The sequence below is a fragment of the Lactuca virosa genome, chromosome 5 (assembly GCF_052849685.1).
Source record: "Lactuca virosa cultivar CGN04683 chromosome 5, Lactuca_virosa_CGN04683_v6, whole genome shotgun sequence".
Taxonomy (NCBI): Eukaryota; Viridiplantae; Streptophyta; class Magnoliopsida; order Asterales; family Asteraceae; genus Lactuca; species Lactuca virosa.
Genome location: NC_136430.1, coordinates 112,008,139 through 112,584,854, shown reverse-complemented (window position 1 = coordinate 112,584,854; position 576,716 = coordinate 112,008,139). Strand labels below are relative to the sequence as shown.

The 576,716-nt window shown below is 37.9% G+C and overlaps 2 protein-coding genes across 4 annotated transcripts; one reads left to right on the top strand and one right to left on the bottom strand.

Annotated features, from left to right (window-relative positions):
* Positions 1-136,583: 136,583 nt before the first annotated feature.
* On the bottom strand, positions 136,584-141,089 carry LOC145110828 (ATP synthase subunit B). Of its 3 annotated transcripts, XM_079047138.1 has the most exons (13): positions 140,846-141,089; positions 139,872-139,937; positions 139,732-139,780; positions 139,486-139,625; positions 139,296-139,397; positions 138,362-138,525; positions 138,168-138,249; positions 137,986-138,078; positions 137,812-137,876; positions 137,249-137,261; positions 137,078-137,158; positions 136,857-136,965; positions 136,584-136,768 (listed from the first exon to the last, which is right to left on the bottom strand). In XM_079047138.1, exons 1-13 carry the CDS (start codon positions 140,975-140,977, stop codon positions 136,680-136,682), a joined length of 1,185 nt encoding a protein of 394 aa, XP_078903264.1. In that variant the 5' UTR covers positions 140,978-141,089; the 3' UTR covers positions 136,584-136,679. The 3 variants fall into 3 exon arrangements, 2 of the variants coding, with proteins under 2 accessions (XP_078903264.1, XP_078903265.1); XR_013710074.1 differs by lacking the exon at positions 137,249-137,261 and having other exon boundaries at positions 136,632-136,768; XM_079047139.1 differs by lacking the exons at positions 137,249-137,261; positions 137,812-137,876.
* A 356,492-nt stretch (positions 141,090-497,581) lies between these two features.
* Positions 497,582-500,233, top strand: LOC145116370 (uncharacterized). The gene is made up of 5 exons (XM_079052711.1): positions 497,582-497,975; positions 498,092-498,596; positions 498,681-498,882; positions 498,962-499,444; positions 499,605-500,233. Exons 1-5 carry the CDS (start codon positions 497,636-497,638, stop codon positions 500,046-500,048), a joined length of 1,974 nt encoding a protein of 657 aa, XP_078908837.1. The 5' UTR covers positions 497,582-497,635; the 3' UTR covers positions 500,049-500,233.
* The last annotated feature ends 76,483 nt before the right edge of the window (positions 500,234-576,716 follow it).

The following is a 576,716-nucleotide window of genomic DNA, read 5'->3' as shown; positions in this document are numbered from 1 at the left end:
AAATGACTTCATCTTGAGCACTTGGGCTTTTCTTCAGAATTTGGCTTTGAACGCACGTTGGGTGAGGAGACTTCTTGAAAAGATTCTTGAAAGATGGCGCTTTCAGCTTGTGAATCTTCAGAGAGAACAATAAAGAGATCTAATCTTCTGGACCACTTCAGCAGGTACAAGAATAACAGCAAATTGATTAAGGAGGCTTCAATGCAATCTGTCACATAATCTTTAAGTCAGCTTCACCTTGCTTCTGGGGTAGAAAAATTGAATGTTGAAAGAATAGTCTTCATTTCTTGCTCCTTCGAATGAGAATTCTTCGATGATCACGGATGAAGCCTTGGCTTAGAAAATATCGATACAGTTGGGCTAGGCTGCCTGTTGTTTCAATCCTTCCCAATTTAATTCAAAAGGATTCAATATCTTCGATTCCAATTTCGCATTTTTTACACTTTAATCCCAAAAATCAATTTCTTTTATTTTTAAATTCCATTTTCAACCCAAAATTTTTGGTTTTTTAATTTTTGACTTTCTAAATTGTCTTTTGACTTTGACTTTCAAGTTTGTCCTTTGACTTTAAACTTTGACTTTCTTGTTTAACTTTCAAATTTTCAAATTTAGTTTTTCGGTTTGACTTTTTAAATTTGACTTTTAAGGTTGACTTTCTCGGTTTATAGTAAAAGGGCATATTTTTTTAAAACAATGAGTTCCTCAATAATTCCGGTCAATGAAGTTTCATGCTCTCAAACTTGCATTAAAACTGTTAAATTTTTACTTGAACAAATTGAATTGATAAAGAGAGAGAACGAGGACCTAAAATATGAGAAGTATGAACTGAAGAAAGACCAAAGACCATTAAAAGAGAAATTAGAGGCCAAAATCAAGGACTTTAGAATACTTCAAGAAGAATATAACAACAAGTGTGAAAATTACAATTTCATTAAGAAACAACTTGCTGTTGTAATTCAAGAACTTGACACTTCGAAAATTAAGTCTGAAAAAACAGATGTTGGTTTCAAAAATTATACTATGTCAAGTAAGACAGTCGAGTCCTTTGTTGAAAAACAATTGAGTTTTAAAGATAATCAAAACAAGGGTCTAGGGTATCACAGTGTACCACCTCCCTTTAATGACAACTATAACCCACCCCTTGAAACCAATGAGGAAGAGACACCTGCTCAGTTTGGACCACTCCCTGAACCAGCTCCAGTCAAGACTGAACATTCAGGGCCAACTGAGGGTGTTGAGGTGAAGAATACTACTTCCTGTGCAGGTAAAGTAGCGGAAGATGACAACAAGGAGAACACTATTGAACAAACCAATGACTCCTTGAACTCTGAATCAGTTGCTTCTAATTCTGTTACTCTTAACAAACCTGCTCTTGGTAAATACAGGCCACCAAAACAAGCAAATCAGAGTGCCTGCTGCAACTGTGCTTGTGGGAACAATAACAGACAAGGCAAGGGCACGCCACCAGGGGCAAGCAGAAACAAATCCTACGTGAAAAAAAAAACATGTTTTCACTGTGGAACACCTGGACACATTGCCAGAAACTGTCCTAATCGCACATACATTCCCTATTACGCACAAGGCTGGCAAAACGCGCCAAGAGGGAGATACTCCAAAAGGAACCATTCAAAGTCACATTCGCGCAATGGTGACTGGAACGTACAAAAGGCTAAGAATCAAAATCCCAAGAGCAAGAAGGGAATTCCAGACAAGAAGCCAAATTCAAGAGATGCTCTAGTGAAACAAAGACCGCCTAGGTGAAAGCCATCTCGACGATCGACTTCAAGTTCAAAAGCAAGTACCGAGGCACCCATCCGATCCAACAAGAAATGGGTTAAACCCAACTACAGATGGGTACCAAAGTTTCAATCTCCCAAATCATCTAATGCGTCTAATATTTCTTCATTTTCTAGGATATGTCATGGGAGATGGTACCTTGCGTTGATGATAAAGGTCAACCCAGTTTCAAAATGGACTGGGTTCCAAAGACCAACTGATTCCTCTCTGTGTTGGAGCAGCTATGGAGGCATATCATCAGACTTCGGTTTGTTGGTAATGGCTGTTCCAGGCACCTGATAGGAGGCATCTCTCAACTGTACAAGATTCAGAATTTTGTTTGAGAGTATGTGTCCTTTGCGGGAAAGAAAGAAAGGAAGGCATCACTCATGGGGTTTGTGCTTAACGATGTGAAGAATTTTCGGATCTGTTATGACATTATGTGTGCTGTTCTCAAACCTTCTGGATGCAAATTCAATCGGTGACTTACGGTTTAAGTTTTCTTCTCGATACTCCTGAGTTTATCTTAAACTGATTCGTTTTGAAGACAATTTTTTATTTTTATTTTCTTATATTTCTGTTGGTAAGTCATATCAAGAAAGTCATAACGGGCAGTCTAAACATGTGTAAGGGACTGAATCTGAATTGTCTAGACTCTGTGTTCAATGGACTGATACGACGCTCGGGTAGTTTGAGCAGTGAGATAAACATGGGAACCCACGGGATACACTAAATTAATGCGCATCTAGAACTTTGGCTTAACTTTTCCTTGATGTACAGACTTATGTCCTTAATTCTGGTTCTGATAGGGCGACTGGGGGGTTCTGATAAAGTAGGTCTGTAGGAAATTATTTTCTTGCTTTCTATCTGTCAGTCATATGTTGCTTCCTCTGCGTGATTAGAAGGGTTCCGACCTGGATTGCAACATATGCAACCCTAATTCTACGCACCTCCTTATCTATGAAATTATTTCTATCTGTTAGCCATATGCTGTCCCCTCTACGTGATCGGAAGATCCGACCTGGGACACAGCATATGCAACATTCTACCTCTCAATCCCTATATCTCTATTAGTCATATGTTGTCCCCTCTGTGTGATTGAAAGAGATCCGACCTGGGACACAACATATACACCGATTTCTAAATCTGACTTCCTCCTTAATAATTGTTTACTCACCTAAAGTAAGAAGTTCTTTGGAAGTTCTTGATAACCAGGGTATATCGGGAAGTGGGGAACACGTTCTAGTGCAACTAAAATTGAACCATTTAGAGGTTGTCTGTATATCCCGCTTCTTAATTTAAGTGGACAATAATACCCGTGGTCGTCGTCATCTAAATGGTATATTTGAAAAAATTTGTCGATATCCTTCGTGTTTAAGTGGACCACAATACCGGCAATTGACCAGATCTATTCATGAAGGTAAAGGTACCGATAAACAAGTTAAGACTGTCTCACAACTTTGATCCCAAATATTTTTTGTTTTTTGTTAAATTTGTTCATAGTTTTCCTCTCTGCACAAATTTAGGGGGAGAATTAAAAAAATTCAAAAATAAAAAAAAAATCAAAAAAATCAAAAATCCAAAAATAGTGTTGTTTCTGTTTTATTTGTTTGTTAGAAAAAAAAATCCAAAAATATTTTTGTTCTGTTTTATTTTTCAGAAAATATGAAAATTCCAAAAATATTGTGTGCTAAGTTTTTCTTTTGGTTTAGTTTTGTCTTGAAAAGTGAATTCAGATGTTGATGAGACTAATGGAGATTGTATCGAGATTTTCTAAGCCAAGGCTTCATCTGTGATCATCGAAGAATTCTCATTCGAAGGAGCAAGAAATGAAGACTATTCTTTCAACTTTCAATCTTTCAACCCCAGAAGCAAGGTGAAGCTGACTTGAAGATTATGTGACAAGTTGCATTGAAGCCTCCTCAATCAATTTGCTGCTATCTTGTACCTGCTGAAGTGATCCAAAAATTCGTTCTCTGTTCTCTCTGAAGATTCTCAAGCTGAAAGCCCTATCTTTCAAGAATCAGTACACCAAGCCACCTCACCCAACGTTCGTTCAAAGTCAAATTTTGAAGAAAAGCCCAACTGCTCAAGATGAAGTCATTTATTGAAGATTCATCAAGTTCATCTTGAAGCTGTGAAGAAATCGAAGATTAAAGCTGAAGCCAAGCTCAAACTGAAGATTGACAAAGAAAAGCCAGCTACTTTTTAGGGGGAGTTTGTTAGGTCAATTAGAAAAGAAAGCTATAAACCAAGGGGGAGATTGTTGGGTCTAATATTTGGTTTATACTTTGCTTTTCTAAGAAATTGTAGTTTTTGGTCTAGAACCGAAACCAGCCTTGTGTTTACAGTTGTAAACGTGTTTACGGTTGTAAACACGTTTACGGTTGTAAACGCGTTTACGGTTGTAAACACGTTTGCAGCCTCTTTTTCCTATATATAGTGTCAGTAGGTGTCAGAGTATATGAGAGAAAAGAGTCTATGGCCAAGAGAGAGAGAAAGGAGAATAAGTGTGTGTAAGCGTGTGAATATTGTGTAAGGGAACTTCATTCTAATCAAATCATACAAGATTCATATTATTCTTTTTCTCCTTCTTCTCTATTTTGATCCAATTGATTGTGATTCCGCACCATCAATTGGATCTGATTGATACACAAGCAAATTTGGGACTTACACATGTCGTGGCAAATCAAAATATACCTGCGACCAGAAAATGTCTCGCCACGCAGTGGTGATCCTTCCCCATGTTGTGGAGACTCCCAAAATCAAATTTTAAATTAAAATAAAATATACCTCAAAAATGGATGTTACAACTCTCCCCCACTTGAATCAGACTTTATACTCGAAGCCCGTTGTTGCAAATTGCTCAGGGTAGTGCTCCTTCATTTCCTCGTCGGGTTCCTAAGTCCATTATGATCCTCTCCAGCGCCGCCATTGCACCTTCACCGGGTTCACCACCTTGTTTCTTAGGGCCTTGATCTTACTGTCGAGGACCACAACCAATCTCTCTATGTAATTATGGCGCTCGTCCACTTGAATATCCTCCAAAGGCACCACTGCAGAATCATCGACCAAACACTTCCTTAGTTGAGAGACGTGAAAAGTGTTGTGAATCTGACTGAGCTCCTCGGGTAGCTACAAACGATAAGTTATTCTACCCACACGGGCGATAACCCTGAAAGGACCAATATCTCTGGGACCCAACTTTCCCTGCTTCCTGAACCAGATGACACATTTTCAAGGTGACACCTTCAAGATTACCATGTCCCCGACCTAAAACTCCAGATCCGATTAGTGCCTAACATCATAATTCTTATGTCGGCTCTGTGCAGTCTGCTGATAACGTATATTTTATACATATAATTATGATGTTTTCTTATTATTTTATAATATGTTTTTATGTTATTTAGAACTAAAAGATACTTAATATGCATTGAAATATTCAATTACAGTTAAAATGGGAGTTGGAATGCAAAAGGAAGAGAATGGAGCTGAAAAGATGCAAAAAGGATATTGCTGGCAGATTGACCCCTCTTCAGTGTTTCGGGTATATCTGATGACTCATAAGTCCAATTGACAAGATTTAACATGTTTTGAAAACTAGACGAAATTTTCTACGACTTATGTGAGAGTACCTTTTTGCTAATTTCGCATTTATCTTATCCAAAATCGGCCTTGAAGATGAAGCATAAAAGTTGGACGGAAATTCCCTCCAAGTTACTTATTCCCCAAGCACCACTTACCTTATTTTTATTTGCTTAATCCCTAAGCCATCATTAGTTTCCTTATTCCAATCCAACTCTAATATTCCATATTAATTCCATCTCCATTCAACTATAAATAGCCCATATTATTCCATCATTTGCACCATCTATGATATTCCACTTCGACTTGTGCAACAAGAAAACTTCATAGCTGCCGTTTTGAGGGTCTAGAAGGCGGCCGGAAGGTCGTTAAGCTAATATGGAGCGAAGATCTGAAGAATTGGAGAGTTGATTCATGTTGGTAATCATGTAGTTTGTTAACGTGAACATGTTTTGCATTCCATTATGATTCTATATGCAGTTACTTTCTGATTTGGGTGTTAAAACCCTTTGCTTTGTGTTTATGGTTAGATGAACCCTTGAATTTGTGGATTAATTGTTATTTGGATTGTTTTATTCGTGTTTAATTTATCTTGTTAAGCTTGTTAAAAGATCCTTATGTGTTAATGATAATTATTTTCTTTTAATAATCAAGTTTATTGAGTTGTATGAACATCTTCTTAATTGCTTGAATCATATAGTTTTGTGAAAACAAGATTGTATGCCTAGTATTAGTGAACATGAACCTAGGGTTAACTAGAAAATAAGTAAGTTAATGTGTGAGCATGTGTGATGAACAACCACGTATAAGTTGATTGAATTGACAAATTTAATAAACTAATATTACAAGTCTTGCTTGATACGAACTGAACACTAGGAAACTTGTTAGTTTAATGAACTGATCATTGTTTCAATTGACTTGTTTGCTAAACGATTAGTAATAGTGAACATGAACCTAATCATTTTAGATATCGGTGAATATGAATAAATAAATTTGTGTGTGCAATTGTCTATGATTTTAAGATGTAATTTGTCTAAACCAAAGTACCTAAAGAGTTTTGTTTTCCAATCAGTTTATCGAGATTTGCTAATTAGTCATTTGTTGAGATTTAATAAAACCTTTCTCTTTTTATTCCTTTTGTTTGTTTTTTGTAACCTATAATCAAACATTATAAATTAATTCACTACCGTTCCCCTTGAGTTCGACACCCTTGCTTATAAAAACTATACTATACTCGATCTGGTTCACTGCTTGTAAGGTGTGGTTTAGATGCGATAAACTAGGAATTATAAATAAAAAACTAGTGCATTAAAAATACACATCAAGTTTTTGGCGCCGTTGCCGGGGAACGGTTTTCAATTAATTTAGTTTATTTGATTATTTGTTATTTTTTTTTTTCGTTTTTAGTCTTATTTTTATTTTATTTTCGTTGATATCATGTCACTTGTCGGGAAGGTTTTTGTTGTTATGTGCAGGAATTCGTGATCATACGCATTGCTTGGTTTTACTTTTTGCATGGGTTTCGAGATTGCAAGCGATTAGGGAATTCTTGACTTGTTTAGTCTACTACTTTGGTGATTTTTCCAACTCAATCCACGAGGCGTAGTATAGCGAGGCGTATCGTGGTGGTTAAGTGGAAGACCCAACTCTTGCTACTCTTGACTAGTTGGGCCAACTCTTGTTCTACTTATTAGTTAATGGTGCAAAGAAAATAAAGGAAATAGTCTAACAGGTCCCGAAAGTTTTTGTTTTCACAAACCACTTCTTGCATGCAAGGGGTTTAATCAACAATTGTAGCTTGATTTCGACGAAGACGAGTAATCGTGATATCCTTTTTAGTTATTTTGGTTTGCTATTTTTTTAGTTATTTTATTTTTATTTTTAGTTTGTTTAAAATTTTGTTTTCCATGTTGATGCTCTTGATGTTTCAGATCTGTGCAGAATTTTTTGCTCTTCGGATGCTTTTAGAAATTTCAACAATTGGGGTCTAATGTTGATTTATCACGCAAAAAAAGTCGTATGATAATTTGAAGTTGACAATCGAGAGACACAGCTTTCAATAAGTTTGGGGTGCGCGTCGATTTCATGAGAGATTATTATTTCGAAGAGTGGCATTTCTAACTATACATTGATTCCTGTGGCATGGAAGAGTTGTTCCCATGCCATGGAGTTTTATTTAGACGCGAAGCAGAATTATTGTCCCGGCTGCCACGACATGGTTGACACTTTCCTATGTCGTGGGGAAGTTTTTCATTGCAAGAAGGAAGCGGTAATTCTAGATATCACGTCGTGGTTATCACTTACCACGTCGTGACCATACTATTATTCGTATTCTCCCTCTTTTGCACCACATTTTAGAAGTCAACGTTCTTGATTTTATTTTCCTGCACATTCAAAAGAAACAATCCAGTTTCCAGTCTTCCAGCAATTTTCGGAGCAACTTTTAGCAGCCGCATTTGATCTCTCCACTACCACCCCAGGGGAGTCTGTTCCAATTCTCTTTATTTAATTGTATGTTCTTTAATTGTTTTAGCATGCAATGAGGACATTGCATCAAATAAGTGTGGGGTAGGGGTCGAAAAAAGAATTTAAATTGGAAAATTAAAAATTGCTAGACTAGGAAAATTTAAAAATTTATAAACTTGAAATAATAGTTTAATTTAGGAAAATCCAGTGATAATTTAAATTTTTGCTAATATTGTATGGGATGATCCGATGAGAAGCTAAATGTTTACCTGAGCCTACACATGTTATAGTGTATTTGTGGCTTCTCATTTCCTAGTGAAAAGTCATGAGATATGAAAGGTAATCTGGTAGTTTATATGGCATAATACGTTTTGCATCCTACACCAGAAATCTATCCAGGAGAGCTTATGTAGTCATTGTACTTAGACTAATACATTAACCAATAAAGGTTGAAGTTAAGCTCCTTGCTTAAGCATGTAGGGTATGAGCGAAAAAAGCGAGATATAAAAAAAAGAGAAATTACCAAAAAGTTGAAAGAATTTTGGAGCAGTCAAGTATGAAATCTAAAGATCAAAATTCTAAAGAAATCAAAAAGTTGAAGATACCAAAAATCAAACAAAAAGGTGGTGAATTCAAAGAAATCAAAGTAAATATCAAAGAAGAGATGAATTCCAAGAGCTCCATTGTGGTATAAAAGTGTAATTCTTTGTAGAGTTTATGTATGCTTGGTAGTTTAACCAAAAATACCTTGAGGTTAAGAAAGATTTATGAGGATTGATTCGGAGGTTGCAAAAATGAATGTCGTATAAGCTAAGGGGTGAAGGTTCATAAAGATTATGAGTATTTAGGAGTGGGAAGTTCTTAGGAATTGTAGACACAAATACATGCATTGCGGTTTTGGGATAATGGATGGGTTTGAAATGGATTACTCTATGCGATATTGGTGAGATAATAAAATCAGTTTTGCTTGAGGGCAAGCAAAAAGCTAGTGTGGGGTAGTTTGATAACGTTTATTTTATAATATGTTTTTATGTTATTTAGAACTAAAAGATACTTAATACGCTTTGAAATTTTCAATTACAGTTAAAATGGGAGTTGGAATGCAAAAGGAAGAGAATGAAGCTGAAAAGATGCAAAAAGGATATTGCTGGCAGATTGACCCCTCTTCAGTGTTTCGGGTATATATGAGGACTCATAAGTCCAATTGACAAGATTCAAAATGTTCTAAAAACTAGAAAAAAATTTCTACGACTTATGTGAGAGTTCCTTTTTGCTAATTCCGCATTTATCTTATCCAAAATCGGCCTTGAAGATGAAGCATAAAAGCTGGACGGAAATTCCCTCCAAGTTACTTATTCCCCAAGCACCACTTACTTTATTTTTATTTGCTTAATCCCTAAGCCATCATTAGTTTCCTTATTCCAATCCAACTCTAATATTCCATATTAATTCCATCTCCATTTAACTACAAATACCCCATATTATTCCACCATTTTCATCATCTATGATATTCCACTTCGACTTGTGCAACAAGAAAACTTCATAGCTGCCGTTTTGAGGGTCTAGAAGGCAGCCGGAAGGCCGTTAAGCTGATATGGAGCGAAGATCTGAAGGATTGGAGAGCTGATTCATGTTGGTAGTCATGTATTTTGTTAACGTGAACATGTTTAGCATTCCATTATGATTCTATATGCAATTACTTTCTGATTTGGGTGTTAAAACCCTTTGCTTTGTGTTTATGATTAGATGAACCCTTGAATTTGTGGATTAATTCTTATTTGGATTGTTTTATTCGTGTTTAATTTATCTTGTTAAGCTTGTTAAAAGATCCTTATGTGTTAATGATAATTATTTTCTGTTAATAATCAAGTTTATTGAGTTGTATGAACATCTTCTTAATTGCTTGAATCATATAGTGTTGTGAAAACAAGATTGTATGCCTAGTATTAGTGAACATGAACCTAGGGTTAACTAGAAAATAAGTAAGTTAATGTGTGAGCATGTGTGATGAACAACCACGTATAAGTTGATTGAATTGACAAATTTAATAAACTAATATTACAAGTCTTGCTTGATACGAACTAAACACTAGGAAACTTGTTAGTTTAATGAACTGATCATTGTTTCAATTGACTTGTTTGCTAAACGATTAGTAATAGTGAACATGAACCTAATCATTTTAGATATCGGTGAATATGAATAAATAAATTTGTGTGTGCAATTGTATATGATTTTAAGATGTAATTTGTCTAAACCAAAGTACCTAAAGAGATTTGTTTTCCAATCAGTTTATCGAGATTTGCTAATTAGTCATTTGTTGAGATTTAATAAATCCTTTCTCTTTTTATTGCTTTTGCTTGTTTTATGTAACCTATAATCAAACATTATAAATTAATTCACTACCGTTCCCCTTGAGTTCGACACCCTTGCTTATCAAAACTATACTATACTCGATCGGGTTCACTGCGTGTAAGGTGTGGTTTAGATGCGATAAAGTAGGAATTATAAATAAAAAACTAGTGCATTAAAAATACACATCATATGCAACCTCCCGCGTAACTGCTGGATCAACTTGGTAGTTCGGAGCACCACCTCCGTTCTACCCATGACTCGCTGACCGACCTCACTCCCACAAATCGAGGTACGACACTTCCTCCCATAGAGAATATCAAAAGGTGTTCAATCAATACTGGTGTGATAACTGTTGTTGTAAGAATACTCAGTCAATAGGAGATACGTATCCCAGCTACGACCAAAATCCAATACACATGACCTCAGCATATCTTCCAAGGTATGAATATTCCACTCACTTTTCCCATCAGTCTGCGGATGAAAATTTATGCTGAAGTGTAGTCGCTTACCCAACTCCTCATGAAATCTCTTCCAAAATCTGGAAGTAAACCGAACATCCCGATCAGAAACAACAGAGAATGGGACTTCATGTCATGTCACGACCTCATAGATATATACATCTGCTAATTACTTTGCATAGATGCTGTCGTAGATAGGAACGAAATATGCACTCTTGTTCAATCGATCCACGATGACCCAAATCGAATCTACCCCTCGCGTGGTCCGTGATAGCTTCGTGATAAAATCCATCGTAATCTCCTCCCATTTACAAATAGGAACTCCCAACGGCTCCATCTTTCTGTGAGGTCATTGATGCTCGGACTTGACTTTCCTGCAAGTCAAGCACCTCTCCACATACCAGGACACACATTCAGGACCACCAATAATCAAGCCAGAGTTGTCTATACATCTTTGTCGCACCCGGAAGAATAGGAATTTCGACTTATGCGCCTCCTCCATCAAAATATGTCACGCACCTCCGAAATATGGAACCTACACTCTCCGATGAAGGTTCAATAATCCTTGGCTATCATAATCAAAAGAGGACACTTGGCCCACTATATGCTCACTCTTCCCGTGCTCCTCTTTCATAGCTTTAACTAAGCCTCAAGCATCTGCTCCAAGAGTGGGATAATCATTGTCATCCTCGGACATACATCCCTGATTGAAGAACTATTCGCCTTACGGATAGGAGAATCGGCCACCAAGTTGGAGTTCTAGGGTTATATAGGATCTCATAATCATAATCCTTCACCACATCAAGCCACCGGCGCTGCCTCATGTTCAGATTTGGCTATTCTATCAAATATCTCAAACTCTTGTAGTCCGTGTAGAGAATACAACAAACCCCATACAAGCGATGACGCCAATATCGAGGGCAAAAACCACCACCCCAAACTCCAAATCATGTGTGGGATAGTTCACTTCATAAGGCTTCAGCTGCCTCAAAGCATAAGCGATCATATGACCCCTCTGTATCAGTACCACACCCAGACCTGTGATTGACGCATCATAGTATACCATGAAAACATCCACACCATCCTGTAGGGTCAAAATCAAAGCCTCACATAACTTCTGTCTCAAAGTCTCAAACGCCGCTTGCTGCTCAGGCCCCCAACAGAAAGTAACAGAAGTTTTCGTTAACCTGGTCAACGGAACTACAATCTTGGAGAAATTCTCAATAAATCCAATAATACCCAGCTAGACCAAGGAAACTTCGAATCTCAGATGTAGACATCGGAACCTCCCACTGCATTACGGCCTCGATCTTGTCTGAATCAACCAATATCCCCTTCTGATTGACATGGTGCCCTAGAAACTGCACCCGTGCAACCAAAACTCATACCTGGAGAATTTGGCATATAGTCTCTCCCTCCTCAGAGTCTCCAAAACCTCCTGCAGATGATCCTCATGTTGCTCCTTGGTCTTAGAATACACCAAGATATCATCAATAAACATAATGACTGACCAATCCAGCATCGGTCTGCTAACCCTGTTCATGAGTTCCACGAAGGCCACTGGTGCATTGGTGAGCCATAACAACATACTTATCAATTAACATATAGAACTTCCGAGTATAACTCTGGAACTATATCGCACACAACATACATATAGAACTCCCAAGTATAACTCAGGGTCTACATGAGTATAATATTATGCTAACAAGTTTACGATAGTTGTATGTTTTTCAAAATATCAGATTCAAAACAACTATAACCCGGTTAATATAACTATCTACGTTGACAGTTTCTATCTGAAAATGTTCAATGGTTTGACAGTTTCTATCTGAAAATGTTTCTATAACATATAGAACTCCCAAGTATAACTCAGCGTGCTTTGACAGTTTCTATCTGAAAATGTTCAATGGTTCGCGATCACTGGGCTCGGGATGCAAGAGGGCTTCAGCAAAGGAGAGAAAGAGAAGAGATTCAGGGGTAAGAAGAGAAGAGGCCGGACTTGCTATTTATAGGCTGTCCAAGACAAGTTCATGTCGTGAATCTAAGCTGCACCATCTCGTAGACTTGCCATTTGCGTCCTAGCTTCGGAAGGTGTCACGATTCTAGTTTCATGTCCTGTTCTTTATGTTCACGTCGTGGGGATTCAACACCTCACTCCCGTAGACTTCGCACGTGTTTTATAGCTATGAAATGTGTCCTGGACTACTTTCACGTCGTGAATTTAATGTTCACGTCGTGAATCCAGACAGCTAGCTCCGAAATGTGTCCTGGACTACTTGCCACGTGTCATGCTCTAAGACAGCTGTAACTTCGGAAGGTCGTAACGTTTGCATACGAACTCCGTTTTTGACATTCTTTATATCCACGCGTAGGTAATTCCGAGTACTAAAACTATCTTTTAGATTCCAATAGCTAATTCTAAGCCTATTTTAAATTCCTCTTGTTATATAGATTTTATAGTGTTCGATTTATCATAACTTCTTCACGCGAAGTCAGATTTAGATGTTCTCTATATTTTTGGAATCGTATGGACGTATACTTTGATTTATACTATAAAGTATGTATGAAAGTTCATATTTATATTAGAATTATCATGAAATACATAGTGAGTTTACTACATTACCTGTTTTGACAAAATCACATTACATGATTGGTATAATCACATGTGATTGTTATTGACCTAATTTTGACGGGTGTTACAAAAGGCATCACCAAGAACTCGTAATGACCATAACGAGTCTTGAAATTCATTTTATAAACATCCTCATCCCTAACTCTCATCTGATGATAGCCTGAACACAGATCGATCTTGGAGAACCAAGAGGCACCCTGTAACTGGTCAAATAAATCATCAATCCTTGGAAGAGGATAACGGTTATTCACTATTAATTTGTTCAGCTCCTGATAATTGATGCAAATCCTGTGGGAGCTATCCTTCTTCTTCACAAACAAAATCGGTCCTCCCTATGGTGAACTACTCGGTCTGATAAACCCCTTGTCTAACAGCTCTTGCAGTCGCGTAGACAACTCTTACATCTCTGGCAGTGCTAATCGATAATGTGCCTTGGCTATGGAGCCGCTCCTTGAACCAAATCAATACGGAACCCCACCTGCCTCTCCTGAGGAACTCTAGAAAAGTCCTCCGGAAACACGTATGAATACTCTCGGACGATCAGCACATCCTCAATAATCCTCTTCCTCTCCTCTCTGGCATCCAATAGATAAGCCACAAAACCCGAACAACCCTACTGTAGATATCTCCTAGCTCTCACATCCGAACAGAGATCCAGTCCGCTCTGAGCACCCTCCCAATGAATTGATGGGTTTTGAGCATTACAAGCAATCCTATGTGAGCATGCAATCCAAATTTAGATCTACATTTTCTCTAAATGGACACACAATATGAACAAAAACTGATAAACCCTAAATCTCTAGTAAATAATCGAAAATGACATAATAACGATTATAATACATACCTTCGATTGTTATGTGGTAATAAAAATCTTAATCCAAGCTTGAAAACCTTTGGTAGCAAGCGCCACAAGTGTTGTGCCTCTAATGGTTCACACCTAAACCCTAGCGACCAAAGAAAAACTATATAAAGAGAGGGGGAAGGAGCCAAAATTTCGTCCAAAGCTCTTAGAAGGAAGGCATGGCCGAAATTCAACCTTAAGGAGGGTTTATATAGGTGATGGGAAAGTGTTGGATAAGGCAGATATCTCCAAGATAACTCTAATCCCTTAGCTTCCTCCCTAAGGCATCCAAGGCACCCTTAGAGCCCAAGTAAACCCTAGAAAGCATCTAGAATTCGTCCACCCCATATTGGAGGTTCTAGAATTGCTTAATGCTTAATTATTGAACATTGTCGCCTTTAGTCCTCCTACTTTTAATTAATCCAATTAATCCCAAAATTAATCCAATTAACTTATGATTATTAATTAAATGTTACAATTTCTAATTAATATATTATTCTCATAATATATTAACAAATCATATATTTTGATTTCTAATTAATTTATTAACCAAATAATAAATTGATAAATCAATCTTCTCTCTCTAAAAGTCATCATATTCAACTGCCAGGTTTGAGGGCAACCTAAAAGGACTGTGCTATCATCAATTCAAGCTTATACCAATTATAGTTAATGGCTTAGACATCTAATCCAACAGTCTCCCACTTGGATAAGCCTAATAACTATAACTGTCGGTATAACTACCAAATTGACTAGCAAATTGTAGTTACCAAAAGCCGTTGTCGAACTCTGGCCCATGAGACATGGATTATAATCAACCTCATTGTCCAATTTTTTGTTTCCCGATTTCTGATTTATGACGACTGAGATCTGACTACTAATTGAACACATCAATTTAGTCCAGGCTTGGACAAGTGCTTTAGATATCGACATCAAATCATTGAGGGGCCCACAAAGATTGTTTTTCCCATTAGGGCAAAAGGAACGGATAAACTTCGACTTATATGCTTGCACTATTTACTCATCAAAGCATGCACAACAATATGTTTTATAAAATCAAGTTACTGATGCGTTTACATATTATCAATGAACAACTGACTCGTAAACAACAACTCATATATGTGACAACCCGAAATTTTTATCTTGTACAGTCATTCAATTCAATCACAATCAGACTCGTTTCTGCTACCTTTTAGCATTGTTTAGGGTCTGTTTGAGTGTTCTAATCCTAGTACATTCAAGGTTTAGGTTTAGGGATGAGATAACTTAAGTTCATCGTATTGAATTCGGGCCAAACACTCCATCAAAAGGAGTGTACGGCCGTACACCCATAGTGGCCGTGAACCCAAACATATATATATATATATATATATATATATATATATATATATATATATATATATATATATATATGTTTTTCCTTCATTCTTTCACACTTTCTCACACTTTTACCTCAAGAAATCCGATTCTCTCTCAACTATCATCAAGTTTTACACTTTAATATTCAAAGATATCTTCAAGTCTTCTTCACTTTCACCAAGAACAGCAAGAACACCTACTTGTTCTTGGGCCGTGAACTCATTAGAAGCCTTCAAATGTGTGAGTATCTCTTCTATTTGCTAGTTAGGCTTGAGAAACACTCGATTCATAGCCTTAAAACATCATCAAACTCAAGATCATCAAGGGTGTACGGCCGTACACACTTGGTGTGGCTGTACACACCTCAAGTCCTTCCAAATCGAGTGTTTTGCCCATCTTCTTGTTGAACATTAGACCCACTAGCTTCCCCATGGATCAAACATCCCTTTTAGCAGTTTTTCCTATGAGTGTACGGCCGTACACTCCATGGCCGTACACCCTTTGACCGTACACTCCCTTGCATGGCCATAAACCCTCTTTAGTTAATCACATGTGATTGTAACACTTAGTTCAAGTGTTTCCTAGTCCCTAAGGTGGTTCCCTATCGAAATTAGTTGTTATATACACTACTTATACACATATATATGCCAATTAGGATCCAATTGTGCTCGGGACTTCATTTGGCATACCAAATATCCTATATCATATCTTCAATCAAATCTCCAACATAAGGTGAGTTCATACCCCCATATTTTCAAGCTTTTTTTAAAATGTTTTAGGGGGGAATACAAGTAAAACACGAGAATTCTTGTGTTTAAAAACATAACTTATTTATTATGTTTTCTTGTCGTTTAATTGTATTTGAACTTGAAACTTATTAAAACAGGGAAATCAACTTATAAACTATTATAGGTATAGTTTATGGATCGTAGGAACTATTTTACGAAAATCCCGGTTAAAACATGGAAATGAATTTATAAACTATAATAAGTATAGTTTATGAAATAAAAGGAAATCTTTCACGAAATTACTTATTAATTATAAAAAGGTTTTACATTTTATGTAAATAATTAATATAGGATTGTGAATCACTCGAAGTACCACTCATGGTACCCGTTCGAATCTTAATTATAACCAAAGTCTTCATAAGGAAGTGCGCGAGTTGGTGTATGTCACACCCCCAAACCAGAACGGCGGAAACGTTCGGGGGCGGAGGACTTCAGGTAAGTATCACAACACATGCAATTTAGTAAATCAAAGTACAAACAACCATTGCATTAATAAGTATAAGTTTTACATAAGTGTTTAAACATTACATATTCAAACACCAAAGTAGGTACAGTAGAAGACAAGACTCGCGGTACGGTACCAGGTAGTCTTCTCAAAAGCTTCAGGAGTGTACATGTCTACTGGATTCCTGAGAATACAAGTTATTTGGAAAGAGTAGATCAGCATTTAAGCTGGTGAGTTCATAAGTATTTTAGTTTTGTTAAGTATACCCTAAGTTCTTTGGATAAGTTCACTGGTTCCTCCAAAAAATCCTATATTTCCTGAGGTGATAGACTGATAACCTCAATAGTTTCCCTCTTTATTTACTTAGTTTATACTAATTATATATAACCCAATATCGAATGGACAGTTAAATGGGTGTATCTTCCCTAAGCCCACAACCAAACAAGGAACATGAAGTAAGGCGGAAGTCACACATTTCACTGTCAATCGGATATTACTTATGTATAACTCTGATGTAAAAACTAAGGAATTATACAATTAACCACTAAAGGTCCTTTATGTTATACTAGTTAACAGAAAGTGAATGACTAAGTTCCTATTTGTAAAAGTGGTTTAATCCCATAAACCGTTTCATTTGTAAAAGTGGTTTAATCCCATAAACCGTTTCCTTTGTAAAAGTGGTTTAATTCCATAAACCGTTTCCTTTGTAAAAGTGGTCTAATTCCATAAACCGTTTCCTTTGTAAAAGTATTCTTAGTTATATCCGTTCTATAGTAAAAACCTTAGTATTAATCCTGGAAAATATTATATTATCCATAATACTGCCTTGTGGTTTTAAATGTTCCAAAACCAGAAGTACAAGTATATTTACCATACTTGATTTCATGATACGTAGCTTTTACTGTAAGTAAAAACTAAGAGAAGGTATACTTGGTCGGGATGTAATTATCTTTTCTTACTGTTTTAAGAGAAGTATATTACTTCGTAATTTACTCGTTGTTTTATCCATGTGAGTTCTATTAACCATACTAATATGACTGATATGCCTGTTGCAACGTTCTTCAGACGTCGGAAACGATATGATATTTGACACCCTAGGCCTGCCGGCCAAACTGTAGCGAACAGTAAAGGTGTGGGATTGTCAGTCCCATATAGATCTATAAACAAATTCACGCCCTCCCTATAGGAGATTCTGGTTAATAAGTCAAGACTTAAGGTCGTACTTAGATAAGTACACCATGAAGAGTCTCACAAATTTATTGTTTCAACAAGATTTACGATGTATTATTACCCCGTGATTGTTAACCCTAGTACTCTGTATCGTACCCTTGTTAATGCAAACTCGATATGATATATTATTACCCCGTGATTGCTAACCCTGTTACTCTGTATTGTACCTTTGTTAATGCAAACTCGGTATGATGTATTATTACCCCGTGATTGCTAACCCTGGTACTCTGTATTGTATCTTTGTTAATGCAAACCCGTTATGATGTATTATTACTTCTTTAATATATTATCCTTATATTAAAAGTATTATACATATCTTGGTATAGATAAATGAATTGTTGGTAATTTCCTTGGAAAGTATACAATCGTGAATCATACTTGTATATTTAGTTTTGAATCATAAATTATACATATTATAATTTATATGTTCTATCTGATTAGCATGATTTCTAATGGATGAACACCTTTGCTTAGCATGATACAAAGGTAATGATACCGGATGAAGTAACCTTTTATATTCATATATGTATAATATATATATATATATATATATATATATATATATATATATATATATATATATATATATTCCACATCCAAACAAGGAAAAGGAAATAAGATAATTAATTAGTCCTAAGCCCTTTAAATCTTATTTATATATTTATACATATATAAACATGATTTTGGCGATTATAATTTGAAATAGTTTATAAAACCTTTTCAAAGAATTTAACGGAGTTTACATGACTTTAAAGATTTAACATGGCTTTAAGGTCATTTTGGAAATATTTGGTAATCCTTAAAAGCATAAGGAAACCCTTTGTGTGATTATTATCACATACAGTTATTAACACAATTTAATATTGTGTTAAACTTGTATTCCCCCCCTAAAAAGTATTTAAAAACCATTAAAAAGGTAAATTATAGGGGTATGAACTCACTTGATAAATGGTGATTTGGGCAGCGTTTCGTTTCTATAGATGATCTTTCTCGAAGAAACCGCGAGTTTTTGATTAAAAACCGGGCTTTACGCGGGCAGCATTTAGACTGGAAAGAGGTTAGCTTCTCGATAATTCCGGGGCTTCGGGGCTTGCTTCGGGTTGTAGATACGATACCGGGGCCCTGGGGGTTGTTTGTGAGGTTATGGAAGTGAAAGGGGTGAAAAAGGATCAAAAATGGTGAAGGAAATGTTTTAAATCCGAGAAATCTCGCACCCTTTATATAGGGTGCGAGGGTGCGGTCTGAAGGGTGAGTCAGCAGCCACGCGTCATCAGCTGCGAAGGCCACGAGGCCAAAGTTCGGATGCGAGACAGAGATGCAAGGCGCGTGTCGGATCCGGGTGTGGCGGCTACTGTTCATGCGAAGGATGTCGGATGGCCATTGGACCGCGGCTTCGGTCCAATCAGAAGATGACACGGGCAACTTCGGTCCAATCAGCAGTGAACACGTGTCCGACACGGGGAGGCCTCGCATGCGAGGTGACGTGGCCAAAGGGTGACCATGCGATTTTTCCCGGTTTTCTAGATTTTCTTGATTTTCGTGCCAAAAACTTGCGAAATTCATAACTCTCGCATACGGGCTCCATTTTTGTCGTTCTTTCTATGCACGCGTAGGTAAAATTATACTCTATGACTTTCGTTTAGACTTCGTCGGCTAATTTTGAATTTTATTTTTAAAATTTTTATTTTTAACAGACCGGGACAGGAAATCCGTTAAAAATTCATAACTTCTTCATCTGACGTCCGTTTTCGTCTGTCTTTTTACCGTTGTACTACTTTTGACGAGACCTTCGATTCTCGTTTAAGTTGCGTCGGCTAAATATCGATCGATTTATATTTCGAATTTTTAGCTGTCTACTGCTAAACCGAAACTTAGAAAAATCATAACTTCCTCATACGAAGTCAGATATTTACGTTCTTTTTATGAACGTTCTCGGTTTAACATGTTCTACAACTTTCATTTTAGATTGTTAAGGCTAAAAATCCTTTTATTGAAAATTCACTTTTTACACTGAACAGTGTTTTGCCGGTTTTGTCGCGGATTTTCGATTGGTCATAACTTCTTCGTTATAACTCGGATTTCAGTGTTCTTTATATTTTTGGAAACCTTGTTACAATCTCTACCACTTTTTTCATCCCAATTATGATTATTTATTAATTTATTTTTGACCTAAATTTGACTGGTGTCACATTATCCCCCCGTTAAAGGGAATTTCGTCCCGAAATTAAGTCTAAAGTGATACTCATGGACTAGGTCTAATATTCCCTTTCCCAAGTGAATTCAGGTCCCCGGTTTGTAATCCAGCGAACTTTCACTAACGGGACAAGACTTTGCTTGAATCTTTTGATTTCCCTATCCATGGTTTTCATTTGGTTCTTCTACAAAGTGTAGACTTTTATTTAACTTGATTTCATCGAGTGAAATAACAAGTGTTTCATCGGATAGACACCTCTTTAGATTAGATATGTGAAAGGTGGGATGAATGTTGTTAAGTTTTTGTGGTAGTCTAAGTTTATAAGCTACAAGACCGATTCTAGTAAGAATATCGAATGGTCCTATGTACCTTGAATTTAGTATTCCATGCTTTCTCAAGCGTATCTTGTCCTTCCGGGGTGAGACCTTCATATGACAAGGTCATCAACCTGGAATTCCAAGGGTTTTCTTTTATCGAAGTTGTATCTTCTCTGATTAACTCTGGAAGCTTTATGTCGCTTCTTGATTCGTATTTTGTTTTTGGTAGTTTCTCGGATGAATTCCAGATCAGTGAAGGTGCTGTGTGGAAATTGGATCTCTAGCTAGTTGCGTATTACCTAATTTAGTCCAGTGCAGATAGGATCTGCACTTGTGACCACAAAAGGTTTTGAATGGAGCAACTTGAATGCTAGCATGATAAAATACTCAACTAATTGGTAGATGGGTATCCCATACTTTACCATAGTCGATCAAATAGGCTCATGACTACTCTATTTCCCAGAGATTTTTAAAGTGACTGCCTGAACTGGGAGATGATTCTATTATCTCAGCGGAGATAACATATATTGGAATACTGTGCACTCACACGTTCTAGTTATCTTCTATACTTGCCACATTTTCAGGTTTCAAGGATTCCTCTTGAGCCTCCTTACTTTGTGTGGACAGATTTGAATGGGTTATCATAGTCAATGATTGGATCTATGACCTGAATACTCTTTCCGACTTAGGGTGTCAGCTACTATATTGGCTTTGTCGGGATGATAACGAATTTCAAATTCGTAGTCATTTAGTAGCTCGACCCACTGTCGTGGTCTCACGTTGAATTCCACCTGGTAGAATATATGATGAAGGTTTTTGCTCTAAATTTCATGATAAGACTCATACTTGGCCCATCTACCATCACCTCGTGTATACAAGTCGTATATAATTTAGATTTCACAAAACGTTCGGATGGGTGACTCTGCCCCAGGTCCACAACCAAACAAGGAACAGGAGATAGGGCGGAATTACACATTCTTAATCTTGTTAAGTCTAAATTATATACCACTCTCGTGTATACACTTAGCAGCGATAGATTAACTTAATGAGTTCTTAGTCTCTATTCTTGAACTTGACCTACGGTACAACGATTTTCCTATGAGATCTATTGGTGTACTTCGGTGGTTACTGACTTCTAAGACTACTTCGATGCTTTTCGTTTGAAGTTTCCTGTCTACTGAGTAGGCTAAAAGGGCGTGGTACCCTTCGTATGGGTACTTCTGAAGTTTTGAAACGAGAGACAACCTAAGGGTTTGCGTTATGGATTGGAGGAATTTCATCTTACTGCTAATTAAGGAAAAATTTCTCTTACACAGCATAAGAATTTTCACATGGTAAGGGTCATGCCAAACCATGTCGAATGAGGATGTTGGAATTTTCTCGACGAAATAGATATTAAGTCGTTCTGGGAGGAATGATTACTAGGATGATATCCTATGTACCTAAGTTTTCAGTGCTTCTGGTTTTATTTTGTTATTACTGTTACGAATCCCCTTTTTGATTTGAAATTGGCGGGTACTACCAAAATACGAGGGTTCTGATAATTATGAACTTTCATGAAATGATCCTTACTAGGTCTCTCTATAACCGCTTGGTGTATACAAGTCATGTATAATTAAGATTGGTAGAACCTTTGACTAAGCAACCCTGCCCTAAATCCACAACCAAACAAGGAACAGGAAATGAGGCGGGATTACTCACTCTAAGTTTACAAATCTTAATTATAAATGACCCTTATGTATACACTAAGTCATCATAGCTTACCTGTTAGGGTTTCAAATTTTATATAAATGTTGTGATTTAATTTGAACGGGAGATTACTCATAATTATAGATAATTATCGGGGTTTGGAAGCGTACCAAAATATAGCAGGGTTCTTTGATGCCTTCCCATGCATTGGGGTCAAACTTCTCCTGCTCCCCCGTCGTTCTTCTCTGTTGGACAGTCCCTCTTGTAATGTCCTATTTCACCACAAAGGTTACATATGGGAATGGTTCCAACATTGGTAGTTGAAGTGATGAACTCAACCGGAGTTCTACAGATGCGGGCGGTATGCCCCTTCAGGTTGCATCTATTGCAATGCAGCTCTCGGCAAACTCCATGATGATGGTAGTTGCACTTTCTGCAGTGTGGGAGGTTTCCTAAGTACGGTGTGGTCGGTGCTAGAATAACAGGGCTAATGGAGGTAATGACTGCCCCAGTTCGTTGCCCTCCGTTAGGTTCTTGAGTTGAACAACTCCCTTTCTTGTTTTCGCACTTTTGTTTCAGGATATTAGGCTTAAGGTTCGAAGTGTCCTTACAAATAGGTACTCGTTGCTGTACTTGGCCATCACCACGATCAGGGTTACCGATAGCATTACTACTAACATTTGTATTGTTAGCATTAAGGTGTGCCATGACAGCTGCTACAGCTGCTGTGACCGCAGCTTGAAACGTAGCCGCATCTATTTGAAGGATTGGTGTTTTGCTGGTGGGTTGGTTACGTTCTTTCGGAGGCATGATTTCTGTTTCATGATAAGAAAGTGAGCTCGTGAGCGACTATCGTTGTCTCTCTAGATGTATTCTAACCATTTGTATCTATGTATAAATCTTTCGTTTTGTTATATTGTTCTCAATGATTCGACCTGCATCCCTATGATGCAGTCCTGGTAAGGAACAAAAATAAGTTTCTAGAATGGTTCTGAACCGAGTATCATCTGAACTAAGTTACCTTCGATTGGTGGATATCGTTTTCCAACTTTCAAAAATATTCGAAAACAATTCATAATAGTGTCTACATAAAATAGACTTATGAATTTCAGAAGTAATCACTATCAATTGAGATTTCGTGATTTGATTTATTGTTATTAGCCGTGACAGGAAAAGAGGATAAGCTCAAAACCTAATGTGAGTAATGTAATCACTAACTCACTAGGTTGAATCGATTTACTAGTTATTACTTAGATGAAAAGGTGCTCAAACACTTCACATGAATCACACGTGGTTTTCCTTTGTTCTCTGTTCTATTCTGGGTGGTAATAATTTGTTCTCTCCTGGAATCACACGTGGTTTTCCTTTGTTCTCTGTTCTATTCTGGGTGGTAATAATTTGTTCTCTCCAGAGCTGTCTTACTTCCGATTCTGACACTGATCCCCATTACTTCGAAATGAAGATTTTGAATCTCGAAAGTTCATGTAAATCTCTCATTGGTGTCCTTAATAGGGTAAGGGCTCTAATTGATATCTATAGTTTATTTACTTATCATTTGTTTCTTTCTCGGAATTCTCCTAATGAAATTATGTTGAATCCTCCTTGACTCTTCTATTGATTGTTGGAGTAACTACATTTATCTAAGGGGTTTACACGAGAATGGGAATGTCTAAAGAATCTATGAGAAAATTTAAATTTTTACGAAGGTGATTCTTTCTGGTCCTTCTATAATCACATGGTGTGTACGGATTATATATAATCCATATCAAATAGACCTTCGAATAAGTAATCCTACTCTAAAACCACATCCAAACAAGGAAAAGGAAGTAGAGTGAAAATCACATATTCTAAGTCTATAAAATCTCGGCTATATATAACCTTAACGTATCCACTTAGTAATTTTAGACTTATCAGAAAAGATCTTTTTAACATTTCCCCAAAGGTATCTAAAATACCTCCATGGTATTTTAATTATAAGTTTGATTTTTGGACTTCTAGATATAAGAACTTGACAAGTTTTCAGTTTTCTTGTTATGGTATCCTAAAATACTCCCATAGTATTTTAATCTTTATGTTTGGTTCTAGAATTCTTCAGGTACTTAGGTAAGTTTTAGACCTGTTGCAACACTACAATCACTCCCCAAACACATGTCGGTCATATCTCATATGAATATAGTTGATCAGGCTATATTGATCCCAAATATGATTACGTCACTGTCTAGGTTTAACTGTAATGTCCAACATCCAAATACTTTTGTTTTGTTCTTCTTGTGATACTCATTCTAGTATATATATTCTGCATGTACTTATACTTTTATAAAATATTGTTATATTTTTAAAGTATAACTCTTGGTCAGATTGTTTTTATCCAAATGGGTTTATAGTTGTATATCTTTTATTACTGATATAATGAGTTCACTATAAACACTGCTCTGATACCAATCTGTCACACCCCCAAACCAGAACGGCGGAAACGTTCGGGGGCGGAGGACTTCAGGTAAGTATCACAACACATGAAATATAGTAATCAAAGTACAAACAACCATTGCATTAATAAGTATAAGTTTTACATAAGTGTTTAAACATTACATATTCAAACACCAAAGTAGGTACAGCAGAAGACAAGACTCGCGGTACGGTACTAGGTAGTCTTCTCAATAGCTTCAGGAGTGTACCTGTCTACTGGATTCCTGAGAATACAAGTTATTTGGAAAGAGTAGATCAGCATTTAAGCTGGTGAGTTCATAAGTATTTTAGTTATGTTAAGTAAACCCTAAGTTCTTTGGATAAGTTCACTGGTTCCTCCAGAAAATCCTATATTTCCTGAGGTGATAGACTGATAACCTCAATAGTTTCCCTCTGTAATTACTTAGTTTATACTAATTATCTATTACCCAATATCGAATGGACAGTTAAATGGGTGTATCTGCCCTAAGCCCACAACTAAACAAGGAACAGGAAGTAAGGCGGAAGTCGCACATTTCACTGTCAATCGGATATTACTTATGTATAACTCTGATGTAAAAACTAAGGAACTATAGAATTAACCACTAAAGGTCCTTTATGTTATACTAGTTTACAGAAAGTGAATGACTAAGTTCCCATTTGTAAAACTGGTTTAATCCTATAAACCGTTTCATTTGTAAAAGTGGTTTAATCCCATAAACCGTTTCCTTTGTAAAAGTGGTTTAATTCCATAAACCGTTTCCTTTGTAAAAGTGGTTTAATTCCATAAACCGTTTCCTTTGTAAAAGTATTCTTAGTTATATCCGTTCTACAGTAAAAACCTTAGTATTAATCCTGGAAAATATTATATTATCCATAATACTGCCTTGTGGTTTTAAATGTTCCAAAACCAGAAGTACAAGTATATTTACCATACGTGATTTCATGATACGTAGCTTTTACTGTAAGTAAAAACTAACAGAAGGTATACTTGGTCAGGATGTAATTATCTTTTCTTACTGTTTTAAGAGAAGTATATTACTTAGTAATTTACTCGTTGTTTTATCCATGTGAGTTCTATTAACCATACTAATATAACTTATATGCCTGTTGCGACGTTTTTCAGGCATCGGAAACGATATGATATTTGACACCCTAGGCCTGCCGGTCAAACTGTAGCGAACAGTAAAGGTGCGGGATTGTCAGTCCCATATAGATCTATACACAAATTCACGCCCTCCCTACAGGAGATTCTGGTTAATAAGTCAGGACTTAAGGTCGTACTTAGATAAGTACACCATGAAGAGTCTCACAAATTTATTGTTTCAACGAGATTTACGATGTATTATTACCCCGTGATTGCTAACCCTGGTACTCTGTATCGTACCCTTGTTAATGAAAACTTGGTATGATGTATTATTACCCCATGATTTCTAACTGTCACACCCCAAAACCGGAACGGCAGAAACGTTCGGGGGTGGAGGACGTCTTGTTCAGTATCACAACAATGCAAAGTTGTAAACAAGCAACAACATCATCCATTGCATTAATAATATAATTTCATACAAGTGTGTTCTGTCAAGTTATATAGACACCAAAAATATACATCAAAAATAAAAGATGAGTCTTGAACGAGCTCCATCTTCTCAAAACCTGGCACCGGTACCTGTCTACTGGTGACCTGAGAATACAAGTTATTTTGAAAGAGTTTATCAGCTTTAAAGCTGGTGAGTTCATAAGTATATTAGTGTCTGTATTTGTATGAAAGTGTTTGTAAGTCTGTAATGTATAAGTTTTGTAAAAGTTTGTAATTGTTTGAACTCTCCTAGAAAACCCTATGTTTCCTACTAAAAGTAGCCTTCTACCAAGGCATCTAGTATCTGTATGTGTGTCTCTTGTAAGAGTGTGTATTTTCCCAAATCTGACTATCATTAACCAAAAATATAGTTTTTACATTATTGTTTATTGTGTGAATTTCACAAAGTAAATGTAAAGGGAAAATGAAATAGTACTGTAGTGTTGTATTAAGTAACTACTACTATACTAATTACTTTAAACCAATTGTTATTTAAAGTACCATGTGATTGGCCTGTATCCTGCTACCGACTCTATAGAAAAACGACGATGTAAGACGTCGTAAGAAATGATGTTTGGCACCCGTAGACTTGCAAGTCCCACTGTAGCGAGCAGCAAGGTGTAGGATAGTCAATCCAGTATAGATCTATACACAAACTCATACGCTCTCCACTTAAGGAGATTCTGGATACAAAACGGGTCATGGCAGGTAGTGCCATGCCCCCGTTAAGTGGCTCACATAACTGTAAGTAATGTATATGTATATGTATATGTATATGTATGTGCTAGCTGTATTGTGTGTTCTTTCTCTGTCTAGCCTGTATGTTTTGTTTCTCATCACTGTGTATTATGTTTGTTTCTCATCACTATGTATTATGTTTGTTTCTCATCACTATGTATTATGTTTGTTTCTCATCACTATGTATTATGTTTGTTTCTCATCACTATGTATTACTCATGAATGAACTGACTCATTGTATGTTTCATTGTTCTAGTAAAAGTATCTTCCTAAACTATACCTATTATAGTTTACTAGTAATGTTGTTTGTGTATATGAACATGTTTGTATACCTTTTCTACCCAAAGGAATTGAACTGAATGAAAGAAGTAACCTTTTATATCTATACACATATACATGATATATAACTAGGATTCAAACGACCTTCAGACAAATAACCCGAATACCCTAAGTCCACAACCAAACAAGGAACAGGAAGTAAGGTGAGCTATCAGTCCTAAGTCCTTTCAATCCTACTTATATAATTATATCCATATAGATACACAGAATATAAGTTAAAAGAGTTTAATAAAAGTATTTGATATGTAAAAGAGTTTGTAAAACAGTTTGAAGTAAAACAGTTTGATAACACAGTTTGAAAAGTAAGAAATCCACTTGTTTGGTAGTTATTAATCACATGTGATTGATATAATAACTATAATAGTTCAACTTGTATCCCCCCATAAAAGCATTTAAAAACATTTAAAAGGTTAATTAAGGGGTATGAACTCACCTGTAGTGACTGGTTTGGATGAACGGAATGTATAGGATGCTAGGTGTCAAGTGAAGACTTGTACACACACAATGATCCTAGTTTAACATATAATATCACATATATGTATCCAATTAGTCTTTAAATACCTAATTAACAAAGTTAAGACATCCTAGGACATGTAAAACACCTTATTTAAGTGCTATAAGTCCTAAGGATTGCATCTAAGTGTTGTAGGACATTGCTATTGAGTTTAGGGTTCAAGGGGACCCTTTATTTGAGTTTACGGTTTTGTGACCATAACTCATTGAGTTTACGGTCGTAAACCCATGAGTTTACGGCTGTAAACTCATGTTTCTTTGACCATTTTGTGTTTTGAAGCCTTAAAGATCACAAGAAGCATTCCTACTTCATGTTTAAGCCTTAGGAAGAGATTAGGGCACCATTTCACTCCTTTAGGAGTTTACAGTCCTTGGACCATTTCCCTTTCGGTTTACGGCCGTAAACCCAAATGGTTTATGGTCTTTTGATGTTTTCAAGTACTAAGCACATCAAGGAATGGATCTAGGCTAGTTTCCAAGGCTTAGAAGGGACTAGGGCACACTTTGGCACCCTTTTTGGGGTTTACGGTCCAAGAACATCTTGGACCGTAAACACCTTTGATCCTTGGTTTCTTGGGTGTTTTCTTGATGTTTAGAAGTGTAAGAAGCTCTATAATACTCTAGGATAGAAGTACTTACTAGGTAGAAGCTTGAAAAGGTGCTAAAAGTCCAAGAACATTAGTATGTGTTCTTGGTATTCTTGGTTAAACTTGAAGATCTACACTTTTGGAATGATTTCACGGATGGAATCATGTTAGATCACTAGATTAAGTAAGATATCAACTTTTTAGGGCTAGAAACACTTACAATGTTGAAGATCAAGAAGAAAAGTCGATGATACTTGAGAGAGAATTGAGTTTTGGATCTTGAAATTGTGAAAAGTGATAAATAATAACTAAGTGTCATATTTATACCCTCTTTTAGGGTTTATGGCCGTAAACACCTTTGTTTAGGCCGTAAACTCCAAACTCTTGGAGTTTTGGGGCATTATTGTTGCACAATAAACCCTAGGGCATCCTCTCTCCTGTTATCTCCTGGAGTACTAATATTAAAATACTCAAACTTATTCCAAAAAGCTTGAAAATTAGCAGAAATAGGTTTGACTCCTATTGAAGTGAATGGTTGTACATAATAGAAATTCCGGGTTCTCACATCATCCCCTCGTTAGAAGGAATTTCGTCCCGAAATTAGAGTTTAAGCAAATAATTAGTTACAAATAACTAAGTAAAAAGAAGAGGATATTTCAGTTTCATCTGATCCTCTCGCTCCCAAGTGAATTCAGGTCCTCGCTTGGCGTTCCAGCAAACCTTCACTATCGGGATACGGCTTTGGTTCGTTTGCTTGACCTCCCGGTCCATGATCTCTACTGGTTCTTCCACGAAGTTGAGGCTCTCGTTGATCTCGATCTCGTCGAGTGGGATTACAAGAGTCTCGTCGGACAGACACTTTTTCCAGTTCGAGACGTGGAAAGTAGAATGTACGTTACTGAGTTCGCGTGGTAAGTTAAGTTTGTAAGCTACAAGGTCGATTCTTGCGAGAATCTCGAAAGGCCCTATGTACCTTGGATTTAGCTTTCCACGCTTTCCGAAGCGTATCAAGCCCTTCCAGGGTGAGACCTTCAATAGAACACGGTCGCCCACCTGAATTCCAACGGTTTCCTTCGTTTATCAGCGTAGCTTTTCTGTCGGTCTCTAGAGGCTTTCAATCGTTCATGAATCTGAACGATCTTCTCTGTCGTTTCCCAAATGATCTCCGGACCTGTAAGAGTGCTGTCAGGAACTCGTCCTTTAGCTAACTGGGTATCACCCACCTCAGCCCAGCACAGAGGGGATTTGCACTTTCGGCCATAGAGGGCCTCGAATGGAGCAGCCTTTATGCTTGTGTGATAACTGTTGTTGTAGGAAAATTCGACAAGGGGTAAATGAGTATCCCATGCTTTCCCAAAGTCGATCACACAGGCTCACAACATATCTTCCAAGGTTTGGATAGTCCTCTCACTTTGCCCGTCTGTCTATGGATGGTAGGCTGTACTCATGTCCAGCCTAGTTCCTAGGGAACTTTGTAGCGACTGCCAGAACCTCGAAGTGAATCTACTATCTCTGTCCGAGATAATGGATATGGGAACACCGTGCAGTCGTATAATCTCCCTAATGTAAGTTCTTGTAAGCTTCCCCATCTTGTCTGTTTCCTTGATAGGCAGGAAGTGTGCAGACTTGGTCAATCTATCAACGATGACCCATATGGTATCAAGTCCACCCGTTGTCTTGGGCAACTTGGTTATGAAATCCGTAGGGATCCGCTCCCACTTCCATTCCGGTATCTCTGGCTGTTGTAGTAGACCGGAGTGTTTCTGGTATTCGACCTTGACCTTGGCGCAAGTAAGGCATTTACTCACGAAGGTAGCAATCTTTGCTTTCATGTTAGGCCACCAGTATAGCTTTTTAAGATCCAGATACAACTTATCTGAACCTGGGTGGACGGAGTAACGAGTGTTGTGCGCCTCGTTCATGACCAAGTCTCTGAAACCACCAAGTTTCGGGGTCTAGATCCGATCCATGAGAAAATAAGCTCTGCCACCCTTAACCTCCAAGTTCTTATCCATCCCTCTCAGGGATTCACCCGCCACATTTTCAGGTTTCAAAGCGTCGAGCTGAGCCTCCTTAATTTGCGTGGACAAGTGTGAATGGATAGTCATAGTCAATGATTTGACTCTACGACCAAAATATTCTTTCCGACTTAGGGCGTCAGCTACTACGTTGGCTTTACCCGGATGATAACGAATTTCGCATTCGTAATCACTGAGTAGCTCGACCCACCGTCGTTGTCTCATGTTGTGCTCCTTCTGGTCGAATATGTGTTGCAGGCTTTTGTGGTCTGTAAAGATTGTGCTCTTTGTACCGTACAGGTAGTGTCTCTAGATCTTCAGAGCAAACACAACTGCTCCTAGCTCAAGATCGTGGGTAGTGTAGTTGACCTCATGTGTCTTTAGCTGTCTCGAGGCATAGGCGATGACCTTACCTCGTTGCATCAAAACACATCCGAGTCCTTGATTCGACGCATCGCAACAGAGAGCGAAGTCTTATATCCCTTCGGGGAGGGATAGTATTGGTGCGGTACACAAGGCTCGCTTGAGCGTTTGGAACGCTCTCTCCTGCTTCTCTTCCCAGTCAAAGGCCACGCCTTTCTGGGTCAGTGTCGTAAGAGGTTTCGCAATGCGGGAGAAGTTCTGAATGAACCTGCGATAGTAGCCAACGAGACCTAGAAATTGACGAATTTCTGTAGGCGTCTTCGGTGCTGACCAATTCTCAATGGCTTTAATTTTGGAAGGGTCCGCGTGTATTCCCTCTTCGCTAACCACGTGCCCTAAGAATTCGACTCGTCGGATCCAAAATTCGCATTTCGAGAACCTCGCATAGAGCTTCTCCGAACGAAGGGTTTCTAAGACTAGTCGCAGATGTTGACTATGCTCCTCCTCACTACGAGAGTAGATAAGTATGTCATCGATGAAGACGATGACGAACTGATCCAAGTAAGGACGACACACCCTATTCATTAAGTCCATGAATACAACAGGTGCGTTTGTTAATCCGAACGGCATCACTACGAATTCGTAGTGCCCATAACGAGTTCGGAAAGCTGTCTTCGGAACATCCTCCCCTAGCACTCGTAGTTGGTGATATCCGGACCTTAAGTCGATTTTTTAAAAGAAGTTCGCCCCTTGAAGTTGATCGAATAAATTGTCAATCCGAGGCAAAGGTTACGATTTTTGATGGTCAGTTTGTTGAGCTCCCTGTAGTCGATGCACATACGAAACGATCCGTCTTTCTTCTTGACGAACAAGACTGGAGCTCCCCAGGGTGAGAAGCTTGGTCTTATAAAGCCCTTGCTGAGCAGTTCGTTAAGTTGATAGGACAGTTCTTGCATCTCTGCAGGTGCTAGACGATAGGGCGATTTGGCTACGGGGGTAGCCCCTGGAACTAAGTCGATTCTAAACTCGACTTGACGTTGCGGAGGTAATCCTAGGAGTTCTTCTAGAAAGATGTCGGGAAAGTCGCGTACTACTGGAATGTTCTGAATGTCTTTCGTTTCTTGGCTCACATCGACCACATGAGCAAGGAATGCGCGACATTCCTTTCGCAAGAATTTCTGAGCTTGAATGCTCGAGATGATACGAAGGTTCGTGTCGGGTTTGTCGCCATAAACTACTAGAGTTTCGCCAGACGGCAGATTAAGGCGTACAGCCTTTTCGTAACACATGATGTCGGCACGATGAAGACTCAACCAATCCATGCCGATAATGACGTCGAAACTTTTAATGGAGACCGGCATGAGGTCGATCGAAAATGAATGGCTATCTAGTGTTAGGGTACACCCTATGAATATACTGCTAGTGCTATCTGTCTTTCCATTAGCCATTTCTACCGTGAACGGTTCTTTAAGTGCTCGTGATTTTTGCTTAAGTAAATGAGCAAATTTTTGATTCACGAAACTCCTCTCCGCTCCACTATCAAACAATATGCATGCATAAGATTTATCGAGGAGAAACGTACCAGTGACCACTGTGGGGTTGGCAACTGCTTCCTCGTGGCCTATGGCCAGAACTCTTCCCACTCCACCGGCATTCCCTGCCTTCGGACAGTTTCTTTTGTAGTGGCCTACCTCGCCACAACCGTAGCAAGCTTGGCCCACTCCTGTGCCGGGGACTTGGTTGATTGGCCTAGCCGGAGCTTTGCAGAAACGAGCAGTGTGCCCCTTCCTGTTGTAGTTCAAACACTGCATTTCCCGGCAGGCTCCTACGTGGTGGAAATTGCACTTGTTGCACTTGGGAAAACTTCCAGCGTACTCCTTTACTGGAGCAGCAGCAGTGGCAGGTGCTATCGCACTATGAACTGCCACGATCTGCTGCTTTTTGGCAGCCTTCTTCTTTTTCTTGTCATCCCAAAATTTCCGCTTGGAATCAGCGGTTCTGGCGGGTTCTGAGATGGACAGGGTTGTTGTTGCGGCCGGGGTACGAACCCCATGGTCTATGAGCCGCTGTGCCAATCGCTTGGCACTATCAAATGTAGTGGGGTTTGAAGCCAAAACATTTCCCTGGAATGGAGGCACCAACCCCCATATGTATCTTTCAATCTTCTTCCCCTCTGTACGAACCATGTTGGGACAGAGGGCCACCAGTTCACAGAACATGCCGGTGTAGGAGACTATGTTGGAGCCCTTCATGGTTAGGCTCCACAGTTCTTCCTCCACTTTTTGGATTTCGCCCCTCGGGCAGTACTCTTCAACCATTACTTCTCTCAGGGCTTCCCAGCCCATAGCATTTGCCACTATTAGGGATAGTGACTTGACATGGCTATTCCACCATGTCAGGGCTCTGTCTTCAAAGGTGCAAGCAGTGAACTTGACCTTGCTCCCCTCTGGACAGGAGCAGATTTCGAAAACCGATTCGGTTTTCTCGAACCATTGCGAAAGGGCAATGACTCCGTCAGTCCCTCTAAAGGACTTGGGCTTGCAGTTTGTGAAGTCCTTGTAGGAGCACTCTCTCAAGCGCACAGGGATTTCACCATGAGTAGATAGGACAGGGGTTCCTCCTCCAGTGGAACCAGAAGAATGATATTGTGATCGCGTCTTGTCGATCGACGTGGAGGCATCTTTCAACTATAAGTTTAAAAAGACGAAGATATTGATAAGAATTTAAAAGTGAAATTGATGAAAATGACTCATGGACTAACTCTCCATAGCCCAACAGCACAATTGAATAGCACGATTTAATAGTATGATTGAATGAAGATCTAGTACTAACAGATGATAGCAATTGGATATTGATTTCCATAAGATTAGATATCTGTCAATAATACTGGAATTACAGATGTAATGATTTCGGGAAAAATGACCTAGAAGTAGGTCTTACATCAACCAAGATGGAAACTTTTTGACAGACTACTACCTAATCAAGACCTAACGGGTCTAAGATTTACAAAGATAGGAAATTAGACTAGAGTTTTTACACTAACTAGGTTACATCCAAAAGAGAAGTCGATGAGACTCTAACGGCGACGAGAACTACTAGAGTGAGTTCTTGAATCCGACAGTAGACGTTATATGTCCCTCATACGCCTTTCAGACCTTGCCTACTGAGCTCGAAGTTCCCTGACTTCAGTTTGGGTTTCAGCAAGTTCCCTCTGTAGAACTGCATTGCGGACCTGAGTCCTTTCATGAGCAGACTCTAGTTGGTGAATGCGGACAGTGTTAATGCCAGAGTTGGCGTCAATCTCCACGACTCGGTCGATAGTTGCTCGACATTGCTCGGTGTTCCGAGCAATCCTACGGACCATTAGGGGTAGGACCCTGTCAGCTGAACCTCCCTCGGTGAGGTTGTAGAAGCTTCTGTCTCCATTGTAGGGTATGGTTTGACCCTGTTCCTGACTCCATCTGTTCAAGTTTGTGGCCCACAGAGGTGTGGGTCCTTGAAATGCTGGACAAGGATTCAGGTTTGGGTCTTGAGCAGCTGGGGGTAGGTTGTTGACTTCAGGCTCTGAGTCAGAACCATCAGAAAAGCCTTCAGCTTCGTGATCATCCAAAGGGATTGGGTGATCATCTTCTAGCTCTTCTCCCAGCCATCCTGCATTGTCGTTGTTGGGGTAGTACGGGTCTCCGGGGATATGGAATCCAGCCATGAAATCTACGCGAGAAAAGGGATAAAGAAATAACTAAATAGACGAACTAATTAGATAATTATAAGATGATCTTTATCAGTTACTCCAACATTTGCGTAGTGCATACCAGTCATATGTAACCTAGACAGGATAGACCTTCGAATAAGTGACCCTAACTCTAAGCCCACAACCAAACAAGGAACAGGAAGTAGAGCAAAGATCACAGATTCTAAGTCTATGCCATCCTAGTTACCTATAACCTTAATGTATCCACCCCGCAACTATTGACATACTAATAAAGACCTTTAGTTCTCAGATAGGTAATTAATAGCAACACAAAATACTCCTATGGTATTTTAAGTTTATGTTCTGTTCTACTGTTCTCGTTGTAGTAGTGTTGGTAAGTTTTTAGACTTGTTGCAACCTCACAACCATACTTAGGCACATGCTAATCACTCCTCGGATAATGTAGTTGATCAGGCTACTTCTTCCCAGGGTTGACCATATGTCTCTAAGTCTACTTGTGCTGCCCAACAATCGTAATACTTGTGACAACCCGATATTTTCATTTGTATAATCTCTACCGTTAAACACTTCATATAATATTCAAAAACATTTCAGTACATTTTGGCCGGTTTTAAGTCTGTTTGGGTGTTTTATTTTATTATTCGTCAAACGATTAAATAAAAGGAAGTGCGTTATTAGTGCGGTGTAGCAAACAAAACAATCAACACCTTAGCTAGGTGTTTACGGCCAAACAAGTGGTGTTTGGGCCGTAAACACCAATTTCCCAAGAACTCATGCATATAGCATGAGTTTACACACTTTTCCTCATTTTCCACTTCCCACCTCAAGAACACCAAGTTTTTCTCTCAAGTATCATAAGTTCATTCTTCCAAATCCGCCAAAAGTGTAAGTTTTCCTTCCTAGATTCGTTCATACAGCACTTAATCAAGTGTTTATACATCATTTCATCCATGGATTCTAAGTTTTTACTTAGATCTTCAAGTATTCTTCAAAACACCAAGAACACCAAGAACACAAACTAGTGTTCTTTGGTCCTAAACACTCTTACAAGCTTCATATAAGTAAGTACACTCCTCCTAGCTAGTTATTTGCTTAGTATACATGTTAATCCATTGGAAAATCATCAAAACCGTCAAGAACATATGGGTTTACGGTTTGGGGATCTCCCAAAACCGTAAACACCCCTAAAGGGTGTTTTGATGCCCCTAACACCTTCTAATGCTTGAGCAAGAGGCTAGAAACTGTCATGCATGAACTAAGAACCACAAAACACAAAAAGATTGAGGCATACATGAGTTTACGGCCGTAAACTCATGGGTTTACGACCGTAAACTCTCAAGGATGGTCCAAGGACCGTAAACTCCAATGAGGGGTCCTTTTGTGCCCTAACCACCTCCTAGGCCTTTGATTCAACCCTAGGACACTTCTTTGTGAAGCATGAGACCCTAAAACACACAAATGCACCATTCCCATGAGTTTACGGCCGTAAACTCATGGGGGAAATGGTCCAGAAACCGTAAACACACATAGGGGCTACCATTTGAGGTGTAAACTCCATAGTGAGGCCATACTCTCCTTAGATGCAACCCTTAGCACTCCTAGCACTTGAAGCAAAGTGTTTTCATGCACTAGAGTGTCTTTACTTACTTAATTAGTGATTAAATAACTAATTAGATACATTTATGTATCACTACATGTTACATAGGATCCGTGTGTGTGTTCAAGTCCTCACTTGACACCTAGCATCCTACCCGGCACTTCCATCCACTCCACTCACTGTAGGTGAGTTCATACCCCTAAATCAACCTTTTAAATGATTTTAAATGCTCTTATGGGGGGAATACAAGTTGAACTGTTATAGTTATTGTATCAATCACATGTGATTAATAACTAGAACAGACTACACAATTTATTGATACTTTCAGATTTCCATCAAACTTTGGGTTTTCAAGTGTTTCAAACCTTTTATCAAATTCTTTAAATGCTAAAACTGTTTTCAAACTCTTTTAAACTTGTTTTATCTTCAAAACCATATCTATACTAATATATTTATATAAGTAAGACTTGAAGGACTTAGGACTGATAGCTCACCTTATTTCATGTTCCTTGTTTGGTTGTGGACTTAGGGTATTCTGTTATTTGTCGGACTGTCATTGAATTCTTAGTTATATATCATATATATTTGTGTTGGATATAAAATTCTTCACTTCAGTTCAGTACCTTTGTGTAACAAAGGCATGCAACCAACATTACTATTTAACTATCATAGGTATAGTTAAGGAATATTACTCATTACTCCTATTACAATGACATCCACCAGAGTCGGTACAGTTATGAGTCAATACATGATAAATACTATACAAAGAGAATACTATATGCTATCCAAGAGAACACTCTATACATTATACCAGAAAATACATTATACAATATACAAGAGAATATACTAAAACAGAATGTGACATACTACTCCTCGATACGACACTTCATTGTGCTATCACCGTGTAACCAGAGTCTCCTGGAGGGAGAGCAGGCATTATGTGTATAGATCTATACGAGACAGACACTCCCACATCCCGACTGCTAGCTACAGTCCGAGCCGACTAGGCCCAGGGGTGACAAATATCACCATACTACGTGTGACCTGGAGGGTCATCAGTTATTCGATCGTCAATCAGCATGGTTACATACGAGTTCACATTCAGACCTTTAATTAACACTTTAAGAATTAAAGGCAAAACAGACTCCCCAAGGAGTATTGTACATTTCATACCACCTCGAGTCTGCATTTTCATTACATTCAGCCGGCAGTAATGCTGCTGGGGTAAAACACTATTTTCCCATTTCTTTACATTCATGAGGTCAAAAACTATATTTTCATAATAATAGTTTCACTGGGAAAATCTCTACATTTATGAAAGAACAAATATACAAACAATTGAGTCTTGGTAGAAGGCCACTTTTTACTGGAAAACATAGGGTTTTCTAGGGAGTATACTATTTTCAAACATTGAAACCAGTTATTATACCACATTGTTGTAAACATTTTTATACAAGCAATGACACTAAATACTTATGAACTCACCAGCTTTATGCTGATACTCGCTTTCAAAATAACTTGTATTCTCAGGTCATCAGTAGACAGGTACAGATGCAGCTTTTGAGAAGATGGAGCATATACAAGACTCCTATTTATTTTGATTATACTTTTGGTGTCTAACAAACTGTACAGAACACGCTTGTATTACAATTATTATATTAATGCAATGGATGTTGTTGCTTGTCTTTACTATTATGCATTGTTATGATACTGTACATGACGTCCTCCACCCCAGAACGTATTCCGCCGTTCTCGTTTTGGGGTGTGACAGATTGGTATCAGAGCATTGTTTATAGTGAATCAAGTATATCAACCCATAAAAGATATACGAACTATAAACACATCGGGATTAAAACACTCTGACCAAGAATATATACTTTTAAATAATAAAGTATTTAACTAAGTATATATATACATCTATTTATACCAAGGTCAGTATCATACTAGAACAGAACAGAAGTATTAAGATTGTTGGACACCACGATTAGGCTTAGAGACATATGGTCAAATCTGGGGGGATGTAGCCTGATCAACTACATTTCCCGAGGAGTGACTAGCATGTGCCTAAGAATGGTTGTGGTGTTGCAACAAGTCTAAAAACTTACCCACACTACTAGAAGAACATTAGAACAAGAATACTATAGGAGTATTCTGCATTACTATGAATTACATATGTGAGAACTAAAAAGGTCGTTACTAGTAGGACAATAGTTGCTAAGTGGGTACGCCAGGGTTACATGAGACTAAGGCGCTATAGACTTAGAATCTTTGATCTTTGCTTTACTTCCTGTTCCTTGTTTGGTTGTGGATTTAGAGTTAGGGTCACTTATTCGAAGGTCTATCCTGTTTCGGTTGCATGTAATTGGTATGCACTATGCAAGTATTGAATCAACTAATAACGATCATCTTATAAGTATCTTAGATTAGTACGTCTATTAACTATTCTTTCCCCATTCTCGCGTAGATAGCATGGCTGGCTTTCATCTCCCTGGCGATCCGTACTATCCCAACCAAGGCATTGGAGGATGGCTTGATGAAGAGCCAGAAGATGATCACCCGATCCCTTTGGATGATCACCGTGCAGAAGGTTTTTCGGATAGCTCCGACTCTGAACCAGAAGTCAACAACCTACCCCCAGTAGCTCCAAACCCCAACCCCCGTCCGACATTTCAAGGTCCCACTCCCATGTGGGCAACAACCTTGAATCGATGGAGTGATGAACAGGGTCAGCCTTTACCTTTCAACGGAGACCGAAGCTTTTACAACATAAGCGAGGGAGGTTCAGCTGACCGAGTCTTGCCCATCATGGTCCGTAGGGTTGCTAGGAACGTCGAACAAAGTCATGCAGCCATCAGCAGAGTTGTGGAAATTGACGCCAACTCTAACCTTAACGCTGTCCGTATCCGCCAACTCTAAGAAGCTATGGATAGGACTAGGAGGACCAATGAGGCTCTGCAGCAACAACTAGCTGCATCCCGAGCTGAAGTCATGGAACTCCGAGTGCGGCAGAGGGCGCATGAGCGACATCTTCAGGAAGTTGTACGCTAATTGGCTGATCTTAGGGTTCGCCCAAGGGATACCCGTCGCCAGTAGGAGATGTCAACTCATCCTTCTCTTTTGATTAAGGAATAGCCTTTTCTTTTCTATGCTCGGTAGAGCACTTGTCTGTAAACATTCCAAACTTTGAAAATACTCTAACTAGGCTTCTAAACTGCCAACATTTTCCCTTATGGTTTGATGTAAGACCTATTGTTAGGTCATTTTTCCCGAACTCATTTTACATCATTAATACCAGTAACATTGGCAGTTGACTGCTCTATGGGAAAGTCTATACTCTTATGTTTCCCTACTCTATTTGTTATGACTCTATCTGACAGTTGGACTATGGCGATTTAGTCCATGAAACACTCTCATCATACTTACAATTGATTCTCACTGTTGTCATCATCTTTTAAAATTTTCAGTAAAAGATGCCTCCCCGCAAGTGTCCGACCAGACGCACGCCTGTGAATCAAACTCCACCACCACCACCTCCTCCTCCGCAGTTCGATGCGGTGATGTTTCAGGCAGCTGTAACTATAGTTGTGACCGCAGCTATGGCCCAAGTAAATTCTGGCGACGCAAGCGGAGCCGGAATGGGCACCAACTCTAGACATGGTGAAATCCACCCACATACACAAGGGTGTACCTATAAGGATTTCATGAGCTGCAAACCAACATTCTTCAATGGGACCGGAAGGATCATTGCACTATCCCAATGGATCGAAAGAACTGAAGCCATCTTCGAGATGTGCTCGTGCCCCGAAGAGAGCAAGATAAAGTTCGCAGCTTGCACTTTCACCGAAAGGTCCTTGACGTGGTGGAACGGCCATGTCAAATCACTCTCGTTAGTAACAGCCAACGCCATGGGTTGGGACACACTGAAAGACCTTCTAACAAGGGAGTACTACCCTAGGGGTGAAATTCAGAAACTCGATGAGGAACTCTGGAACCTCAAGATGAAGGGGACCGACGTAGGGGCTTATACAGCCAGGTTCTGCGACCTGGTAACTCTATGTCCTAACATGGTCCCCACTGAGGGCAAGAAAATTGCATCACACCCTATAACCTTTGACAGTGCCAAGGAATTGGCCCAAAGGTTGATTGATCATGAAGTTCCTTACACTCCATCAACAACCACAACGGTTGCCACTGCACCGACCAAGACATCCGACAACAAGAGGAAGCGGTGGGACCGAAAGAAGGGCAAGTCAACCCAATCCTCTTCCAAGAACCAACAAACGGTGGCTGTCCATGCTGCCACTACTCCTGCTGCCCCTATACCAGCCAAAACATATGCAGGGAGTCTACCCAAGTACACCAAGTGCTCTTTCCATCACAACGGCCCCTGTCGGGAAATGCACTGAACTAACTGTGACCGGAAGGTCCATACCGCCCGGTTTTGCCGAACACCACCCAAACCCATTTCCCAGGTCCCCCGCTCGGGAGTAAGCCAGGCCTGTTACGGCTGTGGCGAGGTAGGACATTTCAAAAGAAACTGTCCAAAGGCTGGGAATGCGGGAGGAGCAGGCAGACTACTTGCTATTGGCTACAATGAAGCAGTAGCAGATCCCACAGTAGTCACGGGTACGTTCCTTCTCGATAACTCTTATGCTTGTATCCTATTTGATAGTGGGGCAGAAAGGAGTTTCGTAAACCAAAACTTTAAACACTTACTTAAACAATCACCGCAACCACTAAAAGAAACCTTCGTCGTAGAAATGGCTAACGGAAAGACAGAGAGTTCTAATGAAATCTACATAGGTTGTACCCTCACACTAGATAACCATTCGTTTCCAATCGACCTCATACCAGTAGCAATCAAGAGCTTCGATGTCATTGTGGGCATGGACTGGTTGAGTCTCCATCGTACCGATATTCTGTGTTTCGAAAAAGCAATCCGTCTGAACCTACCAAATAACGAAACCTTGTTGATCTACGGACACAAACCCAGTACGAGCCTTCGTATCATCTCAAGTATTCAAGCCCAGAAATATTTGCGTAAGGAATATCGCGCGTTCCTTGCACACGTCGTCGATACGAGCCAGAAAACAAAAGACCTAAAAGACTTCCCCGTAGTGCGCGACTTCCCCGACGTCTTTCCGGAAGAACTACCGGGCTTACCTCCGCAACGTCAAGTCGAGTTCCGAATCGACTTAATTCCAGGAGCTACCCCCGTAGCCAAATCTCCCTATCGTCTAGCGCCTGCTGAGATGCAAGAACTGTCCGGTCAACTTAACGAACTGCTCAGCAACGGCTTTATAAGACCAAGCTTCTCACCCTGGGGAGCACCGGTCTTGTTCGTGAAGAAGAAAGACGGATCGTTCCGTATGTGCATCGATTACAGAGAACTCAACAAGCTGACGCTCAAGAATCGTTACCCTCTTCCTCGCATAGACGATTTATTTGACCAACTGCAAGGGGCGAGTTACTTTTCCAAGATTGATCTGAGGTCCGGGTATCACCAGTTGCGAGTGCTTGAGGAGGATATTCCGAAGACAGCCTTCTGAACTCGTTACGGACACTACGAGTTCGTAGTAATGCCGTTCGGACTGACCAATACGCCCGCAGTATTCATGGACTTGATGAATAGGGTATGCCGTCCTTACTTGGATCAGTTTGTCATCGTCTTCATTGACGACATACTTATCTACTCTCGAAGTAAAGAGGAGCATAGCAATCATCTACGACAAGTCCTGGAAACCTTACGATTGGAGAAGCTATACGCGAAGTTCTCTAAGTGCGAATTTTGGATCCGAAGAGTCGAATTCTTAGGGCATGTGGTGAGCGAAGAAGGAATCCACGTGGACCCTTCCAAAATTAAAGCCATTGAGAACTGGTCAGTACCAAAGATGCCTACAGAAATTCGTTAATTTCTAGGCGTCGCTGGCTACTACCGCAGGTTCATTCAAAACTTCTCTCGAATCGCGAAACCCCTGACTACATTGACCCAGAAAGGCGTGGCCTTTGACTGGGAAGAGAAACAAGAGAAGGCATTCCAAACTCTGAAGCGAGCCTTATGCACCGCACCGATACTGTCCCCCCCCCCCCCCCCGAAGGGATAGAAGACTTTGTGGTGTACTGCGATGCATCCAACCAAGGGCTCGGCTGTGTTCTGATGCAACGAGGTAAGGTCATCGCCTACGCCTCAAGACAGCTGAAGACACATGAGGTCAACTACACCATGCACGACCTCGAATTAGGAGTGGTTGTGTTCGCCCTAAAAATCTAGAGACACTATCTGTATGGTACGAAGAGCACCATCTATACCGACCACAAAAGCCTCCAACACATCTTCAACCAGAAAGAGCTCAACATGAGACAACGACGGTGGGTCGAGCTACTCAATGACTACGAATGCGAAATTCGTTATCATCCGGGTAAAGCCAACATAGTAGCAGACGCCCTAAGTCGGAAAAAATATTCTGGTCGAAGAGTCAAGTCACTAACAATGACTATCCATTCGCATCTATCCGCACAAATTAAGGAGGCTCAGCTCGAAGCTTTGAAACCTGAAAATGTAGCGGAATAATCCCTGCGAGGAATGGATAAGAACCTGGAAGCCAAGGGTGACGGAGCCTTATATCTCATGGACCGGATCTGGACATCGAAGCACGGTGGCTTCAGAGACTTGGTCATGAAGGAAGCGCACAATACTCGATATTCCGTCCACCCAGGTTCATATCAGATGTATCTGGATCTCAAGAAATCATATTGGTGGCCTAACATGAAAGCGGAGATCGCTACCTTCGTGAGTAAATGCCTTACTTGCGCTAAGGTCAAGGTCGAATACCAGAAACCATCAGGCCTACTTCAGCAACAGGAGATACCTGAGTGGAAGTGGGAGCGGATCACTATGGACTTCATAACCAAGTTACCCAAGACAGCGGGTGGACTTGATACCATATGGGTCATCGTCGACAGATTGACCAAGTCCGCACACTTCCTACCCATCAAAGAAACCGACAAGAAGGAGAAGCTCACGAGAACATACATTAGGGAGATCGTACGGTTGCATGGTGTTCCTATATCTATTATCTCAGATAGAGATAGTAGATTCACTTCGAGGTTCTGACAGTCATTACAAAGCTCCTTAGGAACGAGGTTGGACATGAGTACAGCCTACCATCCACAGACCGACGGACAAAGTTAGAGGACTATCCAAACTTTGGAAGATATGCTGCGAGCCTGTGTGATCGACTTTGGTAAGGCGTGGGATACCCACTTACCACTTGTCGAATTCTCGTACAACAACAGTTATCACACGAGCATCAAAGATGCTCCATTCGAAGCCCTCTATGGCCGGAAGTGCAGATCCCCTCTGTGTTGGGCTGAGGTGGGTGACACTCAATTAGCTAAAGGACGAGTTCCTGACAGCACTCTCACGGGTCGGGAAATCATTCGGGAAACAACAGAGAAGATCGTTCAGATTCGTGAACAATTGAAAGCCTCTAGAGACCGACAGAAAAGCTACGCAGACAAACAAAGGAAACCTTTGGAATTCCAGGTGGGAGACCGAGTCCTTTTGAAAGTCTCACCCTGGAAAGGCTTGATACACTTCGGAAAGCGTGGAAAGCTGAATCCAAGATACATAGGGCCTTTCGAGATCCTCGCTAGGATCGGCCCCGTAGCTTACAAACTCAACCTACCCCGCGAACTTGGTAATGTACATCCTACCATCCACGTCTCAAACTTGAAAAAGAGCCTATCCGAAGAGACTCTTGTAATCCCACTCGACGAGATCGAGATCGACGAGAGCCTCAATTTCGTGGAAGAACCTGTGGAGATTATGGACTGTGAGGTCAAACGAACGAAACAAAGCCGCATCCCAATCGTGAAGGTTTGCTGGAACGCCAAGCGAGGACCGGAATTCACATGGGAGCGCAAGGATCAAATGAGACTTAAATATCCTCATCTTTCTTTTACTTAGTTATTGTGTGATAACTTAGTTGCTTGAACTCTAATTTCGGGACGAAATTCCTTCTAACGGGGGGATGATGTGACAACCCGAAATTTTCATTTGTATAATCTCTACCGTTAAACACTTCATTTGTATAATCTCTACCGTTAAACACTTCATATAATATTCAAAAACATTTCAGTACATTTTGGCCTGTTTTAAGTCCGTTTGGGTGTTTTATTTTATTTTTCGTCAAACGATTAAATAAAAGGAAGTGACGTTATTAGTGCGGTGTAGCAAACAAAACAATCAACACCTTAGCTAGGTGTTTACGGCCAAACAAGTGGTGTTTGGGCCGTAAACACCAATTTCCCAAGAACTCATGCATATAGCATGAGTTTACACACTTTTCCTCATTTTCCACTTCCCACCTCAAGAACACCAAGTTTTTCTCTCAAGTATCATAAGTTCATTCTTCCAAATCCGCCAAAAGTGTAAGTTTTACTTCCTAGATTCGTTCATACAACACTTAATCTAGTGTTTATACATCATTTCATCCATGGATTCTTGGTTTTTACTTAGATCTTCAAGTATTCTTCAAAACACCAAGAACACCAAGAACACACACTAGTGTTCTTGAGTCCTAAACACTCTTACAAGCTTCATATAAGTAAGTACACTCCTCCTAGCTAGGTATTTGCTTAGTATAAATGTTAATCCATTGGAAAATCATCAAAACCCTCAAGAACATACGGGTTTACGGTTTGGGGATCTCCCAAAACCGTAAACACCCCTAAAGGGTGTTTTGATGCCCCTAACACCTTCTAATGCTTGAGCAAGAGGCTAGAAACTGTCATGCATGAACTAAGAACCACAAAACACGAAAAGATTGAGGCATACATGAGTTTACGGCCATAAACTCATGGGTTTACGACCGTAAACCCAAGTGTTTACGACCGTAAACTCTCAAGGATGGTCCAAGGACCGTAAACTCCAATGAGGGGTCCTTTTGTGCCCTAACCACTTCCTAGGCCTTTGATTCAACCCTAGGACACTTCTTTGTGAAGCATGAGACCCTAAAACACACAAATGCACCATTCCCATGAGTTTACAGCCGTAAAATCATGGGGGAAATGGTCCAGAAACCATAAACACACATAGGGGCTACCATTTGAGGTGTAAACTCCATAGTGAGGCCATACTCTCCTTAGATGCAACCCTTAGCACTCCTAGCACTTGAAGCAAAGTGTTTTCATGCACTAGAGTGTCTTTACTTACTTAATTAGTGATTAAATAACTAATTAGATACATTTATGTATCACTACATGTTACATAGGATCCGTGTGTGTGTTCAAGTCCTCACTTGACACCTAGCATCCTACCCGGCACTTCCATCCACTCCACTCACTGTAGGTGAGTTCATACCCCTAAATCAACCTTTTAAATGATTTTAAATGCTCTTATGGGGGGAATACAAGTTGAACTGTTATAGTTATTGTATCAATCACATGTGATTAATAACTAGAACAGACTACACAATTTATTGATACTTTCAGATTTCCATCAAACTTTGGGTTTTCAAGTGTTTCAAACCTTTTATCAAATTCTTTAAATGCTAAAATTGTTTTCAAACTCTTTTAAACTTGTTTTATCTTCAAAACCATATCTATACTAATATATTTATATAAGTAAGACTTGAAGGACTTAGGACTGATAGCTCACCTTATTTCATGTTCCTTGTTTGGTTATGGACTTAGGGTATTCTGTTATTTGTCGGACTGTCATTGAATTCTTAGTTATATATCATATATATTTGTGTTGGATATAAAATTCTTCACTTCAGTTCAGTACCTTTGTGTAACAAAGGCATGCAACCAACATTACTATTTAACTATCATAGGTATAGTTAAGGAATATTACTCATTACTCCTATTACAATGACATCCACCAGAGTCGGTACAGTTATGAGTCAATACATGATAAATACTATACAAAGAGAATACTATATGCTATCCAAGAGAACACTCTATACATTATACCAGAAAATACATTATACAATATACAAGAGAATATACTAAAACAGAATGTGACATACTACTCCTCGATACGACACTTCATTGTGCTATCACCGTGTAACCAGAGTCTCCTGGAGGGAGAGCGGGCATTATGTGTATAGATCTATACGGGACAGACACTCCCACATCCCGACTGCTAGCTACAGTCCGAGCCGACTAGGCCCAGGGGTGACAAATATCACCATACTACGTGTGACCTGGAGGGTCATCAGTTATTCGATCGTCAATCAGCATGGTTACATACGAGTTCACATTCAGACCTTTAATTAACACTTTAAGAATTAAAGGCAAAACAGACTCCCCAAGGAGTATTGTACATTTCATACCACCTCGAGTCTGCATTTTCATTACATTCAGCCGGCAGTAATGTTGCTGGGGTAAAACACTATTTTCCCATTTCTTTACATTCATGAGGTCAAAAACTATATTTTCATAATAATAGTTTCACTGGGAAAATCTCTACATTTATGAAAGAACAAATATACAAACAATTGAGTCTTGGTAGAAGGCCACTTTTTACTTGAAAACATAGGGTTTTCTAGGGAGTATACTATTTTCAAACATTGAAACCAGTTATTATACCACATTGTTGTAAACATTTTTATACAAGCAATGACACTAAATACTTATGAACTCACCAGCTTTATGCTGATACTCGCTTTCAAAATAACTTGTATTCTCAGGTCATCAGTAGACAGGTACAGATGCAGCTTTTGAGAAGATGGAGCATATACAAGACTCCTATTTATTTTGATTATACTTTTGGTGTCTAACAAACTGTACAGAACATGCTTGTTTTACAATTATTATATTAATGCAATGGATGTTGTTGCTTGTCTTTACTATTATGCATTGTTATGATACTGTACATGACGTCCTCCACCCCAGAACGTATTCCGCCGTTCTCGGTTTTGGATGTTGTTGTTGCTTGTCTTTATTTACTTATCATTTGTTTCTTTCTCGGAATTCTCCTAATGAAATTATGTTGAATCCTCCTTGACTCTTCTATTGATTGTTGGAGTAACTACATTTATCTAAGGGGTTTACACGAGAATGGGAATGTCTAAAGAATCTATGAGAAAATTTAAATTTTTACGAAGGTGATTCTTTCTGGTCCTTCTATAATCACATGGTGTGTACGGATTATATATAATCCATATCAAATAGACCTTCGAATAAGTAATCCTACTCTAAAACCACATCTAAACAAGGAAAAGGAAGTAGAGTGAAAATCACATATTCTAAGTCTATAAAATCTCGGCTATATATAACCTTAACGTATCCACTTAGTAATTTTAGACTTATCAGAAAAGATCTTTTTAACATTTCCCCAAAGGTATCTAAAATACCTCCATGGTATTTTAATTATAAGTTTGATTCTTGGACTTCTAGATATAAGAACTTTACAAGTTTTCAGTTTTCTTGTTATGGTATCCTAAAATACTCCCATAGTATTTTAATCTTTATGTTTGGTTCTAGAATTCTTCTGGTACTTAGGTAAGTTTTAGACCTGTTGCAACACTACAATCACTCCCCAAACACATGTCGGTCATATCTCATATGAATATAGTTGATCAGGCTATATTGATCCCAGATATGATTACATCACTGTCTAGGTTTAACTGTAATGTCCAACATCCAAATACTTTTGTTTTGTTCTTCTTGTGATACTCATTCTAGTATATATATTCTGCATGTACTTATACTTTTATAAAATATTTTTATATTTTTAAAGTATAACTCTTGGTCAGATTGTTTTTATCCAAATGGGTTTATAGTTGTATATCTTTTATTACTGATATAATGAGTTCACTATAAACACTGCTCTGATACCAATCTGTCACACCCCCAAACCAGAACGGCGGAAACGTTCAGGGGCGGAGGACTTCAGGTAACTATCACAACACATGCAATATAGTAATCAAAGTACAAACAACCATTGCATTAATAAGTATAAGTTTTACATAAGTGTTTAAACATTACATATTCAAACACCAAAGTAGGTACAGTAGAAGACAAGACTCGCGGTACGGTACTAGGTAGTCTTCTCAATAGCTTCAGGAGTGTACCTGTCTACTGGATTCCTGAGAATACAAGTTATTTGGAAAGAGTAGATCAGCATTTAAGCTGGTGAGTTCATAAGTATTTTAGTTCTGTTAAGTAAACCCTAAGTTCTTTGGATAAGTTCACTGGTTCCTCCAGAAAATCCTATATTTCCTGAGGTGATAGACTGTTAACCTCAATAGTTTCCCTCTGTAATTACTTAGTTTATACTAATTATATATTACCCAATATCGAATGAACAGTTAAATGGGTATATCTGCCCTAAGCCCACAACCAAACAAGGAACAGGAAGTAAGGCGGAAGTCGCACATTTCACTGTCAATCGGATATTACTTATGTATAACTCTGATGTAAAAACTAAGGAACTATAGAATTAACCACTAAAGGTCCTTTATGTTATACTAGTTTACAGAAAGTGAATGACTAAGTTCCTATTTGTAAAAGTGGTTTAATCCCATAAACCGTTTCATTTGTAAAAGTGGTTTAATCCCATAAACTGTTTCCTTTGTAAAAGTGGTTTAATTCCACAAACCGTTTCCTTTGTAAAAGTGGTTTAATTCCATAAACCGTTTCCTTTGTAAAAGTATTCTTAGTTATATCCGTTCTATAGTAAAAACCTTAGTATTAATCCTGGAAAATATTATATTATCCATAATACTGCCTTGTGGTTTTAAATGTTCCAAAACCAGAAGTACAAGTATATTTACCATACTTGATTTCATGATACGTAGCTTTTACTGTAAGTAAAAACTAACAGAAGGTATACTTGGTCAGGATGTAATTATCTTTTCTTACTGTTTTAAGAGAAGTATATTACTTAGTAATTTACTCGTTGTTTTATCCATGTGAGTTCTATTAACCATACTAATATGACTTATATGCCTGTTGCGACGTTCTTCAAGCGTCGGAAACGATATGATATTTGACACCCTAGGCCTGCCGGTCAAACTGTAGCGAACAGTAAAGGTGCGGGATTGTCATTCCCATATAGATCTATACACAAATTCACGCCCTCCCTACAGGAGATTCTGGTTAATAAGTCAGGACTTAAGGTCGTACTTAGATAAGTACACCATGAAGAGTCTGACAAATTTATTGTTTCAACGAGATTTACGATGTATTATTACCCCGTGATTGCTAACCCTGGTACTCTGTATCGTACCCTTGTTAATGAAAACTTGGTATGATGTATTATTACCCCGTGATTGCTAGCTGTCACACCCCAAAACCGGAACGGCAGAAACGTTCGGGGGTGGAGGACGTCATGTTCAGTATCACAACAATGTAAAGTTGTAAACAAGCAACAACATCATCCATTGCATTAATAATATAATTTCATACAAGTGTGTTCTGTCAAGTTATATAGACACCAAAAATATATATCAAAAATAAAAGATGAGTCTTGAACGAGCTCCATCTTCTCAAAACCTGGCACCGGTACCTGTCTACTGGTGACCTGAGAATACAAGTTATTTTGAAAGAGTTTATCAGCTTTAAAGCTGGTGAGTTCATAAGTATATTAGTGTCTGTATTTGTATGAAAGTGTTTGTAAGTCTGTAATGTATAAGTTTTGTAAAAGTTTGTAATTGTTTGAACTCTCCTAGAAAACCCTATGTTTCCTACTAAAAGTAGCCTTCTACCAAGGCATCTAGTATCTGTGTGTGTGTCTCTTGTAAGAGTGTGTGTTTTCCCAAATCTGACTATCATTAACCAAAAATATAGTTTTTACATTATTGTTTATTGTGTGAATATCACAAAGTAAATGTAAAGGGAAAATGAAATAGTACTGTAGTGTTGTATTAAGTAACTACTACTGTACTAATTACTTTAAACCAATTGTTATTTAAAGTACCATGTGATCGGCCTGTATCCTGCTACCGACTCTATAGAAAAACGACGATGTAAGACGTCGTAAGAAATAACGTTTGGCACCCGTAGACTTGCAAGTCCCACTGTAGCGAGCAGCAAGGTGTAGGATAGTCAATCCAGTATAGATCTATACACAAACTCATACGCTCTCCACTTAAGGAGATTCTGGATACAAAACGGGTCATGGCAGGTAGTGCCATGCCCCCGTTAAGTGGCTCACATAACTGTAAGTAATGTATATGTATATGTATATGTATATGTATATGTATGTGCTAGCTGTATTGTGTGTTCTTTCTCTGTCTAGCCTGTATGTTTTGTTTCTCATCACTGTGTATTATGTTTGTTTCTCATCACTATGTATTATGTTTGTTTCTCATCACTATGTATTATGTTTGTTTCTCATCACTATGTATTATGTTTGTTTCTCATCACTATGTATTATGTTTGTTTCTCATCACTATGTATTACTCATGAATGAACTGACTCATTGTATATTTCATTGTTCTAGTAAAAGTATCTTCCTAAACTATACCTATTATAGTTTACTAGTAATGTTGTTTGTGTATATGAACATGTTTGTATACCTTTTCTACCCAAAGGCATTGAACTGAAAGAAGTAACCTTTTATATCTATACACATATACATGATATATAACTAGGATTCAAACGACCTTCGGACAAATAACCCGAATACCCTAAGCCCACAACCAAACAAGGAACAGGAAGTAAGGTGAGCTATCAGTCCTAAGTCCTTTCAATCCTACTTATATAATTATATCCATATAGATACACAGAATATAAGTTAAAAGAGTTTAATAAAAGTATTTGATATGTAAAAGAGTTTGTAAAACAGTTTGAAGTAAAACAATTTGATAACACAGTTTGAAAAGTAAGAAATCCACTTGTTTGGTAGTTATTAATCACATATGATTGATATAATAACTATAATAGTTCAACTTGTATCCCCCCATAAAAGCATTTAAAAACATTTAAAAGGTTAATTAAGGGGTATGAACTCACCTGTAGTGAGTGGTTTGGATGAACAGAATGTATAGGATGCTAGGTGTCAAGTGAAGACTTGTACACACACAATGATCCTAGTTTAACATATAATATCACATATATGTATCCAATTAGTCTTTAAACAACTAATTAACAAAGTTAAGACATCCTAGGACATGTAAAACACCTTATTTAAGTGTTATAAGTCCTAAGGATTGCATCTAAGTGTTGTAGGACATTGCTATTGAGTTTAGGGTTCAAGGGGACCCTTTATTTGAGTTTACGGTTTTGTGACCATAACTCATTGAGTTTACGGTCGTAAACCCATGAGTTTACGGCTGTAAACTCATGTTTCTTTGACCATTTTGTGTTTTGAAGCCTTAAAGATCACAAGAAGCATTCCTACTTCATGTTTAAGCCTTAGGAAGATATTAGGGCACCATTTCACTCCTTTTAGGAGTTTACGGTCCTTGGACCATTTCCCTTTGGGTTTACGGCCGTAAACCCAAATGGTTTATGGTCTTTTGATGTTTTCAAGTACTAAGCACATCAAGGAATGGATCTAGGCTAGTTTCCAAGGCTTAGAAGGGACTAGGGCACATTTTGGCACCCTTTTTGGGGTTTACGGTCCAAGAACATCTTGGACCGTAAACACCTTTGATCCTTGGTTTCTTGGGTGTTTTCTTGACGTTTAGAAGTGTAAGAAGCTCTATAATACTCTAGGATAGAAGTACTTACTAGGTAGAAGCTTGAAAAGGTGCTAAAAGTCCAAGAACACTAGTGTGTGTTCTTGGTGTTCTTGGTGAAACTTGAAGATCTACACTTTTGGAATGATTTCACGGATGGAATCATGTTAGATCACTAGATTAAGTAAGATATCAACTTTTTAGGGCTAGAAACACTTACAATGTTGAAGATCAAGAAGAAAAGTCGATGATACTTGAGAGAGAATTGAGTTTTGGATCTTGAAATTGTGAAAAGTGATAAATAATGACTAAGTGTCATATTTATACCCTCTTTTAGGGTTTACGGCCGTAAACACCTTTGTTTAGGCCGTAAACTCCAAACTCTTGGAGTTTTGGGACATTATTGTTGCACAATAAACCCTAGGGCATCCTCTCTCCGGTTATCTCCTGGAGTACTAATCTTAAAATACTCAAACTTATTCCAAAAAGCTTGAAAATTAGCAGAAACAGTTTTGACTCCTATTGAAGTGAATGGTTGTACAGAATAGAAATTTCGGGTTGTCACACTAATCCTGGTACTCTGTATTGTACCTATGTTAATGCAAACTTGGTATGATGTATTATTACCCCGTGATTGCTAACCCTGGTACTCTGTATTGTACTTTTGTTAATACAAACCCGGTATGATGTATTATTACTTCTTTAATATATTATCCTTATATTAAAAGTATTAAACATATCTTGGTATAGATAAATGAATCGTTGGTAATTTCCTTGGAAAGTATACAATCGTGAATCATACTTGTATATTTAGTTTTGAATCATAAATTATACCTATTATAATTTATATGTTCTATCTGATTAGCATGATTTCTCATGGATGAGCACCTTTGCTCAGCATGATACAAAGGTAATGATACCGGATGAAGTAACCTTTTATATTCATATATGTATAATATATATATATAATTAAGAAGGAAACGACCTTCGGACAAATAACACCACCTTAATTCCACATCCAAACAAGGAAAAGGAAATAAGATAATTCACTAGTCCTAAGCCCTTCAAATCTTATTTATATATTTATACATATATAAACATGATTTTGGTGATTATAATTTGAAATAGTTTATAAAACCTTTTTCAAAGAATTTAACGGAGTTTACATGACTTTAAAGATTTAACATGGCTTTAAGGTCATTTTGGAAATATTTGGTAATCCTTAAAAGCATAAGGAAACCCTTTGTGTGATTATTATCACATACAGTTATTAACACAATTTAATATTGTGTTAAACATGTATTCCCCCCCCCCCCTAAAAAGTATTTAAAAACCATTAAAAAGGTAAATTATAGGGGTATGAACTCACTTGATAAGTGGTGATTTGGGCAGCGTTTCGTTTCTATAGATGATCTTTCTCGAAGAAATCGCGAGTTTTTGATTAAAATCGGGCTTTACGTGGGCAGCACTTACACTGGAAAGAGGTTAGCTTCTCAAGAATTCTGGGGCTTCGGGGCTTGCTTCGGGTTTTAGATATGATACCGGGGCCTTGGGGGTTGTTTGTGAGGTTATGGAAGTGAAAGGGGTGAAAAGGGATCAAAAATGGTGAAGGAAATGTCTTAAATCCGAGAAATCTCGCACCCTTTATATAGGGTGCGAGGGTGCGGTCCGAAGGATGAGTCAGCAGCCACGCGTCATCAGCTACGAAGGCCACGAGGCCGAAGTTTGGATGCGAGACAGAGAGGCAAGGCGCGTGTCGGATCCGGGTGTGGCGGCTACTGTTCATGCGAAGGATGTCGGATCGCCATTGGACCGCGGCTTCGGTCCAATCAGAAGATGACACGGGAAACTTCGGTCCAATCAGCAGTGAACACGTGTCCGACACGGGGAGGCCTCGCATGCGAGGTGACGTGGCCGAAGGGTGACCATGCGATTTTTCCCGGTTTTCTAGATTTTCTTGATTTTCGTGCCAAAAACTTGCGAAATTCATAACTTTCGCATATGGGCTCCGTTTTTGTCGTTCTTTATATGCACGCGTAGGTAAAATTATACTCTATGACTTTCGTTTAGACTTCGTCGTCTAATTTTGAATTTATTTTTAATATTATTATTTTTAACAGACCGGGACAGGAAATCCGTTAAAAATTCATAACTTCTTCATCCGACGTCCGTTTTCGTCTGTCTTTTTACCGTTGTACTACTTTTGATGAGACCTTCGATTCTCGTTTAAGTTGCGTTGGCTAAATATCGATCGATTTTTATTTCGAATTTTTAGATGTCTACTGCTAAACCGAAACTTAGAAAAATCATAACTTCCTCATACGAAGTCAGATTTTTACGTTCTTTTTATGAACGTTCTCGGTGTAACATGTTCTACAACTTTCATTTTAGATTGTTAAGGCTAAAAAGCCTTTTATTGAAAATTCACTTTTTACACTGAACAGTGTTTTGCCGGTTTTGTCGCGGATTTTCGATTGGTCATAACTTCTTCGTTATAACTCGGATTTCAGTGTTCTTTATATTTTTGGAAACCTTGTTACAATATCTACTACTTTGTTCATCCCAATTACGATTAGTGATCAATTTATTTTTGACCTAAATTTGACTGGTGTCACAGTGTATAGATCTATACGGGAGTAACTTTGTATTAGTATGGTTATAATGAATATTCACAATAGTATTAACTAATTATTTACATAAATATATACTTTTCCCAAACTTTCCCAAGGAATACTAACTATATGATTTCTCAGTATATACAATAGGGTTAGATAAAATTGAAGTCCGATAGACAGTGGAATGTGTGACTTCCGCTTCATCTCCTGTTCCTTGTTTGGTTGTAGGTTTAGGGCAGATTCACCCATTCAAATGTCTATTCGATCTCGGTATTATACAACTCGTGTGTACTAAGTGATCATAGGAGGGTAGTATCGTCACATCGAACTTTCAGGGTAATTACATGTTCAGATGGGATTACTGATAAACAAAATTGGGTATCATTAAATTAAGTATGGTAATTATACTTGTGCTTCTCGGTCTTGGAGCGTTTAAGACTACAAATCGATTTTATAGAAAATATAGAATTTTCTATAGTTTACATCGTTATTTTGGAGGATAAACAGTTTTTGATAGAACTTTCCGAAATCAATGTTTCACAATAGAGTTAGTGAAACTAGAAACTTATTTACAAAAGGTTTAATACTTCTTATTAAACTATTATTATTACATAAAGGACCTTTATGGTTAATTCTATAATTCCTTAGTTTATACATTCAAATTATATATAAATAATATCCGATTGACAGTGGAATGTATGGCTTCCGCCTCATTTCCTGTTCCTTGTTTGGTTGTGGACTTAGGGCAGATCCACACATTCAACTGTCCGTTCGATATTAAGTTATATATAGTTAGTATAAACTAATGAATTATAGAAGGAACTATCGTGGTTACCATTTTACCGGAGATTCATAATTGTTAATTATGTAATTACTTGATGAATACATTAGGATTATATATAATAAAGATCTGGTAGCCAGTGGAATGTGTGATTTCCGCCTCATTTCTTGTTCCTTGTTTGGTTGTGGGCTTAGGGCAGATTCACCCATTCAACTGTCTAATCGATCTGTATTATATATAATTAGTATTCACTGAATGATTATAGATGGATTAACTACAGTCATATTACTTATTAAGAAAATATAGGATTTTCTTAAGGGAACGTTTTCAAACTAAAGGATCATTAAACTTAACGTACTTAGTAAATATATCCGGGTTAAATTCATGAAGATCCGACAGATAGTGGGATGTGTGGATTCCGCCTTATTTCCTGTTCCTTGTTTGGTTGTGGACTTAGGGCAGAACCACACAATCGACTATCTGTTCGATCTAAATGTATATGACTTGTATTCACTAAGTACTCGTAGAAGGGAAAATCACGAGTTGTTTTACTTTTCATTCATATACAGTAGAAAATATAGGATTTTCTGGAGGAACTGGCGAACTTTTCAAAAGAATAAAGGATATACTTTCTATAACAAAAATACTTATGAACTCACCAGCTTTAATGTTGACACTTTTTCAAACCACTTCTATTCTCAGGTTCGTAAGTAGACATGTACTCTCTCCCAGGAGTTGCGAAAACGGAGCTTTACGTCTTATCTTTTGTTATACTTTTCATGTATTTCAAGTAATGTTTTAAATATAATGTAAATATTATATTATCAATACAATGGTTGTTGTTACTTTGATTACTAGAATGCATGTGTTGTGATACTTGACATGACGTCCTCCACCTCCGAACGTTTCCGCCGTTCCGGTTTGGGGGTGTGACAGATTGGTATCAAATCATTGTTTATAGTGAACTAAGTATATCAACCTATAAAAGATATACAACTATAAATATAATGGGACTAAAACACTCTGACCAAGAATTATACTTTAAAATATAACAATATTTTATAAAAGTATATATACTAGAACAAGTATCACAAGAAGAACAAAACAAAAGTATTTGGTTGCTGGACACTACAATCAAACCTGGACAGTTATGTAATCATATATGGGATCAATATAACCTGATCAACTATATTTATTTGAGATATGACCAACATGTGTTTGGGAGTGATAGTAGTGTTGCAACAAGTCTAAAACTTACCAACCCTATACACAAAGGAATCCTAGAATCAAACATAAAATACTATAGGAGTATTTTAGGTACTATAAATAACTTATGTGCAAACTAAAAGATCTTTACTGGTAAGGTTATAATTACTAAGTACATACATAAGGTTATATATAATTGAGATTTTATAGACTTAGAATCGGTGATTTTCACTCTATTTCCTTTTCCTTGTTTGGATGTGGTTTTAGAGTAGGATTACTTATCCGAAGGTCTATTTGATTTGGAATATATATAATCTGTATACACTAAGTGATTATAGAAAAACCTTGTAAGGATCGTTCTCGTAAGAATCTATTTTTAATAAAAAGTGTTTTATTAATCTCATAGATTCTTTAGACATTTCTATTCTCGTACAACCGATACACCTAGACCTCGCAATCAGTCAACAGAGGAGTCGAGACAGAACCAAAAGAGGGTTTTCAGGGAGAATTCCAAGAAAGGATCGAACGAAGAGAAAAGTCCTAGAGAAATCATTATCAAACCTTACCTTATTAGGAATAAACTAAAAAGTACCGTATACAACATACTAATAAGTAACAAAACTAATTTAACTTTGTGAGTTAGTGATTACACTGCTCACATCAAGTGTTAAGTTTATCACGTATTTCATCCCAACTAGTACTTGCAAATCCAGTCACGAAACTTCAGTAAGGTTATTCATTATTGAAAAATTCATAAGTTTATGTTCACATAGAATTCTATTATGAATTGATTTCAAAACACTCTCGGAAACATGATACACTCAATATTCTGGTATTATATCATTCGATTTATACTACCAATATTTCACCAACCTTTCATCTTTAAAATTTATGTCAGAAAGATGTCGCCTCGTAGAAATATCGGGCATAATAACAACACAACCACCAATCCTCCGCCACCACCTCCACAGTATGATCCTGTTATGTTCCAGGCTGCGGTGACAGCCGCCGTAACAGCTGCCATGTCTCATATCGACGCAAGTGGTGCCAATGGAACTGGAAGTGGTGCTAACCCGTCTAACTACGGAAATATCCACAGACTCCCTAGGGAGTGTACGTATAAAGACTTCATGAATTTCAAACCCAAATCCTTTAGTGGAATTGGAGGAGTCATTGCTTTGATGCGATGGTTCGAGAAAATGGAGTTAGTTTTCGAAATTTGCATGTGCCTAGAAGGGAGCAAAGTCAAATTTGATGTCTGCACTTTCTCCGATAGGGCTCTGACATGGTGGAATGGCCATGTTAAGTCACTGACCCTTGCAGTGGCTAATTCGATGGGCTGGGAGAACTTAAAGACAATAATGATGAAGGAATACTACCCGAGAGGCGAAATACAAAAGCTAGAGGGAGAGCTTTGGGGTCTCACCATGACGGGCTCAGACATAGTGGCCTACACTAATAGATTTAGTGACCTAGCGGCACTATGCCCTGAAATGGTTACCCCGGAAAGCAAGAAGATAGAAAGGTACATCTGGGGATTATCTCCCCAGATTCAAGCAAGTGTCTTAGCCTCCAAATCAACTACTTTTGATAGCGCCAAACAATTGGCACAGAGTCTCGTGGACCATGGGCTTTACCAAGGAATAATTACCCCTGTTCCCGAGCCAACAAAAGAGCGCAACAGTAAGAGGAAATCTGGGAATAAGAAGAAAGGACAGTCAACACAAGAGGCCTCGAAAAGACAACAAATTGTAACTGCTCATGTTGTTACAATACCTGACATGCCAACGCCAGCACGACAATATGCGGGGAATCGGCCGAAATGCAATAAGTGTAACTTCCATCATTATGGAGCCTGCCGAGAGTTACACTGTAAAAATTATAACAGGAAGGGACACACTGCCCGTTTCTGCAGGGCACCAGCACAACCCCTTAACCAAGTCCCCGATATGGGAGTAAACCCGGCTTGTTACCAGTGCGGTGAAATTGGAGATTTCAAGAGGGATTGTCCAATAATTAAGAATGCTGGCAGGGATGGAAGAGTGCTGATGATTACCGCAGGAGAGACTGTCCCGGAACCCCTGTGAACAGTGGTACGTTTTCCCAGTGAAAACATTTTAAAACTTAAGACTTTTTATAATAATTATAATTAATTGAACAAAATACGTCATTCATAAAAGAAACCAAGAACCTTTTGCAGATAAGCTGTGATGGATTAGTGTATACATTAGGGTCATTTATAATTAAGATTTGTAGGGTTAGAGTAAGTAATTCCGCCTTAGTTTTGTTCCTTGTTTGGTTGTGGATTTAGGGCAGAATTGCTCAGTCAACCGTCTTTCCAATCTTAATTATACATGACTTGTATACACCAAATGATTATAGAAAGATCTGCTAGGGATTATCTTATGAAAATTAATCAGTCTTGAATATCAGAACACTCATACTGCTAGTACTCGCTTAATGCGGTACAAATTGTTCGCAGTAATAATAGCGAGGATAAAACCGGAGAACACTGAAAACACATACATAGAATAGTACGTCGTTTTATTCGACTTAACAGTCGTCACGATAAGAAGTTTCGATGTTGTCTTTCGAAATATATTGGTTTGGTCCTTACTATACCAATTTCTTATTACATAAAGACTCTTCGCCTTAATCAGCCGTCTAACGAAACCCTTTCAATCTATAACAACAAACTTGACCCGAACCTTCGTATCGTTTCTCGTTTCAAAACTTAGAAGTACCCATGCGAGGGGCATCATGTCTTTCCAGTTTACTCCGTAGACAAGGAACTTGAAGGGAGACATCGAGTGTATTCTGAAAGTCTATGTTGCTTCCGAAGTATTTCCAATAGATCTGCTAGGAACGTCACTTATACAACAAGTCAAGTTCAAGCATAGAGACTAAGGACAAATACGATTAACCTATCAATGTTAAGTGTATACGCAAGAGTGGTATATAATTAAGATTCTATAGACCTAGGATGTATGTTTCCGCCCTATCTCCTGTTCCTTTTTTGGTTGTGGACCTAGGGCAGAGTCGCACATCCGACCATCTTACTAATCTTAATTATATACGACTTGTATACATGAATGATGATGGGTGAACCAAGTATGAGTCTTACCATGAACTTCAGGACAAAGCTGTTCAGAACTACGAGTGGACATCCTACCAGTTGGGAAAATCACGAGTTGTTTTACTTTCCATTCATATACAATAGAAAATGTAGGATTTTCTGGAGGAACTAGCGAACTTTTCAAAAGAATAAAGGATATACTTTCTATAACAAAAATACTTATGAACTCACCAACTTTAATGTTGACACTTTTTCAAACCACTTGTATTCTCAAGTTCGTAAGTAGACAGGTACTCTTTCCCAGGAGTTGCGAAAACGGAGCTTTACGTCTTATGTTTTGTTATACTTTTCATGTATTTCAAGTAATGTTTTAAATATAATGTAAATATTATATTATCAATAAAATGGTTGTTGTTACTTTGATTACTATAATGCATGTGTTGTGATACTTGACATGACGTCCTCCACCTCCGAACGTTTCCGTCGTTCCGGTTTTGGGGTGTGACAGATTGGTATCAGAGCATCGTTTATAGTGAACTAAGTATATCAACCTATAAAAGATATACAACTATAAATATAATGGGACTAAAACACTCTGACCAAGAATTATACTTTAAAATCTAACAATATTTTATAAAAGTATATATATATATACTATAACAAGTATCACAAGAAGAACAAAACAAATGTATTTGGATGCTGGACACTACAGTTAAACCTGGACAGTTATGTAATCATATCTGGGATCAATATAACCTGATCAACTATATTTATTTGAGATATGACCAACATGTGTTTGGGAGTGATAATAGTGTTGCAACAAGTCTAAAACTTACCAACCCTATACACAAAGGAATCCTAGAATCAAACATAAAATACTATAGGAGTATTTTAGGTACTATAAATAACTTATGTGCAAACTGAAAGATCTCTACTGGTAAGGTTATAATTACTAAGTATATACATAAGGTTATATATAATTGAGATTTTATACACTTAGAATCGGTGATTTTCACTCTATTTCCTTTTCCTTGTTTGGATGTGGTTTTAGAGTAGGATTACTTATTCGAAGGTCTATTTGATTTGGAATATATATAATCTGTATACACTAAGTGATTATAGAAAAACCTTGTAAGGATCGTTCTCGTAAGAATCTATTTTTAATAAAAAAGTGTTTTATTAATCTCATAGATTCTTTAGACATTTCTATTTTCGTACAACCGATACACCTAGACCTCGCAATCAGTCAACAGAGGAGTCGAGACAGAACCAAAAGAGGGTTTTCAGGGAGAATTCCAAGAAAGGATCGAACGAAGAGAAAAGTCCTAGAGAAATCATTATCAAACCTTACCTTATTAGGAACAAACTAAAAAGTATCGTATACATCATACTAATAAGTAAGAAACTAATTTAACTTAGTGAGTTAGTGATTACACTGCTCACATCAGGTGTTAAGTTTATCACGTATTTCATCCCAACTAGTACTTGCAAATCCAGTCACAAAACTTCAGTAAGGGTATTCATAATTGAAAAATTCATAAGTTTATGTTCACATAGACTTCTATTATGAATTGATTTCAAAACACTCTCGAAAACATGATACACTCAATATTCTGGTATTATATCATTCGATTTATACTACCAATATCTCACCAACCTTTCATCTTTATACTTTATGTCAGAAAGATGTCGCCTCGTAGAAATATCAGGCGTAATAACAACGCAACCATAAATCCTCCGCCGCCACCTCCACAGTATGATCCTGTTATGTTCCAGGCTGCGGTGATTGCCGCCGTAACAGCCGCCATGTCTCATATCCACACATGTGGTGCCAATGGAACTGGAAGTGGTGCTAACCCGTCTAACGACGGAAATATCCATGGACTCCCTAGGGAGTGTACGTATAAAGACTTCATGAATTGCAAACCCAAATCCTTTAGTGGAATTGGAGGAGTCATTGCTTTGATGCGATGGTTCGAGAAAATGGAGTCAGTTTTCAAAATTTGCGTGTGCCCAAAAGGGAGCAAAGTCAAATTTGTTGTCTGTACTTTCTCCGATAGGGCTCTGACATGGTGGAAATGCCATGTTAAGTCACTGACCCTTGCAGTGGCTAATTCGATGGGCTGGGAGAACTTAAAGACAAAAATGATGAAGGAACATGGGGTCTGCCAAGCAATTGGCACAGAGTCTCGTGGAACATGGGGTTTGCCAAGGAATAATTACCCCTGTTCCCGAGCCAACAAAAGAGGCCAACAAAAGAGGGCACCAATAAGAGGAAACCATGGGGTTTGCCAAGGAATAATTACCCCTGTTGACGATAAATTTAGGTTTTCCGAGATACTTCAGCACCAATACCTGCCCGTCGGATGTTTTGCCTTTTATCAGTGCTTTTTACCTTCATCATTTCCAAACATTTAAGGGGAGATTGTTGGAGCATGAAATGCTCTACAATGATGAGTGATTTATTAGGTTAGAATATTCCTTTGTACGAGAGTATATTCCCTCCACTAGTATATAAACTGGAGGTGAGTGGTTTGTGTTGATTGAATAATTCTTGATTTGATAGAAGTGAAGTAGTTTTCAAGTTGCTTGCAATTTACAAAGGTTGACACTCCTTTATATCCAAGGAGTTATAAAATACAAATTATAGTAAAGTGTGCATGGACTGAAGATCAACAGCCTGACACCTCCGTTGTTGTTGATCTTGTTGATTATATGAAAAAAGATAACAAACACTAAACAACGAAATGTATTATTACTCCTGACATTTCACTTTTAACTAAACTTTGGAAACATCTTGAACTATGATCTCTATTCTACTCGGAAACTTTTCTCATCTCAAAACAATCATCAAATTTGTATATGATTACGACACCGTTTTCATAGTTCGAATTGTGAGAAATGGCAACAAATAGTTTGAACGTTCAAGACATATTTCTATAAGTTCTGAAAGGGTTTAAACACACACATATGCTCTCTAATGAAAGGTTTATGAGCTTGAGAAGTCTGGTTGAAGACTTATCGAAGCATCACGTATCAAAAATCTGCATTGTAGTAAGAAAGTAATGATATTGATTTCTGAAAGTCCAGTTGATTTTAGGATACATGGCAAGGCTAGTGGGAGCATAGTCGTTATGCAAGTGAGAGAATAATTGTTATGCTAGTGGGAGCATAATTGTTATGCTAAGTATTTGTTGGGTCAAAAATATGGTTTATAGAATTAGACAAGAGAGTGAAACATGTGCTAGAGATGTAAAGGTGAGGAGTAGAGGTTGGTCATAGAATTAGACAAGGGAGTGGAACATGTGCTAGAGAGAGAAACTCGAGAGAACTAGTGTGTATTTTTTGGATCTGGTATGTTGGAGCTTCATTCTTAACATATAAACATTGAAGATTCATCAACTTCATCTTCTTCTTCTTCTCCTTCTTCTTCATTTTGATCTTGCATCATCTACTTGATTGAGATTCCGCACCATCAGTTGGATCTGATTGATACATCAAGCAAAATTTGGGACTTACAGTTGGTATCAGAGCTTGGATTGTATCAATCATTTTTGCAAGATCTGGAGCGTTTTTGCACTTTTTCTTGAGGGATTTTGCGTTTTTGGATAGTTTTTGACAAAATAGTGGGGGTTTGTTCTTCGTGTTTTTCATAAAAAGGAGTTTTTGGCTTAAAAAGGTGAAAAACGTTGTTTTTTTTATGTAATCTGCGAGGGGTTTACGGCCGAAGAAGCGTTTACTTCCCGAAGAAGCGTTTACTGCCCGAAGTCGTGTATACGGCTAGGGTTTCACACTGTAATTCCCGAATTCGCTTGTGTATCAATCAGATCCAATTGATCGTGCGGAATCCCAATCAATTGGATCAAAATAGAGAAGAAGGAGAAGAAGAATAATATGAATCTTGTATGATTTGATTAGAATGAAGTTCCCTTACACAAGATTCACACACTTACACACACTTATGCTCCTTTCTCTCTCTGTTGGTCGTACACTATCCTCTCCTTATGACCTCACCACTAACACTTAGATATATGGCACAAGGGCCGTGATCTGGTTCACGGCCGTGAACCAGTTCACGGCCGTAAACACAACCGCAAACACCTATTACATGACTGAAAAATACATTTTGCTAGAAAAGTAAAGTATAAACCAATATTTTTGACCCAACAATCTCCTCCTTGTTTTATAGCTTTCTTTTCTAATTGACCCAACATGCTCCCACTAAAAAGTAGCTGGCTTTTCTTGTCAATCTTCATTTGGAGCTTGGCTTCAGCATTTATCTTCGATTTCTTCACAGCTTCAAGATGAACATGATGAATCTTCAATAAATGACTTCATCCTCAGCACTTGGGCTTTCTTCAAAATTTGGCTTTGAACGCACGTTGGGTGAGGAGGCTTCTTGAAAAGATTCTTGAAAGATGGCGCTTCCAGCTTGAGAATCTTCAGAGAGAAAAATAAAGAGATCTAATCTTCTGGACCACTTCAGCAGGTACAAGAATAGCAGCAAATTGATTGAGGAGGCTTCAATGCAATCTGTCACATAATCTTCAAGTCAGCTTCACCTTGCTTCTGGGGTAGAAAAATTGAATGTTGAAAGAATAGTCTTAATTTCTTGCTCCTTCGAATGACAATTCTTCGATGATCAAGGATGAAGCCTTGGATCAGAAAATATCGATACAGTCTCCATGAGTCTCATCTACATCTGAATTCACTTTTCAAGACAAAACAAAACTAAAAGAAAACTTAGCACACAATGTTTTTGGATTTTTTCAATTTTTTTGAACAAGAAATAAAACAGAAATAACACTATTTTTGGATTTTTAATTTTCTGATTTTTTTTTGATTTTTGAGTTTTTTTTTGTTAATTCTCCCCTTAATTTGTGCATAGAGGAAAACTATGAACAAATTTAAGAAAAACAAAAATAATTAGGATCAAAGTTGTGAGACAGTCTTAACTTTGTTTATCAGTACCTTCACCTTCATGAATAGATCTGGTCAATTGCTGGTATTGTGGTCCACTTAAACACGAAGGATATCGACAAATTTTTTCAAATATACCATTTAACTGACGACGACCACGGGTATTGTTGTCCACTTAAATTAAGCAGCGAGATCTACAGATAACCTCTTAAATGGTTCATTTTTAGTTGCACTACAACGTGTTCCCCAGTTCCCGATATACCCTGGTTATCAAGAACTTCCAAAGAACTCCTTACTTTAGGTGAGTAAACAATTATTAAGGAGGAAGTCAGATTTAGAAATAGGTGCATATGTTGTGTCACAGGTCGGGTCTCTTTCAATCACGCAGAGGGGACAACATATGACTAATAGAGATAGAGGGATTGAAAGGTAGAATGTTGCATATGCTGTGTCCAGGTCGGATATTCCGATCACACAGAGGGGACAACATATGGCTAACAGATAGAAATAATTTCATAGATAAGGAGGTGCGTAGAATTAGAGTTGCATATGTTGCAATCCAGGTCGGAACCCTTCCAATCACGCAGAGGAAGCAACATATGACTGACAGATAGAAAGCAAGAAAATAATTTCCTACAGACCTACTTTATCAAAACCCCCCAATCGCCCTATCAGAACCAGAATTAAGGACATAAGTCTGTACATCAAGGAAAAGTTAAGCCACAGTTCTAGATGCGTATTAATTTAGTGTATCCCGTGGGTTCCCATGTTTATCTCACTGCTCAATCTACCCGAGCGTCGTATCAGTCCAAACGATCCTATCTAAATCCACACTGCCAAATCCTTCGTGCCTACCAGCATATTAAACACAGAGTCTAGACAATTCAAATTCAGTCCCTTACAGATGTTTTAGACTGCCCATTATCACTTTATCTTGATATCACTTCCCGAAAAATACCTACTAAAGAAAAACTATAAGAAAGAAAATAATTGTCTTCAATACGAATCAGTGTAAGATAAACTCAGGAGTATCGAAAAGAAAACTCAACCCGTAAGTCACCGATTAAATTTGCATCCAGAAGGTCTGAGAACAACACGCATAGTCTTAGAACAGGCCCGGAATTTCTTCACATCGTTAAGCACAAACCCAATGAGTGACCCCTTCCTTTCTTCCTTTCCCGCAAAGGACACATACTCTCACTTAAAGTTCTGAGTGTTGCATAGTTGAGAGATGTCCCTTATCATGTGCCTGGAACAGCCACTACCAACAAACCGAAGTCTAATGATATGCCTCCATAGCTGCTCCAGCACAGAGCGGGATCGGTTGGTCTTTGGAACCCAGTCCATTTTGAAACTGGGTTGACCTTTGTCATCCTTGCAACGTACTCTCTCCCATGACATATCCTGCTTATCACAAACAGAAGATGTAGAAATATTAGAATCATTAGAAGATTTAGGAGATTGAACCTTTAGTACCCATCTGTAGTTGGGTTTAACCATTCCTTTTTCGAGCGGATGGGTTCCCCGGCACTTGTTTCAGAACTTGAAACCGATCTTCGAGATGACTTTGACCTAGCCGGTCTTTGTTTCACTGGAGCATCTCTTGAATTTGGCTTCTTGTCCGGCATTCCCTTCTTGCTCTTGGGATTTAGATTCTTGGCCTTTTGCGCGTTCCAGTCACCATTGCGCGAATGTGACTTTGAACGGTTCCTTTTGGAGTATCTCCCTCCTGGCACGTTTTGCCAGCCTTGTGCATAATAAGGAACGTATGAGCGATTAGGACAGTTTATGGCAATGTTTCCAGGTGTTCCACTGTGAAAACATGTCTTTTGCTTCACTGGGAAGTTGTTTCTTCCTGCCCCTGGTGGCGTGCCTTTTCCTCGCTTCTAGTTGTTCCCACATGCACACATACAGCAAGCCGTCGGTTTCGCTTGTTTTGGTGGCCTGTATTCTCAACAGCGGGTTTTTTAGGAGTAACAGAATTAGAAGCAACGAATTCAGAGTTCAAGGAGTCATTGGTTTGTTCAATAGTGTTCTCCTTGTTCTCATCTTCTGCTACTTTACCTGCACGGGAAGTAGAAACATCAGTATTCTTCACCTCAACACCCTCAGTTGGCCCTAATTGTTCAGTCTTGACTGGAGCTGGTTCAGGGAGTGGGCCAAACCGAGCAGGTGTCTCTTCCTCATTGGTTTCAAGGGGTGGGTTATAGTTGTCATTAAAGGGAGGTGGTACACTGTGATACCCTAGACCATTGTTTTGATTATCTTTGAATTTTAGTTGCTTCTCACTCATCGAGGCAACTACCTCACTTGACACATCATATTTTCCAAAATTAAAATCTGCATTTTCAAATTTGTTTTTCAATGTGTCAAGCTCGACAGTCACAGAGGCAAGTTGTCTCTTAATATAGTTATAATTTTCACATTTGTTTCTATATTCTTCTTGAAATGTTCTAAAGTCCTTGATTTTGGCCTCTAATTTCTCTTTTAATGGTCTCTGGTCTTTCTTAAGTTCATACTTCTCATATTTTAGGTCCTCGTTCTCTCTCTTTATCAATTCAATTTGTTCACGTAAAAATTTAATAGTTTTAATGCAAGTTTGAGAACATGAAACTTCATTGACTAGAATTTTTAAGGAACTCATTGTTTTAAAAATATGCCATTTGACTATAAACCAAGAAAGTCAATCTTAAAAGTCAAATTTAAAAAGTCAAACTTGAAAAGTCAAACCGAAAAACTAAATTTGAAAATTTGAAAGTTAAACGAGAAAGTCAAAGTTGAAAGTCAAGGGACAAACTTGAAAGTCAAAGTCAAAATTTTAAGTCAAAAGACAATTTAGAAAGTCAAAAATTAAAAACAAAAATTTTGCGTTGAAAATAGAATTTAAAAATAAAAGAAATTGATTTTTGGGCTGAAAGTGTAAAAAGTGCGAAATTGGAATCGAAGATATTGAATCCTTTTGAATTAAATTGGGAATGATTGAAACAAGAGGCAGCCTAGCCCAACTGGTAAGACGCGTGCGATGTTGAAGCGAGGCACCCGGGTTCGATTCCTAGCAACTCCCAATTTTTTTTAAATGAACGCAGTGCGAACCCTCGCATAAGCTGGCTGAGAACACGAAGCGAGGACGAGGATCAACCGCAAATGAGGCTGACCGTGAACCTGCGAGACGAGGACCGTGAACGTGCGAACACCGGCTGTGAACCTCGAACCGCAAACCCCCGACTAAACACGTGCGAGGCTGGCCGTAAACCTCGGAGGAACCGCTAGTCGCAAACACTTCTTCGGCCGCAAAAGCTTCAATGGTCGTGAACCCTTCGCATATTACGTGAAAAATAGCGTTTTTCACCTCTTTTTGCTCCAAAACTCGATCAAAGACTCGTTTTTTATGAAAAACGCGAAGAACAAACCCCCTATTTTGCCAAGATCTATCCAAAAACGCAAAAATCCTTCAAAAATAAGATCAAATACGCTTCAGATCTGCAAAAATTGAATGATACCATCCAAGCTCTGATACCAACTGTAAGTCCCAAATTTGCTTGTGTATCAATCAGATCCAATTGATGGTGCGGAATCCCAATCAATTGAATCAAAATAGAGAAGAAGGAGAAGAAGAATAACATGAATCCTGTATGATTTGATTAGAATGAAGTTCCCTTACACAAGATTCACACACTTACACACACTTATGCTCCTTTCTCTCTCTCTTGTCCGTACACTCACTTCTCTCATATACTCTGACACCTACTGACACTATATATATATATATATATATATATATATATATATATATATATATATATATATATATATATATATATATATATATATATATATATATATATATATATATATATATATATATATATATATATATATATATATATATATATGAAACAGAGGCTGCAAACGCGTTTACAACCGTAAACGTGTTTACAATCGTAAACGCGTTTACAACCATAAACATGTTTACAACCGTAAACACGTTTACAACCGTAAACCCAAGGCTGTTTTCGGTTCTAGACCAAAAACTACAATTTCCTAGAAAAGCAAAGTATAAACCAAATTTAAGACTACACTTACACACACTTATGCTCCTTTCTCTCTCTCTTGGCCTTACACTATCCTCTCCTTATGACCTCACCACTAACACTTATATATCTGGCACATGGGCCGTGAATGGGTTCACGGCCGTAAACACAACCGCAAACACCTACTAAATGACTGAAAAATACATTTTGCTACAAAAAGAAAGTATAAACCAATATTTTTGACCCAACAATCTCCCCCTGGGTTTATAGATTTCTTTTCTAATTGACCCAACAAGCTCCCCCTAAAAAGTAGCTGGCTTTTCTTGTCAATCTTCATTTGGAGGTTGGCTTCAGCGTTTATCTTCGATTTCTTCACATCTTCAAGATGAACATGATGAATCTTCAATAAATGACTTCATCTTGAGCACTTGGGCTTTTCTTCAGAATTTGGCTTTGAACGCACGTTGGGTGAGGAGGCTTCTTGAAAAGATTCTTGAAAGATGGTGCTTTCAGCTTGAGAATCTTCAGAGAGAACAATAGAGAGATCTAATCTTCTGGATCACTTCAGCAGATACAAGAATAGCAGCAAATTGATTGAGGAGGCTTCAATGCAATATGTCACGTAATCTTCAAGTCAGCTTCACCTTGCTTCTGGGGTAGAAAAATTGAATGTTGAAAGAATAGTCTTCATTTCTTGCTCCTTCGAATGAGAATTCTTCGATGATCGCGGATGAAGCCTTGGCTTAGAAAATATCGATACAGTTGGGCTAGGCTGCCTCTTGTTTCAATCCTTCCCAATTTAATTCAAAAGGATTCAATATCTTCGATTCCAATTTCGCATTTTTTACAGTTTCAGCACAAAAATCAATTTCTTTTATTTTTAAATTCCATTTTCAACCCAAAATTTTTGGTTTTTTAATTTTTTACTTTCTAAATTGTCTTTTGACTTTGACTTTCAAGTTTGTCCTTTGACTTTCTCGTTTAACTTTCAAATTTTCAAATTTAGTTTTTCGGTTTGACTTTTAAGTTTGAATTTTTAAATTTGACTTTTAAGGTTGACTTTCTTGGTTTATAGTCAAAGGGCATATTTTTTTAAAACAATGAGTCCTCAAAAATTCCGGTCAATGAAGTTTCATGCTCTCAAACTTGCATTAAAACTGTTAAATTTTTACTTGAACAAATTGAATTGATAAAGAGAGAGAACGAGGACATAAAATATGATAAGTATGAACTTAAGAAAGACTAGAGACCATTAAAAGAGAAATTAGAGGCCAAAATCAAGGATTTTAGAACACTTCAAGGAGAATATAGCAACAAGTGTGAAAATTACAATTTCATTAAGAAACAACTTGCTGCTGTAACTGAAGAACTTAACACTTTGAAAATTAAGTGTGAAAAAATAGATGTTAGTTTCAAAAATTATACTATGTCAAGTAAGACAGTCGAGTCCTTAGTTGAAAAACAATTGAGTTTTAAAGATAATCAAAACAAGGGTCTAGGGTATCACAGTGTACCACCTCCCTTTAATGACAACTATAACCCACCCCTTGAAAACAATGAGGAAGAGACACCTGCTCAGTTTGGCCCACTCCCTGAACCAGCTCCATTCAAGACTGAACAATCAGGGCCAACTGAGGGTGTTGAGGTGAAGAATACTACTTCCTGTGCAAGTAAAGTAGCAGAAGACGACAACAAGGAGAACACTATTGAACAAACCAATGACTCCTTGAACTCTGAATCTGTTGCTTCTAATTCTGTTACTCTTAACAAACCTGTTGTTGGTAAATACAGGCCACCAAAACAAGCAAATCAGAGTGCCTGCTACAACTGTGCTTGTGGGAACAATAAGAGACAAGGCAAGGGCACGCCACTAGTGGCAAGCAGAAACAATTCGTACGTGAAAAAAAACATGTTTTCACTGTGGAACACATTGACACATTGTCAGAAACTGTCCTAATCACGCTTACATTCCCTATTACGCACAAGGCTGGAAAAACGTGATAAGAGGGAGATACTCCAAAAGGAACCATTCAAAGTCACATTCACGCAATGGTGACTGGAACGCGCAAAAGGCCAAGAATCAAAATCCCAAGAGCAAGAAGGGAATTCCGGACAAGAAGCCAAATTCAAGAGATGCTCTAGTGAAACAAAGACCAGCTAGGTCAAAGCCATATCGACGACCGACTTCAAGTTCAAAAGCAAGTATAGAGCCACCCATCTGAACCAACAAGAAATGGGTTAAACCCAACTACAGATGGGTACCAAAGTTTCAATCTCCCAAATCATCTAATGCGTCTAGTATTTCTTCATCTTCTGTTTGTGATAAACAGGATATGTCATGGGAGAGGGTACCTTGCGTTGATGATAAAGATCAACCCTGTTTCAAAATGGATTGGGTTCCAAAGACCAACTGATTCCTCTCTGTGCTGGAGCAGCTATGGAGGCATATCATCAGACTTCGGTTTGTTGGTAGTGGCTGTTCCAGGCACATGATAGGAGGCATCTCTCAACTGTACAACATTCAGAATTTTGTTTGAGGGTATGTGTCCTTTGCGGGAAAGAAAGAAAGGAATGGATCACTCATGGGGTTTGCGCTTAACGATGTGAAGAATTTTCGGATCTGTTCTGAGATTATGTGTGCTGTTCTCAGACCTTCTGGATGCAAATTCAATCGGTGACTTAAGGTTTGAGTTTTCTTCTCGATACTCCTGAGTTTATCTTAAACTGCTTTGTTTTGAAGACAATTTTTTATTTTTATTTTCTTATATGTCTGTTGGGAAGTGATATCAATAAAGTGATAACGGGCAGTCTAAACATGTGTAAGGGAATGAATCTGAATTGTCTAGACTCTGTGTTCAATGTACTGGTAGGCACGAAGGATTTGAAAGTGTGAATTTCAATAGGATTGTTTGGACTGACCATACGACGCTCGGGTAGATTGAGCAGTGAGATGAACACGGGAACCTATAGGATACACTAAATTAATACGCATATAGAACAGTGGTTCAACTTTTCCTTGATGTACGGACTTATGTCCTTAATTCTGGTTCTGATAGGGCAACCAGGGGGTTCTGATAAAGTAGGTCTGTAGGAAATTATTTTCTTGCTTTCTATCTATCAGTCATATGTTGCTTCCTCTGCGTGATTGGAAGAGATCCGACCTGGAATGCAACATATGCAACTTTATTTCTACGCACCTCCTTATCTATGAAACTATTTCTATCTGTTAGCCATATGATGTCCCCTCTGCGTGATCGGAAGATCCGACCTGGGACACAGCATATGTTGGGTTTTGAGCATTCCAACACTCCTATGGTGTACATGCAACCCTATAAACCTTGGATCTATGTTTTCTCTATTATACATGCAAATATTAACTATTCCAAGGTTTCATCCTAACTAGCATATTATGAAGCACCTATACTACAAAGTTCTAGTTAGATGACATACCTTTTGATGTAGCTTGATGTCTTCAAGCTTTAAGAGCTTAGCCCCAATAGTGTGGAAGCCTCAAATGGAATCACAAATCACCAAAACACCTTGGAAGAACTTGAGAGAATATGTATGCACACTAAAATCGGCCCACTCTTATTTTCACACACTTGTGCCAATTTTGTGAGCCAAGGACCCCTTTATATATTATGGAGGATTAGGGTTACATCCATGTAAACCCTAATACCCATGACCTTTCATTTACATAGGATCCATGGGTTAAAAGCTCCATGGACCATCCATGAAAGCTTAGCCCAACCTAAATGAACTTGGCCCATTCCATATATATAAGAGTCCATATTTAATTAGTTCTTTTTGATCACTTAATTAATTCTAAATTAATTCTTGATCAATACTAATTAAATAATATGATTCCATATTAATATATTAGAACTTATAATATATTAATATAAATCATAAATATACTATTCTCAAAAGACAATCCATATAAATTGTGTCGTTGAAGTGCAACCCAAATGGACCATGCCGGGTCGGGTCAAGTACATACCAAATATAGTTATGGACTTAGACATTAATCCAACAGTCTCCCACTTGGATAAGTCTAAAACTATTATTGAGTATGACTTCAAAACCTAACTAGCAATCGTAGCTCTTAAAGCTGCTGTCGAACTCTGACCTTGTCAATGACTTGTCCATTAGATAAGGGATCATATATTCCTCCATTCTAGATATCATATGGACTGAGACATGGATTATAATCATTCTCTCTGTCCATTTGTTGTTTCCCGATTTTTGATTTATGATGACTGACTAATTGAACAAATCAAATCAGTCCTGGCTTGGCCAAGCACTCACATGTGTCATCGCTAAATCATCGAGGGGCCCAGAGATATCGCTTTTATCCCGAAGGTAAAAGGAATGGATAAACTTCGACTCATATGGCTTGTTCTACTACTTGTTGAATCATACACAAAGGCACATTTTATAACATCGAGTTACCAAATGCGTTTTCGTGCAATCAATGTATAACCAACTCATAGTAACAACTGATATCTCTAGGTTTGAAGAATATAAGATATTATCGTCTCATGATCACTCGTGATAAAATCCATGAAGTGATTCAAATGAGCGCGGCTTGAATCCAATACTCCGAACTTATGAGCACTCATGAGTGTTGTAGCACCACTTTGTCCACCAACTTGGACCTCTACAAACCAACCCATGACAGTCTTGATTCATATCTACTTCCAACATATGACCGACTGTGGATGGTTTGAATAACTTAATCATTCAGGAAGAGCGACTTAGTTATTCTGGAAGTCAAAACATGCAAAGTGAAACACAAGAATAAATGAATCAAATATGGTACCAAACCCTATGAATATAAATAAACACTTTTATTTATCACCATACTGATTACTCATTATTCATTGTTTCGGTTTTATCAACTTTATACTTGAATTAAAAACACTAGTTGTCCCATGCTCCAAGCATGTACACTATGTTTTTCTTAAACAATAGCTTTGCCATACACCAAGTATGCACTCTATGTTTGTCTATGATCCTTACTTTGTGAAATAAACCAATTGAACATAATTTCAATGATTCTAATTTCACACTCCCAAATCCTTATCAAAAATGTGAGAATTTCAAATTCCTATCATTTATCGAAATCTGTTTAGATTTTAAACTTATATGCACTGACCCTCCTGTAATGAATATGCACAAAGTCACAAAGACTTGTCAACAGTCATTATAAGGTATTCCAATGGAGATCAACTCCATGGAAACTAAGTCTCATATTCAAAGTACATTGCTTTGGACATGCTTCTTGCATTAAGTTTTCTAATCTTACACAGATAACTTCCACCTATGGAGACAACTCCATATTATCATTTTGACTATCACTTTTGAATAAGAGATGCCTCTTTTCAGAATATGTCAATATGGTCCTTCCAAAATTAGTACTATACTTCCAACTGTCCCTGAGCAACCAATCTTTGGTAAACCTCACATTGTCCTCGATAATTGCTTAATCATTTTAGTCATATCCAATTCTAGACCTTTTCCCTTCTTAATGCCTCTGGGCATTAGGAAAAATTTAGAAATGACAAATATTATAGCACATGCAATCGATCCTGTACCCAAAGCAAATGGTACACGATTCATGATGTCTCACATAAAGACATGATTCTAGACCAGTCTTTTGCTACAATATTTTTATTTGCCATGTTTTCAAAATTTGACTATGAAGAGGGATGCCGTAATCATAATCGAATTTTGAGAACGCAATACATAGAATTTCCTTAAGTTGAACCAATCCAACATGAAATTCATATATATATTCTTGACTAAAGATGATTAAGGTCTCAATCTAAGCCTTTAGAACTGAAATGAAGTATATCCTCTCCCTTAATTATAGCAAAACAACTTTTTCAATCCCTGCAGCCTCACGAATTGAAACTTTTGTTTTCTATAATTAACATTGCTAACTTGCAACACTAACAATAATTATCATGCTCCCACTAACATGATGATTATTAGCATAACACTTATGCTCCCACTAGCTTTGACATGTACTCAGAAATCAGCTGGACTTCTAGAAATCAATACTTTATTGACTTTCTTACCAAAGTTCAGATTTCTGATACGAGATCCTTTGATAAAACTTTATCAAAATCATACACCTTTCCTTAGATAGCATGTATGTGTGTCTAAACAATTTCAGAACTATGAAAAGGGATGCCATAATCATAGTCTCAATTGTTTAGACCTTTTGCCATCTGCTTCAAATCTACTTGGTGGAAGTGTTTCCTCACCATCATTTTCATGAATCGGAGAGAAACCTTATGACCCTTAGATTTTATGGTGTATGTGTTCTTATCCATGTGAATCGTCAAAACCATAGTCACAAGACAAGGATAATGACAAATCCAAACTTATATGGACTGAACTTATGCAATCTTAACTTCTTGCCACCTGGCAGTACAGGGTCTGTCATTGCTTCCAAGTTGTTATGCAACCAATTGAGAACTTTCAGAACTCCTATGCAAAGCCAACTTTAACTGGAATGGGCACAAAATATGTCAACACGATAGGTTATAAACCTCAAGTCGTGTGCTAGTGAAGAACCTTAGGTTTTATTCTTGATTAGTTCTTGAAATTCTTTTTAGGATCTTTAAGACTCCCACTATCCTCTTGACATATAAGACTATCTTGCCAAATATTCAAGAGATAGTGCGGATTCTTTATCAAGACAAACACTTCACACAATTGGCCTTAGTTGGTCTTTGTTTTATCCAAAACATCACAACTTACCAATTTCAAATGTACAAGAGTAGGACACTTTTACTCTTACATTTGACAAGTGTTTTAAACCTTTCTTTAAGATATGTCACTCAAGTTACAATCTTGGAGTATGACTCTAAGAATTGTTTTGGAACGAAGTATGACTCATCTTCCTGATCTAACCATTTCAACAATTCATGACTCCTCTTCTTAGTCATAAGAATGCACTAAGATGACCTTTAGAGGACTAATTGTGATATGATTTCTAAATCATTAAGATGATCACAAACATGATACTAAAGTACTCTCCCATCTTTTCAGATTTGAGAAACTTTTATCTTTCTGCCTAATTTGATTTTTCCCATTCGTTCTGCCATACATTGAGACTTTTCCAATGTTTCAGAATTATACTTAAACTTGTAAGTATAACCATATTTACTAAACTTTAGTAAATCAAATAGTCTTAACGAGCTTTGTGGTGGACATGACCAGTGCACAAGAATGTGTACTCGATCCCTTTAGTCCTTCACTTGACTCACACATCCATGTGAACAAGTAATTAGTCTTGATTTTCCAATGCTTGAAAGTTCTCATTCATCATACTATTCAACTTGCATGATTCCAAGTTTCGGTCCAATTGAAACTTGGGCGATGAGGAACTTTCCTGATTTGGTAAATTTAGACACAACCACAAATGAAAGAATCAAATCCATTTTCCAATATTGTTGTCAGTGGAATCATATAAGCAACAATTTTCCACAAATGACATTGTAAGGATACTTCAAATAAATAAAATTAAACAATTTTCTTTTATTTTAAAACTTTGTGGAAAAAATTATCCTTACAATCCACATGGAAAATTGTTGTTATCTATTCCTTAGCAATATATCATAACTTCTTAAGCAACTGCTCAAAATTCTGATGCGATCGAAATCCACCTTCGCGATCAGAATCAGCATATACTTCCTTTAAGATTTCTCTCTATTATTTGATTGTTAAAACATCAACATGTGACCCAGTCACATCATGTAATGTGGATCTCAGAATAGAACTTAACAGAGTTAGATAATGGGCTCTACCTGATGTAGAGTCAAACTTATTGACTTTAACATCCTTAGGTAAATTTGGCAGCTTTGCAATCAACGCCCCTTCCTTTGGAAAAATAAACATATGGACCCTTTCGTAATGGGACTATCTCAGACTTAGCCTTTCTCTTTACCATTTGGTCAACCGGGTTGACTATGACCAATCCCTTTCCATTGGGAAGAGAATGCTTTTTCTGGATTTCCAATGTTACCATTGTCACTGTCCATAAAGTTTTTGGGAAGTTGATCTTCTAATCAAATTTGCTTTACTATCGTTCCAAATCATTGCTGATTCAGCAGCACCAAGCAAATAGATATGATCATTAAGGTTCATGTCATAGTCTGTTTCATAGTAGTCCCAAAGGAACTCACTATGTGACTTAGAAAGTGATTGAACATCCAACTTTCTCAAGACTTTGACACCCAACTCTCCCGGCTTGTCAATATGTGACTTCATCTCTAAGATGTGATCACACATAGACCTTGCTTGCCATTAGGGCTTGAGTGACCTTGAACTTGTGGGTTAGGGGGAATAATTGGAGGAGGTGGAGGAAGAGAAGTATGACTTCCATGAGCCAAACTCGGGAAGTCATATTCATTACGAAAGCTTGGTTTGGGAAGATCATTGTTGTCTAAACCAGACATCAACAATGGGAGAAATTCACGTAAAGTTGATTTAAGTCCTTAATATAACACCCAATATGATATATTAAGGCTAGGCCCCAACAAACTATTTTATAACTTGGAAGAGGGATGCAGTAATCCAAGCTATAAAATATTTGAAGGTAGGTGAATGACGATTCACCAATTTCCACCAAGATAAACGAAATGTATTATTAGGTTTTAATTGGTTTTGAAACTCCTAGATTCTTTTGAGATTCATTGAACTTTTCAATGACATGTTTCAATCTCGAGTGTGCCCTTCAGGTTTTGTGACTGGGATGCCGAGGATTACAAAACAAGGTGTGAAGTAACCATGAAAATATACTTGGTACCCTTAATATTTACCCCTCAATCGATGTGCCGGTTAACCACACACGCTCCAACGATACTATGATAAACATTAAGTTACCCTTTGCCTACCTTGTTAAGTCCAGGTTAGTGTGCCGGTTAACCACACACGCTCCACTAATAGCTTAAACAAAGTGTAAAGTGTAATTTCATGGATTAGCACCTTATTCACATTTTCCTAAGTAACTAAGATTGGGAATTTATAAGTGTTTAGTTACTTAGTATTTATCATTATACTTATAATGAAGGGAGAATTATAGTCCTTGTCCTACCTGTTCGGCTAACGACCCTCCACCGGTCAAGGAAGCGGTGAGTGAGAGTGGACACCCATTAAACTGCCATTTTATAGGCAGTAACCTTATACCCCCCTTATAGACCGGCTTCGTGAATGAGGCCTACTAATGGTAAGACGACTTGCTCTTATACATATAATATATTAAACTTTTAATATTATAATAGTATAACGGTGTATTTTAGACATTTAAAATACTTGGTGGTTTAATCTATTAATTAAACTAGACTTTTAATTTAATTAAACTCAAACCATATATTTATGGATTTAATAATACTCTTTTAATTAAACGCTTTAATTAACTATTAATAAAGTCCATAAGAGTTAATTTAAACTATTCAACAAAACATCATAATTCCAATTATTAAACTCAAAATTAAAACCATTTAATTAATTATTTAAGTTATGAACCCAAGAGTTTTAGAATTCAATTCTTTTTTTCATAAAAAACTTTTCTCAAATTCCAAAACTTGAGGGCAAGTTTTGTAATTCTTGAAAACCTTTGGATTCCATAACTTATGGAATTAATGGTGTTTTATGATGAAACTTTCCATGTTCCATAACTTAAGAACAAGTTATGGAATTCTTTAAAACATTAACACCAAATTTTGTAACTCCATAAAAACTTTGAATCAAATTTTTTTTTAAAAAAAAAAAACTTTCATATCCATAACTTATGGAAGTTTCAAAACCCCTTAAGATCACAACTTTAAAAAAAACTTTTGAGCTCCAAAATTTTATGACAAAATATGTAACTCCTTAAAACATTTAGATCAAACTTTTAAAACTAATAAAATAATCATATCATTTTATCTTTTACTAAATTTGACCTAATTCAACTCATATAACAAATGATTCAAATTTTACAAATAATTCGTTTTTCACAAAACAAGTAATTATCTTAAAATTTGACAAACATCATGTTTTTTTTTCCTTTTTTTCCAACTTGAAAATAAAACATTTGCATCAATATAACAGAAAACAACTCATGGCTCTGATACCACTGTTGGGTTTTGAGCATTCTAACACTCCTATGGTGTACATGCAACCCTATAAACCTTGGATCTATGTTTTCTCTATTATACATGCAAATATTAACTATTCCAAGGTTTCATCCTAACTAGCATATTATGAAGCACCTATACTACAAAGTTCTAGTTAGATGACATACCTTTTGATGTAGCTTGATGTCTTCAAGCTTTAAGAGCTTAGCCCCAATAGTGTGGAAGCCTCAAATGGAATCACAAATCACCAAAACACCTTGGAAGAACTTGAGAGAATATGTATGCACACTAAAATCGGTCCACTCTTATTTTCACACACTTGTGCCAATTTTGTGAGCCAATGACCCCTTTATATATTATGGAGGATTAGGGTTACATCCATGTAAACCCTAATACCCATGACCATTCATTTACATAGGATCTATGGGTTAAAAGCTCCATGGACCATCCATGAAATCTTAGCCCAACCTAAATGAACTTGGCCCATTCCATATATATAAGAGTCCATATTTAATTAGTTCTTTTTGATCACTTAATTAATTCTAAATTAATTCTTGATCAATACTAATTAAATAATATGATTCCATATTAATATATTAGAACTTATAATATATTAATATAAATCATAAATATACTATTCTCAAAAGACTATCCATATAAATTGTGCCGGTGAAGTGCAACCCAAATGGACCATGCCGGGTCGGGTCAAGTACATACCAAATATAGTTATGGACTTAGACATTAATCCAACAGCATATGCACCCTACTATCTCTATAACCCTCTATCTCTGTTAGTCATATGTTGTCCCCTCTGTGTGATTGAAAGAGATCCGACCTGGGACCCAACATATGCATCTATCTCTAAATCTAACTTCCTCCTTAATAATTGTTTGCTCACCTAAAGTAAGGAGTCCTTAGGAAGTTCTTGATAACCAGGGTATATCGGGAAGTGGGGAACACGTTCTAGTGCAACTAAAATTGAACCATTTAGAGGTTGTCTGTAGATCTCGCTGCTTAATTTAAGCGGACAACAATACCCGTGGTCGTCGTCAGCTAAATGGTATATTTGAAAAAATTTGTCGATATCCTTCGTGTTTAAGTGGACCACAATACCGGCAATTGACCAGATCTATTCATGAAGGTGAAGGTACCGATAAACAAGTTAAGACTGTCTCACAACTTTGATCCCAAATATTTTTTGTTTTTTGTTAAATTTGTTCAAAGTTTTCCTCTATGCACAAATTTAGGGGGAGAATTAAAAAAATGCAAAAATCAAACAAAAATCAGAAAAATCAAACATCCAAAAATAGTGTTATTTCTGTTTTATTTCTTGTTCAGAAAAAAAAATCCAAAAATATTTTTGTTTCTGTTTTATTTTTCAGAAAATATGAAAATTCCAAAAATATTGTGTGCTAAGTTTTTCTTTTGGTTTAGTTTTGTATTGAAAAGTGAATTCAGATGTATATGAGACTCATGGAGATTGTATCGAGATTTTCTAAGCCAAGGCTTCATCCGTGATCATCGAAGAATTCTCATTCAAATGAGCAAGAAATGAAGACTATTCTTTCAACTTTCAATCTTTAAACCCCAGAAGCAAGGTGAAGTTGACTTGAAGATTATGTGACAAGTTGCATTGAAGCCTCCTCAATCAATTTGCTGCTATCTTGTATCTGCTGAAGCGAACCAAAAATTCGTTCTCTGTTCTCTTTGAAGATTCTCAAGCTGAAAGCCCTATCTTTCAAGAATCAGTAAACCAAGCCTCCTCACCCAACGTTCGTTCAAAGTCAAATTTTGAAGAAAAGCCCAACTGCTCAAGATGAAGTCATTTATTGAAGATTCATCAAGTTCATCTTGAGGCTGTGAAGAAATCGAAGATTAAAGCTGAAGCCAAGCTCAAACTGAAGATTGACAAAGAAAAGCCAGCTACTTTTTAGGGGGAGTTTGTTAGGTCAATTAGAAAAGAAAGCTATAAACCAGGGGGGAGATTGTTGGGTCTAAAATTTGGTTTATACTTTGCTTTTCTAGGAAATTGTAGTTTTTGGTCTAGAACCGAAACCAGCCTTGTGTTTATGGTTGTAAACGTGTTTACCGTTGTAAACGCGTTTACGGTTGTAAACGTGTTTGCAGCCTCTGTTTCCTATATATAGTGTCAGTAGGTGTCAGAGTATATGAGAGAAGAGAGTGTACGGCCAAGAGAGAGAGAATCATACAAGATTCATATTATTCTTCTTCTCCTTCTTCTCTATTTTGATCCAATTGATTGGGATTCCGCACCATCAATTGGATCTGATTGATACACAAGCAAATTTGGGACTTACACAAGTCGTGGCAAATAAAAATATACCTGCGACCAGAAAATGTCTCACCACGTAGTGGTGATCCTTCCCCATGCTGTGAAGACTCCCAAAATCAAATTTTAAATTAAAATAAAATATACCTCAAAAATGGATGTTACAACTCTCCCCCACTTAAATCAGACTTTATCCTCGAAGCCCGTTGTTGCAAATAGCTCAGGGTAGTGCTCCTTCATTTCCTCCTCGGATTCCTAAGTCCATTATGAGCCTCTCCAACGCCGCCATTGCACCTTCACCGAGTTCACCACCTTGTTTCTTAGGGCCTTGATCTTCCTGTCGAGGATCACAACCAGTCTCTCTATGTAATTATGGCGATCGTCCACTTGAATATCCTCCAAAGGCACCACTGCAAAATCATCGACCAAACACTTCCTTAGTTGAGAGACGTGAAAAGTGTTGTGAATCTAACTGAGCTCCCCGAGTAGCTACAAACGATAAGCTATTCTACCCACACGGGCGATAACCCTGAAAGGACCAATATCTCGGGGACCCAACTTTCCCTGCTTCCCGAACCAGATGACACATTTTCAAGATGACACTTTCAGGATTACCATGTCCCCGACCTGAAACTCCAGATCCGATTAGTGCTTAACATCATAATTCTTATGTCGGCACTGTGCAGTCTTCTAATAACGTATATTATATATATATATAATTATGATTTTTTTCTTATTATGTTATAATATGTTTTTATGTTATTTAGACCTAAAAGATACTTAATATGCTTTGAAATATTCAATTATAGTTAAAATGGGAGTTGGAATGCAAAAGGAAGAGAATGGAGCTGAAAAGATGCACAAAGGATATTGCTGGCAGATTGACCCCTCTTTAGTTTTTAGGGTATATCTGATGACTCATAAGTCCAATTGACAAGATGCAAAATGTTCTGACAACTAGACGAAATTTTCTACGACTTATGTGAGAGTGCCTTTTTGCTAATTCCGCATTTATCTTATCCAAAATCGGCCTTGAAGATGAAGCATAAAAGCTGGACGGAAATTCCCTCCAAGTTACTTATTCCCCAAGCACCACTTACCTTATTTTTATTTGCTTAATCCCTAAGCCCTCATTAGTTTCATTATTCAAATCCAACTCTAATATTCCATATTAATTCCATCTCCATTCAACTATAAATACCCCATATTATTCCACCATTTTCATCATCTATGATATTCCACTTCGACTTGTGCAACAAGAAAACTTCATAGCTGCCGTTTTGAAGGTCTAGAAGGTGGTCGGAAGGCCGTTAAGCTGATATGGAGCGAAGATCTGAAGGATTGGAGAGCTGATTCATGTTGGTAATCATGTAGTTTGTTAACGTGAACATGTTTAGCATTCCATTATGATTCTCTGTGCAATTACTTTCTGATTTGGGTGTTAAAACCCTTTGCTTTGTGTTTATGATTAGATGAACCCTTGAATTTGTGGATTATTGTTATTTGGATTGTTTTATTCGTGTTTAATTTATCTTGTTAAGCTTGTTAAAAGATCCTTATGTGTTAATGATAATTATTTTCTGTTAATAATCAAGTTTATTGAGTTGTATGAACATCTTCTTAATTGCTTGAATCATATAGTATTGTGAAAACAAGATTGTATGCCTAGTATTAGTGAACATGAACCTAGGGTTAACTAGAAAATAAGTAAGTTAATGTGTGAGCATGTGTGATGAACAACCACATATAAGTTGATTGAATTGACAAATTTAATAAGCTAATATTAAAAGTCTTGCTTGTTACGAACTGAACACTAGGAAACTTGTTAGTTTAATGAACTGATCACTGTTTCAATTGACTTGTTTGCTAAAGGATTAGTAATAGTGAACATGAACCTAATCATTTTAGAAATCGGTGAATATGATTAAATAAATTTGTGTGTGCAATTGTCTATGATTTTAAGATGTAATTTGTCTAAACCAAAGTACCTAAAGACATTTGTTTTCCAATCAGTTTATCGTGATTTGCTAATTAGTCATTTGTTAAGATTTAATAAAACCTTTCTCTTTTTATTTCTTTTGGTTGTTTTGTGTAACCTATAATCAAACATTATAAATTAATTCACTACCGTTCCCCTTGAGTTCGACACCCTTGCTTATAAAAACTATACTATAGTCGATCGGGTTCACTGCCTGTAAGGTGTGGTTTAGATGCGATAAACTAGGAATTATAAACAAAAAACTATTGCATTAAAAATACACTTCAAGTTTTTGGCGTCGTTGCCGGGGAACGGTTTTCAATTAATTTAGTTTATTTGATTATTTTTTATGTTTTTTTCGTTTTTAGTCTTATTTTTATTTTATTTTCGTTGATATCATGTCACTTGTCGGGAAGGTTTTTGTTGTTATGTGCAGGAATTCGTGATCATACGCATTGTTTGGTTTTACTTTTTGCATGGGTTTCGAGATTGCAAGCGATTAGGGAATTCTTGACTTGTTTAGTCTACTACTTTGGTGATTTGTCCAACTCAATCCACGAGACGTATTATAGCGAGGCGTATCGTGGTGGTTAAGTGAAAGACCCAACTCTTGCTACTCTTGACTAGTTGGGTCAACTCTTGTTCTACTTATTAGTTAATGGTGCAAAGAAAACAAAGGAAATAGTCTAACAGGTCGCGAAAGTTTTTGTTTTCACAAACCACTTCTTGCATGCAAGGGGTTTAATCAATAATTGTAGCTTGATTTCGACGAAGACGAGTAATCGTGATATCCTTTTTAGTTATTTTGGTTTGCTATTTTTTTTAGTTATTTTATTTTTATTTTTAGTTTGTTTAAACTTTTGTTTTCCATGTTGATGCTCTTGATGTTTCAGATCTTTGCAGAATTTTTTGCTCTTCGGATGCTTTTAGAAATTTCAACAATTGGGGTCCAATGTTGATTTATCACGCAAAAAAAGCCGTATGAGAATTTGAAGTTGACAATCGAGAGACACGGCTTTCAATAAGTTTGGGGTGCGCGTCGATTTCATGAGAGATTATTATATCGAAGAGTGGCATTTCTAACTATACATTGATTCCTGTGGCATGGAAGAGTTGTTCTCATCCCATGAAGTTTTATTTAGATGCGACGCATAATTATTTTCCCGGCTGCCACGACATGGTTGACACTTTCCTATGTCGTGGGGAGTTTTTCATCGCAAGAAGGAAGCTGTCATTATAGATATCACGTCGTGGTTATCACTTACCACGTCGTGACCATACTATTATTCGTATTCTCCCTTGTTCGATGACACAGTGTGTTTGACACTTCCCACGCCGTGGTCACTATACATTGCATTAGCTTGCAATCTTTTGCACCACATTTTAGAAGTCGATGTTCTTGATTTTATTTTCCTGTACATTCAGAAGCAACAATCCAGTTTCCAGTCTTCCAGCAATTTTCGGAGCAACTTTTAGCAGCCGCATTCGATCTCGCCACTACCACCCCAAGGGAGTCTGTTCCAATTCTCTTTATTTAATTGTATGTTCTTTAATTGTTTTAGCATGCAATGAGGACATTGCATCAAATAAGTGTGGGGTAAGGGGTCGAAAAAGGAATTTAAATTGGAAAATTAAAAATTGCTAGACTAGGAAAATTTAAAATTTTATAAACTTGAAATAATAGTTTAATTTAGGAAAATCTAGTGATAATTTAAATTTTTGCTAATATTGTAAGGGATGAGCCGATGAGAAGCTAAATGTTTACCTGAGCCTACACATGTTATAGTGTATTTGTGGCTTCTCATTTCCTAGTGAAAAATCATGAGATATGAAAGGTAATCTGGTAGTTTATATGGCATAATACGTTTTGAAGCCTACACCAGAAATCTATCCAGGAGAGCTTATGTAGTCATTGCACTTAGACTAATACATTAACCAATAAAGGTTGAAGTTAAGCTCCTTGCTTAAGCATGTAGGGTATGAGCGAAAAAAATGAGATATAAAAAAAAGAGAAATTACCAAAAAGTTGAAAGAATTTTGGAGCAGTCAAGTATAAAATCTAAAGATCAAAATTCTAAAGAAATCAAAAAGTTGAAGATACCAAAAATCAAACAAAAAGGTGGTGAATTCAAAGAAATCAAAGTAAATATCAAAGAAGAGATGAATTCCAAGAGCTCCATCGTGTTATCAAAGTGTAATTCTTTCTAGAGTTTATGTATGCTTGGTAGTTTAACCAATAATACCTTGAGGTTAAGAAAGATTTCTGAGGATTGATTCGGAGGTTGCAAAAATGAATGTCGTATAAGCTAAGAGGTGAAGGTTCATAAAGATTATGAGTATTTAGGAGTGGGAAGTTCTTAGGAATTGTAGACACAAATACATGCATTGCGGTTTTGGGATAATGGATGGGTTTGAAATGGATTATTCTATGCGATATTGGTGAGATAATAAAATATGTTTTGCTTGAGGGCAAGCAAAAGGCTAGTGTGGGGTAGTTTGATAACGTCTATTTTATACATATAATTATGATGTTTTCTTATTATTTTATAATATGTTTTTATGTTATATAGAGCTAAAAGATACTTAATATGCTTTGAAATATTCAATTACAGTTAAAATGGGAGTTGGAATGCAAAAGGAAGAGAACGGAGCTGAAAAGATGCAAAAAGGATATTGCTGGCAGATTGACCCCTCTTTAGTGTTTCGGGTATATCTGATGACTCATAAGTCTAATTTACAATATTCAAAATGTTCTAAAAACTAGACGAAATTGTCTACGACTTATGTGAGAGTGCCGTTTTGCTAATTCCGCATTTATCTTATCCAAAATCGGCCTTGAAGATGAAGCATAAAAGCTGGACGGAAATTCCCTCCAAGTTACTTATTCGCCAAGCACCACTTACCTTATTTTTATTTTCTTAATCCCTAAGTCATCATTAGTTTCCTTATTCCAATCCAACTCTAATATTCCATATTAATTCCATCTCCATTCAACTATAAATACCCCATATTATTCCACCATTTTCATCATCTATGATATTCCACTTCGACTTGTGCAACAAGAAAACTTCATAGCTGCCATTTTGAAGGTCTAGAAGGCGGTCGGAAGGCCGTTAAGCTGATATGGAGCGAAGATCTGAAGGATTGGAGAGCTGATTCATGTTGGTAATCATGTAGTTTGTTAACGTGAACATGTTTAGCATTCCATTATGATTCTACATGCAATTACTTTCTGATTTGGGTGTTAAAACCCTTTGCTTTATGTTTATGATTAGATGAACCCTTGAATTTGTGGATTAATTGTTATTTGTATTGTTTTATTTGTGTTTAATTTATCTTGTTAAGCTTGTTAAAAGATCCTTATGTGTTAATGATAATTATTTTCTGTTAATAATCAACTTTCTTGAGTTGTATGAACATCTTCTTAATTGCTTGAATCATATAGTATTTGAAAACAAGATTGTATGCCTAGTATTAGTGAACATGAACCTAGGGTTAACTAGAAAATAAGTAAGTTAATGTGTGAGCATGTGTGATGAACAACCACATATAAGTTGATTGAATTGGCAAATTTAATAAACTGATATTACAAGTCTTGTTTGATACGAACTGAACACTAAGAAACTTGTTAGTTTAACCAACTGATCATTGTTTCAATTGACTTGTTTGCTAAAAGATTAGTAATAGTGAACATGAACCTAATCATTTTAGAAATCGGTGAATATGATTAAATAAATCTATGTGTGCAATTGTCTATGATTTTAAGATGTAATTTGTCTAAACCAAAGTACCTAAAGAGATTTGTTTTCCAATAAGTTTATCGAGATTTGCTAATTAGTCATTTGTTGAGATTTAATAAAACCTTTCTCTTTTTATTGCTTTTGTTTGTTTTATGTAACCTATAATCAAACATTATAAATTAATTCACCATCGTTCCCCTTGAGTTCAACACCCTTGCTTATCAAAACTATACTATACTCGATCGGGTTCACTGCCTGTAAGGTGTGATTTAGATGCAATAAACTAGGAATTATAAATAAAAAACTAGTGCATTAAAACTACACATCATCTGCAACCTCCCGCGTAACTGCTGGATCAACTTGGTAGTCCGGAGCACCACCTCCGTTCTACCCATGACCGGCTGACCGACCTCACTCCCACAAATCGAGGTACGACACTTCCTCCCATAGAGAATATCAAAAGGTGTTCAATCAATACTTGTGTAATAACTGTTGTTGTAAGAAAACTCAGTCAATATGAGATACGTATCCCAGCTACAGCCAAAATCCAATACACATGACCTCAACATATCTTCCAAGGTATGAATATTCCACTCAATTTTCCCATCAGTCTGCGGATGAAAATTTATGCTAAAGTGTAGTCGCTTACCCAACTCGTCATGAAATCTCTTCCAAAATCTGGAAGTAAACCGAACATCCCGATCAGAAACTACAGATAATGGGACCCCATGTCATGTCACGACCTCATAAATATATACATCTGCTAATTACTTTGCATAGATGCTCTCGTAGATAGGAACGAAATATGCACTCTTGGTCAATCGATCCACGATGACCCAAATCGAATCTACCCCTCGCGGGGTCCGCGATAGCTTCGTGATAAAATCCATCGTAATCACCTCCCATTTACAAATAGGAACACCCAACGGCTCCATCTTTCCGTGAGGCCATTGATGCTCGGACTTGATTTTCCTGCAAGTCAAGCACCTCTCTACATACCGGGCCACACATTCAGGACCACCAATAATCAAGCCAGAGGTCTCTATACATCTTTGTTGCACCCGGAAGAATAGGAATTTCGACTTATGCGCCTCCTCCATCAAAATCTGCCACGCACCTCCGAAATATGGAACCCACACTCTCCGATGAAGGTTCAATAATCCTTGGCTAACATAATCAAAAGAGGACACTTGGCCCACTATATTCTCACTCTTCCGGTGCTCCTCTTTTATAGCTTTAACTGAGCCTCAAGCATCTGCTCCAAGAGTGGGATAATCATTGTCATCCTCAGACATAGATGCCTGATTGAAGTACTATCCGTCTTACGGATAGGAGAATCGACCACCACGTTGGCCTTCTAGGGTTATAAAGGATCTCATAATCATAATCCTTCACCACATCAATCCACCGCTGCTTCCTCGTGTACAGATTTGGCTATTCTATCAAATATCTCAAACTCTTGTGGTCCGTGTAGACAATACAACAAACCCCATACAAGTGATGACGCCAAATATCGAGGGCAAAAACCACCACCCCAAGCTCCAAATCATGGGTGGGATAGTTCACCTCATAAGGCTTCAGCTGCCTCAAAGCATAAGCAATCATATGATCCCTCTGTATCAGTACCACACCCAGACTTGTGATTGACGCATCATAGTATACCATGAAAACATCCACACCCTCCTCTAGGGTCAAAATCAAAGCCTCACATAACTTCTGTCTCAAAGTCTCAAACGTCGCCTGCTGCTCAGGCCCCCAACGGAAAGTAACATAATTTTTCGTCAACCTGGTCAACGGAACTACAATCTTGGAGAAATTATCAATAAATCCAATAATACCCAGCTAGACCAAGGAAACTCCGAATCTCAGATGTAGACATCGGAAACTCCCACTGCATCACGGCCTCGATCTTGTCTGATTCAACCAATATCCCCTTCTGATTGACATGGTGCCCTAGAAACTGCACCCGTGCAACCAAAACTCATACCTGGAGAATTTGGCATATAGTCTCTCCCTCCTCAGAGTCTCCAAAACCTCCCGCAGATGATCCTCATGTTGCTCCTTGGTCTTAGAATACACCAAGATATCATCAATAAACATAATGACTGACCAATCCAGCATCGGTCTGCTAACCCTGTTCATGAGATCCACGAAGGCCACTGGTGCATTGGTGAGCCCAAAAGGTGTCACACCCCGGCCGTCGGTGGAAACACCGGGCGGTGTAACGTCATTTCTCGTATCATAGTTATCAACTTCCTGAAAACACATGCATTTTGAAAATATGTCAACATAAAGTTGGTGAGTTCACAGGTTTTGACTCCATATGAAAATAATACTTTTTCTAAGTTCAAAAGTTTAGTTTTGAAAGTATCATTTTGACTCTCCAACATTTAGTATATATATTAGGTATAATGGTTTACTTATTAAATAAGTGATATACCTATAAGTTTCACATATTATGAATAAATGAATGTAATCCCATACAAACTAAGGTTGCTACATATAAATCTTATTTCAATTCTATACAAGTAAAATCGCTACATATAAATCTATTTCAATTCTATACGAGTAAAACCGCTACGTATAAATCTATTTCAATTCTATACGAGTAAAACCGCTACGTATAAATCTATTTCAACTCTATACGAGTAAGACCACTACGTATAAATCTATTTCAATTCTATACGAGTAAGTGTGCTAGGTATAATTGTCTACTTAATGAGCAAGTAGTATACTTACAAGTTCCTTGTACTTACAGTATAAGTCTTTGGGAAACTTATACTTAACATTCATACTTGTATATCGACAAACTATAATGCTTCTAAAGTTCTACTACCATGAGTCCGTAACCACTGCTAGACATACAAACCTCTGATTAAAAGATATCCCACCAATGGTTCCTCCATTGGTGCCACAATAAAACCGACATTGGTGCCATAAAGGATTCCACCAAGGTAAATACTTCCCCCGTACGCTTCATCGACGCCGGGTCCATAACAATCAATAGGACAGTTCGTCACCCGCAGACCGTTGGGTTGTAGCTACCAACCACGGGTAGGGTCGTCAACCCGTATAGATCTATAGCCCACCGTAAAACCGGTTGGGTTGTAGCCAACAACCACGGATGGGGCGTTAACCCACATAGATCCATACATAACTTCCTCGCTCACACGGGATTAACGGTTACAGGTTAGAGGATTTCCACTAAGATTCCCAATCTTAGTTGATGAATGAGGTAGCTCATGTACCTTTTTTCGGCTTCCTATAACTCTAACAACAAAAGCATTTTCATGTCTAAAACCCTAAGTTACTAGACAATGCTTTTAAACATTACTCCTAATTTCATAATATTTAGGCAGTATAACAGCTATAACTTGAAGTAAAACCAGGTTTTATCTTGACATAAAACTAATAATAACAACATATAACATATCAGGTTTTATCTTAACATAAAACCAACCATAACAACATACTTATCAATTAACATATAGAACTTCCGAGTATAACTCTGGAACTATATCGCACATAATATATATATAGAACTCCCAACTATAACTCAGGGTCTACATTAGTATAATATTATGCTAACAAGTTTACGATAGTTGTATGTTTTTCAAAATATCAGATTCAAAACAGCTATATCCCGGTTAATATAATTATCTACGTTGATACGAACATACTATCATATAGACATAATATTAACTTAAATACAATATTTAGCATGCGTTTTCCCCCCGAAAACATTTAAAAAGTGGGGCCATGAAACTCACTTTAGCAGCGTGCTTTGACAGTATCTATCTAAAAACGTTCAGCGGTTCGCGATCACTGGACTCGGGATGCAAGAAGGCTTCAGCAAAGGAGAGAAAGAGAAGAGATTTAGGGGTAAGAAGAGAAGAGGCCGGACTTGCTATTTATAGGCTGTCCAAGACAAGTTCATGTCGTGAACATAAGGTTCACGTCGTGAATCTAAGCTGCATCATCTCGTAGACTTGCCATTTGCGTCCTAGCTTCGGAAGGTGTCACGATTCTAGTTTCACGTCGTGTCCTTTATGTTCACGTCGTGGGGATTCAACAGCTCACTCCCGTAGAATTCGCACGTGTTTTCTAGCTCCAAAATGTGTCCTGGACTACTTTCACGTCGTGAATTTAATGTTCACGTGGTGAATCCAAACAGCTAGCTCCGAAATTTGTCCTGGACTACTTGCCATGTGTCATGCTCTAAGATAGCTGTAACTTCGGAAGGGCGTAACCTTTGCATACGAACTTCGTTTTTGACGTTCTTTATATCCACGCGTAGGTAATTCCGAGTACTACAACTCTCTTTTAGATTCCAATAGCTAATTCTAAGCCTATTTTAAATTCCTCTTGTTATAGAGATTTTATAGTGTTCGATTTATCATAACTTCTTCACGCGAAGTCAGATTTAGATGTTCTCTATATTTTTGGAATCGTATGGACGTATACTTTGATTTATACTATAAAGTATGTATGAAAGTTCATATTTATATTAGAATTATCATGAAATACATAGTGAGTTTACTCCATTACCTGTTTTGAATAAATCACATTACATGATTGGTATAATCACATGTGATTGTTATTGACCTAATTTTGACGGGTGTTACAAAAGGCATCACCAAGAACTCGTAATGACCATAACGAGTCTTGAAAGTCATTTTATGAACATCCTCATCCCTAACTCTCATCTGATGATAGCCTGAACAAAGATCGATCTTGGAGAACCAAGAGGCACCCTGTAACTGGTCAAATAAATCATCAATCCTTGGAAGAGGGTAACAGTTATTCACTGTTAATTTGTTCAGCTCCTGATAATTGATGCACATCCTGTGAGAGCTATCCTTCTTCTTCATAAACAAAATCGGCGCTCCCTAAGGTGAACTACTCGGTCTGATAAACCCCTTGTCTAACAGCTCTGGCAGTCGCGTAGACAACTCTTACATCTCTGGCAATGCTAATCGATAATGTGCCTTGGCTATGGAGCCGCTCCTTGAACCAAATCAATACAGAACCCCACCTGCCTCTCCTAAGGAACTCTAGCAAAGTCCTCCGAAAACACGTATGAATACTCTCGGACGATCATCACATCCTCAATAATCCTCTTCCTCTCCTCTCTGGCATCCAATAGATAAGCCACAAAACCCGAACAACCCTACTGTAGATATCTCCTAGCTCTCACATCCGAACAGAGAGCCAGTCCGCTCTGAGCACCCTCCCAATGAATTGATGGGTTTTAAGCATTACAAACAATTCTATGTGTGCATGCAATCCAAATTTAGATATATATTTTCTCTAAATGAACACACAATATGAACAACAACTGATAAACCCTAAATCTCTGGTAAATAATCGAAAATGACAGAATAAGGATTATAATACATACCTTCGATTGTTATGTGGTAATAAAAATCTTAATCTAAGCTTAAAAACCTTTGGTAGCAAGCGCCACAAGTGTCGTGCCTCTAATGGTTCACACCCAAACCCTAGCGACCAAAGAAAAACTATATAAATAGAGGGGGAAGGAGCCAAAATTTCATCCAAAGCTCTTAGAAGGAAGGCATGGATGAAATTCAACCTTAAGGAGGGTTTATATAGGTGATGGGAAGGTGTTGGATAAGGCAGATATCTCCAAGATAACCCTAATCCCTTAGCTTCCTCCCTAAGGCATCCAAGGCACCCTTAGAGCCCAAGTAAACCCTAGAAAGCATCTAGAATTCGTCCACCCCATATTGGAGGTTCTAGAATTGCTTAATGCTCAATTATTGAACATTGTCGCCTTTAGTCCTCCTACTTTTAATTAATCCAATTAATCCCAAAATTAATCCAATTAACTTATGATTATTAATTAAATGTTGCAATTTCTAATTAATATATTATTCTCATAATATATTAACAAATCATATATTTTGATTTCTAATTAATTTATTAACCAAATAGTAAATTGATAAATCAATCTTCTCTCTCTAAAAGTCATCTTATTCAACTGCCACGTTTGAGGCAACCTAAAAGGACTGTGCTACCATCAATTCAAGTTTATACCAATTATAGTTAATGGCTTAGACATCTAATCCAACAGTCTCCCACTTGGATAAGCCTAATAACTATAATTGTCGGTATAACTACAAAATTGACTAGCAAATTATAGCTACCAAAAGCCGTTGTTGAACTCTGACCCTGTCAGTTACATGTCCTAAAATAAGAGATCAAATATTCCTCCGTTCTACAAGATATAATATAGACATGAGACATGGATTATAATCAACCCCATTGTCCAATTTGTTGTTTCCCGATTTCTGATTTATGACGACTGAGATCTGACTACTAATTGAACACATCAAATTAGGCCAGGCTTGGCCAAGCGCTTTAGATATCGACATCAAATCATCGAGGGGCCCACAAATATTGTTTTCCCCATTAGGGCAAAAGGAACGGATAAACTTCGACATATATGCTTGCACTATTCACTCATCAAATCATGCACAACAATACATTTTATAAAATCAAGTTACTGATGTGTTTACATATTATCAATGGACAACTTACTCTTAAACAACAACTCATATATGTGACAACCCGAAATTTTTATCTTGTACAGTCATTCAATTCAATCACAGTCAGACTCGTTTCTGCTACCTTTTAGCATTGTTTAGGGTCTGTTTGAGTGTTCTAAGTCTAGTACATTCAAGGTTTGGGCTTAGGGATGAGATAACTTAAGTTCATCGTATTGAATTCGGGCCAAACAATCCATCAAAAGGAGTTTACGGTCGTACACATGAATGTATGACCGTACACGTGAGTGTACGGCCGTACACCCATAGTGGTCGTGAACCCAAACATATATATATATATTTTTCCTTCATTCTTTCACAGTTTCTCACACTTTCACCTCAAGAAATCCGATTCTCTCTCAACTATCATCAAGTTTTACACTTTAATCTTCAAAGATATCTTCAAGTCTTCTTCACATTCACCAAGAACACCAAGAACACCTACTTGTTCTTGAGCCGTGAACTCATTAGAAGCCTTCAAAAGTGTGAGTATCTCTTCTATTTGCTATTTAGGCTTGAGAAACACTCGATTCATAGCCTTAAAACATCATCAAACTCAAGATCATCAAGGGTGTACGGCCGTACACACTTGGTGTGGTCGTACACACCTCAAGTCCTTCCAAATCGAGTGTTTTGCCCATCTTCTTGTTGAACAGTAGACCCACTGGCTTCCCCATGGATCAAACATCCCTTTTAGCATGTTTTTCCTATGAGTGTACGGCCGTACACTCCATGGCCGTACACCCTTTGACCGTACACTCCCTTGCATGACCATAAACCCTCTTTAGTTACTCACATGTGATTGTAACACTTAGTTCAAGTGTTTCCTAGTCCCTAAGGTGGTTCCGTATCATAATTAGTTGTTATATACACTAATTATACACATATATATGCCAATTAGGATCCAATTGTGCTTGGGACTTCATTTGGCATACCAAATATCCGATATCATATCTTCAATCAAATCTCCAACATAAGGTGAGTTCATACCCCCCCCCCTTATTTTCAAGCTTTTTAAAATGTTTTAGGGGGGGGGGGGGAATACAAGTAAAACACAAGCATGCTTGTGTTTAAAAACATAACATATTTATTATGTTTTCTTGTCGTTTAATTGTATTTGAACTTGAAACTTGTTAAAACAGGGAAATCAACTTATAAACTATTATAGGTATAGTTTATGGATGGTAGGAACTATTTTACAAAAATCCAGGTTAAAACATGGAAATGAACTTATAAACTATAATAAGTATAGTTTATGAAACAAAAGGAAATCTTTCACGAAATTACTTATTAATTATAAAAAGGTTTTACATTTTATGTAAATAATTAATACATGATTGTGAACCATTCGATGTACCACTCAGGGTACCCGTTCGAATCTTAATTATAACCAGAGTCTTCATAAGGGAGAGCGCGAGTTGGTGTATAGATCTATACGGGACTAACTTTGTATTAGTATGGTTATAATGAATATTCACAATAGTGTTAACTAATTATTTACATATAGATATACTTTTCCCAAACTTTCCCAAGGAATACTAACTATATGATTTCTCAGTATATACAATAGGGTTAGATAAAATTGAAGTCCGGCAGACAGTGGAATGTGTGACTTCCGCCTCATCTCCTTTTCCTTGTTTGGTTGTGGGCTTAGGGCAGATTCACCCATTCAACTGTCTATTCGATCTCGGTATTATACAACTCGTGTGTACTAAGTGATCATCGGAGGGTAGTATCGTCACGTCGAACTTTCAGGGTAATTACATGTTCAGATGGGATTACTGATAAACAAAATTGGGTATCATTAAATTAAGTATGGTAATTATACTTGTGCTTCTCGGTCTTGGAGCGTTTAAGACTATAAATCGATTTTATAGAAAATATAGAATTTTCTATGGTTTACATCGTTATTTTGGAGGATAAACAGTTTTTGATAGAACTTTCCGAAATCAATGCTTCACAATAGAGTTAGTGAAACTAGAAACTTATTTACAAAAGGTTCAATACTTCTTATTAAACTATTCTTATTACATAAAGGACCTTTATGGTTAATTCTATAATTCCTTAGTTTATACATTCAAATTATATATAAATAATATCCGATTGACAGTGGAATGTGTGGCTTCCGCCTCATTTCCTGTTCCTTGTTTGGTTGTGGACTTAGGGCAGATCCACACATTCAACTGTCTGTTCGATATTAAGTTATATATAGTTAGTATAAACTAATAAATTATAGAAGGAACTATTGTGGTTACCATTTTACCGGAGATTCATAATTGTTAATTATGTAATTAATTGATGAATACATTAGGATTATATATAATAAAGATCCGGTAGACAGTGGAATGTGTGATTTCCGCCTCATTTCCTGTTCCTTGTTTGGTTGTGGGCTTAGGGCAGATTCACCCATTCAACTGTCTAAGCGATCTGTATTATATATAATTAGTATTCACTGAATGATTACAGAGGGATTAACTACAGTCATATTACTTATTAAGAAAATATGGGATTTTCTTAAGGGAACGTTTTCAAACTAAAGGATCATTAAACTTAACGTACTTAGTAAATACATCAGGGTTAGATACATGAAGATCCGACAGATAGTGGGATGTGTGGATTCCGCCTCATTTCATGTTCCTTGTTTGGTTGTGGACTTAGGGCAGAACCACACAATCGACTATCTGTTCGATCTAAATGTATATGACTTGTATTCACTAAGTACTCGTAGAAGGGAAAATCACAAGTTGTTTTACTTTTCATTCATATACAGTAGAAAATATAGGATTTTCTGGAGGAACTGGCGAACTTTTCAAAATAATAAAGGATATACTTTCTATAACAAAAATACTTATGAACTCACCAGCTTTAATGTTGACACTTTTTCAAACCACTTCTATTCTCAGGTTCGTAAGTAGACATGTACTCTCTCCCAGGAGTTGCGAAAACGGAGCTTTACGTCTTATCTTTTGTTATACTTTTCATGTATTTCAAGTAATGTTTTAAATATAATGTAAATATTATATTATCAATACAATGGTTGTTGTTACTTTGATTACTAGAATGCATGTGTTGTGATACTTGACATGACGTCCTCCACCTCCGAACGTTTCCGCCGTTCCGGTTTGGGGGTGTGACAGATTGGTATCAAATCATTGTTTATAGTGAACTAAGTATATCAACCTATAAAAGATATACAACTATAAATATAATGGGACTAAAACACTCTGACCAAGAATTATACTTTAAAATATAACAATATTTTATAAAAGTATATATATATATATATATATATATATATATATATATACTAGAACAAGTATCACAAGAAGAACAAAACAAAAGTATTTGGTTGCTGGACACTACAATCAAACCTGGACAGTTATGTAATCATATATGGGATCAATATAACCTGATCAACTATATTTATTTGAGATATGACCAACATGTGTTTGGGAGTGATAGTAGTGTTGCAACAAGTCTAAAACTTACCAACCCTATACACAAAGGAATCCTAGAATCAAACATAAAATACTATAGGAGTATTTTAGGTACTATAAATAACTTATGTGCAAACTAAAAGATCTTTACTGGTAAGGTTATAATTACTAAGTACATACATAAGGTTATATATAATTGAGATTTTATAGACTTAGAATCGGTGATTTTCACTCTATTTCCTTTTCCTTGTTTGGATGTGGTTTTAGAGTAGGATTACTTATTCAAAGGTCTATTTGATTTGGAATATATATAATCTGTATACACTAAGTGATTATAGAAAAACCTTGTAAGGATCGTTCTCGTAAGAATCTATTTTAATAAAAAGTGTTTTATTAATCTCATAGATTCTTTAGACATTTCTATTCTCGTACAACCGATACACCTAGACCTCGCAATCAGTCAACAGAGGAGTCGAGACAGAACCAAAAGAGGGTTTTCAGGGAGAATTCCAAGAAAGGATCGAACGAAGAGAAAAGTCCTAAAGAAATCATTATCAAACCTTACCTTATTAGGAATAAACTAAAAAGTACCGTATACATCATACTAATAAGTAACAAAACTAATTTAACTTAGTGAGTTAGTGATTACACTGCTCACATCAAGTGTTAAGTTTATCACGTATTTCATCCCAACTAGTACTTGCAAATCCAGTCACGAAACTTCAGTAAGGCTATTCATTATTGAAAAATTCATAAGTTTATGTTCACATAGAATTCTATTATGAATTGATTTCAAAACACTCTCGGAAACATGATACACTCAATATTTTGGTATTATATCATTCGATTTATACTACCAATATTTTACCAACCTTTCATCTTTAAAATTTATGTCAGAAAGATGTCGCCTCGTAGAAATATCAGGCGTAATAACAACACAACCACAAATCCTCCGCCACCACCTCCACAGTATGATCCTGTTATGTTCCAGGCTGCGGTGACAACCGCTGTAACAGCTGCCATGTCTCATATCGACGCAAGTGGTGCCAATGGAACTAGAAGTGGTGCTAACCCGTCTAACTACGGAAATATCCACAAACTCCCTAGGGAGTGTACGTATAAAGACTTCATGAATTGCAAACCCAAATCCTTTAGTGGAATTGGAGGAGTCATTGCTTTGATGCGATGGTTCGAGAAAATGGAGTTAGTTTTCGAAATTTGCATGTGCCCAGAAGGGAGCAAAGTCAAATTTGATGTCTGCACTTTCTTCGATAGGGCTCTAACATGGTGGAATGGCCATGTTAAGTCACTGACCCTTGCAGTGGCTAATTCGATGGGCTGGGAGAACTTAAAGACAATAATGATGAAGGAATACTACCCGAGAGGCGAAATACAAAAGCTAGAGGAAGAGCTTTGGGGTCTCACCATGACGGGCTCAAACATAGTGGCCTACACTAATAGATTTAGTGACCTAGCGGCACTATGCCCTGAAATGGTTACCCCGGAAAGCAAGAAGATAGAAAGGTACATCTGGGGATTATCTCCCCAGATTCAAGCAAGTGTCTTAGCCTCCAAATCAACTACTTTTGATAGCGCCAAACAATTGGCATAGAGTCTCGTGGACCATGGGCTTTACCAAGGAATAATTACCCCTGTTCCCGAGCCAACAAAAGAGCGCAACAGTAAGAGGAAATCTGGGAATAAGAAGAAAGGACAGTCAACACAAGAGGCCTCGAAAAGACAACAAATTGTAACTGCTCATGTTGTTACAATACCTGACATGTCAACGCCAGCACGACAATATGCGGGGAATCGGCCGAAATGCAATAAGTGTAACTTCCATCATTATGGAGCCTGCCGAGAGTTACACTGTAAAAATTGTAACAGGAAGGGACACACTGCCCGTTTCTGCAGGGCACCAGCACAACCCCTTAACCAAGTCCCCGATATGGGAGTAAACCCGACTTGTTACCAGTGCGGTGAAATTGGACATTTCAAGAGGGATTGTCCAATAATTAAGAATGCTGGCAGGGATGGAAGATTGCTGATGATTACCGCAGGAGAGACTGTCCCGGAACCCCTGTGAACAGTGGTACGTTTTCCCAGTGAAAACATTTTAAAACCTAAGACTTTTTATAATAATTATAATTAATTGAACAAAATACGTCATTCATAAAAGAAACCAAGAACCTTTTGCAGATAAGTTGTGATGGATTAGTGTATACATTAGGGTCATTTATAATTAAGATTTGTAGGCTTAGAGTGAGTAATTCCGCCTTAGTTTTGTTCCTTGTTTGGTTGTGGATTTAGGGCAGAATTGCTCAGTCAACCGTCTTTCCAATCTTAATTATACATGACTTGTATACACCAAATGATTATAGAAAGATCTGCTAGGGATTATCTTATGAAAATTAATCAGTCTTGAATATCAGAACACTCATACTGCTAGTACTCGCTTAATGCGGTACAAATTGTTCGCAGTAATAATAGCGAGGATAAAACCGGAGAACACTGAAAACACATACATAGAATAGTACGTCGTTTTATTCGACTTAACAGTCGTCACGATAAGAAGTTTCGATGTTGTCTTTCGAAATATATTGGTTTGGTCCTTACTATACCAATTTCTTATTACATAAAGACTTTTCGCCTTAATCAGCCGTCTAACGAAACCCTTTCAATCTATAACGACAAACTTGACCTGAACCTTCGTATCGTTTCTCGTTTCAAAACTTAGAAGTACCCATGCGAGGGGCATCACGTCTTTCCAGTTTACTCCGTAGACAAGGAACTTGAAGGGAGACACCGAGTGTATTCTGAAAGTCTATGTTGCTTCCGAAGTATTTCCAATAGATCTGCTAGGAACGTCACTTATACAACAAGTCAAGTTCAAGCATAGAGACTAAGGACAAATACGATTAACCTATCAATGTTAAGTGTATACGCAAGAGTGGTATATAATTAAGATTCTATAGACCTAGGATGTGTGTTTCCGCCCTATCTCCTGTTCCTTTTTTGGTTGTGGACCTAGGGCAGAGTCGCACATCCGACCATCTTACTAATCTTAATTATATACGACTTGTATACATGAATGATGATGGGTGAACCAAGTATGAGTCTTACCATGAACTTCAGGACAAAGCTGTTCAGAACTACGAGTGGACATCCTACCAGTTGGATAAATGTAGTCAAGTAAGCCAAACTCGGATACTCTCTACCATTTAGAACAGAAGATCAGATAGAACCAAGGTACCCATCCTTTTTACCAAATTCACAAGTAAACACTTAAAATTCTGAATTTCGGGACGAAATTCTCTCTAACGGGGGATAATGTGACAACCCGGAATTTTATCTTGTACAGTCCCTCAATTCAATCACAGTCAGACTCGTTTCTGCTACCTTTTAGCATTGTTTAGGGTCTGTTTGAGTGTTCTAAGCCTAGTACATTCAAGGTTTGGGTTTAGGGATGAGATAACTTAAGTTCATCGTATTGCATTCGGGCCAAACACTCCATCAAAAGGAGTGTACGGTCGTACACATGAGTGTACGACCGTACACATGAGTGTACGACCGTACACCCATAGTGGTCGTGAACCCAAACATATATATATATATATATATATATATATATATATATATATATATATATATATATATGTTTTTCCTTTATTCTTTCACACTTTCTCACACTTTCACCTCAAGAAATCCGATTCTCTCTCAACTATCATCAAGTTTTACACTTTAATCTTCAAAGATATCTTCAAGTCTTCTTCACTTTCACTAAGAACACCAAGAACACCGACTTGTTCTTGGGCCGTGAACTCATTAGAAGCCTTCAAAAGTGTGAGTATCTCTTCTATTTGCTAGTTAGGCTTGAGAAACACTCAATTCATAGCCTTAAAACATCATCAAACTCAAGATCATCAAGGGTGTACGGTCGTACACACTTGGTGTGGCCGTACATACCTCAAGTCCTTCCAAATCGAGTGTTTTTCCCATCTTCTTGTTGAACATTAGACCCACTAGCTTCCCCATGGATCAAACATCCCTTTTATTATGTTTTTCCTATGAGTGTACGGCCGTACACTCCATGGCCGTACACCCTTTGACCGTACACTCCCTTGCATGACCATAAACCCTCATTAGTTAATCACATGTGATTGTAACACTTAGTTCAAGTGTTTCCTAGTCCCTCAGGTGGTTCCGTATCATAATTAGTTGTTATATACACTAATTATACACATATATATATGCCAATTAGGATCCAATTATGCTCAGGACTTCGTTTGGCATACCAAATATCCGATATCATATCTTCAATCAAATCTCCAACATAAGGTGAGTTCATACCCCCCTATTTTCAAGCTTTTTAAAATGTTTTCGGGGGGAATACAAGTAAAACACAAGAATGTTTGTGTTTAAAAACGTAACTTATTTATTATGTTTTCTTGTCGTTTAATTGTATTTGAACTTGAAACTTGTTAAAACAGGGAAATCAACTTATAAACTATTATAGGTATAGTTTATGGATCGTAGGAACTATTTTACAAAAATCCAGGTTAAAACATGGAAATGAACTTATAAACTATAATAAGTATAGTTTATGAAACAAAAGGAAATCTTTCACGAAATTACTTATTAATTATAAAAAGGTTTTACATTTTATGTAAATAATTAATACATGATTATGAACCACTCGATGTACCACTCAGGGTACCCGTTCGAATCTTAATTATAACCAGAGTCTTCATAAGGGAGAGCGCGAGTTGGTGTATAGATCTATACGGGACTAACTTTGTATTAGTATGGTTATAATGAATATTCACAATAGTATTAACTAATTATTTACATAAAGATATACTTTTCCCAAACTTTCCCAAGGATTACTAACTATATGATTTCTCAGTATATACAATAGGGTTAGATAAAATTGAAGTCTGACAGACAGTGGAATGTGTGACTTCCGCCTCATCTCATGTTCCTTGTTTGGTCGTGGGTTTAGGGCAGATTCACCCATTCAACTGTCTATTTGATCTCGTTATTATACAACTCGTGTGTACTAAGTGATCATAGGAGGGTAGTATCGTCACGTCGAACTTTCAGGGTAATTACATGTTCAGATGGGATTACTGATAAACAAAACTGGGTATCATTAAATTAAGTATGGTAATTATACTTGTGCTTCTCGGTCTTGGAGCGTTTAAGACTACAAATCGATTTTATAGAAAATATAGAATTTTCTATGGTTTACATCGTTATTTTGGAGGATAAACAGTTTTTGATAGAACATTCTGAAATCAATGTTTCACAATAGAGTTAGTGAAACTAGAAACTTATTTACAAAAGGTTTAATACTTCTTATTAAACTATTATTATTACATAAAGGACCTTTATGGTTAATTCTATAATTCCTTAGTTTATACATTCAAATTATATATAAATAATATCCGATTGACAGTGGAATGTGTGGCTTCCGCCTCATTTCCTGTTCCTTGTTTGGTTGTGGACTTAGGGCAGATCCACACATTCAACTGTCCGTTCGATATTAAGTTATATATAGTTAGTATAAACTAATAAATTATAGAAGGAACTATTGTGGTTACCATTTTACCGGAGATTCATAATTGTTAATTATATAATTACTTGATGAATACATTAGGATTATATATAATAAAGATCCGGTAGACAGTGGAATGTGTGATTTCTGCCTCATTTCCTGTTCCTTGTTTGGTTGTGGGCTTAGGGCAGATTCACCCATTCAACTGTCTAAGCGATCTGTATTATATATAATTAGTATTCACTGAATGATTACAGAGGGATTAACTACAGTCATATTACTTATTAAGAAAATATGGGATTTTCTTAAGGGAACGTTTTCAAACTAAAGGATCATTAAACTTAACGTACTTAGTAAATACATCAGGGTTAGATACATGAAGATCCGACAGATAGTGGGATGTGTGGATTCCGCCTCATTTCATGTTCCTTGTTTGGTTGTGGACTTAGGGCAGAACCACACAATCGACTATCTGTTCGATCTAAATGTATATGACTTGTATTCACTAAGTACTCGTAGAAGGGAAAATCACGAGTTGTTTTACTTTTCATTCATATACAGTAGAAAATATATGATTTTCTTGAGGAACTGGCGAACTTTTCAAAAGAATAAAGGATATACTTTCTATAACAAAAATACTTATGAACTCACCAACTTTAATGTTGACACTTTTTCAAACCACTTCTATTCTCAGGTTCGTAAGTAGACATGTACTCTCTCCTAGGAGTTGCGAAAACGGAGCTTTACGTCTTATCTTTTGTTATACTTTTCATGTATTTCAAGTAATGTTTTAAAGATAATGTAAATATTATATCATCAATACAATGGTTGTTGTTACTTTGATTACTATAATGCATGTGTTGTGATACTTGACATGACGTCCTCCACCTCCGAACGTTTCCGCCGTTCCGGTTTGGGGGTGTGACAATATATCTCTGTTTCAATAATATAAGATATTATCGTTTCAAAATTACTCGTGATAAAATCCTTGAAATAATTCTCTGAGCATGGGTTTATCCAATACTTAAAATCCCCATTTTCCAAGTACTCATGAACATTGTATCAAAGCCATTTCTATGTCTAATCTCCATAGACAATCTACAATTCAATTCATGAGAATCTTAATTCGCTACTTACTTCCAAAAGTACAATCGACTATGGAGTTTTGAATAATCCAATTGTTCGGGAAGTAACCTAATTAACTATGGTCTCAAGACTATTGAATATAAATAAAACTCTTATTATTTAATCACAATATTAATTAGACTTTATTCATTGTATAATGTTTCAAGTAATCAACTAAACACTTGAATTAAAAATCAGTCATGCCATGTTATAAACATGCATACTATGTCTCTCTATGGTCCTTCATTTGTAAATAGATCGATTGGACACTATTCCAATGATGTTTATTTTGCAATTACAAATTCTTGTTACTACTGAATGTGTTAGACTTCAATCTTACATGCAATGTTCCTTTTGTGATGTCGAGGCTTCAAAGTCATAGAGACTTTGTTAACGATATCACAAATACGTTCCATTGAAACTTTGTTACTTAAAACAATTTCATGGTAACGAAGTCTCAAATTCACGATACACTCCTTGAACACCTTCCTTGCATTAAAGTTTCTAACTCATATGTAGATTTTAATCATCAACTCCTATTATGGAAACATTTCCATATTCCCATATGACTATCAATTCTGAACAAGATTCACCTCCACTCAGAATTATGTTAATATGGTCCGTTCAAATACTATATTATACTTCCAACTGTCCACAAGCAACCAATCTTCTGTAAACCTCACACTGTTCTTGACAGTTGTTTAAGAACTTTAGTCACACCAAGTTCTAGTCATTTTTCCTTCTCAATACCCAAGGCATTTGAAAAAATCAGAACAAGTGAATATTATAGCATATGTAAACGACCCTATATCCGAAGCATATGGGACTCGATACATAATGTCTTACATAAAGGCATGATATCTGATCATCCTCTTGCTATAATATTTTTATATTTTGAATTTTCTATGTTGTACCATTTTAACACGACATTCATATATGTCCAAGACTAAGTACCATTAAAATCCTTCAATCTAAACGTTTAGATTTCAAATGAAGTATGAGTTCCCTCTCCCTTAAGTCTAACTATAGCGAAACAATTTGCAAACTTTGCAACTTGCAACACTTAGCATAACAATTATTCTCTAGTATAACAATTATGCTCATACCTGCATAACGATTATGCTCCCACTACTTTTTACATGTACCTAGAAATCAACTGGACTTCTAGAAGTCAAAACTCTTTGACTTTCTAAAGTGCAGATTTCTGATATGTGATGCTTTGATAAGTCTTAAACCAGACTTCTCAAGCTTACACCTTTCATTAGATAGCATGTGTGTGTGTGTGTGTTCAAACCCTTTCAGAACTTATAGCTATAAGTCCTGAACGTTCAAACAGTTCCTTGCCATTTCTCATAATTCGAACTATGAAAAGGGATGTTGTAATCATATTGCGAATTTGAGAACGCAATTATCACAACTGCTGACCATAATGATATTAATTAGATTTAAAATCTACTAGCAAAGATGTTTCCTCATAATCATTTTCATGAATTAGAGCGAAACTTTTTGCCACCCAAATTTTCTGGTGTATGCTTTCCTATCCATGTGAATTTGTCATTTCTAACCTACAATCATAAGGTAAGGTTTGTGAAAAAAACCAAAATCAAATTTAGTTTTTTCCTTTCATGGACTGAACTTTGCTTATTCTAAATTTCTTGCCCTCTAGTAGCTCAAGGGCCTACCAGTGCTTCTGTGGTGTCAAGCAGCTCACCCATATTGACCAATATACCATTACTGACCAACGTGCTCCACCTTTTGCAGTTAAATGAGAACCATAGAGCTCATAAGCATTGCCAACTCAACTGGAAGGTGCACAGAAACAGGAATGTGTCAACTTAACACGATAGGTTACCAACCTCAGGTCGTGTGCTAGTGATAACTAAAAGGTTTATTCTCAATTGACTCTTGAAACTTTTCAAGGTCAATAAGACTCCCACTGATTTTTGACATATATGTTTCTTTCTCAAGGAACATTCCTTGACGAGCTAAAAACAAATATTCAAAAGTTAGTGTGGATTCCTGACAAGAAAACATCTCATGGAATTGGTCTTAGTTCATCTTTTGTTTTAACCAAAAATCACAACTACCAATTCTAAATGTGCCAGAGTAAGAAAACATTATTACACCACATTTCATGAGATGTTAGAAACCTACTTAGTATGGAATAATCTCCAAGATACGATTTGTAGTTACTAGAGTATGACTCTAAAACTTGATTGGAAATGAAGTATGACTCATTTCTCGATTGAACCATTTAAACAATATCGGATTACTCTTCTTAGTCAAACAATTGCACTAAGATGTTCTTCGGGGATCAATTGATACATAGTTCCAGAATCATTAAGTGACACCCGGAATCTAGAGGGCTAATTAAGGAAAGGTAATCTTCATTTCTAAAGGGCAACTCGTCGAGTTTGGGCAAGACACTCGACGTGTTGGAAAGTTGGTCTGCGTGTTTTTGGAAGACCAACTCGATGAGTTGGACTAGGTTTGGGAAACCCTAAAATCAGGACTTTGCACCCTATTTAAACAACTTAAGCTCTAGGGTTTGGCCTCATTTCCAGCCTCCAGGTCTCTAACCCTAAACCTCGAAACCCTAAAGCATATTTGAGTGATTGTGAGGAAGGGAAGCTTGAAGGAACAGGGAGGAGTTGCTAGATCCAGAAACCTCACTCCATAATCTACACTTTCTGGTAATCAAGTCTCAAACTTTCCAAGTAGTTTATTAGATCTCCATTTAGCGTCCTTTTTGCTTGTTTTGGTCCAAAGGAGATGATTAGTGAGGACTTGGATGTCCCAAGTGGAGAACACTTCAAATCTAGGACCTTGAGAGGCTCTCATGACATAAAGGTGCCAAATCTGTGGCCCTAGAAGTCCCATGCAACCTCTAAGATCTTGTTTTGGCCTTTCAAGCCCCAAATGGCCATGCATGTGGACAAAGTTTAGGACTTTACATGATATCCTGGTTCTTATGGTCCAGATCTATGACCTCATGGTCTACCTCGTAGTTTTGGCGGTTTTGGACTAAGACTTTGACCCTTTTGGGTTAGGATTTGAGCTTATTCTCCTTAGGAAGGGATTAATGGGTAAAGTTGGAAACTTTACCCTTCTAAAAGGTATTTACAGTCTAGATCTGAAGAATAAAGGCTTAATGCATTAAGTAGGAGTAAACAGACTGAAGAACTCGACGAGTTCATGAAGGAACTCGGTGAGTTGATGTGTATATGACTCGATTCTGTTAAAACGGAAAGAACTCGATGAGTTAAGGGAGGACTCAAAGAGTTGATACGTAGTGTCACGATTTTGTGGTTTATGGGAACTCGTAGAGTTGAAGGAATAACTTGACGAGTTAAGTTAACTCGGAGAGATGACTTTGACTTTGACTTGGATGTTGACTTTGACCATGAGTTGACTTTGACCAAGGTTGACCCTGTAGGGTTATGAAGTACAGAATGGGTCTAAAGGATAGTTTTTTTGTAAGGGTTTAGGCCCAATTTGGAAAATTACGCCATTTATGGGCTTTCATGGATTTTATAGTTGGGCCTTGATGCGTCGGGGGTGAAATGGTCATTTCACCCCAAGTAAGGATTATGGATCATGGTTGGGAACCCAATTTCTAATTGGGTGATATTTTGGTATTGATAGCTCGAGGAGTTTCCAGGGCAGCAGCTAAGGAATTCTTGCAGTGAGCTTCAGCAGTGTGAGGTGGGTTACCTTCCAGTAGGAGTGGGTCGAAGGCACCAATGTCGGCCCACTAGTAGCTGACTACAGTAGAGATGATTGTGTTTGTGATAATTTTCTGGTATGACACTATCTATTATGCTTTATGTGCTAGTATGTTATGATATTATGTGATTATTGTAGGAAGGGTGAAATTGTACCCGGAACCGGTTGAAAAAAACCGGAGGGTAGGTTGGGCACCCAGATATGCCTGACAGTATGTTTATGATATGTATTATGTGATAGTGGTAGGGGGTGAAATAGTCCCCGTAATTGATTGAAATAACCGGAGGGTAGGTCGGGCACCCATATATGCATGACAGTATGTTTATTATATGTATTATGTGGTAGTGGTAGGGGTGATATAGTCCCTGTAACCGGTTGAGATAAACAGGAGGGTAGGTCGGGCATCCAGATATGCCTAGCAGGGTAGGTCGAGCACCCAGATATGCTTGATAGGGTAGGTTGGGCACCCAGATATGCCTGATAGGGTAGGTCGGGCAACCAGATATGCCTGACAGGGTAGGCCGGCCACCCAGATATGCCTGGCAGTATGTGATTATGTGGTATGATGGGGGAACTCACTAAGCTTCGTGCTTACGGTTTTCAGTTTTGGTTTCAGGTACTTCTTCTTCAAAAGGAAAGGAGTCGACATGATCGTAGCGCATCACACTATGTTTTCCGCATATGAGATCTTTGGGATTATACTCTAATGATGTTTCATTATGGATTGTTTTGATTATTGACATGTTGGTTTTGATATGGGCTGACACTATGGATGTTTTTATACTATCGGTTTTTATATTAACTTAATTAAAATGAAATTTTTGGCCTCGAAGTTTGGGATGTTACAAATTGGTATCAGAGCCTTGGTTTAAGGGATTCGGACACACCTTCGGTGGTGTATGGACTCAAATCGAGGTTTTGAGAAATTTTTAAAATGAAAACAAATTTTCTAAAAATTAAAATCAAGGATTTTGAGAAAGAACAAGGAGTGTGATGCATGCAATCGGTCGAGCTCAAGTAAGTTTCCCCGAGATACCATACATGTTTGTTATAATTATATGATATGATTCGTATGATAGATTAGAGCTAATGATCTAGGAAAGATGCCTTTGTATGCTTGTATGAGCTTGTAGATTTCATGCTAGAACTGATCAGTCAGTGGTAGGGTGGCCTGTTTAGGTTATGCCTGATTGTATGAGCCTTAGAACTGCTTGATAGTACAGATTTCTGATAAGAGGGTTGAATGGCTTGATTGGATTATGTTTGTTAGTTCTTCCGTTGTCCGAATCCTGCTTGCTTTGTGCTTTGTGGGACTCTTAGCAATGTGAGTTAGCTACTAAGTGAATATGCTAAGTCACATGTGGCACAGGTTGGATAATCTCATAGTGATGGACTTGACTCTATTGTGCAGCTCTCGTTTGAGTCCAACTGTTCTAATATTGAGTCTTTTACTCGAAGGATTATCTGATCTCTGTTGCATGTGGTTATATTCATGAGGTAGCTAGTTAACATTACTGTGAATCTTTCAGCAGCTAAGGACTGGGTGGGTTTGGGAACCTAGGAAAGCCTACGATATGCTTCAGTAGGTTAGTAGTGCGGTTTAGTGAGTCTTGGGTGCATCAGTTTGAGAAAGTGACTTAGAGGATTTGGGAGGATTGCTGAGGAAAGTATGGGTAGGTATGGAAGGTAGTATTGGGACCGTACTACTGAAAGCACAGGATCCAAACTCGAATCGGTGAGAGTCTTGGAGAATCTAAGAAGCTTAGGGAGGAGAATCCTTGAGTATGTTTTGATCAGTGGTTTTGTGGTTTCTCAGTTTGGAGATGAGCACTCAGGGAGGCGGTTCTGGTACAGGATTAGGTCTCGGCTCAGGTGGTGAGCCAGTCGAGGGAAGGGCTGCCAAGATTTTGAGTTCACGTTGGATTGAGGAGATGGAAGGTGTTTTTTGCACTAGTCCCTACCCCATAAGAGCCAAGGTTCGGTTCGCCTTTGATTTCCTGAATCGGGTGGCAAGGAGCTGCTGGGAATTGATTGTGCGATCTATTGCGCTTTCTGAATTGGAGACTATGTCTTGGGAGGCGTTTGTGACCCGGGTTGGGACAGAGGATGTTCCAGCTGTTGCAGTTCAGTCGTTGGCAAGTGAGCTAGTGAGCGTGACAGGGTGTCAGACCCTGAAGGATATGACTTCCAGAGTCCGAGGATGCGAGATCGATTTGGAGCACACTGGGAAGAGAGGTGTGTGCCAGGTACGTATAGTAGAGGGTCCCGGGAAGAGACCCAAGACTTCCGATCATCGGTTGAAAGGCCAGCAGGGCCGGAGTCAGTGCAGTACGTGCGGGAAATTGCACAAGGGAATTTGTCGTTCCAAGGGTTTAGGCTGCTATAAGTGTGGCGGGGTTGGTCATGTTAGCAGAGAATGTTCTCAGGGGGCAAGCCCATTATTTTTTCACTGCGATCAAGTGGGCCACAAGAAGGCCAACTGTCCGAGGAGGAGGGGAGGAGCAGTGAAGGTGACTGCTCTGGCTATTTTGCAAATCTCTGATGGTAGAGAGGATGGGGGAGGAGCCCCAGCAGATAGGAGTCAGACCCTGTAGTGTCAGACAGGAGAAGTCAGGACTCCAGCAGGCGATATTGCGGGTATAAATCTTTTCCTTCTTTCAGTTTTATCTGCACATTATTGTGGGAATTTTTCTTTGGTTTGGAATATTGTAGCGGGTTGGGTAAGTGTATCCCTGGTTTATTTCTTTGCTCCTGTTGGGTTATATCTTCAAATATTGTCATATGCCATTTGCATACCGTGAATTACTAAGTAGTTAGTGAAAGGTCGTTTCTCTTTTGCAGGATCGGGGTGTTCAGTGTTCTCTCGGTTCGTAGTAGAGATCGGTCAGGGGTATTATGTGGAAGGCTTGTGGTTAGCTTCATCGAGCTAGTCCACCCGTATCGATGGGATATAGTGGTTTCATCATTTGTTCTGGTATGATCGGAGGTGGCCTATGGGATAACTTCTGGGTTCTAGCACTACCATCACTAGGAGAGGAGCGGTAGTAGAAAGGTAAGGGTGTTAGGATTTTATTGGTAATTGATTGCTAACATTGGTAAGCACAGGTTGTCAACGATGGATTATTAGAAAGTATGAAGGACGGGGAATCCTTTCATTCTCATGTGTTGTGAAGACTTAGTCGAATCTAATTGGGGGAGAATCGATCAGGTATTCAGAAGCAGAAATAGGTGTGAAACTAGGATGAGTGTCACATCCCCGTTAGGGAGGAAGGCGGTCGAGCAACCGTCTTGGTGGAGGATTTTGTGTGTTGGGAGTTTGGAAAACGTTCCAACATTTGGTTCACACTTTTCCTTGGCATTGGATAACAGGTTTCAGGGACCAGGTTAGAGGTCCAGTTAGGAGTCAAGTTCAGTTGAGTGTTAGGTCGAGTGCGTGTTCGACCCAGGATGGGTATAGTTCGATTGGCGGTAGAACCTAGGTTGGCAGATAGTGCTAGAGTGTTGTAGGTCGGCGGGTGTAACCGTAGCATTCACAAGGTTGGCATATAGTGTTAGAGTGTTGTAAGTCTGCGGGTGTAGCCGTAGCATTCACAAGGTTGGCAGATAGTGTTAGAGTGTTGTAAGTCTGTGGGTGTAGCCGTAGCATTCACAAGGTTGGAAGATAGTGTTAGAGTGTTGTAAGTCTGCGGGTGTAGCCGTAGCATTCACAAGGTTGGCTGATAGTGTTAGAGTGTTGTAAGTCTGTGGGTGTAGCTGTAGCATTCACAAGGTTGTCAGATAGTGTTAGAGTGTTATAAGTCTGCGGGTGTAGCCGTAGCATTCACAAGGTTGGCAGATAGTGTTAGAGTGTTGTAAGTCTAAGGGTGTATCTGTAGCATTCACAAGGTTGGCAGATAGCGTTAGAGTGTTGTAAGTCTGTGGGTGTAGCCGTAGCATTAACAAAGTTGGAAGATAGTGCTAGAGTGTTGTAAGTCTACGGGTATAGCCGTAGCATTCACTAGGTTGGTAGATAGCATGGAGTGTTGTTAGATCGAGGAAGGAACAGTAGTACCCACCAGTTCGGGTGCAGCAGTGAAGGCGTGGCAAATCCACGGATTGTTTACGGGTTTCCCCAGATGAATTAGACCAGGTTGAGCCAGTGATAAGACCGTAGGAACACACTGTAGTCATAATAGGATCAAGGAAGCGATGGACCGTTTAAGGATACCTTTGGTCATGTAGCAATCACTTTTAGCCTTGGATTTGGTGATGTCAGGATTTGACATATGGACCCGATCGGTTGGATCAGAAGGTCGTTAGGGCCACAATGGCAAGATAACTGATGGCAACTATTGACAGATTAGGATTTCGTTCGGAAGTCGTGTGGGGCAACTGTGTGGGAGTCTTTTTGGCTCAGCAACCGGGCCGGAACCCGGTATTCCCAATGACTGGAAAACAAACTGAAACCAGGGAGGTCTCGGTGGATTTTGAAAAGCAGCCAGGAGGCAGCATGCTGTTTGGGCAGTTCAGTGATTTGGGCATTTCAGTGTTTCGGGCAGTTTCAATGTTTTGAGCAGTATTAGTGTTTCAGGATTTCATGAACGGACAGAGTAGCTGATTGATTGGGAAGTGATATGTCACTCGCAGTAGGATTAAATAATCTCACATAGTTGGTTTGACCCTGTTGCGTAGCTCTCGTCTGAGTCTAACCGTTGCAGGAATGAATCCGCTACTCGAAGGATTATCTGAGCCTTCTGTCAAGTATAAGTATTTTGTAGCCGTTTATGGACAGTGACTTTGTTTCCCTTTTTAGCAGCAATGTGATTGGTGGCAATTCAGTGTGAGGGGTCTGACAGGGAGTGAGACCATTGAGACCTTAGGTTTCGGATTCCAGGTGAAATAGGATTGGTTTTATTTGACAGATCGAGGAGTCGTCCTTCGCCGAGCTTCAAGCATTACTCTAAGGATGGTTTTAGTAGATCGGGATAGGCCGTTGTATGATCAAAGTTGGAAGGGTTATGATTGTTTTGCTATCAGTTGAGAGATTAGCAGGGAGTTGTTTCAACACGGGCGAGCTGTCAGGAAGCCAGGTTATGGTAGATTTCAGGTCTCAGAAGGTAGAAGTGGCTTGCAAGGGTTGAAGGTTTGGGTGTTATTTCAAGGATAGAAGTTTCGGTTACCTTGGGAAGGCCATTGATGGTGCGGGGTGATGGTTGTACCCGCAGGATGGCAGGTGTCAGTACTCATAGACAACACCAGTTGGTTCATGGCAAATAGTGGGAGTCGCGAGCTTAGCGCGTGAACTTTTTTAGGGTTAGGTGATTGTAGTGGACTTCGAGGACGAAATCTAGTTTAAGTGGGGGAGAGTTGTAACACCCGGAATCTAGAAGGCCAATTAAGGAAAGGTAATCTTCATTTCTAAAGGGCAACTCGTCGAGTTTGGGCAAGAAACTCAACGTGTTGGAAAGTTGGGCCGCGTGTTTTTGGAGGACCAACTCGATGAGTTGGGGAGGATCAACTTGACGATTTGGACTGGGTTTGGCAAACCCTAAAATTGGGACTTTGCACCCTATTTAAACAACTTAAGCTCTAGGGTTTGGCCTCATTTCCACCCTCCAGGTCTCTAACCCTAACCCTAAAAACCCTAAAGCATATTTGAGTGATTTTGAGCCATTTTGAGTGTTTTTGTGGGTGCTTGAAGCTCTTGGGAGGAAGGGAAGCTTGAAGGAACAAGGAGGAGTTGCTAGATCCAGAAACCTCACTCCATTATCGACACTTTCTGGTAATCAAGTCTCAAACTTGCCAAGTAGTTGATTAGATCTCCATTTAGTGTCCTTTTTGCTTGTTTTGGTCCAAAGGAGACGATTAGTGGGGAGTTGGACGTCCCAAGTGGAGAACACTTCAGATCTAGGACTTTGAGAGGCTCTCAAGGCATAAAGGTGCCAACTTTGTGGCCCTAGAAGTCCCACGCAACCTCTAAGCTCTTTTTTTGGCCTTTCAAGCCCCAAATGGCCATGCATGTGGACAAAGTTTAGGACTTTACGTGATATCCTGGTTCTTATGGTTCAGATCTATGACCTCATGGTCTACCTCGTAGTTTTGGTGGTTTTGGACTAAGACTTTGACACTTTTGGGTTTGGGTTTGAGCTTATTATCCTTAAGAAGGGATTAATGGGTAAAGTTGGAAACTTTACCCTTCTAAAAGGTATTTCCAGTCTAGATCTAGAGTGTTGGGTTCAGATCTGAAGAATAAAGGCTTAATGCATTAAGGAGGAGTAAACAGACTGAAGAACTCAACGAGTTCACAAAGGAACTCGGCGAGTTGATGTGAGTATGACCCGATTCTGTTAAAAAGGAAAGAACTCGACGAGTTAAGGGAGAACTCGACAAGTTCATACGCAGTGTCACGATTCCGTGGTTTATGGGAACTCGCCGAGTTGAAGGAATAACTCAACGAGTTGAGTCAACTCGCAGCGTTGACTTTGACTTTGACTTGGATGTTGACTTTGACCTTAACTTGACTTTGACCAAGGTTGACCCTGTAGGGTTATGAAGTACGGAATGGGTCTAAAGGATAGTTTTTTGTAAGGGTTTAGGCCTACTTTGGAAAATTGGGCCATTGATGGGCTTTCATGGATTTTATAGGTGGGCCTTGATGGGTCGGGGGTGAAATGGTCATTTCACCCCAAGTAAGGATTATGGCTCATGGTTCGGAACCCAATTGCTAATTGGGTGATATTTTGGTACTGATAGCTCGAGGAGTTTCCAGGGCAGCAGCTAAGGAATTCTTGCAGTGAGCTTCAACAGTGTGAGGTGAGTTACCTTCCAGTAGGAGTGGGTCGAAGGCACTAATGTTGGCCCACTAGTAGCTGATTAGAGTAGAGATGATTTTCTTTGTGATAATTATCTGGTATGCCACTATCTATTATGCTTTATGTGCTAGTATGTTATGATATTATGTGATAGTGGTAGGAGGAGTGAAATAGTCCCCGGAACCGGTTGAAATAAACCGGAGGGTAGGTCGGGCACCTAGATATGCCTGACAGTATGTTTATGATATGTATTATGTGATAGTGGTAGGGGTGAAATAGTCCTCGTAACCGGTTGAAATAAACCAGAGAGTAGGTCGGGCACCCAGATATGCCAGATAGTATGTTTATGATATGTATTATGTGGTAGTGGTAGGGGTGAAATAGTCCCCGTAACCGGTTGAGATAAACTGGAGGGTAGGCCGGGCACCCAGATATGTCTGGCAGGGTAAGTCGAGCACCCATATATGCTTGACAGGGTAGGCTGGGCACCCAGATATGCTTGACAGGGTAGGCCGGGCACCCAAATATGCCTTCCAGTATGTGATATGCCTGACAGGGTAGGCCGGGAACCCAGATATGCCTGCCAGTATGTGATTATGTGGTATGATGGGGGAACTCACTAAGCTTCGTGCTTACGGTTTTTAGTTTTGGTTTCAGGTACTTCTTCTTTAAAAGGAAAGGAGCCGACATGATCGCAACGCATCACACTATGCTTTCCGCATTTGAGATCTTTGGGATTATACTCTGATGATGTTTCATTATGACATGTTTTGATTATTGACATATTGGTTTTGATATGGGATGACACTATGGATGTTTTTATACTATCGGTTTTTATATTAACTTAATTAAAATACAATTTTTTGCCTCGAAGTTTGGGATGTTTCACATTAAGATGATCACAAAACACGATACTAAAGTACTCTCCTTTCCTTTCAAATTGGAGAAACTTTTATCTTTCTACCTAACAGGTTCTTCTTATTCGTTCTACTACTCTTTGAGAACATTTTCAAAGTGTTAGAACTATGTTTAATCTTATAAACACAACCATATTTACTGAACCATCATTAAATCATGACGAATAGACTTATCATTCTTTGTGGTGGATCTAAAGAGTTCATATCAATATGTACAAGATCCAATAGCCCTTCACTTTGACTCAAATAAGCATGTGATTAATGAATTAGTCATAATCATCCAAAGATCAAGATTCTTATACATCACACAATACGAATTGTATGACTCCAAGTTTCTATCCAATTGAAACTTCGGTGATGAGAATTCTTTATCACTTGGTTAACTATGACACTACCACGAATGATATAATTAAGAATCAAATCCATATTTAACATTGCTAATAATAGAAATGTAGCCACAAATTTTCATAAACGCCATTGCAAGGAAATATAAAGTAAACTGACAAGATATATCAAAAAATCACTTTTATTAATAATAAACGAGAAATTTTGGAACTTGTCCTTACAATGCATAAAATGAAAACTATGTTTCTAGACGTTCCCTAAGCAATCTATTAAGTTATCATAACTCCCAAGTAGTAGCTTCCAAAATCTGATCATCGAGCCATGTGACCGAAATCCATATCTCATAATCAGATTCAGCTCACTCTTCTTAAGCTTCCTTCTTTCGCTTAGATCCTGCAAAACATCAAAATGTGATCATCACATCATGTATTAAGAATCTATGAATAGGAACTTATAGGGTTAGATAATAGATGTACCTGAAGTAGAGTCACACGGCTTGACTTTACCATCTCTAAAATTTTTTAGGTAGTCAGGGTAGCTTCGCAACCAATACCCCTCGAATTGGCAGTAGAAACATATGGACCTTTTAGGATTAGCGCATGGAACTATCTTAGAACTAGCCTTTCTCTTTACCATATGTTCAAATGGTTTGACCTTGGCCAATCCCTTTCCATTAGGAAGATAAACCTTTTCTGGACTACCATTGTTGCCATCGTCAATATCCATGGAAATTTGGGAGACATATCCTTCAAACACTTTTGCTTGACTTATGCTCTTAAGCATTTCTGCTTCAGCAACAATCAACATATATATGTCAGATCAATTAGGTTCACGTCGTGATCCCTCATGTAGTAGTCTGTAATGAAATGACTACATGACCCAGGAAGCGAAAGTAGAACCAAGTCAATGGCTAGCTCCCTTGGGAAAGTGACACCCAACATATCCAATCTATCAATGTACAATTTCATTTTCAGAACATGCGCACACACAAAATTTCCATCTTGATGTTTACATGCCAACAGGGCTTGATTAACTTTGTATTTTTTCAGCTTGAAGAAAACATGAATTAAGGAGAGTCACCGGAGGAGTAGGAGGAGGATGAAGAGTTGAAGAAGCATGACCTCTGTTTCCACCATTGCTCGAAGAAGGGAACAAACTTTCACCTTGAACAGAATGTGGAAGATCATCTTCAAAAGGAATAGGAAAACCACTTCCCAAAGAACGAGGAAGACCATTGTTGTCTGAACTTGACATCTATAGTAGTAGGAGAAAAGAGAATTCAAGTTAGTTGATTTTAATCCCTAATTATTAACCTAAAAATTTTAAATTAAGGCTAGGATCCATATTTTCGATTCGAACTTTGAAGAGGGATGTCGTAAACAAATTTGAATCTATTTTAGGTAGGTAAAGCATTTACCAATTTCAATCTTATGAAACTCCTAGATCTTTTGAGATTCTTTGAACTATTCAATGGCATGTTTAATCTCGATTATGCTCTTCCATTTGTGACTGGGATACCGAGGATCACAAACAAGATGTGAATAACCATGCAAATTAGCTTGGTACTCTCGATGTCATTTATCATCTAATCAATGTGCCGGTTAGCCACACGCACTCCATTAATCAACGATAATTTACGAGACACCCATTTCCACCCTTTATTAGTCCATATTAGTGTGTCGGTTAGCCACACACGCTCCACTAACGACTTATATAAAGTGCAATGTGTAATTTCATGGAATAGCATCAATTTCACATTTTTCCTAAAGTAACTAAGAGTGAGATTTTAAAACATAGTTTAGTTACTTTTCATCATTATACTTTTAATGAGGTTATGTCCTATCAAACCCGTTCAGCTAACGACCTTCCACCAATCAAGGGAGCGGTGGGTAACAGTGAATACCCAAAGGCGATCATTTTCTAGGCCGCTTCTTTAAACTCCCCTTATAGACCGGCTTCGTGAATGAGGCGTACTAGCGGTTCGGCTGACTTGTCTTATATATATATATATATATATATATATATATATATATATATATATATATATATATATATATATATATATATATATATATATATATATATAGTAATATTAAACTTTTAATGTTACATATAATATAAAAGGGTGTATTTTAAAATATTTTAAAATAACAAGAGTTTAATCTTTTAATAAATTAAACTTTTAATTTAATTAAATTTAAACCAATTATGGATTTATTAATTATCCTTTAATTAATAAATCAATTAAATTAATAATAACATCCACAAAAATAATTATAATCAAATAAATTCATCATTATCTAATCTATAATTATCTCCTAACATTTAGGTCTTATTTTGTTATCTAATATTACCAAAATCATATTATGGCAGATTTAATAAAAGATAATTACCAAATAATAACCAAATAAATCAAGTTAGGCAAGAAAATCTGAAAATAAGGATCTGACAGCACAACACGCTGTGTTAGAATCAACATGTCGTGTTGCAGGCCAACACTCTGTGGTGCAGGCCAACACTCCGTGTTGGAAGAACACCACGGTGTGTTAGAAGAACAGAATGACAATTTTGATTTCTCCTCTTTGTTCAAGCTCATATTATTATCAATTCAATAGAAAACTAAACCTAGGCTCTGATACCACTGATGGGTTTTAAGCATTACAAAAAATCATATGTGTGCATGCAACCTTAATTTAGATCTACGTTTTCTCTAAGTGAACATACAATATGAACAACAATTTATAAACCCTAGATCTCTAGTAAATAATCGAAAATCACATAATAAGGATTATAATACATACCTTCGATTGTTATGTGGTAATAACAATCTTAATCCAAGCTTGAAAACCTTTGGTAGCAATCGCCACAAGTGTGCGCCTCTAATGGTTCACACCCAAACCCAAGTAACCAAGGAAAACTATAGAGAGAGAGAGAGAGGGGGAAGGAGCCAAAATTGCATCCAAAGCTCTTAGAAGGAAGGCATAGCCGAAATTTAACCTTAAGGAGGGTTTATATAGGTGATGGGAAGGTGTTGGATAAGGCAGGTATCTCCAAGATAACCCTAATCCCTTTGTTTCCTCCCTAAGGCATCCAAGGCACCCTTAGAGCCCAAGGAATCCCTAGAAAGCATATAGAATTCATCCACCCCATATGGGAGGTTCTAGAATTGCTCAATGCTCAATTATTGAACATGGTCACCTTTAGTCCTCCTACTTTTAATTAATCCAATTAATCCAATTAATTTATCATTAATAATTAATTAAATATTATAATTTGTAATTAATATATTGTTCTCATAATATATTAAAAAATCATATATTTTGATTACTAATTAACTTATTAACCAAATAATTAATTGATAAATCAATCTTCTCTCTCTAAAATTCATCATATTCAATTACCAGGTTTGAGGGCAACCCAAAAGGACTGTGCTACCATCAATTCAAGCTTATACCAATTATAGTTAATGGCTTAGATACTTAATCCAACATGAATAACTAGTTCTCCCCCACTTGGGGTTCGAACCCGAACTAACTGGTGATCACAATCAGTCATCGCCTCATTATGGCTCAACCAATCCATCCTCATGATCACCTTGTTCTTGGGCAAAGGAATAGGAACCAAATCAATCGGATATCGCTCGCTAAATAGCTCCAGTATACAACCCCGATGAACCTTCGATACCCGTACTGGATGATCATCGGTGATCTCTATCTCTAATGTATAAGCAAGCTCCACTAGAGCGTCACCAAATCTGTTGTTGAACGCAAGATATATAAACGATCGGGTGGCGCCCGAATCAAATAGAACTAAAGTTGGAAAACCATACACTAGGAACGTCCCTAATAACATCATAAAATATAATAAGCATAAGCATCAAAGCAATAAATGACATAGGAAGAAAATATATACCTGTAAGCACATATGGTGTTGCACAAGCCTCCTCGACTAACATCTAGAAATCTCGGCTCCTCACAACTGGCGCATCTGCCTTGCCCTAGCGGCCATCGATGATCCTCAATGTCGCTGGAGCGGGTGCTGCAACCGCTCCTCCTGCCAAACTCGGAAAACTAGCCTTCTTGTGGCCCCTCAGATTGCAATGGAAGTAAATCAGATCAGATACCTAGATGGTGGGACAATCCCTGCTAAAGTGGTCGTTCTTCCCTCACTTGTAGCAGCCGCACTCACCTATCCTACAAACCCCATCATGCGCCTTGTCGTGCTTACCACAGTGGCACCGACCATACATTCCTCTCGAACGCAAAAACAACCTTGTGCTTCTTGCCTGAACTCTCCGATACATGCGCCTGAACCGACTTCCTCTTCCTTACTAACTCTAGATCAATCTATCACTCGCGAGCCCGAGTTATCATGTCCTCCAATGTCTTGCAGCTAGACATGCTCACAAACTCCCGTATCTCATCCTTCAACATATCATGGTACCTATCCTTCTTCATCTCCCCGTCCGCCACATATTGCAGAACTAGCAAAGCCCTCTCTCGAAACATGGCGGTAATCTCCGCCACTGACTTAGTAGTCTGGCGAAGGTCCTGGAACTCCCTCTCTAGCTGTTGGACCTCAATAAAAAGTTCAAAATCAGCTCTAAATCTAGTAACAAAATCATCCCAAGTCATCGCCTCAACAACCTCACCTCCCAAGGCATGGGCTACGTCCTCCCACCAATCATGGGCTCTGTCTTTCAGAAGACAGGATGCAAGTCTGACCTTCTCCTCCTCAAGACAGAGGCTGGATTGGAAGGTATTCCCGATGTACCCCAACCAATGTCTACTATGGAGTCCTTCTTCCTGAAGAACTCAGGAGCCCCACATGCACAAAGCTCTAGAAAAATCAAAGAGCGTGCTCCTACCATAACCACCATCTCCGTACGGAATATACCCAGACCCTCATCTTGCTTGATCGAACCAAAGATCACATGAGTATGCTCCAAAATGCTACGAGTAATCTCATACGAAATAAACTCTCGTAGCTGATCATCCATGTGTCCGGCTCCAAAGCCCGAACCTAATCCCTCACTAGGACATGAACCACCTCGAGTGACCATCATACTGAAAATAAACAATACAATTATCAGAAAAACACTTGAAAATTCTTCCACGCATAGCGAGTTCCTTAGTATCCTCGTGACTTTTCTTGCATCGAATTGGATCCTATACTTTTAGTAGTACGGGCCTAATACTACCTTCCATACATATTTGTACTTTCCTTAAGAGTCATCCCAATTCCCCTAAGTGACTCCCTTTCTACCCAAACATTCTACACTCCTGCTAACCAATGCATCCACTAAGCTAGCATACTTCCTAGATTCTCGTAGGATTCCCTTCCCGCCACTCTCCGCCATCAATTGCAGAAGAAACTCCCACTAACACCTGCTAACTAACCTATAAATATAATTACATGCAATAGATCCAAGATAATTCTTTGACTGCAAGGTCTCACACTACAACGGTTGGACTCAAATAAGAGTTGTGCAATAGAGTTAAACCAAACCTTCTAAAATGATCTAATTTATGTAACATGTAACCTAACATACTCGCTTGATAGGTAACTATTGTTAGCAGTGGTTCCTAAAAACATAAAGCAAGCAGCATTCGAGCGTCGAGTTCTACTCAGAGTACTGCCTAACAGGACATCCTATCACATCATCTATAATCCATACTAGCATCCAGTTCTAGAGGGTTTACTCAGTAAGCATATAAAGGCCTCTCTCTCCTAACATACAATTCTGAACAGATCCTTAGCCCTAATCTAGCATTCTATTCACATACTTAATCAAATAAATATGCATGGGTATTTGTGAATACTTACTTGAGCTCAGCCGATTGTATGCATCACACCCCATTTCATAAAAATATTTTTTTTTAAATATTTTTCTTTTTACTAATTCCTCAGTTTGAGTTCAGACACACCCGAGAATGTGCCCAAATCCCACAAACCAAGGCTCTGATACCAACTCATAACATCCCAAAATCACTAAGTAATTTTTTTCTCTTTTTTAAGTCAACCAAAACCATCATTCAATCATTTCAACCATCAAAAACATGTCGGTGTAAAAATAATTATCAGAGTACAATCCCAAAATCATCAAAAGTTAAATAATGGTGGATGCGATGTGATCAAGTCGGACCCTTCCCTTTTGAACCGGAAGTATCTGAAAAAATTTAACCATAGACCGAAAGCACAAAGCTTAGTGAGTTCCCCAAAATACCACATACCATACATACATATCAGCCTAAACATGTAATGGGTCTATTTCACCCCTAAGTCCATTCTGAATCTCTAAGTCCATTCTGAATCCATGAGTCCCTCCCGACACCCTGAGTCACTTCAGAATCCCTGAGTCCCTTCCGACTCTCTGAGTCCCTTCTGACTCCTTCGGTATCTTTCAACCGGTACAGGTTTATTTCACCCCCTACATCTAAGCATCATACTAGCAAGAGTCACAAAGACAGCAAGCGCATACAGGCATATACGTAGTGTCACGAAGATGACTATTACCCTATAACATAATCTAGTGGGCCGATATTGGTGCCTTTGTGTCACACCCCCAAACCGGAACGACGGAAACGTTCGGGGGTGGATGACGCCATGTACAGTATCACAACAAATTTATAGTAGTAATCAAATGATAACATAGTATTTACATTGTATTTAAAACATTGTCTGTTTAACACTAAAACTATAGCAAAAGATAAGACGTGATGCTACTATGCTCCGTCTTCGTAACGCCTGAGAGGGTACCTGTCTACTAATTTTCCTGAGAATACAAGTGGTTTGAAAAAGTGTCAACATTAAAGTTGGTGAGTTCATAAGCATGTTTTTGGTGATGGAAAGCTTGACATTGTTCTTTGAAAGACGTTAGTGTGTTTCTCTAGAAAATCCAATATTTTCTATAGTAAACGAAATGTAGTATTAGGTCTTAATACCAAAATGTATGTTTGTTACTGTACTCTGTAATAGTATATTGTAGTCTTATTAATAAATAAAACATATTATGAATGTTACTCTAGGTTGTATGTTGTACTAGTGTGCTCTGTACTAGAAAAGTAGTGCATCATAGTAGTGTTTGTATGAAAACCCTTTGTACGAGTGCCTAGAATTCACCATTTGTAGTGTAAAATAGTGTATTGTAGTTTCATTACTTAAAATAAAACCTTTGAAATAATGTAAATCCCGTAAACAATGTTTTAGTTGATATTATTGTGAGTTTCATATAACCATGCTAAAATGACTAGTGGCCTCTACGATGTTCTTCAAGCGTCGGAATGTTATGACATTTTTCACCCCAGGCCTAACGGCCTAGCCGTTGCAAGCAGCCAGGTGCGGGATTGTCAGTCCCGTATAGATCTATACACAAATTCACGCTCTCCCTCCAGGAGACTCTGGTTATAATTTATAGAACTTGAACCTGTACCCTGATGGGTACAATGAAGTGGTGCCTCATAAACCTGTATTAACTAGTTTACGTGTAGTGTTATAGTGTTCTCTTGTACTTGAAACTGTATGTATTACCTTGTAGTAGTGTACTTTGTAATGTAAAATAATTATACTTAATAATTATTTAGTAGTGTATCCTTAAAACCGTGAAATAGAGTAGTGTTCCATAAACTATACCTATTATAGTTTATATACTTGTTTCTGTATAGTGTTCTAGAACTTCTAAAATAGTGTAGTGTTCCCCAAACTATACCTATTATAGTTTAAATGTATGTTCTTGTTCCGTTTGTTGTGCTTATCAAAATAGTGTAGTGGTTCACAAACTATACCTATTATAGTTTAAATGTATGCTCTGGATTGAACTGAAACCTTTGAAATTTAACAGTGTGTATAAAACGGTAGTAAGCGATTCGTGAAAAATACCCTTTTGCTCGACATGTTACAAAAGGGTTAATAATGTATATAAATATTATGATAAAATGCGGCGATCAATTGGTTTGAAACAATTGCAAATGGTTTGAAACGGTTTGAAATTGTTTGGATATTAACACAAAAGTCCTTGTATTTTACTTGTATCCCCCCCCCCCTAAAAACATAGAAAAATGGTGAAAACGTAGGGGTATGAACTCACCTCCAATGTAAGTTCGTGTTTGGATGCGAAGTGGTAACGATGATCCTCGGGTTAGACCCCGTGTGCGTAGTCGCGTCCTAATAATAATTATGCACGATATCGTATTTAAATTAATATAATATTAATTCAAATAATAATTTAAAGTTTTTAGACAACACTAAATTATGTAAGAAATACTTACAAAAATCCTTAGGAATTATTTGGAGATATCCTAAGTGTTTTCGGTCTAGCCCTCACCGAAATCCCTTGATTTCGGTCTAAAACATCAACCGAGAACCAAGTCCTCGGTCTTAAGGGGGTTCTCGGTCTGAGTGAGTTCTCAGTCCATGTGGTTTTCGGTCAGGCTTGAAGATTTGAAGATTGTTCTTGGTGTTCTTGGTGAATTTTATGAAGATTTGAAGGACTTCGCTTGAAGATTTGAAGATTCTTGGATGATACTTGAGAGCAAAAGGAGTGTGTTTTCGGTTTGAAAAGTGAGAAATGACTTATGTTTTCGGGTGAAAATATATATATAGAGAGAGGGCTTTCGGTCTAAGGGAAATTTTCGGTCATGGGGAGTTCTCGGTAGGGTTTGCGGTCTGAGAATGGGGTTTGCGTTCTGAGTTTTCGGTCCGAAGAGTAGGACCCTTTACATGTTCTCGGTTCCTATTTGGCCCCAAAATTGTGTTTTGGTCTAAGTGTTTTTAAATTCTAAAGTTTTAAAAACTCATATATAATAAAGAAATTTCCATTATTAAACCCAAATCTCTAATTAATTGACTTTTGTTTGGACGTAAATGACTTGAAAACAACAGGTTGTTACATTATCCCACCGTTAGAGGGAATTTCATCCCGAAATTCTTTCTATAGAGAGTACATCATGGACTAGGGAAAAGATGCGGGTACTTTTGTTTCATTTGATCTTCTCGCTCCCAAGTGAATTCAGGTCCCCGATTGGCATTCTAGCGAACCTTCACTATTGGTATGTGCCTTTGTTTTGTTCGTTTGACTTCCCTATCCATGATTTCTACTGGTTCTTCCACAAAGTTTAGACTCTTGTTTATCTCGATTTCATCAAGTGGAATCACAAGAGTTTCGTCGGATAGGTATTTCTTTAGGTTTGACACGTGGAAGATAGGGTGTACGTTATTAAGTTCTTGTGGTAGACGGAGTTGATAAGCTACTGGGCCGATTCTAGCGAGAATCTCGAACGGCCCATTGTACCTTGGATTTAGTTTTCCATGCTTTCTGAAGCATATCAATCCCTTCCAGGGTGAGACCTTCAACAGAACGCGGTCACCCACCTGGAATTCCAAGGGTTTTCGTCTCTTGTCTGCGTAACTCTTTTGTCTATCTCTAGAGGCTTTCAGTCGTTCTCAGGTTTGTACGATCTTTTCTGTGGTTTCTCAAATGATTTCTAGACCAGTGAGAGTGTTGTCAGGAGCTTGGCCTTTAGCTAGTTGTGTGTCACTCACTTCAGCCCAGCACAGAGGGGATCTACACTTACGGCCATAGAGGGCTTCGAACGGGGCAACCTTGATGCTAGTGTGATAGCTATTGTTGTATGAAAACTCGACAAGTGTCAAATGGGTATCCCATGCCTTACCGAAGTCGATCACACATGCTCTCAGCATGTTTTCTAGAATTTGGATAGTTCTCCCACTCTACTCTTCGGTTTGTGGTGGTAGGCTGTACTCATGTCCAGCCTAGTTCCCAGAGATTTCTGTAGTGACTGCCAGAACCGCGAGGTGAATCTACTGTCTCTATCCGAGATAATAGATATTGGCACACCATGCAGTCGTACTATCTCTCTAATGTAAGTTCTGGTCAATTTCTCCATCTTGTCTGTTTCTTTTATAGGTAGGAAGTGAGCGGATTTGGTAAATCTATCGGCGATTACCCAAATGGTGTCATGACCATCCTTAGTTTTGGGAAACTTGGTTATGAAATCCTTTGTAATCCACTCCCACTTCCACTCAGATATCTCTGGTTGTTGTAATAAACCTAAGGGTTTCTGGTATTCTACCTTGACTTTGGCACAAGTTAGGCACTTGCCCACATAGGTAGCGATCTTAGCTTTCATGTTCGGCCACCAATAAAGTTTCTTGAGATCCAGATACATCTTATCTGAACCTAGATTAACGGAGTATCGAGTTTTGTGGGCTTCGTTCATGACAACATCTCTGTAGCCACGAAACTTCAGTGTCCAGATCTAATTCATGAAGTAACGAACTTCGTCACTCTTGATTTCTAAGTTCTTCTCCATTCCTCTTAAGGCTTCATTTGCCACATTATCCGGCTTCAAGGCTTCTAACTGAGCCTCTTTGATCTGTGTGGACAGATGTGAATGGATCGTCATGGTTAGTGCCTTCACTCTACGACTTGAGTACTCCTTTCGACTAAGGGCATCTGCTACTACATTGGCTTTGCCGGGATGATAGCGAATTTCACATTCATAATCATTGAGTAGTTCTACCCATCGTCGTTGGCTCATGTTAAGTTCAAGATATGTTGGATGCTTTTGTGGTCGGTAAAGATGGTGCACTTGGTACCGTAAAGGTAATGCCTCTAGATCTTCAGAGCAAATACTATTGCTCCCAACTCAAGATCATGAGTAGTGTAGTTGACCTCATGTGCCTTTAGCTGTCTCGAGGCATAGGCAATAACCTTTCCTCGCTACATAAGCACACAGCCTAGCCCCTTATTGGATGCATCGCAGTATACAACGAAGTCTTATGTCCCTTCTGGAAGAGACAAGATAGGTGCGTTGCACAGGGCTTGCTTCAGTGTTTGGAACGTAGTGTCTTGTTTCTCTCCCTAGCTAAAAGTTACACCCTTCTGAGTTAGGGCGGTAAGTGGTTTAGCGATTCTAGAGAAATTCTATATGAACATGGGGTAGTAGCCAGCAAGTCCTAAAAATTGACGGATCTCTGTTGGCGTTCTAGGTGCTGACCAGTTCTCGATTGCCTTTATTTTGGAAGGGTCCACGTGTATTCCTTCTTCGCTGACCACATGACCAAGGAAATTTACCTTCCTAATCCAAAACTCGCACTTTGAGAATTTCGCATAAAGCTTTTCCGCCTTTAGTGTTTCTAAGACTTGTCTCAGATGCTGGCTACGATCTTCCTTACTTCGCGAGTAGATGAGTATATCATCTATGAATACTATCACGAATTTGTCTAGGAAGGGACGGCACACCCGATTCATTAGATCCATGAATACCGCGAGTGCATTTGATAGACCGAAGGGCATTACTACAAGCTCGTAGTGACCATAACGAGTTCAGAATGTTGTTCTAGGAACATCATTCTCATGGACCCGTAATTGGTGATACCCCGATCTTAGGTCAATCTTTGAAAAGTAGCTGGCTTCTTGGAGTTGGTCGAAGAGGTCGTCTATTTGCGGAAGAGGGTATCGGTTCTTAATGGTAAGCTTGTTTAGTTTGCGGTAATCTATGCACATTCAGAAAGATCCATCCTTCTTTTTCATGAACAGGACCGGTGCTCCCTAGGGTGAGAAGCTTGGTCGAATGAATCCCTTATTGAGCAGTTCATTTAATTGGCTGGATAATTCTTGCATCTCTGCTGGTGCTAGGCGATAAGGGGATTTGGCTATGGGGGTAGCTCTAGGAATCAAGTCGATTCGAAACTCGACTTGGCGTTCAAGAGGAAATCCTGGAAGATCTTCGGGGAAATATCAGGAAAATTACAGACTTCGAGAATTCTCTCGAGGTCTTTTACTTCTTGTTTTTCATTGACAACATGGGCTAAAAATGCGTGACACTCTTTGCGCAGGTATTTTTGGGCTTCGATACAAGAGATGATGCGAAGGTTCGTACTGGGTTTGTCGTCGTAGATAACGAGGGTTTCGCCACTTGGTAGATTGAGGCGAATGGCTTTTTTGTAGCATAGAATATCAGCACGGTGAGGACTTAACCAGTCCATGCCGATGATGACGTCGAAGCTTTTTATAGAGACCGGCATAAGGTCGATTGGGAAAGAATAGTCGTTTAGAGTGAGGGTACAGCCTATGAATATGTTGTTAGTGCTCTCTTTCTTCCCATTAGCCATCTCGGAAGTGAATGTTTCGTTTAGTGATTGTGGTTTTTGTTTGAGTAGGTGCTTAAATTTATGGCTAACGAAACTCCTCTCCACACCACTATCAAAGAGTATGCATGCATAAGAGTTATCGAGAAGGAACGTACACGTGACTACGGTTGGATACGATACTGCCTCCTCCTGACCCATTGCTAGCACTCTTCCTGTATTGCCAGCGTTCCTTGCTTTCGGGAAATCCTTCTTGTAGTGCCCTGTTTCACCACACCTATAGCAGGCCTGGCCTACTCCAGCTCCGGGGGCCTGGGCATTAGGTTTCGTCGGTGTCTTACAGAAGCGGGCAGTATGCCCCTTCCTGTTGCAGTTAGTGCATTGCAATTCCCGAAAAAGCCTGTGGTGGTGGAAGTTGAATTTGTTGCACTTCGATAGGTTACCAGCGTATCGACTGGGAGGTGCTGGAGCAACAGGAGTAACAGTAGGAATGGTAGCAGCGTGGACTGCCATTGTTTGTTGTTTCTTTGAGGGCTCCTGCGACGATTGTCCCTTTCTTTTGTTTCAGAATTTCTTTTTGCTGCCACCCTCTTTGGGTTGTTCAGAAATGGCTGTCATGGAGCCTTGACGGTCTCTATGATCCACTAGTGTATGTGCCAGACACTTGGCACTGTCAAAAGTAAGTGGATTGGTAGCTATAACGTTTCCTTGAGTCGGGGGAGTTAATCCCCATATATACCTTTCCACCTTGTTACTCTCCGGGGTGACCATCCCGGGACACAAAAGAGTCAGGTCGTTGAATCAGGCAGTGTAAGCAGCGACATTGGAGTCCTTCATCTTTAGACTCCAGAGCTCCTGTTCTAACTTTTGTATCTCTCCTCGGGGACAATATTCTGTTAGCATTAGTTCTTTTAAGTCATCCCAGCTCATGGCATTGGCTATTGGGAGAGTCAATGACTTGACTTGGCTGTTCCACCAAGAGAGGGCTCTGTCTATGAAAGTGCATGCTGCAAATTTCCCCTTGCTAGATTCGGGGCACGCACAGATTTCAAATATTGATTCGGTTTTCTCGAACCAGCACGTTACGGCAATAACACCTTCAGTGTCATTGAAGGATTTGGGTTTAGCGTTCGTGAAATCCTTATAGGAACACTCCCTTGGGTGTCCATTACTATCTCCATGATTAGAAGGGTTGGCACCACTACCCGCCCCGCTAGTGCCACTTGCATTGATCTGTGTCATGGCGGCTGCCACGGCGGCGGTCACTGCTGCTTGGAAGAGCAGGGTCATACTGAGGAGGTGGTGGCGATGGTGGATTTGTTGGAGGGTTTTTTTTTGTTCCGGTTGGACTTCTTTGGAGGCATCTTTCTCTATAATGATTAAAGAGAAAGTAATTATAAGTCCTCTATAGTGGTCATGAGTCAGGTGATAATGAACAAGATATATCTTATCCTGACTGTTATATTATTCTATTAAGCGATTTACAGTGGAAGTCTACTAATATAAGTAAACAATCGCCAACTTCATTTATAGCAACACTTGTAAAGAATTTGTATAGTGTGGCTCACACTGGATCCCCCTATAATCATTTAGTGTATACAAATTATATATAACTATCGAGGTCTAAATGTTCTTGTTCTAGTGTTGTAGGATCATAAAATACTCCTATAGTATTTTATCTTTGTGTTTGATTCTAGAGTTTCTCTTGTATGTATTGTTGGTAAGTTTTAGTCTCGTTGCAACACCACAATCACTCTCAAACACATGTTGGTCGTATCTCAAATAAATATAGTTGATCAGGCTATATTTATTCCAGATATGATTACATAACTGTCTAGGTTTAACTGCAGTGTCAAACATCTAAATACTTTTGTGTAGTTCTTACTGTGATATTGTTTCTGGTATGTATGTATGTTTGTATACTTCTTATAAAATACTTATATTTTAAAAGTATACTTTTAGTTAGAGCACTTCGGCCCCATTGTATTTATAGTTGTATATCATACATGGTTTGATATACTTATTTCACTATAAACAATGCTCTAATACCAATCTGTCACACCCCCCAACCGGAACAGCGGAAACGTTCGGGGTGGATGACGTCATGTACAGTATCACAACAAATGTATAATAGTAATAAAAGTAACAACAACCATTATATTAATAACATAGTATTTACATTGTGTTTAAAACATTGCTTGTTTAACATTAAAACTATAGCAAAAGATAAGACGTAATGCTACTATGCTCCGTCTTCGTAACGCCTGAGAGGGTACCTGTCTACTAATTTTCCTGAGAATACAGGTGGTTTGAAAAAGTGTCAACATTAAATTTGGTGAATTCATAAGAATGTTTTTGGTGATGGAAAGCTTGACATTGTTCTTTGAAAGACGTTAGTGTGTTTCTCTAGAAAATCCAATATTTTCTACAGTAAACGAAATGTAGTCTTAGGCCTTAAGACCAAAATGTATGTTTGTTACTGTACTCTGTAATAGTATACTGTAGTCTTATTAATAAATAAAACATATCATGAATGTTACTCTAGGTTGTATGTTGTACTAGTGTGCTCTGTACTAGAAAAGTAGTGCATCATAGTAGTGTTTGTATGAAAACCTTTTGTATGAGTGCCTGGAATTCATCATTTCTAGTGTAAAATAGTGTACTATAGTTTAATTATTTAAAATAAAACCTTTGAAGTAATGTAAATCCCGTAAACAATGTTTTAGTTGATATTATTGTGAGTTTCATATAACCATGCTAAAATGACTAGTGGCCTCTACGACGTTCTTCAAGCGTCGGAATGTTATGACATTTGTCACCCCAGGCCTGCCGGCCTAGCTGTTGCAAGCAGCCAGGTGCAGGATTGTCAGTCCCGTATAGATCTATACACAAATTCACGCTCTCCCTCCAGGAGACTCTGGTTATAATTTATAGAACTTGAACCTCTACCCTGATGGGTACAATGAAGTGGTGCCTCATAACCCTGTATTAACTAGTTTACGTGTAGTGTTATAGTGTTCTCTTGTACTTGAAATTGTATGTATTACCTTGTAGTAGTGTACTTTGTAATGTAAAATAATTATACTTAATAATTATTTAGTAGTGTATCCTTAAAACCGTGAAATAGAGTAGTGTTCCATAAACTATACCTATTATAGTTTATATACTTGTTTCTGTATAGTGTTCTAGAACTTCTAAAATAGTGTAGTGTTCCCCAAACTATACCTATTATAGTTTAAACGTATGTTCTTGTTCCGTTTGTTGCGCTTAACAAAATAGTGTAGTGGTTCACAAACTATATCTATTATAGTTTAAATGTATGCTCTGGATTGAACTGAAACCTTTGAAATTTAACAATGTGTATAAAACGGTAGTAAGCGATTCGTGAAAAATACCCTTTTGCTCGACATGTTACAAAAGGGTTAATAATGTATATAAATATTATGATAAAATGCGGCGATCAATTGGTTTGAAACAATTGCAAATGGTTTGAAACGGTTTGAAATTGTTTGGATATTAACACAAAAGTCCTTGTATTTTACTTGTATCCCCCCCCCCCTAAAAACATAGAAAAATGGTAAAAACGTAGGGGTATGAACTCACCTCCAATGTAAGTTCGTGTTTGGATGCGAAGTGGTAGCGATGATCCTCGGGTTAGACCCCGTGTGCGTAGTCGCGTCCTAATAATAATTATGCACGATATCGTATTTAAATTAATATAATATTAATTCAAATAATAATTTAAAGTTTTTAGACAACACTAAATTATGTAAGAAATACTTACAAAAATCCTTAGGAATTATTTGGAGATATCCTAAGTGTTTTCGGTCTAGCCCTCACCGAAATCCCTTGATTTCGGTCTAAAACATCAACCGAGAACCAAGTCCTCGGTCTTAAGGGGGTTCTCGGTCTGAGTGAGTTCTTGGTCCATGTGGTTTTCGGTCAAGCTTGAAGATTTGAAGATTGTTCTTGGTGTTCTTGGTGTTCTTGGTGAATTTTATGAAGATTTGAAGGACTTCGCTTGAAGATTTGAAGATTCTTGGATGATACTTGAGAGCAAAAGGAGTGTGTTTTTGGTTTGAAAAGTGAGAAATGACTTATGTTTTCGGATGAAACTATATATATAGAGAGAGGGTTTTCGGTCTAAGGGAAGTTTTCCGTCATGGGGAGTTCTTGGTGGGGTTTGCGGTCCGAGAGTGGGGTTTGCGGTCTAAATTTTCGACCCGAAGAGTAGGACCCTTCGCATGTTCTCGGTTCCTATTTGGCCCCAAAATTGTGTTTTGGTCTAAGTGTTTTTAAATTCTAAAGTTTTAAAAACTCATATATAATAAAGAAATTTCCATTATTAAACCAAAATCTCTAATTAATTGACTTTTGTTTTGACGTAAATGACTTGAAAATAACAGCTTGTTACATTTTGACCCAAAAATACAATGAGGGGACTCACCTAAAAATGATCTTCAACTGCTACTACTCCTACTACCGCAAATACAGATGCTACAAACCACATATACAACCATACAAAGTACACTCTTAGCTTTCCTTCCAAAGCTAGGGGTTTGACCAAAAGTCAATGCAAGTCAAAAGTCAAATTCAATGGTCAAAGTTGACTCTCCACGTCGTGGCCATCCTTGGTCACGTCGTGGCCCTCAAACGACAAAACATATGCGTTTCCCCTAGTCGTCACACCATGGCAACCTAGGCCACACCATGGCCATTGGGTTCAAATTGTCTTAATGGGTTAAGCAGAATCCTCCGATCCCAAAGGTTTCAAAGTCCAGATCTGATAATTTTTATTGTCTAAATGGATAAAGTTTCCAACGTTATCCCTTGAGAGTCTCCAAAAGGTCAAGATCTCAAGTCTTAGGTCCATAAAGGCTTAAACATGGCATGGGCTCAACCAAGAAGCACTTAATCCCTTAAGTCTCATATCCATTTGCTCCAAAAGAGCTTATAATACTAAAATCAACTTAAAGGTTGGTTATTTTTAGACATGCATGTCCAATGCATGTCTTGGACTCAAATTAGGTCAAAATGGGGATTATGACCAAAATATTATGCATGGATCAAACAACCAACCAAACTTCAGATCCAAACCATGAATTCCTCTAAATTATCCAGAGATTCGTAAAGTTGCAACCTTTATGAACTCTCACCACCCCAACTAACAAGATCAAGAAGAAAATGGGACAAAACTCAAGATCTAGCAACCTATTATCAAAAAGGTGGATCCTTGAACACTTACAAGGGTCTAGAATCGAGCTAGGAAGGGAGATGGGAACTTTCTTGTTGATTATTTGTTTACTCCTTCTTGCTTCTTCCTTCAAAATCACTCAAGAAGGCTTCAATAATGGAGGAAAAGGAACTAGGGTTTCTTCTGAGTTAAAGAGGGTGGTGGAGGCTAGGTGAGCAAACCCTAGCCTCCTCATTCCTTAAAATATGGTGCAAAACCCGGAAAATCAGGGTTTAAGACGTCTGTGGCGGCGACGTCATGGCCTTTCTTGCCACGTCGTAGCGAGTCAAAAGAGACTCGCGACCAGAAAATTCCTCGCCACACCGTGACGATCCTTCCCGACGCCATGATGACTCCCAAAATGAAACTTTAAATTAAAATAAAATATACCTCCAAACTGGATGTTAAAACTTTGACATCAAACACTTCTTTCTGTCACCTTTCCATTGTTGCAGCAGTTCGAGGATTAAAAAGCTAGAATTTTACAGAGAGAAAGAGTTTTGAAGAGAGATAAACCCAAAATATGAATGAACAAGGAATGAGGGAGGCTCGACTCTCTATTTATAGACTTTTGGACATAGGATACGCCGCGCATGAAGAGTGGGGGACCAAGTTTTGCTCATATCATTTGTATACGAGCTTCGTTCTCGACGTTCTTTATACTATAACTTTATATCGACAAGTAATACAACTTTTATTTAGACTCCACTGGCTAACTCTCATTCTATTTCAAATTTACAAATTTGTACTGATTTCGCCGCACCTAAAGAGTAGGGACCGAGTTTCACTCATATCTTTCGCATACGAGCTCCGTTCTCGACGTTCTTTATATCCCTGACTTTGTATCGACAAGTACTTCAACTTTCGTTAAGATTATTTATCCTAAATAATCTTTTATTTTTACACTTACTTTATCGTTCAACGATAAAATTATAAATAAATCGATTTTCTTTAAATATTATATTCCTTATAATATTCGTCTACATAACGTGTATATAAATATTTATATTATTTGTAACGTGTACAAAGAACAATTATCTTATTTTTGACGCTTGCGATTGACGATCGTTGACCAATTTTTGACGGTTATCACGCTAAAGAACCCAAGGACCATGGTAACTCAAGACATATACTCAAGAAATACCACTACGTAAGGAAGTGATTCGAGGATGGAGACATTGTCGTGAACAGAGTGTCTTCAGATGAGAATCCAGCTGATATGTTCACGAATCCATTATCAATGATCAAAAATGATAATCATACTAGATCTATAGACATTATATTTGATGATGATATGGTGTAATTGTTTGTTGTTAGTTTGATAAAGTGTTGAAACATTACTGCGTAAGGAAGTGATTCGAGGATGGAGACATTGTCGTGAACAGAGTGTCTTCAGATGAGAATCCAACTGATATGTTCACGAATCCATTATCAATGATCAAAAATGATAATCATACTAGATCTATAGACATTATATTTGATGATGATATGGTGTAATTGTTTGTTGTTAGTTTGATAAAGTGTTGAAACATTTAGCAGTATGAATTGTAACCAAATTGATGTTTATTTTGTAGAGACTTAATAAAGTGCTAGTGATGCTATCATTTCTATTAATTTATTATTGTGTTTCGCTTTTGCATGTTTAGAACCCATTTTTCGAGTATTAGTTTACTCAAACCTCCACAGTCGGTCATACTCTTGGAAGTAAGTAATGATTTAAGACTATCATGAGTATTAGTAGATTGAGCATAGTTATTGGGCATAGCATAGAGATTGCACTAACACTCATTAGTACTTAATATAGATTTAAGTATTGGAACAACCTATGCTTAGAGATTACTTCATGGATACAGTCACGAGTAATTCTAAGACGATAATATCGTCTATTCTTCAAACCTACATACATATGTGGTTTTGCTTTATGATTCTATTGTGCATTGGCTTACTCTAACGTTATCTGTAACTGGTAGCAATAAAGGGTATGTCCATGTATGACATGATGAAATAGACAAAAATTATATAGTCAAATTTTATTCGTTCCTTCTGTCTTAACTAGAGAAACGATATTTATGGTCCCCTCGATGATTTGGTGTTGGAATCTTAAATATTTGGTCAGGTCCTAACTGGAATTGATGTGTTTGATTCAGTAGTCAGATGCAGTCGTCATAAGTCTTTATCGGAAAACATAATCTTGAATCCTAAGATTGACCATTATCCATGTCTCAAATTCATAATGATAACTTGTAGAACGAAAGAATAGTTGATCACTTATATGAGAGTTGAAGTTGATTAGATCAGAATTTGGCAGATGCATTGGATGACATTCTCTCTGTTTATTATTAGAGAAGTATTGGACCTTATATAGTTGATGACTTGTCCAAGCGAGAGATTGTTGGAAAAAATGTCTAATATCATTAACTATTGTTGATATTTCTAATAAACCTGACAATTTGAGACACAAATACACGAATTCGTGAGAGACACGATGTATGACACGTGAAAATAACACGAATACAGGAATTATCAGATCCAATTTTTAATAATAACAAGATTTTTTTAGGTTGGTTTGCCTACGAACTCAAATTGTTACAATAGTAACATTCGTTTTAACATCGATACGAACCAATCCATTATCCATGTCCAACTCTTGTGACAGTATTTTGATGTAGAAAGCATTTAATAGATGAAGTCTCGGTCTATGTTTTGACTGGCATAGTATTGTGATTGGTAGGTGTAGGTGTAGGTGTAGGTGTAGGATAGGCCTAGTGTGGGTTTGGTGCATTCATGTCAGTATAGACATCATAATGAAGCAAATGGTATTGACTTTTTGCAGTACAACTCAGAGACCATATCATATGCAACTCTTAAACAAACCGTAAGCCCCAGTGTCCTTCCATCGTCTCTGTTATATCAAGTTCATTTTTAAATAAATTAGTAATATTATATCTTGACTCTTGAGTGAATTAAATACTTCGATAATTTAGATTTACTGTCTTTAATTGGCTTTAAATGAAGAAAAACAAAAGTTACTTATTAAACCAAAATAATAAGGGATGCCGTATCCCAATAACATATTTTTGTGGATGTTAGGTAATGAACATAATTCTTGAAATTTCGGTCGTTCATTTGCGGATAGTTTTTTTTTTCTTTTTCTTTTTTTTTTTTGTATGGCCTTTATTGTTTCGTAAGATATTAAATATTATCAATTTTTTTCATGCAACAAACATTAAGGACCCTCTCTTTCGTCGTGGAAAAGCATTTGTATTTCGACAGGATTTAATTTACCATCTTCTGTATACAACTGTGATGAATTTCATATTTAAGAACCTCGCTATAGACTTATGCTCTGAACTTTTTATCTGCGAGGATTTATCTAACTAACATCTATTTAAGATAATTGTGATGATAATCGATGAGTTATCATTATTAAAAAATGATGCGTATATTTAAACATCTAGTAAATCTATCATTGCAAGTGAAGGTGGGTCATTTGACACACTTAAAAAAAAAAAAAAAAGTTACAAGTAATTTATAATTTTTTTTGACCTACCTTAAAATTTCTAGATGACCTACTTAATTTATTTGGCAAAATAATTAATATGAATCACAACTTTTCTAGCATGGTCCAGTTTTTAGATTTCTTCTTCACATCAAGTTTTAACTTTGAAGGTTCTCAATTGTGAATTTATGATTGATAATAACTTTAACCTTCTTCTAATCTTCTTCATAGTGAAAGAATAAATACAATGAAATTAGAAGTTCATGACATAATCAATTTAATGTGTAATCTCTACTCTTGACGCCAATGATAAAGAACATGTATTTTGACTTCTTCACAGGAGGTTTTGTGTGGTAGGTTTATCACTTCATGTGGTATGTTTTATGTGGTATATTTTAATATGGAACTATGCTTTGATTCCATCAATGATGGAATCAATATAATTTTATTTGATTTTTTTATTTCTCAAATCAATGGATAGTTTAGTGCTATATATTGAAAAAAAATATTTTAGATAGTATTAGTAATGATACCATTGTGGAGATGGTCTTAAATCAACTAATAGATATGTTTATCATAATTTTCTCTATTTTTGGCCATGGTCTTAAGAAGGCTATGAGAATATGTTTGGAATAATTTTTGGGTGTACAAAATGGATGTTGTGTTATCTACATGGATAACGTTTGCCCATAATGCTCTACCAATTATTCATGTCGTTCATCATTAATTGTTTGGCCACCAATAATATAATGATGTAACATAAACTTATTTCATATTATCTATAGCATCACGTAAAATGCACATCTAAATATAACTTTTTTTTTGTTAGTTAAACAAGTATATAAGAAAATTATGTTTCAAAAATCATTTTACACATTTTAAGCACTAAATTAATTGTCGGATTCGACTTTAAATATTAAAATAAGTAAGTCCATTTTAATATGTACCTAAACAGAACTAGTTCTATATAAATCTTCATCTTCGATAATTGGTGGTATACTCCATGTCCCAAGGGGAGGACCAAATACCTTCCCACCTGAAAACATTAATGTAATTTATTTAATAAAATAAACCAAATTTCGTAACTTAATATGATTTGTTTAATTGAGTATTTATTATTTAACCTTCTTTTGTTGCTTCTTCACATCTTTTTTGATATTTAAAAGAGAGTTGAGGATCCAAAGTATTTAGTAAGGAGTTGTATTTCTTCTCAGCCTCAATTATTGATTTTGCCTGTTTACATAATTTTCTAAATTAAATATATGGAAATTTAGATACTTGAAAAGTAATTATATTCTTCATTTTTATTCAAAGACAAAAATACCCTTGTAATACAAAAACTCACAAGGAAAACCGGTGCTGAGGAAGCTCCATGTATTCTAACAAACATGCGCAAGATATTAAAATTGTTCTCCAACACATCCTCCTAAATAAATAAATAAATAAATAAATATTTATTTTCAAAAAGAAAATTGGAATAAAAGTTTTTGAAAGAAATTAGAACAGATGGACTCACCTCATAGTCAAACCTACAACATGTTTCAGAGTTAATAATAATAATAATAATAATTTAAAAAAAAAACAGATTAAAAATAGTTGGAGTGAGATAAATAATTTTAGAGTAAATTACCTGAATGGTCCCTGTGGTTTGGGGTAATTTGCACGATTGGTCCCTAAAATATTTTTTTAACTCGGAAGGTCCCTACAGTTTGTTTTTGTTGCACGCTTGGTCCCTGTCTTACCTAAAAAGACTATTTTGCCCTTTATTTTTAAATTTTTTTTAAATAAACTGAGGTAGGTAAAGTAATGTAAGGTGAGGTGGAAGTGGGATTGAGGGTATGTTTATTTAAATAAATTAAAAAATCAAGGGCAAAATAGTCTTTTTAGCTAAGACAGGGACCAAGTGCACGACGAAAACAAACTGTAGGGACCTTCCGAGTTAAAAAAATAAGTTAGAGCCAAACATGCAAATTACCCCAAACCATAGGGACCATTCATGTAATTTACTCAATAATTTAATATTCCGAAATTAAAGAAAAAAAAAAGACAAAAGTTTAGATTACAAGGAACAATACTAACAAGTCATCAGATACTTCCACAAGGAACTCTGATACTGATAAAAACTCCATATGTGTTTCATTGATCTTCACATTGCTTCAAAGGAATTTAAAAAAAAAATTAAAATTAAAATAGCGGATTAATAATTTTGCAATATAATATTTAATTAAATGAAAGAAATAACAATTTGTTTACATCTTTTCCATTCAACTGATACAAGAGTAGATTCAGCACTCGATAGTCAAAGGACTTGAGATGAATTGCTTTCATAACATCTTCCATTTGAATCTGTATCACAAAATTATTTAATACTTTCTATTTTCAAAACCATGGAATGGAATCATGAATTCCAATTCCATCGGAATCACACAACATACCTCCTGTTTGTTTGTTAATGCAGAACAAAGTTTTCTTTCTAGAGCCCAGTATTCTTCCCCACATTTCAACTCATCTCTTATCCTGAAATTGTTATAAAAAAAAATTTACACAACAAATGTCAAATGAAGAATTTTCCATAAAACTTTCCAAAAAAGGAAATATAAAGATGTATTTAACATTTTAAGTTTTTAACCTATCTGTATATATTCCATAGCTTTCTAGAAGAACAGCAAGTGGTTTGAAGGTATCAGTTTTGAAAGACTTTATAAATCTTAGAATCCAATCAGGTGTCAACATGTCAGAATCTGGAATTCCATTGGATGGAAGTTGCAGGAGTTTCTCATTTATGGTGTCCAGCTGTATAAAATTAGTTTATTGAGGGACTAAAAGTGTTAATAATAGAATCATATTGACCAAAAAGAAATCTTTGTGCCATTTTTCCATAGGGACCAAAAAAGCAAACAGATTACTTTTTAGACAAAAAAATATAAACACAAGAAAAATGTAATTCACTCAAAACAGTTTTCATTTAGCCTCGTGACCACATCAAATGAGAAAAAAATATTCCTTTTTGGTCCCTATGGTACTATTATTTTTACCGTTTTGGTCCCTGAGAGATATTTCATAACTGAGGGACCAGAAGGGTTAAAAGTAATACAGTAGGGACCAAAAAGTAAAAAAAAAAATTTCTTTTTTGATCAAATTCAAAAAATAACTATAGAAATGGGACAAGAAAAGTAATTTACACCAAAAGTAATTAACATTTTAGCAAATATTGTACAAAAACCTCTTCACATGACAAAATGATTCATTTTTGGTCCTTAAGGTACTATTATTTTTACCCTTTTGGTCCCTGAGAAAGACTCTGTTTATTGAGAAACCAAAAGGGTTAAAAATAGTATGATAGGGACAAAAAAGGCAAAAAACTTGTTTTTTGGATAAAAAAATTAAAAGAAATCACTTCTATATCACATGGACTAAAAATGTAATTTACTCTAATATCACTGGTGAATTTTATCAATATCATACATCTGATCTAATTTTTACAATGTCATTAAACCATTATAAAATGGAGGATTTCTAGAAATATTATAATAATTTAAATTCATTCTTTAATGATAGGGTACCTGATAGATGTAACTTTCTGTAAATGAAAGCAGTGGTAAGTATTTGAATATTGATTCTGCATTATTAGCATCCATTTCATGAAACATGAAGTAAGATCTGCACTGTTTATATACAACAGATTATTAATTTATTATACCACAGTTGTTGATGTAAGCAAAGTAAATTCAGAGCATGTGATGTTTTTTTTACAAAATCTTGTAAAGTAGAATTTGCCCTTTGCATCGAATCAAGTGTAACCATTGCCACATCAGCACAATCAGTTTGTAATAATCCAACACTCATGTCATCATCACAATGATGTGATAGAGAAGCTTCGATGCCAATATTTCCTGGAAAAACAAAAAGAAAAACCACCAATTTGTTACTTTGTTATCTTAAATTCTCAATAAATAGTAAAGATAACAGGATAAAGAATATTGTACTAAAAAAAGAGACCTTTGTCACAAAGCTGGGGTGATGATTCCTTATTAAATGCAGAAGAAATCTGTAGATCAAATATCATAAGTATGTTTATTGCATTATCCAGAATATACTAAATTGGATTTTGAAGAAATATAGAATATATATATACAGACCTTTGGGAAATGGTTAGAGATCAATTTGCACTTTTGATTCATATCAAGTTCACCACATGGTTGCATCTTCAATATCACATTCATAAACAAATAAAAGATTAGAATTAAGAATATGTTTTTAATTGGTTCAAAATCATTGAAACTCATGATGTCTAATATTGGGAAAGAAAGAGATATTTGATAATTTAATAATAGGATGTAAGATTTTCTTAATTAACATGTTATAATCCATTAATCATATTGATTCTATAGGTCATTCCCCTCATATATTCCTCCTTCAAAATCTTCTACTGATTAATCCAGATCAAGAAACTATTCATGTGTTGTTGGATTGAAATAAGGAATCTCAATCTCAAGCTCAAGCATTAACTTTTCTAGTAAGAGATCAACATCTTGGAGCTGATGTGGGATACTGAAAAGGGGAACCATTCTATAAAACATCCTCTTTTTTATTCAATCACACACATAGACTTTAACCCCTCATCCAATAAGGCGATAATTTTGAGGTATTTATAAAGACAATTCAATCAATCTATGTCACAGCTTGCCTCAATATTAAGCCATCGGATATGAACAAGAAATACATTGTTTCTATAAAAGCCAAGAAACAAAACACTTGCTAAGGAACATGCAATAATCAGGGATGCTTCGTCTTTTGTGATTACAATTAGTCCAATCACTATAACAAACTCACATTTGGTCTTACTTCCAAATATCTAGTGAGCTTCATCAAAGGCAAGGTCAAGAAATTCTAAAACATCATCAATAATAAATTAAACGAAAAACAAAACAGGTTATTATCGAAGTTGATTCGTTTCCTAGAATTTCCTAACACAATCGACAACAACATGATAAAAGTCATGTATCGGAAAGTTTCAAGTACCGAATTCACTGTAACTTGAAATTTCAATTACAGTTGGCATATAGTGCTTCAAAGTTGAGGAAGCGAAATTGAAAAAGGAAGAAAGAAGTACCATGAAGAGGATGAAATTAGCAAGGAAACGATTCGAATCAGCATTTGTGTTGTTGGAAGAATCAATTGCGCCAGCTGATTGGATCATCAACATTATATTTTGCACTTGTTCAAGCTCCTTTAATTGCTCCATCTGGTAGCGGTTTGGTTTGCTTATTTCAAGACTTCAATGAACTCTCACGTATAAACCCTGTTGCCCTGTAGTAGAATTATGCACCCAGTCCCAGGGTTTTGAGAAAGTCTCAGGTTTTTGTTGGTTTTAGCAAGAGTTAGATTTTATTTTCATTTATGCCTGAAACTTACAATCTTTTCCGAATTTGCCCTTTTTTACAGGTTAAGCCGGTCATCCTAGGCCACATGTGCGCTGGCCAGGCGTGATTAGCTGATGTGGATGCCCACATCAACGTCCTCCTTTTAACCGAAAAAATTAATCAGGAAATAGGAAAGCCGGGATTCGAACCCGGAGGGAAAACCCATTGTGTTTCCACTGGGCTAACATGCGAATTTATGAATATCTCCTTGCGTTTAATATATAATCTAATCGGACAACTTAATTTTTTTTCTTTTCAATAACTCTATTATTCATGTATTGAATATGTATATCTTTCAATTTTCAGTAAAAATATTTATTTTTTTATTACCAATATAACTATTTTTTTGTATTTTTAATAAATATGGATTTTTTTCGTGTTATTAATACAAATACGTATTTTTCGTATTTTTTAAGTAGAAATACGCTTGTAAATGTATTTATATATTTAAAAGCATATTTGTACACTTAAAAACAGTTTACAACCGAAACCATATTTATATATTTGAAAGAGAATTTTGTAGATTCAATAACATATTTATATATTTAATTGTAAAAATATTTTATAAGTGTATACACAAATAAATTACGTTTTAAAAGTATAAATATCTTTTAAAATTTACATCAAGTAGATATTTTTACATTTTTTTAAATTTTAAAAGATATGTATATCATATCTTTTATACTTCCAAAATCGTAAAAGATATTTTTATGTATTTAAAAATATTTTTTTAAATTTTAAATGATATGTATATCATATCTTTTATACTTTCAAAATCGTAAAAGATATTTTTATGTATTTAAAAATATTTGTATGCTTATTATATATAAATCAATAAATTTTTACTCTATAAATGAGGTTTTTCATTATAAAAGTACATTTCAAAAGATCTACATACACTTTCAAAAAATATTTATACATTTTAATATAGGTATTTATATTGAAAATACAAAATGTATGTATTTAACTGTTTATATTAAATATGAAAAAAAAATTAGACTCCTAATACAAAAATACCGATTTATATTGAAAATACGAAATAATAATAATAATAATAATAATAATAACAATAATCAAAATAAATATCTATTTAAATTGTTTCAATGATATAAATTATATTTATTTGTTCAAATGATAAGCTCAATATTCATTTTAGCCCGGTGGTAAACTTATGTGTTTGTCAGCTGGAGGTGGTAGGTTCGATTCCTTCCCACCCTATTTCCTTCTTGATAAATTGTTATAATAAAGCTTTACATATAAACACAGTCAATTCATACGTGACTGACATGTCAGCAAAAGCAACCTACTCACTGCACACGTGGCTGCCACATGCACAAGTAATCGGCTTTACCTATAAAAAGGGCAAAACCGAAAAAAAAATGCAAGTTTGCAGCATAAATGAATATAAAATTCAACTTTTGGCAAAACCGACAAAAACCTGAAAACTTGAGGGTTTATGACATTAACCATTTTTTTAAGATTTTTTTTTAGAAACAGAAGATCAAATTTTCACATTTAAAAATTGTAATTTGAAATATTATATATATATATATATATATATATATATATATATATATATATAACTTTCAAAATCATGTTTTTTTCATATATTTTTTCATATTTTAATATTTATTTTCTGTAATTTAAAATCATTAAAATATAATAAACTCTAAAATGTCTAAAATACACTTGTTGCTAATTTATAGAAATACTTTCAATTTTCAACACCAAAAGGCGGACACAAGAATGTTTAGCAGTAGTAGCACCCCCACCAAAAAATTCGACCTGTAGACTATAGTAGTTATACATAATTTTTTTAGTAGTTGCATCCTAACACAAAAATAAAATTTAAATTTTTTTACCCTTATAAGATGAAGGTAATTGTCCGCACCACCCCGAGAACCCTTTATGTCCTCCCCTGCTCGGCGTTTCCACCAAAGGCTAGGCAGGGGGTGTGACACATCGCTAACTGTTGTACCTCGATCACCGGTGCAAACTCTCTCTGAAATCTCGTAACGAACTCCTCCCAAGACATGACTGCCACAACCACAGTCCTCGCAGCTCTACCAACCTCATCCCACCAGTCGCGTGCTTGATCCCTCAATAAGCAGGCTACAAACCCTACCTTTGCCCCCTCAAGGCAAAAGCTCGTCTGTTGAGCAATCTCCATGTCAGCGATCCATCGTCGGCTAGCGATGGGGTCCTTAGCCCCAAAGAACTCAGGAGCTCCACAAGATTTGAACTCCCGAAATGAAGGACTTCGCGCCCCAATCTGACCCGCAACAATCTCGACTCTGAAGGCTCTGAGTTACTCATCCATGAGCTCCATAATCCCCTCCTTCATCGTACCAAATAGGGGTGTAAGTGAGACAAGCCAACTCGTGAGAAACTCGAGACCGACTCGGAAAATACTCGAAATCGACTCGACCTTAATCGATCCGAGCTTGGGCTCGAGCTACTCGAGTACCTTATCGAGCCGAGCTCGAGTACTAAAATACTCAGCTTTTAAGGCTCGCGAGCTTAGTCGAGCTTAGTGTAATTTACATATATGTCATTTCTTTATAATTGTTCATTTATAGCATATATGTCATTTCTTTATAATTATTCATTTATGACATATATGGTTGAGGTTATATTGATATTAGGTGATGAATAGTGGTTTTTTGGTAGTTTGGACATTTGCATGTGGAATGTTTAATATTTCTTACTCAATTTAGTGATTTTGATTTTTTTTTAAATATTAGTCGAGTCGAGCCTAGCCGAGCTCGAGACTGTCGAGTATTTCATGAGCCCGAGCTCGAGCTTAAAATCAAGGCTCGAGTCGAGTTCGAGCCGAGTTTCGAGCTCGAGTATTTTAGTCGAGTCGAGCTTCGAGATTGGTAGTATTCGGCTCGACTCGGCTCGTTTACACCCCTAGTACCAAACATCACAGGGGTACCATTCAAAATGCCACGAGTAACCTTGGCCGCAATAAGCTCTCGCAGCCTCTCATCATTCGGTTCTGTGCCCGAGCCAGAGCCACAAACTGAACCAGAACTTGAATCTAAACCTCCTCCTTGAGTAGTCATCACCATCCTCAAACTGAAACACAACATAGAAACAATCAGCATAAGACTCGAGGGAATTCTAACTATATAGGTCTCCTTAGATTCTCCAGGTCTATCCTTGTTTCAAGTACAGATCATGTGCTTCCAGTAATATGGGTCCAATACTACGTTCCACACCAATTTATACCTTCCTCAAGAATCGTCCTGACTCCTCTAAGTCACCGCACTAGGACTATATACCAATCCTATGCTAGACAACATACATATCCTAGGCTCTCCTAAGGAATCCTCAACTCCCACCACTTTTAATACTGAGAACCTCAATCAACACCAGTTGTTGCCTTATGCATGCAAGTTGAAACATCCCGAAAATTATAAGGTAAAAAAATCATTTTTAATTCAACCAGAAACACCAATTATCCTTTTTCCAATCATTCAAAAGTAATTCAGAATAAAAACAGTTATCAGAGTACAATCCCAAAATCATATAGTTATGGAAACATGGGTGGATGCGTTGCGATCAAGTCGGGCCCTTCCCTTTTGAACAGGAAGTACCTGAAATCATAACCATAAAATTGTAAGCACAAAGCTTAGTGAGATCCCCAAAGTACCACATACCAAACATATGTATATGGGCCCCTCCCTTGGGTGTATTTCAACCCAATTAACAAATATGGGCCCTACCCTGGGTATGTTTCAACCCAATAAACAAATATGGGCTCCACCCTGGGGTATGTTTCAACCCAATAACATGATACTTGGAATGTTGAGGGCCAAATCCCGGTCTTGCATACAATTGCCATGGGTTACCCCCATGGTCTTTCCTGGTAATGTCGAGGGACAAATCTCGGTCTTACATACGAGGGCCATGGGCCACCCCCATCGTCTTTCATGCAAGTATCACAAAGACAACTAGCATGTTATAATACAATTCATCGTGGGCCGGCATTGGTGCCTTCGACCCACGGGTATAATGAGGAGACTCACCTCAATCAGTCGATAACCAACTATGCTCATGAGCGATGCTAAGAAAGCTCCATCTACACTAATCAAACTAAAACCATTATCCTAATTAATAATTAAGATAATACCCATCGAACGAGTCAACACCTCAACAATTCCAAGAATAGGAAAAAGACCATTCCCCCTCCCTCCAATAAGTCCAATCCACTCAACAGTTTACCAAAAGTTAACAGGTCTACAAAAGCCAACGTAAGTCAATAGCTGTTGAGTACGCCTAACGTACTCAGACTTACGCACATCGTACGCATGTTTAGCCCAGTACGCGTAGCGTACTCTGGAGTATGCCCAACGTACTGGTCAGTCCCCATTTCTCAATCCAAACGACTTAATCCATTAAGCTCAAAATGTCCAAAGCTCATATCTACTACTAAACAAAGTCTTAATACGTAAAGTTGGCAACTTTACTCCTTTGCATGCCTTATTGGGACCCAATACCCGTTTTTATTCATAATATGGACACCAACTCTTGCATGGTTCATCAAAACCCATCAAGATGACATTTTTATGCCCTAATAACATTAGAAATGCTAAGATCTAACATTCTAAGCTTCCAAGAGTAGCTTATACTCACAAGGATGACTCAAGAGACCATATTAAGCTCAAAACTTGATCTAATACTTAGAGTCATCAAGATAAGAGATTTATACCTTCAAATACTAGCGAAGCTGATGAAGACTCTGGATCTTTAAGCTCTAATCCCAGCAAAGCTTCACCACCAAGATCTTCCTTCTTCAAAGAGTACCAAAATTCCAAAAGATTACTACCAAGGCTCAAAAACGCACAAGAACAAGTTATGGTTTCGTGGGGAGTCTTTATAGGGAAGGAGGCTAATGATAAGAAGGTCCAAGAGAAAGATAAAGTGTTTAAATAGGGTCCAAACCCTAAAAATTAGGGTTTGTCCTAGGAGTCCGTACGCCCAGCGTACGCCATGTACACCCAGCGTACACCACATAAGCCCAGCGTACGTGGTTGCCTTACGCCCATTGTACTCCTTGTACGCCCAGCGTACTCGGCTTAGCCCAAAATCCTCATAACTTCAAATGGCTATAACTTCTTCGTTCCAACTCCATTTTCGACATTCTTTATATCCACGGAAAGGTCTTGGAGAATCCTATCTAATTACTTTTGAATTTTAATACCTCAAACTAAAAATCCTTAATTTGTGAAAGGACCAAACCATCACTTTTACCATTATACCCTTGGCCTCCAAAGCATAACCCGAACTCTTGGATCATATAATCTACATTAACCAGATCCAAATGGGTCTAAACCTCTCTTTCCCCAAAGTCTGAAGCCTTAATATAATTGATCTTCGGGTCACGACCCCGAATTATGAAACAACTCGAAACATGGTGTTAAAACTCTCCCCCTACTTAAAGTAGATTTCATCCTCGAAATCACTCCTTACTACCTTCCAGGTAATCAGGCAATCTGACCAATCCCTCTCGAACCCTGCTTTGGCGAAAAGCTTAACTCATACTCACGACGACTCTCCATCGCTAACATCGAAACCCAATCATAGCGGTACCCATACGCCCGGATGGAGATCGAATTATCAATTTACTAACTCTTATAATACGGATTAACCAACACTTATCTGCTATAGGTCCGAGACCCCCAAAACTTCTCCTGACCTCCTCACAGGCAGAACCACTCTGAAACACAAATAATAGGTCCTCTATCTGGTACCCTTGGAAGACAAAATCCTTGACCATACCTTGCTGATGAAAGTGATGGGTTTTAGACATTACAAAACAAACTTAAAACTCTTAAGTGTCCATGCAACCTAAAACAAGATCTATGTTTTCACTATTAAACCTATAAATTTGAACATCAAAATAAGAACCCTAGAAACCCTAGGTTATTTTCTAAAATCACATAAAAGGGTTTAGGATTACATACCTTATTGTTATTATAGCAAATAACAGTGATCCTTGTGTTGTTGAAGCGTTGTAAGCAAGCACCACAAGCGTTGTGCTTCTCATGGTTCACACCCAAGCTAGCAAGAAGGATAATGAAGTGAAAGGAGGTGAGAATTTTGGTTAACCCATGAGGAAGAAGAGATGGTCGAAAATCAAAGGCCTAGGATCTTTATATAATGCAACAAGGAAACCCTACATAACCCTAACTTGAATTAAATTATATTAATTCAAATTTGGTAATTATCTACTTCCCTATTATCCACATGGGATATTCTAGAAACGCTAGAATATCCCCTCCAAAACCTTCCATGCCTTTACCAGGAAGGTTCTGGAGCCTTTTGTTCAACTATTGAACAATTACACTTTAGACCCTGCACTTTTAATTAATTCTTTTAATCCCAAAATTAATTCCAATTAATTTCTGATTAAATATTACTATTTCTAATTAATATATTATTCTCATAATATATTAATAAATTATTTATTTCAATTTATTAATCAAATAATAAATCAACCTCTCTCTCCAAAAATCATCCTGTCTAATTACTAGGTTTGAGGACAACCCAAAAGGATTATCCTACTATCAATTTAAGTTTATACCAATTATAGTTATGGGCTTAGACACCAAATCCAACAGTATCCCACTTGGATAAGTCTGTAACTATAATTGCTAGTATAACTTCTAAACTGATCTGTAAATTGTAGCTTCTAAAAGCCGTTGTCGAACTCTAACCCAATCAGTTTTGTGTCCTAAGATAAGTGATCATATAATCCTCCGTTCTGCAAGATATCATTCGGACATGATACATGGAACACAATGAATCTCATTGTCCAATACTTTGTTTTCTTATTTCTGATTTGTAATGACATAGAACTTCTAATCGTACACATGAATTTAGTCCCGGTCGGGCCCCACACTATAAGTCAACACCAAATCACCAAGGGGCCCAAAGATATCGCTTTTCCCGTTAAGCCAAAAGGAACAAATAAACTTTGACTTATATAATTGCACCATTTACTCATCAAATTATGCACAACAACACGTTTTATAACATCAAGTTACTGATGCGTTTACGTATCATCAATGCATAACTGACTTGTAAACCACAACTCATATATCTCTATTTCAAGATTATAAGATGTTATCATCTCAGAATTACTCGTGATAAATTCCATGAAGTAATTTTCTGAGCATGGTTAATCCAATAATTAAATCTCCATTTCAAAGTACTCATGAACATTGCAGCAATACTATTGCTATGTCTAAAACTCTTTAGACAATCTACAATTTAATTAATGACAGTCTTAATTCACTACTTACTTCCAAAAGTAAGATCGAATGTGGACTTTTGAATAATCGAATTATTCGGGAAGTAAAACATGCAAAATGAAACACAATAATAAACAATTAACAAAAGGTAGTAAACAAACTCATAAATAATTCTCTATTATTTAATCACAAAAAGTCAATTATATTTACTTTGTTACAATTTTCAACTAACTATCTAACTACTAAAACTAATATCATCTCTCAGACTAATGCTCTTAGCATGCTGAATGTGTTTAACCCTACTCAAACTGAAACGTCCCAAAAATAATGACATAAAATTTTTATATTTAAATTAATAAATCGTTAATACATATCACTTCCACAAAACCAGGTTAGTCGAGATTTATCAAAACATCATTAAATCAGAGTAATTCACGAAATGCGGAAACATGTGGTGTGTGCCCTGCAATCATCCCGGGCTCTTCCATTTGGAAACCGAAGTAACTGAAACATAAACCGAAAACCGTAAGCACAAAGCTTAGTAAGTTCCCCAACATACCACACACCATACATATACAAATAAACACATAATGGGCCCCGCCCTGTCATCGGGCCCCGCTCGGTATATGTAACACCGTAAATTTTCAAACAAAATTTTTCATTTTTAAATCACATAATCCTCATAACACATTTTATAAAAATCTCATTTATTTAATTTACAAACGCAACTCCATGCTTGTTTGATTAATAATCCAGGATCCTCGAAACATAACTCTTTCTCTGGTGTGTACAATCAAGTCGGTGCCTTCCCGCGATCCTGAGAAAAACCTGAAACACATAACACGGTAAGCACGAAGCTTAGTGAGTTCCCCAAAATACCACACACATATAATTAGCCACTCGAGGCTAATTCTCTACGAGACCTTCCGGTCAATGTGTCTCAGTGGGACCTTCCGGTCCCACAACTATGGTAGACCTTCCGGTCCTACCCATGATAACCTTCCGGTCCTAACTCTGTAGACCTTCCGGTCCTACTCTGTTGACCTTCCGGTCCAAACCATGCAAACTCAGGATATAGCATATACATATCACATAAAAACATATATCACATAACCCTTATAAGCACATAAGAGCTTCCGGTCACACATAAATACCACTCAAGGTAAAGTATAGTGAGAAGACTCACCTCGGATGATGAACAGCCCCTATAAACGCTGCTGTTACGCACCGGCCTCTAACTCTGTGCCAAAGCCACAATTATCCCAATTAGGAACTAAGTCCCAACTCTCACTCATTAGGTCTAAAGGTAGTCCGCCAACCAGCCCATCAATGACCTAAAACCCATTGGGCCCACCAAGGCCCAATAATAAATGGGCTCTCCCGAGGCCCAACTCCCTCACATCTAATGGCAAGCCCAACTCAAGGGCCCAAAGCACATATATATAATCCTCTGGTCCAAGACTCTATTGCAACAAGTCCAAACTCCTGGCCCAACACTTAAGGCCCAAAATGAGACTTAGCCCAAAAGTCCACAGTGAGGTTATGCAGGGCGTACCACTCTTGGTACGCTCAGCGTACTCACGAATCCATATTGGCCATCGGGGACACTGGGGCAGTACGCGAGGCGTACAGGAATTACGCTCAGCGTACTCCCCAGATTCACTCTTTCTACTCCTTTGGTCTTAAACAGTTAAGACATTACCCCAAACCCCAGATCTGGACTCCCTAATGGCACTTACTCCATAAAGTCAGTGACTTTAAGCCTTTGCATGGCTGGGAAGGTCACAAACACCCAAAACACTCACTTCCTTATCTCAAAAAACTCCTATCTCATGCATGGCTTGATTCCAACGACCAAGATTGGATTTTTATGACATAACACCACTAAATATACTCAAAGGGACATATATTAGGCTCTGGAGTTCAATCAACTCATAAAGCTTCAAGCTTTGGGACCAAAAACCCTAAAATGGACCCAAAACAAAAAATAGCACAATAATAAGCAAGTTCAAAACTTGATACCTCTGGAAGATGCACCAACAAGAGAAGAATATAGATCCAAAAGCTAGGTTCTCAAGCTATTCTCTTTCAAAGCTCCTTCTTCTTCAAAGGCCAAACATAACAAGTGATCACCCCGCTAGATCCACATGAGAAAGCCACCAAGATTCAAACTTTATGCTTTCTGGAGCTAGATCAACATGATTAGGACTTGGATCCACAAGCTCCAAGCCAAGCAATGCTTCCTCAAGGAACTCCTTCTTCCACAATATGCACCAAAAACTCACTAAATCACCAAAATGCTCAAGAATCACTCAAATGGAGGCTTAGGATCGATTTCTAGGGTTTAGAGGGATGGAGGATGAAGATATTAGGGTTAGGTTATGAGATAAGGAGCTTAAATAGGGTCCAAGACCCTAAAATAGGGTTCATGTCTGATCAGCGTACGCCCAGCGTACTCCAAAGAACATTCACGATCACCCCTGGTCAGTACGCCCAGCGTACTCCAAAGTACGCCCAGCGTACGCTTTGTGTACGCCTAGCGTACTCGGCTAAGCCTGCAACCACAAAACTTCTGAAGGTCATAACTTCTTTATTATAAATCCGTTTCCGACGATCCTTATATCCACGAAAAGGTAACGAGAAGCCCTACACTTCTATCAACTTTATTCCTCCTAAAGATCACTCGAACTCAGATCCAAAATCCATGAAAAGCCCGCACCAAGCACCTTTAACAATACATTTGGGCTCTAAAGCACAAACCAAACTCTTTTATCACACAACCTACCTTACCCATATCCCAAAAAGGCCTAAACCTTTATCCTTCAGAGCCTCAAAGCCTTCTCATACTCGGATTAAGGCCCACGGGCCTTAAATCACAAAACAATCTGGAACAGGATGTTACAATTCTCCCCGCTTAAATTAGATTTCGCCCTCGAAATCGTTCTTTTTCTTCGCATAGATCGAAACAAATAACCCGAGAAGCACAACCGGAAAATCTCTTAACATTCAACGATCCTTCTCCCAAGACATCCGAAACTAAATAGAAATTCCCAGGCCGAAGAAGGACGAACCCCTTTTTCCCGTGGAGGTATCTGCTCTAACTCTCCAGAACTGGAAAACTATAGTGGTCTGTCTCCCCGTCAGACCGCCCATGCAGAATATCACCCTGATACTCGCTCATCGAATAACAGACTCGGATAAAACACTCTCAACTCTGAGTACCAGGTCAGCTCCCGTCCTAACGGTTGAACCTCCAACGGCTACCCCTTGCACACCCAATAAAATGACTTTACAACCCCCCTGTTCACAATAGCTATCTCAGCTCATCACGACACACAAGTCACGTAGTTCGCTTTTACCCCAAGCGAATACTACAACTTATCTGAAATCGTCTCGCCTTCGACCTCTGTCGTCTACCAACCATTGATTCCATGCGTTCTGTGGTCCTTCCCATACTGACAAACTTATTCACTCTGGTCTAATACATCTGATGGAGAACAATACTTCTCAAAATGAACCCATCTACGAATCTGAAACCTCATCTTGCCTACTAAACACACGAACGAATCCAGACTCAAGCTCTAGAGTAGGGTTCAACAACAAAATTGGAACCACTCAATTCCAATCTGGTACTCAACTCATGTCCCAAGATTCGCAATCCACACGTACACCACTTCTCCAATTCCCTTCGGTTGCGATAACCACGACTCAACTCAGAATATAACGATTCCTGACAAATATGGAGACCTCGGTCTCTCCCTTAGTTCAACCACCAAGAGCCTACAGACTCAATTGATGAGGCTACGCAAGCCTAGGAACTCCCCTGTGTCATGGCCTGACTAGTGAATACTACGGCTCCCCGCAGATTCACAACGCTTCTCGTTCGCTGCTTGGTGAATACTATGGCTCCGCGCAGTATTACCACACCCTCTCGCTGACTGGTGAATACTACGGCTCCCCGCAGTATCACAACACCCTCTCACTGACTGGTGAATACTATGGCTCCCCACAGTATCACAACACCCTCTTATCACCCCACAATCTCATCCTCAAGTCAACACCACACTCATTCACTAACTCATGCTCCGCGGTCCCATATAGATAGGTGCACACACCTACCCAAATTATGCATCACTACTCCTGACGACAACCTCCATGTCCAACACTTTCCCTTGCTACAATTCACATTCTTAGATAATCTCGCTTAAAGTCAATTAGCTGAAAAGGCTCCCACTGGGACCGTAGACACCTGATACGCCACTCACCATCTCATAACTAATCTTCATTTCACACAACATGTAACTTCGGAATATTCCAACTCTCAATTGAAACACGGAAGAATTCGTCATTGACTGAAAATATGCTGACGAAAATCCAAGCCTCCACCATCTACTGATCACCATCCATACGTAACTACTCATACCGACTCTGCAATTGGTTGACCATTCAACTGCTGCCCCTCCTAGAGTATAGATCACAATCTATACCTATACCCGCCAATCTTAGCTGTTACATCCTGACTCAGCGACCCAACCGCCTCGAACCCAACAATTGCAAACATCATCTTGCCTCATCACTAATAACCCTGGCCTCACGTGTCCGCACCACAGATCTCCATAACCAGTTTTCTAACATCACCTGAACAAATCTTGGATCTTCATTATAAAATACTCAGTCCTCCCCCACTCAGGGTTCGAACCATCACCAATTGGCATACCCACAGTCTCCTCCACAGACTGTTTTACCGGGTATATCACACTTAACTCTTGGAACGTACCACATACTCTCTTCAATGATCTTCCCGATGGAACCAAGCAACTCCAAATATCCCTCAACTCAGACAAAAATCTCAAAATCTTCCCAGCGCGACTGCCTCTAGTCATCTCGAAGCCTCATACCGATACACCGCTAGATACCTCAACTGTTCTGAAATAGTCCTGACTCTTGGTCCGGAAAATAATGCACTATCACGCACTTCGTCTCTGACTCCTCAACCAGCCTACCATCGCAGGAATCATCATAAAAGCAAGATACCTCACTCTAACAGTCGATACACAACGTAGACAACGAGGGCCACCGCCCCGATGTACTTCTCCTAACCACCTGAAACTACCGCTAAAAGTATGCCTCCCACAATAAGGCACCTCATTGTTCTCTTCCATCTTAGTCCCACTAATGACTTTCTCATGGTATAAGAAATACCTCGTCACAAACATACTACCCAAATACTCTGGTGAAAAGGTTGCAACCCTATGCTACCCCACGGGCTTTACCTCCAAACTCTGAAACCGGAATTTCGTCATCTCTTTTGCTTATCCTAGGAAATGGGGACATCGCAACTCTTGCCACAGAAGGTGACGCCTCATTTATCGGTCGATTGCTCAAATCAGACTGCGATCCTCCAATAAGCATCTCACCATAAATCTCTCGGAAACTAACTTGTTTTCCCTCTCAAGGTATGCTCTATTGAAACTCGCTCAACATGGCCCTCTGGCCCCACATTCTATCACAATGGGATAATTGGTAAAACCAAAAGCACTAACCGCCACGAATCATGGTACTCGAACCTTGTTATCACCTCTCGATCTGCTATGAATCATGGTACCCGAACCATGTTATCTCCTCTCAATCTGCTACGAATCATGGTACTCGAACCATGTTATCACCTCTCAGTCTGCTACTTAGAACCTCTGGAATGCTCCCTGTATCGAGTATGGGTCCTCTGCTTTCAGTAGTACGGGCACATACTACCTGCCACATCTACCCATACCTTCCACACGGACCATCCCAGATTTCCTAAGTAGCTGCTCAACCTTCTTGATCACCAATCCCGACACACCTGGTCGCTCCCCAGCGAATACTCCCCTCTATCAACGTACTCATATGACTAAGGTCACTCCTTAGGCTCTTCCTAAGTTCTCTCACTTCTCTACCATCAGCTGCTGAATAACCCCTTATGATGCCAGCCATCTACCTCCTGAATATCGTCATATTCACTTAGTAGCTGACTCCCATCATCAAGAGTTCCACAAAGCACGAAGCAAGCAGCATTCGGGCATCGAATAATCTCTACCAACACGTACAACCACTCTAGGTTACAACTCTACTTGCTATACTCATACTCAAGAGGTATCACCGAACTCAAGCAACTCTACCCCTCGCGGGTATCTAACTAGTCTCTCAGTACGCTCCTCCAATGCTCATCTAGGTATCTCTCCTAGATTACTCCTCTACTCAAAGTTCTCTCTAAAAGATTCCTGCTGGATACTCTTACTCAGCACACACTCAAAGCATATCACAGATAGCAAAATTCCTAGGCTAAGGCATCACAAATCAGGCAACTCTAGCCCTAAAATATGAAATACCTAGCCTATCTTCTGGCATGCATTACTAATATGTAACATCCCGAACTTTGTCGGTATATTTCGAATCCCTTCTCTTTATTTAATTGCCATTGTAGTCCCTGGAGTTGGTTGAGTTGGGCCATTAGGGGTAAAGGTACTAAAGTTGCAACTTTAAGTCAGGAAGGAGTACGCTGAGCGTACATAAGGGTACGCTGAGCGTACTAGGCGCGCCCTAGTACGCTGGGCGTACACTCATGTACGTTGGGCGTACTCATGCCAGCAGAAACCTTAATATTTAGGGTTTAGGGACTATATAAACATCCTTATGGATCATTTCCTCTGCTTATCCTCAGCCTCCACTGCCTACATTCGTCCTTCCCAAAACCCTAGCTCTTCCTTGTGAGTATAAGCTTATTTGGTGTGTTATAGAGTGTTTCAAGAGGAAGGCATTGCATTCAAGTGTTGGAGAAGAAGATCAAGTTCATAGATATGAAGATAGTTTGTGCTCAAGAAGCTCAAGAAGGTATAAAGTTCCAAACTTTATGCATATATGCTTAGATCTCATCATTTTACTTTATTAGAAGCATTCCTTGTCCCAAAAGCCATAATGTGGTGGATTTTGTGATTTAGGACGTAAAGAGCTGTCCTTCCAGGCTCTTGAAAGGACTTTAAGTAATAAAAATGAGGTCCCATAGGCTGTAGGTGTCCCATGCAAGAGAAATAAGGTCTTAATGGATTAAGACCAAGCATTTGGGACTTTATGGACGTCCAAAGTGATAAAGTTTGTGACTTTATGGACCCTGGACATGTTAGGCCTCTGGATCTGAGATTAGGACTTAAGTGCTTAATCCATTAAGCACTTAATAAGGTTTTGGCCAGTTATGGGGTACGCCCAACGTAAATCCAGTACGACCAGCGTACTGGGTCAACCACCCCGATGGTGGTCAACATCTGGTCGCGTACGCCCGCGTAACAGAGGAGTACGCCCCGCGTACGTCCTCTGTTGGGTCATTGACAATTGGGCTTCGGGTATTGGGCTGCTTATGGACTAAAGGGGCTTGGGCCTTTGCTGGACTTAGTGAATAAGATGTTTTGGGCCAGTTAGTGGTAGTGGATCATGGGTTTAGGCCCAATAAGGAGTTTGGGCCCAATTTAGTAAATTGGGCCAATAATGGATTTATGTAAATGGACTTCCAAGTTAAGGGCTTCGTGTGACATTTTGGCCAACAAAAGGGAATGGACTTAATGAGTTATGAGGACACTTAGTCAAGGGAGTAATGCTGGGTAGTAATCTAGTATTTATTATTATGTGACAGTTCGGGATTCCCGGTGAGACAGCAGGCAGAGAATTACAGTATTTCAGCACTACTTGCAAGGTGAGTTATCCTCACTATATCAACAGGGTCTAAGGCACCAAGGCCGGCCCTTATGTATTTGTATATGGATTATGGCATGATATGTTTATTGATTACATCCTGGTAGTTAGGATGGTGATATGCTTATGCTTGGTGACCTGGTTAGGTCGGTTTCCTGGTTATAGGATGATGATGTGATAGTGACCGGTTAGGCCTGTATCCTGGTTATTGGGATGTTACAATGATTAGTGATATGTTAGATCGGTTTGACTGTTATATGATATGAGCTAGCGTATGATATTTAGGTGCACATGTTTGTTTGGTTGGGGGTTGGGTTTAGGCGGTACTGCTTTGTGTTGTAGTCCAACATACTCGGCGAGCGGACCGGATAGGCTGTAGGCCCTGCGAGGCGGTCCAGTCATGCCGAAGGCTCGGGAGCGGTCCAGTCAGGTTGAAGGCTCACGATGCATGCTAGTATATATTGGTTGACATGATATGATTATGGTTTATGAGGTTGGTATTTTTGGGGTAGCTCACTAAGCTTTCGGGCTTACAGTTTCAGTTTGTTGTTTCAGGTACTTCTGGTGATCGTGGGAAGGTGAAGGCATGATCGTACCGCTCCTCCTGCTGTTATGATTTTATGATTTGATGCTGGGATACTCTGATAATTATTATTTTGAAAACAAACTATGTAATTTTAAATGGTTTTAAGTGCTTGAAAAAGTTAAAATTTTGCTTGAAATTTTTGGGTGTTACAAGTTGGTATCAGAGCCTTGGTTTGAGTGAATTGGAGGAACACTCGTGTAACTCCAGTCTCAAATCAAGGAAAGAATTTTCAAAATGATTTTTTTAAATGGTTTTCAAAATAAGTAAAGGAGGATGCAGGGTGTATGATCAGCCGGAGCCAGTAAGTAGACCCCAAAATACCATATAGTATTTGATTATGTGATATGTTAGAACAACATGCTAGTGTTAGGATAGGGATCTTCAGGAATTGCATGATAGAATTGCCTGATTACATGATGCTTGCTAGTCTAGGGTTTGCTTTATATGAGATTGACATCATTACTGTAGTTGCTTAGTGTATGCATCACGGTTGTACATAATTAAGATCTTATAGCCTGAGAATGTTTGATTTGGCCTTATGTATGTTCTTGTTTGATTGGGAGCTTGGGGTAGGATTGGATATTCAAAATTCTATAGGGTCCGGCGTTATGTATGGCTAGCATACACTATTGCTGCAGGGTTGGTGGAAGTTTCATGGATGGATGGGTTGTGTGAGGTCGGGAGGCCAGTTATGAGATATTTAGCATTCCTCTAGGAGTGAGGATTGAGCGCTCGCTATGTTATGTATATTGTTAGGGTGTTGTGGTGATACTTGAGACAAATATGGGTAGGTGTGGAAGGTAGTATGGGCCCGTACTACTGAAAGCACAGGACCCATACGCGTAGCAAGGAAGTCACAACCCCTAGGGTTAGTCGGGAGTTGGTTCCCAGTTATTTATGTGGATTATCTGATATTTTGTGGTATGTTTCATAATGGTGATGACGAGACGCATTGTGACTGGATCCGGTTCAGGATCAGGATCAGGAGATAGGGGCCAGGAGGGGCCAACAGCACCTGAGCCCGTGGTGCAGATGGGTACAGAGGAGTTTGATGCCAGGATCCGAGAGATCATGCATGATGAGGTTGCTGCTGCTTTCCGGGCACAGCTGTCGGAGATATTTGGGTCTATTAAGACCGCCATGGTTGAGTACTTCGACGAGCGATACGCAGCCCTTATAGAAACGGCTGCCGCTGCAGCTGCATCGACTGTAACAGCGGCAGGGGGAGGAGGAGGAGCCACTCGGGGTTTCCAGTACAGGGACTTCGATAACACGAAGCCCCCTACTTTTGATAGGACACAGGATCCCATCAAGGCGATGAGGTGGATTTCAGATGTGGAGGGGTGTTTCTTTACCTGCTCGTGTCCTACTGACCAAAAGGTCAGGTGTGCTCTGAACCTGCTAAGGTCCGGGGCTAAGGACTGGTGGAGATTGGCGACTGGTTCGTACACTGATGATCAGAGAGTTGCTGTTACTTGGGAGCAGTTCCGGGATATGTTCTGCACCCGATACATTCCGCGGGTCGAGCGGGAACATTTGTCACAGGAGTTTTTGAGTTTGAGACAGGAGGGGGAGTCGGTGACGGAGATCACCTGCATGTTCACAGAGAGGGCGATGTTCTGCCCAGAGTTTGCTTCTGAGCAGGCTCAGATGACCCATTATCTGAGCATGCTCAAGACTGACATCCGTCAGTTTGTGTCTACCCAGCGATGTGATACTCTTTTGGAGTTGCAGGAGGCCGCTAGGCGGCGTGAGTTGGAGATTGAGCTGCAGATGAGGGAGCAGCAGCAGGCCCCGGCGCAGTCACAGCCGGCGCCTAAGCGGTCTAAGACCGCTGATGCTAGGAGCGGGGACCAGCAGAGCCGTACTTGTGGAAAGTGCGGCAAGAGTCATCCTGGGGTTTGTCGGACGGGTGGTGGGTGCCACAAGTGTGGCAAGGAGGGACACTATGCTAGGGATTGTCGCCAGACAGCCCCTGCATCAGATATGAGGTTATGTTATCACTGTCATCAGGTTGGTCACGTGAAGACCAACTGTCCACAGCTCGCAGCCAGGCCGACGCAGGTGTTGGATTAGTGTCTAAGTCCATAACTATAATTGGTATATTCTTGACCCGACCCGGCATGGTCCATTTGGGTTGAATGGCATCATGCATTTGGATATACTAAAATGAGAGAAATAACACTTAAGGTTTATTAATATATTATAAGTTCTAATATATTAATAAGATTATTTAATTAGTATTGATCAAGAATTAATCTAGAGTTAATTAAGTGATCAAAAGAAGACTGATTAAATATATGGGTTAATTGTGTAAATCATCCATACTTATATAGTGGGCTAATGCTCCATGGATTATCAAGTTGGGATAAAACCCATAGGATGCTCCATGGATGCTCCATGGTGTATTTGAACCCATGGATCCAAGGAAATGGAAAGCCATGACAATTAGGTTTTACCCTAATTGTGACAAACTATATAAGCATCTTATTCTTGTAAAAATCGGACACCATGTATGCATGAAGAGGGCTAGGAAATTTCATGAAGTGTTCTTTTTTCTCTCAAGTTATTCCAAGTGTTTATGATGTTGTGTGAACCATTTGAGGTGTTACACTTGGGGCACTAGGCTCTTGAGCTCCATGGAATCAAGCACCAAACAAGAGGTATGTAATTCTACTAGAATTTATATTATGTGTACTTTATATTATGCTAGTTAGAACAATACCTTGAAACTTTGATATTTGCATGTATAATAGAGAAAACATAGATCCAAGGTATTTAGGGTTGCATGTACACCATAGGAGTGTTAGAATGCTCAAAACCCAACAGTGGTATCAGAGCCTAGGCTTGTTTTCTTGTTATACTTGCTTATACTGCTTGAAAATCAAAGTTTTGTGCTGTCAGGACAGGGGACTCGACGAGTCCATGAAGGGAATCGACGAGTCCAAGGCAAAATGCATCCAACTCGCCGAGTTGGTTCATGCACTCGACGAGTTGGACCCCCAAACAGCATATCTTCGACTTTTGGTGCTGGAATTGGTCTAGAATCATTATCCCAAACTGTTTTGGACTTATAAAACCTATTTTTTAAGTGGTCATGATTATGCTAAACCAATTTCAATGCTATAATCAAAGTTTCAAGTTTTATATGTGTTTATGTAATTCTTGAAAAATGTTGATTATGAATGTTCATGCTTATGAGTTTTGATAGATCATAGGAATTATGTGCAAATTGTTTTGTTAGTATAATTCTTGATCTTAATGAAATTGTATGGACTCCATAACTTGTCCTCAAGTTATGGATTACCAAGAGTTTTATGTTTCCTTGATTTATGAGTTAGTTTAGATTAATAAAAAAAATTGTGTTTTAGTGTTTTCAATCCATATTGATCTAAAAGAAGTTCATAAAATATGTTTTTGTAACTTGTTCTCAAGTTATATGAAAAGTCATATTTATGAATCTTAAAAATCATAAAAGTGCCATAGGTTACATAAAAATGAAGAGACTTTTTCATTTAATTATTTTATGACTCCATAACTTGTCTTCAAGTTATGGATGTTTAAGAGTCACTTCTTTAAAAGTGTTATTAAAGAATAAGAGGTTACATAAAAATGAAGAGTCTTCATTTTAATGAACCATTAAACTCATAAGTTATGAAATGAAAGGTTTTGAATAGTTTCAAAACTTGCCCTCAAGTTTTGGAATTTGTAAAGTCTCACACACATTAATGCTTTAATTCCAAACTCTACAATTTTAAAAGTTAAAATTCAAACTTTATGGACTTCATTAAATTAATTAAAGTGTTTAATTAAAAGAGTTAATAATTCCATAAAAACACGGTTTAAGTTTAATTAAATTAAGAGTATAGTTTAATTAATAGATTAAACCACCAAGTATTTTAAATGTTTAAAATACACCCTTATACTATTATTATAATTTTAATTATATAGATATGTATAAGATAAAGTCAATCTTACCGTTAGTAGGCCTCATTCACGAAGCCAGCCTATAAGGGGGGTATAAGTTTACTGCCTATAAAATGGCAGTTTAATGGGTGTCCACTCTCACCCACCGCTTCCTTGACTGGTGGAGGGTCGTTAGCTGAACGGGTAGGAAAGGACTATAATTCTCCCTTCATTAAAAGTATAATGATAAATACTAAGTAACTAAACACTTATTAATTCCCAATCTTAGTTACTTAGGAAAATGTGAAATAGGTGCTAACCCATGAAATTACACTTTGTACCTTACCAAGTCGTTAGTGGAGCGTGTGTGGTTAACCGACACACTAATAAGGACTAGTAAGAGTGGCAAAGGGTAACTTGACTTTATTATAGATCGGTGGAGCGTGTGTGGTTAACCGGCACATCGATTAGGTGATAAAGTTAAGGGTACCAAGCCAATTTGCATGGTTATTCACACCTTGTTTGTGATCCTCGGCATCCCAGTCACAAACTTGAGAGGGCACAATCGAGATTCAAACATGCCATTGAAAGTTCAATGTATCTCAAAAGATCTAGGAGTTTGAAATCCAATTAAAACTTAATTATATTTCGTTTTTCATGGTGGAAATTGGTAAATCGTCATTTACCTACCTTCAACTATTTTATAACTCGGATTACGGCCTCCCTCTTCCAGTTATAAATAGGTTATTGGGTCCTAGCCTTAATATTTCATATTGGGTGTTATATTAAGGACTTTAAATCAACTAACTTGAATTTCTCCCATTATAGATGTCTAGTTTAGATAGCTATGGTCTTCCCAAATCTTTAGGGACAAGCTTCCTAATGAAGATGATATCCCAAATGGCAATCAAGGTGAAAGATCAATCCCTTTGTTGTGCATTAGTGGGACTGGAAATCATACTTCATTTCTTCCACCTCCTCTAATAATTCTCCCTATCCCACAAGTTTTAAGACTTGATAAGTTCTAAGTCACTCAATCCCTATTGGCAAGCAAGTCTATATGTGCTTAGGTCTTGGAGATTAAGTCACATATTGACAAGCCGGGAGAGTCGGGTGTCGAAGTCTCGAGGTAGCTGGCTGTTGACTTGGTTCTTCAGTCACTCCCTGATGACAGATCACGACATGACCCTTTAATGATCTTATCTATTTGCTTGGTGCTGCTGAATCAGCAATGATTTGGAACACTGGTAAAGCAAATTTGATTAGAAGATCAACTTCCCAAAACTTCATGGACATTGACAATGGTGACACTGGAAATCCAGAAAAACTTTCTCTTCCCAATGGAAAAGGATCGGTCATAGTCAACTCGGTTGACCAAATAGCAAAGAGAAAGGCCAAGTCTGAGATAGTCCCATGTACCATTCCCAAAGAGTCCATATGTGCCTATTGCCAAGGGAAGGGGGCATTGGTTGCGAAGCTGCCAAATTTACCTAAAAGATCATAAGGATGGTAAAGTCAATAAGTTTGAATCTACTTCAGGTTAAAGTCCGTTATCTAACTCTATTAAGTCTCTTTTGGAGATTCTTAATACATGATGTAATGTAATTACATTTTGATGTTTTTGAAGAATCAAAGGAAGCTTAAAGAAAAAGGTGTGCTGATTCTGATCGCATGGTTCGATGACTAGAATTTTGAGCCACTGCATAAGAGTTATGAGATATTGCTTAGGAATAGATAACAACAAAGTTTTCATATGAATTTGCATTGTAAGGATAAGTTTTTCCGCAAGTTTTAAAATAAAAGAAAAGGTTTTGATTTTATTTATTTTAAGTATCCTTACAAAGGCATTTGTGAAAAATTGTTGTTTATATGTTTCCATTGATAAGCAATATTGGAAAATGAATTTGATTCTTTCGTTTGTGGTAGTGTCATAATTTATCAAATAAGGAAAGATTCTCATCACCCAAGTTTCAATTGGATAGAAACTTGGAATCATGCAAGTTGTATTGTATGATGAATGAGAATTTTCATCTTTGGGAAATTAAGACTAATTACTTGTTCACATGTATATGTGAGTCAAGTGAAGGACTAACGGATCGAGTACATTAGGTTGTGTGCTGGTCAGGTCCATCACAAAGGTTGAGAAGATTATTCGTTATGATTTACTAAAGTTTAGTAAATATGGTTATGCTTACAAGTTTAAGTGTAATTCTGAAACATTGGAAACGTTTCAATGTATGGCAGGACGGATAAGAAGAATCAAATAAGGCAGAAAGATAAAAGTTTCTCCAATATGAAGAGATGGGAGAGTACTTGAGTATCTTGTTTTATGATTATCTTAGTGATTATGAAACCTTATCACAATTGATCCTCTAAGGACACCTTAGTGTATCTGTTTGACTAAGGAGAGGAATTGTGAATTGTGAATTTGGTTAAATCAAAAGATAAATCATACTTCGTTCCAAAATAAAATCTTAGAGTCATACTCCAAGATTGAGCCTTGAGTGACATAATCTTAAGAAAGGTTTAAAACACTTGTCGAATGTAGAGTAAAATGTTTTTTACTCTTGTACATTTGAAATTGGTAAGTTGTGATGTCTTGGAAAAGACAAAGACCAACTAAGACCAATTGTGTGAAGTGTTTAACTTGATAAGAATCCGCACTAACTCTTAAATATTTGTTTTTGTCAAGGAATGGTTCTTGACAAAGAGAATCTTATATGTCAAGAGGTCAGTGGGAGTCTTAAAAGATCTTGAGATAGTTTCAAGAACTAATCAAGAGCATTGTTAATCACTAGCCCACGATTTGAGGTTTGTAACCTATCGCGTTGACTTATTCTTGTTTCTGTGCCATTCCAGTTAAAGTTGGCTATGCTTGTGAGTTCTATGAGTTCTCAATTGTTTGCATAACAACTTGGAAGCAATGGTAGGCCCTTGTGCTACCGGGTGGCAAGAAAACCAGATTGAATAAGTTCAGTCCATAAGAGTTTGGATTTTCCACTGACCTTGTCTTGTGATTGTGGTTATGACAAATTCACATTGATGGGAACACTGACACCATAAAAATCTAAGTGTCATAAGGTTTCTCTTCGATTCATGAAAATGATGGTGAGGAAACGCTTTCACTAAATGGATTTTAAGTAGATAGCAGTTGTGATATTTGCATTCTCATGTCGTTAGTGGAGCGCGTGTGGTTAACCGGCACACTAACTAGTGAGAATGGCAAAAGGTCTAGAAAAACATGTGAGCTATCTAAGGAAAGGTGTATGATTTTGATAAAGTCTTATCAAAGCATCTCGTATCAGAAATCTGAACTTTGGTAAGAAAGTCAATAAAGTATTGATTTCTAAAAGTCCAGCTGATCTCTGGATACATGTCAAAGCTAGTGGGAGCATAAGTGTTATGCTAGTAAGATAATAATCATTATGCTAGTGGGAGCATGATGATTATGTTGCAAGTTAGCAATGTTAATTATAAAAAACAAAAGTTTCAATTCGCTTTGAAAAGTTGTTTTGCTATAATTAAGGGAGAGGATTTTATACTTCATTCCAATTCTACAAGCTTAGATTGAGATTTTAATCAACTTTAGTCAAGGATATATATGAATGTTATGTTGGAATGGTTCAACATAAGGAAATTCTATATACGTTGTGTTCTCAAAATTCGATTATGATTACGGCATACCTCTTCATAGTTCGAATTGTGAGAACATGGCAAATAAAAATTTTATAGCATGAATCATGTCCCATATGCTTTGGGTATAGGTTTGATTACATGTGCTATAATATTTATCCATTCTAAATTTTCCAAATGCCTAGGACATTAGGAGGGAAAAAGGAATAGAACTGGATATGACTAAAATGATTAAGCAATTTTCGAGGACAATCTGAGGTTTACCAAAGATTGGTTGCTCATGGACAATTGGAAGTATATAGTTAGGACCATATTGACATATTCTAAAAGGAGGCAACTCTTGTTCAGAAGTGATAGTCAAAATGGTAACATGGAATTGTTTCCATAGGTGGAAGTTATTCTTTGAATCTGTGTAAGATTAGAAAACTTAATACAAAGAAGGATGTTCAAAGGAAAGTACTTTGAATTTGAGACTTCATTTCCATGGAATTGATCTCCATTGGAATTCTTTGTAATGTTTGTTGCTAAGTCTTTGTGACTTTTGGGTATAGTCATTACAAGAGGATCATTGCATATAAGTTTAGAATCTAACATATTACAGCAAATGACAAGAGGATTGGGATTGTGAAATGAGCATCATTGAAATATTGTCAATCTATCTATTTCACAAAGAGAGGACTACATGTAAACATAGTGTGCATACTTGGAGTATGGCATAGCTAGTGTTTGGACGAACATATTGTGCATGCTTGGAGCATGGCATGACTATTGTTTCAATTCAAGTATTAAGTTGATTAATCGAAACATGAATAATGAGTAATCAATATGGTGCTTAGATAAAAGGTGTTTTTATTTACACTCAAAGTGTTGGGGCCATACAGGATTAGTATTATTTTGTGTTTCACTTTGCATGTTTTGACTTCCAGAATAACTAGGTCATTCTTCCCGAATGACTAAGTTATTCAAACCATCCACAGTCGGTCATATGTTGGAAGTAGATATGAATCAAGACTGTCATGAATTTGGCTTGTATAATTTGTCTAATGTGCATTAGACATAGCAATGGTTGCTACAACATTCATGAGTGCTCATAAGTTCTGAGTATTGGATTCAACCCACGCTCATTTGAATCACTTCATGGATTTTATCACGAGTGAATCATGAGACGATAATATCTTATATTCTTCAAACCTAGAGATATGAGTTGTTGACTATGACTTGGTTATCATTGATTGCACGAAAACGCATTGGTAACTCGATGTTATAAAACGTGCCTTTGTGTATGATTCAACAAGTAGTCAGTACAAGCATATGAGTCGAAGTTTATCCATTCCTTTTACCCTCAAAGGGATAAAAGCGATATATGTGGGCCCCTCGATGATTTAGTGATGACAAAACGTAAGTGCTCGGCCGGGCCTGGACTGATTTGATTTGTTTAATTAGTCAGTCGTCATAAATCGGAAATCGGGAAACAACAAATGGACAGAGATAATGATTATAATCCATGTCTCAGTCCATATGATATCTAGAATGGAGGAACATATGATCACTTATCTAATGGACGCATCATTGATTTGTTCAGAGTTCGGCAGTAGCTTTTAAGAGCTACGATTGCTGGTCAGGTTGTGAAGGCGTACTTGCAATAATAGTTATTAGACTTATCCAAGTGGGAGACTGTTGGATTAGTGTCTAAGTCCATAACTATAATTGGTATATTCTTGACCCGACCCGGCATGGTCCATTTGGGTTGCATGGCATCATGCATTTGGATAGATTAAAATGAGAGAAATAACACTTAAGGTTTATTAATATATTATAAGTTCTAATATATTAATAAGATTATTTAATTAGTATTAATCAAGAATTAATCTAGAGTTAATTAAGTGATCAAAAGAAGACTGATTAAATATATGGGTTGATTGTGTAAATCATCCATACTTATATAGTGGGCTAATGCTCCATGGATTATCAAGTTGGGCTAAAACCCATAGGATGCTCCATGGTGTATTTGAACCCATGGATCCAAGGAAATGGAAAGCCATGACAATTAGGTTTTACCCTAATTGTGACAAACTATATAAGTATCTTATTCTTGTAAAAATCGGACACCATGTATGCATGAAGAGGGCTAGGCGATTTCATGAAGTGTTCTTTTTTCTCTCAAGTTATTCCAAGTGTTTATGATGTTGTGTGAACCATTTGAGGTGTCACACTTGGGGCACTAGGCTCTTGAGCTCCATGGAATCAAGCACCAAACAAGAGGTATGTAATTCTACTAGAATTTATATTATTTGTACTTTATATTATGCTAGTTAGAACAATACCTTGAAACTTTGATATTTGCATGTATAATAGAGAAAACATAGATCCAAGGTATTTAGGGTTGCATGTACACCGTAGGAGTGTTAGAATGCTCAAAACCCAACATCAGGCTCCAGCGCCGGCTACATTGAGGATACCGGATGGGAGGCCAGTCAAGACAGAGCCTACGAAGGCTCAGGGGCGTGCTTTCCAGTTGACCGCAGAGGAGGCCAGGGCAGCACCAGATGTGGTTGCTGGTATGTTTCTCTCCTTATTTCATTTATTATAATTGTTTTATGCTTATCTGTCTATACCTGTGTTTAGGTACGTTTTTAGTGAACTCCTTGCGTGCATTGGTTTTATTTGACTCGGGGGCGAGTCGGTCATTTGTATCACAATCACTCAGTAGGGAGTTCAGTATGCCAGTGGGCGAGATAGAGTGTCCGTTGCGAGTCTCTATCGACAACGAACACGAAATTTCTGTTTCCTCGGTTTATCGAGGGTGCGAGCTAGAGATCTTCGGAGTGTCCTTTCCGATATATTTGATACCGATTCCCATGGGGGAGGTGTGTGTGATCGTAGGGATGGATTGGCTTAGCCGTTTTGGTGCCATGATAGATTGCGAGGGTCAGAGAGTGGTAGTTCGAACCCCAAGTGGGGGAGAACTAATTGTTTATGGCGAGGGCACCAGAGTGGGTTCGGGGTTTTGTTCAGTTGCCAGGGCTCGACAGTACATTCATCATGGGTGTGCAGGTTATTTAGCATATGTGGTGGATACGCGGGTCAGGGATCAGACTCCAGTTTCAGAGGTTCCAGTGGTTAGAGAGTTTGTTGATGTGTTTCCGGAGGAATTACCCGGAGTGCCTCCGGAGAGGCAGGTCGAGTTCAGGATCGATCTAGTGCCAGGTGTGGCCCTTATCGCCAAGACGCTGTACCGGTTGGCACCACCAGAGATGCAGGAGTTGTCATCACAGCTGCAGGAACTGCTGGGGAAGCAGTTCATTCGTCCGAGCAGTTCTCCATGGGGAGCACCGATCCCCTTCTTCAGGAAGAAGGACGGCTCGCACCGGATGTGCATTGACTACCGGGAGTTGAACAAGTTAATGGTGAAAAACCGTTATCCACTCCCGAGGATAGATGATCTTTTCGATCAATTGTAGGGTGCATCTTGGTTCTCCAAGATAGATTTGAGGTTGGGATATCATCAGGTCAGGGTCAGAGAGGAGGACGTGGAGAAGACCACGTTCCGAACTCGTTACGGACATTACGGACATTACGAGTTCGGTCATAGTGTTTATCGACGATATCTTGGTGTATTTCAAGACCCGAGAGCAGCATGAGGAGCATCTCAGGGAGTTGTTGGGAGTTCTAAGAAGAGAGCGGCTATATGCCAAGTTCTCGAAGTGCGAGTTTTGGTTACGGGAGGTCCAGTTCCTCGGGAACCTTGTTAACCAGGATGGGATTTTGGTTGATCCGGCCAAGATCGAGGCAGTCATGCAGTGGGAGGTTCCGAAATCTCCCTCAGATATCAGGATTTTTCTGGGATTGGCAGGGTACTACCGGAGATTCATACAGGATTTCTCCAAGATTGCAGTACCCCTCACTCGTCTGACGAGGAAGGGGGTGGATTTCCGGTGGGACCCTGAGCAGCAGAGGGCGTTTGAGACCACCCGTCAGTGTTTGTGTGAGGCTCCAGTTTTGACTCTTCCAGAGGGAGTCGGGGATTTTGTGGTATTCTGTGATGCGTCCATCACAGGTTTAGGGGTGGTCCTCATGCAGAGGGGACGAGTGATAGCCTACGCATCGCGACAGCTGAAGCCGCATGAGACGAGATACCCTACGCATGATCTAGAGTTGGGAGCGGTGGTGTTCGCTCTCAAGATATGGAGACACTCCCTGTATAGGGTCCGTTGTACCATTAACACGGATCACAAGAGCTTGAGACATATCATGGATCAGCCGAACCTGAACATGAGGCAGTGCAGGTGGCTGGATGTAGTCAAGGACTACGATTGAGAGATCCTTTACCACCCTGGTAAGGCGAATGTGGTTGCGGATGCCTTGAGCCGCAAGTCAGCTGGATCTTCCACCCCAGCGAGATGTATGAAGATAGCGGTGGATTCTCCGCTTGTGGGTTTGATCAGAGATGCTCAGGCCGAGGGCATGCGGCCAGAGAACTGGAAGCTGGAGAGGATCAGGGGTGAAAACACCCGGTTTGTGCAGGATAGCCAGGGATTATTAACCCGATGCGGTCGGGTGTGGGTTCCGATGTCTGGTGGGGTCAGACAGACAGCCATGGAGGAGGCTCATAAGTCTCACTTCTCTATTCACCCGGGGGCCACCAAAATGTATTGGGATTTGAGTTTGAGCTATTGGTGGCCGTGCATGAAGCGAGAAATCGCTTGGTACGTCGAGAGGTGCTTGACCTGTAGGATGGTCAAGGTCGAGCATCAGAGGCCGCATGGCAAGCTGCAACCCCTGGAGATCCCCATGTGTAAATGGGAACAAATCACGATGGATTTTATTACCAAGTTGTCGAGAACGGCGAAGGGGTTTGATGCTATATGGGTCATCATGGATCGATTGACCAAGAGTGCCCATTTCTTTGCCATACGGGAGAGTTCGCCGGCCGAGAAGTTGGCCTACATGTACGTCCGCGAGATCGTGGCTCACCATGGGGTTCCGGTCTCCATCGTCTCTGACTGGGATTTTAGGTTTACCTCCCGTTTCTGGCTGAAGTTCCACGAGGAACTGGGCACGCGGCTGCACTTTAGTACAACATTCCATCCGTAGACCGACGGTCAGAGCGAGCGGACCATACAGACCCTCGAGGACATGTTGAGGGCTTGTGTTATTGACTTCGGTGGGAGTTGGGATTCCCATCTACCCCTTGCAGAGTTCGCCTACAACAACAGCTACCATTCCAGCATTGGCGCTCCGCCTTTCGAGCTGTTGTACGGGCGGAGATGTCGCACCCCGGTTTGTTGGGGAGAGGTTGGCCACAGAGTGATGGGACGGACAGAGGTAGTTTTGCAGACTACTGAAAAGATTCAGCAGATTAGGCAGCATCTACAGACCGCTCAGAGTCGGCAGAAGAGTTACGCCGACAGACGCCGATCTGAGTTAGAGTTCCAGGTGGGTGATATGGTGCTCCTGAAGGTCTCACCCTGGAAAGGGGTGATTCGCTTCAGGAAGAGGGGGAAGTTAGGTCCCAACTACATTGGACAATTTCGGTTTATTTCCAGGGTTGGCAATGTTGCATACAGATTAGATCTTCCGTAGGAACTCCGTCAGATACACAACACATTTCACGTTTCGCAGTTGCGAAAATGCATTATGGATCAGGAGGCAGTAGTACCGTTGGATGATATCCAGGTCGACGAGCGCCTGAACAATGTGGAGAGGCCCGTGGCCATTCTGGAGAGAAAGATGAAGGTTCTACGGAACAAGGAGATACCTTTGGTAAAAGTACAGTGGGACACATTGGAGAGGATCCGAGTGGACTTGGGAACCCGAGTCCGAGATGCGGGAGCATTACCCGGATCTATTTACTGCAGCAAACTTCGGGGACGAAGTATAATTTAAGTGGGGGAGAATTGTAACATCCTGAACTTTGCCGGTATATTTCGAATCCCTTCTCTTTATTTAATTGCCATTGTAGTCCCTAGAGTTGGTTGAGTTGGGCCATGAGGGGTAAAGGTACTAAAGTTGCAACTTTAAGTCAGGAAGGAGTATGTTGAGCGTACATAAGGGTACGCTGAGCGTACTAGGAGCGCCCTAGTACGTTGGGCGTACACTCATGTACGTTGGGCGTACTCATGCCAGCAGAAAACCCTAATATTTAGGGTTTGGGGACTATATAAACATCCTTATGGATCATTTCCTCTGCTTATCCTCAGCCTCCACTGCCTACATTCATCCTTCCCAAAACCCTAGCTCTTCCTTGTGAGTATAAGCTTATTTGGTGTGTTATAGAGTGTTTCAAGAGGAAGGCATTGCATTCAAGTGTTGGAGAAGAATATCAAGTTCATAGATCTGAAGATAGTTTGTGCTCAAGAAGCTCCAGAAGGTATAAAGTTCCAAACTTTATGCATATATGCTTAGATCTCATCATTTTACTTTATTAGAAGCATTCCTTGTCCCAAAAGCCATAATGTGGTGGATTTTGTGATTTAGGACGTAAAGAGCTGTCCTTCCAGGCTCTTGAAAGGACTTTAAGTAATAAAAATGAGGTCCCATAGGCTGTAGGTGTCCCATGCAAGAGAAATAAGGTCTTAATGGATTAAGACCAAGCATTTGGGACTTTATGGACGTCCAAAGTGATAAAGTTCGTGACTTTATGGACCCTGGACATGTTAGGCCTCTGGATCTGAGATTAGGACTTAAGTGCTTAAGCCATTAAGCACTTAATAAGGTTTTGGCCAGTTATGGGGTACGCCCAACGTAAATCCAGTACGACCAGCGTACTGGGTCAACCACCCCGATGGTGGTCAACATCTGGTCGCGTACGCCCCGTGTAGCAGAGGAGTACGCCCCGTGTACGTCCTCTGTTGGGTCATTGACAATTGGGCTTCGGGTATTGGGCTGCTTATGGACTAAAGGGGCTTGGGCCTTTGATGGACTTAGTGAATAAGATGTTTTGGGCCAGTTAGTGGTAGTGGATCATGGGTTTAGGCCCAATAAGGAGTTTGGGCCCAATTTAGTAAATTGGGCCAATAATGGATTTATGTAAATGGACTTCCAAGTTAAGGGCTTCGTGTGACATTTTGGCCAACAAAAGGGAATGGACTTAATGAGTTATGAGGACACTTAGTCAAGGGAGTAATGTTGGGTAGTAATCTAGTATTTATTATTATGTGACAGTTCGGGATTCCCGGTGAGACAGCAGGCAGAGAATTACAGTATTTCAGCACTACTTGCAAGGTGAGTTATCCTCACTATATCAACAGGGTCTAAGGCACCAAGGCCGGCCCTTATGTATTTGTATATGGATTATGGCATGATATGTTTATTGATTACATCCTGGTAGTTAGGATGGTGATATGCTTATGCTTGGTGACCTGGTTAGGTCGGTGTCCTGGTTATAGGATGATGTTGTGATAGTGACCGGTTAGGCCTGTATCCTGGTTATTGGGATGTTACAATGATTAGTGATCTGTTAGATCGGTTTGACTGTTATATGATATGAGCTAGCGTATGATATTTATGTGCACATGTTTGTTTGGTTGGGGGTTGAGTTGAGGCGGTCCTGCTTTGTGTTGTAGGCCAACATACTCGGCGAGCGGTCTGGATAGACTGTAGGCCCTGCGAGGCGGTCCAGTCATGTCGAAGGCTCAGGAGCGGTCCAGTCGGGCTGAAGGCTCACGATGCATACTAGTATATATTGGTTGACATGATATGATTATGGTTTTATGAGGTTGGTATTTTGGGGGTAGCTCACTAAGCTTTCGGGCTTACAGTTTCAGTTTGTTGTTTCAGGTACTTCAGGTGATCGTGGGAAGGCGAAGGCATGATCGTACCGCTCCTCCTGCTGTTATGATTTTATGATTTGATACTGGGATACTCTGATAATTATTATTTTGAAAACAAACTATGTAATTTTAAATGGTTTTAAGTGCTTGAAAAAGTTAAAATTTTGCTTGAAATTTTTGGGTGTTACATAATATCTCAATAATAACTCATAACACAAATAAGTAAGGGTATTTTGGGAAATCACCGTTGGGGCTCTGGTTGATTGTACACACTGCTCCTTCTCGTTTTTCTCTTAGAAATTCTTGCTCGTTTTAGAAAAATCATTTCTTTGGAAAAAATTTCTCAAATCCTCAGTTTGAGTCCAGATATACCCGAAGGTGCATCCGAATCCCTCAAACCAAGGCTCTAATACCAACTTGTAACACCGTAAATTTTCAAACAAAATTTTTCATTTTTAAATCACATAATCCTCATAACACATTTTATAAAAATATCATTTATTTAATTTACAAACGCAACTCCATGTTTGTTTGATTAATAATCCAGGATCCTCGAAACATAACTCTTTCTCTGGTGTGTACAATCAAGCCGGTGCCTTCCCGCGATCCTGAGAAAAACCTGAAACACATAACACGGTAAGCACGAAGCTTAGTGAGTTCCCCAAAATACCACGCACATATAATTGGCCACTCGAGGCTAATTCTCTACGAGACCTTCCGGTCAATCTGTCTCAGTGGGACCTTCTGGTCCCACAACTCTGCTAGACCTTCCGGTCCTACCCATGATGACCTTCCGGTCCTAACTTTGTAGACCTTCCGGTCCTACTCTGTTGACCTTCCGGTCCAAACCATGTTGACCTTCCGGTCCAAACCATGCAAACTCAGGATATAACATATACATATCACATAAAAACATATATCACATAACCCTTATAAGCACATAAGACCTTCCGGTCACACATAAATACTACTCAAGGTAAAGTATAGTGAGAAGACTCATCTCGGATGATGAACAGCTGATATGTGCATATTTAGTCATATATTTTGTATAAGAATATTAATACTTTTTGACTATTTAATGCAATTATGGAACAAAAGATGCTTAATTACGTTTAAATTATATTTTCAGTTCAGAAGAAGTGCTCGGATGGAAAAGGAAGCAGAACTAGCGATTGGAGGCTTGGATCTTGGATTTTGAAGAAAGAAGGATGTTGCTGGACAACTTGACCCATCGTCAGTGTTTTGGCCATATCTCATGAACCGTAACTCCGATTGACGATATTCAAAATGTTCTGAAAACTAGACACAATTTCGGACGACTTTCGTGTTTTGAGAAAATGCTGATTCCAAACGGACTCGACGAGTTGGGCCTCAACTCGACGAGTCATGTCGAACTTTCGCGATTCTGGACGCTGACTTGCCGTGCACGGGTTTTAAGTGACGGACTCGCCGAGTCGGTAACTGGACTCGACGAGTCACCTCTGTTTTGTGAAAATCTATATAAAGGGCGTTCCTGCCCGATACCCTAGGATATAGAAGAAACCCTGGGAGGAAAAGCTGCGATTAGAAGACCTGCTAAGGTGCTGGAAGCCAGAGAATCAACCCTAGATCCAATTTTGAGAAGAATCAAGGCAAATTCAAGTCCATTCTTACTTATTCTTTTACTTGAACTATGTTTGAGTTACTTGACTTCGTTTTTGATCTTAGTTTTACTGTAATCATGAGCTAAGACTATTTTCTTCTGTTTAGGAAAGACAAATTTTGTGATTATGTGTTGATTTTATGATTTGGATTATTCTTATTTGGTGATTTGTTTTGCTAAGCTTGTTAAAGACTCTTATGTGTTAATTATGACTATTTTCTGTTAATTAACCTGTAATTAAGTTGCATGACCATCTCTTAATTGCTAATCTCATATGATTTATGTGAAAACATTGTTATATGCCTAGGAATAGCGAACGTGAAACTAGGGTTAATAGAGAATAGGAAAATTATTGTGTGAGCTTGTGTGACGAACCATCAGCAAGAGGTTAATTGAAGGACCAATTTAGTTAACCACTACAAGTCTTACTTAACCCGAATAAATAAACTAGGAAATTCATTAATTTAGACAACTGGCCACTACTTAGATTAATTTGTTTTCTAAGAATTAGTAATAGCAAACGCGAACCTAATCACCTTAATCGGTAGCCACAGAAGAATTAATTCATTGCACTTTTCATAAAATCAACCATAGGATCAAATGAGTCAAACCTAAATAGAAGTCTCCTTTACCATTGAATTTGGTTGATTTTTACTCTCTAGCTGTTATTTGTTTTGGTTGAGTTTTAGTTAGATATTTAAGTTTTCTAGTCTTGCAAAACTAGAGAAAACCCTTCCTTTTATTATTTGCTTTTTAGATAATTCTAGTAGTTAGTTTAATTTGTCGTTCCCTGTGTTCGATACCCTGCTTGCTTAATTATACCACCAATTGACAGGTACACTGCCTATTATGTGTCAAATTTACATTAGAAAAGTAGGATTAAAACTAGTTGGTTTTACACACATCAACAGCCCCTATAAACGCTGCTGCTACACACCGGCCTCTAACTCTGTGCCGAACCCACAATTATCCCAATTAGGAACTAAGTCCCAACTCTCACTCATTAGGTCTAAAGGTAGTCTGCCAACCAGCCCATCAATGACCTAAAACCCATTGGGCCCACCAAGGCCCAATAATAAATGGGCTCTCCCGAGGCCCAACTCCCTCACATCTAATGGCAAGCCCAACTCAAGGGCCCAAAGCACATATATATAATCCTCTGGTCCAAGACTCTATTGCAACAAGTCCAAACTCCTGGCCCAACACTCAAGGCCCAAAATGAGACTTAGCCCAAAAGTCCACAATGAGGTTACGCGGGGCGTACCTCTCTTGGTACGCTCAGCATACTCACAAATCCATACTGGCCATCGGGGACACTGGGGCAGTACGCGGGGCGCACAAGAATTACGCTCAGCGTACTCCCCAAATTCACTCTTTCTACTCCTTTGGTCTTAAAAAGTTAAAACATTACCCCAAACCCCATATCTGGACTCCCTAATGGCACTTACTGTAACACCCATAAAATCATGCCAAAATTTAATCTTTTAAAAACATTTAAAATACCAATAGTTATTACAAAAAGGTTTCCAACAGAGTTTCATATCAGAGTTCCCAGAAATCATAATCATAAATCAAGGAAAGTGTACGATCACGCCTTCGCCTTCCCGCGGTCATCCGTCGAACCTAAAACAATAATCGATAAATGTAAGCTCGAAGGCTTAGTGAGTTACCCCCAAAATACCAACCTCATATAACCATAAATGTATCATATAACAAACACAGAATAGCCATGCATCTCGAGTCTACAGAGTGACTGGTCCGCCCGTACCGGGCCTTCAGTCCACCTGGTCAACTCTCTGAGTCTATAGTATGACTGGACCGCCCGCACCGGGCCTTCAGTCTATCTAGCCCACTCTCCGAGCCTCGACACGTCTGGACCGCCCTCGTGGGGCCTTCAGCCTATCCGGACCGCTCGCCGGGCCTTCGGCCTGACTATGTGCCCTCTCCGGTCTGCAGTCCATCCGGTCCGCCCTGGGTATGTTGGCCTACAGCACGAAGCAGGACCCGCATCAACCCAACCCCCATACCAAACAATCATGTGCACATAAACAGATAATCAGATAACAGTCCATATATAAACAAACCGATCTAACAGATCATATAGCATAGCAACATCCTAACCAGGATACCGACCTAAACCAGGTCACTAAACATAACAACATCCTATATACCAGGATACCGACCTAACCAGGTCACTAAACACAATACCGTCCTAACTACCGGGACGTAGATCTAAAAGATCAATAAGCATATCAAGCAAATACCAGTATACAACCCGAGAAAGGACCGGCCTTGGTGCCTTAGACCCTGTTGATAAAGTGAGGATAACTCACCTCGAAATGCCGATCTGAACCGAAGAAGCAGATTCCCGAACCACCGTCTCACCGAGAATCCCGAACTATCCAAAGTAGCGAATAATAAATCAACAAACGGGAATATAAATTTTTTACCAAGAATCCCTTATAACAATAGCCCAATTTGCCTTCCCTCTAATTTGGGCCATTGCCCAATACCAAACCCATGATCCATAAGTCCATATAACAAGGCCCATCATTGGCCCAACTTTCCAAATTGGGCCCAACTACCTAATTGGGCCTAAATCCAAGATCCATTACCAAGACTTGGCCCAAAACACCATATCCATAATGTCCAGCCAAGGCCTAAGCCCAGCTAGCCCATAAACAACCCAAAACTCAAAGCCCAAAGTCAAAAGCCCAACAGAGGACGTACGTTGGGCGTACTCCTCTGGTACGCGGGGCGTACCCCGACTCATGTTGACTTGAAAATGGGGTCGTTGACCCTGTACACTGGGCGTACAGCTTCCTACGAGGGGCATACGCGAACTGAACAAAAACCCTCATAAGTGCTTAATGGCTTAAGCATTAAGCCCAAACTTCAGATCCATCGACCAAATATGCCTAGGACTCATAAAGTCTCGAACTTTATCACTTTGGACGTCCAGAATGTTCTTAATCCAAGGTCTTAATCCATTAAGACCTTTCTACTACTTGCATGGGACCTCATAAGCCATTGGGACCTCGTTTTTAACACTCAACACCCCTCCAAGAGTCTAGAAGGACAGATTATTTCGTCCAAAACACAACATACATCATCTTGGAACTTTTGGGACAAGAAATGATTCCAAAATGCTAGAATGGCTAGATCTATGTTATACAAACATAAAGATTGAAGCCTTTTTCCTTCTGGAGCTTCTAGGGTACAACACAACTTCAGATCTACAAGCTAAACTTCTTCTCCAACTCCTTGATGCAATAACTCCACCTTCAAGAGCTCAAAATACCCACCAACTCACACTCTCTCACAAGGACTAGGGTTTTGGAACGTTTCTGAAAGATGGAGGCTGAGAGTGATGAGAGGGAATGAACCATAAGAATGTTTATATAGCCCCCAACTCCAATTATTAGGGTTTCCATCTTTTATGAGTACGCCCAGCGTACCCTTATGTACGCGCAGTGTACCCCTCCTGGTCCCAAAAATTACAACTTAGCCCTTGGGCTTTTATGGCTTTACCCTTCCACCCCCAGGGACTACCAATGACAAAATTGGGATGTTACAACTCTCCCCCACTTAAACTAGGCTTCGTCCTCGAAGCCTGCTGCGGCGAACAATTCCAGATAATGCTCTCGCCTCCCGGACTCCGGCTCCCACGCTGCTCGGATCCTTCCCGATGCAGCCACTGGTCTCCCTACATAGAATCAAGTGCCCTCCAATCTGAACATCAACCAGAGATACAACCGCCTCCTCATCCACTTGAGTCTGACTGAGCTTCCTTTCTTACTATTCTTGGCATGCTCGACATCCTGGAATGGCACCACCACCACTCGAAACTTACAATGACTTCCCAAGGCGAGCAACCCGACATAATTCACTACTTTGGAGATCCTCAATTCACAACTTCACGTAACAACCAATCCCACCTCTCTTGAACCCTAAAATCTGAAATCCCAAAACCGGTCTGTCTTCCTGACAGGCCTTATCTACTGATTCGTTGTTACTTCCATTCCACTGATCCCTTAGACTGATTAATCAACTCCTGATAATTCGAGGTTTCCCATCATAATTAGAACCGCAGATTACCCACTGCTATGTCAATTAATGCTTCCATAGATTACCAAACTAGGGTACACCGAGCCTTCGGCATGACTAGACCGCCTCCCAGTGCCTACAGCCTCCCCGGACCGCTCGTCAGGCATTGACCTGACTGGAACACCTTACCAGGCCTTCAGTCTAACCGGACCATCCTGGGCTGCCAACCCTCTGCCCCAATTCTGCTTTTTCTCCTGAACCTTTCGTGCCTATGACTCTCCGTCGGTCCGTACTGGGTATCTTGGCCTACTGCATCGAGCAGGACCGCCTTAACCTCCCCAACACGAAGTGTTGCCATATATAATATGGAGCAAGACCTAACCAAGTTCTTAGAACCTGTCGAATCGGGACGCCCTATCTTAGCAACCCTTCGCTATCTTGGGTGAAAAGATTTTTCCACGTACTGCTGAGACCACCAGTCTCCCATCTGGTCCAGCCCCAGGTACCCAGAACCTAAAAGGCAGGACATTCTAATTCCAAACATTCCTATAGCTTATGCATATCCATTCGGATCTACTCCCAGTCCCCAACTGGAGCATTACCAGATCCAAGAAGATGAAACCTCGGAGACACTCTAAACTGAAGAGATCACCAAGATCCTCTGCACTCTGTCTGATCTCAATAACAAATTCCAATCAAACCAGAAATACACCGGAGTCTTCAGCATACCCAACAGCATAATCAACACCATGAGACAAACTTACTGATTGCTATAGCATAGCAGCATACTCAATACCCGAACATAGATCTACAAACGCCTATAGAGCCTTCAACATGGCTGGGCCGCCTCACCAGGCCTTCAGCCTGTCTGGACCGCTCTCTGAACCTTCAGCGTGTCTGGACCGCCTCTCTGGACCTTCAACCTGTCTGGAGCGTTCTCCGAGCCTTCGGCCTGACTGGTACGCCCCACCGGCCTTCAGTCTATCCGGACCGCTCTGCACTATTGAGCATCACCCTGGGCCACCCCCTCCTGATGCTCTCTCTCCCAAGCGGCCTATACTCTCCCACTTGGGGCTTCGAACTCCTGATCCATCCTGCAGACTATAACACCGGCCTAAACCTAGGCCTCATGCCGATCGCCCACCCTTTCGACAACCCGTGGTCTGATCCCTAACCCGCGTATCTACCACATACGCTAAAATCCCGCATACGCATGCTGAGGTACTGCCTGACCATGGCAGTTAATCGAACCCTCAATGATTGATGCTCCATCTGAGAATTTCCAATTCTCCCCCACTTAGGACACTAAACATCGTCTACTGGCGGCAAAAACAAAACACAACTCAACCATCTTTGTTGGGTATTATCATCCTTAACTATGGATCAGTTAACCTTGGAGCGAACAACCTCCGCAGAACAACCTTCCCGGCATGGATCCACCGAACTTCGAAAGAACCCAAATCCGAGCTGAACACTTCTGCATCTCTGATTCACAGCTACTAGCCCTGGAATAGCGATCCTATATCCTAACTTTTGATCACCAACACTCCTGGACACTAACCGTCTACAACCCTTTGATACTAAATTCCTCAAGCTCTCCTATGTCCCTAGGTCATATGCAGAAAAGGGATGGAACTTACAGAATACTCATAAACAGTAAGATAGGGGATAGAAACATACCAGAAACTGCATCTGGCGCTATCCTGGTCTCCTCTGTTGTAAGCTGGAACGCACGTCTTTGATCCCTCGGAGGCTCTGCTCCACCCTGACCCCCGCCAGTAATCCTCAATGTAGCCGGCGCTGGAGCCTGCACCGGTCTTGCAACAAGCTGTGGACAGTTGGTCTTCATGTGACCAACCTGATGGCAATGATAACAAATCCTCATGTCCTGAACTGGGGCCAACTGGCGACAATCCCTCGCATAATGCCCCTCTTTTCCGCACTTGCGGCACGCACCACTGGACCTACAAACTCCGGAATGATCCTTCCCACACTTCTCACAAGTACGGCCGCTCTGTCCTCCAACCCTAGAATCAACGATCTTGGACCACTTTGGCGCCGGCTGCGACTGCACCGGGGCCTGCCTCTGCTCTCTCAACTGTAACTCAATCTCCAGCTCACGCCGCCTAGTGGCCTCCTGTAACTCCAGCAATGTATCACAGCGCCGGGTAGCAACAAACTGTCTGATGTCAGTATTGAGCATGCTCAGATAACGCGTCATCTGAGCCTGCTCGGAAGCGAACTCTGGGCAAAACATCACCCTCTCAGTGAACATGCGGGTGATCTCCGTCACCGACTCCGTACCCTGTCTCAACTCCAAGAACTCCTGAGCTAGCCGCTCAAGCTCGACCCGAGGAATGTAGCGGGAGCAGAACATCTCCCTAAACCGATCCCAAGAAACTGCAGCTCTCTGCTCATCCGAATAAGACCTCGTCATCAACCTCCACCAGTCCTTCGCCCCAGACCTCAGCATGTTCAGGGCACACCTGACCTTCTGGTCAGTCGGGCAGGAACATGTGAAAATGCATCCCTCGATGTCCGATAGCCACCTCATGGCTATGATCGGGTCCTGAATCCCATCGAAAGTCGGGGGCTTCGTATTATCGAAGTCCCGATACTGAAAAGCCCAACTGGCTCCTACCCCTGTCGCCGATACAGTTGCACTAGCTGCTGCGGAAGCCGCCTCCGCAAGGGCTACATAGTGCTCGTCAAAGTACTCAACCATGGCGGTCTTGATAGGCCCAAACATCTCCGGCAGCTGCGCCCGGAACAGTGTAGCCACCTCATCTTGCAGGATCTCCCGAATCCCGACGTCCAACTCATCCATCCCCATCTGAATAACGGTCTCGGGCACTGGTGCATCCTAATCTCCCTTTCCTGATCCTGACCCGGATCCGGTCACGAAGCGCCTCGTAACTACCATGTTGAAACATAACAGGAAGACATCAAATACTCCATATAACAATACGGGAGCCAACTCCCAAACAAAACCCTAGGGGTTATGACTTCCTTGCTACGCGTATGGGTCTTGTGCTTTCAGTAGTACGGGCCCATACTACCTTCCACACCTACCCATATTTGTCTCAAGTATCACCACAACACCCTAACATTATACATAACTATATCGAGCACTCAATCCTCACTCCTGGAGGAAACTAATATCTCATACTGGCCAACTGACCCTCACACAATCCATCCATGAAACTTCCACCAACCCCTGCAGCGCTAGTGTATGCTAGCCATACATAATGCTGGACCCTATAGACTTTCGAATATCTGACTCTACCCTAAGCCCCTAATCAGAAAAGAACAGAACAAAAGGCTGAACCAAACATTCTCAGGCTATAAGATCTTAATTATGTACAACCGCGATGCATACACTAAGCAACTACAGTAATGATGTCAATCTCATATAAGGAAACCCTAGGCTAGCAGGCATCATACAATCAGGCAATTCTATCATGCAATTCCTGAAGATCCCTATCCTATCTCTAGCATGCTGTTCTAACAAATTATAGTATCAGATAACAGTATAGTATTTTGGGGTCTACTTACCGGCTCCGGATGATCGTACACTCTGCATCCTCCTTTATTTACTTTGAAAACCATTTTGAAAATCATTTTTTTTATATATTTTTCCTTGATTTGAGATTGGATTCACACGAGTGGTCCTCCAATTCACTCAAACCAAGACTCTGATACTAACTTGTAACACCCAAAAAATCATGCCAAAATTTAAACTTTTAAAAACATTTAAAATACCAATAGTTATTACAAAAAAGTTTCCAACACAGTTTCATATCAGAGTTCCCAGAAATCATAATCATAAATCGAGGAAAGTGTACGGTCACGCCTTCGCCTTCCCGCGGTCATCCGCCGAACCTGAAACAATAATCGATAAATGTAAGCTCGAAGGCTTAGTGAGTTACCCCCAAAATACCAACCTCATACAACCATAAATGTATCATATAACAAACACAGAACAGCCATGCATCTCGAGTCTACAGAGTGACTGGTCCGCCCGCACCGGGCCTTCAGTCCACCTGGTCCACTCTCTGAGTCTGCAGTATGACTGGACCGCCCGCAGCGGGCCTTCAGTCTATCTGGCCCACTCTCCGAGCCTCGACACGTCTGGACCGCCCTCGCGGGGCCTTCAGCCTATCCGGACCGCTCGTCGGGCCTTCGGCCTGACTATGTGCCCTTCCGGATCTGCAGTCCATCCGGTCCGCCCTGGGTATGTTGGCCTACAGCACGAAGCAGGACCCGCCTCAACCCAACCCCCATACCAAACAATCACGTGCACATAAACAGATAATCACATAACAGTCCATATATAAACAAACCGATCTAACAGATCATATAGCATAACAACATCCTAACTAGGATACCGACCTAAACCAGGTCACTAAACATAGCATCATCCTATATACCAGGATACCGACCTAACCAGCTCACTAAACACAATATCGTCCTAAATACCATGACGCAGATCTAAAAGATCAATAAGCATATCAAGAAAATACTAGTATACAACCCGAGAAAGGGCCGACCTTGGTGCCTTAGACCCTGTTGATAAAGTGAGGATAACTCACCTCGAAATGCCGATCTGAACCGAAGAAGCAGATTCCCGAACCACCGTCTCACCGACAATCCCGAACTATCCAAAATAGCGAATAATAAATCAATAAATGGGAATATAAATTTTTGACCAAGAATCCCTTATAACAATAGCCCAATTTGCCTTCCCTCTAATTTGGGCCATGGCCCAATACCAAACCCATGATCCATAAGTCCATATAACAAGGCCCATCATTGGCCCAACTTTCCAAATTGGGCCCAACTACCTAATTGGGCCTAAATCCAAGATCCATTACCAAGACTTGGCCCAAAACACCATATCCATAATGTCCAGCCAAGGCCCAAGTCCACCTAGCCCATAAACAACCCAAAACTCAAAGCCCAAAGTCAAAAGCCCAACAGAGGACGTACGCTGGGCGTACTCCTCTGGTACGCGGGGCGTACCTCGACTCATGTTGACTGGAAAACGGGGCCGTTGACCCTGTACGCTGGGCGTACAGCTTCCTACGCGGGGCATACCCGAACTGAACAAAAACCCTCATAAGTGCTTAATGGCTTAAGCACTTAAGCCCAAACTTCAGATCCATCGACCAAATATGCCTAGGACTCATAAAGTCTCAAACTTTATCACTTTGGACGTCCAAAATGTTAGTAATCCAAGGTCTTAATCCATTAAGACCTTTCTACTACTTGCATGGGACCTCATAAGCCATTGGGACCTCATTTTTAACACTCAACACCCCTCCAAGAGTCTAGAAGGACATATTATTTCGTCCAAAACACAACATACATCATCTTGGAACTTTTGGGACAAGAAATGATTCCAAAATGCTATAATGGCTAGATCGATGTTATACAAACATAAAGATTGAAGCTTTTTACCTTCTGGAGCTTCTAGGGTACAACACAACTTCAGATCTACAAGCCAAACTTCTTCTCCAACTCCTTGATGCAATAACTCCACCTTCAAGAGCTCAAAATACCCACCAACTCACACTCTCTCACAAGGACTAGGGTTTTGGAACATTTCTGAAAGATGGAGGCTGAGAGTGATGAGAGGGAATGAACCATAAGGATGTTTATATAGCCCCCAACTCTAATTATTAGGGTTTCCATCTTTTATGAGTACGCCCAGCGTACCCTTATGTATGCGCAGCGTACCCCTCTTGGTCCCAAAAGTTAAAACTTAGCCCTTGGGCTCTTATGGCTTTACCCTTCCACCCCCAGGGACTACCAATGACAAAATTGGGATGTTACACTTACTCCATAAAGTCAGTGACTTTAAGCCTTTGCATGGCTGGGAAGGTCACAAACACCCAAAACACTCACTTCCTTATCTCAAAAACCTCCTATCTCATGCATGGCTTGATTCCAAAGACCAAGATTGGATTTTTATGACATAACACCACTAAATATACTCAAAGGGACATATATTAGGCTCTGGAGTTCAATCAACTCATAAAGCTTCAAGCTTTGGGACCAAAAACCCTAAAATGGACCCAAAACAAAAAATAGCACAATAATAAGCAAGTTCAAAACTTGATACCTCTGGAAGATGCACCAACAAGAGAAGAATATAGATCCAAAACCTAGGTGCTCAAGCTATTCTCTTTCAAAGCTCCTTCTTCTTCAAAGGCCAAACATAACAAGTGATCACCCCACTAGATCCACATGAGAAAGCACCAAGATTCAAACTTTATGCTTTCTGGAGCTAGATCAACATGATTAGGGCTTGGATCCACAAGCTCCAAGCCAAGCAATGCTTCCTCAAGGAACTCCTTCTTCCACAATATGCACCAAAAACTCATTAAATCACCAAAATGCTCAAGAATTACTCAAATGGAGGCTTAGGATCGATTTCTAGGGTTTAGAGGGATGGAGGCTGAAGATATTAGGGTTAGGTTATGAGATAAGGAGCTTAAATAGGGTCCAAGACCCTAAAATAGGGTTCAGGTCTGATCAGCGTACGCCCAGCGTACTCCAAAGAACATTCGCGATCACCCCTGGTCAGTACGCCCAGCATACTCCAAAGTACGCCCCGCGTACTAGTACGCCCAACGTACGCTTTGTGTACGCCCAACGTACTCGGCTAAGCCTGCAACCACAAAACTTCTGAAGGTCATAACTTCTTCGTTATAAATCTGTTTCCGACGATCCTTATATCCACGAAAAGGTAACGAGAAGCCCTACACTTTTATCAACTTTATTCCTCCTGAAGCCCACTAGAACTCAGATCCAAAATTCACGAAAAGCCGGCACCAACGCCTTTAACAATACATTTGGGTTCTAAAGCACAAACCGAACTCTTTTATCACACAACCTACCTTACCCATATCCCAAAAAGGCCTAAACCTTTATCCTTCAGAGCCTCAAAGCCTTCTCATACTCGGATTAAGGCCCACGGGCCTTAAATCACAAAACAATCTGGAACAGGATGTTACAGTATACAGATCTGTAAGTCATTAGGCCCCGTCTGGCATTGGGCCCCGCCCGGTATACATGTAAACATATAACACACAACACCTGCCATAATAACAGAGATTAATAGCATACATACCAGTCATTGGGCCTCGCCCGACATCGGGTCGTACTCAGTAATCATAAAACACATACAGATAACTAGCATACAATATACTCCTCAGGCCCCACCTAGCATCGGGCAACGCCCGGCATCGAGCATGGCTCGGTAAACATAACTCATAACACATGAAAGAGTCACACAGACAACAAACATATAAAGCATAACAAACCATGGGCCAGCATTGGTGTCTTCGACTCGCTAAACATAGTGAGGAAACTCACCCGAAACAACATAACACGAAGTAAAACCACTAATGTGGCTAATATGGATTCTCAAGCTTCTGAATACCTACAACCATAATAATAATACTACTTAGTTCATACTCCAAATATTACTTGTTAATATGTCATAATATACTTTTTATTCACTTTCATTATTATAACAGGGATGATCGACTCCTAAATTCATTCTCGTTGAGGTAGTATTTGCAAATGTCGTTATTATTATATTTTTTATTTTGTCACACAATTTAGTAACTCGGACATCAAAAATCCAAACAAATTTGTCAATACATATAATTCATACTAAATTAATTACCTTTAACTAATTTGACCGAACCATATTCACATAAATATTGTCGTCCCCTAGATAGATTAAACGAGTTTAATTAATCGATTTCGATACAATTATAATTAATAAGAGTTCACCTTATATGATGTTATCTTTCAATTAAACTCATTAATACCTAGCCCAAACGTTAATTTGATCCATATGGTTTTAGCCCAATGATTTAAAGCCCAACCCAATCAAAAGATATGGCTAATTAGGTCACACAGCATCTCCAAGATCAGGTGGCCGGCGGACACAGGACACTTCTTCTCCGGCGAAGTTTCTTTCCCCGGCAGAGCTTCCATCTCCAGCAAAGCTTCAACATTCGAACAACCATTCAACCATTCTTCATCAATGGACTCCATCCTAGAGTTAAGCTCGCCTGAAAACGCATTACTGCCTCCTAGAATTAATATTCACTTGTTTGTTCCTGCTATCCTCAGCTTGAATTCCTATCTCCTTCTTTCCTTCTTATTTTCGACATCTAAACCCCATCAGAGAGAGATTTGTTTCTCTTTTCCCTTATCACCGGCGACACACAAGGCATACCCACCTGGCCTTCTAAAGGAAATCCGACCCTCACTCTAACTGTTGTCTTTCTCGGCTCCTCTCATCATCTCTTTCCAACCATTTTCAACTCATACACTCATAGCTTCAAGAAGTAATAACCACTCATATCATACTCTCCTTATGACGACGATGAAATTCGGCGCTACAACAGCTCTGACGATGGCAACCTCCTCTTTCTCTCTCTCTCTCTCTCTCTCTCTCTCAATCCTTCTTCCTACTCTCTCTCTCTCTTTCCAGCTGCACAACGCACACATACACTCACTAACCTAGGGTTTGGGTTGATTACATACGTGATAAGCCGCAGGAGCAATAAGACACGATGAAGGTCTCCTCCCCCACACGCCCTGTCGATTACAGGGGACAAGACGACTGATTTTTGAAGATGGGCCTAGGTAGTCCTTAAGGATTGGTCACATTAAATGTATGACCCCTCATCCTAAATCCTATTCAAGCCAAGTTTCGAAAGTATACCAATAGACCCTCGAAATTCATTTTCTTTCAATATGGACATAATAAATACGTTCTTATTCTTATTAAAACTTATTTATTTTCTTTAAATAATTACCTGACCTTTAAAATGGGAAGAATCTTATAAATACTTATTCAAATTAATTAAATTGCTAATGGTTATATATACATATATATATATATATATATATATATATATATATATATATATATATATATATATATATATATATATATATATCGAAGTAATTAGACGGAAACAGGATGCTACAATTCTTCCCCACTTAAATTAGATTTCGTCGTCAAAATCTGACTCGGTTGGAATTTCTGAAAACTGTAATAACACGATCCATATGCTCCATTCGACCACTCAATAAATTCAACGCATCCAAATTTGAAAATTTCAAAGACTAGTCGTCACCAACCCGCTGCTTCCACGAGCATAATGATGGTCAATCCAAGATCTTGCAAGGCATCGAAACTCCCAGTCCACTTAGGTGTACACCCATCAGGTAAATCATCCGAGATACCTACCACGAACTCCATCATTAGCAACTTAACTCACATGAAGCTATTCTCACAAAAATGAACAAGGGCCCACTAAGAAGAAACCTAATAATGAACTACTCACCCTAAAAAATAATCCCTCGCAAAAACAACTACGTCTACTCACCCTGAAATCTGAAGTCTCGAGATTGTCTGACTCCCTGATGAACGCCCAAACAGAGCCGTTGCTAAATCCTTTCCACTTATCTCCCCACTGATTACTCAACTCCTGATTACTCGAGGTTCCCGCTAGAAAACAGAATCACAAATCAATTATTGGTGTAGAACACTTATACTTGACAGAAGGCTCAAATAATCCTTCGAGTAGAAGGCTTGCCCCTATAACGGTTAGACTCAGACGAGAGTTGCATGACAGAATCAAATCATCTACTCTGAGATTATCTAATCCCACTACAAGTGACCCAATATTTCCTCCGAATAACAAGCTACTCCATACACATAAGTTCCAATTCAATAATACTGCCTTGACTTATCTTGATGCCCTTCACCAGTACAACCAATCCAAGACACAATCACAAAGGCTGATCTACCATCCAAACTGAATCCATCCATTACCCTTGAACTCTTCGATCGATGCCCTCAACATGTAGATACCTCGATCCTCCACCCATGGAAACAAAAATTCTGCATAAAACACTCGCGATACCCGACTCGAGATCTTACTCAAAAACCAACCCAATATTCAACTCATAACCCGAGATCCACAGATCTGCACTTGCATTTCACCCAAGACTTTTTGATAACGACAACCCCTTGCTAGACCGAGATATAAAGGTTCCCAAACCATCGTTGAGACTACCCATCTCGCACATGGTCCAATTACCAAGTTCCCAAGGGTCCAAATAACAAGGCTACCCAGCCCATAAACTCCTCTACATCCCACATGGACCACCCACTTAATCCTATCACTCAAGATCCAATACCTTGACCCGACGGTCTGTACCAAGTCCCACCTGTATTGCTATAATCATACGGGACTTGCCCATGGGCCCCATCCATCTGTACCACGAAGCAGCCTCGCCTACGGGTCCCACCTATCAAGAGCTACACAGGCCCGACTCCGCCTCGGACTCCAACGATCCTCAACCCAAAACAGATAAATATTCCTCGACAATTACGACCGGCCTGCCCAAGGCACGAACTGATTCCCCCTTTGCGCTCGTGACCACCTCCAACAATAGTCTACCTTGAACTGGTTAATGCTACGATCCCATCGTAGTCTTACAACACTTCTAACCAACCATGGTTACCACCCATGGCCCTTCCACACCTACACCATCACAATCCCACTCAGGTGTTCAGGTCATACTTCGAATACAAAACCCTCAACCAGAACTCAACTACAAGCCTGCTATGCATAAATGAAGACGCCGACCAACGGTGGGAAGTTTCCTGAACTCCCACTTACACCACCTCAATATAAACGGCCACTCGAGTCGTCTCTCCTCCCGACCAAGATGTGAAACTTGCCCTAGTTCACACCCTTCCTATCTTCCCAAAAACCTGATCAATTCTTCCCCACTTAAATTCAACGAAGATCTCTCATCCCTTAAACCGATGGGTTCCCAACCCATCAACCTCATATAGCATGATTTGCCTACTACCTGCACTAATCGATACCAACGTTCCATTGTTAGTCAAACTCAATAATTGCCCAGATTCCTGAAATCCTGAAGAATACTCTTGAAACCTTAACCAGTTTGATAATCCAAATCACTTCTCATGATACCTTACCAATTCCTTAAGTTCTTATGCTCGCGACTGAAACCCACAACCCTTGCCATGCACTGATGAACATCCACTCCAATTTCCATCCTCAAATATCACAACTAGGAATTTTGGTGCCTTGTAACTACAATAATTATGTCAATTATGAGCCAACAATGTGAAAGCATGTATGATGCTTATTCAATAACAAAAAAAACTTCATCAAATATTTCATTCAAGCACTACAAATAGTCAACAAAAGAATTGGAAACCCTTGAAATCCCGGTTTAAGTCCATTTTGGACTAGGATTTCCTTATTGGACCTAATGGACCAATAAGCTTCCAATTTAACTATCTTGGACATAGAACTCTCAAATGGGCCCTAATTGGACCCATATACATGAAACTTAATATTTTGGGCCTTATAAGCCTAAAATAAACTAGGTTAACTTTAATGGGCCTTATTGGGTCACAACCAATTTAATTTAGCCCTAATAGGTCATAAAAATCATTCTTTGATTTATGTTGGGCCAAAAATCATCTAATTTAACCATAACATGGGCTTAAGCATACAAGGCCCAATTATTTTTCCTTCCCCTCTCCATTCTCGGCCCAAACCACAAAAGAAAGGAAGGAGTTGACTTTAGGATAGCCACCTCACCATTATCTCTTGGATTTTCATGCATTCATCTCATATTTCCATGCAACTATCCCATCAAAGATCTCTCTTCCTCTCTCTTCTTCTCTCGGCCGAACACAACACAAACACACACACAATTCACTTAAACTCTCTCAAGGAAACTCTCTCCACTCTCCACCAAATTTTCGAGATTTAGGAAGCTTTCAAGGAGATTATTCCACAAATACATCATCTAAGGTAAGATATTACTTGGATCCATGATCTAGCTACTTCATTTCATCAAAAATCTCTTCTAAATCTATTCAAACTTGTGATCTTGCATCTTAGAAGCCTCTAAATTCGAGATCTTCCAAGAAGACTTGCTAGGATCGAAACTTTCTTCATTTCTCTCTTCAAAACCGAAACCACAACTCAAGGTGAGCTTCATACCCCTCTCTTTTTGGTTTTTATGTGTTTTATGGGGGAGAATACAAGAAAATGTGTAGATCTATGTGTATGTGTATGCTATGTGTGATTTTATGCATGTATGTGTGTTTTTATGTGTTTTTATGATGAACATGTAACTAAAAAGGGGTGATACTCGAGATCTATGACATGAGAAAGGAAACAAACATGATCTAAGTTATTTTACACTAAACAAGTCAAGAATAATAACTCATAAGATTATGATGAACATATTTCCAACATAAAACCCATTTTTGGGCTTAAATTGTCAAAAATACAAAAATTGGGTTAAAAATTGTCAAGTCACGGTTTCTTAAGGGCCAAAAGAGTCAAAACAGTTTCCATAATTGTTTTTCTGAATATTAAAATTTTCAAAGGACTTGAAATGTAAATTTTTAGCTTAATGGGCTAATTTTGGGCTTTTTGGCCCAATAAGCCCAAAATTGCGAAAAATGACAACTAAAGGGGCTGAAATGAAACTTTATTCAAAACAGGGGATAAAAAAGTGTAACAAAACCATTTCAAGGGTCAAAAATGCTTTTCATATCCAAAAAGGATAAAAAATGTAAAGTTTTTGGATTTTGGGCCAAAACTGTAAAAATTGCGAAAAATAGGGTTTTAACCGAGAAATACCATTATGGAAGGGCTAAATCTGTTAACAAAATCACTTTTGGGTTAAAACTATCATTTCAATAAATTTATGATGCAAAAGTGTCAAGAAAATGTTTTAAGGACTAAAAATGCAATTCTTTTATTTAAAAGACTAAAATTGTTATTTTTATAAAAAGAAAGGTAGTGAAAAGGTCAAATCCCTACTTTTAAACAAACTATTTCATTAAGTCAAAATACAAAATCACGACTACCGACAAATCGAAAGACGAATACACGTTTAACTCCAAATATCGTGATAAACGAATCGATCGGTCTCGAATCGATACCAAACCAACAAACGTTAAATCAAACCCTTCAATAGATACGTGATACCTAAGATGAGTAGATATACAAACTTTGGGCTTGAGAGTTTCAAATCATGCTTGTTGGATCTTGCAAGTCCATCAACATGATCTTTGGGCCCAAAGGGATAACGCTTATATGTTATTGGGCCTTCTATGACCCAATATTTTATAAAAGGACTTTCAATAGCTTTTATGTGCTATAGGGCCCTAGTGGCCCATGAGTAAAGCTAGTAAGGTCAAAGTATTCAAATGCGAGTTGGACCATCGCGTCTTTCGCATCCCCGACAGCCTAAGGTACTTACGATAGTAGTAGGACATAGTGCTCCTCTTCTCTTCGTTCGCTAAGGCTTATGAGTAATCAAAGTAGACAGAATTAGGACGTTATTCAACAGTAATCAAGGTGGAGTAATCAATAGTCATTCGATATGACGGTACAAATGTTAGTAATCACTTATATCTTTCGACATCGGAAAACATCGGGTTTTTTGGGGAAATCAATACTATTCGTTCGAAAATTCCATAACTATAATACAAAACACCCTCTTTATATATATATATATATATATATATATATATATATATATATATATATATATATATATATATATGTTTTGAAATCATTCATGCATCAACTTATGGATCTTCACACTATGGTAAACTAATGTCTTTTCAGAAAATATCGGATTTTCTGGGTTTTACAAACTATACAAATCATTTTATTCACAACTATGCTTATGAACTCACCAACATTCCATATGTTGACGTTTCCCAAAATAACTTGTATTCTCAGGTAACAGATAAGCGGAAGGGTAATACCCAGTATGTTAGAATGTTTTGTATTGAAAACTTTGAAACAATTTGTGTTACGAATGTGTAATATTTGATAACAATGTACTGGATGTAAACAATATCAGTTGTAATGTATTGATGCATGGTGATGTTTATGTTATGATTCATGTATATTCATTGTGATGGTATTCAATTTAAGTCACGCGAGCCCCCGGACGTTTCCGCCGTCTGGTTTCGGGGGTGTGACAGGTTGGTATCAGAGCTCTGTTTATAGTGAACTAGCATATCTAACCACACATTGATATGCAACTATAAACCAAAAGAGGTACTAACACAAATTTGAACAAAACAAATAAAACACAACGATAAAACATCCTTACTTGTGTGATATAGGAAAGAGAACATAATACAAAAATCAAACAAAATAACACTGACATCTCGGTTAAGTCGGGACTGTTCATGGTTGTAGTAAGGGGTGAGTGTAGCCTGATCAACTACATTTTCTCCGAAGTGCAACTATCACAGGCTCCGAGAAAGCCTCGATGGTCAGTAAACTTAAAAACATACCCTTGATTTCCAAGAAAAGAACATTAACTCAAATTACATTAGCAGTAATAATAGTTTACTTATATACCTCCTCTCAGTCGACATGGAAGGAGAACACCAGGGCATTCAGTTTCATCAGGTCCTAGTAGCCCACGGGATGATCGAGGATGAGCCAGAGATGGAGCAGGGAGGAGCACACGACGTGGGGCCTGACGAGTACACAGACACGGACTATGAGTTTGATGGTACCGACGACGACATGGATGAAGAACAAGACTCAGGCAAGGACTCTGCCACCTCACCAGCCAGCGCGACGCAACAGGACCACCCCGCCCCACCAGGAAATCCCGCAAGGGAGAATCGCTCTCCGAAGGCTGAGATTGCTGCTCTGCGGCAACAGCTATTCGCCATGGAAGCACGTGCAGAGCAGGAGACACGAGAGGTTATTCGGGAGTTCCACATGAGGCAGGTGAGATGGGAGACTCGCCTCCGAGATGCGGAACGACAGGTGGCTCACCTTCAGGGAGTGTCCACTTCATCAGCACCACCCCCTGGAGTGTCAATGGACAAGGGGCTGGGAGTTCGAACAATGGAACAAATCACGGACCTACCAGGACATGTTCCTACAAGGACTTCACCAACACCAAACCCCGAACCTTTAATGGCACGGGTGGAGTGATAACCCTGAAGAGATGGGTGGAAAGGGTGGAATCAGTATTCGAAATCTGTGAATGTCCCGAGGAGGTAAAAGTGAAGTTTGCCGCATGCACGTTTGTCGACCAGGCTCTCACCTGGTGGAATGGACACATAGAAGCCCTGACACTCCCTGTAGCCAACGCTATGCCATGGACGGAGCTGAAAGAAATGCTGATGGCTGAGTACTGCCCCCGTGGCGAAATCCAGAAGATAGAGCAAGAGCTGTGGGATCTCACTGTCCGAAACTCTGATATAGATGCATACATATCAAGGTTTAGCGAGCTGTCACTACTGTGCCCTGGCATGATTACGTCTAAAGGGAAGAAAATTGAACGAGTCATCTGGGGATTGACCTCCCCAATTCAAGGAAATGTAATCGCTGCAAAACCTGAAACCTTCGACAGTGCCAAGAGGTTGGCCAAGAAACTGTACGACCACAACAACAAGAAGGGCGAGAAGCCAGCGGAAACTGAAGGAAAGAAAGAGAGTGGCAACAAGAAAGGAAAGAACAACAAGAGAAAAGGACGACAAGGCTCGGAATCGACAAAGAAACAACAAACAGTGACAGTCAACGCTGCAACCACCCAAGTACCCTTCACACCACATGCTCCAGCCTCAGCTAATCCAAGCGCTCCTAGGCAGTATTCTGGGAATCTCCCAAAGTGCAACAAGTGCAGTCTCCATCATAATGGCGAATGCAAGGAAATGCAATGCACCAGTTGCAATTGGAAGGGTCACACGGCAAGGTATTGCAGGACCTATCCATCCCAGAACCAACCACAAGGAAACAACAACAACAATAGCCGCAACAACAACAACAACACCAACAATAGCTGCAATAACACAGGATCAAGCCCCACCTGCTATGGATGTGGAAAGACTGGGCATATCCATCGCAACTGCCCCAACACCAACAACCCTGGGAACGGAACAACAGGAAGGGTGCTAGCAATGGGTCAAGGAGAAGCGGTTCAGGATTCCACTGTTGTTACTGGTACGTTTCTCCTAAACCACACTTATGCATGCATCCTATTTGATACCGGGGCAGAACGAAGTTTCGTGAGTAATAAATTCAAACGGTTATTAAAACAACAACCCCAAAAGCTTGATGAAACCTTCACGGTGGAAATGGCCAATGGGAAGACAGAATCCACTGGGGAAATCTACATCGGATGTACCCTGACCTTAAATCATCACGTCTTTCAAATAAACTTAATGCTTGTTTCCATTAGGAGTTTTGATGTGATTATCGGCATGGATTGGTTAAGCCCCCACCATGCTGAAATTATGTGTCACGAGAAGGCCGTTCGCCTTCATCTCCCAAATCACGAAACCCTAGTTATTTACGGAAACAAACCTAGCACAAACCTTCGTCTTATCTCGTGCATTAAGGCACAAAAGTACCTATGAAAGAAGGCCTTGACGTTCCTAGCTCATATCGTGGATAAGTCCAAGGAAGAGATCAATATTCGAAACATCCCTGTGGCTTGCGATTTCCCGGATGTCTTTCCGGAGGATCTTCCGGGGATACCCCCAGAAAGACAAGTCGAGTTCCGAATTGATCTAGTGCCAGGAGCTACTCCCATCGCCAAATTACCCTATAGATTGGCTCCTGCGGAGATGCAAGAGTTGTCCAGTCAACTCAGCGAGCTTTTGAACAAAGGATTCATCCGACCCAGTTTCTCACCTTGGGGAGCTCCAGTTCTCTTTGTCAAAAAGAAAGACGGTACCTTCAGGATGTGTATCGACTACAGAGAACTAAATAAGCTCACCATCAAAAACCGTTATCCACTTCCGCGAATTGACGATCTATTTGACCAGCTCCAAGGAGCTAGTTACTTCTCAAAGATAGATATGCGATCTGGATACCACCAACTCAAAGTCCGGGAGGAGGATATTCCAAAAACCGCCTTCCGAACTCGTTACGGACATTATGAATTTGTTGTAATGCCCTTCGGTCTAACGAATGCTCCTGCCGCATTCATGGACCTAATGAATCGAATCTGCCGACCATTCCTCGATAACTTTGTCATCGTTTTCATCGACGACATCCTCGTCTATTCTCGAAGCGAGGAAGAACACGACCGACATCTCCGACAAATCCTGGAAACCCTGCGGACCGAAAAGTTGTATGCAAAACTCTCTAAGTGCGAGTTTTGGCTCCGAAGTGTGAACTTTTTGGGACATGTTGTTAGTCAGGAAGGAATTCATGTGGATCTTTCTAAGATCCAAGCCATCGAAGGATGGGCAATTCCAACAACACCCACGGAAATTCGCCAATTTCTAGGCCTCGCAGGCTACTACAGGAGATTCATTCAAAACTTCTCCAAAACAGCAAAGCCACTTACCTCGCTTACACAAAAGGGCGTACCCTTCGTATGGACGGACAAGCAAGAAGCTGCATTTCGATCTCTGAAGCAAGCACTCTGCAGTGCGCCGGTGCTATCGCTACCGGAAGGAACAGAAGACTTTATAGTTTACTGCGATGTGTCAAATCAGGGTGTAGGCTGTGTACTCATGCAGCGTGGAAAGGTGATAGCTTACGCGTCCCGGCAACTAAAGACGCACGACGTGAATTACACCACTCATGATTTGGAACTGGGAGCAGTGGTCTTCGCCCTGAAGATTTGGAGGCACTACCTTTACGGTACTAAGTGCACCATCTTCATCGACCACAAGAGTCTCCAGCACATCTTGAATCAAAAATAGCTAAACATGAGGCAACGAAGATGGGTCGAACTGCTAAACGACTACAAGTGCGAAATCAAGTACCACCCAGGCAAGGCTAACGTAGTAGCCGATGCCTTGAGTCGGAAAGAATACTCGAATCGTCGTTTGAAGACTCTCTCCATAACCATTCGATCCCACCTAACCTCTCAAATCCGGGCAGCCCAGCTCGATGCCATGAAGACAGAAAACAAAACAAGCGAAGTGCTGCGTGGAATGGAGAAGAACTTTGAAGTGAAGGAAGACGGAACAAATTACTTCATGAACCGTATCTGGGTCCCTAAACTTGGGGGATTCAGAGAGGTAGTCATGAACGAAGCCCACAAGATGCGATACTCCATCCATCCAGGTTCAGACAAAATGTACTTGGATGTTAAGCAACATTATTGGTGGCCTAATATGAAGGCAGAGATTGCCACTTACGTTAGCAAGTGCCTCACTTGTGCTAAAGTAAAGGTGGAATATTAGAAGCCCTCCGGATTACTACAGCAACCAGTAATTCCAGAGTGGAAATGGGAAAGGGTTACCATGGATTTTGTGACCAAACTACCCAAGTCGACGGATGGTTTGGACACGATCTGGATAATAGTTGATAGATTAACGAAATCCGCCCATTTCCTACCAATAAAAGAATCATACAAGATGGAGCGCCTGACAAGAATCTACATCAAAGAAATCGTGAGACTCCACGGAGTACCCGTATCTATCATCTCAGATAGAGATAGTAGATTTACTTCACGCTTTTGGCAATCGCTTCAGAAAGCTATGGGAACGCAACTTGACATGAGCACTGCCTACCACCCACAGACAGATGGTCAAAGCGAGCGAACCATTCAAACGCTAGAAGATATGCTTCGCGCGTGTGTGATAGACTTTGGAAAATCGTGGGATACCCACTTGCCTTTGATCGAGTTCTCATATAACAACAGTTATCACTCGAGTATCAAAGTCGCTCCTTTCGAAGCATTATACGGGCGTAAATGTAAATCACCACTGTGCTGGGCAGAGGTAGGAGACATCCAGCTAGCAAGAGGGCAAACGCCAAACAATGCCTTAACGGGACCGGAAATCATACGCGAGACGACCGAGAAGATAATTCAGATCAGGGCCCGACTGCAATCATCACGAGACAGGCAAAAGAGCTACGCTGAAAAACGACGAAAGCCCTTGGAATTCAGAGTCGGAGATAGGGTGTTACTAAAAGTCTCTCCTTGGAAAGGAGTGATTCGTTTTGGGAAGCGGGGCAAACTGAACCCTCGATACATTGGACCCTTCGAGATTCTTGCCCGAATCGGTCCAATGGCTTATAGACTGCAGCTACCCGCTGAGCTCAGCAGTGTACACCCTGTGTTCCAAGTTTCCAATTTGAAAAAGTGCTTATCCGACGAGACTCTCGTCATCCCATTAGAAGAAATTGAAATCAATGAGAATCTTCTGTTCATCGAAGAACCAGTTGAAATCATGGACAGAGAGGTGAAGCGTACTAAGCAGAGCCGCATTCCAATTGTGAAAGTTCGATGGAACGCGAAACGCGGACCAGAGTTCACATGGGAACGCGAAGATCAAATGAAACAGAAGTACCCTCATCTATTATCGCATTCTCAAATCTAGCTTTCAAAAGAATTTCGGGACGAAATTCCCTCTAACGGGGGGATGATGTCACAACTAGGAATTTTGGTGCCTTGTAACTACAACAATTATGTCAATTATGAGCCAACAATGTGAAAGCATGTATGATGCTTATTCAATAACAAAAAAAACTTCATCAAATATTTCATTCAAGCACTACAAATAGTCAACAAAAGAATTGGAAACCCTTGAAATCCCGGTTTAAGTCCATTTTGGACTAGGATTTCCTTATTGGACCTAATGGACCAATAAGCTTCCAATTTAACTATCTTGGACATATAACTCTCAAATGGGCCCTAATTGGACCCATATACATGAAACTTAATATTTTGGGCCTTATAAGCCTAAAATAAACTAGGTTAACTTTAATGGGCCTTATTGGGTCACAACCAATTTAATTTAGCCCTAATAGGTCATAAAAATCATTCTTTGATTTATGTTGGGCCAAAAATCATCTAATTTAACCATAACATGGGCTTAAGCATACAAGGCCCAATTATTTTTCCTTCCCCTCTCCATTCTCGGACCAAACCACAAAAGAAAGGAAGGAGTTGACTTTAGGATAGCCACCTCACCATTATCTCTTGGATTTCCATGCATTCATCTCATATTTCCATGCAACTATCCCATCAAAGATCTCTCTTCCTCTCTCTTCTTCTCTCGGCCGAACACAACACAAACACACACACAATTCACTTAAACTCTTTCAAGGAAACTCTCTCCACTCTCCACCAAATTTTCGAGATTTAGGAAGCTTTCAAGGAGATTATTCCACAAATACATCATCTAAGGTAAGATATTACTTGGATCCATGATCTAGCTACTTCATTTCATCAAAAATCTCTTCTAAATCTATTCAAACTTGTGATCTTGCATCTTAGAAGCCTCTAAATTCGAGATCTTCCAAGAAGACTTGCTAGGATCGAAACTTTCTTCATTTCTCTCTTCAAAACCGAAACCACAACTCAAGGTGAGCTTCATACCCCTCTCTTTTCGGTTTTATGTGTTTTATGGGGGAGAATACAAGAAAATGTGTAGATCTATGTGTATGTGTATGCTATGTGTGATTTTATGCATGTATGTGTGTTTTTATGTGTTTTTATGATGAACATGTAACTAAAAAGGGGTGATACTCGAGATCTATGACATGAGAAAGGAAACAAACATGATCTAAGTTATTTTACACTAAACAAGTCAAGAATAATAACTCATAAGATTATGATGAACATATTTCCAACATAAAACCCATTTTTGGGCTTAAATTGTCAAAAATACAAAGCTTGGGTTAAAAATTGTCAAGTCACGGTTTCTTAAGGGCCAAAAGAGTCAAAACAGTTTCCATAATTGTTTTTCTGAATATTAAAATTTTCAAAGGACTTGAAATGTAAATTTTTAGCTTAATGGGCTAATTTTGGGCTTTTTGGCCCAATAAGCCCAAAATTGCAAAAAATGACAACTAAAGGGGCTGAAATGAAACTTTATTCAAAACAGGGGATAAAAAAGTGTAACAAAACCATTTCAAGGGTCAAAAATGCTTTTCATATCCAAAAAGGATCAAAAATGTAAAGTTTTTGGATTTTGGGCCAAAACTGTAAAAATTGCAAAAAATAGGGTTTTAACCGAGAAATACCATTCTGGAAGGGCTAAATCTGTTAAAAACATCACTTTTGGGTTAAAACTATCATTTCAATAAATTTATGATGCAAAAGTGTCAAGAAAATGTTTTAAGGACTAAAAATGCAATTCTTTTATTTAAAAGACTAAAATTGTTATTTTTATAAAAAGAAAGGTAGTGAAAAGGTCAAATCCCTACTTTTAAACAAACTATTTCATTAAGTCAAAATACAAAACCACGACTACCGACAAATCGAAAGACGAATACACGTTTAACTCCAAATATCGTGATAAACGAATCGATCGGTCTCGAATCGATACCAAACCAACAAACGTTAAATCAAACCCTTCAATAGATACGTGATACCTAAGATGAGTAGATATACAAACTTTGGGCTTGAGAGTTTCAAATCATGCTTGTTGGATCTTGCAAGTCCATCAACATGATCTTTGGGCCCAAAGGGATAACGCTTATATGTTATTGGGCCTTCTATGACCCAATATTTTATAAAAGGACTTTCAATAGCTTTTATGTGCTATAGGGCCCTAGTGGCCCATTAGTAAAGCTAGTAAGGTCAAAGTATTCAAATGCGAGTTGGACCATCGCGTCTTTCGCATCCCCGACAGCCTAAGGTACTTACGATAGTAGTAGGACATAGTGCTCCTCTTCTCTTCGTTCGCTAAGGCTTATGAGTAATCAAAGTAGACGGAATTAGGACGTTATTCAACAGTAATCAAGGTGGAGTAATCAATAGTCATTCGATATGACGGTACAAAAGTTAGTAATCACTTATATCTTTCGACATCGGAAAACATCGGGTTTTCTGGGGAAATCAATACCATTCGTTCGAAAATTCCATAACTATAATACAAAACACCCTCTTTATATATATATATATATATATATATATATATATATATATATATATATATATATATATATATATATATATATATGTTTTGAAATCATTCATGCATCAACTTATGGATCTTCACACTTTGGTAAACTAATGTCTTTTCAGAAAATATCGGATTTTCTGGGTTTTACAAACTATACAAATCATTTTATTCACAACTATGCTTATGAACTCACCAACATTCCATATGTTGACGTTTCCCAAAATAACTTGTATTCTCAGGTAACAGATAAGCGGAAGGGTAATACCCAGTATGTTAGAATGTTTTGTATTGAAAACTTTGAAACAATTTGTGTTACGAATGTGTAATATTTGATAACAATGTACTGGATGTAAACAATATCAGTTGTAATGTATTGATGCATGGTGATGTTTATGTTATGATTCATGTATATTCATTGTGATGGTATTCAATTTAAGTCACGCGAGCCCTCGGACATTTCCGCCGTCTGGTTTCTGGGGTGTGACATCAAAGAATCACAGAACTCTAATCGACTACAATCCATGAGAAAATACAACTCCACTGACACATTCAATGATGAAACAACTCACGCAACTGACACCACCATCTTCCTGTTACCACTCCTCTCCAAGCAACGGTAGTGCTGGAACTCAAAAGTTCTTCCCTGGACTACCGCCGATCATGCCCGAACCGATGATAAAACCACAAAGCCCTGACTTCACTGGAGAACTAACCCGCTAACCCTGACCAAAGTTCCTCCAAGCAATACTCTTCAATTGATCCCAACAAAAATGTGGATTAACAATAGAACACGCTGAAACCTGCTCAACAAGATACAATCCCTCTAAGGATTCATTGAAGACTTCCTGTATGCAGAATGGCATAACACAATCCTTGATAGTATAACCCAGACAATAGCAAAAATCAACCCGAGATATTGTTTACCCAAACCCAAGTAAAATCCAATGCAATATAAATTCTTGATAACAACCCACAAGAAAACAGAAGATGCGATACCCGCAAAAAATCTGAAGGAATCCTGACCTCCTCCTCCTAAGTTACCCCAACCATCCTGAGAACATGGTGCAAAACTCACTTCTGATCCTAACTGACAAGAACTGACAATAGGATTCTCCTTCCTAAAAGATTCTAGTGATCTACAAGCTTTGGGCCCCAGATAAGCCCCCAACTGCCCTACTATAATTCCGGACTGAAAGGCCCAGAGATGGCCATCCCAAAGCTCCAAAGTCCATTCCTGAGTACCCAACACCATACCGAAGCAACATGTAAAAGATCTGAATAAACACAAGAATCCTCATCCTATAGGCTTCCTAGATTCTCCAAGACTCTTCCCGATTTGAGTATGGATCATGTGCTTTCAGTAGTATGGGCCCAATACTACTTTCCACACCTATCCATACTTTCCTCAAGAATCCTCCTAAATCCTCTAAGTCACCTTCTCAAATCCATACACCAACACTCGCTAAGCAATGCAACAAAACCTACTAAAGCAGTCCCAAGGCTTTCCTAGGTTCCCGACCTCATCCTGCCATCAGTTGTTGAAGAACTCCTCATAATGCCAGTCACCCACCTCATGAATACAATCATATGCAATAAAACTTAGATAATCCTTCGAGTAACTGACTCCTCCCTACAACGGTTGGACTCAGAAAAGAGCTGCGCAATAGGGTCAAATCCATCACTCTGAGATTATTCAACTCTTGTCAGATGTGACTTGATATATTCACTTGGTAGTTAACTCCCATCACCTATGAGTTCCACAAAGCACAAAGAAAGCAGCATTCGAGCAGTAGCACTCCCATCCCACACACTACAACTCATACTAGGAGTTCCCACTCCCGTTACCGATTGCCTTGCACATAGAAATCATGCTCAAACGAGCATCCCATGCTTCCTAGGCTACCAGGCATCACATATCATACAAACCTATCATTGTCTAATAAGAACTAGCATGCAAGTCTACAAGCTCATATAATAGGCAAATGAGGCATCTCTCCTAGCATTCTATTATGCAGAAACTGAGCAGATCCTTAGCCCTAACTAGCATGCGGTTCACAGATTCATAAATCAATTCGTATCAGATAACATGTATGGGTATTCTGGGAAAACTTACTTGAGTTCAGTCGATTGCATGCACCACACCTTTTCTTGTATGAGAAAACTTATTTTTCCCTTTTAAATCAATTCCTTTCATTTTTGAAAACTTACCAAACCCTTAGTTTGAGTTCAGACACACCCGAGAGTATGTCTGAATCCCTCAAACCAAGGCTTTGATACCAACTTGAAACATCCTAAAAATAATGACATAAAAGTTTTATTTCTAAATTAATAAATCGTCAATGCATATCACTTCCACAAAACCAGGTTAGTCGAGATTTATCAAAACATTATTAAATCAGAGTAATTCACGAAATGCGAAAACATGTGGTGTGTGCCCTGCAATCGTCCCGAGCTCTTCCATTTGGAAACCGAAGTACCTGAAACATAAAACGAAAATCGTAAGAACAAAGCTTATGAGTTCCCCAACATACCACATACCATACATATAAAAATAAACACATAATGGGCCCCGCCATGTCATCGGGCCTCGCTCGGTATACAGATTTGTAAGTCATTAGGCCCCGCCTGACATCAGGCCTCGCCCGGTATACATGTAAACATATAAACACATAAACATATAACACACAACACATGCCATAATCACAGAGATAAATAGCATACACACCAGTCATCGGGCCCCGCCCGACATCGGGTCGTACCCGGTAATCATAAAACACATGCAGATAACTAGCATACAATATACTCATCAAGCCCCGCACGGCATCGAGCACCGCTCGGTAAACATAACTCATAACACATGCAAGAGTCACGTAGACAACAAGCTTACAAAGCACAACAAACCATGGGCCAACATTGGTGCCTTTGACCCGCTAAACATAGTGAGGAAACTCACCTGAAACAGCATAACACGAAGTAAAACCACTAATGTGGCTAATAAGGATTCTCAAGTTCTCTGAACACCTACAACCATAATAATAATACCTACTTAGTTCATACTCCAAATATTACTTGTTAAGATGTCATAATATACTTTTTATTCACTTTCATTATTATGACAGGGATGATCGACTCCTAAATTCATTCTCGTTGAGGTAGTATTTGCAAATGTCGTTATTATTATATTTTTTATTTTGTCACACAATGTAGTAACTCAGACATCAAAAATCCAAATAAATTTTTCAATACATATAATTCATATTAAATTAATTATCTTTAATTAATTTGACCGAACCATATTCACATAAATATTGCCATCCCCTAGATAGACTAAACGAGCTTAATTGATCGATTTAGATACAATTATAATTAATAAGACATCACCTTATATGATGTTATCTTTCAATTAAACTCATTTTTACCTAGCCCAAACGTTAATTTAATCCATATGGTTTAAACCCAATGATTTAAGAGAAAATGACAAAAATAGCCAATTATCATAATCACTTTGCGGAAAATAGCCAAAAAAAATTGAAATTGCAAAAATGGCCACGAAAATCGCAGATGGGAATGGTCCATCTGCGATTTGCACATTCCATCTGCGAATGTACAAGTGGCTAAAGCACAAGTGTGCTTTAGCCACTTGTACATTCGCAGGTGGATTAATTTTTTTAATTAATTTTTTTTTTCTATATATATAGGGCATTTCAGGCTAAAATCGCAGATGGACTTTGTCCATCTGCGATTTTCTTTGTATTCCATCTGCGATTTTCCTTTTTTTTTTTAGTTTGACTATGAAATCAATTGGTTTGACTACGAAATAATGTTACTATATATAAACTGTTGTAGAAAATTATCAGTTTAGTTGTTATTTGTTTAGGAAATTTCTCTAAACTCTCTCTAAAAAAATGATTGAATATTTGGTTTGTCTTGTAACCGGTGGGAGATGACAAGTTATTGAAACAAATCTGGAATACGTATGTCCACATGGAGGTATTTCTGAATTCGCTTTGATATTTTCTGAGTATATTAGTTATAGTGATTTTGTATCTATGGTGAGAAGCAAAACTGGTTTGTTAGACAAATATAGAATTAGTCTTCGTTTCTATCATCCTGAATTGAATTATTATATAGCTATAGTTGAGGACATGGATGTTAGAATGTTGATAAATGTAATCAAATGTAGTGGAGGAAGGGCTGTCAAAGTGTTTGTGGTGGTTGATGAAGGAGATGAGGTTAATGAGGCTGGTCATAGTGGAAATCAGCCGGTTGGTAATTTATGCAGCTATAAAGGGAGCAACGATCCGATAGGTACTTTCAATACTCCTAGTGTACCTCAGTTTCACAGTGTTGCTGAAAATGTTAATGTTAGTTATTCACCTATTAACTATGTGGATCCTGAGAATTACAAGTATGTTGGTGATGATGATGTTGGTACATATCTTAATGATGTGGGTGGTCGTTGTGATGATGTTGCCGAACAAGAAGTTAAAGTTATGAATAGGCGTGTAGATAAAAGTAAAAAGAAAAAAAAAATCAAGTCAAAAAAATGAAAAAAAGCATGTTTACGGGGATTGTGTTGATGTTGCTGATGTACGTTTAGATATAACCGACTTACAAAGCAATTCAGATAGAGATGAGTTGGGTGATGAAGTTAAAGCTAAGTTTCCCGATAACCTTTTTTACGGTATGCCCCCTGTACCAGCATGCCTAGTTGATATTAATGAAGATATCCCAACACAGATGGTAGACATGAATCTTCAAAAGATTGAATGTGAGGGTATATTTAAGAACAAAGAACTTTTAAAGCGGTGTATTGGTAAAAAATGTCTTCGAGAAGGTTTTCAGACGAGGACAAGTAGATCCACCAAATCAAGGTATGAGGCTGTGTGTGTTTCGAAAAATTGTTCTTGGTTACTAAGAGCAAAAGCAATTAAAAATTCTGATGGACTTTTCCAAGTGAATAAATTTGTTGATGTACACACATGTTCTTCAACAATTTTGCAACCTAATCATCGACAAGCAAACAAATATGTTTTGGGTGAATATCTTGCTGATGTTTTGGCTGAAGATTATAGTAGAGTTTATTGGGGAAAAGATATTATTAATGATATGAATGCTCAATTGAATATCAATATCTCATACCATCAGGCATGGCATGCGAAGCAATATGCATTGTTGTTGTTAAGGGGTACGAAAGAGGATAGTTTTACCAAACTTCCGGCTTATTGTCACAATTTGGTCAAACATAATCCGGGTACGGTGACACATATTAAAACAGTTGGTAATGATCGCTTTGAGTTTTTGTACGTCGCACTTGGTTGCTCGGTTAGTATTATAAAATTTTATTAATTTTTTCGTTTTTATTTTGGTGTATTTGAATAGATATACAATGTATTGTAGGTACGCGCTTTTGTCGAATTTTGTAAACCGAGCCTAGTAGTAGATGGAGCCCACCTAAAGGGCGAGTTTAAAGGTACCATGTTACTTGCAGTTACTAAGGACGGACAAAACCAAATATTACCGGTTGCATATGGTATATGCAAAAATGAGTGTATCGATTCTTGGACATGGTTTTTTCAAAAACTACGTGATTGCATAGGAAATATGCAGGAGCTTACAATTATATCTGATAGGTCTCCATCTATAGCAACATCCGTTGCCAACATTTTTCCTCACGCTAATCACGGAATATGTGGTGTCCATTTGTATTTCAACATAGTATCTAGATTCGGGAAGAGTAACACAGTTAAAGTATTTTTTGGGAGGCTTGTAGGGCGTACACAGTTGATGCTTTTGACGCTGTCATGGATGTTATGAAAAAGACAAAAGAACCAGTATGGGAGTACTTAAAAAGTATAAATCCAGAGACTTGGTCAAGGGCACATTTTAAAGGGAACCGATACAATCTTATGTCGTCCAACAGTGCGGAGTCTATAAATGCATTATCTAGACACGCACGTAAGGTGCCGATACTTATGTTGATCGATTTTTTTCATGCAACAATGCAACAGTGGTGGTTTCAAAGACGTAACTTTGCAGGTATTAAGTTAATTTTTAATATTAATTTTTTATAAATTTAATTTTATTGATCTGAACTTCTTCATTTTGCCTGTTTTTTTAGCGGAAGCAACAACAATACTTACCCCTTGGGCCGATGATATTGTAAAAGAAAACAAAAAAACTTTTAGTAAGTGGGATGTTCGCATGATCTCAAATACGAAATGTAAGGTCAAAAAGGGGGCACAAAACGTGATTGTTGATTTCCAACATATGACATGTACATGCAGGCATTGGCAACTTGATGGGATACCTTGTGGTCATGTCATAAGATGTTTAACAGTGAACAATTACCAAGATTGCTCGAGGTATGCATTAAATGCTTACTTTACCGAAACACTGAGGAAAACGTATGAGGAATCAATAAACCCTTTGCCAAAGCCATCCGAATGGGATATCCCCGATGATTTGATGATTGTTAAGCCACCTATAATGGATAAACTTCAGCCAGGCAGGCCAAGAAACACAGACCGCATTCCATCCCAAGGCGAGGGTCCAATTAGAAAAGAGTGTTCTACATGTGGTCAAGTAGGACACATGAGAAACAATTGTACTGGAAGGGCGTCCGGTAGTGGAGCACGTCGCACAATTTCTACTGCAGAAATGACATTTAATATAGGTGGTTCAGCGAGTTGCTCACAAACCTATGACGCTGATTTTGATATAAAACAACCTTGAAATGAAGAGTTGTTAACTTATTATGTATTGTAATTTTTTTATTAAATCTTACAAGACTTTGCTATGCTTTCATATTTTAGTTTAGTTTGTAGATTATAACAATTAATGAAGCTTTTATATTATAAAATTTAGTTTGCAGATTATAACAATTACAAGATGTTATTTAAAAAAACAACAACAAACGATCCTTTTGCAACCAAAGGTGTATCATGATAATATTACAACAATTTTGTAACTAATTATTAAACTCAGGGAACTACAATGGGTACTTCTCTTTCTCCATTGTTATATAGTCATCCCTAATTCTCATTTTGTCTTCCAAACGATCCTTTTGCACCATAATGTGTATCAACTGCTCGTCCTTCTCAGCAAGCCATTTTTCAGTCATTTTGATTGCCTTCTTAGTCTTTTTTATCCATTCTTCATGCTCTTTGATTTTGTTTTCATTGAGGTCTATCCATTCTTGAGCTTGTTTGCATTCCTATGCAATATCATTACCACGTTGAGTGAGAAGTCGGGATGACTCTTTGTCCTCTTCTTGTTGTTCTTCAGCCTTATTCAATTCTTCAAAATTTTCATCTGACATATATGGCCCGGCTGAAGAGGGTGTAAAAAAAGGGTCGACTGAATCACCGTAGTAACAATCTACTTCGTTGCATGTGCAAACTTCGAATTTGTGTGAGGAACTCATAATAAAGTCGACATTATAATAAACTGGTGCTATAAGTGGTATTTATACATACTAGTCTTAATGCTACCATTTTGTAGTCAGTGTTCTAATTCATAGTCCAAGTTTGAAATGACTAGACATTAATGACAAGTCACTGTAGCAACCTGCAAATCGTAGTCAAACTCTGAAGGGAGAAGACGTAAATGACTGTTCGACATGATAATTCACTGCAGTAACCTGCAAATCGTAGTCAAACTCTTAAGTGACAAGACATAAATGACTGTTTGACATGATAAGTCACTGCAGAAACCTGCAAATCGTAGTCCAAATGCAACCATTTCGTAGTCAAAGTTGTAATGCATAGTCCTGTATTTATTAATATAAAAGATGTGTAAGATCTAAAAACCAAACACCCAAATCACCTAAACGAAATGAACTCCCATATTTAGAAATGTTGTCGAATGCAGCAAGTTCTTCGAATGAAGTACCTGGTTCCAATTCTGAAAGGCCATGGACGACAAACGAGGTGTTGGTTCTTACACGATGCTGGCTAAGTGTTAAGGATGGTGTATTGTTACTTGCTCCCCCGTATTTCCTAGTAGGTGATGAATGTACTCGCATAACAGCTTTGTTCAACCATGACATGGGAGAAGGACAACAACGAGAACAATCAGATGTTGTTACTAAATGGATGGATGTAAAGGAAGAAGTGACATGGTTCAATCGAGCGTGTAATTATGCGAAAAGTACCAAACTTCGTTGTTGGGACGAAGAAGAGTTCTTGGAAGTTGTTACAGATTTTTACATCTGTGAGCGTGACGGCAGAGACTTTGAATATGAGGAAGTTTGGAAGGTTGTTAAAAATAATCAGTATTTCATGTAGACCCTAATTGGAGCTGTAAATCCTGAGACGGTGTATTTTAAAGTTTGACGACGCTTAGGAAGTGATAAATATTTATTTATCTTGTTCCATGTATCCTCAAGGTCATCATACGTAAAATCCCATAAATAGCTACCCCAAGCGAAACTAACAAAACAAAAAAAATTTAGTTATAATATAAAGTAACATTAATAATATAAAACTTTCAAAGTAAACAAAAAATACCTGTTCCAAACATCCAAATTCTCAGCCAAAAAAAACCAATCTTGTGCCACGCGATCATTTATTTCTTTTCCCAAAAAACCTTCACATAAAATGTAAATCAAACATACTCTAACTGCATCGGCATCGTCAACTTCTAAGAATTGTTGATTTAAAATAAAACTTTTCAGGTCACCGATTTTCACCGAACTATTTGTATGGTTCGGAAATAGCCGCTCACGCAATAAACATATTTTTTTACTACTAACTATTTTTTCTGACACTTTTTTCCCGATGTTTTTTGGATACTCCGCAAATTTCAACCCGATTATCAAACAAAACTCTTCCGGCCCATATACCATTTTCGTATCGCCTACTCTAAAATATAACCGTTTTATTCCATCTGGAGATAAAACAGCGTCCGGCCGTATCTGATGAAGGAACATTTTGTGGAACAGCAATCCGTCCCCTTGTAAACGAGGGACGTCCAACAAGTAACCAAATACTGTATCTCTAAATATATCACGTTTCACACCATCTAACACTTCAAATACTTCCCATATGTTACACCCCGATCCCTTTAAGTTTACAATAGCTTTCACATCGAAATTATTATAATTATGCTACAAAAAACACAATAACATATTAGAAAACTAAACAACTATTTCATTTTAAAATATATTATTATTAAATGCAATAATAACAAAAACAATAATATCAATGCAAATATAAATATTTAATAAATAATTTATATATTTACGCTAAAAAACAATAACATACTATAACAATTTTTCAACTTAAACGGCAACTATATAAACAATTTTCCAAGTTATACGACAAATATACAAACGATTTTTATCTTTCTAATTATATCAAATAACATTTTCTAACCATATAAACAAACAATTTTTCAACTAAAACGACAACTAAATTAACAATTTTTCAACTTATACGACAAATATACAAACAATTTTTAAGTTTCAAATTATATAAAATAACATATTCTAACCATGCTATATCAATTTATCAACTTAAACCACTAACCAAATATATTGTAAATATTATTCTAACAATTTATTTAACTAATAACTTAAAAAAATAAGCATATTCTAACCATTTTACTAAATGTACAACTACCCGATGCACACTCTACGCAGTCTCTACTTGTACATTCATACAACTACTAACAAAATAACATTTAAACTTCAAGCTTAGTAATAACAAATATTAAAACTATCAAATACAACAAAATTACCCTATCACAAACAATATAATTTTTTTTTTACACTAACTAATACAATAAATAATAAAATAATAAAGACATATACTAAATAAATGTTAATTAAAACATAAAAAGAGTTAAAATCTAACTATATTTTTGGGATTGTTGAAGTAATCGTCCATTTTCTTCAAAAAATCATCAAATTGAATCCCCGAGAGAGAGTTTTTCTATATTGAATAGTGAAAAATGAGGAAAAAAATCATTTTATAGAAAATGGCCACGAAAATCGCAGGTGAACAGTACAAATCGCAGATGGACTTTTCCATCTGCGAATGTACAAGTACCTAAAGCACAACTATGCTTTAGGTACTTGTACATTCGCAGATGGAATGTGCAAATCGCAGGTGGACCTTTCCCATCTACGATTTTCGTGGCCATTTTTGCAATTTCGATTTTTTTTGGCTATTTTCCGCAAAATGATTAGGATAATTGACTATTTTTGTCATTTTCTCATGATTTAAAGCCCAAACCAATCAAAAGATATGGCTAATTAGGCCAAGGATAACTTACGCACAATAGCTCCAAGATCAGGTGGCCGGCGGACACTTCTTCTCCGACGAAGTTTCTTTCCCAGGCGGTAGGGGTGTTGATCGGGTAATTTTTTCGGGTTTCGGGTAATTCGGGTCGGGTAATTCGGGTTTTTTATGTTAAAAAAAATACCCGTTACCCGACCCAAATTAAATTCGGGTAATTCGGGTTTGGGTAATTCGGGTATTACCTGAAATATATATATATATATATTTTTTGAATTTCACCTGAAAATAAATTTAATGAAATAAATATGCCGTGCTTTATTAGTCTTGTTTATATAAACAAACGAGACATAAACGAAGTTACTCAAGCTTTGAACATTGAGATTTTTTAGTCAATAATACCTAAGATATCAAGTAAATTTTTAACAACTTAATTTAATCTAATAAGATGTTAAAAAAACAAATACTTAAAGATCTTAATTTAAAAGTTTAAAATGTTTAAGATAATTGTAGCCATAAGTTTTGCCATCTTCTAAAGTTTCATCAAGATAATGAGTTTGTTAGTTGCAATAAAAACCATAATTTAGAAAACAGTTAAGTTTTAAAGAGCATGATGATATATAAACAATTACTTTTATTATTGCTAGTGTTATATTTTCATAATAAAAGAGATTAATGTTTTACAATAATGATAGTTAGTTTAATCGTGATCAAATACCTGCTACAGAGTACAAGCTCTACGAAAAAAAGAAAAATTTTAAATAATTCGGGTAATTCGGGTATACCCGAAACCCAACAAACGTACCCTTTACCCGACCTGAAAAAAAATCGGGTTACCCGATTACCCGAAAAAATTTACCCGATACCCGATTTACCCGATACCCGAAAAAATTGGGTGGGTAATTTGGGTATCGGGTATTTTCGACAGGGCTACCAGGTGGAGCTTTCATCTCCAACAAATCTTCAACATTCGAACAACCGTTCAACCATTCTTCATCAATGGACTCCATCCTAGAGTTAAGCTCGCCTGAAAACGCATTGCTGCCTCCTAGAATTAATATTCACTTGTTTGTTCCTGTTATCCTCAACTTAAATTCCTATCTCCTTCTTTCCTTCTTATTATTGACATCTAAACCTATCAGAGAGAGATTTGTTTCTCTTTTCCCTTATCTCCGGCGACACGCAAGGCATACCCACCTGGCCTTCCAAAGGAATTCCGACCCTCACTCTAGCTGTTGTCTTTCTCGGCTCCTCTCATCATCTCTTTCCAACAATTTGCAACTCACACACTCATAGCTTCAAGAAGTAATAACCACTCATGCCGTACTCTCCTTCTGACAATGATGAAATCCGGCACCACAACAGCTCCGACGATGGCAACCTCCTCTTTCTCTCTCTCCCCCTCTCTCAATCCTTCTTCCTTCTCTCTCTTTTTCCTGCTGCACAACTCACACATACACTCACTAACCTAGGGTTTGGGTTGATTACACACAAGATAAGTCGCAGGAGAAATAAAACACGATGACGATCTCCTCCCCCACACGCCCTGTCGATTACAGGGGGACAAGATGACTGATTTTTTAGATGGGCCTAGGTTGTCCTTAAGGTTTGATCACATTAAATGTATGACCCCTCATCCTAAATCCCATTCAAGCCAAGTTGCGAAAGTGTACCAATAGACACTTGAAATTCATTTTCCTTCAACATGGGCATAATAAATACGTTCTTATTCTTATCAAACCTTATTTATTTTCTTTAATTAATTACTTGACCTTTAAAATGGGAATAATCTTATAAATACTTATTCAAATTAATTAAATTGCTAATGGTTCCCTATATATATATATATATATATATATATATATATATATATATATATATATATATATATATATATATATATATATATCTCGAAGTAATTAGATGGAAACTGGATGTTACACAAACCCTTTGTGAGTGGATCTGCAAGATTTTCTTAAGATGATACCCTCTTCACTACGAGGTGACCTTCTTCTACCCTATGTCTGATGAAATGATAGTTTTTGTCGATATGTCTTGATTTGCCATGATCTATTAGTTCCTTTGTCAAGACAACTGCTCCTTCATTATCACATAAATTTTTCATTGGCTCCTTGATGGCTGGAACAATTCCAAGGCATCCGATGAAGTTCTTCAACCAAATTTCTTCCTTTGATGCTTCGCTCGCCGCTATATACTCTGATTCATAGGTCTAATCAGCCACTGTCTCTTGCTTGGAACTTTTCCAAGTTACCTCTCCTTTGTTTAAGGTAAACACCCTGCCATATTGAGAACGGAAGTTGTCTCTGTCTGTTTGAAAGCTGGCCTCACTATACCCAGTTTCTCTTAATCTATCACTGCCACTAAGTGTTAGGACATAATTTGTGGTTTATACTTTGCTTTTTGCTAGCTTTTAGAGTTCTCGGTCTAGGACCGAAAACGCCATGTATTTGGTGGTGTTTGGACCGAAATCACCATGTGATTTCGGTGGGCTTAATGAGGATTTCGGTTGGGTTGTTGCGCTGGGCCTTTGTAATTAGGTCTAGGTATATATATGTTATTGTTTCAGCCGTGTAAAGAGGTTGATCAATTCTAAGAAGTTGATATCGAGTTTTAGAGAGAAAGAGAGAACGGAGAGTTGTTCATCATTTTATTGTATTCGGCTGTTAAGAAGTTCTTAGTGTACCAAACAATTTCAACTAATAAATCGTGTGCATTAAGAGTTATTTGTGTGTTCTTGAACCACTATCTGATTTATATTCCGCATTCTTTAGATAGTTTGATTGATATCGTATTGATCTAAGTGTTTTGGGACTTACAGTTGGTATCAGAGCTTTGAAAAGGTATCAATCGATTCAAGGACCTTGGGGACTCGTTTTTAGCTATTTTGAGATCATTGGTTTAATCGAAAATTGATAAGTTTCGATTTAATTTGATAAATTTTTTTTTGATGTTCATCGATTAACTGTTCTTGGGATTCTTCGTATTTATCGTGTTCTTCGTGAATCTTCATTTGAATTTTCGGGATTAATTTGGATCCTTATCAATTAAAATCACGAAATTTAAGAGTTCTCGGCGGCAAGCTCAGGTTCTCGGTTAGGTTTAAGAGTTCTCGGCGACTAGCTGATAGATTTCGGTTAGGGCGGACTCAACTTCGGAGCTCTTGGTCTCAGCCTCAGAGTTCTCGGCTACGAATATGTGTTCTCGGCTCCGCATCCTCAGTTCAGCTTTTCGGTTGTAAGATTTCGGCTAAGGTTCTCGGTCAAGAAGCCTTGTTCTTGGTCAAGAAGCCTTGTTCTCGGTCAAGAAGCCTAGTTCTCGGTAAACTATTTTCGGTCAATCTGTTTGACTTTCTTGGTTTTCGGTCAAAATCAAATTACACAATAAGATTCCTTTTGGTAAATTATGAGTTCTTACAACAGTACAAAAGAGGTTAGTGAAACTTTCTGTACTCAAGCCTGTAGTGATACAATTAAACATTATCGGGATCAACATGATTTATTAATTAGGGAATTTGAGGACCTTAAACATGAAGGATATACTCTCAGAAAGGTCAAAAAACCCTTAAAAGAAAAATTAGAGGCCCAAACCAAAGATCTAAAAAGAATTAAGGAAGAATACATCACTAAATGTGAACACTATGATTATGCTCAAAAAAAGATTACCAGTCTAACTGCCGAGCTTGACACATTGAAAATTAAGTTTGAAAATGCAGATTTTAATTTTAAAAAATTTGATGTGTCAAGTAAGAAAGTTGAGACAATGATTGAAAAGCAACTTAGATGGAAAGACAAAAAGAATGTAGGTCTAGGGTATGATAGTGTTCCTCCTCCATTCAATGATAACTACACTTTTACTCCTATGACTGAGGAAGAAAAGGCAAGGGAAGCACACCTACAGTATGACAAACCTACTGTAGTTGAGACAGTAAATAATGATAGTGTGAACAATACTAATGCTTCTACCTCATGTACAGATAAGGTCACAGTGCAAGATGGGCATGAGCCGAACAAAATAATTCTAGTTCTGCTGAAAATGATTCAAAAACTTGTGATGACGATACTCCCACTGTTGAAAAACTCAAGCCACAAAAATCTGTTAAACAATCTAATAAATGTTCATGTGCTTGTGCTTGTGGAAGTTCCTTGAAACAAACTTTATTTGGACAAGGACCAAGTCACAATCTTATTTATTTGAAAAGACAAACTTGTTTTAACTGTGGGACTCCTGGTCACATTGCTAGAAATTGTCCACATCGTTCATATGTTCCCTACTATGAACAAGGTTGGTAGAACGTGCCTAGGGGGGAGATCTTCCAAAAGAAATCCTTCGAGGTCACGTTCACGCAATGGTGATTGGAATACTAAAAAGGCCAAAAATCAGACCCCCAAGGACAAAAAGGGCATGTCGGACAAGAAGCCTAATTCGAGAGATGGTTCAGCCAAACCAAAATCGGTAAGGTCAAATTTATCTCAAGGGTCGTCTTCTAGCTCACACTCACAATACAAGCCTAAATCGAAAGGTAGTCATGTTCCAAAGGTAAGTGAAAAAGGTCCCTTTCGGTCCAACAAGAAAGTACCCAAACCTAAATACCAATGGGTTCCCAAAGGTCACATTTCAAAATCGGGCAAAAGTCATATAACTTATTTATGTTTCTTATCTGATAAACAGGATATGTCATGGGAAAGAGTCTCTTGCATAGATAGTAATGGTAAATCCAGTTTCAAAATGGACTGGGTTCCAAAAACCAACTAATCTCGCACTCTGTGCCAGAGCAGCTATGGAGGAATATCATCAGAATTCGGTAGGTTGATAGTGGCTATTCAAGGCACATGATAGGGGACATCTCTCTTATGCATGTCATTCAGAATTTTAATGGAGAGCATGTGTCCTTTACGGGAATGGAAAAAGAAAAGATCACACAAATGGGGACCGTATTTAACGGCGTGATGAATTTTGAATATGTTAACTTCGTTCCGGAATTGAAACACAGCTGAGGCTGAATACGTTGCTATCTCTGTGTGCTGGTCTTAGGTCATCTGGATGCAACTTCAATTGCTGAATTACAGTTTGAATTTTCTCGATACTCCTGAGTTTTTTTTTTTTTTTTTTTTTTTTTTTTTTTTTTTTTCTGAAAATGATTCGTTTCAAAGACTAATTTTTTATTTTTTGTGTTTGTTTAAATTTATGCATTTATTTTATTTCCTTTCTTCCCTATGCACAAATTTAGGGGGAGAAATCAAAAATAAATATTACAAAATAAAAAAAATCCAAAAATATGTCTTCTTTCGTAAGTGTTCTTGGGAAGTGATATGAAGTTTAGTGTTAAAGGGAAATATGAAACACGTGTAATGCATTGAAGCTGAATTGTTTAGACTCTGTGTTCAATATGCTGGTAGGCACGAAGGATTCAAAATGAAAGGACTAGACACTGTTGACAATGAAAGGACTTAACAGTGTTAACTCATCTGGACTTAGATAGTTACATTTGGACTGACCATACGACGCTCGGATAGATTGAGGAGTGAGATAAATAAGGGAGTCTGCGAGATACATTAAAGTTACTTATCATCTAGAACTGTGGCTCAACACTTCTTTGACATACAGGCTTATGTCCTTAATTCTGGTGCTGATAGGGTGACTGGGGGGTTCTGATAAAGTAGGTTTGTGTGAAATTGTTTTTCTCTCTTATCCTCTATGTCAGTTATATGTTGTCCCCTTTTTGTGATTGGAAAAGATCCGACCTGGGACACATCATATGAATCTCTCTATCTATCTATGTCAGTCATATGTTGTCCCTTCTGCGTGATTGGAAAAGATCCGACCTGGGACACAGCATATGCACATTTCTATCTCTCTATCTCTCTATCTATGTTAGTCATATGTTGTCGCTCTGCGTGATTGGAAGAGATCCGACCTGGGATACAACATATACATCTCTATATCTATCTTCTCTCTCAAATAATTAAATACTCACCTAAAGTAAAGAGCTCTTTGGAATTCCTTTATTGCTAGGGTATATCGTGAAGTGGGGAACACGTTCTAGTGCGCTTAAAATTGAATTGGTTCATGACCAAAGGTTGACTGTAGATCTCGTTGCTGAATTTAAGTGGACAACAATATCCTTGGTCGTTGTCAGTAAAATGCTCTATTTAGGAATACAATTGAAATGTCTTGTCACTTATAATCTGTCCAACTTGGAAATATCTTTTGTGTTTAAGTGGACCACAATATTGGTGATTGACCAGAGTTATCCATGCAGGTGTGTGCTGATAAACGATATTAAATTGCTTGACAACTTTTGATCCCAAAAGTTTTAAATTTAGTTATTAAAATGTGTTTGTTTTATTTTATTTTATTTTTGTTTTTATTAAATTTCTTCATATTTTTCTTCTATGCACAAATTTAGGGGGATAATTAAAACCAAACAAAAATCATCAAATTAAAAAAATCCAGAAATATGTTTATTTTTGTTTTTATTTCTTTTTCAGAAAAATAAAAATCCAAAAATATTGTTTTGAGCATATTTTAATTTTATTTTTATTCTTAGTTGTTCTATTGTGTGCTAAGTTTATTTTATTTTTATCTCAAAATTTCATTTGTCTTAAAACGCGAATTCAAAGGAAGAAGAGACTCAAGGAGACTGTATCAGATTTTCTGAGCAAGGAGAAGAAACTTGGAAAGGAATTGACGGTCATTACACTTCACACTACTTTCTAAGAACTGTCATATTTAAGGAATTGAAAGTCTAAAACTGTACAGATTGTCAAAATTGGTCTTGTTAGTTATCTTTATCTAAGAACTGTCATGACACCAGGGCGATTCACCTAACTAAGAAATAGATATCGCTGATCATCCCCCCAGGGTCTTGATAATCTCTTTGTCATGCAAAACTGCGGAGACTCAAATGTATTCTCGGATACATTCTTCGCAGGTAAGTAACTAACGGTATTGGCACTAGGGAGATGCACCTCGCAAGGCACGATTATCGCTGAACGTCCCGGCAAAGGGCCTTGACCTTGTGTCATGCTAAACTGTGGAAATATTTCTTCGGATATTTTTATCATATAATGGTTTTGTGAGTAATTCCTAATTAACTCCCACTGGCACTAGAATGGTACACTCAACTGAGATTCAGAAACCATTGAATGGCTCGCCAAGGGCCAAGTTAACTTGTTAACTTGAAAAAATGTATTGAGATCTTTGATCGAGGATATGCAGGGGCTAACATCAAAAATAGCCATGAGTAGTTCTCCGATACTCAACAAATCCTAGTGCATTCCTCCTTGTTCACACAGATACTGCGAGTAGTTTCCTTCAGAGTCAGGGCACATTTCAAGACACATTTGTGATCGTTAAAGAACATTCATTCGAAGGAACTAGAATTGAAGATTATTTTTTAAACACTCAATCTTTCATCCCCAGAAGCAAGGTGAAGCTGTATTTAAAGTTATGTGTCAAATTGCATTGAATCCTCCTCAATCAATTTGCTGCTATTTATGAACTTGCTGAAGTGATCCAAAAGAATCAGTCTCTCTGTAATTATATCTGAAGTATTTCAAAGCTGAGAGTGCTGATTTTCAAGAACCTTTACAAGAAGCCTCTATACCCAATGTGCGTTCAAAGTTAATTTTTTCAAAGGAAGTCCAACTGCACAAGCTAAAGTCATTTATGTAGAAATTCATATGTTCATCTTGAAGCTGTGAAGAAATCGAAGATAAAAGCTGAAAGTTAAGAACAAAGAGAAGATGTAAAAGAAAAGAAAGCTATAAACCAAGGGGGAGATTGTTAGGAAATGATTTTTGGTTTATACTTTGCTTTTTGCTAGCTTTTAGAGTTCTCGGTCTAGGACCGAAAATGCCATGTTTTCGGTAGTGTTTGGATCGAAATCACCATGTGATTTCGGTGGGCTTAGTGAGGATTTTGGTTGGGTTTTTGGGCTGGGCCTTTGTAATTAGTTTTAGGTATATATATATATATATATATATATATATATATATATATATATATATATATATATATATATATATATATATATATATATATATATATATGTTATTGTTTCAGCCGTGTAAAGAGGTTGATCAATTATAAGAAGCTGATATCAATTTTTAGAGAGAAAGAGAGAACCAAGAGTTGTTCATCATTTTATTGTATTCGACTGTTAAGAAGTTCTTGGTGTACCAGACGATTTCAACTAATAAATCGTGTGCATTAAGAGTTATTTGTGTGTTCTTGAATCACTATCTGATTTATATTCCGCATTCTTTAGATAGTTTGATTGATATCGTATTGATCTAAGTGTTTTGGGACTTACACTAAGTACTAGGACCCAAACCTTAGTCCTTTGCAGATACTTGAGAATATTCTTAACAGCTATCCAATGAGCCTTACCTGGATTTCCTTGATAACTACTAAGCATGCTCAAAGGCCACATCAGGGCGAGTACATGTCATATCATACATGATAGATCCAACGGCGGAAGTGTATGGAACTCTACTCATTTCTGTTATCTCTACATTAGTACTCGGGCTCCGAGTCTTACTCAGTTTGGTATTACTCTGGATGGGCAGTTCTCCCTTCTTTTAATTCTCTATGCTAAAATGTTTTAGCACCTTTTCCAAGTATGTATTCTGACTCTATCCAATTAGCCTTTTACTCTCATCTCTTAGAATTCTTATCCCTAGAATATAAGTAGCCTCTCATAGATCCTTATGAGCTAAACACTTTCCAAGCGAAAACTTAACCTCTTGCAAAGTTGGAATATAGTTTCCTATAAGAAGTATGTCATCAACATACAATACCAGGAAGGTTACTATACTCCCACTAGCTTTGACATATACACATGACTCGTATCCACTTCTAGAGAAACCAAACTCCTTGACTTTCTCATCAAAGCAAAGATTCCATCTGCGAGACACTTGTTTCAATCCATAGATGGATTTATTAAGCTTGCACACTATACTGGAAAACTTTGCATCAAAAAAACCATCTGGTTAATTTATGTAAATGTCCTCAGCAAACTTCCCATTAAGGAAAGTGGTTTTGACATCCATCTGCCAAATTTCATAGTCATGAAATGCAGTTATGGCGAGCATTATCCTAATAGATTTTTATCTTGGCCACTAGTGCGAAGGTCTCATCATAGTCAACCCCATGGGTTTGAGTAAAGCCCTTCGTAACCATTCGAGCCTTGAAAGTGTGTACTTTTACATCCATGTCGGTCTTCTTATTGAAGATCCATTGACACCCAACTGTCTTTCGACCGGGTACATTATCAACCAAATTCCAAACTTAGTTGTCATACATGGACTTGATCTCACTGTCCATTGCCTATTGCCATTTGGCTGCCTCAGGTCCTATCATTGCTTATTTTTAGTTAGTCGGTTCATCCAAATTTACTAGTGTACTGTCACTCATAAACGTGTCACCATCTGTAGTAATATGGAAACCATAGAACTCATGTGGCATTCTAACTCTACTGGAACGCGTAAGAGGTAATGACTCGTCAGCTCGTTCAACTGGAATCTCTTCCTTTGGTTGAACCCTTGCATTTTTATAGGTTCCTTCATAGTTTAACTCTTGAATCTCTTCAAGATCAATGGTACTCATACTATCCTCTTTGCATATGAGCTCTCTCTCGTGAAAGACTCTTCTTCGTTAAACAAATACCACGTTCTCACTAGGTCATGCCATTCGGTTTGACAAATGCTCCTGTTGTATTCAAGGATATGATGAATCGGGTATGTCCTCCAATGCTCCATAAATCTGTCATCATATTCATTCCAAGTCCGAAGCTGATCATGCCACTCATATTAGAGAAATGTTAGAGCTTCTGCGAAAGGACAAGCTATATGCTAAATTCTCCAAATGTGAATTCTGGCTTCGCCAAGTTCAGTTGCTTGGCCGTGTGATTTCCGGTGACAGTATTGAAGGGATTTGAGCATTCTAACACTCCTAAGGTGTACATGCAACCCTAAATACCTTGGATCTATGTTTTCTCTATTATACATGCAAAATTTCATTTTCCAAGGTATTACCCTAACTAGCATACAAAACTTTGATACTTGGGTAATAAAACAAGTTAGATAACATACCTTTTGTTGTAGCTTGTTGCTTGGAGCTTCAAGAGCCTAGCACCAATAATGTGAATGCCTCAAGTGGAATCACAAATCACCACTAACACTTGGAAACTTGGAAGAGGACTCTTTAGCTCACAAAAAATCGGCCACACTCTTGAAAAGACTCTAGGTGCCAATTTCTTGAACCAAAGGGCTTCTTATATAGTGTGGTTACATTAGGGTTACACCATGTAAACCCTAATGTGCATGAATTTTCACATTCCTCATGATCCATGGGTTTTAACCTCCATGGAGTATCCATGGGTCACCACATGGGTCAATCCCAACATAAGGAATCATGGATCATTAGCCCACATTATAAGAATGAATGATTTACACAATCAATCCCTATATATTTAATTAGTCTCCTTTGACCACAAATTAATTCCAAATTAATTCTTGATCAATACTAATTAAATAATATGATTTCATATTAATATATTATAACTTATAATATATTAATAAATCATACATATCCTCTTCTCAAAAGTCCAAATTGTTCCGGTGAAGTGCAACCCAAATGGACCATGCTAAATCGGGTCAAGTACATACCAAATATAGTTATGGACTTAGACACCTTATCCAACAGTCTCCCACTTGGATAAGTCTAATAACTATAGTTGCAAGTACGACTTCAGGAACCGACCGCAATTGTAGCTCTTAAAACTTTGTTGAACTAGAACGCGCCATTTTAGACAAGTGATCATATAATCCTCTATTCTCAAGATATCAGCCAGACAAATACATGGAACAACGTCATACTTATTGTCCAACAGTTTGTTTCCCGATTTCCGATTTGTTTGACATAGAACTTAATCGAACACATCAATTGAGTTCTGACCGGGCCCGGCACATAAGTCAAAACAAAATCATTGAGGGTCCCAATATATCGCTTTTAATCCTATAAGGATTAAAAGGAACAGATAAACTTTGACTCATATGCTTGTACTAACTATTTGCCAAATCATGCACAACAACACGTTTTATAACATCAAGTTACTGATGCGTTTTCGTACTATCAATGCACAACCAACTCATAGTCAACAACTCATATCTATTGGTTTGAAGATTAATATGATATTATCGTCTCACGATCACTCGAGATAAATTCCATGAAGTGATACAAGTGAGCGTGGGTTTAATCCAATACTCAGAACTTATGAGCACTCATAAATGTCATAGCAATGTCTAACCATCTCAAACAATCTACAAGCCAAATTCATGACAGTCTTGATTCAATACCTACTTCCAAAGTATGATCGACTGTGAACAGTTTGAATAATCTTATTATCCTGGAAGTCAAAACATGCAAAATTGAAACAATAGTAAATAAGTGACACAAGATAGTAATTTTACTCATAAATAAACAACAACTTTTATTTATTCATCAAATGTCAATTACATTTATCTATTACAAGTTTCAGAAATATCCATCTAATCATTAAAACTAATATCGTCCTTCAGCCCGATGCGCCTCACATGCTTTAAATGCTTAACCCTATTCAGTCCCTTCGTGAGGGGATCTGTTGGGTTCTCTTCAGACGATACCCTCTTTGCTACGAGGAGTCCTTCTTCTATCTTGTGTCTTATGAAGTGATATTTTCTGTCAATGTGCCTGGATCAGCCATGATCCCTTGGTTCCTTGGCTAAGGCAACCGCACTGTCGCTGTCACAAAAAATCTCCATAGGCTCCTTTATAGCTGGTACAACTCCAAGGTCTCCAATGAAGTTCTTCAGCCATATCGCCTCCTTCGCCGCTTCGCTTGCTGCTATGTACTCTGATTCGCACGTTAAATCAACTACAGTCTCCTGCTTGGAACTTTTCCAAGTAACTGCTCCTCCATTCAGGGTAAATACCCAGCCCGACTGAGAGCGGAAATTATCTCTGTCGGTCTGAAAGCTGGCGGCAATATACCCTGTTACTCTCAAGTCATCACTCCCATCGAGGATAAGAACCCAGTCCTTAGTCCTTCGTAGGTACTTGAGAATATTCTTTACCGCAGTCCAGTGAGCCTTACCAGGGTTCCCCTGATATTTGCTGACCATGCTCAAAGCAAAGGCCACATCAGGGCGAGTACAAGTCATAGCATACATGATCGAGCCAACAACAGAAGCATATGGTAATCGGCTCATCTCAACTATCTCAGCCTCTGTACTCGGACTCTGAGTCTTACTCAGTTTGGCATTGCTTTGGATCGGTAAGTCACCTTTCTTGGAATTCTGCATGTTGAACCTCTTCAACACCTTGTCCAAGTAGATACTTTGACTATGTTCAATTAGTCTTTTACTCCTGTCTCTTAATATCCTTATCCCTAGGATATAGACAGCTTCTCCAAGGTCCTTCATAGCGAAACACTTCCCAAGCCAGGATTTCACCTCCTGCAAGGTTGGGATGTCATTTCCTATGAGCAGTATGTCATCCACATACAGTACCAAAAAGCTAACTATACTCCCACTAGCTCTGACATATACACAAGACTCATCCTAGCTTCTCGAAAAGCCAAAATCTTTGACTTTCTCATCGAAACAAAGATTCTATCTACAAGATCCTTGTTTCAATCCATAAATGGATTTCTCAAGCTTACACACTATTAGGGTACTCTGCATTGACAAAGCCCTCTGACTGATTCATGTAAACATCCTCAACCAACTTTCCATTAAGGAAAGCGGGTTTGACATTCATTTGCCATATTTCATAATCATGAAATGCAGCTATGGCTAGCATAACCCTAATAGATTTAATCTTAGCTATGAAGGGTTTTGAGAATTCTAACACTCCTATGGTGTATATGCAACCCTAGATGCTTTGGATCTATGTTTTCTCTATTATACATGCATACATTAAATATTCCAAAGCATCATCCTAACTAGCATACAATGAAGCATAAACAACATGAAATACAAGTTAGATGACATAACTTTTAGTGTAGTTGGAAGCCTTGAACCTTTAAGAGCTTAGCACCAATAGTATGAATGCCTCAAATGGAATCACAACATATCTAGGACAAAGGAAAACTTGAGAGAGTATTCCTTTCACACAAAATCGGCACATAGTTCTCTAAGAATAGGTGCACACAATTTTGGTCATGGAGCAACATATTTATATGTAGGATTCCAAGGGTCATGGGTTAACCCTAATCCATACCCATAGGTTTATGATCCATGGTTCATGTGGCCCAACTCTTTATGTATCCATACATAAACTTAGTCCAACATGGATCATAAGTCCAACATATAAATATAACTAATTTACACAATTAGTCCCCATTGATTTAATTAGTGTCTTTTGATCACTAAATTAATTCCAAACTAATTCTTGATCAATACTAATTAAATCATATGATTTCATATTAATATATTAGAACTTATAATATATTAATAAACCATAAATAACCTATTCTCAAAAGTCCATCCTAACAAATTGTCCTGATGATATGCAACCCAAATAGACCATGCTACTCTTGGGTCAAGTACATACCAATTATAGTTATGGGCTTAGACACCTAATCCAACAGTCTCCCACTTGGATAAGTCTAATAACTATTATTGTGTCACACCCCCAAACCAGAATGACGGAAACGATCGGGGGTGGATGACGTCATATGTAGTATCACAACAATTGCATCATAGTAATCGTAGTAAACACAACCATTACATTGAATACATATATGAAAAGGTATTTACATCTGTTTGATTCTTGTTTTTATACATCAAAAGTATAATCAAAAGAAAAAGACGTGACTCTATACGCTCTGTATTCTCAAAACTCCAGGAGGTACCTGTCTACTGATTCCCTGAGAATACAAGCAGTTTTGAAAGAGTATCAACATAAAGCTGGTGAGTTTATAAGCGATGTTTTTGTAATGAAAAACCTGTTGATGACTCTGTAAAAATGTTCGTATGTTTCCAAGAAAATCCAATATTTTCTTTAGTAAAAGTGTGATAATATCAGTTCTATCTATGACTACTCAGTTCATGCTAGCCATGTATAAACCAATATCGAACAGACAGTCGATTATGTGGATCTGCCCTAAATCCACAACCAAACAAGGAACAGGAAATGAGGCGGAAACCACACATCCCACAGTCTATCGAATATTTTCCATACGTAGCCCTGATGCCTAAACTAAGTAATTATAGAAGTAACTATGAATGTTTATTACTGTATCCAGTTGTTGTATAGGAAAAGCATTAGTTTGTATGACTGGTTACTACCAATCGTAGTATGTGTGTATTCTTGTACAAAAACCTTTGTATAGTATTTTCTGTATGAAACCCTGGTTACCACCAGTATGTATAGTATGTTCTGTTTGAAAACCCTGGCTACCACCAGTATGTATAGTATGTTCTGTTTGAAAACCCTGGCTACCACCAGTATGTATAGTAGTTTCATTACTTAAAATAAAACTAATGAAGAATGAAATCCCGTAAACAAATGGTTAGTTTATACTATTGTGAGTCGTATAACCATGCTTGATATGACCTAGTGACCTTTACGATGTTCTTCAAGTGTCGGTTAAATGACATTTGTCACCCCAGACATGCCTGCCTAACTGTAGCTAGCAGTTCAGGTGTGGGATTGTCAGTCCCGAATAGATCTATTCACAAATCTCACGCTCTCCCTCTAGGAGACTCTGGTTATACTATGATAGGATTTAACCTGTACCCCGAAGGGTACAATTGAAGTGTTGTCTCACAATCATGTATTAACTAGTTTACGTGTGGTTCTGTACTGTTCTCTAGTATTTGAATCCGTTGTATACTGTATAAGGTAATAATTATACTTAAATAATTATTAAATGTTGTACTCTTGTAGTAATGTATATCATAAACTAAATATGTCATAGTTTATATGTTTACCCATGTATGTAATCTGAATCGGTAAAAGCTGTGTATTGAATTCCCCAAACTATACCCATTATAGTTTGCTTGAAATGTTATGTACTTGGTTTGTGAATTGTTCTGAAAATTATGCAATTAGGTTTCCAAGATAAAAGTGTCCCTTATGCTCAACATAGTACAAAAGGGATAAAATATCTAAATATTTTATAAAACGTGGAAATTGTTTGACTGTATCAATTGCATAAGTTTTAAACTTGTTAAAATCATTTGTGTTTGGCATGTATTCCCCCCTGAAAACATTAAAAATCATAAAAGCGTAGGGGTATGAACTCACTGTTATTTGTGTACAAGCGTCGATTCAACGGACTGAAATGAAGACCCTCGAGTTGTAGTGTGGCACTTAACGGAATCCTAATACATATATGTATCTAAATTAGCGATTTCGTTAGATAAAGTGTTAGAAAAACACTTGCTTTCGGTTAAGGAATGTTACCGGGACTTGATTGAATCGAGGAAAGTGGGTTTTCAGTGTAATGCACCACTTAGGAAGTGTGTACGGCCGTGAATAGGGTTTACGGCCGTGAAGGGAGTTTACGGCCGTGAACTGTTTACGGCCGTGAACTGCCTCTCGAAGGGTGTACGACTTTTGAAGGTTTGAAGTGTGTACGGCCGCAAACTGGTGTACGGTCAATGAAGATTTGCAGACTTGAAGGGTATACGGCCGTACTCTCAAGAACAAGGTTGCTGGATTCGATGAAAAACGTGTTCTAGATGCTCCAAATCAACTCCCAATGACGATTCTTGATGATTTTCGGAAGAATAAGGGTGTTTTTGGGGTGTACGGCCAAGAGTTTAGAGAGAGAAGGAGAAAGTGTCCGGCCAGAAAAGTGTAAATGAGGGGTAGGGTCTCGTATTTATAGGGGTTTTTGTGGTCGGTGGTGGGGTCCACCCAACGTTGGCCGTAAACGAGTGTACGGCCGTACACGGGTTTACGGCCGTAAACTCACTTAGGCCGAAAACCGATGTTTTGATTGAAGGATAATTCGAAATTTCGTGAAGTTTTGGTCCTGACTCATATAAAAATTTAATTATATAAAACTAGATGATATTCTAAATCAAAAAGTTTGACGGGAACTTAATAAAATTAAAATTTTATTAATGGAAATCGGTTAATGGAAACAGAAAAAGGTTCGGGTTGTCACATCATCCCCCCGTTAGAGGGAATTTCGTCCCGAAATTCAAACACTGAATACAAATCATGGACTCAGAAATAGATGAGGGTATTTCTGTTTCATTGAATCTTCGCACTCCCAAGTGAATTCAGGTCCCCGCTTGGCATTCCGACGAACCTTCACTATCGGGATACGGCTTTGTTTCGTTCGTTTGACTTCCCGATCCATGATTTCTACGGGTTCTTCCACGAAGTGTAAGCTTTCGTCTAGATCTATCTCATCGAGGGGTATCACAAGTGTCTCATCGGACAGACACTTCTTTAGGTTCGACACGTGGAAGACAGGATGTACATTGCTAAGTTCTCGGGGTAGACGAAGTTTGTATGCTACGGGACCGATCCTTGCGAGGATCTCGAATGGTCCTATGTATCTCGGATTCAGCTTTCCACGCTTTCCGAAGCGTATCATGCCTTTCCAGGGTGAGACCTTCAAAAGAACATGGTCACCAACCTGGAACTCCAAGGGTTTTCGTCTCTTATCGGCATAACTCTTTTGTCTATCTCTTGAAGCCTTTAGTCGTTCTCGGATTTGTACGATCTTTTCAGTAGTCCCTCGAATGATTTCTGGGCCTTTTAGAGTGCTATCAGGGACTTGACCCTTGACTAACTGCCTGTCACCCACCTCAGCCCATCACAGAGGAGATCTGCACTTACGGCCATAGAGGGCTTCAAACGGCGCAACCTTGATGCCGGTATGGTAGCTGTTGTTGTAGGAAAATTCGACCAAGGGTAAATGAGTGTCCCACGACATGCCAAAGTCGATGACGCAGGCTCTCAACATATCTTCCAATGTTTGAATGGTTCTCTCACTCTGGCCATCTGTCTGTGGATGGTAAGCTGTGCTCATATCCAGCTTAGTTCCAAGAGCCTTCTGTAGTGACTGCCAAAATCACGAGTTAAACCTGCTATCTCGATCAGAGATAATGGATACAGGTACACCATGCATGCAGACTATATCTCGAAGGTAGATTCGTGTCAGTCTCTCGATTTTAAAGTTTTCTTTGATTGGCAAGAAGTGGTCGGATTTAGTTTGTCGATCGACAATTACCCAGATGGCGTCGTGCCCACTCGGAGACTTGGGCAACTTAGTGATGAAATCCATCGTAATCCTTTCCCACTTACACTCAGGTATTTCGGGCTGCTGGAGTAGACCTGAGGGCTTTTGATAATCCACCTTCACCTTGGCGCAATTCAGGCACTTGCCCACGAAGGTAGCGATCTCTGCTTTCATGTTCGGCCACCAATAGAGTTGTTTGAGACCCAGATACATCTTATCTCAACCTGGGTGAATGACGTATCTGGTCTTGTGAGCTTCGTTCATGACAACATCCCTGTAACCGCCGTACTTCGGGGTCCAGATCCGGTTCATGAAATAATAAACTCCGTCTCCCTTGACCTCTAAGTTGTTTTCTATTCCCCTCAAGGCTTCATCCGACATGTTTTCTGGTTTTAAGGCTTCCAACTGAGCCTCTTTGATTTGAGCGGATAGATGGGAATGGATGGTCATTATCAGTGCCTTCACTCTACGACCTGAATACTCTTTTCGGCTGAGGGCATCAGCTACCACATTGGCCTTGCCGGGATGGTAGCGTATTTCGCACTCTTAATCACTGAGTATCTCTACCCATCGCCGCTGTCTCATGTTCAACTCTTTCTGATCGAAGATATGCTGTAGACTTTTATGGTCGGTAAAGACAGTGCACTTGGTTCCGTAGAGATAATGTCTCCAAATCTTTAACGCAAAGACCACTGCTCCCAACTCTAGATCGTGAGTTGTATAATTGACTTCGTGTGTTTTTAGCTGTCCCGAGGCATAGGCAATAACCTTTCCTTGGTGCATGAGCACACAACTTAGGCCCTGATTGGATGCATCACAGTAGACAACGAAATCCTCCGTCCCTTCGGTCAGGGACAAGATAGGTGCGCTGCATAGGGCCTACTTCAATGTTTGAAACGCAGTGTCTTGCTTTTCTCCCCAACTAAAGGTTACACCTTTCTGAGTCAGGGTGGTTAAAGGCTTAGCAATTCTGGAGAAATTCTGGATAAATCTGCGATAGTAGCCAGCGAGACCCAAGAATTGACGGATTTCTGTGGGCGTCTTCGGTGCTGACCAATTCTCAATCGCTTTGATCTTGGAAGGGTTTACGTGTATGCCTTCCCCGCTAACCACGTGGCCAAGGAAGGTTACTTTTTTGATCCAGAATTCGCACTTAGAGAATTTTGTATAGAGCTTCTCCGCCCTTAGGGTTTCTAGCACTAGTCTCAAGTGTTGTCTATGGTCTTCCTCACTCCGAGAATAGACAAGTATATAATCAATGAACACTATCACGAACTTGTCTAGGAAAGGGAGGCGCACCCGATTCATCAAATCCATGAATATCGCCGGTGCGTTGGTTAGACCAAAGGGCATTACTACAAACTCGTAGTGTCCATAACGAGTTCAGAATGCTGTCTTGGGAACATCATGTTGGATTAATGTCTAAGTCCATAACTATAATTGGTAAGACTTGACCCGACCCGGCATGGTCCATTTGGGTTGCATGGCATCATGCATTTGGATAGACTATAATGAGAGAAATAACACTTAAGGTTGGTTAATATATTATAAGTTCTAATATATTAATAAGGTTATTTAATTAGTATTGATCAAGAATTAATTTGGAATTAATTAAGTGATCAAAAGGAGAGTAATTAAATATATGGGTTGATTGTGTAAATCATTCATTCTTATATATGTGGGCTTGTGATCCAAGATTTCTTATGTTGGACTAAGTCCATGGGGTGACCCATGGATACTCCATGGAGGTTAAAATCCATGGAGCATAAGGAATGGGTAAAGTTATGAGTTACATGGTGTAACCCTAATAGCCACCATATAAAAGAATCCCATGGCTCAAGAAATCGTGCACTAATGTGTGAATATGAGGGCTAGACGATTTCAAGGAGTGTTCCATTTCTCTCAAGTCATTCCATGTGCATTTGGTGTTGTGTGAACCATTTGAGGTGTCACACTTGGGGCACTAGGCACTCAAGCTTCATGGAGACAAGCTACATCAAACAAAGGTATGTATTCTATCCATTTGATTACCCAAGTATCAAGTATTGTATGCTAGATAGGGTAATACCTTGGAAAGTTCATAATTGCATGTATAATAGAGAAAACATAGATCCAATGTATTTAGGGTTGCATGTACACTTAGGAGTGTTAGAATGCGCAAAACCCATCAGTGGTATCAGAGCCAAGGCTTGTTTTCTTGTTATACTTGCAAAATTAGCTGAAAAATCGAATTGTATTAGTTTAAAAGTTATGCTAATTACTTGAAAAAAAATTTGATGTGAATTATCTTTGTTCATATGAGTTTATTAGATTAATAGAAAAGTTAATTGATTATGTGTTTTCAATCCATTTTAATCTAAGAGTTGATTCTAAAATGTGTTTTTGTAACTTGTCCTCAAGTTATATGAAAAGTCACATTTAAGTTTCATAAAACTCATAAAAAGTTGGCAATGGTTACAAAAATGAAGAGTCTTGTCCTCATTAAATGGTTTTATGACTCCATAACTTGTCCTCAAGTTATGGAGGTTCAAGAGTCACTTCATTAAATGATAAAATGTGTAACCTTAATTAGTTCCATAAGTTACAAAAATAAAGAAAAGTTACATTCTTTTATTAGTTTAAAGTCTTCCATAACTTGTCCTCAAGTTATGGAACTTGAAGAGTTTTTTTTTAATTAAAACTACTTTAAACACATAAGTTATGGAATTAATTAGTTTTGAATATTTTCAAAACTTGCCCTCAAGTTTTGGAATTTGTAAAGTTTTCCCCATGAATACTTTAATTCCAAGTTAGCCCTTAGAATTTTAAAAGTTAAAATTCAACCCTTATACTTTATAGTATTATAAGTTAATAATAAATATATGTATAAGAGCAAGTCAGTCTTACCGTTAGTAGGCCTCATTCACGAAGCCGGTCTATAAGGGGGGTATAAGGTTACTGCCTATAAAATGGCAGTTTAATGGGTGTCCACTCTCACCCACCGCTTCCTTGACTGGTGGAGGGTCGTTAGCCGAACGGGTAGGACAAGGACTATCATTCTCCCTTCATTAAAAGTATTAATGATAAATACTAAGTAACTAAACTTTTTATAAATTCCCAATCTTAGTTACTTAGGAAAATGTGAATAAGGTGCTAATCCATGAAATTACACTTTACACTTTGTTTAAACCGTTAGTGGAGCGTGTGTGGTTAACCGGCACACTAACCTGGATTTAACAAAGTAGGCAAAGGGTAACTTAATATTTATCATAGTATCGGTGGAGCTCGTGTGGTTAACCGACACATCGATTGAGGGGTAAATATTAAGGGTACCAAGTATATTTGCATGGTTACTTCACACCTTGTTTTGTGATCCTCGACATCCCAGTCACAAAACCTGAAGGGCACACTCGAGATTGAAACATGTCATTGAAAAGTTCAATGAATCTCAAAAGATCTAGGAGTTTCAAATCCAATTAAAAACCTAATTACATTATTTCGTTTTTCATGGTGGAAATTGGTAGATCGTCATTTACCTACCTTCAACTATTTTATAACTCGGATTACGACATCCCTCTTCCAGTTATAAATAGGTTGTTGGATCCTAGCCTTAATATTTCATATTGGGTGTTATATTAAGGACTTTAGATCAACTATCTTGAATATCTCCCAAAAGATGTCTAGTTCAGACATCTATGATCTTCCCAAATCTCTTGGAACTTTACTTCCTCCACCTCCTCCAATTAGTCTCCCTAACCCACAAGTTCAAGGTCACTCAAGCCCTAATGGCAAGCAAGGTCTATGTGTGATCACATCTTAGAGATGAAGTCACATATTGACAAGCTGGGAGAGTTGGGTGTCAAAGTCTTGAGAAAGTTGGATGTTCAATCACTTTCTAAGTCACATAGTGAGTTCCTTTGGGACTACTATGAAACAGACTATGACATGAACCTTAATGATCATATCTATTTGCTTGGTGCTGCTGAATCAGCAATGATTTGGAACGATAGTAAAGCAAATTTGATTAGAAGATCAACTTCCCAAAAACTTTATGGACAGTGACAATGGTGACACTGGAAATCCAGAAAAAGCATTCTCTTCCCAATGGAAAGGGATTGGCCATAGTCAACCCGGTTGACCAAATGGTAAGGAGAAAGGCTAAGTCTGAGATAGTCCCATTACCAAAGGGTCCATATGTTTATTTTGCCAAAGGAAGGGGCGTTGATTGCAAAGCTGCCAAGTTTACCTAAGGATGTTAAAGTCAATAAGTCTGACTCTACTTCAGGTAGAGCCCATTATCTAACTCTGTTAAGTTTCTATTCTAAGATCCTCATTACATGATGTGACTGGGTCACATGTTGATGTTTTAAGAATCAAAGAATAGAGAGAAAGCTTAAAGAAAGTATATGCTGATTCTGATCGCGTAGGTGGATTTCGATCGCATCAGAATTTTGAAGCTGTTACTTAGGAGTTATGATATATTGCTTAGGAATAGATAACAACAAGTTTTTCCGTATGCATTTGCACTATAAGGATAAGTTTTTTCCGCAAAGTTTTGAAATAAAATAAAAGTTTTTAATTTTATATTTATTTTAAATATCCTTACAAGTGGCATTTGTGAAAAATGGTTGTTTATATGATTCCATTGATAGCAATATTTGAAAAAAAAAATGGACTTGATTCTTTCGTTTGTGGTAGTGTCATAATTTACCAAATAAGGAAAGATTCTCATTCCCAAGGCTTCAGTTGGATAGAAACTTGGAATCATGCAAGTTGAATAGTATGATGAATGAGAACTTTCAAGCATTGGAAAATTAAGACTTGTTCACATGGATGTGTGAGTCAAGTTAAGGACTAAAGGGATCGAGTACACATTCTTGTGCACTGGTCAAGTCCACCACAAAGCTCGTTAAGACTATTCGTCATGATTTACTAAATTTTAGTAAATATGGTTATACTTACAAGTTTAAGTATAATTCTGAAACATTGGAAAAGTCTCAATGTATGGCAGAACGAATGGGAAGAATCAAATTAGGCAGACAGATAAAAGTTTCTCAAATCTGAAAATATGGGAGAGTACTTTAGTATCATGTTTTGTGATCATCTTAATGATTAAAGAACCACATCATAATTGGTCTTCTAAGGACATCTTAGTGCATTCTTATGACTAAGAAGAGGAGTCATGAATTGTTGAAATGGTTAAATCAAGAAGATGAGTCATACTTCGTTTCAAAACAAGTCTTAGAGTCATACTCCAAGACTATAAGTTGAGTGACATATCTTAAAGAAAGGTTTATAACACTTATCAAATGTAAGAGTAAAAGTCTCCTACTCTTGTACATTTGAAGTTGCTAAGTTGTGATGTTTTGGATTAAAAAAAGACCAACTAAGGCCAATTGTGTGAAGTGTTTGTCTTGATAAAGAATCCGCACTATCTCTTGAATATTTGGCAAGATAGTCTTATATGTCAAGAGGAAAGTGGGAGTCTTAAAGATCCTAAAAAGAATTTCAAGAACTAATCAAGAATAAAACCTGAGGTTCTTCACTAGCACACGACTTGAGGTTTATAACCTATCATGTTGACATATTCTGTGCCCATTCCAGTTAAAGTTGGCTTTGCATAGGAGTTCTGAAAGTTCTCAATTGGTTGCATAACAACTTGGAAGCAATGGCAGGCCCTGTACTGCCAGGTGGCAAGAAGTTAAGATTGCATAAGTTCAGTCCATATGAGTTTGGATTTTTCATTATCCTTGTCTTGTGACTATGGTTTTGACGATTAACATGGATAAGAACACATACACCATAAAATCTAAGGGTCATAAGGTTTCTCTCCGATTCATGAAAATGATGGTGAGGAAACACTTCCACCAAGTAGATTTGAAGCAGATGGCAAAAGGTCTAAACAATTGAGACTATGATTACGACATCCCTTTTCATATTTCTGAAATTGTTTAGACACACATGCATGCTATCTAAGGAAAGGTGTATGATTTTGATAAAGTTTTATCAAATCATCTCGTATCAGAAATCTGAACTTAGGTAAGGAAGTCAATAAAGTATTGATTTCTAGAAGTCCAGCTAATTTCTGAGTACATGTCAAAGCTAGTGGGAGCATAAGTGTTATGCTAATAATCATCATGTTAGTGGGAGCATGATAATTATTGTTAGTGTTGCAAGTTAGCAATGTTAATTATAGAAAACAAAAGTTTCAATTCGTGAGGCTGCAGGGATTGAAAAAGTTGTTTTGCTATAATTAAGGGAGAGGATATACTTCATTTCAGTTCTAAAGGCTTAGATTGAGACCTTAATCATCTTTAGTCAAGAATATATATATGAATTTCATGTTGGATTGGTTCAACTTAAGGAAATTCTATATATTGCGTTCTCAAAATTCGATTATGATTACAACATCCCTCTTCATAGTCAAATTTTGAAAACATGGCAAATAAAAATATTGTAGCAAAAGACTGGTCTAGAATCATGTCTTTATGTGAGACATCATGAATCGTGTACCATTTGCTTTGGGTACAGGATCGATTGCATGTGCTATAATATTTGTCATTTCTAAATTTTTCCAAATGCCCAGAGGCATTAAGAAGGGAAAAGGTCTAGAATTGGATATGACTAAAATGATTAAGCAATTGTCGAGGACAATCTGAGGTTTACCAAAGATTGGTTGCTCAGGGACAGTTGGAAGTATAGTGCTAATTTTGGAAGGACCATATTGACATATTCTGAAAAGAGGCATCTCTTATTCAGAAGTGATAGTCAAAATGAGAATATGGAGTTGTCTCCATAGGTGGAAGTTATCTGTGTAAGATTAGAAAACTTAATGCAAGAAGCATGTCCAAAGCAATGTACTTTGAATATGAGACTTAGTTTCCATGGAGTTGATCTCCATTGGAATACCTTATAATGACTGTTGACAAGTCTTTGTGACTTTGTACATATTCATTAGAGGAGGGTCAGTGCATATAAGTTTAAAATCTAAACAGATTTCGATAAATGATAGGAATTTGAAATTCTCACATTTTTCGATAAGGATTTGGGAGTGTGAAATTAGAATCATTGAAATTATGTTCAATTGGTTTATTTCACAAAGTAAGGATCATAGACAAACATAGAGTGCATACTTGGTGTATGGCAAAGCTATTGTTTAAGAAAAAACATAGTGTACATGCTTGGAGCATGGGACAACTAGTGTTTTTAATTCAAGTATAAAGTTGATAAAACCGAAACAATGAATAATGAGTAATCAGTATGGTGATAAATAAAAGTGTTTATTTATATTCATAGGGTTTGATACCATATTTGATTCATTTATTCTTGTGTTTCACTTTGCATGTTTTGACGTCCAGAATAACTAAGTCGCTCTTCCTGAATGATTAAGTTATTCAAACCATCCACAGTCGGTCATATGTTGGAAGTAGATATGAATCAAGACTGTCATGGGTTGGTTTGTAGAGTCCAAGTTGGTGGAAAAAGTGGTTCTACAATACTCATGAGTGCTCATAAGTTCTAAGTATTGGATTCAACCCGCGCTCATTTGAATCACTTCATGGATTTTATCACGAGTGATCATGAGACGATAATATCTTATATTCTTCAAACCTAGAGATATGAGTTGTTAGTATGAGTTGGTTGTACATTGATTGCACGAAAACGCATTCGGTAACTCGATGTTATAAAACGTGCCTTTGTGTATGATTCAACAAGTAGTAGAACAAGCCATATGAGTCGAAGTTTATCCATTCCTTTTACCTTCGGGATAAAAGCGATATCTGTGGGCCCCTCGATGATTTAAAGATGATACATGTGAGTGCTTGGCCAAGCCAGGACTGATTTGATTGGTTCAATCAGTCAGTCATCATGAATCGGAAATCGGGAAACAACAAATGGACAGAGAGAATGATTGATAATCCATGTCTCAGTCCATATGATATCTAGAATGGAGGAATATATGATCCCTTATCTAATGGACAAGTCATTGACAAAGGTCAGAGTTCATCGACAAGGTCAGAGTTCGACAGAAGCTTTTGAGAGCTACGATTGCTGATCGGTTCCTGAAGTCATATGCAATAATAGTTTTAGACTTATCCAAGTGGGAGACTGTTGGATTAATGTCTAAGTCCATAACTATAATTGGTAAGACTTGACCCGACCCGGCATGGTCCATTTGGGTTGCATGGCATCATGCATTTGGATAGACTATAATGAGAGAAATAACACTTAAGGTTGGTTAATATATTATAAGTTATAATATATTAATAAGGTTATTTAATTAGTATTGATCAAGAATTAATTTGGAATTAATTAAGTGATCAAAAGGAGTGTAATTAAATATATGGGTTGATTGTGTAAATCATTCATTCTTATATATGTGGGCTTGTGATCCAAGATTTCTTATGTTGGACTAAGTCCATGGGGTGACCCATGGATACTCCATGGAGGTTAAAATCCATGGAGCATAAGGAATGGGTAAAGTTATGAGTTACATGGTGTAACCCTAATAGCCACCATATAAAAGAATCCCATGGCTCAAGAAATCGTGCACTAATGTGTGAATATGAGGGCTAGACGATTTCAAGGAGTGTTCCATTTCTCTCAAGTCATTCCATGTGCATTTGGTGTTGTGTGAACCATTTGAGGTGTCACACTTGGGGCACTAGGCACTCAAGCTTCATGGAGACAAGCTACATCAAACAAAGGTATGTATTCTATCCATTTGATTACCCAAGTATCAAGTATTGTATGCTAGATAGGGTAATATCTTGGAAAGTTCGTAATTGCATGTATAATAGAGAAAACATAGATCCAAGGTATTTAGGGTTGCATGTACACTTAGGAGTGTTAGAATGCACAAAACCCATCACATCATTCTCATGAATTCGCAATTGATGGTACCCTGATCTTAGGTCTATTTTTGAGAAGTAACTGGCTTCCTGAAGTTGATCGAAGAGGTCGTCGATTCTGGGTAAGGGATAACGGTTCTTGATGGTAAGCTTGTTCAGTTCTCGATAATCAATGCACATCCGAAAGGACCCATCCTTCTTTTTCACGAACAAGATCGGGGCTCCCCAGGGTGAGGAACTTGGTCTTATGAATCCTTTGCTGAGTAGCTCATTGAGCTGACTGGATAACTCTTGCATTTCTGCCGGCGCTAGACGGTATGGGGATTTAGCTACATGAGTAGCTCCGGGGATTAAGTCGATACAGAACTCGACTTGGCGCTCGGGAGGGATTCCTGGAAGATCTTCGGGGAAGACATCAAGAAAGTTGCAGACTTCGGGGATGCTCTCGAGGTCCTTAACTTCCTGCTTTTCGTTAATGACATGAGCTAGGAATGCATGGCACTCCTTTCACAGATATTTCTGGGCTTGGATTCATGAAATGATACGAAGGTTCGAGCTCAGTTTATCACCATAAACTATGGGAGTTTCGCCCGAGGGTAGATTGAGACGAATGGATTTTTCATAAAAAAGGATATCAGCACGATTGGGGCTCAACCAATCCATGCCGACGATGACGTCGAAGCTTTTTATGGAAACTGGCATAAGATCGATGGGGAAGGAATGGTCGTTTAGGGTAAGGGTACAGCCTATGCATATATCGTTAGTGCTCTCTTTCTTTCCGTTAGCCATCTCAATTGTAAATGTTTCAGTTAAAGGTTGGGATTTACACTTGAGTAGATTTTTAAATGCATGACTAACAAAACTTCTCTCCGCACCAGAATCGAAAAGAATGCATGCATAAGAGTTATCGAGGAGGAACGTACCCGTAACAATGGTGGTATCAACAACTGCCTCCTCCTGGCCCATCGCTAGCACTCTCCCTATGTTGCCAGCTGTTGTTTCCTTGGGGAAATTTATCTTGAAGTGCCCAACCTCCCCATAGCCATAACAGGCTTGACCAGCGCCCGCTCTAGGAGCCTGATTGGTTGGTTGGATTGGTGCCTTGTATAATCGAGCTGTATGTCCCTTCTTACCACAACTGTTGCACAACATCTCCCGGCACTACCCATAATGATGGAAGTTGCACTTGTCGCACCTCGAAAGGGTACCAACATACCTACTGGCAGGTGCTTGGGTGGTTGGAACAGTAGCAGGAGTAGTAGCAACGTGGACTGCCACTGTTTGTTGTTTCTTGGAGGGTTCCTGCGAAGACTGCCCCTTTCGTTTGTTCCAGATCTTTTTCCTTCCACCACTCGCCTTTGGTGGTTCGGGAGCGGCTGTCACTTCATCAAGATCAACCCCGTGATCTATGAGGGTCTGCGCCAGGCACTTGGCGCTGTCAAATGTAGAAGGCTTAGCAGCCAAGACATTCCCTTGAGTTGGGGGCGTTAATCCCCAAATGTACCTTTCTATCTTTTTGCTTTCCGGGGTGACCATTCCCGGACATAGAAGAGCCAGATCGCAGAATCTAGCTGTGTAAGCGGCAATGTCGAAACCCTTCATCTTCAGGTTCCAGAGCTCGTGCTCTAACTTCTGCATCTCGCCCCTTGGGCAATACTCAGCCAGCATGAGTTCTTTTAAGCTTTCCCAACCCATGCCATTCGCTACCGGCAGGGTTAGGGATTTGACTCGACCATTCCACCAGGTCAGTGCTCTGTCGGTAAAGGTGCAGGCGGCGAACTTCAATTTGTTTGTCTCGGAAAAAGCGCAAATCTCGAAGATGGATTCGATCTTTTCGAACCATCGGGTTAAGGCAATGACTCCTCCATTGCCGTGAAGGATTTGGGTTTCGAATTCATGAAATCCTTATAGGAACACTCCTTTTGATGTCCCTGATCGCCGAGATTCTAGGGATGAGTACCACCTCCGGATCCGCTAGCCCCACCGGGGTTTATTTGCGCCATTGCTGCAGTCACAACGGCTGTAACTGCTGTTTGGAACATGGCAGGATCGAACTGAGGAGGTGGTGGCGCCGGAGGGTCGTTGTTCTTCCTGCTGGGTATCTATCTGGGAGGCATTTTTTTCTAAAAATAATCAGGAAGAAGAGGATGGTAAGTCCCCCTAGATCTTAAATTAAGAGATATGAAACAAGATATATCTCATCCTGATAGATAAAGTGTTCTACTAAGCGATAGACAGAGAATGGTTACCAATGCAAGTAAACTATCGCTAGGAAGAAATAAGTAGCAACACTTGGAATGAATCTCTATACTGTATTCGGCTCTAGCTAAAATACTCCTATAATATTTTAAGTTGTATGCTCTGTTCTATTGATATCTTGATGTATATAGTTTGGTAAGTTTTAGGCTTTGCTGCAACACCATGATCACTCCCCGACACATGTTGGTCATGTCTCAAATAAATATAGTTGATCAAGCTATATTGATCCCAGACATGATTACATAATTATCCAGGTTTAACCGCCGTGTCCAACATCCAAATACTTTTGTTTTGTTCTACTTATGATATAGTTTCTGGTACCTATGTATACTTATATACTTCTTATAAAATACTTAAATTTTAAAAGTATACTTTTAGTTCCGAGCACTTCGGCCCCTTCGTATTTATAGTTTTATACCATGTAAGGTTCGGTATACTTAGTTCACTATAAACAAGAGCTCTGATACCAATCTGTCACACCCCCAAACCGGAACGGCGGAAACGTTCGGGGGTGGATGACGTCATATGTAGTATCACAACAATTGCATCATAGTAATCGTAGTAAACACAACCATTACATTGAATACATATATGAAAAGGTATTTACATCTGCTTGTATTCTCAGGGAATCAGTAGACGGGTACCTCCTGGAGTTTTGAGAAGACAGAGCGTATAGAGTCGCGTCTTTTTCTTTTGATTATACTTTTGATGTATAAAAACAAGAATCAAACAGATGTAAATACCTTTTCATATATGTATTCAATGTAATGGTTGTGTTTACTACGATTACTATGATGCAATTGTTGTGATACTACATATGACGTCATCCACCCCGAACGTTTCCGCCGTTCCGGTTTGGGGGTGTGACATATTGCAAGTACGACTCCAAAATCCCGACTAGCAATCATAGCTCTTAAAAGCCGCTGTCAAACTCTGACCTAGTCAATGACGTGTCCATTAAATAAGGGATCATATATTCCTCCATTCTAGATATCATATGGACTGAGACATTGATTATAATCATTCTCTCTGTCCATTTTTTGTTTCCCGATTTTCGATTTATGATGACCGACTAATTGAACAAATCAAATCAGTCCAGGCCCGGCCGAGCACTTAGGGTTGTCATCACTAAATCATCGAGGGGCCCATATATTTTGCTTTTATCCACATGGGGTAAAAGGAACAAATAAAATTCGACCCAAATGCTTTCTTGTACTTACTCATCAAATTACACACAACAATATGTTTTATAACATCCAAGTTACTGGTGTGTTTACATATGTCAATGTGCAACCGAGTTGTAACTACAACTCACATGTTTCCGTTTCAAGAATATAAGATATTATCGTCTCATGATCACTCGTGATAAAATCCATGAAGTGATTCAAATGAGCGTGAGTTGAATCCAGTACTCGAATCTTATTCCAGGAGCACTCATGAACACTGCAGCTATGTCTAAAACATCTAGACAAACTACAGACCTATTCATGACAGTCTTGCCTCAATACCTACTTCCAAAGTATGATTGAGTGTGGATGATTTGAATAACCCAATTATTCGGGAAGTCAAAACACGCAAAGTGAAACACAAGAATAATCCTAATCCTATATGGCCCTAAAACTTTGAGTGCCATATTGATTACTCATTATTTATTGTATAATGTTTCGAATAATCAACTTAATGCTTGAATTAAAACAATAGTTGTCCCATGATCCAAGCATGCACACTATGTTTGTCTATGGTCCTTACTTCGTGAAATAGATCAATTGACAACACTTTAGTGATGCTCATTTAACAGTCCCAAATCCTTACCGTAAACGTAAGAATATCAAATTCTTGCCATTTACTGTAATCTGTTAGATTCTAAATTTATATACAATGATCCTTTTTTAATGACTATGCACAAAAATCACAGAGACTTGGCAACAAACATTACAAAGTATTCCAATGGAGATCAATTCCATGGAAACGAAGTCTCACATTCAAAGTACATTCCTTTGAACATCCTTCTTGCATTAAGTTTTCTAATCTTACACAGATTTAAAGAATGACTTCCACTTATGGAAACATTTCCATATTACCATTTTGACTATCACTTCTAAACAAGAGTTCCCTCTTTTCAGAATATGTCAATATGGTCCTTTCCAAAATTTACACCATACTTCCAAGTGTCCACGAGCAACCAATCTTTGGTAAACCTCAGATTGTCCTCGACAATTTCTTAACCATTTTAGTCATATCCAGTTCTAGTCCTTTTCCCTCTTAATGCCCTAGGCATTTGGAAAATTTAGAACGGATGAATATTACAACACATATAATCGATCCTATATCCGAAGCATATGGGTCACGATTCATGATGTCTCACATAAAGACATGATACTAGACCAGTCTTTTGCTATAATATTTCTATTTCTATTTGCCATGTTCTCATAATTCGAATTATGAAATGGGATGTCGTAATCATAATTGAATTTTAGAACGCAAATAATATTTCCATATATAGAATTTCCTTATGTTGAACCATTCCAACATAACATTCCTATATATACTTGACTAAATTTGATTAAAATCTCAATCTAAGGTTTTAGAATTGAAATAAAGTATGAATTCCTCTCCCTTAATTATAGCAAAACAATTTTTCAAACCCTACAACTTTGCAAATTGAAACTTTTGTTTTCCATAATTAACATTGCTAATTTGCAACACTTAACATAATAATCATTCTCCCACTAACATGATAATTATATCCTTATTAGCATAACACTTATGCTCCCACTAGCTTTGACATGTATCCAGAAATCCACTGGACTTCTAGAAATCAATACTTATTGACTTTCTTACCAAAGTTCAGATTTCTGATACAAGCTGCTTCGATAAGACTTTATCTAAGCTTCCCAAAATCATACACCTTTCCTTAGATAGCACATATGTGTGTCTAAACAATTTTAGAACTATGAAAAGGGATGCCGTAATCATAGTCTCAAATGTTTAGACCTTTGCCATTGCTCACAATTCGAATTATAAAAAGGTATTCCGTAATCATAATCGAATTTGAGAAATGCAAATATCACAATTGCTAACTATTCAAAATCTACTTAGTGAAAGCGTTTCCTCACAATCATTTTCATGAAGCGGAGAGAAACCTTATGACACTTAGATTTTTATGGTGTATGTGTTCCTATCCATGTGAATTTGTCAAAACCATAATCACAAGACAAGGTTAGTGAAAAATCCAAACTCATATGGACTGAACTTGTTCAATCTTAATTTCTTGCCACGTGGCAGTACAAGGGCCTACCATGTCTTCCAAGTTGTTATGCAAAAAATTGAGAACTCATAGAACTCACATGCATAGACAACTTTTAACTGGAATGAGCACAGAAATAAGAATATGTCAACACGATAGGTTACAAACCTCAAGTCGTGTGCTAGTGATAAACAACATGTTTTATTCTTGATTAGTTTTGAGACCCTTTTCAAGATCATTAAGACTCCCAATGACTCCATGACATATGAGATTCTCTTGTCAAGAACCATTCTTTTACAAACAAATATTCAAGAGTTAGTGCAGATTCTTATCAAGAAAAACACTTCACATTATTGGTCTTAGTTGGTCTTTGTTTTATCCAAAACATCACAACTTACCAATTTCAAATGTACAAGAGTAGAAATCATTTTACTCTACATTTGACAAGTGTTATAACCCTTTCTTAAGCTTATGTCACTCGAGTTACAATCTTGGAGTATGACTCTAAGACTTGTTTTGGAACAAAGTATGACTCGTCTTCTTGATTTAACCTTTTCAACAATTCACGATTCCTCTTCTTAGACAAAAAAATGCACCAAGATGTCCTTAGAGGATCAATTGTGATATGTCTTTCCATAATCTTTAAGATGATCATAAAACATGATACTCAAGTACTCTCCCATCTAATTTGATTCTTCTTATTCGTTCTGCCATACATTGAAACTTTTCCAATGTTTCAGAATTACACTTAAACTTGTAACCATAACCATATTTACTAAACTTTAGTAAATCATGAAGAATAGTCTTATCGATCTTTGTGGTGGACTTGACCAGTGCACAACCAAGTGTACCCGATCCACTAGTCCTTCACTTGACTCACATATACATGTGAACAAGGAATTAGTCTTAATTTCCCAAAGATGAAAATTCTCATTATCACACAAGTTGCATGATTCCAAGTTTCTATCCAACTGAAACTTGGGTGATGAGAATCTTTCCTTATTTGGCAAATTATCGACACTACCACAAACGAAAGACTCAAATCCATTTTCCAATATTGATATCAATGGAATCATATAAACAACAATTTTTCACAAATCCCATTGTAAGGATACTTAAAATAAATAAAATCAAAAATTTTATTTTTATTTTAAAATTGCGGAAAAAAACTTATCCTTACAATGCAAATACATATGAAAAATATGTTGTTATCCATTCCTAAGCAATCTATCATAACTCTTAGCACCAGCTCAAAATTCTGATCTTCAGATCATGCTATCGAAATCCATCTCTTCACGATCAGAATTAGCTTATTCTTCCTTTAAGCTTCCTTTTTTTTTCTTCGATTCTTCAAAACATCAAAATGCGACCTAGTCACATCATGTAATAAGAATCTCCAAACAGGAACTTAATCGAGTTAGATAGTGGACTTTACCTGAAGCATAGTCAATTTTTTTTGACTTTTACTATCTTAGTGAACTTCCAGGTAAATAGGGCAGCTTCGCAACCAATGCCCCTTCTTTTGGCAATAGAAACATATGGACTCTTTAGTAATGGTACACGGTACTATCTCAGACTTAGCCTTTTTCTTTACCATTTGGTCAATCAGGTTGACTATGGCCGATCCCTTTCCATTGGGAAGAGAAGACTTTTCTGGACTTCTAATGTTTCCATTGTCAATGTCCATGTAAGTTTGGGAAGTAGATCTTCCAATCAAATTTGCTTTAACAGTGCTCAAAATCATTGCTGATTCAGCAGAAACAAGCAAATAGGTAAGATCATTAAGGGTCATGTCGTGGTCTGTCACATAGTAGTCCTTAATGAGCTCACTATATGACTCGGAAAGTGATTGAAGAACCCAGCCAATAGTCAACTTCCTTGAGACTTCGACACCTAGCTCTCCCAGCCTGTCAATATGTGACTTCATCTCCAAGATGTGAGTACACACAGACTATCCATCTTTGTGTTTGCTTGCCAAAAGGGCTTGAGTGACCTTGAACTTTTTCAAGTTTTTGAACTTGTAGGTTGGGGAGGATGATTGGAGGAGGTAGAGGAAGTGAAGTATGATTTTGAGTCCCATTAATGCACGACAAAGGGATTAATCTTTCACCTTGATCGCCATGTGGGATATCATCTTCATTAGGAAAGCTTTTATCCAAAAGGATAAGGAAGACCATAGTTGTCATAACTAGACATCTATGAGGGAGAAATTCAAGTTTAGTTGATTTAAGTCCTTAATATAACACCCAATTTGAAATATTAAGGCTAGGACCCAACACAATATTTAACAAATTGGAAGAGGGATGCCGTAATCCAATTTGCAAAATATTTGAAGGTAGGTAAATGACGATTTACCAATTTCCACTATGAAAAACGAAAAGGAATTTTAGGTTTTAAGTGAATTGAAACTCCTAGATCTTTTGAGATTCATTGAACTTTTCAATGGCATGTTTAATATCAATTGTGCCCTTCAAGTTTGTGACTGGGATGCCGAGGATCACAAACAAGGTGTGAATAACCATGCAAATTAGCTTGGTATACCCAATGTTACAACCACCCAATCAATGTGCTGGTTAACCACACACGCTCCATTTATCTATGATTAACATCAAGCTACCCTTTGCCATGCATTGTCAGTCCCAAATTAGTGTGCCGGTTTACCACACACGCTCCACTAACGACTTAACAAGCTGCAAAGTGAAATTTCATGGGTTAGCACCATATTCACATTTTCCTAAAGTAACTAAGATTGGGAAATTAATAAAAATTTAGTTACTTTAAATTTATCATTAAACTTTTAATGAAGGGAGAATTAGTGTCCTGTCCTACCCGTTCGGCTAACGACCCTCCACCAGTCAAGGAAGCGGTGGGTGAGAGTGGACACCCATTAAACTGCCATTTTATAGGCAATAACCTTATACCCCCTTATAGACCGGCTTCGTGAATGAGGCCTACTAACGGTAAGACTGACTTTACTCTTATACATATATATAAATATTAAACCTATAATATTATAATAGTATAAGGGTTGAATTTTAAACTTTTAAAATTCTTGGGTTTGGAACTAAATGTGTCAAAAGAAGACTCTACATTTCCAATTCCAAAACTTGAGGGAAAGTTTTGAACTATTCAAAAACCTTTGGAATCCATAACATATGAGTTTAATATAGGCTTTAATGAAAAGACACTTGGAAATCCATAACTTGAGGACAAGTTATGGAGTTCATAAAAACATTTATGGAAAAAAAAACTCTTCAAGACCATAACCTATGAGTTTAATGAAGTCTTTTAAAAGGAAAACTTATCATTTTCCATAACTTGATGACAAGTTATGGAGTACATTAAAGGCCATAAAGATCATCAAATAAACTAACAAGCATGTCAAATAATGTCCATGATCTAGATTAAACTCATATGAACAAGATAATTCATAGCAAACAAATTTCATTAATTAGCATAATCATATAAACTAATACAAAACCTGAAACTTTGATAATTATCTTATAAATTGGATAAGCATGATCATTACCACATCAAAAACAGGTTTATAAGTTCAAAAACAGCTTAGGGTAATGATCCTAGTCCAATTCTAGCCAAAAACATCGAAAATTTGCATTCTGGAGCACCAACTCGTCGAGTGCAAGAACAAACTCGGCGAGTTGGTCAGAATTGTGCTTGGACTCGGTGAGTCCCCCAGTGGACTCGGCGAGTCCACTGTCCAAAACAGCAGAAAGTTGATTTTTCAAGCTTAAACAACAATTAGCATCAAGTATAATTGAAAACAACCCTAGTCTCTGATACTAGTAAAGGGTTTTGAGCATTCTAACACTCCTATGGTGTAGATTCAACCCTAGATGCTTTGGATTTATGTTTTCTCTATTATACATGCATACATTCAATATTCCAAAGCATCATCCTAACTAGCATACAATGAAGCATAAACAACATGAAATACAAGTTAGATGACATACCTTTTAGTGTAGTTGGAAGCCTTGAACCTTTAAGAGCTTAGCACCAATAGTATGAATGCCTCAAATGGAATTACAACACATCTAGGACAAAGGATAACTTGAGAGAGTATTCCTCTCACACAAAATTGGCACATAGTTCTCTAAGAATAGATGCACACGATTTTGGTCATGGGGCAACATATTTATATGTAGGATTCCAAGGGTCATGGGTTAAACCTAATCTATACCCATGGGTTTATGATCCATGGTTCATGTGGCCCAACTCTTTATGTATCCATACATAAACTTAGTCCAACATGGATCATAAGCCCAACATATAAATATAACTAATTTACACAATTAGTCCCCATTGATTTAATTAGTCTCTTTTGATCACTAAATTAATTCCAAACTAATTCTTGATCAATACTAATTAAATCATATGATTTCATATTAATATATTAGAACTTATAATATATTAATAAACCATAAATAACCTCTTCTCAAAAGTCCATCCTAACAAATTGTCATGATGATATACAACCCAAATGGACCATGCTACTCTCGGGTCAAGTACATACCAATTATAGTTATGGGCTTAGACACCTAATACAACAAACTACTGGTGAGAAGGTCTCATCATAGTCAACTCCCAGAGTTTGAGTAAAGCCCTTCGCAACCATTCGCGCCTTATAAGTGTGTACTTTCCCATCCATGTCGGTCTTCTTCTTTAAGATCCATTTGCACCCGACTGTCTTACGACCCGGTACATTGTCAACCAAGTTCCAAACTTGATTGTCATACATGGACTGAATCTCGCTGTCCATAGCCACTTTCCACTTTGCAAACTCAGGGCCTGCCATGGCTTCCTTGTAGCTGTTAGGCCAATCCAAATTTACCAGTGTGCTATCACTGATAAATGTATCACCTTCTGTAGTTTAGGGTAATGATCCTAGTCCAATTCCAGCCTCAAAAATCGAAAATTTGCATCCAGGGGCACCAACACGTCGAGTGTATGAACAAACTCGCCAAGTTGGGCTGTTTTGTGAAGGGACTTGGCGAGTCCCCCAGTGGACTCGGCGAGTTCACTGTCCAGACAACAGATTTTTTATTTTTAAAGCATTTTCAAGCAAGTATCATCAAGTATAATTGAAAACAAGCCTAGGCTTTGATACCACTGAAGGGATTTGAGCATTCTAACAATCCTAAGGTGTACATGCAATCCTAAATACATTGGATCTATGTTTTCTCTATTATACATGCAAACTTTCATTTTCCAAGGTATTACCCTAACTAGCATACAAAACTTTGATACTTGGGTAATAAAACAAGTTAGATAGCATACCTTTTGTTGTAGCTTGTTGCTTAGAGCTTCAAGAGCCTAGCACCAATAATGTAAATGCCTCAAGTGGAATCACAAATCACCACTAACACTTGGAAACTTGGAAGAGGACTCTTTAGCTCACAAAAAGTGGCCACACTCTTGAAAAGACTCTAGGTGCCAATTTCTTGAACCAAAGGGCTTCTTATATAGTGTGGTTACATTAGGGTTACACCATGTAAACTCTAATGTGCATGACTTTTCACATTCCTCATAATCCATGGGTTTTAACCTCCATGGAGTATCCATGGGTCACCACATGGGTCAAGCCCAACATAAGGAACCATGGATCATTAGCCCACATTATAATAATGAATGATTTACACAATCAATCCCTATATATTTAATTAGTCTACTTTGACCACAAATTAATTCCAAATTAATTCTTGATCAATACTAATTAAATAATATGATTTCATATTAATATATTATAACTTATAATATATTAATAAATCATACATATCCTCTTCTCAAAAGTCCAAATTGTTCCGGTGAAGTGCAACCCAAATGGACCACGCTAAATTGGGTCAAGTACATACCAAATATAGTTATGGACTTAGACACCTTATCCAACAAATATATCCGTAGATCCTATGAAAATTGAAGCTATTCAAAATTAGGAAGCGCCCCGTAATGCTTCTGAAGTTCGCAGTTTCTTAGGTCTTGCGAGGTATTACTAGAGATTCATTAAATATTTTTCATGTATAGTTGTACCCCTCACAATTCTTACACGAAAAGAAGCAAAGTTTAAATGGGGTGAAGCCCAATAAAAAGCTTTCTCAACTTTAAAAGATATTTTGAATCATGCTCCAGTCTTATCACTCCCATAAGGTGATAATGATTTTTCCATGTACAACGATGCTTTAAGTTTGGGACTCAATTGTGTGTTGATGCAACGTGGCAGAGTAATAGCCTATACCTTAAGGCAACTAAAAGATTATGAAAAGAACTATCCCTCTCATGACCTCGAGCTCACTGTAGTGGTATTTTCTATAAAACTTTGGAGGCATTATCTTTTTGGTACCAAATTCCAATTTTTTACCGACCATAAAAGTATCAAATATATATTCAGTCGGAAAAATTTAAATATGAGATAACTACGAGCCATGGAGCTGATCAAAGGTTATGACAGTGAAATATTGTTTTGTTGGATTTGGTGTCTAAGCCCATAACTATAATTGGGATGTACTTGACCCGATTTTAGCATTGTCCTTTTGGGTTGCCTTCACCAGTGCAATTTGAACGGATGGACATTTGAGAATAAGGTTATTTACGATTTATTAATATATTAAAAGTATAATATATTAATATGAAATCGTATTATTTAATTAATATTGATCAAGAATTACTTTGGAATTAATTTTGTGATTAAAAGAGACTAATTAAATATATGGGGATTGATTGTGTAAATCAATGATTCTAATAGTGTGGGCTAATGATCCATGGTTATTTAGGATGGGCTAAACCAATGAGATAATCCATGGATAGTCCATGGAGGTTAACCCATGGATCCTAAGTAATATGAAAGGTCATTAGGGTTTACAAAGTGTAACCCTAGCATTTCCTACACTATAAAAGCACACCCTCATGATCAAAATCGGTGGCCACAACATTCTTGGTGAGTGATATTGATTTTGTGCAAGTAACTTATTCTCTCAAGCCTCCTCTTGCATATTGGTGTTTGTGAACTGTAACACCCGTCGAAATTAGGTCAATAACAATCACGTGTGATTATGCCAATCATGTAATGTGATTTAGTTAAACTAGTAATGTCATAAACTTACTATGTAGTTCATGATAAATTCTAATACAAATATGAACTTTCTTTATGATACAACTCAAAGTATATGTCCATACGATTCCAAAAATATAGAGAACTTCTGAATCTGACTTCGCGTGAAGAAGTTATGATAACCGAACACTATAAATCTCTATAATAAGAGGAATTTAAAATAGACTTAGAATTAGCTATTGAAGTCTAAAAAAAGTTGTAGTACTCGTAAATACCCACGCGTGGATATAAAGAACGTCAAAAACGGAGTTCGTCTGCGAAAGTTACGACCTTCCGAAGATACAGCTGTCAGAAACCCTAATCCGACTGAACTCACGACGTGAGCATAGAAACTCACGACGTGAGGAGTCAAATTGCCACATTTCGGACCTAGAAGATGCGTGACGAGTCTACGAAGGGATAATCTTTAAGCTCACGACGTGAACAATGATATTTCACGACGTGAGGAGTCATATGGCCACCTTCGGAAGCTAGAAGACGGATGGCAAGTCTACGAAGAGATAAGTTCCAAACTCACGACGTGAATTTTATAAATTCACGACGTGAGAGGCCAAAAACCTTCCTATAAATAGTAGGTCCGACTTCAGCTATTCCTACACCTAAACTTCTTTCCTTTCTCTCATTTGCTGAAGCCCTCTTGCATCTCGAGCCCGACGACCTCGTACCGCTGACCGTTTCTGCGTAGATTACATAAAATCACGCTATTAAGGTGAGTTTCACGGCCCCACTTTCTAATATTTTCAGGGGAAAACGCATGCTAAATATTGTATATACGTTACTATTAAGTCTATATGATAGTATATTAGTAACAACGTATATAGTTATATTAACCGGAATATAGTTGTTTTGTCTCATATATACCTAAAGTATATATAATATTTTGAAATCACACAACTATGTTAAACTTGTTAGCATGTTAGCATTATAGAAGTATACTAATATATACTCAGAATTATACTCGAGAATTATATATATGTGTGATGTAACTTGTGAGTTATACTTCGGAGTTCTATTTATACTATGTAGTGTGATAGACCCAGAGTTATACTCGGAAGTTATATATCATTTGTTTAGTATGTTATATGTGATTATTGATGGTTTTATGTCAAGATAGAACCTGGTATATTATATGTTATTACTGTTGGTTTTATGTCAAGATAAAACCTTGTTTTACCTCAAGTTATAGTTGTTATACTGCCTAAATGTTATGAAATTAGGAGTAATGTTTAAAAGCATAGTCTAGTAACTTAGGGTTTTAGACATGAGAATGCTTTTGTTGTTAGGACTATAGAAATTCGTCAAAGTCTACATGAGCTACTCTATTCATCATCTAAGATTGGGGATCTGAGTGGAAGTCCTCTGACCTGTAACCGTTAATCCCGTGTGAGCGAGGAAGTTGTGTATGGATCTATGTGGGTTAACGCCCCATCCGTGGTTATTGGCTACAACCCAATCTGTTTTACGGTGGACTATAGATCTATGCGGGTTGACGACCCCACCCATGGTTGCTAGCTACAACCCAACGGTCTGCGGGTGACGAACTGTCCTATTGATTGTTATGGACCCGACGTCGATGAAGCGTACGGGGGAAGTATTTACCTTGGTGGAATCCTTTATGGCACCAATGGCGGTTTTTTTGTGGCACCAATGGAGGAACCATTGGTAGGATATCTTTTAAATCAGAGGCTTGTATGTCTAGCAGCGGTTACGGACTCATGGTAGCACAGCTTTAGAAGCATTATACTTTGTCGATATACAAGTATGAATGTTAAGTATAAGTTTCCCAAAGACTTATACTCTAAGTACAAGGAACTTGTAGGTATACTACTTGCTCATTAAGTAGACAATTATACCTAGCACACTTACTCGTATAGAATTGAAATAAGATTTATACGTAGCAACCTTAGTTTGTATGGAATTACAATCATTTATTCATAATATGTGAAACTTATAGTTATATCACTTATTTAATAAGTAAACCATTATACCTAGTATATATATATACTAAACGTTGGAGTGTCAAAATGATACTTTCAAAACTATACTTTTGGACTTGAGAAAAAGTGTTATTTTATATGGAGTCAAAACGTGTGAACTCACAAACTTTATGTTGACGTATTTTAAAATGCATGTGTTTTCAGGAAGTTGATAACTATGATACAAGAAATGACGTTACACTGCCCGGTGTTTCCGCCGACTGCCGGGGTGTGACAGATTAGTATCAGAGCTATTAACTATTGTGAATTAGTACTTTCTTAGGAAAGCACGACTATAGTTTAGGGATTACTCTGTTAGGTTTAGGTATATCCTTTAGCCTACAATATAAAGTATTATTAATTATTCTACTGAAGGACTACTTACGGGAGCGGTGACATGATAGACATGTTGATTTGGGTTATTGGATTCCAGAACGACTATATGCTAAAATGATCCTGCCCTTTCGACTGTCCTGACTGGCCGGTGCCTTATCAGCTAGACCTGAAGTAACAAACAATAACTAATAGAGCATGAATATAACAAATAATAAATATAGAGTCATATATGAAGACTCAGACCCGCGATGAAAATACACCTAAATACCCGAAATGCTTTTGATCTCAAGGATTTAGATCAGATATTCCAACTAAAGTTTATATGTGCATAAATCCTATCACAACTAGGTGTAGGTGTAAAACTATATATTATTATGATCAGATCATATGAACTATATAAATTGGGAGTAACATTTGATAGACTAAACACTTGGTGATCCAAAATGTATAGGAACTAAACAAAATGCCTAGAAGAAATAGTGCTCGGCTAAACCTTAACCAACGACCAGAACCACAACAACAACAACCGCAAACAAACCCCTCAATAAGTTCAGCAGAACTTGAAGAAATCATAGCTCAGAGAATTGTTGCAGCTCTAGCTAATGTCACGAGAGGTGGAGTTAGAAATGAAGGCAATGTAGGGACCGCCAGAATGTGTACCTACAAAGACTTTATGAACTGCAAACCAAGGAAGTATGCTGGAAAACTCCCATGGTGCACTCAGTGTAGTCGCCATCATCTAGGTAACTGTTCATGGTGTAGTCAATGCAACCATCAGCACGCAGGTGACTGTTATATTTACATGAAGTGCAAAAAGAAGGGACACACTGCCAGTTACTGCAGGAGCACAACACCTACAACAGAAAATCAAGGAATAAACACTGGAACAAGCTATGATGGAGGAAGAGCATGTTTTGAGTGTGGCAAAATTGGACATATCAAGAAGGAATGTCCAAAGTTAAGGAGTCAAGGAAGTTAGGCCGTCGTAGGGCATTCTTAATAGGAAGCAAGGAAGCTATCCAGGACCCTTCGGTGGTACCTGGTACGAAATAAATTTCGGGACGAAATTTAGTTCAACGGGGGGGGGGGGGGGGGGGGGAGAATGTAACACCCGTCAAAATTAGGTCAATAACAATCACATGTGATTATGCCAAACATGTAATGTGATTTAGTTAAACTAGTAATGTGATAAACTTACTATGTAGTTCAAGATAAATTCTAATACAAATATGAACTTTCTTTATGATACAACTCAAAGTATATATCCATACGATTCCAAAAATATAGAGAACGTCTGAATCTGAATTCGCGTGAAGAAGTTATGATAACCGAAGACTATAAATCTCTATAATAAGAGGAATTTAAAATAGAATTAGAATTAGCTATTGAAGTCTAAAGAAAGTTGTAGTATCGTAAATACCTACGCGTAGATATAAAGAACGTCAAAAACGGAGTTCGTATGCAAAAGTTACGACCTTCCGAAGATACAGCTGTCAGAAACCCTAATCCGACTGAACTCACGACGTGAGCATAGAAACTCACGATGTGAGGAGTCAAATTGCCACATTTCGGACCTAGAAGATGCGTGACGAGGCTACGAAGGGATAAGCTTTAAGCTCACGACGTGAACAATGATATTTCACGACGTGAGGAGTCATATGGCCACCTTCGGAAGCTAGAAGACGGATGGCAAGTCTACGAAGAGATAAGTTCCAAACTCACGACGTGAATTTTATAAATTCACGACGTGAGAGGCCAAAAACCTTCCTATAAATAGCAGGTCCGACTTCAACTATTCCTACACCTAAACTTCTTTCCTTTCTCTCATTTGCTGAAGCCCTCTTGCGTCTCGAGCCTGACGACCTCGTACCGCTGACCGTTTCTGCTTAGATTACATAAAATCACGCTATTAAGGTGAGTTTCACGGCCCCAATTTCTAATATTTTCAGAGGAAAACGCATGCTAAATATTGTATATACGTTACTATTATGTCTATATGATAGTATATTAGTAACAACGTAGATAGTTATATTAACCAGAATATAGTTGTTTTGTCTCATATATACCTAAAGTATATATGATATTTTGAAATCACACAACTATGTTAAACTTGTTAGCATGTTAGCATTATAGAAGTATACTAATATATACTCAGAATTATACTGGAGAATTATATATATGTGTGATGTAACTTATGAGTTATACTTCGGAGTTCTATTTATACTATGTGGTGTGATAGACCCAGAGTTATACTCGGAAGTTATATATATCATTTGTTAAGTATGTTATATGTGATTATTGATGGTTTGTTGTCAAGATAGAACCTAGTATGTTATATGTTATTACTATTGGTTTATGTCAAGATAAAACCTGATTTTACCTCAAGTTATAGCTGTTATACTGCCTAAATGTTATGAAATTAGGAGTAATGTTTAAAAGCATAGTCTAGTAACTTAGGGTTTTAGACATGAAAATGCTTTTGTTGTTAGGACTATAGAAAGTCGTCAAAGTCTACATGAGCTACTCTATTCATCATCTAAGATTGGGGATCTTAGTGGAAGTCCTCTGACCTGTAACCGTTAATCCCGTGTGAGCGAGGAAGTTGTGTATGGATCTATGTGGGTTAACGCCCCATCCGTGGTTGTTGGCTACAACCCAATCTGTTTTACGGTGGACTATAGATCTATGCGGGTTGACGACCCCACCCATGGTTGCTAGCTACAACCCAACGGTCTGCGGGTGACGAACTGTCCTATTGATTGTTATGGACCCGGCGTCGATGAAGCGTACGGGGGAAGTATTTACCTTGGTGGAATCCTTTATGGCACCAATGGCGGTTTTATTGTGGCACCAATGGAGGAACCATTGGTGGGATATCTTTTAAATCAGAGGCTTGTATGTCTAGCAGCGGTTACAGACTCATGGTAGCACAGCTTTAGAAGCATTATACTTTGTCGATATACAAGTATGAATGTTAAGTATAAGTTTCCCAAAGACTTATACTCTAAGTACAAGGAACTTGTAGGTATACTACTTGCTCATTAAGTAGACAATTATACCTAGCACACTTACTCGTATAGAATTGAAATAAGATTTATACGTAGCAACCTTAGTTTGTATGGAATTACAATCATTTATTCATAATATGTGAAACTTATAGGTATATCACTTATTTAATAAGTAAACCATTATACCTAATATATATATATATATATATATATATATATATATATATATATATATATATATATATATATATATATATATATATATATATATATATACTAAACGTTGGAGAGTCAAAATGATACTTTCAAAACTATACTTTTGCACTTGAGAAAAAGTGTTATTTTATATGGAGTCAAAACCTGTGAACTCACCAACTTTATGTTGACGTATTTTAAAATGCATGTGTTTTCAGGAAGTTGATAACTATGATACAAGAAATGACGTTACACTGCCCGGTGTTTCCGCCGACGGCCGGGGTGTGACATGAACCATTTGAGGCATCACACTTGGGGTTCTCAAGCTTTCAAAGGTCAAGAACTACAAGTCCTACTAAGAGGTAAGTTATCTAACTAGTTGCATTGTTCAATTGTTTAATTGTATGCTAGTTAGGGAGAATGCTTTGGAAAATTGAAAATGCATGTATAATTAGAGAAGACATAGATCCAAAGCATTTAAGGTTGCATGTGCACCATAGGAGTGTTATAGTGCTCAAAACCCAACAATGGTATCAGAGCCTAGGATTGTTTTCTGTTATACTTGATGCTTGTTATTTTTCAAAGTTAAAAAAATCAAATTTCTGGCCTCTGACTGATGAACTCGCCGATTCCACTGGCTGACTCGACGAGTCCACTCAGTATCAAAGGAAACTCGACGAGTTAGTTCATGCACTCGTCGAGTCTATGGTTTTGGTGGCAGAATTTCGAGTTTTCTTCGCTTAGATTGGATTGGAATCACTACCACAAACTGTTTTACATCATTAAATTTTTTTATGATATGGTAGTGATTATGCACATCCAATTACAAGATAATTGTCATAGTTTTAAGAAAATTGTTGTTTTATGTGATAAACAAAGTTTCTTGTAAATTGTTGACTTATAATTATCTTGTTTATGAGTTTAGTTAGATCAATCTTGTATTATATGATTATTTTAGTTGTTGGAAAATTGATCTAAATGAATTTTAATGACCTACATAACTTGTCCTCAAGTTTTGGAAAATGAAAGGTCTCATCTTTAAAACTGCATTAAACTCATAAGTTATGAATTCCAAGAGTCATCAAAAGATAGTTGTCAAAATTCTTATGATAGTTGTTAGTTTATAAGTTAATCTAATCACTTGTATCATTTGATTTGAAACTATTTTGCCTTATGAGTTAATTTAGATCATGATTAAAAAAAATTATATGATAATTTTCCTTGTTAGAATTGATCTAAATATTCTTTAATAAGTTCCATAACTTGTCCTCAAGTTATGGAACATGAAAAGTCTTGAAATAAATGATTTAATGAACTCCGTAACTTGTCCTCAAGTTATGGAAAATCAAGAGTCTTTTCATAAAACCAACATTAACTCATAAGTTATAGAAATGAAGAGTTTTGACAAGTTTCAAAACTTGCCCTTAAGTTTTGGAATTTTGTAAAGTCTCGCTAATGAAACTTTAATTCCAAACCCTAGAGTTTTAAAAGTTCAAATTCAAGCCCTATACTATTATTATATTAAAAGTTAATATTTATATATATATATATATATATATATATAAGACAAGTCAGTCTAACCGTTAGTAGGCCTCATTCACGAAGCCGGTCTATAAGGGGGTATAAGGTTACTACCTATAAAATGGCAGTTTAATGGGTGTCCACTCTCACCCACCGCTTCCTTGACTGGTGGAGGGTCGTTAGCCGAACGGGCAGGATAGGACATTAATTCTCCCTCATTAAAAGTATAATGATAAATATAAAGTAACTAAACTTTTGTCCAATTCCCAATCTTAGTTACTTTAGGAAAATATGAAAATGGTGCTAATCCATGAAATTACAGTTTGCACCTTGTTAAGTCGTTAGTGGAGCGTGTGTGGTTAACCGACACACTAATCTGAGACTGATAATGTGTGGCAAAGGGTAGCTTGATGTTAATCATAGATCAATGGAGCGTGTGTGGTTAACCGGCACATTGATTAGGTGATTTGTAACATTGAGTGTACCAAGCTAATTTGCATGGTTATTCACACTTTGTTTGTGATCCTCGGCATCCCAGTCACAAACTTGAAGGGCACAATCGAGATTTAAACATGTGATTGAAAAGTTCAATGAATCTCAAAGGATCTAGGAAATTCAATCCAATTAAAACTTAATAATCTATTTCGTTTTTTCATGGTGGAAATTGGTAAATTGTCATTTAGTTACCTTCAAATATTTTACAATTGGATTACGACATCCCTCTTCGCAATTGTAAAATATTGTGTTGGGTCCTAGCCTTAATATTTCGTTTTGGGTGTTAGATTAAGGACATAAATCAACTAACTTGAATTTCTCCCTTGTAGATGTCTAGTTCATGTTGGATAAGGTGTCTAAGTCCATAACTATATCTGGTATGTACTTGACCCGACCTGGCATGGTCCATTTGGGTTGCATGGCATCATGCATTTGGATAGAATAAATGAGAGAAATAACACTTGTGGTTTATTAATATATTATAAGTTCTAATATATTAATAGTATTATTTAATTAGTTTTGATCAAAGATTAATTTAGAATTAATTAAGTGATCAAAAAGATAACTAATTAAATATATGGGTTGATTGTGTAAATCATCCATAACTTGTATAGTGGGCTAAAAGGCTCCATGGATTATCAAGTTGGGTAAAACCCATAAGATGCTCCATGGATGCTCCATGGGAGTTACAAACCCATGGGTCATGGAAATGAAGAGTCATGTCACATTAGGGTTTACATGGTGTAACCCTAGATGTGACACACTATATAAAGAACATGTCATCTACCAAAATCGGCTACACTAAGAAATATAGAGGGCTTGGCCGATTTTTGCAAGTGTTACACTTCTCTCAAGTTTACTCCAAAGCATTTGGTGTTGTGTGAAGAATTTGAGGCATCACACTTGGGGTGCTAGGCTCTCAAGGTTTTCAAGGAATCAAATCATCAACAAGGTATGTTATTCTAGCAATCTTTTTAGTTAAAAGTTCCCCATGTATGCTAGATAGGATTATAAACCTTGGAAATCATATTTTGCATGTATTTAGACAAACATAGATCCAAGGTTTTCTAGGGTTGCATGTACACTTAGGAAGTGTTAGAATGCTCAAAACCCATCAGTGGTATCAGAGCCTAGGCTTGCTTGTCAATACTTGATGCAAAATAGTGTTAAAAATCGATTTTTGAGCTCTCTGCACAGGGGGACTCGCCGAGTCCATGGGGGGACTCGACGAGTCCAAGCGAAAATTCAACCAACTCGGCGAGTCAGTTCATGCACTCGACGAGTTGGTCATGCAGAGTGCTATTTTTCGATTTTTGCTGCTGGAAATGGACTAGAAACATTACCCTAAACTGTTTTGGTGTGTTAAAACTTGTTTTAGTTGGTGTAATGGTTGTTCTAATCCATTTACAATGGCTAAATATCAAAATTCATGATTTTATGTGTTCTTGAATTTTTGATGTTCATATTCATGTTCTTATGAGATTAGATGATCATAGGAATTATTTGTAACTTTTACTGGTCATTATGTGTTTTAATGGAATCCATAATTTGTCCTCAAGTTATGGATTACCAAAAGTTGTTATCTTTTAAAGTTCATTAAAATCACATAGGTTACATAAAATGAAGGGACACTCATTTTAATGAACCCATTAATCTCATAAGTTATAAATTGAAGAGTTTTGTAAAGTCACAAAACTTGCCCTCAAGTTTTGGAACTTGTAAAGGTAACTTAATAAACTTTAGTTCCAACCCTTAGAATTTTAAAAGTTAAAATTCAAACCTTATACCTTATAATATTATAAGTTAATAATATATATATATATATATATATATATATATATATATATATATATATATATATGTATAAGATCAAGTCGTTTTACGGTTAGTAGGCCTCATTCACGAAGCCGGTCTATAAGGGGGGTATAAGGTTGTTGCCTATAAAATGGCAACTTAATGGGTGTCCACTCTTACCCACCGCTTCCTTGACTGGTGGAGGGTCGTTAGCCGAACGGGTAGGACAATGACTTAAAATTCTCATTAAAAGTATAATGATTATTATAAAGTAACTAAATGTTTTTAAAAAAATTCCCAATCTTATTTACTTTAGGAAAATGTGAATAAGGTGCTAATCCATGAAATTACACTTTGCACCTTGTTTAAGTCGTTGGTGGAGCGTGTGTGGTTTACCGGCACACTAACTTGGACTTAACAAGGTAGGCAAAGGGTGACTTAAGGTTTTTCATGAGTTCGGAAGGGGCGCGTGTGGTTTACCGACACAACGATTAAGTGAAAAACATTAAGGGTACCAAGTAATTTGCATGGTTACTTCACACCTTGTTTTGTGATCCTCGGTATCCCAGTCACAAACCATGAAGGGCACACTCGAGATTGAAACATGCCATTGAAAAGTTCAATGAATCTCAAAGAATCTAGGAGTTTCTAAAACCAAATAAAACCTAATAACCATATTTCGTTTTCACGGTGGAAATTGGTGAATCATCATTCACCTACCTTTTAAATATGTTATAGCTCGGATTACGACATCCCTCTTCTAGGCTATAATATATTGTGATTGGATCCTAGCCTCAATATTACATTTGGGTGTTTTATTAAGGACTATCTCTATATCTAAACTAAACTTGTTTTCTTCTTTTCAGATGTCTTCCAACAATGCTGCTTCTGGCTCAAACCCTACCGGGTCCTTCTCTCTCATGAACCTTTGTGGGAGAGTCATCTTTGATGGATCCAACTTTACAGATTGAATCAGGAACATAAGGATGGTCACTCGGTATGAGAACAAGGAATATGTTCTCGACAAGGAGCTTAAGGTACCCGAGCAAACTGCTACTTTTGAAGAGCTTGCTGAATATGAGGCACATAAAAGAGATGCTACCAAAGTGGCATGTATCATGGTGGCCACTATGACAGCCGAGCTCCAAAAGTCCTATGAGGACTACTATCCTTTTGAGATGCACCAGTACTTGATGGATCGCTACCATCAAAGTGCTCGTCAAGAGCGATATGAAATCATCTCTTCCATGATAACAACCCGAATGAGGTGAACCCATCACGGGCCACATGCAGAAAATGCAAAGGTATGTGGACCGTTTAATGAAGCTGAATGTGAACTTCCCCGAGGAGTTAGCAATAGACATCATTTTACACTCCATACTATCGTGTTATGATCAATTCCGCATGACATATCACATGAACAAGGAAGAAGTCACCCTCAGAAAACTTCAAGGACTCTTGAAGACCGCCGAAAGTGGTCTAAAGGGTAAGTCGGTTGTTACCACTCCTACTCCTACTCCAAACTCTGCACCTGTCCTGGCAATCGGGAAAGGTAGAGGGAAGAAGAGGAAGAACCCTTCGAAGGGTACCAAGGGTAAGACCCTTGATGGCTCCTCTTCAAGCGGAACCAAGAAAGGTTTCGTCACTCCTTCTTCAGACCCAAAAGAGGCTGAATGCTTCTATTGCCACGAAAAGGCACACTGGAAGCGGAACTGCCTAAAGTACCAGCAAGATTTAAAGGATGGGAAAGTGAAACCCAACCATGTAGGTATTTACACTATCTTATCTAATAACTCACCCTATTCTAACTCTTGGGTCCTTGATACCGGTTGTGGTATTCATATTTGTTGTGATTTGCAGGGACTAAGAAGAAGTGATAATGTGGAGCATGGAAAGATAAACTTGATCATGGGGAATAGGAAAGTTTCACCTGTCACCAAGATTGGAGTTTATACTTTGTTGCTAAGTAGTGGGTTTACTTTAGATTTGAATAAATGTTGTTATTCGCCTGAAATGGCAAGAAATGTTATTTCCTCTCATGCTTTGTACAAACAAGGATTTACCTTTTCCTTTGATAATGAAATCGGTGGAATAAATGCTTTCTATAATAATGTGTTTATTTTAAAGCATTACCTTGTGATGGTGTGTATGAAGCTGTGTCTGTTGTAGATAACTTGGATAAATCATCATTATGGCACTGTCGTCTTGGACATATAAGCAAGAAACGCATAGGCCAACTCCAAAAGGATGGAGTCTTGGAGTCATTTGACCTAAAGTCGGATGATAGTTGTGAATCATGCTTACTTGGAAAAATGACAAAGTCACCCTTCACAGGTTCTTGTGCTAGGGGAGAAGGTTTGTTGGATCTAGTGCACACGGATGTGTGTGGACCCTTCAAAACTGCCACAAGGGATGCTAATCGTTATTATGTGACTTTTAAGGATGATTATAGTAGATATGGATATGTCTACCTAATCAAGCATAAGTCAGAGACTTTCGAAAGGTTTAAAGAGTTTAAACAGGAAGTAGAGAATCAATTGGGCAGGAACATTAAGATGCTTCGATCCGATCGTGGTGGTGAGTATCTTAGCACATAGTTCCTCGACTATCTTAGGGAATATGGGGTTGTCTCACAATTGAAACCTCCCAGGACACCACAGTTGAATGGTGTAGCTGAGAGGCATAATCGAACCTTGTTAGGACATGGTTCGTTCCATGATGAGTCGAGCTTCGCTACCAATCTCATTCTGGGGTTATGCCTTAGAGACTGCCGCCCATATCCTGAATCTGGTCCCTACCAAGAAGGTTGCCAAAACACCTCATGAGGTGTGGACTGGAAAAGTTCCTAATCTAGCCCACATCAATATTTGGGGTTGTGAAGCTTTCGTGAGACGCAAGACTCACGATAAGCTCGAACCTCGAAGTGAGAGGTGTATTGTCATCGGCTACCCACATAAATCCTTTGGTTACATATTCTACAGACCTAGTGAGAATGTGGTCTTTGTAGAAAGGAGGACTGTCTTTCGAGAAAGAGAGTTCATAAGCTAAGGAAACAGTGGGAGGCAAATTGACCTTTAAGAAATTCAAGAGTCAAGTGGTGAAGGAACCTCAAACCCTAGCAATCAACTTGAGGAGGAAACTCCTGTTGATCCAACTGTACCTCCAAATGTGCCTCTGAGGCGTTCCACAAGGGTTAGGAATGCACCTGAGCATTACTATGGTTTCCATATTACTGCGGAAGGTGAGACACTTATCAGTGATGTGACACTAGTGAATCTGGATGAACCTAACAGCTATGCGGAAGCCATGACAGGCCCCGAGTCTGCTAAATGGAAAGAGGCAATGGACAGCGAGATACAATCCATGTATGACAATCAGGTCTGGGATTTGGTTGACAATGTACCAGGTCGTAAGACAATTGGGTGCAAATGGATCTTCAAGAAGAAGACCGACATGGATGGTAATGTACACACGTATTGTAACATCCAGAAATTTACAACCAATTTAAACTTTTCAAAAACAACCCATATTCATTAAGTTCTTACAAAAAGGTTTTCAATTCATTTATTATCAGAGTATCCCAAAACATCAACATAAAACTGAGCAGCGGTACGATCACGCCTTCGCCTTGCCACGATCTCCTGAAGTACCTGAAACAATACACTGAAACTGTAAGCCCGGAAGCTTAGTGAGTTACCCCCAAAATACCAACCACAATACCATACACATATCATATCATATCATAAACAGAACAGCCATGCATATCGAGTCTAGAATGTGACTGGTCCGCCTGCACCAGGCCTTCAGTCCACCCGGTCCACTCTCTCTCCGAGTCTACAGTATGACTGGTCCGCCCGCATCGGGCCTTCAGTCCACCTGGTCCACTCTCTGAGTCTACAGTATGACTGGTCCACCCGCACCGGGCCTTCAGTCTGTCTGGCCCACTCTCCGAGCCTCGGCACGTCTGGTCCGCCCTCTTGGGGCCTTCAGTCTATCCGGACCGCTCGTCGGGCCTTCGGCTTAACCGGTCCGCCCTGGGTATGTTGGCCTACAGCACAAAGCAGGACCCGCCTCAACCCAACCCCAGTCCAACAACCATGTGCACATAAACATATAATCATATCACATCTCACAACTAATCAAACCTATCCAGCATATCACATAACATAGCAACATCCTAACCAGGATACCGACCTAACCGGTCACTATCATATCATCATCCTATATACCAGGATACCGACCATAACCAGGTCTCTAATGCATACCATCCTAACTACCAGGATGCAAACATAGCAAAGCAATAACATAACAAACAATACCCGGATTTCCATCCGATAAAGGGCCGGCCTTGGTGCCGTAGACCCTGTCAGTATAGTGAGAATAACTCACCTCGCAAATGCCGACTGAAAGGTTAAGATCAGCTGCTCCGATCACCGACACGAACACCACCACCGAACACTACCAAAGAACCAATTCCATAAATACCAATAATTACCATAATACCCTTGGAAGTCAAACTGGTCAACCCTTGGTCCAAGTCAAAGTCCTCAGTCAAAGTCAACCTTCTTGGTTGACCCTACTCGCCGAGTCAACCCGTTGACTCGTCGAGTCCCTATGCTCAGAAACTCCAATGCCACGACTCAACTCGCCGAGTCGCCCCAAGACTCGCCGAGTCCAACAAGTTCCGAGTCCCTTCTTGCTCAACTCACCGAGTCATCCCTCGACTCACCGATTCACAGCTCAAACAAAAAAGGTTAGGGTTCCACGACCAGACTCGCCGAGTCCAAGAACAGACTCGCCGAGTCCAAGGAACTCTTCAACAGACTCGTCGAGTTATTCTTCCAACTCGTCGAGTCCATGCACAAATTCATACAACTCGTCGAGTGCACCCATGTGACTCGCCGAGTCCAAACGTGACATCTTCATTCAGACGGTTTCAGGCCATTTCATTGCTTCCAATACATAGATCTGGACTCCTAGGGCCAGATTCACACGTAAAGTTTCCAACTTTACGTGCATGCAAGGCTCAACAAGCTCCAACCAAGCTACAAGAAGGTTTTGGGACAAAGGCACTCTCAATCAAACCCATGGCTGATGCTTTCTGCCCTCATGGATCCAATACAACCTAGATCTGAAGTTGCAACTTCAGATCTAACCTCTAAACCCGAAATGGATTCCAAACAAGCTAAAATTCCCAAAACAACAACCAAGAATGGATCTAGAAGGAGAAAACTCAAGGTAACAACTTGTTACCTCAGAAATGTGCCCAAGAAGGAGTAGATTCTGGATCTACAATGATCTCCCGATGCTAGCCTCTTGATCTTCTAACTTTCTCCTCTTAAATTCTTCTTCCAAGCTCAAACTTTAACAATGGAGGCTCACACACACTAATTAGGGTTTCTGGAACTCAAATGGGCAGTAAAGAGGCTGAGGGTGGCTATAATGTGCTTTATATAGGGCACAACTCCCGGAATTAAGGTTTTCTCCCTTCAGTACCAACTCGCCGAGTCCACTTCCGACTCGCCGAGTTGGTCACTTAACATATGACCAGAATCGCGACTCGAATCGCCGAGTCTATCCATCGACTCGCCGAGTCGACCTTCCTTATTCACACTAAGAACCCTGAACTTGCACTTTTGAACTCGAGGTGTTACAATTCCCCCCCACTTAAATTAGGCTTCGTCCTCGAAGCCTGCAGCAACACCCCAGACAATACTCCCACAATACAGCTCCTGGTCTCAACCGACCCAGGTTCCTCCAACACTGCTATCAAACCCTTATAAAGTCCAACTCTTTCTCACAGAGTCACGACAACCGCTTCAAGCCGGCCACCGACTTCTTTCTCTGATAACAACACTTATCAACCAATGATCACCCGATGATACTTCCATCCTTCCAAATCACATAATCACTTGTCTCTTACAAGCTAGATATCACCCTGAACCACCGGGTCCTGACCCGGTACCAACTGTTATCCCTTTCCTTGCTTGGCATAACCTTTATCAAATTCACTTCTGGGACTCATCCCGTTTCCTTTCCGAATCCAACTCTTTTCTTTTCGTGCTGACAGGATGACACATCCTTCAGCTCCTGAGCAACTCCCATGAGCTCTCCTCCGCAATCACATACACATGCTGAGCCTGCTCTACATCCTCGGGTTGGAAAAACCCGACACACTGACGATACCACCAGACATCCCCAGGATGAATTACCACTATATACATAACCCATGATCACTCCCATACCTGGATTCCAAGGTCCTACCCTTGCATCCCTTCCGGACTCCTCTGGTTCCATACCACCGGAATTCCTTCCGTGACCTCAACGGACACCCAATCCGGATGTGCTTCCATACCGTTGGCACATTCACAGTGCTCAACAACCATAATTGAAATACTCTCAATCATCCATTCTCACTACTGCTTTCACTTTCGTGAACCAACACTCCCTCCCGGAGTTACATACCTTTCCCTTTCCTTATCCAAGGAAATCTAATTGAACCCTTTGCCATAACAACAAGTGCCACTGTGCTCACACCCCACTCTACACTATCCCTTGTAGAGTAACCGCTATTCCATGCATCACATATACTCTGAATCTGATCACAAGGATTATCGGGTCCATGCACCGCCTTCCACTAACATGATCAATACCCGGGGCCAGACCCACTGCTTGCTACTGCGTCGCAACATACTCAATCCATCTACTCATATAGATCTATCCATACATACAGAGTCTTCAGCATGATTGGACCACCTTACCAGGCCTTCAGCAAATCTGGATCACTCTGAGAACCTTCAGCATGTCTGGACCGCCCTCCAGGGCCTTCAGCCTGTCTGGACCGTTCTCCGAGCCTTCGGCCTGACTGGTACGCCCACCGGCCTTCAGTCTATCCGGACCGCTCAAACTATCATACATCATCCCGAACTATCCTTCCTGGGAATCTCTCCCGTACATACTGTTCTAGCCCTCTAGGGGTTCCGAACTCTAACTCCATTCCATCTACTCAGATCCCGGCCTAATCCTAGGCCTCACAACAACCAATCACCTTTTCCGAAAACCTTGGTCTGTACCCCGCCTCATTTGTCTGCCACTTACTCATACCAGCCCACACTCTTGGCTGACTGAAACACTGCTGAAGCCCAAACAGCTAATCAACCTCTAATGCCTGTCGATCCTCCTGAGAATTTTCCAATTCTCCCCACTTAGAGCACTGACTACCAACCACCGGTGACTCAACCGGCATAAATCAATCATCTCCACTCAACATACTCCTCTTATCCATGAACTAATTTCCTCTGAAATGAGCAACTTCCACATAATCACTTCCCGGCATCGCACATCACGAACTCTAAGGGAGTTCGACTCTCCGCTGAACACTTCTCAAATCGCAATTGCTATACCCGACAACAAGACCATACAACCAAATTCTGACCATCAATCCCTTGGATGCTAACCACTTACAACTCTTGACTACTATCACTTTCAACCAAACCATGAAACACGCAGAACGGCGAATAAAATACAACACCACAAAATAACAAGATAACCAGACAACAACGAAACGAAAACATACCCGCAACTGCATCTGGCTCTGCCCTGACCTCCTCTGCTGTAAGCTGATAAGCGCGTCCCTGAGCCCTCGGAGGCTCCGCTCCACCCTGACCCCCGCCAGTGATCCTCAAAGTGGCCGGTGCTGGAGCCTGCACCGGTCTGGCAACCAACTGTGGACAGTTGGCCCTCAAGTGACCAACCTGATGACAATGATAACAAATCCTCATATCCTGAGCCGGGGCTAACTGTCGACAATCCCTCGCATAATGCCCCTCTCTCCCATACTTGCGGCACGCACCACCGGACCTACAAACTCCGGTATGACCCTTCCCACATTTCTCACAAGTGTGGCTACCCTGACCTCCCAACCTGGAATCAACGGTCTTGGACCGTTTCGGCACCGGCTGCGACTGCACCGGAGCCTGCCTCTGCTCTCGCAACTGCAACTCAATCTCCAACTCACGCCGCCGAGCGGCCTCCTGCAACTCCAGCAAAGTCTCGCACCTCTGCGTAGACACAAACTGCCTGATATCCCTCTTGAGCATACTCAGATATCGGGACATCTGAGCCTGCTCCGAAGCAAACTCAGGGCAAAACATCGCCCTCTCAGTGAACATCCTGGTGATCTCCGTCACCGTCTCCGAATCCTGCTTCAGTTCCAAGAACTCCTGAGCCAATGTCTCCCTCTCAACCCGTGGAACATAACGGGTACTGAACATCTCCCGGAACTGATCCCATGAAACCGCAGCCCACTGCGCATCCGAATAAGATCCCGTAGTCAACCTCCACCAATCTTTCGCCCCGAGCCTCAAAAGGTTCAGAGCACACCTCACCCTCTGATCCGTAGGGCATGAACACGTGAAGAAACAGCCCTCCATGTCTGACAACCATCTCATAGCAACGATCGGATCCTGAACTCCGTCAAAAGTAGGGGGCTTCGTATTATCGAAGTCCCGATACTGAAAACCTCGACCGGCTCCTCCACCTGTCGCTGCTACAGCTGCTGCAGCTGCCGCGGCAGCCGTCTCTGCAAGAGCCGCATAGCGCTCATCAAAATACTCAACCATGGCGGTCTTGGTCGACCCAAACATCTCCGGCATCTCCACCCTGAACATAGCAGCAATCTCATCATGCAGGATCTCACGAATCCTAGCATCCAACTCATCCGTACTCATCTGACCAATGACCTCGGGTGGCACTGATCCACCCTGACCGCCCTCTCCTGATCTCGATCCTGACCCGGATCCACCCCCGGCATGCCTCGTAACCACCATACTGAAAATACCCCACAAGGGAAAATCAGATGCTTTCCCAATAACCCGGGAACCAACTCCCAACCCGACCCTAGGGGTTGTGACTTCCTTGATACGCGTATGGGTCCTGTGCTTTCAGTAGTACGGGCCCATACTACCTTCCACACCTACCCATATTTATATCAAGTATCACCACAACACCCTAGCGATAAACATATACCTGACAACACTCAATCCTCATCTCTAGAGGAACTGCTAACTACCTCACATAGCAGGGAACCCTAGGCTAGCAGGCATCATATAATCAGGCAATTCTATCATGCAATTCCTGAAGATCCCTAGCCTAGTACTAGCATGCTGTTCTAACACATCACATAATCAAATAACTTGTATTGTATTTTGGGGTCTACTTACTGGCTCTGGCTTATCGTACCTCCGCATCCTCCTCTACTTATTTTTGAAAACCATTTTAATTTCATTTTTTTAAAACTCTCCTTGATTTGAGACTGGATTCACACGAATGTTCCTCTAATTCACTCAAACCAAGGCTCTGATACCAACTTGTAACATCCAGAAATTTACAACCAATTTAAACTTTTCAAAAACAACCCATATTCATTAAGTTATTACAAAAAGGTTTTCAATTCATTTATTATCAGAGTATCCCAAAACATCAACATAAAACTGAGGAGCGGTACGATCACGCCTTCGCCTTGCCACGATCTCCTGAAGTACCTGAAACAATACACTGAAACTGTAAGCCCGAAAGCTTAGTGAGTTGCCCCCAAAATACCAACCACAATACCATACACATATCATATCATATCATAAACAGAACAGCCATGCATATCGAGTCTACAGTGTGACTGGTCCGCCTGCACCAGGCCTTCAGTCCACCCGGTCCACTCTCTCTCCGAGTCTACAGTATGACTGGTCCGCCCGCATCGGGCCTTCAGTCCACCTTGTCCACTCTCTGATTCTACAGTATGACTGCTCCGCCCGCACCGGGCCTTCAGTCTGTCTGGTCCACTCTACGAGCCTCGGCACGTCTGGTCCGCCCTCTTGGGGCCTTCAGTCTATCCGGACCGCTCGTCGGGCCTTCGGCCTAACCGGTCCGCCCTGGGTATGTTAGCCTACAGCACAAAGCAGGACCCGCCTCAACCCAACCCCAGTCCAACAACCATGTGCACATAAACATATAATCATATCACATCTCACAACTAATCAAACCGATCCAACATATCACATAACATAGTAACATCCTAACCAGGATACCGACCTAACCGATCACTAGCATATCATCATCCTATATACCAGGATACCGACCTTAACCAGGTCTCTAACGCATATCATCCTAACTACCAGGATGCAAACATAGCAAAGCAATAACATAACAAACAATACCCGGATTTCCATCCGATAAAGGGTCGGCCTTGGTGCCGTAGACCCTGTCAGTATAGTGAGAATAACTCACCTCGCAAATGTCGACTGAAAGGTTAAGATCAGCTACTCCGATCACCGACACGAACTCCACCACCGAACACTACCAAAGAACCAATTCCATAAATACCAATAATTACCATAATACCCTTGGAAGTCAAAGTGGTCAACCCTTGGTCCAAGTCAAAGTCCTCAGTCAAAGTCAACCTTCTTGGTTGACCCTACTCGCCGAGTCAACCCGTTGACTCGTCGAGTCCCTATGCTCAGAAACTCCAATGCCACGACTCAACTCGCCGAGTCGCCCCAAGACTCACCGAGTCCAACAAGTTCCGAGTCCCTTCTTGCTCAACTCACAGAATCATCCCTCGACTCACCGATTCACAGCTCAACCAGAAAAGGTTAGGGTTCCACGACCAGACTCGCCGAGTCCAAGAACAGACTCGCCGAGTCCAAGGCAATCTTCAACAGACTCGCCAAGTTGTTCTTCCAACTCGTCGAGTCCATGCACAAATTCATACAACTCGTCGAGTGCACCCATGTGACTCGCCAAGTCCAAACGTGACATCTTCATTCAGACGGTTTCAGGCCATTTCATTGCTTCCAATACATAGATCTGGACTCCTAGGGCCAGATTCATACGTAAAGTTTCCAACTTTACGTGCATGCAAGGCTCAACAAGCTCCAACCAAGCTACAAGAAGGTTTTGGGACAAAGGCACTCTCAATCAAGCCCCACGACTGATGCTTTCTGCCCTCATGGCTCCAATACAACCTAGATCTGAAGTTGCAACTTCAGATCTAACCTCTAAACCCGAAATGGATTCCAATCAAGCTAAAATTCCCAAAACAACAACCAAGAATGGATCTAGAAGGAGAAAACTCAAGGTAACAACTTGTTACCTCAGAAATGTGCCCAAGAAGGAGTAGATTCTGGATCTACAATGATCTCCCGATGCTAGCCTCTTGATCTTCTAACTTTCTCCTCTTAAATTCTTCTTCCAAGCTCAAACTTTAACAATGGAGGCTCACACACACTAATTAGGGTTTCTGGAACTCAAATGGGCAGTAAAGAGGCTGAGGGTGGCTATAATGTGCTTTATATAGGGCACAACTCCCGGAATTAGGGTTTTCTCCCTTCAGTACCAACTCGCCGAGTTGGTCACTTAACATATGACCAGAATCGCGACTCGACTCGCCGAGTCTATCCATCGACTCGCCGAGTCGACCTTCCTTATTCACACTAAGAACCCTGAACTTGCACTTCTGAACTCGGGGTGTTACACGTATAAGGAGCGACTGGTTGTAAAAGGCTTTTCTCAAACTCCGGGAGTTGATTATGATGAGACCTTTTCACCAGTAGCCAAGATTAAGTCTATTAGGATCTTGTTAGCCATTGCTGCATTTCATGACTATGAAATATGGCAAATGGATATCAAAACCGCTTTCCTTAATGGAAAGTTGGCTGAGGATGTTTACATGAATCAGCTAGAGGGTTTTGTCAGCACATAATACCCTAATAAATAAAGTGTGTAAGATTGAGAAATCCATTTATGGATTAAAGCAAGCACCTCGCAGATGGAATCTTTGCTTCGATGAGAAAGTCAAGATGAATCTTGTGTATATGCCATGGCTAGTGGGAGTATAGTCAGCTTTTTGGTATTGTATGTGGATGACATACTACTCATAGGAAATGACATCCCAACCTTGCAGGAAGTTAAGTCTTGGCTTGGGAAGTGTTTTGCTATGAAGGACCTTGGAGAAGTTGCCTATATCCTAGGGATAAGGATCTTGAGAGACCGGAGAAAAAGGCTAATTAGACTTAGTCAGAGTACATACTTAGAGAAGGTGTTGAAGAGGTTCAGCATGCAAGATTCCAAGAAAGGAGTGTTACCCATCCAAAGTAATGTCAGATTGAGTAAGACTCAGAGCCCGAGTACCGAGGCTGAGATAGCAGAAATGAGTCGAGTACCTTATGCTTCTGCAGTAGGCTCGATCATGTATGCTATGACTTGTACTCGTCCTGATGTGGCCTTTGCATTGAGCATGGTCAGCAGATATCGAGGGAACCCTGGTAAGGCTCACTGGACTGCGGTAAAAAATATCCTCAAGTACCTGCGGAGGACTAAGGACTGGGTCCTTACCCTTGGTGGGAGTGATGACTTGAGAGTTGTAGGGTATAGTGATGCTAGCTTCGAGACTGATAGGGATAATTTCCGCTCTCAGTCGGGCTGGGTCTTTACCTTAAATGGAGGAGCAATCACTTGGAAAAGTTCCAAGCAGGAGACAATGGCTGATTCAACTTGCGAATCAGAGTATATAGCGGCAAGTGAGGCAGCAAAGGAGGCAATATGGCTGAAGAACTTCATTGGAGATATTGGAGTTGTACCAGCTATTAAAGAGCCTATGGAAATCTTATGTGATAGTGAAAGTGCAGTTGCCTTAGCAAAGGAACCAAGGGATCACGGGAGATCCAGACACATTGACAGAAAATACCATTTCATCAGACATCGAATAGAAGAAGGACTCCTCGTGGCAAAGAGGGTATCGTCGGATGAGAACCCGGCAGATCCCATCACGAAGGGACTGGGCAGGATTAAGCATCTCCAGCATGCAAGGAGCATAGGGCTGAAGGATGATATTAGTTTTTAGTAGTTAGATAATTTTGAAATTTGTAAAGTGTAATTGACATTTGATGATGAATAAAAGTTGTGTTTATTTATGAGTAAAGTGTTGCTATCTTTTGTCAATCGTTTACTATTATTTCTTTTGCATGTTTTGACTTCCAGAATATTTATGTTGTGTTTTACATATTATTCAAATTATCCACAGTCGGTCATATGTCAGAAGTAGATATGAATTAAGACTGTCATGAGTTGGTTGTAGAGGTCTAAGATGTTGGACATGGCCTCAACACTCATGAGTGCTCATAAGTTCTGGGTATTGGATTCAACCCACGCTCGCTGGTATCACTTCATGGAATTTATCTCGAGTGATCGCGAGACGGTAATATCATATAAGTCTTGAAACCTAGAGATATGTCTTGTTGCCTATGAGTTGGTTATGCATTGATCGTGCGAAACCGCATTGGTAACTCGATGTTATAAAACGTACATTTGTGTGTAATTTAACAAGTAGTAGAACAAGCATATGAGTCGAAGTTTATCTGTTCCTTCTTGGATTAGAAGTGATATCTGGGCCCCTCGATGATTTTGTTTTTACCTATGTACGGGGCCCGGTCAGAACTAAATTGATGTGTTCAATTAAGTTCTATGTCAAACAAATCGGAAATCGGGAAACAAACTGCTGGACAATAAGTAAGACATTGTTCCATGTATTTGCCCGGCTGATATCTAGAACAGAGGATTATATGATCACTTATCTTAAATGGCGCATCATCTTCTTCTCAGTTCCGAGAAACCTTGAAAAGAGCTACGATTGCTGGTCGGTTCCTGAAGTCATACTTGCAGTTATAGTTATTAGACTTATCCAAGTGGGAGACTGTTGGATAAGGTGTCTAAGTCCATAACTATATCTGGTATGTACTTGACCCGACCCGGCATGGTTCATTTGGGTTGCATGGCATCATGCATTTGGATAGACTAAATGAGAGAAATAACACTTGTGGTTAATTAATATATTATAAGTTCTAATATATTAATAGTATTATTTAATTAGTTTTGATCAAAGATTAATTTAGAATTAATTAAGTGATCAAAAAGATAACTAATTAAATATATGGGTTGATTGTGTAAATCATCCATAACTTGTATAGTGGGCTAAAAGGCTCCATGGATTATCAAGTTGGTTAAAACCCATAAGATGCTCCATGGATGCTCCATGGGAGTTACAAACCCGTGTGTCATGGAAATGAAGAGTCATGTCACATTAGGGTTTACATGGTGTAACCCTAGATATGACACACTATATAAAGAACATGTCATCTACCAAAATCGGCTACACTAAGAAATATAGAGGGCTTGGCCGATTTTTGCAAGTGTTACACTTCTCTCAAGTTTACTCCAAAGCATTTGGTGTTTTGTGAAGCATTTGAGGCATCACACTTGGGGTGCTAGGCTCTCAAGGTTTTCAAGGAATCAAATCATCAACAAGGTATGTTATTCTAGCAATCTTTTTAGTTAAAAGTTCCCCATGTATGCTAGATAGGATTATAAACCTTGGAAATCATATTTTGCATGTATTTAGACAAACATAGATCCAAGGTTTTCTAGGGTTGCATGTACACTTAGGAAGTGTTAGAATGCTCAAAACCCATCAGTTCAGACAACTATGGTCTTCCCGAATCTTTTGGAAAAAGCTTTCCACATGAAGATGATATTCCACAATATCATACTTCACTTCCTCCACCTCCTCCAATTATTCTCCCTGACCCACAAGTTCGAAGACTTGAAAAGTTCAAGGTCACTCAAGCCCTATTGGATAGTAAACACCAAGATGGAAGGTCTGTGTGTGCACATATCTTGGAGATGAAGTCACACATTGACATGCTGGGAATCTTAGGAGTCGTTGTGTCGAGGAAGTTGGCTGTTGACTTGGTCCTTCAGTCACTTCCCGAGTCGTATAGTCAGTTTGTTAAAGACTACTATATGACAGACGGCGACACGTCCCTTATTGATCTTACATATTTGCTAATTGCTGCTGAATCAGCAATGATTTGGCGCTCTGGTAATGCAAATTTGATTAGAAGATCTACTTCCCAAACTTCCATGGACATTGACAATGGAAACATTGGAAGTCCAGAAAAGATTTCTCTTTCCGAGAGAAAGGAAAGGCTAAGTCTGATATTGTCCCGTGTACCATTCCCAAAGAGTCCATTTGTTTCTATTTCCAAGAGAAGGGGCATTGGTTGCGAAGCTACCCTAACTACTTGAGAGATCTAAGAGCTGGTAAGTCAAAAAGGTTTGACTCTGCTTCAGGTAAGTTCAATATCTAACTCTGTTAAGTTCCTACTTATAGATTCTTATTACATGATGTAAAGTTACATTTTGATGTTTTGCAAAATCAAAGAGAAAGAAGGAAGCTTAAAGGAAATAGTAAGGCTGAATTTGATCGCGAAGAGATGGATTTCAATTGCATGGTTCGATGATCGGATTTTTAAGCTGCTGCTTAGGAGTTATGATAGATTGCTTAGAAATATTTAGTAACATAGTTTTCGTTTATAATTGCATTGTAAGGAAAAGTTTTTTCCGCATTTTATAAATAAATAATTTTTTTGATTTTATCTCATCTTATATCTTCTTACAATGGCATTTGTGGAAAATTGGTGTTTGTATTTTTAGCAATATGGATTTGATTCTTTCATTTGTGGTAGTGTCTAAATTTACCAAATAAGGAAAGATTCTCATCACCCATGTTTTAATTGGATAGTAACTTGGGATCATGCAACTTGTATTGTATGATGAATGAGAACCTTCATCTTTGGGAAATTAGAACTAATTCTTTGTTCACATACAGAGGTAAGTTAAGTGAAGGACTAGGGGATCGGGTACACTTGGTTGTGCGCTGGTCAGGTCCACCACAAAGAACGACAAGACTATTCGTTATGGTTTATTAAAGTTAGTAAATATGGTTATGCTTACAGGATTAAGTATAATTCTAAGTCATTGAAAAGTCTCAATGTATAGCAGAACGAATAAGAAGAATCAAATTAGGCAGAAAGCTAAAAGTTTTTCCAATCTGAAAAGATGGGAGAGTACTTGAGTATCGTGTTTTATGATCATCTTAATGATTATGAAAACCATATCACAATTTGATCCTCTAAGAACACCTTAGTGCATTAGTTTGGCTAAGAAGAGGAATCGGGAATTGTTGAAATGGTTAAATCAATTAAGATGAATCATACTTCGTTCCAAAATCAAATATTAAAGTCATACTCCAAGATTGTATATTGAGTGACACAACAGCAAATGTAGAGTAAAATGTTTTCTATTCTTGTACATTTGAAATTGGTAAGTTGTGATGTTTTGGATAAAACAAAGACCAACTAAGACCAATTGTGTGAAATGTTTGTCTTGATAAGAAACCTCACTAACTCTTGAATATTTGTTTGTCAAGTAATGTTTCTTGACAAAGAGAATCTTATATGTCAAGAGGTTAGTGGGAGTCTTAAAGTTATTGAAAAGTTTCAAGAACTAATCAAGAGTAAACTTATTGTTAATCACTAGCACACGACTTGAGGTTTGTAACCTATCGTGTTGACATATTCTTGTTTCTGTGGCCGTTCCAGTTAAAGTTGACTATGCATGTAAGTTCTATGAGTTCTCAATTGTTTTCATAACAACGTGGAAGCAATGGCAGGCCCTTGTGTTGCCAGGTGGCAAGAAATTAAGATCGAGCAAGTTCAGTCCATATGAGTTTGGATTGGTCACTAACCTTGTCTTAAGATTATGGTTATGACAAATTCACATGGATAGGAACACATACACCATAAAAAAATCTAAGTGTCATAAGGTTTCTCTCCAATTCATGAAAATGATTGTGAGGAAATGCTTTCACTAAGTAGATTTTAAAGAGTTAGCAATTGTGATATTTTCATTCTCAAATGCGATTATGACTACGGCATTCTTCATAGTTCGAATTGTGAGAAATGAAAAAAGGTCTAAACATTTGAGACTTATTGCTGTAAGTTCTAAAATTGTTTAGACACACATATGAGCTTTCTAATAAAAGGTGTGTGAGCTTAAATAAAGGCTTATCGAAGCATCTCGTGTCAGAAATCTAAACTTTGGTAAGAAAGTCAATAAAGTATTGATTTCTAGAAGTCCAGCTGATTTCTGGATTTATGTCACAGCTAGTGGGAGCATAAATGTTATGCAAGTAACAAAATAATTGTTATGCTAGTGGGAGCATAATTATTATGGTAAGTGTTGCAAGTTAGCAATGTTAATTATAGAAAAAAAAGTTTTCAATTCACAAAGTTGCAGGGTTGAAAAGTTGTTTTGCTATAATTAAGAAAGAGGAACTTATACTTCATTTCTATTCTAAAAGTTTAGATTGAGATTTTAATCAAATTTAGTCAAGGATTTATATGAATACCATGTTGAAATGCTTCAACATTGGAAATCCTATATATGGAAATATTATAGCAAGAGACTGGTCAGGTATCATGTCTTTATGTAAGACATTATGAATCGTATCCCATATGCTTCGGGTATAGGATCGATTGCATATGCTATAATATTCATGTGTTCTAATTTTCCAAATGCCTAGGGCATTAAGAGGGAAAAAGACTAGAATTGGATATGAATAAAGTTATTAAACAACTGCTAAGAACAATCCAAGGTTCGCCAAAGATTGGTTGCTTATGGATAGTTGGAAGTATAGTAATGGATTGACCATATTGATATTATTATGAATAAACAGGATTCTATTAACAATGAGTTGTCATATGGCAAATATGGAAATGTTTCCATAATGGGAGTTGGATATCAAGAATCTATGAGAAAGTTGGAAATTTTTATGCAATAAGGATGTTCAAAGGAATGTGCTTTGAATATGAGACTTCGTATCTATGGATTTGTCTTGTAACAATCTCCAATGGAAAGTTTTGTAATTGACAAAGTCTCTATGACTTGTGTACATAGTCATTACAAAAGGATCACTGCATATAAGTTTAGAATCTAACAAATTACAGTAAGTGGCAAGAACTTGATATTCTTACACTTACGATAAGGATTTGGAATTGTGAAATGACTATCGTTGGAAATGTTTACAATTGAGATGTTTCACAAAGTAAGGACCATAGGCAAACATAGTGTGCATGCTTGGAGCATGGGATAACTATTGTTTTAATTCAAGTATTAAGTTGATAAATTGAAACATTATACAATGAATAATGTGTAATCAATATGGTGATTAAATAAAAAGTGTTTTATTTATATTCAAAAGTTTTGAGACCATATTGGATTCGATTATTCTTGTGTTTCACTTTGCATGTTTTGACTTCCCGAATAACTAGGTTATTCAAACTATCCACAGTCGATCATACGTTGGAAGTAAGAATGAAAGAAGACTGTCATGAGTTGGCTTGTAGATTGTCTAAGGTGTTAGTCATAGCCAAAGTTTGCTACCTTTCATGAGTGCTCCTGAAATAAGATTTGAGTATTGGATTCAACCCGCGCTCACCTGAATCACTTCATGGAATTTATCACGAGTGATTGTGAGACGATAATATCATATAATCTTCAAACTAAGATATATGAGTTGTTGACTACGAGTTGGTTGTGCATTGATGATACGAAAACGCATCAGTAACTTGATGTTATAAAACGTATCGTTGTGCATGACTTAATGAGTAGTTAGTACAAGCATATAATGTCGAAGTTTATATGTTCCTTTTATCCTAAGATGATTTAAAGCGATATATTGGGCCCCTCGATGATTCTGTTTTGACTATGTGTCGGGCTCGGTCAGAACTAAATTGATGTGTTCAGTTATGTTCTATGTCAGACGATCGAAAATCAGGAAAAAAAATTGCAGGACAATAAGTATGACTATGTTCCATGTATTTGTCTGCATAGATATCTTGAGAACAGAGGAATATATGATCCCTTATCTGAAGGATGCGTCACTGACTAGGTCAGAGTTTGACAGCGGCTTTTGAAAGCTTACGATTGCTAAGTCGGATCCTGAAGTCGCATTGGCAACTATAGTTATTAGACTTATCCAAGTGGGAGACTGTTGGATTTGGTGTCTAAGCCCATAACTATAACTAGGATGTGCTTGACCCGATTGTAGCATGGTCCTTTTGGGTTGCCTTCACCAATGCAATTTGATAGGATGAACTTTTGAGAATAATGTTATTTATGATTTATTAATATATTACAAGTATAATATATTAATATGAAATTATATTATTTAATTAATATTGATCAAAAATTAATTTGGAATTAATTTTGTGATCAAAAGAGACTAATTAAATAGATGAGGATTGATTGTGTAAATCAATGATTCTAATAGTGTGGGCTAATGATCCATGGTTATTTAGGATGGGCTAAACCAATGAGATAATCCATGGATAGTCCATGGAGGTTAACCCATGGATCCTAAGTAATATGAAAGGTCATTAGGGTTTACAAAGTGTAACCCTAGCATTTGCTAAACTATAAAAGCACACCCTCATGACCAAAATCGGTGGCCACAACATTCTTGGTGAGTGATATTGATTTTGTGCAAGTAACTTATTCTCTCAAGCCTCCTCTTGCATATTGGTGTTTGTGAACCATTAGAGGCATCACACTTGGGGTGCTCAAGCTTTCAAAGGTCAAGAACCACAAGTCCTACTAAGAGGTAAGTTATCTAACTAGTTGTATTGTTCAATTGTTCAATTGTATGCTAGTTAGGGAGAATGCTTTAGAAAAATGAAAATTCATGTATAATTAGAGAAAACATAGATCCAAAGCATTTAGGGTTGCATGTGCACCATAAGAGTGTTATAGTGCTCAAAACCCAACATGTATCATCCTGGAAAGGCCAATGTAGTTGTAGATGAACTTAGCAGACATATTTATCATACTAGTGTGTTTTATGTTATTACTCACACTAAAGTAAAGTTCACTATTCTTGATGAGCTAGAAAAATGGCAAGTAGAGGCCTTAAAGCCAAAAAATGTGAATAAAGAATGGATGGTACATTATGCTAATATTTTACTTGATGATCCATGCAGACTAAAAGTATTTAAGAATCAGTTATGGATTCCAAAGAATGGTGGATTAAGATAGAAGATTTTAGATGAAGCCCATAAGTCTAAATTGTCAATACATCCAGGTACTAGTAAAATTTACTATGATTTACGGGCTGACTATTGGTGGCCGAATTAAAGAGAGACATTGGAAGATATGTGCAGGAATGTATAGTATGCTTACAAGTCAAAGCGGAGCACTAAAAGCCATACGGAAGTCCTGAAGGTATTGGTGTCCTCGTGTGGAAATGGGAAGAGTTGTCCATGGATTTTATTACCAAATTGCCGAAGACTGCAAGACAGAATGATAGCATTTGGGTAATTGTTGACCTATTGACTAAGAGTGCACATTTTCTTGCCATGTGTGAAGCAGATCCAATGGAGAAATATGCATAAGTATAATTGGATGGAATTGTTGCGAGACATGGTGTGCCACTGAATATTATTTCAGATCGTGATACTCGCTTCACTTCTCATTTTTGGACGAGTGTGCAACGTGAATTGGGATCTCGTGTTGCTCTCAGCACAACTTAGCATCCCCAGACAGATGGTCAGGCTGAGAGAACAATCCAAACAGTGGAATATATGTTTCGTGCCTGTGTCTTGGAGTTTAGTGGTAACTGGGACAAATACTTACCTCTTGTTGAATTTTCATATAATAACAGTTACCATACTTTAATTAAAATGCCACCATTTGAAGCACTGTATGGGCGTAAATGCTATACTCCATTATGTTGGCGTGATGTACGACAAAAAATCCTTGGTGGGCCTGAAATGATTCAAGACACCACTGATAAGATTCAAATTGTGTGGGAAAGAATGAAAGCAGTCTGGGATCGACAAAAGTCCTATGCAGAAAATAGGAGACGACCCATATAATTCCAGGTGGGTGATTTGGTAATGTTGATGGTATCCCCATGGAAAGGCATTATGCGATTTGGGAAGAAAGGAAAATTGAGTCCCAGATTTGTTGGCTCTTTTAAAATCATCCAGAGAATTGGTAAGCAAACATACCGTTTGGAATTGCCTGAAAATCTGGCAGGTATTCATGATGTGTTTCATGTGAGTTATCTGCGTAAATGGTTGAGCATATATGATGAAACAGTTCCGTTATCCGAGGTGAAACTAGATGATAAATTAAGATATGTGGAAGAACCTGATGGGATTATGAATAATAGAATGGTTGCTTTGCGTAATAAAGAAGTGGAGTTGGTGCTTGTGAAGTGGAAACATCATCGAGGCCCAAATTATACTTGGGAAAATAAGAATCAAATAAGAGCGAAATATCCCCATTTGTTTAAATCGTCATGATTTCGAGGACGGAATCCTCAAAAGGAGGTGGTATTTGTAAAATACACTTTACTAACCTTTTTCATTTATCATGTCTCGCATGTTCGTTTGTCTAAAAAAATGAATATTATGAGATATTATGTGGTTTAAAACGTTTAAAGTATGTAGTTATAATATAATAGAATTGTAAGCATTAAAATTACTATTTTTCAGTATGGTTTTAAGCGTTGAGTTCTAACGAAATAGTTTTATAAGATTTGAAGTTTTATTTTTAAAACTAAGTTTAAAATCATTTGGAAGGTATTGGAAGTGTTAGGGAAGTCCTACGTGATTCCGATCAAAAAGTCAAATATCGGAAATAACGGAAGTATAACGTCTAAGTTGGAAATAAGTAAAACTATTTTTATTGGAAGATATTTTCTAGGATATTCTTATTGGAAGTTGTAAATTATATCGTTAGGAATGTATACGCAAAAAACTCATCGAAAACGGAGTTCCGAGCAAAACGTTATGTAATTTTTAGTGTTTAGTGGTTAAACGGGTACCCAAACTGGGTCAAACCACCCAACTCGGGTTTTTACCTTTTAAAACATGGATTTGGCTTGTTATTCTTCTATTTTCAGTACCTCACCATCACCATGGGATATTTTCACATAGATGATCGATCTTGAACAAGTTTTGAAGATTAAACCAAGATTTGGTGTGTTCTTGAAGTATCAAGCTTAGTAATCAAGGTATGAACTCTTAATTTTTGGATTAACCCTTGTAATTAGTGGGTTATTAAGAGATTAGGGTTTGATCAAAGTGGGTTTACCATTGATTTCATGAAAGTAGGCATGAGTTCATGTTATTAACCTAGAATCTTAAATGAAAATCAAGTAATTACATGTAAACTTGGAAATTAATCATGGTTTAAGAGTGATTAGTGAAAATTAGTAAAGCAACCCATGGTTTATGCTTGAATTAACATATATTACTAAATTATTCATAGTTATCATTGTAAAACAAGAACTTGGTGATATTGATCATGATGTTTGATCATGTAAAGGGTAAAATGAGATCATAAAGAGTATGATTGTCCTGTTTTTGTAAAAATCACCAAAAGTTGTAGAAAAATCGTATGAAAATGTGCTATATATCCCTGGAACGCTGAGAATGTATACTTTTATTTTTGTTTAAACACCAAAATCTAATTCCAGACTTAAGATGGGTGAAAACAACTATATGTTCAGTGCAGTAAGGTTGAATTTTGACAGCTTTGGGATACTTTGACAGCTTTGTGACGCTGTGTTGTAAAATTCATAGTAAATTATAGAAAAATCATAAAAAATGTGAGGTCAGTGTAATTAGAAAGATATGAGAGTCTATTTTGTTAATATTTAGAATTCATTAGTTATTTTGATATGTAAGAAGGGGAAAACAGGTCTACAAGTGACAACTTTACGAAGAATAAAAAACTAAATTTTTTTAATTGAAAACAACATAACTTGAGATTAGTTGAGTAATTGCTTATGATATTTGAAATATGGGTATAATTGAAGGTTTTAGAGGCCTGAGGATGGTGTAATTTCATCAGAATTCAGAATTCTATCACAACATTCGGTTTCAGCACAGTGAGTTCAATATAGGGACAATTGTATATTATGTGTTATATGTGTAATGTGCTTTCTTGTGTTAATGATTTAATTGGTTATTACTTGATACTGGATTTTGATGCCTTTGGCCATGTAGAGCATGACTCGTATCACTTTGGTAATGACTTTGTACCTTTGGCCATGTAGAGCATGACCCATATCACTTTGGTATGGGCTTCGGGCTAGGTAGGGCTGAAAGCCTGTATATTCTAGCAACCTGATAAGCAGGAACTGTGTTTTATGTGCCATCCTAAATTGATGTGTCTCATTGACTGCAACCCCTTGAATCTAAACATTGATTGATCTTGAATGCCCTTCATTTGATACACCTATAAGCCTTTGTTGTCATTTGTTTGTTTGTTTTTTTTCATATTGTTATGTATATGGCATAGCGTTATATTGTATTTATTTTTAAACTCACTAAGCGAAACCCGCTTATCTTTTCAGTGTTTAACTATTTCAGGTAATAAGCAGCTAGAGTAGATAGGCTCTGTTGGAGGACTTAGAGTAGTTGACACTACTACGTTTGTAATTGGTATATATATATATATATATATATATATATATATATATATATATATATATATATATATATATATATATATAATTCATGGATACTTATGTATTTATACAACTAGTTATGAAACTTTGAAAAACCCTATTAGTTGGTTTGTATCCATGCTTTTATATTTAGAACACTGATGTGAATTGTGATTATGAATATGCATGTAACATGTTTTGGCTTTATGGTCATTTTCGTATTGGGGTCTTTCACCTAAACATAAAAACTTTTTAGTAGTTTTCCTTTATTATTATTAATAGGTTTAAACAACGTACAAAAACAATAAACTTTAACTACTTGTTTAGAATAAATTAACCGTTTTTGATCGTTTGTTTCTCCATTACTTAACTTTATAGTATAAACACTATAAGAAAAATGTCTAGATAAACTATATTTAGGAAACACAAGATTTAATTCTCTAATTGGCAATTTTTCAACTAAAATTTCTCTTAATTTGTTGTCAATATTATTCATATTACTTGGATGATAAATATTTAATGGGGGACAAATTGACGACTATTTTTATTTATCATTTTCACTACTAGAATTATTATTTTCATTATCAATTTCATTTTAATTAGTTCCATTTTTATCCTCATTAGTAAAAGTATTTCCATTATCAATTTCATTCTTATTAGTGTTATTTTAATCGTCAACAATATTTTTATTACCAATTTCATTCTCATTAGTGACATTATTTCTATTGTCAATTTCATTTCCATTTGTGATATTTTCATATTAAATTGAAGTATTATAATTATTCACTTTTTTTATTTTTTTTATAAATTTATTCATAGATCCTTTTGAGTCTGTTCATCTTTTATTTTTGTTTTTTTTTCTTATTTGACTTCCGATAGATGTTTTTTAGGAAACATATTATTATCTTATATTTGTTATATGTGTAATTTTTATTTAAATAAAACAATGATAAAATAAAGATATTTAAACAAAGCAAATAAGTAATGGAAAAAGAACACCTAATCGATTTGTTAGTTGTTGTCAAGTTGCTTCCAGCAAAAATATTATACTTTCTTTTTCAATATGTCAATTACCTACATTCAATAAACATACAATTAGTCAATTACAAACATACACATTAAAATACTTAAATTTTGATATGAAAAAAAAATCAAAAACATAAAATTAAAGTAAAATACTATTGCATGATAAGAGAAATAAGAAAAAAGATAACACTCTCCAATTGGGTCTATACTTCAAAAGAATATTGGGTCTATACTTCAAAAGAACTTAGGAAACCAAACGAAATCAACAAAATCAATTTTGCAGATAAAAGAGAAGAAATCAGAAGAGAAAAAGAGACCAGAAAATCAAGAAAACAAATACTTCAAAGAAATTAGGAAACCAAATCTTACATGATCGATTTGTTGTTGTCTAGAACCAATTTCACTGGAAGACAGAAGACTAGAACCAATTTTAGAAAAATAAAAGCATATAATGGATCGATCATCAAATGTTAATGTTATAGGAAGTCTAGAGTTGTGTTGTGTTGAGTGTGTTCCTTCAATACCGGGAGAGAAAGTTCGAAAGAGGAGGGGACGTTTAATGTTCTAAACTTCTAATGGAAGATTTCATTAAAAACGTTTGACTTCCCTTTTAACATTGGAAGTGATTTGTACACAATAATTTTTATCCATACAAAACAATTTATATTTATGAAGTCGTACAATACAATAATTTAATGCACAAGTTGTTGTGTATAGACAAAATTCTATGTAGGAATCAGTTCCCTTTTATTTATTTATTTTTTATTTATTTATTTTTAACATAGAATGAATCGGGTAAAAGGATTTTATTTATTTATTTTTTAATCAGGGTAAAAGGAGAAAAATAGGCGCCTTATATTTTTCTGATTTTCTTCTAATTTAACCTTCATTGGGCCTTAAAATTTTAAAAACAAAACACATATGGGCTCCTGATATATATACTAATAGACTTCTAAAATGGGTCCTATACAATTTTGCAGCCTTGGGCCATTGCCCAACCAGCCCTTATTGGGCTGGACCTGGACTATGATGGCAAAATAATAGTATTTGGTGTTTGTGATCTTGGATAATCTTTCGATCTATTATTTCCTATCCTAAAGTTTTTATAACTTCCACAATGTTTTGTCCCATGATAAAATTCTAACGTTTGAGATACTAACAACAACGAAAGCACCGTAGGGACATACATGTGCACAAAAGAACCGGTTCACGATCCGAATTGGTGTCCGAACCGAAAACCGGTTCACCCCTGAATCGGTCTAAGCTAGAACCGATCCGATGCAGAACCGAACCGACAGTTTGAACCAATTCGTATTTCCGAACGATGGGACCGGTTTCGAACTGGACTACGGACCGGTTTTGGATCGATTATGAACAGGTTTTTGGACCGGATATGAACCGGTTTTTCGAGATGTTTGAGGATGTTTTTTTATGTTTGAAGATGTTTTATGTAATTTCAATATAAAGATCCAAAATAAAAAAAAATACCCACGAAAATTGCTCCAAAATGAGTCTAAATTCAATAGATATGCACAAATCAAATTTGATACACACATTACATACATACCTACAGCTAAGTGGGGTTTATTTATTTATTTATTATTTTAATATGTCAACTGTTAAAGAATTTTAACCACTTAGCCATGCAGATATAACCTATAATATCCCAAAAAATAATACAAACAATAAAAAAAATACAATTTCTATCGTTTTTTTTAACATGTTCGTGGAACCGGTTTTGAACTGGTTTAAGATGATCCAGTTTGCACTAAACCGAACCGGTTTGTATAGGATCAGATAAATTTGATGGTGAACCGGTTTGAAACCGAACTGGTTTAAGGGTGAATCGGTGCTGACTTTGTTGACTTGAACTGAACCGGTCCACTGAACCAAACCGGTTCGTAAAAGAACCGGTTTGTGCACCGTGCACATACATGTGCTCTGCCTCTAACCCAAGATCCTAACTCTTTTAATTTAGCCAGACCATAACCACCCATTCATATTTCCAAGTCCTAATATACATCATTTTGTTGAAAAAATATGTATTTTAAATATATTACAATAACTTTTATACTTTAGAGAATATTCCGATCATAGTTTCATTCCTTTTTTGTTAAGTCAACTTTACAAATGATAATCACTTACATTATATTTCTACAATCACTTAACAAAGTATATTTTTATACTATTTTAAGCAAATAAATCATTAGTAAATATTTTAATTAAAAAATGAATTATCTTAATATCTTATTATACAAATTAAACATTTCATTGGATAAAAAAGTTATAATGTTAATAACTTAACGTGCCAGATCTTTAAACTAAATGTATCTTAACTCGTATCCTCTCTTCAAAACCTCAAATGAGTCTTGATATATAAGATAGGTGCACGAAAAATCATTGCAACATATTTTATAAAACTATTAGAAGGCGTGATGGAACATATTCAAAACTTTAAACGACTACCTTGATGAACAAGTGATAAAATCTGTCGATCCCCAATGACACTCGAAAAACCGAAAATCTCTAAAAGTATGAAATAACCTTCAAGTTATATGAATCGGTGTTTATGGTCATTTGCAAACTTTTGAAAATTGATTATTGCAAAGGTCAATGTAGCTTCCTTTAGATGAATATATATATTTTTTAATTTTTCTTTAACATTTAAAGACTATATTACGTTATTGAGATATAAAATATATTTTAATATCTTATTATGATGTTAGCACCCTTATTCTAAAATCTTAACTCCTCTCTGAGTCACTGTGTGTGAAATTCTACACAAAAGGTCCAAAGTTCAAACCATGACACGTTTAAAATATCGATAATGTTCTGTAATTAACTTCCTACATATATTTTGGGATAGATTGATGTGGGCCGATCAGATGATACAATTAACTATCTTTTTATAATTTTGTCGATGTGTTTGGACGTTTAAATTTCTAGGGCATGTATTGCTTGCGACTCTCAAAAACCGTTTGCGTGTGTGTGGAGTATTCTATAAGGGCTAGGAAGTCTTTGCCAAATAATGAGAGCTTTAATGGTTTGGTGAGGTTTGTCAGAGTTAGTTTATTCTTTAATAGGTGAGATGGGGGATATAGGAAAAAGGATGGTGCGTGGGATCTTAATTTTTTCTTCAACAATTAATGGGTCGGTGGATGATGGGAAGTTAGAGGATAAGGCCATGGATAGTATGTGGGTGGAATTCACATTGGTCTATGGTGAGGACGTGGGTGTGTCCTGTGTCGTTGGTTTTTACGGTTATAATAAAACAAAATATGACAAATCTTTTGATGATGGTTTGATTATGGCAAGTAGGGAATATGGTTATGAGTTCGTTTGGGTTTCAATATATGTTTCTGATATTCATGATTAATCACCAGTATTCAGTTCATATTTTGTGATTTGATTTCATATTTGTTAAATTCAATTTTACTTTCATGTTGCTTTTGTGAATAGCTTTGATTCACAACATTTTCATGGATGTTTCTTTCCCACAAGAAAAGTCAGAGAAACATAAAAAATAATACCATTCCAAAGGTAGTATAAGGTATCATGTTGCAAAAATAATAGCAATAAAGGATATCTAAAGACTAAAATGGACATATGTCTCTCATTTTCTCATTTTATACATCTCTCTCACTATCATAACTTATTCAATGTTTTTTCTCGTTATATATATATATATATATATATATATATATATATATATATATATATATATATATATATATATATATATATATATGAATCATAATTATTATGTGAATGTGTGACCAAATTTTGATCATTAGATTAAAAAGAATGAAAACGTGTGATCTTGAGGTACATGTTATTAATATGGATTAACATTTATTATATAACTAGGTAGGGGTGACAAATCGTGCTATCGTTTCGTGTTTCTGTCTGACACGACACGACACGACAAAGTTTTATATAACACAAACACGACACGACACGATGTCGTGTTTTTTAACTAACACGAAAACGAACGAATTAAAAAATGACAAACACGACACGACACGAAAAATATAACATATACTAAAAACTAGTTTATTTAATGAATACTTTATCAAATATAACACGAAAAACACGATAAAGAACTGCTAAATCGTGTCAATTTCATGTCAAATTTTGAACACGAATACGACACGACACGACATCTCGTTTTTTACAGTTAACACGAACACGACATGAACACGAATTCAAATTTCAGTTTCGTCCCAATTCCGATTCGTGTCGTGTATTTTTATCTTGTCGTGTCATAAACTGCCACCCCTATAACTAGATGCGAGACCCGTGTACTATACAGTTTGATTAGAATAAAAGTTAAATATCAAAGTGTAAATATTAAAACATCAACACTATGTTTTAACTCAAGATTAATGATACAATCATCATGTCATACTATAAAATATAAATTTTAATATAAAAAAACTATACTCATACATAGTAATACCAATGTTTTATTTAAAATATTTATAATGAAATAATTTAGTTTGCTAATAACTTCTATTATTTTATTATTCTCAAAAGATGTTTAAACAAATTTTATTTGAAAAATAAGAAAACAAAAAACAAAAAATTTAAGAAAAATATCAAAAAAAGAGTATGTTAGTAAAATTTAAGAAAAATATCAAAAAAAAGTATGTTAGTAGCATAATTTTAAATCCGTATAACATATATAGATAAACTTGAATTTTTTTGAAAAAACATAATATATGTGAATTTGAATGCCAAATAGTAGTATAATTTTAGGCTAATAGTATCGATTAAGAAAAATAAACGGAAAATTGATTTAAATGACCTTAAATGTAGGAATTGAAATTTGAAAGGAACGTATATATTCTTAAATCCTCATAAATACATAATTAGGTGACATTTTTAAATAAAATTGATAAATACAATAAAATGACATGTGGATTTTATTGAATTTTAAAACATCATAAAATGTCAAGTGTCATAATTCATGATAAAGTGACATGTGATAAAAAAACCCTTCATTTATTAGAGATGATTACAATTATTAATTATTAGGGCAATTATGATATTTAATAATGAGAGAGAAATGTTAATTATCTACATTTTAGGAAACAAAGTAAAATTAATTAATGTAAATCAAATCAAATCTCATATTTTATTCAACATATTTAAATTAAATCGTCTTTTTTAATACGTCTTCATTTAACACATGAACACATATTTTGATTATTTCATTCTTGAATAATATGATTTTATTTAATAATTTTTTTCAGTCTTCCAGTCTTAAAGAATACAATTTTTTAAGAAGTCACATTCTTAAATAATACACCTCATATATAAAACAATAACATATCATTCTTTAAGAAAATATATTACAATACAATCAATAACATATAATATGAAAATAAGAATTAATTTTATAACTTAATATAAGAATATACAATATTTTAAAGAATATACACAAAATTCTGTAATGCATTCTTTAAGAATCTTTTATATTTTCCGAAGAATATACAAAAAGTTATAACATATAATACATTCTTGAAGAATCTTTGTTATTCTTGAAGAATCTATCTTTGCTTTTTTTGATGGTTTTCTCATGCTCATGTCTTTTCTTTTTGATGGTTTTTTCATGTCTTTATTTTTAATACATGTATCATTCTTAAAAAGTTAGTTCAACTACATGTAAAGCAGTTGAACGCATAATACATTGTATTTCCATATTCTTTGAGAATACATACATAAATAAGTAAATGTAAATGATATATATATATATATATATATATATATATATATATATATATATATATATATATATATATATATATATATACACACACGAAGTTGGTTCAACTAAATGTAAATGATGAGCATATAGTACTCTTTAAAAATGGGTAGCTTGAATTGTAAAATTAAAAAAAAAAAGGTAATAAATTATCTATTCTCATACCGTAATTCTTAAAGAATTCTCAGTGCCAAATTCATATTTGGAAAAAAAAGCAGCAAATAATTTCTAAACTATTATTAGGAAAAAATTGTCCATGCCACTTTCATAACCAGGAAAAAAAATTGAATTTTTTTAATGTTTACAACATAAAATTATAATTATAACGAAGAAACACGAGTTTGAGAGGATATGATCGATTCACCCACACATATCTAATTTTTATGCCTAAATGATCTATATTTTGACCAACTTTTGTTCAAACTAGTTAAATTAGTTTGGATTTAAGTGACAAACAGTTCATCAACTAAATTACGTTATATTTCCAAGTATTGAATTTGATAATTTTAAAAATAAAAAATGGTAAAATTTCTTTAGAAACTTGGTCGGATATTGGAAATCAAAATTAAGTTTTAAAAGCTAGAAAACACAATTAACAATAAAAAATGAAGCACTTTCCTGAAGAGGTGAATTAATATCAAATGCCAATTTTAATAACTAAAACCTTGTCAAACAAAAAAACAAATTAAAAATACATAATATTGATTTTAAATTGAATAAAATGTTTTCGAGTTTCTTTGATTTTAACGAATAAGATCACCTTTTCTTCTACAATTGGATTTCCCTGGTCAGATGTCAAATTGAATATTGACTTAAACCCTTTCAAGGTTCCAAAGATTATAACGAAAAATAACAACTTTTTTCACTCTATACACGAACAAGAGAACCATTTTTCTGCATAAAGCGATAAAGAACATAGAAACAAGTGATGATGGCGTAGGGAAAGAAGATTAAGATAATGAGATGTAATTTGTAACTGATAATTTTATTCCTAAATAGTTGCAATCTTTTTAATTTTTAATTATGAATTTATTATAACTCATTTATGAAATGATTGGTCCATATTTAGGCATACATTCATACTATATATAGAGTTCATACATGAACCTAACTCTCTCTCTCTCTCTCTCTCTCTATATATATATATATATATATATATATATATATATATATATATATATATATATATGTATAATCATCTCTTATCTCGATCAAAGGTTCCCGTTTATAATTTCTCGTATCATCTTAACTTATGAGTTGTATCATCACTCCAATTCATACTCTTATGCATTATATGATCCTCATATTTATTGTCTTAATGTTACTTGATCTACACCTGCATGTACTCTAACTCATTTTCCATATAAGCAACGTGTTGTGGTAAATTTTTCGTCGTGTCACGGTCTATTGACATAAATTATATAGTAATATACTTTCAATTTGTGTCGCAGAAAACTCCATCGCGTGGTGATGGCTCTATTTACGTTGCCTCATGTATTCACTCTGCATAATCACGTCGTGGTATTATTCTCAGCGTGTCGTGGCCCTACTATTTACACGTTGTGTTCTTCTCCTCACTGTGTCGTGATACCACCCTTGCCACGTCGTGGCCTTTTCGAATCAGCTATAATACACTACTTAATGACCACGTCGTGGTCACACTCAGTCTGCATCGTGGTTAGCAAAGTATATTGTCATTTCTAGATCTAGCTGCATTGTGTATTCCTAAACACTACGCCACGTATCTCAAGTCGCCACACCTCGAATTCTAATGTGGATATCACAATCATACATCGCAACTCTCTCCAAAATGTCCCACGATATTATTTATAAGGAAATAAAATTATATATATATATATATATATATATATATATATATATATATATATATATATATATAAGAATCCCCTGAATATCAAATAATTTATCTAACTCGTATTCATCAGATCATATAAGTTACAATCTTTACTCTATGGTTTAAGTTTCGGAATCTACTATAAGAACCTAATTTAGTTAAACCATGACTCTGATACTAACTTGTAACACCCAAGTTTTTATAGCAAGTACATCCAAAATTTCATTTCTCATTTTTTTACAATTAATCTCGTTGTACGTTGATATTCTTGAATACAAAGATTTATCACAAGGATCATACTGGCGTCAAGTACAAGTAGAGGATTGAGTCGGGCGACACAATAATTTGCCTGTAACATAATCATCTAGAAATGTAATTCTCACGACTTGGTGAATAAAACTACCAAACATAGTCATATAAATCATCACTAATATGAAACAAATAAATTACAATAATTAGTGGTATTCTTATACACTATCATCAACTCTAATAATGATCAATTTCTCAATAATGGTCTATTACTCAGTAATGATCTCTCTCATCTCTCACTGTGGTCTATCTCTCAATTATGATCTCTCTCTCTCTCTCTCTCTCTATATATATATATATATATATATATATATATGTATATGTATATATATATATATATATATATATATATATATATATATATATATATATATATCATAATCAAACTCTCATTCGTAATCAATTTCTCCATCGTAGTCCATCTCTCGATCATGACCAGTCTCTTATTCAAGCCTCTTTTTCTCTATCATGATCTATCTTTCAATGTTAATCACTCTCTCTATCAATGTTTATCTCTCTCAATGGAAATAAATATCTCTCAATCATAATCAGTAAACCAGTAATGATCTATCTCTCTCTTAATCATAATCGATCTCTCAATCATAATCTATCTCAATCGTAATCTATCTATCAATCGTAATCAACCTATCAATTATAATCTATCTATCAATTGTAATCAGTCTATCAGTTATAATCTATCTATCAATATAATCAGTTCCTCACCCCGTGATGTGGATAAAATCTAACTTTCAGCAAGACCTATTTCTCAATAATAGTCAAACTCTCAATCAAGATGAATTTCTCAATATTAATCTATTTCTCGATAATGACCTAATTCACGGTAATGAATAAATCCTCAATAATACTAATTTTATCAAAAATAATCAAATATATATATATATATATATATATATATATATATATATATAAAATTCACATAGTGTATATCATAAATATCATAGATATCACATATATCACAAATATAATACAAACAATTACTCAAAAATGATCTATTTTTCAATATGATCTATCTCTCGGTTATATTCTATTTCAATTAGAATATGTCTCATCAAGGAACTATCTCATCAATGATCTATCTCATTTATAAGTTATCTTTAAATTAATAACCCATATCAATCGAGATCAATATTTCAATCAAATATTAATCTCTCATAATAATCAATATTTCAAATAACATTGAATTAGTCAATACTAACTAATCATATAACTTATATAATATATATCACCGCTAACATATCAATAGATGTTAGAGTATTGTTACTCACATGTTTAGTCAGTAGGGTAATTTTCCAGTCTCGATTTCCATCCTTCACTACCAATCAGTTTGTCACATGGTAACACCTACTTATCAAATAACAAGTTTCTTAGAAATGGTCATAACTCACTACTAGCTATACCCTATGGCCTTTTGACTCAACAATAAACAAATATCATAATATAATCATAATAGGTTTAACCCATAAACCATTAGCTAAATTTCTTATAACGGGTAATTTTCAAAGATTAGTGTTTATAACCCTCACAGTCTCGGCTAAATTTTGAATCGTAAGATTTACTCACAATCTCACCTATGGGTTCGTAATAGCACCATATGGGGAACACCTGTAACATATTCTCGGTTCTATCAAATCTCAATATCTATCACATATTACAATTACAAATTAGCGGGGTAAAAGACACCTTAATAAATCTCATACTCGACTTAGTATCTCCCATAAAATGGTATGTCTTTTTCGTCATAATCTTTTGAGAACAATTCCCGAGCAGCATCTCCGATCGATCGTGCCAAAATCTCCCAAATGACACAAATTGCTTATACTATGGGAATCGCCACGTCGTGGTTATATGTAGACCATGTCATGGTGATCAAGTGAACCCCGGTTTCGCTACATGTCACACTCTGTTGCTATGTGTCATGGTGACTGGCCTTATACCACATCGTGGTGAATCTTCTGCCATGTTGTGGTGATCTTATTTCCATGTGTCACTCTCTGGTTGACACATGGGTCAGTGAGTCATTCATTTCCATGTCATGGTAAACGTACCACCACGTCATGGTAGTCAGAGGGTTGACCATTGACTTGACTTCTGTTGACTTTCTCAAAATAACAATGTACTTTCATATCAACCTCAAATGATCATAAATTTCTCATACGAACTCCGTTTTTGATGATGTTTATATCCACGCATCTGTCTCAACATCTACAAATCTCCTCAATTATATTTTGCTAAATATCATTCCTTAATTAAAAGAAACTCCATGCTCTATCTCACCTATTCATCACATATCGATTTACATCTTTCAAAATAATACATGTTAGGAAAAACAAGTGTTACAAGCTCTTTTCCCCTTAAGAAGATTCCATCCTCAGAATCTCACTAAATAAGTATGGATATGACAACCTAAATCACTTCTTAGTATCTCAAGTTATGAGCTTATAAATGTCTTCAACACTCTTAATCTTTTCTCATATCATGTAATACTCGTAAGTATTTTAAATTAGTCTTTCTCTTAAGTCTTCTCCAATAACTCCTTAGTCATTTATCTCAATTATAATAGTCACCCACTTAAGTCATATCTTGACTTATCATATTGATTATTATACTCTCATTTATGGTAGTGTCTGAAACTATCATCATTAATGTAAATGCAAAAATTCTACATGCATTCAAACATGTTTGTAAATCTCCAAACTTTGGTCATTAACGACCATTCTACATTTGAAAAGCATATTGATTCCTCAATTAAAAGAAACTCCATGCTCTATCTCATATATTCATCACATATCAATTTACATCTCTCGAAATAATATTTGTTAAGAAAAACAAGTGTTACAGGTTAGCCGGAATTGAAAGATGATGGATGTGGAGTTGCCAAATGAATTTATGTTAAGAAAATTACGATTTGAGGGGAAGTGAGAATAAAAAAAATCTGGAAAAGCAAAGCATCGCATGGGGGAATAAAAAAATTGGAATGGGAAGGCATCACCAACAAAATATTGTGGGGGAATTGAAAAGAAACGAAGGATTTCAGTAGGAGATTAGCGAGGGATGCCTTGAAAATCTATGGAATAGAAATCCTTGCATTTTTGTCGCCGATTAGCTAGGTGTAACACCCCGATACCCAGGTATAAAATTTAAAAGCATAAAGTCATATTCCTAGACCTACTCGACGAGTTGGTTGCCCCCAATTCGTAGTGTAGAAGCGGATCAGGCCGCGTGATTTATGAGGACTACTTGACGAGTTGGAGGACCCCGACTCGACGAGCAGGAGCTGGAAAATGAAACCCTAATTTCCAGGGTTTTACACCCTATTTATAGAGTCACTAGCCTCCCTCAGCCTCCCTTACCGTCCCTCTTGAGCTTAGAAAACCCTAATCTCAAATACTCTCCATTGTTGTGTGTTAAGAAGCTTGGAAGGTGGATTTTGTGTTCAGAAGGCTTGAAGTCTAAGGAGCTTGGAGCAAAGAGAAGCTTGTGGATCTGACTCTATTTCATCTTGGCATCATTTTGAAGGTAACAAGTCGTTACCTTGACTTCTCTCTAGCTAGATCTCTTCATGCATAGGTTTAGGGCCATTTTTAGCACATTTGTGAACCATTTCGGGTATTGGTCATGGCCTGAAGTTTTAACTTCAGATCTGCACTCCTCTAAGTCCCTATAGTCATAAAGTTATCAGATTTAGCAAGCTTTGACCCTCCTCTTTGGTTTGAACCTTTACCTTGGCTTGGTTTTGGCCTTTAGGACCATGCATGTACGTAAAGTTTTCAACTTTACGTGGAAACCATGCCCTAGGAGGTTAGATTTGCAATTTGGGGCTTTGGGGTAGCTTAAAAACGTCTGTATGAGAAATGTACTAAAGGGACTCGACGAGTTGCATGGTCAACTCGATGAGTCGGATGAAGATTGGTCGTTGTAGGTTTCTGCATGGACTCGGCGAGCTAGTAAGCCGACTCGACGAGGCAGTTAGGGTTTTCCCGACTTTTGGACACGCATGGAATCGATGAGTTGTCTGGAAACTCGACGAGTCAACTAGAGTATTCACGAGTTCTCGAGTTCTGGAAGGACTCGATGAGTGAGTGAGCTGCACTCGACGAGTTAGGTCAACATGGACTGTTGACCTTGACCGTTGACTTTGACTTTGACCAAGGGTTGACCAGTTTGACTTATGGGGGTATTTTAGTAAATTAGGAATTTGTGGAAGTAGTCCTATGGTGAATATAGGTGGTGGAGTTTGTGACTGTGATTCGAGAGTTTGATCTTATCACTCAATTCATGTATGTATGTATTTAGGACCATGCATGTATGTAAAGTTTGCAACTTTACGTGGAAACCATGCCCTGGGAGGTTAGATCTGCAATTTGGAGCTTTGGGGTAGCTTAAAAATGTCTGTATGAGGAATGGATTGAAGGGACTCGACGAGTTGCATGGTCAATTCGACGAGTCAGATGAAGATTGGTCGTTGTGGGTTTCGGCATGGATTCGGCGAGTCAGTAAAACGACTCGACGAGTCAGTTAGGGTTTTCCCGACTTTTGGACACGCATGGACTCGACGAGTTGTCTGGAAACTCTGTGAGTCAACTAGGGTATTCACTAGTTCTCGAGTTCTGGAAGGACTCGACGAGTTAGGTCAACATGGACTGTTGACCTTGACTGTTGACTGTTGACTTTGACCAAGGGTTGACCAGTTTGACTTCTGGGGGTATTTTAGTAAATTGGGAATTTGTGGAAGTGGTCCTATGGTGAATATAGGTGGTGGAGTTTGTGACTGTGATTCGAGAGTTTGATCTTATCACTCAATTCAACAATTGTGAGGTGAGTTTCCTCACTATACTCAAGGGTCTAAGGCACCAAGGCCGACCTATTTGGATTGGTATCCTGATAAGTTATGCTAGTATGATCTGTTAGATCAGTATCCTGGTAGATAGGATGATGTTATGCTAGTATGATCTGTTAGATCGGTATCCTGGTAGATAGGATGTTATTATGCTGTTATGATCTATTAGATCGGGTTGCCTGTCTATAGACTGTTATGTGATTATCTAATATATGTGCACATGTTTGATTGGTGGTTGAGGCTGATCTGCTTTGTGCGAGAGCCAACCGACCTGGGGATTCCAACCCGATGAGTGTGGGCTGTGAGTATTCCATCCCGAGGATGATTGGACTCGTAGTATGTGGGCATTCCAGCCCGATGGTTATGGGCCGAGGGTATTCCATCCTGCGGATGACTGGACCTATAGTATGTTGGCATTCCAACCCGATGGTTGAGAGCCTAGGGTATTCCAACCCGATGGTTGATTGGACCCATAGTATGTTGTTTGTGATTATGTGTATATTGTTGTGTGTATGAGTATTTTAGGGGAACTCACTAAGCTTCGGGCTTGCAATTACAGTTTTGGTTTCAGGTACTTCGGATGATTGCGGGAAGGCGAAGGCGTGATCGTACAGCTCCTCATATTTTATGTTTTTGATTTCTGGGATACTCTGATATGAAACTATTTTGAAAACACTTTTTAATAATTAATGGTTTTAATTGGTGGAAAACGTTTTAAATTGGCTTGAATTTTATGGATGTTACAAGTTGGTATCAGAGCCTTAGTTTGAGTGAATTGGAGGAACACTCGTGGGAATCCAGTCTCAAACTAACGAAAAGATTTTTAAAATGGTTTTCTAAGGTTTTAAAAATAATTAAAGGAGGATGCAGAGTGTACGATCAGCCGGAGCTAGTAAGTAGACCCCAAAATACCATGCAGTTATTTGATACTATGATATGTTAGAACAGCATGCTAGTGATAGACTAGGGATCTTCAGGAATTGCATGATAGAGTTGTCTGATTATATGATGACTGATAGCCTAGGATTTCTTTATATGGAATTGACATTTTACTCTAGTTGCTTAGTGTATACATCATAATTATACATAATTAAGATCTTATAGCCTGAGAATGTTTGGTTTGGCCTTATTTCTTGTTCTTATTTGATGAAGGGCTTAGGGTAGGATCATGTATTCGAAAGTCTATAGGGTCCAGTGCTATGTATGACTAGCATACACTAGTGCTGCAGGGATGGTGGAAGTTTCATGGGTGAGTTATGCGGGGTCAGTAGGCCAGTTATGAGATAGTTAGCCTTCCTCTAGGAGTGAGGATTGAATGATCACCATGCATATGTATACTGTTAGGGTGTTGTGATGATACTTGAGACAAATATCGATAGGTGTGGAAGGTAGTATGGGCCCGTACTACTGAAAGCACAGGACCCATACGCGTAGCAAGGAAGTCACAACCCATAGGGTTTAGTTGGAAGTTGGTTCCCTGTTATTTATGCAGATTATTTGATATCTTCCTGGTATATTTTCAGTATGGTGGTTACGAGGCATTTTGTGACTGGATCCGGATCGGGATCAGGGCAGGGCGGTCAGGATGCCCCGACAGCGCCCGAGACTATCGGCCAGGGTGGGTCAGGGTTGACAGAGGATCGTGTCATGGAGATCATCCGTGATGAGGTGGTCGAGATTGTCTGGGGTTATATTCTGGAGATGTTTGGGTCTATTAAGACCGCCATGATGGAGTATTTTGATGACAGATATGAAGCCGTAGCTGAGACGGCTGCTGCAGCAGCTGTAACAGTAGCAGGGGGATGAGCCACTTGGGCTTTTCAGTACCGGGACTTCAATAACAAGAAGCCCCCGACTTTTGATGAGACTCAGGATCCGATCATAGCCATGAGGTGGCTGTTTGACATGGATGGATGTTTCTTCACATGCTCATGTCCTGCTGACCAGAAGGTCAGATGTGCCCTGAACTTGCTGAGGTCCGGGGCAAAGGACCGATGGAGGTTGATGATTGGGTTGTATACGGATGATCAGAGAGTTGCGGTTACTTGGGAGCAGTTCAGGGAGATGTTCCGCGCTCGCTATTTTCCACGGGTCGAGCGCGAGCGGCTGTCACAAGAGTTTTTGGATCTGAGACAGGGTACGGAGTCGGCGAAGGAGATCACCCATATGTTCACTGAGAGGGTGATGTTTTGCACTGAGTTTGCTTCTGAGAAGGCTCAGATGACACATTATCTGAGCATGCTCAAGACTGATATCCGACAGTTTGTTGCTACCCAGCGATGTGATACACTGCTGGAGTTATAGGAGGCCGCTAGGTGGCGTGAGATGGAGATTGAGTTACTGCTACGGGAGCAGAGGCAGGCCCCGACATAGGCCCGACCGGCGCCGAAGCGGTCCAAGACCGCTGATACTAGGTCTGGAGGTCAGTTGGGCCGCACTTGTGGGAAGTACGGGAAAGCTCATTCGGGGGTTTACCGATCGGGGAGCGGGTGCCACAAGTGTGGCAAGCAGGGCCATCTTGCCAGGGATTGTAGGCAACAGACTCCAGCTCCCGGAGTCAGACTTTGTTACCATTGTGAGCAGGTGGGCCATATGAAGGCCCAGTGTTCCCTACTAGCCGCCAAGCCGTCGTAGGCTCCCGCGCCGGCTACACTGAGGATTACTGGGTGGATTCAGGGTAGAGAAGCACCCTCGAGGGCTGAGGGACGCGCCTTCCTACTTACAGCAGAGGAGGCCAGGGCAGCACCAGACGTGGTTGTTGGTATGTTTCTATCCCTTATCTTACTGATTATATCTGTTTTATGCTTATATATTTGTACCTGTGATTAGGTACGTTTTTAGTGAACTCCTTACTTGCCTTGGTGTTATTTGACTCGGGGGCGAATCTGTCGTTTGTCTCTTAGACATTTAGTAGGGAGTTCAGTGTGTCAGTAGGAGAGCTAGAGTGTCCGTTGCGAGTCTCTATCGCCAAAGAACACGGGGTTTCCGCTTCTCCAGTTTATCGGGGCTGTGTGTTGGAGATCTTCGGGGTATCTTTCCCAATAGACTTGATTCCTATTCCCATGGGGGATATGTGTGTGCTCGTGGGTATGGACTGGCTTAGTCGCTTCGGTGCCATGATCGACTGCGAGAGTTAGTGAGTGGTAGTTCGAACTCCAAGTAGGGGAGAACTGATTGTCTACGACGAGGGAACCATATTAGGATCAGGGTTTTGTTCAGCTGTCAGGGCTTGACAGTACATTCAGAACGGGTGTGCGGGTTATCTAGCGTATGTGGTAGATACGCGGGTCAGGGATCAGGTTTCAGTATCAGAGGTTCCAGTGGTCAGGGAGTTTGCTGACGTGTTGCTGGAGGAGTTACCCGGAGTGTCTCCGGAGAGACAGGTCGAGTTTAGGATCGACCTAGTGCCAGGTGCCGCCCTTATCGCCAAGGCGCCGTACCGATTGGTACCACAAAAGATGCAGGAGCTGTCATCACAGCTGCAGGAACTACTGGGAAAGCAATTCATTCGTCCGAACAATTCTCCATGGGTAGCGTCGATTCTCTTCGTCAGGAAGAAGGATGGTTCACACCGGAGGTGCATTGACTACCGGGAGTTGAACAAGTTGACGATGAAGAACCATTATCCACTCCCGAGGATAGATGATCTTTTCGATCAGTTGCAGGGAGCATCTTGGTTCTCCAAGATAGACTTGAGGTCCGGGTACCATCAGGTCAGGGTTAGAGAGGAGGACATGGAGAAGATCGCGTTCCAGAATCGTTATGGACATTACGAGTTCGTGGTGATGCAGTTTGGGCTCACCAACGCGCCACCCGTATTTATGGACCTGATGAATCGGTTCTGCAGATCGATGCTCGATCGCTTGGTCATCGTGTTCATAGACGATATCTTGGTGTAGTCCAAGACCCGAGAGCAGCATGAGGAGCATCTACGTGAGATATTGGGAGTTTTGAGACGAGAACGACTTTATGCCAAGTTCTCGAAGTGCGAGTGCATAGAACTACTCGACGAGTGCACGAACCTACTCGACGAGTAGGATGAATTAACTCATGGACTCGTCGAGTCCCCCCATGGACTCGGTGAGTTCATGCTGCAGAATGCAGAAAACTGAGTTTTTTTAACAAGTTTGCATCAAGTATCAAATAAACAAGCCTAGGCTCTGATACCACTGAAGGGTTTTGAGCATTCTAACACTCCTAAGGTGTACATGCAACCCTAGAAACCTTGGATCTATGTTTTACTATGATACATGCAAATTTGATTTCCAAGGTTCATAACCTATCTAGCATAGCATGGGGAACTTTTAAACATAAATGCTAGAAGTAGAAGATACCTTTTGTTGTTTGGATTCCTTGAAAACCCTGTGAGCCTAGTACCTCAAGTGTGATGCCTCAAATGTCTCACACAACACCACAATACTTGGAATAACCTTGAGAGAAATTCACTAACACCTCAAAATCGGCTAGCCCTCTTTCTTGCTTGTACAAGTGCCAATTTTGCTAGACAAGGGGTCTTTATATAGTTGTGACACAAGTAGGGTTACACCATGTAAACCCTAATTATCATGGCTTTCCATATTCCATGATCCATGCGTTTATAACCTCCATGGACTATCCATGGAGCACCTTATGGGTTTTAGCCCAATTCATATAAACCATGGATCATTAGCCCACTATACAAGAATAGATGATTTACACAATCAACCCCATATATTTAATTAGTCTCCTTTTGATCACTTAATTAATTCCAAATTAATTATTTGATCAATACTAATGAAATAATATTATTAATATATTAGAACTTTTAATATATTAATTAACCTGAAGTGTCCTTTCTCTCATTTTGGTCTATCTAACTATTGCAATGCCATGCAACCCAAATGGACCATGCCAACCGGGTCAAGTACATACTAGAAATAGTTATGGACTTAGACACCTTATCCAACAGTCTCCCACTTGGATAAGTCTAATAACTATAACTGCAAGTATGACTTCAGGAACCGATCAGCAATCGTAGCTCTTTCAAGGTCTCGCGGAACTGAGATGATGATGATACGCCATTTAAGATAAGTGATCATATAATCCTCTGTTCTGGATATCAGCCGGACAAATACATGGAAGAATGTCTTACTTATTGTCCAGCAGTTTGTTTCTCGATTTCCGATTTGTTTGACATAGAACTTAATCGAACACATCAATTTAGTTCTGACCGGGCCCGGTACATGGGTCAACACAAAATCATCGAGGGGACCTGATATCACTTCTAGTCCAAGAAGGAACAGATAAACTTCGACTCATATGCTTGTTCTACTACTTGTTGAATTATACACAAAGACACGTTTTATAACATCGAGTTACCAATGCGTTTTCGTACAGTCAATGTATAACCAACTCATAGGCAACAACTCATATCTCTAGGTTTGAAGACTTATATGATATTACCATCTCACGATCACTCGAGATAAATTCCATGAAGTGATACAAGTGAGCGTGGGTTGAATCCAATACTCAGAACTTATGAGCACTCATGAGTGTTGTAGCAACACTTTGCTATGTCCAACATCTTAGACATCTACAAGCCAACTCATGACAGTCTTGATTCATATCTAATTCCAACATACGACCGACTGTGGAGAATTTGAATAATATGATATACCATAACACAATTATTCTGGAAGTCAAAACATGCAAAATGAAATGATAGTAAACGATTGACAAAAGATAGCAACACTTTACTCATAAATAAACAACAACTTTTATTCATCATCAAATGTCAATTACACTTTACAAATTTCAAAACTATCTAACTACTAAAACTAATATCATCCTTCAGCCATATGCGCCTCGCATGCTGGAGATGCTTAACCCTACCCAGTCCCTTCGTGAGGGGATCTGGTGGGTTCTCATCTGATGATACCCTCTTTGCCACGAGGAGTCCTTCTTCTATTCGATGTCTGATGAAATGGTATTTTCTGTCGATGTATCTGGATCTCTCGTGATCCCTTGGTTTATTGAGTAAGGCAACTGCACTTTCACTATCACAGAAAATCTCCATAGGCTCCTTTATAGCTGGTACAACCCCAAGATCTCCAATGAAGTTCTTTAGCCATATAGCCTCCTTTGCTGCCTCGCTTGCCGCTATATACTCTGATTCGCAAGTTGAATCAGCCACTGTCTCCTTCTTGGAACTTTTCCAAGAAATTGCTCCTCCGTTTAAGGTAAAAACCCAGCCTGTCTGAGAGTGGAAATTATCCCTATCAATCTGAAAGCTAGCATCACTATACCCTACTACTCTCAAGTCATCACTCCTACTGAGGGTAAGGACCCAGTCCTTAGTCCTCCACAGGTACTTGAGAATGTTATTTACCGTAGTCCAGTGATCCTTGCCAGGGTTCCCCTGATATCTGCTGACCATGCTCAATGCAAAGGCCACATCAGGACGAGTACAAGTCATAGCATACATGATTGAGCCTATAGTGGAAGCATATGGTACTTGACTCATCTCAGCTATCTCAGCCTCTGTACTCGGGCTCTGAGTCTTACTCAATCTGGTGTTACTCTGGATCGGTAACTATCCTTTCTTGGAGATCTGCATGCTGAACCTATTCAACACCATATCCAAGTAGGTACTCTGACTAAGTCCAATTAGTATCTTACTCCTGTCTCTCAAAATCCTTATCCCTAGGATATAGACAGCTTCACCAAGGTCCTTCATAGAGAAACACTTCCCAAGCCAGGACTTCACTTCCCGCAGAGTTGGGATGTCATTTCCTATGAGTAGTATGTCATCCACATACAATACCAAAAAGCTAACTATACTCCCACTAGCCTTGACATATACACATGACTCATCTTCACTCCTCGAAAAGCCAAACTCTTTGACTTTCTCATCAAAATAAAGATTCCATCTGCGAGGTGCTTGTTTCAATCCATAGATGGATTTCTCAAGCTTACACACTCTATTAGGGTACTCTGAACTGACAAAACCCTCTGGCTGATTCATGTGAACATCCTCAGACAACTTTCCATTAAGGAAAGCGGTTTTGACATCCATTTTCCATATTTCATAGTCATGAAATGCAGCAATGGCTAGCATAACCCTAATAGACTTAATCTTTTCTACTGGTGAAAAGGTCACATCATAATCAACTCCCGGAGTTTGAGAAAAGCCCTTTGTAACTAGTCGCGCCTTATAAGTGTGTACATTACCATCCATGTCGGTCTTCTTCTTGAAGATCCATGTGCACCCGACTGTCTTGCGACCTGGTAGATTGTCAACCAAGTTCCAAACTTGATTGTCATACATGGACTGTATCTCGCTGTCCATAGCCTCTTTCCATTTAGCAGCCTCATGCCATGGCTTCCGTGTAGCTATTAGGTTCATCCAGACTTACCAGTGTGTTATCACTGATAAGTGTATCACCTTCCGCAGTAATATGGAAACCATAGTAATGCTCAGGTGCATTCCTAACTCTCGTGGAATGCCTCAGAGGTACAAACTCTTCTGTCGGATCAACAGGAGTTTCCTCCTCAGGTTGATTGCTAGGGTTTGAGGTTCCTTCACCACTTGACTCTTGAATTTATTCAAGGTCAATTTGCCTCCCACTGTTTCCTTGGCTTATGAATTCTCTCTCTCGAAAGACTCCTCTCCTTGCTACAAAGACCACATTATCACTGGGTCTGTAGAAGAGGTAACCAAAGGATCTCTGTGGGTAGCCGATGAAAATACACCTGTCACTTAGAGGTTCGAGCTTATCATGAGTCTCGCGCCTCACGAAAGCCTCGCAACCCCAAATCTTGATGTGGTCTAGATTGGGAAATTTTCCAGTCCACATCTCATGAGGTGTTTTGGCAACCTTTTTGGTAGGAACTAGATTAAGGATATGGGTGGCAGTCTCTAAGGCATACCCCTAAAATGAGATTGGTAGTGAAGCTCGACTCATCATGGAACGAACCATATCCAACAAGGTTCGATTGCGCCTCTCAGCCACACCATTCAACTGTGGTGTCCTGGGAGGTGTAAATTTTGAGACAATCCCACATTCCTTAAGATAGTCAAGGAACTCTGTACTAAGATACTCACCACCTCAATCGGATCGAAGCATCTTAATGTTCCTGCCCCACTGATTCTCTACTTCCTGTTTAAACTCCTTGAACTTTTCAAAGGTTTCTGACTTATGCTTGATTAAGTAGACATATCCATATCTACTAAAATCATCAGTAAAAGTCACATAGAAGCGGTTAGCATCTCTTGTGGCGGTTCTGAAGGGTCTACACACATCTGTGTGTACAAGATCCAACAAATATTCACCCCTAGCACAAGTACCAGTGAAGGGTGACTTTGTCATTTTCCCAAGCAAACAAGATTCACAACTATCATCTGACTTTAGGTCAAATGACTCCAAGACTCCATCCTTTTGGAGTTGGCCTATGCGTTTCTTGCTTACATGTCCAAGACGACAATGCCATAATGATGCTTTATCCAAGCTAGAGGAAGAATCGATACACAACACATTATTTCCTAGGTTATCTACAACCGACACAGTTTCATACACACCATCACAAGGTAATGCTTTAAAATAAAGAACATTATTAAAGAAAGCATTAATACTACCACATTCATTATCAAATGAAAAGGTAAAACCTTGTTTGTACAAACCATGAAAGGAAATAATATTTCTTGCCATTTCAGGCGAGTAACAACATTTATTCAAATCTAATGTTAACCCACTACTTAGCAACAAAGAATAAACTCCAATCTTGGTGACAGGTGTAACTTTCCTATTTCCCATGATCAAGTTTATCTTCCCATGCTCCACATTCTCACTTCTTCTTAGTCCCTGCAAATCAGAAGATATGTGAATACCACAACCTGTATCAAGGACCCAAGAATTAGAATAGGGTGAGTTATTAGACAATATAGTGTATATACCTGCATGGTTGGGTTTTACTTTCCCATCCTTAACATCTTGCAAGTACTTCGGGCAGTTTCGCTTCCAGTGTGACTTTTCATGGCAATAGAAGCATTCAACCTCTTTAGGGTTGGCAGAAGGAGTGACGAAACCTTTCTTGGTTCCACTTGAAGAGGAGCCATCAAGGGACTTTCCCTTGGTACCCTTCGAAGGGCTCTTCCTCTTCTTTCCTTTGCCTTACCCGATTGCCAAGACAGGGGCCACGGTAGGAATAGGAGTAGTAACAACCGGCTTACCTTTAAGACCACTTTCTGCGGTCTTCAATAGTCCTTGAAGTTTGCTGAGTGTAACTTCCTCCTTGTTCATGTGGTATGCCATGCGGAATTGATCATAACACGAAGGTAAGGAGTGCAAAATGATATCAATTGCCAACTCCTCTGGGAAGTTCACATTTAGTTTCAGCAAACGGTCCACATACCTTTGCATTTTCTGCATGTGGCCCATGATGGGTTCACCATCCTTCATCCTGGTTGTTATCATGGAGGAGATGATTTCATACCGCTCTTGACGAGCACTCTGATGGTAGCGGTCCATCAAGTCCTGGTGCATCTCAAAAGGGTAGAATTCCTCATAGGACTTTTTGGAGCTCGGCTGTCATTGTGGCCAACATGATACATGCCACCTTAGTGGCATCTCTCTCATGTGCCTGGTATTCAGGGATCTCCTTAGGAGTAGCAGATGACTCATCGAGTTCCTTAAGCTCCTTGTCGAGGACATATTTCTTGTCCTCATAACGAGTGACCATCCTGATGTTCCTGATCCAATCCATAAAGTTGGATCCATCAAAGAAGACTCTCCCACAAAGGTTCATGAGAGAGAAGGAGCCAGTAGGGTTTGAGCCAGAAGCAGCATTGTTGGAAGACATCTGAAAAGAAGAAAGACAAGTTTAGATTAGATATAAAGATAGTCCTTAATAAAACACCCAAATGTAATATTAAGGCTAGGACCCAACACAATATTTTATAACTTAGAAGAGGGATGCCGTAATCCAAGCCATAAAATATTTGAAGGTAGGTGAATGACGATTCACCAATTTCCACCATGAAAAATGAAATAAATTATTAGGTTTTAATTGGTTTTTGAAACTCCTAGATTCTTTGAGATTCATTGAACTTTTCAATGGTATGTTTCAATCTCGAGTGTGCCCTTCAAGTTTTGTAACTGGGATGCCGAGGATCACAAAAAAAGGTGTGAAGTAACCATGCAAATTGCTTGGTACCCTTAATGTTTATCACTCAATCGATGTGCCGGTTAACCACACGCGCTACACCGACCTATGATAAACCTTAAGTCACCCTTTGCCTACCTTGTTAAGTCCAGGTTAGTGTGTCGGTTAACCACACACGCTCCACTAACGACTTAACCAAAGTGCAAAGTGTAATTTCATGGGTTAGCACCTTATTCACATTTTCCTAAAGTAACTAAGATTGGGAATTTATAAAAAAACATTTAGTTACTTTATAATCATCACACTTTTAATGAGGATTAAAGTCATTGTCCTACCCGTTCGGCTAACGACCCTCCACCAATCAAGGAAGCGGTGGGTGAGAGTGGACACCCATTAAGCTGCCATTTTATAGGCAACAACCTTATACCTCCTTATAGTTCGACTTCGTGAATGAGGCCTACTAACGGTAAAACGACTTGTTCTTATACATATATAATTATTATTAAACTTATAATATTATAAAGTATAAGGGTTGAATTTTAACTTTTAAAATTCTAAGGGTTGGAACTAAAGTTTTAAAGTGACTTTACATGTTCCAAAACTTGAGGGCAAGTTTTGTAACTTTCAAAACTTTTCATCTTTCATAACTTATGAGTTAATGGATTAATAAAATGAGAGACTTTTCATTTTATGTAACCTATGTGTTTAATAATGGACTTTAAAAGAGTGACTTTTGGTAATCCATAACTTGAGGACAAATTATAGATTCCATTAAAACACATAATGATCAAGAATTAAACCAACAAGCAAGTTACACATAATTCCTATGATCTTCTAAACTCATAAGTTCATGAATGTTCATATCAACAATTTCAAGAATCATAAATAAACCATATAAAACTTGAAATTTAGATTATAGCCATTAAAAATGGATTAGCATAACCATTACACCATCTAAAACAAGTTTTATAACACCAAAACAGTTTAGGGTAATGTTTCTAGTCCATTTCCAGCAGCAAAACTCGAAAATCTGCATTCAGGGGCTCCTACTCGTCGAGTGCACGAACCTACTCGACGAGTAGGATGAAGTAACTCATGGACTCATCGAGTCCCCCCATGGACTTGGCGAGTTCATGCCGCAGAATGCAGAAAACTGAGTTTTTTCAACAAGTTTGCATCAAGTATCAAATAAACAAGCCTAGGCTCTGATACCACTGAAGTGTTTTGAGCATTCTAACACTCCTAAGGTGTACATGCAACCCTAGAAACCTTGGATCTATGTTCTACTATGATACATGAAAATTTGATTTCCAAGGTTCATAACCTATCTAGCATAGCATGGGGAACTTTTAAACATAAATGCTAGAAGTAGAACATACCTTTTGTTGTTTGGATTCCTTGAAAACCTTGTGAGCCTAGCACCTCAAGTGTGATGCCTCAAATGTCTCACACAACACCACAATACTTGGAATAACCTTGAGAGAAGTTCACAAACACCTCAAAATCAGCTAGCCCTCTTTCTTGCTTGTACAAGTGCCAATTTTGCTAGACAAGGGGTCTTTATATAGTTGTGACACAAGTAGGGTTACACCATGTAAACCCTAATTGTCATGGCTTTCCATATTCCATGATCCATGGGTTTATAACCTCCATGGACTATCCATGGAGCACCTTATGGGTTTTAGCCCAATTCATATAAACCATGGATCATTAGCCCACTATACAAGAATATATGATTTACACAATCAACCCCATATATTTAATTAGTCTCCTTTTGATCACTTAATTAATTCCAAATTAATTCTTTGATCAATACTAATTAAATAATATTATTAATATATTATAACTTTTAATATATTAATAAACCTTAAGTGTCCTTTATCTCATTTTGGTCTATCCAACTATTGCAATGCCATGCAACCCAAATGGACCATGCCAACCGGGTCAATTACATACCAGAAATAGTTATGGACCTAGACACCTTATCCAACAGGATTTTGGTCGATCCGGCCAAAATCGAGGCGGTTATGCAGTGGGAGTTTCCAAAATCTCCCTCGGATATCAGGAGCTTGTTGGGATTGGCAGGGTACTACCGGAGATTCATATAGGATTTCTCTAAGATTGCAGTACCCCACACTCGTCTGACGAGGAGGGGGGTGGATTTCCGGTGGGGCCCTGAGCAACAGAGGACATTTGAGACCCTCAGACAGCGACTATGCGAGGCTCCAGTCTTGAGTCTCCCGGAAGGAGTTGAGGATTTTGTGGTATTCTGTGATGCATCCATCATAGGACTGGGAATGGTCCTCATGCAGAGAGAACAAGTGATAGCCTATGCGTCGCAGCATTTGAAGCCGCACGAGACGAGATACCCTACTCATGATCTGGAGTTGGGAGCGGTGGTATTCGCTCTCAAGATTTGGAGACATTACCTCTATGGGGTCCGTTGTACCATATACACATACCACAACAGCCTGAGACACATCATGGATCAGCCGAACCTGAACATGAGACAACGCAGGTGGCTAGATGTAGTCAAGGACTACGACTGTGAGATCCTTTACCACCCAGGTAAAGTGAACGTAGTTACGAACGCTCTGAGCCGCATGTCACCTGGATCTTTTACCCAGTGACATGCATGAGGATATCAGTGGATTCTCCACTTGTGAGCTTGATCAGGGAAGCTCAGGTAGAGGGTATGCGTCAGGAGAACTGGAAGCTTAAGAGGATTAGGGGTGAGAACACCCAGTTTGTGCAGGATAGCCAGGGATTATAGACCCGTTGCGGTCGGGTCTGGGTTCCGATGTCTGGTGGGGTTAGACCGATTGTTCTGGAGGAGGCTCATAAGTGTCGCTTCTCTATTCACCCGGGGGCCACCAAGATGTACCATTATTTGCGATTGAGCTATTGGTGGCCGTGCATGAAGCGAGAAATCGCTTGGTACGTGGAGAGGTGCTTGACCTGCAAGATGGTCAAGGCCGAGCACCAGAGGCCGCATGGCAAGCTGCAGCCTCTAGAGGTCCCCATGTGGAAATGGGAGTAGATCACGATGGATTTTATCACCAACCTGCCGAGGACGGAAAAGGGCTTCGATGCTATTTGGGTCATCGTGGATTGATTGACCAAGAGCGCCCACTTTCTAGCGATACGGGAGAGTTCAACGGCCGAGAAGCTGGTCGACTTGTATATCCGCGAGATCGTTGCTCGCCATGGGGTGCCGGTCTCTATTGTCTCAGACCGTGATGTTCGGTTCACCTCCCGTTTCTGGCAGAAGTTCCACGAGGAATTGGGCATGCGACTGCACTTCAGTACAACCTATCATCCGCAGACAGACGTCCACAGTGAGCTGACCTTACAGACTCTCGAGGATATGCTGAGAGCCTGCGTTATTGGCTTTGGTGGGAGCTAGGACTCCTACTTACCCCTGGCAGAGTTCTCCTATAACAAAAGCTTTCATTCCAGTATTGGTGCCCTACCATATGAGCTATTGTATGGACAGAGATGTCACACCCCAGTCTGTTGGGGTGAGATCGGTCACAGGGTGATGGGACAGACAGAGGTAGTTCTATAGACTATCGAGAGGATTCAGCAGATCAGACAGCGGCTGCAAACCGCTCAGAGTCGGCAGAAGAGCTACGCCGACAGGAGCCGATCTGAGTTGGAGTTCCAGGTGGGATACATGGTTCTACTAAAGGTCTTACCCTGGAAGGGTGTGATTCGCTTCAGGAAGAGGGGGAAATTGGGTCCCTGATACATTGGGCCATTCAGGATCATTGCCAGGGTTGACAAGGTGGCATATAGACTGGATCTCCCTAAGGAGCTTAGTCAGGTCCACAACACTTTCCATGTGTCACAATTGCGAAAGTGCATATCAGATGAGGAGGCAGTGGTATCATTAGACGACATACAGGTCGACGAGCGCTTGAACTACGTGGAGAGGCCAGTGGATGTTCTTGAGAGGAAGGTGAAGGTTCTACGGAACAAGGAAGTACCTTTGGTTAAGGTACAATAGCAGCACCGGAGGGAATCCGAGTGGACGTGGGAGCCGGAGGCAGAGATGCGGGAGCATTACCCTGAGTTGTTTACCGCAACAGACTTCGAGGACGACGTCTAGTTCAAGTGGGGGAGAATTCTAACACCCCGACTCCCAGGTATAAAATTTAAAAGCTTAAAGTCATAGTCCTAGACCTACTCGACGAGTTGGTTGCCCCCAACTCGTCGTGTAGAAGCGGATCCGGCCGCGTGATTTATGAGGCCTACTCGACGATTTGGAGGATCCCGACTCGACGAGTAGGAGCTGGAAAATAAAACCCTAATTTCCAGGGTTTTGCACCCTATTTATAGGGTCACTAGCCTCCCTCAGCCTCCCTTACCGTCCCTCTTGAGCTTAGAAAACCCTAATCTCAAATACTCTCCATTGTTGTGTGTTAAGAAGCTTGGAAGGTGGATTTTGTGTTCAGAAGGCTTGAAGTCTAAGGAGCTTGGAGCAAAGAGAAGCTTGTGGATCTGACTCTATTTCATCTTGGCATCATTTTGAAGGTAACAAGTCATTACCTTGACTTCTCTCTAGCTAGATCTCTTCATGCATAGGTTTAGGGCCATTTTAGCACATTTGTGAACCATTTCGGGTATTGGTCATGACCTGAAGTTTTAACTTCAGATCTGCACTCCTCTAAGTCTCTATAGTCATAAAGTTATCAGATTTAGCAAGCTTTGACCCTCCTCTTTGGTTTGAACCTTTACCTTGGCTTGGTTTTGGCATTTAGGACCATGCATGTACGTAAAGTTTTCAACTTTACGTGGAAACCATGCCCTAGGAGGTTAGATCTGCAATTTGGGGCTTTGGGGTAGCTTAAAACCGTCTGTATGAGAAATGTACTAAAGGGACTCGACGAGTTGCATGGTCAACTCGACGAGTCGGATGAAGATTGGTCGTTGTAGGTTTCTGCATGGACTCGGCGAGCCAGTAAGCCGACTCGACGAGGCAGTTAGGGTGTTCCCGACTTTTGGACACGCATGGAATCGATGAGTTGTCTGGAAACTCGACGAGTCAACTAGAGTATTCACGAGTTCTCGAGTTCTGGAAGGACTCGACGAGTGAGTGAGCTGCACTCGACGAGTTAGGTCAACATGGACTGTTGACCTTGACCGTTGACTTTGACTTTGACCAAGGGTTGACCAGTTTGACTTCTGGGGGTATTTTAGTAAATTGGGAATTTAAGGAAGTGGTCCTATGGTGAATATAGGTGGTGGAATTCATGACTGTGATTCGAGAGTTTGATTTTATCACTACAGTTCGACAGTTATGAGGTGACTTTCCTCAGTATAGTCAAGGGTCTAAGGCACCAAGGCCGACCCTTTTGGACTGTTATCCTAATATGTTATGCTAGTATGATATGTTAGATCAGTATCCTGGTAGATAGGATGGTATTAAGATGTTATGATCTGTTAGATCAGTATCCTGGTAGATAGGATGATGTTGTGCTAGTATGATCTGTTAGATCGGTATCTTGGTAGATAGGATGTTATTATGCTGTGATGATCTGTTAGATCGGTTTGTCTGTCTATAGACTGTTATGTGATTATCTGATATATGCACACATGTTTGATTGGTGGTTGAGGCTTATCTGCTTTGTGCGAGAGCCAACCGACCTTGGCATTCCAACCCGATGGTTGTGGGTCGTGAGTATTCCATCCCGAGGATGATTGGACTCGTAGTATGTGGGCATTCCAATCTGATGGTTGTGGGCCGAGGGTATTCCAACCCGAGGATGACTGGACCCATAGTATGTTGGCATGCCAACCCGATGGTTGAGGGTCTGGGGTATTCCAACCCGATGGTTGATTGGACACATAGTATGCTGTTTGTGATTATGTGTATATTGTTGTATGTATGGGTATTTTGGGGGAACTCACTAAGCTTCGGGCTTACAGTTACAATTTTGGTTTCAGGTACTTCGGATGATTGCGGGAAGGTGAAGGCGTGATCGTACAACTCCTCATATTTTATGTTTTTGATTTCTGGGATACTCTAATATGAAACTATTTTGAAAACACTTTGTAATAATTAATGGTTTTAATTGGTTGAAAAAGTTGAGCCCCTATGGTATGGTGGCATCAAAATCTAACCATTAGGTTTGTATTGCCAATTTGAGTACTTTTTCCACTAAGCGAGAAGGGCCCTCAATCGGACGAGTGGAAATGGCTCTTTGACATAGCTGAAAAGATGGTGCCAATTCAGTCCCTTAGTCCTACACCTAATCCAGATGCCTTAACCTCCTTTCAAAGAGCTCTATCACAATTGACTTTAAAGCAGTCATTCGAGGCAAAAGGGAAAGGAAGCTCAAACTATCTTAAATTGGCTTGAATTTTATGGATGTTACACTAGGGATAAATTCCATCGCCAGTACCTTAGTTTCTGGTAGTGTTGGCTGTCGGGTGGACTTCAGTGCCTTACTTTCACCTACCTAAAGACCTCTTTTTATTGTCCAACAGATTTGGTTATATGTGCATGACCCGATGAAGCCCCACTTTTTTTAAGACCACAGATTTGAGTCATGTCGTGTGGTAAGCCTTCTTTGAACAACCATGTATTTCTTTTATGTGATAAGTTTTTATTAGTATAATCTTGGTATCATTACATACATCCATCTTTTATTTTTAATGGTGTTATAATTTTCTTTGTTCAAAATTCATTTCTCGAATTTTTAAATACATCTCATATAATATAGAATATATAATAGATAAAGATGGGCTAATACATACATGTGAACTGCCATGGGCGGTTCTCTTCCCCCCATGCTTTTTAACTTTCTAATACCTTGTTTATAAACATGTTCATATATTTAGATTACCTAATAAGTAAAGAAACACTTTAAGGGAGCTAGGGCACAAGAAAATACGAAAGAACTAGAACTGTTTTACAAAACCTAAAATTCTTATTTTGAATAAAACTGATATTAAAGTTTCTTACTACCTAAGCTTCCTAATTTGAAGGAAAAATTATCCACAAAGAATAAATGTTTAAATTTTCAATCATTTAATAACATCAAGAAGAAGAAAAATAACTAAAAAACGTTCAAAACAAATTTGAAAATAGTGCCCTTAACGATCATGGTTAACACCTTTTTTTTCTCGTTCTGTCCCATCACTATGAGTTTCTTTCTCCAGTATGAACATCTTCTACATCACTATGGGTTTTTCTTTCTTCTGTGGTATGAACATCTACTTTGTTATTTGTAAGTCCAAACTACCTATTTCTTGATGTATGATATAGTATCATAAAGAAGAGTACATGACATTGTGATATGGTGATGGTCACTATGTTTATTGCTTTTCTATCTAAGGTAGTACACTATGTTGCAAACTACAAACTAGCTTTTTACTTTTTTTGTAAAATAATACCATATAAAAATAAAGACAAAATTGCAAAAATGGTCCCTGTAGTTGTCAAAATTATATGGTTATGGTCTAAAAAAGTTTGCTGGTGCATTAGTGGTCCAATTTTGAATATATTTTGTGGTTTTGGTCCCTATGGTTGACATTTTTGTGTGATTATGGTCCACACCCCACCTAAAATGACTAATATGCCCCTAAAATGTTTTTTTAATTTCTTTTTATCTATTTTCTTAGAATTTCCTATTCTTTTAATTAAATAAACCAAAACAAAATCCCAAGACCCCACCTAATTCATCATCCCCAGTCCCCACTATAACACCCTATTTATTAAATAAATAAATAAATTAACGAATGAATCGTAGCCTTAAAATCCATAATTATATAGCAAGGAGTTGGGTTCGAGGAGTTAACTGACATAATTTTAGAAGGCGGAGGTTAAAGTGTAGAATCCGGACTTAAATTGAAGAGATTTTGGAGGCTTAGGGACTAAATGGTAACTTATAGAGCTGAATTGTAAAGATTTCAGAAGACATGGGTTGATTGGTAAAATTTAGACTTGATTTGTAAAGGATTTCAGAAGGAGGGGTTAAAAGGGTAACTTATGGGCTCATTTTGAAAGAAAAGAGGGAAGGAGGGACCGATGTTGTTATTATGGAAAGAAGTTATGGGGGATCGGGGTATATAACCCATCACCCCCAGTCCGAACCCTAACCCTAAGAGAACGGGATGCAGCCGCCACCCTCCTTATTCATCTCCGATCCGACGCCGCCATCATCCACTTCGTTCGTTTTCCGACCGCCTAGCATCATCGGGTAGCCCTCGTCACCGTCAGCATCGGAGACCGACTAGGAGTGGAAGACAGTCTCCCGACGCTGCTGCTTTGTCGAGTTTCCTTGCTACCCTCGTCGCTGTAGCGCTGTGGAACCGCAGCTACCGTTTTCCTCGATGACCCGGTGTCGCCGCTTCTGTTGTGGTGGAGAATGAAGATCGGTGGTTGGTTAGCGGGACAAAAGAGGCTGAAGAGATGACGCGATGACGCTGTCGGCGAAGACGTCCTCGACACGGTTTCACTGTCACCAACCGCCAGAGCCACTTGTCGATTCTGCTGGGGATCGAACAGCGAAAGCCTGTGATGCCGTCCGCCTCGCCCGTTTTCCTATTACTTCAGAAACCGTCGCTGGTCGCTGTGTTGATGTCGCTGCCGCCATCTTTGCTTTCCGCCACCTTCGACCACCGGGTATGGGTGGCTGTGGTTATGCATTGGTGTGTGTGTGTACTGTGATGGTATAAGGTTGCAGGAGTGCATCTTGGCCGGAGATCCGTAGAGGACCACCACCACCACCGTGAGGTGGTGGATGCCACCACGTGCCACCGTCGGCCACCACTAGGTTGTTGTCTATATGTATTTGTATTAGTGTGTGTGTGTGTGTGATTATTGGAGTTTAGCATTGTAAAATGTAAGTAGATAGAAGAATAATGGAAAGAAGCTCAAACCACCACCGTAGGGTGGTGGCTGCCGCCTTCTGCTGCCACCGGCCGCCATGTCGGGTGGCGGTGTGCCTCGTTTGTGTTGTGACACGCTTAGGATGTTTGGACTGATTGGGCCTAGTGAAACCCTAATGGGCCCAATGAAGCAAATGGACCTAAAAGCCCAAACATGTGACTAATGGGCCTAATGAACCCTAATTGATCTAAGGACTTGGTATTGGGCCTATTGGGTTGGAAACCCTAATTAGGGTTTAGAAAACCCTAATTTTGGATATATGGGCCTTGGACTTATCGGGACCCACATTTGGGCCATTGGAATAGAATTGTAAATTACACCAATCACACCATATGATTTATTTAGAAGAGTGATGGACATAATGGACTAAGTCCTTAATGGGTTAAGTGAGAAACACTTAACCCTAATTGTCATTTTATGTGAAACCCTAATTTCACTTGCGCTTTATGTTGGGCCTTCCTATTGGGCTTTGGTAATTGGATTATTAGTGGGCCATCCAAGAATAATCATATTGACCAGAATATGTTGTTGGGCTTTAGGGTAAGACCCATATGAGGGGTTAGGCCCAATTTGGAAAATCGAGCCATAGATTGGGCCTTTATGATTATGAGATATTGGGCCATTAGAAGTGCTAAGTGTATGGACTGGACTAAATGGTTGGGCCTTTGATTAAAACCATGTAAAGGTTTGGGCCCAATTTGGAAAATTGGGCCATATGTTGGGCTTTGAATCCTAGTTGACTTTCGGGCCTTTGGATGGGGCCTTGGGCTTCGCTAAAGCTAAGTTAGGGGCAAGGTAGTATTTACCCCAAGTATGTACTTATGGTTATGTGTTGGAACCCAATTATTAATTAGACATTGTTTTGATGTTGACAGATCGGGAATCTGTCATCCAACAACTAGAGTTTTCGTCTGCGGGACTTCAACAGTGTGAGGTGAGTTACCTTCCAGTAGAGGTGGGTCTAAGGCACCAATGCCAGCCCACCAGTAGGTGATTGTGTATAGGATGATTGTCTTTATGATAATTGTCTGGTTTGCCATTATCTGATATGCCTTATATGCTAGGATGCTCTGTTATATGTGTTAGTAGAAGTTGGTGTGAAATAGTCCCCAGATACCGGTTGGAAGATGCCGAAGGGGTAGTCAGTACCCATGCATGCCTAGCAGTATGTTATGTTATGTTATTATGTGATAGTGGTAGGGGTGAAATAGTCCCCGTAGCCGGTTGAGAAGGGCCGGAGGGTAGGTCAAGCACCCCAGAATGGCTTGACATGGGTTGGTCGGGCACCTCAGAATGGCCCGGCAGGGTAAGTCAAGCACCCCAGAATGGCTTGGCATGGGTAGGTCAGGCACCCCAAAATTGCCTGGCAGTATGTGTATTGTATGGTATGTGGTATGATGGGGGAACTCACTAAGCTTCGTGCTTACGATTTACGATTTTGGTTTCAGGTACTTTGTTTTCAAAGGAAAAGAGTCGGCTCGATCACGGCGCATCACACTATGTTTTCCGCATAAGAGATCCTTGGGATTTTACTATGATATTATTATATGATAACATGTTTGACTATTGACACTTTGGTTTTGACATGAGAGGTTATTATGGGTGTTTTTATACATATGGTTTTTATAATAACTTATTTAAAAATGAAATTTTTGGCCTTGAATTTTGGGATGTTACAAGTTGGTATTAGCGCCTCGGTTTGAGGGATTCAGACATACTTTTGGGTGTGTTTGGACTCAAACTAAGGGCTTGGTACGAAAAAATTTCAAAAGAAAAACCATTTTATAAAAAGAAGTTTGAAAAGAGAAAAGAACTTTGAAAAGAACAAGGTGTGTGATGCGTGCAATCGGCTGAGCTCAAGTAAGTTTTCCCCAAGATACCCATACGTGTTATGTTATGATATGATTATGAGAACTGCATGCTAGAATAGGGCTAAGGATCTAGGAAGGATACCTTATATGCCTACTGTATGTATATGAGAATTGCATGCTAGATTAGGGCTGAGGATCTAGGAAGATGCCTGATATGCCTGTTATATGTGCTTTTGAGCCGCATGTTAGTACTGATTAGTCAGTTATATGATAGCCTGGATAGGATATGCAAGGTTCGGGTCACTCAATGCCCGAATGCTGCTTGCTTTGTGCTACTAGGAGCCCTAGTTATCTTTAATTAACTAGTAAACGAATGTGTAATAGTATTCGTGAGCTAGTTAAGGAAAGATGACTGGGACTTCTTATGCAGCTGATGGCGGAGAGTGGGTTAGAGAGTTACCCTAGGGCAAGCCTAGGATAAGATTAGTGCAGTGAGCAGTAATAGTGGAAGGGACCTGGTGAAGTCAAGGCAATCCTTGAGTAAGTACGGATAGATGTGGAAGGTAGTATGGGCCCGTACTACTGAATGCAGAGGATCCGTACTCGAATCAAGGAAGGCTGAGATGAACCTAGGGAACTTGTAGTGTGTGAGGTCCCTCGGGTTATGATGAGTATTCTGATGTTTTTTATGGTACATTTCTGAGTATGGTGACGCTACGTGGTAGACCAGACGCCAGTTCTGGTGTCGGCGAGGGATCAAGCTCAGACTCTGGATCCGGGCAGCTTGATGGTTAGATGAGGAAGTTTATTCCATCTGGGATTACGTGCAATATCACTAACCAGACTTCTGTGACCTTCAGGATGGTCATGGAGGGCATCTTGGAGATTTTTGGTGAGAAGCGGAGTGCATTCCGCACAGAGATAGCAGCCATGATAGGGACGCGTATGTTGATGATTGGTGAGGTCAGAGCTAGTGAAGCTCCAGATTATCATGGGGCGTGAGACCCCATTGCCTGCAGCAGATGATTGGCAGATGTCGCCAATATTTTTTTACCCGCTGGAGTCCCGAAGGGGACAAGGTTCGATCTACTTTATGCCTCTTGAAAAACAGGGAAAGTGATTGATGGGAAGAGATTGGCAGTGAGTTGGGTGATGATGCGGTCGATGCTGAGCCATGGGATGACTTTTCGACCAGATTCCGGGAAAAGTTTGCCCAGGTGATTGAGGCGTCATAGTTGGCGCGAGAGTTATTAGATCTCCTCCAGGCTACCAAGGCTGTGATAGAGATCACTGCCAAGTCTTGGGGGAGAGCGTAGTTGGTATTCCAGTATGCATCAAATGAGGAAAAGAAGAAGGCAAGGTATCATGACATACTTCAAAATTATAGCAGGGAGATTGTGAGTATCTCAGGGTGTGAGACCCTGAATGATACGGCTTCTAGAGCCGAGAACGGGATTTTGACTTGGATCACATTGGGAAGAGGGAACCAGATTAGTTGCATAGATTGGAGGGTCTCGGGAAGAGACCCAAGATTTCAGATCAACTTTTGAGTGGCCACCAAGGCCAGAGTCAGAGCAGCACGTACGAGAAAGTGCACAAGGGAGTTTGTCACTCCAAGGGTTTAGGCTGGTACAGGTGTAGCGGGGTTGGTCATGTCAGCAGAAGATGATCAATATTCCTCCAGATGTTGGGGTATGTCGTATTCTACTGCTACTAGATGGATGTTGGAAATAGGTATCGCTTTGTAATCGTGAGTGAGTTTGGATGAGCCAGATCTCAGGTCAGTTTTCTGCTAGTGTCTGGGTTATCAAGGATCTTATATGCCATCCTGCATGCCGAAAAGTCCTTGATGAACCCACAGAGGGACGTATCTTGCGGAGTGGGTTCCGCGTGTACTGTTATCATCCCGGATCTTTGCCGGGATCTGTGCAGGAGTATTATTTAGAGGATACTCGGTCAGGGTTAAAGCGATAGTTCTCTAGTGAAGTCAGCGTTCAGTGGTTATATCATGGTTCAGGTATGGTCGATAGTTGTCTATGGATGAACTTCGGAGATAAAGGCACTACCGTTGCTAGGAGAGGACCGTTAGCATGAAGATAGTGGAATCAGTTGCAAGTGTTATACACATGGGTGTTCGGTCATTGGATGTTCAAGAGAATTGCGTTCTCGCATGGGCTGTGTTCGGTTAGAGTTCAATGGTGCTGCAAAGATTGGGGTGGGAACGAGGATTCGCCAGCCAGAGTGAAGATTAAGACCTTCAGTTGACAGCATGGGAGATAGAAAAACGGGACCAGATTTCTGGAGTACTCTTCAAGATTTCAGAGGATGGGTTATCTTAAGGTTTGAATGGTAATTGATCATTAGCATTGGTAAGCTCAGATTGTTGACAATGGACTAATAGAAAGCAAGAAGGATTGGGAACCCTTCAACGCTCCCGTGTCGTGAAGACTTAGCTGAAGCTAAGTGGGGGAGAACCGGTCAGGTACTTAAGAATAGAAATAGGTGTGAAACTAGGATGAGTTTCGCATCCCCGTCAGGGAGAAAGGCGGTCGAGTGGCCATCTAGATTGAGGATTGGGTGAGTTGGGAGCTCAGAAAACGTTCCAATGTTTGGTTCATGCTTTTCCTGGGCATCAGACAGCAGGTTCAGGAACCATGTTGGGACTCCATTTAGGACTCAAGTTCAGTTGAGTGATAGGTCGAGTGAGGGTTCGACCAAGTATGGAAAGTGTTGTAAGTCTGCGGGGGTAGTCGTAGCATTCGCGAGGTTGAAATATAGTTTTAGGGTGTTGTAAGTCTGCGGGGGTAGCCGTAGCATTCACCAGATGGGCAGATAGTTTTAGGGTGTTGTAAGTCTGCAGGGGTAGCTGTAGCATTCACCAGATGGGCATATAGTTTTAGAGTGTTGTAAGTCTGCGGGTATAGCCGTAGCATTCACCAGGTTGGCAGATAGTGTGAGGAGCGATGTAGGTCTGCGAGTATAGCCATAGCATTCACTAGGTTGGCAGATAGTGTGAGGAGCGATGTAGGTATGCAGGTGTAGCCGTAGCATTCAATAGGTTGGTAGATCGTATGAGTGCGTTGTTAGGACGCGGGAGGAACAATAGTACCCACCAGTTCGGGTGCAGCAGTGATGACGTGGCAAGTCCACAGATTGGTTTATGGGTTTTTCCCAGAGGGAATAGACCTGGTTAAGCCAGTGATAAGACTGTAGGAGCGTCACTACAGTTATGAGATCAGGGAAGCAATGGACTGCTTAAGGACGTGTGGGATAAGGCTATCATTGGTCAGGTAGCAATCACTTTTAGTCTTGGATTTGATGATGGCAAGATTCGACGCATGGACTCGATTGGTTAGATCAGAAGGTTGTTAGAGTCGCAGTGACATGATAACTAGTGGCAACTAGTTCCAGAGAAGGATTCCGTTCAGAAGTCGTGTGAGGAGCCTAAGTGGGGAGTCCTTTGGCTCCGCAGCCGGGCCGGGACCCGATATTTTAGATGATTGGCGAACTAACTGAGACCAGGGAGGTCTCGATGGATTTTGGAAAGCAACCTTGTATCATCATACTGCTTCAGGCAGTTTAGTGTCCGGGCAGTTTCAGCGTTTGGGCAACGTTAGCATTTGTGTTTTAGGTTGCAAGTATGGACGGAATGGCTGGTTGATTGGAAAGTGACAAGTCACTCACAGCAGGATCAACTGAGTCTTGACCAGGTATAAGTAATCTTCAGAGATAATTAGGTCTGTGATCCTGTTTTATAGTGGGAACCTCGAGCTATTAGAAGTTGAGTTGTAAGTTGAGGGATAAACGGACTGGGTTCAACGATAATGATTTGGTATGAGTGGTCTGTCAGGGATTCAGACCATCTCGAGACAGCAGATTTCGGACAGAGTAAGAGTGATATTATTGCGAGGAATTCATTCACCTGCAGATTTTAGGGATTTACGAAGATTGGTCACGGCTACCCTGGGAAGGCTAGGGTGTGCCCAGGATGGTGACCATGTTACTAGAGTGGTTGGACGTGTAAGGAATGGTAATGAATGATTTCGAGGACGAAATCTAATTTAAGTGGGGGAGAGTTGTAACACCCTATTTATTAAATAAATAAATAAATAACTTAACAAATGAATCGTAGCCTTAAAATCCATAATTATATAGCAAGGAGTTGGGTTCGAGGAGTTAACTGGCATAATTTTAGAAGGCGGGGGTTAAAGTGTAGAATCCAGACTTAAATTGAAGAGATTTTGGAGGCTTAGGGACTAAATGGTAACTTATAGAGCAGAATTGTAAAGATTTCAGAAGACAGGGGTTGATTGGTAAAATTTGTACTTGACTTGTAAAGGATTTCAGAAGGAGGGGTTAAAAGGGTAACTTATGGGCTCATTTTGAAAGAACCGAGAGAAGGAGGGACCGATGTTGTTATTATGGAAAGAAGTTATGGGGGATCGGGGTATATAACCCATCATCCCCAGTCCGAACCTTAACCCTAAGAGAACGGGATGCCGCCGCCACCCTCCTTCTTCATCTCCGATACGGCGCCGCCATCATCCACTTCGTTCGTTTTCCGACCGCCTAGCATCATCGGATAGCCCTCGTCACCGTCAGCATCGGAGACCGACTAGCTAGGAGTGGAAGACAGCCTCCCGACGTTGTTGCTTTGTCGAGTTTCATTGCTGCCGCCGCCGCTGTAGCGCTGTGGAACCGCAGCTGCCGTTTTCCTCGATGACCCGGTGTCGCTGCTTCTGTTGTGGCGGAGAATGAAGTTCGGTGGTTGATTATCGGGGCAGAAGAGGCTGAAGAGATGACGCGATGATGCTGTCGGCGAAGACGTCCCTGACACGGTTTCACTGTCACCAACCGCTGGAGCCACTTATCGATTCTGCTGGGGATCGAACACCAAAAGCCTGTGATGTCGTCCGCCTCGCCCGTTTTCCTATTACTTAAGAAACCGTCGCTGGTCGTTGTGTTGATGTCGCTGTCGCCATCTTTGCTTTCCGCCACCTTCGACCACCGGGTATGGGTGGCTGTGGTTATGCATGTTGGATAAGGTGTCTAAGTCCATAACTATTTTTGGTATGTACATGACCCGACCCGGCATGTTCCATTTGGGTTGCATGGCACCATGCATTTGGATAAACTAAAATGAGAGAAATAACACTTATGGTTTATTAATATATTATAAGTTCTAATATATTAATAATATTATTTAATTAGTTTGATCAAGAATTAATTTAGAATTAATTAAGTGATCAAAAGATAACTAATTAAATATATGGGTAGATTATGTAAATCTTCCATATCTTATATAGTGGGCTAAGAGGCTCCATTGATTATCAAGTTGAGTTCCACCCATAGGATGCTCCATGGATGCTCCATGGGAGTTACAAACCCATGGGTCATGGAAATGAAGAGTCATGACACATTAGGGTTTACATGGTGTAACCCTAGATGTGTCAACACTATATAAGAAACCCATTCTCCACCAAAATTGGCTACACATAAGAAACAAGAGGGCTAGAGCCGATTTTGCAAGTGTAAGATTCTCTCAAAGTTTACTCCTTTGCATTTGGTGTTGTGTGAAGCATTTGAGGCATCACACTTGGGGTGCTAGGCTAACAAGGTTTCAAGGATCATAATCAACAACAAGGTAATTATTCTATCTTTCATTCAAGTTAAAAATGTTCCCCATGTATGCTAGATAGGAATATAACCTTGGAATTCAACTTTGCATGATTATTAGACAAACATAGATCGAAGGTTATTAGGGTTGCATGTACACTTAGGAAGTGTTAGAATGCTCAAAACCCATCAGTGGTATCAGAGCCTAGGTTTGTTTGTTGTTTTTTTTTTTTGTGTGCAAACAGCTTGAAAAAAAATCGTTTTTCTGTTTTCTGCTCGTATGAAAGTTTGCACATTTGTTGCTGGAAATGGACTAGAAACATTACCCTAAACTGTTTTGATGTTTTAAAGCTTGTTTTAGATGGTGTAATGTTTATGCTAATCCATTTACAATGGCAATTATTAAAATTACAAGTTTTTTTAAGTGTAATTTTTTGATTCTTGAAAGTGTTCATATTCATGTTCTTGAACTTATGAAGATTAGATGATCATAGGAATTGTTTGTAACCTTCATGGTAGTTTAATTCATGATCATAATGTGTTTTAATAGAGTCCATAACTTGTCCTCAAGTTATGGAAAATCAAAAGTCTCACTTTTATTAAAGCCATTAAAAGAACACAAGAGTTATAGAAATGAAGAGTCTTCATTTTTATTATTCAATTAATTCATAAGTTATAAGAAATGAAAAGTTTTGGAAGTTTACAAAACTTGCCCTCAAGTTTTGGAACATGTAAAGTCTTGATTAAAACTTTAGTTCCAACCCTTAGAATTTTAAAAGTTAAAATTCAACCCTTATACTTTATAATATTATAAGTTACTAATATATATATGTATAACGTCAAGTCGTCTTACCGCTAGTACGCCTCATTCACGAAGCCGGTCTATAAGGGGGGTATAAGGTTGTTGCCTATAAAATGGCAACTTAATGGGTGTCCACTCTCACCCACCGCTTCCTTGATCGGTGGAGGGTCGTTAGCCGAACGGGTAGGACAAGGACTTATAAATTCTCATTAAAAGTATGATGAATATTATAAAGTAACTAAATGGTTTTATTAAATTCCCAATCTTAGTTACTTTAGGAAAATGTGAATAAGGTGCTAATCCATGAAATTACACTTTACACTTTGTTTAAGTCGTTAGTGGAGCTCGTGTGGTTAACCGACACACTAACTTGGACTTAACAAGGTAGGTAAAGGATGACTTAAAGTTTATTATAGGTCGGTGGAGCTCGTGTGGTTAACCGGCACATCGATTGAGTAATAAACATTGAGTGTACCAAGTGATTTGCATGGTTACTTCACACCTCGTTTTGTGATCCTCGGTATCCCAGTCACAAAACTTGGAGGGCACACTCGAGATTGAAACATGCCTTTGAAAAGTTCATTGAATCTCAAAAGAATCTAGGAATTTCTAAGAACCAATTAAAAACCTAATATTTATATTTCGTTTTTCATGGTGGAAATTGGTGAATCGTCATTCACCTACCTTTCAAATATGTTATAGCTTGGATTACGGCATACCTCTTCTAAGTTATAATATATTGTGATTGGATCCTAGCCTTAATATTACATTTGGGTGTTTTATTAAGGACTCTCTTAATATCTAAACTAATCTTGTTCTCTTCTTTCAGATGTCTTCAAACAATGCTGCTTCTGGCTCTAATCCTAATGACTCCTTTACCCTTATGAACTTGTGTGGGAAAGTCACTTTTGATGGATCCAACTTCAATGAATGGATCAAAAACATCAGGATGATTACCCGCTACGAGGACAAAGAATATGTCCTTGACAAGGAGCTTAAGGAGATTGATGAGACCACTACAACTCCCCAGGAGATCGCTGACTTCCGGGCACATGAAAGGGATGCTACAAAAGTGGCATGCATCATGTTGGCCACCATGACAGCGGAACTCCAAAAGTCCTATGAGGACTTCTACCCTTTTGAAATGCACCAAGATCTGATGGAAAGATACCATCAAAGTGCACGACAAGAGAGGTATGAAATCATATGCTCTATCATAACAACCATGATGAAGGACGGGGAATCCGTCACGAGCCACATGCAGAAAATGCAAAGGTATGTGGATCGGTTGCTGAAGCTTAATGTGAACTTCCCTGAGGAGCTTGCAATAGATATCATTTTGCACTCCTTACCATCGTGCTATGATCAATTCCGCATGACATATCACATGAATAAGGAAGAGGTCACACTCAGCAAACTTCAGGGACTCCTCAAGACCGCAGAAACAGGTCTTAAGGGTAAGTCGGTTGTTAACACTCCTACTCCAAACTCCTCCCCGTTTTTGGCAATCGGGAAAGGTAGAGGGAAGAAAAGGAAGAGCTCTTCGAAGGGTACCAAGGCTAGGACCCTTGATGGCTCTTCTTCAAGTGGAACCAAGAAAGGTTTTGTCACTCCTTCTTCTGACCCTAAAGAGGCTGAATGCTTCTATTGCCATGAAAAGTCACATTGGAAGCGGAACTGCCCAAAGTACCAGCAAGATGTGAAGGATGGGAAAGTTAAACCCAACCATACAGGTATTTACACTATCTTATCTAATAACTCACCCCATTCTAACTCTTGGGTCCTTGATACCGGTTGTGGTATTCATATATGTTCTGATTTGCAGGGACTAAGAAGAAGTGAGAATGTGGAGCATGGAAGAATAAACTTAATCATGGGGAATAGGAAAGCTTTACCTGTCACCAAGATTGGAGTTTATACTTTATCGCTAAGTAGTGGGTTTAGTTTAGATTTGAATAAATGTTGTTATTCGCCAGAAATGGCAAGAAATATTATTTCCTTTCATGCATTGTATAAACAAGGTTTCACCTTTTCATTTGATAATGAAGTTGGTTCGATTAATGCTTTCTTTAATAATGTTCTTTATTTTAAAGCATTACCTTGTGATGGTGTGTATGAAACTGTATCTGTGGTTGATAACTTAGGAAATAATGTATTGTGTATTGATTTTGTTAATGATAATAACTTGGATAAAGCATCATTATGGCATTGTCGTCTTGGACATATAAGCAAGAAACGCATAGGCCAACTCCAAAAGGATGGAGTATTAGAGTCATTTGACCTAAAGTCAGATGATAGTTGTGAATCATGCTTACTTGGAAAAATGACAAAGTCACCCTTCACAGGTTCTTGTGAGAGGGGTGAAGGTTTGTTGGATCTTATATACACGGATGTGTGTGGGCCCTTCAAACATGCCACAAGGGATGCTAATCGTTATTATTTGACTTTTACTGATGATTACAGTAGATATGGATATGTCTACTTAATCAAGCATAAGTCAGAGACTTTTGAGAGGTTTAAAGAGTTTAAAAAGGAAGTCGAGAATCAATTGGGCAGGAACATTAAGATGCTTCGATCCGATCGAGGTGGTGAGTATCTTAGTTCAGAGTTCCTCGACTATCTTAGGGAATGTGGGATTGTCTCACAATTGACACCTCCCAGGACACCGCAGTTGAATGGTGTAGCTGAGAGGCGTAATCGAACCTTGTTGGATATGGTTCGTTCCATGATGAGTCGAGCTTCGCTACCAATCTCATTTTGGGGGTATGCCTTAGAGACTGCCGCCCATATCCTTAATCTAGTTCCCACAAAGAAAGTTGCCAAAACTCCTCATGAGATGTGGACTGGTAAAGTACCCAAACTAGACCACATTAAGATTTGGGGTTGCGAGGCTTTCGTGAGACGCGAGACTCATGATAAGCTTGAACCTCGAAGTGAGAGGTGTATTTTCATCGGCTACCCACAGAAATCCTTTGGTTACCTCTTCTACAGACCTAGTGAGAATGTGGTCTTTGTAGCTAGGAGGGCTTTCTTTCGAGAGAGAGAGTTCATAAGCCAAGGAGACAGTGGGAGGCAAGTTGACCTTGAAGAAATTCAAGAGTCAAGTGGTGAAGGAACTTCAAACCCTAGCACTCAACTTGAGGAGGAAACTTCTGTTGAGCCAATTGACAAGTCTGTACCTCTGAGGCGTTCCACAAGGGTTAGGAATGCACCTGAGCATTACTATGGATTCCATATTACTGCGGAAGGTGATACACTTATCAGTGATGAGACACTGATAGGTCTGGATGAACCTAACAGTTACGCGGAAGCCATGGCAGGCCCTGAGTCAGCCAAGTGCAAAGAGGCAATGGACAGCGAGATACAGTCCATGTATGACAATCAAGTTTGGAACTTGGTTGAGAATGTACCAGGTCGTAAGACTGTAGGGTGCAAATGGATCTTCAAGAAGAAGACCGACATGGATGGTAATGTACACACTTATAAGGCACGACTGGTTGCAAAGGGTTTCTCACAAACTCCGGGAGTTGATTATGATGAGACCTTTTCTCCAGTGGCCAAGATTAAGTCTATTAGGGTTCTGTTAGCCATAGCCGCATTTCATGACTATGAAATATGGCAAATGGATGTCAAAACCACTTTCCTTAATGGAAAGTTGGCTGAGGATGTTTACATGAGTCAGCCAGAGGGTTTTGTCAACACAGAGTACCCTAATAGAGTGTGTAAGCTTGAGAAATCCATTTATGGGTTAAAGCAAGCACCTCGCAGATGGAATCTTTGCTTTGATGAGAAAGTCAAGGAATTTGGCTTTTCTAGGAGTGAAGATGAATCTTGTGTATATGTCAAGGCTAGTGGGAGTATAGTTAGCTTTTTGGTATTGTATGTGGATGACATACTACTCATAGGAAATGACATCCCAACTCTACAGGAAGTTAAGTCCTGGCTTGGGAAGTGTTTCTCTATGAAGGACCTACGAGAAGCTGCCTATATTCTAGGGATAAGGATCTTGAGAGACCGGAGTAAAAGACTAATTGGACTTAGTCAGAGTACTTACTTGGATAAGGTGTTGAAGAGATTCGGCATGCAGGACTCCAAGAAAGGAGAGTTACCCATCCAGAGTAATGCCAGATTGAGTAAGACACAAAGCCCTAGTACTGAGGCTGAGATAGCAGAAATGAGTCGAATACCTTATGCTTCGGCTGTAGGATCGATCATGTATGCTATGACGTGTACTCGACCTGATGTAGCCTTTGCTTTGAGCATGGTTAGCAGGTATCAGGGGAACCCTGGCAAGGCACACTGGACTGCGGTAAAGAATATCCTCAAGTGCCTACGGAGGACTAAGGACTGGGTCCTTACCCTCGGTGGGAGTGAAGACTTGAGAGTTGTAGGGTATAGTGATGCTAGCTTTCAGACTGATAGGGATAATTTCCGCTCTCAGTCAGGCTGGGTCTTTACCTTAAATGGAGGAGCAATTTCTTGGAAGAGTTCCAAGCAAGAGACAGTGGCTGATTCAACTTGCGAATCAGAGTATATAGCAGCTAGCGAGGCAGCAAAGGAGGCGATATGGCTGAAGAACTTCATTGGAGACCTTGGAGTTGTACCAGCTATTAAAGAGCCAATGGAAATTTTCTATGATAGTGAAAGTGCAATTGCCTTAGCCAAGGAACCAAGGGATCACGGGAGATCCAGACACATCGACAGAAAATACCATTTCATCAGACATCGAATAGAAGAAGGACTCCTCGTGGCAAAGAGGGTATCATCGGATGAGAATCCAGCAGATCCCGTCACGAAAGGACTGACTCGGGTTAAGCATCTCCAGCATGCTCGGAGCATAGGGCTGAAGGATGATATTAGATTTAGTAGTTAGATAACCTTGAAATTTGTAAAGTGTAATTGACATTAGATGATGAATAAAAGGTGTTTTATTTATGAGTAAAGTGTTGCTATCTCTTATCGATCGTTTACTATATTTCTTTTGCATGTTTTGACTTCCAGAATAATTATGTTTGGTATATCATATTATTCGAACCTCCACAGTCGGTCCTATGTCGGAAGTAGGTATGAATCAAGACTGTCATGATTGGTTGCAGAGGTCTAAGTTGTTGGACATGGCTACAACACTCATGAGTGCTCATAAGTTCTGAGCATTGGACTCAACCCACGCTCACTGGAATCACTTCATGGAATTTATCTCGAGTGATCGTGAGACGGTAATATCATATAAGTCTTCAAACCTAGACATATGATTTGTTACTTATGAGTTGGTTATGCATTGATTGTACGAAAACGCATTGGTAACTCGATGTTATAAAACGTGCTCTTGTGTATAATTCAATGAGTAGTAGAACAAACATATGAGTCGAAGTTTATCTGTTCCTTCTTGGATTAGAAGCTGATATCTGGGCCCCTTGATGATTTTGTTTTGACCTATGTACCGGGCCCGGTCAGAACTAAGTTGATGTGTTCAATTGAGTTCTATGTCAAACAAATCGGAAATCAGGAAACAAACAGCTGGACACAAAGTAAGACACTGTTCCATGTATTTGTCCGGCTGATATCTAGAACAGAGGATTATATGATCACTTATCTTAAATGGCGTATCATCATCTTATCAGTTCCGAGAGACCTTGAAAGAGCTACGATTGCCGATCGGTTCCTGAAGTATTGCAATTATAGTTATTAGACTTATCCAAGTGGGAGACTGTTGGATAAGGTGTCTAAGTCCATAACTATTTCTGGTATGTACTTGACCCGACCCGGCATGGTCCATTTGGGTTGCATGGCACCATGCAATTGGATAAACTAAAATGAGAGAAATAACACTTATGGTTTATTAATATATTATAAGTTCTAATATATTAATAATATTATTTAATTAGTTTGATCAAGAATTAATTTAGAATTAATTAAGTGATCAAAAGATAACTAATTAAATATATGGGTAGATTATGTAAATCTTCCATATCTTATATAGTGGGCTAAGAGGCTCCATGGATTATCAAGTTGGGTTCCACCCATAGGATGCTCCATGGATGCTCCATGGGAGTTACAAACCCATGGGTCATGGAAATGAAGAGTCATGACACATTAGGGTTTACATGGTGTAACCCTAGATGTGTCAACACTATATAAGAAACCCATTCTCCACCAAAATTGGCTACACATAAGAAACAAGAGGGCTAGAGCCGATTTTGCAAGTGTAAGATTCTCTCAAAGTTTACTCCTTTGCATTTGGTGTTGTGTGAAGCATTTGAGGCATCACACTTGGGGTGCTAGGCTAACAAGGTTTCAAGGATCATAATCAACAACAAGGTAATTATTCTATCTTTCATTCAAGTTAAAAATGTTCCCCATGTATGCTAGATAGGAATATAACCTTAGAATTCAACTTTGCATGATTATTAGACAAACATAGATCCAAGGTTATTAGGGTTGCATGTACACTTAGGAAGTGTTAGAATGCTCAAAACCCATCAATGCATTGGTGTGTGTGTACTGTGATGGTATAAGGTTGCAGGAGTGCATCATTGCCGGAGATCCGAAGAGGACCACCACCACGTGCCACCGCCGGCCACCACTAGGTTGTTGTCGATATGTATTTGTATTAGTATGTATGTGTGTGATTATTGGAGTTTAGCATTGTAAAATGTAACTACAAAGAAGAATAATGGAAAGAAGCTCAAACCACCACCGTAGGGTGGTGGCTGCCGCCCTCTGCGCCACCGACCGCCATGTCGGGTGGCGGTGTGCCTCGTTTTTGTTGTTACACGCTTGAGATGTTTGGACTGATTGGGCCTAGTGAAACCCTAATGGGACCAATGAAGCAAATGGACCTAAAAGCCCAAACATGTGACTAATGGGCCTAATGAACCCTAATTGATCTAAGGACTTGGTATTGGGCCTATTGGGTTGGAAACCCTAATTAGGGTTTAGAAAACCCTAATTTTGGATATATGGGCTTTGGACTTATCGGGACCCACATTTGGGCCATTGGAATAGAATTGTAAATTACACCAATCACACCATATGATTTATTTAGAAGAGTGATGGACATAATGGACTAAGTCCTTAATGGGTTAAGTGAGAAACACTTAACCCTAATTGTCATTTTATGTGAAACCCTAATTTCACTTGCGCTTTATGTTGGGCCTTCCTATTGGGCTTTGGTAATTGGATTATTAATGGGCCATCCAAGAATAATCATATTGACCAGAATATGTTGTTGGGCTTTAGGGTAAGACCCATATGAGGGGTTAGGCCCAATTTGGAAAATTGGGCCATAGATTGGGCCTTTATGATTATGAGATATTGGGCCATTAGAAGTGCTAAGTGTATGGACTGGACTAAATGGTTGGGCCTTTGATTAAAACCATGTAAAGGTTTGGGCCCAATTTGGAAAATTGGGCCATATGTTGGGCTTTGAATCCTAGTTGACTTTTGGGCCTTTGGATGGGGCCTTGGGCTTGGCTAAAGCTAAGTTAGGGGTAAGGTAGTATTTACCCCAAGTATGTACTTATGGTTATGTGTTGGAACCCAATTATTAATTGGACATTGTTTTGATGTTGACAGATCGGGAATCTGTCATCCAGCAGCTAGAGTTTTCGTCTGCGGGACTTCAGCAATGTGAGGTGAGTTACCTTCCAGTAGAGGTGGGTCTAAGGCACCAATGCCGACCCACCAGTAGGTGATTGTGTATAGGATGATTGTCTTTGTGATAATTGTCTGGTTTGCCATTATCTGATATGCCTTATGTGCTAGGATGCTCTGTTATATGTGTTAGTAGAAGTTGGGGTGAAATAGTCCCCGGATACCGATTGGAAGATGCCGAAGGGGTAGTCAGTACCCATGCGTGCCTAACAGTATGTTATGTTATGTTATTATGTGATAGTGGTAGGGGGTGAAATAGTCCCTGTAGCCGGTTGAGAAGGGCCGGAGGGTAGGTCAAGCACCCTAGAATGGCTTGACATGGGTAGGTCGGGCACCCTAGAATGGCCCGACAGGGTAAGTCAAGCACCCCAGAATGGCTTGGCATGGGTAGGTCAGGCACCCCAAAATTGCCTGGCAGTATGTGTATTGTATGGTATATGGTATGATGGGGGAACTCACTAAGCTTCGTGCTTACAGTTTACAGTTTTGGTTTCAGGTACTTTGTTTTGAAAGGAAAGGAGTCGGCTCAATCGCAGCGCATCACACTATGTTTTCCGCACAAGAGATCCTTGGGATTTTACTATGATATTATTATATGATAACATGTTTGACTATTGACACTTTGGTTTTGACATGAGAGGTTATTATGGGTGTTTTTATACATATGGTTTTTATAATAACTTATTTAAAAATGAAATTTTTGGCCTTGAATTTTGGGATGTTACACCCACCCCTCTCCCTCTTTCGATCTTCCTTATTTACTGGCTAGACCTAACCTCCACCGCTAGCCATGCCTCCAACAACGATAGTAGCTCCACCTCCCACCGCCTCTCTCTAAATTGAAAATTTCTCAGTCCCACCTCCCACCGTCTCTCTCTAATATGAAAATTTTGCAGTCGCACCTCCCACTGCCTAAACGTAAAATTTCTTACCCCACCTTCCACCGTCCACCGGTGAACTACTCCCTTTCGTCGCCACCAACAATATCGAAGAAGGGCAGTGATGTTGTCACAGAGATCAGAGTTAGGGTTTGCACACATTTTTGTCAGATATGTTCACCAAAGTAGGACTTAGCAACGACGAAGTCTGAGAGGAATTCGACAACTGTGGTCATCGTCGCCTGCCTTGTCTGTCGCCACCTACATCACTTGCCTTTGTATGCCTTCTTCGTTTCCACCTCCGTTTGCCTTCGGTTGTTGTAACGACGATCGTCGTTCTCCATAAAAAATTGGCAAAAAAGCTTAAAATCGGCACACACACACATGTAAATCCATGGCAAAAACTCTTGAAATCGACACACACTAAATTAGCAATGATCGAAAGCAAGGTTTGTGGTGATTCAGTTGGAATACAGGCGGACAAAGGTGGTGGTGATGTAGGTGTTCACCATTTTTGTTTTACAAATCGTAGCACCGATATGCAAACTCTTGCTCCGACGTAGACTCTGTTTGGAAAACCATATCTCCGGCGGAGGGCAGTGTAAATACTAGTTGTTTCTTGGTTTCGTTGTCTAGATCCAACCATGGGAGGGAGGTGGTGGTGGAATTGAATTACATGAAGGGGAAGAAGTGGTAGAGAGAGAGAGAGAGAGAGAGAGAGAGAGAGAGAGAGAGAGAGAGAGAGAGAGAGAGAGAGAGAGAGATGACATCTTTTTATTTTTATTTAATTAAAAATAGTAAAATGAATATAAAATAATTAAAAAAACAAATATAAGGAGTATAATAGTCTTTTCATGTTGATAGGGACCAAAAACTATAAAAAGATCCAAATTTTGACTAGTGGTGCACGTCCACTAAAACGTTTTTGATCAAAACCATAAAATTTTGCCAACTTTAGGGACCATTTTTGCAATTTTGTCAAAAATAAACGCTTATAAATTTGATTGTAATTTGTTATTAGGAGATAATATTTTTGCTAGTTATTTTAATTTTAATGCGTCTATGTGCTAGAACTTAAAGAGTGAGATGTCATTATTCTTTTAATTTCTGTATTCTACTAACTTTAGTTGTATAAAGGTTTTGAGAAGACAAATAGGTATGTTGGTAAAATTATCTTTGGAAAAGTAAGATAAAATTCATACGTGTTTATTTCAAAAAGAAAATATGAAAAAAATACATTTAGATCAAACATACTCGTTAATTGTTAATTTAGAACTAGGGTTTGGACCATCCGCGCGTTGTTGCGGAAGCTCCGATATGTTAAAAACACAATTTGACACCATATATACCACGGAGAAAATTAAATCATATAAAGTGGAGCACAAAAATATCAAAATAAAATATGGATACAAACAATTGACTTGAAAGTGTATTTTTAAGAAATTAATAAAGAAAAAAGGATTATTAAAAAATTATATAAGGGGCCAAAATGTAACTTTAAAATATAGTAAGGGACCAAATTATAATGTATAAAATACTAATAATTTAACTTTAAAATTATAAGGGTTAAAAACCGTTAAATAAAAATTAATTAAGGAGAAAAATATATATAAATTTTAAAATTATAAGGATAAAATTGTTACATCAAAATTAGTTTAGGGGTACAAAATATAAAAACAAATAAAAGTAAAAGGAGGAAAATAAAAAGAATTGACTTAATGAAAACTTAGAAAATGATTTTGCTTACATGGAATGAATAGTGAATCGCCTCACATACCAATTTTGATAATTAATATATATATATATATATATATATATATATATATATATATATATATATATATATTTCATGGCCCTTAGATAAATGTAAAACAAAATCTACTCATAAACCAAAAGTATAAGTAGCTACCAATCAAATTCTAGTTTGTGTTTTGGCCCCTCTAATATTAATGCCCATGTTCCGCTTGTGTTATTGAAGCCATTTGGCTTTAAGAAGCATGCGTTGTACGTGTGTTGAAAATATCTGAAGCCGAAAAAGCAAACCTAAAAATTGATAGGCCGATATTTAGGTTGAGTTTTTTTTTTTAATATTTTTGTTTTGGTTGACCAAACAGCTAGAATCTTCAGTTTTATGGTACTATTAAGGTTCACGCTTTTTTTTTTTTAAATGTATATAGACACTTAAAATTTAAAGTTACTAGTAAATTACCTATTATCATTCTATAATCATTGTTGTTTTCAATGAAAAGTTGTCACTTTCATTATTGTTGATTATCTTTTGTGATAAATACCTTGATATTGAGTTATTGTTCATTAGGTTAGATGGAGATGTACCATGCTTGTCACCGTCTACTGAGGCGCCATTTAGGATTTGACATACTGTTTTAAAAGTTTGCCATTTACAGGGCATGGGTTGCTTGCCTACAACACCCCGTTTCCAGATCGGATCGACTTTGGGCTTCAAGGAGTTAAAGGCCTGGTTTTTGGGTAAAATCAGGGATCACGACGTGATCATTGAACGGTCACAACATGAGGAGTGATCAATAAAGATTTTGATTTAAACTGAGCTCACGACGTGAGCATTAACAACTCACGACGTGAGGTGCGCTGCAGCCCAAGCCCACGATCTTTTAGGGTTTCCATCGTATTTAAACCCCATAAACTTCATTTTAGGGTTCCAACCAGCCTCCTTTGTCCCTAAAATCAATAAAACCCTAACCCTAGCCTCTCCTTGTGTTTCTTGAGCTTTTGGTGGAGTTTTGGTGACTTGAAGAGGAAGGAATCACCATGGAAGCATAGTTGCAGCTTGGAAGTTTCATTTGCATCATTTAGCTACCCTTTTGGACCAATGTGAGTAATCAAGATCAAAGATTTGTGTTTCCTTGTTGTTAGATCTAAGGTTTTATGCATATTTATCCAAGATCTTAAGAGTTAGAGTGTTGGGGCTCCATAAAGTTGGCAACTTTATGGGTCCTTAGGGTCCCTACATGCTTATATGTCATGGATCTGAAGTTTGAATGATGTTGGAGTTCATGCATGAGAATTTATCCTCTTTTTCTCCATGAATGACCCATTTTGAGCTCATGTCTTGTGTTGGACATACAAGACCTTAAAGCATCGATTTTTATGATCCTTGGAGTGTTAGGAAGCCTCCTTGAGCAGATGGATTAGTGGTTTAATGGATTAAGAAGTTTTTGGAGCAATATGACATTCACACGGATCTCATGATGTGAGAAGATACATGTCACGTCGTGAGGGTGGTCATACTCGATTATCTTGTCCTGTAGTGGCTCACGACGTGAGCCATAGATGGTCACGTCATGAGGGCCTGCTGACCGTTGACTTTTGACCAAGTTTGACTTTGGGTCAAACTTGAGGATTTTGGGCTATTGATTGAGATTCTATCTAGTTCTGGTGTTAGTGGATTCGTGGGAGCAAGCAGTGGTAAAAAGGGGTCGTATCGCAGTGTTCAGAGTTCCCTGATTCAGCTAACCTCCATGACTGCGGACTCTTGGTCTAGGCTCTCTTACATGTTCCTTGTGTGGTTGTGGTTCTAGAGTAGGACCACCTGTCCGGGTGGCTATATCACCTCTAAATATATATACAATCATGCATCCCTTGTATTGTTGATACTTAGGATGTTGCTATGCTGTAGGGATCTGTTAGATCGGTATCCTGGTATATAGGATATTGCTATGCTATGGTGCACTGTTGGACCTGTATGTTATTTGTAATTGCTAGTTATAATCTAGTGGAGTGCCCTAGGGATTTTTTGTGGTTATGTAGGATAGCCTGAAAACGTTTGATATAAGCGTTCTTGCCTGTTCCTTGTTTTGTGTAACGCCCGCAGATTTGGGCTAGTCAATTTACAGATAATGAACGTCAAAAATGAATTTTTTATGGAAGATTATTTATAATAAATAATCTCAAGCAAGTTATAGTATATGTTACAAGGGTTCCATACATATAAAGAACGCCGAAATCCGAGTTATAACGAAGAAGTTAGGACTTGTCGAAGTTTTACGGCTAAACCGGCACGACACCGTGTAACGTAAAAAGTGAATTTTTGATAAAATACTTTTTAGCCTTAGGGATCTAAATGAAAGTTGTAGTATACGTTAAACCGAGAGCGTGCATAAAAAGAACATCCAAATCTGACTTTGTATGAGGAAGTTATGACTTTTCTAGGATTTGGCATACTAGTGTGCAGCCCGTAATTCGAATTTAAGATCGGTCGATTTTTAGCCAAAATAATCTAAACGATAAATGAAGATATCATTAATAGGAGTTCAACAATAAAAATACAGTTGAAAACGGAGCTCGTATGCGAAAGATATGGACGAAACTTAGTCCCTACTCTTCGAGCGCGATGAATTCGATACAGTTTTGTAACTCTGAGATAGAATGAGAATTAGCCGACGAGGTCTAAATGAAAGTTGTAGTACTTGTAAATACCAATGTGTGGATATAAAGAACGTCGATAATAGAGATCGTATGTTAAAGATATGGACGAAACTTAGACCCTACTCTTCGAGCGCGATAAACTCGATACAGTTTTGTAAATCGGAGATAGAATGAGAATTAGCCGACAGAGTCTAAATGAAAGTTGTAGTACTCGTAAATAACAACACGTGGATATAAAGAACGTAGAAAACGGATCTCGTACGCGGAAGATACGGACGAAACTTAGGGCTTACTCTATGATCAAACCCCTATAAATAAAGGATGGATTCTTCATATTTTCTTCACACCATAAGCCTTTCTTTCTCTCTCTAACTTCTCTCTAGACTCCCAAAACCCCTATAAATCCCTAGTAACCTCAAGGTGCTAGAGGAAAGCCCCGGAGCGCCCGAAGGCTCCGAGAAAAAGAGCTTTTCTGCTCAAAAGCTCTGTGTTGAGAGAAAAACTTGAGAAACACACTTGAACAAACGTTAGAACAAGTTTATATTGCGGAGTTTAAAGTTAATCTCAAAGGATCATAAAGTTCAACAATAATATAAGTTAATGTTAGATAGTTAGATGATTAGTTGCGGAAATATAAGGAAATATAAAAGACAGCAAGTATTATATCAAGTATACACTTAAGTTGATTCTTAACAAGGAATGCAATCAGACCGAGTTAGTAAGTGAGATCAAACTTAGTGATTAAGTCTAGAAAGACTTGCTCTGAAGAGAGATTATAAGGAGTTACGATTATGATAAGATAATAGTGAGGAAGATGAGTGATAAGATTCAAGATGCGTAAGAGAGGTATTTCATTGAGAAATGGAGAACTCTATTTATAGAGTCTCGAAGATTACATACAGCCTAATCTGTTTGAGTTGCCACGTAGGGCACTATGTATAAAAGAAAGTACTTATACAAAGACAGATAAAAGACTGAATCTAGGAAAATGATGATGATGACTGCGGTTGCTGATCTGACTGCGGGAGAGACCGACTGCGGTTCCTGAAGTAGCTTCGGATCTTCTTTTAAGTTTAAGAGGGCCACTTTTAGTGTTTCAAAAATTTCCCCCTAAGTGACCTCTTTAACTTTTCTTTCAAGTGTTGAGCTTGAGAAACTTAATAAAAATCCACCAGAACTTCCTAACTTCCTTCAGCCATGCAATCCTTCTTGATATCTCAAACTTCACTTCAGCAGTCGTATGTTTGGATTTGTTGAATGCGGCCTGAATAATCTCCAACTGCTTCCGGGTCATACTATTCATGGCTGTCATCGGGATGAAGTATTTTTTTTCATCATTTAATCGTTTGAAGATGACTCCATGATCTGGAAAGTTTGTTGCTCCAAGAGATCTATCTTGAAAGCCTTCAGTTAGGACCGGAGCTGGTTCAACCGGAGGAAGATTGAATTTTTGAGCAAGTGCAGGGTGGATATCAGCATCGATCTTTGCGAAGTCACACACAGTCTCTTTGAGAAAGGTGCATGCCCTTTCATAAGCGATCTTCATCCTTGGGTGTTTTTCAGACTTATTCTGAAATACCTTTGCAATTAGGAAGATTTCTTCCGGGTTCATGCAAGGGAAGTCAGCTTGGGTTCGGACATAGTCTGAGCTTCTTCTGGTAAGCGTGTACTGGATGAATTCGGCCTTCATGAATTTTCGAGGCTTGTAATTTTTTACTGCGGAGGGTCTGTCATTTGACCAGATTTTCTCTATAGAGGACCCATGTTTGGCATGAAAGCTGTTGAGCCTCTCAAACTCTAAGGGTAACCTCTTATCATCAGGGATAATGCGGTCAAAGGGTTCAAACACAGTGAAGTATTTTGCATTTGGGGAGATAGGAATGTCCCAATAACCGTCAGTAGGAGGTTCTGCGTATGTGACGTAGGGCTTGTAATCGTCATCCTATAATCTTCTGTGCGGATTGACCCATGAGTTGATGAGGGATTCATCCATTGTAATGTCGACTCCATTTTCCCTCCAGATCAACTCAACGAATTTAGCTGATCTCCAGTCAACTTTCTTCTGTTTGGTTGCGGGAGAGTCGTCTGAGTGATCTGATGACATGTGGGAAGCTAAGTTCTTGAAGTGAGGGGGAGTCTCGGGTCTTTCGGGAGAAGGGTGAGATTTTTGAGTTGGTGGAGGTTGCGGTGGAGATTGATTACTTGGACTTTTTTGAGGAGAAGGTTGCGGTGATGGTTGAGGAGTAGGAACTTTTTCATTTATGATGGGAGACTTTAAATTTTGGTGCGGATGGGAATGCTGATTAGAGATGTGATCCGAGCCTTGGTCTTCACTTCCCCCTCTTGAGGGAGGAGCAGTTGGGACGTCCTCAAGCCATTGATGAAGACCATCAATTTTACCACAGACTTCATCAAACTGAGCTTTTAGAGCATCAGCAAGTTGTTGATTGTTTGGGATTGCGGGGTTGAAGAGTAGTTGGTGAATCTCCTTGGTGAGTTGCAGGATTTCGAGACCATGAAAGTTAGAGGATAATGACCTGCGGAGATTGTTGATTGTTGACTGTAGAACAGAGATTGCGGATTCATACGCATTGTGCGTTTCTTCAACAATTTTCTGAGATTGAGCAGACTGATCCTTGATGATGGTCTGAAGATCCGATTAAATGGAGGATACTTCAGAAATGAGTTTTTCAATAGTGGAGATGAAGTGTTGATGATCAGCTTTGCGGTTGTTGTCTAGAGCCCGGATCCCCATTTCCACTTTAAGAGAAATGCGTTCTGCAGCAAGACGCTCTCTAGTTTCTAGTCTTTCAATGCGGTCAATGAGAGACTGCAGGCCAGACAAGTCCTCTGATGGGGGTTGAGAAGACTTGACTGCAGCAAGAATCTGATCTACTTTGTTTTGTAGAGAGAGAAATTCTTTTCTGGAGACTGCTTGCTTGTTTTTCTTCTTTTTCTCCTTGGGTTTAGATGTTGAGTGCTGGGAACCGCTAGACTCTTCTTCTTCAAAGAAAATCATCACATCTTCTGACTGCTCTGGTTGATTGACTTCATTTGGATCTAAGTCATCGAAGCCAAAAATTGGTGCAGAACTGACTTCGATTGCAGTTCCGTCCTCCTGAGAATTGTTATCAGCAGTGGTAGGAAGGGGCTTGGATGTACCTGCATCAACTGGATTGGCCTGAGCTTTGCAGACAGTCTCAGCCATTTCTTCCATCCAGTCTTGGACCTTTTGAATTGTGGTAACCGTATGGGCATTGCTGACGGCGTTGGCCCATCATTTGGCTACGGTTTCAATTTCTTGCTGCTTCTGTTGAAGTTCCTTTGTTTGTTCGTCCTTTCTTGCTTGAAATGCCCTATGGAAAGCGGCATATTTCTGAATGTCTGCTTCTGAGACTGGGGTGTAACGCCTCCAAGAATCAATAGATTCATCACCATCAAATCCTTGAAAGCGCACCGAGGTGTCCCTCGGGTCCACAGATCCTTGCACATTTGTGCTCACTGTGCCTAAACCACTTGGATTTGATGTAAGTAGAGTAGGATTTCCGGAGCTTCCTCGGTCTCCTTGACCCGTGGTCAAGTTTGGCCTCGGCTCCGTTCTGGCATGGGCTGAAGAATCGCCCTGCGGTTGGGTAGGTGTTTGGAGTGTTTGGATTACAGAGTCTAAAATGGAGCGCAACTCCGATTCTTGAATGAAATGTAGTCTGGAAGCCCTGGAGACCTTAGGGCGAGAAGAACCAATTAGATCCCCTTGGGATCTAGTTGGGGGTGAGTCTCCACGTTGAGATGAAACGAGCACACTTACTGTGGTCGAGTGGCTGGAGAGGGTAGTAGCAAATGGATCTGCGGGAATCCCAAGGACTACCGAAGCCTGTTGAGAGACTTGGGTATTGGTCCGGTCACGCATTTGGCTAGAGGGTTTGGTTTTCCTTTTCTTAAGAATAGCAATAGGAGCAGAGTCGGCAGGATCAGAATCAGTGGAAGATTGATTGGATTGGGAGTCATTTTCTGATGATACAACTTGTTGGATTTTTCGCTTCTTTGAGGGTTCTGCTCCCTTGAGAGCTTTGGCTGTCTTGGACGCTTTGTGTTTCCTGCGGGTTTCACCGGTTGTATTTGTTTTTGTCACACCCCGATCCTTGTCGGAATCGATCGAGGCGTGATATATTGTTCAAAGTCTCATGACAACTATGTTATAATATGATTAGATTCAATTAAGTACTAAGTATGCAAACAAGATCCACAACATACAAATACAAATCCAAATATGAACAACATTTATTACATCAAATTTAAATAGTCTTGTGGATTTCTAAGGCACAACCTATTTTTCATCAACTTCATTCTTCAAATCTGCATCATGGGTAAAAACAGGTCAACTACGAGAGTTGGTGAGTAATCTAATTTTAGTAGAGAAAATTGTGAAGTTGAAACCTTTATAATTGGAAATTTGTTTTCTTTTGAAGTCGGCAAACAATTGTATTTGAGATAACGGTTTATAAATCAAAAATTGATTAACAAATGATAACAACAACAATAAGTCCTCACCCTATATATACATATGTATATATATATATATATATATATATATATATATATATATATATATATATATAAATATATATATATAGGATGGAGCATCTAATCATCATACACACTCAACCACGTGCGATCAATCACCTTAGCGTCCCAAGGCGGGGTGGTCAACCCAATAGCGCTATTATTGTCCATAACGTACCTCAAGAATACGGGCATAGTCATGGAGATTAGACTAAAAATGATAATGCACTACAAGTACATGTAGCGTAAACAAACAATAGTTATACAATTAATGACTCACGTATAAATGTCCCAACAATGTCTCAATTGTGATAAAACAATAAAATGAAGTTGGAACATATTAGAACCACATGATACACCCCAAAAGTATTGAAAATTATAAAGTATGGGGTAGATTACTCACATTAGTCCCAAAACGAAATGCGTGTGTCGTACGATAGACGATTCGGGTCAAAATGGCGTAGAACCTAATATAATTAATAGTTTTGGTTTAGGAACTGCTAAACGAGAATGGAGTATTAATACAAATAATTAGACACATATTCTTATATTAGATGAATTAACAATAATTCATTTTGATTATAATATTAAGGTATTTATTTGTTAAATGAATTTTAAATTGAATTACTTACTTTGCATAATTAATTTATATTTTCAATTTACGCCAGATTTTAATAATTTCTTATTAAAATAATAACTTGCCCTATTATAATTATTTACAGATTTTAACAATTATTTATATGAAATAATCATTAAAATGCATTTTTACATGCTTAAATACTTAGGAAAATAGTTTTAAATAGTAAACAATATTGAAAAATTATGAAATTATTAGGAAATCATTATTTCATACAATATGAATTACTGTAAAATTTGTATATTTTTCTGAACTGTTTTAGTATTTATTTAATATTTTAATGATTAAACAACACAAAATTCGGGAAAAATAGTAAATGATTCTTAAAAAATCTGTAAAATTAACCATAGTTTTATAACATGATGTAGAGCTCAGTGTATAAGTTTCAGATATTTGTGACTATGGGAAGTATTTTTTATATATTTCATTATTAATTAATCAATAAAATCATAAATAACAGTAAAAAGTAATATAAATGCATGAAACTTCATATATCATGTTTAATCAGTATACAGGTCATCCCAGAATTTTCTCAGAATTTATTGAATGCAAAAAGTATTTTATGTGAATTATTGCCCTACTTTATTGCAATAATTATAGTAATTCAATAAAAATAAATTATTTTCTGAAAATTTCCAGAACTTCTTATTTTATTGATGGGATTCTGAGAAAAATCAGGTTTATGCATAAAATGAGTTTTAGATATTTTGGTGGATTTAATTTGTTTCTTGTATGAATATGAAACTTTTAACAACATACCTTGATGAATGCTTCAAGAGGGATGAAGATTTGAGTATAATAGATTGTTCTTGGATGGAATATGAGTATTCTTGGAGGAAATTTCGAGATTGAGAGTGAGAGAAAGAATAGAGAAGGTTTAAGTGGTGAAGAGAATAATGTGTTGGGAGAAAAAGGAAAGGAAAGTGGATGGGAGGTGTGAGTGGGAGACCATGGGAATAATCTTTTTGCTTTTGGTGGTCTTCATAATTTCCCACTAACACAAGCATCTTTTACATAATTAATATAAGAGTTTTATAAAATTTAATGTAAAGTTTATAAAAATAGAGTTTTATAAAATTTAATGTAAAGTTTATAAAAATGGAGTTTTATAAAAGATGAGTTATTATTTGATTATAACAATCTACTTTGATTTGAAGTTTAATTATAGCATTCAAGTTTGATTCTTTTAAATTTAATTAGAGCATTATACTTTGATTTGATTTTAATATGGTATCATAATTTAATTTGATTATAGTTATAACGTTGTACTATACTATGTTGCTATTAACGTCAATTTATATCGTAGTGTATGAGTTTCGATCCTATTAGCGTCAAGTAATCTTGAGTAGGGTTTGAATGAGATTGCAAGAGGTTTCGTTTGTGATCTTTTTGAGTGTCCGGCTTCGCAACGCAAGGTCCATAGACCCCGTTAAGCCATGATTTAGTGTCCTACACAATCCCGATGATTGTGCAATAGTGTTTTATCGCTTTGGTTCATTGTTTAGCACTGTTAAGGCTAAGGAAAATCAAACACATGAACTTTCCAAATGATGTTTTCTCATTAAAATAGCGAATTATACAGTGATTACATAACGTAAACCCTATCATACAAGGGTTAATGGAGTTGACCGGTTTGACTAGTTGACTTTGTTTGACTTTGACTTGACCGAAATTTGATGGTTGTCACATCATCCCCCCGTTAGAGGGAATTTCGTCCCGAAATTTGCATTTTGATTGGGACTTCAAGAGTTTGGAAAAAGATGTGGAAAACTTTTCGTAGTACAAGAAATTGATTATGGTGAGGAACAACCCTCCTGATGTCACATGATGACCTTGGAAATTTCTTATTGTAACTTGAACTGAGTCAATTTAAAAGGAGTTTATTGTTTTGGGATGATAGAGTATTCTATGTGTGCTTTTATACTCCCTGTTTTATCCTTGGTATTACCACTATGAATATTTTATAACGTAGTTAGCGAGTTCCATCATTACGAATGTTTCAACAAATTTTGACGAAATTTGCATTATAAGTCCTACAAGTTCTTTTATAGTCGATTGACGTAAACTAGTCGTATATCATTAAGATTGCAAGGGCATTTTGGATGGGTGACCCCGCCTTAAGCCCACAACCAAACAAGGAACAGGGAATGAGGCGGAATCACACATTCTAAGTCCATAGAATCTTAATGATATATGACCATAATGTTTACACTAGCCCTCATAGATTCCAGGGGCATAGTATTATTGGGCTAGAAGTAGGAATTGTAGTTCAAAATAAAATAGTTATAAGACTGCTATCTTCAAACTTGGGCTTTGGCCCCTCCCGATTCCTAATCAGAATGGTCCAATACTCCCAATTCTCCAAGCGACCAAGCGGTATCACGAAATCAAAATCGATTCATCCCCATTTTCCCAATTCGCTGCCTATCTCGCCTGATGTTCGTTTGTCGCTGTCTCGCCAAGTCAGTCGCCTGGTCTCACTCTCGCCAATCGTCATCGCCAAGTGCCCAAGTCCCCATTCTCACTTCACAGAAATCAGGTATGTAATCCCGAGACCCAAATCCTATTCAGATGTTCTTTCTTTTCTGATTGTAAGATTGTTGATTGTTGGTGTTGGCGTATTGCACTGCTGCTGCTGTTTTCTGTCAATTTGTTGCCTATTTATGCGTTACTACTGTCTTACTGAGTTTCCTTTTAATTTGGCTGTCATTTGCGATTTGGCGATTTGCCAATTTGATTTATAAGTTATGAACTTATAGATTTGGTTATTGATTTGGTTATGCTTAACAGCTTGTCAGCTTCAAACAAAACTGAAAAGTGACAACAAAGATTGATTTGGTTATTGTTAAATGAGTTATTGGTTATTGTTCTAATTTTGAATTTGCTTTTGTTTTGATTGGATCAATTGTTCCTTCATTTTGATTTTTCTAGATATAATCATGGGAAAGATGAAAACATTGAAAGAGAAATTGTTGTCTGCTTACTAATATATCATTCATAATCTGTTTTTAAAGACATTAAAGGCTGTCGGGCTGAGTTGTAATTCTTTTTCTGGGTGTTTTTAGTGTTTATTTGTAGAAAACAATCTGTTTTTTTTAATTTTAATTTCAGTTTATAATATTTTCGCCCCCCCCAAGTTAATTGTTCAAGCTCCGCCACTGATAGATTTACTAGTAAAAACCCTGAGTTTTTTTTACATAGATGATAAGACTTATTTGGGTTTTGCCGTGTTCTCAAGATTCATGGTTTATATACTTGAATCGATGCTAGTTTTAGTAATAAAAAGAAATTTTGAATTTAAACGTCGAGGTTAGAAGCTTGTACTGATATTTAAGGGGTTAAAAAATAAAATTTTATTAGTTACCTATAGCGACACACAAGTCATAATTTGCATGTGTGAAGACTTGGAGTACTTTCTAATTGGTTCGTGTGTGAAGACTTGGAGTACTTTCTAACTGGTTCATGTGTGAAGACTTGGAGTACTTTCTAATGAAAAGTGTGCTACTGGGGAAATTTGAAACTGGTACGTAGCTTCAAAGTCAAGAATATGCGGTAGGCATGTGATGTATTAAATGCATGAGGCACATAAGTCATAATTTGCGGCAACATATACGTATATGTGTGTGAATTGAAGAAGAAGGTTACAGTTCAAAGGCCATATATATTCATTTCCTCTTTATTTGTTATTAATTACTTCTCCCACTTCACTTATATAAATCATCACATTCTTACCACAACTTTTAACTTCTCCCTCACAAATGGATCCACCTGCAGATCATCAAAACCCCATAGATGACCTCGATTGGTTTCAGTACTTTGATCATCAAGATCTTTTCAGGTATATATAAACGTCACTCATTACCCCATCTTTCGCACAGAAAAGTGATTTTGTCTATATTGATCAAAACATGGTTTGGATTTGTAGTGATCAAAAAGAGTCTTTCATCGTGTTGGATTTGATTATCTTGAGTTTTTTTTTTTTTTTTTTTTGGATTTTTGCAGTGGTGACATGCTCGACCATCATGATTACGAGTTATCGGAAAAATTGCATGAATTGCTCGTTCAGAACGTTTCCACAATACTTAACAAAGATCAAAACATCATTTCTAGAAATGAGTTTCACGATTTGGATCCCCTTAAAGACATAAGCTTATGGGATTGTTGGGAGGATGGTAATTTACCATTGGTTAGTTTCAGTGAAGACTGTAAATCCGGTGGTGAGGCTACAGGTAGTTCTAGTGCTGCCACCACTGATCACGGTGGCCGGAAGGTGGCAAATAGATTGAGACCATTGGAGTTTGAAGAGATAGCGAAGTACTTTGAGATGCCGATAATCATGGCAGCAAAGGAACTAGGGATAGGGTTAACATTGTTGAAGAAAAGATGCAGAGAGCTAAACATAAACAGATGGCCTCATAGAAAACTTAAGAGCCTTCAATCCCTCATTCAAAATGCCAAGGTAAACTACGATAATAACCTTCTATACATTACTCATGCATGTATGCATGCACTTGGTAACCAAAGTAGTTTTGGTATTTTCTAAAATTTTAATTATTAGTTTCTTTATAACATAAACATAGGCCCTAGGCATATGCCACATCGAATCAATTGTTTTACTACGATTTCTGATTTATATTTACATAAACTTAACTCATTGTAAATTTTATGAACTCACACGAAAAATATATTGCATCTACCTAAAAAAACTAGGAGTTGGGATTAAAGGAGGAGGTAGAGATGTTAGCAGGGCACAAGAAGATGATGGAGAAATTGCCAGGTATGGAATTGACAGAAAGAACAAAGAAGCTTAGGCAAGCTTGCTTCAAAGCTATTTATAAGAAGAGAGGACTTAACAATCCTTAGTCCTTACCTTTTCTTTTAGCCATTTTGTTATAATTAGTGGATTTTAATCTACATTGTATGTGTTTTTTCTCTTGATAGATTGATACCCTTTTTAGTTTCATTGTGTTTGTCTATTGATTTTTTATGCAGAAAATTTTGTATAATTTGGGTATAGTTTGTATTATGTATTTAGCTATATTCTAGATTGCCGACACGACTACGCTGACGACTCTATACCAGAGGTCTATATAAATAGACTTATGAATTTAGTAGGAATAACTTGATTATAATCTTGTGATTTGTTCCATGTCTGATCCACTCCTAAGATTCACTCGACATGCCCCCAGTTATGTGTAATTAAAATTTTATTAGACTGTTGATCCTAATGAGTCTACCCTAAGTCCACAACCAAACAAGGAACATGTCAACTATGAGAAACACGCATATGGACTTGTGAGTTATTTGTAAATTGATTAGGGAAATAAAGTTTTTTTTAGACATTGTTGGGTAAAATAATTGTAAAACACTTGTTGGGCCATGGTTAGGAGTGTTGGGCACCTTTTGGGCTTTCCATGGTTACTAAATATGAAACATGTAGCACTTGCGTGGGCCCCCACAAAACTAAGTTTTCACATTTCTTTCCCACTTCTAGGCCCATTAGGGAACTTAATAGTCCAATGAGTTGGCCATTTTGGAGTGTATCCTTTCGGATACGTTTGATAAGGTCGGGTATTTTGATGGCTCAAAAGTAATGTGAAAATGACGCGCTTTGGCCTATAGGTTTGGGAACTCTCGCCTTTGGTCCCCAGATAAGCAAACTGGTCCCTCGGTTGATTGGGATGTATACGAATGCTTACCTAGTCAGGACTTTCGGGCTACCGGCACCTCCCCCTTCCAGTTACTACGCGTCCATTACTATGATCCTACCCAACTAGAGTGGATGACTTTGAATTTCCTATGAGCTCTAAGGAATACATATATGTATATACATTTTGTTAAACAACTTGAGTATGTGTGTGATTTTCAGAGAAAGTGAAGAATATTCACAAGTGTATGCACACATATAAGTGTCAGGAGTAATACGTATGCACATAAGGGAGCAATTAACACACAAAGGTATTCCTAGGATTTTCTAAGTGCGAATTGCATGCAGTTGTGTGTGCATTTTATAAACTAGCATACGAGAGGACCCTAGAGGCTATAGACTAGGTCAAGGCAATTAACCTAATTCCCTATAGTCAAGGGCTCTGATACCAATCTGTCACACCCCGATCCTTGTCGGAATCGATCGAGGCGTGATATATTGTTCAAAGTCTCATGACAACTATGTTATAATATGATTAGATTCAATTAAGTACTAAGTATGCAAACAAGATCCACAACATACAAATACAAATCCAAATATGAACAACATTTATTACATCAAATTTAAATAGTCTTGTGGATTTCTAAGGCACAACCTATTTTTCATCAACTTCATTCTTCAAATCTGTATCATGGGTAAAAACAGGTCAACTACGAGAGTTGGTGAGTAATCTAATTTTAGTAGAGAAAATTGTGAAGTTGAAACCTTTATAATTGGAAATTTGTTTTCTTTTGAAGTCGGCAAACAATTGTATTTGAGATAACGGTTTATAAATCAAAAATTGATTAACAAATGATAACAACAACAATAAGTCCTCACCCTATATATATATATATATATATATATATATATATATATATATATATATATATATATATATATAAATATATATTGGATGGAGCATCTAATCATCATACACACTCAACCACGTGCGATCAATCACCTTAGCGTCCCAAGGCGGGGTGGTCAACCCAATAGCGCTATTATTGTCCATAACGTACCTCAAGAATACGGGCATAGTCATGGAGATTAGACTAAAAATGATAATGCACTACAAGTACATGTAGCGTAAACAAACAATAGTTATACAATTAATGACTCACGTATAAATGTCCCAACAATGTCTCAATTGTGATAAAACAATAAAATGAAGTTGGAACATATTAGAACCACATGATACACCCCAAACGTATTGAAAATTATAAAGTATGTGGTAGATTACTCACATTAGTCCCAAAACGAAATGCGTGTGTCGTACGATAGACGATTCGGGTCAAAATGGCGTAGAACCTAATATAATTAATAGTTTTGGTTTAGGAACTGCTAAACGAGAATGGAGTATTAATACAAATAATTAGACACATATTCTTATATTAGATGAATTAACAATAATTCATTTTGATTATAATATTAAGGTATTTATTTGTTAAATGAATTTTAAATTGAATTACTTACTTTGCATAATTAATTTATATTTTCAATTTAGGCCAGATTTTAATAATTTCTTACTAAAATAATAACTTGCCCAATTATAATTATTTACAGATTTTAACAATTATTTATATGAAATAATCATTAAAATGCATTTTTACGTGCTTAAATACTTAGGAAAATAGTTTTAAATAGTAAACAGTATTGAAAAATTATGAAATTATTAGGAAATCATTATTTCATACAATATGAATTACTGTAAAATTTGTATATTTTTCTGAACTGTTTTAGTATTTATTTAATATTTTAATGATTAAACAACACAAAATTCGGGAAAAATAGTAAATGATTCTCAAAAAATCTGTAAAATTAACCATAGTTTTATAACATGATGTAGAGCTCAGTGTATAAGTTTCAGATATTTGTGACTATGGGAAGTATTTTTTATATATTTCATTATTAATTAATCAATAAAATCATAAATAATAGTAAAAAGTAATATAAATGCATGAAACTTCATATATCATCTTTAATCAGTATACAGGTCATCCCAGAATTTTCTCAGAATTTATTGAATGCAAAAAGTATTTTATGTGAATTATTGCCCTACTTTATTGCAATAATTATAGTAATTCAATAAAAATAAATTATTTTCTGAAAATTTCCAGAACTTCTTATTTTATTGATGGGATTCTGAGAAAAATCAGGTTTATGCATAAAATGAGTTTTAGATATTTTGGTGGATTTAATTTGTTTCTTGTATGAATATGAAACTTTTAACAACATACCTTGATGAATGCTTCAAGAGGGATGAAGATTTGAGTATAATAGATTGTTCTTGGATGGAATATGAGTATTCTTGGAGGAAATTTCGAGATTGAGAGTGAGAGAAAGAATAGAGAAGGTTTAAGTGGTGAAGAGAATAATGTGTTGGGAGAAAAAGGAAAGGAAAGTGGATGAGAGGTGTGAGTGGGAGACCATGGGAATAATCTTTTTGCTTTTGGTGGTCTTCATAATTTCCCACTAACACAAGCATCTTTTACATAATTAATATAAGAGTTTTATAAAATTTAATGTAAAGTTTATAAAAATAGAGTTTTATAAAATTTAATGTAAAGTTTATAAAAATGGAGTTTTATAAAAGATGAGTTATTATTTGATTATAACAATCTACTTTGATTTGAAGTTTAATTATAGCATTCAAGTTTGATTCTTTTAAATTTAATTAGAGCATTATACTTTGATTTGATTTTAATATGGTATCATAATTTAATTTGATTATAGTTATAACGTTGTACTATACTATGTTGCTATTAACGTCAATTTATATCGTAGTGTATGAGTTTCGATCCTATTAGCGTCAAGTAATCTTGAGTAGGGTTTGAATGAGATTGCGAGAGGTTTCGTTTGTGATCTTTTTGAGTGTCCGGCTTCGCAACGCAAGGTCCATAGACCCCGTTAAGCCATGATTTAGTGTCCTACACAATCCCGATGATTGTGCAATAGTGTTTTATCACTTTGGTTCATTGTTTAGCACTGTTAAGGCTAAGGAAAATCAAACACATGAACTTTCCAAATGATGTTTTCTCATTAAAATAGCGAATTGTACAGTGATTACATAACGTAAACCCTATCATACAAGGGTTAATGGAGTTGACCGGTTTGACTAGTTGACTTTGTTTGACTTTGACTTGACCGAAATTTGATGGTTGTCATAGTTTTTGCTTTGCTGCGGGGGCCTTTCTTGGGAGAAACTAGCTGTTTGAGTCTTGACGCGTTGGATAGAGTAGTAGAAGATGGAACTGCGGATCGCTCTGGTGGATTGGGTGCGGTTGAGGCTAATTGTGTTTGACTTGGGGGAGGCAGGGTAGAAAGGTATGGGGCAATACCTTCCGTAGCCTCGATGTGATCTGTGACAATTTGGGTCTTAAGTCCAACCGTAGTCAGGATGTGAATGGGTAAGCGTCTGGTTGGTCCAAAAATAGACTGATCTTTAGAAGGAGTGTACCTTTTGAGATCATGGGTGACGAAGAAGTTGATGTCGTTGCCCATACTGATCTTGGCGTCTGAATGAAGGTCTGAAATGCAGAGTGCCCAAAATCTTGCAAAGGTAAGCTCGGTTGGGTTGAATAGAGGCTGATGCCTTCGATTGTTTCTTGGAGTTTACTGATTTCACCATTTTGAAAAAGATTGAAGAACTTGCTGGAAAAAATTTGAGTTGCAAGGGGGAAAAAGATGAAGTTGTTCACCGTGAGAGATCAGAGAGCGTAAAGCTTTCTTGGAGAAGAAAAAGGTTTTTATAGTGGCGGATTCCAAAAGTTATTATTTTTACCCTAGAAAAAGATTAAGGATTTAAATTGTTTTTTTAAAAAAAAAAGGAAAATAATTACCAGCCACAAATTTGTTTTAACGAAAGGTTATTAATTTTTTTTTGTTCATTTCCAAAAGAGAGCATTTAATGAACTGTCAGGTTCAACACCCCATGACTGCAAAACATGTGGTGAGGGGTGACTAACCGTTGAATAAAGGTGGAATTTGTAACGGATTTGACGTTTTGGGGGTAAGAGGAAATGACAATTTAAGGAAAAGATTATCTAAAAAGATTTCTTTTATTGGAAAAGGATTTATTTTTTCATCACACCTAAAATAGGTCTGACAAAAGGTTTATTTGAAAAGAGAGACTGAAACAATCATATGCGACAAAACGAATATTTTTTGAGAATGTTTTTCTTATTTAATGAAGGATCATTAAATAGCACACAATGTTTCAGGAATTTATGAAGCAGTTGAAAGTTCAATCACTGAGATTGCGGTTTGACATTTCATTGCGGATTAAGATCTCATTGCGGATGAAGACTTCATTGCGGATGAATGATTTGTAACTGCAGTGGGAAAACTGAGAAGAACACTTGAACACAATCGGAAATAACAATCAATAAGGACCCTTTGAAATATAAGTATGATATATGGTTGCGGTATATACGATATATTACGGTACAAAAGGATGTACTGCAGTATACAAGATATTGTTGGATTAATGTCTAAGTCCATAACTATATTTGGTATGTACTTGACCCGACCCGACATGGTCCATTTGGGTTGCACTTCACCGACACAATTTATATGGATAGTCTTTTGAGAATAGTATATTTATGATTTATATTAATATATTATAAGTTCTAATATATTAATATGGAATCATATTATTTAATTAGTATTGATCAAGAATTAGTAGAATTAATTAAGTGATCAAAAAGAACTAATTAAATATGGACTCTTATATATATGGAATGGGCCAAGTTCATTTAGGTTGGGCTAAGCTTTCATGGATGGTCCATGGAGCTTTTAACCCATGGATCCTATGTAAATGAAAGGTCATGGGTATTAGGGTTTACATGGATGTAACCCTAATCCTCCATAATATATAAAGGGGTCCTTGGCTCACAAAATTGACACAAGTGTGTGAAAATAAGAGTGGGCCGATTTTAGTGTGCATACATATTCTCTCAAGTTCTTCCAAGGTGTTTTGGTGATTTGTGATTCCATTTGAGGCTTCCACACTATTGGGGCTAAGCTCTTAAAGCTTGAAGACATCAAGCTACATCAAAAGGTATGTCATCTAACTAGAACTTTGTAGTATAAGTGCTTCATAATATGCTAGTTAGGATGAAACCTTGGAATAGTTAATATTTGCATGTATAATAGAGAAAACATAGATCCAAGGTTTATAGGGTTGCATGTACACCATAGGAGTGTTAGAATGCTCAAAACCCGACAGTGGTATCAGAGCCATGGGTTGTTTTCTGTTAAATTGATGCAAATGTTTTATTTTCAAGTTGGAAAAAAAGAAAAAAAAAAACATGACGTTTGTCAAATTTTAAGATAATTACTTGTATTATGAAAAACGAATTATTTGTAAAATTGGAATCATTTGTTATATGATTTGAATTAGGTCAAATTTAGTAAAAGATAAAATGATATGATTATTTTATTAGTTTTAAAAGTTTGATCTAAATGTTTTAAGGAGTTACATATTTTGTCATCAAATTTTGGAGCTCAAAAGTTTTTTTTAAAGTTGTGATCTTAAGTGTTTTGAAACCTCCATAAGTTAGGGATATGAAAGTTTTTTTTTTTTAAAAAAAATTTGATTTAAAGTTTTTATGGATTTACAAAATTTGGAGTTAATGTTTTAAATAATTCCATAACTTGTTCTTAAGTTATGGAACATGAAAAGTTTCATCATAAAACAAGTATTTAACTCCATAAGTTATGGAATCCAAAGGTTTTCAAGAGTTACAAAACTTGCCCTCAAGTTTTGGAATTTGGAAAAAGCTTTTTATGAAAAAAAAAGAATTGAATTCTAAAACTCTTGGGTTCATAACTTCAACAATTAATTAAATGGTTTTAATTTTGAATTTAATAATTGGAATTATGATGTTTTATTGAATAATTCAAATTAACTCATATGGACTTTATTAATAGTTAATTAAAGCGTTTAATTAAAAGAGTATTATTAAATCCATAAATAAAGATATGGTTTGAGTTTAATAAAATTAAAAGTTTTGTTTAATTAATAGATTAAACCACCAAGTATTTTAAATGTCTAAAATACACCCTTATACTATTATAATATTAAAAGTTTAATATATTATAAGTATAAGAGCAAGTCGTCTTACCAATAGTAGGCCTCATTCACGAAGCCGGTCTATAAGGGGGGTATAAGGTTACTGCCTATAAAATGGCAGTTTAATGGGTGTCTACTCTCACCTACCGCTTCCTTGACCGGTGGAGGGTCGTTAGCCGAACGGTTAGGACAAGGACTATAATTCTCCCTTCATTAAGAGTATTAATGATAAATACTAAGTAACTAAACTCTTAATAATACCCAATCTTAGTTACTTAGGAAAATATGAATTTGGTGCTAACCCATGAAATTACACTTTGCACTTTGCTTAAGTCAGTTAGTGGAGCGTGTGTGGTTAACCGGAACACTAGCTTGATTTAACAAGGTAGGCAAAGGGTAACTTAATGTTTATCATAGTATCGGTGGAGCGTGTGTGGTTAACCGGCACATCGATTGAGGGGTAAATATTAAGGGTACCAAGTATATTTGCATGGTTATTCACACCTTGTTTTGTGATCCTCGACATCCCAGTCATAGAACCTGAAGGGCACACTCGAGATTGAAACATGCCTTTGAAAAGTTCAATGAATCTCAAAAGAATCTAGGAGTTTCAAAACCAATTAAAACCTAATAATACATTTCGTTTATCTTGGTGGAAATTGGTGAATCGTCATTCACCTACCTTCAAATATTTTATAGCTTGGATTACGGCATCCCTCTTCCAAGTTATAAAATAGTTTGTTGGGTCCTAGCCTTAATATATCATATTGGGTGTTATATTAAGGACTTAAATCAACTTTACGTGAATTTCTCCCATTGTTGATGTCTGGTTTAGACAACAATGATCTTCCCAAACCAAGCTTTCCTAATAAATATGACTTCCCGAGTTTGGCTCATGGAAGTCATACTTCTCTTCCTCCACCTCCTCCAATTATTCTCCCTAACCCACAAGTTCAAGGTCACTCAAGCCCTAATGGCAAGCAAGGTCTATGTGTGATCACATCTTAGAGATGAAGTCACATATTGACAAGCCGGGAGAGTTGGGTGTCAAAGTCTTGAGAAAGTTGGATGTTCAATCACTTTCTAAGTCACATAGTGAGTTCCTTTGGGACTACTATGAAACAGACTATGACATGAACCTTAATGATCATATCTATTTGCTTGGTGCTGCTGAATCAGCAATGATTTGGAACGATAGTAAAGCAAAATTGATTAGAAGATCAACTTCCCAAAAACTTTATGGACAGTGACAATGGTGGCACAGGAAATCCAGAAAAAGCATTCTCTTCCCAATGGAAAGGGATTGGCCATAGTCAACCCGGTTGACCAAATGGTAAAGAGAAAGGCTAAGTCTGAGATAGTCCCATTACCAAAGGGTCCATATGTTTATTTTGCCAAAGGAAGGGGCGTTGATTGCAAACCTGCCAAATTTACCTAAGGATGTTAAAGTCAATAACTTTGACTCTACATCAGGTAGAGCCCATTATCTAACTCTGTTAAGTTCTATTCTGAGATCCTCATTACATGATGTGACTGGGTCACATGTTGATGTTTTAAGAATCAAAGAATAGAGAGAAATCTTAAAGGAAGTATATGCTGATTCTGATCGCGAAGGTGGATTTCGATCGCATCAGAATTTTGAGCAGTTGCTTAAGAAGTTATGATATATTGCTAAGGAATAGATAACAACAATTTTCCATGTGGATTGTAAGGATAAGTTTTTCCGCAAAGTTTTAAAACAAAAGAAAATTGTTTAATTTTATTTATTTGAAGTATCCTTACAATGACATTTGTGGAAAATTGTTGCTTATATGATTCCACTGACAGCAATATTGGAAAATGGATTTGATTCTTTCATTTGTGGTAGTGTCTAAATTTACCAAATCAGGAAAGTTCCTCATCACCCAAGTTTCAATTGGACCGAAACTTGGAATCATGCAAGTTGAATAGTATGATGAATGAGAACTTTCAAGCATTGGAAAATCAAGACTAATTACTTGTTCACATGGATGTGTGAGTCAAGTGAAGGACTAAAGGGATCGAGTACACATTCTTGTGCATTGGTCATGTCCACCACAAAGCTCGTTAAGACTATTTGATTTACTAAAGTTTAGTAAATATGGTTATACTTACAAGTTTAAGTATAATTCTGAAACATTGGAAAAGTCTCAATGTATGGCAGAACGAATGGGAAGAATCAAATTAGGCAGAAAGATAAAAGTTTCTCAAATCTGAAAAGATGGGAGAGTACTTTAGTATCATGTTTGTGATCATCTTAATGATTTAGAAATCATATCACAATTAGTCCTCTAAAGGTCATCTTAGTGCATTCTTATGACTAAGAAGAGAAGTCATGAATTGTTGAAATGGTTAGATCAGGAAGATGAGTCATACTTCGTTCCAAAACAATTCTTAGAGTCATATTCCAAGATTGTAACTTGAGTGACATATCTTAAAGAAAGGTTTAAAACACTTGTCAAATGTAAGAGTAAAAGTGTCCTACTCTTGTACATTTGAAATTGGTAAGTTGTGATGTTTTGGATAAAACAAAGACCAACTAAGGCCAATTGTGTGAAGTGTTTGTCTTGATAAAGAATCTGCACTATCTCTTGAATATTTGGCAAGATAGTCTTATATGTCAAGAGGATAGTAGGAGTCTTAAAGATCCTAAAAAGAATTTCAAGAACTAATCAAGAATAAAACCTGAGGTTCTTCACTAGCACACGACTTGAGGTTTATAACCTATCGTGTTGACATATTCTGTGCCCATTCCAGTTAAAGTTGGCTTTGCATAAGAGTTCTGAAAGTTCTCAATTGGTTGCATAACAACTTGGAAGCAATGGCAGGCCCTGTACTGCCAGGTGGCAAGAAGTTAAGATTGCATAAGTTCAGTCCATATGAGTTTGGATTTGTCGTTATCCTTGTCTTGTGACTATGGTTTTGACGATTCACATGGATAAGAACACATACACCATAAAATCTAAGGGTCATAAGGTTTCTCTCCGATTCATGAAAATGATGGTGAAGAAACACTTCCACCAATTAGATTTGAAGCAGATGGCAAAAGGTCTAAACAATTGAGACTATGATTACGGCATCCCTTTTCATAGTTCTGAAATTGTTTAGACACACATGCATGCTATCTAAGGAAAGGTGTATGATTTTGATAAAGTTTTATCAAAGCATCTTGTATCAGAAATCTGAACTTTGGTAAGAAAGTCAATAAAGTATTGATTTCTAGAAGTCCAGCTGATTTCTGAGTACATGTCAAAGCTAGTGGGAGCATAAGTGTTATGCTAATAATCATCATGTTAGTGGGAGCATGATAATTATTGTTAGTGTTGCAAGTTAGCAATGTTAATTATAGAAAACAAAAGTTTCAATTCGTGAGGCTGCAGGGATTGAAAAAGTTGTTTTGATATAATTAAGGGGGATGATATACTTCATTTCAGTTCTAAAGGCTTAGATTGAGACCTTAATCATCTTTAGTCAAAAATATATATATGAATTTCATGTTGGATTGGTTCAACTTAAGGAAATTCTATATATTGCGTTCTCAAAATTTCGATTATGATTACGACATCCCTCTTCATAGTCAAATTTTGAAAACATGGCAAATAAAAATATTGTAGCAAAAGACTGGTCTAGAATCATGTCTTTATGTGAGACATCATGAATCGTGTACCATTTGCTTTGGGTACAGGATCGATTGCATGTGCTATAATATTTGTCATTTCTAAATTTTTCCAAATGCCCAGATGCATTAAGAAGGGAAAAGGTCTAGAATTGGATATGACTAAAATGATTAAGCAATTGTCGAGGACAATCTGAGGTTTACCAAAGATTGGTTGCTCTGGGACAGTTGGAAGTATAGTGCTAATTTTGGAAGGACCATATTGACATATTCTGAAAAGAGGCATCTCTTATTCAGAAGTGATAGTCAAAATGAGAATATGGAGTTGTCTCCATAGGTGGAAGTTATCTGTGTAAGATTAGAAAACTTAATGCAAGAAGCATGTCCAAAGCAATGTACTTTGAATATGAGACTTAGTTTCCATGGAGTTGATCTCCATTGGAATACCTTATAATGACTGTTGACAAGTCTTTGTGACTTTGTACATATTCATTACAGGAGGGTCAGTGCATATAAGTTTAAAATCTAAACAGATTTCGATAAATGATAGGAATTTGAAATTCTCACATTTTTCGATAAGGATTTGGGAGTGTGAAATTAGAATCATTGAAATTATGTTCAATTGGTTTATTTCACAAAGTAAGGATCATAGACAAACATAGAGTGCATACTTGGTGTATGGCAAAGCTATTGTTTAAGAAAAACATAGTGTACATGCTTGGAGCATGGGACAACTAGTGTTTTTAATTCAAGTATAAAGTTGATAAAACCGAAACAATGAATAATGAGTAATCAGTATGGTGATAAATAAAAGTGTTTATTTATATTCATAGGGTTTGATACCATGTTTGATTCATTTATTCTTGTGTTTCACTTTGCATGTTTTGACTTCCAGAATAACTAAGTCGCTCTTCCTGAATGATTAAGTTATTCAAACCAATCACAGTCGGTCATATGTTGGAAGTAGATATGAATCAAGACTGTCATGGGTTGGTTTGTAGAGGTCCAAGTTGGTGGACAAAGTGGTGCTACAACACTCATGAGTGCTCATAAGTTCTGAGTATTGGATTCAACCCGCGCTCATTTGAATCACTTCATGGATTTTATCACGAGTGATCATGAGACGATAATATCTTATATTCTTCAAACCTAGAGATATGAGTTGTTACTATAAGTTGGTTATACATTGATTGCACGAAAACGCATTTGGTAACTCGATGTTATAAAACGTGCCTTTGTGTATGATTCAACAAGTAGTAGAACAAGCCATATGAGTCGAAGTTTATCCATTCCTTTTACCTTCGGGATAAAAGCGATATCTGTGGGCCCCTCGATGATTTAGCGATGACACATGTGAGTGCTTGGCCAAGCCAGGACTGATTTGATTTGTTCAATCAGTCAGTCATCATAAATCGAAAATCGGGAAACAACAAATGGACAGAGAGAATGATTATAATCCATGTCTCAGTCTATATGATATCTAGAATGGAGGAATATATGATCCCTTATCTAATGGACAAGTCATTGACAAGGTCAGAGTTCGACAGCGGCTTTAAGAGCTACGATTGCCAGTTAGGTTTTGAAGTCATACTCAATAATAGTTTTAGACTTATCCAAGTGAGAGACTGTTGGATTAATGTCTAAGTCCATAACTATATTTGGTATGTACTTGACCCGACCCGACATGGTCCATTTGGGTTGCACTTCACCGACACAATTTATATGGATAGTCTTTTGAGAATAGTATATTTATGATTTATATTAATATATTATAAGTTCTAATATATTAATATGGAATCATATTATTTAATTAGTATTGATCAAGAATTAATTTAGAATTAATTAAGTGATAAAAAAGAACTAATTAAATATGGACTCTTATATATATGGAATGGGCCAAGTTCATTTAGGTTGGGCTAAGCTTTCATGGATGGTCCATGGAGCTTTTAACCCATGGATCCTATGTAAATGAAAGGTCATGGGTATTAGGGTTTACATGGATGTAACCCTAATCCTCCATAATATATAAAGGGGTCCTTGGCTCACAAAATTGACACAAGTGTGTGAAAATAAGAGTGGGCCGATTTTAGTGTGCATACATATTATCTCAAGTTCTTCCAAGATGTTTTGGTGATTTGTGATTCCATTTGAGGCTTCCACACTATTGGGGCTAAGCTCTTAAAGCTTGAAGACATCAAGCTACATCAAAAGGTATGTCATCTAACTAGAACTTTGTAGTATAGGTGTTTCATAATATGCTAGTTAGGATGAAACCTTGGAATAGTTAATATTTGCATGTATAATAGAGAAAACATAGATCCAAGGTTTATAGGGTTGCATGTACACCATAGGAGTGTTAGAATGCTCAAAACCCAACAGATATACCATAACTATGTAAGATAGATATATTTAGTTAGGACCGCAATGGTGACCCATAAGGTCTGCGATGCCTGTCAATTTAAGAAGAATTGAGGATCCGGATTCATCATTCCTAACATTTGTAAGAAACTGTTGAGTTTTGTAGAGTCAAGTGCTTTTGTGAATACATCAACAATCTCTTCATGAGTATGGACAAAGATTAGTTCAATCTTACCTCTTAAGATGTGGTCTTTAATGAAATGATACCGTAATTCAATGTGCTTCGTCTTTGAGTGATGAATAAGATTATGAGAAATCGCTATAGCACTCTCTGAGTCACAGTAAATTGGTATCCGCAACATCCTGTATCCGTAGTCCATAAGTTGTGTTTTCATCAACAAGACTTGTGAACAGCAACTAGCTGTGGCCACATATTCAGCTTCTGCGATAGAGAGTGAGACACAGCTCTGTTTTCTTGATGACCAGCTGACAAGTCTTCCACCAAGAAATTGGCATCCACCGGAAGTGCTTTTTCTGTCCAATCTACATCCAGCATGATCCGCATCAGTAAATGCTTGTAAGCTGAAGTCGTTTCCTGCGGGATACCAGAGGCCTAGAGATTTGCTGCCATTTAAGTATCTAAGAATCTGCTTGGCTACGGTCATATGAGATACTTTTGGATCGGCTTGGTATCTAGCGCATACTCCGGTTGCAAAAACAATGTCTGGTCGACTTGCAGTGAGGTACATCAATGAGCTAATTATTCCTCTATAAGTCTTATGATCTACTGATTCGCCAGAAGGATCAGCAGATATCTTATATCCAAAGGCCATAGGGACCTTAGCCGAGGAACAACTGTCCATTGATAATTTCTTTAGCAGTTCAGAGGTGTATTTCTCCTGATGGATGAAAATCCCTTGAGGGACTTGTTTTATCTGAAGTCCTAGAAAGAAGTTAATCTCTCTATTCATGCTCATTTGGAATTTGTTGGTCATGATCTTTGCAAATTCATCCACCATCCCCTGATCAGTTGATCCGAAGATGATATCATCCACATATATTTGTACAAGCATAAGGTGATTACCATTTGCCTTTCTAAAGGATCAATCATTCCTCTTTTGTATCCGGACGAGACAATAAATTCAGAGAGAGTCTCGTACCATGCTCTTGGGGCTTGTTTTAGACCGTAGACTGTTTTTTCAAGCTTGTAGCAGTAATATGGGAATTCACGACATTCGAAGCCCGGAGGTTGCTGAATATAAACCTCCTCTTTCAATTCACCATTTAGGAAGGCACTCTTTACATCCATTTGATGTACCTTGATATTCTTGTGAGCAGCATACGCTAAGAAGATGCGTATGGCTTCCATTCTGTCTACTGGGGCGTATGTTTCATCATAATCAACACCTTCAAGCTGACTATACCCCTTAACGACTAATCTTGCTTTGTTTCGAACTACCGCACCGGATTCATCCAATTTGTTCTTGTACACCCATCTGGTACCAACAATAGTGTGACCTTTTGGCTTCGGAACGAGTTGCCACACTTTGTTTCTTTTAAACTCTTCTAGTTCTTCTTGCATTGCTGCTATCCAATCTGGCTCCATTAATGCTTCTTTGATGGTTCGAGGTTCGACCGAAGACATGAATGCTGCATAGTGACAATGATCAGACAAGTCTTGTGAGGATTGAGTTTGGATGCCTGCTGATGGGTTTCCGATGATTTGACCTGGTGGGTGGTCCTTGTACATACGTGTAGATGAGGTTGAAGATGGTCAGTGTCTGCGGTGGAAGGAATATCTACAATATCTGAAGATTCTGTGGTTGGGGACGGCAGTTCCCCCTGGACATGTGAGCAGCCTGCTGAATTGTCTTGAATGGGATTGAAGTTTTCTTGTGCAAATGATGGAGGTTCCCCCTGGATTGCGGACGGGAGTTCCCATTGAACCTGAGAAGGTTCCCCCTGGATTGTTGGAAGTGTGATAATCCTTGGGTCAGTTCTTGTGTCAATGTTCTCTAAATCTTCATCATCTGAGTGGGAAGAAACATTCGATGGTAAGGATTCTCTACGGATAGGAACTGGAACTGCATCATCAAGTACTGGAACATCGATGGTTGTTACTTGATCCGGAGTGGAGCTTTCCCCCTCAACCGGCGAGGTGGAAGTATTGAGTGATACTCCATCGGATAGAGATGGACCAGATACGTCAGCATGCTGCTGTTGTGCTTCCAGGGACACAAGAACTTCTGATAACTTGGCTGTTTCTACGGGTCGAAGAGATCGTCATAGTTGACTTCAACTATGTTTAGTGGACCCGAAGAGGCAGGAATATCACTTTCTAGGATTGCCTTGGTCTCGGTTGAAGGAGCGGTGTTGAGGACGTAATAGTCATCAAATTTGACATCGAAGCTTTCGACTATTAGTCTTGTGCGTCTAATGAGAACCCTATAAGAAACTTTGTTTGTTGAGTAGCCAAGAAAGATGCCTTCATCAGATTTCGGTGCGAACTTGTTAAGATGATCTCTGTTGTTGATCACAAAACATCTACACCTAAATATATGAAAGAATCGGACATTTTGGTTTGCGGTTGTTAAGGCCCTCATAAGGAGTTTTACTGAGACGCTTGCAGATGATGCTTCGGTTTTGAACAAAGCAAGCTGTGGCCACTGCTTCGGCCCAGAAGTAGAGAGGAAGATGTGCAAAGTTAAGCATAGATCTGGCTGCTTCAACCAGATTTCGGTTTCTTCGCTCTACTACTCCATTTTGTTGCGGTGTGTAGGGAGGTGAGAAGTTGTGAGTGATACCCTTTGAAACCAAGAAAATGCTTAATAGATGGTTGGTAAACTCGGTTCCATTATCACTGCGGATGCGGCGAACTGGTAACTTGATCTGAAGTTCAATTTCGTTGATAAAATTGATCAGTATCTGCGGAGTTTCGGATTTGAAGTTCAATTTCGTTGATAAATTTGATCAATGTGCAGGAGTTCCAGCGGTTCAGAAATTGAGGAATCAATTATCATTGGGTGACTTGCTTTTGATTGCTTGCCACATTCACATGCAGGACAGAGTGTATCATTACTGAATTTGAGAATTGGGAGACCTCGGACTAGTTCTCCGGTGACCAGATTGTTGATGTATCTGAAGTTAAGATGAGCTAGCTTGCGGTGCCATAGCCAGCTGACTTCAGATACTACTTTGGATAGGAAGCATAGCTACGGTTTCCCAATGATCAGAGAGACGTCCAGAGGATACATGGTTCCTTCGGACTTGGATTTGATCAAACAAGTGCTTCTATCGTTGGTCATTACATAGCAGTACTCATTGTCAAATTCAACCTTGTGGCCTGCTTTACATAGTTGGCCTACACTGATGAGATTGTGTTTAACGCTTTCTACATAAGCAACCTTTTGAATAGAGAAGTTTCCCGTAGTAAGAACACCATAACCTCGGATTATCCCATTACCATTGTTGCCAAATGTGACGTTTCCACCGTTGCAAATTGGCCTGAAATCCCGAAGGTACTCTAACCTTCTGGTCATGTGCAAGGAGCAGGCACTATCGATTAACCATTCTTCTTCTTGTTCCTCCTTGCACATAGCCCGAGAACTAAACGGTTAGTTTGGGCAGCCAAACGAGTTTGGAGCCCGATGCAACAGATGAATTTTTTAATGGTGCATGAGTCGAGGTTGCAGGGACATGTTTCGTGTCAACTTTTAGACCTAGTCCTGGGTGTTTGTGAATTTTTGGAGTGTTGCGAGATTTAGAAAAGTTACGAGGTTTTTGAAAAGAACCAGATTTGACATTAGATGAACCTTTTTGACAATGACAGTGACAGCCACAATTTTTTTCTTTTACTCTGACATTCTGCTTGGTCATCGGCCTGGAAGATGGAATATGCTTGTGACCAGTCGGAGAGGGGTAAGATCTGCCATTGGTGCTGTTGGGATTTGAAAAAGTTTGTTTTGGAGAAGATTTAGCACGTATCGATCTTTTTGACCTTTTTGTTGGGTTTGGTAAAATACCCTTCCATTTCTTAAAAAAATTGATGTGATTTCAAAATTGTTGGAGTGGGTAAGATACCTTTCCATTTTGGGTCATCTGAGGAATAGATTTGAAAACCATTGGTTCGAAAAGACTTTACTTTCTTTTGGGTTGAGTCAGGTGAGTTTGAAATGGTTTCAGAAACTGTACAGTCCTTTTTGTATGTTTTCTTGACTGCAGAGTTTTTTGAGAAATAGTGTGAGAAAGCAAGCTTTTCTGGACTCTTAGATTTTGGAAATCTGACATGCTTTTTGTTTTTTGAAAAGATTTCCCGATTTTTGCCTCGGGATCGAATTTCCTCTTTGAAAGCCTTTTTAGCTATAGTTTTTTTAGATCCGCAATCATTGGTGTTCAGTTGCGGTTTCCTGGAAACCTTTGAGAATTTTTGAACACAAGGGCTAGATTCATCAGAACTAGAAGATTCAAGATTTTGAGAGCATTGACCCACTTCAAAGTTTTCTATGGGTAATTCATGATGAATTGGCTGTAGAGTCACAAAGCTTTTGACTGAGGACTGCGGTATGGATGATTTGACTACTGCAGAATAAGACTGAGTTGGGACTTCTGTGGGATTTTTGTGGGACATTTGCAGTTCATGACTGCAGTGAGAGACACTGCGGTCTGAGGGCAGAAATGGAAAGTCCATTGAGACTTCGGGACTTTCTATGACAATTTCCTCATCAACAACTGATGAAGTCTGAGAATTGAGAATTTGATCATTTGAGTGACCGGGAAATTCAGGCAAAATTTCCTCAATGACACAGTTGTTACTTAGATTATGAAGTCTACCGAAGTGAGTTCTTATGTCTTCGGGAAAGGTTTTGTCATTGACTGGGAAATGGAACTCTCGGTCAGGAGGGACATAAAGTCAATCTTTGTTAAACCGAGGTGAGGAATCCTTTGCGGTAGGGTATCCATTGGACCAACCCCAATTATAGGTATTATCTACGGTCCCATTGTTCACCAAATTTTCAATAGCTTCACTTTCATTGAACAATTTTTCTATTAAAAGATTTAATCGTACAATCTCACTCTGAGCTAAATCTCTTTGGTTCAAAGCTATCTCTAGTTGTGTTTCACTCAACATTCTTGCATCTTTCTCTAACTCTAAGTCCTTTTCTAACATAGCTACCTTGAGTCTTTTGTTATCCAGTCGTCCTCTTACATGAAACATCTCTTGGGACGCTATGTTCTTCTCATCTAGAGCTTTGTTATAGTCTATAAGGACGACAACACATGTGTCATTAAGATTGTCTATGAAGGGTTGACAGTTATGCATGCTATAGTTTAGGGTTTGAATAATGAGTTTTACCTGTTCGATGATGCTTAGAGTTCCATCATTGGCCATGTAGCAGTAGTTCTTGTCCAGCTTTGTAGACCCATCGTCATCCGTAGTTGCCATCATGCAAATCTTGCCCTTCCCTTGGATATTGCTGATGTTTTCATCTTCATCTCCGGATGACCAAACTTGATGGTCTCTTTTTACATGAGCTACGTATGCCCTTGCCTTTTCTTTTTCTTCCAATTCTTGAGCCATTCTAAGGTAGAATGCTCTGTCTTTCACTATGTTAGCTTTGCAATCTTTTGAAAAATGATTCTCCTTGTTGCACTTGTGACAAATTACAACATCACTTTTATCTTCTGAAGAAGTACCGGAGTCAGTTGGGTTGATGGGCTTCGGTGCCTCTTTGGGTTGAGTAGTCTGAAGTTACGGTGGTGGGTGAGAACTTTTGGGATATCGAGAGTGGTTATTATGCGGATTGAAGTTGCGGTTGAATGGAGGTTTGTTGAACTGCTGATTCTTATGAAAGGAAGGAGGTGGTAGCCGGTTGAACTGTTGGCTAACAAGAGCAATAGCCTTATGAAATTCTTCTTCATTATCATACTCTGATTCAGTTTTGTATGACTGCGGAGGGTTGTCATACGAGGGAGAGTAAGATTGAGTATGTGGAGCTTGTGCTATAAGAACAAGTGGTCCTCCGAAATCAGCACAATGTTTGAGTACAGTGGATTCTTGTGCTTGTAGTTCCCCGTAAAGCTTGTAGAGAGATAAAGAGTGAATCTTTCTATCTCCTTGGACTATCATCTTAGCAGTAGTCCAGTGTCTTCCCAAACCATTGAGAAACTGAAGATTTGTTTCATGGTTACTGCGGATGGTGCCAACATTGGATAACTTGGTGACTATCAGGTTGAACCTTTTGAAGGAGTCTTCCAAACTTTCGCCAGTATGAGCTTTGAAGTTGTTAAACTCATTGAGTGCGGTTGTGAGCTTCTTATCTTGAGCTTGTTCTGAAGCTTCATACAAGTTTTTGAGTACATCCCAGATCTCTTTTGCTGATTTGCAGTTTATGATAATGTCGAAGTTGTCAGGAGCAACTCCACAAGAGATTTCATAAAAGGCAACAACGTCATTTTCCATTTTATCGAGATTGTCTTTGGTGGGACAATTCATGACTGGTTGAGCTCCTCCTAGTCTGGCTGTGGCGCCGTCGGTTTGAACTGGTGTAAGAACAGGGACATGTGGCCCTTCTTCTACAGATCGCCATACATCTCTACCAAGTCTCCTTAAATATCTTTCCATTCTCTGAGACCAGTGATGATATTCATTTGCCACAAATATTGGGGCTCTATTAGAACCACCAACACTGTTGGAAACATTGAGAGATAATGTCTGTGCCATATTTCCTTGTTTTTTTTAACAGATTTTGTTTTTTTTTAACAGATTTTGTTTTTTTTTTAAGAAATGAGCTCCAGTGGTATAGAAGGCCTTTTGAAAATCAGAGTTTTGTTTCAAAAAGCAACCACTATGGCTCTGATACCAATTGTTGAGAGAAAAACTTGAGAAACACACTTGAACAAACGTTAGAACAAGTTTATATTGCGGAATTTAAAGTTAATCTCAAAGGATCATAAAGCTCAACAATAATATAAGTTAGAGTTAGATAGTTAGATGATTAGTTGCGGAAATATAGGGAAATATAAAAGACAGCAAGTATTATATCAAGTATACACTTAAGTTGATTCTTAACAAGGAATGCAATCAGACCGAGTTAGTAAGTGAGATCAAACTTAGTGATTAAGTCTAGAAAGACTTGCTCTGAAGAGAGATTATAAGGAGTTACGATTATGATAAGATAATAGTAAGGAAGATGAGTGATAAGATTCAAGATGCGTAAGAGAGGTATTTCATTGAGAAATGGAGAAGTCTATTTATAGAGTCTCGAAGATTACATACAGCCTAATCTGTTTGAGTTGCCACGCAGGGCACTATGGATAAAAGAAAGTACTTATACAAAGACAGATAAAAGACCGAATCTAGGAAAATGATGATGATGACTGTGGTTGCTGATCTGACTGCGGGAGAGACTGACTGCGGTTCCTGAAGTAGCTTCAGATGTTCTTTTAAGTTTAAGAGGGTCACTTTTAGTGTTTCAACACTCTGCTCCAGCGGAACCCGGTTTTTAGTTAAACCCGCTGTAAGTGAGATACACCCACCCTACTTTAAATATAGCTTATATTTAAATATAATATCGTTATTATGAACCTATAAATAAGATTTATCAGTGATTCAAAGTCGTTATACTATTTGATCTACTTACGGGGATGATGACCAGGCTGTGATTTAGTGAGGTGTTTAAAGTGAGATTTCCAAACAGTATACTTCATATACCAATCGGACCCTATCTCTGATATGATCCTACCTGGTTGTTCCTTACTTAATAGATCATGAAGTAGACTTTGAGTTAATGATGAATCTAGACTAATAATTAGTCGCAATAAATATTAGACTAAAATCTAGTGGTAATAATACTAGGTTTCGTCGAAGGAAATTATTTTTAAGAAGCGAAGCGTTGTCTGAGTTCAAAATCACCACCTTAACAAGTGAGTGCATAGTCCCTTTCATGAACATGATTTTAATACAAGTATTGCTTGAAGTATTAAATGTATGTTTATGTGTGAAATATTTGATTTTGCCTGAAATACGTGTTAAAGAGCATACCTGATAATATATGATGATTTAGGATAAAGAATAAACCTAAATTAATTATGAGGAATAGTGGGTAGTATCTTCTTATGAGTACGAGTGAGATATACACGGAGAATAGAACATTAAACTATGTCATTGATCCAGGAGCATGGATTAGACATAGTCATTCGTCCCTAGTCCGAGAGTATGGATTGGGCACAATAATTTGTCATTAATCCGGGAGCATGGATTAAGACATAGTCAGTTGTCCTTAGTCCGAGGGTATGGATAGGACATAGTTATTTGTCATTAATCTGGGAGTATGGTTTAGACATAGACAACTGTCCCTAGTCCGAGAGTATGGAATGGGCATAATTATTGATCCGAGAGCATGGATTAGATCCGGGAGTATGGATTAAGTAAAAAGGGTAAATTTTAGATCCGAGAGTATGGACAGTGTCGTTGAGAGGATTGACGGGGTGGGGGTAAGAGTTGTTTATACATGGTGAAATTGTATACTTGCGAGTTCTAAAATATATATATGATATAACATTGTGGGATTGAAATCCCTATGTACTCACCGGGTTTCCCAACCTAACCCACTCAGTTTATTTGTATCATAGGTGTCGATATGAAGCTACATTACAATGAGAGATTAAGGAGATGTAGATCACTAGTGTAAATGAATGTAAGGTATGTTTATGCTTATGTTCTGTATTGACGATGACATCCCAACGTTTTAAAGGGAATAAAATACATTTTTCGGAAATGCTTTGATAACATATTTATCATGTTTTTCTGGGAACAAATTCCGCAACATATTTCTTTAAAAGATAATCTGATTTTCAAAATAAGGCATAAACAAATCGGTCTTTTCTGGCCGTAAAAATGGGGATGTCACATTTTATTGTGGCTTTAGAGTACGGTCATTTGTCTAGGTGGCTATCTCACCTTTGGCTACTTATAGTTACGCATATCATGGAGGTTGGCTGGTAGTGGGACTGGGTGCTGTGAGAGTACTAGTAGGCGGGAGTGAGCTGTATGATTGCTATTTGTCTGTATTATGTGCCTACTTGATCCTTGTTGTTTATATGTCGACATATGGTAGTGGTGGGTTGAGGCGGTCATGCTTTGTTCTATAGGCCAAGATACCTGGTGTGGGACGACTGTAAGCTGAAGGTATGGAGGCTGTGGTAGAGTGGTTGGGTTGAGGCGGTATGCCAACAAACCCAGGGTATTCCAACCCGATGGTTGAGTAGACCCGATGCATGCTTGTACGTTTATCGTATGGGGTATTTTGGGGGAAACTCACTAAGATTCGTGCTTACCCAGTTGTTTATCGTTTCAAGTATCATTGGTTATCTTGGGCAGGCGAAGGCGTGACTGTACACATTCATCAACAACAATGAAGACTCCGTGTTTTAAATATTACTATGATTTTAATAAATGTATTTGAAATAAACGTTTTCTTCATAATGGATTTATAATTGGGAAGCGTTACTTAATTAAAAATGAAAATTTTTGGTTGTCAAAATGGGACGTTATAAGTTGGTATCAGAGCCCTAGTTTGAGTGAATTGGAGGAACACTTGTGTGAGTCCAGTCTCAAACTAGGATCCGATAATTTTTGCAAAATATATTTTTAAGAATTGATTCACAACAAAAGGGTTAGATTAAGGACATGGGCTCGATCTGTTGTTATGTTCTTGTTTGATTGTTGGCTTGGGGTCGGGAACGTGGGCCTTGATCTAACTTTAGTTTTTAGGAAGATGAGGTGTGTACAGTCAGCCAGAGCCCGAACAGGAGAGTGGTTCCCAAAATACCCATACTTGTTATGTTTGATGAGTTTGATTTTTCTGATATATGAATTGTTAAAAGAAGCATGCCGGTGGATGAGGTTCTTTAGAAACTGTTGGATAGAAGTGTCTGATTTCTGTGATGCCTTATGATATAGGGAGTTGTTTGCCTGATATATATTGCTTGATTTGTGGTTGTTGCATGTATGTTGATTAGTTGTATATGGTCAGGATTGAATAGCCTTACAATAATCGAATTAGCCTTCCTTCCTGTTCCTTGTTTGGTTGTGGACATAGGGCAGAGCCAATTATTTGACAGTCTACCTGATCTTGTATTGTGTACAACAAGCATACACAAAAGCAACCGGTGGTGTGGGAGCGAGGGTAATTAGTAGGAAGAGTGCCTAAGAAGTTGGTTGTAGCTCGTAGGAGAAGTGGGTGTTAGCACACCTAAGAGTGGTCTAGTGTAGTGACTTAGTACCTTGGGATGAATTCTGAATCGACTACGAATAAGTGTGGCGGGTAGTATGGGGCCGTACTACTGAAATCACAAGTGTAACGTCCCAAAAATAAGACTTAAAAATTTCATTTTTAATTTAATAAAATCAATATTCCAAAACAATATCAGTACAATCTCGATAAACTGTATATCAAACATCATCTCATATTAGAGTCAAACACCAAAAGCGGAACGAGGTGGTGTTGAAAGGTGTAACAACCCGATATTTCAAGTCAATATAATGTAACACCAGTAAAATTTAAGTCAAAAGTAAATTGTTCAATAACACTGTTTGGAATGTATAAAATGATAGATATTGTGTCAAGGTTTTCAGAAATATAAAGAACACTCAAATCCGAGTTATAAAGAAGAATTTATGACTAATCAAAGATACGCGACAAATACTGTAAAACACTGTTAAGCGTAAAATGCGAAATTTCAATAAAATACTTTTTAGCCTTAGGTATCTAAACGAAAGTCGTAGATATCATTAAACCATAAACATATATAAAAAGAACGTCCAAATCTGACTTCGCATGAGGAAGTTATGATTTTTCTAAGTTTCGGATATAGCAGTAGGCAGCTAAAAACTCGAAATAGAGATCGAGCGACTTTTAGCCAACGCAACCTAAAAGAGAATCAAAGATCTCGACAATAGTAGTACAACGGTAAAAAGACAGACGAAAACGGACGTCGGATGAAGAAGTTATGGATTCTTAACAGACTTTTCCAGTCCTGGCCTGTTAAAAACATAATATTACAAATAAAGTCAAAATTAGCCGACGGAGTCTAAACGAAAGTTGTAGAGCATAATCTCACCTACGCGTGGATATAAAGAACGTAAAAAACGGAGCTCGTATGTGAAAGATATGAATTTCTGAAGTTCGGGGCACAAATTTCGACACTGTGTCAGAGCTCACGACGTGAACATAGGGTTCACGACGTGAACTCAGAGATGTGACACCTTCCAGAGCAAGTGGCTGATGAGGAACGCCATTACCTGAGCAGGACCAAGGTCACGACATGAACATGTGGTTCACGACGTGAACCCTGAACTTCCACCCTATAAATAGAAACCGAAGGTTTCGGGTTTAGGCTGCTCAATTCTACTCTCCTTGCTACTTTTACTCTGTGTCAAGCATCCCGAGACTACCCCGAAGCCTCGGTAACACCTTTAACACTGACGCCCCGAAGTCCCCGAGAAAACCTTCTTTCCAGTCGAAGTGCTGCCCGCACGAAGCCCGGTTCTTCACCAGAAACTTGGGGATACATCGAGAAAGATCATTTCTAGAAACGAAACGCTGTCCAAATCACCAGTTATCAAGTGAGTTCATACCCCTATCACTACACTTTCAAATGCTTTTAAATGCTTTTAAACACTCTTAAGGGGAGGAAATACAAGTAAACACACGTTAAACTCGTGTGAAAAACATCAATCTTTTGCTATACTTTTCATACTATTGTTATAACTATAATATGAAGTTGTTAACATGCAAAACATCACACATCACAACTTTACCCTCATGGGATACAATACGTTTTATAAATAAAAATAGGTTTTATTTATCTTTCTGCATACTACATCATACCAAGGGTAACCATTTCAACAATAACATTATGTTTATACAAGAAAACACAACTCATTATTATGCCTTTGTCAACACTGTAGAAAGGGTAATCTTTTCAAAAATCATTCATATACATTTTTAGAATACGTGACTTAGTTGAGAATATGTGAGGCATTTCGTCTTCCCCGTACCTATCAAGGTATACAAGAAAGCCCTGATTTATAACCAGAATCTCCACCGGGAGAACGTGATAAGCGTATATAGATCTATACGGGACTGATGATCCCACACTCTGACCGTTAGCTACAGACCAAGGGGTGACAATTATCGTAACATTCCGACGCCTGAAGAACGTCGCGGCAGGCAAATTTATCTTAGTATGGTTATGAAAACTCACAGGATAGACAACTATTATGGTATTAAGTTTTTATGGGAAAAGTAATATTACAGTTACTTTTACGTACAATTTCAAGCTTTCTATAGTTTTATTTACGGATAAAACTATACATTTTTAGTTTAAGTATGACATATTTTCCTTACATTTTTCGGTCTTGGTTCATTTAAGACTACTTCTCATATTGAGGAAAATATAAGATTTTCCGGGGTAAACATCATCATTTATTAGTAAACGATTTACAACATTACTTTCTGGAAACATATTAAGATTATTTATTTCAAGACATCATTCTTTAAGTAAAAGAACATATACAAATTTTTTTGTCTTGAGGTTGTAAGACTACATCTCATTCAACTTTTAAGAAAATATAGGATTTTCTAGAGAACACCGTAACACTTCCAAAGAATGTACATTTTTGAACACAAAAATGCTTATGAACTCACCAGCTTAAATGCTGATCCTCTCTTTCAAAATAACTTGTATTCTCAGGAATCCAGTAGACAGGTACATGCGCAGATTTGTGAAGACGGAGCATAGTAGCGTTTAGTCCTTGTTTTGTTATTTACTTTTGGAGTCTATCATGTGTAATATGAATACAATGTAAACACTTTAATATTAATGAAATGGACGTTGTTACTTGTTTTTACTATTTCACAATTGTTGTGATACTATACATGACGTCCTCCGCCCCCGAATGTTTCCGCCGTTCAGGTTTGGGGGTGTGACAGATTGGTATCAGAGCTTTGTTTATAGTGAATCGAGTATATCAACCCATAAAAGATATACAACTATAAACACATTGGGATTAAAACACTCTGACTAAGAGTTATACTTAAAATATAACAATATTTGATAAAAGTATAAGTACATTCAGAACCTATATATATATACTAGAACGAGTATCAAAAGAAGAACAAAACAAAAGTATTTAGAGGTTGGACATTACCATCAAACCCGTACAATTATGTAATCATATCTGGGATCAATATAGCCTGATCAACTATATTTATTCGAGATACGACGAACATGTGTTTGAGAGTGATAGTGGTGTTGCGACAAGTCTAAAAGTTACCTAACTATTCAGATACAAAAGAACAATAGAACATAACATAAACTAAAATACTATAGGAGTATTTTAGATACTAATTAATCAAAGAACAAACTATATGAGAACCAGCAAGAGTCGTATTAAGTAGAATTACTTTAGTAGTAAGCCGTGAGTTTCTCTTATAGAAACTAATATTTTTTTATCGTTTTATTTGGAATTGTTAAATATTTCTTATACCCTTATTTCTCGCTTAGATAATAATGGCTGGGTTCCATTTTCCCGGAGATCCGTACATTCCTAATCAAGAGTATGCTGGTTGGCTCGGTGCCGAACCAGAAGAAGAGCCGACAATCCCCTTAGACGATGATTTTGCTGAAGACTTTCCCGAAGACGATGATTCAGGATCAGAAGTTTACAATCCACCCCAAGTTGTTCAGAACCCTAACCCTCGTCAGAACTTTCAAGGCCCGACGCCTCTGTGGGCCATAAACTTAGATAGGTGGAGTGATGAACAAGGTTAGAACCACCCCTACCAAGGAGACCGAAGCTTCTACAATCTAGAAGTCGGAGGTTCAGCAGATAGGGCACTTCCCGCGCTGGTTCGTCGTGTTTCTCGTAACACCAAACAGGGAAGAGCTATCATCGATCGCGTTAGGCAGATTGAAGCTACCATTGGTGTCGATGTTGTTCGTCTTCGCAACCTAGAAGGCAATAATAATGCAACAAGGGATTGCACCAACTCCTTGCAACAAGAACTAGCAGGATCTCAAGCCGACGTTAGGGAGCTGCGAGATCGCCATATGGTACAGGAAAGGCGTATGTTCGAGTTAGAACGCCAGCTGTCCAGATCCAAAGCAGGATCTAGTAGGTAGTAGATTGTACTCTACTCTCTCTTTTAAATATAATCAGGCCTACGTATAGACCCTAGTATTAATTTCCTGCTTATGTTAAGACCTTGAACTTTCAGTTTGTTAGGTCTTCGTGCTGTCAAAATTTTCTCATTTCTAGTATGATGTAAGACCCACTCCAAGGTCAATTTTCCCGAACTTATCACATCTTTACTACCGATGATATCGGCAAACGTCTAATCTCCTAGGGAAATCTTTGTCCAAATACTTTCCTCTTTCTATTGTTAGAACTCTACCAAAAATCACACTCTCATCTAATGGTTGAACTATGGTGATTTAGTTCATGAATCACTTTCATTATCCTCTCACTTGAATTCTTATAATTATCTCCATCTTTGCGAGCTTATAGTTGATAGATGCTGCTTCTGAAATTAACACCGTCTGTATTCGCAACCTAGAGGAAACTATAGAAACCACAACGTGCCTTTACCTTATTAAAGACACCGAAGAAAAGTTCGCATGAACTGTCGGGTTTCGAACTCTCCGTTATGAAGTAATGGGGATCAGTATTAGAATCAGAAGTAGGACGGCACAGGAATTGCATGTACATACAGAGGAGAAGGACACCATGTAGATACCAAGGGCGAACGAAGCATTACCGCTCGGATTAGATCACAGAACGAAGGAAAAACCACGCGTGTTCCATGCGAAGTGCTTGAATACCCCTTCGTCATAGTAATGACTACTAATGCAACCTAGTGAGTTAGTGATTACATTTCTTGCGATAGGTTATAAGCTTATCGTCTTTAGTCATGGCTAATAGCAATAAATTGGATCACGGAATTCTAGTCGAGAGTGAATAATTCTCAAACTCATAAGTCTACCTTATGTAGACTCCATCACGAATCACTTTCAAATCTTTTCGAAAGTGGGGAGCATTATACCTCCAACCAAAGATAATTTAGTCGGATGACACTCGTCTCGTAACTATTCTAGAAACTTACTTCTACTCTTTACTAGGACTGCATCATAGGGATGTAGGTCGGAACCTCGAGGGCCATTTATCAACGATAAAATTTACATGTATATAACTAGAATGCAGCTTGTAACTATTGTAGTTATTAACAAACTCGTTTCGCATTATGTAGCAGAATCATGTCATCATCCAGAAATAGTCAGTCAACCGACGAAGCCCCGATCCTTCATATAGACTCGGCTACATTCCAAGCTGCCGTAACAGCTGCTGTGACCGCTGTCATGGCGCAAATCCATTCTAACAACCCAAGCGATAGTAGAAACCGTATCAACACTTCAGACCGAAGTAACAACAAAGGAAACCAACAAATGCCAACCCACGAGGGTACCCTAACCTACAAACCAAAGAGTAAGAAGTGAATATTTTGGGATAAAAAGAAGTGCAAATCATCTCAAGGGTCAGCCAGGAGACAACAACATGTGGCAGCCTCTGCGGCCATGAAATCTGTTGCTCCTACCACCATTCCTACTAGTATCCCGGTTACCCCTATCCCAACAAGGCAGTATGCCAGAAATCTACCAAAGTGCAAAAAGTGCAGTTTCCATCACCTGGGTGTCTGCCGAAGGATGCATTGCAAGGACTGCAACAAGAACGGGCACACTACCCGTTTCTGCAAAACACGGATCCAGCACATTACTTCAACCACCAATGTCGAAATTAGTCGAATATGCCATTTATGCGGAGTGATGGGACTCCTCAAGAGGGACTGCCCAACGGAGAGGAATGACGGGGGAGCAGGGGGATGTAACAACGTAACATGAAAAAGCAACAAGGAACTCTACTAGGAAAATTTGGTACACTTCCAAACCTCAATATTTAGACCCTTGAGGTTTACAAAAATTCTGTACGATACGTCATAATTATACCTTCTTGCACACACCAAACGATAACAGAAAGACCTAGTAGGGATCGTTTCATGAAAGCTCATTTTCTTCAAATTATCAGAAACCTCGTTTAGTTGTACTTGTAATTTGTGGTACAATAGGGTTCGTAGTAATAATGCCAAGGTTAGTTATTCGTCCTAGTAATCAATTCTTCTTCCAGATCAACATAATATCTAATCCATCAAAAATTTCCGACATCATCGTCCGACATGATTTGGCTTGGTCCTTACCATGCAAAGTTTATGTACTAAATGAAAAGAAATATTCCCTTAAACAACCGTCAGGTAAAATTTTTACGACCCATCATGCAAAACCTTTCAGAAGTACCCATGCGAGTGGTACCACGCCCTTCTAACCTACCCAATAGTTTTTAGGCTTGAAGCAAAAAACACCAAATAACATCCCAGAAGTACGTGACCTTCCCGACATCTTTACAGAAGAACGACCAGGATAACCACCACAACGTCAAGTCAAGTTTCGAATCGACTAAATCCCAGGAGCTACCCCAGTAGTTAAATCGCCTTACCGTCCAGCTCCAGCAGAGATGCAGAAACTTTCCAGTCAACTTAACGAACTTCTCAGTAAAGGATTTATTAGACCAAGCTTCTCACCATGAAGATCACCGGTCTTGTTCGGAAAGAAGAAGGATGGATCGTTTCGTATTTGCATCGACTATCGTGAGCTGAACAAGCTTACCATTAAGAATCGTTACCCACTACCTCACATAGATGACATATTTGATCAACTACAAGAGGAGAACTACTTTTCGAAGATTGAGTTACGATTCGGATACCATAAATTATGAGTGCCAGATGAGTATGTTCCCAAGACAACCGCCCGAACCCGATATGGGCACTACGATTTTATAGTGATGCCATTCGGATTAACTGATGCACCCACATCATTCGTGGACTTAATGAACCGGGTGTACCGTCCTTACTTGGATCAATTTGTTATTGTATTTAACGATGACATACCTACCAACTCTCGTAGTAAAGGGGAACATAGTCAACACTTACGTTTGATCCTAGAAACACTTCGAGAAGAGAAGCTCTATATGAAATCCCCCTTTGTAAAGGTCCGCTGAAATGCCAAACGAGGACCTGAGTACACCTGGGAACGCGAAGGTTAGATAAAACAAAAGTACCCACACCTCTTCCCTAGTCCATAAATACTTATTTTAGAAATAATTTCGGGATGAAATTTCCTCTATCGCGGGGATGATGTAACAACCCGATATTTCAAGTCAATATAATGTAACACCAGTCAAATTTAGGTCAAAAATAAATTGTTCAATAACCCTGTTTGGAATGTATAAAATGATAGATATCGTGTCAAGGTTTTCAGAAATATAAAGAACACTTAAATCCGAGTTATAACGAAGAAGTTATGACCAATCAAAGATACGAGACAAATACTGTAAAACACTGTTAAGCATAAAACGCGAAATTTCAATAAAATACTTCTTAGCCTTAGGTATCTAAACGAAAGTTGTAGATATCATTAAACCGTAAACATATATAAAAAGAACGTCCAAATATGACTTCGCATGAGGAAGTTTTAGCGAACGCAGTAGACAACTAAAAACTCGAAATAGAGATCGAGCGACTTTTAGCCAACGCAACCTAAACGAGAATCGAAGATCTCGACAATAGTAGTACAACGGTAAAAAGACAGACGAAAACAGACGTCAGATGAAGAAGTTATGGATTCTTAACGGACTTTTCCAGTCCTGGCCTGTTAAAAACATAATATTACAAATAAAATCAAAATTAGCCAACGGAGTCTAAACGAAAGTTGTAGAGCATAATCTCACCTACGCGTGGATATAAAGAACGTCAAAACGGAGCTCGTATGTGAAAGATATGAATTTCTGAAGTTTGGGGCACAAATTTCGACACTGTGTCAGAGCTCACGATGTGAACTCAGAGATGTGACACCTTCCAGAGCAAGTGGATGATGAGGAACGCCATTACCTGAGCAGGACCAAGGTCACGACGTGAACATGTGGTTCACAACGTGAACCCTGAACTTCCACCCTATAAATAGAAACCGAAGGTCTCGGGTTTAGGTTGCTCAATTCTAGTCTCCTTGCTACTTTTACTCTGTGTCAAGCATCCCGAGACTACCCCAAAGCCCAGGTAACACCTCTAACACACAACGCAAGTCCCGATGCCCCGAAGTCCCCGAGAAAACCTTTTTTCCAGTCGAAGTGTTGCCCGCACGAAGCCCGGTTCTTCACCAGAAACTCGGGGATACTTTGAGAAAGATCATTTCTAGAAACGAAACGCTGTCCAAATCACCAGTTATCAAGTGAGTTCATACCCCTATCACTACACTTTCAAATGCTTTTAAACACTCTTAAGGGGGGGAAATACAAGTAAACACACGGTTAAACTCGTGTGAAAAACATCAATCTTTTGCTATACTTTTCATACTATTGTTATAACTATCATATGAAGTTGTTAACATGCAAAACATCACACATCACAACTTTACCCTCATGGGATACAATACGTTTTATAAATAAAAATATGTTTTATTTATCTGTCTGCATACTACATCATACCAAGGGTAACCATTTCAACAATAACATTATGTTTATACAAGAAAACACAACTCACTATTATGCCTTTGTCAACACTGTAGAAAGGGTAATCTTTTCAGAAGTCATTCATATACATTTTTAGAATACGTGACTTAGTTGAGAATATGTGAGGCATTTTGTCTTCCCCGTACCTATCAAGGTATACAAGAAAGCCCTGATTTATAACCAGAATCTCCACCGGGAGAACGTGATAAGCGTATATAGATCTATACGGGACTGATAATCCCGCACCCTGACCGTTATGAAAACTCACATGATAGATAACTATTATGGTATTAAGTTTTTATGGGAAACGTAATATTATAGTTACTTTTACGTACAATTTCAAGCTTTCTATAGTTTTATTTATGGATAAAACTATACATTTTCAATTTAAGTATGACATATTTTACTTACATTTTTCGGTCTTGGTTCATTTAAGACTACTTCTCATATTGGGTAAAATATAGGATTTTCAGGGATAAACATCATCATTTACTAGTAAACGATTTACAACATTACTTTCTGGAAACAAATAAGATTATTTATTTCAAGACATCATTCTTTAAGTAAAAGAACATATACAATTTTTTTGTCTTAAGGTTGTAAGACTACATCTCATTCAACTTTTAAGAAAATATAGGATTTTCTAGAGAACACCGTAACACTTCCAAAGAATGTAGACTTTTGAACACAAAAATGCTTATGAACTCACCAGCTTAAATGTTGATCCTCTCTTTCAAAAGAACTTGTATTCTTAGGAATCCAGTAGACATGTACATGCGCAGATTTGTGAAGACGGAGCATAGTAGCGTTTAGTCCTTGTTTTGTTATTTACTTTTGGAGTCTATCATGTGTAATATGAATACAATCTAAACACTTTAATATTAATGCAATGGATGTTGTTGCTTGTTTTTACTATTTTACAATTGTTGTGATACTATACATGACGTCCTCCGCCCCCGAATGTTTCCGCCGTTCAGGTTTGGGGGTGTGACAAAAGGTCTAGTATGCTCAAGAATCATATTAAAGTGATATTTCTAAGTAACATATGATACTAGTGAGTCACACTAACAACAACTTTACATAATTGATTATTTATTAGAAATTGATTTTAATAAATATTCAATAAACTCTTATAATTAATTGGAAATATTTATTTCATGGAAATAATTATTTTACAATAACAAGTAACATATTATTTCATATGGTATGAATTAATAAGTCATGTACAATATTTTGGACCATAATGACTTTTTGTCTTTTACCAAAAGGTTAAGGTTTATATTTTATAAAAGAGTGTATAAAAATTACCAAGTTTGACTTGTTTTTTACATGTAAAACCGTGAGTAGACACATAATGGCTGGCATACCACATTACACATAATGCGCCGGCCTTGGTGCCTTCGACCCATTGGTATGGTGAGGAGACTCACCTCGATTGCAGAAGCTTCCTAAAAGAATTACTAGTTGCTGCCCTACTAGCTTCTCAAGCTATCAATACAAGAACCAGATAAAATCATAGTTAATAGGCCAAAACCATCAAGTTTGGTCCAAGGTCAAACTTGGACAAAAGTCAACGGACAACGGAAGTCAAATTCAAAGAGTCAAACTTCAGGCTGAGTACGCCCAGCGTACTCAGCTCGTACGCATGGCGTACTTACCGACCAGAATCGGGACCCCATACGAGTACGCGCAACGTACTTGAAGGTACGCCCGACGTACCCAGCCAAATGGCACTTTTACATTAAGTGCTTAATCTCTTAAGTCCTTTCATCCAACACTCAGATCTAGTCCCAAAACATCATTCTAAGTCATAAAGTTCCACCTTTATGACTTTCCGTGTCTAGAAAAGGTCCAAAAGCTAAAACCTTAACTTATCAATCCATTAAGACATCATGACACTCTCATGGAAGGTATAGAAGGATCAAGATTACATTTTTATGGATCCTAAAAGCTCCATAATGGATAAAGTTTCCAAATTTATCCATTAGAATGGTCCAAACCACCAAGATCTAGCCTTTAAGCATCAAATGGGACCAAAAGTGCATCTTTTTCAACTTAATCCATTAAGTCCAAGTGTCCAACCTTCATATCTGAATCACTATGATGTTTAGATGGATAAAGTTTCCAACTTTATCCATAAAAAGGTCACAAACTTTCAAGATCTAAACTTTATGCACTAAAATGACCAAAAGCTCATAACATCCAAAACTAGCTAGATCTAACAAATGCATCATCAAGATCCAAACTTTATACCTCTAGAAGATAGATCAAGGTGAACAAAGTCCAGATCTACAAGCTCCAATGCAACCAACACTTCTACAAGAAGTTCCTTCTTCTCCAAGGTGCACCATGCATATTCCAAAGCACTCAAAATCACTTTCTTTTAGCTTACAAGGCTCATTTAAGGTTCGGGTTTAATGAAAGGGGTGTTGGAGGGGTGGAGGCTGAGAATGAAGTGGGTTTGGGGGAGTTAAGGAGCTTAAATAGGGCTTAAACCACGAAAATAGGGTTTGGGCACTGATTGCGTACGTACTCAGGATTCCATTAGTACACCCAACGTACACCTTTTTGTACGCCCAACGTACTCATCTTGGCTCAAAACCACACAAACTTCAAACGGTCATAACTTCTTCATTCTAACTCCATTTTTGACGTTCTTTATATCCATGGAAAGGTATTGAGGAGCTCTACAACCCTATCTAATGACTTTTGAATTAAAACACATTGAACTAAAATACATAATTCATTAAAGAAGTCTGAAAACACTACATTCCCATTTACCCTTTGATTCCAAAGTGCAAACCGAACTATTGGGTCACATATCTACATTACCCACATCCAAATACCTTTTTAAAGGCCTAATCCTTATGATGACCGATCTTCGGGCCACAGCCTTCAAATAGGAATCGATTCGGAGCAGGGCGCTACAACTCTCCCCCACTTAAATTAGATTTTGTCCTCGAAATCCGTCTTTACCTTCCCCGACACATCCAACAATCTGGTCAATACCTACACAAGCTGGGAATAATTATAGCCTTCCCATGGCAACCGAAACCAACCAAACCAGACTCTCTCTAATCCCGACGAAGGATAAATCCTTCGTCTGATGCAGGAAGCTACTCCTGCTTTCCCAGATCTTGAGATCTCACATTGCTCTGACTCCTCGATAGACCTCCCACACTGGAACCATACCGTACAATTTTCCTACATGGATAAATGATCGAACAGCCACTTCCGGTCTTGATTATCTCGGTGTTACCAACCGAATGAATTCACTTACCATGTCTAGGTTCCGAATGCCCGTCTTAACAGATAGTCGAAATAGTCCTTCGAGTAGAGGATCCATCTCTGCAACGGTTAGACTCAGACGAGAGCTGCGCAGCAGAGTCAAACCGATTACTCTGAGATTATTTAATCCCACTGCATGTGGCTTAGCATCTCCCGGTCAACGACCACTCCACATAAGGATCCCAAACTACTGCCGCTACTTGGAATACCATACCGCTGTCTAGCTGCTTTCCATATCAAACATGACTTCCCTGAATCCCAATCCTTCCTGCCATTATCCGAAATATCAGATTCCTGCCCGGTTATTGAGCCAACAAGCAACCTCGCATTCGCCCCACGCGACCTCCGAAGGATACCTCGTCTAACAATAACTGCCCTATCTATACCGCCACTCATGGCTCCATCAATCTTTTTGATTCATCCGATCATAATAGGCCGACAACCTGTCGCCACTGAATCCGACGCAAAAAGGTGAATGCTACCAGAATAACTGTAGTCTTACATCATGCCCAGTCTCCTTCGACCTACCGTTTCCTGATTCTAGTTATGTTGTGATCTATCCACAATCTTGCGAACTGGCCCACCCTTGCCTAATCATCTGAAAGAATCCGTGAATGCTAGGGGTCATCCCGCAGTCTCACAACACTTCCCACACTATCTGGCCGCTAGTGAATGCTACGGCTACCCCGCTGTTTGACATCACTTCCCACACTATCTGACTACTAGTCAATGCTACGACTCCCCGTTAGTCTTACACCACTTTCACCCTAACTGAATATTAGTGAATGCTACGGCTCCGCCGTAGTCTTACAACACTTTCACCCATACTGACTACTAGTGAATGCTACGGCTTCCCCGTAGTCTTACAACACTTTCGCCCTAACTGAACATTAGTGAATGCTATGGCTCCCCTGTAGTCTTACAACAATTCCGCCCTAGCCGACCATTAGCGAATGTTATGGCTCCCCCGTAGTCTTACAACACTTTCGCCCTAACACAAACACAATCCAATGCCTTACCCCTAATCTATCAATTCGAAACACACAGAGTTGAGCACGCACTCGACCGATCACCCAAACTGAAGTCAACTCATGACTTGAAGTCCAACCTGATTCCCCAAATTCTACTATCAAGAACCAAGAAGACACGGTTCACATGCTGAGAAGTTTTACCGAACTCCCTCACACAACCCTCAAACCAAACAGCCACTTGGGCCGCCATCCTCCCTAATGGGGATGCGAAACTCATCCGAGTTTCATAACCGTTCCTGCTCCTGAATACATGAATGATTCTCCCCCACTTCGATTCGATAAGTTCTCACGGCACACGAGAATTGAAGGATTTCCCCAATCCTTTTTACCCCCTAACGGTCTTCTGACAACCCGTGCTTACCAGTTCTATTGTTCCATCACTAACCGTCCCAAAAGACTGCCCAATCCCCGAAGATCTGATGAACACTACCTGAAGCCCAACAACACTATTAATCCCAAATACTTTAGATGATACTACACCCAACACCTACAACCGTCAGAGTTGATGCCCAAACTAAAACCTCAGCAATGGACCACCTCCCTAGTCGCCCCTAAACGCCAAGCATCATGACTGGAAAAACTACTGAATCCTAACGATACAGAAGAGTTAACCTGCTGAATCCTGACCATAAACCCTCCACACAACGCCCCTAAACCGATTTCGACTACCACCCAACCTGCAACCGAACACTTGGAGCTTGCTATATGAGAAATGACCCTTCAATAACCCACTAATGATTCACGGCAAGCAAAAGACGTAAGATACTCCCTGAAGATACAATCCAACGATGATATAATTACATCCCAAAGATAACGCGAACCCAACATACTATAAGATTTCAGGCAACAAGAAAGTGATAGCAATCGAAATAATTGTAAACGATAACACACCCTCCGAACCACCTGCTGGAGCACTGGTTTCCCTTGCCTCCCCTAGAGAATAATCTCAACTGACATGATCAACCTGCTACGCTCGTAGCAACCCCTACTTCTGGATTGGCAAGCTCCATTGTGCCTTTCTCGCACGCGCTACACCGACCCCGACCCTGCTGGCCTCTCCAACCCTGTTCAGAAATCTTGGGTCTCTTCCCGAGACCTTCCACAAAATGCACCCGACCTGATCCTCTCTCCCCAAGGTACTCAAAATCGATCTCCAACCCTAGGACTCTGGGATTTATATCATTCAGGGTCTGGCACCCTGACAATCTCACCAGCTAAATCATCATTGTCTGAACTACAATAGCTTGCGCAACCTCTACCCTAACCCAGGCTACAAACTACTCCCAAGACATAGTCTCCAATTCCGAAAGCATAATAGATTGCACAATCAATCCCCAACAACTCCTTGCCGCCTGATACAAGAGATCCAAGACGAACCGAACTTTAGCTCCTATGGGATAGGGATTAGTGCGAAGAACACTTCTCATCTCCTCGATCCAACACAAACTCAAAACCCTGGCAGTCCTTCCACTAACTGGCTCACCACCGGAGCTAGGACCCAACCCTGGTCCTTCCCCATGTGTGCAAATCCTCATCTGGCAAAGCAGCTATCCCCACGATAAGAGCATAACCAAGAATTCTCCTTCCCATAAGCTTCTCAAATTCTCCAAGACTCTCACCGATTCTTGTATGGATCTTGTGCTTGTAGTAGTACGGGCCCAATACTACATTCCATACCTATCCATACTTTCCTCAGCAATCCTCCCGAATCCTCTAAGTCACCTACTCCACCGATGCACCAAATATCCGCTAAAAAGCAACACGATACCCACCAAAGCAACTCCTAGGCTCCTAACCTCACCGAACCACCCCACTAATTCACTGTAGCATATCTTAGGCTTTCCTAGGTTCCCGACCTCACCCTGCCATCAGCTGCTGAAGAACTCCCCATGATGCCAGCCATACACCTCCTAAATATCGTCATATTCACTTAGTAGTTGACTCCCATCATTCAAGCGTTCCACAAAGAACAATAAAAGCAGCATTCGTGCAATAACTCTCCAACCCATGAAACTATCATAGAACATTCAGCCCACATACCACAACTCATGCTATCCACATCCACCCTCACTACCGGCTGCCTTATGCATGCAAATTATACACAGAACAAGATCTAATAGACTGTCGAATAATAGACTCTACCGTAGGACCACAACCAGACAAGGAACATGAAATAAGGCCAAATTAATTATTCTAAGGCTATAAGATCCTAACCGTATATAATTTTTAAAGCATATACTTAGCAGTTACCAATACCAATAGGCATTCTCAATCCAACATAGCCTCCGGTATCCCCAAGGCTACAAGCATCACAAATTAGGCTAATCTATCGCTGACTAATCAGCAATAGCATGCAAGTCTACCAACTCATACAACATACATACAAAGGCATCTCTCCTAGCCCTAACTAGCATGCGATTCTCATATTCATAAAACAAGTCATAACAAATAACATATATGGGTATTCTGGGGAAAACTTACTTGAGCTCGGCCGATTGCATGCACCACACCCTTTCTTGTTTTAGAAAATTCTTTCCTTGAAAACATTTTTCTTTTGAAAAATTTACAGATCCTCAGTTTGAGTTTAGATACACCCGAAAGCATATCCGAATCCCTCAAACCAAGGCTCTGATACCAACTTGTAACAACCCAAAAATCCAGGGTAAAAATTTCATTTTTCATTATAGTCAAACATAAATGTTACTTTATCCAACCATTCAAAAACATTGCTTAATAAAAACATTTATCAGAGTTACATCCCAAAATCACATAATGCGGAAAACACGGGTGTGTACGATGCGATCAAGCTGGGCCCTTCCTTTCCAAACCAATGATACCTGAAACCATAAACAAAACCGTAAGCACGAAGCTTAGTGAGGTCCCCAGAGCATACCCCACATAATCCACATAACCGCATGTGACATCCCCATTTTCACGGCCAGAAAAGACCGGTTTTGTTTATGCTTTATAAAAATCAGAGTACCTCTTTTAGTGAAAATGTTGCAGAATTTGTTCCCAGTAAAACATGATAAATACGTTATCAAAGCATTTCCGAAGAAATGTATTTTTATTCATTTTAAAACATTTGGGATGTCATCGTCAATACAGAAACATAAGCATAAACAGAACTTACATTCATTTACACTAGTGATCTACATCTCTTTAATCTCTTAGTGTAATGTAACTTCGTATCGACACCTGTGATACAAATAAGCTTGAGTGGGTCAGGTTGGGAAACCTGGTGAGTACATAGGGATTTCAATCCCACAATGTTATAGCATATATATAATTTAAAACTCACAAAATATACAATTTCACCATATATATATATATAAGCAACTCTTACCCCACCACGTTAATCCTTACAACGAGACTATCCATACTCTCGGACCTTAAATTTTACCTCTTACTTAACCCATACTCTCGGATCTAATTCATGCTCTCGGATCAATAATTGTGCCCATTCCATACTCTCGGATTAGGGACAAGTGTCTATGTGTAAATCCATTCTCCCGGATTAACGACGAATAACTATGTCCTATCCATACTCCCGGACTAAGGACGACTGACTATGTCTTAATCCATACTCCGGACTAAGGACAACTGAATATGTCTTAATCCATACTCCCGTATTAATGACAGTTGACTATGTCCAATCCATACTCTCAGACTAGGGACAATGACAATTTCTAATCCATGCTCCCGGATCAATGACATATACTAAAGTTCTATTCTCTGAGTATAACGCACTCGTACTAGTAAGAAAATACTACCCAATATTCCTCATAATAAATTTAGGTTTACTCTTTATCCTAAATCATCATATATAATCAGGTATGTTCATTAACACGTATTTCAGGCAACATCAATTAACTCACACATAAACATATAATTAATACTTCAATCAATACTTGTATTAAAATCATGTTCATGAAAGGGACTATGCACTCACCTGATAAGGTGGTGACTCGGTACTCGGACGGCACTTCGTTTACTTTAAACAACTCCTTTGACAAAACCTAGTATCATTACCACTAGAGTTTAGTCTAATTCTCGACGAGACTAATTAATAGTCTAACTATTATTACTATTATATAAGCGTCAACACAATACGTTTCACCCACTATGTACAGACAGAGGCCAGACATGGAACACCGGAGGGCAGGATCATTTTGGTATATAGCACTTCTGAAATCCAGCAACCTAAGCGGCCCTCCAAACCAGATTCCCCGTACCGCGAGTGGTTAAAAATATATTATAACGACACTTATATAACTCATAATAATAGCCCAAATATTTATTATAAGGTCCTAATAACATTACTATATTTAAATAAAAACTATATTTAAAATAGCGTAGGCGTATCTTACCTACGAGGGGGTTTGGCTAGAAGCCGGGCTCTGCAAGGGCAGAATTTTCGAGCTGAAAGCTCTTCTTCTCGGAGCCGTCTAGCGCTCCGGGGCTTTCTTCTAGCGCTAGGGGAGTTTTGGGAGGTTTAGAGAGAGTGTAGAGAGAAGAAAGAATGGGAAAGGTGTGAAGAAAATGAGGGTGGGAGAGGTTCTATTTATAGTGTGAAATATGGCTGAACTTGGTGCCACATGTCACCATCTGGTGGCAAGATTTGGGGAGAAACCAATGGCCAAGATTGTGCCACGTCACCCATTTTCGCACAGCACACTTCCGACTTCTAAAATCCGTAACTTTTGCATACGAGCTCCGTTTTTTACGTTCTTTATATCCACGCGTAGGTGAAAATAAGATCTACAACTTTCATTTTGACTCGTGGGCTAATTCTCGGCCGATCTTAAATTTAACAGTAGGAGGAGATTATATTGTTAAATGACTGCGAAAAATTCGTAACTCTTTCATACGGACTCCGTTTTCGTCTGTCTTTTTATCATTGACTTCCTATTAGTGAGATAGTCAACTCTCATTTAGGTCGCGTAGGCCAAAAACCGCTCGATCTAAAATTCGAGTTTCGGGTCGTGCACTGTTATGCCAAATCTTAGAAAATTCATAACTTCCTCATACGAAATCAGATTTGGGCGTTCTTTTTATGCACGCTCTCGGTTTAACGTATACTACAAATTTTGTTTAGATCACTAAGGCCAAAAAGTCTTCTATCGTAAATTCACTATTTACGTCTCCCGGTGCCGTGCCGGTTTTGCCGTAAAACTTCGACGGGCCATAACTTCTTCGTTATAACTCGGATTTCGGCGTTCTTTATATGTACGGAACACTTGTAACATATACTACCACTTGGTTAAGATTACTCCTTCTAAATAATATTCCATCAATAACTCATTTTTGATGCTTATTGTCTCTAAATTGACTAGCCTGAATCTGCGGGCGTTACAATTATCTCCCCTTTAGGATGATTACGTCCCAGAATCATCAACGAAACAGGGCTGTATAATGACTCCATACATTATCTCTTCATCCTAGGTAATAATCGTAACTTCTATGTTTCTTCGAATGTGTATCTTACTCCTGGTCTTCTTGACTGCAAGCGGTGCTTGATCTTGCACCCGTTCTCTATGTCGTGTTACACTTTCAATCATGACCTTCATGTCACAAACTCGTTCTTTATTAGACACTCCTTCTTCTTCTTAACAAACTTAAGATAATTTTATTTGATTTCCACGATAGTCCGATGGGTCACATTCTAGTGAACTTTCATCGTATGTTGCAACGCTCAGAATCAGGTCTCTTAGAGTCAAATTCCGGAATGGAATATATACTTTCCTTCATGTTCTAATGTGATATAATCACATTTTAACATGTAGCATTTCTAGCTACCAACTTCTTTAGCTAGCGCGATACTTCTATTGACCGCTTCGATTATCTTTCACTTCAATCTTCTAGCTTAAGTTAGATGCTACATCGAACTTGGTTCTCTGAACCACGTAACATACTCATCTTAGTCGGACTCGATTTGATATGACCTCTAGGGTCGAAACAACAATCATCTTCTTAATCATTACCGAAACGATGGTAACGACATACTTGAATAAAACGAAATCAATTACTAGCTTCTTGGTAACCTTGTGACTTTCCCTGATCCAAGTGCGAGTCCTGTGCTTCCGGTAGTATAGGCCTCTACTACCATTCACACCTAATCATACTCGTCCCAAGTATTGTCTCGACGTTTTCCAAGTCATCATACAAGAAAATCACACAACAGCTTAACACATCAGATAGTAAAACGAAGGTTTTATATTATTCCTTGAAACGATTACATGGTTGTGTTGGGTTTTGAGCATTCTAACACTCCTATGGTGTACATGCAACCCTATAAACCTTGGATCTATGTTTTCTCTATTATACATGCAAATATTAACTATTCCAAGGTTTCATCCTAACTAGCATATTATGAAGCACCTATACTACAAAGTTCTAGTTAGATGACATACCTTTTGATGTAGCTTGATGTCTTCAAGCTTTAAGAGCTTAGCCCCAATAGTGTGGAAGCCTAAAATGGAATCACAAATCACCAAAACACCTTGGAAGAACTTGAGAGAATATGTATGCACACAAAAATCGGCCCCACTCTTATTTTCACACACTTGTGCCAATTTTGTGAGCCAAGGACCCCTTTATATATTATGGAGGATTAGGGTTACATCCATGTAAACCCTAATACCCATGACCTTTCATTTACATAGGATCCATGGGTTAAAAGCTCCATGGACCATCCATGAAAGCTTAGCCCAACCTAAATGAACTTGGCCCATTCCATATATATATATATATATATATATATATATATATATATATATATATATATATATATATATATATATATATATATATAAGAGTCCATATTTAATTAGTTCTTTTTGATCACTTAATTAATTCTAAATTAATTATTGATCAATACTAATTAAATAATATGATTCCATATTAATATATTAGAACTTATAATATATTAATATAAATCATAAATATACTATTCTCAAAAGACTATCCATATAAATTGTGCCGGTGAAGTGCAACCCAAATGGACCATGCCGGGTCGGGTCAAGTACATACCAAATATAGTTATGGACTTAGACATTAATCCAACAGTCTCCCACTTGGATAAGTCTAAAACTATTATTGAGTATGACTTCAAAACCTAACTGGCAATCGTAGCTCTTAAAGCCGCTGTCGAACTCTGACCTTGTCAATGACTTGTCCATTAGATAAGGGATCATATATTCCTCCATTCTAGATATCATATGGACTGAGACATGGATTATAATCATTCTCTCTGTCCATTTGTTGTTTCCCGATTTTCGATTTATGATGACTGACTGATTGAACAAATCAAATCAGTCCTGGCTTGGCCAAGCACTCACATGTGTCATCGCTAAATCATCGAGGGGCCCACAGATATCGCTTTTATCCCGAAGGTAAAAGGAATGGATAAACTTCGACTCATATGGCTTGTTCTACTACTTGTTGAATCATACACAAAGGCACGTTTTATAACATCGAGTTACCAAATGCGTTTTCGTGCAATCAATGTATAACCAACTCATAGTAACAACTCATATCTCTAGGTTTGAAGAATATAAGATATTATCGTCTCATGATCACTCGTGATAAAATCCATGAAGTGATTCAAATGAGCGCGGGTTGAATCCAATACTCAGAACTTATAAGCACTCATGAGTATTGTAGCACCACTTTGTCCACCAACTTGGACCTCTACAAACCAACCCATGACAGTCTTGATTCATATCTACTTCCAACATATGACCGACTGTGGATGGTTTGAATAACTTAATCATTCAGGAAGAGCGACTTAGTTATTCTGGAAGTCAAAACATGCAAAGTGAAACACAAGAATAAATGAATCAAATATGGTATCAAACCCTATGAATATAAATAAACACTTTTATTTATCACCATACTGATTACTCATTATTCATTGTTTCGGTTTTATCAACTTTATACTTGAATTAAAAACACTAGTTGTCCCATGCTCCAAGCATGTACACTATGTTTTTCTTAAAAAATAACTTTGCCATACACCAAGTATGCACTCTATGTTTGTCTATGATCCTTACTTTGTGAAATAAACCAATTGAACATAATTTCAATGATTCCAATTTCACACTCCCAAATCCTTATCGAAAAATGTGAGAATTTCAAATTCCTATCATTTATCGAAATATGTTTAGATTTTAAACTTATATGCACTGACCCTCCTGTAATGAATATGTACAAAGTCACAAAGACTTGTCAACAGTCATTATAAGGTATTCCAATGGAGATCAACTCCATGGAAACTAAGTCTCATATTCAAAGTACATTGCTTTGGACATGCTTCTTGCATTAAGTTTTCTAATCTTACACAGATAACTTCCACCTATGGAGACAACTCCATATTCTCATTTTGACTATCACTTCTGAATAAGAGATGCCTCTTTTCAGAATATGTCAATATGGTCCTTCCAAAATTAGCACTATACTTCCAACTGTCCCTGAGCAACCAATCTTTGGTAAACCTCAGATTGTCCTCGACAATTTCTTAATCATTTTAGTCATATCCAATTCTAGACCTTTTCCCTTCTTAATGCCTCTGGGCATTTGGAAAAATTTAGAAATGAAAAATATTATAGCACATGCAATCGATCCTGTACCCAAAGCAAATGGTACACGATTCATGATGTATCACATAAAGACATGATTCTAGACCAGTCTTTTGCTACAATATTTTTATTTGCCATGTTTTCAAAATTTGACTATGAAGAGGGATGTCGTAATCATAATCGAATTTTGAGAACACAATATATAGAATTTCCTTAAGTTGAACCAATCCAACATGAAATTCATATATATATATTCTTGACTAAAGATGATTAAGGTCTCTATCTAAGCCTTTAGAACTGAAATGAAGTATATCCTCTCCCTTAATTATAGCACAACAAATTTTTCAATCCCTGCAGCCTCACGAATTGAAACTTTTGTTTTCTATATATAACATTGCTAACTTGCAACACTAACAATAATTATCATGCTCCCACTAACATGATGATTATTAGCATAACACTTATGCTCCCACTAGCTTTGACATGTACTCAGAAATCAGCTGGACTTCTAGAAATCAATATTTTATTGACTTTCTTACCAAAGTTTAGATTTCTGATACGAGATGCTTTGATAAAACTTTATCAAAATCATACACCTTTCCTTAGATAGCATGCATGTGTGTCTAAACAATTTCAGAACTATGAAAAGGGATGCCGTAATCATAGTCTCAATTGTTTAGACCTTTTGCCATCTCCTTCAAATCTACTTGGTGGAAGTGTTTCCTCACCATCATTTTCATGAATCGAAGAGAAACCTTATGACCCTTAGATTTTATGGTGTATGTGTTCTTATCCATGTGAATCAGCAAAACCATAGTCACAAGACAAGGATAATGACAAATCCAAACTCATATGGACTGAACTTATGCAATCTTAACTTCTTGCCACATGGCAGTACAGGGCCTGCCATTGCTTCCAAGTTGTTATGTAACCAATTGAGAACTTTCATAACTCCTATGCAAAGCCAACTTTAACTGGAATGGGCACAGAATATGTCAACACGATAGGTTATAAACCTCAAGTCGTGTGCTAGTGAAGAACCTCCGGTTTTATTCTTGATTAGTTCTTGAAATTCTTTTTAGGATCTTTAAGACTCCCACTATCCTCTTGACATATAAGACTATCTTGCCAAATATTCAAGAGATAGTGCGGATTCTTTATCAAGACAAACACTTCACACAATTGGCCTTAGTTGGTCTTTGTTTAATCCAAAACATCACAACTTACCAATTTCAAATGTACAAGAGTAGGACACTTTTACTCTTACATTTGACAAGTGTTTTAAACCTTTCTTTAAGATATGTCACTCAAGTTACAATCTTGGAGTATGACTCTAAGAATTGTTTTGGAACGAAGTATGAGTCATCTTCCTGATCTAACCATTTCAACAATTCATGACTCCTCTTCTTAGTCATAAGAATGCACTAAGATGACCTTTAGAGGACTAATTGTGATATGATTTCTAAATCATTAAGATGATCACAAACATGATACTAAAGTACTCTCCCATCTTTTCAGATTTGAGAAACTTTTATCTTTCTGCCTAATTTGATTCTTCCCATTCGTTCTGCCATACATTGAGACTTTTCCAATGTTTCAGAATTATACTTAAACTTGTAAGTATAACCATATTTACTAAACTTTAGTAAATCAAATAGTCTTAAGGAGCTTTGTGGTGGACATGACCAGTGCACAAGAATGTGTACTCGATCCCTTTAGTCATTCACTTGACTCACACATCCATGTGAACAAGTAATTAGTCTTGATTTTCCAATGCTTGAAAGTTCTCATTCATCATACTATTCAACTTGCATGATTCCAAGTTTCGGTCCAATTGAAACTTGGGCGATGAGGAACTTTCCTGATTTGGTAAATTTAGACACTACTACAAATGAAAGAATCAAATCCATTTTCCAATATTGCTGTCAGTGGAATCATATAAGCAACAATTTTCCACAAATGCCATTGTAAGGATACTTCAAATAAATAAAATTAAACAATTTTCTTTTATTTTAAAACTTTGCAGAAAAACTTATCCTTACAATCCACATGGAAAATTGTTGTTATCTATTCCTTAGCAATATATCATAACTTCTTAAGCAACTGCTCAAAATTTTGATGCGATCGAAATCCACCTTCGCGATCAGAATCAGCATATACTTCCTTTAAGATTTCTCTCTATTCTTTGATTCTTAAAACATCAACATGTGACCCAATCACATCATGTAATTGGGATCTCAGAATAGAACTTAACAGAGTTAGATAATGGGCTCTACCTGATGTAGAGTCAAACTTATTGACTTTAACATCCTTAGGTAAATTTGGCAGCTTTGCAATCAACGCCCCTTCCTTTGGCAAAATAAACATATGGACCCTTTGGTAACGGGACTATCTCAGACTTAGCCTTTCTCTTTACCATTTGGTCAACCGGGTTGACTATGGCCAATCCCTTTCCATTGGGAAGAGAATGCTTTTTCTAGATTTCCAGTGTCACCATTGTCACTGTCCATAAAGTTTTTGGGAAGTTGATCTTCTAATCAAATTTGCTTTACTATCATTCCAAATCATTGCTGATTCAGCAGCACCAAGCAAATAGATATGATCATTAAGGTTCATGTCATAGTCTGTTTCATAGTAGTCCCGAAGGAACTCACTATGTGACTTAGAAAGTGATTGAACATCCAACTTTCTCAAGACTTTGACACCCAACTCTCCCGGCTTGTCAATATGTGACTTCATCTCTAAGATGTGATCACACATAGACCTTGCTTGCCATTAGGGCTTGAGTGACCTTGAACTTCTGGGTTAGGGAGAATAATTGGAGGAAGTGGAGGAAGAGAAGTATGACTTCCATGAGCCAAACTCGGGAAGTCATATTCATTAGGAAAGCTTGGTTTGGGAAGATCATTGTTGTCTAAACCAGACATCAACAATGGGAGAAATTCACGTAAAGTTGATTTAAGTCCTTAATATAACACCCAATATGATATATTAAGGCTAGGACCCAACAAACTATTTTATAACTTGGAAGAGGGATGCCGTAATCCAAGCTATAAAATATTTGAAGGTAGGTGAATGACGATTCACCAATTTCCACCAAGATAAACGAAATGTATTATTAGGTTTTAATTGGTTTTGAAACTCCTAGATTCTTTTGAGATTCATTGAACTTTTCAATGGCATGTTTCAATCTCGAGTGTGCCCTTCAGGTTTTGTGACTGGGATGCCGAGGATCACAAAACAAGGTGTGAAGTAACCACACAAATATACTTGGTACCCTTAATATTTACCCCTCAATCGATGTGCCGGTTAACCACACACGCTCCAACAATACTATGATAAACATTAAGTTACCCTTTTCCTACCTTGTTAAGTCCAGGTTAGTGTGCCGGTTAACCACACACGCTCCACTAACAGCTTAAACAAAGTGCAAAGTGTAATTTCATGGATTAGCACCTTATTCACATTTTCCTAAGTAACTAAGATTGGGAATTTATAAGTGTTTAGTTACTTAGTATTTATCATTATACTTATAATGAAGGGAGAATTATAGTCCTTGTCCTACCTGTTCGGCTAACGACCCTCCACCAGTCAAGGAAGCGGTGAGTGAGAGTGGACACCCATTAAACTGCCATTTTATAGGCAGTAACCTTATACCCCCCTTATAGACCGGCTTCGTGAATGAGGCCTACTAATGGTAAGACGACTTGCTCTTATACATATAATATATTAAACTTTTAATATTATAATAGTATAAGGGTGTATTTTAGACATAAAAAATACTTGGTGGTTTAATCTATTAATTAAACTAGACTTTTAATTTAATTAAACTCAAACCATATATTTATGGATTTAATAATACTCTTTTAATTAAACGCTTTAATTAACTATTAATAAAGTCCATAAGAGTTAATTTGAACTATTCAACAAAACATCATAATTCCAATTATTAAACTCAAAATTAAAACCATTTAATTAATTGTTTAAGTTATGAACCCAAGAGTTTTAGAATTCAATTCTTTTTTTCATAAAAAAACTTTTCTCAAATTCCAAAACTTGAGGGCACGTTTTGTAATTCTTGAAAACCTTTGGATTCCATAACTTATGGAATTAATGGTGTTTTATGATGAAACTTTCCAAGTTCCATAACTTAAGAACAAGTTATGGAATTCTTTAAAACATTAACACCAAATTTTGTAACTCCATAAAAACTTTGAATCAATTTTTTTTTTAAAAAAAAAAACTTTCATACCCATAACTTATGGAAGTTTCAAAAATCCTTAAGATCACAACTTAAAAAAAAAAACTTTTGAGCTCTAAAATTTTATGACAAAATATGTAACTCCTTAAAACATTTAGATCAAAGTTGTAAAACTAATAAAATAATCATATCATTTTATCTTTTACTAAATTTGACCTAATTCAACTCATATAACAAATGATTCAAATTTTACAAATAATTCGTTTTTCACAAAACAAGTAATTATCTTAAAATTTGACAAACGTCATGTTTTTTTTTTTTCCTTTTTTTTCAACTTGAAAATAAAACATTTGCATCAATATAACATAAAACAACCTGGCTCTGATACCACTGTTGGGTTTTGAGCATTCTAACACTCCTATGGTGTACATGCAACCCTATAAACCTTGGATCTATGTTTTCTCTATTATACATGCAAATATTAACTATTCCAAGGTTTCATCCTAACTAGCATATTATGAAGCACCTATACTACAAAGTTCTAGTTAGATGACATACCTTTTGATGTAGCTTGATGTCTTCAAGCTTTAAGAGCTTAGCCCCAATAGTGTGGAAGCCTCAAATGGAATCACAAATCACCAAAACACCTTGGAAGAACTTGAGAGAATATGTATGCACACTAAAATCGGCCCACTCTTATTTTCACACACTTGTGCCAATTTTGTGAGCCAAGGACCCCTTTATATATTATGGAGGATTAGGGTTACATCCATGTAAACCCTAATACCCATGACCTTTCATTTACATAGGATCCATGGGTTAAAAGCTCCATGGACCATCCATGAAAGCTTAGCCCAACCTAAATGAACTTGGCCCATTCCATATATATATATATATATATATATATATATATATATATATATATATATATATATATATATATATATATAAGAGTCCATATTTAATTAGTTCTTTTTGATCACTTAATTAATTCTAAATTAATTATTGATCAATACTAATTAAATAATATGATTCCATATTAATATATTAGAACTTATAATATATTAATATAAATCATAAATATACTATTCTCAAAAGACTATCCATATAAATTGTGTCGGTGAAGTGCAACCCAAATGGACCATGCCGGGTCGGGTCAAGTACATACCAAATATAGTTATGGACTTAGACATTAATACAACAGGTTGTTCAAGTTCACCCTAGACTATGCCTCTAATAGGCTACACCTTAAGATACTATAACTTGATCTTCGGATATCCATCCTCACTCCTGATTCCTTGCATTGTCAGCTGCTTCGTCTAGGATCATATCGAATGCTCTTGCCTTCGGTTTTGGCGGCACATTTGTCTTTGCAGCTTCTTCTCTCCTTGGGCAGTTTTGCTTGTAGTGTCCTTCTTCACCACACCTAAAGTAGACTTCTCTCTTGGTTGTGCATTCGCTGGCATAATGACCAGTCTTCCTGCATTTGAAGCAGGTCATCTCTTTAGAGCATCTCCCAATGTGTTTCCTTCTGTACTTGTCACACCATTGTGCTCATTCTCTAGACTTTGAGAATTTTCTCTTCTCGTCGGACCTTGTGGATCCTTCAAACTTTCTCTTATCGCCAACTTCAACCTTGCTGGCGGCTCTTCCCTTGATCATATCTTCAACAGACTTGGCAGCCCATATAGCTGCCTCTAGAGTAGGTGCCTGACGTACCGGCACCGCATACTCCCAAGGAAGTCCCTTTGCGTACTTTTCGACTTTTGTCAGCTCGTCTGGGACAAGGCGTAAATCAAACTCCATTTTGTCCGTGAAGTTGTTGGTGTATTCATAGATGGACATGCTTCGTTTCTTCAAAGTTAGGAATTGGTTCTCTAGCTCGATCAGGTTTTGGGCTGAGCAATACTTGCGCTTGAAATGCACCAAAAACTCTGCCCAAGTCAGTTGCAGGGGCTCATTGGGGCTTAGAGTCTTCCCCAAGGTGTTCCACCAACGCACAGCGCCTCCTCGGAACTGATGTACTGCAAATATGGTCTGTAACTTGCTGCTGCATCCACACATCATGAAGGCCAACTCCATCTCCGAGATCCAATCCATAACTCCGATCGGATCTTCCTTTCCAGTGAAAGTCGATGGCTTGCAAGTTATAAAATCCTTGTACTTGCATCCGTTCTTCTCGTATCTGTCATCTTGGTTGTTTCGTCGAACTATTGGTGGGTTGGCTTGACCAACAGTCCCACTGTAGTTCCCTCCTTCCGACTGCCCATCATTCAGTTCGGGCTGTTCAATTGGTATTGTAGCTTCCTCTCGATTATGTTGAAGCAAACGTCTGGTTTCCTCCATTTGACGATCCAACATCATTTGGATCATCGCCTGTACTCCGACCATTGTCATGGGCTCAGGAGTGGCTACCACAACAGGTATTTTCTCAATCACTGGAGGTTGATTCCTGTTTTCATTCGCATTCCCGACTCCACTTCGGGTTCTTGCCATTTCGATCTATACACCAATTCAGACGTTCAGTGTGTAATAACGACAATTAAGATAGGAAAGATTTTATTTACGATCGACGTGTAAATCTCCCTATCACTCCGAAAAGTTATATGCCAATTCTAATACCGTAATTAAACGTTTAGAAACCAGAACACATAAAGTTTCCAGATCCGGTCGGCAACAGACCATAGATCCGATCATATAATGCATATCATAAACCATTTAGCACATAAAAGCATGTTAGGTATTTTCCCTAAATAAGCTAGTGCTTGTGTCTATTCAGGTGTATTACCTAAATTTTATTAGACACACTCCTCACAATCATTGCTTATCATTCTAAGTTTAAGTCTAGAAATAAATCCATATTCGTAGTTCGCTTAAACTAATGCTCTGATACCAACTGTGACATCCCCATTTTCACGGCCAGAAAAGACCAGTTTTGTTTATGCTTTATAAATATCAGAGTACCTCTTTTAGTGAAAATGTTGCAGAATTTGTTCCCAGTAAAACATGATAAATACTTTATCAAAGCATTTCCGAAGAAATGTATTTTTATTCATTTTAAAACATTTGGGATGTCATCGTCAATACAGAAACATAAGCATAAACAGAACTTACATTCATTTACACTAGTGATCTACATCTCTTTAATCTCTCAGTGTAATGTAACTTCGTATCGACACCTGTGATACAAATAAGCTTGAGTGGGTCAGGTTGGGAAACCTGGTGAGTACATAGGGATTTCAATCCCACAATGTTATAGCATATATATAATTTAAAACTCACAAAATATACAATTTCACCATATATATATAAGCAACTCTTACCCCACCACGTTAATCCTTACAACGAGACTATCCATACTCTCGGACCTTAAATTTTACCTCTTACTTAACCCATACTCTCGGATCTAATTCATGCTCTCAGATCAATAATTGTGCCCATTCTATACTCTCAGATTAGGGACAAGTGTCTATGTGTAAATCCATTCTCCCGGATTAACGACGAATGACTATGTCCTATCCATACTCCCGGAGTGAGGACGACTGACTATGTCTTAATCCATACTCCTAGACTAAGGACAACTGAATATGTCTTAATCCATACTCCCGTATTAATGACAGTTGACTATGTCCAATCCATACTCTCGGACTAGGGACAATGACAATTTCTAATCCATGCTCCCGGATCAATGACATATACTAAAGTTCTATTCTCTGTGTATAACGCACTCGTACTCGTAAGAAAATACTACCCAATATTCCTCATAATAAATTTAGGTTTACTCTTTATCCTAAATCATCATATATAATCAGGTATGTTCATTAACACGTATTTCAGGCAACATCAATTAACTCACACATAAACATATAATTAATACTTCAATCAATACTTGTATTAAAATCATGTTCATGAAAGGGACTATGCACTCACCTGATAAGGTGGTGACTCGGTACTCGGACGGCACTTCGTTTACTTTAAACAACTCCTTTGACATAACCTAGTATCATTACCACTAGAGTTTAGTCTAATGCTCGACGAGACTAATTAATAGTCTAACTATTATTACTATTATATAAGCGTCAACACAATACGTTTCACCCACTATGTACAGACAGAGGCCAGACATGGAACACCGGAGGGCATGATCATTTTGGCATATAGCACTTCTGAAATCTAGCAACCTAAGCGGCCCTCCAAACCAGATTTCCCGTACCGCGAGTGGTTAAAAATATATTATAACTACACTTATATAACTCATAATAATAACCCAAATATTTATTATAAGGTCCTAATAACATTAATATATTTAAATAAAAACTATATTTAAAATAGCGTAGGCGTATCTTACCTACGAGGGGGTTTGGCTAGAAGCCGGGCTCTGCAAGGGCAGAATTTCCGAGCTGAAAGCTCTTCTTCTCGGAGCCGTCTAGCGCTCCGGGGCTTTCTTCTAGCGCTAGGGGAGTTTTGGGAGGTTTAGAGAGAGTGTAGAGAGAAGAAAGAATGGGAAAGGTGTGAAGAAAATGAGGGTGGGAGAGGTTCTATTTATAGTGTGAAATATGGCTGAACTTGGTGCCACATGTCACCATCTGGTGGCAAGACTTGGGGAGAAACCAATGGCCAAGATTGTGCCACGTCACCTATTTTCGCACAGCACACTTCCGACTTCTAAATCCGTAACTTTTGCATCCGAGCTCCATTTTTTACGTTCTTTATATCCACGAGTAGGTAAAAATAAGATCTACAACTTTCATTTTGACTCCGTCGGCTAATTCTCGGCCGATCTTAAATTTAACAGTAGGAGGAGATTATACTATTAAATGACTACGAAAAATTTGTAACTCTTTCATACGGACTCCGTTTTCGTCTGTCTTTTTATCATTGACTTCCTATTAGTGAGATATTCAACTCTCATTTAGGTCGCGTAGGCCAAAAACCGCTCGATCTAAAATTTAAGTTTCGGGTTGTGCACTGTTATGCCAAATCTTAGAAAAATCATAACTTACTCATATGAAGTCAGATTTGGGCGTTCTTTTTACGCACGCTCTCGGTTTAACGTATTCTACAACTTTTGTTTAGATCACTAAGGCTAAAAAGTCTTCTATCATAAATTCACTATTTACGTCTCCCGGTGCCGTGCCGGTTTTGCCGTAAAACTTCGACGGGCCATAACTTCTTCGTTATAACTCGGATTTCGGCGTTCTTTATATGTGCGGAACACTTGTAACATATACTACCACTTGGTTAAGATTACTCTTTCTAAATAATATTCCATCAATAACTTATTTTTGATGCTTATTGTCTCTAAATTGACTAGCCTGAATCTGCGGGCGTTACACCACATAAACCATATCATTCACATAAGCCATGCATATAAACATATAGGGATGCCATGGGCTCCCCCCAGGGTCTTACTCTAGGATTCCTTGGGCCCCCCACAGGCTCTTATACCTGTGTACAATGGGCTCCCCCACGGTCTTTACCTGGAATGCCATGGGCTCCCCTACATGGTTTAATATCCAAGTGCCATGGGCTCCCCCATGGTCTTTACCTGGAATGCCATGGGCTCCCCCATATGGTCTGATATCCAAGTGTCACGGGCTCCCCCATCGTCTTTACCTGGAATGTCATGGGCTCCCTCACATGGTATGATACCCAAGTGCCACGATCTCCCCCCGGGGTCTTCCATGCAAGTATCACAGGGACAACTAGCATACCACATAACAAATAATCAACTAGCATACCACATATCACATAATGGCTAGCATACCACATAACACATAATCAACTAGTACACCACATATCACATAATGACTAGCATACCACATAACACATAATGGGCCGGCCTTGGTGCCTTTGACCCATTGGTATGGTGATGAGACTCACCTCGATTGCAGAAGCTTCCTGGAAGAATCCCTAGCTGTTTCCCCGCTGGCTTCCCGAGCTATCAATACCAGAACCAGATAAATCTTAGTTAATATGCCAAAACCCTCAAGTTTGGCCCAAGGTCAAACTTGGTCAAAAGTCAACAGTCAATGGAAGTCAAAGTCAACAAGTCAAATTTCAGGCTAAGTACGCCCATCGTACTTAAGTCGTACGCATGGCGTACTTACGAACCAGAATCGGGACCCCATACAAGTACGCGCAGTGTACTCGAAGGTATGCCCGATGTACTCGAAGGTACGCCTAACGTACCCGACAAAATGGCACTTTTCCATTAAGTGCTTAATCTCTTAAGTCCTTTCATCCAACACTCAGATCTAGTCCCACTACATCATTCTAAGTCATGAAGTTTCCACCTTTATGACTTTCCGTGTCTAGAAAAGGGCCAAAAGCTAAAACCTTAACTTATCAATCCATTGAGACATCATGACACTCTTATGGAAGGTATAGAAGGATAAAGATTACATTTTTATGGATCCTAAAAGCTCCAGAATGGATAAAGTTTCCAACTTTATCCATTAGAATGGTCCAAACCACCAAGATCTAGCCTTTAAGCATCAAATGGGACCAAAAGTGCATCTTTTTCAACTTAATCCATTAAGTCCAAGTCTCCAACCTTCAGATCTGAATCACAATGATGTTTAGATGGATAAAGTTTTCAACTTTATCCATAACAAGGTCACAAACTTTCAAGATCTAAACTTTATGCACTAAAATGACCAAAAGCTCATAACATCCAAAACTAGCTAGATCTAACAAATGCATCATCAAGATTCAAACTTTAAACCTCTAGAAGATAGATCAAGGTGAACAAAGTCTAGATATACAAGCTCCAATGCAACCAACGCTTCTAAAAGAAGTTCTATCTTCTCCAAGGTGCACCATGCATACTCCAAAGCACTCAAAATCACCTTCTTTTAGCTCACAACGCTGATCTAAGGTTAGGGTTTCATGAAAGGGGTGTTGGAGGGGTGGAGGCTGAAAATGGAGTGGGTTTGGGGGAGTTAAGGAGCTTAAATAGGGCATAAACCACGAAAATAGGGTTTGGGCACTGATTGCGTACGCCTAACGTACTTAGGATTCCATTAGTACGCCCAACGTACACCTTTTTGTATGCCCAACGTACTCAACTTGGCCCAAAACCACCCAAACTTCAAACGTTCATAACTTTTTCGTTCTAACTCTGTTTTGGACGTTATTTATATCCACGGAAAGGTATTTAGGAGCTCTACAACCTATATAATTACTTTTGACTTAAAACACATCGATCTTAAATCCATAATTCATAAAAGAAGTCTAAAAAACACTACATTCCCATTTTATCCTTTAACTCCAAAGCGCAAACTGAACTATTGGGTCACATATCTACATTACCCACATCCAAATGGGCCTAAATCTTACCTTTTTAAAGGCCTAATCCTTATGATGACCGCTCTTCGGGCCACAGCCTCAAATTAGGAATCGATTCGGAACAGGGCGTTACAGATTATATTTTATAAAAGAGTTTATAAAAATTACCAAGTTTGACTTCTTTTTTATATGTAAAACTGTGAGCATGCTTCCATAATGCTAGTTATGGGCTTTTACATATAATAATGAAAAAAAATGCATGGCTTAAAAGCATGGGGAGACAAGTAGGCTTTAGGAGACATTATTGTCTTAAAGTGTTAAGGACTTATGGTCCATAAATTCACTTTATGCATATAAAAGATGCGGTTTGCACTCATTCTTACTTACTTGATGCAAATGGCCGAAATTAGTCTTCTCCCTCTCATTCTCTCTTAATTACTTAAGAACACTTGAAGTTACTTTCACCTTCATCTCCTCTTAAAGTTCATATTCGTTATGAACTTAAAGCTTAAGGGTTTAATAGTTTATGGACTAGCATCTACTTCCAAAGGTTCCACATTCTTCATCAACTTCCAAGCCTCCCCTTGAGGATTCAAAGACTACAGAGGTTGTTATTTCTTCATCCTTTCTATGGTTGGTATTTTATCTTTCTATAACTTGGAAGGAGATCCTTGGTGGGTATAAAATGTTATGTTATGTTCAAAATTTTAAGTCTTCCGTTGCCATATTTTTCAAGTTTATGAAACTAATTTTTGAACTAAAACCGAACAGGTGGTATCAGAGCCACCTTGCAAGTTTGGTTTGATTTTTTGATTTTTGGAAATCTTAGTTTTTAGAGAATATGGATAACTTGTTTTTGTATAAAAATAAGTTCATACATATTTTCTATGACAACTTTATAATTGTTATTTTTTTTATGCCCATCGTACTTACCTATTCAGACAAAACTTACTTTAAGCACTTCATGCTTAAGACCAGAAGTCCAAAACACAAATCATACCTCTAATAAGCGTCTAGAACTATAAAGTCACTAACTTGGTGACTTTGCATGCCCCAAAAGGACCAAACTTCAAGATATCACACTCTACTTTCACTAAATGGACATATCCTCATGCGTCGGTGATTCTCAACCCTAAAGGTGCCAACTTTATGGACTTTGAACCTCAGAAATACCAAGAGTGGCAACTCATAGCTCCTGGACTGTCGTCAAACCACTAGATCTCATTCATGGGGCCAAAACTAGTCCAAAACCCATATAAACTAGAGCTAAGCTTCTAATGAACAAGGTCATCGCTTTTTACCTCAAACAAGCTGGAAATGGAGTAGAGAGTCAGGATCCACAAGCTCTTCCTTGATCCACAACCTTGCACCAAGCTCCTTCTTCTATTAAAGGCACCAAGCTACCAAAAATACACTTCAAAAGGTCAATAACACACCAAGATGCTATTGGGTTCGATATTAGGATTTCTGGACAATAAGGGCTGATAGGGAGGCTAACACTTGGGACTTAATGACATTATATAAGGCTTGAACCCTAAAAATTAGGGTTTTGGTTCTGAGTACGTATGTCACGCGTACATCCTTATACGGCCCGCGTACGTGCATGTGTTCGTGTCCCATAAGAATCAACTACAACTACTATACACAAGGCTTTACGCCTAACGTACGGCCTCGACTAAGCCCATATGCCAAATCAAAATATACCGAAGCCCAAAATGTAACTTATATAATTTAACCAATTAAATAAATAATATCTTATAAATTTCCAAATGTTACAATTGGATCCGCTTGAGATTCGGGAGGAATTTCGAGGCTACTAAGGAACTAATAAGGGTAGGGCCTGGTGTGTTTAGCATTGTGTTGTGATGTATGATCTTACCTTGGTATATTTTTAGTATGGAAGCTATTATGAGTTCAGGATTAGGAGCTGGCAATACTAGGAGAGCAGGTCTGAGTGAGGAGGAGATCCGTGGGATCATTGCTACAGAAGTGGCTGAGGCGATTAGGGAGGTGACTCCGGAGTTGTTCGGGATGGTTAATACTGCCATGATTGAGTTTTTCAATGATCGTTATGCTACATTTCTGAGGTTGCTATTGTTGCAGCTGCCGCGACTGTTGCTGTCGTTGGAGCTCAAAGAGAGAGTGCTTTCCAGTACCAGGACTTCGATAATACGAAGCCCCCAGAGTTTGATGGGTTCTCAGACCCGATTGTGGTGATGAGATGGTTGTATGATGTGTAGGGTTGTTTCTTTACGTGTTCCTGTCTGGATGAACAGAAGGTCAAGTGCTCCTTGAACCTTCTCAGGTTAGGGGCGAATGATTGGTGGAGAATGGTGATTGGTGCTTACACTCTTGAGCAGAGAGCTATGGTGTCTTGGGAGTAGTTCTCGGAGAAGTTCTGTGTGAGGTATGTCCCCTTGGTGGAGAGGGAGAGGTTAGCTTAGGAGTATTTGAATTAGAGGCAGACGACCGAGTCGGTGACAGAGATCACCGAGATGTTCATTGAGAGGGTCTTTTTCAGTACTGATTTTGCTACTTCAGAGCAGGCTCAGATGACTCAGTATTTGGGGATGCTCAAGACGGACATTCGGCAGTTCGTGTCCATCCAGCGCTGTAGTTATCTTGCTGAGCTTCAAGATGCCGCAAGGAGGTAATAGAGTGTCAGGCTCCGAGTCAGTCCCAGCGTGTAGCGTAGTAGTTCAAGTCTGCCGGCCAGAGTTTGGGATCAGTTAGAGGGAGGCACAAATCCTTTATATCTCACAGTTATGGCGAGGAGGGCCATTTTGGTAGAGATTATAGGCAAACTATGCGAGATTGTTTCCATTGCGGTCAGGAAGGCCACTTCAGAGCTCGTTGTGCTTTTCTCGTTTTCGGTGAGGTGTTGGATCCCACACTTACACACTCAACTTCTACACCTCTCAAGCACACCTCTATAAGTGGTATGAACCCACCTTATATAGAGGTGTTTACATGTCTCTCTCTCACTCTCTATCTCATGAGTCAAAAGGCTAATACACCACATGCAAGTGGGTCTACAAAATTCAACCCATTTACAAAGTCATACATGGATAACTTTGCACCCCAACATTCTCCCCCTCAAAGTTAGGAATGGATGACCCACTTCAATTCTTCCAAAATCGAGCAACTACGCGATCCGAGCCTCAAGGGTGACACATGTCGAAACGAACTTCAATCTTCAATTCTTCCATGATTCTTCAATTTGGGCTCTAGGATGTGAAACCATACAAACCGAGCATCAACGAATGATCACGAGCTTCTCAAACTCCAAATTGATCACAAAAAGTTGAGCATAAAAACACACCCCAAAAATCTTCAATAAAACCAAACCCATTTGAAAAATAAATCACTTCCGAACTTCCAATTGCATCATTTCGTGAGCTTCAAAAATTCAAAGTCACTTCGGTCGTCAAATCCGCGTAATATGAAAAATTCAAGTTCGAATTTCCATATAAATTTCTCCCCCTTTTTATAATCGAAATTTGATTATAAAACCTTCAAGGAAAGAGAACGTGCTCTATTCGGAATTTTTCGTGTCAAAACTCCCCCTTAACATGTGGCATAAACTTTGTGCTTCAATCCGAAAAACCAAAAAAATCTTGAATTTTTAACTTCGTTCACGGATCGCCTTTGACAAATTTTTTCAAAAATGGGTAGAAATTGTCAATTTCAAAATTCTGCAGTGACCCGGTGCGCCAAAACAGCCAAATATGCGAAACTCTCCCCCTTTTCCAAAGTTGGGTAGAAAGCGTCAATTTGCATAAACTGCAAGGGCCTAAAATGCTAATTCTTCAATTTTTCAGCAAAATCAGTCCATTTTCGAAATTGGGTAAAAACTGCCAAACTTTTGAAACTTCATGGACTGATTTCGAAGGTTCTGCCTTTTGTCCTTCAAACTTTCGAAAAACACCCCAAATGTTGAAGTTGGGTAAAAACTGTCAAAATTTCGAAACAGCAGGGACCATTCTCGAAACTTCTTGTCCCAAAATATCGAAAAAATTTCCTCAACTTGCGAAACTTTGTCCCAAATGTCGAAATTTGTAAAATGTGACAAACTTTTGAAACAATAAGGACTAATTTCGAAATTTTTGGTGTCTTCTTCCCCAATTCGTTTCCCAGACAACCAAAACTTCCACTGCACCATATTTAACGAAATTTTGCTTGAAATGTCGAAATTTTCAAACTTTCATTAGTTAAATGCTTTTGATTCAAGCCTTGATATCATAATCCAAAACTTTCGAAGTCATCATAACTCCAAAATGCACATCACTTTTCGATTCCCATTTTTCATTATCAAGCCCTTAACCTTCGTTTTTCATCCATCCAAATAAAAACATTCGTTAGTCAACATCGACTCCAACAAACACATTAATTTCAAATCAAAATTTCGTTATCCAAAATTCGATCTCAAAATCTTCCCTGTCGAATTTTCTGTCCATAATTGAAGTACCACCAAGGTAGCTCTATCTTTCAATCTCAATATCGAACCAACATCAAAAACTCAGACTGGAAAATTTTCATTCCCTAACTCATCACTATGTCGTTCGTAACCATCATCAATCAACTCCAAATATTGACTTCCCAAATCATCGATTAAACTTCGTTTTCACAGCCTTCGTTATCAAGGCTACTCAAAGTGATTTCTTGTTCGTCATTGACACTTTACATACACATAGAAATCAGATTCAACCGTCCCTTCGTTACTTGCCATCGATCGCTGAAATCATCCATAGTCATTCCTGCTTCGATTTCATTCACTGACCCACACAAAATCAACATCAGACCCTTCCAAAATCATTCGACATCTAACTCAATCTTCATCACCAATCGATTTCCCACATGATTTGAAATCATCTAGTAAATCATAATCAATCATTTAACCCTTCGATTATCAAAATTCATCGACTCCCAAATCAAGTTTGACCATTTGATCCAAAGCAATTTTGACTTGATTCCATAACAATCACTACCGAAATCAAGAGGCTCGACTCATCGGTACCAAACCAAAACCAGATTTCGATTAAATTGAACGAAAAAAAACTTCATTTGGCGTTTAGAAATCGATTGGAATTGAGAATCAAAGATACACAAAATCAACTTCGATTTTAGTATTACATTCGTCTTGAACTCAATAAACGAATAAGTAAGTTGATTTCAATCACAAAACAAGTCGAGCTTGGAGAATTCATATGAAGATACGAGATGAAAGAATCAAGATTTTGAAGATAATCAACAAACTATATATGTATCTCAAAGATTATGAAATCGAGAGAATTTTTTTCACGAGAAAAAAAAGAATTAGATATCTGGATGTGAATGATTTGATTTTGGGTCAAAACTCATATAATGGATTAGATTAAAGTACTGGACTTCAAATCGGATATACGAATAGTAACAGATTGGAAATTTAGGCTTCAAAGTTTAATTGATGAATAGTAATGGATTCGACATAATGGACTTCAAAATCAATATGAACAGTTTAACGAATTTCTTTTGGATTCACTTAAAAATATGGATGAACAGTGAATTTTGAATTTGAGAATGATTTTTGGAATTTTGATCTAAACAAAAATAATTGGATCAACAATGGGATTTGAAACGAATTAGATCCAATGAATCAAAACGATCAAAATTTCAAGAACATAAAGCACAAATCAACGAGATTAAGAGAGATCATAGAGAGACTCACCATAAATGCTCCAATTGTGACAAATTTTGCCAAACCGAGAATCGTTTCTTCAAAAAATCATGTTGATCTTCGAAGACCCGCTCTGATACCAATTGTAGTGATTATAGAACATGGTTTGGCATGCGGAATTAAAGATGGCACAATGAACACGGTGATTTCGGTGTTTAAGAGATGTATTGATTATGTATTGTGTTACAAAAAGGGATCTAGATCTAGTCTACATAAATAACATACACTTACACATTCAATTTTTACATCTCTCAAGCACACCTCTACAAGTGGTATGAACCCACCTTAGATAGAGGTGTTTACATGTCTCTCTCTCACTCTCTATCTCATGAGTCAAAAGGCTAATACACCACATGCAAGTGGGTCTACAAAAGTCAACCCATTTACAAAGTCATACATGGATAACTTTGCACCCCAACATAGATAGATAAGTAGGGTTGTTGGAGCCGCGTAGGAGCCCGATCTAGTTTTGTATGGGATTGCAGGTTTTCCTTATGTTGGTGCATTTCATGCGGAGTTAGAAGGGCGGCATTTGGCCGAGTAGATTTGGGTCCGATCAAATCTGTGGCTGTCGAGTAGCATGATTGATAGGGAATATGGGTTAGCCTTGTCTGCCGGGTTTTGTAAGGATTTCTATCTGATGCGTAAGTATGTGTGGGTGGTAGCTATGGTGTGGGATGAAGTTCTTATTTCAGATATTGTCAAAGTAATGTAAGGTCGGGACACCTTGGTCGGGTTAGTTTGGAAATCTTGTGTAGCATGAGTGTTAGCGGGGAAGTTTAGTTGATTGTGGGTTGTTCGCGATTTCAGGACCTTGAGGTCCTGGTCGGAAAGGTGAGTTTTTCTCTTGCGAATTAACGATGACTATGGGGACTTGTCATCATCAGGTTGCTTATTACTTGTAAGATATCCAGAGGTATTGGTGATGGGTTTTGATCAAAACATACATTCCTATGTGTGCATGCAATACTAAGCTAATTGGATCTAAGTTTTCTCTATTAAGCATGCAAACAACGAACACAATACAAGAAACCCTAGGATCTATGTATTATAATCGAAATTCACATCATAGGGATCAAAACACATACCTTGATTGTTATATTGTAATAACAATCTAAAACCTTGTGGATCTTGAACTTTGAGAACTTAGTGTCACAAGCGTAACACCTCTAATGGCTCAGAAACACACTTAGCTAGAGGATGATTATGAGAGGAGGATAGAGGAGACAATTTTCGCTTTTCTTAGGGTTTAGGTACCTTAGCCTTAGCCGAAATCCACAAGGGGTTATTCCCTTTATATAGTTGTTGGTTGCTTAGGGACAAAGCTACGGTTAAGATAAGGAAACTCTAATCCCTTTGCTTAAGGCCTAAGCAGCTCATGGATCCTCATCCTTAAGCCCATGAACGAAATTTCTAGGGCCTTCCCTAGAGAATTTCGTCCATCCCTCCTACGATGGTCCTAGAGCCAAAATCCACAACTATCAATAAATTGCAAAAATAGCCCCTGCACTTTTAATTAATTCCTTTAATCCCAAAATTAATTCCAAATTAATTTTGATTAAATATTAATTAACAACGTGATTTATAATTACTATATTATTTCCATAACATATTAAAAAATCATTTATTCCAATTTTATTATTCAAATTAATAAATTCTTCCTCTTCCTCAATTAATCATCCTGTCAAGTTGCTAGTGTGAAGGCAACCCAAAAGGACCATGCCACTATCAATTCAAGTACATACCAATTATAGTTATGGGCTTAGACACCTAATCAAACAGTCTCTCACTTGGATAAGTCTAATAACTATAGTTGCAAGTACGACTTCAAAATTTGACAAGCAATCGTAGCTCTCAAAGCCGTTGTCGAACTCTAACCTAGTCAGATATGTGTACTTAGATAAGTGTTCAAATATTCCTCCATTCTACAAGATATCGTATGAACATGAGACATGGATTATAATCATTCTCTCTGTCCAAGATTTGTTTTTCGATTTCCGATTTATGACGACTGAAATTAGACTACTAATTGAACACATCAATTTAGCCTAGGCTTGGCCAAGCGCTTTAGATGTCATCACCAAATCATCGAGGGGCCCACAGATATCCCTTTTCCCTGTTAGGGAAAAAGGAACAGATAAAATTCGACACATATGCTTGCACTATTCACTCATCAAATCACGCACAACAATGCGTTTTATAACATCAAGTTACTGAAGCGTTTATGTATTATCAATGCACAACTGACTCATAAACAACAACTCATATGTCTCCGTTTCAAGAATATAAGATATTATCGTCTCAAAATTACTCGTGATAAAATCCATGAAGTAATTATCTGAGTGTGAGTTAATCCAATACTCAAATCCCCATTTCAAAAGTACTCGTGAATGTTGTAGAAAACCATTGATATGTCTAAAACCCTTAGACAATCTACAATCCAATTCACGACAATCTTAATTCACTACTTACTTCCGAAGTATGATCGACTGTGGATGTTTCGAATAATCCAATTATTTGGGAAGTAAAACATGAGAAGTGAAACACAATAATAACCTAATTAACTATGGTCTCAAAACTATTTAATATGAATAAAACACTTATTATTTAATCACCATATTAATAAGACTTTATTAATTGTATAATGTTTCAATTAATCAACTAAACACTTGAATTAAACATCAGTCATGCCATGTTCTAAACATGCATACTATGTGTCTCTATGGTCCTTCCTTTGTGAATAGATCGATTAGACGTTATTCCAATGATGCTCATTTCACAATTTCAAATTCATATTAGAACTAGTAAGAATTCCAAATTATTTTCATCACTAAATGTGTTAGAGTCTAACCTTTCATACAATATCCTTTTGTTATGATGTGGCCTAAAAGTCACAAAAACTTTGCCAACGATGTCACAAAATGCTCCCCTCAAAATTTGTTACTTAAAACAGTTTCATGGTTACGAAGTTTCAAATTCAAGATACAATTCTTGAACACCTTCCTTGCATTAAGGTTTCTAAGTCATATTTAAATACTCAACTCTTATTATGGAAACATTTCCATATTCCCATACGACCATCGATTCTGAACAAGAATCACCTCTACTTAGAATTATGTCAATGTGGTCCGTCGAAATATTATACTTCCAACTATCCATAAGCAACCAATCTTTAGGAACCTCAGATTATCCTTTAACAATTGTTTAACAACTCTAGTCACATCTTGTTCTAGTCCTTTTTCCCTCTTAATGCCCTAGGCATTTGAAAAACCAGAACAAGTGAATATTATAGCATATGTAATCAATCCTATATCCGAAGCATATGAAATTTGATATATAATGTCTTACATAAAGACATGATACTTGATCAATCTCTTGCTATAATATTTTCATATATAGAATTTCCTATGTTGAATCATTTGAAACGCGATATTCATATATGTCTATGACTAACATAACAATTATATTCTTGCTTGCATAACAATTATGCTCCCACTAGTTTTAACATGTATCCAGAAATCAACTGGACTTCTAGAAATCAATACTATTGACTTTCTTACTAAAGTTCAGATTTGTGACACGTGATGCTTTGATAAGTTTTCATCCAGACTTCTCAAGCTCATACACCTTTATTAGATAGCATATGTGTGTGTTAACCCTTTCAGAACTTATAGAAATAAGTCCTGAATGTTCAAAATATTACTTGCCATTCTCATAATTCGAACTATGAAAAGAGATGCCGTAATCATATACGAATTTGAGAACACAATTATCACCACTGCAAACCATGATATCAATCAGATTTAAAATCTACTAGCGAAAGTGTTTCCTCATAATCATTTTCATGAATTAGAGCGAAAACCATTGCCACCTAGATTTTATGGTGTATGTGCTCCTATCCATGTGAACTTATCAATTCCAACCTACAATCATAAGATAAGGTTAAGGACAAACCAAACCAAATATTTTTTTTCCTTACATGGACTGAACTTTGCTTATTCTTAATTTCTTGCCATCCGGTAGCACAACGGCCTACATGTCTTCCATATTGTTTAAGCAACTCACTTCCATTGACCAATGTACTATCACTGACCAACGTGATCTGCCTTTTGCAGTCAAATGAGAACCACATAACTCACTTGCATTGTCAACTAAACTGGAAGGTGCATAGAAACAAGAATGTGTCAACTAAACATGATAGGTTATCAACCTCAGGTCGTGTGATAGTGATAACTAAAAGGTTTATTCTTGATTGACTCTTGAAACTCTTCAAGACCAATAAGACTCCATATAGGGTTCAAAGTACTCCATGGATTATGACAATGGCCCCCTTGATGAAGTGTAGGTTAAAAGCCCAAGACTTGTCTTATTCCCTATAAATAGTCATGTATTATTCATAATTAGGGTTAAGAGTGAGGCAAAATGTAGCCGCCAAACACTATGAGGTTTCTTATGTAGAGTTAGATTCTTTAGTCTATTCTGAAAGTGTAATTTATTCCTCATGTTCATGAATAAATCGATTGATCATTCGACATATCTTCATAATTGTGTTTGTTTTTATTTTCCGCATCTTATTCATCAAATCATTATTAGAGTTTTAATCCCAACAAGTGGTATCAGAGCGGGTCTTTGAAGATCTATTGATTTTTGAAGTCTCGATTCTTGATTTGATGATTTTCTGCACAAGTTATTAAAGATTTTTGATGTTTTAGCGTCTTGGAATCAAGCTTTCTGTTCAAGCACTGTTCACGGAGACTTATGTTTTATGTTACCGTTCATCTGGTTTTTCTTTTAATCCGATTCATTTTTATGTTCATAATTTATTATTGGATCTGTTCGTTAGCTTAATCCAAAATCAATTGATTTTATTCCATTGTTTTGACCCAATTGGATCTGTTCGTATCTTCTTTTGTTCTGGCCCAAACTTTTGGTCGTTCACTGTTCATGATCGGTATGATTAATGACGATCCAGTTTTTTCTTTTGGCCCTAATATTATATTCGAGTTCCCGTTTGCGTCTTCGTTCTGTGTTCAATTCGATCATTCTTAGTTTGTCAATTTCAACATCTATGACTATCGACTAAGGATATTGGGTGTTAATGTTTCATAATCAAGACTCATGAAGCAATTCCTTTTTGTTTTCATTCAAGTTTTTTTTCCTAATCGATTCTGCTATTCAGATTCCCATGATAGATTTGATTAACTAGTGATTGAAATTGAAATTGTCCGTTGATATTGTTGAGATTTATTTGTGAATGAAATTGACTTTTGGATGTAGCGATTGTATGTTTGTTGAAAGCAAATCTCGAAGTCCTATGATGAACAAATGATGAAGGCATGAACTACATTGTATCTCAATTTGGATTGTCAATCTAGAAAAGGTCAATATAGGAAGTGTGGTTCGTATTGGATGGACTCGCAATCGTGATTGGAAGTCAGTCGGAGTGGTTGTGTATTTGTTCGCAATTGCTAGTCAAACGAAAAGTCAAAATTGAGATATTGCGAACGTCTCACCCGCGAACGATCGGGGCTTGACAACCTGCGAATGATCGGAGCTTGATTATCTGGGCTTGCACTCCTTTTTCCACGAACGTTCGGAACCTTTGGATTCGGGGTTGACTGTGATTCGCATCGAGACTGAAAGCGAACTATCTTGCAGTCGGTATTTCAAATGGATTCGGAGTTTGGAATTCGGTGTTCTTGTCGGCTCGGAACTTGAATAACTGATCATGTCATTTGGATTTGAAATTGTTATTGTGAACCTATGCGCGGAATGAAGTCTAGTTCGGAGGTGTTTGACATCTTGGATTCGAGGTTCACAGTTACGTGTTGTTCCAATTGCGAGTCGTTGTTGCCGTCAGTTTTGGTCCCTGTTTTTTTCACCTTTGGTCCCTGTTTTTTTCGCAGCTTGGCAGTTTTGGTTTATTTTCAAAAATTGTTACAAATAAAGGGGAAAATGATGCGGAAATATTATTTAGTGCCCTATCTTTCAACAAAGTGACAATTTCAGCCCTTTATTTCGAAAAGTTTACAAATTTAAGGGCTGGTGAACAATTTTGGATTTTTTAATGTGCATATTTTTTCGTGAACAGAAAATTTTAGATTCCAACAAGTCTTGGCGGTTCGGAAAATCGTTTTTCGCGATAACGTTAAATTTTTTCGACTCTTTCGGATTTTAGACTTCAATGTTTGTTTCATTTTGTCACGGGGGAGCATAGTCTTTGTTTATCCATTCAATATCATTCTCATAACCATTTGAAGGTTTTATAATCACGTTTTTTATTATAAATCAAGGGAGAATTTGATATGGCCATTCGAAATTGGATTTGTGACTTTTCAAATTTGAAGATTTTTTTATGAAGCTTGTGGTAGCGATATGAAGGTAGCTTTTATAGTAGAAGTTCTTAATCGAGCTCTTCTAAAGCTTTTATAAAGAAGTAGCCTTTACAGTCGCAGTTCTTCATCAAGCTCTTCTAAGGCCTTGATATATCTCCGACTTCTAGTATTTTCTTGATCAAGTGGCGTTACGAATCTTAAATTTGGGTTGTTACATGATATTTTTTAGTGGCTTATATCATTAGCTTATTTGAAGATCATTGTGACATGGAGGGGGAGTTCTTCAAAGACATGAAGTGATTTTGTTTCATAATTTTGAAATGGGTTTTTATCGCGAGTTTGGCTTTCTTAAAGATCTTTGGGATTACATTAGAAAATGAAGTTTAGAAATATTACTTCAGTGCTTGGTTTATATATCCTAGAACCTGTTTTTGAGGACTATTGAAGTATCAAGATTCGTGGATCGCTCTTGATATTCCTCGTCCCGAGATCCTTTCTTATTTTCTAGATGCTTGTTTTGGAAGTTGAAGCCTTGTCATCCATTCCATACTTTGAGGGGGAGAATGTAGGGTTCAAAGTACTCCATGGATTATGGCAATGGGCCCCCTTGATGAAGCGTAGGTTAAAAGCCCAAGACTTGTCTTATTCCCTATAAATAGTCATGTATTATTCATAATTAGGGTTAAGAGTGAGGCAAAATGTAGCTGCCAAACATTATGAGGTGTATTATAAATAGTCATGTGTAATTTATTCCTCATGTTCATGAATAAATCGATTGATCATTCGACATATGTTCATAATTGTGTTTGTTCTTATTTTCCGCATCTTATTCACCAAATCATTATCAGGGTTTTAATCCCAACACTCCCACTGACTTCTTGACATATAAGTTTTTCTCTCAAGGAACAATCCTTGACAAGCAAAAACAAATATTCAAATGTTTGTGTGGATTCTCGACAAGAAAACACTTCATGTAATTGGTCTTAGTTTTTCCTTTGTTCCAACCAAAACAACACAACTACCAATTCCAAATGTGCTAGAGTAAGAAAACATATCTACTCCACATTTCATGAGGTGTTATAAACCTACTTAGTTCGAAATAAGCTTTAAGACATGATTTGAAGTTACTAGAGTGTGACTGTAAAACTTGATTTGGTACGAAGTATGACTCATTTCTCGATTAAACCATTTCAAAATATTTGATTCCTCTTCTTAGTCATAAAAATGCACTAGGATGTCCTTAGAGGATCAGATGTGACATGGTTGCATAATCTTTAAGATGATCATAAAACACGATACCAAAGTACTCTAATTTCCTGTCATTCTTTGAAAATTCTCAAAGTGTTGGAATAATGCTTAATCTTATAAACATAACCATATTTATTGAACCATTAGTAAATCATGACGAATAGACTTATCATCTTTTGTGGTGGATCTAAACAGTCCACATCAATGTGTACTAGATCCTTTAGTCCTTTACTTGACTCACATAGACATGTGATCAACAAATTAGTCTTAATTTTCCAAAGATCAAGATTCTCATACATCACACAATTCAAATTGTATGATTCCAAGTTTCTATCCAATTGAACCTTGGGTGATGAGAATTCCCTTTTCACTTGGTCAATTGTGACATTACCACAAATTATATAACAAAGAATCAAATCCACTGTTAATATTGCTAATAATAGAAATATAACCACCAATTTCCATAAATACCATTGTAAGGAAATATTTAAAGTAAACAAGATAAAACGAAAAATTTACTTTATTGATAATGTGCGGAAAAATTTGTCCTTATAATGCAAATATATATGAAAACTATGTTTCTAGATATTTCCTAAGGAATCTATTAATTTATCATAACTCCTAAGCCGTAGCTTCCAAAATCTGATCATCGAACCATGGGACCGAAATTCATCTCTTACGATTAGATTCAACTTACTTCTTCTTAAGCTTCCTTCTTTCTCTTAGATCCTGCAAAACATCAAAATGTCACTATCACATCATGTAATATGAATCTATGAATAGGAACTTAACAAAATAGAGTTAGATAGTGGATGTACCTGACGTAGAGTCATACAACTTGACTTTACTATCTTTGTGATCTTTCAGGTAGACAATGTAGTTGTAATGAAATCGAGTATGTATTACGAGATCAGAGTAAAAGTATGAATGATGAACACAAGATCTAAATAATATCTTTTTGGCTCAATTAAGCTTTCAGTGAGTACAAAGTGTTTTAGACAATTTCATGAAAGTTCTTATCTAACTCTAGTACTCCTCCCTATTTATAGGGAACATGAAGGCGATCAAAAAATACAAGGGACTAGACACTGAAAACTTCGAAACATAAAGTGCCCTTTTAATAATATTACAAACTATCAAAAATAATAATGACATTCGACACCTCACAACTACATTTGACATCTACATTTTTCCCCTTTAGGAGCATTGACGAATCATGTCATTAAAATCTTCGCAGTTTGATGGATAACCCTTCGGATCTCAGCATACCAGTTGACAATCTTCCAAATCTCAGCCTTCTCCTTATCATTTTTGTTGGCACAACAGTTCATACGAACCATGAAATTTGTGTAATGAGGTGTTGTATACCTTTCAACATCATACACTTGAAACAGAAATTTTGATTTATTGCCCTTCTTATTTATGCCAACAAAAACAATTCCTAAAGGTTTCAAGGTAATCTCTCCATCTTCAAAATTTCTCAAATTAGCCTTACTCAAAAACATAGTTTGTGGAATAGTGATCTCTTTGTCCAAAGACATAGCCAATTCAATATCTGTTAAGGCTAAAGCTCCATAGTATCCATCAATGAAAACCTTCATATGAGCAAAAGCATTTAGAAAATCTTCTTTGATTGTCACTTGCAGTTTCGATACATCAACACTCTTCATGATCAATGCCACAACTAACAAATCAGGAAGATTCATTAGAGGAAAGTCTGCAACCGAGAAGTCGAATAGGACATTGTTTGCTCGGACTGCATGATATCGATAATTCTGTAACATACCCTCGAATAAAACATCTTTGGTTATGCCAAGAACCCGAACTATCTTGACTAATGACCATATCTCCTCTTCTTTCTGTCCATGTACAACATGGAACAAAAATTCACTATTCAACTATATCCTTGTATTTGTTAGCAAGTTCAAACTGTTCATCCAAGAACATCATTATGTTCACTGGAAAGTCTAATTGATTCATGTTAGTGTTCACAGTGTCGAAGCTTTTCTTAGGAACCTTCTCAAATTCATGCATCTCCCCAGACACAATCAAAGCTTCAATATACTCGTAATGATAAAGATTTGTAGGATCCCCTTTGTTGAGACCAAGTGGGTCATTTACACGTTTTCGAATAATACTTTGGATTTTTTTCTGTTTCTCCATCTCTTCTTTTATTCCTTTACAAGATCAACATTTATGCCTTTCCCTTTTCCTTTATCAGCTTCAGTAGGCCTGGGTTTCGAAGATCCTGTTTCTCCACCAGTAGATCCAATCACAATACCCTTTGTAATTGGCCTTGTAGTTGTTGTTGTTAATGATGTTACAATAGAAGTTTTTAGTAAGGATGTTCGTATTGGAGTAGTTAACACTTTTCCAACAACCTTTCCATCATCATCATTTTTCCCCGAACCACTCCCTCCTGTACCAACTTTCACACCAATTCCAACACCACCCTTTTCTCCCCCTTGCAACCATGTGTGAACAGGTGGGGCATCAGTTGGCATTAGGTTGATAAACTTCAAAAGTGGTTCAAGCTCCTTGTGAATAGTCGATTCCAACATCTTCAAACAGAAGCTCTGGAGTAATTAACGAAGACGACACAAAACCAGTCTTCAAGACCAACCCCTTTAAATCAAACAAGAGTTTATCAACATTCTCAAAACTCTTAACTTCTTCTTCTGCCATTTTGTCAACCTTCGGAACGAGAGTTGTATACCATTCAACAACTTTCGTTACTGCATCAGCAAGTATATCCACCTTCATGTAAAGAGTAGAATAATTATGATCCAAGGCTGCAACTTCTTTCGCCATATCTGCACGAAGCTCCTCTATATTTAAGGTTACCTCTTCGTGAACCTTTTTAACATCTTGAAAAAAAAGGGCATATCTTTGCTTCGCAACCACCTTCAATTCTTTAAGTTCGCCATTGAAGGAATCAGGTTGAGTTTTGAACCTTCACTCAATATCCCTATCCACTTGTTTGAGTTTATGCTGAATCCGATGTTCTTGAGCATTCAGAATCACCTCCACCTCTATGCCTGACACCGAATGTTTACCCCCTGCATTCGCTTGGAATTGGAGTAAAGAATTGAGCTTTTTGTTCAGGATCTTAAAATTTTTGTCGGACATCAATATGTGATTTGGTATATTTTCTTCTTTAGAATCAAACTCGATATCGACAAATGACCCCATAAACTCACCATCATCTGTTTCATCATCATGAACGGTTTTTGGAGTTTTGGTGGATTGGGATGGGAATAAAGAAGTAATTGGTTGTTGCATAATGGTTTCAAAAGTAGGTGAGTTTGTTGATGTAGGTAATGTGGTTGGTGTAGGAATATGAAATAGAGGTAAAGAGATTGTGCTATCAACAAATAAGGTTTCGAAAGAAGTAGAAACAAGAATAGAAGGATTACCTTGGGCTTCATTATTTGATACTCCATCACCCTTGTTGACATTTGCATCTGTATCAGATACGTTTGCAGTGATGCCTGAAGTGCAAACCTCCTCAATGATTGATTCGGTATTCGACACTCCGAGTGGTTTGACAATTATCTGCTCTGGAGTAGATGTCTTTGGTTGTTCACCTTCATTGATGGTTGTGTCTACTTTAAAAGTTTCCACATTGCCACCAGGATATCCAATCTCCTCGAAATTCGACTTGATTGGAGAATCCCTCACAGGTGAAGAATTTCCCGTTTTATCACGTCCGATTGGAGATTCAGGAACTACCTCATCTTCCATGGAGTCTTCATTTAGAATCAACTTCCTCTTCTTCTTTTGTTTCTTCGAAATACGTTTGGCCATGTCTTCAACACGCCTTTTCTTCGAACCTGGAGAAACTGGTGTTAGAACTTCACCAAAAATCACCCCCTTTCTATTCACTTGTGGCTTGTAATGAAGTTTTGGTGAAAAGATTGTTGAACGTTCAGGTGAATGGCGTGGTTTGTGAGCCATTTTATTCAGTCTTTTTAACACACCTGTCTGAGTAGGTATCACTTCCTTCGAAGGTTGTGCAGTTTCATCAACTATAGGCTTTGGATTTTTCTTCGAAGGTTTTTCTCCTTTAACAACTTTCTTTGGAGATTTTGCCAATTTTTCAACTAGACTGGCTTTTGAAGGACTAGGTTGAACATCCTTCTTTGATCCTCTACGCTTCTTTGAAGGACCCTCATCGGACTTCTCTAATAACTTGCATGTCTCAATAAATAGATTAACAGTCTTCAAATATTCGACCAAGACTGGATTTGTTGGGTCGACTTTTTAAAGCATCGCATCAGGGTTACGAGCCACAGTAGGAAAAACATCGATGTCATCTTCCACAGTCTTGGGATAATGATATGTGCAGAATTCTGCTGTTTCTTCACCTTCAGGAAGCATAATCCCTTTTTTGTCATAAAGAAATTGTAAGATTAAGCTCCAGTATCGAGCACAAGAAATCCCATCTACAACATTCGTGTTTCCAATACTCTTGACAGACTCATCCCAGAGTTGAGTTGCATAATCCACCTACAAATCATAATAGATTCCAGCCACCATAGCATACACCTCCAATCGAGCATTATGTAACCCCACAGTCCTTCCCGTTAAACAACAAAGATAGATGCCAAATAAGAAATTCCAAATACACACTAAAATGGACTTCTTAAATTCATTGATCTTTGTAAGAATAGGTTGATAACCCATCTCATTGAACATATGGATGACTTGGGCATTCGTTACCTTATAGAAAGGTTCAGTATTGGGGATATTCAGAATTTGAGCAAAGAGTTTCTTAGATAACCTGAATTTCTTGTCATTCACCAACTAAAACGTCACTATCTTCATCGTCTTGCTGTAAGTAGTCGTAAATCCAGCAAGCGACAACCAAGAAAGTGGTACAAAGAATGATTTGAACATTGCAGTCGACAACACGAAAATTTTGAGAGCAACAATGTGCATCTGTAAACCCTCTGGATAAGCATCGACATCGCCAAGAACTTGGTAGTTAGTGCTTTGGATCTTCATGATTGGTTGGGATGAAACATCTTCAGTGGTTTGAGATTTCTTAGTCGCCATTGTTAGGGTTTGGAAAAACTTGAAGAATATCAGAAGAAAAAGAACACAAATCGTTTGAGAATATGAAGTGTGCATAAAGTTTGAATAGAATCCCCAAATCTCTTTATACGTACACCATTTTTGAATTCCAAACGGTTTGTGCATTAAATGATAAGCCATGTGTCACCTATAAAAGCGGAGCTAGTGCCATAAAGATAGCCACGTCTGATAAAGTGATGATCACTTTTCCTTGAAAACCGCGTAGTAACCAAAACGTCACATGCATCAGTCTGTTCGATAGTACCAAGAGGATAAGAACCATCAGAAACCTTCGGAATCGAGGTTCGGCTCTTTCAATTTTGGGTTTAAAAGCGAAGTCATGTGCCAGACTTTTGAAATCATCAGCCTGAGTTGGTGTTACTCAGAACCTCAAGGATTTCGTAAATACAATATGTGCCAAAGAAAAAGATAAGAAGCAAAATAAGAACATTTTGGTTCTGTGATGTCAAAAATATTTCGACACAAATGCAATTAGATCCCAGGCAAAGATCACTTCGCTAATCATCAAAAGAGATGACCAACAGTTTGTGTGGTTTCCTGTGAATTACAATCGAATACTTAAAGAGAAATATCGAAGGGCATATTTTGATAACGCTTCATGGGTTGGCTAAATTTTTTTACATATCACATCTAAACATAAGAGTGATATATTGTAAACGAAATTACATGTTTGACCAGTGTAGTCGGGGACAAGTATGTCTTGGAAAAATGTATGAAGTAACGAAGAATCAGATAGATACTCACACTGAAATCATATTCCACAAAACAAAATTATGTTTGGATCTTGTTGGGAAAAAATATCGTGGGTTTCGAACATTTTATCAAGACCACACAAAAAGAAAGAATATGATTTGGAGTATCGAAAAGTGGTACTGAAACAATAGTTTTGTTAAAATCTTGAACAAAGTTCCCCATCAATTCCTTTAATGGTTTGAAATTTTGGGTTTCACTTTCATCACGGTTTCATGAATCCAGATCGTTAACACAAATTGTTTACATACCTATAACCTGGTTGGTTCTAACCAGAGATGTCTTGGGTATGTGTCTTTGTGTGTGATCGTGAAAGAACTTTAGGATGAAAAAGATTGGTTCAAGTATCGAATGTACCTATGCTATGATTGGACCAAGCATTTAACTCTTAACTCATATGAGAAGAGTAAGGTAGCTCAGAGACTAATGTGAATACAACCTGATTGGGAAGGAATTTTCGTGATGAAAAGTCCATTAAGGCTTTTGAAAACACATTGAGTCATGGAGGCTTGGGTCGACATGCTGCAACATGCTTCTAGGGACATCCTAACTAGGATAAAGTTTCGAAAATATACCTTTCCCTCAAGCAGCAAGCATGCACCAACAAAAATCTTCGCTAAAATTTGCACAAGAATAGATTAACAAAAGAAAAATATTTTTCGATTTTTGAGTTTTGAAAGAAAATAACAAAAATAAGAAAATCTTTTTGATATTTTTGAATTTTGAAAGAGAAAAACAAAAAAAAAATCTTTTTGTTGTTCTTGATTTTTGAAAAAGAAAGACAAAAACGAAAATATTTTTGTTGTTTTTGATTTTTGAAAAAGAAAGACAAAAACGAAAATCTTTTTGTTGTTTTTGATTTTTGAAAAAGAAAGACAAAAACGAAAATCTTTTTGTTGTTTTTGATTTTTGAAAAAGAAAGACAAAAACGAAAATCTTTTTGTTGTTTTTGATTTTAAAAAAATAGCAAACAATAAGCAATATGTACTTGACTAGCGAAAATTGGAAAAATAGAAAAAGTAATGAAGATTTTGTCAAACCATTGTGCATGATGTCGGAAGCGTTGACTATGAACAATAACGCTGAATCATGAACAGTAACCGCTGAATCGACATCTTTCCTCCACTTTGGCTTGTCATTCTAACGAAGTCTGTCCAGGAACAGAATTCACATCCATCATTCCTAACCCATTCAGAATTCTCACGAAAGATTTTTCATCTAATTGTTTTGTAAAGATATCAGCAAGCTGATCAGTTGTCTTTACAAAATGAACTTCTATGTTTGCATCTTCAATGTGATCTTTTATAAAATGGTAACGAAGAGCAATGTGTTTAGTTTTCGAATGTTGCACAGGGTTATGGCAGATGTGAATGGCACTTTGTGACTTACAATACATCGGAATTTTCTTCATGTTGATTGCATACTCACGCAGTTAACTTTGTATCCATATGATTTGAGAAGTGCAAGTTGCAGCAACAACATATTCTGCTTTTGCTGTGGAAATCGAAACACATGTTTGCTTTTTCGACTGCCAACTTACGAGCTTCCCATCCAACAGTTTACATCCGCCAGTTGTGCTTTTGCGATCAAGATCAACGAGAGCCTCAACTTCGTGGAAGAACAAGTAGAGATCATGGACCGAGAGGTCACGCAAACGAAGCAAAGTCGTATCCCGATTGTGAAGGTTCATTGGAATGCAAAGCGGGGACCTGAATTCACTTAGGAGCGCGAGGATCAAATGAAACTGAAATATCCTCATCTTTTCGCTTAAGTCTATTGTGTTTGCTTAAACTCTAATTTCGAGACGAAATTCTCTCTAACGGGGGGATGATGTGACAACCCGAAATTTCTATCTTGTAAAGTCAATCAATTCAATCAAAAGTCAGACAAGTTTCTGTTATCTTTTAGCCTTGTTATGAGTCCGTTTGAGAGTTGCTAAGCCTAGTACACTCAAGGATTGCGTGTTAGGAAGTATTAGCTTGAGTTCATTGAGTTGCATTCAAGCCAAGAACACTCAAACTCTCTCAAGTATCATCAAGGGAAACCATCCGTTCTCTTCAAAAACGTATGTGATTCATCCCTTTTACTAATTAATCTTATTGATCATGTGAAACCTTTGAATCACATCCTTGAATGCATCACTTTTCCTTCAAGATCTTCAAGTCTTCATCTTGTCACCAAGAACACCAAGAACACACACTTGTTCTTGGGCCGTGAACACCTGAAAAGCTTCCAATTAGTAAGTATCATATACATATACTTGTTGTCCATTAGAAGCTCTTGAATCCCCATGAAACAAACACCTTTTAAGCATGATTCTTCAAGAGTTCACGGCCGTGAACCCTTTATTGGGCCGTGAACCCTTCATACGATCATGATATGGCCGTGAACCCTTCATTGGGCCATGAACCCTTCATAAAATCATGATATGGCCGTGAACCCTTCATCCATGGCCGTAAACCCTTCTTAAGGCCAAGCTTGGGCCGTAAAAACTTAAGTATTCTTGGCCGTGAACACTTCCTAGTGTGGCCGTGAACTCCTTTCATACAATCATATGTGATTGTAACACTTCATTGCAAGTGTTTCCTAGTGCCTAAGGTTGTTTCCCTTAGCATATTAGTTGTTTTATACACTAATTATATACATATATGTGTCATTATATGCTTAATAGGATCCGTTTATGCTCAAGACTTCACTTGGCATACTTAGCATCATATATCGATCTTTCATTCGAATCACCCACTACAGGTGAGTTCATACCCCTACAACTATACTTTTAAATGTTTTTAAATTATTTAAGGGGAGAATACAAGTATAACACAATGATATTGTGTTAATCATTTACATGTGAAAACTACATTCAAAAGGATTTCTTATAGTCAAACTTGTAGAAAACACTTTTAAAGCTTTTATAAACTTCTTTTATATCAAATCATATCCGTCTATCTATTTACGTATAAGTATGCTTTAATAGACTTAGGACTATTTCTAGATACCTTGACTCCTGTTCCTTGTTTGGTTGTGGGCTCAAGGTAGGATCACTAGTCCGAATGTCGGTTAAATCATAGTTATACTTATTGAATAGATACGTGAATATTAAACCCATTTTAAGGATTATACTTACCTTAGTTTCTTGATAAGTAATTGAGTCTTTTCTATACATCAATGACAGTCAAACAACAGTACTAGTAAACTATAATGGGTATAGTTTAGAGGATTACTACCTATTATTTCTAGAACAATGAAACTTACAAGAGTCAGTTCATATATACTATAACTAGAAAAAGAAGGAACATACTATAACAAGAACAGAAAGGACATACTATAACAAGAACAGAAGGAACATACTATACATTAGAATAGAAGGAACATACTATACTAATACAAGAACAATATAACATTAATGTAAGCCACTACTTCATGGCATGGCAATATACTGATGTGTCACGTTTTGTAACCAGAGTCTCTTGGAGGGAGAGCCTGATTTCGTATATGTTGGGTTATGAGCATTCTAACACTCCTAAGTGTACATGCAACCCTAAATACCTTGGATCTATGTTTTCTCTATTATACATACAATTATGAACATCCAAGGTATTATCCTAATCTAGCATACAAAATAATAAATATAACAAGATAGAATACATACCTCTTTGATGTAGAATGTCTTCATGAAGCTTGAGTGCCTAGTGCCCCAAGTGTGACACCTCAAATGGTTCACACAACACCAAATACACTTGGAATAACTTGAGAGAAACTTGAACACTCCTTAATTATCGTCTAGCCCTCACACTGAAATCATATTCCACAAAACAAAATTATGTTTGGATCTTGTTGGGAAAAAATATCGTGGGTTTCGAACATTTTATCAAGACCACACAAAAAGAAAGAATATGATTTGGAGTATCGAAAAGTGGTACTGAAACAATAGTTTTGTTAAAATCTTGAACAAAGTTCCCCATCAATTCCTTTAATGGTTTGAAATTTTGGGTTTCACTTTCATCACGGTTTCATGAATCCAGATCGTTAACACAAATTGTTTACATACCTATAACCTGGTTGGTTCTAACCAGAGATGTCTTGGGTATGTGTCTTTGTGTGTGATCGTGAAAGAACTTTAGGATGAAAAAGATTGGTTCAAGTATCGAATGTACCTATGCTATGATTGGACCAAGCATTTAACTCTTAACTCATATGAGAAGAGTAAGGTAGCTCAGAGACTAATGTGAATACAACCTGATTGGGAAGGAATTTTCGTGATGAAAAGTCCATTAAGGCTTTTGAAAACACATTGAGTCATGGAGGCTTGGGTCGACATGCTGCAACATGCTTCTAGGGACATCCTAACTAGGATAAAGTTTCGAAAATATACCTTTCCCTCAAGCAGCAAGCATGCACCAACAAAAATCTTCGCTAAAATTTGCACAAGAATAGATTAACAAAAGAAAAATATTTTTCGATTTTTGAGTTTTGAAAGAAAATAACAAAAATAAGAAAATCTTTTTGATATTTTTGAATTTTGAAAGAGAAAAACAAAAAAAAAATCTTTTTGTTGTTCTTGATTTTTGAAAAAGAAAGACAAAAACGAAAATATTTTTGTTGTTTTTGATTTTTGAAAAAGAAAGACAAAAACGAAAATCTTTTTGTTGTTTTTGATTTTTGAAAAAGAAAGACAAAAACGAAAATCTTTTTGTTGTTTTTGATTTTTGAAAAAGAAAGACAAAAACGAAAATCTTTTTGTTGTTTTTGATTTTAAAAAAATAGCAAACAATAAGCAATATGTACTTGACTAGCGAAAATTGGAAAAATAGAAAAAGTAATGAAGATTTTGTCAAACCATTGTGCATGATGTCGGAAGCGTTGACTATGAACAATAACGCTGAATCATGAACAGTAACCGCTGAATCGACATCTTTCCTCCACTTTGGCTTGTCATTCTAACGAAGTCTGTCCAGGAACAGAATTCACATCCATCATTCCTAACCCATTCAGAATTCTCACGAAAGATTTTTCATCTAATTGTTTTGTAAAGATATCAGCAAGCTGATCAGTTGTCTTTACAAAATGAACTTCTATGTTTGCATCTTCAATGTGATCTTTTATAAAATGGTAACGAAGAGCAATGTGTTTAGTTTTCGAATGTTGCACAGGGTTATGGCAGATGTGAATGGCACTTTGTGACTTACAATACATCGGAATTTTCTTCATGTTGATTGCATACTCACGCAGTTAACTTTGTATCCATATGATTTGAGAAGTGCAAGTTGCAGCAACAACATATTCTGCTTTTGCTGTGGAAATCGAAACACATGTTTGCTTTTTCGACTGCCAACTTACGAGCTTCCCATCCAACAGTTTACATCCGCCAGTTGTGCTTTTGCGATCAAGATCAACGAGAGCCTCAACTTCGTGGAAGAACAAGTAGAGATCATGGACCGAGAGGTCACGCAAACGAAGCAAAGTCGTATCCCGATTGTGAAGGTTCATTGGAATGCAAAGCGGGGACCTGAATTCACTTAGGAGCGCGAGGATCAAATGAAACTGAAATATCCTCATCTTTTCGCTTAAGTCTATTGTGTTTGCTTAAACTCTAATTTCGAGACGAAATTCTCTCTAACGGGGGGATGATGTGACAACCCGAAATTTCTATCTTGTAAAGTCAATCAATTCAATCAAAAGTCAGACAAGTTTCTGTTATCTTTTAGCCTTGTTATGAGTCCGTTTGAGAGTTGCTAAGCCTAGTACACTCAAGGATTGCGTGTTAGGAAGTATTAGCTTGAGTTCATTGAGTTGCATTCAAGCCAAGAACACTCAAACTCTCTCAAGTATCATCAAGGGAAACCATCCGTTCTCTTCAAAAACGTATGTGATTCATCCCTTTTACTAATTAATCTTATTGATCATGTGAAACCTTTGAATCACATCCTTGAATGCATCACTTTTCCTTCAAGATCTTCAAGTCTTCATCTTGTCACCAAGAACACCAAGAACACACACTTGTTCTTGGGCCGTGAACACCTGAAAAGCTTCCAATTAGTAAGTATCATATACATATACTTGTTGTCCATTAGAAGCTCTTGAATCCCCATGAAACAAACACCTTTTAAGCATGATTCTTCAAGAGTTCACGGCCGTGAACCCTTTATTGGGCCGTGAACCCTTCATACGATCATGATATGGCCGTGAACCCTTCATTGGGCCATGAACCCTTCATAAAATCATGATATGGCCGTGAACCCTTCATCCATGGCCGTAAACCCTTCTTAAGGCCAAGCTTGGGCCGTAAAAACTTAAGTATTCTTGGCCGTGAACACTTCCTAGTGTGGCCGTGAACTCCTTTCATACAATCATATGTGATTGTAACACTTCATTGCAAGTGTTTCCTAGTGCCTAAGGTTGTTTCCCTTAGCATATTAGTTGTTTTATACACTAATTATATACATATATGTGTCATTATATGCTTAATAGGATCCGTTTATGCTCAAGACTTCACTTGGCATACTTAGCATCATATATCGATCTTTCATTCGAATCACCCACTACAGGTGAGTTCATACCCCTACAACTATACTTTTAAATGTTTTTAAATTATTTAAGGGGAGAATACAAGTATAACACAATGATATTGTGTTAATCATTTACATGTGAAAACTACATTCAAAAGGATTTCTTATAGTCAAACTTGTAGAAAACACTTTTAAAGCTTTTATAAACTTCTTTTATATCAAATCATATCCGTCTATCTATTTACGTATAAGTATGCTTTAATAGACTTAGGACTATTTCTAGATACCTTGACTCCTGTTCCTTGTTTGGTTGTGGGCTCAAGGTAGGATCACTAGTCCGAATGTCGGTTAAATCATAGTTATACTTATTGAATAGATACGTGAATATTAAACCCATTTTAAGGATTATACTTACCTTAGTTTCTTGATAAGTAATTGAGTCTTTTCTATACATCAATGACAGTCAAACAACAGTACTAGTAAACTATAATGGGTATAGTTTAGAGGATTACTACCTATTATTTCTAGAACAATGAAACTTACAAGAGTCAGTTCATATATACTATAACTAGAAAAAGAAGGAACATACTATAACAAGAACAGAAAGGACATACTATAACAAGAACAGAAGGAACATACTATACATTAGAATAGAAGGAACATACTATACTAATACAAGAACAATATAACATTAATGTAAGCCACTACTTCATGGCATGGCAATATACTGATGTGTCACGTTTTGTAACCAGAGTCTCTTGGAGGGAGAGCCTGATTTCGTATATGTTGGGTTATGAGCATTCTAACACTCCTAAGTGTACATGCAACCCTAAATACCTTGGATCTATGTTTTCTCTATTATACATACAATTATGAACATCCAAGGTATTATCCTAATCTAGCATACAAAATAATAAATATAACAAGATAGAATACATACCTCTTTGATGTAGAATGTCTTCATGAAGCTTGAGTGCCTAGTGCCCCAAGTGTGACACCTCAAATGGTTCACACAACACCAAATACACTTGGAATAACTTGAGAGAAACTTGAACACTCCTTAATTATCGTCTAGCCCTCACACTCACACATTAGTGCATGATTTCTTTAGCCATGGGATTCTTTTATATGGTGGCTATTAGGGTTACACCATGTAACTCATAACTTTACCCATTCCTTATGCTCCATGGATTTTAACCTCCATGGAGTATCCATGGGTCACCCCATGGACTTAGTCCAACATAAGGAATCTTGGATCACAAGCCCACATATATAAGAATGAATGATTTACACAATCAACCCATATATTTAATTAGTCTCCTTTTGATCACTTAATTAATTCCAAATTAATTCTTGATCAATACTAATTAAATAACCTTATTAATATATTAGAACTTATAATATATTAACCAACCTTAAGTGTTATTTCTCTCATTATAGTCTATCCAAATGCATGATGCCATGCAACCCAAATGGACCATGCCGGGTCGGGTCAAGTCTTACCAATTATAGTTATGGACTTAGACATTAATCCAACAGTCTCCCACTTGGATAAGTCTAAAACTATTATTGCGTATGACTTCAGGAACCGATCAGCAATCGTAGCTCTCAAAAGCTTCTGTCGAACTCTGACCTTGTCGATGAACTCTGACCTTTGTCAATGACTTGTCTATTAGATATGGGATCATATATTCCTCCATTCTAGATATCATATGGACTAAGACATGGATTATCAATCATTCTCTCGGTCCATTTGTTGTTTCCCGATTTCTGATTCATGATGACTGACTGATTGAACAAATCAAATTAGTCCTGGCTTGGCCAAGCACTCACATGTATCATCTTTAAATCATCGAGGGGCCCACAAATATCGCTTTTATCCCGAAGGTAGAAGGAATGGATAAACTTCGACTCATATGGCTTGTTCTACTACTTGTTGAATCATACACAAAGGCACGTTTTATAACATCGAGTTACCAATGCATTTTCGTGCAATCAATGTATAACCAACTCATAGTAACAACTCATATCTCTAGGTTTGAAGAATATAAGATATTATCGTCTCATGATCACTCGTGATAAAATCCATGAAGTGATTCAAATGAGCGCGGGTTGAATCCAATACTCAGAACTTATGAGCACTCATGAGTGTTGTAGCACCACTTTGTCCACCAACTTGGACCTCTACAAACCAACCCATGACAGTCTTGATTCATATCTACTTCCAACATATGACCGACTGTGGATGGTTTGAATAACATAATCATTCAGGAAGAGCGACTTAGTTATTCTGGAAGTCAAAACATGCAAAGTGAAACACAAGAATAAAAGAATCAAATATGGTATCAAACCCTATGCATATAAATAAACACTTTTATTTATCACCATACTGATTACTCATTATTCATTGTTTCGGTTTTATCAACTTTATACTTGAATTTAAAACAATAGTTGTCCCATGCTCCAAGCATGTACACCATGTTTTCTAAATACTAGTCATGCCATACACCAAGTATGCATACTATGTTTGTCTATGATCTTTACTTTGTAAAATAGATCAATTGAACATCACTCCAATGATCCTCTTTTCACACTCCCAGATCCTTACTGCAAATGCAAGAATTCCAAATTCATGCCATTTACTGAAATCTGTTAGATTCTAAACTTATATGCATTGATCCTCTTAATGATTATGCACAAAGTCAGAAAGACTTGACAACAATCATTACAGAGCATTCCGAAGGAGATCAGCTCCTTGGAAACATCCTTCTTTCATTAAGTTTCCTAATCTTACACAGATTGAATAATTTCTAACTTTGAAACATTTCCATATTCCATTTTGACTATCACTTCTGAACAAGAGTTGCCTCCTTACAAATTATGTCAATATGGTCCTTCCAGAATTAACATTATACTTCCAACTGTCCTTGAGCAACCAATCTTTGGTAAACCTTAGATTGTCCTCGACAATTGCTTAATCATTTTAGTCATATCCAATCTTTGGTAAACCTTAGATTGTCCCAGGCATTTGGAAAATTTTAGAAGGGATGAATATAGCACATGTAATCGATCCTATATCCGAAGCATATGGGACACGATTCATGATGTCTCACATAAAGACTAAACCAGTCTTTTGCTATAATATTTCCATTTCAATTTGCCAAGTTCTCAAAATTCAAATTATGAAAAGGGATGCCGTAATCATAATCGAATTTTAGAACGCAAATAATGGACCCATATATAGAATTTCCTTATGTTGAGCCATTCCAACATGAAATTCATATATATATATATCCTTGATTAAATACGATTAAAATCTCAATCTAAGCTTTTAGAATTGAAATGAAGTATAATTTCCTCTCCCTTAATTATAGCAAAACAACTTTTTCAACCCCTGCAACCTCACGAATTGAAACTTTTGTTTTCTATAATTAACATTGCTAACTTGCAACCTTTGTCATAATTATCATGCTCCCACTAACATGATGATTATTAGCATAACACTTATCCTCCCACTAGCTTTGACATGTACTCAGAAATCAGCTGAGTTTCTTACCAAAGTTCAGATTTCTGATACTAGATTGTTTTGATAAAACTTTATCAAAATCATACACCTCTCTTAGATAGCTCACATGTGTGTCTAAACAATTTTAGAACTATGAAAAGGGATGCCGTAATCATAGTCTCAATTGTTTAGACCTTTGCCACTTCTCACAAGTCCATGTTAGTGTGCCGGTAAACCACACACGCTCCACTAACGACTTTGAGAATGCCAATATCACAATTGCTATCTAGCTAAAATCTACTTAGTGAAAGTGTTTCCTCACCATCATTTTCATGAATCGGAGAGAAACCTTATGACCCTTAGATTTTATGGTGTATGTGTTCTTATCCATGTGAATCGTCAAAACCATAGTCACAAGACAAGGATAATGACAAATCCAAACTCATATGGACTAAACTTATGCAATCTTAACTTCTTGCCACCTGGCAGTACAGGGTCTGCCATTGCTTCCAAGTTGTTATGCAACCAATTGAGAACTTTCAGAACTCCTATGCAAAGCCAACTTTAACTGGAATGGGCACAGAATATGTCAACACGATAGGTTATAAACCTCAAGTCGTGTGCTAGTGAAGGACTTTAGGTTTTATTCTTGATTAAGTCTTGAAACTTTCAAGAGCTTTAAGACTCCCACTGTCCTCTTGACATATAAGACTCCCTTGGTCAAATATTCAAGAGATAGTGCGGATTCTTTATCAAGACTAACACTTTACACAATTGGCCTAAGTTGGTCTCTGTTTTATCCAAAACATGACAACTTACCAATTTCAAATGTACAAGAGTAGATAACCTTTTACTCTTACATTTTACTAGTGTTAACAAACCCTCTTTAAGATATGTCACTCAAGTTACAATCTTGGAGTATGACTCTAAGAATTATTTTGGAACGAAGTATGACTCATCTTTTTGATTTAACCATTTCAACAATTCATGACTCCTCTTCTTAGTCATAAGAATGCACTAAGATGACTTTAGAGGACCAATTGTGATATGGTATCTTAATCATTAAGATGATCATAAACATGATACTAAAGTACTCTCCCATCTTTTCAGATTTGAGAAACTTTTATCTTTCTGCCATACTTTGATTCTTCTTATTCGTTCTGTCTCACATTGAAACTTCTCCAATGCTACAGACTTATACTTAAACTTATAAGTATAACCATATTTACTGAACATAAGTAAATCATGATGAATAGTCTTCTTGATCTTTTGTGGTGGACTTGACCAGTGCACAAGAATGTGTACTCGATCCCTTAGTCCTTTCCTTATTCACATAAGGAATTAGTCTTAATTTTCCAAGCTGAAAGTTCTCATTCATCATACTATACAACTTGCATGATTCCAAGTTTCGGTCCAATTGAACCTTGGGTGATGAGAATCTTTCCTTATTTGGTAATATTAGACACTACCACAACCGAAAGAATCAAATCCATTTTTCCAATATTGCTATCAATGGAATCTTATAAGCAACAACTTTTCACAAATGCCATTGTAAGGATACTTAAAATAAATAAAATCAAAACCTTTTTCTTTTATTTTAAAACTTTGCGGAAAAACTTATCCTTACAATCCATATGAAAACCTTGTTGTTATCTATTCCTAAGCAATATAAATATCATAACTCTTAAGGAATAGCCCAAAATTCTGATCACCGAACCATGTGATTGAAATCCATCTTCGCGATCAGAATCAGCATGTACTTAATAGAGTTAGACAATGGACTTTACCTGAAGTAGAGCCAAACTTATTGACTTTAACATCCTTAGGTAAATTTGGCAGCTTCGTAACCAATGCCCCTTCCTTTGGCAATAGTTACCTATGGACCCTTGATAATGGGACTATCTCAGACTTCGCCTCTCTCTTTACCATTGGGTCAACCGAGTTGACTATGGCCGATCCCTTTCCATTGGGAAGAGAGAGCTTTACTGGATATCCAATGTCATCATTGTCAATGTCCATAGCGTTTTAGGAAGTTGATCTTAGCAAATAGATAAGATCATTAAGGGCATTGTCTTAGTCTGTTTCATAGGATTCCCAAAAGAACTCACTATGTGACTTAGAAAGTAGTTGAGCCACCAACTTTCTCAAGACTTTGACACCCAACTCTCCCGGCTTGTCAATATGTGACTACATCTCCAAGATGTGATCACACCTAGACCTTGCCTTGCCAATAGGGCTTGAGTGACCTTAAACTTTTTAGGAACTTGTGGGTTAGGGAGAATAATTGGAGGAGGTGAAAGAAGTATGATATCCATGGGACATCATCTTCATTTAGGAAAGCTTGTTTCAAGAGATTTGGGAAGATCATAAATGTCTAGACCAGACATCTTTTTGGGAGATATTCAAGATAGTTGATTTAAAGTCCTTAATATGACACCCAATATGAAATATTAAGGCTAGGACCCAACAAACTATTTTATAACTTAGAAGAGGGATGCCGTAATCCAAGCTATAAAATAGTTGAAGGTAGGTAAATGACGATTTACCAATTTCCACCATGAAAAACGAAATAATGTAATTAGGTTTTTTAATTGGATTTGAAACTCCTATATCTTTTGAGATTCATTGAACTTTTCAATGGCATGTTTCAATCTCGAGTGTGCCCTTCAGGTTTTGTGACTGGGATGCCGAGGATCACAAAACAAGGTGTGAAGTAACCATGCAAATATACTTGGTACCCTTAATATTTACCCCTCAATCGATGTGCCGGTTAACCACACGAGCTCCACCGATACTATGATAAATATTAAGTTACCCTTTGCCTACTTTGTTAAATCCAGGTTAGTGTGCCGGTTAACCACACACGCTCCACTAACGGTTTAAACAAAGTGCAAAGTGTAATTTCATGGATTAGCACCTTATTCACATTTTCCTAAGTAACTAAGATTGGGAATTTATAAAAAGTTTAGTTACTTAGTATTTATCATTAATACTTTTAATGAAGGGAGAATTATAGTCCTTGTCCTACCCATTCGGCTAACGACCCTCCACCAGTCAAGGAAGCGGTGGGTGAGAGTGGACACCCATTAAACTGCCATTTTATAGGCAGTAACCTTATACCCCCCTTATAGACCGGCTTCGTGAATGAGGCCTACTAACGGTAAGACTGACTTTACTCTTATACATATATATAACTTGAGGGCAAGTTTTGAAACTATTCAAAACTAATTAATTCCATAACTTATGAGTTTAAAGTAGTTTTAATTAAAAAAAAAAAAAGAAAAAAAAAAAACTCTTCAAGTTCCATAACTTGAGGACAAGTTATGGAAGACTTTAAACTAATTAATAAAAAAATAACTTTTTTTTATTGTAACTTATGGAACTAATTAAGGTTACACTTTTTTTTTTAATTTAATGAAGAGACTCTTGAACCTCCATAACTTGAGGACAAGTTATGGAGTCATAAAACCATTTAATTAGAACTAGACTCTTCATTTTGTAACCTTTGCCAACTTTTATGAGTTTTATGATTCTTAAATGTGACTTTTCATATAACTTGAGGACAAGTTACAAAAACACACTTTGGAATCAACTCTTAGATTAAAATGGATTGAAAACAACTATTTCACACAACTTTTCTATTAACCTAAGAACCTCATAAGAACAAGATAATTCAAATCATCAATCTTCAAGAAATTAGCATGAACATACAAACTAATACAAATCTTGAAATTATGACAATTATCTTAGAAATTGGATTAGCATGAACATTACCACATCAAAAACAAGTTTATAAGTCCAAAAACATCTTAGGGTAATGTTCCTAGTCCCATTCCAGCCAAAACAATCGAATATATGCATCCAACTCGATTTTTCAGCTACTTTTTGCAAGTATAACAAGAAAACAAGCCTAGGCTCTGACACAACTGTTGGGTTATGAGCATTCTAACACTCCTAAGTGTACATGCAACCCTAAATACCTTGGATCTATGTTTTCTCTATTATACATACAATTATGAACATCCAAGGTATTATCCTAATCTAGCATACAAAATAATAAATATAACAAGATAGAATACATACCTCTTTGATGTAGAATGTCTTCATGAAGCTTGAGTGCCTAGTGCCCCAAGTGTGACACCTCAAATGGTTCACACAACACCAAATACACTTGGATTAACTTGAAAGAAACTTGAACACTCCTTAATTATCGTCTAGCCCTCACACTCACACATTAGTGCATGATTTCTTGAGCCATGGGATTCTTTTATATGGTGGCTATTAGGGTTACACCATGTAACTCATAACTTTACCCATTCCTTATGCTCCATGGATTTTAACCTCCATGGAGTATCCATGGGTCACCCCATGGACTTAGTCCAACATAAGGAATCTTGGATCACAAGCCCACATATATAAGAATGAATGATTTACACAATCAACCCATATATTTAATTAGTCTCCTTTTGATCACTTAATTAATTCCAAATTAATTCTTGATCAATACTAATTAAATAACCTTATTAATATATTAGAACTTGTAATATATTAACCAACCTTAAGTGTTATTTCTCTCATTATAGTCTATCCAAATGCATGATGCCATGCAACCCAAATGGACCATGCCGGGTCGGGTCAAGTCTTACCAATTATAGTTATGGACTTAGACATTAATCCAACAGTATATAGATCTATACGGGATGGACCATCCTACACCTTGCTGCTAGCTACAGTGGGACCTACAGGTCTACGGGTGACAAATGTCATACCATTTCGATGTCTTTGGAACGTCGTGTTTTATACTAGTCAATCAAGCATGGTTATAACCTCATCACATTTTACCTTAATAAAACAAGTTGGTTTTTAGGTAGTTAGTACATCTGTAGTTACTTTATACAATACTACTGTACATCTTCATTTTCCGATTACATTCATATAGTGATCTTCTCACATAAAAGGTAATGTATGCTATTTTATGGTAATAATAGTCATATACTTGGGAAAACACTCATCTTTACAGAAGAACAAACTTACAAAACAGTCGTCTCTTGGTAGAAGACTACTTTCCAATTTAGTAGCAAATATAGGATTTTCTAGGAAGTATACAACATTTACATCAAATACTTACAAACTTTACATCAAACACTTACAAACATTTTCATCAAACTTATACAAACATTTGACACTAAAATACTTATGAACTCACCAGCTTAAATGCTGATCTACTCTTTCAAAATAACTTGTATTCTCAGGTCACTAGTAGACAGGTACACTGGACCAGGTTTTGAGAAGACGGAGCACATTCAAGACTCATCTTTTATTTTGATATTTCTATTTTTGGTGTCTTACAAATACATTCAGAACACACTTGTATTAACTATATTATTAATGCAATGGATGATGTTGTTGCTTGTTTTACTATTGTGCATTGTTATGATATTGAACATGATGTCCTCCGCCCTCGAACGTTTCCGCCATTCTGGTTTGGGGTGTGACAGATGGGTATCAGAGATTTGTTTATAGTGAATTGAGTATATCAACCCATAAAAGATATACAACTATAAACACATCGGGATTAAAATACTCTGACCAAGAGTTTATACTTTTTAAATAATAAAATATTTAACTAAAGTATACATACATGCATTCATACTAGGATCAGTGTCATACTAGAAAGAAACAAAAGGATTGCGGTTGTTGGACAAAACAAGTAGGATTGGGGACATATAATCAGATCTGGGACTGATATAGCTTGATCAACTATATCTTTCCGAGAAGTGATTAGCATGTTCCTAGGAATGGTTGTGGTGTTGCAGCAAGTCTAAAAACTTACCAACACTACTACAATGAAAACTTTAGAACATAACATAAACTTAAAATACTATAGGAGTATTTTGTGATACTATAATTACTTGTGTGAAAACTAAAAGGTCTTTATTAGTAGGTCAATAGTTGCTGGGTGGATACGCTAAGGTTATATGTGACTAGGGTGTCATAGACTTAGAATCTGTGATCTTTGTTTTACTTCCTGTTCCTTGTTTGGTTGTGGACTTAGAGTTAGGGTCACTTATTCGAAGGTCTATTCTATTTTGGTTACATATGACTGGTATGCACTACGCAAGTATTGAAGTAACTGGAAATGATCATCCTATAATTATCTTAAGTAGTACGTCTATTATATGTTTCTTACATCCCTTTTCTCGCTTAGATAACATGGCTGGATTTCATCATCCCGGAGACCCGTACTTTCCTAACCAAGGAAATGGAGGATGGCTCGATGCAGAGCCAGAAGAGAATCCTAAAATTCCATTAGACGATGATTTTGCATAAAATCTTCCAGAGGATTCTAACTCTGAGACAGAAGTCAATGATCTACCCCTGGTGGCTCCAATCCCAAATCCTAATCCTCGACCAGGATTTCAAGGCCCAACACCTTTGTGGGCAGCGAACTTGAACAGATGGAGTCACGAGCAGAGTCAACCCTTACCCTACAACGTAGATCGAAGCTTCTACAATCTGAGCGAGGGAGGCTCAGCAGACAGAATCCTGCTTATTCTGGTTCGCAGGGTTGCTCGCAATGATGAGTAGGGTAGGGAAACCATCAACTGAGTCATGGAGGTTGATGCCGATGCGGGAGTCAATACAGATCGCATCCGCCCTCTACAAGCTGCTCATGAAAGGACCCTGAACCACAATGAGGTCCTGCAGAGGGAACTTACTGCAACCCCAGCTGAAGTCAGGGAACTTCGAGCACGTCATGCAATGTTTGAAAGGCGCATGCTGGAAATGGAGCGTCATCTGGCAGAATCAAAGGCTCATCCGAGCGGTTCTCATAGCAAGTAGAGCCTACTCTACTCTGTATTTCGGATGTATTTAGGTCTATGTATAGACTCAAGTATTAATTTCCTGCTTATGTTAAGACCTTGAACTTTCAGTCTATTAGGAATTAATGCTGTCAAAATTTTCTCATTTCTGGTTTGATGTAAGACCTACTTCAAGGTCATTTTTCCCGAACTTGTTACATCTTTAATGCCAATGTTAATGACAGCCATCTAATCTCATGGGAAATCCTTATCCAAATGCTTTCATCCTTCTATTGTTAGATCTCTATTTCAATCATACTCTCATCTGTTTTGTTGGGCTATGGTGATTTAGTCCATGGACCACTCTCATTATACTCACAATTGAATGCTTACTATCATCCTCATCTTTGTAAACTTACAGCTGAAAGATGCCTCCACATCGATCATCGAGAAATAATCCTCCGATAACTCCAACTCAACCACCACCTCCTCCACAATGCGATCCTGCAGCTCTCCAAGCTGCAGTGGCTGTGGCTGTGGCTGTTACGGCAGCCTTAGCTCAATTCAGCGCTAGTGGTACTAGCGGGAGTGGAATTGTTGTGCATTCTACTCAAGGTGAAGCTCCCGTGCGCTCTAAAGAGTGTTCATATAAGGACTTCACCAACTGCAAACCTAGAGCCTTCAATGACAGCGGTGGAAACATTGCCCTCTCGCAATGGTTCGAAAAGACTGAGTCGATCTTCGAGATCTGCTCCTATCCGAAAGGAAGCAAAGTAGAATTTGTTGCCTGCACCTTCACGGACAGAACCCTGACATGGTGGAATAGCCATGTCAAGTCACTTACCTTGATAGTGGCTAATGCAATGGGCTAGGAAGCTCTGAAGGAGCTTATGATTGAGGAATACTGCCCGAGGGGCGAGGTTCAGAAACTTGAACAAGAACACTGGAGCCTAACCATGAAGGGCTCCGACATAGTTGCCTACACCGCCAGGTTCAGCGATCTGGTGGCGCTATGTCCAGGAATGGTCCCTACAGAGGGAAAGAAGGTCGATAGGTACATTTGGGGGCTGGTGCCTCCATTTCAGGGGAATGTTCTAGCTTCAAACCCCACTACCTTTGACAGTTCCAAACGATTGGTACAACGGCTCATCGATCATGGAGTCCTCACACCGACAATGACAACAACCCTTGCCATCCCAGAACCATCCAAAGCCGCTGACAACAAGCGGAAGTTTTGGGACAAAAAGAAAGGCAGCGCGGTGCAGAACTCTGCCAAGAAGCAGCAAGTCGTGGCTGTTCATGCCGCGATAGCACCTACTGCCACTACGCCAGTGAAGCAGTATGCGGGAAGCTTGCCCAAGTGCAACAAGTGTGGCTTCCACCACAACGGACCCTGTCAGGAAATGTAGTGCGCTAACTGCAACAGGAAGGGGCACATTGCTCGTTTCTGCAAATCTCCAGCTAGGCCAATCACCCATATCCCCGACGTTGGTGTGGGACAGGCTTGCTACGGATGTGACGAGGTGGGTCACTTCAAAAGGAACTGCCCGAAGGCAGGGAACGCTGGCGGAGTGGGAAGGGTTTTGGCAATAGGCCATGAGGAAGCAGTAGAAGACCCTACAGTGGCCACTGGTACGTTTCTCCTCGATAACTCTTATGCATGGATATTGTTTGATAGTGGAGCAGAGAGGAGTTTTGTGAACCATAAATTTACACACTTACTTAGACAAAAACCACGTGCACTGAAAGAACAGTTCACTGTAGAAATGGCTAACAGAAAGACTGAGAGCACTAGTTGTATATACATAGGTTGTACTCTATCTCTAGATAACCATTCATTTCCAATCGACCTCATTCTTGTCACAATTAAAAGTATCGACGTCATTATCAGCAAGGATTGGTTGAGTATTCATCGTGCTGACATCATGGGTTATGAGAAGGTCGTTCGTCTTAATCTACAGTCTAACGAAACCCTAGTTATCTATGGCAACAAACCCGACACGAACCTTCGTATCATCTCGAGTATACAAGCCTAGAAGTACTTACGAAAGGAATGTCATGCATTCCTTGCTCATGTAGTCGATATGAGCCAAGCAACGAAAGATATAAAAACATCCCAAAAGTATGCGACTTTCCCGACATCTTTCCAGAAGAACTACCAGGATTACCACCACAACGTCAAGTCGAGTTCAGAATCGACATAGTTCCAGGGGCTACCCCAGAAGCCAAATCGCCCTATCGTCTAACACTAGCTGAGATGCAGGAGCTATCCGATCAACTGAAAAAACTGCTCAACAAGGGCTTTATTAGACCAAGCTTCTCACCATGGGGAACACCGATCTTGTTCGTGAAGAAGAAAGACGGATCGTTCCGTATGTGCATCGACTACAGAGAACTAAACAAGCTTACTGTCAAGAACCGATACCCTCTACCTCGCATAGACGACTTGTTCGACCAACTGCAAGGGGCGAATTACTTTTCAAAGATTGATCTGAGATCCAGCTATCACCAGCTACAAGTTTTAGAGGAAGATTTTCCCAAGACAGCCTTCCGAACTCGTTATGGACACTACGAGTTTTTAGTGATGCCATTCTGATTGACCAATGTGCCCGCAATATTCATGGACTTAATGAATAGGGTGTGTCTGTTGGGTTTTGAGCATTCTAACACACATATGGTGTACACGCAACCCTAAATACTTTGGATCTATGTTTTCTCTATTATACATGCAAATATCATTTTTCCAAGGTATTGTTCTAACTAGCATAATATAAAGTACATGTAATATAAAATCTAGTAGAATTACATACCTCTTTGTTGGTGCTTGATTCCATGGAGCTCAAGAGCCTAGTGCCCCAAATGTGACACCTCAAATGGTTCACACAACACCATGAACATTTGGAATAACCATGAGAGAAGATATGACTTCATAGAAATTAGCTTGCCCTCTCATTATTATGCACTAGTGCCAATTTCACCAACCAATGGGGTCTTTATATAGTGTGCACCTTAGGGTTACACCATGTAACCCATGACTTTCCCCATTCCTTATGCTCCATGGGTTTTAACCTCCATGGAGTATCCATGGGCCACCACATGGGTTAAACCCAACATAAGGAATCATGGATCATAAGCCCACATATATAAGAATCAATGATTTACACAATCAATCCCCATATATTTAATTAGTCTCTTTTTTATCACTAAATTAATTCCAAATTAATTCTTGATCAATACTAATTAAATAATATGATTTCATATTAATATATTAGAACTTATAATATATTAATATGTCACAAATATCTTCTTCTCATTAAAAGGCCTACCCAAATATCTTCTTTTCATATTAATAAAAACACCTTTTATCTAAGCACCATATTGATTACTCATTATTCATGTTTCGATTAATCAACTTAATACTTGAATTGAAACAATAGTCATGCCATGCTCCAAGCATGCACACTATGTTCGTCCAAACAATAGCTATGCCATACTCCAAGTATGCACACTATGTTTACATGTGGTCCTCTCTTTGTGAAACAGATCGATTGACAACATTTCAATGATGCTCATTTCACAATCCCAAATCCTCTACAATAAATGTAAGAACACCAAATTCTTGTCATTTACCATAATCTTGTTAGATTCTAAACTTATATGCAATGATCCTCTTGTAATGAATATGCACACAAGTCACAAAGACTTGGCAACAGACATTACAAAGTATTCCAATGGAAAGCAATTCCATGGAAATGAAGTCGTACATTCCTTTGAACATCCTTCTTTGCATTAAGTTCTTTAATCTTACACAGATTCAAAGAATAACTTCCACCTATGGAAACAATTCCATATTCCCATTTTGACCATCACTTTTGAACAAGAGTTGCCTCTTTTCAAAATATGTCAATATGGTCCTTACTCTATACTTCTAATTGTCCATGAGCAACCAATCTTTGGTAAACCTCAAATTGTTCTCGACAATTGCTTAATCATTTTAGTCATATCCAGTTCTAATACCTTTTCCTTTCTTAATGTCGTAAGCATTAGGAAAATTTAGAATGGATGAATATTATAGCACATGCAATCGATCCTATATCCGAAGCATATAGGACACGATTCATGCTATAAAAATTTTTATTTGCCATATTCTCACAATTCGAACTATGAAGAGGTATGCCGTAATCATAAACGAATTTTTAGAACGCAACATATATAGAATTTCCTTATGTTGAACCATTCCAACATAACATTCATATATATTCTTGACTAAAGTTGATTAAAATCTCAATCTAAGCTTGTAGAATTGGAATGAAGTATAAAATCCTCTCCCTTAATTATAGCAAAACAACTTTTCAAAGCGAATTGAAACTTTTGTTTTCTATAATTAACATTGCTAACTTGCAACATAATCATCATGCTCCCACTAGCTTTGACATGTATCCAGAAATCAACTGGACCTCTAGAAATCAATACTTTATTGTCTTTCTTACCAAAGTTCAGATTTCTGATACGAGATTGCTTTGATAATACTTTATCAAAATCATACACCTTTCCTTAGATAGCTCACATGTTTATCTATACCTTTTTGCAATTCTCACTAGTTAGTGTGTCGGTTAACCACACACGCTCCACTAACTATATGAGAATGCAAACATTCCAACTGCTATCTACTTAAAATCTTCTTAGTGAAAGCGTTTCCTCACCATCATTTTCATGAATCGAAGAGAAACCTTATGACACTTAGATTTTATGGTGTATGAGTTCCTATCCATGTGAATTTGTCATAACCAAAATCACAAGACAAGGTTAGTGGCAAATCCAAACTCTTATGGACTGTACTTGTTCAATCTGATTTTCTTGCCACCCGGTAGCACAAGGGCCTACCATTGCTTCCAGGTTGTTATGCAAACAATTGAGAACTCATAGAACTCACAAGCATAGTCAACCTTTCTGTAATAGACATAGAAATAAGAATATGTCAGCACGATAGGTTACAAACCTCAAGTCGTGACTAGTGATTAACAAAACTCTTGATTAGTTCTTGAAACTATTTCAGGATCTTTTAAACTCCCACTATCCTCTTGACATATAAGACTCTCTTGCCCAATATTCAAGAGATAGTGTGGATTCTTTTACAAACACTTCACACAATTGGCCTTAGTTGGTCTTTGTTTTATCCAAAACATCACAACTTACCAATTTCAAATGTACAAGAGTAAGAAAACATTTTACTCTACATTTGACAAGTGTTTTAAACCTTTCTTAAGATTATGTCACCCAAGGCTCAATCTTGGAGTACGACTCTAAGATTTTATTTTGGAATGAAGTATGATTTATCTTTTGATTTAACCATTTCCACAATTCACGATTCCTCTCCTTAGCCAACAAATGCACTAATGTGTCCTTAGAGGATCAATTGTGATATGGTTCCATAATCACTAAGATAATCATAAAACAAGATACACAAGTACTCTCCCATCTCTTCAGATTGGAGAAACTTTTATCTTTCTGCCTTATTTGATTCTTCTTATTCATTCTGCCATATATTGAAACTTTTCCAATGTTTTAGAATTACACTTAAACTTGTAAGCATAATCATATTTACTAAACTTTAGTAAATCATAACGAATAATCTTACCAACCTTTGTGGTGGACCTGACTAGTGCACAACCTAATGTACCCGATCCTTTAGTCCTTCGCTTGATTCACATGCGAATGTGAAAAGGAATTAGTCTTAATTTACCAAAGATGAAAAATCTCATTCATCACACAATAAAACTTGCATGATTCCAAGTTTCTATCCAAGTGAAACTTGGGTGATGAGAATCTTTCCTTATTTTATAAATTATGACACTACCACAAACGAAAGAATCAAATTCATTTTCCAATATTGCTTATCGATGGAAACATATAAACAACAATTTTTCACAAATGCCTTTGTAAGGATACTTAAAATAAATAAAATCGAAACTTTTCTTTTATTTTAAAACTTGCGGAAAAACTTATCCTTACAATGCAAATTTATATGAAAACTTTGTTGTTATCTATTCCTATGCAATATCTCATAACTCTTATGCAGTGGCTCAAAATTCTGGTCATCGAACCATGCGATCAGAATCAGCACACTTTTTCTTTAAGCTTCCTTTGATTCTTCAAAAACATCAAAATGTAATTACATTACATCATGTATTAAGAATCTCCAAAACAGACTTAATAGAGTTAGATAACGGACTTTACCTGAAGTAGAGTCAAACTTTTGACTTTACCTTCCTTATGAGGTTTCAGGTAAATTTGGCAGCTTCGCAACCAATTCCACTTTCCTTTGGCAATAGGCACATACGGACTCTTTGGGAATGGTACATGTGACTATTTTAGACTTAGTCTTTCTCTTTACCATTTGGTCAACCGAGTTGACTATGGCCGATCCCTTTCCATTGCGAAGAGAAAGTTTTTCTGGATTTCCAGTGTCACCATTGTCAATGTCCATTAAGTTTTGGGAAGTCGATCTTCTAATCAAATTTGCTTTACCAGTATTCCAAATCATTGCTGATTCAGCAGCACCAAGCAAATAGATAAGATCATTAAAGGGTCATGTCGTGATCTGTCATCAGGGAGTGACTGAAGAAACAAGTCAACAGCCAGCTACCTCGAGACTTCGACACCCGACTCTCCCGGTTTGTCAATATGTGACTTAATCTCCAAGACCTAAGCACATATAGACTTTGTTTGCCAATAGGGATTGAGTGACTTAGAACTTATCAAGTCTTGAAACTTGTGGGATAGGGAGATTTATTGGAGGAGGTGGAGGAAGTGAAGTATGATTTCCAGTCCCACTAATGCACAACAAAGGGGTTGATCTTTCACCTTGATTGCCATTTGGGATATCATCTTCATTAGGATAGCTTGTTCCTAAAGATTTGGGACGACCATAGTTGTCTGAAGGAGACATCTATAAGGGAGAAATTCAAGTTAGTTGATTTAAAGTCCTTAATATAACACCCAATATGAAATATTAAGGCTAGGATCCAACAACCTATTTATAACTGGAAGAGGGATGCCGTAATCCGAGTTACAAAATAGTTGAAGGTAGGTAAATGACGATTTACCAATTTCCACCATGAAAAATGAAATATAATTAAGTTTTAATTGGATTTGAAACTCCTAGATCTTTTGAGATACATTGAACTTTCAATGGCATGTTTGAATCTCGATTGTGCCCTCTCAAGTTTGTGACTGGGATGCCGAGGATCACAAACAAGGTGTGAATAACCATGCAAATTGACTTGGTACCCTTAACTTTATCACCTAATCGATGTGCCGGTTAACCACACACACTCCACCGATCTATAATAAAGTCAAGTTACCCTTTGCCACTCTTAGTAGTCCTTATTAGTGTGCCGGTTAACCACACACGCTCCACTAACGACTTGGTAAGGTACAAAGTGTAATTTCATGGGTTAGCACCTATTTCACATTTTCCTAAGTAACTAAGATTGGGAATTTATAAGTGTTTAGTTACTTAGTATTTATCATTATACTTTTAATGAAGGGAGAATTATAGTCCTTTCCTACCCGTTCGGCTAACGACCCTCCACCAGTCAAGGAAGCGGTGGGTGAGAGTGGACACCTATTAAACTGCCATTTTATAGGCAGTAACCTTATACCCCCCCCCCCCTTATAGACCGGCTTCGTGAATGAGGCCTACTAACGGTAAGATTGACTTTATCTTATACATATCTATATAATTAAAATTATAATAATAGTATAAGGGTGTATTTTAAACATTTAAAATACTTGGTGGTTTAATCTATTAATTAAACTATACTCTTAATTTAATTAAACTTAAACCATGTCTTTATGGAATTATTAACTCTTTTAATTAAACACTTTAATTAATTTAATGAAGTCCATAAAGTTTGAATTTTAATTTTTTAAAATTCTAAGGGTTTGAATTAAAGTATACATGGGGAGTTAACTTTACAAATTCCAAAACTTGAGGGCAAATTTTGAAACCATTCAAAACTCTTGGATTTTCATAACTTATGAGTTTAATTATGGTTTAATGAAAATCTTTCAAGTTCCATAACTTGAGGACAAGTTATGGAAGACATAAAATCATTTAATGATGACATTAAAAATAGAGACTCTTCCATTTTCATAACCTATGAGACTTAATGACACTTTAAAAAGAAAAAATTCTTCATTTTCCATAACTTGAGGACAAATTATGGAGTTCATAAAAATCATTAAGATCAAATATTTCAATCAACACAATAATCAAATAATTTTTTCTATGATCTAGATTAAACTCATAAGTAAAGATAATTCACATCAACAATTTTCAAGAAATTAGCTAATCATATAAACTAATACAAATCCTGAAACTTTGACAATTATCCTTTGAAGACTCTTGGAATTCATAACCTAAAGAGTTAATGAATGAGACATTTCACATCCATAACTTATGGAAGTTTCAAAACTCTTAAGATCATAACTTAAAAAAAAACTTTTTTTGAGTTCCAAAATTTTATGACAAAATTTGTAACTCCTGAAAAATTTAGATCAAACTTTTAAAACAAATAAAATAATCATATCATTCTATCTTTTAATAAATTGACCTAATTCAACTCTTGTAGTAAAATGACTCAAATTTTACAAATAATTAGTTTTTCATAAAATCAAGTAATTATCTTAAAATATGACAAACTTCATGTTTTTTTTTCTTTTTTTTTTCTTCAACTTGAAAAAAAAAAATACATTTGCATCAAATATAATAGAAAACAACCCATGGATCTGATACCACTGTTGGGTTTTGAGCATTCTAACACATCTATGGTGTACATGCAACCCTAAATACCTTGGATCTATGTTTTCTCTATTATACATGCAAATATCATTTTTTCAAGGTATTGTTCTAACTAGCATAATATAAAGTACATGTAATATAAAATCTAGTAGAATTACATACCTCTTTGTTGGTGCTTGATTCCATGGAGCTCAAGAGCCTAGTGCCCCAAATGTGACACCTCAAATGGTTCACACAACACCATGAACATTTGGAATAACCATGAGAAAAGATATGAGTTCATAGAAATTAGCTTGCCCTCTCATTATTATGCACTAGTGCCAATTTCACCAACCAATTGGGTCTTTATATAGTGTGGACATTAGGGTTACACCATGTAACCCATGACTTTACCCATTCCTTATGCTCCATGGGTTTTAACCTCCATGGAGTATCCATGGGCCACCACATGGGTTAAACCCAACATAAGGAATCATGGATCATAAGCCCACATATATAAGAATCAATGATTTACACAATCAATCCCCATATATTTAATTAGTCTCTTTTTTATCACTAAATTAATTCCAAATTAATTCTTGATCAATACAAATTAAATAATATGATTTCATATTAATATATTAGAACTTATAAATATTAATATGTCACAAATATCTTCTTCTCATTAAAAGGTCTACCCAAATGTTCTGATGCCATGCAACCCAAATGGACCATGCCGGGTCGAGTCAAGTATATACCAATTATAGTTATGGACTTAGACACTAATCCAACAGTGTCGTCCATACTTGCATCAGTTCGTCATTGTATTCATCGATGACATACTTATCTACTCTCGAAGTAAGGAGCAGCATAGTCAACACCTACGTAAGCTCTTGGAAACACTACAATCGGAGAAGCTCTATGCGAAGTTCTCTAAGTGCGAATTTTAGATTCGAATAGTCGAATTTTTGGGTCATGTGGTTAGCGAAAAGGGAATTCACGTGGATCCTTCCAAAATTAAGGCCATTGAGAACTGGTCAGCTCCAAAGACGCCTACATAAATTCGTCAATTTCTAGGCCTCACTGGCTACTATCGCAGGTTTATTCAGAACTTCTCTAGGATCGCGAAACCGCTTACTACATTGACCCAAAAAGGTGTGACCTTTGACTGGGAAGAGAAACAAGAGAAGGCGTTCCAAACGCTAAAGCGAGCCTTATGCAGCGCACTGATACTATCCCTCCCAGAAGGGATAGAAGACTTTGTGGTTTATTGCGATTCATCCAACCAAGGGCTTGGCTGTGTTCTTATGCAACGAGGAAAGGTCATCGCCTATGCTTCAAGACAGCTAAAGACACACGAAGCCAACTACACCACACATGATCTTTAGTTAGGAGCAGTGGTATTTGCTCTGAAGATCTGGAGACACTACCTGTATGGTACAAAAAACACTATCTTTACAGACCACAAAATCCTTCAACATATATTCGACTAGAAGGAGCTCAACATGAGACAACGACGGTGGGTCGAGCTACTCAATGACTACGAATGCGAAATTCGTTATCATCCCGGTAAAGCCAACGTAGTAGCTGACACCCTAAGTCGGAAAGAATACTCTGGTCGTAGATTCAAATCATTGACTATGACTATCCATTCACATCTGTCTACACAAATTAAGGAGGCTCAGCTTGAAGCCTTGAAGCCTGAAAATGTGGCGGGTGATTCCCTAAGAGGAATGGATAAAAACTTGGAAGTCAAGGGTGGCGGAGCCTTGTATCTCATGGATCGGATCTGGACACCGAGGCACGGTGGTTTTAGAGACTTGGTCATTACAGAAAAGCACAATACTCGATATTCCGTCCACCCAGGTTCAGATAAGATGTATCTGGATCTCAAAAAGTTATACTGGTGGCCTAACATGAAAGCAGCGATTGCTACCTTCGTGAGTAAGTGTCTTACTTGCGCCAAGGTTAAGGTCGAATACCAGAAACCCTTAGGTTTACTACAACAACCGGATATACTAGAATGGAAGTGGGAGCGGATCACAATGGACTTCATAACCAAGTTGCCCAAGACAACGGGTGGTCTCGATACCATTTGGGTGATCGTAGACAGGTTAACCAAGTCCGCACACTTCCTGGCTATCAAAGAGACTGACAAGATGGAGAAACTAACAAGAACCTACATTAGGGAGATTGTACGACTGCATGGTTATCCCACTCGATGAAATCGAGATCAACGAGTGCCTCAACTTCGTGGAAGAACCAGTAGAGATCATGGACCGAGAGGTTAAGCAAACGAAGCAAAGTCGTATCCCGATAGTGAAGGTTCGCTGGAATGCAAAGCGGGGACCTGAATTCACTTGGGAGCGCGAGGATCAAATGAAACTGAAATATCCTCATCTTTTTGCTTAAGTCTATTATGTTTGCTTAAACTCTAATTTCGGGACGAAATTCTCTCTAACGGGGGGATGATGTGAAAACCCGAAATTTCTATATTGTAAAGTCAATCAATTCAATCAAAAGTCAGACATGTTTCTGTTATCTTTTAGCCTTGTTATGAGTCTGTTTGAGAATTGCTAAGTCTAGTACACTCAAGGATTGTGTGTTAGGAAGTATTAGCTTGAGTTCATTGAGTTGCATTCGAGCCAAGAACACTCAAACTCTCTCAAGTATCATCAAGGGAAACCATCCTTTCTCTTCAAAAACGTATGTGATTCATCCCTTTTACTAGTTAATCTTCTTGATCATGTGAAACCTTTGAATCACATCCTTGAGTGCATCACTTTTCCTTCAAGATCTTCAAGTCTTCATCTTTTCACCAAGAACACTAAGAACACACACTTGTTCTTAGGCCGTGAACACCTTAAAAGCTTCCAATTAGTAAGCATCCTATCCATATACTTATTGTCCATTAGAAGCTCTTGAATCCCCATGAAACAAACACCTTTTAAGCATGATTCTTCAAGAGTTGACGGCTGTGAACCCTTCATAAGATCATGATATGGCCGTGATCCCTTCATTGGGCCGTGAACCCTTCATAAAATCATGATATGGTTATGAACCATTCATCCATGGCCGTAGACCCTTCTTAAGGCCAAGCTTGGGCCGTAAACACTTAAGTATTCATGGCCTTGAACACCCCTTGGCCGTGAACACTTCCTTGTGTGGCCGTGAACTCCTTTCATACAATCATATGTGATTGTAACACTTCATTGCAAGTGTTTCCTAGTGCCTAAGGTTGTTTCCCTTAGCATATTAGTTGTTTTATACACTAATTATATACATATATGTGTAATTATATGCTTAATAGGATCCGTTTGTGCTCAAGACTTCACTTGGCATATTTAGCATCCTATATCGATCTTTCATTCGAATCACTCACTACAGGTGAGTTCATACCCCTACAACTATAATTTTAAATGTTTTAAATGATTTAGGGGGGGGGGGAATGCAAGTATAACACAATGATATTGTGTTAATCATTTACATGTGAAAACTACATTCAAAAGGATTTTTTATACTCAAACTTGTTAAAAACACTTTTAAAGCTTTTATAAACTTCTTTTATATCAAATCATATTCGTCTATCTATTTACATATAAGTATGCTTTAACAGACTTAGGACTATCGCTAGATACCTTGACTCATGTTCCTTGTTTGGTTGTGGGCTCGAGGTAGGATCACTACTCCGAATGTCGGTTAAATCATAGTTATACTTATTGAATAGATACGTGAATATTAAACCCATTTTAAGGATTATACTTAACTTAGTTACTTGATAGTAATTGAGTCTTTTCTATACATCAATGACAGTCAAACAACAGTACTAGTAAACTATAATGGGAATAGTTTAGAGGATTATTACGTACTATTTCTAGAACAATGAAACTTACAAGAGTCAATTCATACATGAGTCAGTTCAAACATACTATAACTAGAACAAGAAGGAACATACTATAACAAGAACAGAAAAGACATACTATAACAAGAACAGAAGGAACATACTATACACTAGAACAGAAGGAACATGCTATAATAATACAAGAACAATATAACATTAATGTGAGCCACTACTTCATGGCATGGCAATATACTGCTGTGTTACGTTTTGTAACCAGAGTCTCCTGGAGGGAGAGTGTGAGTTTGTGTATAGATCGATACATGATTGACCATCCTACACCTTACTGCTTGCTACAGTGGGACCTGCAGGTCTTCGGGTGACAAATGTCATACCATTTCGATGTCTTTGGAACGCCGTGTTTTCTACTAGTCAATCAAGGATGGTTATAACCTCATCACATTTTACCTTAATAAAACAAGTTGGATTTAAGGTAGTTAGCACATTTGTAGTTACTTTATACAATACTACTGTACATCTTCATTTTCCCATTATATTCATATAGTAATCTTCTCACATAAAAGGTAATGTAAGCTATTTTATGGTAGTAATAGTCATATACTTGGGAAAACACTCATTTTTACAGAAGAACAAACATACAAAATAGTCGTGTCTTGGTAGAAGACTACTTTCCAATTTAGTAGAAAATGTAGGATTTTGTAGGAAGTATAAAACATTTACATCAAACACTTACAAACTTTACATCAAACACTTACAAAAATTTTCATCAAACTTATACAAACATTTGACACTAAAATACTTATGATCTCACCAGCTTAAATGCTGATCTACTCTTTCAAAATAACTTGTATTCTCAAGTCACCAGTAGACAGGTACACTGGACCAGGTTTTGAGAAGATGGAGCACATTCAAGACTCGTCTTTTATTTTGATATTTCTTTATTTCGTGTCTTACAAATATATTCAGAACACACTAGTTTTAGCTATATTATTAATGCAATGGATGATGTTGTTGCTTGTTTTACTATTGTGCATTGTTATGATACTAAACATGACGTCCTCCACCCCCGAACGTTTTCGTCGTTCTGGTTTAGGGGTGTGACAAACACATTCCTAACGAAGTTGTTCCTTTGAGATAGTGAAATATATTCTTGACTGCAGTTAGATGATGTTCCATGGGATTCGATTGGTACCTAGCACAATTGCACACATAAAACATAATATTAGGTCGACTTGTCGTGAGGTAAAGTAACGAACCTATCATGCTTCGATACAATGTGAGATCAACAATTGGTTTATACAACGAAGGATTAAGCCTTGTTTCAACTGCCATTGGTACTCTTAACTTTGTGGTATTCGTCATTTCGAACTTTTTAAGAAGATTTCTTGTATACTTCTCTTGATTGATAAATATTTCTTCTCTGCTATTTAATCCCAGAAAATTGTTTATCTTCCCCATCATGCTCATCTCAAATTGACTTTTCATCAGATTTTTGAATTCTCTTGACAAAGCAGGGTCAGTAGAGCCAAAAATAATATCATCGATATAAATTTGAACAAGCATGAGATGATTCCCAACTTTCTTTCGAAAGAGAGTAGGATCAACTGATCCTTGTTTAAATTTCGATTGCTTTAAGAAATTTGTAAGAGTTGCATACTAGGCTCTTGGTGCTTGTTTTAACTCCTAAACAGCTTTATCTAAAATATAACAATGATCTGGGAATTCTTCGTTTATAAAACCAAGGGGTTGTTCAACGTACATCGTCTCTTCGAGTTCACCGTTGAGAAACGCACACTTGACATCCATCTAGTAGACATCAAAATCCTTGTGCGCTGCATAGGCTAAAAATATTCGAACTACCTCGAGTCTTGCGACAGGGGCGAATGTTTCCTATTAGTCTATACCTTCTTATTGTGAATAACCTTTAACTACAAGCCTAGCTTTGTTTCGAACAATATTACCATTTTTATCTGTTTTATTTTTAAAGATCCATTTTATGCCCATAATTGAAACATCTTTTGTATTGTGAATTAATCTCCAGACCTTGTTTCTTTTTGAATTCAACAAGCTCAGATTGCATAGAAACAACCCAATCAAGATGTTCCATAGCAGACTTGACTGATTTAGGTTCAATTTTAGAAATAAAAACATTGAACATGCAAAATTCCTGGTGTACATTAAGTACCTCATTCTTTGCACGAAGTTGAGCTCGTGTTAACACTCCATCATGAGGATCACCAAGAACTTGTTCCTTTGGATGACTTCGAGTCCACCTATCCATTGGAGGATATACAGGATCAAAGTCCAAAGGTTCATCTTCGAAAATTTCTTCAGTTTCAGATCCTTCACCTGCATTTGACAAATTATCATTAATGTCATGAAATTCATTATCCTGAACATTCGAAACATTTGTATTATTTCCAACTTGCTCCCCCTCGATAATTGGATTAGTATCAGGATGCTCCCCCTCGACATCAACATTCATTATTTCTCTCTCTCCCTCGAAAGTATGCTCCCCCTCAACTTGAACATTCATTATAACTGGCAGACTTTCGTTATATCCTGAAGAACATGTTGATGAAAGCGAATCATTGTTATCCTGTGTGAGAGTAGATTCACCCGAATGTTTCAATGCTTCAGGCACACGATTGTCATCAGCATTAACTTCGGCATCAATAGTTCGATCTGGAACACCGAAAATTAAATCAAAATCAAAATCTAACGAATTCAATGTTTGAGATTCATCATTTGATTCATTCATTATTGGTTGTTGTTCCAATGTCTTTTCAATTTGTTTAACAAAATAATCATCAAAAGTGAGATTAAATGTTTCTTCGATCTTCCTCGTTCGTTTGTTTAACACCATATAAGCAACCGAATTGTGTGAATATCCCAAGAATATCCCTTCATCAACTTTTGACTGAAATTTTTGAAAGATTATCCTTGAGATTCATAATGAAACACCTGCAACCAAAAACAAAAAAGAATTTAACATTTAGTTTTCGGTTGTTAATAATTTCATAAGGAGTGATTTTAAAACAACGATGAATAAAATATCGATTTTGAGTAAAACATGCAGTAGAAACTGCTTCGGCCCATAGATATTGAGGAAGATTCGCATATGTGAGCATTGTTCTTGTAGATTCGCAAAGTGAACGATTTCTCCTTTCTACCACACCATTCTGTTGAGGAGTGTAAGGTGAAGAGAAATTATGCGAAATTCCTTTGTCTCTTAGAAACAAATTAAGAACATTGTTCTTAAATTCGGATCCGTTGTCACTCTTGATCTTTCGAACCTTTTTCTTCAAACATAGTTCAATATGCTTGATGAAGTCGATCATTGCTTGAGCAGTTTCGGATTTCATTCTTAGAAAATATACCCAAGTAAACCGTGAAAAGTCATCAACAATGACCAATTTGTATCTCTTCTTGTTGAGAGTCTCAACAGTCGAGAGTCCATATAGATCAATGTGAAGAAGTTCCAGAGGTTCAACAATCTTTGAATCAATAACGATCGGATGACCTTGTGTGTGCTACTTTCCTTGTTCGCAAGCTGCACATAAAGTATCATTATAAAATTTAACACTGGTAAACCTCTAACAAGATCATTGACCACCAATTTATTCAAATTTCGAAAATTCAAATGAGAAAGTCTTCGATGCCAGAGCCAGCTAATATCTGATGAAGCTTTAGAAAGTAAGCACACCGATGAAATCCCAACAATTGGTTTGATGTCGAGAGTAAACATATCGCATTTTCATTTTGATTTGAGCAATACTTCCTTCGTATCAATGTTTGAAATCACACTGCCTTCTTCATTAAACACCACTTGATTGCCAGTGCCCACAAAAAGTTGCGAAACACTTATCAAGTTATATTGAAGACCTTCGACATAAGCCACCCTGTTCACCGTAAATTTTCCATTCGTTACTTTTCCATATCCTTTGACTTGACATTTGTTATTGTTGCCAAACTTCACTACTCCAGCATTATATAGACTTCGATAATCACATAAGTTTTACTTCTTTCCAGTCATGTGACGAGAGCAACCACTATCAATATACCATTTGTCATCATATTGCTCGTCACTCAAAACCTACAATCAATGAAAGAATTTAGGTCCCCAAGGCTATTTGGGTCCTTGGTTATTAGACTGGAAAACACTATGAACAGAAGATCCTAAGATCCAATTACGAACTTTAGATTTGAGACTATCAATTACGTCAACTTCGTTAGTTAAAGGCATAAAAAAGTAAGTATTCTCAGGTTTAGAATTTTCACTGACTTTCGCCTTTTTCTTCTCGGTTCGTTTCTTAGTAAATTTTTCTTTCAGAATGGCTCTCTACTGTTTGACTGAAGGATTCGATTCATTGGATGAAGAGCTTCCATTCTAAGATTCATTCAGATACTTTTCATAAGCATCCTTGATTTGTTGTTGAGAAAACTTTCTAGACTGAAATGATTTTCCTTTTCCTTCGAGCCAGTAGTTAATGTTTTTCACATTTGACTTGCCTTTGACATATGAAACTTTGGGAACATGTTTCGTAGGAGGATTGGGAAAAGGGAAAATGTCATATTTGCCCATCAAACTTATTGTGTTTGTTTTAAAAGGTCACTAAACTATTTTTTTTGCACATTAAAGGAATAAACTCTCATATGACTGTTTAATTACATCCTTTTACCGATTGCAAAAGGTATAACCCATATTTTCGTGACATGGGCCTCCACCGTGGATTATTACTGTTGTAATCTTGGTCCCCAAGATTGCCTAGTCATCGTTAATGGTCCCCCTTATAAATTGAAGGGATACCATAAATCCCTCTTCCCCACCCACTTTGTTACCCTAATCTGTAACCTTCGCATAATACCAGCGAGTTCGCTTTTTTCCCACTTATAAATCAAGAAGATGGCCTCAGAACAAAGTTTTTCGTATGGTGGTTTCAGAGTTTCGGACCTAGACGTACCAAGTGATTACGAGCTTCACGTCATGGAAACCCAAGTGCAGATTGAGGAATTAAGAGATGAACTGTGACAACAGCTTGGCGAGTTTAGGGAGGAAATACGCTACTTGAAAAGGATAGTGATCGTGATGGGTGCAGTTGGAGTTGCAGTGATGTCGTTAATCGGGGTTCATGTTCGTGTCGAATGCGCTGGGTGGGGATTTGGGGGGTGTAGTTTAGTTCGTAGGTAGCACGATGACGATTAGCGTTTTTTGGGTTATTGGGTTGTCAAAGGTTTTTTGTTTTTGTCTAAGTTCGTCATCTGCTAGTATAATATGTATGTATTAGGGTATGTGTTGTTGGTTATTTTGATCAGTGGTGCTTGTTGACGATGTTAGGGTTTTTAGAACCATCTTTTTGGGGGGTTTTTGGTAACACGATAACCTCATTTGTAGTCCAAGTACACTGTTATGTGGAAGTACATTGTTATATGAAAGTACTTTGTTAACCATTGTTCTGCATATGATGTTATTTTAATATCTAGTAATGTAGACGAAGTACCCTTTGTTATGTTAACTGTGTATATTAATTTTTTCATGTGGAAGTACATTGTTATGTGGAAGTACATTGTTATATGAAAGTACTTTATTATGTAGAATTACCTTGGAATTACAATCATAAACAAACATTCATGTTACAATCACAAACTAACATTCATGTTATGTTTTAATCCAAAAAACAAACATTCATGTTACAAAAGAAAAACAAACATCCATGCATCCATTAATGTCATAAGTTGGTGTTTTAAAGACACACTAACAATATTAACAAGACCATATCAAAGATGAAATAAAGACATCTAACAGTAACTAACATACTCCATAAACAAAACACCTTTAATCCAAATCCATTGGTTTGGTTGAAGTATCACCTTCACCGTTTTTTCCTTCAACCTTTTTTGCCAACTTTTTATTTATTATCCTCTCTGACTTTTTTCTTAGCTTCACTTTACCTTCTTTTGTACCATTTTTCTTATTCACAACACTTTTTGACCCACATTCACCTTGTCCCGTTTTGAAACCAATTCCACTTCCACCTTCACCTTGTCCCGTTTTGAAACCAATTCCACTTCCACCTTCACCTTCACCCTTTCCCTTATTTACACCATTTCCCCTTTGCACTTGACCCTTCCCTTTTTTCAATGCACTAGCTTCACCATTCACTTTCTTCAATGCACTAGTTTCACCTTCACCTTCAGCCTTCCTCTTTTTGACCTCACTTTTTTGGGTCTTTGACACTGCATCACAGGTTGACTAATTGTGGCCTACCTTTTTACAAACACCACAGACAATCTTTTTTCCTAAATTGGATACTCTGTGTGATCCACTAACCTCAATAATGTCCCTCTTTCTCTTAATATTGGGTCTCCCTGACATCTTCCTTTTCAATGGTGGCAAAGGTGGTATGTAGTCTGTTGGGGGCCACATTGCACTCCCATTCATGCTTCCTGTTGAGTACTTGTGGGTGTTCATATATATGAAAGCACGACATAAAGGATCAACAAACGCATCTACATCTCTATTTACATAACAAATGGTTGGCACTGAGTGTACACAACCATACTAATTCAGTTGCCAAATCCTACAAGTACATGTTTTCTTTTCCAAATCAACACCATAAGACTCTCCTAATTTTCTTGTTTCAAAGGTATTCAGGCCACTAGGAAGCACTTGCCAGTACCTACAAATAAACACGGTTAGCAATAGCTACTATGGTGAACAAGAGTTTCAGATAATAATAAAGTACCTTTGTTGGATCTTCAATTCATTTATGGCAAGCCTCATGTCTGGAAATACATCTAAATGTCCCCATCCACTTCCTTTCTGCCTCAAACTACACATCCTCTGCATCACATATAGTATAATATCCTCCAACATTGTAATAATTGGCTTCTTCCTAGCATCCAAGATAACACTGTTAAAGCTTTCAGACAACGCATTCTCAACTGCATCAGACCCCCTTCCTATTTGAAAAATGCTCTTGACCATGAGTTTGGATTCCATCCCATTAGATGCACATAAGCAGCAGGGCCAATCATTTGAATCCCTTTCATTGCAGAATTGAAAAGAGGTTCAATTGATGCCTTACAAGCCTTCCAAAATAATTTCTCATATTGAGCCCCAGGGAATTTCTTCTTGAAGTTGGAAAGAACATGCCTGACACATTGCCTATGTCCTATCTTTGGAAATAAATCCTTCACTGCTTCAATTATTCCCTGCATTTACATCATCAGAACATTTAGAATTAGATCACATTTGAATCAAATAAGCGAATGCATTATGAACAAAAACATACTTTATGTTGATCTGACATCAATGTGTTACCAAGCCCACCTTCAATATGCAGATCTTCTTGCAAGTTTTCTAAGAACTATTTCCAGTTGTCTTTTTTTTCAGCACAAACTGCAGCCCAAGCTATTGGGTATATATGATTGTTACCATCCCTACCAACAACACATAATAACTGACCAGTACACATTCCTTTTAGAAAACACCCATCTAAGTTTATTATCCTTCTAAAGCCACTTCTCCAACCCTCCTTTAGTGCATGAAAACATATATATATATATATATATATATATATATATATATATATATACATATATATATATATATATATATATATATATATATATATATATATATATATATATATATATATATATATATATATCCTACTAAAGTAAGTTTTCCCATCTGGCATAGAGTTCACAGACAACTTGACTGTTGACCCTGGATTAGACCTTTTTATCTCCTCACCATAGGACCACAACTTTGCATAATTTTCAACTATGGTACTTTCAACAAGAGACATTGTATGTTGCTTGGCTCTCCTGCATTGTCCCATACTAACTTCTATGCCAAATTTAGTCTTTACTTCCTCTTTTAACATCCTAACATTGAATTTCTGATTCTCAAGAACTTCCCTGGTGAAAGGACTTCCAATCCATCTGCAATTAACAATTGATCCTAACTTAAAATTTCTTACACAATTATGCTCAATGATAAGGGACTTGATTTGGAATGAGTGCTCCTCACTCATCCATGATGCCCACAACCTAAATGTGCATTGATCATCACTTCACTTAACAAATAACCTTTTACTGTCATTTTTTTTCAAAGTACAATTGATACCCATTTGCTACAGCATAATTACAAAGCATGAATTTTAATTGTTTAGGGTTGGTAAACGTCATACCTAGAATTGGAATCTGCTTCTTCCAAGATATGTCTTCATTAAACATTTGTTTTCCTTTCACATCTGGGATATTCTCATCTTCATCATATTTTGGATTACCTTCTGTGGCATCTTCATTTCCATTTTCCTGACTAACTCCTTCATAGGTTACTCCTTCCATGTTGCTCTTTTGTGGACTCATGAAGTCAGTTAGGTCAATACCTTCTTCCCCTTCGATTGACATGTTTGACTTCACAGAACAATTATCCTCATTTTCATTTTCATTTGCCTTATTTACGTGCACAGTAGTACCAGAATGGTCCATGTCAACAGGAACTTGTACTCCACATCGATAAGCAATGTCTATAAATTCTTGATATTGAAGTTCATTAGAAATCAAGGTTAAATAAAGTTTCTCACACTTCTGGGATTTGTAAATCGGGTTGACAATAATAAAGTTTCTCACACTTCTCTTGTGTGAATTGTTCAAGAAAACCAACAAACTCATTATATGACATACCAACAAAATCGATGTTCTCGAACACATGATGAACACCATCAGAATAGCAAAACGGTTGGTTGATGAACACACCTTGGAAATGAACTTTGATTGAGAGGAATATAGCCATCGATTTTCAGTTACTATGGTGGGACGAGGGTTTTCTTCAATGAGGGGGAGGGGATTGTATAACGTAAACAGTTTATTTAAAACAAATTAATATAAATGTACTACACGTGGCCATTTCATTAAATGACCTGGCACCAACATTTTCCTTCGTGGCATGTATATTACCTTTCAACCCGGTAAAAGGTAACATAAGGGTATTTTAAAACAAATAGATGAGAGTTTATTCCTTTAATGTGCAAAAAAATAGTTTAGTGACCTTTTAAAACAAACAAAAAAAGTTTGATGGGCTAATATGACATTATCCCTTGGGAAAATGTCGTTGAGTTGGTTTAAAAGTCTAATTACTTTTGGTTTGGTATTTATCAAACTTTTGAGTTGAAAACATCGGTTTTGTTTGATAGGAAAAACGATTTTGAACATTCGTTGGTTTATTCAAAAATCAGTTTGTCATGTAAAGTGATTTTGTGAAAACTTTGTTTGTTGATTTGAATTGAAATTCCTTGATGATTGATGATTTGTGAACTGCTTTTCATTTGATGTTTGAAAATTAGTTTTTGTGTAGGATTTTGACTCTTGAGTTTTAGACTTTGAAAAATCATTTTGTGTTTTATTTGGAGATAAATCTTTTTGATTTAGAGCGGTATTTTTCTTATTTTCAATTTTCTTTTGAAAAGAAGTATGAACCGTTTTAGACTTTTGTTGTTCAGAAGATTTATTTAGCATCACATTTTGTTTCTTTCGAGACTCAATGTTTTGCCAAAAAAACTTTCTTTCGTGCTTGTCTCTTTGAAATACCACTTTCTTTCGAAAACTTATCAATTTGTTCATTAAATTCTTGAGAATTAATTTTGACATTTTGAGAAACAATGCCATCTTTCTTTGAAACATCTTTTGATTTTTCAGATTTTCAATCCAAACTCGTTGTGGTTTTTGTCGTTGAAAGGTGTAAGAATTCTTTGTTAAATTGTTTTCGACGGTACTTTGGTTTGAGAAAAATCCTTCTTTTGATGCTTTCTTGTTATCTTCTTTAACCAATTTATGAATCTCAGATTTAATATTATCACTATTTCCTTTCGTGACAAAACCATGATTCGGAAAGATAGCCTCATCTGAGCATTTGAAATTCGGATACACAACTGTGTTTGTTTCAAGGTAATGAGAACATTTTTCCTTCATTATTGTGTCGAATTTCTCTGTTTCGTCAAAAACCCTGATCAGCTACAACTCTTGGAATTGTTGTTTCTTTCAAAAAATCTTCATTGTCATCATCGCTGTCTATTTGACTATCTTCGACAGTCACATAGTTATGATCATGAACTTTCAAAGTTGAGGGTTTGTCAGTGTCAACTTTAACAGGAGAATCATTACATTTTTCTTTGCCTTTAGCCATTGAAGTGGCATTAATGACAGACAACTGAGAACAATCAATAACTTCCTCCTCTTTAATTTCACTAATATCATCATAATCATCTTTGATATCAGCAAAATTAGTTTGAGGGTAAGTTTTCGAATTCTCACTTCTTTTCAAAATCTTAATTTGCTCGTCTTTGGTCAAGGTTTCATTTACAATATCAACTAATTCATTAACATTCGGATATTCATCAATTTTTACTATTCCATATGCATATCTATTATCTGGAACCTTATCGAATTCAATAATTGTTTGTTCACAATCATAGGAAATAGAGTCAATTTTCTCCCTTTCGAATGCTAAAAAGGGCAAAAGTTTCCTATGTTGTCCCTTGCTAATATCCAAAGAATGATGTAATGCTGTCAATTTACCATATAATCTTTTGGCAGAGTTATAGTAGATATTTTGTTGTTTTAATAACATTTTAACATCCGCACTTAAGTTATCTCTATCACACATCAAATTTGTTATTTGCATATCTAAGTATTCTACTTTCATTTTCTTCGAATCCAACGTCCTCTAAGTTTCTAAGAGTTGTGTATTTGACTTCTTAGCATCATTACTAGCAGAAATAAGTAGATCGTTAACGTAAGTAATAGCTGCATCAAACTCAGAAAGAATCGAATCATATGCACTAGAGGGAATATTAAAAGATTGTAAAAGAGAACTTACCTGGGAAGTCATTGGCGATTTGTGTGAAGATGTTGAAACGAAGCATTTCCCAGTTATTTTCTCTTCCTCTTCTTCCTCAAACTTCGCGAACATAGGCCCGTGTGTAGAGTTTCACATCTCGTCGTCGTCAGAACCAGATGACCAAATCTTGTATGTACCATCTTCTTCATCCACACCTTTGGCCACCAGAGACAATCCTTTTGCCTTTGCACGAACCTCTTCCAATCTTTCAACGTAATAAGCTTCATCTTTTACCTTTTTCTTCTTCTCATCACGCTTTCGCAGCATACAATCACTAGCCATATGATTTGCCCCATTATAGTAATGGCAGTCGGATCCAGCATCACCTTTTAGCTTTCTCTCTTTCTTCTCTTCCTCGGCATAAACTTCTTTCTTCTCATCACTCCCATAATTTCCAGCAAATTTCCCCTTACATCACCAGTTTTCGACTTTGCATTGAATGGCTTCTTGTAAAATTTCTTTACTCGATTATTAGAGTAAAATGCATCAGCCTCATCATCAGAGTTTACAATCAACCCTTTATCATCCAAATCTTCCTTCTCTGTAGCCGCTTTCTCAGCTTCCCTTCCAGTAACTTTCGAAACCAAAGCAAGAGGACCACCTAGACCGATCTTCACTTTTTCAGCTATTTCATTAACTTCGGATTCATGAGTTTTCAACAGATTGTAAAGATCATTCAAGGAGAAATAATCGAAATTCTTTTGAGTCTTTACCATCAGACTAACATTTCGCCACTCTTTGCGAAGCCCCATTATGAATGTGAGATTAAACTCCATAGTTAACCTGGTGATCCCATATCGATTGCACTTGTAGATGAGCTCATTTAGACAATCATAGTACAATTCGATGGATTCACCTTCTTTTTGTTTAAATTCTCTTAATTCAACCAGACAATTTTTCACTGAATTGATTTTTGTCTTTTCACTTCCTTGGTACTTTTCCTTCAGAGTATTCCAGATCTCCTTTGCAGTTTTACAACTACGAACGTAATTGTAAACAACAAGAGGTAGAGCACCTCTGAGTTCTCTCATACACTTCTTCTCATTCTTCAACAATCTTTCAACTTGTTCATTGACATTTTAATTGTTGGAAGAATTTCCAATACTCTGAACAGCAGGAGGTGGACGAACATCACCGATAATATACTTCCACAGTTCTTCATCGATTTCGTTCAAGTAATCCTCCATACGATCAGCACACTGATCGTAGTACTCGGGAATCAACATCGGAATCTTCGTTGATGAACCAAGTAGATGAGAGTAAGACATCATCATGTTCATGTTGAAGTTCGTCATTGTTGTATGGAAATTTTTTGAGAAAAGCTTAAATTCGAATGAGATGAAACAGCTAAAACACTTAGAAAACACCAATCGAACACTCGATTTTACAACTGGAATGCAGAATCAACTCAAAACAGAAGATCTAAGATGATTTTCTGAAGCAAAAGAGCGGAAAATTGAGATCTAACATGAGACACAAAACTTTTGCAAAAACTCAGAAAATCAGAACAATTATGTATGAATCTGTGACAACCCGAAATTTACTCCGTCACTGTAACCCGTTTCCGTTAATAAAAGTTGGTTCTATTAAAATTTTCCGTTAACTTTTATTTATTAAAATAATTCATTTTGAGTTATAAAAAAATATATATTTAATGACGGAATAAAAGCATCTAAGTCGGGTTACGGTTAGTTTACCGGGTAAAAACATTTAGCTCCGTTTAAACGACAGTGTATGGTGGGTCCCCACTAGGCAGCCATATATAAAGGAGGAGTGTCCACCTTTAGAGTCTTTTCCCCACCTTGGAGCTTTCTCTCTCTACCTTCTCTCTCTAAAATCGGGTTTGGCTCAAGAACACCACTTTCAAGCCTCAAAAATCAAAGGTAATCTTCCTAACTTGAATTTTCTAGCTTAGTATTCATGCTATTTCGAGTTGGATCATCCAAATACCCCAACATGCATGTGTTTACGGTTTTGGAAGCCTCCCAAAACCGTGAACTCCTATGTGAGGGTTTTGAAGCCCCAAAACACTTCCAAACCTTCTCTAATGCTTAGATATAGCTTAGATACTTGCATGCATGGACTAAGGAACCCAAGATCATGACTTTTTGGCCATAAACTTGAGTTTACGGTTCTTGAACATTCAAGAACCGTAAACCCAAAACCGTAAACACCTCAAATGGTGTTTTGATGCCCCTAAACCCTTCCTTAGCTTGTTTGATGAACTAGAAACTAGTGTAGATGAGCTTAGGACCCTAAAACATGAAATGGTTGAAGTGGTCAAGGGTTTACGGCCGTAAACCCTAGAGTTTATGACCGTAAACTCCCAAGGAGTGGTCCAAGGACCGTAAACTCCAAGGGAGTACCCAATTGAACCCCAATCACTTCCCAAGCCCTTGAATTGATCCTAGGAACCTTCCTTGTGATGCATGAGACCTTTAGACACACAAACTCACCATTTCCATGAGTTTACGGCCGTAAACTCATGGGGGAATTGGTCTCCCAACCGTAAACACACTTAAGTGTGGCCAAGTGAAGTGTAAACTCCATAGTGAGGCCATACACCCCTTAGATGCAACCTTTAGCACTCCTAACACTTGAAACAAAGTGTTTCCATACATTAAAGTGCCTTTACTCACTTAATTAGTGATTACACAACTAATTAGATACTTTATACATCACTACATGTTACATAGGATCCGTGTGTGTGTTCAAGTCCTCACTTGACACCTAGCATCCTATCCGGCGTTTCCATCCACTTCACTCACTACAGGTGAGTTCATACCCCTAAATGAACCTTTTTAAATGTTTTTAACTGTTTTATGGGGGGGGGGAATACAAGTTGAACCAAATAAGTTATAGTAACAATCGCATGTGAATTATAACTTGCAACCAAAAGGATTTTCTACACTATTAACTGTTTTTTAACACCAAAAAGGGATTTTCTATATTTTCAACTATATTGCCAATTAAACTGTTTTCAAATGCTTACCAAATTCATTTTCGTGTTAAATCACTATAAAACTAATTTTGATTCTCAAACCATATCTACACCAATATATTTATATAAGTAAGACTTGAAGGACTTAGGACTAATAGCTCACCTTATTTCCTGTTCTTGTTTGATTGTGGGCTTAAGGTATTTTGTTATTAGTCCGACTCTCGTTGAATTCTTAGTTATATATCTTATATATTTGTGTCAGATATAAAAGTTTTCATATCAGTGCAATGCCTTTGAATATCAAGGACATACAACCAACATCACTATTTAACTATAATAGGTATAGTTAAGGATTACTACTCAGTGCTGTTGTTGCCATGACAACTACCAGAGTCAGTTCAGTTGTGAGTCAATATATGCTATGTACTATACAAGAGAACACTATATACTATACAAGGAGAACACTACATACTATAAAAAGAGAACACTATATGCTATACAAAGAGAACACTATATGCTATACAAAGAGAACAATACATACTATACAAGAGAACTTACTAAAATAGAATGTGGCATACTATTTCTCGATACGACACATCTTTGTGCTATCATCGCGTAACCAGAGTCTCCTGGAGGGAGAGCGGGCATTATGTGTATAGATCTATACGGGACAGACACTCCCACATCCCGACTGCTAGCTACAGTCCGAGCCGTCTAGGCCCAGGGGTGACAAAATGTCACATCACTACATATGACTCGGAGGGTCAAAGGGATTCGATCGTCAATCAGCATGGTTACGTGCGAGTTCACATTCAAACCTTTAATTAATACTTTAAGAATTAAAGGCAACAGACTCCCTGAGGAGTATTGTACATTTAATACTACCTGGAGCCTGCATTTCATTACATATGGCCGACAGTGATACTGTTGGGGTAAAATATTTTTCTCATTACTATACATGAATAAAGTCTAAAACTATATTTTCAAACTAATAACTACTGGGAAAACTTGTACATTATCAAAGGAACAAGCAAACCATCGGGTCTTGGTGAAGACTACTTTTTCTGGAAAACATAGGGTTTTCTAGGGCTCATACTATTTTCGAACACTGAAACTTTATTTTACAATGTATAATTGTGAATATTTTTATACAGGAAATGACACTAAATACTTATGAACTCACCAGCTTTATGCTGATAAACGTTTTCAAAATAACTTGTATTCTCAGGTCATCAGTAGACAGATACGGATGCAGCTTTTGAGAAGACGGAGCACACATAAGACTCCACTTTATTTTGATTGTATTTTTGGTGTCTAACATTTGTACTAAACACGTTTGTATTACAATTATTAACTTAATGCAATGGATGTTGTTGCTTGTCTTTACTATTATGCTTTGTTATGATACTGTACATGACGTCCTCCACCCCAGAACGTATTCCGCCATTCTCGGTTTTGGGGTGTGACAGATTGGTATCAGAGCACTGTTTATAGTGAATCAAGTATATCAACCCATAAAAGATATACAAACTATAAACACATCGGGACTAAAACACTCTGAACAAGAATATATACTTTTAAATAATAAAATATTTAACTAAGTATATATATACATTCATTCATACAAAGGGTCAGTATCATACTAGAACAGAACAAAAGTATTATGATTGTTGAACAGCACAGTTAGGCTTAGAGACATATGGCCAAAACTAGGCGGATGTAGCCTGATCAACTACATTTTCCTAGGAGTGGCTAGCATGTGCCTAAGAATGGTTGTGGTGTTGCAACAAGTCTAAAACTTACCAATACTGCTACAAGAACATCATAACAAGAATACTATAGGAGTATTCTGCATTCTAGTTACAACATATGTGAGAACTAAAAGGGTCGTTACTAGTAGGGCAATAGTTGCTAAGTGGATACACCACGGTTACATGTGACTAAGGCGTTATAGACTTAGAATCTGTGACCTTTGCTTCATTTCCTGTTCTTGTTTGATTGTGGGCTTGGAGTTAGGGTCACTTATTCGAAGGTCTATTCTGCTTCGATTACATGTAATTGGTATGCACTATGCAAATATTGGGTCGACTAATAACGATCATCTTATAAGTATCATAGATTAGCGCCTATCAATTTTCTTTCCCCATTCTCGCGTAAATGGCATAACCGCATCCCTAGCAGAAGTCATGGAACTCCGAGCACGTCAGAGGACGCACGAGCGACATCTTCAGGGAGTTGTGCGCCAACTGGCTGATCTTAGGGTTTGCTCCAAAGGATCCCCGTCGCCAGTAAAAGATGCCAACTCATCCCTCTCTTTTGATTAAGGAATAACCTTCTTTCTATAGTCAATAGAGTACATGCCTGTAAACATTCCTAACTTTGGAAGTACTCGAGCTAGACTACTAAACTGCCAACATTTTCCCTGATGGTTTGATGTAAGACCTACTGCTAGGTCATTTTCTTTCTCGAACTCATTATACATCAGTAATACCAGTACTATTGGCAGTATCTAATCGATGGGGAAGTTGTACTTTTGGGTGTCCCTAACCTAGCAGTACATTTCCCTTTGTTTGTTAGACTATAGAGAGTTAGTCCAAGAAACACTCTTATCATGTTTACAAATCGATTCTTACTATTGTCATCGTTTTCGTAACCTTTCAGTACAGGATGCCGCCTCGCAAGCGTCCAACCAGGAGAACTCCCGCAACTCAAGCTCCACCACCACCACCTACACCGTCGGTTCCTCCGCAGTTCGACCCGGTGTTATTCCAAACAGCCGTGACTGCAGCCGTGACCGCCGCTCTGGCGCAAGTCAATTCTGGTGGTGCCAGTGGAGGTGGACTGGGCACTAACTCTAGCCAGGGTGAAACCCACCCCCGTGCTCGGGAATGCACCTACAAAGATTTCATCAGTTGCAAGCCTACCTACTTCAACGGGACCGGGGGAATCCTTGCCCTAACCCAATGGTTCGAAAGAACCGAAGCAGTATTCGAAATGTGCTCCTGCCCCGAAGGGAGCAAGATAAAGTTTGCTACTTGTACCCTCACCCAAAGGGCCCTAACATGGTGGAATGGCCATGTCAAAGCCCTCTCCCTGGTAGCAGCTAACGCCATGGGTTGGGATACACTGAAAGACCTGATGATGACAGAGTACTGCCCAAAGGGAGAAATTCAGAAACTGGAGGAAGAACTCTGGAATCTCAAAATGCAGGGTTCCGATATAGTAGCTTACACCACCCGGTACTGCGAGCTGGTAGCCCTATGCCCTAACATGGTTCCCTCGGAAGCCAAGAAGATTGAACGATACATCAGGGGCCTAGTGCCTCCGTATCGTGGGAACGTTCTATCATCAAGACCAACGACCTTTGAAAATGCCAAGGAGTTGGCCCAAATGCTTATCGATCATGAAGTTCCCCGTGCTCTATCAACAACTACAACCATCACTACTGCCCCAACTCACGCCTCCGACAACAAGAGAAAGCGGGGGATCGAAAGAAGGGTAAATCAGTCAAATCCTCTTCCAGTAACCAGCAAATGGTGGCTGTCCATGCTGCCACTACTCCTACTGCCCCTGTGCCCGCTAAAACATATGCGGGGAATCTACCCAAGTGCGATAAGTGCGCCTTCCATCATAACGGACCATGCCGTGAAATGCACTGCACCAATTGCGACCGGAAGGGCCACACCATCCGGTTCTGCAGAGCACCTCCCAAACCTATTTCCCAAATTCCCAGTTCGGGAGCGAGCCAGGCCTGCTATGGCTGTGGCGAAGTCGGACATTTCAAAAGAAATTGTCCAAAGGCTGGCAACGCGGGAGGAGCAGGTAGACTACTTGCTATTGGCCATAATGAGGCTGTAGCAGACCCCACCGTAGTCACGGGTACGTTCCTTCTCGATAACTATTATGCTTGTATTCTATTCGATAGTGGGGCAGAAAGAAGTTTCGTAAATCAAAACTTTAAACACTTACTCAAACAATCACCGCAATCACTGAAAGAAACCTTCGTCGTAGAAATGGCTAACGGCAAGACGGAAAGTTCTAACGAAATCTACATAGGTTGTACCCTCACGCTAGATAATCATTCGTTTCCTATCGATCTCATACCAGTAGCGATCAAGAGCTTTGATGTCATCATAGGCATGGACTGGTTGAGTCTCCACCGTACTGACATCCTGTGTTTCGACAAAGCCATCCGTTTGAACTTGCCCAACAATGAAACATTGATGATCTATGGAGACAAACCCAGTACAAGCCTTCGCATCATCTCGAGCATTCAAGCCCAGAAATACTTGCGCAAGGAATATCGCGCATTCCTTGCACACGTTGTCGACGCGAGCCGGAAAACGAAAGAACTCAAAGATTTCCCCGTCGTGTGCGACTTCCCTGACATCTTTCCAGAGGAGCTGCCAGGCCTACCTCCCAAACGTCAAGTCGAGTTCAGAATCGATTTAATTCCAGGAGCTACCCCCGTAGCTAAATCGCCCTATCGTCTAGCGCCTGCTGAGATGCAAGAACTATCCGGCCAACTTAACGAACTGCTCAGCAAGGGCTTTATAAGACCAAGCTTCTCACCCTGGGGAGCACCAGTCTTGTTCGTAAAGAAGAAAGACGGATCGTTCCGCATGTGCATCGACTACAGAGAACTCAACAAGCTGACAATCAAGAACCGTTATCCCCTTCCTCGTATAGACGATTTATTTGATCAACTGCAAGGGGCGAGTTACTTTTCCAAAATTGATCTAAGGTCCGGGTATCACCAGTTGCGAGTGCTCGAGGAGGATGTTCCGAAGACAGCCTTCCGGACTCGTTACGGGCACTACGAGTTCGTAGTGATGCCGTTCGGACAGACCAATGCGCCCGCAGTCTTCATGGACTTGATGAATAGAGTATGCCGTCCTTACTTGGATCAGTTCGTCATCGTCTTCATTGATGATATACTTATCTACTCTAGAAGTGAGGAAGAGCATAGTGATCATCTGCGACAGGTCCTGGAAACTCTACGATCGGAGAAGCTTTACGCAAAGTTCTCAAAGTGCGAATTTTGGATCCGAAGAGTCGAATTCTTAGGACACGTGGTTAGCAAAGAAGGAATCCATGTGGACCCATCCAAGATTAAAGCTATTGAGGACTGGTCAGCACCAAAGACGCCTACAGAAATTCGCCAATTTCTAGGCCTCGCTGGCTACTACCGAAGATTCATTCAAAATTTCTCTCGGATTGCGAAGCCTCTTACGGCATTGACCCAGAAAGGCGTGACCTTTGACTGGGAAGAAAAACAAGAGAATGCATTCCGAACCCTGAAGCGAGCCTTGTGCACCGCGCCGATACTGTCCCTCCCCGAAGGGACAGATGACTTCGTAGTATATTGCGATGCATCCAATCAGGGGCTCGGCTATGTTCGGATGCAACGAGGTAAGGTCATCGCCTACGCCTCAAGACAACTGAAGACACACGAAGTCAACTACACCACGCACGACCTCGAGCTAGGAGCGGTCGTGTTCGCCCTAAAGATATGGAGACACTATCTGTATGGTACAAAGAGCACCATCTATACCGACCACAAAAGCCTCCAGCACATCTTCAACCAGAAGGAGCTCAACATGAGACAACGACAGTGGGTCGAGCTACTCAATGACTACGAATGTGAAATTCATTACCACCCGGGTAAAGCCAATGTAGTAGCAGACGCCCTAAGTCGGAAGGAATATTCTGGGCGAAGAGTCAAGTCCCTAACCATGACTATCCATTCGCATCTACCCGCACAAATTAAGGGAGCACAGCTTGAAGCTTTGAAACCGGAAAATGTGGCGGGAGAGTCCCTGCGAGGAATGGATAAGGATCTGGTAGTCAAGGATGACGGAGCTTACTACCTCATGGACCGGATCTGGACACCGCGACACGGTGGCATCAGAGACTTGGTCATGAAAGAAGCGCACAACACTCGATATTCCATTCACCCAGGTTCAGATAAGATGTACCTGGATCTCAAGAAATCGTACTGGTGGCCTAACATGAAAGCGGAAATCGCTACCTTCGTGAATAAGTGCCTTACTTGCGCTAAGGTCAAGGTCGAATACCAGAAACCCTCGGGTCTTCTCCAACAGCCAGAGATACCTGAATGGAAGTGGGAGAGAATTACTATGGATTTCATTACCAAATTGCCCAAATCTCCGAGTGGGTACGACACCATTTGGGTAATTGTCGACCGGCTAACCAAATCCGCCCACTTCCTTCCTATCAAGGAAAATTTCAAAATGGAGAGACTTACGCGAATTTACATCCAAGAGGTAGTCCGACTGCACGGTGTACCTGTGTCCATTATTTCCGATCGGGATAGCAGATTCACCTCGAGGTTCTGGCAGTCACTACAGAAGGCTCTTGGAACTAAGTTGGATATGAGCACAGCATACCATCCTCAAACCGATGGACAAAGTGAGAGAACTATTCAAACCTTGGAGGATATGCTGCGAGCCTGTGTAATCGACTTTGGTAAGGCGTGGGATACCCACTTACCCCTAGTCGAGTTTTCCTACAACAACAGTTATCACACAAGCATCAAAGCTGCCCCATTCGAAGCCCTCTACGGCCGGAAGTGCAGATCCCCTCTGTGCTGGGACGAGGTAGGCGACACTCAATTAGCTAAGGGACGAGTTCCTGACAGCACCCTCACCGGTCCAGAAATCATCCGCGAAACCACCGAAAAGATCGTGCAAATCCGAGCACGACTTAAAGCCTCAAGAGATCGACAGAAAAGCTACGCAGACAAACGGAGGAAACCCTTGGAATTCCAGGTGGGAGACCGAGTCCTTTTGAAAGTCTCACCTTGGAGAGGCTTGATAAGCTTCGGAAAGCGCGGAAAGCTGAATCCAAGATACATAGGGCCTTTTGAGATTCTCGCTAGAATCGGCTCCGTAGCTTACAAACTCAATCTACCCCGCGAACTTAGTAATGTGCATCCTACCTTCCACGTCTCGAACTTGAAAAAGTGCCTATCCGAAGAGACTCTCATAATTCCACTCGATGAAATCGAGATCAATGAGAGCCTCAACTTCGTGGAAGAACCTGTGGAGATCATGGACCGAGAGGTCAAACGAACGAAGCAAAGCCGCATCCCGATTGTGAAGGTTCGTTGGAACGCCAAACGAGGACCAGAGTTCACTTGGGAGCGCGAGGATCAAATGAAACTTAACTATCCTCATCTCTTTGCTTAGTTGTGTTGTAATAACGTAACTACTTGAATTCTGAATTTCGGGACGAAATTCCCTCTAACGGGGGGATGATGTGACAACCCGAAATTTACTCCGTCACTGTAACCCGTTTCCGTTAATAAAAGTTGGTTCTATTAAAATTTTCCGTTAACTTTTATTTATTAAAATAATTCATTTTGAGTTATTAAAATAATATATATTTAATGACGGAATAAAAGCATCTAAGTCGGGTTACGGTTAGTTTACCGGGTAAAAACATTTAGCTCCGTTTAAACGACAGTGTATGGTGGGTCCCCACTAGGCAGCCATATATAAAGGAGGAGTGTCCACCTTTAGAGTCTTTTCCCCACCTTGGAGCTTTCTCTCTCTACCTTCTCTCTCTAAAATCGGGTTTGGCTCAAGAACACCACTTTCAAGCCTCAAAAATCAAAGGTAATCTTCCTAACTTGAATTTTCTAGCTTAGTATTCATGCTATTTCGAGTTGGATCATCCAAATACCCCAACATGCATGTGTTTACGGTTTTGGAAGCCTCCCAAAACCGTGAACTCCTATGTGAGGGTTTTGAAGCCCCAAAACACTTCCAAACCTTCTCTAATGCTTAGATATAGCTTAGATACTTGCATGCATGGACTAAGGAACCCAAGATCATGACTTTTTGGCCATAAACTTGAGTTTACGGTTCTTGAACATTCAAGAACCGTAAACCCAAAACCGTAAACACCTCAAATGGTGTTTTGATGCCCCTAAACCCTTCCTTAGCTTGTTTGATGAACTAGAAACTAGTGTAGATGAGCTTAGGACCCTAAAACATGAAATGGTTGAAGTAGTCAAGGGTTTACGGCCGTAAACCCTAGAGTTTACGACCGTAAACTCCCAAGGAGTGGTCCAAGGACCGTAAACTCCAAGGGAGTACCCAATTGAACCCTAATCACTTCCCAAGCCCTTGAATTGATCCTAGGAACCTTCCTTGTGATGCATGAGACCTTTAGACACACAAACTCACCATTTCCATGAGTTTACGGCCGTAAACTCATGGGGGAATTGGTCTCCCAACCGTAAACACATTTAAGTGTGGCCAAGTGAAGTGTAAACTCCATAGTGAGGCCATACACCCCTTAGATGCAACCTTTAGCACTCCTAACACTTGAAACAAAGTGTTTCCATACATTAAAGTGCCTTTACTCACTTAATTAGTGATTACACAACTAAACAGATACTTTATACATCACTACATGTTACATAGGATCCGTGTGTGTGTTCAAGTCCTCACTTGACACCTAGCATCCTATCCGGCGTTTCCATCCACTTCACTCACTACAGGTGAGTTCATACCCCTAAATGAACCTTTTTAAATGTTTTTAACTGTTTTATGGGGGGGGGGGGGGGAATACAAGTTGAACCAAATAAGTTATAGTAACAATCGCATGTGAATTATAACTTGCAACCAAAAGGATTTTCTACACTATTAACTGTTTTTACCACCAAAAAGGGATTTTCTATATTTTCAACTATATTGCCAATTAAACTGTTTTCAAATGCTTACCAAATTCATTTTCGTGTTAAATCACTATAAAACTAATTTTGATTCTCAAACCATATCTACACCAATATATTTATATAAGTAAGACTTGAAGGACTTAGGACTAATAGCTCACCTTATTTCCTGTTCTTGTTTGATTGTGAGCTTAAGGTATTTTGTTATTAGGCCGACTCTCGTTGAATTCTTAGTTATATATCTTATATATTTGTGTCAGATATAAAAGTTTTCATATCAGTGCAATGCCTTTGAATATCAAGGACATACAACCAACATCACTATTTAACTATAATAGGTATAGTTAAGGATTACTACTCAGTGCTGTTGTTGCCATGACAACTACCAGAGTCAGTTCAGTTGTGAGTCAATATATGCTATGTACTATACAAGAGAACACTATATACTATACAAGGAGAACATTACATACTATACAAAGAGAACACTATATGCTATACAAAGAGAACACTATATGTTATACAAAGAGAACAATACATACTATACAAGAGAACTTACTAAAATAGAATGTGGCATACTATTTCTCGATACGACACATCTTTGTGCTATCATCGCGTAACCAGAGTCTCCTGGAGGGAGAGCGGGCATTATGTGTATAGATCTATACGGGACAGACACTCCCACATCCCGACTGCTAGCTACAGTCCGAGCCGTCTAGGCCCAGGGGTGACAAAATGTCACATAACTACATATGACTCGGAGGGTCAAAGGGATTCGATCGTCAATCAGCATGGTTACGTGCGAGTTCACATTCAAACCTTTAATTAATACTTTAAGAATTAAAGGCAACAGACTCCCTGAGGAGTATTGTACATTTAATACTACCTGGAGCCTGCATTTCATTACATATGGCCGACAGTGATACTGTTGGGGTAAAATATTTTTCTCATTACTATACATGAATAAAGTCTAAAACTATATTTTCAAACTAATAACTACTGGGAAAACTTGTACATTATCAAAGGAACAAGCAAACCATCGGGTCTTGGTGAAGACTACTTTTTCTGGAAAACATAGGGTTTTCTAGGGCTCATACTATTTTCAAACACTGAAACTTTATTTTACAATGTATAATTGTGAATATTTTTATACAGGAAATGACACTAAATACTTATGAACTCACCAGCTTTATGCTGATAAACGTTTTCAAAATAACTTGTATTCTCAGGTCATCAGTAGACAGATACGGATGCAGCTTTTGAGAAGACGGAGCACACATAAGACTCCACTTTATTTTGATTGTATTTTTGGTGTCTAACATTTGTACTAAACACGTTTGTATTACAATTATTAACTTAATGCAATGGATGTTGTTGCTTGTCTTTACTATTATGCTTTGTTATGATATTGTACATGACGTCCTCCACCCCAGAACGTATTCCGCCATTCTCGGTTTTGGGGTGTGACAGAATCCTTCTCTGATACCAATTGTAGTTGCAATGAAATCGAGTATGTATTACGAGAACATAGTAAAAGTATGAATGATGAACACAAGATCTAAATAATATCTATTTGGCTCAATTAAGCTTTCAGTGAGTACAGAGTGTTTTAGACAATTTCACGAAAGTTCTTATCTAACTCTAGTACACCTCCCTATTTATAGGAAACATGAAAGCAAACAAAAAATACAAGGGACTAGACACTGAAAACTTCGAAACATAAAGTGCCCTTGTAATAATATTACAAACTATCGAAACTAATAATGACATTCGACACCTCACAACTATATTTGACATCTACAGACAGGGTAGCTTCGCATCCAATCTCCCTTCAATTGGCAATAGAAACATATGGGCTCTTCAGGAATGGCACATGGAGCTATCTCAGAACTAGCCTTTCTCTTTACCATATGGTCAAAAGTTTGACCTTGGTCGATCCCTTTTCATTGGGAAGAGAAAACGTTTATGGACTACCAATGTTGCCAATGTCAATGTCCATGGAAAATTGGGAGACAGATCCTTCAAACATATTCTCTTGATTTGTGCTCTTAAGAATTTCTGCTTCAGCAACAATTAGCATATCTATCGGATCGATTAAGGTCACGTCGTGGTCCCTCTCATAGAAGTCTTTAATAAACTGACTATATACGTCAGGAAGCGAAACTAGAACCAAGTCAATGGCTAGCTCCCTTTGGAAAATGACACCTAACATCTGTTGGATTAGTGTCTAAGGCTGTAACTATATTTGGTAAGTACTTGACCCGATTATGCATGGTCCTTTTGGGTTGCCTTCACCATAGCAACTTGACAGGATGATTTGTTAAGAGAGAAGAAATATTATTAATATATTATGAGAATAATATATTAAAGAAATAATAATGTTATTTAATTAATATAAGTCATATATTAATTGAGAATTAATTTGGTGACTTAAAGAGGTTAATTGAGTAAAGGGGCATAAACTGTCAAATGTGTGATAGTTGTATTTTGGGCTATGTATCCTTATGGATATTAGGGTGAACGAAATTTAGGGGCTTGGGAACCTTAATTTCGTCCAAGCCTTGTATCTAGAAGGATCTTGGATTGCTTAGGGCCTAAGTCATTCAATTAGGGTTAAAGGAGAAACCCCAATAGCTCATAGTATAAATAGGACCCTTGGGATGGAGAAATCGACACTCTTGCAAGCCAAGGAACCCTAGGGCCGATTTCTATCCCTCCTCCCTCTCTCTCAAGATCATCTTCTTGCTAGTTGGTGTTTGTAAGCCATTAGAGGAGTGACAATTGTGACTCTAAGCTCCAAGAAGAAGAAGTATCAAGCAAGTAATTCAAGGTATTCTTTCAGATCTGATTTCATATGATTAGATTCAATATATTACATTAGATCTAGTATTGCAAGTCTTGGATTCAATGCATGTTCAATTAGAGAAACCTAGATTCAAGCAATTAGGGTTTGCATGTGCACATAGGAAAGTTCTTATGGCTCAAACCCATCAGTGGTATCAGAGCTTTGATTGATTTCTATTGAATTGATGCATTGGTTGATTGCTTGTTGCTTACAAAATTCGATTTTTGTGATTCTGACTGCTGTACTCGGCGAGTTCCCCTGTGGACTCGGCGAGTAACTCCAACTCGGCGAGTCCATAGAGGTACTCGGCGAGTTCGAGCGTCAGAAGGAGGAAGTTTCGGGATTTCTTGTTGTTTTACTTGAGGATACTTGCCTTAACTGTTTTGGGTCATTAAAATCCGATTTTAATCATATATATGAGTATATTCTTGACCTAACAAAAGATAATTACCAATTAGTTGAATAATAATTTCCTTATATGATAATTGTTGATTATTTGAATTGAATTGGTAAATTGTTTTGCAAGTAACATTAAATGAGATCAAATTGAGATAATCTAATTAGATGATTTATATTATTTGCTATTTGATCCTTATGCTTTGAAAAAGTTCAAGACTTGTCCTCAAGCTTTGAAATTTTAAATTTTGTGATTAAAAGTTTAATTTGGATAATTTTAAATTTCAATCCCTAGAATTTTACAAGTTTAAAATTCAACCCTATACTATTATATTATTACAAGCTTAATATATATATATATATATATGTATAATTTAAAATGCTAGTCTTACCGTTAGTAGGCCTCATTCACGAAGCCAGTCTATAAGGTGGGTATAAGGTTGCTGCCTATAAAATGGCGCTTAATGGGTGTACATTCACACCCACCGATTGCTTGACTGGTGGAGGGTCGTTAGCCGAACGGGTAGGATAGCGCAAACCTCCTCTCATTAATAAGTATAATGAATCTATATAAAGTAACTAAACATGTTTTATAAAATTCCCAATCTTAGTTACTTTAGGAAAAGTGAATTGATGCAATCCCATGAAATTACACTTTGTACCCTCGCTAAGACATTAATGGAGCGCGTGTGGTTAACCGGCACATTAATTGGGTTCTAAGCAAAGGTGGCAAAGGGTGACTCATTGTTTGTTATAGTTCAATGGAGCGTGTGTGGTTAACCAGCACATTGAATAGGTAACTGTAACAGTGGGGGCACCTTGTACATTTGCATGGTTATTCACACCCACTTTGTGATCCTCGGCATCCCAGTCACAAACGAGAGGGGCATATCGAGATTTAAACATGTCATTGAAAGGTTCAATGAATCTCAATGAAATCTAGGAATTCTCAATACATTTAAAACTTAAAGCTTATGTTTTTCATGGTGAAGAATTAGTTAATTGTCATTCACTTACCTCCAAATTATTTGCATATTGGATTACGGCATCCCTTTTCTAATGTGTAAATAACGTTGTTGGGTCCTAGCCCTAATTTTTCATTTTGGGTGTTAATTAGGGACTTAATCTAATCAAACTTTGTTCTTTCTATTTGTAGATGTCTAACGCAAACAACACAGCTGCTAGCTCATTTCCTCTAATGAGCCTTTGTCAAAAAGTGACATTCGATGGAACGAACTTTAGCGAATGGATAAGATACATTCGCACAATCGCGCGTTACGAGGACAAAGAGTATGTTCTCGATGAGAAGCTCGAAAAGATCAATCCAGAAACTGCTACTCCTGAAGAAATGGCTGTCTTTGAGAACCATGAGCGTGATGCAACGAAGGTCCATTGCATCATGATAGCCACAATGAACTCAGAATTCTAAAAGTCCTATGAGGACATGTATCCTTATGAGATGCATCTAGACTTGATGGAGAGGTATCACCAAAGCGCGAGGCAAGAGCGCTATGAAATCATAACAAATATGATTACTGCTAAAATGGGAAGTGGAGAGTCTCTTACTGTGCACTTGCAAAAGATGCAAAGGTATGTTGATCGTCTTCGCAAGTTGAATGTCAACTTTGGGGAAGATTTGGCTATCGACATTGTTCTTCACTCCTTGCCCTCATGCTACAACCAATTTAGGATGACCTACCACATGAACAAGGAAGAGGTCACCCTAAGCAAACTCCAAGGGCTCCTGAGGACTGCTGAGAGCAACCTCAAGGACAAGTCTGTTGCACCAACTCCCAATCCACACGTTGCTCCTGTTTTGGCTATTGGACAGGGAAGGGGCAAGAAGAGGAAGGCTTTTTCAAAGAACCACCACAAAGGAAAGTCCCAAAATGGTTCCTCTTCTAGTGGGACCAAGGTTGATCCTGCTAAGCCCAACCCAAACCCAAAGGAGGCAGAGTGCCACCATTGCCACAAAATAGGGCATTGGAAGAGAAGCTGCCCGGAATATCTGCAAGCCATCAAGGATGGGAAGATCAAGCCATCTTTTGCAGGTATTTACACAATTAAATCTAATGATTCATCTCATGCTATTTCTTGGGTTCTTGATACAGGGTGTGGTTACCACATTTGTTCTGATTTGCAGGGACTAGGAAGAAATAGGGATGTGGAGCTTGGAAGAATAAATCTGATCATGGGAAACAGAAGAACGTCGCCTGTCACCAAGATTGGAGTGTATTCTTTAGAGCTTAGGAATGGTTTGAATTTAGAATTAAATAATTGTTGCTACTCGCCAGATATGGCAAGAAACATCATTTCTTTTCATGGTTTATTTAGACAAGGATTTAGATATTCATTTAATAATGAGAATGGTTCGATTTATGCTTATCTAAATGGTGTTTTATATTTTGAAGCAATGCCTTGTAATGGAATTTATGAAACTGTTATGGTTGTAGATAACCTAGGAAATGATGTGTTGTGTATGGATTCTTCCAATGGTATGGATAAAGCATCCTTGTGGCATTGTCGTCTTGGACATGTCAACAAGAAGCGCATAGCCCAACTCTAAAAGGATGGAGTGTTGGAGTCGTTCGACCTTAGGGAAGATGACACGTGCGAATCTTGTTTACTTGGAAAGATGACCAAGTCACCCTTCACTGGCACTTGTGCGAGGGGTGAGGGTTTATTGGATCTCATACATACAGATGTATGTGGACCCTTTAGATCCACCACAAGGGATGAAAATCGCTTCTATGTGACTTTCACAGATGATTATAGCAGATATGGGTATATCTACTTAATCAAGCACAAGTCAGAAACCTTTGAAAAGTTCAAAGAGTTTAAACAAGAAGTGGAGAATCAATTGGGTAGGAAAATCAAGATGCTTCGATCTGATCGAGGTGGAGAGTACCTAAGTCTTGAATTCCACGACTACCTCAAGGAATGTGGAATAGTTTCACAATTGACGCCACCTAGGACACCACAATTGAATGGTGTAGCTGAGAGGCGTAATCGAACCTTGCTAGACATGGTTCGTTCCATGATGAGTCGTGCTTCACTACCTATTTCATTCTGGGGGTATGCCTTAGAGACTGCCGCCCATATCCTTAATTTAGTACCCACAAAGAAGGTTGCCAAAACACCTCACGAGATGTGGACAGGGAAAGCTCCCTCGTTGGCACATATTAAGGTTTGGGGCTGTGAAGTTTTCGTAAGACGAGAAACTCACGACAAGCTCGAACCTCGTAGTGAGCGATGTATATTCATCGGCTACCCACAGAAATCCTTTGGATATCTCTTCTATAGACCGAGTGACAATGTTGTCTTCGTTGCGAGGAGAGGGGTTTTCCGAGAGCGAGAACTCATAAGCCAAGGAGACAGTGGGAGGCAAGTCGATCTTGAAGAGATTCAAGAATCTAGCGATGAAGGAACCTCTAACACTGGCGCTCAACCCGAGGAGGAAACTCTAGTTGAACCAATTGACGAGTCCTTACCTCTTAGACGTTCCGAAAGAGTTAGAGTTCAACCCCAGTTTTATGGTTTTCATATTACTACCGAAGGGGACACGTATATTAGTGATGGTACACTAATAAATCTAGATGAACCTAATAGCTATGAGGAAGCCATGGCAGGCCCAGAGTCTGTGAAATGGAAAAAGGCGATGGACAGCGAGATCCAGTCCATGTATGACAACCAAGTTTGGAATTTGGTTGACAATGTACCAGGTTGTAAGACGGTCGGGTGCAAGTGGATCTTCAAGAAGAAGACCGACGTGGATGGAAACGTGCACACTTATAAGGCGCGATTGGTTACGAAGGGTTTCACTCAGACTCCTAGAGTTGACTACGACGAAACCTTCTCACCAGTTGCGAAGATAAAGTCTATTAGGGTGATGCTAGCCATTGCTGCATTTCATGACTATGAAATATGGCAAATGGATGTAAAAACCGCTTTCCTTAATGGGAAGTTGGCTGAGGATGTTTACATGGCTCAGCCAGAGGGTTTTGTTGATCCAAAGCATCCCAATAGAGTGTGTAAGCTTGAGAAGTCCATTTATGGGCTTAAGCAAGCGTCTCGCAGATGGAATCTTTGCTTCGATGAGAAAGTCAAAGAGTTTGGATTTGTACGAAGTGAAGATGAATCATGTGTATATGTCAAGGCCAGTGGGAGTATAGTTAGCTTTCTCGTTTTGTATGTCGATGACATACTGCTCATAGGAAACAATGTCTCGACTCTGCAGGAGGTTAAGTCCTGGCTCGGGAAGTGTTTCGCTATGAAGGACCTCAGAGAGGCTTCCTATATTTTAGGAATAAGGATAGTAAGAGAACGAAGTAAGAGACTAATAGGACTTAGTCAGAATACTTACTTGGATAAGGTACTAAAACGTTTTAGTATGGAAAACTCGAAAAAGGGAGAACTACCGATACAGAGTAATGCCAAATTGAGTAAGACTCAAAGCCCGAGTACAGAAGCCGAGATAGCTGAGATGAGCCGAATACCCTATGCTTCCGCAGTTGGCTCAATCATGTACGCTATGACTTGTACTCGCCCTGATGTGGCCTTTGCTTTGAGCATGGTCAGTAGATATCAAGGGAACCCGGGCAGAGCTCATTGGATTGCGGTCAAGAATATACTTAAGTACCTTCGGAGGACCAAGGAATGGTTTTTAGTCCTTGGAGGGAGTGATGACTTAAAGGTGCGAGGGTATAGTGATGCCAGTTTTCAGACCGACAGGGACAACTACCGTTCGCAGTCGGGCTGGGTCTTTACCCTTAATGGGGGAGCGGTGACTTGGAAAAGTTCCAAGCAATAAACAGTAGCTGATTCAACGTGCGAATCAGAGTACATTGCAGCGAGCGAAGCGTCAAAGGAGGCTATGTGGTTGAAGAACTTCATTGGTGATCTTGGAGTTGTGCCTACCATAAAGGAGCCTATGGAAATTTTCTGTGATAATGAAGGAGCGGTTGCCTTGACCAAGGAACCGAGGGATCATGGTAGATCTCGACATATCGACAGAAAATATCATTTTATTAGACATCGAGTAGAAGAAGGACACCTCGTGGTAAAAAGGGTATCGTCAGAGGATAACCCAGCAGATTCGCTTACGAAGGGACTTAGCAGGGTTAAGCATTTGCAGCACGCTAGGAGCATTGGGCTAAAGGACGATATTAGTTTAGATTAGATAGTTTGGAAACGTGTAATAGATAAATGTAATTGACATTTGATGATTAAATAAAGGAGTATTATTTATAAGTAAAGCTACTGTCTTATGTTAATTGTTTAACTATTGTTTCATTTTGCATGTTTTGACTTCCTGAGTAATTAATTATTTGATAATAATCGAATTACTCGAATAGTCCACAGTCGTTCATATGTTGGAAGTAGATATGAATGAAGACTGTCATGAATTGGTGTGTAGATTGTCTAAAGTGTATTAGACATAGCAAAGGTTTGCTACAACGTTCATGAGTGCTTATGAACTTGATTTGAGCATTGGAATAAACCCGCACTTGTTGGAATCACTTCATGGAATTTATCACGAGTGATCACAAGATGGTAATATCATATAGTCTTAAAACCTAGATATATGGTTTATTGTTTGTTAATTGGTTATGCATTGATAATGCGCAAACGCATCAGTAACTTGATGTTATAAAACGTATTGTTGTGTGTAATTTGATTAGTGGATAGTAAATGCATATAAGTCGAATTTTATCTGTTCCTTTTATCCTAAGAGGGTAAAAGTGATATCAGGGCCCCTCGATGATTTGATTTGACTTATGTGCCGGGCCCGGTCAGAACTAAATTGATGTGTTCGATTAAGTTCTATGTCAAATGAATCTGAGATCGAGAAACAAAATTGCAGTACAATAAGTATGACCATGTTCCATGTAATTGTCCGCACGATATCTAGAACAGAGGATTATACGATCCCTTATCTAAAGGACAGGATACTGATAAGATCAGAGTTGACAGCGTCTTTGAGAGCTACGATTGCTAATCGGATTATATTTGCATATATAGTTACTAGACTTATCCAAGTGGGAGACTGTTGGATTAGTGTCTAAGGCTGTAACTATATTTGGTAAGTACTTGACCCGGTTATGCATGGTCCTTTTGGGTTGCCTTCACCATAGCAACTTGACAGGATGATTTGTTAAGAGAGAAGAAATATTATTAATATATTATGAGAATAATATATTAAAGAAATAATAATGTTATTTAATTAATATAAGTCATATATTAATTGAGAATTAATTTGGTGACTTAAAGAGGTTAATTGAGTAAAGGGGCATAAACTGTCAAATGTGTGATAGTTGTATTTTGGGCTATGTATCCTTACGGATATTAGGGTGAACGAAATTTAGGGGCTTGGGAACCTTAATTTCGTCCAAGCCTTGTATCTAGAAGGATCTTGGATTGCTTAGGGCCTAAGTCATTCAATTAGGGTTAAAGGAGAAACCTCAATAGCTCATAGTATAAATAGGACCCTTGGGATGGAGAAATCGACACTCTTGCAAGCCAAGGAACCCTAGGGCCGATTTCTATCCCTCCTCCCTCTCTCTCAAGATCATCTTCTTGCTAGTTGGTGTTTGTAAGCCATTAGAGGAGTGACAATTGTGACTCTAAGCTCCAAGAAGAAGAAGTATCAAGCAAGTAATTCAAGGTATTCTTTCATATCTGATTTCATATGATTAGATTCAATATATTACATTAGATCTAGTATTGCAAGTCTTAGATTCAATGCATGTTCAATTAGAGAAACCTAGATCCAAGCAATTAGGGTTTGCATGTGCACATAGGAAAGTTCTTATGGCTCAAACCCATCAACATCCCCAATCTGTCAATGTGTGATTTCATTTTCAGAACGTGCGCACACACAAAATCTCCATCTCGATGTTTGCATGCCAATAGGGCTTGAGTAACCTTGAACTTTTCAAGTTGAAGAAAACGTGGGTCGGGGAGAATTACTGGAGGGGTGGAGGAAGAGTTGGAGAAGCATGATTTCCAGTTCCACCATTTGAAGAAGGGAACATTCTTTCACCTTGATCAACTTGTGGAAGATCATCTTCAGAAGGAAAACCATTTCCAAAAGAACCACTGTTATCTTGACTCGACATCTATAAAGGGAGAAAACAATTCAAGTTAGTTGATTTATTTAATCCTTAATTATTAACCCAAAATTTAAATTAAGGCTAGGATCCATATTTTCGATTCGAATTCTGAAGAGGGATGTCGTAATCAAATTGGAATCTATTTTAGGTAGGTAAGCATTTACGAGTTTCAATCTAATAAACTCCCAAATATTTTGAGATTTACTGAACTATTCAATGACATGTTTAATCTCGATTATGCTCTCACTTTGTAACTGGGATGCCGAGGATAACAAACGAGATATGAATAACCATGCAAATTAGCTTGGTACTCTCGGTGTCATTTATCATTTGAAATTAACGTGCCCGTTAACCACACGCGCTCCATTAACCCAATGATAATTTACGAGACACCCATTGCCAATAATATTAGTCCCATATTAGTGTGCCGGTTAACCACACACGCTCCACTAACGACCAATAAGGTGCCATGTGCAATTTCATGGGCTAGCATCAAATTCACATTTTTCCTAAAGTAACTAAGAATGGGATTTTAGAAAATGGTTTAGTTACTTTATAATTCATTATACTTTTAATGAGAGTTATTTTCTCCTATCAAACCCGTTCGGCTAACGACCCTCTACTAGTCAAGAGAGCGGTGGGTAAGAGTGCATACCCAATGGTGGTCATTTTATAGGTCGCTTCTTTAAACTCCCCTTATAGACCAGCTTCGTGAATGAGGCATACTTACGGTAAGACTGACTTTTCTTATACATATATATAAAATTAAACTCTTAATCTTACATATAGTATAGGGTGTATTTTAAACATATTAAAATACTAAGGGTTTAATCCTTTAATAAATTAAACATTTAATTTAATTAAATTTAAACCACATATGGATTTATTAGTTACCATTAACAAAATCCATGAGGATATATTTTAGGGTTTTCCATTTTAAATATCCAAAATTAAATCTTTTAATTTTAAATTTAAACAACCCAAAAATACTAATTACTAAATCCAATTAATAACTATCTAGTAATCAATTATGGATATATTAATTATCCTTTAATTAACCAATTAACTAAGTTATTAACCATATCCATAAGGATAATTACAATCAAATAAATCATCATTATCTAATCCATAATTATCTCCTAACATTTAGGTTTTAATTAAATTATCTTATATTACCAAAAATAGATTATGACAGAATTATAAAAAGATAATTACCAAATATAAACCTAGTAAATCAAGTTAGGCAAGAAAATCCGAAATCAGATCTGATGCACCAACTCGACTAGTTGGAGGACCAAACTCGACGAGTTCATGCAACTCGACGAGTTCTAAGAACAACTCGACGAGTTCATTGAACAGAATGTCGATTCTGTTCCCTTATCCTTTGAATAAGTTCACAATTGCAACTATTCAACAGAAAACTAATCCTAGGCTTTGATACCACTGATGGGTTTTGAGCAAAACATACATTCCTATGTATGCATGCAACCCTAAGTTAATTGGATCTATGTTTTCTCTATTCAACATGCAAACAATGAACACAATACAAGAAACCCTAGGATCTATGTATTATAATCAAAATTCACATCATAGAGATCAAAATACATACCTTGATTGTTATATTTTAATAACAATCTAAAACCTTGTAGATCTTGAACTTTGAGAACGTAGTGTCACAAACGTAACACCTCTAATAGGTCACAAACACACTTAGAAAGATGATGATTATGAGAGGAGACAATTTTCGGTTTCCTTAGGGTTTAGGAACCTTAGCCTTAGCCAAAATCCACAAGGGGTTATGCCTTTTATATAGTTGTTGGTTGCTTAGGGCGAAAGCTAGGGTTAAGATAAGGAAACCCTAATTCCTTATCTTAAGGCCTAAGCAGCTCATGGATCCTCATCCTTAAAGCCATGAATGAAATTTATAGGAACTTCCCTAGAGAATTTCGTCCATCCCTCCTACGATGGTCTAAGAGCCAAAATCCACAACTATCAATAAAATGCAAAACAGCCCTTGCACTTTTAATTAATTCTTTTAATCCCAAAACTAATTCCAAATAAATTTTTGATTAAATATTAATTAACAATGCGATTTCTAATTAATATATTATTTCCATAACATATTAATAAATCATTTATTCCAATTTATTATTCCAAATAATAAATTCTTCCTCTTCCTCAATTAATCATCATGTCAAGTTGCTAGTGTGAAGGCAACCTAAAAGGACCATGCCACTATCAATTCAAGTACATACCAATTATAGTTATGGGCTTAGACACCTAATCCAATAATTGGGAGCTGGTCAATTGTGTTAAGGTGTTACAGTAGTTGTGTATGTTGCCACTAGAATCTCAGTTAAATTTAGCTTATGAGCCTAGCGTTGGATTTTGAATTTTAAGGTGCAAGTCTTGGCTTTCCAGCAATACCAGACTGCATTAAAAGGGTCGGGTGGGAAGGACCCCCACAGGGTAATTTCTAGAATGGGAACAAGAAGAGATTTCGAGGACGAAATCAAATTTAAGTGGGGGAGAATTGTAACACCCCGTTTCCAGATCAGATCGACTTTGGGCTTCAAGGAGTCAAAGTCGTGGTTTTTGGGTAAAATCAAGGCTCACGACGTGACCATTGAAGGGTCACGACGTGAGGATTGATCAATAAAGATTTTGATTTAAACTGAGCTCACAACATGAGCATTAAGAGCTTATGATGTGAGGTGCGCTGTAGCCCAAGACCCTGATCTTTTAGGGTTTCCATTGTATTTAAAACCCACAAACTTCATTTTAGGGTTCCAACCAGCCTCCTTCATCCATAAACTCAGTAAAACCCTAACCCTAGCCCCTCCTTGTGTTTCTTGAGCTTTTGGTGGAGTTTTGGTGACTTGAAGAGGAAGGAATCACCATGGAAGCATAGTTGCAGCTTGGAAGTTTCATTTGCATCATTTAGCTACCCTTCTGGACCAATGTGAGTAATCAAGATCCAAGCTTTATGTTTCCTTGTTGTTAGATCTAAGGTTTTATGCATATTTATCCAAGATCTTAAGAGTTACAATGTTGGGATTCCATAAGGTTGGCAACTTTATGGGTCCTTAGGATCCCTAGATGTTTATATGTCATGAATCTGAAGTTTGAATGATGTTGGAGTTCATGCATGAGAATTTATCCTCTTTTTCTCCATGAATGACCCATTTTAAGCACATGTCTTGTATTGACATAGAAGACCTTAAAGCATCGATTTTTATGATCCTTGGAGTGTTAGGAAGCCTTCTGGAGCAGATGGATTAGTGACTTAATAGATTAAGAAGTTTTTAGATCAATATGGCATTTAGACGGATCTCACGACGTGAGAAGATGCATGTCACGTCGTGAGGGTGGTCAGACTCGATTATCTTGTCATGTAGTGGCTCACGACGTGAGCCATAGATGGTCACATCGTAAGGGCCTGCTGACCATTGACTTTTTAACCAAGGTTGACTTTGGGTCAAACTAGAGGATTTTGGGCTATTCATTGGGATTCTATCTGTTTCTAGTGTTAGTGGATTCGCGGAAGCAAGCAATGCTAATAATGGGTCGTATCGCAGTGTTCAGAGTTCCTTGATTCAGGTGAGTTTCGCCTCATTGTACCGTAGGTCGAAGGCACCAATGCCGTCCCACTAGTTTTGGTTATCATTTAGTAGAAAGATGTGTTAGGGACTGTATATAATCATGTAGGATAGACTGAGGACTCTTAGTCTAGACTCTCTTACCTGTTCCTTTTTTGGTTGTGGTTCTAGAGTAGGACCACCTGTCAGGGTGGCTATCTCACCTCTGAATATATACGCTCATGCATCCCTTGGATTGGTGATACTTAGGATGTTGCTATGTTTTATTGATCTGTTAGATCGATATCTTGTTATATAGGATGTTGTTATGCTGTAGTGATCAGTTAAATCGGTATCCTGGTATATAGGATCTTGCTATGCAATGGTGCACTGTTGGACATGTATGTTATCTGTACTTGCTAGTTATCATCTAGTGGAGTGCCTTAGAGACTGTCCATGGTCATGTAGGATAACCTGAGAACTCTTGATCTAGACTTTCTTGCCTGTTCCTTGTTTGGTTGTGTCTCTAGAGTAAGATCATCTGTCCGGGTGGCTATCTCACCTCTGGCAACTTATGGTTACACATATCATGGAGGTTAGCTGGTAGTGGGACTATATTGTATGATTTCTATTTGTCTGTATTATGTGCCTACTTGATCCTTGTTTATATGTCGACATATGGTAGTAGTGGGTTGAGGTGGTCCTGCGTTGTGGTATAGGCCAGGATATCCGGGACGGGCCGACTGTAAGACAAAAGCACGAAGGCCCTGGTAGAGCAGTTGGCTTGAGGCGGTAGGCCAACAAACCCTGGGGTATTCCCACCCGATGGTTGAGTGGACCCGATGCATGCTTGTATGTTTACAGTATGGGCTATTTTGGGGGAAAATCACTAAGCTTCGTGCTTACCCAGATGTTTATTGTTTCAGATATCATAGGTTATCTCGGGAAATCAAAGGCGTGACTGTACACATTCATCAACAACAATGAAGACTCCACGTTTTAAATATTAGTCTGATTTTAATAAATGTATCTGAAATAAACGTTTTCTTCATAATGGATTTATAATTGAGAAGTTTACTTAAATAAAAATGAAAATTTTTGGTTGTGAAAATGGATTGTTACATTGTCGATCTATTTTTTTTTTCTAAAATTAATTTATATAAAAAATAATCATCTTAAACAAATTATTTTTATAAAAACTTAAAATCCAATATCTTAAAAGGATGTCATATCATGCTTAAAAAAACATAACACAAGTGAAATTAAAATAACACAGAAGAGAGAACTAGAAATTAAACACACAAGCTACTATAAATTTAAAGACAACAAAATTAAAGTTAAAATTCACACAAGGCATCACAATGTTGACACTATTTGTCGCATTGTTTTACAATTTGCTAAAATTCAACAAGCCGGAAAGGTTTGTTAGTTTTTTCACAAAAAGCATGAAGAGCATTCACAAACAAAATATTTTCATTTTCACCATGCACTGCTTCACGCCTCACCCAACACAACATATTGTTAAATCGCAATGAAAGTGTATTTGCATTTCTCCATTTGGAGAAGAGTTGATCTTTTATTTCGTGGTTGACCGGCTTTACAGTTGTATCTTTCAGAGATTCTCCTCCATATAGTATGTGCATCGATACAATTGTTGATTGGCTCTTCTTTTACATCGACCCATGAAAGAGCCAACAAGATCTCTTCATCCGTTTACCAAACGCGGGCCATTTTTTATAGATGAAGTTTTGAAGAAAATAGAAAAAAAAATGTAAGGCGAGCTGAATGAAGAAGGTTTGAATGTGGTGAAAAATGAAGAAAGATGTTGATATTTATAGTAGATGATAGAACGTTTAAATTGAATTTTTTGAAAAAAAAACGGATATATTTTAAAAATGAGCTATTTTTGTTTTAAAAAAAATGAGATTTTTTTTTGAAATTGTAATATTTCATTAAACGGTAAAAAATTACAACAATATTTTTCTCTCATCGGTGAAGTTGTACCGAGTGTGCGCACCGAACTCGACATGCCGAGTTGGTGGCACAGAGTGTGCCGAAGCCAGCTCGGTCATGCCGAGCTTTACCACTCTCCATTCTTCCTGGCCTTAGAAATACGAACTACAATTATATGTTTATTATTATCCATAAGTATTTAAATTTAAAATGAAGAAAAGTTCGAATTACATAGCTATTATAATTTTGAAATTTCATATAATAGAGAGCTGTGTATAGGTCAAAATAATGTTGTTATTGCTGACGTGGGTGCTCTATAACGCCGTGATAAAGGCCAAAACACCCCCCCCCCTCTACGTTTTAAGTATTAATCCGATTTTAGTAAATGTATCTTAAATAAACGTTTTCTTCATAATGGATTTATAATTGGGAAGTTTCACTTAAAAAAATGAAAATTTTTGGTTGTGAACATGAGACGTTGCATTGCCGTTCTATTTTTTTTTCTAAAACTAATTTATATAAAAATAATCATCTTAAACAAATTATTTTTATAAAATCTTAAATTTCATTATCTTAAAAGGAAATCATATCAAGATTAAAAATACATAACACACTTGAAATTAAAATAACATAGAAGAGAGAACTAGAAATTAAACACACAAGCTACTAGAAATTTAAAGACAACAAAATTAAAGTTCAAATTCAGACAAAGCATTAGTTCATTCACAATGTTGAGACTATTTGTCGCATTGTTTTACAATTTGCTAAAATTCAACAAGCCGGAAAGGTTAGTTAGTTTATTCACAAAAAACATCAAGAGCATTCACAAACAAAATATTTTCATTTTCACCGTGCACCGCTTCACGCCTCACCCTACGCAACATATTGTTAAATTGCAATGGAAGTGTTTTTGCATTTCTCCATTTGGAGAAGAGTTGATCTTTTATTTCGTGCTTGACCGGCTTTACGGTTGTATCTTTCGGAGACGCTCCTCCATAAAGTATGTGCATCGATACAATTGTTGATTGACTCTTCATTTACATCGACACATGAAAGAGCCAACAAGATCTCTTCATCCGCTAACCAAACGCGAGCCATTTTTATAGATGATGTTTTGAAGAAAATAGAATAAAAAAGGTAAGGAGAGTTGAATGAAGAAGGTTTGAATGTGGTGAAAAATGAAGAAAGATGTTGATATTTATAGTAGAAGATAGAACGTTTAAATTTGAATTTTTGAAAAAAAAACGGATATATTTTAAAAATGAGGTATTTTTGTTTTAAAAAAATGAGATTTTTTTTTGAAATTGTAATATTTGATTAAATGGTAAAAAAAATTAAAATAGCATTTTTCTCTCATCGGTGAAGTTGTACCGAGTGTGTTTGCCGAAGCCAGCTCGGATATGGCGAGCTTTGCCACTCTCCGTTTTTCCTAGCCTTAGAAATATGAACTGCAATTATATGTTTATTATTATCCATAAGTATTTAAATTTAAAATGATGAAATGATCGAATTACATAGCTATTATAATTTTGAAATTTCATATAATAGAGAGCTGGGTATGGGTCAAAATAATGTTATTATTGCTGACGTGGGTGCTCTATATCGTCGTGGTAAAGGCCAAAACACCCCCCCCCCCCTGCGTTTTAAGTATTAATCTGATTTTAATAAATGTATCTTAAATAAACATTTTCTTCATAACGGATTTATAATTGGGAATATTTACTTAAATAAAAATGAAAATTTTTTGTTGTGAAAATTAGACGTTACATTGTCGTTCTATTTTTCTGTTTCTAAAACTAATTTATATAAAAAATAATTATCTTAAACAAATTATTTTTATAAAATCTTAAATTTCATTATCTTAAAAGGAAATCATATCAAGCTTAAAAATACATAACACACCTGAAATTAAAATAATATAGAAGAGAGATCTCGAAATTAAACACACAAGCTACAAGAAATTTAAAGACAACAAAATTAAAGTTAAAATTCACACAAGGCATTAGTTCATTCACAATGTTGACACTATTTGTAGCATTGTTTTACAATTTGCTAAAATTCAACAAGCCGGAAAGGTTTGTTAGTTTTTTCACAAAAAGCATCAAAAGCATTCACGAACAAAATATTTTCATTTTCACCATGCACTGCTTCACGCCTCACCCTACGTAACATATTGTTAAATTGCAATGAAAGTCTGTTTTCTCCATTTGGAGAAGAGTTGATCTTTTATTTCTTGGTTGACCGACTTTACGGTTGTATCTTTCAGAGACTCTCCTCCATAAAGTATGTGCATCGATACAATTGTTGATTGGCTCTTCATTTACATCGACCCGTGAAAGAGCCAACAAGATCTCTTCATCCGTTAACCAAACGCGAGCCATTTTTTATAGATGAAGTTTTGAAGAAAACAGAAAAAAAAATGTAAGGAGAGTTGAATGAAGAAGGTTTGAATGTGGTGAAAAATGAAGAAAAATTTTGATATTTATAGTAGAAGATAGAACGTTTAAATTTGAATTTTTGAAAAAATAAAACGGATATATTTTAAAAACGAGGTATTTTTGTTTTAAAAAAATGAGATTTTATTTTGAAATTGTAATATTTGATTAAATGGTAAAAAAAAATTAAAATAACATTTTTCTCTCATCGGTGAAGTTGTACCAAGTGTGCGCAACAAGCACCAAACTCGACATGCTGAGTTGGTGGCACAAAGTTTGCCGAAGCCAGCTCGGACATGCCGAGCTTTAGCATTCTCCATTCTTCCTAGCCTTAGAAATACGAACTACAATTATATGTTTATTATTATCCATAAGTATTTAAATTTAAAATGAAGAAATGTTCGAATTACATAGCTATTATAATTTTGAAATTTCATATAATAGAGAGCTGGGTATGGGTCAAAATAATGTTGTTATTGCTGACGTGGGTGCTCTATAACGCCGTGGTAAAGGCCAAAACACCCCCTCCCTCTGCGTTTTAATTATTAATCTGATTTTAGTAAATGTATCTTAAATAAACGTTTTCTTCATAATGAATTTATAATTGAGAAGTTTACTTAATTAAAAATGAAAATTTTTGGTTGTGAAAATGAGACGTTGCATTGTCGTTCTATTTTTTTTCTAAAACTATTTTATATAAAAATAATCATCTTAAACAAATTATTTTTGAAAAATCTTAAATTTCATTATCTTAAAAGGAAATCATAGCAAGCTTAAAAATACATAACACACTAGAAATTAGAGAACTAGAAATTAAAAACAAGCTACTAGAAATTTAAAGACAACCAAATTAAAGTTAAAATTCACACAAGGCATCACAATGTTGACACTATTTGTCGCATTGTTTTACAATTTGCTAAAATTCAACAATCCGGAAAGGTTTGTTAGTTTTTTCACAAAAAGCATCAAGAGCATTCACAAATAAAATATTTTTATTTTCACCATGCACCGCTTCACGCCTCACCCTACGTAACATATTGTTAAATTGCAATGAAAGTGTGTTTGCATTTCTCCATGTGGAGAAGAGTTGATGTTTTATTTCTTGGTTGATCGACTTTACGATTGTATCTGTCGGAAACTCTCCTCCATAAACTATGTGCATCGATACAATTGTTGATTGGCTCTTCATTTACATCGACCCATGAAAGAGCCAACAAGATCTCTTCATCCGTTAACCAAACACGAGCCATTTTTTATAGATGAAGTTTTGAAGAAAATAGAAAAAAAAGGTAAGGAGAGTTGAATGAAGAAGGTTTAAATGTGGTGAAAAATGAAGAAAGATGTTGATATTTATAGTAGAAGATAGAACGTTTAAATTTGAATTTTGAAAAATAAAGGGATATATTTTAAAAATGAGGTATTTTTGTTTTTAAAAAAATGAGATTTCTTTTTGAAATTGTAATACTTGATTAAATGCTAAAAAAAAATTAAAAAAGCATTTTTCTCTCATCGGTGAAGTTGTACCGAGATTGCGCACCAACCTCGACATGCCGAGTTGGTGGCACAATGTTTGGCGAAGCCAGCTCGAACATGCCGAGCTTTACCACTCTCCATTCTTCCTTGCCTTAGAAATACGAACTACAATTATATGTTTATTATTATCCATAAGTATTTAAATTTAAAATGAAGAAAGGATCGAATTACATAGCTATTATAATTTTGAAATTTCATATAATAGAGAGCTGGGTGTGGGTCAAAATAATGTTGTTATTGCTGACGTGGGTGCTCTATAAGGCCGTGGTAAAGGCCAAAACACCCCCTCCCTGCGTTTTACGTATTTAACTGATTTTAATAAATGTATCTGAAATAAACGTTTTCTTCATAATGAATTTATAATTAGGAAGTTTTACTTAAATAAAAATGAAAAGTTTTGTTTGTGAAAATGAGACGTCACATTTCCGTTCTATTTTTTTTCTAAAATTAATTTATATAAAAAATAATCATCTTAAACAAATTATTTTTATAAAATCTTAAATTTCATTATCTTAAAAGAAAATCATATAAAGCTTAAAAAAACATAACACACTTAAAATTAAAATAAAATAGAAGAGAGAACTAGAAATTAAACACACAAGCTACTAGAAATTAAACACACAAGGCATTAGTTGATTCACAATGTTGACACTATTTGTCGCATTGTTTTACAATTTGCTAAAATTTAACAAGCCGAAAAGGTTTGTTAGTTTTTTTTACAAAAAGCATCAAGAGCATTCATAAACAAAATATTTTCATTGTCACCATGCACCGCTTCACGCCTCACCCTACGTAACATATTGTTAAATTGCAATGAAAGTGTGTTTGCATTTCTCCATTTGGAGAAGAGTTGATCTTTTATTTCGTGGTTGACCGACTTTACGATTGTATCTTTCGGAGACTCTCCTCCATAAACTATGTGTGTCGATACAATTGTTGATTGGCTCTTCATTTACATCGACCCATGAAAGAGCCAATAAGATCTCTTTATCCGTTAACCAAACGTGAACCATTTTTTATAGATGAAGTTTTGAAGAAAATAGAAAGAAAAGGGGGTTATTTCCATAAAAGACCTTATATTTTGATTTTTTTTCCTTTTTAGACCTAGAACTTTATTCTTTTCCGAAAGAGACCTAACTTTTACCTGTTACATGTTATTTCAGACCCTAGTAGGTCACCAACAAGTAAATTAGGTATTTTTTAATATAAAAGACCCTATATTTTACGGTTTTTTTTTCATTTTAGACCTAAAATGTTTTTTTTAAATAAACTCAACTTCAAAATTAGTCATAATTTTCAAGACCAAATATATAAGGTACTTCTTGACTACATCGAAAAGAAAGTATACATGTATAAACTAAAAAAATGTTATCTAATCTATTATCTTTTGAGCGAATATAACCTAAAAGAATTGAAATTTTTTATTTTTTATGTAAAAGATATAATTAAACTTTATCTTGAATATATATTATATCATTAAACTTGATATATTGTTTATAAAAAATGTTATTATTACCGGTAATAAAAAGTTTGATGTTAATTTGATATTTTTTTGGTAACATGGATAATACATGGCTAGGAAGAATCTTTTAGCATAATAACAACTTTTTTTTATTTGTAGAAAAAAAACATACCATGTAATTTAACAAACTGTATACAAAATAAATTTTTACATTTCTAGGACCGGCCCTGCCATTATTGAATAATATGTTATAGTTATATCAAATACATACATAAAAATATTAATCATAAACATTCGTAATAGTTTTGTTTAGATATATCATATTCAAGTTTAAGACATTCTTAAAAAATGTTAAGATCACATATAAATACATAAAACTATATTATATGAATGAAACCATTTGAACATAAATTGAAAATCCAAATAACAAAAATGATACCACACACTTAAATATATTCAAATACGATGGTTGACATTATTATTAATGGTTGGAATGTGGTGAATGAGCAAAAATGAGAAAACTATGAAATTTTTGTAGGAAAAAAAAATTGAATAGTTGGCCTACTACCTCATTTTATTGATATATCTTATGTATACATGGTGTTTAGATCAATACATGATGTTTGTATATCGCGGTTATTGATTCTTAAGTATAATCATAATAATTACCAAAATAAATTTTAGGATTTCATTTTAATTTAAAAAAGCTTGAAGGTGTTTGGTACTCAATTGGTTATTGAATTCATTATCTTAAAATCATATAAAATCTCTTTTGTGTTGTTAGGAAATTTGACTTCACATGTCTATGTATTCAACTCCTAGCTTTTGGTAATTGTTTTATGTAACTGAAATCGAAAAACTAATTAAAGCAATAATATAAAAAAAGATTTTGGAGCTAGAAACCGTAAATTTTCCCAAATGTAGACAAAACATTTTGTTATTATTTATATTACACTCAGTGAAAAAAAATTATACTATACAATTTCATTGTATTTGTAATGGTTTAAAAAAAATGTTTAATGCGTAAATCAATATGATGCCAAAAGATGCAAAAGTTAAAGCGTTGTCTATTATTTAGACTAAAAGAATATAATTATGTTTTTTATGCCTTGACAAAATTAAGCTACATGAACTTGGTGTAGTGAAGAAATAGCTTTTACAACAACTTTTTTTTTTTTTTTTTACAAATATACGTGGACAAAGAATTGTCCAATCATAAATAAATGCAGGCATAATATTTACATTGTTTAAATCGATGTCTATGTTTAAACTAAGAGGATATAATCACGTTTTTTATACAATTAGTCTTGAAATAAAAAACATTTTAGGTCTAAACTGGAAAAAAGTACAAAATATAGGGTCTTTTACGAAATAAAAATACTTAATTTCCCTTTTGGTGACCTGTTAGGTCTAAAATAACAAGTAACAGTTAAAAATTGGGTCTTTTTCGGAAAAGAAAAAAAGTTTTAGGTCTAAAAAGAAAAAAAGTCAAAATATAGGGTCTTTTATGGAAATAACCCAAGAAAAGGTAAGGAGAGTTGAATGAAGAAGGTTTGAATGTGGTAAAAAATGAAGAAAGATGTTGATATTTATAGTAGAAGATAGAACGTTTAAATTTGAATTAAAAAAAAAACGGATATATTTTGAAAATGAGGTATTTTTGTTTTAAAAAAAATGAGATTTTTTTTTGAAATTGTAATATTTGATTAAATGGTAAAAAAAATAAAAAAAACATTTTTCTCTCACCGGTGAAGTTATACCGAGTGTGCACACCAAACTGGACATGCCGAGTTGAGTTGGTGGCACAGTGTTTGCTGAAGCCAGCTCGGACATGTCGAGCTTTACCACTCTCCATTCTTCCTAGCCTTAGAAATACGAACTACAATTATATGTTTATTATTATCCATAAGTATTTAAATTTAAAATGAAGAAATGATCGAATTACATAGCTATTATAATTTAGAAATTTCATATAATAGAGAGCTGGGTATGGACAAAAATAATGTTGTTATTGATGACGTGGATGCTCTATAACGCCAAAACAACCCCCCCTCCCCCACCCCCCCCCCCCCCCTCCGTGTTTTAAGTATTACTCTGATTTTGATAAATATATCTTAAATAAACGTTTTGTTCATAGTGGATTTATAATTGAGAAGTTTTACTTAAATAAAAATGAAAATTTTTTGTTGTGAGAATGGGACGTTACATTGTCGTTCTATTTTTTTTTCTAAAATTAATTTATATAAAAAATAATCATCTTAAACAAATTATTTTTATAAAATCTTAAATTTCATTATCTTAAAAGGAAATCATATCACGCTTAAAAGAACATAACACACTTAGAAATTAAAATCACATAGAAGAGAGAATTAGAAATTAAACACACAAGCTACTTGGATTTTTTTTCCTCTTCCTCTCTTTATTCCAACTACTTTTCTTTTTCTTCGGTGTGTTTTCATGAGAAACACAATCCCCGTTTGTAACGGTGAAGAGAAGACAAAAATTTATGTTGATTTGGCCTTTGAACAGGCAGTGGCGGAGCCAGTGGGGGTACAAGCCGGTGCTTAGCTACCCCCAACTATTTCAATTCATGTATTTGTAAAACCTAATAGCGTATTATATTTGATTGTCTTATTTTTTATTGGTTACTAATTTACCTACAGCCACCCTTATCTCTTTGAATTTTAATTGGAAGTATGATTTTGACTCTTTAAAAAAGTTATTACATATTAAATAATTATGAACTCTCGTCATATACCTACATGTCCTATTTTGTGGTTTCCATCTTTCAAAATGAAAAAATCAATTTTTTTAAAACAGAATATAATTATCATGAAAAACGAGATGTATAAATACCAATTTCTTATTCAAACAACTTTCCTATGAATGATAATCTAAATTTGAAATTCAAATTGCTTTTTCTCATCACAATCTACTAAAAGATATATTTCCCTTTCATTTATAATATATGTTGTAAACCAATACAAAAAGTTTATATTTTAAATTTGGAAATTTAAAGAACGAGAAGGCATGCGCTAGGTTTGTAGAACACAAAATGTAACAAATTTATTTGTTAGATTAAAGAGGAAGTAGAAATTAAATAAAATTTGTAATTTAAAACTTCTATCAGTTATTCTAAAATTATTCTAAGATGATTATTTTTATTAGTTTTTAGGAGGTTGATTATATATATATTTATTCTAACCTATGATTTAATTATTAACTTGTTAAAATTATTGTCTTTAATTTCGAGTTGTTAATTCGGCTAAAAATCAATAGAACTTTGTGAAAAATAGATACAAGTGTAACCCCCACTTATTCAAAAATTCCGACTCCGCCCCTGTTACTTACCAGCGTTATTAAAAGAACGCATCTAGATTTATTTAATTTTTCTGGACAGCAAATGATTATCAAATTAAAGATCTCGATTCTCAACAACAGAGGATATTTTTCTCTAACAACAGAAACTAAATAATAGATGATGGAAAACAAGGAATAGAAAACTTCCGCATGTGATTCATTAGCCAACTAAATCGAGCCGGTCTTCAGCACATTCTTTAGACCGGCTACATTTAATCCTTAGACCGGCTTCAATAGTTTATTAAATATAGAACTTATATCTACTACATTAAATACTCCTATCACCAATGAAAATGTATTCAATTATTTTTAGCCTGTTTCTACAATTCGTATCTCATCCAACCGCGAAAAGCTTCAATTCTTTCAGCTCTTTAAAGTATCATAAAAATGGCAACGTCATCGATGCTATTAACTAAAGAGAAGGCGGTTGATCAGCAATCAATAACAGGTCACGGAAGTACGTTTGTCAAGATCATAAACATTGACAATCACATTAGTGAAAATGGCACGCTGCTATGCGATGAAATACTTGATAAAGATGCACCTGGGATTGATTCTCCTGCTGATGATAAACTAACCTGGTTGCGCACTCAAATTATAGGTGGTAGTGCAGAGATTCACACTCCTTTTGGAAAACGTAAGCTCACATATGCAGACCATACAGCCTCAGGTCGATGTCTTCAATACATTGAAGACTGCATCATAAAGAATGTTCTTCCCTTCTATGGTAACTTCATTTCACTTCTGTTTCTATTTCTCATTTGTACTTCGGAATCATATACTACGAATACATCTCAAGAAATGATTTTTAATAACTTTGAGATTTTTGTTATTTCCATTCAGGCAACACTCACACAAGTGACAACGAAACAGGCGACCGGACAATGAAAATCCTTCAAGAAGCAACTGGCTATGTTAAGAAATGCTTAGGTGGAACACATGATGATGCACTCATTTTCTGCGGATCAGGAACCACAGCAGCTATAAAACGACTGCAAGAAGTGATGGGAATTGCGATTCCATCAATTTTAAGAGAGAAGGTACTAAACTCTTGTATAGGAACCGAAGAAAGATGGGTTGTTTTTGTTGGTCCTTATGAACATCATTCTAACCTCCTCTCCTGGAGACAAAGCCTAGCAGAAGTAATAGAGATTAATTTGGACAACGAAGGAATGATCGACATGGATGATTTGAAGTTCAAGCTAGAATTTTATCAACAGACTGGGCGCCCAATGTTGGGTTGTTTCTCTGCATGTAGTAATGTCACTGGGATTATGTCGGACACCCGTTCTCTCTCTCGCTTGCTACACCAATTTGGAGCTTTTGCATGCTTCGATTTTGCGTCAAGGTAAACCTTTATAGTGCATTAATAATAACTTGTATATAATATGAAACTAATACCATACCTTTATGATAATTAAATTCATAAAAGTGCACCCAACGTAAAGATTGACATGAGATCAAGTGCCATTGATGGCTACGATGCCATAACTTTAAGTCCCCACAAGTTTCTTGGAGGGCCTGGATCACCAGGGGTTCTTCTGATGAACAAAGCCTTATACAAGCTAAAAGATTCTCCCCCATCCACATGCGGAGGTGGTACTGTTAACTATGTAAATTTCTTCGATGAAAAGGTATGTGTTTTTGTATTCTTATCGGTGAAAATTAAATATGTAAATTAAAACTAAATCTAACCATGGTTAAAAAATCTAGGACACATTGTACATTAGCGATATCGAAGAAAGGGAAGAGGCTGGAACGCCACAAATTATCCAACGAGTAAAAGCAGCTTTAGCCTTTCTGGTCAAAGAATACATCGGATCAAAAATAATTGAAGAGAAAGAGCATGAATATATAGGAAGCGCACTAGAAAGACTTATGAAAAATGATAACACAAGGGTCTTGGGAAATACTAAAGTAGAGAGACAAGCAATTATATCTTTTCTTGTGTACACAACTGCATACGCTTCCGATGTTGAGCAAGTGGAAAGTAGAGGAACTAACGGAATTCATCAGTCGAGTGAGATAGGTTATAAGAGAGACAAGCCTCTAGATGGGGCTTTTGTTGCTAAGCTTATGAATGACCTCTTTGGAATCCAAGCTCGAGGAGGGTGCACTTGTGCAGGACCTTATGGTCACCGTTTGCTTGGTGTTGCTGAACCACATTCACTTGCAATAAGATCTGCGGTCGAAAGGGTAAATCTTATTTCTACATATTTCCTATTTCCATACAGCGATAGTTTCAAATTATTCTTCAATCTTCAAGAATTCTGTTTCTTAACGTTATTCTGATTTCCAAGAAAAATTGCATGGACTTTTTTTTTTACATTTCCTTCGTTTCTTCATCCATTTGTAGGGCTACATTGGAGCGAAATTGGGGTGGACAAGAATAAGCTTCCCGTACTACATGTCCAGTGAAGAATACGAATTTATTATCTCGGCTATAGAATTCATAGCTACTTATGGACAACGATTTCTTCCCTTTTACCACTTCAATTGGAATACAGGAATTTGGAAGTTTAAGAATAATGCTTTTGAAGAGATGATGCTAAGGGAGGAGGACAGTAAGCTTTGTACATCATCTTTTGCGGATGGGTCAACCGCTTTAGAGGTGCAATACAACAAATCAAAGACACAAAACATCCTGCAATGTAAAAGAACAGATGATAATCATTTTGCAACGTACAGATTTTATTTAGATGTTGCGAAGCAAATAGGTGACATGCTCCCGAAGTGTCCTTCTCAATTTGGTACTGTTCCACAAGGCGTAGACCTCAATGATGTGGGATTTCTAATATAGCTAGATTCAAACTAGTAAACTGAAAGCCTGTGAAGAAATATAAGTAAATTTGGTGTTTTAGTTACTAGGACTGAGATATTACATTGAAAAATGTTCTTCCCAATATTTTGTATTTAACTTCCGATACTCTAGAATCAGGGACTATTATACCCTAATAACATAAATACAAGCACAAACTTGGGATATCTTTTATCTTTGAACAGCTCATGCATTTTATTGAAACACAGCTAGTAAGATGCCAGATTATAGCCAATACCACAACAAGTTTGATCATATATAGCTACAAGCCATTTAGGACACCCATTAATCCAATTAAGGCTATGAGATTTGATTTACTTTTGAGCCAGAGGGAAGTTTTAAACTAAGTTTCGTTCAGAAAGTTGGGGCTTGATACCCAACTATCCCACAATTAATTCTTGAGTTTCTTGCTTTCCAAATTGATCAAAACGTAGAGAAGGCACTTACCTCCGTTAGCTTAGCTCCTTTACTACTCATAAGAATCATGAGTTTTGGAACCCATATTGTTGAGTTGATCATTGATGCTACAACATTTCACTGTACAACACTTATGCATGTCGAGAGATACATCAGTTAAAGAACATAGTCGTACATGGTATATTTTCCCATGACCGGAGCCTTTCTCATTACGTTAATTAAATAGAGTACATGGTAAAAGTATTGGGCTAACCACATAGGCTACATGGGCCGAATATGAGGCTATACAATAAATACAAACATACACACATATAATAGGCTAACCAACCCATCCAGACAAGTTGGGGCTATCCCACTTGGTTACCATGGAGGTTCTAATCTAACTATTAAATATGAGGTTTTGGGTTCAATCCTAGACAGAGTAGATATATATTTATTTGCCCTTCAAAAAAAAAAAAAAAAAAAAAAAAACCAACCCACCGACACCCGCCTCCGGGGCAGTTTCACTACAAACAAAATGACATTTAGTGACATACATTTTTAATGGTATATATTTTTCATGTCACTATAGTATGTTTTTAGTGGCATATTTTATATGCCCCTATAAAATTAATAGATTTAATAACACTCAATTAACAATTTATACCACTAATATTAGTAAGAAGCTAATAAGAAGCGCCCTAAAGTTATTATATAATATATTAATTTTGAACTCCTTGGTGAACAGGACTTGCTTTCTATTGGACCATTTCTTAATTTTTTTTTTAATCATTTGCTCGCTGGATTTTTTCCTTTTTTTTTTTAATTTTCTCCCGTGTTGTTTTTGATAATGGATTCCACGTGTTATAACTCACAAAACCCACCGTCCACCGCCCATACACACTGCCTCTCCAGCTAACACGATGCTTCCCATCGCCTCTCCACCTAACACGTTTCCTCCATCGCTTACGTCGCCAACTAAATCGGTAATCATCAAAACCATATTCTCTCACTGATTTCATACATCGGCTTCATAATCGAACCCTACACGCATACTCACCGCCTCCACCGTCTTCCTCAAAGTAAATGTTGTTAGCTTTTGAGCATTCTAACACTCCTATGGTGTACATGCAACCCTAAATACTTTGGATCTATGTTTTCTCTAATATACATGCAAATGCTAATATTCCAAGGTATTACCCTATCTAGCATACAATCATAGATACTTGGGTAATAATATAGATAGAATACATACCTTTTGTAGTGTAGCTTGACTCCATGGGGCTTGAGTGCCTAGTGCCTCAAATGTGACACCTCAAATGGCTCACACAACATCAAATGCTCTTGGAATAACTTAGAGAGAAATCCACACTTCAAGATATCTGCTAGCCCTTCTTTTACACACACTATTGGCCGATTTTTGTGAATAATATGATGCTTATATAGTATGTTACAATTAGGGTTACACCATGTTAACCCTAATTGTCATGACCTTTCATTTCCATGACCCATGGGTTAAGAAACCTCCATGGAGCATCCATAGAGCAACCTATGGGTTTAACCCAACTTGATTATCCATGGAGCTTTGGCCCACTATATAAGTTATGGATGATTTACACAATCAACCCATATATTTAATTAGTCTTCTTTTGATCACATAATTAATTCTAAATTAATTCTTGATCAATACTAATTAAATATTCTTATTCTTATTATTAATATATTAGAACTTATAATATATTAATAACCATAAGTGTCTTATTTCTCTCATTTAGTCTATCCAAGTGCATGATGCCATGCAACCCAAATGGACCATGCCTGGTCGGGTCAAGTACATACCAAATATAGTTATGGACTTAAACACTAATCCAACAGTCTCCCACTTGGATAAGTCTAAAACTATTATTTCGTATGACTTCAAGAACCAACTGGCAATCGTAGCTCTCAAAAGCCGCTGTCGAACTCTGACCTTGTAACTGAACTCTGACCTTGTCAATGACTTGTCCATTAGATAAGAGATTATATATTCCTCCATTCTAGATATCATATGGACTGAGACATGGATTATAAATCATTCTCTCTGTCCATCTGTTGTTTCCCGATTTCCGATTCATGATGACTGACTGATTGAACAAATCAAATCAGTCCTGGCTTAGCCAAGCACTCACATGTGTCATCACTAAATCATCGGGGGGCCCACATATATCGCTTTTATCCCGAAGGTAAAAGGAATGGATAAACTTCGACTCATATGGCTTGTTCTACTACTTGTTGAATCATACACAAAGGCACGTTTTATAACATCGAGTTACCAATGCGTTTTCGTGCAATCAATGTACTATCAACTCATAGTAACAACTCATATCTCTAGGTTTGAAGAATATACAATATTATCGTCTCATGATCACTCGTGATAAAATCCATGAAGTGATTCAAATGAGCGCGGGTTGAATCCAATACTCAGAACTTATGAGCACTCATGAGTGTTGTAGCACCACTTTGTCCACCAACTTGGACCTCTACAAGCCAACCCATGACAGTCTTGATTCATATCTACTTCCAACATATGACCGACTGTGGATGGTTTGAATAACTTAGTCATTCAGGAAGAATAACCTAGTTTATTCTGGAAGTTAAAACATGCAAAATGAAACACAAGAATAAATGAATCTAATATGGTATCAAACTATGAATATAAATAAAACACTTTTTATTTATCACCATACTGATTACTCATTATTCATTGTTTCGGTTTTATCAACTTTATACTTGAATTTAGAAAACACTAGTTGTCCCATGCTCCAAGCATGTACACTATGTTTTCTAAACAATAGCTTTGCAATACATCAAGTATGCACTCTATGTTTGTCTATGATCCTCACTTTGTGAAATAGATCGATTGAACGTACTTTCAATGATTCTCTTTTCACACTCCCAAATCCTTATCGAAAAATATAAGAATTCCAAATTCCTAACATTTACCAAAATCTGTTTAGATTTTAAACTTATATGCACAGACCCTCTTGTAATGAATATGTACAAAGTCACAAAGACTTGTCATCAGTCATTACAGGTTATTCCAATGGAGATCAATTCCATGGAGACAAAGTATCAAAGCACATTGCTTTGAATATCCTTCTTGCATTAAGTTTTCTAATCTTACACATATAACTTCCACCTATGGACACAACTCCATATTCCTATTTTGACTACTACTTCTGAACAAGAGTTGTCTCTTTTCCAGAATATGTCAATATGGTCCTTCTAATATTAACGGTATACTTCCAACTGTCCTTGAGCAACTAATCTTTGGTAAAACCTTAGATTGTCCTCGACAATTGCTTAATCACTTTAGTCATATCCAATTCTAGACATTTTTCCCCTTAATGCCCCAAGGCATTTGGAAAAATTCAGAAATGATAAATATTATATCACATGTAATCGATCTTGTACCCAAAGTAAATGGGACACGATTCATGATGTTTCACATAAAGACATGATTCTAGACCAGTCTTTTGCTACAATATTTTTATTTTCCATGTTCTCAAAATTTGACTATGAAGAGGGATGCCGTAATCATAATCGAATTTTGAGAACACAATATATAGAATTTCCTTAAGTTGAACCAATCCAACATGAAATTCATATATATATTCTTGACTAAAACGATTAAAATCTCAATCTAAGCCTTTTTAGAATTGAAATGAAGTATAATTTCCTCTCCCTTAATTATAGCAAAACAACTTTTTCAACCCTTGCAACCTCACGAGTTGAACTTTTGTTTTTCTATAATTAACATTGCTAACTTGCAATACTTATCATAATTATCATGCTCCCACTACCATGATGATTATCAGCATAATACTTATGCTCCCACTAGCTTTGACATGTATTCAGAAATTAGTGGACTTCTAGAAATCAATACTTTATTGACTTTCTTACCAAAGTTCAAATTTCTGATACTAGATTGCTTTGATAAGACTTTATCAAAATCATACACCTTATTGTAAATAGCTCACTGGTGTGTCTAAACAATTTAAGAACTATGAAAAGGGATGCCGTAATCATAGTCTCAATTGGTTAGACCTTTGCTATTTCTCATAAGTCCATGTTAGTGTGCTCTACTAACGACTTTGAGAATGCAAAGATTACTATCTACTTAAAAATCTACTTAGTGAAAGTGTTTCCTCACCATCATTTTCATGAATATGAATTTGTCAAAACCATAGTCACAAGACAAGGTTAGTGACAAATCCAAACTCATATGGATTGAACTTGTGCAATCTTAAGTTTTTGCCACTTGGCAGCACAAGGGCCTGCCATAGCTTCCAAGTAGCTGTGCAACCAATTGAGAACTCTCAGAACTACTATGCAAAGTCAACTTGAATAGGCACATAAATGTCAACACGATAGGTTATACACCTCAAGTCGTGTGCTAGTGAAGAATTCCAGGTTTTATTCTTGATTAGGTCTTGAAACTTTCAAGAGCTTTAGGACTCCCACTGTCCTCTTGACATATAAGACTCACTTGCCAAATATACAAGAGATAGTGCAGATTCTTTATCAAGACAAACACTTCATACAATTGGTCTAAGTTGGTCTCTGTTTTATCCAAAACATCACAACTTACCAATTTCAAATGTACAAGAGTAGATAACCTTTTACTCTTACATTTGACTAGTGTTAATAAACCTTCTTTAAGATATGTCGCTCAAGTTACAATCTTGGAGTATGACTCTAAGAATTGTTTTGGAACGAAGTATGACTCATCTTTTTGATTTAACCATTTCAACAATTCATGCACTAAGATGACCTTAGAGGATAAATTGTGATTTGGTATCTTAATCATTAAGATGATCATAAACATGATACTAAAGTACTCTCCCATCTTTTCAGATTTGAGAAACTTTTATCTTTCTGCCAAATTTGATTCTTCTCATTCGTTCTGCCATACATCGAGACTTTTCCAATGCTTCAGAATTATACTTAAACTTATAAGTATAACCATATTTACTAAACTTTAGTAAATCATGACGAATAGTTTTATCGATTATTTGTGGTGGGCTTGATCAGTGCACATGAATGTGTACTCGATCACTTAGCCCTTCACTTGACTCACACATCCATGTGAACAAGTAATTAGTCTTAATTTTTCCAATGCTTGAAAGTTCTCATTCATCATACTATACAACTTGCATGATTCCAAGTTTCGGTCCAATTGAAACTTGGGTGATGAGAAACTTTCCTTATTTGGTAAATTTAGACACTGCCACAAATGAAAGAATCAATTTCATATTCCGATGTTGCTATCAATGGAATCATATAAACAACAATTTCTTTCACAAATGCCATTGTAAGGATACTTAAAATAAATAAAATCAAAAATTTCCTTTTATTTTAAAACTTTGTGGAAAAACTTATCCTTACAATCCATATGAAAACCTTGTTGTTATTTATTCCTAAGCAATGTGTCATAACTCCTAAGTAACAACTCAAAAATTCTGATGCGATCGAAGTCCATCTTCGCAATCAGAATCAGCATATACTTCCTTTAAGCTTTCTCTCTTTTCTTTGATTCTTATAACATCAACATGTGACCCAGTCACATCATGTAATAAGAATCTCCAAGTAGGAACTTAATAGAGTTAGACAATGGACTTTACCTAAAATAAAGTCAAACTCATTGACTTTACCATCCTTAGGTAAGTTTGGCAGCTTCGTAAGCAAAGCCCCTTCCTTTGGCAATAGAAACATATGGACCCTTAGGTAATAGTACATGGGACTATCTCAGACTTAGCCTTTCTCTTTACCATTTGGTCAACCAAGTTGACTATGCCCAACCCTTTCCATTGGGAAGAGAATGTTTTTCTGGATTTCCTGTGTCACTATTGTCATTGTCCATAAAGTTTTGGGAAGTTGATCTCCTAATCAAATTTGCTTTACTAGTACACCAAATCATTTCTGATTTAGCAGCACCAAGCAAATAGTTAAGATCATTAAGGGTCTTGTCATAGTCTATTTCATAGGAGTCCCAAAGGAATTCACTATGTGACTTAGAAAGTGGTTGAACATCCACTTCCTCTAGACTTTGACACCCAACTCTCTCGGCTTGTGAATACTTAACTTCATCTCCAAGATGTGATCACACATAGACCTTGCTTGCCAATAGGGATTGAGTGACCTTAAACTTTTCAAGAACTTGTGGGTTAGGGAGAGTAACTTGAGGAGGTGAAAGAAGTAAAGTTCCAAGAGATTTGGGAAGATCATAGATGTCTGAACTTAGACATCTTTTGGGAGATATTCAAGATAGTTGATCTAAAGTCCTTAATATGACACCCAATATGAAATATTAAGGCTAGGACCCAACACACTATTTTATAACTTAGAAGAGGGATGCCGTAATCCAAGCTATAAAATATTTGAAGGTAGGTGAATGACGATTCACCAATTTCCACCAAGATAAACGAAATGTATTATTAGGTTTTAATTACATTTGAAACTCCTAGATCTTTTGAGATTCATTGAACTTTTCAATGGCATGTTTCAATCTCGAGTGTGCCCTTCAGGTTTTGTGACTGGGATGCCGAGGATCACAAAAAAAGGTGTGAAGTAACCATGCAAATTACTTGGTACCCTTAAGTGTTTACCCCTCAATCGATGTGCCGGTTAACCACACACGCTCCATCGATACTATGATAAACATTAAGTTACCCTTTTCCTACCTTGTTAAGTCCAGGTTAGTGTGCCGGTTAACCACACACGCTCCACTAACGGCTTAAACAAAGTGCAAAGTGTAATTTCATGGATTAGCACCTTATTCACATTTTCCTAAGTAACTAAGATTGGGAATTTATAAGTGTTTAGTTACTTAGTATTTATCATTAATACTTTTGAGCTAGAGGGAAGTTTTAAACTAAGTTTCGTTCAGAAAGTTGGGGCTTGATACCCAACTATCCCACAATTAATTCTTGAGTTTCTTGCTTTCCAAATTGATCAAAACGTAGAGAAGGCACTTACCTCCGTTAGCTTAGCTCCTTTACTACTCATAAGAATCATGAGTTTTGGAACCCATATTGTTGAGTTGATCATTGATGCTACAACATTTCACTGTACAACACTTATGCATGTCGAGAGATACATCAGTTAAAGAACATAGTCGTACATGGTATATTTTCCCATGACCGGAGCCTTTCTCATTACGTTAATTAAATAGAGTACATGGTAAAAGTATTGGGCTAACCACATAGGCTACATGGGCCGAATATGAGGCTATACAATAAATACAAACATACACACATATAATAGGCTAACCAACCCATCCAGACAAGTTGGGGCTATCCCACTTGGTTACCATGGAGGTTCTAATCTAACTACTAAATAAGAGGTTTTGGGTTCAATCCTAGACAGAGTAGATATATATTTATTTGCCCTTCAAAAAAAAAAAAAAAAAAAACCAACCCACCGACACCCGCCTCCGGGGCAGTTTACTACAAACAAAATGACATTTAGTGACATACATTTTTAATGGTATATATTTTTCATGTCACTATAGTATGTTTTTAGTGGCATATTTTATATGCCCTTATAAAATTAATAGATTTAATAACACTCAATTAACAATTTATACCACTAATATTAGTAAGAAGCTAATAAGAAGCGCCCTAAAGTTATTATATAATATATTAATTTTGAACTCCTTGGTGAACATGACTTGCTTTCTATTGGACCATTTCTTAATTTTTTTTTTAATCATTTGCTCGCTGGATTTTTTCCTTTTTTTTTTAATTTTCCTCCGTGTTGTTTTTGATAATGGATTCCACGTGTTATGACTCACAAAACCCACCGTCCACCGCCCATACACACTGCCTCTCCAGCTAACACGATGCTTCCCATCGCCTCTCCACCTAACACGTTTCCTCCATCGCTTACGTCGCCAACTAAATCGGTAATCATCAAAACCATATTCTCTCACTGATTTCATACATCGGCTTCATAATCGAACCCTACACGCATACTCACCGCCTCCACCGTCTTCCTCAAAGTAAATGTTGTTAGCTTTTGAGCATTCTAACACTCCTATGGTGTACATGCAACCCTAAATACTTTGGATCTATGTTTTCTCTAATATACATGCAAATGCTAATATTCCAAGGTATTACCCTATCTAGCATACAATCATAGATACTTGGGTAATAATATAGATAGAATACATACCTTTTGTAGTGTAGCTTGACTCCATGGGGCTTGAGTGCCTAGTGCCTCAAATGTGACACCTCAAATGGCTCACACAACATCAAATGCTCTTGGAATAACTTAGAGAGAAATCCACACTTCAAGAAATCTGCTAGCCCTTCTTTTACACACACTATTGGCCGATTTTGGTGAATAATATGATGCTTATATAGTATGTTACAATTAGGGTCACACCATGTTAACCCTAATTGTCATGACCTTTCATTTCCATGACCCATGGGTTAAGAAACCTCCATGGAGCATCCATAGAGCAACCTATGGGTTTAACCCAACTTGATTATCCATGGAGCTTTGGCCCACTATATAAGTTATGGATGATTTACACAATCAACCCATATATTTAATTAGTCTTCTTTTGATCACATAATTAATTCTAAATTAATTCTTGATCAATACTAATTAAATATTATTATTCTTATTATTAATATATTAGAACTTATAATATATTAATAACCATAAGTGTCTTATTTCTCTCATTTAGTCTATCCAAGTGCATGATGCCATGCAACCCAAATGGACCATGCCTGGTCGGGTCAAGTACATACCAAATATAGTTATGGACTTAAACACTAATCCAACAGTCTCCCACTTGGATAAGTCTAAAACTATTATTTCGTATGACTTCAAGAACCAACTGGCAATCGTAGCTCTCAAAAGCCGCTGTCGAACTCTGACCTTGTAACTGAACTCTGACCTTGTCAATGACTTGTCCATTAGATAAGGGATTATATATTCCTCCATTCTAGATATCATATGGACTGAGACATGGATTATAAATCATTCTCTCTGTCCATCTGTTGTTTCCCGATTTCCGATTCATGATGACTGACTGATTGAACAAATCAAATCAGTCCTGGCTTAGCCAAGCACTCACATGTGTCATCGCTAAATCATCGGGGGGCCCACATATATCGCTTTTATCCCGAAGGTAAAAGGAATGGATAAACTTCGACTCATATGGCTTGTTCTACTACTTGTTGAATCATACACAAAGGCACGTTTTATAACATCGAGTTACCAATGCGTTTTCGTGCAATCAATGTACTATCAACTCATAGTAACAACTCATATCTCTAGGTTTGAAGAATATACGATATTATCGTCTCATGATCACTCGTGATAAAATCCATGAAGTGATTCAAATGAGCGCGGGTTGAATCCAATACTCAGAACTTATGAGCACTCATGAGTGTTGTAGCACCACTTTGTCCACCAACTTGGACCTCTACAAGTCAACCCATGACAGTCTTGATTCATATCTACTTCCAACATATGACCGACTGTGGATGGTTTGAATAACTTAGTCATTCAGGAAGAATAACCTAGTTTATTCTGGAAGTCAAAACATGCAAAATGAAACACAAGTATAAATGAATCTAATATGGTATCAAACTATGAATATAAATAAAACACTTTTTATTTATCACCATACTGATTACTCATTATTCATTGTTTCGGTTTTATCAACTTTATACTTGAATTTAGAAAACACTAGTTGTCCCATGCTCCAAGCATGTACACTATGTTTTCTAAACAATAGCTTTGCAATACATCAAGTATGCACTCTATGTTTGTCTATGATCCTCACTTTGTGAAATAGATCGATTGAACATACTTTCAATGATTCTCTTTTCACACTCCCAAATCCTTATCGAAAAATATAAGAATTCCAAATTCCTAACATTTACCAAAATCTGTTTAGATTTTAAACTTATATGCACAGACCCTCTTGTAATGAATATGTACAAAGTCACAAAGACTTGTCATCAGTCATTACAGGTTATTCCAATGGAGATCAATTCCATGGAGACAAAGTATCAAAGCACATTGCTTTGAATATCCTTCTTGCATTAAGTTTTCTAATCTTACACATATAACTTCCACCTATGGAGACAACTCCATATTCCTATTTTGACTACTACTTCTGAACAAGAGTTGTCTCTTTTCCAGAATATGTCAATATGGTCCTTCTAATATTAACAGTATACTTCCAACTGTCCTTGAGCAACCAATCTTTGGTAAAACCTTAGATTGTCCTCGACAATTGCTTAATCACTTTAGTCATATCCAATTCTAGACATTTTTCCCCTTAATGCCCCAAGGCATTTGGAAAAATTCAGAAATGATAAATATTATATCACATGTAATCGATCTTGTACCCAAAATAAATGGGACACGATTCATGATGTTTCACATAAAGACATGATTCTAGACCAGTCTTTTGCTACAATATTTTTATTTTCCATGTTCTCAAAATTTGACTATGAAGAGGGATGCCGTAATCATAATCGAATTTTGAGAACACAATATATAGAATTTCCTTAAGTTGAACCAATCCAACATGAAATTCATATATATATTCTTGACTAAAACGATTAAAATCTCAATCTAAGCCTTTTTAGAATTGAAATGAAGTATAATTTCCTCTCCCTTAATTATAGCAAAACAACTTTTTCAACCCTTGCAACCTCACGAGTTGAACTTTTGTTTTTCTATAATTAACATTGCTAACTTGCAATACTTATCATAATTATCATGCTCCCACTACCATGATGATTATCAACATAATACTTATGCTCCCACTAGCTTTGACATGTATTCAGAAATTAGTGGACTTCTAGAAATCAATACTTTATTGACTTTCTTACCAAAGTTCAAATTTCTGATACTAGATTGCTTTGATAAGACTTTATCAAAATCATACACCTTATTGTAAATAGCTCACTGGTGTGTCTAAACAATTTAAGAACTATGAAAAGGGATGCCGTAATCATAGTCTCAATTGGTTAGACCTTTGCTATTTCTCATAAGTCCATGTTAGTGTGCTCTACTAACGACTTTGAGAATGCAAAGATTACTATCTACTTAAAAATCTACTTAGTGAAAGTGTTTCCTCACCATCATTTTCATGAATATGAATTTGTCAAAACCATAGTCACAAGACAAGGTTAGTGACAAATCCAAACTCATATGGATTGAACTTGTGCAATCTTAAGTTTTTGCCACTTGGCAGCACAAGGGCCTGCCATAGCTTCCAAGTAGCTGTGCAACCAATTGAGAACTCTCAGAACTACTATGCAAAGTCAACTTGAATAGGCACATAAATGTCAACACGATAGGTTATACACCTCAAGTCGTGTGCTAGTGAAGAATTCCAGGTTTTATTCTTGATTAGGTCTTGAAACTTTCAAGAGCTTTAGGACTCCCACTGTCCTCTTGACATATAAGACTCACTTGCCAAATATACAAGAGATAGTGCAGATTCTTTATCAAGACAAACACTTCATACAATTGGTCTAAGTTGGTCTCTGTTTTATCCAAAACATCACAACTTACCAATTTCAAATGTACAAGAGTAGATAACCTTTTACTCTTACATTTGACTAGTGTTAATAAACCTTCTTTAAGATATGTCGCTCAAGTTACAATCTTGGAGTATGACTCTAAGAATTGTTTTGGAACGAAGTATGACTCATCTTTTTGATTTAACCATTTCAACAATTCATGCACTAAGATGACCTTAGAGGATAAATTGTGATTTGGTATCTTAATCATTAAGATGATCATAAACATGATACTAAAGTACTCTCCCATCTTTTCAGATTTGAGAAACTTTTATCTTTCTGCCAAATTTGATTCTTCTCATTCGTTCTGCCATACATCGAGACTTTTCCAATGCTTCAGAATTATACTTAAACTTATAAGTATAACCATATTTACTAAACTTTAGTAAATCATGACGAATAGTTTTATCGATTATTTGTGGTGGGCTTGATCAGTGCACATGAATGTGTACTCGATCACTTAGCCCTTCACTTGACTCACACATCCATGCGAACAAGTAATTAGTCTTAATTTTTCCAATGCTTGAAAGTTCTCATTCATCATACTATACAACTTGCATGATTCCAAGTTTCGGTCCAATTGAAACTTGGGTGATGAGAAACTTTCCTTATTTGGTAAATTTAGACACTGCCACAAATGAAAGAATCAATTTCATATTCCGATGTTGCTATCATTGGAATCATATAAACAACAATTTCTTTCACAAATGCCATTGTAAGGATACTTAAAATAAATAAAATCAAAAATTTCCTTTTATTTTAAAACTTTGTGGAAAAACTTATCCTTACAATCCATATGAAAACCTTGTTGTTATTTATTCCTAAGCAATGTGTCATAACTCCTAAGTAACAACTCAAAAATTCTGATGCGATCGAAGTCCATCTTCGCAATCAGAATCAGCATATACTTCCTTTAAGCTTTCTCTCTTTTCTTTGATTCTTATAACATCAACATGTGACCCAGTCACATCATGTAATAAGAATCTCCAAGTAGGAACTTAATAGAGTTAGACAATGGACTTTACCTGAAATAAAGTCAAACTCATTGACTTTACCATCCTTAGGTAAGTTTGGCAGCTTCGTAAGCAAAGCCCCTTCCTTTGGCAATAGAAACATATGGACCCTTAGGTAATAGTACATGGGACTATCTCAGACTTAGCCTTTCTCTTTACCATTTGGTCAACCAAGTTGACTATGCCCAACCCTTTCCATTGGGAAGAGAATGTTTTTCTGGATTTCCTGTGTCACTATTGTTATTGTCCATAAAGTTTTGGGAAGTTGATCTCCTAATCAAATTTGCTTTACTAGTACACCAAATCATTTCTGATTTAGCAGCACCAAGCAAATAGTTAAGATCATTAAGGGTCTTGTCATAGTCTATTTCATAGGAGTCCCAAAGGAATTCACTATGTGACTTAGAAAGTGGTTGAACATCCACTTCCTCTAGACTTTGACACCCAACTCTCTCGGCTTGTGAATACTTAACTTCATCTCCAAGATGTGATCACACATAGACCTTGCTTGCCAATAGGGATTGAGTGACCTTAAACTTTTCAAGAACTTGTGGGTTAGGGAGAGTAACTTGAGGAGGTGAAAGAAGTAAAGTTCCAAGAGATTTGGGAAGATCATAGATGTCTGAACTTAGACATCTTTTGGGAGATATTCAAGATAGTTGATCTAAAGTCCTTAATATGACACCCAATATGAAATATTAAGGCTAGGACCCAACACACTATTTTATAACTTAGAAGAGGGATGCCGTAATCCAAGCTATAAAATATTTGAAGGTAGGTGAATGACGATTCACCAATTTCCACCAAGATAAACGAAATGTATTATTAGGTTTTAATTACATTTGAAACTCCTAGATCTTTTGAGATTCATTGAACTTTTCAATGGCATGTTTCAATCTCGAGTGTGCCCTTCAGGTTTTGTGACTGGGATGCCGAGGATCACAAAAAAAGGTGTGAAGTAACCATGCAAATTACTTGGTACCCTTAAGTGTTTACCCCTCAATCGATGTGCCGGTTAACCACACACGCTCCATCGATACTATGATAAACATTAAGTTACCCTTTTCCTACCTTGTTAAGTCCAGGTTAGTGTGCCGGTTAACCACACACGCTCCACTAACGGCTTAAACAAAGTGCAAAGTGTAATTTCATGGATTAGCACCTTATTCACATTTTCCTAAGTAACTAAGATTGGGAATTTATAAGTGTTTAGTTACTTAGTATTTATCATTAATACTTTTAATGAAGGGAGAATTATAGTCTTTGTCCTACCCGTTCGGCTAACGACCCTCCACCAGTCAAGGAAGCGGTGGGTGAGAGTGGACACCCATTAAACTGCCATTTTATAGGCAGTAACCTTATACCTCCCTTATAGACCGGCTTCGTGAATGAGGCCTACTAAGGGTAAGACTGACTTTACTCTTATACATATATATAAATATTATTAACTTATAATATTATAAAGTATAAGGGTTGAATTTTAACTTTTAAAATTCTAAGGGCTAACTTGGAATTAAAGTATTCATAAGTGAAAACTTTTCAAATTCCGAAACATGAGGGCAAGTTTTGAAACTATTCAAAACTAATTAATTCCATAGCTTATGTGTTTAAAGTAGTTTTAATTAAAAGACTCTTCAAGTTCCATAACTTGAGGACAAGTTATGGAAGACTTTAAACTAATAAAAGAATGTAACTTTTCTTTATTTTGTAACTTATGGAATTAATTAAGGTTACATATTTTATTACTTAATGAAGTGACTCTTGAACCTCCATAACTTGAGGACAAGACTCTTCATTTTTGTAACCATTGCCAACTTTTATGAGTTTTATGAAACTTAAATGTGACTTTTCATATAACTTGAGGACAAGTTACAAAAACACATTTTAGAATCAACTCTTAGATTAAAACGGATTGAAAACACATAATCAATTAACTTTTCTATTAATCTAAGAAACTCATATGAACAAAGATAATTCACATCAAATTTTTTCAAGTAATTAGCATAACTTTTAAACTAAAACAAAACATGAATCTATTGACAATTATATTTGAAATTAGATTAGCATGAACATTACCACATCAAAAACAAGTTTATAAGTTCTATAACAACTTATGGTAATGTTCCTAGTCCAATTCCAGCCAAAACAGTCAAAAATCTGCCAACAGGAAGTCAAACTCGTCGAGTTCAACATGAAACTCGTCGAGTTCATGCTCAAATACATGAACTCGTCGAGTTTTCTTCCAGAACTCGTCGAATTTTCTGTTCTGACATATTCTTGGCTTCGAAAAATCAATTTGCATTAAGTATAAGAGAAAGCAAGCCTAGGCTCTGATACCACTGTTGGGTTTTGAGCATTCTAACACTCCTATGGTGTACATGCAACCCTAAATACCTTGGATCTATGTTTTCTCTAATATACATGCAAATGCTAATATTCCAAGGTATTACCCTATCTAGCATACAATCATAGATACTTGGGTAATAATATAGATAGAATACATACCTTTTGTAGTGTAGCTTGACTCCATGGGGCTTGAGTGCCTAGTGCCTCAAATGTGACACCTCAAATGGCTCACACAACATCAAATGCTCTTGGAATAACTTAGAGAGAAATCCACACTTCAAGAAATCGGCTAGCCCTTCTTTTACACACACTATTGGCCGATTTTGGTGAATAATATGATGCTTATATAGTATGTTACAATTAGGGTTACACCATGTAAACCCTAATTGTGATGACCTTTCATTTCCATGACCCATGGGTTAAGAAACCTCTATGGAGCATCCATGGAGCAACCTATGGGTTTAACCCAACTTGATTATCCATGGAGCTTTGGCCCACTATATAAGTTATGGATGATTTACACGATCAACCCATATATTTAATTAGTCTTCTTTTGATCATAATTAATTCTAAATTAATTCTTGATCAATACTAATTAAATATTATTATTCTTATTATTAATATATTAGAACTTATAATATATTAATAACCATAAGTGTCTTATTTCTCTCATTTAGTCTATCCAAGTGCATGATGCCATGCAACCCAAATGGACCATGCCTGGTCGGGTCAAGTACATACCAAATATAGTTATCGACTTAGACACTAATCCAACAAATGTATCTTCTCAATACGCCTTCGGGTTCTATAGGGAAACATCGTCAACTGTTGCTCTCTGATTTCACCATCAAACGAACTCGTCGCCACCTCCAATTTGTCACACCCCCAAACCAGACGGCGGAAACGTCCGAGGGTTGATTATTTCATGTTAAGTATCACAACACATGCATTATAGTAATCAAAGTACAAACAACAATTGCATTTATAAGTATAAGTTTTTACATATGTTCAATCACTGTATATTGACACCAAAATAGTTATAGCAAAAGACAGAAGACATGACTCAAAACGGCTCCGTCTTCTCAAAAGCTCGGGAAGTACATGTCTACTGGTTCCCTGAGAATACAAGTAATTTGAAAAGAGAGTATCAACATAAAGTTGAGTGAGTGCATAAGTATTTATGTTTGAAAGCTTGTTTTCTATTCTTTGAATATGTAAAATGTTCCAGAAAATCCTATATTTTTTGATGTATATGAAAAGTAGTTTTAATCTCATAAAACTATTCTATTTGTAAACCAGTGTTCTGTATTTGTATTCTTTTGTAAAACCTGTAAAAGTGAGTGTGTCTGGCTTCACCAGCTGTTATTGTAAACTGAAATGTAATACTGTAAATTGTATCTTTGTAAACTAGTACTTTGAAAATGTACTCATCTTTAGTTAATTATACACTAACCGTATTGTTAATATCTTTTTAATGAGTTATTATAACCATACTATGACTAGATGGCCTGAAACAACGCTTTGAAGGCGTCAAAAACTGTTGATAACAATTGTCACTCGTAGGCATGTATGCCCGGTTGTAGCTAGCAGTCTGAGTGCGGGGTTGTCAATCCCATATAGATCTATACAAACTTGTTTCGATCCTCAACTGGAGATTCTGGTTATAATGTCAGGACTTTCACTATGTTGTTTAAATGAATAAACAACCTGAATCTATCGACTCATAAAAAGCATATAGACGTTACGTGTATAATAGCAGTGAAAACCCAATCATTCTAAAATAAATGATTGATAGTATGCTCCTAATTTAGTATTCTTGAAATATATTTGAAAAATGTAAATCCTTGATTAGCTTTAAATCAAACCCTTGTTCTTGTAAAAATAGTGTACTCTAGTATACTTGAATTGTGAGTTAGTGTTCTTGGAGTCATAAATTATACCTATTATAATTTATATGTACTTTCTGAATCGATACTAACTGTTCATGAATGCAACCCCTTGCTCGACATGTTACAAAGGGTATTTGAAACTGAATGAAATAACTTATATATATATATATATATATATATATATATATATATATATATATATATATGTACACAAATATATATACAAATATAGACGGAACGGCGGAAACGTTCTGGGGTGGAGGACGTCATGTTTAGTATCACAAGGCATGCATCATAGTAATCAAAGTAATAAACAACCATTTCATTAGAAAGAAAGTGTTTACAAAGTATGTGGTTCACATAACATAGACTACAAAATAAATAACAAAATAAGACATGAAGCTATACTGCTCCATCTTTTGAATCCCAGTGCGCGTGCCCGTCTACTGGTCTCCTGAGAATACAAGTTATTTTGAAAAAGTAGATCAGCATTTAAGCTGGTGAGTTCATAAGATTTTAGTGATGTAAGTAAGTTGTAAGAAATTTGTAGTAAGTTGTAAGTTCTGTTTAGAAAAGTTCGTCTGTTCCTCCAGAAAATCCTATATTTCCTGCTTTGATGAAAGATAAGTAAAAATGACTCTACAATCCTTTCTATGAGTACTAAATGGATACAAGTTATATAAAACCCAGAGTAAACAAACAATCGGTTGTGTGTATATGCCCTAAGCCCACAACCAAACAAGGAAAAGGAAATGAGGCGGAAGGCACACATCCCATTGTTTGTTAGATCATCGCTGTATATAACCCTGGCATATTCACTTGGTACTCACGGAGTTAACTGTAATAGTTTCTTTATATTTGATGAAAAGATTCTTTAAGAAAACCCTTATTTCTTTTAGTAAAAATGGTAACCACAGTGGTTCCTTCTATAATCACTTAGTTTATACTAGCTATATATAATCTAATATCGAGTAGGATAGTTAATTGTGTGAATCTGCCCTAAGCCCACAACCAAACAAGGAACATGAAATGAGGCGGAAAGCACACATCCAACTACCTATCGGGTATTAATTATATATAACCCTGATGTATAAAATAAGGTATTATAGAATTAACCACCTAAGGTCCTTTAAGTTTATACTGGTTTAATAGAATGGATTAAACCCTTTACTGGTAAGTTTCTAGTTTTGTACACAAAATGTTCTATTTGAAAAGTATGTTTTGTACTAGAAAATGGTGCATTGAATTAGTGTCCTATGATCTGACCCATACCTGGTACCCCTTATGATTACTTGGTGTATACGAAACATATATATAGCTAAGATCGAATAGATAGTAGGCTGGGTGAATCTGCTCTAAGCCCACAACCAAACAAGGAATAGGAAATGAAGCGGAAAGCACACATCCTACTACCTGTCGGATCCGATTAATATATATTCCTGATGTATAAACTAAGGAATCATAAAGTTAGCATTATAGGCCCCTTTCTACTGAATGTACTAGACTCAACTGATCTGTTTGTCGTTTGAAAAGATGTAAGTTTTCCCTAGTTTATAACTATCTTAACTCGAAAATAGTTTGCATTAACTTTCAAGTGGAACTGTCATAATATGAAAGTAATGGGAAAATGTAAGTACACAGTTGTCTTTTAAATTGACATCCTGAAGTACTGAATTACCTTAAAACAAGTTTGTTTTATTATGGTCATAATGTTATGAATAGTACCCATATTGTACGCTCTCCCTGCAAGAGATTCTGGGAACCAAACGCTACTTCCGCAAACAAATTGCTAGGCCGTGTAAATTCACATTAAAGTTATATGATCATGTATACCCAATTTACTATCACCTTTTGTTTAGAACAATGAGTTAGTGATTATTGGTATAATTAGATCATGTATTGTTCTTCTGCTATAGCATTTAGTATGTTCTTTCTGTTATAGTATCTTAGTATGTTCTTTATGTTATCATGTATTGTATCTTCCTCCCTGTTTCTCTTTATAGTATGTTCTCTATGTTATCGTGTATTGTATCTACCTCCCTAATTCTCTTTATAGCATGTTCTAGTATCTAGTATGAACTGAACCCCTAAACTATATTGTCACAACTAGGAAATTCTATATCCTTGGAACTATAATGATGATAGCAATTGTAACCAAAATTTTGAAAGCATGCTTGGTGTTTATTCAATGACAACAAATTTCATCAAAAAACCTATACAAACACTTCAAATGGTCAACAAAAGATTAGAAACCCTAAAAATTCCGGTGTAAGTCCAATATGGACTAGGAGTTTCCTTATCGGGCCTAATGGACCAATAAACTTCCAATTTGACTATCATGGGCTTAGAACCCTTGAATGGGCTCTAATTGGACCCACTTTCATGAAACCTAACCTTTTAGACCATAATGAGCCTAAAAGGGATTGGTTTACCCTTAAGGGGCCTTGTTGGGCCATAATTGATCCAATAAACCTTAAAGGGCCATATAACCCATTCTTTTAAGCTAATTGGGCCGTGAACCATCCCAAAGGCCCAATGGGCTGAAAACCTTCTTATTGGGCCTTATGTTTTCGAGCAAAACCAAGAATGGGCCCAAGTAAATCCATTTCTTCTCCCTTTTAGCCCATTCTCGGCCCATATGTTGTGTAAAAAAAGAGAAAAATGAATAATTAACTAAATACCTTGCCACCTCATTTTTATACATGGGATAACCATGCAATATATCCAACATATATCCATAAAAATGTCACGTACCTCCATGCACATCATGTCACTCTCTCTCCCTTCCCCCTTTTTCTTCTTCTCGACCGAACACACAAACACACACACCTCACTTGAAAATTTTCTCAAACACTCTCAAGGAAAACAGCTCTTCTTCCTTCATCCAAATTTTCGAGAATCATAAGAGCTTCAAGTAGGATTTCATCCAAAAATCACTTCAAGTTATATACTAGTGGTAAGATCTTACAAACATAATTTCTTTCTACACTCATTCACTCTTCTTACAACCTTAATCTCTTGATCATACTCCCTAGAACTCATCAAAGTTTGAAGGTCCCTTCAAGAAGCTTGCTAAGGCCGAAAACCACACCCTCATCTTCTACTATTCTTCAAAAACCGAAACAACAAACCCAAGGTGAGTTCATACCCCCTTGTTTTTGGTTTTTACTTGTTTTTGGGGGGAGAATACAAGTGTTATGTGTTGATCTATGTGTGTTTGCATGTTATATGTGATTTCTTTGGTTTGTGTTGTGAAAATGTGATATTATTTGTTATATCTCGAGATCTATGGCTAAAGTGTGAAGGATACATAAACAAATAACATAATAAATAACATACTTCAAAGATCTAAGAGTCTTTAGGCTTAAGAAGTGAAAACAAAGCCAAAAATCTTTATAAGTGTCATTTTTGCAAAAATAACAAAGATTTGGGTAAAATATGATATTTTCGATTTTATAAGGATAAAATCGTATTTATTTATATAAAACCTGGTTTTCATGGAAAGAATACTTCTTAAGGGGTCAAAAACATAAATTTTAGTTTATTGGGCTTACATTTGGGCCTTATGGGTTTTTGGGCCAAAAATTGCAAAAAAGGTAGAGTTTTGGGGGCTGAAGTTGTAAGTTTATCAAAATATGAGTCTAAAACATAAATAAACAATTTCAGGGGCTGAAAATAACTTTAATGCAAAAGTTTGACTAAAAATGCAAAGTTTTGGATTTTGGGGTAAAAAATGTAAAACTTACGGAATTTGGGCCAAAAGTGTAAAATTTTTACAAATAAGGGCTGGAAATGGCAAATACAATAGTTTTGGGCGGAAGTTATTATTTAAATTATGTTTGGGCCGAAAATGTCAAGAAAAATGGTTTAAGGATCAAAAATGTCAATTTTCATCAAAAGGGACTAAAAGTGTCATTTTTACTAATAAAGTGACTGAATTGGTCAAAATCAATATTCTTGGGTCAAATAGGCTAATATTTAAATTATTGGGCGAAGAATATAAAATTTATAACACATGGTTTTTAAAATGTTTATAGATATATATATATATATATATATATATATATATATATATATATATATATATATATATATATATATATATATATATATAACGCATGGGTCAAAGTATTTTTAACATCGAGAATAAACATTTGGCATACAACAAAACCTACACTACGAACTTAAAATCGATAAACAGATAAATGATACAATGATCGGGCCCAAAATCTTCTGTTCGTGCTATTGGGCTTTGTGGCCCAATTTCATGATTATTGGGCCCAATATATTCCAACATGGTTATTGGGTCTTGGGTGACCCAATTACATGCCCAATGGGCCTTTATCAGCTTTAACATGCTATTGGGCCTTAGTGGCCCAATTGCATTGCTAATATGACCCTAAACGTTCATCATATGCTTAATGGGCTATAACGTATCCGTAGCATACTCGACAGTCTATAATAACATACATGATTAGTGGACCACCGTTGTCTTTTCGTGTCTGTTAGGCTTACTTCATATTAACGCAAAACATTAATTGGGTTGTAAAACAATGTTATTCAATTTCATTGGGATTTAGTGAGAAATAACGGGTGGCACCAATAACTGTCGACCGTAGCCTGTAGTTATAATCAGAGACTCCTGGAGGGAGAGCGAGAGTTTGTGTATAGATCTATATGGGGTGACTCCCCCACACCTGAGCTGTTCGCTACAGTTAGACTCGGCCAGTCTAGGGTGACAAAATCTTGATAAAAACCGGCATTTGGAAAAATGCCAAGACAGGCGAATTAGTCACTATTATGCATGGTTATAACGACTCACATAGAGATCCATTACCATCTAAGTATTCATGGGAAATCATATTCATACACTGTGACGAAGCAAAGTGATCATACTATTTAAATTGGAAAACATCGGGTTTTCCGGGGAACGACATTATTCACTTCTACATACAACAACTACAATACAAGGAACAATTATGAAAGACATTCACTTTTACATGTTTTGAAATCACATACATATACACTTATGGGATCATCACATCTTTTTCATAAACAATTTTTGTTACAGAAAATATCGGATTTTCTGGGTTTTACAAACAATACAAACTATTTTTATATCAAACATGCTTATGAACTCACCAACATTATATATGTTGACCGTTTTCAAAATAACTTGTATTCTCATGAAATCGTTAGACTGAAGAACCTTCAAGCGTGTTTCTGAAATTTCTTTTGTACAATGTCAATCATTGAACAATTTATGTTCTGTGAAGTTGTAATGTAAAACAATGTACTTGATGTAACAATGATGGTTGTACTATGTAATGTTGGTGATGATGGTGTTATGTTTCATGTATATGCATTGTGATGATATTTCAATTTAAGTCACACGAGCCCTCGGACGTTTCTGCCGTTTGGTTCGGGGGTGTGACATATACCTATTATAGTTTACTAGTATGTTTACTTTGAACTGTTACTGAAAAGACTCATTTATCTACTAAGTTATGATTGTACTTTAAAAACGGAGTTTTATAAACTATAAAGTAACATAACTTAAAAAGAGTTTTTGAAATGTTTTGATCACTTATAAAAACATAAGCAATCCTTTGAAAGTTCTTTATAAAAAACATTTACACAATTATCATTGTGTTCAACTTGTATTCCCTCCCTTAAAAGCATTTAAAATAGTTTAAAAGATTGATTATAGTGATATGAACTCACCTTATGTGGGTGATTCAAACGAATATGCGCGTAAGGATGAGAAGTTCCACGAATGAAGTCCCGAGACACATACGAGTCCTAAGTGACATATATGGCATATATTGGCATGAATATAGTGTTTAGAAGCAACCACATGAAAGGAAACACCTTTAGGGACTAGGAAACACTTGGACCAAGTGTTAGAATCACATGTGATTCATCTAAGGGGAGTGTACGGCCACTAAATGGAGTGTGCGGCCATGGAGTGTACGACCGTACACTCATGGTAACAAGTGCACAAAAGTTTGCTTGGATCATAGGGAATCTTGTGGGACCATTGCTCATCAAGTGTTGAAGCTAGATTTGCATTTTGGAGGCCCTTTAGGGGTGTTTTGAGGGGTGTACGACCACACATGGGTGTACGGCCGTACACTCCTTATGATCTTGAATTTTGGTCGATTTTAAGGTGTAAATCAAGTGATCCTAACATGTACTAAGCATAGGGAAGGAGTACTTACGATTTGGAGGCTCAAGAGGGCTCACAATCACCAAGAACAAGTGTGTGTTCTTGGTGTTCTTGGTGTTCTTGGAGGCTCAAGAGGGCTCACAATCACCAAGAACAAGTGATCTGTTCAATCAGTCAGTCATCGTGAATCGGAAATCAGGAAACAACAAATGGATAGAGAGAATGATTTACAATCCATGTCTCATTCCATATGATATCTAGAATGGAGGAATATATGATCCCCTATCTAATGGACAAGTCATTGACAAAGGTCAGAGTTCATCGACAAGGTCAGAGTTCGACAGCGGCTTTTGAGAGCTACGATTGCCAGTTGGTTTATGAAGACATACGCAATAATAGTTTTAGACTTATCCAATTGGAAGACTGTTGGATTAGTGTCTAAGTCCATAACTATATTTGGTATGTACTTGACCCGACTCGGCATGGTCCATTTGGGTTGCATGACATCGAAACATTTGGATAGACCGTTTGTGAGGAGAGGACATTTGTGACATATTAATATATTATAAGTTCTAATATATTAATATGAAATCTTGTTATTTAATTCGTATTGATCAAGAATTAATTTGGACTTAATTTAGTGATCAAAAGAGACTAATTAAATATATGGGGATTGATTATGTAAATCATTCATTCTTATATATGTGGGCTTATGATCCATGATTCCTTATGTTGGGTTTCACCCATGTGGTGATCCATGGATACTCCATGGAGGTTAAAACCCATGGAGCATAAGGAATGGGTAAAGTCATGGGTTACATGGTGTAACCCTAATGTGCACACTATATAAGGACCCCTTTAGCTCAAGAAATTGGCACTTGTGATACATAGATGAGGGCTAGCCGATTTGAGCATGAGTGTCTTCTTCTCATGGTTATTCCATGTGTTGGTTATGTTGTGTGAACCATTTGAGGTGTCACACTTGGGGCACTAGGCTCTCGAGCTTCATGGAGTCAAGCTACATCGACAAGGTATGTATTTCTATCTAGTTTATTACCCAAGTATCAAAAGATTGTATGCTAGTTAGGGTAATACCTTGGAATGTTCATATTTGCATGTATAATAGAGAAAACATAGATCCAAGGTATTTAGGGTTGCATGTACACTTAGGAGTGTTAGAATGCTCAAAACCCATCAGTGGTATCAGAGCCTAGGCTTGTTTTCAATTATACTTGATGCAAAGTGCTGAAAAATGCTGAAAAAATCGGTTTTCGGTCTGTCTGGGCACTGGACTCGCCGAGTCCACTGATGGACTCGCCGAGTCCATGAGGAAACTCATCCTACTCGTCGAGTAGGTTCATACACTCGACGAGTAGGACCCCCTGACAACATATTTTCGACTTTTAAGGCTGGAATTGGATTAGTTTGATGTGGTAATGTTCATTCTAATCCAATTTCAAAGATAATTGTCAATAGATTCATGTTTTGTATTAGTTTAATGGTTAGGCTAATTACATGAAAAAGTTTGATTGAATTATCTTGTTCTTATGAGTTGCTTAGATTAATAGAAAAGTTATGTGAAATTGTTGTTTTCAATCCAAATTAATCTAAGAGTTGGTTCTAAAATGTGTTTTTAGTAACTTGTCCTCAAGTTATATGAAAAGTCACATTTAAGATTCATAAAACTCATAAATATTTCCATAGGTTATGAATAAAGAAAAGTCATATTCTTTTAATAGTTTAAAGTCTTCCATAACTTGTCCTCAAGTTATGGAACTTGAAGAGTTTTTTGAATTAAAACTACTTTAAACACATAAGTTATGGAATTGAATAGTTTTGAATAGTTTCAAAACTTTCCCTCAAGTTTTGGAATTTGTAAAGGTTTCCCTTATGACTACTTTAACTCCAAGTTAAGCCCTTAGAATTTTAAAAGTTAAAATTCAACCCTTATACTTTATAGTATTATAAGTTAATAATATATATATATATATATATATATATATATATATATATATATATATATATATATATATATATATATATATATATATATATATATGTATAAGAGCAAGTCAGTTTTACCGTTAGTAGGCCTCATTCACTAAGCCGGTCTATAAGGGCGGTATAAGGTTACTGCCTATAAAATGGCAGTTTAATGGGTGTCCACTCTCACCCACCGCTTCCTTGACTGGTGGAGGGTCGTTAGCCGAACGGGTAGGACAAGGACTAGAATTCTCCCTTCATTAAAAGTATTAATGATAAATACTAAGTAACTAAACTTTTATAAATTCCCAATCTTAGTTACTGAGGAAAATGTGAATTTGGTGCTAACCCATGAAATTACACTTTGCACTTTGCTTAAGTCGGTTAGTGGAGCACGTGTGGGTAACCGACACACTAGCTTGATTTAACAAGGTAGGCAAAGGGTAACTTAATGTTTATCATAGTATCGGTGGATCGCGTGTGGTTAACCGACACATCGATTGAGGGGTAAATATGAAGGGTACAAAGTATATTTGCATGGTTATTCACACCATGTTTTGTGATCCTCGGCATCCCAGTCACAAAACTTGAGAGGGCACAATCGAGATTGAAACATGCCATTGAACAGTTCAATGAATCTCAAAAGATCTAGGAGTTTCAAATCCAATTAAAACCTAATAAATTATTTCGTTTTCATGGTGGAAATTGGTGAATCATCATTCGCCTACCTTCAAATATTTTATAGCTTGGATTACGGCATCCCTCTTCCAAGTTATAAAAGTATTGTGTTGGGTCCTAGCCTTAATATTTCATATTGGGTGTTATATTAAGGACTTTAGATCAACTATTTTGAATATCTCCCAAAAGATGTCTAGTTCAGACATCTATGATCTTCCCAAATCTATTGGAACTTCACTTCCTCCAACTCCTCCAATTATTCTCCCTAACCCACAAGTTTAAGGTCACTCAAGCCCTATTGGCAAGAAAGGTCTATATGTGATTTCATCTTGGAGATGAAGTCACATATTGACAAGCCGGGAGATTTGGGTGTCAAAGTCTTGAGAAAGTTGGTTGTTCATTCACTTTCTAAGTCACATAGTGAGTTTCCTTGGGACTACTATGACACAGACTGTGACATGACCCTTAATCATCTTATCTATTTGCTAGGTGTTGCTGAATCAACAATGATTTGGAGCACTGGTAAAGCAATTTTGATTAGAAGATCAACTTCCCAAACTTCCATGGACATTGAAAATGGTAACATTAAAAATCCAGAAAAGCTTTCTCTTCCCAATGGAAAGGGATCGGCCATAGTCAACTCGGTTGACCAAATGGTAAAGAGAAAGGCTAAGTCTGAGACAGTCTCGTGTACCATTCCCAAAAGGTCCATATGCTTATATTGCCAAAGGAAGGGGCATTGGTTGCAAAGCTGCCTTATTTACCTGAAAGATCATAAGGTTGGTCAAAAAGTTTGACTCTACTTCAGGTAAGTCCACTATCTAACTCTATTAAATTCCTATTTGGAGATTCTTATTACATGATGTGACTAGGTCACATGTTGAAGTTTTAAGAATCAAAGAAAGAGAGGAAGCTTAAAGAAGAGTGAGATGATTCTGATCGCTAAGATGGATTTCGATCGCATGGCTCAGTGATCAGAATTTTTGAGAGACTGCTTAAGAGTTGTGATAGATTGCTTAGAAATAAATAACAACATAGTTTTCATATGCATCTGCATTGTAAGGATAAGTTTTTCCGCAATGTTTTAAAATAAAAGAAAAGTTTTGATTTTATTTATTTTAAGTATCCTTACAATGGCACTTGTGAAAAATTGTTTTTTTATATGATTCCATTGATAGCAACATTGGAAAATGAATTTGATTCTGTCGTTTGTGGTAGTGTCATAATTTACCAAATAAAGAAAGATTCTCATCAACCAAGTTTCAGATGGATAGAAACTTGGAATCATGCAAGTTGTATAGTATGGTGAATGAGAATTTTCATCTTTGGAAAATTAAGACTAATACCTTGTTCACATGTATATGTGAGTCAAGTGAAGGACTAAGGGATCGAGTATACATTCGTGTGCACTGGTCAAGTCCACCACAAAAGATCGATAAGACTATTCATCATGATTTACTAAAGTTTAGTAAATATGATTATACTTACAAGTTTAAGTATAATTCTGAAACATTGGAAAAGTTTCGAGGCATGGCAGAACGAATAAGAAGAATCAAATTTGGCAGAAAGATAAAGGTTTCTCAAATCTGAAAAGATGGGAGAGTACTTTAGTATCATGTTTTTTGATCATCTTAATGATTATGAAATCATATCACAATTAGTCCTCTAAGGATATCTTAGTGCATTCCTATGGTTAAGAAGAGGAATCATGAATTGGTGAAATGGTTGAATCAAGGAGATGAGTCATACTTCATTCCAAAAACTATTCTTAGAATCATACTCGAAGATTGTAACTTGAGTGACACATCTTAAAGAAGGTTTATAACACTTGTCAAATGTAAGAGTAAAATATTTTCTACTCTTGTACATTTGAAATTGGTAAGTTGTGATGTTTTGGATAAAACAATGACCAACTAAGGCCAATTATGTGAAGTGTTTGTCTTGATAAAGAATCCGCACTATCTCTTGAATATTTGGAAATATAGTCTTATATGTCAAGAGGACAGTGGAAGTCTTAGAGAGTCTGAAAGAATTTCAAGATCTAATCAAGAATAAAAACCTGTAGCACACGACGTGAGGTTTATAACCTATCGTGTTGACATATTTCTATTTTTGTGCCCATTCCAGTTAAAGTTGGCTTTGCATATGAGTTCTGAGACTTCTCAATTGGTTGAATAACAACTTGGAAGCAATGGCAGGCCTTTGGGCTGCCAGGTGGCAAGAAATTAAGATTGAGTTCAGTCCATATGAGATTGGAATTGTCATTATCCTTGTCTTGTGATTATGGTTTTGACAAATTCACCTGGATAAGAACACATACACCATAAAATCTAAGTGTCATAAGGTTTCTCTCCGATTCATGAAAATGTGGTGAGGAAACACTTTCACTAAGTAGATTTTAAGTAGATAACAGTCGTGATATTTGCATTCTCAAAGTCGTTAGTGGAGTGTGTGTGGTTAACCGGCACACTAACATGGACTTGTGAGAAATGGCAAAGGTCTAAACAATTGAGACTATGATTACGACATCCATTTTCATAGTTCTAAAAATTATTTAGACACACATGTGAGCTATCTAAGGAAAGGCGTGTGATTTTGATAAAGTCTTATCAAAACATCTCGTATCAGAAATCTGAACTTTGGTAAGAAAGTCAATAAAGTATTGATTTCTAGAAGTTCAGCTGATTTCTGAGTACATGTCAAAGCTAGTGGGAGCATAAGTGTTATGCTAATAACCATCATGTTAGTGGGAGCATGATAATTATTAGTATTGCAAGATAGCAATGTTAATTATAGAAAACAAAAGTTTTAATTCGTGAAGTTGCAGGTGTTGAAAAGTTGTTTTGCTATAATTAAGGGAGATGAAATTATACTTCATTTCAATTCTAAAAGCTTAGATTGAGGTTTTAATCATCTTTAGTCAAGGATATATATGAATTTTGTGTTGGAATGGCTCAACATAAGGAAATTCTATATATGGGTCCATTATTTGCGTTCTAAAATTTGATTATGATTACGGCATCCCTTTTCATAATCTGAATTATGAGAACTTGGCAAATAGAAATATTGTAGCAAAAGGACTGGTCTAGTATCATGTCTTTATGTGAGACACGATGAATCGTGTCCCATATGCTTCAGATATAGGATCGATTGAATGTGCTATAATATTCACCTGTTCTAAATTTTTCCAAATGCCCAGAGCATTAAGAAGGGAAAAAGGTCTAGAATTGGATATGACTAAAATGATTAAGCAATTGTCGAGGACAATCTAAGGTTTACCAAAGATTGGTTGCTCAGGGACAGTTGGAAGTATAGTGTTAATGTTGGAAGGACCATATTGACATATTCTGAAAAGAGGCAACTCTTGTTCAGGAGTAATAGTCAAAAGGGGAATATGGAAATGTTCCCATAGATGGAAGTTATTCATTAGATCTATGTAAGATTAGGAAACTGAATGCAAGAAGAATGTTCAAAGGCAATGAACTTTGAATATGAGACTTCTGTTCCATTGAGTTGATCTCTATTGGAACACTCTGTAATGTCTGTTGATAAGTCTTTGTGACTTTGTGCATAATCAGTACACGAGGACCAATGCATATAAGTTTAGAATTTAGTAGATTTAGGTAAATGGAAGGAATTTGGAATTCTTGCATTTGCGGTAAGGATTTGGGATTGTGAAATAAGTATCATTGGAATTATGTTCAATCGATCTATTTCACAAAGTAAAGATCATAGACAAACTTAGTGTGCATAGTTGGTGTATGGAATAACTAATGTTTAGACAAACATAGGGTGCATACTTGGAGTATGGCATGAATAGTGTTTAGAAAACATATTGTACATGCTTGGAGCATGGGACAACTATTGTTTTAATTCAAGTATAAAGTTGACAGTTTGAAACAGTATACAATGAATAATGTGTAATCAATATGGTGATAAATAAAGATTTTTTATTTATATTCATAAGTTCTGAGACCATATTGGATTCGATTATTCTTGTGTTTCACTTTGCATGTTTTGACTTTCAGAATAACTAGGTCGTTCCTCCTGAATGACTAAGTTATTCAAACCATCCACAGTCGGTCATATGTTGGAAGTAGATATGAATCAATGCTGTCATGGGTTGGTTTGTAGAGGTCTAAGATGTTGGACAAAGTGGTGCTACAACACTCATGAGTGTTCATAAGTTCTGAGTATTGGATTCAACCCACGCTTATTGGAATCTGTGACAACCCGAAAAGTTTTAAATTTTTGCCTGGTAAAGCTCTGCCAGCCAACTCGACTGAGTGTCAAACTCATTTCTGCTATCATTTAGCCTCGTTTGGAGTCCATTTAAAGGTCCAAAGGTCAGTACATTCAAGCATTGAACATAGGAATGGATCGCGTACACTTCTAGCATCAAAACCGGGCCTTACACTCCAACACAAGTAGTGTACGGCCGTACACATGGGTGTGCGGCCGCACACCCCTCTCCTGGCAGCACACTCACGTGTACAAGGGGTAGACTCAGCCTCCTTTCATCACTTTTCACCCTCCCAAGCTTAGAACTCGATTTTGGTCTCAACTACCATCCGATTTTAAGCTTAGATCTTCGAGTTGGTAAGTGTTCTTCCTTTGGTTTGTTGTTAATCTTCATAAACTAGTTATAACCTTTGATTTCATCCATTTGAAATCGTGTTTTGACTAGATCTTCAAGTTACACCAAGAACACCAAGAACATACACTTGTTCTTGGTGATTTTGGACATTCTCGAGCTTCCGGATCGTAAGTAACCTTTCGTTAAGCTTAGATCTTGTTAAGAACACTTGATTTAGGCCTTGAAACTATCCAGAACTCAAGAACATATGAGTGTGCGGCCGCACACACTCATGTGGCCATACACCCTCCAAACACCCTCAAAACACCATCAAAACACCCCTAAAGGCTTGTATACTGTAAGTACCATTCGCCAAGCTTGTTGCTTACTAGATATGAGCCTTAGAAAACGTCCAAAACATGTTCATCAAGGAGTGTGCGGCCACAAACACTCATGTGGCCGTACACCCCTTTGTTTGGTGCTTTAGGGCTTCCAAAGTTCCTTTCTAGCTTCAACACTTGATGAGCATCAGTCCTACAAGCCTCCCCACCAATTGGAAAACGTTTTGTGCACTCTTTACCATGAGTGTGCGGCCGCACACTCCCCTGGCCGCACACCCATGGTCGCACACCCATCAATATGGCCGTACACTCCCATTTAGTGAATCACATGTGCTTCCAACACTTGATCAAGGTGTTTCCTAGTCCCGGAAGGTGTTTCCTTTCATATAGTTGTCTATAAACACTATATTCATGTCAATATGTGTCCTTATATGTCATTTAGGACTTATTGTGTCTCGGGATTTCATTCGTGGAACTTCTCATCCGTACACACATACCCGTTTGAATCACCCACATCAGGTGAGTTCATACCCCATAATGAATCTTTTAACTGTTTTAACTGTTTTAAGGGGGGGGGATACAAGTTGAACACAATGATAATTGTGTAAATGTTTGTTATAACATCTTTCAAAATGTTATATATGTCATTTATAAGTTGTCAAAACATTTCAAAACTCTTTTAAAGTTATGTTGCTTTATAGTTATACAAAACTCTGTTTTTAAAGTACAAGCATACCTTAGTAGATAAATGAGTCTTTTCAATAACAGTCCAAGTAGAACATTAGTAAGCTATAATAGGCATAGTTTAGGAGAATACTATTCATTACTTCTAGTACAATGAAGCACAGAAACAAACAATACCATACAGAACAGATAGTGAAGAGAATCAAACAATACCATACAGAGAGACAAACAGAACGTACAAGATACAGTACAAAACAAACAAGTTAGGTTGCTATAGCATGAGAACACTTACAGGATCTAATTATACCAATGAATCACTAACTCATTGTTTTAAACAAAAGGTGATAGTTATATTGGGTATACATCATCATATACTTTAATGTGAATTACACGGCTTGCAAGAATTTGCAGAGGTCGCGTTTGGTTCCCTTAATCTCTTGTCAGGGAGAGCGTTTAGTAGGGGTTCTAGCCTTCACATTATAAACGTAATAAAACAAATATGTTTTTAGGTTATTAGTACATCCGCATGTCATTATAAACGACAACTGTGTACTCACATTTCCCTTTTCTTTCATAAAGTGATAGTACCACTTGAAAGTCCAACTCAAACTATTTTCGAGTCAAGATAGTTATAAACTAGGGAAAATATACTTTTTACAAACGACAACGGAACAGTCGATTCTAGCACATAGCAGAAGATGCCTTGGTAGAAGGATACGAGTAAAAGATAGGACCGTAATGCTAGTCTTTCGATTCCTTAATGTATACATAACAGGATATATATATATATACTAATAGGGTCCGACAGGTAATAGGATGTGTGCTCTCCGCTTCATTTCTTGTTCCTTGTTTGGTTGTGGGCTTGGAACGAATTCACCCAATCTATTTTCTACCCGATTCTATATATATGTATGCTTAGTATACATTGAGTCATCATAAGGGTACCAGGTATGGATCAGGTTATAGGACATAGAGTCAAAGCACAGTTTTTCTACTACAAAAGATACTTTCAGTACTTTTGGTATACAAAACTAGAAACTTCCCGGTAAAGGGTTTAATCCATTTTATTAAACCAGTACAATTTAAAAGACCTTAGGTGATTAACTCTATGATATCTTAGTTTGTACACCATGTTTATGTATAAAACTAATACCCAATAGGTAGTTGGATGTGTGCTTTCCGCCTAAATTTCTGTTCCTCATTTGGTTGTGGAATTAGGGCAGATTCGCTCAATTAACTTTCTATCCGCTATTAGATTATATATAGCAGTATAAACTAGGCTATTATAAAAGTAGTCACTGTGGTCACTATTTTATTATAAGAAATAAGGGTTTTCTTAAAGAAATTCTTCATTAGATATAAAGGAAACATTACAACTAACTCCATGAGTAACAAGTGATTACACCAGGGTTATATATGACGATGATCTAACAACCAATGGAATGTGTGCTATCCGCCTTAAGTTCTGTTCCTTGTTTGGTGGTGAGCTTAGGGCAGATGCGCACAATCGATTGTTTGTTTACTCTGAGTCTTATATAACTTGTACCCACTTAGTACCCATAGAATGGGTTGTAGTGTCATTTTACTTAAACTTCCATTCAAAGTAGGAAATATATGATTTTCTAGAGGAACATGCGAACTTTTCAAAACAGAACTTACCACTTACTACATTTTACAACTACATGTTACAACTACATTTTTAACAATACTTTATGACTTACTCACATCACTAAAATCTTATGAACTCACTAGCTTAATTGCTGATAAACTATTTCAAATAACTTGTATTCTCAGGAGACTATTAGACAGGTGCTCGTGCTGGGGATTCAGAAGATGAAGTTATAGCTTCAAGTCTTGTTTTGTTATTTGTTTATGAATTCTATGTTTTGTGAACACACACATTGTAAACATTTTCTTTCGAAATGAAATGGTTGTTCATTACTTGCTTACCGTATACATATCTCGTGATACTAAACATGACGTCCTCCACCCATGAACGATTCCGCCGTTCCGGTTTTGGGGTGTGACAGATTGGTATCAGAGCATTGTTTATAGTGAACTAAGTATATCAACCGATAAAAGATATACAACTATAAATACAATGGGGCTTAAGTGCTCTGGATAATGATATATTTTTAGAATATAACTATAGGTTATAAAAATATACCTACTTGCTTATACATGTACATAATAGAACTAGTGTCACGAGGAGAACAGAACTAAAAGTATTTAAAGGTTGGGCACTGTCGTCAACCTGAACAGTTATGTAATTATAGCTAGGATCAATATAGCCTGATCAACTATATTCATTCGAGATGTGACCGACATGTGTTTGGGAATGATGTGGTGTTGCAACAGTGTTAAAACTTACCTGAACACCAGAACAAGTACATTACGTTAGAATACTGTAGGAGTATTTTAGTCCATATAAATATCCTAAGTGATAACTTAAAAGACCCTTACGGACAGGTCTATAATCTTGCAAGGTATATTCCTAAAGTTTTATATATAATCAAGATATTATAGACTTAGAGTCTGTGGTCTACGCTTCGCTATCCATTCCTCTAAAGGGTGTAGTTTTGGAGTAGGATCACTTATTCGAAAGTCTATTTAATCTTCAATTATATACAGACTTGTATACATTGTACAATTATAGGAGGACCCCGTAAGGATCACCCCATAAAGTTACCTTAAAGATCATAGATTCTTTAAGTCACTTTCATTCTCGCACGACAAGCCCATATAGATGTAACCACTTCCTCATAGTAGACAACAGAAGAGTCCGGGAGGAACAGGAACAAGTTCATGAGAAGTTTTCAAAGAGGGATAAACCGGAGTAACCAAAACGCCTCATACGTCACACTAATAAATATTAATCTGGTTAATTTAATAGCAAGTGGAAACACTGCTCACATTATATGTTAAGATTATTTTCTTACATGTAGCTGGTAACAGTTATTCAGGAAACAGATATTCATTCGAGGATAGTTATTTCAAATTCATAGAGTTTATTAGGTATAGACTCTTTTATGAATTATTTCTAGAACCCTTTGGAAGTCAGGACCCAATACATCCAGAACTAGGATAACCTTGTCTTTTCAGCTTTCGGCTTGTGTCCATTGCTTTAGACTTATTCCGTCTCATCTTTGTATTCTTTTAGCAAAGATGCCTCCTCGCAGATCTAACAGACGCACTACTCCGATAACTCCAATACCACCTCCTTCACAAATCGATATGACAACTATAAACGCTGCAGTGGCTGCGGCTGTGGCAACAGCCATGGCTCAATATCACTCCATCAGTACCAGTAGAGGTGGAACGCCTACTGATTCTACTCGAGGTGAGGTCCTCGTGCGCTCGAGAGAGTTCTCCTACAAGGACTTCACCAATTGCCAGCCATTGTCCTTTAATGGGACAGAAGGAGTCATTGCCCTCATGCAATGGATCGAGAAAATAGAGTCGATCTTCGAAATCTGTTTATGCTCAGAAGGAAGCAAGGTGAAGTTTGCTGCTTGCACCTTCTCTGGCAAGGCCCTAACATGGTGGAACAGCCATGTTAATTCAATGACCCTATCAGTGGCTAACTCAATAGGTTGGGAAAACCTAAAAGAGTTAATGCGGGAGGAATACTGCCCGTTAGGCGAGATTCAAAAACTGGAACAAGAGCTGTAGGATCTCACTATGGTCGGCTCAGACATAGTGACCTACACTGACCGGTTCAGCGAGCTAGCAGCTCTATGCCCCGGGATAGTTACCTCGGAGAGCAAGAAGATAGAAAGATACATTTGGGGTCTGACTGCTCCGACCCAAGGAAATGTGTTGTCTTCTAACCCAGCCACGTTCGATAGTGCTAAAAGCCTGGCTCAGCGACTCATCGACCATGGAGTTCGCCATGGTGTAAAAATCCCTATTCCCGAGCCATCAAGGGAAGAAGAGTATAATTAGAAGTCGGGGAACAAGAGGAAGAAGAAGCGAACAACACAAGACACCCCGCAAGAGCAACGAGCGAGTGCTATGTACGCCGCTACGACGCCTACTGCTTCAGCACCTGCTAGTCGATATGCTGGAAACCTTCCGAAGTGTGGAAAGTGCAACTTTCACCACACCGGAGTATGCCGGGAAATGCAGTGTCTGAACTACCACAGAAAGGGACACACAGTCTGTTTCTGCAGGGCACCGGCTCAACCGATCTCCCAAGTCCCCATAGCTGAAGAAAACCAAGCCTGTTATGGCTGTGGTGAGACTGGACACAAACAGAGGAACTGCCCGATAGCAAAGAACTCAGGGGCGGATGGACGCATTCTGATGATCACCACGGGAGAATCTACCCCGGAGTCGTCAACGAGTAGCAGTACATTTTCGAAATAGTAATTACTTTTAAAATTAATTTATATTCATATAAGATTAAAATTTGGGGATAACACTTAAAAGTAACTATAACAACTCAGATGTTGAAATAGGTCACATTATTCAAGAAAACTAAAGGATCCCTTAGAGAAGCTATTATGGCTTACCATATACATCAGGGTTGTGCACAACTAAGATGTTGCAGACTTAGAGTGAGTGACTCCACTTAGGTTCCCATTCCTTAATTGGTTGAGGATTTGAGGCAGAGTTACTCAGCCGACTGCCTGGTTCATCTTAGATATTCATAACTTGTATATGACAGGCGATTGTAGTGGTACCAAAGAGGATTATGATATAAAGTATCCCCACCAGTTAGTAGAGCACTTTTGTTTGTATGTATGCGCACATAGCGGTACGATACGTAGGAGTGTTAACTTCAAAAAGAAAACAGGAAACACGGGAACATCTACAAGAGTGCATTGTCGAACATACTAGGAGTACAATATCGAGCATACAAGGAATACATCGTCGTATATCGGACGTTTCTTTCATTTGACCAAAACTTTGTTCAGTAAGGAATCCGTTGTTTTCATTCGTCATGATTTGGTGTGGTCCTCACCATACTGAGTTCATATGTTTCTATCGCCTCGATCGGCAAGTTCTCGAAACTTTTGTCATTCGTATCGAAGGTCCGACCTAAACCTAAATTTTATCTTTCATATTCTAAACCCTTGAAGTACTCGTGTGAAGAGTACTTTGCCCTCCGAAGCCTTATCGTCAGATATCCGCAGACCGTCACGAAATACCGCTCGTCCAACAGACCAAGTTCGAGCACATAAGCAATGGACGAATACAACCCACCTATTACTATTCAGTGTATACACGAGGGTGGTATATGATTATGATTACGTAGATTTAGTATGTGTGTTTCCGCCCTATCTCCTGTTCCTTGTTTGGTTGTGGACCTGGGGCAGAGTCGCACATCCGACCGTCTTACTAACCCTAATTATATACGACTTGTATACATGAGGTAATGATAGATGGACCAAGTACGAATCCTATCATGGACATTAAGGCAAAGTTGCCAGGTCTACGAGTGGGTATTCTGCAAATCAGAGGAGCGCAACCCCAGTAGTATGGATAAGAAAGCTAATTTCGGGACGAAATTCCATCTAACGGGGGGATGATGTGACAACCCGAAAATTTTTAAATTTTTGTCTGGTAAAGCTCCGCCAGCCAACTCGACTGAGTGTCAAACTCATTTCTGCTATCATTTAGCCTCGTTTGGAGTCCATTTAAAGGTCCAAAGTCAGTACATTCAAGCATTGAACATAGGAATGGATCGCGTACACTTCTAGCATCAAAACCGGGCCTTACACTCCAACACAAGGAGTGTAAGGCCGCACACTGGCCGCACACCCCTCTCCTGGCAGCACACTCACGTGTACAAGGGGTAGACTCAGCCTCCTTTCATCACTTTTCACCCTCCCAAGCTTAGAACTCGATTTTGGTCTCAACTACCATCCGATTTTAAGCTTAGATCTTCGAGTTGGTAAGTGTTCTTCCTTTGGTTTGTTGCTAATCTTCATAAACTAGTTATAACCTTTGATTTCATCCATTTGAAATCGTGTTTTGACTAGATCTTCAAGTTACACCAAGAACACCAAGAACATACACTTGTTCTTGGTGATTTTGGACATTCTCGAGCTTCCGGGACGTAAGTAACTTTTCGTTAAGCTTAGATCTTGTTAAGAACACTTGATTTAGGCCTTGAAACTACCCAAAACTCAAGAACATATGAGTGTGCGGCCGCACACACTCATGTGGCCGTACACCCTCCAAACACCCTCAAAACACCATCAAAACACCCCTAAAGGCTTGTATAATGTAAGTACCATTCCCCAAGCTTGTTGCTTACTAGATATGAGCCTTAGAAAACGTCCAAAACATGTTCATCAAGGAGTGTGCGGCCGCGCACACTCATGTGGCCGTACACCCCTTTGTTTGGTGCTTTAGGGCTTCCAAAGTTCCTTTCTAGCTTCAACACTTGATGAGCATCAGTCCTACAAGCCTCCCCACCAATTGGAAAACATTTTGTGCACTGTTTACCATGAGTGTGCGGCCACACACTCCCCTGGCCGCACACCCATCAATATGTCCGTACACTCCTATTTTGTGAATCAGATGTGATTCCAACACTTGATCAAGGTGTTTCCTAGTCCCGGAAGGTGTGTCCTTTCATATAGTTGTCTATAAACACTATATTCATGTCAATATGTGTCCTTATATGTCATTTAGGACTTATTGTGTCTCGGGATTTCATTCGTGGAACTTCTCATCCGTACACACATACCCGTTTGAATCACCCACATCAGGTGAGTTCATACCCCATAATGAATCTTTTAACTGTTTTAACTGTTTTAAGGGGGGGATACAAGTTGAACACAATGATAATTGGGTAAATGTTTGTTATAACATCTTTCAAAATGTTATATATGTCATTTATAAGTTGTAAAAACATTTCAAAACTCTTTTAAAGTTATGTTGCTTTATAGTTATACAAAACTCTGTTTTTAAAGTACAAGCATACCTTAGTAGATAAATGAGTCTTTTCAATAACAATCCAAGTAGAACATTAGTAAGCTATAATAGGCATAGTTTAGGAGAATACTATTCATTAATTCTAGTACAATGAAGCACAGAATCAAACAATACCATACAGAACAGATAGTGAAGAGAATCAAACAATACCATATAGAGAGACAAACAAAACGTACAAGATACAGTACAAAACAAAGAAGTTAGGTTGCTATAGCATGAGAACACTTACAAGATCTAATTATACCAATGAATCACTAACTCATTGTTTTAAACAAAAGGTGATAGTTATGTTGGGTATACATGATCATATACTTTAATGTGAATTACACGGCTTGCAAGAATTTGCAGAGGTCGCGTTTAGTTCCCTTAATCTCTTGTAAGGGAGAGCATTTAGTAGGGGTTCTAGCCTTCACATTATAACCGTAATAAAACAAATATGTTTTTAGGTTATTAGTACATCCGCATGTCATTATAAACGACAACTGTGTACTTACATTTCCCTTTTCTTTCATAAAGTGACAGTACCACTTGAAAGTCCAACTCAAACTATTTTCGAGTCAAGATAGTTATAAACTAGGGAAAATATACTTTTTACAAACGACAACGGAATAGTCGATTCTAGCACCTAGCAGAAGATGCCTTGGTAGAAGGATACGAGTAAAAGATAGGACCATAATGCTAGTCTTATGATTCCTTAATGTATACATAACAGGATATATATATATATATATATATATATATATATATATATATATATATATATATATATATACTAATAGGGTCTGACAGGTAATAGGATGTGTGCTCTTCGCTTCATTTCCTGTTCCTTGTTTGGTTGTGGGCTTGGAACGAATTCACCCAATCTATTTTCTACCCGATTCTATATATATGTATGCTTAGTATACATTGAGTCATCATAAGGGTACCAGGTATGGGTCAGGTTATAGGACACAGAGTCAAAGCTCAGTTTTTCTAGTACAAAACATACTTTCAGTACTTTTGGTATACAAAACTAGAAACTTCCCGGTAAAGGGTTTAATCCATTTTATTAAACCAGTACAATTTGAAAAGACCTTAGGTGAGTAACTCTATGATATCTTAGTTTATACACCATGTTTATGTATAAAACTAATACCCAATAGGTAGTTGGATGTGTACTTTCCGCCTAAATTTCTGTTCCTCGTTTGGTTGTGGAATGAGGGCAGATTCGCTCAATTAACTTTCTATCCGCTATTAGATTATATATAGCAGTATAAACTAGGCTATTATAAAAGTAGTCACTGTGGTCACTATTTTATTATAAGAAATAAGGGTTTTCTTAAAGAAATTCTTCATTAGATATAAAGGAAACATTACAACTAACTCCATGAGTAACAAGTGATTACACCAGGGTTATATATGACGATGATCTAACAACCAATGGAATGTGTGCTATCCGCCTTAAGTTCTGTTCCTTGTTTGGTGGTGAGCTTAGGGCAGATGCGCACAATCGATTGTTTGTTTACTCTGAGTCTTATATAACTTGTACCCACTTATTACCCATAGAATGGGTTGTAGTGTCATTTTACTTAAACTTCCATTCAAAGTAGGAAATATATGATTTTCTAGAGGAACATGCGAACTTTTCAAAACAGAGCTAACCACTTACTACATTTTACAACTACATGTTACAACTACATTTTTAACAATACTTTACGACTTACTCACATCAGTAAAATCTTATGAACTCACCAGCTTAATTGCTAATCAACTCTTTCAAATAACTTGTATTCTCAGGAGACTATTAGACATGTGCTCGTGCTGGGGATTCAGAAGATGAAGTTATAGCTTCAAGTCTTGTTTTGTTATTTGTTTATGAATTCTATGTTTGTGAACACACACATTGTAAACACTTTCTTTCGAAATGAAATGGTTGTTCATTACTTGCTTACCATATACATATCTCGTGATACTAAACATGACGTCCTCCACCCCTGAACGATTCCGCCGTTCCGGTTTTGGGGTGTGACAGAATCACTTCATGGATTTTATCACGAGTGATCATGAGACGATAATATCCTACATTCTTCAAACCTAGAGATATGAGTTGTTACTATGAGTTGGTTATACATTGATTGCACGAAAACGCATTGGTAACTCGATGTTATAAAATGTGCCTTTGTGTATGATTAAACAAGTAGTAGAACAAGCCATATGAGTCGAAGTTTATCCATTCCTTTTGCCTTCGGGATAAAAGCGATATCTGTGGGCCCCTCGATGATTTAATGATGATACATGTGAGTGCTTGGCCAAGCCAGGACTGATTTGATCTGTTCAATCAGTCAGTCATCATGAATCGGAAATCGGGAAACAACAAATGGACAGAGAGAATGATTTACAATCCATGTCTCAGTCCATATGATATCTAGAATGGAGGAATATATGATCCTTTATCTAATGGACAAGTCATTGACAAAGGTCAGAGTTCATCGACAAGGTCAGAGTTCGACAGCGGCTTTTGAGAGCTACAATTGCCAGTTGGTTTATGAAGACATACGCAATAATAGTTTTAGACTTATCCAAGTGGGAGACTGTTGGATTAGTGTCAAAGTCCATAACTATATTTGGTATGTACTTGACCCGATTCGGCATGGTCCATTTGGGTTGCATGGCATCAGAACATTTGGATAGATCGTTTGTGAGGAGAGGACATTTGTGACATATTAATATATTATAAGTTCTAATATTTTAATATGAAATCATGTTATTTAATTATTATTGATCAAGAATTAATTTGGACTTAATTTAGTGATCAAAAGAGACTAATTAAATATATGGGGATTGATTATGTAAATCATTCATTCTTATATATGTGGGCTTATGATCCATGATTCCTTATGTTGGGTTTCACCCATGTGGTGATCCATGGATACTCCATGGAGGTTAAAACCCATGGAGCATAAGGAATGGGTAAAGTCATGGGTTACATGGTGTAACCCTAATGTGCACACTATATAAGGACCCCTTTAGCTCAAGAAATTGGCACTTGTGATACATAGATGTGGGCTAGCCGATTTGAGCATGAGTGTCTTCTTCTCATGGTTATTCCATGTGTTGGTTATGTTGTGTGAACCATTTGAGGTGTCAAACTTGGGGCACTAGGCTCTCGAGCTTCATGGAGTCAAGCTACATCGACAAGGTATGTATTTCTGTCTAGTTTATTACCCAAGTATCAAAAGATTGTGTGCTAGTTAGGGTAATACCTTGGAATGTTCATATTTTCATGTATAATAGAGAAAATATAGATCCAAGGTATTCAGGGTTGCATGTACACTTAGGAGTGTTAGAATGCTCAAAACCCATCAACAATCACCAAGAACAAGTGTGTGTTCTTGGTGAAATAGATGAAGATTTGAAGATCTACCCAAAAGATGATTTGCATGGATGAAATCAAAGGGTGTTACTAGGTAAAGAAGGATAACAACAAATCAAAACGGAAGAAAGGCTTACATTCTTCAAGATCGGGGTGAAAAGCTTGATGATAGATGAGAGAAAACTCGAGTTCTTCACTTGGAAACTGAAGAAATGACTTAGGAATGAAGGGATATCACTCTTATGGAAGGGGTGTACGACCAACTTGGGTGTACGGCCGCACACACATGTGTACGGCCGTACACTCATGTGTACGGCCGTACACTCCTTCGAATGGAGTGTTCGGCTCGATTTCAATGCGAAGAATTTACGCAACTCAATCTTATACTCCATGCTTGAATGTACTAAGCTCAGAACCCTTAAACAGACTCTAAACAATGCTAACTGATAGCAAAAACAGGTCTGACACTGAGTTGGATTGAATGGCTGAACTTACAAGGCAAAGATTTTCGGGTTCTCACATCATCACCCCGTTAGATGGAATTTCGTCCCGAATTTTTTGCTTTCTTAGCAGTACTGCTGGGGTTGTGCTCCTCTGATTGGTGGAATACTCACTCATAGACCTGGAAACTTTCCCTAATGTCCATGATAGGATTCATACTGGGTCCATCTATCATTACCTCGTGTATACAAGCCGTATATAATTAAGATTCGTAAGACGGTCGGATGTGCGACTCTGCCCAGGTCCACAACCAAACAAGGAACAAGAGATAGGGCGGAAACACACATACTAAATCTGCGTAATCATAATCATATATCACCCTCGCGTATACACTGAATAGTGATAGGTGGGCTGTATTCGTCCTTAGCCTCTGTGCTTGAACTTGGTCTGTTGAACGAGTGATATTTCGGAAAGGTCTGCGGAACATACGGCGGCAAGACTTCGGAGGGCAAAGTACTCTTCGCACGAGTACTTCGGGGTTTAGAATACGAGGGACGAATGACGAAGGTTTCGTTAATTTGACGGTCAAGGCGATAGAAACATATGAACTTAGTATGGTGAGGACCACGCCAACTCATGACGAATGATAGAAACGGACTCTTTATTGAACAAAAGCTTGGCCGATTTGAAAGAAATGTCTGTTATACGATGATGTATCCCTAGTGTGCTCGACAATATACTCTTTGTAAACGTTGTAGTGCTTTATGTTTTCCCCTTGATGATAACACTTCTACGTATCGTACCGAGATGAGCGAGTACATACAGTGAAAGTGCTTTGATAACTAGTGTCGATACTTTATACTACGATCCTCCTCGGTACCACTATGATCGCCTGTCATATACAAGTTATGAATAATTAAGATGAATAAGACGGTCGACTGAGTAACTCTGCCCCAAATCCACAACCAAACAAGGAACATGAATTAGGGCGGAATCACTAACTCTTGGTCTGCAAAATCTTAGCTATGCACAACCCTGATGTACATACTCAGCCATCATAGCTTCTCTGAACGGATCTTTTAGTTCTCTTGAATACTGTGACTTGTTCCGATAAGTGAGTTATTATAATTACTTTTAAGTGTTTTCCCCAAGTTTTAATCTTATATAAATATAAATAAAATTTTAAAGTAATTCTTATTTTATTTCGAAAACGTACCGCTGCTCGCTGGCGACTCCGGGGTTGATTCTCCTGCGGTGATCATCAGAATCCGTCCATCCGCTCCTGAGTTCATTGTTATCGGGCAGTCCCTCTGGTAGTGTCTGGTCTCACCACAGCCATAGCAGACTTGGTTTTCTTTAGCTCCGGGGACTTGGGAGATCGGTTGAGTCGGTGCCCTGCAGAAACGGACTGTATGTCCCTTTCTGTGGCAGTTCAGGCACTGTATTTCCCGGCATACCCCGGTGTGGTGATAGTTGCACTTTCTACACCTCGGGAGAGTTCCAGCATATCGACTGGCAGGTACTGGAGTAGCAGGTGTTGTGGCGGCATACATAGTACTCGTTTTGTTGCTCATGCGGGGTTTCCTGTGTTGTTCGCTTCTTCTTCCTCTTATTCCCCGACTTCCGTTTATAGTCCTCTCCCTTTGATCGCTCGGTAACGGAGACTTCTACACCATGGCGGACTCCATGGTCGATGAGCCGCTGAGCCAGGCGTTTGGCACTATCGAATGTGGCTGGGTTAGAAGACAGCACATCTCCTTGGGTCGGGGCAGTTAGACCCCAGATGTATCTTTCTATCTTCTTGCTCTCTGGGGTAACCATCCCGGGGCATAGTGCTGCCAGGTCGCTAAACCTGTCAGTGTAGGCCACTATGTTTGATCCGAGCATCGTGAGCTCCCATAGTTCCTGTTCCAGCTTTTGAACTTCGTCCATCGGGCAGTATTCTTCCAGCATTAACTCTTTTAGGTTTTCCCAACCTATTGAGTTAGCCATTGATAGGGTCAGCGACTTAACATGGCTATTCCACCATGTTAGGGCTCTGTCGGAGAAGGTGCAGGAAGCAAACTTCACTTTGCTCCCTTCTGGGCACGAACAGATTGCGAAGACCGAATCTGTTTTCTCGAACCATCGCATCAGAGCGATGACTCCACCATTTCTATCAAAGGAATTGGGTTTGCAGTTCAGGAAATCCTTATACGAACACTCCATTGGGTGTTCGTGAGAATCTCCGGGGTTGGCTAAGTGGGTACTGCTACCAGATATGAAGGTACCACTTTCGCCGAAGTGAGCTAGAGCAGTTGCCACTGCGGAGGATATAGCCGCTTAGAGAGCAGCAGGATTGAATTGTGGCGGAGGTAGTGGCGGTTGAGTTGGAGTTATCGGAGTAGTGCGTCTGTTTGATCTGCGAGGAGGCATCTTTGCTAAAAGAATACAAAGATGAGATGGAATAAGTCTATAGCAGTGGATATAAGCCAAAAGCTGAAAGACAAGGTTATCCTAGTTCCGAGTGTATCTGGTTTTGGAAACAATTCATAAAGGAAGTCTATATCAAATAAAATTTATGAATTTAGAATTGGCTATCCTCGAATGAATATCTGTGACCTGAATAACTGTTACCAGTTGCATGAAAGAAAATAATCCTAACACATAGTGTGAGCAGTGTTTCCACTAACTCATTAAGGTAAACAAGATTATTATTTATTAGTGTGACGCATAAGACGTTTTGGTTACTTCGGTTGATCCTTCTTTGAAAACTTCTCATGAACTTGCTCTTGTTCCTCCTTGACTCTTCTGTTGACTGCTATGAGGAAGTGGTTACATCTATCTGGGTTTTTCGTGCGAGATTGGAAGTGTCTAAAGAATCTATGAGATTTAAGTGAAACATTATGGGGCGATCCTTACAGAGTCCTTCTATAATATCACAATGTATACAAGTTGTATATAATTTAAGATTAAATAGAACTTCGAATAAGTGATCCTACTCAAAAACCACAACCAAACAAGGAACATGTAGTGAAGCGTAGATCACAAATTCTAAGTCTATAAAATCTCAATTATATAAAAGCTTGGGAGTATACATTGCAAGATTATAGACCTATCCGCAAGGGTCTTTTAAGTTATCACATAAGTTATTTATACAGTGCCTAAAATACTCCTATAGTATTTTAATGTAATGTACTTGGTATGTTTTAAACTTGTTGTCGTGTTATAGTATCATAAAATACTCCCATAGTATCTTAACCTTATGTTCTCATCTAGAATTCCCTTGAATAGTGTTAGGTGAGTTTTAAGACTGTTGCAACACCACATCACTCCCAAACACATCTCGGTCACATCTCGAATAAATACAGTTGATTAACCTATATTGATCCTAGATATGATTACATAATTGTCCAGGTTTGACCGCAGTGTTCAACCTTTAAATACTTCTGTTCTGTTCTTCTTGTGATACTTGTTCTAGTATGTATATATGTCTAAACACGTATGTATACTTTTATAAGGTATCGTTATATATTTAAAATATAATATTATCCAGAGCACTTCGGCCCCATTGTATTGATAGTTGTATATCCTTTATCGGTTGATATACTTAGTTCACTATAAACAATGCTCTGATACCAATCTGTCATACCCCAAAACCGGAACGGTGGAAACGTTCTGGGGTGGAGGACGTCATGTTTAGTATCACAAGGCATGCATCATAGTAATCAAAGTAATAAACAACCATTTCATTAGGAAGAAAGTGTTTACAAAGTATGTGGTTCACATAACATAGACTACAAAGTAAATAACAAAATAAGACATGAAGCTATACTACTCCATCTTCTGAATCCCAGTGCGCGTACCAGTCTACTGGTCTCCTGAAAATACAAGTTATTTTGAAAGAGTAGATCAACATTTAAGCTGGTGAGTTCATAAGATTTTAGTGATGTAAGTAAGTTGTAAGAAAGTTGTAGTAAGTTGTAAGTTCTGTTTAGAAAAGTTCGCCTGTTCCTCCAAAAAATCCTATATTTCCTGCTTTGATGAAAGATAAGTAAAAATGACTCTACAATCCTTTCTATGAGTACTAAATGGATACAAGTTATATAAAAACCCAGAGTAAACAAACAATCGGTTGTGTGTATCTGCCCTAGGCCCACAACCAAACAAGGAACAAGAAATAATGCGGAAGGCACTCATCCCATTGTCTGTTAGATCATCGTTGTATATAACCCTAGCATATTCACTTGGTACTCACGGAGTTAACTGTAATAATTCCTTTATATTTGATGAAAAGATTCTTTAAGAAAACCCTTATTTCTTTTAGTAAAAATGGTAACCACAGTGGTTCCTTCTATAATCACTTAGTTTATACTAGCTATATATAATCTAATACCGAACAGATAGTTAATTGTGTGAATCTGCCCTAAGCCCACAACCAAACAAGGAACATGAAATGAGGCGGAAAACACACATCCAATTACCTATCGAGTATTAATTATATATAACCCTGATGTATAAACTAAGGTATTATAGAATTAACCACCTAAGGTCCGTTAAGTTTATACTGGTTTAATAGAATGGATTAAACCCTTTACTGGTAAGTTTCTAGTTTTGTATACCAAATGTTCTATTTGAAAAATATGTTTTGTACTAGAAAACGGTGCATTGAATTAGTGTCCTATGACCTGACCCATACCTGGTACCCCTTATGATTACTTGGTGTATACGGAACATATATATATAGCTAAGATCGAATAGATAGTAGGCTGGGTGAATCTGCTCTAAGCCCACAACCAAACAAGGAACAGGAAATGAAGAGGAAAGCACACATCCTACTACCTGTCGGATCCGATTAATATATATTCCTGATGTATACACTAAGGAATCATAAAGTTAGCATTATAGGCCCCTTTCTACTGAATGTACTAGACTCAACTGATCTATTTGTCGTTTGAAAAGATGTCAGTTTTCCCTAGTTTATAACTATCTTAACTCAAAAATTGTTTGCATTAACTTTCAAGTGGAACTGTCACAATATGAAAGTAATCGGAAAATATAAGTACACAGTTGCCTTTTAAATTGACATCCTGAGGTACTGAATTACCTTAAAACAAGTTTGTTTTATTAAGGTCATAATGTGATGAATAGTACCCATACTGTACGCTCTCCCTGCAAGAGATTCTGGGAACCAAACGCGACTTCCGCAAACAAATTGCTAGGCCGTGTAAATTCACATTAAAGTTATAGGATCATGTATACCCAATTTATTATCACCTTTTGTTTAGAACAATGAGTTAGTGATTATTGGTATAATTAGATCCTGTATTGTTCTTCTGTTATAGCATTTAGTATGTTCTTTCTTTTATAGTATCTTAGTATGTTCTTTCTATTATCGTGTATTGTATCTTCCTCCCTGTTTCTCTTTATAGTATGTTCCTATGTTATCGTGTATTGTATCTACCTCCATGATTCTCTTTATAGCATGTTCTAGTATGTAGTATGAATTGAACCCATAAACTATACCTATTATAGTTTACTAGTATGTTTACTTTGAACTGTTACTGAAAAGACTCATTTATCTACTAAGTTATGATTGTACTTTAAAAAACAGAGTTTTATAAACTATAGAGTAACATAACTTAGAAAGAGTTTTTGAAATGTTTTGATCACTTATAAAAACATAAGCAATCCTTTGAAAGATGTTTATAACAAACATTTACACAATTATCATTGTGTTCAACTTGTATTCCTCCTCCCCTTAAAAGCATTTAAAACAGTTTAAAAGATTGATTATAGGGGTATGACCTCACCTTATGTGGGTGATTCAAACGAATATGCGCGTAAGGATGAGAAGTTCCACGAATGAAGTCCCGAGACACATACGAGTCCTAAGTAACATATATGGCATATATTGACATGAATATAGTGTTTAGAAGCAACCACATGCAAGGAAACACCTTTAAGGACTAGCAAACACTTGGACCAAGTGTTAGAATCACATGTGATTCATCTAAGGGGAGTGTACGGCCACTAAATGGAGTGTGCGGCCATGGGTGTACGGCCATGGAGTGTACGGCCGTACACTCTTGGTAACAAGTTCACAAAAGTTTGCTTGGATGATAGGGAAGCTTGTGGGACTATTGATCATCAAATGTTGAAGCTAGATTTGCATTTTGGAGGCCCTTTAGGGGTGTTTTGAGGGTTGTACGTCCACACATGGGTGTATGGCCATACACTCCTTATGATCTTGAGTTTTGGTCGATTTTAAGGTGTAAATCAAGTGATCCTAACATATACTAAGCATAGGGAAGGAGTACTTACGATTTGGAGGCTTAAGAGGGCTCACAATCACCAAGAACAAGTGTGTGTTCTTGGTGTTCTTGGTGAAATGGATGAAGATTTGAAGATCTACCCAAAAGATGATTTGCATGGATGAAATCAAAGGGTGTTACTAGGTGAAGAAGGATAACAACAAATCAAAACGGAAGAAAGGCTTACATTCTTGAAGATCGGGGTGAAAAGCTTGATGATAGATGAGAGAAAACTCGAGTTCTTGACTTGGAAACTGAAAAAAATGACTTAGGAATGAAGGGATATCACTCTTATGGAGGGGGTGTATGGCCAACATGAGTGTACAGTCGTACACTCATGTGTACGGTCGTACACTCGCTCAAATGGAGTGTTCGGCTCGATTTCAACGCGAAGAACTTACGCAACTCAATCCTATACTCAATGCTTGAATGTACTAACCTCAAAACCCTTAAACAGACTCTAAACAATGCTAACTGATAGCAGAAACGGGTCTGGCACTCGGTTGGATTGAATCGCTGAACTTACAAGGCAAAGATTTTCGGGTTGTCACAGATATAAAGTGAGTTATCGGTGCTAAGCCCTTTAAATCTTATATATATATATATATATATATATATATATATATATATATATATGATTTTTGAGGAAAAACATAAGTTTATAAAATAATTTAAAGAGTTTAACATTATGAAATACTTTTGGTGACTTGATGTCATTTTAACACAATTTGAAACCATTTAATTTAAATATAATTGAAATTCATTTTGGTGAGACAATTTGAAACCATTTGTTGCAACACAAAATCCTTGTGTAAGACTTGTATTCCCCTCCTTGAAACTGTAAAAACTATGAAAATACAGTGAGTATGAACTCACCTTTAAAGTGTGATTCGATTGATGATTTGATATAGGAATTTTATTTCTACAAGTGAAATCCTATAGCAAAACAAGTCCTATATAGCAATTTGTATAGTATATATGCAACCCATTAGCGAATATAATCATAAGAATGATTGGAATTTGGACTAATTTGTAAGTATAACTTACAAATATGAGTGTTAGAAGCTAAAATGGAGGCTGAATTGAGTTGACGGCCAGGAGGGTTCACGGCCCATGACGTGTTTACGGTCCTGATGGTGTTCAGAACCCTATGTTCTTGATGAATGAAGAACACCTGAAGATCCTAAGCAAGTTTCTAAGAAGATTCAAAGGTTTTTAGATGGGTGTTCTTCGTGTTCTTCGCGTGTTCTTCATGTTCTTTGCGAAAACTAAAGAAATTAACGGATTTCAGCCTAGTATATGAAGATTGAAGGATGTTCTTGAAGTGATAACAAGATCAAGGAATGATATCTGTTAGATCTTATGAAGAACTAGATATTAGCAATTGAATATGATGAGAAAGGATGAATTTAGCATGTTCTTGAGGAGAGAGGTTGTTCTTGGCTGATGATACTTGAGAGAAAATGGTTGGAATTTTGCTTGAAAGTGTAGAAATGAAGTAAAATCAGCTGAATCATATATATATATATATATATATATATATATATATATATATGCGAGGGTTCACGGCCGTGAACTACGTATGCGGCCCGAAGCCTGATCACGACCTCGTTCACGGTCCGAAGGCGGTGAGTAGTTCATGGTTGTGAGGTTTGCGGTCCGAGGGAAAAAGAGAAGAAAGGTGGTGCGAAGTTTCTCGGATCCAACTTATTCCCTTCATAAACACCTAATATTCTTAGGGTTTTTAACATGCAAAGGTTATTCTTCTAACCTTAAGACTAATCCAAACAATAAAAAGGACTTTAGTTGACCCAAGTTTGACTTTGGTTGACTAGGGTTGACTTTACAAGTTGAAAATAACGGGATGTTACATTATCCCCCCGTTAGAGAGAATTTCGTCCCGAAATTAGGACTAAAGCGATACAGAAAGACTAGAGAAAAAGATATGGATATTTCTGTTGCATCTGATCCTCCCACTCCCAAGTGAATTCAGGTCCCCGCTTTGCATCCCAGCGAACCTTCACTATCAGGATACGACTTTGTTTAGTTCTCTTGACTTCCCTTTCTAGGATTTCTACGGGTTATTCCACGAAATTGAGGCTCTCATTTATCTCGATCTCGTTGAGTGGAATAACAAGAGTTTCATCGGATAGACACTCTTTGAAGTTAGAGACGTGGAAGGTAGGGTGTATGTTACTTAGTTCTTGAGGTAGTCGCAGTTTGTAAGCTACTGGACCGATTCTAGCAAAAATCTTGAATGGTCCTATGTACCTTGGGTTCAGCTTGCCACACTTTCCAAAGTGTATCATGCCCTTCCAGGGTGAGACCTTCAATAGAATACGGTTACCAACCTGGAATTCCAAGGGTTTTCTCCTTTTGTCAGCGTAGCTTTTCTGTCTATCTCTGGAAGCTTTAAGTCGCTCCCGAATTTGTACGATCTTGTCCGTGGTTTCTCGAATGATTTCTGGACTAGTGAGAGTACTGTCTGGAACTTGACCTCTAGCTAGTTGCGTGTCACCCACTTCATCCCAACACAGAGGTAATCTGCACTTGCGGCTATAGAGTGCTTTGAATGGAGCAACCTTAATGCTAGTGTGATAACTGTTGTTGTAAGAGAGCTCGACAAGGGGTAAATAAGTATCCCATGCTTTTCCAAAGTCTATCACGTAGGCTCGCAACATATCTTCTAGAGTTTGAATCGTCCTCTCACTTTGTCCGTCTGTTTGTGGATGGTAGGCTGTTCTCATATCCAGCCTAGTTCCCAAAGAATTTTGTAAAGACTGCCAGAAACGTGAGGTGAATCTACTATCTCGGTCAGAAATGATAGATATTGGCACACCATGAAGTCTAACTGTTTCTATGATGTAGGTTTTTTTTAGCTTCTCCAACTTGTCGGTTTCCTTTATTGGCAAGAAGTGTGCGGATTTGGTTAATCTATCGACGGTTACCCAAATAGTGTCATAACCACCCAATGTCTTGGGTAACTTAGTTATGAAATCCATTGTAATCTACTCCCACTTTCATTCGGGGATTTCAGGATGTTGTAATAGACCTGAAGGCTTCTGGTACTCTACCTTGAATTTGGCACAAGTAAGGCACTTGCCCATAAAGGTAGCGATCTTGGCCTTCATGCTAGGCCACCAGTACAGTTTCTTGAGGTCCAGATACATATTGTCTGAACTTAGATGAATGGAGTATCGGGTTTTGTGTGCTTCATTCATAACCACGTCTCTGTAATCACCGAACTTTGGTGTCCATATCCGGTTCATGAAACAATAGACTCCATCACCCCTGATTTCGAAGTTCTTATCCATTCCCCTCAGGGTTTCACCCACCACGTTTTCAGGTTTTAATGCCTCAAGTTGAGCCTCTTTGATATGTGTGGACAGATGCGAATGGATTGTCATGGTCAATGACTTTACTCGGCACCCCGATTATTGTTTTCTGCTAAGGGCGTCAGCTACTACATTGGCTTTACCAGGGTGATAACGAATTTCACATTCATAATCATTTAGTACCCAACGTCGTTGTCTCATATTCAGCTCCTTCTGATCAAAGATATGTTGGAGACTTTTATGGTCCTTGAATATTGTGCATTTCGTGCCATAGAGGTAATGTCTCCATATCTTCAGAGCAAATACAACTGCTCGAAGCTCAAGATTATGTGTTGTATAGTTGACCTCATGTGTCTTTAGCTGTCTCGAGGCGTAGGATATAACCTTTCCTCGTTGCATAAGAACACATCCAAGCCCTTGATTAGAAGCATCATAGTACACTACAAAGTCTTCTGTCCCTTCAGGTAGAGACAAAATGGGTGCACTGCACAGGGCTCACTTCAACGTTTGGAACGTTGTTTCTTGTTTCTCTCCCCAGCTAAAAATTACACCCTTTTGAGTCAGGGTGGTAAGCGGTTTAGCAATTTTGGAGAAATTCTGAATGAATCTGCGATAGTAGCCAGCAAGACCTAAGAATTGACGAATTTCTGTAGGCGTTTTGGGTGCTGACCAGTTCTCGATTGCCTTTATTTTGGAAGGGTCCACGTGTATTCCTTCTGAGCCAACCACGTGACCTAGGAAATCAACTTTCCTAATCCGAAACTCGCACTTTGAGAATTTTGCATATAACTTCTCTGTTCTCAGAGTTTGCAAGACTTGTCGGAGATGTTGGCCATGCTCCTCCTTGCTTCTTGAGTAGATAAGAATGTCGTTAATGGAGACTATTACGAATTTGTCCAGATACGGAGGACACACTCTGTTCATCACGTCCATGAACACAACAGGTGCATTCGTCAATCCAAAAGGAATCACTACAAACTCGTAATGACCATAACGAGTTCTGAAGGCTTTTTTGGGAACATCCTCTTCCAGAATTCGTAATTGGTGATACCCGGATCTTAAGTCTATTTTTGAAAAGTAGCTCGCACCTTGAAGTTGGTCGAATAGGTCGTCAATACGAGGTAGAGGGTATCGGTTCTTTATGGTTAGTTTATTGAGTTCATGGTAGTCTATGCACAAGCGGAAAGATCCATCCTTCTTCTTCACGAATAAGACCGGTGCTCCCTATGGCGAGAAGCTTGGCCTTATGATGCCTTTGCTAAGGAGTTCATTTAGCTGGCTGGATAATTCCTGCATTTCTGAAGGTGCAAGACGATATGGGGACTTGGCTACAGGGGTAGCCCCAGGGATTAAATCGATTCTGAATTCGACTTGTCATTCGGGAGGCACTCCTGGAAGATTGTCGGGAAATATGTCATGAAAGTTGCAAACCTCAGGAATTCTTGCGATATCTTTCCCTTTTTGCTTTTTGTCTACCACATGAACTAAGAAAGCACAGTAGTCCTTGCGAAGATACTTTTGTGCCTTTATACAAGAAATGATCTGAAGGTTCGTTCCTGTTTTTTTGTCGTAGATGATAAGAGTTTCATTATTCGGCAAGTTCAGGCGAATGGCTCTTTCATAACATAGGATGTCTGCATGGTTAGAACACAACCAATCCATACCAATAATGACGTCGAAACTTTTGATAGAGACCGGCATAAGGTCTGTTGGGAAAGAAAAGTCATTTAGACTAAGGATACATCCTATGTATATATCGTTAGAGTATTCAGATTTCCCGTTGGCCATTTCTACTGTGAAGGTTTCATTTAGTGGTTGGGGGTTTTGTTTTAGTAGGTGTTTGAATTTATGGCTCACGAAGCTTTTCTCAGCACCACTATCAAATAGTATGCATGCATAAGTATTGTTAAGAAGAAACGTACCCGTGACCACTGTAGGGTCTACCACGGCTTCTTCGTGACCAATTGCCAGTAGTCTTCCCGCTCCACCGGCATTTATAGCTTTCAGATAATCTCTTTTGAAATGTCCAACTTCCCCGCATCCATAACACGCTTGACCTACTCCAGCGACATGTACTTGGTTAATCGGTTGGGGTGGTGATTTACAGAATCGGGCAGTATGCCCTTTTCTGTTGTAGTTCTGACACTGCATTTCTCGGCAATTTCCGTTGTGGTGGAAATTACACTTGTTGCATTTAGGGAGATTACCAGCATAAGGCTTAGCTGGTGTGGGGTTAACAGGAACAACAACATGGACTGCCACTAACTGTTGCTTTTTTGAGGGTTCGTGAGAAGATTTGCCCTTCCTTTTATTCCAGGCTTTCTTCTTGTTGCTGTTGTTGTTATTGTTGTTGTTGTTGATGTTTCCCTTGGGTTGTTCTGGAGCAGTAACCACTAAGTTTTGACGGGCTCCATGATCAATAAGCGACTATGCCAACTCTTTGGCACTGTCAAAGGTAACAGGCCTAGAAGCAATAACACTTCCATGAATCTGGGGTGACAGCCACCAGATGTACCTTTCAATATTTTTGCTCTCCAGAGCAACCATTTCTGGATATAGGATCGCTAAGTCGCAGAACCTGTTAGTATAGGTTGTTATGTCTGAACCAACCATAGTAAGACCCCAGAGCTACTACTCGAGCTTCTGAATTTCACCTCGTGGGCAATACTCCCGCATCAGCATTGTTTTCAAGTTCTCCCAACTTATAGAGTTAGCCACTACTAAGGTCAGTGACTTAACATGGCTGTTCCACCGTGTTAGGGCTCTATCAGCAAAGGTGCAGACAGCGAATTTAACCTTGCTACCCTCCGGGCAGGAGCAGATCTCGAAGACTGCCTCTGTTTTGTCAATACATTGGCTTAATGCCATAACTCCCCCAATCCCGTTAAAGGTCCTGGGTTTGGCGTTTGAAAATTTCTTGTAGGTACCCTCCCGATGGTTCCCGTGACTATCACCCTAATTGGAGGGGTGTGCGCCACTCCCCGATCCACTTGCGACTGTGGTGGTTATATGAGACATAGAAGCTGCGACAGTTGCAGTGACCGCTGTCTGAAACATGGCAGCGTCAAATTGAGGAGGTGGTGGCGGAGGTGGTGTTGGCTCTTCATTAACATTGACATGCCTTGGGTTTCTCCGTGGGGGCATCTTTCACTATAAATGTTAAAAGATGAAAAGATGGTAAGATATCAAGAGTGAATATGAATTTGATATCTCTGAACTAAAACACTTAGTTCAACATGAATCTTGTACAGAATTGGCAATAGAAGTCTACTACAAGTACAACTTGCAACAGGATAATATGAATTTGAGTGGTTATTTTTCAAAGAATATGAAAATGCATGTCGATTGTATTGGCATATTAAGTACATAGAGTTTGGAAATTTTGACGTTAAAGCAGGTCTACAATATACCCCAACACTAGGAAAACATCGACATCAAACCGACCTACCGAAAATAAATTTTTCACGGTCGTACTGAGAAAAACATGAAAAATAACGCTAGGACATATCCGTAGACTTAGACTATAACCAAAAGAGTAAGTAGTGAATGAGTAGAGTATGACCTACTTCCTACTAGATCCGGCCCTGGATTTGGCTAACTGGCGTTCTATTTCGTACATACGCCTTTCTTGTGTTATTTGTCGTTCTCGCAGTTCTCTAACTTCGGCTTGGGATGCCGCCAGTTCTCTTAGCAAGAAATTAGTACGATCCCTTGTTTCATTATGACTGTTTTCTAGGTTGCGAATGCGAACGGTATTGATTCCAGCAGCAGCATCATCCTGCATGACTCGGTCGATAGCAGCTCTTCCTTGTTCATCGTTACTGTCACACCCCCGAACCAGACGGCGGAAACGTGTGGGGGCTTGTGCGTGACTTCATCTTGAAATATCATTACAATGAATATAAATGAAACATAACATCATCATCACCATGCATAATATAATACAACTGTCATTGTTCACATCAAGTACAATATTTTAAATTACATGACCATAACAATCAAAGTACGATGTTTAACAGTACACAAAACATAATCCATATTCTTGTTGATTCTTCCGCTTAACGAGTTCCTGAGAATACAAGTTATTTTAAAAACGGTCAACATAATAATGTTGGTGAGTTCATAAGCATGTTTGAATGAAAAGTTTGTATCGTTAGTAAAACACCAGAAAATCCGATATTTTCTGTAGATTAGTTTGAAAATGATGTATCAAATCAAGTATTAATGCATGTGTGTTTGTTGTTGTTGAAAATGTATCGATAATAAAAAAATGTAATCCAGATAAAAATCCTGTGTTTTCTTTTGTAAGTAGAAGGTAATGTATAATGGTATTGATCCCAAAAAATCCAATATTTTCTGCTTATACGAGTATTGATGTCATAAAATTTCCAAGACCGTGTATGGATGTATGTATGTTTTTAGTATCGTCAAGATTAGTATTATTATACCGAAATCTTTGATGAAGTTAGTCTCTAAGTGAGCCGTTACAACCATGCATGATAATGACTAATTCGTATGTCTTGGCGCTTTCAGGCACCGATTTTGATTAAGGTAAGGTTTTGTCACCCTAGACTGTCCTAGTCTAGCTGTAGCGAACAACTCAGGTGTGGGGTTTCACCCCGTATAGATCTATACACAAACTCCCGCTCTCCCTCCAGGAGACTCTGGTTATAACTACAGGCTACGATCATTTACTCAACGGTGTCAACCGACAAGTCTCACTAGATTTCTCAACTGGTTCACGAGTAATGTATTACACGAATATTGTCTTATGCTGTATAATATTTTACGTATATGTTTTATGTGTGAAAATCCAATGATTATGCATATGAATGTATGAAATCCCACCAAGGCCCAATAATGTATAATTTAGGTCTAATTAGCAGGTATGTGGGCCATTGAGGCCCAACAGTCATGTAATGCATTACTTAGACCCAAAAGCGCGTATATGGGCTAATAAGGCCCAATAAACATATACATGGACCAATAAGGCCCAATAACATGAAAATTTACACCTTTTTAGTCCAATTGCATGAAAATTTACATTTTTAGCCCAAGTGACCAAAAATGAATGTTTTCGGCCCAATAATATAAAATGTTTTACATTTACAGCCCCCTTTTTAGATAGAATGACATTTTTGACCCATTTTTGATAAAAATGACCTTTTCGCCCCAACTTTGCATAAATAACTTTTTAGGCCCAAAATTTTAAAGTAAGTGTCATTTCCAGCCCATAAAAAAACCGTACGTTACATTTTTTACTCAAATTTGTACAAAATGACATTTTAGTCCATAAAAATCACAATTTTTACATTTTGGGCCCAATAATCGTGAAGGCCCATATTTTGGCCCATTATGTGAAAAATTACACTTTTGGCCCCTTTGATTTTAAGAATAACATAAAGACTTATTTTTAAAAATAAATGTCTCTTTTAACCCTTGTAAAAACCGCAAGTGTCATAAAATCTCACATTTTTGTATATTTGTTCAAAAATGGCCCTTTTTCAAGATTTTGTTTAACTTCTTATGGATCTTCACATATTAGACCCATCTAACTTCATAGTATGTTGTTTGAAGTGTTTTAGTTACACATATCACCACTTTTGGTTATAATTTTCGAGATCTATAGTGTTTCATCCAACAATCACAACTTAAACCAAGATAAAGACACATAACATGCACAAACACATAGATCTAACACATAATGACTTGTATCCTCCCCCAAAAACAAGATAAAACTGAAAACAAGGGGGCCGGTATGAACTCACCTTGCTTTGTTGTTCTCGATTTGAAGAAGAAATGGAAGAAGATGATGTGATTCTCGGCCCTAGCAAGCTTCTTGAGATGAATTTTGAACTCAAATGGTCCTAAAGAGTTATGATTCACGATTTTGAAACAAATAAGCATCAAGTTTTAACATAATCATGAAGTCAAACTTGTTTGAGTAAGAGTATATTACCAGTTATGGATGAGAACTTGATGTAAACTTCTTGGAACACACACAAGATCTTGAAATTTTTGAGGAAGATGAAGAAGTTCTTGAGAGGTTTTTGAAAGAGTTTGCAAGTGAAAAATGAGAGCGGTGAGGGGAGGGTCTCGGCCGAGAGAAGAAGAAGAGAGAAAGAGAGGAGAGAGGTGAAGATGTAATGGATGCCTTGATGTATGAGATTTGTTGTTTGCTTAGAGGGTAATTTGCATGGAGAACCACCATGCAATTGTGAGGTGGCACCATAATATCATCCCTTTGTTTCTTTTTTGTCTTTTATCATGGGCCGAGAATTGGGCTAGAAGAAAAGGAGTGGAAAAGTTTTGGCCACTACTTGACTTAGCTTGAAATCATGAGGCCCAAATAATTATTTTTCGGCCCATTGGGCCCTTAGGATAGTTCACGGCCCATTTGAATAAAAGAAATGGAGTTTATGGCCCATTAGGGCTATTGGAATTTGTTGTGGCCCAACTTGGCCCATTAGAGATAAAATGTGACAATCGTCAATTTCCGGTCAAGTCAAAGTCAAACAAAGTCAACAAGTCAAACCGGTCAACTCAGTTGACCCTTGTATGTTAGGGTTTACTCTATGTAATTACTAAACAACTCGCTATTTTAATGAGAAAACATCATTTGTAAAATTCGTGTGTTTAATTTTTCTTAGCCTTGATAATGCTAAACAATGAACGAAAGAGATAAAACACTATTGCACACTCATATGGAGTGTGTAGGACACTAAAACATGACTTAACGGGGTTTACGGACCCTGCATTGCGACCCCGGACACTCAAAAAGGTCACAAACGAAACCTCCCTCAATCATTTTCACTCTATCTCCTTCTATTTCAAATCTCTCCCAAATCTCTCCAAGAATGTCAAATCTCTCCCAAATCTCTCTCTGAATGAGAAATCTCTCCAAGAATGTCAAATCTCTCCCAAATTTCTCCAAGAATATGAAATCTCTCCCAAATCTCTCTCTGAATGAGAAATCTCTCCAAGTATGTCAAATCTCTCCCAAATCTCTCTCTGAATGAGAAATCTCTCCAAGAATGTCAAATCTCTCCCAAATCTCTCCAAGAATATGAAATCTCTCCCAAATCTCTCTCTGAATGAGAAATCTCTCCAAGTATGTCAAATCTCTCCCAAATATCTCTCAAAACCTCTCTTGATCTTTTTGTAATCAATTGGGGCATCCCGACACTTGATTTGGTGAAAAACCATGCGAAACGGGACGATGCCTTGGAAAATAGCCTTTTAGGGCCGGAGTCCCTCTATAGGGATCAAACCCACCTTGCACCGGAGTCTCCTTGAGGATCCGCGGTCATCTAGCCGCAGCCAGCAGCCGCAGTCACCGACCGCAGCCAGCAGCCGCAGCCACCGACCGCAGCGGCATGGAGCCCGCATCCGGTGTTCGCCTCCGGTTCTAGCTACCCGGACCGCAACTTCCCTTTCCCCTTCGAACCCACATCCGCGACCAAGCCCCACTTCAGATCCATGGCTCCTAAGGCCGAAGTCACCCTCCTGACTTCGGATTTGGCATTTTCCACCCGGTTTGCGACTAGTTTGGCGTTTTAAGAGCGTTTTTAATTATTTTAACGCGGGATTTTCTCCAGAAATCATATTTTAACATATAAGACCCTAAATATTCATAATTTAACCATATTTTTATGGAAATCTTTATTTAAGAATAAAATCTAGTGGGTGAATAATTGAGGTGGCGTGTTGACTTTTCTTTAGTTTATGACACAAGCTACCACCCCCATACCCACTCCATGACCAACCATTGTCCTCCCCACCATCCCTAGTCACTTCATAGTCCTTTCCCACTCATTTTCAGCCATTATCACGTTTTGGAGCTGGAACAACTCCCTCTCTCTCTCCTCATTCTCACTCACTTCCCTCATTTACACCAAAGATCAAACCCACTTTTCTCTCAAATTCTCTCACACAAATTCGAGATTTCCAAGGCATTTTCGAGCTTTTCTCCTTCATTTGGTAAGTATCATCACCCTCCTTATGGTTATTACATTTCCTTTTACTCAAATCATTGATTCCTTACACAAACTCCATCATTTGGGTGTTAGATTCTCGAATCTTCAAGCAATCCTTCAAGTGTTCTTGAGTTGAACACTTCTCTCCTTCAACCTCCATCCACTGAAATCACACAAGGTGAGTTCATACCCCTACATTTTCATGCTTTCTTAAGTTTTAAGGGGGGGAATACAAGTTAAATCATCAAGAACACAACTAAACTTTTCCAACAGCTTTCATCAGAAAAGTTGGACATCAATCACGGACAGTTTTGGACAACCTAAACATTTTAGTTTTCAAAAATGTACAAGGTGCAAGTAGTTCAAGTCCTTAGCTTTAAAATGGTTACTTGCAAATCTCCATACGATTTTTCTACAATTTATGGTGATTTTTACAAAACTGCCTATCATTTCAAACATCAATCCGGACCAGTCTGTGATTATGGACTTGTTCACACAAGTTAGAGGTCACTAAAAATCATGAGAAAAATTATGGAGAAACTAGACTCATTTTCCAAACTCTCAGAATTTACGGATTCTGATTTGGACCTTTGATGATTTTTCTACATATTTTCTAAGAACAGTGATAGAAATTGTTATTAACAGAAAAATGCTATCAATTTCATTTCACCTTGTAACATGTTGAGCAAGGTGTATATCTATATGTGATTATATGTTATTGCAATATATGATATTTTGTCTTAGTATATAGACATACATCAGTTAACAAATGGATTTTTGCTAGATAAAGCATAGAAATAACAACTTGTTATAATTAAAGTACATCCATTACATACAAACATTGGATAAACTATATTGAGTATAGTTTACATACATTACTACTACTACTCTTGTTTTGATAAACTATAATAGGTATAGTTTATGATACATTACATAATTCATACATTTCAAAAGGGTACATTTATACAAAGATGATTTTCATTACACCACACGTAATTCCGTTAATGACTTTGTGAGACATTCGCTTCACTTTACAAATAAGTCCTGTATTGTAACCAGAGTCTCCTGGAGGGAGAGCGTGATAGTTGTGTATAGATCTATATTGGGTTTGGCAAACCCACACCTTAACTGCATGCAACAGTTAGACCGGCAGGTCTGGGGTGACAAATGTCATAACATTTCCGACGCCAGAAGAACGTCGTTTCAGGCCAACTAGGTCATAGCATGGTTATAATAACTCACAGAAAGTATTAACAAACATAGGAATTTACGGGGATTTCATTGAAATCAAATGAGATTATGTCAATTTAAACTTACATTGTTTTACTATAAATATGACAAATCATTCGTACATTCTGGTCTTTGGGTTTTAAGACTACATTTACACATTAAGGAAAATATTGGATTTTTCTGGAACTGACACTACTCTTACAAGAAAAGGTTTTCATAATTGCATACAAAAACTTATGAACTCACCAACCTTTGTGTTGACACTTTTTCAAAACTACTTGTATTCTCAGGAAATCACTAAACAGGTAACCAAGTGCTTTTGAGGATGGGACGTTAAGGCGTCAAACATTTCACGTTTTGTCAACATATTGTAATTGGTTTGGAAACATGTAATTCATACAATGATGTAACTCTTTCAATTATATATATGTTGGTTGTGTTTACTTTGATCACTATTGCAAGATGTTATTATGATACCATACATGAAGTCCTCCACCCCCGGACGTTTCCGCCATCCTTGGTTTGGGGGTGTGACATAAAATGAGTCATTTTAGGTCCAAAGTAGTCGAATTGGAGGCTTATTGGCCCATTAGGCCCAATAAGAAAATCCTAGTCCATAATAAACTTGACCCATGATTTTAAGGGTTTTCAACTCATATTTGACTATTTGAAGTACTTTGTATAGAGCTTTGAACTTCACTAATGAATCTTGATGGAATTTCTTGTCATTGAATGAGCATCATACATATTATCAAGTTAGGGTTACAAGGATTATCATAGTTAATGTTTACGTGAGCACATAATTTCCTAGTTAAATAGCCAGTGGTGACATCATCCCCCCGTTAGAGGGAATTTCGTCCCGAAAATATTTCGAAAGATAGGATTATGAATGAGAGAATAAGTGAGGGTACTTCTGCTTCATTTGGTCTTCGCGTTCCCATGTGAATTCCGGTCCACGCTTGGCGTTCCATCGAACCTTCACAATCGGAATGCGGCTCTGCTTCGTACGCTTCACTTCCCTATCCAATAAGTGAGGGTACTTCTGCTTCATTTGAGAGTGGAAACCATTAAGTCACCATTTTATAGGCAACAACCTTATACCCCCCTTATAGACCGGCTTTGTGAATGAGGCCTACTAACGGTAAGAATGACATATTCATATACATATGTATATAATAAAATTATAATAATAGTATAAGTGTTGATTTTTAAACTTTTTAAAAATCTAAGGTTTAATTTGGAATTAAAGTATTAAAGTGTAAGACTTTTCAAATTCCAAAACTTGAGGGCAAGATTTGAAACTATTCCAAGTCTCTTCAATTTGTAACTTATGAGTTTTAATGGTTCATAAAAATGAAGACTCTTCATTTTATGAAACCTATTTAGTTCTTTAATCATAATTAAAAGAAATGACTTTTGGTTATCCATAACTTGAGGACAAGTTATGGACACCATCATAGCCATTAAGATCATGAATTAAACATACATGGAGGTTACATATAATTCCTATGATCTTCTAAAAACTCATAAGAACACAAATTCATGTCAAGCAATTTCAAGAAAATCATATAAACATATACAATACTTGAAAATTGATAAAAGTCATGTAAAATGGGTTAACATAATCATTATCATTTTAAAAAACAGATTTTACAAGTCCAAAACAGATTGGGATAATGATCTTAATCCATTTTCAGCAACAAAACTCGAAAAAACTGCCCAGCACGCTCCTACTCGCCGAGTGCATTATTCTACTCGTCGAGTAGGATGAATTTGTTCATGGACTCGGCGAGTCCTCCCCATGGACTCGGCGAGTCCAGTCGTCAGAGTGCAAAATTTTCGATTTTTAAGCAGTTTTGCAACAAGTATACAGAAAACAATCCTAGGCTCTGATACCACTGATGGGTTTTTGAGCATTCTAACACTTCCTAAGTGTACATGCAACCCTAATAACCTTGAATCTATGTTTTCTCTATATACATGCAAATTTCTTTTCAAGGTTGTTTCCTTACTAGCATGGCATGGGGATACATAGAACATAAAACTAGTAGAAATACATACCTTGTTGTTGCTTGGATTCCTTCAAGACTTTGTGAGCCTAGCACCCCAAATGTTGTGCCTCAAATGCTTCACACAACACCACAACACTTGGAATAACTTGAGAGAATACTTCTAGCACTCAAAATCGGTTATGCCCTCTCTAGTAACACTAGGTCACGATTTTCCTAGCCATAGGGTTCCTTTTATAGTGTTGTCACAATTAGGGTTTACACATGAATGCCCTTAATTGTCATGACTCTTGATTTCTCATGACCCATGGGTTTGTAACTCCCATGGACTATCCATGGAGCTCCATATGGTTATAACCAAACCCATAAACCATGGATCATTAATCCACTATAAAAGAATTGATGATTGTCATAATCAACCCCATATATTTAATTAGTCTCACTTTGATCACCAAATTAATACTAGATTAATACTTGATCAATACTAATTAAATAATACTATTATTAATATATTAGAACTTATAATATATTAATAATCATAAGTGCCTGATTCTCTCATCTAGTCTATCCAAGTATTGCAATGCCATGCAACCCAAATGGACTATGCCGGGTCGGGTCAAGTACATACCAAATAAAGTTATGGACTTAGACACTATATCCAACATTTACGACCATAGAGAGCCTCGAAAGGAGCAACGTTGATGCTCGTGTGATAATTGTTGTTGTATGAGAATTCAACCAAGGGCAAGTGGGCATCCCATGACTTGCCGAAATCAATCACACAGGCTCGCAGCATGTCCTCAAGTGTTTGTATGGTTCGTTCACTTTGGCCATAAGTTTGTGGGTGATAGGCAGTACTCATGTCCAATTGCGTTCCTATTGCCTTCTGAAGCGACTGCCAAAACCGTGAGGTAAACCTACTATCTCGATCCGAGATGATAGAAACTGGTACTCCATGAAGTCTTACGATCTCCTTGATGTAGATTCGCGTCAGCTTTTCCATCTTGTAGGATTCTTTTATTGGTAGGAAATGAGCGGATTTTGTTAACCTATCGACGATTACCCAGATAGCATCCAATCCGTCTGCTGTCTTTGGTAATTTGGTCACGAAGTCCATAGTAATCCTTTCCCATTTCCACTCGGGTATCGTTGGCTGTTGCAATAGTCCCGAGGGATTTTGGTATTCCACTTTCAATTTGGCGCAAGTGAGACACTTGCCCACGTAAATGGCGATTTCTGCTTTCATATTCGGCCACCAATATTGTTGCTTTATGTGTAGGTACATCTTATCCGAATCCGGATGGATGGAATATCGTGTCTTGTGAGATTCATTCATGATCATTCCTCTGAATCCCCGAAATTTAGGGACCCAGATTCTGTTCATGAAATAGTAAGCCCCGTCCTCCTTGACTTCGAAGTTTTTGTCCATCCCACGCATCATTTCATTTGCGACGTTCTCCTGCTTTAATGCATCTGTTTGGGCTTCCTTGATCTGTGAAGTTAGGTGGGATTTAATGGTTATTGATATAGTTCTCACCCGACGAATTGAGTATTCCTTTTGGCTTAGGGCATCGGCCACGACGTTTGCCTTGCCTGGGTGGTACTTGATCTCACATTCGTAATCATTTAGCAGTTCAACCCATCTTCTCTGCCTCATGTTTAACTCTTTCTGGTTCAGAATGTGCTGGAGGATTTTGTGATCTGTGAATATGGTTCACTTTGTACCATAGAGGTAGTCCCTCCAAATTTTTAGGGCGAAGACCACTGCTCCCAGTTCGAGATCATGAGTGGTGTAATTTACTTCGTGCGTCTTTAGTTGCCTGAATGCATAAGCTATCACCTTTCCGTGCTGCATGAGGACAAAGCCTAACCCTTGGTTCGAAGCATCGCAGTAGACCACGAAATCTTCGGTTCCCTCTGGTAAGGATAGTACTGGTGCACTACAAAGGGCTCACTTCAGGGTTTGGAAGGCGGCTTCTTGCTTTTTTGTCCAGTCGAAAGACACACCCTTTTGTGTCAAGGCTGTAAGGGGTTTGGCGATCTTGGAAATTTTTTGGATAAACCTCTGGTAGTAGCCTGCGAGACCCAAGAATTGATAGATTTCTGTTGGGGTTCTCGGGTTAGCCCAACCTTCAATGGCCTTTATCTTGGAAGGATCTACATGAATCCCTTCCTTGCTGACTACATGACCCAAAAAGCTTACACTGCGGATCTAGAACTCGCACTTGGGGAGCTTCGCATACAATCTTTCAGCTCTTAGAGTTTCCAAGATTTTTCGGAGGTGTTGACCATGCTCTTCCTTGCTTCGGGAGTAGATAAGAATATCGTCGATGAAGACAATCACAAAATTATCAAGAAATGGGCGGCAGACTCGGTTCATGAGGTCCATAAATGCAGCGGGGGCATTTGTCAGACCGAAGGGCATCACGACGAATTCGTAATGACCGTAACGAGTTCGAAAGGCGGTTTTTGGAATGTCCCCTTCTCGGACTCGAAGTTGATGATAACCGGATCTCAGATCTATTTTTGAGAAATAACTAGCTCCTTGAAGCTGGTCAAAAAGATCGTCGATTCGTGGAAGTGGGTACCGATTATTTATGGTAAGTTTATTTAGTTCCCTATAATCGATGCACATCCTAAAGGATCCGTCCTTTTTCTTGACAAACAAGACCGGAGCTCCCCAGGGTGAGAAGCTTGGTCGGATGAATCCTTTGTCCAACAACTCGCTTAGCTGGCTTGATAATTCCTGCATTTCAGCGGGAGCCAACCTATAGGGCGATTTGGCAATTGGAGTGACTCCTGGTACAAGGTCGATCCGAAATTCGACTTGTCTTTCTGGGGGTATTCCCGTAAGGTCTTCTGGAAATACATCTGGGAAGTCACATGCCACTGGAATGTCTTGAATGTTCACTTCTTCTTTGGTCTTATCCACCGCGTGAGCAAGGAATGCGTGGTTCTTCTTGTGTAGACACTTTTGTGCCTTGATACACGAGATAAGGCGAAGGTTGGCGCCAAGTTTATCGCCATAGATTATTAGGGTTTTGTGATCGGGGAGATGAAGGCGAACGGCCTTCTCACAACACATAATATCAGCATGGTGGGGGCTCAACCAATCCATGCCGATTATCACATCAAAACTCCTAATATTTACTGACATCAAGTCTATTTGAAAGGAGTGATTGGTTAGTGTTAATGTCCACCCTACATAGATATCTTTGGTTGTTTCAATTTTCCCATTAGCCATTTCCACCGTGAAGGCTTCGTTGAGCCTCTGGGGTTTTTAGTTTAGTAAGTGTTTGAATTTATTACTAACGAAACTTCACTCCGCCCCACTATCAAATAAGATGCATGCGTACGAGTTGTTAAGTAGAAACGTACCAGTAACAACTGTTAGGTCCTGCACTGCTTCCCCTTGACCCATTGTCAACACTCTTCCTGATGTTCCTGCCCCCTGATTGTTTGCTTTGGGGCAGTTGCGCCAGAAATGGCCGGTTTCTCCACACCCATAGCAGGTGTAGCTGGCCCCAACATTGTTGTTGTTGTTGTGGTTGTTGTTGTTGTTGTTGTTGTTGTTTTTTTTTTTTGTTGTTGTTGCTGTTTAACTGTTGGTTTTGTTGCGGATATGTCCTGCAGTACCTTGCAGTGTGACCCCTTCGGTTGTAGCTTGTGCAATGCATCTCTCCACATTCTCCCTGGTGGTGATAATTACATTTGCTGCACTCAGGAAGGGTCCCTGAGTATTGCTTGGGATTATTTGGTGTGGATGAGGCTGGAGCATGTGGTGTGGTGGTAGCTTGAGTTGCAGCATGGACAGTCACAGTTTGTTGTTTCTTTGATGATTCAGAGTTTTGCTTTCCCTTCCTCTTGTTGTTTTTTCCTTTCTTGTTCTCACCTTCTTTCTTAACTTCCGCTTCTCCTGTTTTGGCACCCCTTTTGTTGCCAAGATCATACAATTTCTTGTCCAGCCTCTTTGCGCTATCAAACATCTCAGGGTTTGTCGCAATGACATTCCCTTGGATTGGCGCGCTCAATCCCAGATAAACCTCTCAATGTTTTTCCCTTCAGAGGTGATCATTCCGGGACAAAAGAGAGATAGCTCGCTAAACCTGGATATGTATGCGTCGATATCGGAGTTTTAAACTGTGAGGTTCCATAGCTCTTGTTCCATCTTCTGAATTTCACCTCTTGGAAAATATTCAGCCAACATCATTTCCTTAAGCTCTTTCCATGGCATCGCGTTCACCACCGGGAGTGTCATGGCCTCTACATGGCCATTCCACCAGGAGAGAGCTTGATCAATGAATGTGCAGGCCGCAAACTTGACCTTACACCCATCTGGACACCCGCTGATTTCAAAAACTGATTCCACCTTCTCAATCCATCGCTTCAGGGCTATTACACCTCTTGTTCCATTGAAGGTTCGAGGTTTGGCGTTGGTGAATTCCTTGTAGGTGCAGGTTCGTGTGGTTCCGTGGTTTGTTCCTTGATTTGTGCTTCTGGTTCCCTGTCCGTTACCTTCTCCGTTGTTTCCATTGCTAATATGTGCAAGTGTTGCAATGACCGCAGCGGACATTGCTGCTTGGAATGCAACTGAGTTTATTTCTGGTGGGGTCGGTGTAGTGTTGTTTCCACGGTTGGGTCTTTGAGGCATCTTTCTGTCAAAGAACGGAAGGATGTTGAGTACATATCGTATTCCGAGTTTAGAATTTCACAGACTCGGAGAATCGATTTGTGCATCTAAGTGATTCCATGTATGAACATAAACAAGGAAATAAAACACATAGAAGACAACAACATCACGATAAAACATAGAACATTTCCATTAATAATAATTGTTTTTAAAACATGAAAATTTGCCAAAAGGCATACAGTGCATGGGGAAACATATAATCCGACAGCATGACGACCCTATCAGTAGTGTAATCACTAGCACATATGGTCGATAGTACATAGAGTAAAACATAAAAAGAAGATCATAACGATAGTACAGAAACAGGTACTAGTCGTGACGGGGTGGGTCTGGTGGTGCTGATGATGAGGTGGATGCGCCCTGAAGTCTAGCCAGGTGGCGCTCGGCGTCCCGAAGACGGGCTTCTAAAGCCGCCTGACGCATCTGGTAGTCCCTGACTACCTCGTGTGTCATCCTCTCCGTGCGCTCCATTACGGCTCTCATGGTCACCATTTGGCTAGCGGTCGCCTGCGCCTGCTCGCCGACGTCGCGAGTCCTTCTCACTATCACCGGCAAGGCTCGATCGGCGGGTCCCCCATGACTCAGATCGTACTAGTTCCGGTCTATACCAAATGGGGGCCTCACCCCTGCTGACGGCTCTATCTCCAGATGTCGTGTGCCCGTAGGGGTGTAGCTCCATTGGGACCCATCCGGCATGGGGGCACCCTGGCCATGTACGGAGGATTGATGACTTCGGACCCCGTGTCCGAGTCATCTGTGTCGAGCCCTCTGCTTCCTCCTCGTCCGAGTCAGCTACCGGTTCTGCTGGTCCTTCCACGGGCTCCTCTTCCAGTTCTTCTTCAGGTTCTTCCTCGGGTTCTAACCATCCACCAATTCCCTGGTTGGGGAAATAAGGATCTCCAGGATGATGAAAGCCGACCATAGTGTCTGCACGAGGGTGTAAGATGTTGTAAGAAAATATATGCATATAGTATTTCCAAAATACTCCTATAGTATTTTAATTGTTCGTGTTTGAATTCCTGAGAAGTTTTGGATAAGAGGTAAGTTTCTAGGGCAATTCCCGCTATGATTACCCCCAAACACATGTTGGTCATATATTGAATAAATATAGTTGATCAGGCTATATTTACCCCCAATATGACTACATAACTGCCCGGGTTTACTCACAGTGTTCCATCTCCTCTAGAGACTTTTAATGTTATTGTTTTAATGTATGCACTTTATTCAGAGTGTTTTAGTCCCATTGCATTTATAGTTGCATATCACGTATGATTAGATATGCCAGTTCACTATAAACAATGCTCTGATACCAATCTGTCACACCCCTGAACTAGACGGCGGAAACGTCCGGGGGCTTGTGCCTGACTTCATCTTGAAATATCATTACAATGAATATAAATGAAACATAACATCATCATCACCATGCATAATATAATACAACTGTCATTGTTCACATCAAGTACAATATTTTAAGTTACATGACCATAACATTCAAAGTACGATGTTTAACAGTACACAAAACAAAATCCATATTCTTGTTGATTCTTCTGCTTAACGAGTTCCTGAGAATACAAGTTATTTTAAAAACGGTCAACATAATAATGTTGGTGAGTTCATAAGCATGTTTGAATGAAAAGTTTATATCGTTAGTAAAACACCAGAAAATCCGATATTTTCTGTAGATTAGTTTGAAAATGATGTATCAAATCAAGTATGAATGCATGTGTGTTTGCTGTTGTTAAAACGTATCGATAATAAAAAAAATGTAATCCAGATAAAATCATGTGTTTTCTGTTGTAAGTAGAAGGTAATGTATAATGGTATTGATCCCAGAAAATCCGATATTTTCTGCTTATACGAGTATTGATGTCATAAAATTTCCAAGACTGTGTATGGATGTATGTATGTTTTTAGTATCGTCAAGATTAGTATTATTATACCGAAATCTTTGATGAAGTTAGTCTCTAAGTGAGCCGTTACAACCATGCATGATAATGACTAATTCGCCTGTCTTGGCGCTTTCAGGCACCGATTTTGATTAAGGTAAGGTTTTGTCACCCTAGACTGTCCTAGTCTAGCTGTAGCGAACAACTCAGGTGTGGGGTTTCACCCCGTATAGATCTATACACAAACTCCCGCTCTCCCTCCAGGAGACTCTGGTTATAACTACAGGCTACGATCATTTACTCAACGGTGTCAACCGACAAGTCTCACTAGATTTCTCAACTGGTTCACGAGTAATTTATTACACGAATATTGTCTTATGCTGTATAATATTTTACGTATATGTTTTATGTGTGAAAATCCAATGATTATGCATATGAATGTATGAAATCCCACCAAGGCCCAATAATGTATAATTTAGGTCCAATTAGCGGGTATGTGGGCCATTGAGGCCCAATAGTCATGTAATGCATTACTTAGACCCAAAAGCGCGTATATAAGGCCCAATAAACATATACATGGACCAATAAGGCCCAATAACATGAAAATTTACACCTTTTTAGTCCAATTGCATGAAAATTTACATTTTTAGCCCAAGTGACCAAAATGAATGTTTTCGGCCCAATAATATAAAATGTTTTACATTTACAGCCCCCTTTTTAGATAGAATGACATTTTTGACCCATTTTTGATAAAAATGACCTTTTCGGCCCCAACTTTGCATAAATAACTTTTTAGGCCCAAAAATTTTAAAGTAAGTGTCATTTCCAGCCCATAAAAAAACGTAAGTTACATTTTTTACTCAAATTTGTACAAAATGACAATTTAGTCCATGAAAATCACAATTTTTACATTTTGGGCCCAATAATCGTGAAGGCCCATATTTTGGCCCATTATGTGAAAAATTACACTTTTGGCCCCTTTGATTTTAAGAATAACATAAAGACTTATTTTTAAAAAGAAATGTCCCTTCTAACCCTTGTAAAAACCGCAAGTGTTTTAAAACCTCACATTTTTGTATATTTGTTCAAAAATGGCCCTTTTTCAAGATTTTGTTTAACTTCTTACGGATCTTCACATATTAGACCCATCTAACTTCATAATATGTTGTTTGAAGAGTTTTAGTTACACATATCACCACTTTTGTTATAATTTTCGAGATCTATAGTGTTTCATCCAATAATCACAACTTAAACCAAGATAAACACACATAACATGCACAAATACATAGATCTAACACATAATGACTTGTATCCTCCCCCAAAAACAAGATAAAACCGAAAACAAGGGGGTATGAACTCACCTTGCTTTGTTGTTCTCGATTTGAAGAAGAAATGGAAGAAGATGATGTGATTCTCCGCCGTAGCAAGCTTTTTGAGATGATTTTTGAACTAAAGAGGTATGATTCACGGTTTTGAAACAAATAAGCATCAAGTTTTAACATAATCATGAAGTTAAACTTGTTTCAGTAAGAGTAGATTACCAATTATGGATGAGAACTTGATGCAAACTTCTTGGAACACACACAAGATCTCGAAATTTTTGAGGAAGATGAAGAAGTTCTTGAAAGGTTTTTGAAAGAGTTTGCAAGTGAAAAATAAGAGAGGTGAGGAGAGGGTCTCGGCCGAGAGAAGAAGAAGAGAGAAAGAGAGGAGATAGGTGAAGATGTGATGGATGCCTTGATGTATGAGATTTGTTGTTTCCTTAGAGGGTAATTTGCATGGAGAACCACCATGCAATTGTGAGGTTGCACCATAATATCATCCCCTTTGTTTCTTTTTTTTCTTTTATCATGGGCCGAGAATTGGGCTAGAAGAAAAGGAGTGGAATAGTTTGGGCCATTACTTGACTTAGCTCGAAATCATGAGGCCCAAAAAATTATTTTTTGGCCCATTGGGCCCTTAGGAGAGTTCACGGCCCATTTGAATAAAAGAAATGGAGTTTATGGCCCATTAGGGCTATTGGAATTTTTTGTGGCCCAACTTGGCCCATTAGAGATAAAATGAATCAATTTAGGTCCAAAGTAGTCGAATTGAAGGCTTATTAGCCCATTAGGCCTAATAAGAAAATCCTAGTTCATAATAAACTTAACCCGGGATTTTTAGGGTTTTCAACTCATAATTGACTATTTGAAGTACTTTGTATAGAGTTTTGAACTTCACTAATGAATCTTGATGGAATTTGTTGTCATTGAATGAGCATCATACATATTATCAAGTTAGAGTTACAAGGATTATCATAGTTAATGTTTACATGAGCACAAAATTTCCTAGCTAAATAGCCAGTTGTGACAGTTACGCGCCACACAACGAACTAACACTGGTAGGGCTCTGTCTGCTGAGCCTCCTGTATCCAGATTGTAAAAGCTTCGGTCTCCTTGGTAAGTATGGTTCTGACCATGTTCGTTACTCCACCTGACTAAGTTTACCGCCCACTGAGGCGTAGGGCCTTGGAAGTTTTTTCGTGGATTGGGATTCTGGGCAACTGGTGGTGGATTGTAGGCTTCTGATCTTGAATCAGCATCTTCAGGAAAATCTTCTTCAAAATCCTCATCTAAGGGAATTTCAGGATTCTCTTCTGGATCTGCATCGAGCCATCCTCCATTTCCCTGATTGGGAAAGTACGGGTCTCCGGGTAGATGGAATCCAGCCATTGTTATCTAAACGAGAATAGGGATATGCGAAATATCTCATATAACAAAAGCAAGTAACCATTTTGAAGCTTCCATAAAAGTAACTTACAGTTAACAGGTAATGTAATTTGTATGATATAACTCATACTGGGTCCATCTATAACTACAAAGTATATACCAATTATATATAATTTGGGCCGAATAGGACTTCGAATAAATGATTCTACTCTACCCCTACATCCAACCAAGGAAAGGGAAGTTAAGCTAAATCACACATTCTAAGTCTATATATAACCTTAATTATATATAACCGTAATATATACACTTAGTTTTTATAGATTTACCTGCAGGAGTCCTTTGTTTTCATGTAGTTTGTTTTTAGTATACAGTGCCTAAAATACTCCTATAGTATTTTAACTTTATGTTATGTTCTAGAGTTCTTCTGGATATGTAGTTGGTAAGTTTTAGACTTGCTGCAACACTACCATCACTCCCAAGCACATGTTGGTCGTATCTCAAACCAATATAGTTGATCAGGCTATATTAATCCCAGATATGATTACATAACTGCCCAGGTTTGATTGTGGTGTTCAACATCGAAATACTTTTATGTTGTTACGACTGTGATACTGTTCTTGTATGTATGAGTGTTAGTATACTTTTTTTAAAAATACTTAAATTTTAAAAGTATACTTGTAGTCAGAGTTCTTAGCCCCAATGTATTTATAGTTTGTATATATTTTATGAATTGATATACAGAGTTCACTATAAACAATGCTCTGATACCAATCTGTCACACCCCAAACCAAACGGCGGAAACGTCCGGGGGTGGATGACTTCATGTTAAGTATCACAACACATGCATTATAGTAATCAAGGTACAAACAACCATTGCATTTATAAGTATAAGTTTTTACATATGTTTAATCACTGTATATTGACACCAAAATAGTTATAGCAAAAGACAGAAGACATGACTCAAAATGGCTTCGTCTTCTCAAAAGCTCGGGAAGTACCTGTCTACTGGTTCCCTGAGAATACAAGTAATTTGAAAAGAGAGTATCAACATAAACTTGAGTGAGTGCATAAGTGTTTATATTTGAAAGCTTGTTTTCTATTCTTTGAATATGTAAACTGTTCCAGAAAATCCTATATTTTCTGATGTATATGAAAAGTAGTTTTAATCTAATAAAACCATTATGTTTGTAAAACAGTGTTCTGTATTTGTATTCTTTTGTAAAACCTATAAAAGTGAGTGTGACTAGATTCACCAGCTGTTATTGTAAACTAAAATGTAATACTCTAAATTTTATCTTTGTAAACTAGTACATTGAAAATGTACTCATATTTAGTTAATTATACACTAACAATATTGTTAATATCTTTTTAATGAATTATTATAACTATACTATGACTAGATGGCCTGAAACAACGCTTTGAAAGCGTCAAAAACTGTTGATAACAATTGTCACTAATAGGCGTGTATGCCCGGCTGTAGCTAGCAGTCTGAGTGTGGGGTTGTCAATCCCATATAGATCTATACACACTTCTTTCGATCCCCGACTGGAGATTCTGGTTATAATGTCAGAACTTTCACTATGTTGTTTAAATGAATAAACAACCTGAATCTATCGACTCATAAAAAGCATATAGACGTTACGTGTATAATAGCATTGAAAACCCAATCATTATGAAATAAATGATTGATAGTATGCTCCTGATTTAGTATTCTTGAAATATATTTGAAAAATGTAAATCCTTGATTAGCTTTAAATCAAACCCTTGTTCTTGTAAAAATAGTGTACTCTAGTATACTTGAATTGTGAGTTAGTGTTCTTGGAGTCATAAATTATACCTATTATAATTTATATGTACTTTCTAAATCGATACTAACTGTTCATGAATGCAACCCCTTACTCGACATGTTACAAAGGGTATTTGAAACTGAATGAAATAACTATTATATTTATATACATATACAAATATATATAACTAAAATTTAAACGACATTCGGACAAATAACTGATACTCTAAGCCCACATTCAAACAAGGAAAATGAAATAAAGTGAGTTATCAGTCATAAACCCTTTAAATCTAATATATATATATATATATATATATATATATATATATATATATATATATATATATATAAATTTGATTTTTGAGGAAAAACATAAGTTTATAAAATAATTTAAAGAGCTTAACATTATGAAATACTTTTGGTGACTTGATGTCATTTTAACACAATTTGAAACCATTTGATTTAAATATAATTGAAATTCATTTTGGTGAGACAATTTGAAACCCTTTGTTGCAACACAAAATCCTTGTGTTAGACTTGTATTCGCCTCTTAAAACTGTAAAAACTATGAAAATACGGGAGTATGAACTCACATTTTAAAGGGTGATTCGATTGATGATTTGATATAGGATGTTTATTTCCACAAATGAAATCCCGTAGCAAAACAAGTCCTATATAGCAATTTGTATAGTATATATGCAACCAATTAGCGAATATAATCATAAGAATGATAGGAATTTGGACTAATTTGTAAGTATAACTTACAAATAGGAGTGTTAGAAGCTAAAATGGAGGCTGAATTGAGTTCACGGCCAGGAGGGTTCACGGCCCATGAAGTGTTCACGGTCCTGATGGTGTTCACGACCATGTGTTCTTGATGAATGAAGAACACCTGAAGATCCTAAGCAAGTTTCTAAAAAGATTCAAAGGTTTTCAGATGGGTGTTCTTCATATTCTTCGCGTGTTCTTCGCGAAAACTAGAAGAATTAACAAATTTCAGCCTAATACATGAAGATTGAAGGATGTTCTTGAAGTGATAACAAGATCAAGGAATGATACCTGTTAGATCTTATGAAGAACTAGAGATTATCACTTGAATATGATGAGGAATGATGAATTTAGCATGTTCTTGAGGAGAGAGGTTGTTCTTGGCTGATGATACTTGAGAGAAAATGGTTGGAATTTCGCTTGAAAGTGTAGAAATGAAGTAAAATCAGTTGAATCATATATATATATATATATATATATATATATATATATATATATATATATATATATATATATATATATATATATATATATATATATATGAGGGTTCACGGTCCGAAGGGTTCACGACCGTGAACCTCGTATGCGGCCCGAAGTCTGATCACTGCCTCGTTCATGGTCCGAAGGCGGTGAGTAGTTCACGGTTGCGAGGTTTGCAGTCCGAGGGAAAAAGAGAAGAAAGGTGGTGCGAAGCTTCTCGGATCCAACTTATTCCCTTCAAAAACACCTAATATTCTTAGGGTTTTTAACATGCAAAGGTTATTATTCTAACCTTAATAAGAATCAAAACAATAAAGAGGATGTTAGTTGATCCAAGTTTGACTTTGGTTGACTAGGGTTGACTTTACAAGTAGAAAATAATGGATGTTACACAATTGCTTCCTTTTTCTCTGCAGAAACCGACCTACGTGCAGACGAAGACCGAGATTTGGGTGTGATGGAGGCGGTGAGAGATTGAAGTAAATGATGGGTTTTTGAGCATTCTAACACTTCCTAAGTGTACATGCAACCCTAATAACCTTGAATCTATGTTTTCTCTATATACATGCAAATTTCTTTTTCAAGGTTATTTCCTAACTAGCATGGCATGGGGATTACATAGAACATAAAACTAGTAGAAATACATACCTTGTTGTTGCTTGGATTCCTTCAAGACTTTGTGAGCCTAGCACCCCAAATGTTGTGCCTCAAATGCTTCACACAACACCACAAGACTTGGAATAACTTGAGATAATACTTCTAGCACTCAAAATCGGTTATGCCCTCTCTAGTAACACTAGGTCACGATTTTGCTAGCCATAGGGTTTCTTTTATAGGGTTGTCACAATTAGGGTTTACACATGAATGCCCTTAATTGTCATGACTCTTGATTTCTCATGACCCATGGGTTTGTAACTCCCATGGACTATCCATGGAGCTCTAAATGGTTACATCCATAACCCATAAACCATGGATCATTAATCCACCATAAAAGAATTGATGATTGTCATAATCAACCCTATATATTTAATTAGTCTCACATTGATCACCAAATTAATACTAGATTAATACTTAAT

What these genes read in the sequence shown, in the direction of transcription:
- LOC145110828 (XM_079047138.1), bottom strand. Translation starts at nt 140,977, where the DNA reads ATGGAGCAATTAAAGGAGCTTGAACAAGTGCAAAATATAATGTTGATG. An exon ending in ACCCCAGCTTTGTGACAAAG is followed by an intron (nt 139,626 to 139,731) that starts GTCTCTTTTTTT and finishes TTGTTTTTCCAG; the next exon opens with GAAATATTGGCATCGAAGCT. An exon ending in TATGGAATATATACAGATAG is followed by an intron (nt 138,250 to 138,361) that starts GTTAAAAACTTA and finishes TAACAATTTCAG; the next exon opens with GATAAGAGATGAGTTGAAAT.
- LOC145116370 (XM_079052711.1), top strand. Translation starts at nt 497,636, where the DNA reads ATGGCAACGTCATCGATGCTATTAACTAAAGAGAAGGCGGTTGATCAG. An exon ending in GAATGTTCTTCCCTTCTATG is followed by an intron (nt 497,976 to 498,091) that starts GTAACTTCATTT and finishes ATTTCCATTCAG; the next exon opens with GCAACACTCACACAAGTGAC. An exon ending in TAAATTTCTTCGATGAAAAG is followed by an intron (nt 498,883 to 498,961) that starts GTATGTGTTTTT and finishes TAAAAAATCTAG; the next exon opens with GACACATTGTACATTAGCGA.